This window comes from Schistocerca americana, chromosome X (genome assembly GCF_021461395.2).
Source record: "Schistocerca americana isolate TAMUIC-IGC-003095 chromosome X, iqSchAmer2.1, whole genome shotgun sequence".
Classification (NCBI taxonomy): Eukaryota; Metazoa; Arthropoda; class Insecta; order Orthoptera; family Acrididae; genus Schistocerca; species Schistocerca americana.
In genome coordinates, this window is record NC_060130.1 from 902,925,825 (window position 1) to 903,502,540 (window position 576,716).

Here is a 576,716-nt window from a genome sequence, read left to right on the forward strand (position 1 = left end):
ATCTATGGCAAAAAAGGTTATAAATTGTAACGTAAGTGAGAGGAAGGTTGGGCAAAAAAATACGTATTAGCTACAATTATCAAAAATGTAGTTCATGGTATTGTTCTATGAAACTCATGAAACATTTTAAATCAGTGGAGGTAGGGTGAGACACAGTGTGCTGTCATGACACTGCACTCACTCTAGTTGATACTGAAGCATAATAATTAAGAAAAGTAATTATTTGGAAACATATTAATTGATGCAATACTTTATTACAGTAAGGATGGTGAAAAGTTTTAATTCAGTGAGCCTATCAGAATTTACTCGGCAGCAACTTAAGTGTGGGGAGGCAAGACAGCATTTTTGGCCATAGATGAAGCCGACAGCCCTCTACATTGCAAGTCAGTATGGTGGACTTTGTCAGCCTGGTCTGGAAAGTGGAGCAGTAGGTGCATGGATACTGAAAAAGGACCCAAAGTAAAAGTTAAGGCATAATTTCCTGGGGCAGACACCGCTTCACTTTGGATCCTGTGACCGAGTTAACAAGCAGACTCGGCCCAAGGGAAAAATAGTGCACCTTAAATTTTATTGTTGTGAGTTGTAGAGAATTTGCGGCATTTATTAAAGAAACATTTAGAGCTTGTCTTCATGTCAGTCAACCCAAGAGAATGATATAATTAGAAGCAGAATTAGCATTTGGTAAACTGTAGTATCTGATAACACTGCCACCAAGAACTGTGAGTAGTGGGGAGACATGCCGTTGTTAAGAGAGACGCATCTTGGAATTTGTACTGGACCCGTGTGCCAAGTGTCACTCCATCTTGATTGCGCAGTAAGCTTTGCTAATGCTCACACTGGATGAATAATGTTGTCTAAGTAAAGTCACATTGTCAGGGAACTTTGTGAATGTATTTGAAGAATATTTCTGCTGGTGACAAACTGCTGAGGCATAGACACAAGTATTAATAAGTGAAGCTTATTATGTATGTGGTGCATCATTCCCAAGTATGACAATGTGCTCTGTGTGGCATACTATTAAGCTTTTAACTACTTAAATGTTCTGATGTTGTCATCACGGGTGACCTTTTGGTTGCAACTTGTAACTGAGTTGAATTTTGTCAGCATGGAGAATATCTAATCAATTAGTTCCAGCTTTTCCTAACTACCCTGGCAAGGTGTGACAAGTCCATCATGGTAAATAGGATTAACTGAATCTTCCTAATATAGATTATCTGTGTTGTGGCATGCATAAAACATAAAAGTGTATCAATAGAGAAATAATGCAGCCAGCCGGTTGTGGTTTATTTGCAGCTCGTTGGCTGCATCATTTCTGCATTGAAACTTATATACAGTTTTTATTTGCAACCGATTGGCTGTGTCATTTCTCTATTGAAACTTATATATAGTTGCTGAAAGACAGCCATGTACAAAACTGTAATAAACACTTACATGAATGAAATTGTCATGTCTGGCTTTTGTGCCAATGGTACTGGCACACTCGCATATAAACAAGATTGGTGAATTCTGATTGGTACCGTCTTTGATTCGGTTGAGGTGTAATTACGAATGTACAAGCACTTATTCTGAGGACACTGAGCCTCCAAAATATAGATGACTTTTACTGTAGTTAGTATCTCTTTATTTGTAGGTGTAATGGACATTTCATAAGTCTGGTTGAGTTGAAAACTTAATTAGGCAAAACTCACATAGTGGAGTGCAGTGTAATGATAACTGCACTGGAAGTAAGGTCAGCTGAGTTTGACTTGGTTGAGGAAGTGTGGTCGGCCTTTGGGGACATAGAACTGGCAGGTAGATCAGTGTCAATATAGTATCAGGCACTCCTGTAAACTGCAACTTACTGCAACAGTACATTACATCCAAGAGCACATTCTCAATTAGTATTTGACATTCTAATTTCTCTCTGAGTCAGCTGATGTATTTCTGTTGTATTCATGAGCAAAACAATTGTTAAATTCAGAGTAAGAATTAATTTGACTATGAGAGAATATTATAAATGTGTCATGGCCTGCACCAACCCATGCTACAACTGTCCAGCTGCAGTGCCCTGCATCCAGGCTGACTCACTTTGCATGGCTACTCTATGCCAACTTACCAGCCAGTAACCGCTTAACCAGGTACTCAGTGTTCATGTAATTCATACCAGACTTACCATTCATAATGTCTCAATGTGTCATACCAACATCTGAGTTAAGTGAGATTTTGTGGATTTAAGACTTACTTCAACCACTGCAGAGAGCATTACATAAGATTTACTGCTGACAGCCTTGAAGACTACAGTGAAAATTTCAGTTCCATCAAAATATAACAAAAACTCCCTGAGGATCATAATCTACAGTCTGTATACTACATGTTACCGTATCATGATGTCGTCATTTGTGTATCACCTGACCACAAGCAGTGCTTTCAAAACGACCAACTCTAATGTTTCGTTCCAGCAGCATGCATCACTTTAGATTTCAATGTGTGTATGGAGATGTCCACATGGGAATCAGCAATGTTATAAAAGTTGTGTGAAACATGTCAAAGATACCCTCACAGCAGTCGCCATCTAATGGCCTCTGCAGGATCCAAGACGGAAAAATTCTGGCTGTTTTTCTTAAATCTGGACTAACCATAAATGCTGCCCACTACATGCAGACACATTTGAAGCTACGTTCTGCATTGCACAATAAATGCCCTGTGCAGAACATCATCCTGCAACAAGATCTCACACTGCTCTTGTCACTGTGGAGATCAGGAATTCGGGTCCAAAACTCTTGCACATCTTTCCTACAGTCCTGACATGGCATTCTCTGACTATCATCTTTTCAGTTCTGTTAAAGAACAGATGTGAGACCATTGCTACATGGTAATGGAGGATGTTTGATGTGCAGAGTATAACTGTCTTGGAGAAGCTGAAAAGAGTTCTGTCGTAAGGATATTTCCAAACTTGCAGAGTGATGGGAAAATGTGTGCAAAGAAATTAAGACTATGTTGAAAATTGACAGAAAGTATATAGATTAGGGCGATGCACTTGGATTTTCCTAAAAAATAAAGATTAAAATTTTTAAATTTGTTGGTGATTACTTTCAGTATGACCCTTGTATATTCATGAAAAATGGTTAGTTACGAAGAGACGCAGAGTCCACCTTATACTGTAGGTTCTGCAATAACTGGCTGGGTAAGCCAGCTCAGAAATCAGAGGAAGGCAATGGTATACCACCTCCAATAGCATATCACTTTAGTGCTCAATCCAACTTTTGGGTTCAGGCCAGTTTTAGTTTCTTATTCCTTCTAGCTTACGTAATGTAGATAATCAACAGATGATTTAGCATAAATATATTGGATAATGAAATGGGAAACAGATGAACAATACTTAAATATATATTGTTACTATGTTTGAAAATCTGATAGTATTTTATAATGCATGCATTATATACGGGGTGTTTCTAAAAGGATGTAACAACTTTGAAAATATATTAAATATTTCTTCTTACGACTTACTGACCTGGATTTGGTGTCTTTTTACCAAAGCACATAATTTTGTTTATCTTTCTTGTATCTGCATAGATCAAGACAATGGTGCAAAACTGTCATTTTCACAACAAATGTAAAAGAGCAACTTACGAATGTGGAAACAGAGCACAACACTAGGTGAAGGCCAGGTCCAAGGTAGTTGAAATCAGCATAAGAACCAATGAGCCTGGCCTGTCAGTCTTGACAGGTTAACACCTAGATTAGTGGTTCTGCATTGTGCACACTGTCAATGACAGCTTGCCACACAACTCGGCTGCGAGACCCATGTTATCTCATTGGCGTCCATATTGATATCCGCTGGGCGGATACTAAATCTCTCCCTCCTGGGAAGGCCGTGTAGGAATGAAAATGGCCAAGTTTGTGCTGTGACCTCCATCACAGAAGTGGAGAGGCCATAAAATTCCACACCAGCAGACATACCCCTGAAGTACACAATGCTGACATTGCCAATGCCTCTGATCTGGTGTAACAGTTGGTCCATGTGTATCAGTGATGGCGAGGACTTCTGCACAGGTTAATGGAGAGAGGGGAGACGGTTCAAATTCCAGTGGAAGTCACAGGATTGATCACTGCCAGTGGCCTGTTCTACAGGGGCAATTTTGGGAATGCAGATGGTATGGTGGGGATGACAGTGGGTGTGCATGCTGCCACAATTGGGAGCCTTCTACTGGGAAAACTCTGTGACTGACACTGTCACCCATGTGGCATAGAGACAGCAGCACAGCAGGTTCAACAGATCACTGACGCCACTGATTGGAATGTTGGATCAGCTGCTCCTGACCGACATCCACAACAAACAAATACCAACCTTCGTGGCCCACTACTAAACCCAGCAGCCACCTTTTCTGATGCTGCTGTCTGAAAGACTGGTCCTGTACAGCAGCCCCAAGAGGAGAGTGTGGGAGGCAATAATGATCCAGGGCATGCAATTTGGAGTGCAATAAATGCAAAAGACCCCACAGCTGGTGCCCACATATACTTCCTGCTAGACTGTGCCTATTAACTGGTGTCAACCGGTATGTGTCTAGAAAACTAGTCAGTGTATTGTACAGGCAGACACATATTTTTTCTGTTGAGTCTTGATTGTCATACCAAGTGCTTCTCCTCAGAGTTAGAAGCTGTGTGAAATGGAGCTGTAGTCAGATGCTGACTACTGCTACAAACACAAAAATCTTCAAATTCCAGTGAAAAAAAAAAATGCTGACTATTGTTAGATATAGTGGTCTGAGGGGGGGGGGGCAGGGGGGGGGGGGGGGACATCGATAGCAAAAATTATGGACAATGCACAAGTAACAGCTGTTGATGTCATGGAAGACAGTTTGGCAACATATGGGAAATAGGACAACTCATCCTCCACCAACAACCCACAAAGTTGATGTGCACCCTGTCCCGATGCTGACCAGGACTGGCCAAGGGAAAGATTGACTCAGCAGCACAGTGTGGCTCTGTGCACAGGCCACACAAGCCCACACAAGATGTTCAGTATCACAATCCACTGCCAGCCAGTAGATGTGAAACAATGGCAAAACCTTTGTGCGAGATATATCCCTGTGTGAGACATGTAGCAGCTGGAGTAGGCGTGGACACAACATTTGGAGAGATGTCCATTCAACAGCTTTGCTCCACTGTGCTTAGTATGAGGACCCCTAGAACCACTATGAGGCGGTCGCATAAGAGGAGAAACGTATGCCACACTGACTCAGCTCCCGAAGGTGTGCGCTGGGATTATCTCATCTGGACTGTTGAAATGATGTTTTCAAAAATGGGTTGACAGCTGTGGCCACAGTGACGTCCTACATTGCCAAAGGAAAATCAAATAATTTCTACTGTAAGGTATCACCCAATGAGAAACGGTCAAATTCCAAATCTGGTTCCATGGCAACCACGACAGTGCATCCGCATCAACATGCTGGGCGGTGGGTTGGTACCAAATGTCATAGCAGTAACCACTGAAAATGAGCACCCACCTCTGCAACTGGTGGGCAGTTCTATCTAATTGGTTGCAATGAGGTCCTAATAAGGAAACCAGCAGCCTGTAGTCGGTGATGCATGGAAACTTCTCTCTACATAAAAAAAAAAACGTGAGACTTTTTAATGCAAATGATAGTCAGTGCCTCCTTTTCTACCTGTTAATAGTCACGTTGCGCCACTGAAAGTGTATTCGATACTGCACCACTGAATGCATGTTCAAAGCATAGGTGATGGACTACTCAATGACATCTGAGTTCTGATGCAACAGGATAACACCTACACTACAATGGAATTTGTCAGCAGCCATAGTTAATGGTTTACTCAGCATAAAAGAATACAAATGGATCAGAGCACAAATACTGCTTGAGGGACTGGAAAGGTCATTTCCAATCTGCAGACCATGCAAATTTGATGAGATTTTGGTGGCACCGGTTAAGAGATGGCAGATATGTGTGGCCTGGGGGATGAACTTGACATAACAGGAAATCTTGCCCAAAAAATACTGGGGGTCCTTCAGGTTTCTGGCTGCCAAAAGGTTTACAATAGCTCTGATGTGCTTTTCCATATGGGTGAGGCCATCTTCACAAAGCACGTGACACTGACAAAAAAATTTTGGAATTTGACATGAATCTCTCTTCTTTATATAAAGTGACTCAAATCCTACTGGTTTTGGGGTGTAACAGTTAATTAACTGGCCTCATGTTCAACAGGTTGTGATTTCGTATCTCTTCAGGTATTTAGAAATTTTCTATTTTAAAATTTTTTCAAAATGACTTCCATCATTTTTTTTTCAATTAACTGGGTTAAATATATTTTTAATTTGTATTCCTTTGTCACACAATTTTAATCAAAGTAATTTTTTCAAATTGCTCTCATTTTTTCTTCCTACCCTGCTCTTTCCTCTTGAGAACTTTGTGCATGTACATTTTATTATTTATCTGGCCATAATATCAAAACATTTGAAACTGCCGATGTATTGGCTAAAAAACAAAAGAGGAAAAAATATATTTGCATTAGCTGTGCAGTTGTGTCAGAGAAGTATTTTTCATTACAAGCTGTATGTTTTTTCTATGGTTAATGTCATAAAAACATTTAAAACATTAATAATTATTCCACTATGGGTAATGTAAAGCATATGGAGATTTCATTGTAAGAACAGATTATAAAAAAAATGAAATTCAAGGAAAATGAGGAACGGGAATTATGAACACAGTAACATGGACATAAATATAGAATGATAAAATGGAAGAAATTAGATCAAAGTTAATACATAAAAATAATTAAAACCACATGCACAAAGTTTACAAGTGGTAAAAGCATGATAGGAAGATAAAAAGGGAGCAATTTGAGGAAATTAATATGTTGATTAAAATGTTGTAACAAAGGAATAGAAATTTAAAAAAATACAACTAACCCAATTAATTGAATAAAAGTAACAATTAAAATCATTTCAATGAAGATTTAAAAGATAAAAAGTTTAAAGCAACTGACAAGATACAAACCAATGACCTCTTGCATGTGAGTCATGTACTGTTTTCTCTCCCTTTTTCTTTTTTCTAGAATCCAAGCATTTGGTCTGGGAGGACATCATATGACACATGTTAAAGCTGATCATTGAATATTTCACTCAGCTTCTTTTATTGCAGAGGGCAGCCAGCCCTCTGACTGAACAAACTGATCTGCCGTACTGGCTAACCCAATTAACTGAATAAAAATAATGATTAAAATCATTTCGATGAAGATTTTAAAAAATTATAGCAAGCGGCTAGATATGAACCCACAATTCCTAGCGCGTGAATCTTGTACCTTGACCATTACGGTGCGCGATCAATTTGTTATTTGCATCCCTGAAACGTTCAAGTGGGTGAGGCAAAAAATCAGATTTTTTTGTTTGTTTTTTTGGTTGATGACTCACAAACGAGGGCCCACCATAGTGAATAGCTACACAATATGAAACTTGGAACCTTAACCTACATCAGAGTGCAAATCATTTAAAAATGTTGATCCCATTGCTGGGGACCTCTACGTGTAAGCCAATGAGGCTTGTCAGATGTTTTGAAGTTTATCATTTTTAAATCTTTATCAGAATGACTTTAATCATCTCTTTGCCAGTTAATTGGGTTAAGTAAAATCTTAGTGATGAGCTTGATTTTTTTAATTACTACTATTAGTTTTGACCAGTTTCTTGATTGCATAGGTTCAGTGGCCTCCAAACTTTGTACGAAATGTCATTGTTCTTTGTTTATTTTATTACTGCAATAGGCACGGGGCACATCCTACAGAGCTTGGGTGTTACTGCAGGTTTTAGAGTGACATGCACTGTGAAAGTATTAGCTTATCCTAGGCATTGTGGGAATATTTCTTTGAATGCAAGGCATCTGTTCTTTTGGACATGTGTGACAGAACAGACACCATGCAGGATCCACAGCTGTGATAAGTATTATGTAAACTGAAGGGGGAGGGGGGAGAAAGGAAAGAAAAGATAATGAATTAATGACATCAGCTGCATCAGGAGTGTGTGGTATCGGTGGTGATGAGTGAAAATGTGTGCTGGACCAGGAGTCGAACCTGGGATCTCCTGCTTACTAGGCAGTTGTGTTAACCACTGTGCCACACAGACACAGAGTTTATCACAAATGCACAGACTGTCTCAGCATGCCAGCTGACTCGTTCTCCCACCCAACACAACCTATCTGCAGATGCCATCCATGTCCTCCATGCTCATCCGTGTCTGAAATAACAGACAGCACTTATTCACATAATTGATTCATCTCAACGGGCAATGAATCTGCAACCCTCAGTGCAGATGCACTTTTATGTTTGACCTCCAGCAGGAATCTAAAATCAGTGAGCACAGAGGCCATGGATGGGGACAGTGGATAGGTTGCTCTAGGTGGAAATGTAATTCGGCCAGGGAGCATGCTGAGATAGTCTGCACATTTGCAATAAACACTGTGTACAGGTGCTGCAGTGGTTAATGCAACTGTCTACTAAGCAGGAGATCCTTGGTTCAAGTCCTGGTCTTGCACCCATTTTCATTCATCATCGCTCATTCGACACACAGCCTCAATGCAACTTATGTTGTTAATTCCTTCCCTTTGCTTTCCTTTCTGTGATCTCTTCCTTCAATTTACATAATTGTGGGAATAGCAGCTCTAATTCCTTACATGAGTGTTCTAGGGCATTTAATGGACTATCCTGATTCATTAAGCTTACTGCATTCTGTATAGTGAATAGAAAGCTGTAACTGTGCTGAGACCAAAAATATTTGCTACTCCATTTTGAATCATTACCAGAACAAGCATTTGATCAGTCACTTGCTTGCATTTCACCTCAGCAGTGGAACTGCCCATGATTAGTTAGAATGCTCTGTGTGTTATATGGCACCAAACAATGGATCAGTTTCTAAATTGATTAAAGTCACTGCAGCACTGGTGTTGACTACTGTACTCATTGAGTGCTGGTTTATAACTAGGTTCACTGATATTTTATAGGGTTTATTTGAACCTGAATAATATTTCTCTCCTGGTGTATTAATGTCAATTTTGCTGGATGAATCTTCTGAGAATTCCTGCGCTTGCTGGCTATTGCACATGATGATGACTAAATGGCTTTTCCCACTCCACTTACATACTGCATTGCAGAAGTGTTAGTTATGCTGGTCGTGTAACACAGAATGAGTGCAAGAAAGAGGTGGGCAACTAGAAGGAAAAACTGGAACAGTGCAGGCAAATAGGACTCGCATTCTGAGGGTTTTGCACACACTAACTATGCATATAGATAGTTCATCTATAGGTTTTGATGAGTGAGTTTGCAACTGTCAAAATATGTGAAATAAATGGTCATATCTTTTGATTGCACTGACTTATAAGCTTAAATTTTTTACACTGCTAAGAGACTATAAGCCTGAGTATTTGACAGAAATACCAACTTGATACCTGGCACCCATTCCTGGGGAAAAAATGGGTCTTAACAAACAGACGGACAACAAAATAATCCTATAAGGGTTCTGTTTTCACCAATTGAGGTAGATCCTGTAAAAATTATGTGCAATTCCCTCTAGCAAATCTAACTTTGGCAAAAAAAGGAGTGAAATACACAGTTATAAAACTGATATGACCCTATTATCTTTCCCAGCATGTTGAACTGGTATAAAGTTCTTGGATATCTTGTCCTGTGAGTTCATCAGAGTGATTCAATGTTATTTCCATCATCTTCTGGCAAAGTGTTGAAATGTTTTGTGGGTCATCTTTATGTGGCCAATACCTTAGGGCAATACTTCCCCTCCCAGTGCCATAGGATGGCATGGTCAGTCAGAGACATACATACAGACAACATACATTGGTGGACCTTAACTGACCATGGTGAGGCTTAATTGCAGGTCCTCTCTTTACTTTCACCCACTCTATGACACTGGAAAGTAATGGATTGTCCTGGGACATTGCCTACATAAAGATGACCCAGACGCTGCTTTGACACTTTACCAGAAGTGGAAGTGACAAGCATCAAAACCTCACCATTCTGCTGAATTCGCTCGGCTGGAAACTCAAGAACTGTATATTAGCTACAAAGCTCTTGGAGTTTCACCCCATAGAAATAAAATGCATGATATAAAGCAGAAATGTCTTCAGATATAGATGATAGTTGTTTATCCTTAACAGCTTCTCTTTACTTTCACCCACTCTATGACACTGGAAAGGAATGGATTGTCCTGGGACATTGCCTACATAAATATGACCCAGACGCTGCTTTGACACTTTACCAGAAGATAATGGGAGTGACAAGCATCAAAACCTCACCATTCTGATGAATTCGCTCGGCTGGAAACTCAAGAACTGTATATTAGCTACAAAGCTCTTGGAGTTTCACCCCATAGAAATAAAATGCATGATATAAAGCAGAAATGTCTTCAGATATAGATGATAGTTGTTGATCCTTAACAGCTTCTTTTGTACCATAGAGGAATTCTTGAATAGAAATAAGTAGGCAATTACAAACCTGGAAATGAGCACTTTTTAACCATATAATTATTGTTTTTTATTGTTTATGCAGTCTTTTGTTAAATGGATATGTTTCACATTTCAAGGCTGATCATGAATATGATCTACGCAGCACGAAACCAACTAACTAGTCTTGCAAGCTTTTTGTGGCATTTCGTATTGTAAAGGCCATGACTTATCAGTGCTCAGTGACTAATTGCTGAAGATACTGTAGAATGTAGCTGCAGGAACCTGAATGTTATTTGTATTTCCCTCATCTCTTTCCTCAACATCTGTATTTTTGTAACTGGTCATGAGTTATGCTACAACTGCAGCCTCTTTCCCTCCCTTCTCCCTCACTTCACCTATCCTTGATTCTTTTTCAGAGCTTTCTTTCATTCCTATTTAGAAATCACACCTCTCCCTCTTTTCCATTTTTTTTCCTTGATATTCCCCTCCTCATTTAATTTTTTTCTTTTATATCTTCTTCATCAACCTCCTCCTCCAATCTTTGTCTCAATTATATGTGTATTGTTTTCATTTGCAGATGCCAAATTTTATTGATTGAAATTCTTATAATTTTATTTTGGTTATTACAGTTTATTATTAATACAATTGTCTAATGAGTCAAGATTTAAAATGTCTGTCCCACCCTCATGTCAACTGTAAATCTTACCTTTCCTTTCATCTTGAAAAAATTGCTTTCTAGTTGTTATATCTTCTGTGCTTATGTTAGCCTTGTCCTAGCTATAATGTTTTGGCAGCTGTGTAAAATATCATTAAAGCTTACTTTTTTAAATTGTCCTACAAGCCATTTTGTGTGTAGAATGAATAGGTTACCAAATGACACTGATGAGCATAGGGAAAAATTGTAACAGGGAACTGCAAAATGTTTGTGTGAGCATGGTTCATTCAGCAGGATACTACTATTTATTCCATTGCCAGATATTATGATTACCTCTTCATCAAGCTCTACTTTGTATTTTGAACTACATAAGTGTGGAGTCCTGTCCACTCGTCTCATATAGGGTGCCTAAATGTATGCTGCGTTCTTGGAATGCTATACAACAATTCAAGCAAATAACATAAATAGTTTTATCTCAATAACGCAGATTGACAATACTTAACTTTGTAGTTAGAACAAGTATCACAAGTGATGGTCAACATGCAAACAGTAATGCTCCTTGCCATAGACAATGTCCAAACAAGCAATGGATGTGGATTACTAATAACTGATACTGTAGCACTTTTTGCTAGGCCGTGCTAATACTGTCCACTAATATCTGGCCAAGGCTGGCATGAGTGGTGCTTATATTCACTTTGGCTGGATGCTGCTCCAATTGTGGTGATGTCCTGGTCAGTGCACTATTGGCCAATGTCGTTTCACAGCCTTCTCTTCTCTTGCATTCTTCATCTTTGTTCCAGCGCTTGTGGTTACACCAGAACAATAATGGAATCCTACACAGTTGGTAACCAACAAATGAACACAAAATATTCAATTATACATTATCTCTGCTGATAACTGTAATCTTGTGTGCCCTAAGCTAACAACATACATTACCGACAGGTTAAAAATCAGCAGAATGAGCTTATGGTGTGTGAATTTCCAAGTGCAGGATACTGGAAGCAGCAATGATTACCAGGTGAATATGACATTTTTGTGAAGCTGTTCATAGGTTATGCAGCTTAATAAGAGTACTTCATAAAGTCTCTATATATTTGACCTTCAGCACCACTGCACCATACAACCATGAATCTCATAATCCAGCTGTACCTTAATGTTCGAAACATTTGACAAAAATAGCAGTCATCTCTAGTAGAGTACTGCTATATTATATCTTGTTATGTTTTGATGACAACTCTGGTTCATCATCCAAGTTTAGCTTGCAATTTAATGAATTCTAATGATTGGCAGCAAGGAAATCACATACACTAAATTAGGCAGTCTAATTCATCATTTTCTTGTTATTTTTGTCTAATGTTATGGGTCAAAGTACAGGCCTTTAGTGTTTCTGACATATGACTCTTATTTATAATATCTAGTTAACTATTACTTTGATGAGTATCTGCTCTGTGGATTTTGTTAGAGATTTTCAATACACCTTACTCTTATATAAATACAATAAATAAATACATAAATTTTCTTTGTAATTGTTGAGCAGAATGTTTATTTTAGGGACCGCATGCAACCTGTTCCTAGTTGCTTGTAAGTAATGTAAAATCCCGTTTCTTTTTCAGGCTCTGTAACATCATCACTATGAAATCTCAGCACTATAGGTCCAGATGCAAAACCTGAAAAGAAATAAGGTTATAGACAATGATAAGAAAAATGAAGATTAAAATGTTACTAATTATTTAGTAATTAAATCTTTTATTCAGAGATAATTTTTTAATGATCATCGCCGGCCGGAGTGGCCGAGCGGTTAAAGGCGCTACAGTCTGGAACCGCACGACCGCTACGGTCGCGGGTTCGAATCCTGCCTCGGGCATGGATGTGTGTGATGTCCTTAGGTTAGTTAGGTTTAAGTAGTTCTAAGTTCTAGGGGACTTATGACCACAGCAGTTGAGTCCCATAGTGCTCAGAGCCATTTGAACCATTTTTTTTAGTGATCATCATGCCTCTACACTTAGAAACTATTTGGTATTTTACTTTATTTTTCTAACAGGCTACATATTTTTAAACAGAAATTCATTTATGGGCTAGAAGGAGGTGTCCAGGGGAACTGATTTTGGGTTAGGTTTAAAACTTGCTTTGCAACCTGTCAGACATTTTATGGTATTGGTAAAATGACCAAAACTTCGTTGCTGCATATTGCACTCCTTTCTGAGACACTGACAGCTTTAATATTGGGTAATGAACCTCATTTTTTTTCTCCTGTGTTGAAGGTATAAATATCATTATTCTTCTCAAATTGGGACCAGTTACTTATGACAAATTTTGTTACCGCATATGTGTATTGTAATGGCACATTAAAATGCCCAGCTCCTTGAAGAGATGAAAATCTCATATTATTCTTATTGCACACATTTGTGCAATCAGTACTTTCTAAGTGATGAGTTACCTCAGAAAATTATTCCATAACACACTACTGAGTGGAAATAGGCAAAATATGTCAGAAGGTTGTTTCATTTGTTTACAAGACTAGCAGTTACATGAAGAGCAAAGTATCTGACCTTAATTGTCTGAGAAGTTCAGTAACATTCTTCTCCCAGGTCTCTACTGATTCCTGTTCATGTGCTACATCAGTTGTTGGTATGACCATTTGTTGAACAGAATTGAATATAGTGTATTTTCTCAAAATTCAGGGAGAGTCCATTTTCAGAGAACCACTTAATAACTCTCTGTAAAACGTCATTAACAATCTCTTCTGTTGATATCCGTCTGTGTTGTGGTCTTCAGTCCAAAGATTGTTTTGATGCAGGTCTCCATGCCACTCTATCCTGTGTGAGACTCTTCATCTCTGAATAACTACTGCAACCTACATCCTTCTGGATCTGCTTACTGTTATCACATCTTGGTTTCCCTCTATGATTTCTACCCCCACTTCCCCCCCCTCCCCCCCCCTCACACACTTCCCTCCAATACTAACTTGGTGATTTGGTGATCCCTTGATGTCTCAGAATGTGTTCTATCAACTGATCCCTTCTTTTGGTCAAATTGTGCCACAAATTTATTGTCTTCCCAGTTCTATTCAGTACCTCCCCATTAGTTATGTGATCTACCCATCTAATCTTCAATATTATTCTATAGAGCACCACATACTGAAAGCTTCAATTTCAATGGAATTTATTGTAACACTAGGATCATCTTCGAAAAGTTCCAGATATACTTGATGAATGTTAAGTGGATGATCATTCACATATTTACATATTTAAGTAACAGGAGTGAACCTGAAATTGAATCCTGTGGGACTGCCTTTGTCATTTCTCCCCTGTCACTAAAATTTTACCTCCTTTCAACATTGTTTAAATTATGCAGCACAACTTTTCGCATTCTGTTTGTTATGTATGATTCAAACCAGTTGTGCGTAAATTCATAAATTCCATAAAACATGAGCTATTCTGATAGAGTAACATGATCTACACAATTAAATGCCTTGGAAAGATCACAAAAAATATCAACTGGTGATACTGTTTTATTTAAGGGTTGTAATATATGGTGAGTGAAAGTATAAATGGAATTCTCAGATGAGTAATCATTATGGATTCCAAACTGTGATGTGTTAAGTACATTGTTTCTACTTAAATGTGAGACAACTCTGAAGTACATTACTTTTTTAAATATTCTGGAAAAAGATTTCAGTAAGAAAATTGGGCAATATTTATTTATTATCTGTCACTTTTCTTATTAAGAGACTTAGCAATTAAATATTTTGTCCTGTCTAGAAAAATTCTCTGTGCCAGTGATGCATTGCATTATCACTACAGACATTATTCATTAAGTTGGAACAACTTCTCAGAATTCTGTTTTAAATTCCATCAACACCGCAGAGCTTTTGTTTCTAAGAATTTTTATAATTTTATTAATTTCATTGAAGGCTACTATAGCTACTTCTAGTTGCTTAAAGCTTTGTGGAATGACATCTTCAGTATACTCTCTTACTACTTCATCTGAACTATTTAATATTACTTTTGCTGTTACATTCAGAAAATGATTGTTAAAAGTACTTGCAGCTTGTGAATTATCAGTCACAACATTGTGATTTAATATAATTGTTACAGTATTTTGTTCACTGACTCCCATTTGACAATATCCCATATAGTTTTCATTTTATTATTGGTATTATTAATTTCTGTCAGGATGTGCATCAATCTGTAAATTTAATGACTTTCCCAAAAATATAACAGTACTTTTGTAGTATGCAAGTAATGTCAAATCTTAATTTATTCTGACCTTTATATAAATTTTCCTCTTCCTCTTACATGAGATTTTAGTTTCCTTGTTTTCTTTAATGGTTTCTTTCTGGCTAATTTTTCAAGGAAATATTGACAAAAATTTACCATGGAATTTATTGAATTTGATATCAGGATCTCTTTCCCTATATACCTCACCCCACACCACTTCTTTTAACTTAATCTTAAAACATTAAATTTGAAAAGCTACAAATCACACAAGAACCAGAATTCTGGCCAGAACACATAAAAGTACATCGATTTCATTTCCCAAGACGATTAATGGAAGAGGGAGCAAAGCTCAACTAAGCTAAGAAGAAAACCATAAGAGCAAGAAATAAAAGCAGTCTTGTGGAATTCAGAGGGAATAAAAAGTGCTCTTAACCGAACACCAACAGACATTCTGCAAAACTCGGATCTTGCAATTCTAACAGAAACGTTCCTGATAGACAACTGGCAACATAAAGATTTCTACAATTATCACCTAATGGCAAAGAAGGGAGAAAGAGGACGACCCATGGGAGCAATATCTATCCTACTGAAACACTGGTTGACACAAATAAATATAATTACAGCCTATTCTAAACCACACACAAATGCTGTAGAAATAATTGACGAAATAGTCACACTCATCAAACATTGTGACAGCAAACCCACTACTATTGCAGACTAGACACGGAGAACTATAAAACAAAAATAGTCATTGAAACCCTAGAAGAACATGGTTTCACCCTACTGAACGATAGACAGATACCTACATACATATGCCACAATGGGAAAAGCACCATTGATATCGCATTAACAAGAGGAGAAATAAAAGGAAGTATTCAACCGATGTGGCATGACTCCATTACTCCTATACAAAAGCACATTCCAATGAAGATAAAAATAAATAACGTCATGTCACCGCCAGCAAGAAAGACCCACCAAATCACACAAAGAAAAATAGATATAGAAAAATTAACAAACCAGTAAGAACAAATAACACAAATAGAAACTTTAATAGAGGAAGGAGACCTTGAAAAAGCAACAGACGAAATAGAAGACCTCCTGAAAAATTCGGTGATACAAACAACCCCAAAAACAAGGACGGCAAAAAGATGGTTTGATGCTGAATGCTACAGCAAAAGGAACACTGTTCTAAGAACGCTCCACACATTAAGAAACCAGCACGACGAGGAAACAGACAAACTGCATGCAGAAGAGAGGAGAATCTACAAAAAACTAATAGAAGAGAAGAAAAAAGAATACATAGAAAGAGAGGCAAAAAGAGAGGCGGATGAAGCAGAGAAAGACCCATACATAGCAGCAAGACCAAGAAAACTGGCTCATACACCAAATATAGACATGAAGGAATGGGAAGACCACTTCAGTAAGATACTGATCAAACGAGGAATCAAAACACACCCAAAGAAAGAGAAACAACATCAAACTAAGGAAAAAGACCATGTATGGGAACCTCTAAATGAAGAAGATGTAAAAGGAGTAATAAAAGCACTCTAAAGAACAAGAAAGCAGCAGGACCTGATAATATATATAATGAACATATAAAAGATGCGAAAGAGGCCCTCCAACACGTATGGATCAAACTATTTAACAAATGCCTAGAACTTTGAAGAATTCACACAATGGAGACACTCGACAATAAAAGTTCTCTACAAAGGTAGAGGAGACCCAACAGATCCAAACAAGTACAGAAGCATAGCCCTGAAAAATGCTCAGTTCAAGATGTTTTCAAAGATAATTACACAAAAAATCAAAGCTTCTGTGGACAGTCATCTCCCAGAACGACAAATGGGTATCAGATCTGCTAGATCAACACTTACAGCAGTCAGGCTTCCTTTAAACAACGTCAATGAAGTGCTACAAAAGAAATAAATGTTCTACACAGTGTTCATAGACTCTACCAAAGCCTTTGACCTACTGGAAAAAGACGTCATAGTTCAAAAACTGGAAAACACAATGGGAGAAGATAGCATATGGCCAAGAATAATCAAGTCAATCCTTGAATACAACTTAATCACAATATCAGACAACGTCTCTTTTTCGAACCTCATTCTGGAATCAAACGGAGTCTTACAGGGTGACCCAATGAGCCCTTTGCTGTACATTGTTGCCACTGAAGAAGTACTCCGAATTGGAGAAAATGAAGAAGATTTATATGTACATGCATACATTGACAACATAACCGTATTGTTCAACAGATATACAGAAGCTGCAGAAAATAATTGAGAAGATAGACAAATGGTGCAGTGAACACAAACTACACATAAACATAACAAAGACAGAAATGCCGATTTTCAGAAAAGGAGGCAAAACACTCAGGAATGCAGAAATCAACATCAGAGGACAAAAAATAAAAATCTCATCAGACTGTAAATACCTAGGGGTGACATTTCAACCAACAGCCAAATGCTTCACAAAACATACAACAGAACGTGCAGCCCAAGCAATAATAACAATACAGGACATCAAAAACATCCCCCTACTCAGTCTAGAAACAGCCATGAAATTATTCAATGCACAAATCTTGCCAATCCTGGCCTATGGGATGGAGGTTATATGGGACCACCTGACAGAAAAAAATCTAGAAATACTAGAAAAGGTAAAATTGACTTATCTAAAAAGAGCACTAGGTCTCTCAAAGACAACAAGATCTAGACTAGTGTACCTGCTAGCAAGAGAGACATTCCTAATTGAAGACATCAAAATTCGATATATGATGCCACACACCAGGGCTTCCAGAAAGCAACTGAAGATCATGGAGGACAAACGAGAAAAAGTATGGCCGGAGTTCTATGGCACTGAAACAATGACGAACCGCTCATGGACAGCACCAACCTTTGAGCTGCGACATGTTGTAATTAGACTTTCTATTCATGGCTTTCATCATCTAATTTGCAAAAACAAAACTTATCATGACCCAACCACAACAGGTGTATGTGAACTGTGGAATAAAACCTGTGAACGATACCACATAGAACTGTATAGTAAAAGAGTGAAATTGATAAATGAATATGTAAAAATGTAAAATGTAAAGGTAAACGTAAAATGTTAAGCAAAGTAACTGTATATGGCTATTTGGCTGCAATTTTATTAAATAAAAAAAATGTATCCTGTTTTCATTAATGAGGCACAGTACCTTGCATGAACCTGCCTTAGGAGTATAAGGTCTACTGTTTATTTACATAAATTGTGCAAAATTATCAGATAGTCCACTAAAAACTGGGAAAAAAATATTATCAGTCAGAGCCCTACTAGCTTGCTACACAGAGTTGGAGAATTAACCACTGAAATTATATTGAAATACCCACATAATGATTCCAGTTAATTGTTCTTGTCTGTGTCTTGTAAAAGATCAACATTGAAATATCAAACTTTTAACTGTTTCTTCTTCTCTGACAGTCAGCTCAATTAGGCATCTAGATTTCTTAAAAACAGGTGAACGTTTCCTAGAGGGGATATGTGGACTTAACAGTTACAAGATATAAGGAAAAATCTGTGTTCCTAAAATCTGACTCTACCTCACTTCTGCTGGCACTTGATGCAGTCAAGGACATAGCCACATAGTGGGCATTTGAAACCTCCTCCTCCCCCCACCCCCCCCACCCCCCCACCCCACCCCCTGCTTCCCAGAAAATATAATGATCTTTGAAAACCAAATTCATGTCCTGCCTCACCACACACGCACATGAAATAATTCAGTGTCAAATCATGAAAGCCAGAGTATATAATGAGTACTGACAAGTAGCAAGTGTACCTCGAATACTTTTCAAGAACTCTCAAAACTATTTTGCTGTTTGTCACTATTCTCCTTGCAACTAAAACTGTCAGACACATAGCTGTTTAAGCAGTTAGTCTCATGTTCCATGCATCATTTGCAGGATAAATCATAATGATGTGAAATGAGTCAGTTTACATTCAGATAACAAATTTAGATGTAAATTTGTCTACATGCTAATATTTTTTTTATTTTATTTATATGTAATACTTTTTTCTTTAATATACAGATGTGAGTTTGTCATTCCTACCTGCCACCTTTCACACATTACAAGAATAGAAATTATTCTACGGAATAGAAGGAGCTGTCAATGAAAAACTTTTTCAATTTGTTTTCAAATTTTACTTTGCTGTCTGTTAGATATTTTATATTACTGGGAAAGTGATCAAAAATTTTGGTTACAGCATTATGCAAACCTTTTTGAAAAAAAGAAAAAGATAACCATAATGTGGAGTAGTGTTTGTATTTTTCCTTCTGGTATTGTCATTACGTACATCACTGTTCCTTTTGTGCTGCAGTGGATTATTTACAACAAACTTCATGAGAGAATAAATATCCTGTGAAGCAGTAGTCAGATTGCTGAACTCCTTAAACAAATGTCTTCAAAATGATCATGGGTAAGCACCACATATTTTTCTTGTATCATGGTTTTGGGCAATGAAGACTTCCTTTCTTAAAGATGAGCTACCCAAGAATATTATTCCATATGATATTAATGAATCAAAATATGCAAAATGATAAATGTCTCCCCAAGATTTGCAATGTTTATAAGAGAAAATGTGGCTGAACTCAGTTGTTTTAGGATTTCCAAAATGTTCTTTTTCCAGTGTACTTTCTCATTAATATGGACACCTGACAATTTTGAAGTTTCCACCCAATTTATTATTTCCTAACCATTTGTTACATTTGTCATTGGTGTAGTACCCCTAGATAAGCAAAATTGAATGTATTGTAACTCTTTTAAAACTCAGCATGAAACCATTCACAGAAAACCTGTCAATGACACTTTTAAGAACAGTATTTACCATTTCTTCTGTTGCTGTATGTATGCTTGGATTTATGGTAGTTCCCATGGTAGAGGTGTTGGCCAACTTTGGCAGGATGAACTAGGATCAGAATACCAGGTCACCAATTTTGTGAATTTTGTGTAATTTAAAAAACCTAGTGCTGGTCTGGAGCAGGTGACAGAGGATTTAGGATCACTTTGCAAAGATTTCACTAAGGAAGACACTGTGGTTATAGTGGGTGGGGCAGGAAACAGTATTGACAGAGATCCTAGGTACAGTATAGAGTGTGACCTGGCAAAGATTGTATCAGCATCGAAGCATACTAGTGTTGAGTTTGTATCTGTTCTTGGGCACCATGACCAACCTCATTTGAACTCTTCTGTCAAGAGAGTTAATTTGGAGCTGGAACGGCTGCTTATATCAGGTGCAGGGTCACACATTGGTGTGGTTCCTGTTGATTCTCTCAATAGGTGGGATTATACTAGGCATGGCCTTCACCTCAGCAGGAAGGGGAAGGGTAAATTGGCTGGGAAGGGTAAATAGCAGGAAAGTTAAAGGAGGGAGGCACTGTCATGAGTGGTAAAATACCAGTGGTTATAGGGTTCAGAAAAGACCCTTTTTTAGGGTAGAGAGGACAGAAAGAAACCAAATTTTAAGAGAGGTTATAACTGAGACAAACCTTCAGTTTGAGAAAGAAACCAAAAAACATAATTCTAGCTTATTACATCAGCATAAACAGCTATAGGTTAAGAATTTTCAACAGTCAGCAGATATTTTAACTCTACCCAATTTTAACTCAGTCAATGTGAAATGTCAGCTATCTTTATTGCATCAAAATGTTTGAGGACTGAGAAATAAAATTAATGAATTAACTGACTGCATAGATGAATTAGAGTCTTCAAACCCCGCTGACATAATCTGCCTCTCTGAACATCATGTGACCACTGGTATAGAACTTTTAAGTGTTACAGGGTATAGCTTAGCATCTCACTTTTGTAGATCAGAAATGGAGAAAGGAGGAGTTGCCACATTCATCAGGAACTGTCATAAATTTAAGAACATAGAAATTCACGAATTTTGCCTAGCACAGCATATGGAAGCATGTGCAACAGATGTAGAATTTCACAAAAAATCCTTCATAATATTAAGTGTATATTGAGCACCTGCAGGTAGCTTTAATCTGTTCGTAAACCACCTTGAAGCTGTACTGGCCCATTTAACAACCAAAAACAAAGAAATAGTGGTTGCTGATTTCAATGCAGATTTCCTTAAAGACTCTCCCAATAAGAACTTATTTGAGGTAGTAACACTATCATTCAACTTAATTTCCACTGTAAAGTTCCCCACTAGGGTAGCCAATTGCTCACAAACAGCCATTGATAATATCTTTATAGAAAAGTCCAATGAACAAAATTATATTACGAAACCAATAGTCAATGGCTTCTCAGATCATGACATGCAGTTTCTTCTGTTAAATGTTAATACTGATCAGGATATAAAATCTGTTAAATCTGAGTTCAAGAGGGTAATCAATAAGCCAAAAATTGCTTATTTTAGGACACTCCTCAGAGACATTCACTGGACTGATGTTTACAATGCTCATGGCATGAATGAAAAAATAACACTTTTGCTAATAAAGTGCTTACCTTATTCGAACACTATTTTCCCCCAAAACTTACCAAGGTTAGAGCAAAGTCTACAAAGAAGCCATGGATTATTCAAGGAATAGGGGTATCTTGTAAAACAAAAAGAAAACTGTATATGTCAGTCCGAAACAGTTCTGATGTTGATGCTATAGCACATTACAAGAAATACTGCAAAATACTAAAGCTTGTAACATGGATATCAAAGAAAATATATTACAAGGAAAAGATAGTCATATCATATAACAAAATAAAGACAATATGGGATATAGTGAAGGAGGAGACCGGTAGAACCAGACATGAAGAGGAACAAATAGCATTAAGAGTAAATGATACATTGGTGACAGATGTGTATAGTGTTGCAGAACTTTTTGACAAACATTTTATAACTGTTACTGAAAAGATGGGGTTGTCAGGTTCAGTAGATGCTGCTATGGAATACCTCAGACCAGACCAGACATTTCAAGTAACTTCCATAATATGAATTTGACCCTCACTACCCCAGCAGAAATAATGTCCATCATAAAATCTTTAAAATCAAAAACATCTAGTGGATATGATGAAATATCAGCAAAGTTCATTACAAAATGTGATTATGAGGTAAGTAACATATTAAGCTATCTGTGTAACCAGTTGTTTATCAGTGGAATATTCCTTGAATGGTTGAAATATGCTGAAGTTAAGCCACTGTTTAAGAAGGGAGATAAAGAAACAGCATCAAATTTCCGTCCAATTTCACTGTTGCCAGCACTCTCAAAAATTTTAGAAAAAGTAATGCACAATCAGCTTTATAACCATCTTATCTCAAATAACATACTGTCAAAGTCACAGTTTGGATTTCTAAAGGGTTCTGATATTGAGAAGGCTATCTACACTTACAGTGAAAATGTGATTAACTCATTAGACAAAAAATTGCAGGCAACTGGTATATTTTGTGATCTGTCAAAGGCATTTGACTGTGTAAATCACAATATGCTTTTAAATAAATTAGAATATTATAGTGTAACAGGAAATGCTGCAAAATGGTTCAAATCTTATATCTCTGGCAGAAAAAAGGGTGTTATTAGGAAAGAGACATATATCAAACTATCAGGCGTCATCCAACTGGGAACCAATTACATGTGGGGTCCCACAAGGTTCCATTTTGGGGCTGTTACCTTTTCTTGTGTATATCAATGACCTTTCATCAGTAACATTACCACATGCCAAGTTCGTTTTGTTTGCTGATGATACAAACAGTGCAATAAATAGCAAATCAAGTGTAGCCTTAGAAAGATCAGCTAACAAAATATTTGTGGACATTAATCACTGGTTCCTAGCCAATTCTTTGTCTCTAAACTTTGAAAAAACACACTACATGCAGTTCAGAACTTTTAAGGGGTGTCCCATGAGTCTATGCCTAACATACGATGACAAGCAGATAGAAGAGGTGGACAGTGTTAAATTCTTGGGATTACAGCTTCATAATAAATTCAACTGGGAGGAGCACACCACAGAACTGCTGAAGCATCTTAACAAATCTCTATTTGCAATGCAAATTGTGTCAGACATAGGGGATATAAAAACGAAAAATCTTGCATAATATGTAATGTAAGTAAGGCAATAGTTATCCATGTCTTCTCTTGACTCTTTCTTGAACAGAGGTCTAACTTTGGCATACTCCAAAACATCAGGAAAGCATCCCTGTTCAAAAGATTGGTTGAATATTTTAGTCACACATTGTTTTAATCACTTTAGTAGGTATCCAAAGGCACAAAGCAGAGTTTTTATTTTTAATGATAATATAACATTTTCCACATCCTTTACTACGACTTTTTTTTAAATCTGTAAGATACTCAGCTTCGTGGTGCAATTCAAAGATATTTACTTCACTCTGATATTCTGCTACATCACCATCTGACTTTGCGCATTTATGAAGAATTCTTTTAAACACTGTGATACTTGAGCTGGGTTTACAATAAAGATATCACCTAGACCCTAGATATTTCATTATTGCTAACTCTAACAACTATCTCTGATTGGACAACAGGCCACACTGCTTTTGTCTTACTTTTATGTTGTACAATGAACTTATTGTTTACCATTTGTTTGGCTGTCTTCATAACTTTCATTCCATAATGTCATATGGAATTATTTTTTGGGATAATTCATCAAGCCAAGCTAATGTTTTCCGGGCACAAAAATGTGCAGTAAGAGTTATATGTGGTGTGAACTCGAGAACATCCTGCAGAAGCCTGTTAAGGGAGCTAGGGTTACTAACTACTGCTTCCCAATATATTTATTCCTTAATGAAATTTGTCATTAAAAATATATCACTTTTTCAAACCAACAGCTCAATTCATGGAATCAATACTAGAAATAAGAATAATCTTCACAAGGATTTAAAGTCACTTAGTCTTGTACAAAAAGGTGTGCATTATTCAGGAACACACATTTTCAATAACTTGCCAGCAGCCGAAAAAAGCTTAACAACCAATGAAATTCAGTTTAAGAGAAGCCTAAAGGATTTATTGGTGGCGAACTCTTTCTACTCCATTGGCGAATTTCTCAGTGAAACCAACTAATATAACTTCTGCACAATTTCAGTGCAGTAATGTGTTCATTGTATTATAGTAGTTGTATTACACGTTTATTACCTTATAAATAAATAAAAAACTTTTTTATTTTAAATTCAGTGCATTAGTATTTGTAAAATGACTCTTTCTTATAGTGTTCATTAATAAATGATGTTCATTCCACTTGGGACCTGTGGAATGGTACATTAACTTATTTGTTTTAGTTGTAAATACTTGTCACGTATTGTTGTTTTTCTGACATGTTCTACATCCTGGAGGACCTCCTCACTATGGATCAGTTGGATTGAAAGTAAATCTAATCTAATTAAAAATCCAGTGCCATCTGCAAAAAGAACTAATTCTGTTTGTTATATACTAGCTGTACAATTATTTACATATATGAGGAACAATAGTGAACCTAAGATTGAGACTTGGGAACCCCATACAGAATTCCTTCCCAGCCAGAATAATGTTCCCAGACTACATTGGTTGAATTACTAAGTACAACTTTCTGCATTCTTTTGGTTAGATATGACGTTATTCATTGGTTGGCTATAACATCAATTCCACAAAACTTCAGTTTATCTAGGAGAATATTGTGATTCATGGAGTCACATGCCTTAGATATGTCAGAGAAAGTACCAATCAGTGGTATATCATTATTTAATGCTTGTAAAATTAAAATTTAGAAATGGCATTCTCAGAACAGTAACTCTTCTGTAATCCAAGCTGTGATTTACGTAGGATATTTTTGTTGCTCGAATGGGATGCTATTCTAGGGTAAATCACCTTCTCAGTAATGCTGGATAATGATGCCAGTAGTGGAACAGGTCAGTAGTTATTTATATCTTTCCTATCACCTTTTCTATAGAGGTGTTCAACAATTTCATATTTCAGTCTCTGTGGAAAAATGGCTTGAGTTGGTGATGCATTACGTATTTCAGATAATACATGGCTTAGTATATGGGAGCAAATCTTTTGATTAGTTTTTTTAATGTGCAACTACTGGAGGACCTTTACTTGTACTTGCCAACTGATCAATTCCCTTTTCCTTTCACATTATATTCTAATCCCTCTAGTGATCCATGTTTCTTTACATGGCTGTTTAATGCCATTTCTGATTAGCTTATGCAGGAAGGTGTCTTCAAATAACAGTATGAATGTATCATGGAACAGATTAAATTTTAAGTCAGCATTTGGTTAGTTGTAAATTTTGTCCCAGTCAACCCTTGTAAACTATTCTTAAAAGCATTTGTTCTAGAGTCATTAATTATTCTAACTGATTACCACTGAGGAGTAACTATACTGTAAGATACTATTTTATATATCCTAACTAACAGGGCGAGGAAGACTATTTGTTACTGAGTATGGTTTCTTGCTTTCAACTTCATCAAAGAAATCATTTTCAATTAGGGTCCTATTGTCTTTATCCACCCATTTTACAAAGTTAATTACTGAGATCAAATTGTAGGATGCAAATAAGATTTCAAGACCATTTTTCTTATCAGAATCCTTTGAAAATCTAAACGAAAATCACCACAACAGCTTGCTGCTGTCCAGCAAATAAGGAGGACTCTATAATTATCATAAGTAGTTCAAAATTTCCCAGTGTGGATATACAGGAACATCCTGTAAAGCTTGTAAGGGCATTGCAGGTTAGGCTGTATTGAGAAATAATTGTTAAGAAAATTACTCACTATGATACACCATTTTCTAATTAATTAGCATTGAAATTTCTTGTGCAAATTCAACTGGCCCACCAGAGATGGTGTCGGCAAATGTGTTCTTCATTTGGGTTCCTAAGACTGAATAAGAGAGCAATACAAAAACTGGATATGGGATGGTAGAAAGGATTGAATCCAAGCCAAAGGCTGAGCAGTCTCATGCACCATTGCTGTGAGAACAACCGACACCGACTGTATATGGCAGGCCACTTGAATTTGTGCATGCAACAGTCTGACTTGCTAACTTCAGTGCTGATTAACTTGTAAACAGTGCAGTGTATCAAATCTTTTGCTTTATGATTATTTCTAAGCACAATCTACCCTGCAACACCCTCTCAGATTGTTTCTGACCACCATGTGTAGGCTACATGGTATCACAAGACAAACAGTCAATATTCATGGATGTAACATGAATGATAATTCAAAGCAAAAAAGTCTGGTGAACATCCATTCTAAAATGCATACATTGAGAGCTATGAGCACTTCTCGAACTGTGAAACAAATCTACACTGTTGCAGGCTCTTTGCTTTCCGTATTTTGCGAGGTGGTATTGTTAAAATGCCTACCATATGAGCTATGAGCACTTATGCATCTTTGTTACTATGAAACATATTTTTTCTACTGAACAACTGCTCATAGATCTCAAGTCATACATTTTAGAGTCCATGTTTAGAGGAGAATTTTTTTCCATTTTTGGTTCATACTACCTCCTCCCAAAATGTGGAAACCAAATAGCTTGCAGTAGAAATTATCTTGTACATAATATCAAAGATACTTAAAGCACACATTTTAGAGTTCATGTCTATCAGACTTTCTTGCTTTGAATAATCATCCCTGTCATAGCCCTGAGTACTGGCCTTTCCTCCTGGAACATGATGCATACAGTTACAATTAAAAGGGAACTATTGCTCAATATTAATTCAGAAGAATACAATTCTATTACTGATCACTGCAAAATCTACTTGTCTCATTGTTTTTTAACACAGCATTAATATATGTAACAATTCCTCCTTTTCCCCTATTAGTTCTTCATGAGTAAGATGTTAGTGTGTTATCATACATATTTAAATTTTCTAACCCAGTGGTTATGTTGTGTTAAGATAGGCATAGGATGCCTATCTTTATGTAGTAGCTCTCTAAATTTTCCAAACAGACAAGAAGCTCGAATATTCTGATGAGCAAAGCTAACCTTAATTTTCCATGCATTCTTAAGCATTTTGTGGAACTCTAGTGTCATTTTAACTTCTTTCAAAACAAGGAGCCTCAGTCCTGATTCTAACCTACAAAATTTACCCCAGTGACACCAGAATTTTTTTTATAGATTTAGGAATCCCTGACCACTCTGCATTATTTACTGAACTACCAAATATTAACAAAGGAATTTCATGTAACAAAAGCTATATGAAAAGGAACTTCAATGAAAAAAATTCAGTTACATTTAGAAATAAGTTAAGATAGGTTTAATGGCCTTACAACATCTGTATTCTGAGTAATAGTAACTTTAACAAAATTTTAAGTAGCTTTCTTGAAATGTTTAATGATACTTTACCATTTAGAAACACACGTAACAAAACGACTAATAAACTTAAATGGAGAACTGTGGGTATAAAAATTTCTAGTGCCAGGAAGAGGAAACTTCACAATGAACTGAAATATAATAAAAACAAATGTTTTACTGAGTATAAAGCGATATTTAAAAAAGTTATGAAGACAGCCAAACAAATGGTAAACAATAAGTTCATTGTACAACATAAAAGTAAGACAAAAGCAGTGTGGCCTGTTGTCCAATCAGAGATAGTTGTTAGAATTAGCAATAATGAAATGTCTAGGTGATATCTTTATTGTAAACCCAGCTCAAGTATCACAGTGTTTAAAAGAATTCTTCATAAATGTGCAAAGTCAGAAGGTGATGTAGCAGAATATCAGAGTGAAGTAAATATCTTTGGATTGCACCACGAAGCTGAGTATCTTACAGATTAAAAAAAAAAAGTCACAGTAAAGGATGTGGAAAATGTTATATTATCATTAAAAATAAAAACTCTGCTTTGTGCCTTTGGATACCTGCTAAAGTGATTAAAACTATGTGTGACTTAATAGCACCTCCCCTAACTAAAATATTCAACCAATCTTTTGAACAGGGATGCTTTCCTGATATTTTGGAGTATGCCAAAGTTAGACCTTTGTTCAAGAAAGGGTTAAGAGAAGACATGGATAACTATTGCCTTATTTACATTCTTCCAGTCCTGTCGAAAGTGTTTGAGGAAACAGCTGCAAACCAGTTCAAAAATTCTATTGTAAAAATGAAATTATTATAAGAGACTAATCTGGATTTCAATCAGGAACAAGCACTCTGGATGTTTTGAATAACTTTACTGTAAAGATAAACAAATCATTGAACCAGAGGAGTAAAGGTGCATGTATCAACGTGATCTCACAAGAGTATCTGACTCTGTGAACCGTGACTTGCTTATAAAGAAATTAGATAAATACAGGATTAAGGACAATGCTCGTAAATGGCTCACATCATACTTACACAACAGAAAACAAAGGGTAACTGTCACTTCAGATGCAATGAATTATTATTCCAAATGAAGTACAGCATCACACAGTGTGCCTCAAGGCTCCATTTTTGGGCCTATCCTGTTCCTATTCTACATAAATGACGTACCCATAAATATAAATTCCCCACCAGTTCTGTTTGCAGACAATACTTCTGTTTTACTTGAAGATCATGACACATAAAACATTTTTAGCTCCATTGTAAGGGCACTGGAAACCTTAGAAAACTGGTTTCAGTTAAATGGGTTGAAACTGATCATTGCAAAAACCCATATGGTTCATTTCAAAATCAAACATTCTAAATCTGTGGAACTTAAAATACAACAAAAGATTCAATTTATGGAAGAAGTTGACTTGGTCAAATTTGTAGGACTAAATGTGGACAAAAATTTTAGCTGGAATACACACATCGACTTTCCATCAAATAAACTATGCAGTGTTGCATTTTCAATGCAAATACCAGCAAATTCCACTGACTTGAGTACACAAAAATTTGTTTATCATAGTTATTTTGAATGTTACTAGATATGGTATAATTTTCTGGGGTGGAGAAGTTCAAGTAGTGTATCTCAAATACTGACACTGCAAAAGAAATTTGTCAGATACACGTGTACTGCACAGCACTGCACTGATGCCCATTATTTCATAAACTACAAATCCTACTGTTCCCTCCATATACATTTATGAAGTTATAATCTTCTTACTCAGCAGACAAAAATTATTTGTGGAGAATCATTTTAATAACACATATAAGATAAGAAATAAAAATAATTGCATGCTACCCACACACAAGTTGATATTATATGCACAGACTCCACAGTATATAGGGATGACAATATATAACAAGTTAATGGACAAAAACATATTTAATGTGAAGCCAGAAATTTTAAAAATGAGCAACAGCTGATTCTGTGTGAGAAATGCTACTATTCAATATAAGTATTCATAGAGGATGAAATGATAATTTGAGCAATGTGTAATTGTTAGATTTTATTGAACATGTATGTAATGAAATTGTATTATTATTATTATGCTGTTTGTTGACACTAGGTGTTCTAAGTTTATTGTGAATTTTTATCACAATTTTGATGTGTCTTCTGTACCTGAATCAAATGATTTAGATTATGTACGTTATGAGTGACTGGCAGAAAAGGTTGAGAAGACCAGCCTTGCACATGGAGTTTCAACGAAGCTCACAATTTGTAGCATTGTCCCCAGAAATGATCATGGCCCCTTGGTTCTGAGTTGAGTGGAAGGACTGAACCAGATATTTCAAAAGTTTGGTGAAAAGCTAGGCTGTGAGTTCCTGGACTTGCACAATATGGTTGAGAACTATGGGTGGGTATGTGGGGTTACATCAGGCAACTATCCAGATAATGATAGCTGTAGGAAACCCAGAAGTATCAGTGTAAAATCAAAAGAAATGCCTCCCGCAGGTGAGAGTATTAAAATCCTAGTAGTGAACTGCTGAAGCATTCATAACAAAGTGCCAGAGTTTGAAGCACTCATGAAAAGCAGTGAAGCTCAAGTAATGCTAGGTACAGAAAGCTGGTTGAAACCTGAAATTGATATTAGTCAGATTTTTGGGGAAAATTTAAGTGAGCATTGAATGGACAGTCAAATGGAAAATGGGAGTGGTGTATTTGTTGCAGTAGACAAGAAACTCAGATCCACTGAGACGGAAATTGAAGCTATATATGTAGGATTGTTTGGGGTAAAAATGCTACCAGTTTTTGGGTTTACCTATTTATGAAAACTTGAACTGTAAGAAGCATATTATTGAGCTTCTCAAACAGTTATGTTCAGCTTCTTGTGCTCTTCATATAATTACTAGTCTTGAATGAAACAGTAGAAAACCCAGGATGGAATGTAACAATATTATGAAAAGGAAAGTTGCTACTCAATATAGTGGAGATTCTGATTCGCAGATAGGCACAACAAAAACACTGTCACAAATAAGCTTCTGGCCAGCAAGATTCAAGATGGCGGCTAGTGTTAAAGTAAATCGTGTATCTCAGCGAAAAAAAGTAAAATTCGATGGAAAAAAGAAATCGTGTAGGAGTTGTAAGGACGTGATATCAAAGCTAAATGAACGTGTAAAAAGTCTACAATTCATAATCGGTACTCTAACACAGGATATAAAAGAACTTCAATCGGGAAAATACGGGAAGCAAGAAGACACGGCCTCCAGAGGAAAATGGGAATCAGTGACTGAAGAAAACTCTATCCAGGAAGATAAATCTCTAAGAAGCAGTGTAACTTTAATACAAAAAAACAGTGTGCAAAAATCGAATGTAGTAAATCATGGAATACAGCCATCTGAAGAAAAACTATTGCAAGGAAACAAACAACTTTAGCATGGTAGCGGAAAAGTATGTAAACAGATCAAACTTTCCTCGAAATCGCGAACCTCCAAACATACCGGTAGTGAAAAGTAAACTGTAAAATTCTCAAAGAAAGTTATTGACTGATTCTAATATCGTGTGCAAAAACAGATTCAGTGTGCTATCAGAAAAAAACGAACAGACAAAGTGAAGCAAATATACAAACGAAAGTTTCGGAACCGAAAACAACAAACGAAAACAGTCAACGTAAAAAACAAGATGCTGGCATTATTTATTTATTTATTTTCTGATAGTCGTGGAAAAGGACTGGCAAAGATCATGAATGAAAAACTAATAAATGAAAGTGTTATTGGATTTGTGAAGCCAGGTGCTCCACTGCGAGAAGTTACTCAGCATATTGACACATACAGCAACCATGGAAGTTTTAACTCTTGCATTATTTTAGCTGGCGCAAACGATGTCTACAAGAACGAGGCAAAATTCTCTTTGAGATCTTTAAGGGAAACATTGGCAAAAGTTATGGACATGAAAGTGTTCGTAATAAGCATCCCTATGAGACATGACCTCATCAAAACATCGTGTGTGAATGCAAAAATCGAAGCAACTAACCGAAAGTTCGAGAAAATATGCAAGCTCTTCAGCAATGTGACATATATTAATGCAGACAGTCAAAAAAGAGAAGATTTCACTACCCATGGATTGCATAGAAACATGAAAGGGAAAGTAGCACTGTGCGATGCAATCATGGAACAATTAAACCGAAATCAGCCAGGCTTAGTGCAGCCTCCAATTGTAGCAGCAGCAGCAGCAATGGAATCACCAATTTCAAATGAAGAGCATATTACTCCAATGACTTCAGGAAGTGTTGAAGCGGCAAGAAGAGGATCCCCATCTAGCCTAGTTGCAGTTCCTCAAATTACAACTCCCAAAATTACAGCAGAAACGCCATCACACTACAAGTCAACTCGCCCAACACGAAACAGAAAAGAACGACAACATTTTTTATGGCAAGTGATTCCAAAGAAATGTTGATTTCATCTTCTAAAACAACGCTCTGGAAAGAAAACTTCATATGTAAAAGTGTTAAAAATGATATGTCATGTGCAGCTGTCGAACATAAGGTTGGTCCAAAACAACCTAGTAAATAAGTCACCGTCGAAATTTATGCTCCTGCACCAAAATGTACAATCCTTATCAAATAAAGTTAATGAGATAGAAATATTGTTATCAGATGAACTAAAAGAAGTGTCAGTTATATGCGTTAGTGAGCACTGGTTATCAGAAAATATGTTACATCACACAAGGATAGAGGGCTTGACCCTTTCATCTTTTATTTGTAGGAAAACCTCCATGCATGGAAGAACATGCATATATGTTAGAGAGGACGTCAAACACGATAATTTAAAGTTCACTAACCAGCTAGGGAAGAGCAAAACTTCGAAATTTCTGCTACACAACTGACAAATTTAAATATAATTGTTATTTGCATATATAGAAGCCCAGATGGAAACGTAACTACTTTCATTGAAAATCTTGAGAAGGCACTTAACAGTATAAAAATAGGTAGTAAAACAACCATCATATGTGGTGACTTTAATATAGATTTCAACAAGAACTCAAAAGACAGATTAAACCTTGAGGCCTTATTAAAAACCTACAATATACGTACAACTATCAAATCCCCCACCAGAGTCACTAAATCGTCAAGCAGTGCTATAGATCAGATACTAATAAATACAGATAAATATTTATACAAGTCTGGAAATATGAATACAGGTTTCAGTGATCATTATGCACAGTTTATTGAATTCCCAGTAGAGACTGCAGGAAATACTGAACAACAAATGACAAGAAAAGGTAGAAATTTTAGCAAGCACAACCTAGAACACTTCAGGCACTTACTAAAAAAAGAAAAATGGAATGATATAGACAACTATGAGGACACATGTAAAAAGGTTGACATGTTCATAGAAATATTCTCCCATTATTTCAATATTTCTTTTCCAGTTAAAAACCAAACATTAAAATCTAGAAAATGAAATGTTACATGGCTGATGAAAGGCATTAAAATATCATGTGCTGAAAAGAGGAGACTTTATGAAATCTCAAAAACACAAAATGTTACAGAAGAATTTCTGGTGTATTTCAAGAATCATAAGAGAGTGCTTCACAAAGCCATAAAAGAAGCTAAAAACAACAACAAATGATCACCATATAACAATGGCCAGGAACAAAATGAAAGCCATGTGGAAGATAGTCAGAGAACAAGTAGGAAATGAGATCTCCCAAAATGTAAATCTCCAGGTAATGCAAAATGGCAAAAAATTACAAATCCAGAAGAAGTAGCCAATGCTTTTAATACATACTTTGCAAATATTAGTGGCAAATTACTCTCTGACATAAAATCTTCAAATAAAAATCCTGCTACAACACCATCAAATCAAAATAGAAACTGCAACTCCCTATTTCTTACTCCAACCAACCCTAAGGAAATTATACTGTCAATTAGAGAGTTAAAAACAAAATTTTCAACAGGTGTGGATGAGATTCTAGATTATGTCATTAAAAGTGTGGGTGACCTCATTGCAAGACCATTAGCCCACATTTTCAACAGTTCATTAACAAATGGAGTCTTTCCTTCCTGCTTAAAGACAGTGAAACTGAAAGCACTGTTCAAAAAGGGTAAGAAAGAAGACATAGCCAATTATAGACCTATTGCCTTGCTATCTAAATTTTCGAAAATATTAGAAAAAATTTTCATAAGAGGTTGCTAGATTTTCTAGAAAACTGCGAAATATTATCCACAACCCAACATGGTTTCCAGAAAAGCTGATCAACAGAAACAGCAATATATGAATTTCTGGGTGAAGTACTCGAAAAAATTGATAGTGGACAAAACGTAACTGGCATATGCCTTGATCTGTCTAAGGCTTTCGACATCATAGACCACAGAAGCTTGAAAGAATTGGTATCAGAGGTATGCCTAACAACTGGCTTAGATCATATCTTACTGACCGCAAGCAAGTAGTAGAAATACATTTTCACAAAGAAAATAAATCAACAAGACACTATTCTGATTATAAAGCAGTACCGCAAGGCTTGGTACTGGGCCCCATCCTATTTTTGATATACACTCCTGGAAATTGAAATAAGAACACCGTGAATTCATTGTCCCAGGAAGGGGAAACTTTATTGACACATTCCTGGGGCCAGATACATCACATGATCACACTGACAGAACCACAGGCACATAGACACAGGCAACAGAGCATGCACAATGTCGGCACTAGTACAGTGTATATCCACCTTTCGCAGCAATGCAGGCTGCTATTCTCCCATGGAGACGATCGTAGAGATGCTGGATGTAGTCGTGTGGAACGGCTTGCCATGCCATTTCCACCTGGCGCCTCAGTTGGACCAGCGTTCGTGCTGGACGTGCAGACCGCGTGAGACGACGCTTCATCCAGTCCCAAACATGCTCAATGGGGGACAGATCCGGAGATCTTGCTGGCCAGGGTAGTTGACTTACACCTTCTAGAGCACGTTGGGTGGCACGGGATACATGCGGACGTGCATTGTCCTGTTGGAACAGCAAGTTCCCTTGCCGGTCTAGGAATGGTAGAACGATGGGTTCGATGACGGTTTGGATGTACCGTGCACTATTCAGTGTCCCCTCGATGATCACCAGTGGTGTACGGCCAGTGTAGGAGATCGCTCCCCACACCACGATGCCGGGTGTTGGCCCTGTGTGCTTCGGTCGTATGCAGTCCTGATTGTGGCGCTCACCTGCACGGCGCCAAACACGCATACGACCATCATTGGCACCAAGGCAGAAGCGACTCTCATCGCTGAAGACGACACGTCTCCATTCGTCCCTCCATTCACGCCTGTCGTGACACCACTGGAGGCGGGCTGCACGATGTTGGGGCGTGAGCGGAAGACGGCCTAACGGTGTGCAGGACCGTAGCCCAGCTTCATGGAGACGGTTGCGAATGGTCCTCGCCGATACCCCAGGAGCAACAGTGTCCCTAATTTGCTGGGAAGTGGCGGTGCGGTCCCCTACGGCACTGCATAGGATCCTACGGTCTTGGCGTGCATCCGTGCGTCGCTGCGGTCCGGTCCCAGGTCGACGGGCACGTGCACCTTCCGCCGACCACTGGCGACAACATCGATGTACTGTGGAGACCTCACGCCCCACGTGTTGAGCAATTCGGCGGTACGTCCACCCGGCCTCCCGCATGCCCACTGTACGCCCTCGCTCAAAGTCCGTCAACTGCACATACGGTTCACGTCCACGCTGTCGCGGCATGCTACCAGTGTTAAAGACTGCGATGGAGCTCCGTATGCCACGGCAAACTGGCTGACACTGACGGCGGCGGTGCACAAATGCTGCGCAGCTAGCGCCATTCGACGGCCAACACCGCGGTTCCTGGTGTGTCCGCTGTGCCGTGCGTGTGATCATTGCTTGTACAGCCCTCTCGCAGTGTCCGGAGCAAGTATGGTGGGTCTGACACACCGGTGTCAATGTGTTCTTTTTTCCATTTCCAGGAGTGTATATAAATGACCTAACATCAACCAACCAGTACCATAGCACTATCCAATTTGCAGATGATACAAGCATATTAGTCTGTGGGAAGACTGCAGAGATACTACAGACAAGACTGTCTGAGGCATTAACAAATGTTGTAAACTGGTTCAACCAAAACAAACTAATAATAAATAAAAGTAAAACAGTAGCATTAAATTTCATAATGTCTAGAGAAACACTGAAGATGATATAAGAATTCAGATGTCAGACACATATTGCAAGTGTGCCTAATACAAAATTTCTGGGGTCTGGCTACAGGATAATCTTAGATGGGAAACTCACATTGACAACATATTAAAGAAGCTAAGTACCATGTGTTATTTAATGAGAGTGCTAGAAAACTACTGTCATAAGGGCTGTCTAATGACAGTTTACTATTCTAATATACATTCTGTCATAAAATATGGGATCACTTTCTGGGGTAACTCGCCATCCTGCCTAAAACTCTTCAGGATGCAAAAAAGAATAGTGAGAATCATGGCTCGAATAAAAAGGAACAAACCATGTTGACCATTATTTAAAAGGATGGGGATTCTTCCCCTTCCATGTATTTTCCTATTTCAAAGTGCAATGTTTATAAAGAAATATACAATAACAAATCCTAGTATCCTCCCCAAAAATGTTCATCATCATAATACAAGACAGAAAACTGACTTTCATGTACTCCATAGAAAAAAACAGTTTGTGCCAAAAAGGAACATTACACCATGGAAAAATTATCTTCAATAAATTGCCAAGAGAAATTAAAGTAAAGACTGATGTAAAAAATTTTATAGCAGCATTAAAAGAATATCTGTTGACACATTGCTTTTATAGCATGGAAGATTTCCTCCAAAATCCTCGAGAGTCTAAGTGATGATTATGCAAATACTGTAACCCTTAATACTGGCCTATAAATACATTCAGACGTAATTCTCAAGTTTCTAATGGGGTTCAAGTATAAGTTGTATACCGACTTGCCCAGTATATGAAGTAAAATTCTGTGAATATAATTCTCTAGTGTACATGTCAGTTCATAGTGTAGAAGAGTTCCTCAAAAATCCTTAGAGCTTAAATGAGGATCATGCAAATACTGTAATCGTTAATATTGGCTTATACATGTATTCAGTTGTAAACTTCAAGTTTCTAATGTGGTTTAATTATAACTTACACATTGACTTGCCCAGTATATGAAGTGCTGTAAAATTTTGTGGACATAATTTTCTAGTTTGTAAAGTATTTTAATTATAAGATATACTTTGACCTGTCCAATATCTGATGTGCTGTACTGTACATGTAAGATTTGCTGGACCAATAAATACAATACAATACAAGGCCTTTGTCAAAAATAGATGACAGACAGACAGACACACACACACACACACACACACACACACACACACACACACACACACACACACAAACACACACACACACACACACACACAGAGACAAATGTAACTCAGACACGACTGCAATGGCAGTGGCAGTGGCTTCAGCTGCCAAAGACTGCAGTCGTGTTCTTATTTGTGACAGTGTTTTTGTTGTGCCTATCTGTGAATCAGAATCTCCACTATATTGAGTAGCAACTTTCCTTTTCATAATTACTAGTCCTGGAAAGTAATGAATCAGCCCCGACATATTTTCTATATTTCCACTCAATAATTTCTTATAAAATAATTTTCTGGGGTAACTCATCACTTAGAATAGATTACACAGAAGTGAGCAGTAAAAACAATATGTGGTGTTGCATTTTAACTGTACCATCACAATATATATATATATATATATATATATATATATATATATATATAATTTCCAATGAAATTCATCATAAATAATCCATCGCAATTTTAGAAGAACAGCCATGGACTCAACATTAGGGGAAAAGTGACATTTATTACCCATTATTAAAGCTGTCAGCAGCTCAGAAAAGAGTTCAATATGCAACAACAAAAATGTTTGATCATTTGCCCAATAACATAAAATGTCGAACAGATAGCAAAGCAAGTTTCAAATCTAACATTAAATCATTTCTTTTGGACAACTCCTTGTATTCCATGGATGAATTTCTATTTATAAACTGGTAGCCTCTAAAAATTCTTATTTTTAAGTGTCGTTGGATTAGTAGGAGTAAAAAATAATATCTACATTAGTGGTTACATTAATCATACATATCCTTTACCCTAATTCTGAATCATTTCAGTAAAAGAATTGTTCAAACGAACTAAGTAATGTGTAACTAACTGTTTGTGGTGGCATGCAATCAGTTGAGTCAACTATCTTTGGACTGCCATCTTTGAGGTTTGCGACCAATAGCGCATGGACCTTCAGTTCGTTGCGAGCATTTGAATTGGAATGATTGTGTGTTTATGCATAGTGATATCAAGCTGATCATTAAAGTGCTTATCTCTACACGTGGAATCTTAGCGTATTCATTTAAGCCATTGTACCTATTTCCACACTGGTGACCCCGACGACAAGTGATCCAAACTGTTTTCGTGTTTTTCGTATCATCTTTTGTTGCTATACCATGTGGTCTTTTAACAGCCAAAGGCATCTACATTTGCCTGCTGTGACTCAAGCACCTTACTTATCAGTGAACCAGATGCCATCGTAGCTTCCAGCTATGCAATCAGAACTTCCGAACACAAACTTTCATCATTTTTCTACTGTGCCACAACTCCTCATGGTGTGACGCATTGCTCTAGGTTCTTGTGGGTATCCATGCATTCTTCGAGGAGGACCTCAAGGCTTCCCTGGCTGAAATATTGTAAGGCGAACCACTGGACCCTCTGGCCCAGTTTGTTGAGGACTCACCTCCGCTCTCAGACACTGAACTCCCTCTCCTAGTAGAGCAGGTGCACTCCCATATTTCTTGACAGCTTATGCCACCTCCCAGTTTTCACTCCACTCTGTCCGTGTTTATCCACAAGGAACTAAACAAGAGTGATTATGTTATGTTACGCGATGACTCACTGTCCATATTCCGGTCCCCATAAAGTGATAGCATGTGAAACAAACACATTTGATGTCCTCCTATGTGACTAACCTCTAACCATTTCAGTTTATCGACTGAAGCCAGCATGGACCGTTGTGGATGACACAGTGGATGAGCCTGCTCCTGTCGCGCTGCCTACATCCCCGCAAGAGGTCTCTGCTGACACTGATGTCTCTGAGCTTGATGGTTGCTCGGCACTGGTTCCATCTCCAGCCTGCCTGAGTCTGGCCCCTGATGGCGATGGTTCACCACTTACCCACTTTTCCCCTTTCCCTCCTAGCTCTTTCACCCTCCAAACAGATGTGTCCTGTATTACCCCAGATGACATCTCTCTATCGGTATGTGACAATTGCATTTTCATCCTTCACACTCCTCCCTGCTCAGCCGACAATCCTCCCACTTCTTCCATTTCTATCATCAAAAACCTCCAACTCCCCCAGGTGTGGAGATTAATGCGATCTCTTCTTTCATTGATGCTACACGCCTCCTAACTGTCACCATCCCACTCACTCCTTCCCCCCTGAACAATTCTCATGGTCCACCCCACGCATACATGGGCCGCTTATTACGCCCACCCATGTGGCATCAGGACTATGTCATTCTTCCACCCCCCCCCCCCCCCCCCGCCCCACTCCCCCTCTGCCCCACTCCCTTGCCCATCAGCAGTGACTCACTGGGTCCCTACCTACAGACCCAGATGTACCTACTGCTCCTGGATCTTCGCCTGTGTGCGTATAGCAATATCAAGCTGATCATTAAAGTGCTTATCTCTACACTTTTAATCTTGGCATATTCATTTAAGCCACCATACCTATTTCCACATGTTTATTGTGGTTATTTAGCTTTTCATTAAATGGGATCTATGTAAAAGTAACGTGAGAAAATTAATGCTTATCTTCGTTGTAGTTCTATGATACTCTGAATAAGAATTAACTATTGTAGTGTTATTCCTACTAGTAACATACACTTCATTGTTACTGCTTTATTAGGGATTTGTTTCATATTTTGTGTTCTTGTGGTCTTTGATGTACAAGCATCCTTATCAAGGGTTTCAACTACACAAAATTGGACAGAACCATGATAATAATAAACTTAGAATGAAAGTGTTTCTCTGTAAAAAGTCTATCCACATTTATCAAAAACAAATCTTTCATATTTAAGGTTGCTGTCACAGTCATACAAACAACACATCTGAAAGTAAACCAATGCACACATTAATCTGGTACATTATATACAATAACTGTCAGTTGTGGGTATAGTGTGAATGAGAATGTTTGCATGTTTGTGTGCTCTAATAGCTTTCTCAAGGGAACTTACTTGTAACTGCTGATGAAACTGATGTATTTTCTGGTGGGTCTAAAACATATCCAGACCTCAAATGCTCTGCCTCTTCAATAACTGCTAAACCAGATAGACTTCTCCCACAGAATTTATCACTTGATGAGGTAGAGAAACTACTAGGATCATCATGGAACTGTGTTTCATCATCATAATCGTCACTAGTTGCTCCCCGTCCATCGGGAATGTGAAGGTAATCATGGGTTGTTAGATCACAGCTTGCTGTGCCTGCACGTCCTATATTCTCCTCCAGGTACTCACCTGTAAATATTGCATTTTGAAGCCTGCTTGTGTGGTAAATTGAAACAATAAGCATTTGAATGACATTTTAAAAATAATAACAAAAAAAAGCAACATTTTACTGGGATTAATAGTACAGCCAGGAGTGCTAGTTCTGCAGGTTCATTGAAGAGCTTCTGTGAAGTTTGGAAGGTAGGAGACAAGGTACTGGCAGAATTGAAGCTGTGAGGATGGATCATGAGTCATGCATGGGTAGCTCAGATGGTAGAGAACTTGCCTGTGAAAGGCAAAGGTCCCGAGTTTGAGTTTCGGTCTGGCAGACAGTTTCATATCAGCGCACACTCTGCTGCAGAGTGAAAATCTCATATTCAAGTGTAGCAACATTTCACTCTCAGAAAAAAAAAAAAAAAAAAACAGTTTTTCACGTAGAGAATGTGAAAAGCGAGTGATGAAGGGTATTTTGGGTGTGGTTGAGCTAAAAGTGCATGAAAATGAACCTAAAATTCATCAGTGATGATATTAAATGGACATGCGATGTTTGTTTATGAGTTGAAGCAGCCAATATAGTTAGTACAGTCGACTCATAAAACGAAATTATAAAGTTGCTGCAAAAGGACATTGAGGCATTAAATACCGAAATAGTGACTGCAAAAAGAGAAAATGATAGATTAATATGGGAAAAACAGGCAGATGAATGTAGAACGGAGCTAAAAGAAGGTACAAAAAACGAAATTATAAAGCAGTTACACAAGGACATTGGACCATTGAAAACCGAATTACTGACTACAAAGAAAAAAAAAATGATAGATTAACTCAAGAAAAACATTTGTGTGTGTGATATCCATCAAACGGAAATAAACGAAATGGAATCCAGGGTGTCTGAAAAACACCAGCCAAGTATGAAACAAAACCTTCAAAATACAAATGGTGTGCGAAATGTGATCAAAAACCCACCCACCGAACTATCTGTAAACGAATATAAATGGGAAACAGTGACCTACAAAAAGGACAAACGTGAAATGTGGAAGAGCCGCAGCAAAATCAATTGAAAAAAATGGACTTTCTTGTTATTGGCAACTCCACACTGAAAAATGTTACAGCTCCAGGCTATGAATTCGATGTTCGTCCTGGAATCCCATGGCATCAGATCAGCAGACACTTTCAAAATATTCTCAATTTGAAACAAAGTGAAACTGAAAGTAGAAATGAAAAAAAAGGACAAATACGAAGGTGTTTTCATTCATGTTGCAACAAATTCCATCCGGAACAGCAAGGAGGAACAAATAATCAGTGAAACATGGAACTTGATCCGCTCAGCAAAAAGTATATTTGCAAATTCAAAAACTGTCATTAGTGCAATTTTACACAGAAGGTCAGTAAGTGATACATACATAAATAAGATAAACAGTGGAATCAGGGAACAGTGCTACAAGCTGGGTGCAATTTTTGGAGACTCAAAAAAATTTGTAAGTGGGAAAGGATGGGCTGCACTTGAATAGGTTAGGTTCAATGACTTTCAGCAAAATAATTGTAGACATCTGCAGAATCATTGAAAGCAAGGGAAACTGAAAACTTCCAAAAGGGGTGAGAAAACAAAAGTGGTGATGCAAAATGGAAACTTTAAATATAATGGAACAAGTGAGGCTCTTCAAAGTATAAACAAACTCAAAAACTATCTTGATGCATCTAAATATGAACAGTTTAGCAGAAAAACGTCCAAATCTAGGTTACCCTAAAACTGATGAACTGCAAGTTATACTTTCTGAACTGGCAAACATGAAGGTAGTCTGCTTAAAAAAGGTAGTCTGGCTTACAAAAAACATGCATAAACATTCTAAATAAAATTAGTAATTTAAAACTTGCCAGCAGCTTTTGTAGAAAAAAAAAAAAAAAAAAACAAATCTTGTGGGGGTTCCTGTATCTTACTACATGCCTCCTTAAACATTAAAGTGAAAGATTTTAGTTATCTAACTGAAGAATGTATTTTTGAAAGCTGTTGTGTAGAGCTGTGATAATATCAATTTACAGAATTTCTGGGAGTTCTGCTACTAAATTGTTCTTAGAAAAATTTCAGTATCTCTTAAACTTAAAAAAGAATGCAAGAAAAAGATTGAGATTGCAGGAGACTTCATCTTAAATACATTAATCGAAAGCAGTGACATTGAAAAATTTCGCAATTTAATCCAAAAATCTGGTTTCAAGTTAAACTCTACTATGTGCACTAGAGAAAACTTCCACTCAGCAACCTACCTAGATAATATTATAACAGATTATCAGTTTGATGATACAAGGAAGTTTTGGTTAGATCAAAGGATATCTGATCACTAAGCTTTCTTTATGGAGAAACTAAAATCTGAATCTTATATAAGAAGGAATTTTAGCAAAGACAATTTAGAGTTGTTTTGTGATAAGTGTTACAGGCTGGCCTTTAGACCACCATGATTCAAGCAACAAAAATTTTGATTAATTTCAAATTGTTTTTTGGGTGTATTCAGTGAAACATTTCCCCCAAAATCTTATCAAAAGAGAGTCAGGAATAAACGAAATTGGATTACACCAGGCATAAAAATTTCAAGTGGCAGAAAAAGACAGCTGCACAATGAGCTCAAAGTAAATAGAAACCCTAATTTTGTAATTTATGTTAAGCACTATAAGACTATATAAAAAAAGTGATACTGGCAGCAAAAGAACAGGCAAATAGTATATTCATAAACAAACAAAGAAATAAAACAAAGGCAATCTGTTGTGAAATCACAATTGGGAGTCAATCTTTAAAGTCAAGAACATTCTCAAATTACATTTCAGGATGAAATTATTATAAATCATGTTCAAATGTCAAACTGCTTCAATGATTTCTTTGTCAGTATGGCAAAATCTGTCATAGACATGGCAGCCCATCAGGAAAATATGATTTTCAGGCATGGTGATGACATACAAAACATTTGTTTTAAAAAATTCAGAAAAATCACTCAGAAAGATGTGGAAGACACAATATTATCATTAAAAAACAAAAATTCAGCTGGATGGGATGGAATTCTTTCCATGGTAATCAAGGCAGTATGCCATATTATTTTGTACCCACTGACTATTGTTGTAAACCAGTCGTCTGAACATGGGTCTTTCCCAGATGTCCTGAAATATGCAGAGATTAAGCCAGAAGATATGGGAAACTACCAGCCTATCTCTCTCCCCACTGTTTTTTCTAAAATATTTGAAAAACTTGTGGCAAAACAACCACTTCCTGTGGTGTCTAATTAATCTGTCTTTCTGGAAAATGTTCCACGACTTGCTAAATATCTCAGAGATCCCTACTTTTTGGTTTAGCCCACTTTCAGTCCCAAGAATAATTTTAGCATGAGAACTTTCCTGGAGGGCAGTAAATTTGGGAACTTTCCTCCCCCCCCCCCCTCCCCCCCCTCTCTCTCTCTCTCTCTCTCTCTCTCTCTCTCTCTCTCTCTCTCTCTCTCTCTCTCTAGTGAGTAAGTGTTCATCAGAGTACCTCAAACTACTGGCTAGCCTAAGAAACCCATGTGCACTCCACAGAGTAGCAGACAAACATCTCTCTACACAACTAGTTTAATATGTTTCTAGTTGTTATAACCTTTAATCACCAATAATTGCATGGATATTCAAACACTCTCACTTAGGAACAATAGCTCGTTACATGATAACAACTCAGTATCTCTTATTCGACTGCCGTGCCGTGACATGCGGCCGGCGCCGTTCGTAGCTAGGTGGCGCTCCCACGCTCAGTCGAGTTGCGGAGCGCCTCTATCGCCGTTTGCGCGTACTGTCGTGGCGGCACTGTTAAATGTCGTGGCACTGTCACAACACTTTTCCCCCCTTGAAAAAAAAAACACTCACTTCCTTGGAGACATGGACAGTGCGGAGACATCCATGGCCTCTTGTGAGGCCCCGAGAAGATCCTGTGGAGAGACACGAGAGTATGGTCGAAAATGTCCAGGACGGAAGCTCGTGCGTGGAACGTGCCTCCTGGACGAGATGATGGGTGAAAGTTTCGGAGCAGCATCCATAGGTGTCGTGGACCTGGGGGTGTGCTCCAGCGAGATGGGTTCCGGAGAAGGCGGCGTCGCGACTGGGGCCGGTTCCGGCGTACTCGGAAGCGGTAGCGACATCGGCTGCATCAACACATACGGTAGATCGGCAGCAGCAACAGGACTGGCTTCTTGGGCTGGTGGAGGCGAAGGAAGGGGCGGTGGCACCGATGTGGCCACCACTCGTGGGCGCATCTGGTCGTAATGGCGAACAACCATGCCGTCGTCCGTACATATTTCACAAAGCCGGCGGCTGCGAAGAGCCTTGACCACCCCTGGAATCCATTTAGGGCGAGATCCATACCATCGTGCCCACATGTTGGCGCCCACCGAGTATTTTCCCGCACTAGGGGACACAGCACAAGGCCTGACAGGGTGAAGCAGGTGCAGTGGAGTGCGCGGTTGGCGGCCATGCAAGAGTTCACCAGGGCTGCGATCATCCAGAGGCGTGAAGCGATAAGAACTCAGAAATTGCAGCAGAGCGTCATCTGTGGAAAAATCACTAAGGAATTTTTTCATCTGGCTTTTGAAAGTACGGACAAGGCGTGCGACCTCCCCATTCGATTGCGGATGGAAAGGCGGTGCTGTAACATGATGAATCCCTTGTCCAGTACAAAAATCACGGAAGGCCTGCGAAGAGAACTGAGGGCCATTGTCCGTGACGATCGTGGATGGAAGACCTTCTAGCGCAAAGATTTTGGACAAAGCCAGTGTCATCGCTGCAGTGGTGGGCGATGGACATCGAACAACAAACGGAAACTTCGAGAAGGCATCAATCAACAGTAGCCAATAAGTACCGAGGAAGGGGCCGGCAAAGTCAGCGTGCACCCGTTCCCATTGCTGCGCCGGATCAGGCCACGGAGAGGGCATTGTACGAAGTGCAGCCAGTTGTTGAGCACACTGACCACACGCAGCAACCATGTGGGCGATGTCCGAATCAATACCGGGCCAATAAACGTGCCTGCGGGCCATACCCCAATGGCCTTCATGCAACAGTTTGAGAACACCTTTGTGAAGAGAAGCTGGCACCATGACCCGTGGAGATGCGCCATCTGTGGCCAGAAGAACAACACCATCACGAACAGGCAGACGAAGGCGCAAGGCATGGTAGTTGCGAAGGGGATCCGATGCCCGGCCCTTGGTCCTGTCCGACCAACCCCGTTGAACAAAACCGATCACCTGACGCAGGACCGGGTCCCGCGCAGTAGCCGACGTGACCTGCGAACCTGTAAGTGGAAAACCCTCGACCGCCCGACGTTCTTCCTCATCAATGTGGAAACAGAGTAGTTCATCACGATCGAAAACCGGGTCGGGGCCCATCGGCAATCGCGACAATGCGTCAGCGTTGGCATACTGGGCCGTGGGGCGATAGTGAATCTCATAGTGAAAACGAGACAAGTATAAGGCCCAACGTCGCAGGCGGTGAGCTGCCTTCTTCGGAAGCGACGCCGATGGGCTGAACAGAGAGACCAGCGGCTTGTGGTCGGTGATGAGGTGAAACTCAGAACCACACAAAAAAACGCTGAACTTTTTTAGAGCATAAATGATAGCGAGTGCCTCCTTTTCAATTTGAGACTAACGCCGTTGCGCATCGTTGAGGGTCTTGGAAGCATAGGCGATGGGTCGTTCCGACCCATCCTCATACCGATGGGTGAGAACAGCCCCTAGGCCATACTGTGACGCATCAGTCGCCAGAACCAAGTGCTGACCCAGACGGAATGTGGCAAGACAAGGCGCCGACTGCAAATGAGCTTTCAGGTGGACAAAAGCCTACTCACACTCGTCGGACCAACAGAAAGGGACGTTTTTGCGTAACAGCTGATGCAGAGGATGAGCTACCGCCACCGCGGATGGAATGAATTTGTGATAATAAGCAATCTTGCGTAGAAACGCCTGAAGTTCTCTGACCGTAGACGGCCGGGGTAGAGCGTTAATTGCCGCAACGTGCTGACGTAGAGGACGTATACCCTCATGGGACAAGTGGAAATCAAGATACACAATGGAGGGCTGGAAGAACTGTGACTTGTCCAGATTGCACCTCAACCCAGCCGAATGCAAAACCCGAAACAGTGAACGCAAATTGCGAAGGTGCTCCTCAATGGAGGCCCCCGTGACAACAATGTCATCCAGATAGTTTATGCAGCTGGGAACGGAAGCCGTGAGCTGTTCCAAAAACCGCTGAAAAATGGCCGGCGCGCTAGCGACGCCAAATGGTAGCTGCTGGTACTGATACAACCCACAAGGAGTGTTGATGACGAGAAATTTCTTCGAAGAAGCATCCAACGGCAACTGATGGTACGCCTCCGATAAGTCAAGTTTGGAAAAGAACTGGCCCCCAGCGAGCTTGGTAAATAACTCCTCAGGACGGGGAAGAGGAAAAGTGTCAATGAGGCTCTGAGCGTTGACAGTGGCTTTAAAATCACCACACAATCCCAGACTCCCGTTTGGTTTAGAAACCACCACGATTGGCGATGCCCATTTGCTGGAGGTAACAGGAAGGAGAATCCCTGAAGCTGTTAACCTGTCTATGTCAGCCTTGACAGGTGCAATCAACACCACCGGAATAGGGCGTGCCCGGACAAACTTAGGGCGAGCTGTAGGTTTAAGAGTAATGTGGGCTTCAAAATCCTTGGCACGACCCAGACCAGCAGAGAACACGGACGAAAATTCAGAACACAATCCATCCAGTTGTTGATACGGAATATCCTCAGATATGAGGTGCACATCATCACCAATGGAGAACCCGAACAACTGGAAAGCATCATAACTGAACAGGTTTTCAGTGCCCGCATGATCCACCACATAAAACGTGAGGGGCCTAACAACAGACTTGTAGGCAGTGGAAGCATCAAACTGACCAATAATAGGAATTTTCAGTTTATTGTAAGTTCTCAGATTTCGCGTAACTGGAGACAAGGGAGGGGAGCCCAAATCCAAATACGTGCGAGAATTAATGAGCGTTACTGCAGAGCCAGTGTCCACTTGCATGTGAATGTTTTTATCCAGAACACGAACAGTAACAAACAACTTATTTGTTTTGAGAAAGCACACAGTTAACATCCATGCCCGATGCCTCGTCCTCGTCGACAGGAACTTTAGGGGACTGACACACAGAAGCAATGTGGCCTTTTTTCCTACATGAATTACACGTGGCCCAACGTTTTGGACACGCGGCCCTGTCATGTTGTACGAAACAACGCGGACAAGAAGGAAGTGCGGAACAAACCTGCTTCTGTGGTTGCTGTTTTCGCTGCGAGCGTTGCGGCCCAACGCGACGTTGTTTACGCGAGTGAACCGCCGCCACATCTTCGTTCTCCTGTGAAAAAGGCAAATTGTCCTTGTCGAAAGTTGACTGTACAGCACCTACATCACACCACGCGTCTATTTGCGCGCCAGCAGCGTGAGACACTTCAAAGGATTGAGCGATGCTTAGAACTTCCGACAACGATGGGTTTGGCAGTTGTAGGGCACGTTGCCGAACTTCTTTATCAGGAGCAAGCCGTAGAATAGCATCCCTAACCATTGATTCAGCATAAGACTCATGATGAGTGTCCGTGACAAACGGACATTTCCTACTCAGACCGTGTAGTTCTGCCGCCCAATCCCGGTAAGATTGATGGGGCTGTTTACGACACTGGTAGAACGCCATGCGGGCGGCAACGACGTGGGTGTTTTTTCGGTAATAGTTAGACAATAAGTCACACATTTCTTGGAAGGATAGAGAGGCAGGTTCCTGCAGAGGGGCTAACTGAGATAGCAGCTGATAGATCCGTGGGGAAATCCATGATAGAAATAACGACTTACACATAGGAGCGTCGACAACGCCGAAAGCCAAGAAGTGTTGCCGCAAACGCTTCTCATAATCCTCCCAGTCTTCAGTGGCCTCGTCGTAAGGAGGGAATGGAGACGGAGAAGAGGAAGGCAGATGATGAGTAAGCAACGTCGACAACGCCTGAATAGCAGCCGTCAGCTGTGTTTGTTGTTCAATGAGCGCTTGCATAAGCTGTTCCATGTCTGCCCCGTCATGAACACACAAATCCACAACGCAGTGAAAATATCCCATCCCCACACTTGTTGTCATCAGAACAGTTCATACATAAAGAATAGCACATGCTGAAAGTGTTACTTAATATTCAGGTAGTGCTGTGCGAGGTGTATTACTAACACACCACACAAACAGTATTTCAAGCATTATTCGTTGAAAAGTATGGCATTAACGCAGGGCATGCTGTATAAATAAAAGATGAGGGACCCAGTCTTTCACCTTGTGTATCTTTTGACATGCTAAATATATTGAAAATATATTTTTACCTAGACTAGCAGTCAGAGCATGTTTGTAAAATAATGATCTACGTATTTTCATATACTTATTAATAATGAAGAAATGATTGAAGTCTTGTTTGTCAAACGATACTTTTTGGGGAAAAAGCTGAGAGCCTTGTACTCATACATCCATTATGGATATTCCTGTACAGATGAGACATTTTACATTAAATTTGCTCGCCTGGTGTTGGCAGATAAATACGATATTGCAGTGCCTGTGTTATTCCAAATTGTGATGCAATGTTTCTTTGGACATGCATGCAGACATATGGTTGGTCATACTCCCAACTGTGAATACATTTCATCTATATCATAATGGCTGTAATCGCCACAGTGCCCATTCCTTTGGATGACATCGGAAGTTCACTGAGGCTTTTTGCGGATGATGCTGTGGTGTATCGAGAGGTTGTAACAATGGAAAATTGTACTGAAATGCAGGAGGATCTGCAGTGAATTGACGCATGGTGCAGGGAATGGCAATTGAATCTCAATGTAGACAAGTGTAATGTGCTGCGAATACACAGAAAGATAGATGCTTTATCATTTAGCTACAAAATAGCAGGTCAGCAACTGGAAGCAGTTAATACCATAAATTATCTGGGAGTACACATTAGGAGTGATTTAAAATGGAATGATCATATAATGTTGATCGTCGGTAAAGCAGATGCCAGACTGAGATTCATTGGAAGAATCTTAAGGAAATGCAATCCGAAAACAAAGGAAGTAGGTTACAGTACGCTTGTTCGCCCACTGCTTGAATACTGCTCAGCAGTGTGGGATCCGTACCAGATAGGGTTGATAGAAGAGATAGAGAAGATCCAACGGAGAGCAGCGCGCTTCGTTACAGGATCATTTAGTAATCGCGAAAGCTTTATGGAGATGATAGATAAACTCCAGTGGAAGACTCTGCAGGAGAGACGCTCAGTAGCTCGGTACGGGCTTTTGTTGAAGTTTCGAAAACATACCCTTACCGAGGAGTCAAGCAGTATATTGCTCCCTACTACGTATATCTCGCGAAGAGACCATGGGGATAAAATCAGAGAGATTAGAGCCCACACAGAGGCATATCGACAATCCTTCTTTCCACGAACAATACGAGACTGGAATAGAAGGGAGAACCGATAGAGGTACTCAAGGTACCCTCTGCCACACACCGTCAGGTGGCTTGCGGAGTATGGATGTAGATGTAGATGTAGACATGTATGCATGCCCTAAGGAACATTGCATCATAATTCAGAATAACACAGGCACTGCAATATCGTATTGTACTTTTAAAGGCATGTCATAGAAATTCCATGTTTAAATAGGTACTGACAGAAGGAAACAGAAACAATTTTCATGCTGTGCACTGTGTAGAAACCTTACATTATGCATGAAGATTTTGAGTATACAGCTATTTTTAATATCTTCAAAGAATGGTCTATTGTTTCGAGCATTATACTGGCCTAGTAATTGTAGATATGTCAGGGCAGATCTGACAAATATAACTTGTGCAGTTACCTCAGTTTCAGTCCACTTGTGGCTGGATAGTACATCCAAGAAATTGCCCAACATGTTGAATGTGTTGGTAGTGGCATACTGTTTCAAAGATGGACTACTGTATCAGATGAGCAACCACTACTGACCCCAAATAGAATTGCAACCAAAAGTGGGACCAATGTTGCACTCACAGTCTTTGTTAGGTCCACCAAGAAATATTTGCTGAAGCTGACTTCATCAAAAGACTTCCACTCCTATCTCATTCCTGTGCACCTACCTCCAATTGTAGGAGACACAATGGGAGGATAGATAGTGTAAGATTGTGTTTGGGGTGAATCAGATTTTGTTCTGTTCTCAGTGGTGACCTTATAAGGCGTGCTCAAAAAGTAATGGGAATTTTGTTTTTCTTAAAGAATCTTTATTTATTCATCAACATCAGCTTTGTTGCCATTCAAATGAATCCCCTCAGATATAATACACATATGACTGTGGTTTTTCCAATCTTGGAAGCACTTCAGGAATTCAGTTTTTGTTATGGTGTTCAAGTTGTTCAGTGATTATGTTTTTATCTCGTCAATGATGAAAAAATTACATCTTTCCATAGTTCTCTTCAACCTCAGGAATCGAAAGAAGTTGGAGGGGGCCATGTCCAATGAATATGGTGACCAAGGCAACATAACACTTCTGTTTTTTGCCAAAAAATCATGAACAAACATCGAGCTGTGAGAGGGAGCATTTTTGGGATACGATTTTCACAAGTCTTTTTCCCAAAATTCTGGTCATTTTCTTCAGACTGCTTCATGCAAATGATGCATAGCTTCCAGGCAGTCTTCTTTACTGACTGTATGACCATGAGGAAGGAACTCATGATGCACTATCCCACTGTAATCAAAGAAAGCAGTGAGAAGAGCCTCCACATGTAATCAAACTTGTCAAATTTATTTTCGGTTTCTTGGGATGACTGGACCATAATTTCAACATCATAGACATATACCCATGTTTTGTCACTTGTTATAATCTTCTTTATGAGTTCTGGATCATTGTCCACTTCATTAAGCAATTCCTGAGCGATGTCTATACAACATCATTTTTGGTTGAAGCTCAACAATTTTTGAACAAACTTTGATGCTACTCACTTCATGCCCAAACCACCCAAAAAAACTGATTAGCATGAGTCAAAGGATAGACCAGGTGATCAAAAAGTCAGTATAAATTTGAAAACTGAATAAATCACGGAATAATGTAAATAGAGAGGTACAAATTGACACACATGCTTGGAATGACATGGGGTTTTATTAGAACCAAAAAAATACAAAAGTTAAAAAAATGTCCGACAGATGGTGCTTCATCTGATCAGAATAGCAATAATTAGCATAACAAAGTAAGACAAAGCAAAGATGATGTTCTTTACAGGAAATGCTCAATACGTCCACCATCATTCCTCAACAATAGCTGTAGTTGAGGAATAATGTTGTGAACAACACTGTAAAGCATGTCTGGAGTTATGGTGAGGCACTGGCGTCGGATGTTGTCTTTCAGCATTCTTAGAGATGTCAATTGATCACGAAACACTTGCGACTTCAGGTAACCCCAAAGCCAATAATTGCACGGACTGAGATCTGGGGACCTGAGAGGCCAAGCATGACGAAAGTGGCGGCTGAGCACACAATCATCACCAAACGACGCGCGTGAGAGATCTTTCATGCGTCTAGCAATATGGGGTGGAGCACCATCCTACATAAACATCGTACGTTCCAGCAGGTGTTTATCAGCAAAGCTTGGGATGATGCGATTCTGTAACATATCGGCGTACCTCTCACCCATCACGGTATGTTACAAAATCAAAATCACTCATTTCCTCGAAGAAAAAAGGCCCGATAACGGTAGATGTGGTAAATCCAACCCATACCATGACTTTCTCGTTGTGCAATGGAGTTTCCACGACTGTTCTAGGATTTTCGGTTGCCCAAATTCTGCAGTTGTGAGCGTTGACAGACCCTCTGAACGTGAAATGAACTTCATCGGTCCACAACACGTTACTCAACCAATCGTCATCTTCTGCCATCTTTTGAAACCCCCACACCGCAAATGCCATCAGCTTCACTAAATCGCCAGGTAACAGTTCATGATGCCGATCGATTTTGTATGGATAGCACAGAGGTTACGCCTCAGTGCCAACCAAACATTAGAGTATGGAATGCCGGTGCGACGTGCTACTGCATGAACGCTGACTTCCCCATGCATAGACGAACCCGCTACAGTCTCCATTTCTTCCTGAACTGTCTCAGCAGCATTACACCTTGTGCTCAGTCGGCCACTACGGAGTCTATCGTCTACACAACCTGTGGCTTCGAACTTCGAAATCATTTTCGCCACAGCTGCATTTGTCTACGGACCTTTACCCATTTGAATCCCCTTCCTATGGCGATAGGATCGTAACACTGAACTAGCACATTCCCCATTCTGATAATACAGCTTCACTAAAAGCGCCTTTTCAGGTAACATCAACATGCTGCGACTGCTGGTGCATCTGATTCTCTCTCTCATTACAGCTCCTTTTATACACGACTGTCATGCGCAGTCACTGATGTTCTGCTGTCCAGCGCCATCTGTCAGACATTTTGTGAACTTTGTTTCTTTTTGGTTGTATTGTATTGTATTGTATTTTTATTGATCCAGGCAATCATAGTATTGTACAGCTGTACATATGATATTGGATAGGTCAAGAGAGCTATTTACAGTAATTTTTACAAATTGATGTTTACATTATTTTGTAGCAAGGAAATTATCTATCATCAACAAAACAGTTAATACAAATCAAAGAGATGTAAGGTTTTACATACGATATTGGATAGGTCAAGGGAACATATTTGCAGGTAATATTTAATAAATTGATTTTACTTTATTTTGCAATGAGGAAGTTAGCTATCTTTAACAAAACAGTAAATGCAAATGTTGTATGGTAAAATACAAACAGCCAATACAAATGTAATAGTAAAGTAGTCCAGTGTATTTCATAGACATGCACAGTATATAATTTTCAGACCTAATTGAACATTTATCATATTTTTTACATTTTTAACCCCTTTCAAAAAAAATGATCAACTGCATAAAAGCAATGGTCCAAGAGATATTTTTTTAACTTATGTGTGAAGGCTCTTGGGTTCTTTATTGCTTTGATTTCATTGGGTAAATTATTATACATTTTTATCTCAACATTTAAAACACTTTTTTGGTAGCAGGTAGTTCTGGACTGAATCATATGTAGGTCAGATTGCTGCCTTGTTGCATAGTTATGAATATCTCCATTGAATTTTAGTGTGCAGTCATTGTTTAACAGGTATGACTTGACAAATGAGACGATATTATAAATGTAAGCAGAGGGCAGTGTCATAATGCCATTTGTTTTGAAATGTTGTCTGCATGATTCGTTATGTCTTAGATTACATATTATGCGTATTGCCATTTTTTGCATTTTGAAAATATATCTACCTCCTGGTGAGTTCCCCCAAAATATGATTCCATACTGTAATGTAGAATGGAAGTAAGCATAATATACATGTATGAGAACAGATTTTGTGACTGATTTTTTGAGTATCCTTAAAATATAACACACAGTTGAGAGCTTTTTTGAGATATAATTTGTGTGTGTCTCCCACTTAAGATTTTCTGCAAGCCATGTGCCAAGAAACTTGAGAGAGTCCACACACATAAGCTCTTGGTTATTTAGAATCACATCAGGCATTTCTTGTTTTTGGGGTGAGAGTCTGAAGTTGACGTAGGTTGTTTTCTGTATGTTTATAATCAGTTTGTTCTCGTTGAACCATTTGCGGAGTGACGACATAAGCGGTTTAATTTTTTGGTTGTGGTCCTCTGTATCAGTACCCGTTATTAGAATACTTGTGTCATCGGCAAATAGTGTGGTATGTCCTGTAGCAAGCTTTGTGCTTATATCATCAATGTATAGCAGAAACAGTATGGGTCCCAGGATTGAGCCTTGTGGCACACCATATCTAATAGGCATTGTGTCAGAGGAGTGGACAGTAGATTGATGGGTGGTTGTATTCTTTTTTTTCAAAATGAATTTCAACTTTTTGAAATCTGTTTGACAGGTAAGATTCTAACCATTTGTTTGCAATTCCTCTTATACCTTTATTTGCTAACTTCTTAAGGAGTATGGTATGGTCAATTACATCAAACGCTTTGGATAAATCTAAAAAGATACCAGTAGTGATTTCCTTATTATCCAGTGCGTTTAAGGTTTCGTTGAGATATTCATAAATAGCTGTGGTAGTTGTCTTTTGCTTTCTAAAACGTCTTACAATCTGGTGTAAAATAATTTTTCAAATATTTTTGAGAATGAGCTGAGTTGTGCTATGGGCCAGTAATTGGCTACATCATTTTTAGAGCCCTTTTTGTGAAGTGGGGTAATTTTAGAAGTCTTTAGTAGGTCAGGTAAAACTCCGTTTGTAAAGGATGCATTTATTATGTGGGTTAGGGGTTCTACAATGGATTCTCCACATTTCTTAACAATTAAATCAGGAATATTGTCACTACCACATGAGTACTTATTCTTTAGTCCTTTTATAACTGTAAGTACTTCAGGATTGGAGACTTTGTGAAGAAACATTGATGCCTGTACCGGTGCGGTTTCTATTAGTGTTTGGTGTTGAGCATTTGGTCTGTGGCAGTTGTTCTTTATCAGGTTTTCTGCTATTTTGCTAAAATAGTCATTAAAACCATTTACTATTTTTTGGGGATCTGATGTGACTTCATCATTTAGGTTTAGTTTTAATGTTTTGTTTATAACATGCTGCTTACTGCTTGTTTCATTTTTTACAACCGTCAACAAGCCTTTCATTTTATTGTTAGATTCCTTTATAAATTTATCATTCTATAATTTTTTTGCTTGTTGGATAACTTTCCTATAGATTGCAAAATAGGTCTTACAATATGACCTAAACTGATCATCGATGTCATGGTGTTTCATGTGATTTTTTAAGTCACGCTTTTTTTGGCTGGAAATCCTTATTCCTTTTGTTACCCATGAGTTTGTGTGTTTGTTTCTGATTTTCCTGGATTTCAGTGGAAATGCAGTATTGAAGTGTTGGAGAAATGTTTCATGGAAGGAATTAAATATGTAGTTTACATCATTTTCTTTATAGACCTCTGCCCAGTTTTCAGCCCTTAACAGATGGTTAAAAAGCCTTATATTATCATCATTAAATTGCCTTTGCATTTTAGTTATTGTGGGATATTGTCCTATGTAATTTAAAATCGCTGTTAGTATTTGGGCTTCGTGGTCACTGTAACCTGTGCTGATGACTTCGACTGAGTGGTGCAGTTTGTCTGTGTTTATGAAAATCTGATCTAGAGCTGTTTTTGAATTTTTTGTGATCCTGGTTGGTGTGTTTACAGTTGGGGATAGGTTGAATGAATTTGTAATATTCAACAATTCGTCTTTGTTTTTTCCAGGTGTGAGGAAGTCAATATTAAAGTCTCCACTTATTAATAGATTTTTGTTTAGTGAGTGAATTTTTGTGAGTAGTGCTTCGAGGGAGTGTTTGAAGGTTTGGATGTTCCCATCAGGGGCTCTATATACATTCAGTATCAATAGGTTATAGTCTGTTAAGATAATTAAGGAGAATTCAAAGTCTGTTTCTATTTGCATATTATTGTACTTTGTGAGGCTTTTGTATCTTAAATATTTTTTGACATAGACTGCTGTACCACCTCCCTTACTTTTGTTCCGACAAGACTAATAAAACCCCATGTCATTCCAAGCATGTGTGTCAATTTTCACCTCTCTATCTACATTATTCTGTGGTTTATTAAGTTTTCAAATTTATATTGACTTTTTGATCACCTTGTACTAACATCATCAGCAATCTCTCTGATGGCGATTCAGTGATTTTTCAAAACCATTTTCTTTAGTGCTTTGACACTCTTGTGAGTAATTGATGTCCTAGGGCATCCAGGATGATTGTCATCTTCAATGTCTTCTCAGCTATCTTTGAAGCATTTGTACTACTCATAAACTCTTGTCTTACTCACAATAGATTTGCCAAAAACCATAGGCAACATTTTGAATGTGGTGCTGTACTTTATTCTATATTTCAAGTAAAATCTAATCCAAATTCTTTGATCCCCTTTTTCTCACATAAAAATTTGCTGAGCATTCGAAAACACATATAATCCTTTTGACTGTAAAAAAAAAGAAAAAAGAAAAAAAAAAAAAAAAAAAAAACTAAATATTCAAAACAGATGAAAATGCAAACATACAATGAGAACGTGTGTACCCACAAGATAATAAAATTTTTCAAAAATCAGCTGTATAAAGCCTGTGAAATTAATGAATGTATGTATAGTGATAACTGGGAAAGTGGTCATTACCCCAATTTGTGAGAGCAAGGTGAATTTTTGAGCCTTTCAGCCAAACACAGTGTTTTCCATATGAAAAATGCACTAACGTTTTGGTTAGTACACTTTGTTCCATTTTTTCCAGTAAGTAGACTCAATCCCTGAAGTATAATTCTGTTAGGTCTGCAAAATATCCATTTATGGCTGCCTTTTCATTGCTCTCAAAACATTTTCTAGTTGCTAATATATATAGATGGGAAACAGTCCTATATTTGGGAAATAAGATGAATTTTCTACCAATCTGTGAAAATTTATAGGAAGATGCATTGTTCTAATACAAGATTACTATTGTTTTATTGTTTCAATGTATGCCTCTGCTCACATATTTATTTATTTATCAATTAGTTGGCCCAGGAGACTTATGTAGTATTCACCTGTTATCATTTAGCCCTTTGTTGTGTAATTAGCAAAGAAGAATCTTAGAAAACACTGTCCATAATGTTTCTCTTGCTGCCAAATGAAATAAAACTTCATCCCTTTTTTCCAGGGCTGCTGACATCCACCTACTGCTATGATCAATATTTCATGCAATAGTGTGAAGTAGTGGATCTCTGTCTAAACCTCTCTAAGAGACCTGCACACAAAAGTAGTTTGATTCTATTTAAAATAATCCAAACATTGCTGAGAAACTAGTGTTTGCCTTTGCTTTTGATCAGAATTCTACAAATGCAGCCCCCATTTGCACAAAACTTTCTCATAGTTCTTTTCAGTTAAAAGTGTATTAAGAATTTCTTGTGACATGGCTTTGATGTCAATTATTTCATACACTTTTATGTACCGATTTTCAGTTCTTTATTGTACACTTTCCTGACATTTTCCTTTGTGGTGGCAGTTTATCCATTGCACTTGATATTACTTTAATAAGCCGAATAAGAAAAATAAATACACAAATCTATTTGATACTTGACTTACATTATTATCCACTGTTTACCAACAAAAATAAACTTCATTAATATCAGTGACATCTTTGTACCAGCCCATGACTTTTTTGTTTATGCTCATATCAGGCAATGGAACACAAAATGGTTTCATTCATCATCATCTTTTATTAACCTGACACGTTCCACATCATTACGAAGTGTCGTATTCATGATCTATGGAACAAGTATTAATCTAATCTAATCTAATCTATTCATGGTGTTCAGATCCATAGCCTGAAACAATATTGTACACGTGTGGTTTCCAGCAAGGGAACAGTGGAGTGTTCAGGATAGATCCAGAATGCCATTCAGTCCATTCTACACTCATAGAAAATTTAAAATGGGTGCTGGTGAAATTAAAAGCAAGGATTGCAAGGCTGAGACTGCAAAGGGAATTCCACTGTTAAATGCAGAAGAGAGAGTGGATAAGTGGAAAAAGTACACACAGGGTTTTCAAAAGGAGGAAGGAACTTACTGTCTGCAGAATTTATCCAAAATATTGAATCCTCTGCTTGTCTGTACTCAACACGGCACGTATTTGGAGAGCGAAGAATACAAATAGAATAATCCAGATTGCTTTGGTAGTGTCCCTGCCCATGGTAATAATTAAAACTTTGGATGCTTCCAGATAGCTCTGTGTAATACTGCAAACAGCCTTGTGGAGCTAAAAAACAAAACAATCACTAAATTAAACATGAAACTATTGCTCACATTTAGGCAAGACAGTTGAGCACTAGTATGGAAATTTACTTCAAGTAATAAGCACAAGTTAAGTTTATCCTATTACAGATATGTGCGATTGTGAGTTCGCTACCGCATGACACAAGTATAGTCTAAGCAATGTAATTCACAGCTAATTTAATTTTTACTCCATCCTCGCCCCTCCATTCCCCAGAATCTGTCCAGATTTGAATTTTTTTAAATCTTTGGCCAAGATTCATGATACTTCTTTAAATACACAAGATATGGTTTTCTTGGTGGTGTTAAGAGTGTGACATTTTGAACATCAATACAAATGAACAAAGTCAGTAGATTCTATGTCATTAATCTGAAACACAGAGTACTGTGTGAGGATCACCTATGATGAAATGTAAAAATTTATATACATAACTAAAAGTGGATGGCATGTTTATATACTTTTCTGTGTGACAATTTACATGTAGAAAATATTTAAAGATGACGTATATTATATGTGACTGTATCTAAAAAATCATAGCTTATGTTGGTCTGCAAGATTTTACAGGATGAGCGAAAAATTCACTATGAGTGAAAAATATTTACTTTTAGATTTCAGCTCCATCTATTGGAGGCGATTTTGAACTACAATGTGGAAACAAACATAGCACTCATTGGGCCTGCGAAAGCCTTCAAAAAGTCCCTTAAAGCAGGGTAAACACACAAAATCATAACATAAACTCACAATGTTATATCTATGTAAGTAATTTAATGTTTATTGAGTTTCAGGTGTTAACTTCTTAAAATGTAATGCTAAATAACAATATACGTATCACACTGCTGATACTACTGTCCTTTTTTTTAAATATCTGGATGCATACCAAAGCCATCTGTTGGCTAGTAAGCCATCATAATGCAATGAGGAAGTTTCTGATTTTCTATCTACGTTTCTCAGCTATGTAGCGGATGAAATGGAGCTAGAAAAACTTATTTTGCATACTTGTAACTCTTTCTCAAATGGTGCTGACATTCTTCATGATATTCAGCCAGTTTGTAACAATTACTTCTTTCTGATTTCAGTGGTGATGAAAGCAGTACCAAATATGCTCCAGAGGATGACATAATATCCTGCATGCTTTCACAGATTCCAGTACTTGATGCATTGCTAGTAAGTAGGAAATTTATTTCTTATTATATGTATGGGAATTCTGAAGTTTGATTATAAATGCTTGAAATGAAATGTTTTTTTCAATTTCCATAGCAAGACTCACTGCAAGATGAAAATCATCTGAAGAGCATGAAGAGGGAGCTGAATGCGCTGTTACAGAACATTACACAGTCTGCAATGCAAAATTACCTGAAAATAGCAGTAATGAAGATTGTGTGCTTCAACCACCTCCAGAGAAGTTTACTGCTGACAGTGATCATGAAATAAAGTAGCTTTTAAAGTATATTTGTGGCTATCAGCAGACTTACACTGGGAAACAGTGTAATGATAAATTCTCTTAGAGTGAATTTAAGCACCTATTTGAAACTAATTCTCTTTGGTTATCACAGTAATAGCTACAATCCACTCTACCTTTTCATTCTTGGACAAATACCTTTACTTTGTTCAGTTGGTACCTTAACTGTTTCTTTAAAAAAGTAGATGATGAAGGACAGATAACATTCTAGCACAAGCTAAATGATAAATGGTATTCCACTTTGAACCTCAGCCCAAACAAGACATGCACAAAACAAATTGAATATAAGTAGTCCCTAAGCCCCTATGTTCATTGGTGTGATGTAGAGATGGGCACTCTACAGTGATGTGAGCCACCATCAGTGAAGCATTGCAGTCATATTTGGGAGAAGGAGGTTGGATAGTCGAACAGGAGAAAACCATAATTCAGATGGGGATGACCAATACAAAGCCAAGATAAGACAGAAGAGTCTTTACAGGACAAATGGAAAGAGGAATGCCACACTGTATTGATCTACATGATGGCATGCAGTTTGATGGAGGGACTAGTATCCCAACACTCCTTGCTCTGGCTGTGGTGGATTTCAAGTCTTATCTGTGCTCGCAAATCAGTGACTGATATCCACATTACCAATGGTGGCCATATGGTTGATTTCCTGGTTAAGCAACCAGTTACCTCATTCCCCAGGAATCCTATATGACTTGGGATCCAGAGGAATACCACCAAGGAGTATGGCTGCCATCATAAAGAGAGTCACGGATGGTGGACAGTTTGAGGAGGTGAGGACAGAATTGCTCAGTAGCCTCAGATTGCTCATTGTGTCACTGCATACCAAAGATTGATTGTGAGTTTTCATTTTGATGAAATAAAGGGCTCTAGCAATAGCTACCAGTTTCTCTGTGAAGACACTACAGTCGCCTTGTAAATAGTATTGTTCCTGACCTTCATAAAGTGTGAGAGCATATCCCATTTTTATGCTATTTTAGAACCATCTGTATAAATGATTTCAGTGCCTTGGTATTCCTAGAAGACTGAGAGGGAGGTACATCAGAAAACACTAGGGGTGACAGATTTTAAGTCCTTGGAATAGGTCTGATTAGTGTACTACAAAGAACATGTAGTTAGTGTCACCTCATGGGTACATAGAGGCAAAAGGTGGAGATTTCTATGAAGAATAGGACTGTAATGATGTCAAGATGTTGATTCATCAAGTAGAGATCTGGCTCTAGACGGACCATGGTATGGTAACAAAAATTCATGATCCATGTTTTAATGTGGTACTCCTAAAAGACATGGTAGAATGTCAAAGAAGACATTAATTGTGTGGCACCTTGAAGTTGATGCTTGGCTAAGGCCACAGACAGAGCTGTACCAAATGTGTAACTCATCAACATAAAGAGCAGGAGTGACTATCACACCCATGGAATCCACAGTCTGCTAGTGGCTATAAGCTCTGAGGGAGGCCATTCCCTGGGACTGTGAAGAATTTAGTGAATCACTGGCTCTAAACTAAAACAATTATGGTGACAGAAAGTTGGGGTTACAATTCAATAAAACAGTGGAGTGAGGTTGGTGTATGGCAGTACCAAGCAGTATTGTATGCTTTATGCGAGTAAAAATGGGCAGCTGTAATTTGTTGGTACTTGGTAAAAGCATACTAGATTGATGTTTCCAACTGCACCAGATGATCAGTTTTGCACTGCCCTTCCCAGAAGCCACAGATTATTTATTTACCATTGACCACCTGAGGTGGGATAGGCATTTTACATTGATAGCAGCTTACATTTCCCTTCAATAGTACCTTAAAACTAAATGAGCAGTACATATTTCAAGTAGAACCTACAAATGATAGGATAAACAATAAAATAATAAATAAATACAATTGATGAAATCACATAATGAAAACTTTAAAAATTAATGTCATTTGATTTTATATTCATAAGTTCAATTATACCTTAAAAAAGGATAAATAAGTAACCAATGTAATAGCTTGCATCTGAAGCTAGTTATGTGAGCTGACTGAGCATAAAATGGAAATTTATTAAATATCACCATGTGGCATGGACTCAACTAATGTCTGAAGTAGTGCTGGAAAGAATTCATACCATGAATCCTGCAGGGCTGTCCATAAATCTGTAAGAGTATGAGGGGGTGGAGATCTCTTCTGAACAGCATGTTGCAGGGCATCCCAGGTATGCTCGATAATGTTCATGACTGAGGAATGTGATGGCTAGCAGTAGTGTTTAAACTCAGAAGAGTATTCCTGGAGCTACTCTGTAGCAATTCTGGATGTGTGTGGTGTTGCATTGTCCTGCTGGAATTGTTCAAGCCTGTTGGACATGAGTGGACATGAATGGATGCAGGCAATCAGACGGGATGCTTACGTACATTTTGCCTTTACTGTTACAGAGTCTCCACCAGCTTGAACAGTACCCTGCTGACATGCAGGGTCCATGGATTCATCAGGTCGTCTCCATACTCTTATATGTCCATCCGTTTGATACAATTTGAAATGAGACACATCCGACCGTGCAATATGTTTCTAGACATCAGCAGTCCAATGTCAGTGTTGACAGGCCCTGCTGAGGCTTTGTGTTGTGCAGTTGTCAAGGGTATACGCGAGGGCTTTCAGCTCTGAAAGCCCATATTGATGGCATTTCATTGAATGGTATGCACGCTGACACTTGTTGCTGGCAGAGCACTGATATCTGCAGCAATTTGTGGAAGGGTTGCACTTCTGTCATGTTGAATGATTCTCTTCAGTCATTGTTGGTCCCATTCGTGTAGGATCTTTTTCCACTCACAGCAATGTCTGAGATTTGATGTTTTACCGGATTGCTGATATTCATGATACACTCATGAAATCGTTGTATGGGAAAATTCCCACTTCATCACTACCTCGGAGATGCTGTGTCCATCACTCATGCACCAACTATAACACCACATTCAAACTCACTTAAATCTTCGTAATCTGTCATTGTATCAGCAGTAACCAATCTAACAACTTCGTCAGACACTTGTTGTCTTATGTAGGCATTGCTGACCATAGCACCTTATTATGCCTGTTTTGATATCTCTGTATTTGAATACAGTTTCTTTGACATTTCTGAGTCTGTATGAATTTTCCTAGAATTTTTACTGCTTTCAGTTCTACCTCTTTTGACAATCCTAGTATAATATGGTTTTTTTTTTTTTTATTTTTTTTTCTCAGGGTTACAAAGCAGTGCATTTGATGAGAACCAGTTTAGTGCTGATTCCATGCCATCTTGAATTGTATTTTGCAGAACTAATGCGTTGTCATGCTGAGCTAGCAGAGTTGTGTCATTGGCTAATAACAGAGTTGGGGACACAGTGGGGTAAATCATCGACTGCTTGTGAAACCCGTTTCAACATCTTGCAGCTGTGAGTGGCTGTTTCTAGCAGAGACAAACTGTTTACTATTGTTCATGTATGATACAGTTACTGCTAATGCAGAGTCTTGTATACCATAGAATATACATTTAACAAATAAGATGTCATGAGAAATACAGTCAAATTGCCTTTCTTAAATCACACAAAAGAAGTGGAACTTTATTTTTATTCTGAAAGCTGTTATCACTTCATGCGTAATTGAGATAACAGCAATGGTAGTATTTCTTTCCTTGTGGAAGCCAAATTGACTACTAGAAAGTAGATTATGTGACTCAAAACAGTTGTTTAGTTGGTGATAAAAAGAAATTCAAATATTTTGGAGAAAATATGAACTAATGAAACTAGTTGGTAATTTTTGAGATCATGTTTGATCCTTTTTTGTAAGCTGGAATAACTGTCAATATTTTTAGTATTATAAGAAACAGGCCAAACTCTATAGATACCCACTAAAAAGCAAGGCCAATGGTTCACTAATCACACGTACTGTTTTCCTAGTTATATAATTCGACACCCAAGAGTAGTTCATGCTCTTCGAGTTTGAGAATTTGGCCGCTACATCTGTAATCTCAGAGGGTGTGATTGTCCTCCCCTTAAACCTATAGTTCCCATGTTGTTGTTGCTTAAGTAGATCAGTCACATTAGTACTTGCTGTTTTAATTTTGTTCCTAACATTGGTTACAGAATCAATAAACAAAAGATTAACTTTATCCATGACAAGAACTATGTTATGTTCATGATATGTACAATGCTTTTGTGCAACAACATTCCATGCAGCTTTGCATTTATGAGCACCTACAATTTACATTTTGTATGTTGTTCTTTTTGCCATTCTAAGCTTAGTTCTGTAGGTTCTCTTACATTTCAGATAAGCTTCGTACAATTCATCTTTCTGCTCAGTTCAATATTTGGAAGCTTTACACTTATGGTACGAAGGTAACACATTTTGCCTGATGATGTTAAGTTTATACATGTACCACTTAATTTTCCTCTTTATAGGTTTGCTTTTATGACTAATTTTTAAAAGAGGAGGACACATACATCACAAATCAAGATAAATTTTAATGAAGCTCTCAAAAGCAGTTTCAGTTTCATTTATACCTGTTTGATACTGGTATATACAGTCCCAATTAATATTTCTAAGTTTCTGAATGAATTGGTGTACTACCTCTTCCTTCTGCTGCCCAACTCATGTCATCTTTTCCATAGCATTGGCACCTGCATTAGAGGGGAGTCTTTCAGTTTTGTTTTGGCTAAGCCTATGGACTGCTGGATCATGGTCTGCAAATTCTCCACCAACATACTGATAGTGTTCAAATCGCTTCAAAGTTAACAATAATGTTATATATACATGCTCCACCATATGTGGAATTTCTGTTGCTACATTCTGAAGAGATTGAAAAATGACGTAGTGACTCGCTCACTCTTGTTTCCCATTTCTATGTTGAAGACCCCACAGACACCAATTTTTCTTTTAGATTTTAACAACTTTTTCATTATTAATTCAAAATTTTGAAAGAAAATACCCACTTGGTGATCTGTAGAGACTTATAATGGTTAGGTTATAATCCACAAGATTTACACAGCTGAATTCCTCATCTGTTTCAGAACAGTATGAGCTAATATCAATTTTTGTAAATATTGTACCCTCTTTAACAAATATGCCTGCCCCACCATTTTTTTCACTTCTAACTCATTAAATCTGCAGCAACATATCCCTGACGAATAAAGGGATCTACCTCATTACTCCTAAGCCTATGCTCTGATACACATATAAAATCTACTTTTTCATTACTGCAGAAATGCTCCAATTCCACAATTTATTCCTAATGCTACATAAATTCACTTGCACCACAGTTAGTGTTTTATTAATATGAGGATATTTTTCAGTCATATTTACAGTATTCAATGTCTCATTCTGTCCTGTGTGCTGGTGAAGTTCCAAAACTCCTTCAGAAGCACAAGTTTCCTGCACCTCATGGGTCATTCTCTGGACTGCGGCAAGTAATTTGCTGCTGCTGTTTTTCCATCTTTGTTTTCAGTGATGATGCTGTTGCTGTTACAGATATTTTGGTTGCTTGATCAGCCACTACTACTGTGCTCCCCTGTGAATTTCTGGTGTTTCTTTGAGATGTTTCTGGAGGCTGAGCAATGTTCACAAATGGTAGTCCATCATACATTGTATCAGGCACACTATCTGATCTTGTTCTTCTGATTCTTTTCTGTGTACTGGTGTCATTTGTGATATTTCCTTCCTTTATCAGCATCTTACAGTTAGCTTGGAGTGATGTAACTTCACTGGCAGCAGAAATTACATTTGATTATCCAGGAAACATACACTTTCTGTCCATGAGAGGTATGACTGTAGCATCACTGTGCACATTTGCAGTCTTATTTACCATTTATAAAACCTTCATTATTATAACATTTTTCCCTAGTCAATTTAGGTGAAAACCATGTGTAGTGTGGAATATTTTCCCCAAATTGCTATCGTCAACAATTATTGCATTTTCAAAATGACTGTAGATATTCCACATCTCTGTATTAGCACTTTTAGTTTCTTCATTGACACATGATCACTCTGCCAAGTTCTCTTGATGTGGCACTAAAAAAATGGTAACTTTTTTCCTCTCAGCTCAGATACTCTTCTGTGAGATTAAGAGATCTTTTTTCTCATTCATTGTAAAATCATTCGATCCCACCATTACTTAATAAAGAAATCTTTTCTGGACTTACTGATGTGACTGAACTAAATTTCATAACTAGCTTTATTGTACAAGTTAATTTATGACTGCTTTTACTCCTAAATTCAGTGGCTATACTTTGCCCTTGGCTGTCTGGGTTGAGTTCAATTTTACTTGTACTTGCTGTTTCGAGATTACCTATTTTTGGCTACCCTTTGCAGTACACAAGGTCTTGGTTTTCCACTGTGTTTTCTTTACTTTTCATTAAGGGAATCTGATAGTGCCTCAGGAGAACAACTTATCGCTGACAAATTATTGAGTCCACTCTCACATTTGTTTTCTTAAATAGTGGCATAATATTCCTTGTTCCTTCTCATTTACAAAGACATTTTGTTTTCATGTGGTTCACTTGACTTGGTCACAACACTATCACACTCCATTTTTTGGAATAACCTGAAAGTAATTTTCATGCACTACACTTAACTTCCAAGAGACCTCAGGGACCCAGTACTATTTACAGGTTGGCATCATCTCCAGCAATTTGTGTAGGATATTTGTAAGGTTGATTTGTTTATATCTATCAGCTGAAACTTGAATTTTTTGCCTGGTTTAGATACTGGAATGATGACACTGCTGTATCACTGTAAGGTGAAATCACCTCTAATCCAGCAGAATTAGCAATTAGCAGTTAGTGTTTACAATTGTACTTTGCAAAACAAAACAACACTAAACTAAAATAAACAAATATGTAGTGCATCTTTAAATTTATATGGAGGCAAACAACCTAAGTAAAATGAATTTAAAACTGCAACAAATTAAAATAAATCACTATCTCTGATGCTATACAGAAGAATGCAGGAGTAACTAAAGCATCAAATTTTGATATCTTCCCATATATTACATCAGAAAAAAGCACATGAAAGCAGTACATAATAATTAAAATAGGATACTGTGTCTATCTGTAACAAAATTACAATCAAAACTACATATTCAATCAAAAGTGATAGTTGTTGCGTTAACACTTATGGTCGCACATGAGCATATCAACACAACAAAGGACTACAATATTCATTTCTGAATATCGTCTATGAAGCAGCTTTTCAGCACAAACACAAAGGTAATCCTAAGCCACTACAACACACAGTATTTGTGATCTACATGCATTCTTACTGAAAATTTTAAATATAACATGTTTCCATGCTTTGAGTATTTGATAGGATACTATTATCAGTAATATAATCACTGCAAATCTATTGGACATATAACTCGCTAGTTGAGACCACTGAGGAGGATTCAGGGAACCCAAAGTCTCGTGTAGTGCAGGTCAGAAATACCATCATGAAGGATTTGAATCTTGGAAATAAAATGCCTGCACTAGTTGCACTTTTATTTTAAATTTTGATTACCATGAATGGTTTCAGCCACCAAGGCCATTACCTAGTGGTCATGTGTCTATTGTCATGAGAGCATGTCAATGGACATGTAACCATTGTGAGTGGTAAAAGAAAGTGTCACTGGTCCTGGCATTTTACTCCCAAGTAATACTACAATTGCAGTACTTGCACCACCATGTTCCATATACTGGCCAAGAAATTTGCACTTGATCTTGTGATTTTTTTGATAAGTGGTGCACCACAGGGAATTTGGTCTACCTCAGGTTTATCACCATTTGCAACCTCTTTCAGTTATCATCTCCACTCTGTGTGTTACCTACATCATAGCCATGCTAAAATTTGAGTAAGCTGCACTGATGCCTGTGTTCTGTCAACTGCTCTCAGTAACATTGTGTGACTGGAACTGTACAGTCTCACTAGGTTTACTTTGCATCTTCTACCTCTCCACTCACAGAAAATTTTTGACCCTGTTCCATGGATTTTCTATGACTCTTTTCCTGCATTTTTTGAATCATAAAATATTCTCCTCACAGATGCCTCCCATGTTAAACAACTGAGTAAATGTTGTCTCATCAAAATTTTCAGTATCTTCTTCTTATCCTGGAAAATTTCACCCTTCTTCAGTTTGCAAATATTTAATATTAGAGGCAAGAGAGATACTTTACTTGTTTCTTGTCCAGATAAATCATTACTGTTATTGTAGTTGGATTAGGTTAGGAAAGATCCTCACAATTTATGTCATAAACACTAACATCTCATTACATGGATTTTCATCTTCTAATTCTGGCATTGGAAGAAAGTTTATTTCTGAAAGTTCACTACCTGTCATTGCTGGCACTTGAAATAACAGACTGCTCCACAATAATTTAAGAATTTGATTGCATCTCTTCTGATTGATCCTGTGATTCTGGCAGTTCTCTCTCTCTCTCTCTCTCTCCCTCTCTCTCTTTCTCCCCTTCGGTTTCCTAACATTCAACATTAGAAGCAGGAAGCAGGGCTTCATCCACTTCTCACATGGATAAAACAGTACCACTTTCTAGCTTATTTTGGGAAATATCTTCAGCTTTAGTCACAAATTTATTTCCCACCTAGTGCCATTAAATTTCCATCTAATTCCTCTGATTCACGTCCTACATGTACATTCCATTCCTTTTTACATTCTTCATGACTTAATTTGGTGACTCCTGTTTTATTTATTACTGAGTTTCATTACTTGTGGATTACTTCATCTTCATATTATTTTATTTTCCGGTAACTGATCGTTAATTATCACCTCTCAGTTTAAAAAGATCTTGGATTTAAATCAGCTATATCTTGTGGTTTAGAAGGGCTGTAAACTCTCTGGTTTTCTTAGTTTTGTAGTCAAAATAGCGTTTCTTAAACAGAGTTGAAACTTTAGATTGATTTTCATGTTGGATGGAGAATTCTTTTCTTATTTGCCAATTTTGTTCATTTCTTAGTAGGCCTAATGATTTAATAGCTGAAGTACAGTAGAAGTTGTTTATACTATGTTGATTTGCTGTATTTTGCCTTGTTTTTTGGACAATGATTTTATGAAACATAACTAAACTAAACTACACTAAACTCCATCCGAACAGACCATGAAGGCCCAATGGCACCAACCAGCCACCGTGTCATCCTCAGCCCACAGGCATCACTGGATGCGGATATGGAGGGGCACGTGGTCAGCACACCACTCTCCCGGCTGTATGTCAGTTTTTGTGACTGGAGCTGCTACTTCTCAAAGAAGTAGTTCCTCAGTTTGCCTCACAAGAGCTGAGTGAACCCCACTTGCCAACAGCACTTGGCAGACCGGATGGTCACCCATCCAAGTGCTAGCCCAGCCTGACAGTGCTTAACTTCAGTGATCTGACAGGAACTGGTGTTAGCACTGCAGCAAGGCCATTGGCAATTTCATGGATCATAGTAAATTTTATTTTTAAGTGTCTCATTAGTCTTTTTTAAACTGTTGTTTTTCAAAAATTATTTATGTTTGGGAACAAGCTAGCAGGTCACATGCACTGTGGAACCAAGTAATAGCTTTACCCAGATGATAGAGGACACAAGGAATTTGTGTAAAGAATTTGACAAAGAGTATCAGGTTGTTGTAGCAGGTGGAGTGGGGAACAGCATTGAGGGTGACCTGGATGAAATAGGAGTAGCAATGAGTAGCAATGACACACACAAATGTGTGTTTTATGGAGGGCCTACTGAACCATGACCAGTCTGTGTCGACTTCAATGGAGATTTAGAAAATAATTCTGATAAGAAAGGTGATATGGAAACCTTGGATCCTACAATATAATATCAATAATTAACTTTTCAACATGGGTGGATAAAGCCAGTAGGGACCTAACTGATACCGTTTCCTTTACCTAAGCTTAAAGCAAGAAAATAGCAGTTTACCCAGTGACTAATGCTCTCTCTGACCTTAATGCACAGTTAGATATGATAAATAAGATAGTGTCCTACAGTATGGACAGTTCTCAGTGGAAATCAGTTAGAATAATTAATGACTCCAGGACAAATGTTTTTAAGAATACTGTACAAGAGATGACCTGGGGTGAAATTTATTATGAACCAAATGCAGACATAAAATTTAATCTCTTCCATATTAAATTGATATCATTATTTGAAAATAGCTTTTGGCATAAGATAATCAGAAAGGACATTAAACAGCCATGTAAGAAATCAAGATCACTAGAGGGATTAAAGTATCTTGTGAAAGGGAAAGGGAAATGTATCTGTTGGACAGAACAAGCAGAAATCTTACAGTAGTTACACAGTATAAAAACCACTCAAAATTACTAAGAAAAGTTGTTAAAGAAAGTGAAGGAACATGTACCTAATGTCAGAAATGAGAAATTCTGATAACAGACTTAAGAGTGTATGGAATGTAGTGAAATGAGATGCAGGACAACCAATAACAGAACAAATATAGTAAAAAGTATATGGACAAACAGATCAAGAGAAAAATCACAACAGTATGTTGAATGAGCAACTCTCATAAAATTCAGTGATATGAATGTATCACCAACATCTCCTCCTGAAATTAAGAAAATTGTACTAGTATATTCTTTCAAAAATAAAAGCTCATTTGGTTTTGATGGTGCTTTGAATAGAGCACTAAAGATTTGTTTCCATGTAATAAGTGGAATATGTAATGAATCACTAACACAAGGCTTTTTCCAGAGAGACTGAAATAGGCCACTATCAAATACCACATTAAGAAAACTGATAGAAGATATACCAATAACTACCAACCTGTTTCACTGCTGATATCATTTTCCAACATTATTGTGGAGGTGAAGTATTCTAAAGTACCTCACCTGAGCAACAGTAACATCCTCAGCAAATCACAGTTTGGATTTCAGAGGAGTTGCTCTACTGAGAGTGCCATTTACATGTTATTCACCAAATTCGGAAAGTGTTAAATAATAAAATAGTGCAGGTCAGCATTTTCTGCTGCCCATCTAAGGCATTTGACTGTGGGAATCACAGAATTTTCCTAGATCCATTGAAGTTTTATTGGACTGATTTTATAGCCAACCAATTGATAATGTCTTAGTAACTCAACCAATGTAGTCCAAGGACATTATTCTGACTGGGGAGAAATCACTATGGGTTTCCTCAAGGTCCACTATTGGTCCTCATATATGTAAATTATCTTGTGTGTAATATACAACAAACAGAATGAGTTGTTTTTGCAGGTGATAATAGTATTGTGATCAGTCAAAGCATACACACAGAAACAGGAGAAATGATAAAAAGTGTTCTTAAAAGTGTCATTGACTGCTTTTTTGGGAATGGTCTCACCTTCAATTTTAAAAAGACACAACAAATGCAGTTCTGCACATTGGAGGTTACTACAACAATAATAAGTGTAATATATGGCGAGACAATAATAGACAGAGTGGAAACTTCAATATTATTAGGTGTCCATGTTAATGAGAATATAAACTGGAAAAAGCACATTTGGAACTCCTAAAACAACTTAGTAGTTCAGCCAGTTTGCAGTCAGAATCATTGCAAATCTTGGGTAGAGACAAATCAGTAAGTTGATGTATTTTGCATATTTTAATTCAATAATGTGATAGGCAATAATATTCTTGGGTAGCTCATCTTCAAAAAAATAAGTCTTCATTTCTCAAAAACGTGTTGTAAGACTAATGTGTGGTGCTCACTCACTATCATCATGCAGAAATCTGTTCCAGGAGTTGGGCAATCTGACAACTGATTCACAGTATATTTATCCCCTCATGAAGTTTTTCCTAATAATACACTGCAGTGCAAAAGGAACAATGATGTCCATAATTACAGTACCGGAAGGAAAAATGACAAACATTGCTCTGCACTTAAGGTTGTCTTTATCACAAAAAGGGGAGCACAATGCTGCATTTAAAATTTTTGTATAAAATGTCTAACAGATACATAAAAAGAAACTAAAAAAGTTTGTAATTCACAACTCCTTCCATTCTTTAGAAGAATTTCTGATATTTTAATGAGTTAAAGGTAGTGGCTAGGAATTCGTAACTAACATCTGTATATTTTTTAAAAAAATTGTTCAGCATGGAGCCATATTTACAAATTAACTCATCATGAATGTAAAATGAGATGTTCCATAGCATTACAATTTATTATTGAAATGATTCCCGGAACATGAAACTAACTAATTATAAGGTATTTGAAAACATGGTGTGAACTGGGCCTCTGCACCCAGAGACAACAGTAGCCATGTATGTGTGAGCTGGGCACATCCTTCTAAATTTGAAGAAGGACTGTGTCTGATAGCTTGCTATATTTTTAAATGTCATCATCTGCTATTCAATGTCTCCTCTATGTAGTCCACCTGCTTAGCCGAGTGGCTATATGCTTGCCTCCCATGCAGTGGGTCTGGGTTCGATGCCTGGACAGGTTGGAAATTTTTCTGCTCATGGACTGGGTGTTGTGTTGTCCTCATCAACATTTCGTCCTCATCACCAGGATGCGAGTCACCCAGTGTGGCGTCGACTGAAATAAGACTCGCACTCAGTGGCTGAACTTCCCTGGATGGGACCTCCCGGCCGGTAGTACCATATGATTATTTCATTTCCTCTATGTAATAAGTGACAATCTATCCTAATTCATATTGTCATTATTCCATCCCAGATTTTCCATTGCTTGACATATGTAATTTAGGGTTGATGTAAAATGTCCATTTTTGACCAGTAGTTACTGAGAGAGATAGATGAGTACTCTGTAGACACAAACCAGTTAGCCATTGCTCCAGCTGGTTGTATAGATTTTTTAGCACCAAAATTTTAATCACCCTGATAATAAATAATGCCAACGGCCTTGCCACAGTGTTAAAACTGGTTCCCATCAGATCACCGAAGTTAAGCACTGTCAGGCTGGGCTAGCACTTGGATGGATGACCATCCAGTCTGCCAAGCACTGTTGGCAAGCGGGGTGCACTCAGCTCTTGCAAGACCAACTGAGGAGCTACTTGATTCAGAAGTAGTGGCTCCAGTTCTGTAAACTGACATACGGCCAGGAGAGTGGTGTGCTAACCACATGGTCACCAGCATTGTGAAGCCTAGTGCAGGATTGGCTCAAGTGACTGACAGCATAGGGGAGTTATGTAGGAATTTTATGAAGGAGGATCAGGTAGTTATAGTGGGTGAAGCAGGGAACAGTCTTGACAGGGATGGGGAATATGATGTAGGTGGTGACCTGGTAAAGACAGCTACTTAGACTGGTGGCACTAATGTGCATTTCATGCAGCCGTTTCAGCGACAAGATCAGCCTCACATTAATGTGGCTTTTAGGCACGTTAACATGAGACTGGGCAGAGGGCATGGATCACATCTCGGTGGTGCCAGTTGGGTCTATCAGTAGATCGGGTTTCACAAGGCATGGCCTGCACCTCAATAGGTATGCAAAGGGAGGCTGGCAAAGTGTAGTAGGTGGTGGTGATGGGATCACTCATGGAAAAATTCCTGTAGTAGTTGGTGTTAGAGCTGCACCGTTTTTAGATTGAACTCAGCTGATACGTTGTTGTTGTTGTTGTTGTTGTTGTTGTTGTTGTTGTTGTGGTCTTCAGTCCTGAGACTGGTTTGATGCAGCTCTCCATGCTACTCTATCCTTTGCAAGCTTCTTCATCTCCCAGTACCTACTGCAGCCTACATCCTTCTGAATCTGCTTAGTGTATTCATCTCGTGGTCTCCCTCTATGATTGTTACCCTCCACACTACCCTCCAACACTAAATTGGTGATCCCTCGATGTCTCAGAACATGTCCTACCAACCGATCCCTTCTTCTAGTCAAGTTGTGCCACAAGCTCCTCTTCTCCCCAATTCTACTCAATACCTCCTCATTAGTTGTGTGATCTACCCATCTGATCTTCAGCATTCTTCTGTAGCACCAAATTTCGAAAGCTTCTATTCTCTTCTTGTCTAAACTATTTATTGTCCATGTTTCACTTCCATACATAGCTACACTCCATACAAATACTTTCAGAAACGACTTCCTGACATTTAAATCTATACTCGATGTTAAAAAATTTTTCTTCTTCAGAAACGCTTTCCTTGCCATTGCCAGTCTACATTTTATATCCTCTCTACTTCAACCATCATCAGTTATTTTGCTCCCCAAATAGCAAAACTCCTTTACTACTTTAAGTGTCTCATTTCCTAATCTAATTCCCTCAGCATCACCCGACTTAATTCGACAACATTCCATTATCCTCGTTTTGCTTTCGTTGATGTTCATCTTATACCCTCCTTTCAAGACACTGTACATTCCGTTCAACTGCTGTTCCGAGCCCTTTGCTGCCTCTGACAGAAGTACAAGGTCATCGGCGAACCTCAAAGTTTTTATTTCTTCTCCATGGATTTTAATACCCAATCCAAACTTTTCTTTTGTTTCCTTTATTGCCTGCTCAATATACAGATTGAATAACATCAGGGATAGGCTACAACCCTGTCTTACTCGCTTCCAAACCACTGCTTCCCTTTCATACCCCTCGACTCGTATGACTGCTATCTGCTTTCTGTACAAATTGTAAATAGCCTTTCGCTCCCTATATTTTACCCCTGCCACCTTCAGAATTTGAAAGACAGTATTCCAATCAACATTGTCAAAAGCTTTCTCTAAGTCAACAAATGCTAGAAATGTAGGTTTGACTTTCCGTAATCTTTCTTCTAAGATAAGTCGTAGGGTCAGTATTGCCTCACGTGTTCCAACATTTCTACGGAATCCAAACTGATTTTCCCCGAGGTCGGCTTCTATCAGTTTTTCCATTCGTCTGTAAAGAATTCACGTTAGTATTTTGCAGCTGTGACTTATTAAACTGATAGTTCGGTATTTTTCACATCTGTCAACACCTGCTTTCTTTGAGATTTGAATTATTATATTCTTCTTGAAGTCTGAGGGAATTTCGCCTGTCTCATACATCTTGCTCACCAGATGGTAGAGTTTTGTCAGGACTGGCTCTCCCAAGGCTGTCAGTAGTTCTAATGGAATGTTGTCTACTCCGGGGGCCTTGTTCCGACGCAGGTCTTTCAGTGCTCTGTCAAACTCTTCACGCAGTATCATATCTCCCATTTCATCTTCATCTACATCCTCTTCCAATTCCATAATATTGTCCTCAAGTACATCGCCCTTGTATAGACCCTCTATATAGTCCTTCCACCTTTCTGCTTTCCCTTCTTTACTTAGAACTGGGTTTCCATCAAAGCTCTTGATATTCATGCAAGTGGTTCTCCTTTCTCCAAAGGTCTCTTTAATTTTCCTGTAGGCAGTATCTATCTCACCCCTAGTGAGATAAGCCTCTAAGTACTTACATTTGTTCTCTAGCCATCCCTGCTTAGCCATTTTACACTTCCTGTCGATATCATTTTTGAGACATTTGTATTCCTTTTTGCCTGCTTCATTTACTGCATTTTTATATTTTCACCTTTCATCAATTAAATTCAATATTTCTTCTGTTACCCAAGGGTTTCTACTAGCCCTTGTCTTTTTACCTGATAGGTATACCTGCATAAAGGAATATACCTGATAGGTATACCTGCTTAAAGGAAGTCCCTCTAACTAAGGGCTCACCTTCAGAGGATGTAATGTTTCCAAGTAGAGAAGGAATTAGCATATTTCATCAAAATATAAGAGATATTAGAGATAAAGTTGGTGAACTGCCTATAGATTTTGACTCTGAAATTATTGGTATATCAGAGCACCACTTAAATGATTTGACAATTCAGAGGTTTATCAGATTAGCTGGCTGTTTTTCAAGGAGTTCCATGTGGGGTGAGGGAGTGGCTATGTACGTAAAAACCAGTATTCCATTTGAGTCCATAGACATATCAAGGCACTGCACTGAACAGATATTTGAATGTTGTGCAGGGGCAGTTGAATTTAGTGAAACTGAACTTCTAATTGTTGTTGTTTATAGGTCCCCTAACTCTAACTTCAGAGCATTTCTGTTCAAGCTAGAGAGGGGTCTTGATTCACTTTGTAGGAAGTACCAGAAATTCATTATATGTGGTGACTTCAATATAAATTTAATATATGATGGTCCAAGAAAAAGGAAGTTGGCAGATCTCATAAATTCATATGATCTGATGCAGACAGTGTTTTTTTCCCAACTAGGGTGCAAGGGAACAGTAGCACAGCTATAGACAATATTTTTATTCATTCTTCATTACTAGATGGGCATTCTGTTAGTAAAAGGGTGAATGGCCTTTCAGACCATGATGCACAAATTTTAACACTAAAAGGCTTTAGTACTCAACCAAATGTCACATTTAATTACAAACTATGTAGGAAAGTTAATCCAATAGAAATAGAGAGTTTTTTTAAACATCAGGGAACAAGAGTGGAAGGATGTTTTTTTTATAGTGCCGATAACATAGATGATAAATATAATGCTTTCCTTAACACATTTCTCATGCTCTTTGAGATTTCCCTTCCATTGCAACATTCTAAACGTGGTACTAGCAGTAACAGGCAGTGAGGGGTAGCTGGCTAGTGGCATAAGGATATCATGTAGAACAAAGTGGGATTTATATCAAAATGTTGGAAGCAGTCACAATCAAGCTACAGTAGCCCATTACAAACAGTATTGTAAGGTGCTTAAAAATGTTATTATGAAGGCAAAGAGTATGTGGTATGCAAATAGAATAGCTAATTCACAGGATAAAATTAAAACCATATGGTCAGTTGTGCAGGAAGTGTCAGGTCAACAGCACAAGGTTGACGATATAAAGTCAGTTTGCAGTAAAAATATTTCTTTTACTGATAAATAAGATATATGTACAGTATTTAACAATCATTGCTGGTGAATTAAACAAAAATTTAGTTTCTATAGGGAATCTTTCTTGGCAAATGCCTTTCCAAGATTGATGTCTGAAATAATTCTCTGTGATACAGACAAGAGGGAGATTGAGTCAATAATTAAATCAATAAAGACTAAGGACTCTCATGGTTATGTTGGAGTGCCTATCAGACTATTAAAGTACTGTGCTGCAAATGTTAGCCCTGTATTTAGCCCTATTTGTAATTTTTCCTTTTGGGAATGGTAGTTTCCTGCACAATTAAGGTACTCAATAGTAAAGCCACTTTATAAAAAGGGAGAAAGGGATAATGTAGATAATTTTAGACCTATTTCTATGCCACCAGTGTTTGCTAAATTTACTGAAAAGGCTGTGAATGTAAGGATAATTGATCATTTAATATCACATCGTTTGCTCTCAAATGTACAGTTCGGCTTTAGAAGTCATTTAACAACTGAAAATGCTATATTCTCTTTTCTCTGTGAGGTACTGGATGGGTTAAATAAAAGGTTTTGAATGCTAGACATATTTTTTTATTTAACTAAGGCATTTGATTGTGTTGATCACAAAATATTAGTCCAGAAGTTGGACCATTACAGAATACGGGGAGTAGCTCACAATTGGTTCACCCCTTACTTTAGCAACAGACAGTAAAAGGTCATTATTCGCAATGTTGAGAATGGCTGTGATGTGGGGTCTGAGTGGGGTACAGTCAGGTGGGGGTTGCCCCAGGGATCAGTGTTGGGGCCACTCCTGTTCCTTATTTATATAAATGATATACCCTCTAATATTATGGGTGACTCTAAAATATTTCTGTTTGCTGATGACACTAGCTTGGTAGTAAAGGATGTTGTGTGCAACATTGGCTCGGTTTCAAATAGTGCAGTTCATGACCTAAGTCCATGGCTTCCAGAAAATAAACTAACACTAAATCACAGTAAGACTCAGTTTTTACAGTGTCTAACACACAATTCAACAAAACTTGAGATTTTAATTTCACAGAATAGGCATATGATTAGTTAAACTGAGCAGTTGAAATTTCTAGGTGTTCAGATAGGTGGTAAGCTGTTGTGTAAAGCCCATGTTCAGGATCTTGTTCAAAGACTTAATGCTGCTGTTTTTACTATTTGAACGATATCTGAAGTGAGTGATCATTTGACATGAAAATTAGTCTACTTTGCTTATTTTCATTTACTTATGTCGTATGATATTATATTTTGGAGTAACTCTTCTCATTCTAAAAGGATATTATTGGCTCAGAAAGGTGTGGTTCGGGCAATAAGTGGTGTAAGTTCACAAATCTCTTGTCGACCCCTGTTCACGAGTCTGGGTATTTTGACACTGAATATATATATATTCCTTACTATCATTTCTTATTAACAATATTAGCTTATTCCCAAGAATAAGCAGCTTTCACTCAGTTAATACTTGGCAGAAATCAAAACTGCATTTGGATGGGACTTCCTCAACTCTTGTGCGGAAAGGTGTGCAGTATATTGCTGCATCCATTTTCAATAAGCTACCACTCAAATTCAAAAATCTTAGCAATAATCCATGCACTTTCAAATTGAAATGAAGTTTCCTCATGGGTCATACCTATTCTGTCAAGAAGTTCCTTGAAAAATTAAGCTGATTCTTGTTGACTTGTTGATTGCATTTACTTAAACTTATGGATTGACTTTTTTTGGGTTCATTAACATTTAGTTTTATCTGTTATTACTTTTATGTTGTAATTTCATGCACTGGCATGTTCCATGACCTTGGAGATTTGCTCCTCAGTTTGGTCCTATGGAACTTAACATACACTCCTGGAAATTGAAATAAGAACACCGTGAATTCATTGTCCCAGGAAGGGGAAACTTTATTGACACATTCCTGGGGTCAGATACATCACATGATCACACTGACAGAACCACAGGCACATCGACACAGGCAACAGAACATGCACAATGTCGGCACTAGTACAGTGTATATCCACCTTTCGCAGCAATGCAGGCTGCTATTCTCCCATGGAGACGATCGTAGAGATGCTGGATGTAGTCCTGTGGAACTGCTTGCCATGCCATTTCCACCTGGCGCCTCAGTTGGACCAGCGTTCGTGCTGGACGTGCAGACCGCGTGAGACGACGCTTCATCCAGTCCCAAACATGCTCAATGGGGGACAGATCCGGAGATCTTGCTGGCCAGGGTAGTTGACTTACACCTTCTAGAGCACGTTGGGTGGCACGGGATACATGCGGACGTGCATTGTCCTGTTGGAACAGCAAGTTCCCTTTCCGGTCTAGGAATGGTAGAACGATGGATTCGATGACGGTTTGGATGTACCGTGCACTATTCAGTGTCCCCTTGATGATCACCAGTGGTGTACGGCCAGTGTAGGAGATCGCTCCCCACACCATGATGCCGGGTGTTGGCCCTGTGTGCCTCGGTCGTATGCAGTCCTGATTGTGGCGTTCACCTGCACGGCGCCAAACACGCATACGACCATCATTGGCACCCAGGCAGAAGCGACTCTCATCGCTGAAGACGACACGTCTCCATTCGTCCCTCCATTCACGCCTGTCGCGACACTACTGGAGGCGGGCTGCACGATGTTGGGGCGTGAGCGGAAGATGGCCTAACGGTGTGAGGGACCGTAGCCCAGCTTCATGGAGACGGTTGCGAATGGTCCTCGCCGATACCCCAGGAGCAACAGTGTCCCTAATTTGCCGGGAAGTGGCGGTGCGATCCCCTACGGCACTGCGTAGGATCCTACGGTCTTGGCGTGCATCCGTGCGTCGCTGCGGTCCGGTCCCAGGTCGACGGGCACGTGCACCTTCCGCCGACCACTGGCGACAACATCGATGTACTGTGGAGACCTCACGCCCCACGTGTTGAGCAATTCGGCGGTACGTCCACCCGGTCTCCCGCATGCCCACTATACGCCCTCGCTCACAGTCCGTCAACTGCACATACGGTTCACGTCCACGCTGTCGCGGCATGCTACCAGTGTTAAAGACTGCGATGGAGCTCCGTATGCCACGGCAAACTGGCTGACACTGACGGCGGCGGTGCACAAATGCTGCGCAGCTAGCGCCATTCGACGGCCAACACCGCGGTTCCTGGTGTGTCCGCTGTGCCGTGCGTGTGATCATTGCTTGTACAGCCCTCTCGCAGTGTCCTGAGCAAGTATGGTGGGTCTGACACACCGGTGTCAATGTGTTCTTTTTTCCATTTCCAGGAGTGTAAATAAGAAAATAAATGCCCCCTCCATATCCGCATCCAGTGACGTCTGGGGGCTGAGAATGACACAGCAGCCGGCCCATACCATTGGGCCTTTTGTGGCCTGTTCGGAAAGAGTTTAATTTTAGTTAGATGATAAAATAATTTTACTTTTTGCTGAAATAATAGGTGGCTGTGTTTCACAGGTGCACCTGTCTGATCAACCTGTTCAGCTGGTTTCCAGTATCTGGGAAAAGGTGTTTTCATCCAGTCTTAAGATGATAGGCTGGTCGGTCAGCATGTTTTCTAAATTGGTTGTGATCGGTGCTTACCGGCACCTACTTGAAAGAACAAATTAAGTCCTGGCAGGAGCAGCACTTTACTGAGTACTGTATTAGTGGGAGCAGGAAGTGATGAATTCAAATGCTTGTATTCAGTTCCAGAAGCTGACTGTCAGAATGGTCTGGATGCAGAATAACTTTGTGAAGCAGTTTGGAACTCACAGAAATCACTGTCAGCCAGCAGCCCTCATGGACTGTCGGAGGCAAATTTTGTGCCATCTGGAACAGAGCAGGTACTTCAAAGTGTAATTCTGGAGTCTGTTGTTGGCCTCTGGGAATGAATGGAGGAGTTGTGGTGCCTGTGGGATGTAGGTGATGTTTCAAGATTATTGAATATATAAAATCAGGAATGTACTGTGATCAATGAAGTTGTTCTGTCTGTGCTGAAAGCTTTGATAGAGTTTGGAAGTGCATTCCCATTTGTGGGCATGTAATCTGGCTTAGTCATTGGCCATTTTTATAAACAAGTGTTGCAGTTTAGTGAGAATTCACATACATGGTAGGAAGGGGCCACATAACAGTCAGAGCCACTAGCTAGCTGGAGGAGTCATTTAATGACTTAGATGGTCTTGGTTTGGTCTAATAGGAGACAACAAATTTCGTTTATTTCACTGGTGATTTGAAGTGTTAATTTGCAGAGCTATATATCATATAATTTGTCTCATGTGCTGCACATTGTCAAGAATTCATAGATTCTGACAGCAATTGTGGGTGAACTTTGCATGATGCCACAGAAGCACTGAGGATGAGATGAACGAAACATTTGAGCTTTTATAGCAACTACTGATAGATGGACAGACATGGGATGGTATTCATAATTCACATAGATTGCTGTTCCACCTTTAGCAGCATCTCTAGTGAAGTCATCTGGTTGATGAAGCCTGTTAATGTTTAATGCACATGCACCACTAGGATTAAACAATTTCCTGTAGACTTGTGCCACATGTTTCAGTTTCTTTATGTGGGACTGTACTCATTAATTTTAAACTGGAGTATGTGAAATATTTATGTACAATATTAATTCTTCCCATTTTTCTCTTCTTCAAAGTGGAGAATCTAACTCAGAAGAAGGAGACCTGTTGGGAGTTATACATTTATTCATTTTATTTACTAGTGATGTTACCTAGTACCTAAAAGAGGCTGTGATAATGTTACATTTGTACAGTGCTATGTATATTTTACCTCATGATGTTACCTCACTTTGCTACAATAAGTAATTCTATTTCATACCAATCTTTCTCTGTGTTTCCTGCTATTATGCTTCACAGTAGGTGGATGATTTCCATTCCTACAATGGAGAGTATCTACTACAAGTTGCTACCACTACACTAAATCTACATCTTTATCTCACCCTGTAATCCACCACCAACTGAAATTTACTACAAAACAAGCTATTACAACCAATACAGCTTATATTCCTCTGCATTTCATTGCCAGGGGAATTTAACACAGTTTGCGTAAAATCCACATTCAGAAGGGTGGAAATATTCTGATCGTGAAATATTGTAAGTAGCCATCAAAAAGTTTCTGTTTGAAGGCCATATGGTCCAGAATCAGTATGTCAGTCAGGCAAAATCACTGTGAGCACTGAGATAAACATCCCACTGATGCGCCAGGTTGAAGATACCCATTTGGTAAAACACCGTGTCCTACTGTGTGAAGTAGTTTATAACTGCCTGCTGCACATCCTCATCAGATAGGAATTGTCACCCCTCCAATGCCTTTTTTAAGGGACCAAAAGCATGACAGAGATAAGGACTACAGGGTGACTGCTCATGTGTATTCCACTTGGATCAATGTAATGTCTGCATTACAGCATTTGGGATATGAAAATGTGTATTATCATGAAGCAGCAGCATCCCTTGTTGCACCATTCCTCAACAGTGATTTTCAACAGACATGCTGTCCCATGTATATTCTTCATTCTCCAGTGGATGTCTACTGGTGTTTGTCCTTCAGCAGTCAAGGAAAGAATGACCCTGTTTGGATGTATTTGGTAATAATATCACCATAGTTCATGTTCTGGCATTTATCGTATGCACATTGGAAATACATGAATACCCCACTGATCCCTTTCCTACATGTTGGTGCTTATGTACCCACACTGGAGTTGAGCTAGATTGCTTATAACCTGGAGCAATGTCCTCAAATGAAAATTTTTTGATCGCTCCTCATAGCTGGAGATGAATTTAACCTAGCAAGCAGATACTAGGATGTGTACAGATTCTTTGCAGGCGGTACAGAGAGACAGTCTTGTCACACACATTTGGCTCTTTATTTATGTTAAATAATGAGTGCAATCATTAGGGGATCTAAAGCTGATTTCTAGAACTCCAGAGGGCTTTTGGTACCAATCCTCATAAATGGCTTCTAATAAAATTGTGTACCCATAGAGGTATGTCTCAGTTGTATAACTGGATTCATAATTTCCTGTAAGAAGGGCTACAGTTTATAGTACCTGAGAAGAAATCATCAAGTGAAACATAAGTGATATCTGTCATTCCCTCAAGCAAGTGTTATAGGCCCTCTACTTCTCCTGATTTACATAAACAATTTAGAAGACAATCTGAGCAGCCATCTTGGATTTTTTGCAGAGGATGCTGTTGGTTACCATCTAGTAAAGTCTTCAGAAGATCAAAATGACTTGCAAGACAAGACAAGATATCTGTACATCATAAAGAAATGACAATTTATATCAAACAATAAAAAGTGAAAGGTCCTCTGCATGAGTACTAACAAGAAGCCATTAAATTTTGGTCAAATATTAAATCACATAAATTTAAAGGTTGTTAATTCAATAAAATACCTAGGGATTATAATTACAAACAACTTAAATTGGAACTGTAACACATAAAATATTGTGGGGAAGGTAAACTAAATACTGCATTTTATTGGCAGAACACTTGGAAGATGCAATGAATCTATTAAAGGTACTGCCCAGACTATACTTGTCCATCACTTTCTGGTGTATTGTTGCACAGTATGGGGTCCTTACCAGATAGAATTGATGGTGGATATCAAAAGAGTCCAGAGAAGGGCAACTAATTTTATATCATCACAATATAGAGGATACAGTGTAACAGATATGATATGCAAGTTAGGCTGCCAATCATTAAAACAAAGGAATTTTTTACTATGGTGAGATTTTTTCATGAAATTTTGATCACAAAATTTCTTCTCTGAATGTGAAAATATTTTGTGGACTTCTACCTACATAGGTGGAAATGACCATATTAATAAAATAACAAAAATCAGAGCTTGCACAGAAAGTTTTAGATGTTCATTTTTACCGCATGCTATTTGAGAACGGATTGGTTGAGAAATGGAAAGTGGTTCTGTGAACCATCTGCCAAGCATTTAAGTGTGAACTGCAGAGTAGTCATACAGTTGTAGATGTAGTTCTGAACATACTCTTTGAAAACAGTCTTGAGCAGATAGTTTGACAACAAATACACAATGGAAATATTTCCGATGTTTTAGTTGTACCTTATGAACACTGTCAGTATAGAGACAGGGATTAGAGATCATGATATTGTTATAGTGATGATAATTACTGAAGTCAATAAATCCAGCAAGAAGGCTAGGAGAGTTTTTATGCTGGAAACAGCAAATCAGCAGTTGTTAGCATCCTACTTACACAGTGAATGGATATCTTCTAGTTCCAATATGACAGATGTAGAGGAATTATAGGGAAAGTTTAAACAGACTGTAATTCATCCTCTGGAGAAGTAGGTGCTTGATAAGTGGATTAAGGACAGAAAAGACTCAATGTGCTTTAATAACAAAATTCAGAAAATACTGAGAAAATAGAAAGTGTTGCACAATTAGTTCAAAAAAGAGCACAGAAATGTTGACAAGGAAAAGTTAACAGAAATTTGTGTATCTATAAAATGATCAATGCACCTACTGTACAACAACTTCCATTGTCATATGTTAGAGAAAGATATTACTGAGAACCAGAGAAGATTCTGATCCAACATAAAACTGCTAAAGGCTTCTATTCAATTACTTGTCTGTCAGTCTGGTGTGGCAATAGAAGACAGCAAGAGGAAAGCTGAAACTTTAAAGTCACATTAAGAAATTGTTCCTGCAGGAGGATCCTACAGATGTATCATCATTTGACCATTACACAGATGCCCATATGGATGACGTAGAAATAGGCAATCCTTGTGCTGAGAAGCAATTGGAAAAAAATGATAACAAATAAGTCACCAGGTCAGAATGGAATACCAGTTCAGTTTTATAGAGACCACTTTTTAGCACTGTCCCCGTACTTATCTTACATTTATCATCAATCTATTGCCCAGAGCAAAATCCTAAGCAGCTGAAAAAAGGACAGGTGACTCTTGTATATAAGAAGGGTAAAAGAATGAATCCTCAAAATTACAGATCAGTGTCTTTAAACTCAATTTGCTGCAGAATTCTTGAGCATATTCTTAGTTTGAGCATAACAAATTTCTTTGAGACAGAAAACAGCACAGATTTAGAAAGCACTACTTGTGCAAAACTCAAAATCAGTTTGCCCTTTCCTCACACAATATCTTGCAAACTGTGGATGAAGGGCAACAGGTACATTACATATTTATAGATTTCCAGAAAGTCCTCCAGTGCAGGCTGTTAACAAAGGTCCCAATGTACGGAATAGGTTCTAAGACATGTGAGTGATCTGAACACTTTTTAAGTGATAGAACTGAATATTTTGTCCAGCACAGTGAGTGTTCATCAAAGACAAGGGTATTATCAGGAGAGCCCAGAGAAGAGTGATTGGACAGCTCTTGTTCTCTATATGCATAAAAAATTGGGTGGATTTTGTGAACAGAAATCTGCAGGTGTTTGCTGATGACACTGTAGTGTACAAGAAGGTGTCAGTAGTAGCATACAGGTGACTTAGAGAAAATTTCTCTCTAGTGTGGTGAATGGAAGCTTGCTCTACTTGCAGAAAAATGAGCTAATTCAGATGAGTAGTAAAAACAATTCTGTAATGTTTGAATATGGTATTAGTGGTTGAGCCGTGCTGCGGCTCGCGTTGGTGCTGTCTGTAAGTTTCCACCCTCTGTGTCGTTTAGTTGGCATCGTTGCGGTTGGTTGTCTTCTTCTCGCGTTGACTGGCACCTCTCGGTTTTGCAAGCGTTGCCTGTCTGCTAGTGGCAGCAGTGGCAATTATTAATATCTAGTACTGTTGCCCTATCTTTGGGGCAATGTCATCATTTTTCCAGGTCGTGTGAGTGGGCAGTTCGGTTGGGGACTCAGGAGGAGTCAGGCCCGCACAGGGCAAGAACACGCCGGGACTGCTGGCGTCATACGTGGACTGCCGGATGGAAGGGCTGTGGTCACGAGGGGTGAACGACCTCGTCGTAAACCGGATCCAGCAAGCTTTAAGTTGAGTGCATTTTAATCCAAGTAGAGAAACCTCCACTATTGTGATATCTCACAATTCTCCAGTGACTTGCGTTCATGTTGCTGCTCGTAGTGTCGCCGAGATGAAGAGCAGCGAGTGCAGTGCTTAGGGAGGGCGGGTCTGATTAGCTTTCCTTGACTTCTTATTACTATTTACTGCGTTCAACTTGTTACAATTTGTTACCAGCGGTGATTTTTCTTGGCTGGTGGCTGCTAACACCCCAGTTACCTGCCTTGGTGGTATGACAGTGTACGTTTCCTCACCTTGCCACTGTGTAACGACAGTGTACTTTTCCTCACCTTGCCACTGTTGTCCGGTAAGGTGTGTAGTTTGACAGCTTTCTTGATTGTAGGCCGGTTGGTGATTCCTCTACTCTGGTGGTAATGATTCCTTTCTCGTTCCAGGGACTATAAACAGGGTATTCTGGATGTAGTGCAGACCGCCGGTTCCAGCTTTGGCGTATTGCTTCATCATTGCATTTGGATTATTGGACATCAGGTAGCTCCAGCAAGATTATCATTAGTCATTTGTTAGACTGCCCCTAGTCTGAGTTACCATCTTGTGAAGTGAATGCAACTCTTGGCTGCCTATCTCATAGAAAGAGTTTGTTGCCGTACCTTCTCAGAGGTCAATGCCTGGAGCACCGTCTGTGACTGGTCCTTGTGTTTTATTACTGTATTATTTATTACCATACCTCGTAATGCCTACATTAAAGGTTATGTCTGTCTAGTTAATAGTTCTGGTTGCCTTCTGGAATAAATCTAGCAGTGTAAGGGATGTGTTTCAAGGTTTACCATCATCTTATTTCACCCATTTGGTGGTCAGTTGCTTGTTTATTTTAATTAACCTTTGCTTGTATTTGCTGTTTTACACCAGATTTCTAAATTTTTTTTTATATAATTGCCATTTCTGGCATGTAAGGCCTTCAGCCATGATTATGGTCATTTACTTTGAAAGCCTTATTCACTGCCATTCCTGTTGTCTGATACCTTCTGCTGCGTTTGTGGCCACTTACCTTTTAATATTTCAATACCTGTAAGTTATAAATTGCAGCGAGTTCTTAAAAATTCATAATTTATTGCCATTCTTGGCATGAAAGCCTTCAGCCATGATCACAGTGGCTTTTTTTTAAACCTTATTTGTACTGTATTTTATGGTGATTTGCTAAACTGTAACACACTGAAAACACTTATTTACACAGTTGTTTATTCCTTCATTAATAATGTGTGGTATTTTTTAAATTCATTGTTGGGTCTGGGATTACTGTTTTAAAAATAAGTGTGTGTAACTGTAAAATGCAACCAATAGTAACTGATTATGGCCCCGTCCACAATCGTAACCGAATCCTCCATTCCCTTGACCACTAAATGGTCTCAGTGTTGTGTTACCTGACACAATCATGTAGATTAAATATTTAGGTGTAACACTGCAAAGCACCATTAAATGGAATGAGCAGATAATGTTGGCTGAAGGGAGGGCAAATGGTCAACTTTGGTTTGTTAGGAGAGTTCTAAGAAAGTGCAGCTCATCTATAAGACTGCATACGGAACACTTTTTCAACACAGTGTTGAATACTGCTTGAGTCGAGAATGAGATTTTCACTCTGCTGCAGAGTGAAAATCTCATTCTGGAAACATCCCCCAGGCTGTGGCTAAGCCATGTCTCCGCAGTATCCTTTCTTTCAGGAGTGCTAGTTCTGCAAGGTTCGCAGGAGAGCTTCTGTAAAGTTTGGAAGGTAGGAGCCGAGATACTAGCAGAAGTAAGGCTGTGAGTACCAGGCATGAGTCGTGCTTCAGTAGCTCAGATGGTAGAGCACTTGCCCTCGAAAGGCAAAGGTCCCGAGTTCGAGTCTCGGTCGGGCACACAGTTTTAACCTGTGAGGAAGTTTCACTGCTTGAGTGTCTGGAATCCCCATCAGGTTGGATTACAGGAAGTCATCAAAGCAATTCGGAAGCATACTGCTAGATGTGTTACCAGTAGGTTTGATCGACATGAAAGTATTATGGAAATGCTCTATGAACTCAAATGGCAGTCACTGGAGGGAAGATTATGTTCTTTTGGAGAAACTGTATTGAGAAAGTTTAGAGAACTGTTATCTGTGACTGACCGCAGTACAGTTTTACTGCCACCAATGTACATATAGTTTAAGGGCCACAAATATAAGTTAAGAGAAATTAAGGCTCATACAGAGGCTTATAGACAATAGTTTTCCCTCATTCCATTTGCAAGTGGAACAGGAAAGGTAATTACCAGCAGTGGTACAGGGTATTTTCCACCAGGCACCATGTAGTGGCTGGGGAGTATGTATTTAGATGTAGCCCAAATCATAGGGGCAACTGAATACAGTCCATCTCTGGTAATTCCAAGCTGCTGGTTAATGATCATGCCATTCCTGATCGTCCATTGACTTATGGTGTGTGGCCTGCTGCAGCAAACATACATACTCAAGTAGGTGTCATCAATTTTAGTTAATGTCCATGTCTAATAGAATGATGCTGAACTTTTGTTGATACTTTTAAGTATGGTTCAACTATGTCAGTCTCTGACTGTTTCACTTATATAACAACAATGAAAATTCCATGATGGAGCAATATGTAATGTAAGATAAAGGCAGCCACTCACCTATAGTGAATCAATACATGGAGCACAGTAATGCATAACATAAAACAGCATTCACACTAGCTTTTGGACAGTAGCTCTTTTCACAGCAATAGTATACACATTCACACACACACACACACACACACACACACACACACACACACACACACTCCAATGACTAGGGTGTGTGCATTTTGATGTCTGCGTCTTTGTGTATGTGAACGTGTGTACTATTGGTGTAAAAAGAGCTAATGGTTGAAAGCTGGTGTGAATGCTGTTGTCTGTTAAGCATTACTAAGATCCCTGCATTGAGCCACTATAGGTGAGTGGTCACCTTTTCCTTATTTTATGTGTTGTTTCACTTATATATTTAGCAAACACTGCCTGTCTGTTCGCTGTGATCATCTGGGAATTCAAATACTATGTGATCTGGTTTTCATTCAACAGCATCACGTTTGTGGCAACTTTTTAACTGCACTGCATGAAAATGATGGGTAGAGATAATGGCCATTAAGTGAATTGACAATTCCACATTCCCAGTGTGAAGTGTAGTACTCTTAATTTCTTGTTTGCTAGATATTGCTTGCTATTATTTGTCTAACTTTGTAAAATTCTCATTTCTTTGACCAATAACTTGCAGTTTGTTGTTGAGTTACTAAGTCATATGGACACAGGCCATTATTTCTAGTAATTCATCAGTTGGAGGGAACCAAAATGCCCCAAAAAATTGAGGAGATAATATTTCTTTTCACTGTTCTTATGGCCCTGGCAAGTATAAAGCCAGTTGACCCATGTGCTCTTGCCATAATAGACTACTGAAGAAAGTATAAATTGTTTTGCCCTATACCAATAAGCTTATAAAATAACTAACTTAGGTTCATGGTCCATTGTAGGATTCAGCTAGTAACAAGAATAGATTGTTGATATACTATTTTGTATTATGTCCTCATTTACTAAGGTTTCCAAGAGCAGTTAATTTCCCAAAAGTTGGGTCCAAATACAGACCATCATGGACAGCACTTGATTATTACTTTGCACAGAGGCATCTCTGGAGGTGACAAATCCATTGTCCAATTTCTGAAATGGTATTTCACAGAACTAGCCTCAGAAACATTGTATGAATATATGTTGGTAAGACATGCTTCCTTGTGAAGGCAGCTTACCTGTAAGCAATTCTCTTGTGTGTGATAATTCATGTATTAGTAATAGGAATTTTTTCAAAAAATTTTGTTATTGACTCTTTTGATGCTTATAAAGACTTCTCTCTCTCTCTCTCTTTCTGTGTGTGTATGTGTGTGTGTGTGTGTGTGTTTGTGTGTGTGTGTGTGTGTGTGTGTGTGTGTGTGCGTGTGTTTACAAAAATCAAAATGCAATACTTATATCTCTTGTTTACATTCTTTGCCCAGATTTTAATCTTATACATTGTTATTCATACCTGCAAGGTTGACATTTTCCTTACAGTTGATTTGTGTTGCTCGTATTCTCCATTGATATGGTTTTATGCCAGAGGTCATTATCATAATGGAAACAGAAGCACTTCCAATGGCTGCATCAACAGGGACATATACTGCAAAGCAAATAATTCAGTGATAACGTCTGACATTTTAAACTAAATATTGAGTCATTTTTAAGTACCAAATCATGGGCAAGTTCAGAGAGTAAGTAACAGTTTATATACATGGTTTTGGTAAGATACAATGATTGTATTATTTATTATTATGCAAACAATGAATGATTTCTGGTATTATGTATTTCATAGTCTCTTCTAACATATTTAAAAAGATAAGCTTCTTTGTCCTCTTTTATTTTAGCTCTAAAAGTACTGTGCAGTTGCTGCAGACAACATGTGAAAGACATTTCCTTTTTGAGTGTATACAATTTTTCTCTATCTGAAATGTTGTACCTCTAGCCTGCATGTGTTGCTATTCATTTCATGGACCTCAAACGTTTTGTAGGTTGACTATAATTCTTGTGAATTACTCAACCTGCTGAATATTAAAGAATTAACAAACTTCTTGCTGTTCAGTATGCATGGCCAAGCTTTAATAACACACATGCTGAAATCCCTGACATTCTCTGCCTGATAGATTTTTGTTAAGAAATGTTTTCTGTATCTTCAATCTGTAAAAATATTTTTATACTCTCAATTTTCTGCTGCTGAGAGCTGAAGTACATTCATTTCACTATGGTTGTTTGCTAATTTATCCAATGTCAAACACCTAAAACACTAATATTGACACATGTCACTTGTGTGGAAACAGAACATTTTATTGTAGTCCTGTTACTGCTATGTCTTATCTCATAAATTGCATGGCTATGTGTCAAACCTCTATTGTATAGCAGCATTTCTACAATTAATGAACAGCTTTTAGAGGCAACATGGCTACCAACTGGCTCTCCACAGCTGGCACCACAGCTGAAACTGTAACTAACCTCTTACAGAACGCCGGCCGAAGTGGCCGTGCGTTTCTAGGTGCTACAGTCTGGAGCCGAGCGACCACTACAGTCGCAGGTTCGAATCCTGCCTCTGGCATGGATGTGTGTGATGTCCTTAGGTTAGTTAGGTTTAATTAGTTCTAAGTTATAGGCAACTGCCATTTCTTACAGAACACTTTTACAGTTGAAAAACTGGAAACAAAGGGAATAAATAATAGCTTCAAAATTGGTGTTGATTTCGACCTAAAAGATAAAATAATGGACAACAGTATATGGCCAAATAATATTGCGATAAAACGTTTTTTATTCCGGAAGATGCCTACTGCACCAGTGTGATGAACTCCCAAGACCAAGAACATTCCAGTGAAAAAGGAAATGGTATCATTGAAGAAAATGCTGTCTTAGTTATAGCGAGTGTAAATGTGCAGTGCCTCAGAACGAAACTTGATACATTATCACTGTTTGTTGATGAAGTGAGGCCTGATGTATTATGTATATGTGAACAATGGCTAGCCCAACCAGAAACAGAATACTACAGAAACATTGAATATATAGAAATGGTGAATGCATGGTGTAGAGAAACTACTATCCCTGGTGGTGTAGCTGTGTATGTAAATAGTAAACTCAATGCCAATAAAATTGACTTAAGTAAATTTTGTGTAGATCTAGACCTAGAATTAGCTGCTTTGGGACTGTCAGATGCCAACATAATTGTTGTTTCTGTGTACTGTTCCCCAGATGGAAATTTAAAAAATTTCCTTGACCAGTTGGAAAGCTGTCTGTGTCACCTAGTGCACTTAGAGACAAAAATTGCTTTATGTAGAGACTTCAACATTCATATTGGAGAAGATAATGATAAAGCAAGAACTTTCATGAACTTAGTAAGCAGCTATGGGCTATTCGTAGGAAAATCTCTACCAACAAGAGGAGCTATTTGTCTTGACACAATTGTGACAAACCTAAATAGTTGGGACTACAAAATAAGTGTGGTGGACCCTATACTAGCAGATCACCATGCAGTAATCATGAACTTATGGACAAACTCAGTAAGTACACAACAAATTCCCAGTTGGCATTCAAATTGTGTATTCAGAAATAGAGTTATTACAAAGAAAAGCTTAGATGATTTCAAAACTACAGAGTCTTCTATAGATTGGCACCAAATAATTGATGAATTGCCACCAAATTCTGCATTCAATCACATTTTACAGACCCTTAAAGTGAAATTTGATGAACATTTTCCATTAAAACGCAAGAGATATTCAAATGCTTCAAAATTTAGACAAAAAACTAACAAAGTAAAGAGGTGGTGTACTCCTAGACTAGCCAAAATAAAATGTATTGTCCAAATACTAAATGACAAGGTCAAAGCTGCTAAAGATATAGATATTAAGGATAGGCTGTACTCTAGTTATTTACAGACCAAAAGGATCTACAGAAAGGAAGTAGAAAAAGTAAAGAAGGAAAGCAATGCCAGATTTGTTGAAGTAGCTCACAATCCTTGTAAAGCAGCATGGGATCTGGTTAATGAGCACAGGAAAAAGCCCACCTCTTGCTCTAATTCTTGCAGTCCAGATGAGTTTAATGACTATTTTATAAAAATAGTGGAAAACACAGTAGATGAAATTCCTGACTTTGGAATAGATCCTGCAGCTGCTGTGAAATTTGAGAATAAATGCAGCAGGGTAATGTGGAAGAGAGTGTATCCAAAAGAAACACTAAATTGTAAATAGCTACAAATCTTCAGGGAGCCCTGATATTTATGGCATGTCCTGTACTATGTTAAAACTATAATCAGTTAAATTGCACAGCCATTAACAGTAGTAATAAATAAAAGCCTCTGTGCAGGAGAATTTCCAGACTTCCTGAAAATAGCATGCACAGTGCCTGTTTACAAAAAAGGCAGTCCACATGAAGTGTCAAGCTACAGGCCCATATCTATAATACCAGACTAGCAAGGGTGATGGAGTCGATAATGAAAGAACAACTATTAAGTTACTTCGAAGGAAATAGTCTCTTTTATGATGCGCAACATGGCTTTCAGAATGGCAGGTCAACAACAGCAGCTGTACTTGACTTAGTTACAAACATAAGCCAGGGTTTTGAAGACAAGGAGTCTACAGCACTAGTACTCTGTGACCTTAGTAAGGCATTTGACTGCATCCCACACAAGGCCCTGCTCAGAAAGCTAAAAACATATAATGTAGGGGGATCTGTCCTGCAAACTCTTGAATCCTATCTGAGAAACAGATTGTCTCCGTGCAAGGTGGGAAGAAGCTACAGCATGGCGTGCCACAGGAATCGGTAATAGGGCCCCTGCTGTTTCTTATTTTTGTAAATGACATAGGCTCCAATGGGCAAACCTTGCAGTTTGCAGATGATACAACCTTGTTTTCAAAAGGAGAGAATGTTGTACAGGCAGTCCAACAAGCAGAAGTCTTGTTCAATGAAGCTAAGGCCTGGTTTATCATGAACAAAATGAAAATTAATGAAGAAAAACCTCAGAGGATGATATGCAGCCTCAGCAATACTGGAGCACTGGGCAACACAGCAGATGTTAAACTCCTGGGCTTTCTCATTGATACCAAATTAACCTGGCAACAGCACACCAAACATATATGTTCCAAACTTTCACGGGTCCTGTACCTCTTGAGGAATCTGAAAAGTATAGTACCAGAACAGTACCTGCTAACTGTGTAATATGCAATGTTCCACAGCCACATCAGTTATGGGCTGTTGTTTTGGGGCCATTCTGCAGGCTGCAAGAATGTGCTTTTACTGCAAAAGAAAGCAATGAGGATAATTACTTTAAGCAAAAAAATAGACCCCTGTAAACCAATTTTCACAAGGTTAGGAGTTCTGATGTTTACAGCCAGTATATATTGAACTGCCTCTTCCACATAAAGAGAAACCATGATATCTACAGAAAGAGAAATGTAGTTCACAAATACAGCACTCACAAAAAAGACAATATCGACATGCCAAGGTGTCGATTAGCAAAGACACAAAACGGCTTCCCAATGGTGGCCCTAAAACTGTTTAATGCTCTACCTTATGACATTCAGTCTTGACATGGGAGCAGTTTAAAACTACTATTTTGTGTAAGCTAAAAGAGCAACCCTTCTACAATATTGAAGAATTCTTCTCTAGTAATAGCATAGTGTTTACTTGAGCTGCAGCTCAGCTCCATGACTCCTACAGCAACCGTTATGTATCTATTTTATTGATGTGATTTTATTGCAATCTAATTTATAACTTAAATATGTCTTGCAGTATTAAATTACTGTCATAGTAGAGTTGTAGTCATATATTTTGATAATGTTGTATCTTGATGTTGTCTGTCCAGTGTGGCTGGTGAATAACATAGAATTGGCAATAAAAGTAAATAATAGGAATGACCACCAAATCAGGCTAAGACCCTGTGTCACCACCCTATGGCAGAGCATGTTGCTCACCGTAACACCATAGACTGTTGATTGCTTCACAGCCCCAGCCATCTGGATCCAACCTCCCCCCACCCCTCCTCCCCCATATAGATGCAGATATATTTGCCCCTCCCTCCCACCTGGGACCCACACTTTTCTTTTAAACTATCATGTAAATGGTTCACCACTACAATTCCATCCAGTTATACCAGAAGACAAAAAGCCACTGTATCACTGAAGTATCATGGAATCTCCATGAAACTGCAATTAGCAACACTAAAAATTAAAAATAAAACACAAAATCATAGTAGCACAACTCACACCAATTTCATACTATTCAATTAAACTTATAGATTTAGACATAATATAGTACAGTCACATTGTAGACTAAAAGTACTAGAATTGTTTCAACAAATTGGATTTTAGGGACTCATCAACAGCATAAAAAGGTGTGTAAGTAAGCTTTGTTTCACTTTATTCCTAAATACATTCCTACTTTTTCTAATTGATACGGGTAATTTACTGTAAAGCACACTGCCAAATTGCCCATTTTCTTACACCATGTAAACTTTCGGTCAGTCTTTGACTATTAAGGTGAATGTCTGCACTAGAATGTTTATTATGAGCCTCAATAGACTCATTGGTCTTGAATATATTCAAATTCTTATCAACAAAAGTCACACTTTCTAAATATTTTCAGTTCCTTGAAAACAGGCTTAGTGGAGATACGTGGAAGCATCTGTGTCATTATCTTTAAGATCTTTTTCTCACATCATAAAATTTTACTGGACACTGATCCCCAAAATGGGGTTCCATAGGTGAGAATTGAGTTTACTACGGCAAATTAATCTGTTTCTATGGTTGAGATATTACAGGACTGACTAAGACTCTGAAAAGCATAACACAAACTGCTCAGTATCTTTAGCAGCTTCTCTCTGTGAGTATTCCATTGGAATTTATTGTCTGTCCATCCCCCAAGAATTTTAATCTCACTGATTTGCTCCACTGCTTCATCACCAACTAACATGGGCTTCAAGTAGGCAGGGCGGTTTTTGGATGCAGTGAAAAACAGATGAGCAGTTTTCTTTCTGTTTTTTAATAATTTTTTTGTGTATCCAGAAAATTAGCCTGTTGGTAGACTGTCATTTACAGCCTGAAGAGATGGATTTCAGAAAAGCAGGTGTGTGTCATCTGCAAACAATACAGGTATGGCATTAGGCAGCTTCAGACGCTGGTGATTGATAAATAATATGAAAGATAACGGCACTAGAACTGAACCTTGAGGGACACCATAATTGACCATAGTTTCATTGGTTGGAACTTTAATACCATCTTTGTTCGAGAATTCAACTGTCTGCCTCCTGTTAGTGAGGTATGATTGAAACAACATACTCTTCCGTGAGCAAAATTGCGACACTGTGTTTGCAAATGAATGTGTTCCTGCAAAAAACACAAAAAATTACAGTAAAAATAAAGTATGTACGAGTTGTATAACCGAAATCACAAAGTTAACTGAGCGTGTTTCTAGCCTTCAGTTAATCATTAGTGCATTGAGTAGTGATACCTCTGAACTTTGAAAAGAAATGAGTAAACCGTTAGGCAAACAAAGGTCCACTTCTTTTCCGCTCAAAAATTCAAACGAGTGGACTAAAATATGAGGGGGAGTTGGAAAATAAGCTTCCCCTGTCGGCTGTGGGCAGAGTTGTGTGATATCAGCTAAAGACGACATGGCAGGTGAACACGCACGTGCAAGACACCAATACACCATTTGGTAGAGGTCGACCGCGATCAAGCAGATAGCGCTGTTGCAGTGCCTGTGCAAAGTGGAGACCCATTGCTCAGTCTTTTCCCAGAGCTATGGAGAGAAGGTGTATTTTGGAGTCGTGGTCAAAGGCTGAAGTGAGAGCTGTTATCCGCTATGAATGGGCATGTGGAGTATCAGGCACTGAAATTCATAACTGCCTTGTTGAGATGTATGGGTCAGGTGTGATGTCGAGGAAATGGTGCGGAGATGGTGCCAGCAATTCAGTGATGGACGTCAGCAAGTGCCGGACATACCGAGACCTGGACGGATGCACATGGACACTACAGATGCAAATGTCAAGAATGTGGATGACATGATAAAAGGGAACTGGCATATCACCATCGATGGAGTAGCAGCAGAACTTGGAATCGGATATGAACGAATTCACAAGATCATCCACAACATTCTTTGATACAAGAAGGTGTCAGCATGATGGGTGCTCCACCAACTGACCCCGACACACATGGAACAACACACAGCGTTCAGACTGGAACAGCTCTTGTGTTACCAGGCAATGACCTTCCGTTTCGGATTGTGATGGGGGATGAAATGTGGGTCCACCATTACACACCCGAATCGAATGTTGCACCCATGGAGTAGAAACATCCATAATCACCTGTCCCCAAGAACTCAATACCTTCACTGCGCAGTGTCGATGGTACTGTTACCGATGACTGTACCGCTAAAGCGGAGTTATTGAACGCAGTTTTCTAAATTCCTTCACCAGGAAAGATGAATGGAATATTCCAGAGTTTGAAACACGAACAGCTGCTGGCATGAGTTTCTTAGAAGTAGATACCTTAGGGGTTGCAAAGCAACTCAAATCGCTTGATACGGGCAAGTCTTCAGGTCCAGATTGTATACCGATTAGGTTCCTTTCAGATTATGCTGATACAATAGCTCCCTACTTAGCAATCATATACAACCGCTCGCTCACCGATTGATCTGTACCTGCAGATTGGAAAATTGCACAGGTCGCACCAGTGTTTAAGAAGGGTAGTAGGAGTAATCCATTGAACCACAGACCTATATCATTGACGTTGGTTTGCAGTAGGGTTTTGGAGCATATATTGTATTCAAACATTATGAATCACCTCGAAGGGAACGATCTATTGATACGTAATCAGCATGGTTTCAGAAAACATCGTTCTTTATTCGCATGAAGTAATGGCCGCTATCAACAGGGGATCTCAAGTTGATTCCGTATTTCTAGATTTCCGGAAAGCTTTTGACACCGTTCCTCACAAGCGACTTCTAATCAAGCTGCAAGCCTATGGGGTATCGTCTCAGTTGTGCGACTGGATTCGTGATTTCCTGTCAGGAAGGTCGCAGTTCATAGTAATAGACGGCAAATCATCGAGTAAAACTGAAGTGATATCAGGTGTTCCCCAGGGAAGCATCCTGGGACCTCTGCTCTTACTGATCTATATAAATGACCTGGGTGACAATCTGAGCAGTTCTCTTAGGTTGTTCGCAGATGATGCTGTAATTTACCGTCTAGTAAGGTCATCCGAAGACCAGTATCAGTTGCAAAGCGATTTAGAAAAGATTGCTGTATGGTGTGGCAGGTGGCAGTTGATGCTAAATAACGAAAAGTGTGAGGTGATCCACATGAGTTCCAAAAGAAATCCGTTGGAATTCGATTATTCAATAAATAGTACAATTCTCAAGGCTGTCAATTCAACTAAGTACCTGGGTGTAAAAATTACGAACAACTTCAGTTGGAAAGACCACATAGATAGTATTGTGGGGAAGGCGAGCCAAAGGTTGTGTTTCATTGGCAGGACACTTAGAAGATGCAACAAGTCCACTAAAGAGACAGCTTACACGACACTTGTTCATCCTCTGTTGGAATATTGCTGTGTGGTGTGGGATCCTTACCAGGTGGGATTGACGGAGGACATCGAAAGGGTGCAAAAAAGGGCATCTCGTTTTGTATTATCACGTAATAGGGGAGAGAGTGTGGCAGATATGATACACGAGTTGGGATGGAAGTCATTAAAGCAAAGACGTTTTTTGTAGCTGCGAGATCTATTTACTAAATTTCAGCCAGCATCTTTCTCTTCTGAATGCGAAAATATTTTGTTGAGCCCAACCTACATAGGTAGGAATGATCATCAAAATAAAATAAGAGAAATCAGAGTATGATTGTGGTTCGATGAACCCTCTGCCAAGCACTTAAATGTGAATTGCAGAGTAATCATGTAGATGTAGATGTAGATGTAGATGTAGAAGTTCAAAAGTGTGCCATCTGCAGGTAAAGTGCTACTTACCATTTTCTGGGACGCCAATGGAGTTTTGCTGCTGAACTTTCTGGAGGCTGCAACCATCAATGCTGAGTGGTACTGTGCCACTGTGTTGAAATTGAAAGAGGTGATTTGGAAAAAGCGGCCTGGCCTTCTCAGATCTGGCATTCTGCTGTTGTATGACAATGCAAGACCACATAAGGTGACGGCAACGCAAAGTCATATTGCAACTCTTGATTGGGAGTGCCTACACCATCCGCCTTACAGTCCAATGCTGGCATCAAACAAGCCGTTCAATGCTTCTTCCGCATGCAATGCCCTGATTTCTTCCTGGAAGGCTTTTTGAAGCTTATAAAATGGTATGACCAATGTCTCAAAGTACTTGGAAATTTTGTAGAAAAATAAAGATATGTCTTATCTTTAATGTCTCATTCTCTTTTTTTTCCTTTCACACACAACTCTGACCACAGTCGACAGGGGAAACTTATTTTCCAACTCCCCCACATACCGTATAAAAACAAAAGTTCGAGCACAAAACAATCACCAGAAAGTGAAAACATCGGACAATTGGTGCTTAAAAACAAACTGAAGAGACTGAACCAATACCGGTATGTGGAAATGAATATTCAAAACCACTGTGTTGACACAATGGTGAAATTTCATCTAAGTTCAGCATTAGGAAAGACAGTGGCGGTGAGAAGCTATGCATATCATCCATTGTATGTAACAATGAAATGAATGTGAAACACACTGTTAACAGAAACATAAATCACGTAAACTGTGCATATACCCATATATCAAAGAAAAATAGTAAAATACATGCTTTTACAGATAGTAGTGGTAAAGGAATCCCCGAAATTTTACGTAATGGTCACCAAAAACTTAATGTAACTGGCACTGTCAAACCAGGAGCGCCTTTATCTGAAATTCTAAAACAATTATGAAAGCTCCTTACAGTCTGGAAGCAACTGTATTGTGATAGGTGGTGCAAGACCACTAAAACTATAATTGATCAAACATTTTTTGTACTTGAAAACATTTGAGCATAGTGTAGAAGTGACTGAGACTGGATTCTCAGATTATGAAGCAATAAAATGTAGTGTAAATAATGTACTCAGCACAAATTCCAAGGGAAGTGAGAAATACTTCCACAGAAGATTGTAAATGAGGATAACATTAGGATTTTTAATTCATGTTAAAAAATTCAGACTGGGGTTTGGATAATTATGACAATGCAGATATAAAGTTTGAGTCTTTTTCAGCTTTTTACAAGCATAACTATGAAACTGCATTCCCTCTAAAGAAAATTAATGTAAGAACCAGAATTAACACTTGGATAACACAAGGATAAGAAAATCTTCAGAGCAACTTAGGAAGTTCATTAAATCAGCTAGGCAAAATCCAGCTCTGAAACAGTATGTAAAGAAAATGTATAAGAAAGTCATTCCAGCAGCAAAAAAGATTAAGCAACAATTTATACATCAACACAAACAAGGGTAGGAAGAAAAAAGAAATCAGTTTGGAATGTGATAAATGCAAACTTAGGCAGAATCAAAGCAATAAACGTCAACATTGTTCTTAAAAGTGAAGTCGAAACTATAATTTATTGTTTAGAAATTGCCACTCTATTCAATAGCCACTATAAAATTTCAGTACAAAATCTTGTAAGAAACCAAAGTCACATAATGGGTAATCATAACGCCTCTGTAAATCCTAAAGCCATATTTTTGTATCCTGTAACAGTACAAGAGGCAGAGAATGCAATCAGAAAGCAAAAAAATAAATTTTTCTGTGGTACAGATGGCATTCCTGATAAAGTAATTGAACACAGCAAATATATTGTTCCTCTATTCATTGATATAATTAATGCTTCTTTCAGCACTGGTTGTTTCTCCAGAGAACTTAAGCTGTCAATAATAAAACCTGTTTAGCCAACTACAGCTTATCTGCATCTGCTAAAGAGATACAACATAGTAGTCAGGTAATAACTTTTTATTTCTGAAAGCTCTAACACCAGTCAACTGAAAAATCTAATTCAATACAAAGAATACTAATAAAAATCAAAGAGTAAAGCAGAGTGTCCATGTGCTCGTCATCACAGAATAATGCTGTGTTTCATTGTGCATTCACAGATTTTCTTCTGACGACTCCCTACACAGCCCCCCCCCCCCCCCCCCAAATCCGCAATAGAGCAGAGCTCTGGGAAAGCAGGGGTATTCATATTTCACCCGCCATCAGGCTCTTGTGTGTACTGAAGGCATTGCTTGGACTTCTTCAGCCTCCGGTGCTGGGGTAGTGACAGTGCTACTTCCTCTCGTGGCACTGAGACAATGTCATCTGTGTCCAGTAGTGTGGTAGGTGACACATTGTGTTCAGTGTGTTCATCCTCTTCAGTCAATAACATAAGTGCTGGTTTGGCACGTTCCAATGATCCACTTGGGTCTTCCCATTTTGATCTATATGCATGGTGTGTTCATCTCAGGAGAGAACTCTGCAGGGCCCAGAATATGGGGGCTTGCAGCAGTGACTTGACAGCGCCTGTCTGTAGCATCACACGTGTACATGACTGTAGATCTTTGTGCAAAAATATAGTTACTGCCCCATGTCTGAACACAGCAGATGGGCGAAGCCTGGCCAAATGCTGAAGCACCATTTGCAGTACATAAGGAAATTTGGTCTGTCATGCTCCGGTTTGATCAGTGAAGAATTCTGTGGGCAGTCTCAAGGGTTCACCATAAACCAATTCTGCAGTGGATGCTCCTAAATCTGCTTTTAATGCTATATGAAGGCCCAACAAAACCAGTGGCAAAGCTGATGACCAAAACTGCGTGAGGCACATTAAAACAGCTTGTAACATCCTATGCCAGCGTTCCACCATTCTGTAGCTTGTTGGATGGTAAGCTGTGGTATGATGATGTTGGAAACCACAGAGGTTGGCCACAATTCGAACTGATGCCCCTGGTCTGTGGTGACGTGTAAATGGCAGCCGAAACATGTGATCCATGATGAAAGAAATACCCATGCCTCTGTTTCTGCACAAATGTCCAATAATGGAACTGCCTCCACTCATATAATGAAGTGCTCCATTGCACTAAGGAGGTAACAGTATCCTTAGTATCCTTCCAACAGCAATACAGGTCCCATGATGTCAAGGTGCACATATGTGAAACGTTACATTGTAATTGGGAGGTCTCCTACCGCTTTGTGCACATATCGTCCAACCTTGGCCCTCTGACAGTCTAAGCATGTTTTTGCCCAACTGCAGCAGTCCTTCGTTATAGTGGGCCACACAAATCTATCCGTCATCAGTTTGAAGCTGGCGTTTATTCCTGGATGAGCCAGCCCATGGATGCTGTCAAATAATTGCCATCGCAATTTCTTAGGTACAAAAGGTCTCGGTTTTCCCTGTGATACATTTACCAAACTCACACACATTCACCAGCAGGTTGTATTTGCTGCATACATAACGTGGCTGTACTGTCACAATGGAATTTGGCGAGTTGTTGGTCTGTCTCTTGCACAGCAGCTAGCTCGTTATAGTCAATAGCCTGAGAGGTTGATTCCAACCAAGACAGGAAATCGGCCATGATGTTCTCAGCTCCTTTTATATGCTGCAGGTCTAACATGAACTGGGCAATGAATTCAAGTTGTCTAAATTGTTGTGGTGAGGAGCCATCCTTGTTCCTACTGAAGGCAAAGGTAACCGGCTTGCGGTCTGTGAAAACCATGAATGGCCTGGCATCCACTTGGCTGGAAATGTCTGACAGCTTCATAAATTGCCAAAAGTTCCCTATTGTAAGTGCTCCATTTAACTTGTGATAATGTATGCTTATAGAAGAAGAAGCTCAGGGGCTGCCAGTGGCCTTTGACATACTGGTGTAGAGCTGTGCCAATGGCTAGCTAGCTAGCATCCACAACAATTGCCAGTTGTGCCTGAGGAACCAGGTGTGCTAACTTGAGTGCCTGACATAGACACACCTTGGTCTTATAGAACGCCATCAACATCTCTGGTGTCCATTGCAAAGGTCGTTTGCCCACTGCATCCTTGCCGGCTAGTGCTGATGTCAAAGGTGCCTGGATGGCTGCAGCATTAGGCAAATGTTGTCTGTAGAAAATAAGTGCTCCAAGGAACCGGTGTAGTTGGTGATAATCGATGGGCGAACCATCTCCTCAATAATGGTAAGTTTATCTTGCAGTGGGCTGGTACTGGCTGTTGTCTCTGAGTATCCCAAAAATGGCACCTGACATCATTAAAATAAACACTTTGATCCATTGACCGAAATTCCGTATGCATCAGTGTGTTGGTAAACAGTCTTTAGATGCAGTTTGTGCAATTTATCAGATGTGGAAAAGACCATGATATCATTGAGGTATGCAAAGCAGTATGGTAAACCTCTTAGTACTTCATTGACATACCACTGCCAACATTGTGCTGCATTTTTTAAACCAAACAGCAAACAGATGTATTCAAATGAGCCAAATGGTGTCATGACAGCTGTCTTTGGTATATCAGCAAGTACTACTGGTATCTGGTGATATGCTTTCTGGCAATCAATGACACTAAAAATGGTCACACCTGCCAGTACATGCATAAAATCCCTAATATAATGGTACTGGATAGCGATCAGGAATAGTATGGGTATTGAGTGCTCAGCAGTATCCAGGACCAGTCTTTCTTCTCTACTAGATGAAATGGTGATGACCATGGGGTGTCAGATCTATGGATGACTCCTAAGTGCAAGAATTCTTCAGGTTCTGCCTTCACTGCAGTGAAACGAGCAGGAGCTAACTGGTGCAGATGCTGAGATGTTGGTTGACCAGATGTAGTCCTGGTGTGATGGACCGTGTTGTGTTTAACTGTCTGAGCACACAGCATGGATTCACAGTTTGCTACGTGTGGCATCACTCCCTGTCTGTCATCGAATGTAGTCAGAGAACCTGGTCCTAGGGTGCCTTTAATGCTCTGCTTACCCCAACAGATGCTCGACGAGCCAATGTCTCCTTCAACTGCGTAATGAATCAAGAAATCTGCACCCAATATTGCATCTGACACATCGGCAATCACCAAAGTCCATGTAAAACGATCTTGGAAACTGAGGTCTACGTCTATCTGGCATTTTCCGTAAGTCATTATTGAAGTCTGATTTGCTGCTGTGAGCTTCAATTGAATTGGAACAAGCTTAACACCGCAACTTCCAACAGACAGTGCACTGACATCTGAGCCTGAGTCGGTTAGATAAGCATGGCTAGATTTAGTGTCTGTGACAAAAAGTTGGTGGGACAGCAAAGGTAAAGAAGAAAGGTTACTCACCAGTAGTTTCCTGTCAATGCTCTAACCTTGCAGTGGTAGGTGCTGGTGCTTGAACTCGCAACTGGCAGTGCCTATGGCTGGCTGCTGTCGCCATTTGGGTGAGTGCAGGGTGATGTGCATCATGTTGCCTTGTTTCCAAAGCTACGGTGGTATCAGCCGATATGTGCCATAGACACACTGCTATCTTCCTCACTCTTCTTGTATGTGGCTGCTTTGCCTCTGAGGAATGCCAATATCTGTCGCCGAAAGTCGTTAATGTGATTTTGTAGCTCGTCCAATTGTTGAATAACATCCATTTGTTGGCATCGTTGTATCGCTGCAGCTTCCTGAACGTCTGTACTGCTGCGTTCAAAAGTCACAGATGATGCCTACATCTAAACAGGCATAGATCTTGTCTGCTAGTGAAAGCAATGATGAAATATTGCCTGCATCAGAGAGCACCACACCCATTCTAACTGTCTCTGGCAACTGTATGTGCCATACATGTTGCAGTGTCATAGCTGGCAACACAGTGTCACTGACTAAGCTTCACTAGTGCCACCAAAATCCCGAAGTGCCTGTTGGATATGTTGTTCCAGCGGCTGATGTAGTCGCTCAAGGAGTAACTGTTTATGTGTATACTTCTGTGTGTCGGGTGGGTGGAGTATTATTTTTGCACTGATTGTTGCTGTTTTACTGTCGAATGCAGTAACAGCAATCATAAATTTGGTATCTTCATTTACAATGCCATGGTGCTGGATCGAGAATTGCAAGATCGAGAATTGCAAGCCATAATTCCGGTTTATCAGGAATGAACTGTGGTGGATGTATCTTCATCTTGCTAGTGTTATGTGCCAAATGGCAGATGCAATAGAAAAGTTCAACACAGTGCTTTCCTTGTCTTTAATGTCACGTCATAAATCTTTGCTGTGTTTCAACAAAGCATCGCGCTGATACATAGTACTCTGTGTGTCACATGGACACGCCGACTCTGCAGTAGACGATACCAAATGGTGCTGCATTTGCTCGTCTAAAATGGAATTCAGTATACGGGGTCATCACTTTAGCCAACTACAGCTTACCTCTATCTGCTAAAGAGATTCAACGTAGTAGTCAGGCAATAACTTTTTGTTTCTTAAAGATCTAACACCAATCAACTGAAAAATCTAAGTCAATACAAAGAATACTCATAAAAATCAACGAGTAAAGCAGATTGTCCATGCGCTCGTCATCACAGAATAATTCTGTGCTTAATTGTGCATTCACAGATGTTTTTCTGATGACTCCCACACCAGTATATAATAACAGTGATCCTTATGATGTAAAAAACTACAGACCTTTGTCAAAGTTGTCTCTTCCCTCAAAAACTTTTGAAAGAATAATGTACGAAAGACTCTCTGCTTTTTTGAACAAATGTGGAATATTTGTCAGTGAACAAAATGGTTTTAGAAAAAATAGATCAACAGAAATCACTATTTATAATTGTTCTAAATTCCATTGATAATAATGAAATAAACTGTGGATTGTTTTTAGACTTATCTAAGGCAATTGATGTTATTGATCATAAAATTTTGCTTGACAAACTATACTGCTATGAAGTCCTTGGCAATGTTCATATGTGGTTTAAATCATACTTACCTGATAGATACCAGAAAGTGGAAATAGTTAACGAAGGTAAATCCTTCTTTTCTGGATATGAGAAAGTTACTCATGGAGTACACCAAGAATAAGTGTTAGCACCCCTGTTGTTGTTGATATTCATGAATGACTTACCAAGTTATTTAACGCAAGCTGATTCTGTACTATTTGCTCTTTGTCAAAGCTCAGAATGTGACTGACTTAACACAAAAAATAGAAATAACAAATGATGAAGTAGTTAAATGGTTTTGAGAAAACAGTCCATTTGTTAATGAGAAGAAAACGGTATGGGTGAATTAAAGGCATGCATCAAATAAAGTAGTCCGTAACATAATAGTGAAGTTAGGAAAACAGAAAATATTTAAAACTTGAAATACTAAATTTTTAGGAATTTGGTTAAATGAGCATCTTGAATGGGGTAAACATATATAATGGCTCAATAAAAAACTAATTAAATGCTGTTACGTATTATAAGAATGCTCAAAAATTCCTGCAGTGAAGAAACGGTGATGAGTGCCTATTATGCATTTATGCATAGTCTAGTGCGATATAATGTCATATTTTGGGGTTTTATGAGTCTAGCAAAACACTCCTTTACTATTCACAAATGAGCAATAAGAACCATAAAAGGGATTGCACCTAGGGAGTCCTGTAGGGAAAAATTAAAATAACTGAAAGTTATGACTCTTCCATCTAGTTATAGCTATGAAAGTATATGCTTTTTAAACTCCCATCCTCGGCTCTTTTCTTTGAACAGTAATTACCACAACTATGAAACTAGACACAAAACTGACTTCCATTGAGAAGTACATAAGAAAGCCCTGTATCAGTAAAGTGTGATGTATCATACCAAAATTCTTTTTAGTGCCTTCCCTTAAGAGTTAAAAAGATTCTAAAGCTGCAAATTTTTAAAAATGAGCTTATGAAAATACTTATAAGTGAAGGCTTTTACAGTGTTGATGAGTGCATAAATTTTATGAATTTGAGGACATTCATAACTTAAGTTATACTTAGCCATATCTCACTGAACATAATGTAAACTTAGAATTTGTTTGGTTTATGTATTTGGTTATCTGCATGATTTTATATGTACCTGTATGATTTGCTTCTGTTTATGTACTTAATTATCTGCACGAGTTGTATGCAGACACTATTATTTAATTTCTTTTTCATGTCAACATATGACAAGTCCTATATCATTTTACATGATAAAATGGATGGTCAATCAAAAACAATATCTACTGTAATGAAAGTGGGTGGGCAATGTGGGTCCTGAAAGATGAACTTAGAAATAACCCACAAATTACCTTCTTTGTTGTTGCTATTCCATGGAGGCATGATTTAATAGAAATGTTGTTTGTTAATATTGAAATCATGAATACTAATATAAAACTATGAAAAGTTGTAAATCATTTCCCAATGCAAGCTTCATACCAGTTGACAGTTCTGTGAGAGAGCACTTTACAAAACATGGTCTCAACCAAAATAGCAGGGTAAAGATGCCAAGTATCTCAATTCCCCTACCAGCAGTAACAAGTATTGAAGACCCAACCATACCTGTCTAAACAGCAGTTTACTCAACAGGAACATAATCACAAGCTTCAGATGCAGCAACAGGGGAATTTCAAAATGTAGCCATCAAACCTGCAACTGCTGTCCCATGCATTCACCAGTAGCAATGGTAGAAATTTCATCTACTGCTGACCTTCCATCAGTGGGTCAAGATGCTTCATCAGTCTTAGTCCCTCCACAATCTACAGCAGCGCAAGAACCTGCTCCACCTGATGTGTCTCCACCATGATCAGTGGTAACAGAGGCAAGCAAAAGAGGCACAATAACTAGGAAATGCAGAACTCTACAGAATTTTTGGTACCCAGCCTCAGTTCCAGGACTAACTTAAGTCAAAAATCTGCAGGTACACTGCCTATAATCTCTAATTTCGGTTGACAACAAAACAGTGACATCAGAAGAAAGAGTTTAGGAAACGACAAAGTTTGTATTTTTCATCAGAATATAATGGGTCTAAGAAACAAGCTGGACCAGTTGTCCGTTTGCATTAGTGACATTCGTGCAATAAACAATACCCATATATTATGTCTTACTGATCATCATTTGACAGAAAGTATTGAAATGGTGCAACTATATAAGTACAGTCTAGCAGCTTATTATACTACAATCATGCTCATAAATTAAGGATAATGCTGATACGTGGTGAAAAAACGCTCTGGTGGGTGGTTTGTGGGTTTAAATAAGCTCGGGGTATGACCATGCGGTGCATTTGACCTGCGGTTCTCACACAGTGGCACTGGCAGCAGTCCACATACGCAGAGGTGTGTTGGTGCATGTCAGAGTACGGTGCAGCGAGTAAGTGTGAAGATGTTTTCAGACATGCTAATGGTGACTGTGTGTTGAAAATGGCTCAAAGAACATGTATTGATGACATTATGAGGGGCAGAATACGAGGGCGACTGGAGACTGGTCAAACAAAGCAGGTCATTGCACGGGCCCTCCATGTGCCACAAAGTTGCTCTCAAGATTATGGCAACGATTCCAGCAGACAGGAAACATGCCCAGGTGCTACAGTATGGGACGTCCACCATGTACAACACCACAAGAAGACCGATATCTCACCATCAGTGCCCACAGACGGCCACAGAGTACTGCAGATAGCCTCGCTTGGGACCTTACCGCAGCCACTGGAACAGTTGTCTCCAGACAAACAGTCTACAGATGACTGAGCAGACATGGTTTATTCGCCTGGATACCTGCAAAGTGCATTCCACTGACCCCTGATCACAGGAGAGCCCGTAAAGCCTGGTGTCAAGAACACAGTACATGGTCATTGGAACAGTGGTCCCAAGTTTTGTTCACGGACGAGTCCAGGTATAGTCTGAACAGTGATTCTCACGGGGTTTTCATCTGGCATGAACCAGGAACCAGATACCAACCCCTTAATGTCCTTGAAAGGGACCTGTATGGAGGTCGTGGTTTGATGGTGTGGGGTGGGATTATGATTGGTGCATGTACACCCCTGCATGTCTTTGACAGAGGAACTGTAACAGATCAGGTGTATCGGGACATCATTTTGCACCAGTATGTCTGCCTTTTCAGGGGTGCAGTGGTTCCCACCTTCCTCCTGATGGATGATAGCGCATGGCCCCACCGAGCTGCCATCGTGGAGGAGTACCTTGAAAAAGAAGATATCAGGCAAATGGAGTGGCCTGCCTGTTCTCCAGACCTAAACCTCATGGAGCACATCTGTGATGGTCTCAGTCGACATATCGCTGCACATCTTCAAACCCCTATGACACTTCAGGAGCTCCGACAGGCACTGGTGCAAGAAAGAGAGGCTATATCCCAGCAGATGCTCAACCACCTGATCCAGAGTATGCCAACCCATTGTGCAGCCTGTTTACACATGCATGGTGATCATATCCCATATTGATGTCAGGGTACATGTGCAGGAAACAGTGGCGTTTTGTAGCACATGTGCTTCGGGACGGTTTTCTCAACTTATCACCAATACCGTGGACTTACAGATCTGTGTTGTGTGTGCCTATGCTATTAGCACCAGTTTTGTGTAGTGCCATGTTTTGTGGCACCACTTTCTGCAATTATCCTAAATATATGAGCATGAGTGTAGAAGCACAATGGATAAAGGTGGAGTAATAAAGTATGTTAAAACTAATGTAGTGTACAAATCTGTGGATGTAAAGAATTATCGTGTTGATCAACATTTTGAGGCGTGTTGCATTGAACTCCATGTTAATTCTCTGCCTGTTAATGTGATTACTGTTTACACAGCACCCTCAGGAAACCCTAGTATATTCCTCAAGGAAATAGAATCACTTTTAACTTGTCTGTTCTCAAAAAAACAAAGAAATTATCATGCTTGGTAATTTTAATGTAAATTTCCTTACCTGGCTCATTAAGGGAATCAAAATATACTATAAAACAAAGAGAATGCTTTATGTCTCTCTCAGAAATACAACAAACCTCAGGAGTGTCATGAAAAAATGTAAGAGCATTTTTATTAAATCTGAAATTAATAATTCAAATAATAAAATAAAAACTGTTTGGAAGATGTTCAAAAGAGAGACAGGAAAAATTACAGAAGATACAGACAGTATCAAAGTGTGTCATAATGGATCCATGGCAGCTGAAGGTGATATAGTTGCCAATATCTTCAAACAACAAATTAGTTGTAAAGGGTCTAGAGTTGAAGCCATGACTCTTCTACAAAAAGCAATACAGAATAAAATTAATCAAATGCATCTACCCTCTATTACAACCGAAGAGATTGAGGCAGTAATAAGGCAAATGAAAAATAAAAATTCCACTGGTGTGGATAATATATCTGTCAGAGTACTGAAGCAGTGCTGCAAATTTATTCTTGAAGCTCTCTGTCACATATTTAATGAGCCTGTAAATCAAGGTGCTGTCTCTAATGGACTCAAATATGCAAGTGTGCAACCACTGTTCAAAAAAGGTGATAAAGCTGATGTTTTCAACTACTGGCCGATTTCATTGTACATTGATAGTCTGCATGATTGTGAGTGCATCATGCCAGAGCTAAGTGAATTCAATTGTGGGGAAATTGTTGGTGCTTGTATGTTGAGTGCTTCCGTCCCCAAGGTTAATGAAGTGTTTGGTGTTTCAAGAGGCACCATATCAAAGATTTATACCTCTTACAGGGAAAGTAGAAAAAAATTATCCATGAAGTCACAATGCAGATGAAAGTGTGTGTTGTGCAGTCATGAAAGATGCTCATTGAAGAGGATTGTGATCAAAACTAAGAAGATAACAGCTGCAAAAGCCACTGTAAAACTGCATGTCACACTTGCAAACCCTGTCTGGGCAAAACAACATGAAGGGAGCTCAATAAGAATGGAATTGCAGGATGAGTTGGAATTCCAAAACCACTCACCAGTGATGCAAATTCCCATAACAGAAAAACATGGTGCCATAGCATGGACTATGGAGTAATGGAAGGAAGTTATTTAGCCAGGTGGATCTGGCTCCACACTGTCTTCAACTTCTGGCCAAGTTTACATCCCGAGAGTGAAACACGGTGGGGTTCAGTGAGGATTTGGGCAGCCATCTCATGATATTCCATGGAAACCATGCTTACTCTGCAAAATCACATTAATGCCATGGATTATTTAACCATTTTGGCTGATAAGGTCCATCCGATGGTATAATGTTTGTTCTTCAACGGTGATGCTGTGTTCGAAGAGAACAAAGCTCACATTCCCCATGACTGGTTTTGTGAGCATGAGGATGAAGTATCACATCTCCCCAGGCCACCACAGTCAACAGATCTCATTATTATTGAGTCTTTGTGGTCTATCTTGGAGAGAGGGGTACATGCTCACTATCCACCACCATCATCATTACCTGAAGTTATCGCTGTTTTGCAGGAAGAATGGTATAAGATTTCCTTGAAAATCACACAGGACAGGTATTTATCCATTTGTAGATGACTGGAAGCTGTTTTGTCTGCCAACATTTTTCCTGTACCATATTAGGCATGATAATGTGTTGTGTTTTTGGTGTTTCCACATTTTTGCCTACTCCGTTCTATCTGTCAGTGCATAGTCAACTATCATTTTAAACTTGTGCCATCGTTCCTCTATATCCTGTTGTCCTGAGCTAAGAGTTTGAAGTTCCTCACTGATATATGACACTACTGCTTCTTAATCTAGTTTACTGAACATATAAACATTTCTACTTGTTTAGTGCCCTTTGTGCTTTGGTAATCTCTGTTGCTACAACTGCCTTGTATTACGTACAACTCCTAGGTGACTCATTTATCTTTTTTTCAATTTAATTTAATTTTCTTTATTTATTTCCTACTAACAGCTGCAGATGTCATTTCTCAGCATAGTGGGGTAATGTAGATCATCGGATATTTTTCCAATTTCTTTGTGGCTCTTTAGGGACTAAATAACTTGTGTTCATTATCTGAACAATAATGCTGACTGCTGACTGATATTTACTTTATTTTATAGTTAAGTAGAGGCCGTTTGGCTATTCAAGTAATTTGTTTGCTATTTTCAGGGCTGTGCATAGATATCTACTTTGAAAGTGGTACATTTTTATTCAGAAGAGTTTTAGATTCCCAAATATCTTTGTTGGCTTTGTGGTGGTGATTCTGAGGACTTTATTAAACATATAGCTTGCAAAATTATGAAACATACCACTACCAGTATTGGTTGGTATTGTACGAGGGTCGGTCAAAAAGTAATGCCTCCCATTTTTTTTCTACTTAAAGAAATTAAGTTAAGTGAAAAATTTGAATTTGGCGCCATTCCTCAAACCTTCTTCTGCAATCCACTGCAGTAGTAACTTTCTGTGTCAACAGGTGGCAGCACAGCAGAAGTTTGTAAGATGGCCGACATCGATGTTCGTTTGAGACAGCGTTGTGTGATTGAATTCTTGAATGCAGAAGGTGAAACGCCCATACGCATTCATGAAAGACTGAAGAAGGTGTATGGTGTTGTGACAGTGGATGTCAGCACTGTTAGACGATGGGTTCGTCGTTGTAAGGAAGCTGAAGGGCAAACACCGTTGACTGACGAAAAGCGGAGCGGCAGGCCGGTGAGTGCAGTGACTCCACACAACATTCAGCAAGTTGATGACATCATTCGTGGTGACCGTCGGGTGACTGCAGATGAAGTGTGTCGCATTATTTCTCTTAGTAAAGGCAGTGTGATCACGATTATTAAACAATTGGGGTACTCAAAAGTTTGTGCACGGTGGGTTCCAAGAATGTTAACCGATCAGAATAAAGAGGCAAGGAAAACAATAGCCTCCCAACACTTGCAGCGCTTCCGTTTGGAGGGAGATGAGTTTCTGAAAAAAATTGTGACTGGGGACGAAACATGGGTGCATTTTTTTGAACCCGAATCAAAGAGGCAGTCAATGGAGTGGCGTCACACAAGCTCGCCGAGGAAGAAAAAATTCAAAACTGTGCGATCGGCAGGGAAAGTTATGGCAACAGTTTTCTGGGATACAGAGGGTGTGATTCTGGTTGATTTTTTGGAGCAGGGATGCACAATAAATTCTGTTCAATACGTCACAACCCTCAACAAACTTAAAGCACGTCTTCAGCGAGTTCGCCCAACAAAATCAATGGCAGATGTTCTTCTTTTGCATGACAATGCAAGACCACACACCAGTCGTCACACCTCTGACGAGATTGTCAAAATTGGATGGGAAGTTTTGCCTCATCCCCCATACAGCCCTGACCTGGCACCATCAGACTTCCATCTGTTCGGGCCACTAAAAGAAGCTCATCGTGGGATTCATTTTGAAGATGAGGAGGCCGTCAAAACATCCGTGGGTCAATGGCTTAGGAAGCAGAGCTGTGATTTTTACCGTGCTGGGATACATGCCCTTGTTCAAAGATGGACCAAAACTGTAGAGATGGGCGGAGATTACATTGAAAAATGACAAAATGATCCTCAATGTTGTGGTTTTCAACCTATGTAATTGCATTTAAATTTCCTGACAATTAAACGTAGAAAAAAAAATAGGAGGCATTACTTTTTGACTGACCCTCGTACTTTTACATTGGCACTATGCTCTTTTGCACCTGCCACTTACACTGTCCCATTTTGAAAAACTGTAACCAACTTCAAGATGGTTAGTGTCATCCACACCAGTGCCCTTGGATCCTCTCAATTGTTAGATGGAAGATGCTGTACTATTAGCGCATGGAAACAATATAGAATAACCAGAGGTTGGGTTGACTGTTAATTTTGTTTAATTATACAAACAAATACAGGCTCCAAACACAATACACTGTAGAGTTTACAGTGATGGCACAGGAAATGAAATATTGTGTTCTCTGGCAAAAAATGCAATTTTGTTGTGACACATTTTATTATGAATCACACTCCTTGTTAAGTGTTTTCCATTGTGTACATCCAATCACTGAAATCAGATTATGTAAGGTCTGCAAAGTAGCTATCTATGGCTGCTGTAACCTCTTTGATGGACTCAGTATGTTACATAACAACAAATCAAAAGTTAACAAATCTCATGAACAGGGTGGATGTCAAACGCATTTTACTGTTTTTGAGTTTTCCCATTGACAAATGCACTTTTGTTGTCAGATGCACTGTTCTGATGTAAGATAATTGTTGTTTTTTTGTTGTATTTTGGAATCTATACCTATTTTCACATATTTGTTTCGATTTGTTGGTCCAGAAGACTTGTGTAATATTTGTTGTTCAACCTCTTGCCAGATAATCTCCCAGAAAATACTGACCATAACAATTCTAGCAAATGAAATAAATCTTGCAATTTTTGGTGCATGGTGACTTGCTTCCAGCCAATGTTTTGGTTGTTGTCTTGCTGTTGGCATGAACTGGCAAGCCAATGTTTCACCCTAAGTTATAACATTAACAACTTTCTGTCTTGACCACATTTTTTATTATTTCCAAAATCGCCTTACGCATTTTGACATTTCATCATTTTCAAAGGCAATCCAGCACCTACTATCAATGTTCGTGCTACATCTTTGCCGACCGGTGTGCTGGCAACAGCTTACGCCAGCACAATTCATGTACACTGAAGAGCCAAAGAAACTGGTACACCTGCCTAATATTGTGTAGGGCCCCCACGAGCATGCAGAAGTACCGCAACATGGCATGGCATGGGTTCGACTAATGTCTGAAATAGAGCCAGAGGAAACTGACACCATGAATCCTGCAGGGCTGTCCATAAATCTATAAGAGTACACGTGGGTGGAGATCTCTTCTGAACAGCATGTTGCAAGGCATCCCAGATTTGCTCAATAATGTTCATGTTTGGGGAGTTTGGTGGCCAGTGGAAGAGTTTCAACTCAGAAGAGTGTTCCTGGAGCCACCCTGTAGCATTTCTGGATGTGTGAGGTGTTGCATTGTCCTGCTGGTATTGCCCAAGTCCGTTGGAATGCACAGTGGACATGAATGGATGCAGGTGATCACCAGGATGCTTACGTTCGTGTCACCTGTCCTAGTTGTATTTAGACGTATGAGGCGTTCCATATTGCTCCAGCTGCACATAGCCCACACCATTACAGAGCCTCCACCAGCTTGAACAGTCCCCTGCTGACATACAGGGTTCCATGGATTCATGAGGTTGTCTCCATGCCAGTACATGTCCATCTGCTTGATACAATTTGAAACGAGACTTGTCTGACCAGGCAACATGTGTCCAGTCATTAACAGTCCAATGTCAGTGTTGACGGGCCCAGGCAAGATGTAAAACTCTGTGTCATGCAGTCATCATGGGTACACGAGTGGGCTTGGCTCCAAATGCCCATATCAATAATGTTTCATTGAATGGTTCACATGCAGACACTTGTTGATGGCCCAGCATTGAAATCTGCAGCAATTTGAGGAACGGTTGCACGTCTGTCATGTTGAATGATTATCTCCAGTCCTCATTGGTCCCATTCTTGCAGGATCTTTCTCTGGCTGCATTGATGTCAGAGAGTTGATGTTTTACCGGATTCCTGATATTCAGGGGTACACTTGTGAAATGGTTGTACAGGAAAATCCCCATTTCATCAACCTTGGAGGTGCTGTGTCCCATTGCTCATGCCACAACTATTACACCATGTTCAAACTCACTTAAATCTTGATAACCTGCCATTGTAGCAGCATTAACCAAACAACTGTGCCAGACACTCATAGTCTCATATAGGCATTTCTCACTGCAGCACTGTATTCTGCCTGTTTATATATGTCTGCATTTGAATATGCGTGCCTATACTAGTTTTTAGTGCTTCAGAGTACATCACAAAACTGGTATCAAAATATATGAAAATATTACATTTCACAATACATCACAAAACTCGTATCAAAAGATATGAAAGTCTTACATTTCACTATTTATTAGAGACAGTATAATGAGTATAATATAGATTTATAGCTTACCAGTGTTATGTTGATCATATAAAATTGTTCAAACAGTGGAAAGTTGAGGTAGGAATATGAACAATGTAGGAAAATATAGATTGCTACTTACTGTTAAGTTGCAGGCAGGCACAACTGAAAGTCACTTACGAAAAGCTTTCGGCCACAGCTTTCATTAGAAAAAGAGAAACACACATCAGTCATATTCACAAGCAAATGCATTTCATTGATGTGTCCAATTGTGAACAGTGATGTTGCAGTAATGTATAAGTTAAATAGCGTTCTCAATAAAAGACTTAGAGAAGTTTACACTTTTGAGAGGTGCTTTTCTTTGAGGAGCTCATACCATTTTGTACAAAAGACAAAAAATTTAGTCCTTCCAGAGAATGCTTCTCTAGCCTCCTTGGATGTTGTTAACCCATACACTAACAAACCAGTTTCCAAAACCATTGATGTTATCAAGTGCAATTTGTTAAAACATGAAAGTATTGGCCAAGAATAGAATAGAATTGATTGATATATCAGAGTTTTACTTGTCTTTCAACTATTTCACTTTAATGGAAAATATTACCATCAACCAGTAGGCCTAGCTACTAGAAACAGTTTATTAGGCACAGCAGCCAAGATTTTTATGGATCAATTGGAAAACAGTTTTGTTACTAGATACTCAGAAATCTGGAGTAACATTCTCACTTATAGCAGATATGTGGATGATACCTTTATAGTCGTAAAATGTAATGATGAAACAATCAAAAAGATGTCTCTAAAATTTATCAGTATGCACCACAACATAAAATTTACAGTTGAACATGAAGTTGGACAAGCTATAAATTTTCTTGAGTCAGCTAGGTCCACCAACAAACTGGCATTTGGAACTTTTAGGAAGGCAGCATTTACAGATGCCATTATACCAGTGGTCTCATGCCACCAAAAACTATTTTTTGTCTGTGATAAATATGTTAATGAAGCTGCTCTTAAATGAAAATTACATTGAGAAAGATTTGAATATTTTAGAACAGATGGCAAGGTTGAATGGTTATGATAGTAAATAAGGTAAGTTTCTGTACAGTAAGCTTATAAATAACAGAAGCACTCAACATAAAAAAAACAGCAAAAAATAAGGATGAGTATGAAATATAAAGGAACATTCACTGAACACATAATAAACAGATTCAGGAGGCATAATATCAGTTTGGTGGTAAAAACGAACAGGAAATTGGGGAACACATTATGACACTCAATTGAGGCCAGACATGAAAAGTATGACGGCATAGGAGTTTACAGAATTAAGTGTGGTGATTGTGAAAAATTTTATGTAAGACAGACTCATAGGACCTTCACAAAACATATTAGAGAGCATACAGATGACAGCAATGAAGGCTATATGAAAAGGCATCTTTTATAAAACAATCACATGTTAGGCAAAATTCAAATTAATCTTTAAGTCCTGCACAATACTCCTAAGGGGCTGTTGTTAAACATGCTTAAGGACTTGGAGATTTTACAGAGTATAACAAAATTTTCATCAGAAATACTAAACAAACAAATAGATTTTACCAAAAACTTGTTTTTCAGTCTACCTACAGAGCACATATAGTTCTGCAATCGTCCTAGGTCCTTGGCAGATGGCAACTCAATGTAGTTTACCTCTACATAGTATTGTTTTTGCGATAAACATTTTACCATTCTGTACTTTACCCATAAAGCTGTACACCTCTCTGTGGCTCTTTCCTGTGTTTTTCATTTTACGCAAGATGAGTAAAAGTTTAATCATTAACTACATATGTAGTGTAATTCACTTGTATTGGTCATAGGCTGATAAAGTATTTGTAAGTTGTTGCGCAGTTCTTGAAATTGCATTACACAAATTGAAAACTCTCCGCAACAGTGCTAATACAGCTGTTCCACAACACTTTTGCATTATTTCATTCAAAGTAATTTATTAAAACATTTGTAGTCACAGGATTACAAACAGTTTTAAAGGATTTTTCAGTATGTCAAGATTTATCTTATTTACCCTAACCCCCCCTCCCCCCCCCCCCCCCCTGTTTAATTGCTCCATGGGATTTTACAATGTTTGTTATTCACAGAAAACAATTCTGTAGTCACAGGACCACAGAAGCTCTTATGTACATTATTTTAAGTGTGCCAGTTATAAACTAAACTCTTCCTGTCCTCTACTAATCTCTATAATTTTTATTATTTTTTATCAACTGGCATATGTACAATTACAGCTTTTGGTTTGTTATATAGTTATACCTATTTCTTTAAGAGTTATCTTTGATTGCTGGAAAAAAACTGTGACATGTAATGTAAGTAAAAGGAAACAAGTTATGTAACGTAGCATAACTTACAGTGTACCATTAGTAGTAGTATTGCACTGGTTTTCATATGACTGTATTTTGGATGGTGGTTTAGTGAAACATGTTTGTAGGTTAAGGAATTTTAATTAAATAAAGCAATATGGGATGGTTGCCATATACTATTGAGGGAACTGATGTATGGGGTTCCAAAATAGTTCCTTCTCAAATTGTTTGAATTTTCTGTATAGTGCTTAAGCTTTTGCTTCCATTGGCAGGAATGACAATGCATGGGTGTCACCTGTTCTTCATAAGTGAGTGCTTGTTCCAACTGGTATTTCTTGGTACTTATGAACTTTTATTGATGCTACCAATTTACATGCTGTAAGTTGTCAAAAAATTGTTTGTTGAAAGACAGTAGGCGTCATGTACCCTAGCACTACCCAGTGAACTCTTCAAGTGCATTATTTTCAACCACTCAAAAGACCTGTTACACATTTTTTTGTGAAGAAATACGTTTTTGTAAAACATTGTACAGTGTTTCCTGATGAAACTGTTTTATAAGATATAATGACGAAAATTTAGTTGTAAACAAATAAATGTGGCATGTTTCATGTATCCAGCACACCCTAGTGGTTCATCCACTTGTTTTCCAATTAGTCCCTTGGTAGTGGTTTGCACTAGTCTCATGATTTAGACTGTTAACAAGACACAACATACTAATGAACAATTGTATATGATTTATATGACACTGGTAAGCTAGAAAGCCATAGTCTACTCATTATACTATATCTCTAGTTAATTGTCAAATACAACCTTTCTACATATATTTTGATACAAATTTTGTGTTGTATTTTATAACCTTTGAAACTGACATAATGTCGAAATGCATAAGGCAGTTTTGGAAATAATAAAAATTGTGGTGAAGACATCAGAAAGTTATTAAAGTGGATAAAGATGGCCATTTCATCTCATAGCATTTTCATGCAAATTGCAGCCTCAGTTATAAACTGGTTCACAAACTCAGCTGTATCTTTTTAAAATCATCCAAACATCACTCATAAAACTTTTGCTTTAAGTCAACATTCAGCATGTGTGGAATTCATTTTACACAACACTTTCTTATAGTTAACTCTTCATGCAAATGTATTATTCTCTTCTCTGCCATGCCTTTGGTGTCAGGTATTTAATAAATGCTAGGTGGCATTTTTTGGATTTCATTTCTAGGACAGGTACAGGCACCTTTGAATTCAATTGCACATTTTGTAACTACTGAAAATGTTGATGTGGGCTTCTTATAATCCCCCATCAACTTTGGGTGAATAAATCACCCAAAACCAAAAAAATTATCATTGCGCAGTATTACTGTTTATCAGTCTGAACAAACACACACAACTTAACTGAGTTATAAAGTTGTATAAACAGAATGATTTTCCTCGTTATGATGACACTTGACTTACTGAATTGAAAAAAACATATGCCAACATAATAAAAACAAAATTTTATTGCTATCAGTGCAACTTGGGTGCCAGGATGAAACACTTATTTTCTTGTTACAGTAATGTGTGAAAATAACATGAGATAGGAATTGTACTTCTTGTTGATCACTACAAATGGATCACAAATTTAGATTGGGCAAGTATTGACAGGAAATGAACCACTGACTCATCATAGAGACCATCCTGACGTTCACTTTAAGTGGTGTAGGAAACAATGGAAAACTAATTCATAATGACCAAATGGGCTCTGTCCCACCCAGCATGCAAGTAGAGCATTGTAGCAACTGTACTACCTCACATGAGAATTTGATCATGTGGAAGGGTTTTCATTGTAGTATGCATATGAATAAAATGCCATTGAAGTATTAGTGTGATGATTTAGAATAAAACTAAAAAATAAAGCTGTTTATATGGAATATTTCCTTAGTCTTATGACTTCATAACAATAAATCATTACTGAAATATTTTTGTTTGAACTTCCAGCTAAATGAGCCATGTGAGATGTTAGTATTGATATTTGTGACAACACTTATTACCTGTACTGAAAAGGATTGGCACAAACAGTTACAACCATCATAGTATCATTACTTACTGTGTTGTCCACCATTTTCTCCACATAGTTCTGATAATCCAATGCCATTTGGTAGTGAGGTGGTCACAATAAAACGGTCATTACGGCATATACCAAGTGTTCTGTGTGGCCCACTGAGAGAAAACTGTTCAAAATCCATGCTGCAAGTAAGTTTCAGCCATTACTTTTGTGTTATCATGTAAATGCAATTTAATTGTTTAAAAATATCATTAATTAATTTCTTTCTGAGTGACAGTTTTCAGATATGCATGAGATAACTGCATTACATCATTTTTAGCTCTACATTTATAGGCTGGAAGTTTTGAATGCCATAATTATATAGCTGGGAATGTGTGTGTGGGGGGGGGGGGGACGGGGGAGGGAGGGGGAGGGGGAGGGGAGGGGGGAGTGGGGAGGGGAGTAGCAGGTGCACAGGCTATGTCTGTGATGCACAGGCGCTGGAGCAGTGGGCTGTGGCACACGATGGAGGTGACTTGGAGACAAGGATTTGCATAGGTTGACAGGACAGAGGAAGAGGAAACTGCTGAATCGAGGGTGTGGGGACATTGGGTTAACAGAGACTGAGGCCATTATGGTTATGGGAGTGAAGGATGTGTTGGAAGGATAACTCCCATCTGCACAGTTCAGAAAAGGATGGCGGTGGAAGGGAGGATCCAGGTTGTGAAACAGCCATTGAAATCAAGCATGTTGTGCTCAGCTGTAGGTTTTACCACTGGATGGTCAGCTTTGTCATCGTCCACAGTTTGATGGTGGCCATTTGTTCTGGTGGACAGCTGGTTGGTTGACATATCAACATAAAAAACTGTGGAGTGATTGCAGCAGAGTTTGTATATGACATTTTTGTTTTCACAGGTGGCCCTACCTCTGATGGTATACGATAAGCCTGTGATAGGAGTGGACTAGGACATGCTGGGTGGGTGAATTGGGCAGATTTTACATCTGGCTCTTCCACAGGGATATGATCATATCTAATAATTTAATAAAACATGTGGGCCTGGAAATAAATGAAGCACTTTTTGATATTGCAGACTGCTCATTCAGAGGTGGAGTGTTTCCAGGAAAAAATAAAAATTAACTAAGTAGTGCTAAAACACAAAAAAGGTGACAAATATTAGTCAAATAACTCCAGACCAGTATCCCTAATATCTGATTTTTCAAAAATATTATGGCTGCTTATGCAGAGTAGATTGATTAAATTCTTACAGAAAGACAATATTCTGGTACTGTCACGACAAAGTGTCCAAAATGGGAAAACTACAGAAATAGCTATTGACTAACAGAGTCTGTCACAAAAGCATTGGACAAAAGGAACTCGGTATCTGCTATGATGATGATATTTGGTTTGTGGGATATGCAGCTGTATGGTTATCAGTGCCCATGCAAATTCCCAATCTTTTCACTGTCTAGTCTCACCACTTTTCCTGAATGATGATGAAATGATGAGGACACGCAAATATCCAGCCCCTAGGGTGAGAAAATCCTCGACCTGGCAGGTAATCAAACCAGTGTCCCCTTGATCCAGAGGCAGCAATGCCAGCCACTAGACCATGAGCTGCAGATTGTCTGCTATGTTTCTAGATTTACCTAAGGCTTTTAATACAATCACCTTTACATGTCTACTTGAAAAAGTTGAAAGATGTGGCACAAGTGGACATGCAGTGCAATAATACAATCATATGTTGGCAACAAAAAGCAATATGTGGTGACAGAATCTGGACACAACCTCTTTACAAACAGTATTAATGTCGGTGACAAAAAACAGAAAATTTTTTATTCTGATGACATTAGTAAAAGTAGAAAAAAATGTGGAAACATCTGAATGAAGCACATTTATTTCAACAAACAACATGGTTGTGGCTCACAGAGAATGACTTAATTATAAATCTAAAATGAACAATGTTCATGGTGCTCACCAATAAAGAAAAAAATGTCACATACGTTATTTATAAATGAAACAAAATGGGAACAAATAACTTCTGTAAATTTTTTGTGAATAGTGTTCAACAATAGTCTCCAATTGAGACAACATATAGACAATGTGTACTTAACATTAAGTTCTATAATATTTATTATGAAATAACTTGCACTTTATGCCAGTAAACATCTTCTATGTACAGTACGCCATGGTCTTTTTACACTTACTCAACAATATGGAATTAGTGTGTGAGGAAACTTCAGCAGCAACATAAAAGGAATTTTTGTACTGCAAAAGAAAGGCATCAAAAATACTGATATTTCCATTTATGTAGGCTACATATCAGTATAACAGTTTTGTTAACAAAGGACTACATATATCACTAGAAAAAACACAGATGTCCATTCACATGACACAAGTACTCAGTACTCAGGCATAGAACTGGTAAAGTCTCTACCTAAGGGACTAAGGGATAGTATGAGTAAGAAGGCATTCCAGAAATGTTTTAAGGATTATTTTGCACAGAAAGAATTTTATAGTGTAGAAGAATGAATATATAAATAGTGAATAATGTTTTATTATCATTATATTTGTATTACAGTTACCTGTGGGAAAGTGAGAGTGGAAACGATATTTATAACAACATATAAAACTACACATAAATATAAATTATTGCATGTATCATATGTTTTTGTATGTTTACACTGTATTCACCTGATTAAATCATCACTTAAATAACTTTAATATATAAATATAAACAGAGAGGTAAATGTATATATAAAATTACTGTCATATTTGCCTGTTTTGTATTTTAAATCGTAATATGTTGGCTGAATATTTTAAGACATTAGATTAAGCTGATCTATCTTATATAAGAAGTGCATACTCTGCACATAATGTAGTAAAATGTGACCAAATAAAAATCAGTCAATCACATACTCCCTTTCTACTTCATTTTGATCCCATTTACTTTCTCACTACACATCTACATATTTTGTCAATAATCTGCACACATATTTTTTTTGGTAGCTCCTTTTTAGCTTCCAAGATTCACTTCCCATCGAACTAAACTATGTGGCAATTGGTACGCAAATGCTGTTTACGATCATGTTACTGATGATGGTGTACACTATAATGAGGTACTATACAGGGCAAGGCAATTAAAATAGAATAACATTAGGAAAAGGATAGATCACTATTCACCATAAAGATGAAACACTGAGTTGCAGACAAGCACAATGAACAGACTGTTGCACATTTAACTTTCAGCCAAAGCCGTCATCAGAAAATAAACTGCACACACATTCATACCAGCAAGTACACCTCATGCACATGTGAGTGCCATCTCTGGCAGCTTGTGCTTGCTCATATGAATATGTGTGTATGTGTCATTTCTTTTCATAGAAGGCTTTGGCCAAAAGCTGAATCTCTTTTTTGCATCTGTCTGCAACTTAACGTGCCCTCTTTATAGTGAATAGTGATTTATCCTTTTCCTTATATTGTTAATATTTCAACCTGGTGTTTCCACTGTTCAAAAATAGATAGCATATGTGTAGAAGGCTCTGAAATCAGCAGATTCACTATCCTGACACAGTATCATTTATTAATTACATAATATTGGCTAAATAGGCCTTCCTGTGAACATATACACAGAAGTCATCCTCAAATTTGTGTGCTGACACAGTTTTTATAAGATTAAAAGTTAAATTCCTTCCTATTAATCAACAGATAATCTTTTCAGCAAAACACTTTACTGTTTGAGTACGGACCTTTCATTATTATTTTTGTTCTGAAGGGCATTTTACTTTGATAGATCACTTCTGTAGCTTGTGAGTGGGTTAGATATTGAACCATGTGTAATTCTATAATTGAATTTTCCTCCACTCTAAACTTTGGTGCAGCCTGTTATAATCACCACATGTTCCTGTTATTAAAGTATAATTCCAATCATGCACATCAAGGGTCATTTATATCAAAAGTGTTAGTTCCCCATATAAATTTTTATGTGTTATAGAATCAAAAGGTTTGGTAACATCTCATGAAAATTCAAAAAAGATGATTTTTTTTGTTTAACTATTTATATTCTTCGTTTTGTAATACTGCTTGACTTTATGAACTGGCATTCATACTATGTAAAACTAAGTACATTGTTGTATTCCAAATTTTAGGAATGTTTCCTGCTACATACAGTGCACAGTATGTTTATATTTTTCAGTAATATGACAACTTGTCAAATAATTAGCAGGTAACTGCATTTGTGAACAGATTTGATCACAGATATATTAAATTTTTTTTGGAAAAACAATTTAAGATTTAGCATTTTGTAATGGCATTCTACTTTCATTCCTTATATGTTTGTACTTTATTAATTTTGTTTTTGTCAGACTTGCAAATAATACTTTTATTAGTGCCTAGTTCTGAACAATTTTGTTCATTCTCAAACCATTACTTACATTAGAAGAGACAATGTTACTAACAAAAATGTATTTATAAAGATAACAGACATTATCACGCTGTTTTATAAATTACTGGTATGTCATAAGTTAATGCTTTACTGAATCATGAATCCTCTTCTCAGGAAATGTAGGATCTGCCCATTAATTCATGAAGATAAATATAATAGGAAACATCTAGTAGAATGTAAATGATTTTGGAGAAGCCAGAAGCAGAGTTCGTTTTGTTTGCACATGACACAAGTATTGCAATAAATAGTATGTCAAGTGTAGTTCTAGAAAGATCTGCTAATGATATTACCATGGATATTAATAAATGGTTTAAAGCCAACTCACTGACATTAAACTTCGAAAAGACTCACTATATGCAATTCAGAACCTGCAAGAGGTTTCCACCCAGCATATGCATAAAGTATGAAGAAGAGCAAATAGAAGAGTTTGACAGTCTTAAATTCCTGGGATTACAACTTGATAATAAATTCAGTTGGGAGGAGCATACCACAGAACTGCAGAAATGCCTTAACAAATCTGTATTTGCAATTCGAGTGTTAACAGACATAGGCGACATAAAAATGAAAAAGCTTGCTTACTTTGCCTACTTTCATTCCATAATGTCATATGGTATAACATTTTGGGGTAACTCTTCAATACAAACAAAAGTTTTCAGAGTCAAAAAGCGTGTAATACGTATTATTTGTGGAGTAAATTCACGGACGTCCTGTAGAAACCTCTTCAAAGAGCTGGGTATACTAACTACTGCCTCTCAGTATATTTACTCCTTAATGATGATGGCGTCCTCTTGGGTAAAATATTCCGGAGGTAAAATAGTCCCCCATTCGGATCTCTGGGCGGGGACTACTCAAGAGGATGTCGTTATCAGGAGAAAGAAAACTGGCGTTCTACGGATCGGAGCGTGGAATGTCAGATCCCTTAATCGGGCAGGTAGGTTAGAAAATTTAAAAAGGGAAATGGATAGGTTAAAGTTAGATATAGTGGGAATTAGTGAAGTTCGGTGGCAGGAGGAACAAGACTTCTGGTCAGGTGACTACAGGGTTATAAACACAAAATCCAATAGGGGTAATGCAGGAGTAGGTTTAATAATGAATAAAAAAAAAATAGGAGTGCGGGTAAGCTACTACAAACAGCATAGTGAACGCATTATTGTGGCCAAGATAGATACGAAACCCACACCTACTACAGTAGTACAAGTTTATATGCCAACTAGCTCTGCAGATGACGAAGAAATTGAAGAAATGTATGATGAAATAAAAGAAATTATTCAGATTGTGAAGGGAGACGAAAATTTAATAGTCATGGGTGACTGGAATTCGAGTGTAGGAGAAGGGAGAGAAGGAAACATAGTAGGTGAATATGGATTGGGGCTAAGAAATGAAAGAGGAAGCCGCCTGGTAGAATTTTGCACAGAGCACAACATAATCATAACTAACACTTGGTTTAAGAATCATGAAAGAAGGTTGTATACATGGAAGAATCCTGGAGATACTAAAAGGTATCATATAGATTATATAATGGTAAGACAGAGATTTAGGAACCAGGTTTTAAATTGTAAGACATTTCTAGGGGCAGATGTGGACTCTGACCACAATCTATTGGTTATGACCTGTAGATTAAAACTGAAGAAACTGCAAAAAGGTGGGAATTTAAGGAGATGGGACCTGGATAAACTAAAAGAACCAGAGGTTGTACAGAGATTCAGGGAGAGCATAAGGGAGCAATTGACAGGAATGGGGGAAATAAATACAGTAGAAGAAGAATGGGTAGCTTTGAGGGATGAAGTAGTGAAGGCAGCTAAGGATCAAGTAGTTAAAAAGACGAGGGCTAGCAGAAATCCTTGGGTAACAGAAGAAATATTGAACTTAATTGATGAAAGAAGAAAATATAAAAATGCAGTAAGTGAAGCAGGCAAAAAGGAATACAAATGTCTCAAAAATGAGATCGACAGGAAGTGCAAAATGGCTAAGCAGGGATGGCTAGAGGACAAATGTAAGGATGTAGAGGCCTGTCTCACTAGGGATAAGATAGATACCGCCTACAGGAAAATTAAAGAGACCTTTGGAGATAAGAGAACGACTTGTATGAACATCAAGAGCTCAGATGGAAACCCAGTTCTAAGCAAAGAAGGGAAAGCAGAAAGGTGGAAGGAGTATATAGAGGGTCTATACAAGGGTGATGTACTTGAGGACAATATTATGGAAATGGAAGAGGATGTAGATGAAAATGAAATGGGAGATATGATACTGCGTGAAGAGTTTGACAGAGCACTGAAAGACCTGAGTCGAAACAAGGCCCCCGGAGTAGACAATATTCCATTGGAACTACTGACGGCCGTGGGAGAGCCAGTCCTGACAAAACTCTACCATCTGGTGAGCAAGATGTATGAAACAGGCGAAATACCCTCAGACTTCAAGAAGAATATAATAATTCCAATCCCAAAAAAAGCAGGTGTTGACAGATGTGAAAATTACCGAACTATCAGTTTAATAAGTAACAGCTGCAAAATACTAACACGAATTCTTTACAGACGAATGGAAAAACTAGTAGAAGCCAACCTCGGGGAAGATCAGTTTGGATTCCGTAGAAACACTGGAACACGTGAGGCAACACTGACCTTACGACTTATCTTAGAAGAAAGATTAAGAAAAGGCAAACCTACGTTTCTAGCATTTGTAGACTTAGCGAAAGCTTTTGACAATGTTGACTGGAATACTCTCTTTCAAATTCTAAAGGTGGCAGGGGTAAAATACAGGGAGCGAAAGGCTATTTACAATTTGTACAGAAACCAGATGGCAGTTATAAGAGTCGAGGGACATGAAAGGGAAGCAGTAGTTGGGAAGGGAGTAAGACAGGGTTGTAGCCTCTCCCCGATGTTGTTCAATCTGTATATTGAGCAAGCAGTGAAGGAAACAAAAGAAAAATTCGGAGTAGGTATTAAAATTCATGAAGAAGAAATAAAAACTTTGAGGTTCGCCGATGACATTGTAATTCTGTCAGAGACAGCAAAGGACTTGGAAGAGCAGTTGAATGGAAACAGTGTCTTGAAAGGAGGATATAAGATGAACATCAACAAAAGCAAAACAAGGATAATGGAATGTAGTCTAATTAAGTCGGGTGATGCTGAGGGAATTAGATTAGGAAATGAGGCACTTAAAGTAGTAAAGGAGTTTTGCTATTTGGGGAGCAAAATAACTGATGATGGTCGAAGTAGAGAGGATATAAAACATAGGCTGGCAATGGCAAGGAAAGCGTTTCTGAAGAAGAGAAATTTGTTAACATCCAGTATTGATTTAAGTGTCAGGAAGTCATTTCTGAAAGTATTCGTATGGAGTGTAGCCATGTATGGAAGTGAAACATGGACGATAAATAGTTTGGACAAGAAGAGAATAGAAGCTTTCGAAATGTGGTGCTACAGAAGAATGCTGAAGATTAGATGGGTAGATCACATAACTAATGAGGAAGTATTGAATAGGATTGGGGAGAAGAGAAGTTTGTGGCACAACTTGACCAGAAGAAGGGATCGGTTGGTAGGACATGTTCTGAGGCATCAAGGGATCACCAATTTAGTATTGGAGGGCAGCTTGGAGGGTAAAAATCGTAGAGGGAGACCAAGAGATGAATACACTAAGCAGGTTCAGAAGGATGTAGGTTGCAGTAGGCACTGGGAGATGAAAAAGCTTGCACAGGATAGAGTAGCATGGAGAGCTGCATCAAAGCAGTCTCAGGACTGAAGACCAGAACAACAACAACAACAATGAAATTCGTCCTAAATAATATATCTGTTTTTCCAACAAACAGCTCCGTTCATACATACAATACCAGGAACAAAAATGATCTGCACAAGGACTTAAAAGCACTTTAGGTCAAAAAGGGGTCCACTACTCAGGAACACTCATCTTCAATAATTTGCCAGCAAACATAAAGAACTTAGCTACAAACAAAGATCAGCTTAAAAGAAATCTGAAAGACTTACTAGTGGCCAACTCCTTTTACTCCATTGATGAATTTTTTGATAGAAACGAATGATGTATTGTATATATTCATACTACTAGTATTGTTATTTCAGATAAAAAAAAGATGTATTGAATGTACTCATACTATTAGTATTGTTATTTCAGCTTAAAAAAAAGTGACATGTTCCACATCCACGAGGATCTCCTCAGTACGGATCTATGGAACGAAAAACTAATCTAATCTAATCTAATCTATACCACCCAGAGAATAGCAGAAACGTTGAGTCATCAACAGGTGCACACAAGAAAGGAAACCAAAGGCACACACACACACACACACACACACACACACACACACACACACACACACACACAAAAACACCATATTAGTTTCCACTAGCATATTTCTGATCAGATAATGTATCCAACTTGATAGTTCCTAGTCTGATGAACAAGCATTACGAATGGGCTGAACTAGAGCTTGCAAGTGACCTCCTTAGAACGTGAATTACACTTTGTTAGTATATATACTAACTGCTCAGACCACTTTGCACTTAAATTACCTTGAAAAGCACAAGTTATAATGCAGCTTGCCTACATACAGGTCCAATGGCAATGACCTTGAACATATAACATCATCAAAAAACGAGCAAATCCCACCCCTCCTAATTAGTGATGCCATCGAGCCAAACACTTCCCTTCCCCCATCTTCAACCAATCAAAATCCAAGACAGCTGGACTAGCACAGTTGTGCTAGTGAGCAAATTTAATAAAAATACAAAATTGAAGAACTATCCCAGTTGTGCTTTGTTCCTCATGCCACATCCCCCTCCTCTCTATCCAGTCAGATTGTAGTATTCAAATTATGCATAAAAATTGTGTCAAGTCACTGCTCAGTGAAAGTCAAAGCCGCGCGGGATTAGCCGAGCGGTCTATGGCGCTGCAGTCATGGACTGTGCGGCTGGTCCCGGTGGAGGTTCGAGTCCTCCCTCGGGCATGGGTGTGTGTGTTTGTCCTTAGGATAATTTAGGTTAAGTAATGAGTAAGCTTAGGGACTGATGACCTTAGCAGCCTGAGAGCTTACCAGTTTCTTCATGTTCATTCTTTTCCTGGGATGAATGCCAATGACGGTCAAGTACATGTAAGTAATAAGCGTAAAGGGAATTATAAATTTCCGTCAATGTCAACGGCCTTACCGCAGTGGTGACACCGGTTACCGTCAGATCACTGAAGCTAAGCGCTGTCGGACTGGGCTAGCACTTGGATGGGTCACCATGCAGTCTGCCGAGCGCTGTTGGAAGCGGGGTGCACTCAGCCCTTGTGAGGCAAACTGAGGAGTCACTTGACTGAGAAGTAGCGGCTCCGATCTCGTAAACCGACAAAACGGCCGGGAGAGAGGTGTGCTGACCAAAAATTACACGAAGCGAAATGTAGTGTGAGGAGGGCTATGCGAGAGGTGTTCAGTGAATTCGAAAGTAATGTTCTATGTACTGACTTGGCAGAAAATCCTAAGAAATTCTGGTCATATGTAGGTGGATCAAAACAAAATGTCCAGAAACTCTGTGACCAAAATGGTACTGAAAGAGAGGATGACAGACTAAAGGCCGAAATGCCAAATTTCTTTTTCCAAAGCTGTTTCACTGAGGAAGACTGCACTGTAGTTCCTTCTCTAGATTGTCGCACAGATGACAAAATGGTAGATATCGAAATAGATGACAGAGGGATAGAAAAACAATTAAAATCGCTCAAAAGAGGAAAGGCCGATGGACTTGATGGGATACCAGTTCGATTTTACACAGAGTACGAGAGGAAACTTGCCCCCTTCTTGCAGCGGTGTACCGCAGGTCTCTAGAAGAGCGTAGCGTTCGAAAAGATTGGAAAAGGGCACAGGTGATCCGCGTTTTCAAGAAGGGACGTCGAACAGATGTGCAGAACTATAGACCTATATCTCTAACGTCGATCAATTGTGGAATTTTGGGACATGTATTATGTTCGAGTATAATGACTTTTCTGGAGCTAGAAATCTACTCTGTAGGAATCAGCATGGGTTTCGAAAAAGACGATCGTTTGAAACCCAGCTCGCGCTATTTGTCCACGAGACTCAGAGGGCCATAGACACGGGTTCCCAAGTAGAGGCCGTGTTTCTTGACCTCCGCAATGCCTTTTATATAGTTCCCCACAGTCGTTTAATAAAAAAAGTAAGAGCATATGGACTATCAGACCAATTGTGTGATTGGATTGAAGAGTTCCTAGATAACAAACGCAGCATGTCATTCTCAATGGAAAGAAGTCTTCCGAAGTAAGAGTGATTTCAGGTGTGCCGCAGGGGAGTGTCATAGGACCGTTGCTATTCACAATATATATAAATGACCTTGTGGATAACTTCGGAAGTTCACTGAGGCTTTTTGCGGATTATGCTGTAGTATTGTAACGATGGAAAATTGTACTGAAATGCAGGAGGATCTGCAATGAATTGACGCATGGTGCATGGGATGCCAACTGAATCTCAATGTAGACAAGTGTAATGTGCTGCGAATACATAGAAAGAAAGATCCTTTATCATTTGGCTACAATATAGCAGGTCAGCAACCGGAAGCAGTTAATTTCATAAATTATCTGGGAGTAGGCATTAGGAGTGATTTAAAATGGAGTGATCACATAAAATTAATCGTCGGTAAAGCAGATGCCAGATTGAGATTCATTGGAAGAATCTTAAGGAAATGCAGTCCAAAAACAAAGGAAGTAAGTTACAGTACACTTGTTCGCCCACTGCTTGAATACTGCTCACCGGTGTGGGATCCGTACCACATAGGGTTGATAGAAGAGATAGAGAAGATCAAATAGAGAGCAGCGCGCTTCGTTACAGGATCATTTAGTAATCGCGAAAGCGTTACGGAAATGATAGATTAACTCCAGTGGAAGACTCTGCAAGAGAGACGCTCAGTAGCTCGGTACGGGCTTTTGTTGAAGTTTCAAGAACATACCTTCACCGAGGAGTCAAGCAGTATATTGCTCCCTCCTACCTATATCTCGCGAAGAGACCATGAGAATAAAATCAGAGAGATTAGAGCCCACACAGAGGCATACCGACAATCCTTCTTTCCACGAACAATACGAGACTGGAATAGAAGGGAGAACCGATAGAGGTACTCAAGGTACCCGCCGCCACACACCGTCAGGTGGCTTGCGGAGTATGGATGTAGGTGTAGATGGCACTCCATATCCTCATCCAGTGATGCCTGTGTGCTGAGGATGACACGGCGGCCGGTCGGTACCGTTGGGCCTTCATGGCCTGTTCGGGCGGAGTTTATTTTACTTTAATTTCCGATAATGCGAGCCTTTTCTGCATCATTATTGTTTCACTGTAAGTCTGTTGAAAAACGTATGTACATAAGACCAGACACGTTGAGCTGTCTTAGGACAAGGGAAACGTGTCAGTAGTTTATGCAAATGTATATATTTTCTCATCTTATGCCTTGTGTAAGGAGATGGGTTGGTTGGTTGGGAAGTTGGGGGGAGGGGACCAAACAGCGAGGTCATCGGTTCCATCGGATTAGGGAAGGATGGGGAAGGAAGTCGGCCGTGCCCTTACAAAGGAACCATCCCGGCATTTGCCTGAAGCGATTTAGGGAAAACACGGAAAATCTAAATCAAGATGGCCAGACGCGGGTTTGAACGGTCGTCCTCCAGAATGCGAGTCCAGTGTGCTAACCACTGTGCCAAGTCGCTCGGTCTTATCTCAAGTATAAAGAATGTATTACTACAGAATTCTGCTGTAAATTACCATTCACTTCGAATATAAAAGTTATGCAAATTCCAGCAGTATCAAATAGTGTATAATTATGTGTACTTTGCATACAGAGTACGAGTATTTTAAAATATTCTTTCCAAAATGTTAGATATGTATGAAACTTCCTGACATACTTGAGATGGCCCCGGGCTTGAACCTGGAACCTCGCTTTTAGTGGTCAGTGCGCTTACTGAATGACTTTACTAGGCACGACTCACCAAACGCCCTCACAGCGAGGACTTCTCTCATACTTTCCACACTTCACAGTAGCTCTACTGCATATCTTCTTGAAGGAACGATATCGTGCAGTGCTACTCCCGACGTCCTATCCCAGAAAGAACGCAGGAAAGTTTTTGTGGTATTTGGAAAGTACGAGAAATGAAGCTGAGAGGGCGAGTTTGGGTCATGCCTGGACAGATGTCAGTAAAAGCCGGGTTCGTTTCCCGGTCCGGTACGTAGTTTTAATTTAAGAAAAGAATACAGATAATTTTAATGCCAAAAAATGGTTCAAATGGCTCTGAGCACTATGGGACTCAACTGCTGTGGTCATAAGTCCCCTAGAACTTAGAACTACTTAAACCTAACTAACCTAAGGACATCACACACATCCATGCCCGAGGCAGGATTCGAACCTGCGACCGTAGTGGTCGTGCGGTTCCAGACTGTAGCGCCTTTAACCGCTCGGCCACTCCGGCCGGCTTTTAATGCCAGGAAGCTCCAAAAGAGCACATTCACCGCTACAGAGTGAAAGTTCCATTATTTATGAAAGGTGTCTAGATACAATACACTTACATTTTTATGCACTACAAACTCTTACAAACGCTTAGTCATTGACAGATTAACAAAAGTAAAAATGATGGCAAATAATCTTCTCTTACCGTACTTGACAGATATCTTCATCCAGTACATCAATCCTGAAGTCACAGAATGTCCCAGCTCTGTCTTGATTTGGGTAGCTGGGATTCACGAAGTATGATACCACTTCACTTGTTACATTTCGACAACTCTTTTCCACTAAAACAGAAATTTCAGAGGCTATGATAACAATTTGGTCGTCGTAGTCTTTCCCGAGTGCCCAAAATACACTACGGGCCATTAAAATTGCTACAACACGAAGATGACGTGCTACAGACGCGAAATTTAACCGATAGGAAGAAGATGCTGTGACATGCAAATGATTAGCTTTTCAGAACATTCACACAAGGTTGGCGCCGGTGGCGACACCTACAACGTGCTGACATGAGGAAAGTTTCCAACCGTTTTCTCATACACAAACAGCAGTTGACCGCCGTTGCCTGGAGAAACGTTGTTGTGATGCCTCGTGTAAGGAGGAGAAATGCGTACCATCACGTTTCCGACTTTGATAAAGGTCTGATTGTAGCCTATCGCGATTGCGGTTTATCGTATCGCGACATTGCTGCTCGCGTTGGTCGAGATCCAATGACTGTTAGCAGAATATGGAATCGGTGGGTTCAGGAGTGTAATACGGAACGCCGTGCTGGATCTCAACGGCCTCGTATCACTAGCAGTCGAGATGACAGGCATCTTATCCGCATGGCTGTAACGGATAGTGCAGCCATGTCTCGATCCCTGAGTCAACAGATGGGGACGTTTGCAAGACAACAACCATCTGCACGAACAGTTCGACGACGTTTGCAGCAGCATGGACTATCAGCTCGGAGACCACGGCTGCGGTTACCCTTGACGCTGCATCACAGACAGGAGCTCCTGCGATGGTGTACTCAACGACGAACCTGGGTGCACGAATGACAAAACGTCATTTTATCGGATGAATCCAGGTTCTGTTTACAGCATCATGATGGTCGCATTTGTGTTTGGCACATCGCGGTGTACGCACATTGGAAGTGTGTATTCGTCATGGCCATACTGGCGTATCACCCGGCGTGATGGTATGGGGTGCCATTGGTTACACGCCTACACGCCTCGGTCAACTCTTGTTCGCACTGACGGCACTTTGAACAGTGGACGTTACATTTCAGATGTGTTACGACCCGTGGCTCTACCCTTCATTTGATTCCTGCGAAACCCTACATTTCAGCAGGATAATGCACGACCGCATGTTGCAGGTCCTGTACGGGCCTTTCTGGATACAGAAAATGTTCGACTGCTGCCCTGGCCAGCACATTCTCCATATCTCTCACCAATTGAAAACGTCTGGTCGATGGTGGCCGAGCAACTGGCTCTTCACAATACGCCAGTCACTACTCTTGATGAACTGTGGTATCGTGTTGAAGCTGCATGGGCAGCTGTACCTGTACGCGCCATCCAAGGTCTGTTCGACTCAATGCCCAGGCGTATGAAGGCCGTTATTACGGCCAGAGGTGGTTGTTCTCGGTACTGATTTCTCAGGATCTATGCACCAAAATTGCGTGAAAATGTAATCGCATGTCAGTTCTAGTATAATATATTTGTCCAATGAATACCTGTTTATCATCTGCATTTCTTCTTGGTGTAACAATTTTAATGGCCAGTAGTGTAGTTATTTAAAATAATTCCAGATAAAAATTTGTATAATGCCATTATGATCAATACAAAGTACTTGTAAAATGGGAGAGAAATGAATGTGTGAATTTTAAAATTTTGTTATTATAACAAAGTTTCACTCATTACTGTAAACACATTTAATCCATTTTTAAAGATATAGAGAACTCTGATGAGTAGCCTTTGTTATGCAAGATATACGAATCAATCAAAATTTGTTGTGTCTACACAAAAATTCGTGCTATAATGGTTCAAATGGCTCTGAGCACTATGGGACTTAACATCTGAGGTCATCAGTCCCCTAGAACTTAGAACTACTTAAAGCTAACTAACCTAAGGACATCACACACATCCATGCCCGAGGCAAGATTCGAACTTGCCACCGTAGCTTCGTGCTATAGTTATGTGTTCTGCACGGTATTCTGTTAAATTCTGAACGTTGGCATTTTAGGTTGTTGTGTCGTCAGACGAGAGTAATGTTGAAAATTGTAGGGACTCAGCAACGAGTCACATTTTGCACTGGGAAAACGTGGGAGATATTCGTGAGTTTGGAAGGTAATACAGACAAGCCCTATTCTACAGAGCTTTATCTCACAGTTATCGTCGCCGCAAATTATCTGACACAAATGATAGGAAATCTCTTAGCTACATCTTAGTGGAGGTTGAAGGCAGCGTTCACGGTAGATGCGAATGCCTAGCCCTCAAGTTCGCACCGTGCAGCTGTTAATACGCATAAGATAACCGTCTTGATGGAACGCCTTATGTATGCGAACAAACGTGAATGGGCTGCTCCACAATTGGCAGTGCGAGCCAATGTTTGCAGCCCTGTAGACTAGCCCTGTAGATTCGTATCGAGGAACACAAAAACTGACTGCTAAATGAAGATTCTGACTGCAGACGTGATGGCTCTGCTAGCAAGTAATCCGCTCGCAAAGATCTCAGGATCCGAGATTTAGGACTTACAAGGGAACCTCCCCATCGCACCCCCCTCAGATTTAGTTATAAGTTGGCACAGTGGATATGCCTTGAAAAACTTAACACATTCAATCGAGAAAATAGGAAGAAGTTGTGTGGAACTATGAAAAAAATAAGCAAAATATACAAACTGAGTAGTCCACGCGCAAGATAGGCAACATCAATGAGAGTCTAAGCTCGAGAGCGCCGTGGTCCCGTGGTTAACGTGAGCAGCTGCGGAACGAGAGGTCCTTGGATCAAGTCCTCCCTCAACTTTTTTTTTTCAGACAATTATTATCTGTCGTCCGTCCGTCCGTCCGATGCGAGGTAACTGCACCGTAGTGTGGGGACGCTACACTTAAACAAACAACGAAACACACGACGTCAGTCGACTACAGCGCACGGAAGAGAGAGTATTCCTGCTAACGAGGCTCCCTGGCTGGCAGTTGACTGTTCGCTACTTTGGACGAGAGTCCATTAAATACGTGAGATGTATTACGTGGGCAATATGAATCCAGCAAATATAGCTCGCGACTTCAATAACAAGGTCAATGAATATTTTCCGAACCGTAAGGAATCGGAAAGTTCCTTAAGGGATCGAACGTATAGAATATATCAGAAGTGTTTTCCTGTGGAGGAATCGGTTGACCTATGACCTTGCGATCAAATGTTTTCGGTTCACATTGGAGAGGCACGCCCTTTCGTCTACTAATCGCACGGTTTTGCGGTGCGGTTGCAAAACACAGACACTACACTTATTACAGTGAACAGAGACGTCAATGAACGAACGGACAGATCATAACTATGGGAAAATAAGGACGTAAACTTTTCACTCGAGGGAAGACTTAAACCAAGAACCTCTCGTTCCGTAGCTGCTCACTCTAACCACGTGACCACGGCGCTCGTGAGCTCACACATTGCTTGATGTTGCCTATCTTGCGCATGGACTACTCAGTTTGTATATTTTGCTTATTTTTTTTCATAGTTCCACACAACTTCTTCCTGTTTTCTCGATTGATCTGTGTTCAATTTTTCAAGGCCTATCCACTGTGCCAACTTATAACTAAATCTGAGGGGCGTGCGATGGGGAGATTCCCTTGCCAGGCCTGTCGATAGACTGCTGTGTGCCTAGCTCTACATATACCGGGTAGCCCTCCTAAGAGACATAAGACGCCTTTTCTCTGATGTTTCGGCCGATATTTGCAATTTACTTTTTGCAAAGTTTAGCCGGAGTTGACCAGACAAATACTGCTCATCATGTTTTTTCATGCGGCGCCCATTGTCGACGGAAAGCGTCGGTTTGTTTCCCGCTACACACAAACTGATTTGAAAAGTAGAATTTCACGTGCCCATTCTATAGAGCGGCCAAGAATTAATTTGGTGCGATATTTGTTTTATCGATATAATCAGTTCTCCAGCAGTGACCGAGCAGAGCTGCTGCATGGTGGCAACAGTCAGTGCGGACCAGGGCAGTAGTGTCGCTGATGGAGAACTGGTTCTCTTGATACATATCGATGAAACAAATATCTCACTAAACTGCATTGTGACCGCTCTATAGAATGGACACATAAAATTCCCTTTTTGAAATAATTTTTTCGCTAACGGGAAGAAAACCGACCCTCATCCCGGCGACACAGAGATGAAGCGCGTGATGAAAAGTATTTGTTTGGTCTGACTCCAGCTACACATTGAAAAAACGAAACTGCAGCTGCCAAAACAGCAGAGAAAATGTGCTTGATGACTCACAGAAGGAACACCCGGAGGAGGAGGAGATTAGTGTTTAACGTCCCGTCGACATCGAGGTCATTAGAGACGGAGCGCCGGCCGCGGTGGTCTAGCGGTTCTGGCGCTGCAGTCCGGAACCGCGGGACTGCTACGGTCGCAGGTTCGAATCCTGCCTCGAGCATGGGTGTGTGTGATGTCCTTAGGTTAGTTAGGTTTAAGTAGTTCTAAGTTCTAGGGGACTTATGACCTAAGATGTTGAGTCCCATAGTGCTCAGAGCCATTTTTTTAGAGACGGAGCGCAAGCTCGGGTGAGGGAAGGATGGGGAAGGAAATCGGCCGTGCCCTTTCAAGGGAACCATCCCGGCATTTGCCTGAAGCGATTTAGGGAAATAACGGAAAACCAAAATCAGGATGGCCGGAGACGGGATTGAACCGTCGTCCTCCCGAATGCGAGTCCAGTGTGCTAACCACTGCGCTACCTCGCTCGGTGAACACCCGGTATACAGGTTAGTCAGAATGTCTAAAAGTCTAGCAAGAGTTTCTGTTGAGAAATAACTATTAAGAAAAAAAATTTGATACGCTGCGCCGATTCCGAGTTATTTAGCATTGAAGTTAGCCACTCAGGCTGGCCAAATTCAAGCGACCCAACAGAGACGGTGTAGCCAAACGTGTACGTCGTTTGGTTTCCTATATGCGAACAAGAGAACGATACAATGATTGGGCACGGGATGGTAGAGAGGATCGAACCCGAGCCAAAGTCAGAGAAGTCTCGTGCGCTACCATCTACACCAGACCTGTTCAGGATGCGGCGGCTAGGTGAGGAATAGCGCTCCCGCTCTCTTGCCGCTTGGGGAGTAAGCGCTCGCAGTAAAATTGTGTGGTCAGACATTATGAAGAGCAGTGGAAAGGCAAAGAAGCGCAGCCTTCGAAGAGATAGCAGGTCAGCAACAGGAAGCACTTAATTCCATAAATTATCTGGGAGTACGCATTAGGAGTGATCTATAATGGAATGAGCATATAAAGTTGATCGGCCGTAAAGCAGATGCCAGACTGAGATTCATTGGAAGAGTCCTAAGGAAATGCAATCCGAAAACAAAGGAAGTAGGTTACAGCACGCGTATTCGCCCACTGCTTGAATACTGCTCAGCAGTGTTGGATCCGTACCAGATAGGTTTGATAGAAGAGATAGAGAAGATCCAACGGAGAGCAGCGCGCTACGTTACAGAATCATTTAGTAATTGCGAAAGCGTTACGGGGATGATAGATAAACTCCAGTGGAAGACTCTGCAGGAGAGACGCTCAGTAGCTCGGTACGGGCTTTTGTTGAAGTTTCGAGAACATACCTTCACCGAGGAGTCAAGCAGTATATTACTCCCTCCTACGTATATCTCGCGAAGAGACCATGAGAATAAAATCAGAGAGATTAGAGCCCACACAGAGGCATACCGACAATCCTTCTTTCCACGAACAATACGAGACTGGAATAGAAGGAAGAACCGATAGAGGTACTCAAGGTATCCTCCGCCACACACCGTCAGGTGGCTTGCGGAGTATGGATGTAGATGTAGATGTAGATGAATGTAATTACGTTCGGCGTAGCCTTAGACACGAACATACAGTGTTTTAAATGGATAGCAACCATTTATTTTTTTAGTTGATGAAAAGTGGCATGACATATGGTCAGTGCAGGGTGCTTTATGTTTATAGTATCTACATCTACATCCATACTCCGCAAGCCACCCGACGGTGTGTGGCGGAGGGTACCTTGAGTATCTCTATCGGTTTTCCCTTCTATTGCAGTCTCGTACTGTTCGTGGAAAGAAAGATTGTCGGTATGCCTCTGTGTGGGCTCTAATCGCTCTGATTTTATCCTCATGGTCTCTTCGCGAGAATTACGTAGGAGGGAGCAATATACTGCTTGACTCTTCGGTGAAGGTATGTTCTCGAAACTTCAACAAAAGCCCGTACCGAGCTACTGAGCGTCTGTCTTGCAGATTCCACTGGAGTCTGAGTGCCTCTCTTGCAGAGTCTTCCACTGGAGTTTATCTATCATCTCCATAACGCTTTCGCGATTACTAAATGATCCTGTAACGAAGCCCGCTGCCCTCCGTTGTATCTTCTCTATCTATTCTATCAACCCTATCTGGTACGGATCCCACACCGGTGAGCAGTATTCAAGCAGTTGGCAAACAAGTGTACTATAAACTTCCTGGCAGATTAAAACTGTGTGCCGGACCGCGACTCGAACTCGGGACCTTTGCCTTTCGCGGGCAAGTGCTCTACCAACTGAGCTACCCACTCGGGTAGCTCAGCTGTAGAGTGAAAATTTCATTCTAAGCGTACTATAACCTACTTCCTTTTTTTTTCGGACTGCCTTTCCTTAGGGATTCTTCCAATGAATCTCAGTCTGGCATCTGCTTTACCGACTATTAAATTTATATGGTCATTCCATTTTAAATCACTCCTAACGCCTACTCCCAGATAATTTATGAAATTAACTGCTTCCAGTTGCTGACCTACTATATTGTAGCTAAATGATAAAGGATCTTTATTTCTGTGTATTCGCAGCACATTACACTTGTCCGCATTGAGATTCAATTGCCATTCCCTGCACCATGCGTCAATTCGTTGCAGATCCTCCTGCATTTCAGTACAATTTTCCATTGTTACAACCTCTCGATATACTAAGGCATAATCCGCAAAAAGTCTCAGTGAACTTCCGATGTTATCCACAGGGTCATTTATATATATTGTGAATAGCAACGGTCCCATGACACTCCCCTGCGGCACACCCGAAATCACTCTCACTTCGGAAGACTTCTCTCCATTGAGAATGACATGCTGCGTTCTGTTATCTAGGAACTCTTCAATCCCATCACACAATTGGTCTGATAGTCCATATGCTCTTACTCTGCTCATTAAACAACTGTGGGAAACTGTATAAAACGCCTTGCGGAAGTCAAGAAACACGGCCTCTACCTGGAACTCGTGTCTATGGCCCTCTGAGTCTCGTGAACGAATAGCGGGAGCTGGGTTTCACACGACCGTCTTTTTCGAAACCCAAGCTGATTCCTACAGAGTATATTTCTAGTCTCCAGAAAAGTCATTATACTCGAACATAATACGTGTTCCAAAATTCTACAACTGATCGACGTTAGAGATACAGGTCTATAGTTCTGCACATCTGTTCGACGTCCCTTCTTGAAAACGGGGATGACCTGTGTCCTTTTCCAATCTTTTGGAACGCCACGCTCTTCTGGAGACCTACGGTACACCGCTGCATGAAGGGGGCAAGTTCCTTCGCGTACTCTGTGTAAAATCGAACTGGTATCCCATCAAGTCCATCGGCCTTTTCTCTTTTGAGCGATTTTAATTGTTTTTCTATCCCTCTGTCATCTATTTCGATATCTACCAATTTGTCATCTGTGCGAAAATCTAGAGAAGGAAGTACAGTGCAGTCTTCCTCTGTGAAACAGCTTTGGAAAAAGACATTTAGCATTTCGGCCTTTAGTCTGTCATCCTCTGTTTCAGTATCATTTTGGTCACAGAGTGTTCGACATTTTGATTTGATCCATCTACCGCTTTGACATAAGACCAAAATTTCTTGAGATTTTCTGCCAAGTCAGTACATAGAACTTTACTTTCGAATTCGTTGAACGCCTCTCGCATAGCCCTCCACACACTACATTTTGCTTCATGTAATTTTTGTTTGTCTGCAAGGCTTTGGCTATGTTTATGTTTGCTGTGAAGTTCCCTTTGCTTCCGTAGCAGTTTTCTAACTCGGTTGTTGTACCACGGTGGCTCTTTTCGATCTCTTACGATCTTGCTTGGCACATAGTCATCTAATGCATATTATACGACGGTTTTGAACTCTGTCCACTTATCCTCTACACAATCTGTACTTGAGATAAAACTTTTATGTTGAGCCGTCAAGTATTCTGAAACCTGCTTTTTGTCACTTTTGCTAAACAGAAAAATCTTCCTACCTTTTATAATATTTCTATTTACGGCTGAAATCACCGATGCTGTAACCGCTTTATGATCGCTGATTCCCTGCTCTGCGTTAACTGTTTCAAGTAGTTCGGGACTGTAGCACCTAGAACCGCTCGGCCACTACGGCCGGCGGTCTAATATGTTATCGCCACGAGTATGCGAGGGTGCCCTGACATGGTTAGTATGTGAACATAGAGAGAAAAGTCAAATAACAACTACATTACTATATCTTCCATACAGAAGATTATGGGCAACTGGAAGGCGAACAGCGAGAAGTGAAAGTACAAAAATTAAGAAAGCGCTAGCCGGCCGCGGTGGTCTAGCGGATCTAGGCGCTCAGTCCGGAACCGCGCGACTGCTACGGTCGCAGGTTCGAATCCTGCCTCGGGCATGGATGTGTGTAATGTCCTTAGGTTAGTTAGGTTTAAGTAGTTCTAAGTTCTAGGGAACTGATGACCACAGATGTTAAGTCCCATAGTGCTCAGAGCCATTTGAGCCATTTTAAGAAAGCGCTAGTAAGCGATGCGGCTGACCAAAACATTCCTCATAATGCGAGCGGAGAAATAAACATCTGAATAATCTTACTTCGAATTTCCCCTATGATTTTTATTTTGAGGAGGAACACCCAACAAATGAACCTGTAGTTCAAGCAACTTATATTGCCTTTCAGTTTGAAAAGCGTTGCACGGTTTCACTGATTTTCAGTTGATGCAGACATCATGGAAACTGAACTACAGTCAGAACTGTGACAGCTGGGTGATAAGTTTCATAATAATCTTAGCGTCGCAAACTTTCATTTCTTTAACATAATTTTCCACGATTAACCAGTCTGCAGGTGCAGCTATGCCGATGTTTCGATCTAAATACCTGTGCGAGCAACTTTTTAACGTATTGAAGGAAAGGAAATCTACCTACATAAGCTTACTCATAGAACTCTTCGAATCAGCAGTGCTCAGGAAGTGGTATTAGACATTAATGTATTAATGAATAGCAAAATAAGTGGTATTCATTGACATTTTAAGCCTTAGAAAATAAATTTTCCACGAAACGCCTTAATGAGCCAGCGTTTAGCAGGGCATCTCCGTAGAACAGTACATTCTCGTTGCTGAGCAATCTTCTTCCGATCCTTCCCTCCCCTGTCTTAACCTCGCCCCTCCTTTCGTCAACATATGCCGCCGTGAGTCAGCCGATTTCTCACTGCCCCGTGAGCGCGAGCCAGCTCGCACGGGTAGATCGATGAACAGGCCTGATCTATACTGTGGGAACAACTGACACTAATTGTATCTGACGGGCCACATTTGCGCGCACAACGGCCTGATTGGCTAACTTCAATTCTAATTAAAGCGGAAACGGCGCAACGTATCGAATTTTTTTCTGAACAGTTATTTTTCGGCGCAACATATTCTGCAACACCCTTACAAGTTTGAATGTTAGTGGCTACCCTGTGTAACACTATTCTAGTCTCTCACGAAACTCTTGGGCTCCTGGTAGGCTATTGTAGCACACGCAGGGTGGTCGGAGGCCCTACTAACGTATGCGGATTACTGTGACATCCAGGTGAAAGAATACTTGTAGTGGACTAAGGGGATTCAGGAAATAGATTCGAACCACGGTGCACGCGCTGTTTTTCCGCGCCCGTACCTTGCTACACGGTGATTGACTAGATAGACAAAAACCTTGGCGTTATAAACCCCACCGTCCCTCTAATTTTATTTCGGGTCAATCTACAGCTGCATGTATACTTCTGGTAGCACAACAATTTCTCCCTATCCCTGTTCCATTCGTGAATGGTGCGTGGGATAAACAACTGCTGATATATCTACATATGAGTTCAAATGCTGTGCGGCTGGTCCCGGCGGAGGTTCGAGTCCTCCCTCGGGCATGGGTGGGTGTGTTTGTCCTTAGGATAATTTAGGTTAAGTAGTGTGTAAGCTTAGGGACTGATGACCTTAGCAGTTAAGTCCCGTAAGATTTCACACACATATGAACATATGAACAGTAAACGATCTCGCGACGGAACATTGGATATTCTCTACTCTTCTACAAGGGGCGATCAAAAATTTTCGTCTGAGGGCGTTGCTGCAGCGCATATGCAAAGTAGCACAACTCCCATGCGGGTATATAAGCACCGACATGCAAGCAAGGGGTTACTGTGGCTTTTGTGTCTGAGTTACGTGTGGAAGCGCGAGCTATGGCGACGTTTTTATCCAATGCGGCCAAACAGGATCAACGTGCTGTTGTCTTTTCCTTGGCTGTCAAAGAACACACTGGTAAACATACGTCATAGAATGAAAACTGTGTATGGGGAAAGTTGTCTACCGAAAACCACCGTTGTGGAACGGTGGCCCATGTTCCGTGCTGGCCGCGATTCGATAGTGGCTAGCGTTGCTGCCTCTGAATATCGAGGTCCCGGGTTCGATTCCCGGCTGTGTTGGAGATTTTCTCCGCCAGAGGACTGGGTGTTTGTGTTGTCCTCATCATTCCATCGTCATTCGTGAAAGTGGCTAGATTGAACTGTGTACGGACTGGGAATTTGTACGGGCGCTGATGACGGCGCAGTTGAGCATCCCACAAACCAAACATCATTATCATCATCATCATCATTGACGCAAGACACCGTCCCTATATCACAAATATCATAACGCAAAAGTTACGCTAGCTCAAGTGGGAGATCCTTTAGCTCCCGCCCTATAATCCTAATCTCTCTCCACTTGATTTATCACGCCTTCGGTTCCTTGGAAAAGGCCTTGAAGGAACGACGATTTCTGTGGGACGAGGATGAGCTTCAGGCGGTTAGAGACTTCTCCTAGCGGCTAGAACAGTTGTTTGTTGAGCATCTCCGTAACGCTCTCTCGGTTAGTAAACGATCTCGTGACGGAACATAGGATATTCTCTACTCTTCTATAAGCCACGATCAAAAATTTTGCGTCTGATGGCGTTGCTGCAGCGTATATGCAGAGTAGCACAACTCCCATTCGGGTATATAAGCACCGATATGCAAGCAAGGGATTATTGTGGCTTTTGTGTCTTTCTGAGGTACGTGTGGTAAATGAGGAAGCGCGAACTATGGCGACGTTTTTATCCAATGCGGCTAAACAGGATTAACGTGCTGTTGTCTTTTCCTTGACTGCCAAAAAACACACTGGTAGACATACATCAATGAATGAAAACTGTGTATGGGGAAAGTTGTCTACCGAAAACCACCGTTGTGGGACGGTGCCCCACGTTCCGTGCTGGTCGCGATTCGATAGTGGCTAGCGTTTCTGCCTCTGAATCGTGGGGTCCCGGGTTCGATTCCTGGCCGTGTTGGAGATTGTTCTCTGCCAGAGGACTGGATGTTTGTGTTGTCCTCATCACTCCATCATCATTCGTGAAAGTGGCTAGATTGAACTGTGCACAGACTGGGAATTTGTACGGACGCTGATGACGGCGCAGTTCAAATGGCTCTGAGCACTATGCGACTCAACGTCTGAGGTCATCAGCCGCCTAGAGCTTAGAACTAATTAAACCTAACTAACCTAAGGACATCACACATATCCATGCCCGAGGCAGGATTCGAACCTGCGACCGTAGCAGTCGCGCGGTTCCAAACTGTAGCGCCTAGAACCGCACGGCCACGGCGCAGTTGAGCATCCCACAAACCAAACATCATCATCATCATCATCGACACAAGACGCCGTCCCTATATCACAAATACCATAACGCAAAAGTTACGCCAGCTCAAGTGGGAGATCCTTTAGCTCCCGCCCTGTAGTCCTAATCTCTCTCCATGTGATTATCACTCCTTCGGCCCCTCGGAAAAGGCCTTGAAGGAACGACGATTCCTGTGGGACGAAGATGAGCTGCAGGCGGTTACGGACTACTTCTCGCAGCATGACATGGTGTTTCACCATAGGGGCATCTTCACCTGGTGCGTCGGCGCGATGATTGCCTCAATGTTCACGGCGATTTTGCCTAACTGGCGTACCGATTCTAAACTGTACGGCTTTCAAACTGAAACTTTTTGATCGCATCTTATACTAACCCAATCTCATCAGTAACCAAGAATCGGTTTTACAACTGTTTTGCAAGTCACTTGTTTGATGAATGAATTATATTTCCTCAGTCTTCCGGTAAATCTCAGCCTGACATCTGCTTTTCTTAGAATTAGTTGTGTGTACTCATTCCAATTTAGGTAGCTCCAGACAGCTACTCCTAGGTAGTTTATGACGTTAATGTTTATAGTGATTTATCGGCAACAGCATTATAGAAAAAATTGATCTCTTCATCTATTTATGAGCGATATGTCTCGTTTGTTTGCTTTTAATTTCAACTGCAAGTCCCGGCACAACCATCGATCCTCCGTAGGTCTTCCTGCATTTCGCTGCAGTCCTATGACGTTGCAACCTTCCTGAACACAACAGCACTGTCTGCCAACAGCTTCATGAAGCTTCAGGCTAGGGTTGTAAAGCTACCGTCGGCTACTGTAGACTTTCAGGAGTAAGCGAGACTATCGTAGTTTTCCTAATAGCCTTGGTCAGTTACGACCGTAACCGCGTTAATCTCATTTCAATCACTGTGTCTGCATATGCGATTAGTGTCTTAGCATTTTCGCCTAGAACCAGAAGTGATGAATCGTTCATTGACTGAGTGAAGATATATAAAAGGCTGCGTAACATACAGAACATCTCTGCTCTACTTAATCAGCCTCCTATCTGTTATTTAAAATTAAACAGTATTTATAACAAAATTGAAACTGTCAATGTTTAATTCAGGTTTTATACAAAAATTGTTGATTTGTAGCGTGAAACAGAGAATGTAGAAAAAATAAACAAAATGCAATACAGATGTATCGTGTGGCGCTATAAATCGCAATTTCATCAAAAAACAGTAAAATTAAAAAACCACAAAAAAGCATATCAAACAGCGCAATAGCTCTTCCTTGAGCTTGTAAAAAAACAGGTTTCTGTTTCAAGAACGGGATTTTCACTCTGCCCGTCCTCACAGCTTTACTTCCGCCAGTACCTCGTCTCCTACCTTCCAAACTTTACAGAAGCTGAAGTCGTGCTTGGGTAGCTTAGTTGGTAGAGCCCTTTCCCGCGAAAGGCAAAGGTCCCGACTTCGAGTCTCGGTCCGGCACCCAGTTTTAATCTGCCAGGAAGTTTCAGGTTTCTGTTATTTATAAACAACTTTCGCACTTACGAATAACAACAGGAAACTCTTGCCTTTGATCATGATGAAGAAAGTTCCGTTGAGTACAAACAACAACAATAATTATATAGATTTATTACGTTTGTGCATAAAAACTCTGCATGCATCAAAAGTAACTGCTTTGGTTACATAAAACCGCAGAAGTTATACGATCAAATAATTTTTATGAGTTCAATATGCAGTTTATACTTATACGGATATAAAATACGCAATGGACTAACACTGAGTGATGTTTAATTCTGATTATGTGGAATACAAACAAAATACAAAAAGAAGTCGTCAACTCCCAGTTTCTCTCAATACATATATTTATGTTTCTTCCCCTACCAATGCTACCAATACAACCGATAATTCTACCATTTACTACATCATTTATGTGCTGTACCAAAACTACCGAACCATAGTTTTGGTAGAGCGCAGACCTATTTCAGACGTTACCCACTAAATGATTTATTTACACTGTAAGTAATATCTGCCTAATAACAGTCCCTTGGGGTAATCTTCAAATTACCGTTACATGTGTTGATTTCGTCATGTTAAGAACAACGCATTGTGTTCAGCCTGCTAGGAAGTCCTACATGCAGCCACATTCATTCGTGTCTATACCAAAATGGTAGGAATTTTGCTTTTGTTTTCTATACCCACCAACAGCCTTGCCGCAGTGCTAATACTGGTTGCTGTCAGATCAATGAAGTTGAGCACTGTAGGGCTTGGTTGGATAGGTGACCGTCCGAGACTGCCGAGAGCTGTTGGCAAAGCTGGTGCACTCACCTCTTGTGAGGCCAGTGGAGGAGTCACTTAACTGAAAACTAACGGCTCCAGTGACGAAAGCTGACAACGACCGGGAGAGCGGTGTGCTGACCACACGCCCCCGCATACTCGCATCCTGTGATGCCTATCGTCTGAAGATGACACGGCAGTCGGTCGGTACCTCTGGGCCTTTCGATGTCTATTCGGATGGAGTTTTATATACCTACAACGCAGTCCGTTTGGTGCATTTACCAAAAATTTACACCAGAATAGCTGTACCACAACAAACCTAACACTAGACGTGAAGCACTAGGATTTATTCTGTGGCTGTACAACAGCAAAGCTGCTTTGTATAGGCATTAATGTTACAATACTCCTGAACGTTTTCGAAGCTGGCGTGCAACTGAGTACTTCCTATATAGTGCGTGGGTCCGTCGCATCCTAGTTCTCTATCCGAATTGGATTCCGGAAACAGCGATCGTGTGAGACCCAACTCGCTTTATTTGTTCATTAGACCCATAAAATATTAGATACAGGCTCCCAGGTAGATGCTATTTTCCTTGACTACCGGAAGGCGTTCGATACAGTTCCGCACTGTCGCCTGATAAACAAAGTAAGAGCCTACGGAATATCAGACCAGCTGTGTGGCTGGATTGAAGAGTTTTTAGCAAACAGAACACAGCATGTTGTTCTCAATGGAGAGACGGCTACAGTCGTTAAAGTAACCTCTGGCGTGCCACAGGGCAGTGTTACGGGACCATTGCTTTTCACAATATATATAAATGACCTAGTAGATAGTGTCGGAAGTTCCATGCGGCTTTTCACGGATGATGCTGTAGTATACAGAGAAGTTGCAGCATTAGAAAATTGCAGCGAAATGCAGGAAGATCTGCAGCGGATAGGCACTTGGTGCAGGGAGTGGCAACTGACCCTTAACATAGACAAATGTAATGTATTGCGAATACATAGAAAGAAGGATCCTTTATTGTATGATTATATGATAGCGGAACAAACACTGGTAGCAGTTACTTCTGTAAAATATCTGGGAGTATGCGTGCGGAACGATTTGAAGTGGAATGATCATATAAAATTAATTGTTGGTAAGGCGGGTGCCAGGTTGAGATTCATTGGGAGGGTCCTTAGAAAATGTAGTCCATCAACAAAGGAGGTGGCTTACAAAACACTCGTTCGACCTATACTTGAGTACTGCTCATCAGTGTGGGATCCGTACCAAGTCGGGTTGACAGAGGAGATAGAGAAGATCAAAAGAAGAGCGGCGCGTTTCGTCACAGGGTTATTTGGTAAGCGTGATAGCGTTACGGAGATGTTTAGCAAACTCAAGTGGCAGACTCTGCAAGAGAGGCGCTCTGCATCGCGGTGTAGCTTGCTGTCCAGGTTTCGAGAGGGTGCGTTTCTGGATGAAATATCGAATATATTGCTGCTCCCTACTTATACATCCCGAGGAGATCACGAATGTAAAATTAGAGAGATTCGAGCGCGCACGGAGGCTTTCCGGCAGTCGTTCTTCCCGCGAACCATACGCGACTGGAACAGGAAAGGGAGGTAATGACCGTGGCACGTAAAGTGCCCTCCGCCACACACCGTTGGGTGGCTTGCGGAGTATAAATGTAGAAGTAGATGTAGAAGACCACGGGCAAACATCTGTGTCCGATGACGGCGTGACATAATAGTACCCGTTCCTCTCCACCGGCGGTACATATTCCACCTTTGCAAATGGACAATGTGCTGTGTGACAGTCTACCTACATAATTGGTTCCCAGTCTGCGGATAATTAAGTAAAAGTTTCTGAGGGGTAAAAACAAAATGGATTCCATGAAGCGTTAGCGAACATACTAAATTAATTTGCTAAAAGTAATCTTTATTATCAAAATTTTTGTAGACTCTATAACACATCGTCGTCATCACCATTCTCATCAGACATTTGATAAAAGTCTACTCTAGATATTTCCATGCATATTTTGTCATGTCGTCTACTCGCTCCTAACTACCATAAATTTGTCTTCCCAGTATTTTCTTATTCCATGGAATAGAGACAAGAATTTCCTTTCGTCATCTGGTTAATGTATAAGCCACTTCAACGTTTTTTTAGTCACTATCATAGTTTTGTGCCACTCGAATACATTTTTGAATCTTTTAATTTGCCTTCCTGTCTCTCCCAGTAATGTTCAGCAGTAGTGTTCTCCATTAGTCGATGAGCTACTCTCAAATTTTTTATGGTCTTTGTGTATAAAGGTCGTCTCACTTTCATGAGTCAAAACTGTTAATACGAACTGCTTGGTAACGGTAAGTTTCACACACAATAAAAGCTTAATTTTAAAAATGTATTTATTTTACCAACAGCACTGAAGGTCAGCTTTGCTCGTCTACTGAATGCTTGTGCTGTCCATCCAGTTATCACTTTCCATCAGTAAAAACTTCGAAAAGTAACTATTTCTTTCACATTTGGAAAACTGGTCTGGGTTGCAAGACCAGTTTCAGTGGATGAAGGAATTTTCAGTTACTGAAATCTGAGCCAAAGTACAATTTCAAAAAATGGCTCTGAGCACTATGGGACTCAACTGCTGAGGTCATTAGTCCCCTAGAACTTAGAACTAGTTAAACCTAACTAACCTAAGGACATCACACACATCCATGCCCGAGGCAGGATTCGAACCTGCGACCGTAGCGGTCTCGCGGTTCCAGACTGCAGCGCCAGAACCGCGCGGCCACTTCGGCCGGCAAGTACAATTTCTTGGACCTCACAATGGTAACGCACTCTAAACAGATTTTCATACAACACAGGTAGCATTGCCTTAGCGATCGGTTTGTCGTTCGTTAGTAGCAGTTTTAATTTGAAGGACTGTTAAGAATATCGATGTCATTCGGCATGTCCCACAGATGTGAAAATAGGCTTCCGACTAGAGTGACAATGAAAAGTGAAGAACTGAATGACTTAGTACATGACTTCCGATGTGCAGTGCTTAAAACCAAAACAAAAATGAGGAGGAATTTTTAGGAATAAGAAGAACGAAACCATTGACTAATTACTCTGAAGAGCCAAAGAAACTGGTACACCTGCCTAATATCGTGTAGGGCCACCGCGAGCACGCAGAAGTGCCGCAACACGACGTGGTATGCATTCGACTAATGTCTGAAGTAGTGCTCCAGGGATCTGACCCCAAGAGTCCTGCAGGGGTGTCCATAAATCCGTACAAGTACGAGGGGGTGAAGATCTCTTCTCAACAGCACGTTGCAAGGCATCCCAGATATGCTCAATAATGTGACTTTTCAATCATCTTCATGTCTGGCGAGTTTGGGGGAAGAGTGTTCATGGTGCCACTCCGTAGAAATTCTGCACGTGTGGGGCGTCGCATTGTCCTGCTGGTATTGTGCAAGTCCGTCAGAATACACAATGGACATGAATAGATGCAGGTGATGAGACAGGATGCTTACGTACGAGTCACTTGTCGGAGTCGTATCTAGACGTATCAGGGATCCTATATCACTCCAACGGCACACGGCCCACACTATTACAGAGCCTTCACCAGCCTGAACAGTCCCCTGCTGACATGCAGGGGCCATGAATTCATGAGGTTGACTCCATACCCGTACACGTCCACCCGCTCGATACAATTTGAAACGGGACTCGTCCAACCAGGCAACATGTTTGCAGTCATCAACAGTCTAATGTCGATGTTGACGGGCCCAGGTGAGGCGTAACGCTTTGTGTCGTACAGTCATCACGAGTACACGAGTGGCCCATCGGTTCCGAAAGCTCATATCGATGATGTTTCGTTGAATGGTTTACACGCTGACACTTGTTGATGGCCCAGCATTGAAGTCTGTAGCAATTTGCGGAAGGGATGCACTTCTGCCACGCTGAACGATTCTCTTCAGTCGTCGTTGGTTTCGTTCTTGCAGAATCTTTTTCCGGCCGCAGCGATGTCGAAGATTTGTTGTTTTACTGAATTCCTGATACTGTACACTCGTGAAATGGTCGTACTGGAAAATCCCCACTTCATCGCTACCTCGGAGATGCTGTGTCCCATCGCTCGTGCGCCGTCTATAATACCTCTTTCAAACTCAATTAAATCTTGATAACCTGCCATTGTGCCGGCCGGAGTGGCCGAGCGGTTAAAGGCGCTACAGTCTGGAACCGCACGACCGCTACGGTCGCAGGTTCGAATCCTGCCTCGGGCATGGATGTGTGTGATGTCCTTAGGTTAGTTAGGTTTAAGTAGTTCTAAGTTCTAGGGGACTTATGACCACAGCAGTTGAGTCCCATAGTGCTCAGAGCCATTTTTTGAACCTGCCATTGTAGCAGCAGTAACCGATCTAACAACTGCGCCAGGCACTTGTCTTATATAGACGTTGCCGACCGCAGCGCCGTATTCTGCCTGTTTACATATCTCTGTATTTGAATACGCATGCCTATAGCAGTTTCTTTGACGCTTGAGTGTATTTTTTGGTTTAGTAAGAATCTTTGAAAATGAATTATTTGCAGCTATTTGGACATTAACTAAGGATTATAATTAATTTCTCACTCTAAAAATACACTGTGCAACACAGTTAAATGGTAAGTTTTTAGAAACCGCGTTAGTATCTCCCACTGCCACGTAGAAGTTTTAAATTTGACTCAAAGGTATCTACGATCTTCCTCTGTACTGGGGCAGAAGCATGGTGACCTGCGACGTCACCCTCAGGTTTGGTGAAGCTACAAAGAAGAACGTGTCGACACATGCGAAAAGAAGGTCACAACTCACAAATCCATATGACAAGCAAAGTATGTTAATGATGTCACATTGTCAACAAACTTCACCACAATTCTTCCCAACGCCAATGTGGACGTCTCACATGATGGGACTAATACTAATTCCCACCCACATTTCACACATTTTTTGACGCCTTTGTGATGAAGGTCAGAACTGACTCCCAGCGTTAAAATCACGCAGTTATCTTATGGGTAGCCGCGGAAAACATTTCAGACACACCGTCGCTCAGAATCGACTCGAAACTGTCTCTGAGGGTGGCATAATGACGTCATTGAAACTACCCCTCTAAGGTAAGCAAAGGATTGGAGACTGAGGATCAATGGCTTGACGACTAAATCCAAGGCTTTCATCCTCAGATCCCCAGGGTGTAGGGACTATAAACTTCTTCCTATCCTCTTTCCTCTTCTTCATTCTAAACTATATTTTTGTATATCTATTTCAAAATTTAAACTTTATGTAAATTTTTGTTAAACGGTTTGGGAAAGCTGCCATAAAGAAAAGAAAAAAAAGATAAACAGCAAACAAAGATAACCAAGTAAAAGAAAACAAAATAAAAAAGGAAAATAAACAAGATCAACTATGACCTGCCTCCACGTGGCGGGACACGGGCAACGGTGTAATCGGATGCGGGAACTGGTGTGGAGGTTCAGCCATATCAGCGCCCATATACCGATCGCAGGGGCTAAGTGGTCAATAAAGATCCACCTTAAGCAATTAGGTGGTGGGTCGTAAAATCAGGGCGGCAAGTGAAAAAAAACTACTCCACTCCTTGGGGGATTGATTCCCACACGTTTCCCGGTCAAACACGACAGCTCGGAGTGCAATGAGCAGCAAGACAATGGTCTTGACAAGGTTTGAGACTGCTGACACCCACATACAATTCAACCCTTCAACAGCCCTGGTGTCGCCTGCCCACCAGTCTGTGACACAGTGCTAGACGCCTTCAAGCAGGCAACCCCTTGACCCTCTCTCCATCTCTGCATGGCTGGAAGAGCAACGGGGCAGCCTACCTGCAGGCAAAAAAAAAAAAAAAAAAAAAAAAAAAAAAAATTGTTCAAATGGCTCTGAGCACTATGGGACTTAACTACTGAGGTCATCAGTCCCCTAGAACTGAGAACTACTTAAACCTAACTAACCTAAGGACATCACACACATCCATGCCCGAGGCAGGATTCGAACCTGCCACCATAGCGGTCCTGCAGTTCCAGACTGTAGCGCCTAGAACCGCTCGGCCACTCCGGCCGGCTACCTGCAGGCACCTAGGACTCTTGCATGGGCTGTCTCTGTACATGTACATTTTTAAAAGACTCAAAAAAGGTGGTTGGATGGCAATGAGATATTGGCGATTTGTGGTGGTGGGGGGGGGGGGGGGGCGGGGGAGGGGGAAGGGGGGACGATCTCATCAGAGGGTCTCTCTGCTATTTCATTCATGCATGTGTCTATGTGCATATCAGGAGGGCCGAAAAGTCATAAGCATCCTTTGCTGCATGGGATTGCGTTCAAATTTCGTCGAATGGTTTTGAACGGTTCCTAGTTTCTCTACCCTGTACACCAGAGCAAAAATTGCAGTCGGGCTGCACTGCAAAGGGCGTGCAGTCAAATGAAGTGGGGTCGGAGCCCCACTATGCCCTTAGAGAAGGCTTGAATCGTCTGTGGGGTGTCAGCAGTGCCAAAAGTTGTCAAGAACGTCGTCTTGTTGCATTCAGATTTCGTCGAATGTCTTTCTAGATCGCGAAATGCGTGGGAATCAACGGCCCAAGGCTATGGGTGGTTTCATTAACGTCCTTTATGTTACTCTCTGTGGCCTTTTCGTGTCGATTCTGAGCGGTGGTGTGTCTAAAATGTTTTCTTCGGCTACCCATAAAATAATCAACGCTGGGAGTCGCCGTTCTGATCTCCATTGCAGAGGCGTCAAAAGAAGGGGTGATATGTGGGTAAGAGGGTGTGTCACGCCCTTCGTATCGTGTGACACGTTCACAATGGCATTGGGCAAAAGTGTGTCGAAATTTGGTGCCAATGTGACATCATTAACCCACATTACAGCTCACATGATCTTCTTTTTACTTGTGTCGACACCTTGCTGTTTGGAGCGTCGCTTAGCCCGAGGGTGACGTCGGAGATCGCCACGCTTTTGCAGCAACTCAGACGAAGATTGTATGCATCTTCAAATCAACATTCAAACTTCTTTGTAGCAATGAGAGACAATAATGGGTTTTCGAAAAAGTGATCCTTTAACGGTGTTGTCCAATTTAGGATTGCTAATTCTTGGGACAGGCCAATTTAATTAGGTCCGAAACTTTGTTTAGGGTGTCAGATGATATGGGATATAGTTCAGAGGTAATTGTTCAGAAAGAATGGGTACCACTGGCCTATTCCTTCCATGCGACGTTCGTCCGTTGATGTAAGAGCCAGACAGAACAGGGCAGGAAGGAGAAAGAGGTCGTCCCATTTCAGATAGGAAAAGTCCGACGCCGCCATTCTCCGTAAATACAAACTTTATTTTACCACGTTACATTTGCTTTCCGATTACAAAATATCCTAAACAGTTGTATAGTAATATTGATTGCTAGTGTTTTAGCCGTAATACATGTTTTTATTTCCTTCTTAGGTTCTGTACCACTAATACCAATAGTTACACACAAATGTGATAACTCTGAAAAAATCTCATGCTCTGTACTGATTCACTGAAGTCTTACAGATTGTTCCATACCCAACACTAACGGATTTCTCCGACCTAGATAATACTGCAAACACCCACTTATTACACTGAAGCGCCAAAGAAACTGGTATAGGCATGCGTATTCAAATACAGAGATATGTAAAACAGGAAGAATACGGCGCTGCGGTCGGCAACGCCTATATAAGACGGCAAGTGTCTGGCGCAGTTGTTACATCGGTTACTACTGCCACGATGGCAGGTTATCAAGATTTAAGTAAGTTTGAACATGGTGTTGTAGTCTGCGCACGAGTGATGGCACACAGCATCTCCGAGATAGCGATGAAGTAGGGATTTTCCAGTACGACCATTTTACGAGTGTGCTGTGAATATCAGAACTCCGGTAAAACATCAAATCTCCGACATCACTGCGGCTGGAAAAAGATTCTGCAAGATCGGAACCAACGACGACTGAAGAGAATCGTTCAACGTGGCAAAAGTGCATCCCTTCCGCAAATTGCTGCACATTTCAATGCTGGGCCATCAACAAGTGTTAGCGTGCCGACCATTCAACGAAACATTATCGGTATGGGCTTTCGGAGCCGATGGCCCACTCGTGTATCATTGATGACTGCACAACACAAAGCTTTACGCTTCGCCTGGGTCCGCCAGCACCGACGTTTGACTGTTGATGACTGGAAACATGTTACCTGCTCGGGCGCGTCTCTCTTCAAATTCTATCGAGCGGAAGGACGTGTACGGGTGTGGAGAAAAATCCATGGACCCTGCATGTCATCAGGCGACTGTTCAAGCTGGTGGAGGCGCTGTAATGGTGTGGGGCGGGTTCAGTTTGAGTTATATGGGATCCCTGATCAGGTGACACGTAGGTAAACATCCTGTTTGATCACCTGCATCCACTCATGTCCATTATGCGTTCCGACGGATTTGGGCAATTCCAGCAGGACAATGCGACACCCGACACGTCCAGAATTGCCACAGTTTTAAGTTTAAACACTGCCGCTGGCCACCAAACTCCCCAGACATGAACAATGCTGAGCATATCTGGGATGCCTTGCAACGTGCTGTTCAGAAGGGATCTCCAACATCTCGTACTCTTACGGATTTGTGGACTACCTGGCAGGATTAGTGGTGTCAGTTTCCGCCAGAACTACTTCAGACATTAGTCGAGTGCATATGTCGTGTTGCCACACTTCTGCGTGCTCGTGGGGGCCGTACACGATATTAGGCAAGTGTATCAGTTTCTAGGGCTCTTCGGTGTATTTTTACATGGCGTTTCTAACGAACGCCAATTGATTCAAACCTATGTTATGAAAATTCTGTCAGTACTAAATCTAATCATATATGATTTCTCCAACTGTCTTTGTTGATCATAAAATGATCCTGATCGCATCTGCGTGGCTCGTCTATCACCGGAAGAGCGTCGTATGGAAGATGTAGGTTTGCTGTGCTGCGGCAACAAATTAAAACCTAGTTAGTGCTCTACTTCTAGTGTTAGATATGTGTTTGGTTTGATCAACCAAACAGAGAACAGCTATTCTGGTAGTTTAATAGTGCTTACACATTCCTTGAAATGCACCAACGGCTGAACCGTAAGAACAGGTGTTATGAAGTAACAAAAGGAAAATTGCTACTATTATGGTATAGTTATGAATGCATTCACAACCTCAACAGAACAAAAAGAAGTCCCAAAAGAGACAGAGGAGGAGATTAGTGTTCAAGATACGTTCGACAATGAGGTCATTAAAGACGGAGCACAAGCTTGGACTGTGGAAGGACAGAGAAGGAAATCGGCTGTGCTCTTTCAGAGGAACCATCTCGGCATTTCCTTAAGCGATTTAGGGAAATCACGAAAAACCTCGCTTAGTCAAAAGCGACGCACGGCGAAGCCATCCTAGAAAACTACGGATCAGCCGTAGTGGTGCATGTGCAGAGTAAAATACATGGGGTGTCACCACGTAAGTCACAAAGAGCAAAAAACCGCACATTTATGTGTAGATACGAGTGGTGTATACATTCTGTGCAAGGGCAAGTAGAACGTCTTTGGTATATAGCCAAATGGCGACGTACTATCGTACTCAAAAGTATCCGAACCACCTGAACCGCATGCCGCCTGATTTGCATGCAGTCCACATAACGTAACTGTTTTGCAGGTCCTCTAATCACTTTTTGGTACAACAGTTCAAGAGCAAAATCAGAGAAGTATGTTGAAAATGTAACTTCCATAAAATTCTGTCATACAAATGTATCACCAGCTTATCCTTATGAAATTAAGAAAATGACACATTCTCTCAAAAATACAAGCTCATATGGTTTGATGAAGTTTCCAACAGAGTGCTAAAAATTTGTTTCCATGTAATAAGCCCAGTCTTATCCGAAATAATGTAAAGCATCTCTAACTCATCGCATTTTTCCAGAGAGACTGAAATATATCGTTGTTAAACCCCTCTTTAACAAAGGTGATAAGAGTGATGTCAATAACTACCGATATGTTTCACTGCTGACATCATTCTCCAAAATTTTTGAGAAGATGATGTATTCTAGAATAGTATCTCACCTTAGCAGCTATAGTATCCATAGCAAATCCCAGTTTGGGTTTCAGAATGGTTGCTCTACTGAGAATGCCATTTACACATTCACTCACCAGATTTGACAAGCAGTAAATAATAAAATAGCTCCGGTTGGTATTTTCTGCGTGAATCATAGTATTCTCCTAGATAAATTGACGTTTAATGGGGCCTGATGGTATAGCCAACCAATGGATTATGTCATATCTAACCAAAAGATTGCAGAAAGTTTTACTTAGTAATTCAAACAATATAGTCCAGGGACATAATTCTGGTTGGGGAGAAATCACGAGCAGCGTTCCCAACGGTTCAATCTTAGGCCCACTACTGTTCTCATGTATGTAAGCGATCGTTCGTCTAGTATACAACAAGCAGAGATAGTTCTCTTTGCAGATGGCAATAGTATTGTAATCAGTCCAAGCACACGTACACAAACAGAAGAAATGGTAAACAAAGTTCTTAAATGTATCATTAACTGGTCCCACTCCCAATTTGAAAAAGACACAACATATTCAGTTGTGCTCATCTAGAGGTACTACAACAGTGATAAGTGTAACACATGGTGAGGAAATAATAAATAGGGTTGAAACTTCAAAATTCTTGGGACTCCGTACTGAAGAGAATTTAAAGTGGAAAAAAATAATGCATTTTGGAACTTCTAAAACAACTTAGTTTTGGCATATCTGCGCTTAGAATCATTGTAAATTATGGGGAGAGGAAAATCAGTAAGTTGACGTATTTTGCGTATTTTCATTCAATAATTTCGTATGAAATAATATTCTGGGGTAATTCATCTTTAAGAAAAAAAAGTCTTCACTGAGGGAAAACGTGTTATAAGTATACCCCCATGAAGTGTGTTTTAAATAATCCACTACAGTTCAAAAGGAACAATGAGGTACACAATTACGATACCAGAAGCGTAAATGAAATTCAACATTAATGTTATCTTTAGCAGAACATGGGGCACACAATGCTGCAACAAAAATTTTTGATCACTTGCGCAGTGATATAAAATGTCTGACAGACAGCAAAGTAAAATTTGATAAAAAGTCGTTCTATTCCCTAGAAGAATTTCTATTACTGTAATGGGTAGGAGGTGGGTAGGAATTGCTAACTCACATCTGTATATCTTTTTTCTTTTTGTAACAAAAAAAAAACTTAGAAATGTCCTCAATGTAACCGTGTGTATAAATTAATTTGTGATGTGAATCTATAATGACACATTCCCCATCATTACGAACTGTCGTGCAAAATGATTCCTGGAGCATGTAACTAACTAACTAACGTTAGAATATGAGACAACTAAACACTTCACTCTACCACATAAATCATTCCTCGGGCCTCATTCAAAATTAATTTGTTTAAGAGTTAGAGATTTTTCAAGAATGTCTGAATAAAATTGTATGATAACACGAAGTATTCTTGCTCTCTAAAAGGTTTCCCAAACCCTATTAATCGTCATTCGCTTGGTGAGTGGTTTTGTATCAGGTGCTTAATGATCTAACCACTTACAAAAACCATGATTAACAGCGTCAAACGGTCCATCGTCACCGTCAACAACGCATCACTAGTAATTTCACTATATTCTTGATGGCAAGTGGATATATACGCAATTCGAAAGTCGCCTATCACCCTTTTTATGTAACAAAAAGATACAAAAAAATCTGCGTTATTCATTAGCAGCTGGATGTGCATGTGTTTGAACTTTAAAGGAAGCGACAACCTGTCTTATTCTGGATCTGGAATCAAAGCAAGCACCTATAGGTAATGCAGCTATGCAAAGCTATTGTACCTGACCGGAACTCGAACTCAGGACTAATTTTCACTGATGACTAGGCATAAAGAAACGAGAAATGCCTTCTTTTTAGCCAGTATCAGTTATCAAGTATGATCTTGGTATAACATTACGAAAATTTTTGTGCTGAACCGCGACCCCTATCTAGCAAGTATTGTCTCTGTTAACGAACCATGAAAGATATTACACATGGTTTGATTCACAGGTAAGTAATTTGAAATGAAGTGACGTGAAGTACTGTGTTGAACGGGGGTTTCGAAAACAGAGTCTCATCGGATTACACAAGCACAGTCAAACGTCGGATATCGAATCTTCGCAACAGTAGCGATGAGTTTTAATCTGAAGTGACTAGACAAATGAATAATTTATGCCTTCCTGGGGTTAGAATCCAACACCTATCACAGTTGTTTTCTAGCCACGAATGCACTTATAAGATAGGTTTCTTTCACCAGTGCGAAATGTGTTCATTTTTGAACTAGAAGTAACATGACGAGGAGCTCAAGCTGATTGGGGATCAAAACCCTCACTTATCGTTTTGACTACATACAACTAAAATACAACACAACCGGCTACTACTAAATTAGCAATTTGACAATAATCTTACTCCTATAAAATGATCTTAATTTGAACGTGATCGTACATAATGGAAAGGTACTGGACTGTTTTCCTTTATCGAAAGATTACGAGTGAAAGGAAACAATATCAAATCGTACAGGATTCGAAACAAGGTTATATAAGCTATAAAGTAGAACGCAATTTGGTAAAAGAAAACGGTCATCAGCCCAATTAGGCAAATTTGTACCAAGTAGTAGCACTGTTCATAAAGAAAGTTAACTATTGGTATTTACTTTACTTGGTAAAGGAAATGCTATTTTTGATATAGTGTAGTATACTTTAGCAAGCAAATGACCAGTGGTCTGACATGAACAAAGCAGCAGGGATATTAAAACATTTTGGACAAAAACTGGCTCTCAGCATCACTTCGTATCTGTATGTTAAAAGCATAAAGTTAATGATCATTACAGGTAAATGATTCCTAATGCTGGATCACTTCTAACTTGGACAAGAGGTCCTTTTATCAGGTTATTATTGGAAAATGCTGTAATTGAAATGGTTTTCAGATAATTATGTTATTTGTTCTGATTACTATTTATTTCACTAGGGAGCAAATACTTCTGTATACTAGATAGAGCACAAGTAAGAGATAAAATTCCCTGAATCTGTAGTAGCATGAACAGTGATAACCAGTTACTTTCTGTAGCACAGAAATGTTATAAGATTCATAACTTCTCTTCATTTGTACTGTTATTGTAATGTAGAAACTAAAGCTGGCTCAACAGCTAGCATGAGGATCCAGAAACTAATCTACCAGCAGACTCAGATCAGGGCTGTCTAGTTATATTACAATATAATACACAAAAATTTAAAGTAGGGTTAGAATCCTGATCTTATGTATATCATCAAAGCATCAGTCTTAAACACGACCGGGCGAGATGGCGCAGTGGTTAGCACATTGGACTCGCATTCGGGAGGACGACGGTTGTAACCCGCGTCCGGTCACCCAGATTTAGGTTTTCCGTGATTCCCCTCAATCGCCTCAGGCAAATGCCGGGATGGTTCCTTTGACAGAGCACGGGCAGTTTCCTTTCCCATCCTTCCATAATCCGAGCTTGTGCTACATCTCTAAGGACCTCACTGTGTACGTGACTTTAAACATTAATTTCCTTCTCCAGTCCTAAAGACCACTCGACGCCAAGCGCCACGAATTTGCCGTAACTCAGCTGCGCCACACTGAGTGGGCATTCTGACTCGCTAGAGTGCATCACACCCTGCTCGATACATACTTTTCATTGTTCAATCTAATCACCATTAACCTGCTGCCTTAGCTACCCATTGTGTTCATTCGACTTGATTTTGTAATCAGTCAAATAAAATCACGTTACGACCATCTACACAAACTTCCGAAAATTTAGGATGTGGAAGTTTCCACAGGAACTGTTGCCTTCCGTTGAGCTACTCTGCTGAGCGACGTGTTCGTGCCATACGTCGCGCAGTGCAAAAGAAAGTTGAGACACCTGTACCCGATTTTTCATTAATTTAATAAACCACACCTCGTCTGAAACTTCCTGGCAGATTAAAACTGTGTGCCCGACCGAGACTCGAACTCGGGACCTTTGCCTTTCGCGGGCAAGCGCTCTACCATCTGAGCTACCGAAGCACGACTCACGCCCGGTACTCACAGCTTTACTTCTGCCAGTATCTCGTCTCCTACCTTCCAAACTTTACAGAAGCTCTCCTGCGAACCTTGCAGAACTAGCACTCCTGAAAGAAAGGATATAGCGGAGACATGGCTTAGCCACAGCCTGGGGGATGTTTCCAGAATGAGATTCTCATTCTGGACACACCTCGTCTGTCTGCTACTGGTATCAATCTGTTGGAAATTCAGAAATAATTTACTTCATTTTTAACCCTCTAATAAGAGCAAAACTTTGGGCAAACATTTCCATGAAAGAGCCTGTGACTGCCTGTTCTGACCAATTTCTGTTCGACCGGGCACGCATTTCAGCGTGAAATATTTTCGATAAACTGAGGGTACACCATGCAGTGACAACAACATTGAAGCCAGTGCTCACGCAGCAATTACGTTGTGAATACTAAGTATGTAATCTTCCATTGCGGGCAAAATTTAACCGAAAACGGTGTTTGGGGCATAAATTCGTGGCTATTTTGTTTGTCGTGATGACACGCGGATTGCTATGAGCATATTTATCAATCGCCATTTTTTTATTTGAGTTTCTTATATTGTTCTTCTGGTGACATCTCGGACATTGCATATTTGAAGCTTATGAGTAGCTTTGTTTGTGGGTTAAAAAACGGAGGGTTAAACGGAAAAAAGTTTAACATTTATGACATTTTGTTTTGCTTGAATTAATGGAGGATTGAAGGAAGTGGAAGGAGCTTAAACATTTGTGCTGTGATGGGGTGAGTGCTGTCGAAGAAATCACCTTAGAAAATAATTTTATCGTTTCATGTGGGATCATATTGACATGAACAATTCGCCACATTCAACAGCCCAACTGCTGAAGCTCTGTCGCATGAGAGATGAAACGTTGCGAGACTGAACCAACGCAGATTTGGCTTTACAGCGCAATGTAGTTTCCGCAGACCTAGCGAGAAATTACGGCAGTCATTCCTCCTTCATTGTTCTGCTGATCACTGAGACAGAAAAACCGCAATGAAAACATGAAATTAGTTGTAGTTTCTGCGAGTAATGACCTTCCTGGATTAAAAACATACATTTGATGATTAGACGACACACCACAAGTGCTAATCATTTAGGATATTTAATTGAAATATCGACAAAGTATCACGTGAACTTAACAGGATAATTCTGTCACACACTAGGAAGTAACTCGACTATCACAGGGTTGACAGACATATTCTGCAATGTTGCCAAGTTCCACTCATCCTCTCAGCAAGAAGGAATACGTTTCCACAGCCAATGCGAATCTAGAGCAGGCTAGCGGGAGTAAAGTTTGCGCTTTATAATCTGTATAAGACAACCGAAAAACCGCAGATTAAGGGTAATTAACTAGACGGCCTTCCTTTTCATAGCTGTCATTAATTTATTTTTGTTTTAGTCTCTATGTTATCGGAATATTCATATGAGAATTATCGAGAAGTAATTGTTAGAATAGACTGCTGCGTAAAAAGTAAATAATAAAATAACTTAGCACTCATTCCAATGTGCAGCTCAATGACAGCAAATCCTTAAATAAAAAGAAATTTTTCATCATGTCTCATCAAGCTCTAGTATGACCACATCTAATTGCTGGTGGAAAATAAGTTTGATTTTAAATGTCTCTCCATTGGCTGTCTGCAATAAAGATGTGCGCCGTTTTCAACTCCCAGTGAGACACAGAACTTTTCGTCACATCATTTCATGTACAAAACATACCATTCCTAGTCAAGGGTGAAAAAGAATTCGATAGTTAGCGTCTCTTCGACTGCAGTCAAAAACCTTATGTGAGGGGCTCGATTCCCAGTTAGCACTGAACTCTTCGTCACGTTATTTCTAGTTCAAAAATGCGCACATCTCGTTACTGATGAAAGAAACCTTTGTTTGATGTCCATTTGTGGCTAGAAAGAAAATAACTGTGATAAGTGCCGAGTTCGAAACCCGGAAGGGTAGAAATTATTCGTTGGTCTCCTCGTTTCAGTTCAGACATCTCGCTACTGATATGAACATTCGATATCTGACATTTGATTGTGCTTAGTTAACAATCCGATTAGGTACTGGGTTCGATACCGCGTCCTACATAGTACTTTAAGTCACATCATTTCAATTTACTTGTGAATCAAACCATATTTAATATCTTTCGTTGCTAGTTAACTAGGACGATACGACTCCCATCAGCATAAAAATTTTGTAATGTAATATCAAGATCATATTTGCTGACTGATATTTGCTAAAAATCATTATTTCATCTCCAACGAACTCCCAGCCTGCTGTTGTCACAACCCTTTAGTGCCATAGGATTTTGAGAATCGTAGATCATAAGCGGTTTTAATTTGCAATCCTCTGCAGCATCCTCTGAGAAAAAAAAGCTGCATCAGATCTTGGCAGCCCTAAAACTAGGTGCTGTTTTTTCTTCAGTAGAAATAAACGTGCGACTAGACACTTGTTTTCAAAATAAATCTGTTTCATCAATGTTGAAAATCTGCTTTGCTGTATAGCCTTTTTCTGTCACAGTTTCTTTAACCTCTTTTTAAATTCCTCGGCTCCGACTTCGTCTGCCGCAGCTGCTCTCTCCTATCATTTTAATATTGTGAAAGACAAAATGATGCTTGAAGCGATCAAACCAGTCTGAGCTGGCCGAGATAGGTGCTCAATCGTCATGTTCATTCGGTTAATTTGCATACAAGCTCTTAGCTTTATCTTGAATAGCAACTCAAGAGAGATGCATGTGCATGTGCATGTGGTGCTCAGTCCAATATCTTAGCATTTTTTTCATTCTTTTCATCGCCTCCGACCGAAATTTGGTTACGTCAGTCAGAATTAAGTCAGTTGAACAGTGAGTAGTCTTTCGAATCGATTCCGCATTGTCACGAACATTTCTCACAGTGGATTCACTGTCAGTGTCCCTTATCTTTCTCATAACGATTCAAAACTTCCCTCTTTGCTTCTAATGAATACGACCTTTCCCTCGACAGGCAGGCTTTCATTCCCTTTACCCGAAATTTTAAATACGGACCCTGTCGAGTGCAACTTCACAGCTCTGCTGTCACGTACTGATGATTCACGTCTCGAGAAACACGACAGAAGATGCGGGTTGTGATGCGCTTTTGCATTACTGCTTCCGTGTACTGCTAACAGATGACAGCACTGAACTTATAACTGAAATCGCGTACTTGCGAAAACGGTGGAAACGAATCCGCGTATAACGGGGTTTAACTGTACATCCATATTTGTAAAACTGTAGAAAGGGACTGTAGACTGTCAAAAGAAAACGTAGTTTTCCGGAAATACGGAAGCGTCCGATCCCGCCCGTCTGCTTTGACCCATGACGTCACAAATATGGCGGAAACAAAAACAAACACACACACACTTTCCACAAGAAGCCTAATGACACTAACGGGACAAGCGCGGGAAATGGGGTGTTTTGGGTGGGGGGCAAACTAAATGTAAACAAATTTAGACGCTTTGCGTAGCTACAATGTGTAAGTGAAGACAGCCATGCATGAATACCCACCCACCTCCCCAGGGGTCGTAATCCCTGCAACCCATAGAAGATGCTTCAGTAGCTGATTAGTGTTTTTTGTCTTAAAAAAAAAAATCTCACGGGATAGAACGAACAGATCAGAAGGATAGATATAATAAACTAAAACAGCAATTGGAGGAAACAGATAATTTAAATAAGTAATAAGTGTTTTTAAATTTTAAAAAAATCTCACGAGATAGAACGAACAGATCAGAAAAGTAAATAAAATAAGATAAAACAGAACTGGAGACAGCCACACTCAAACCAAACTCCGCGCCGTCATGACGTCACACACGACAACACCCTTACGTCACGGGTCAAAGCCGACGCGTGGGATCGGACGCTTCTGTCGACCCAGTTTTCCTAGTAGCCTTGGTGAGTTAAGATCGTATGCGCGTTACCGTCCAACCCGGTAGCTGGGCGGTCAGTGCGACAGATTGCCACGAGAAGGGCCCCAGGCTCCATTCCCGGCTGGATCAGAGATTTTCTCTGTCCTTACGTTCGTATAGTTATAACAGACATTTCACTGTTGAGCTGTATGAATGGATACCCCCAGAAAGCCGAAAAAACTGAAAAAACAAAAACTGCCCTAATTATACGTTAGGTGTGTTGCTTACTTATAGGGCGTTGCCTCATTTCGATCGCTTTCTTTGTGTATAAAATCAATGTCTTGTTAGATTCCTCTAGAAACCGCAAGCGGTGAATCGTCTACAAATTAGAGCCTCGTAACCCACGACACATTTTTGTCCTACCCAGTTATCTTTTTGTCAGCTAGTAAAAGATAAACAGTATTTACAGCAAAATTGACATTGTCCATGTTTAATTCAGATTTTATTCGAAAATCGTTGATCTGTATCGTGAAACAGAGCGATGTTGTAGCAAAAATAAACAAAAAATGCAGATTTATCATGTAGCGCTAGCAAACACAATTTTCTCAATAAAGGTAAAACTAAAAAAGAACAAACAACAAACAAAATCTTATCAAATATCGCTCCACTACCTCGTTGAGCTTGTATAAACCCTGTTTCTGTTATTTATGAACAACTTTCGCACTTGCGAATGCTAACAGGAATGTCTTGCCTTTGATCATGAGGAAGAATGTTCCGTTGAGTGCAAAATAACAATAATAATTATATAGATTTTGTTTGTTTGTGAGTGTAAACTGAACTTGCATCAAAAGTAATTACTTGGGTTACTTAAGAGCGGAGAAGTTACGCGATAAAGTAATCTTTATTACTTATGAAATGCAATTTATATTTTGTATGGATATAAAATACACAATTGACTAACACTGAGCGATGTGAGATTCTAATTACGCGAAAAAAAAACACACACACACACAGACAAACAAAAAACCAAAGTGAAGTCATCGGTTTCCAATTTCTCTTACATACATTCATTTTCGTTTCTTCACCTGCCAGTGCTACCAGTCCTACCGATAATCCTATTTACTACGTCATTTATGTACGGTAACAAAACTATCGAATAGTAGTTTTAGTAGAGCGCAACTCTAGGTGTATCGCATTTCTTTGTGTCTAGTCAGTAGTGAAGCCAGTCCTGTGTTCGAGTTCCGGTCAGGTACAACAGCTTTGCGTAGTTGTATCGCCTGTAGGTACTGGGTTTGAATCTTGATCCTGGACAAAACAGTTCGTCGTGTCCTTTAAAGTTAAAACAAATACACAACTAGCTGCTCATGAATAACTTAGATTTTTAATGTCACATACATGGCTCTGAGCACTATGGGACTTAACATCTGAGGTCATCAGTCCCCTAGAACTTAGAACTACTTAAACCTAACCAACCTAAAGACATCACACACATCCATACCCGAAGCAGGATTCGAACCTGCGACCGTAGCAGTCTCGCGGTTCCAGACTGAGCGCCTAGAACCGCTCGGCCACAGCGGCCGGCTTTTAATGTCAGTTTTTGTTAGATAACAAGGACGAAAGGTGACTTTCTAACAGCATACAGATCCACATGCCGTCATGAATATAGTGAAAATACTAGTGATACTTGTTGATGGTGACGATAGATGGCTTGACGCTGTTAATCATGATTTTTCTAACTCGTTAGTTCAACAACCACCTTACACAAAACCACTCGCCAGGCGAGTGACAATTAAAAGGTGTTTGGGAAAACTTTTAGAGGGCAATAATAGCTAGAATTGGCATACAATTTTTATTCACACTTCCTTGAAAAATCTCTTATTCGCAAATGATTTTAGTTTTGAGTAAGGACTGAGGAATTATTTCTGTGGTAGAGTTACGTGCATTACTTGTCTCAGATCCGAATGAGAGCAGTAACATTTTAGAAACATCACTTATTATAAAATTTGAGTTTACAAGTGCTAAAGACTGTCTCATCTCTAACAAGATGTTTCTTGTTATTTGTATTTGAGCCGTGGCGGGACTGACGCCAGGGATATCTTTGGCTTAGGCACTATCGATTCCCTCTGGCAGAAGTTTGTCTTTGGAGCCCGGGCCGGCTCAGGATATACCGGGCAGTACCGAGTGGAAGGGGGAGAACAACGTTGGGCACGGCACGCGGAAGTGCGCATTAGAGATGGGCAAACTGAAACACGTAACTGTTCCGAAACAAATGAAACAGTACAATGTAATGTTCCGATACGTTGTTTCGAAACAGTGAAACAGTTTGTGTTTTGTATTCTAATAAACCTACACATTTTATCATCTTGAATGTCTAATGTATAAATATGTCCATATAAACACAAATGAGGTGCGAGAGCGCTAATCATGTCGCAGAAAGTATGAAACTATCACTTAGGCGTCTTGGCAGTTTCGTATTTCCTGCAGCAAATGCGCTGCTTTCGTGTCGCGTAACTTTCATACTTTTCAATTGGCTGTGGACAGCCACAGCTGAAGACAGAGGAACCACCACGAACGGAACTGGAGGAGGGAGCAAACTGCAGAAACACACATTCCGTTAGTATGGGTAATATACCCATCCTGCTAATTTCCATCTACACAAGGGGAATCATTGTGGATAATAGGCACAGTGACTATAGACTCACAAATAACGCCAAACAATTCGAATAAATAACAAAATAGACAGAAATTTTTTTTGTCTTTCAAGGTGTTTCGAACCGTTACTATAAATTCACCATGCTTCCCAGCCCTTCCCGTACACCATTACACTATCAGTGATTTGTCAAACAGATTGCTTGCAATTATACCTACATCAGATTTATGTATATGTCTAATAACTGTCACTCTACGCCTTTTTTTATTCAAGATGTGGTAGGCTTACTTGCGTTTCTTAATATGATTACTGTACATGAACAGAGAAGCGTATGTTATAAAAAAAGTGTAATTTAACTGAATGATTTTCACATATTTATTATTTTGAATGTGAATAGTGTGCGTTGTTTTATTGTTTGGTTAGTGTTTATGAAGCAGATGTTACGCCATTTCGAAACAGGACAGTCAGCTAGAAACGAAGCTTTATTTTCGGATATCTTAAGCTTCATGCTATTGCTTGTCAAAAAGATTTCGACACTGTTGAAAGAGTTTCATGAAGTGGTATGTTGTGTTTCAGTACCTGTGCCGAGCCCGAATCTCGTCCGACACAAAGTGGAATGAAACATCACTGTTTCGATACAATTAGTCCGTTCCAGGCACAGGTGGACTGAAACAGCCTTATTTTGAAACAACGATACAGTTTCTGTGTCTGGTTCGAGATCGAATCTGGTCGGAGACAGGGGCGGAATGAAACACCACTGTTTCGAAACAGTGAACCACAACCGTTCCGAAACACTGAAACAGTTCCACGTATCGATACACTGTATCGAAACATAGAAACAGTGGCCCAGTCTAGTGCGCATATTAGCGAGACGTTGGATAGACGATAGCGAGCACGGTGTGCCTGAGTACGGGCGGCAGTTAGCGCTTGATGGTACTGGGGTCAGTAACAGCGGGCCGGCTCTGTGGCTTCTTGGCAACCTCGTGAAGCTATGCGTGTGCTCTCTCCGTGAAGGAACACGCTGTTGCTATCGGACTAAGCAACGTCTGGCGTCTTCGCCACATCGATCCAGCTGCTGGATCAAGTTAAGTAATTCAAGTCCTACCAAAGATTAGTGAAATATAAGGATGATTGCTCTTGAGGCAGCAAAGTGTTGCAAGGACTGTGATGTGATATTCCGTGCTTCTTATTAAGTGTGTGCTTCTCTCCTTAAAAGTATTGTTCTTACTTCAGTTGGCAAGTGTAAAAAAAAAAAAAAAAAAGATACGTGTACGCAGCCTTACCGAGCGATCTATATTCTGTGTCTAAAGATTGCTGTGTGGTACCTTATAGGCCCACATGAGGTGCTTCATGTGATGCTTGGGTTTTAATGAGCCAGTTTCGTTTGCATCATTAGTGTACGTGGGTCTGCTTAAAGGAATGAAATTACTTTGATTACTGTTACCTTTATCGAAAGTAAAAATTAACAATAATAAAAGTAATTTCATTTATTATTGTTAATTTTATCGGCCCTCCATGAACCATGGACCTTGCCGTTCTACGGATCGGAGCGTGGAATGTCAGGTCCCTTAATTGGGCAGGTAGATTAGAAAATTTTAAAAAGGGAAATGGATAGGTTAAAGTTAGATATAGTGGGAATTAGTGAAGTTCGGTGGCAGGAGGAACAAGACTTTTGGTCAGACGAATACAGGGTTATAAATACAAAGTCAAATAGGGGCAATGTAGGAGCAGGTTTAATAAAGAATAAAAAATATGAATGCGGGTAAGCTACTACAAACAGCATGTTGTTGTGGTCTTCAGTCCTGAGACTGGTTTTATGCAGCTCTCCATGCTACTCTATCCTGTGCAAGCTTTTTCATCTCCCAATACGTACTGCAGCCTACATCCTTCTGAATCTGTTTAGTGTATTCATCTCTTGGTCTCCCTCTACGATTTTTACCCTCCACGCTGCCCTCCAATACTAAATTGGTGATCCCTTGATGCCTCAGAACATGTCCTACCAACCAATCCCTTCTTCTTGTCAAGTTGTGCCACAAACTCCTCTTCTCCCCAATCCTATTCAATACTTCCTCATTAGTTATGTGATCTACCCATCTAATCTTCAGCATTCTTCTGTAGTTCAACATTTCGAAAGCTTCTATTCTCTTCTTGTCTAAAGTATTTATAGTCCACGTTTCACTTCCATACATGGCTACACTCCATACAAATACTTTCAGAAAAGACTTCCTGACACTTAAATCTATACTCGATGTTAACAAATTTCTCTTCTTCAGAAACGCTTTTCTTGCCATTGCCAGTCTACATTTTATATCCTCTCTACTTCGACCATCATCAGTCATTTTGCTCCCCAAATAGCAAAACTCCTTTACTACTTTAAGTGTCTCATTTCCTAATCTAATACCCTCAGCATCACCCGAATTAATTCGACTACATTCCATTATCCTCGTTTTGCTTTTGTTGATGTTCACCTTATATCCTCTTTTCAAGACACTGTCCATTCCGTTCAAGTGCTCTTCCAAGTCCTTTGCTGTCTCTGACAGAATTACAATGTCATCGGCGAACCTCAAAGTTTTTATTTCTTCTCCGTGGATTTTAATACCTACTCCGAATTTTTCTTTTGTTTCCTTCACTGCTTGCTCAATATACAGATTGAATAACATCGGGGAGAGGCTACAACCCTGTCTCACTTCCTTCCCAACCACTGCTTCCCTTTCATGTCACTCGACTCTTATAACTGCCATCTGGTTTCTGTACAAATTGTAAATAGCCTTTCGCTCCCTGTATTTTACCCCTGCCACCCTCAGAATTTGAAAGAGATTATTCCAGTCAATATTGTCAAAAGCTATCTCCAAGTCTACAAATGCTAGAAACGTAGTTTTGCCTTTACTTAATCTAGCTTGTAAGTCGTAGGGTCAGTATTGCCTCACGTGTTCCCATATTTCTACGGAATCCAAACTGATCTTCCCCGAGGTCGGCTTCTACCAGTTTTTCCGTTCGTCTGTAAATAATTCGCGTTACTATTTTGCAGCTGTGACTTATTAAACTGATAGTTCGGTAATTTTCACATCTGTCAACACCTGCTTTCTTTGGGATTGGAATTATTATATTCTTCTTGAAGTCTGAGGGTATTTCGCCTGTCTCGTACATCTTACTCACCAGATGGTAGAGTTTTGTCAGGACTGGCACTCGCAAGGCCGCCAGTAGTTCTAATGGAATGTTGTCTACTCCCGGGGCCTTGTTTCGACTCAGGTCTTTCAGTGCTCTGTCGAACTCTTCACGCAGTATCGTATCTCCCATTTCATCTTCATCTACATCCTCTTCCATTTCCATAATATTGTCCTAAAGAACATCGCCCTTGTATAGTCCCTCTATATACTCCTTCCACCTTTCTGCTTTCCCTTCTTTGCTTAGAACTGGGTTTCCATCTGAGCCCTTGATATTCATACAAGTGGTTCTCTTTTCTCCAAAGGTCTCTTTAATTTTCCTGTAGGCAGTATCTATCTTACCCTAGTGAGATAAGCCTCTACATCCTTACATTTGACCTCTAGCCATGCCTGCTTAGCCATTTTGCACTTCCTGTTGATCTCATTTTTGAGACGTTTGTATTCCTTTTTGCCTGCTTCATTTACTGCATTTTTATATTTTCTCCTTTCATCAATTAAATTCAGTATTTCTTCTGTCACCCAAGCATTTCTACTAGCCCTCGTCTTTTTACCTACTTGATCCTCTGCTTCCTTCACCACTTCATCCCTCAAAGCTATCCATTCTTCTTCTACTGTATTTCTTTCCCCCATTCCTGTCAATTGTTCCTTTATGCTCTTCCTGAAACTCTTTATAACCTCTGGTTCTTTCAGTTTATCCAGGTCCCATCTCCTCAAATTCCCACCTTTTTGCAGTTTCTTCAGTTTTAATCTACAGTTTATAACCAATAGATTGTGGTCAGAGTCCAAATCTGCTCCTGGAAATGTCTTACAGTTTATAACCTGGTTCCTAAATCTCTGTCTTACCATTATATAATCTATCTGATATCTTCTAGTACCTCCAGGGTTCTTCCATGTATACAACCTTCTTTCATGATTCTTGAACCAAGTGTTAGCTATGATTGAGTTACGCTCTGCGCAAAATTCTACCAGGCGGCGTCCTCTTTCATTTCTTAGCCCCAATCCATATTCACCTACTACGTTTCCTTCTCTCCCTTTTCCTACACTCGAATTCCAATCACTCATGACTATTAAATTTTCGTCTCCCTTCACTACTTGAATAATTTCTTTTATCTCATCATACATTTCATCAATTTCTTCGTCATCTGCAGAGCTAGTTGGCATATAAACTTGTACTACTGTTGTAGGCGTGGGCTTCGTGTCTATCTTGGCCACAATAATGCGTTCACAATGTTGTTTGTAGCAGCTTACCCAAACTCCTATTTTTTTATTCAGTATTAAACCTACTCCTGCATTACGCCTATTTGATTTTGTATTTATAACCCTGTATTCACCTGACAAACAGCATAGTGAACGCCTTATTGTGGCCTAGATAGACACGAAGCCCACGCCTATCACAGTAGTACAAGTTTATATGCCAACTAGCTCTGCAGATGGCGAAGAAATTGAAGAAATGTATGACGAGATAAAAGAAATTATTCAAATAGTGAAGGGAGACGAAAATTTAATAGTCATGGGTGACTGGAATTCGGTAGTAGGAAAAAGGAGAGAAGGAAACATAGTAGGCGAATATGGATTGGGGGTAAGAAATGAAAGAGGAAGCCGCCTGTTAGAATTTTGCACAGAGCACAACTTAATCATAGCTAACACATGGTTCAAGAACCGTAAAAGAAGGTTGTATACATGGAAGAAGCCTAGAGATACTGACAGGTTTCAGATAGTTTATATAATGGTAAGACAGAGATTTAGGAACCAGGTTTTAAATTGTAAGACATTTACAGGGGCAGATGTGGACTCTGACCACAATCTATTGGTTATGACCTGTAGATTAAAACTGAAGAAACTGCAAAAAGGTGGAAATTTAAGGAGATGGGACCTGGATAAACTGACTAAACCAGAGGTTGTACAGAGTTTCAGGGAGAGCATAAGGGAACAATTGACAGGAATGGGTGAAAGAAATACAGTAGAAGAAGAATGGGTAGCTTTGGGGGATGAAGTAGTGATGGCAGCAGAGGATCAAGCAGGTGAAAAGACGAGGGCTAGTAGAAATCCTTGGGTAACAGAAGAAATATTGAATTTAATTGATGAAAGGAGAAAATATAAAAATGCAGTAAACGAAGCAGGCAAAAAGGAATACAAACGTTTCAAAAATGAGATCGACAGGAAGTGCAAAATGGTTAAGCAGGCATGGCTAGAGGACAAATGTAAGGATGTAGAGGCTTATGTCACTAGGGGTAAGACAGATACTGCCTACAGGAAAATTAAAGAGACCTTTGGAGAAAAGAGAACCACTTGTATGAATATCAAGAGCTCAGATGGAAACCCAGTTCTAAGCAAAGAAGGGAAAGCAGAAATGTGGAAGGAGTATATAGAGGGTCTATACAAGGGCGATGTACTTGAGGACAATATTATGGAAATGGAAGAGGATGTGGATGAAGATGAAATGGGAGATATGATACTGCGTGAAGAGTTTGACAGAGCACTGAAAGACTTGAGTCGAAACAAGGCCCTGGGAGTAGATAACATTCCATTAGAACTACTGACAGCCTTGGGAGAGCCAGTCCTGACAAAACTCTACCATCTAGTGAGCAAGATGTATGAGACAGGCGAAATACCCCCAGACTTCAAGAAGAATATAATAATTTCAATCCCAAGGAAAGCAGGTGTTGACAGATGTGAAAATTTCCGAACTAGCAGTTTAATAAGTCACGGCTGCAAAATACTATCGCGAATTCTTTACAGGCGAATGGAAAAACTAGTAGACGCCGACCTCGGGGAAGATCAGTTTGGATTCCGTAGAAATATTGGAACACGTGAGGCAATACTGACCCTACGTCTTATCTTAGAAACTATATTAAGGAAAGGCAAACCTACGTTTCTAGCATTTGTAGACTTAGAGAAAGCTTTTGACAATGTTGGCTGGAATACTCTCTTTCAAATTCTGAAGGTGGCAAGGGTAAAATACAGGGAGCGAAAGGCTATTTACAATTTGTACAGAAACCAAACGGCACTTATATGAGTCGAGGGGCATGAAAGGGAAGCAGTGGTTGGGAAGGGAGTGAGACAGGGTTGTAGCCTCTCCCCAATGTTATTCAATCTGTATATTGAGCAAGCAGTGAAGGAAACAAAAGAAAAAATTTGGAGTAGGTATTAAAATCCATGGAGAAGAAATAAAAACTTTGAGGTTCGCCGATGACATTGTAATTCTGTCAGAGACAGCAAAGGACTTGGAAGAGCAGTTGAACGGAATGGATAGTGTCTTGAAAGGAGGATATAAGATGAACATCAACGAAAGCAAAACGAAGATAATGGAATGTAGTCGAATTAAGTCGGGCGATGCTGAGGGTATTAGATTAGGAAATGAGACACTTAAAGTAGTAAATGAGTTTTGCTATTTGGGGAACAAAATAACTGACGATGGTCGAAGGGGTATGAAAGGGAAGCAGAGGTTGGGAAGCGAGTGATACAGGGTTGTAGCCTCTCCCCGATGTTATTCAATCTGTATATTGAGCAAGCAGTGAAGGAAACAAAAGAAAAATTCGGAGTAGGTATTAAAATCCATGGAGAAGAAATAAAAACTTTGAGGTTCGCCGATGACATTGTAATTCTGTCAGAGACAGCAAAGGACTTGGAAGAGCAGTTGAACGGAATGAACAGTGTCTTGAAAAGAGGATATAAGGTGAACATCAACAAAAGCAAAACGAGGATAATGGAATGTAGTCGAATTAATTCGGGTGATGCTGAGGGTATTAGATTAGGAAATGAGACACTTAAAGTAGTAAAGGAGTTTTGCTATTTGGGGAGCAAAATGACTGATGATGGTCGAAGTAGAGAGGATATAAAATGTAGACTGGCAATGGCAAGAAAAGCGTTTCTGAAGAAGAGAAATTTGTTAACATCGAGTATAGATTTAAGTGTCAGGAAGTCTTTTCTGAAAGTATTTGTATGGAGTGTAGCCATGTATGGAAGTGAAACGTGGACTGTAAATACTTTAGACAAGAAGAGAATAGAAGCTCTCGAAATGTTGAACTACAGAAGAATGCTGAAGATTAGATGGGTAGATCACATAACTAATGAGGAGGTATAGAATAGGGTTCGGGAGAAGTTTGTGGCACAACTAGACTAGAAGAAGAAGGGATCGATTGGTAGGATATGTTCTGAGGCATCAAGGGATCACCAATTTAGTATTTGAGGGCAGCGTGGAGGGTAAAAATCGTAGAGGGAGACCAAGAGATGAATACACCAAGCAGATTCAGAAGGATGTAGGTTGCAGTAGTAGTGGGAGATGAAGAAGCTTGCACAGGATAGAGTAGGATGGAGAGCTGCATCAAACCAGTGTTAGGACTGCAGACCACAACAACAACAATTTTATCAAAGTAGTTTTCTGTATAAGTTTGAGTATTAAGAAGAGGGAGGTATGTTTGGTTCCCTGTTGTCGCTAATGATTTATGTTTCAGAGATCGGAAGCAGTGGGCAACCGAAGTGCAGAGCCTCCCCTTTTAAATTACTAGCGGGCGTACGGGCGGTGGACTTCACCTGAGCTCGCGTGTGCTGTTTGGTTCCGATTTCATGAATTGGTTCTGAACGATCCGTTGTCGTCGCACTCCGTATACTAGAGCAAAAATTACATTCGTACTACCCTCCAAAGTGGTGAAATCACGTTCAGTAAGTTTGCGAGTCAGATGACATTCAGATGGGTAGCAGTCCCACAATGTCCTTAGAGTAGCGTAGAAACGCAGAAAGGGTGGCAGTAGTGTCGAATGTTGTCAAGAATGTCGTCCTGTTGCTTATCACACTGCGAGCTGTCGTTTTCGACCGCGCAATGTGTGGGAGCCAACGCCCCAAAGAAAAAGGTGGTTTCATTGACGCACTTTATACTACCCCCTGAGACCTTTTCGTGCCGACTCTGAGCACCGGTGTGTCTGAAATGTTTTTCTCATCCACCCCCAAGAAAACCGCTTGATTTCACCACTGGTTGTCACGGTTCTGGCCTCCATCGCAGAGCCGTCAAAAGAGGGGGTGAATGTGGGTAAGAGGGAGTGCGACGGCCCACCGTGTGACACGTGAGCGGTGGCGTTGAGCAGAACTGTGGTGAAATTTGGTGTCTACGCGACATCATTAACCAACCTTACAGCCCACGTGGACTTCTGAGCTGTGGGTTTTTCTCACATGTGTCAACACCTTGCTGTCTGACGCGACGCTGAGCCCGACCGTGACGTCACAGGGCCCCACCTTTTGCACCGTTACAGGAGGAGGTTTCAGGCACCTTTGAGCCACGTTTCAAACTTTTGTGTCGCAATGGGAGACAATCGAGGGGTTTCAGAAAAGTTATCCTTTAATTTTTTTGCGCAGGAAATTAATTCAGTTTGGCGTTTCTATATTTATATCTAGATCTTCATGATTATTCTGCAGTTCTCTATTAAGAGGCTGGCAGAGGATTCATCGAACAACGTTTAAGCTACTTCTCTACCGTTCCACTCTCGAACAGCGCACGGGAAAAACAGATACTTAAATCTTTCCGTGTGAGCTCTGATTTCTCATATTTTATTACGATGACCATTCCTCCCAATGTAGGTGGACGCCAACAAAATATTTTCACACTCTGAGGAGAAAATTGGTGAGTGAAATTTCATAAGAAGTTTCTGCCGCAGCGAAAAACGCCTTTGTTTTAATGACTGCCACTCAATTCGTGTTTAATATCCGTGGCACTCTGCCTGTCCGGTTAAAAAGCCATCTCCTCATCCGGACGTAAAAGTGATTTATAGCTCCATGTGGCGTCTGTGGTAGGTTGCGAGTCACATTCTGGCTTAAAGACTTTTCAATAGTTCTCTGTTGTCCGATTAAGTCTCAGCAGTAAAGCGATAACAGTGGGTTTGACAGTGGCAAAATGACATACTCGTAGACAACATAATACTAAAATATATTTGAAATTAGGCATGGCATCTCAAATAACATAAAGGAAACGGGCAATAACATCATGCGAAAGAACACACAGTAAGCATATCAAGAAGAAATATGAAGACCATAATACAAGGGGCTAGATGCAGTGATAAAGCGAAACAGTAATGTCATAGTCTTATCGCTGCATCACATGTCTTTGTGTGGCAGAGGTAATGGTGTTGAGAGGTGCACTACGTCCTAGCTGAACTATTGGTAATGTTGGTGAGGACACCAAAACGTTACTGTTAGCTGGTGCGAAGGAGGTTATAATGAGTTTGAGTCAAATGTAATAATTTCAACTCTGGTACCGTTAAGGCGGTAATCGAACTCCATTGCTCGGATATAGTCGATAGTGAGTGATTCTATGTGCTTTGCGGATGTGTGTATTAGGAACTGGTGTCTGTGTAAAGTTAAGTGAGTGCGTTTGGTTTACTAATAGTGGAATAATAATGGAAAAATCGCGATGAATGTACTAAATGGTGTATGAATGCTCAACTACGTGTATAGCACGAGGTAAGCTAATTGCTTATAAACTGTACTCCACAACATTGCACGAGTTCAGCAAGTGAATTTTATGAGGTAATAAAGTGAATGAATGAAACGCTTTTCTCGTTAAACGGTAAACGGAGTGGTAGCGCGACTACAACGAAAGTGTGAAAAGCTCTCGAACGTGCCACTGGTTGTATCTTGACTCGTTTGGTCCTCTAAAACTCAACAAGACAATGTGAGATGGAGTAACTAATACTGTGTAAAGGTTATCTTGATTTCGCTAAAAAAGTCTGTGTAGACATGTGGGACTGTAAAAACGTAACAATTGTTTCCTACCTTCTTGGTGTAGCAGATGATGAACTTTGCATCCTATTTGCCTGGCGGCTGTATCCTAGATACTAGCAAAATCGTGCTGGCAGTTGATGATGACTATGGTTTCGGAAACAGGCCGGAAGAATGCAGCAGCGGTGTTGATTCCTTGCGGGATAAAATTTACCTTAGGTTGTATTTACCTGGAAATTGTGGGAAACGGGAATAATAGACATTACAGGGCCCGTGTTTTGAAAAGTTATCTTCATATTAGATCCGGTGTAAAGCTGAATGCTGTTAGAGTAGTCGGGGTTATTTGTTACGTAAGTGATGGATCACTGTTCGTGTAAGTGACCTGTGACTACCTGGATAATAGGATACTACACTACTGGCCATTAAAATTGCTACACCAAGAAGAAATGCAGATGAGAAACGGGTATTCATTGGACAAATATATTATACTAGAACTGACATGTGATTACATTTTCACGCAATTTGGGTGCATAGATCCTGAGAAATCAGTACCCAGAACAACCACCTCTGGCCGTAATAACGGCCTTGATACGCCTGGGCATTGAGTCAAACAGAGCTTGGATGGCGTGTACAGGTACAGCTGCCCAGGCAGCTTCAACACGATACCACAGTTCATCAAGAGTAGTGATTGGCGTATTGTGACGAGCCAGTTGCTCGGCCACCATTGACCAGACGTTTTCAGTTGGTGAGTGATCTGGACAATGTGCTGGCTAGGGCAGCAGTCGAACATTTTCTGTATCCAGAAAGACTTTACAGGACCTGCAACATGGGGTCGTATATTATCTTGCTGAAATGTAGGGTTTCGCAGGGATCGAATGAAGGGTACAGCCACGGGTCGTAACACATCTGAAATGTAACGTCCGCTGTTCAAAGTGCCGTCAATGCGAACAAGAGGTGACCGAGACGTGTAACCAATGGCATCCCATACCATCACGCCGGGTAATACGCCAGTATGGCGATGACGAATACACGCTTCCAACGTTCGTTTTCCGCGATGTCACCAAACACGGATGTGACCATCATAATGCTGTAAACAGAACCTGGATTCTTCCGTAAAACTGACGCGTTGCCATTCGTGCACCCAGGTTCGTCGTTGAGTACACCATCGCATGCGCTACTGTCTGTGATGCAGCGTCAAGGGTAACCGCAGCCACGGTCTCCGAGGTGATAGTCCATGCTGCTGCAAACGTCATCGAACTTTTCGCGCAGATGGTTGTTGTCTTGCAAACGTCCTCATCAGTTGACTCAGGGATCGAGACGTGGCTGCACGATCCGTTACAGCCATGCGGATAAGATGCCTGTCATCTCGAATGCTAGTGATACGAGGCCGTTGGGATCCAGCACGGCGTTCCGTATTACCCTCCTGAACCCACCGATTCCATATTCTGCTAACAGTCATTGGATCTCGACCAACGCGAGCAGCAATGTCGCGATATGATAAACCGCAATCGCGATAGGCTACAATTCGACCTTTATCAAAGTCGGAAACGTGATGGTACCCATGTCTCCTCCTTACACGAGGCATGACAACAACGTTTCACCGGGCAACGCCGTCAACTGGTGTTTGTGTATGAGAAATCGGTTGTAAACTTTCCTCATGTCAGCACGTTGTAAGTGTCGCCACCAGCGCCAACCTTGTATGAATGCTCTGAAAAGCTAATGATTTGCATATCACAGCATCGTCTACCTATCGGTTAAATTTCGCGTCTGTAGCACGTCATCTTCGTAGTGTAGCAATTTTAATGGCCAGTAGTGTATAAACATCACTTGTCTGAAGCTAACAGTGTGGTATAGCTACAGGCCTATTGAACATATGGTGAAAGAGTGTTCACTATGTGCGCAGGACGGGTCAAATGAGCTGCAGTGTAAACTGTGCTTGGCGTGCTCTGTATCGAAAAGAGTTAAATAGTTATGGTGCGTAAAGCATCTGCTTGGACTGAGCTTTACCATTGACTGCAGTAAGCTTGCTAACAGCTGTAAGTGGTGTCCCATCCATACACTCCATACAACATTACGTCGATGTAGGCACGTGTTAAGTAACGGGGCAAGTGTAGCTTAATGCGCAGTACGATCTTCGTGCGCAGGGTATGAAAGCGGACGAGTATGGATGGCTCAACAGAGAGGAAAAACGGAAGGAATTGTTAACACGAAGTAGTGGCTATAATGTTAAAAGAACTCGCAACTCACTCGTGCTGTATGGATGTTCATAATTTAGTTTCCACAGTCGGACACCTGTGGGTTTATCGTCTGTCTGCTTACTATTGATCGATGCATAGATCGATCAGGGCGTGGTGGCTATCACACAAATCTGTGATAGACCACACCATCTTTCGTAGTACCAGCTCCAGGCTTCAGTTAACTCCGGCGCGAGCACAGATTTATGAAGGGCACACAGCTTCGTATGGTAGGGACTGACGTCACGGGGGACCACAGCTGGGACTGCAGGGCGAGGGGAGAGAGACGGGAGGAAATGAATGCGTCGGCTCCACATGGTGGCTCAGGGGTGTGTTATCGGGTGTGCGGAGAGGGGAAAAGACGGGAGCGCACCCACAAGACACGTACACGAGGCGCCCGAAGACTGGGAAGGGAGAGCATGGGTGGGATACGGGGTTGACCCCGTCTTTGCACAATGGTAGCGAAGTACGAGACTGCCGGGAGGTACAAACATTTGACAGCTGCCGTACTAACACCTCATTTGGTAATCTGGCAGTAGCAACATTGGTCGTATTATTAATTAATTTTAAGGACAAAATGTCGCCACAGGCTTCTCTAATCATCCTCAACGGTCTCTCCTTTAACTGACAGTCTGGCATCATACAAAAATGTTGGTAGTAGTTGAATGGAATGAATCACAAAATATGTTCCTAACTATTTGATTGCCAAGATAGTTTTATGAACAGCATTGCGTGCTAGTAAGTGACACTAAAATACAAGGCTGTATTTAAAATGTCGGTAGTCAATATGTTAGAATTTTTCGCTATTACGGTACTTGTCTTGATTTTTTTGTTTTGGTACTCAAGTTGAAACCAATTCAATGGTAATACTAATGTAGTCCCAGGACTTCGCTTTCATTGGTTTACAGAGCGACGTAACGAGATGTATCCATCTGGCTAGTGTAGTAAGTACGAAATCGTTTCAGTGGCGTGGCGTAGATATCTGCCATCCGGTGCGAACCCTAAACTTGCCGCCCCACAATTTCGCAATTGAGAAAAAAAGCAACAGAGACCTCTGACAACGCGCAGCAGTATTTTCTTAAAGCTTCTAAAAAATAGAGATGTTGCCATTTATGTTCTGTGCATAACTTGTTGGATCTCCTCTATGCTTTCCGTTATGCTGAAAAAATCTTTTTCGTAGGGTATGTGTGTATGACTTATCTGTGTGAGTTGTCTGTAAATGAAAAGAAAAGCTTCATATATACGTTCAATAAGTAACGCAACACGTATCTTTCCCTGCCAACTTTGGTTGAAGAAATGCAGAATTTGTTGTGAGACATTGTGGAATATTCAGCCCCTTTAGTTTCATGAAGCTCCGATTGGTGGCGAGGCTATGCGTAGCTTTCAAAATGGCTTCTGTAACGATGGTGCTTTCCAACCATTGTTTCCTTTGGTGGAAAACCAGAGCATCGCAGGTACCCACAGGCGTTTTCAGAATGTCTACGGAAACCTATCTCGTTCGAGGTGTTTATAGATCACTATCAGACACCTCGCTGCGCAACTGGACGTCTTTGTAGGTAATGCTGACACACTCCTCCGTATTCCTGGATTTCCGGAAGGCTTTTGACACTGTACCATACAAGGGGCTCGTAGTAAAATTGCGTGCTTATGGAATATCGTCTCAGTTATGTAACTGAATTTGCGATTTCCTGCCAGAGAGGTCACAGTTCGTAGTAACTGACGGAAAGTCATCGAGTAAAACAGAAGTGATTTCAGGCGTTCCCCAAGGTAGTTTTATAAGCCCTTTGCTGTTCCTTATCTATATAAACGATTTGGGAGACAATCTGAGCAGCCGTCTTCGGTAGTTTGCAGATGACGCTGTCGTTTATCGACTAATAAAGTCATCAGAAGATCAAAACAAACTGCAAAACGATTTAGAAAAAATATCTGAATGGTGCGAAAAGTGGCAGTTGACCCTAAATAACGAAAAGTGTGAGGTCATCCGCATGAGTGCGAAAAGGAACTCGTTAAATTTCGGTTACACAATAAATCAGTCTAATTTAAAAGCCGTAACTTCAACTAAATACCTAGGTATTACAATTACGAACAACATAAATTGGAAAAAACACATAGAAAATGTTGTGGGACGGCTAACCAAAGGCTGCGTTTTATTGGCAGGGCACTTAGAAATTGTAACAGACCTACTAAGGAGACTGGTTTCACTACGCTTGTCCGTCCTCTTTTAGAATACTGCTGCGCGGTGTGGGATCCTTACCAGGTAGGACTGACGGAGTACATCGAGAAAGTTCAAGGAAAGGCAGCACATTTTGTATTATCGCGAAATAGGGGAGAGAGTGTCACAGAAATGATACGGGATTTGGGCTGGAAATCATTAAAAGAAAGGCGTTTTTCGTTGCGACGGAATCTTCTCACGAAATTCCAATCACCAGCTTTCTCCTCCGAATGCGAAAATATTTTGTTGACACCGACCTACATACGGCGGAACGATCACCACGATAAAATAAGGGAAATCAGAGCTCGTACGGAAGGATATAGGTGTTCATTCTTCCCGCGCGCTATACGAGGTTGGAATAATAGAGAATCGTGAAGGTGGTTTGATGAATCTTCTGCTAGGCACTTAAATGTGATTTGCAGAGTATCCATATAGATATAGATGTAGATGTACTCAGGCGTGTGCCCACTTGGCTCCTCGACGCCTAGCGGAAGACGTATAACGAGCAACGATGGATCATCTGTGCGGAGTTGCTTGGACGTTAAGAAGCACATCGTGACAATTTTTTGTCGAACATCGTCACAGGCGATGACACTTGGGTTCACCACTTCGAACATGAAACAAAATGGCATTTCATGGAGGAGCGCCACACCACCTCTTCTCCGATGAAAAAGTTCAAAGTCGCACCCTCAGCCGGTCAAGTTATGACGACGGTCTTCTGGGACTCTGGAGGGATTATTCTGTTTCATGTCCTCACTCATGGTGCGAACATCAGCTATGAAGTATATTGTGCTACTTTAAGGCCGGCCGGTGTGGCCGAGCGGTTCTAGGCGCTTCAGTCTGGAACCGCGCGACTGCTATGGTCGCAGGTTCGAATCCTGCCTCGGGCATGGATGTGTGGGGTGTCCTTAGGTTAGTTAGGTTTAAGTAGTTCTAAGTTCTAGGGAACTGATGACCACAGATGTTAAGCCCCATAGTGCTCAGAGCCATCTGAACCATTTTTTAAATTAATGTCCTCCGGACTAGAGATTTAGAAGACCTAATAAGAAACCTCTGCAGAGTCTAGAGCACAGGTGGGCATCATGCCTAGTTTGGGGAACAGGTGGCAGGTTTTTTGAGAGATGTGATTTTCGAGGGTGAGTGTTTATATATAAACTTAAGCATGACCTTATAATAAACTTGCCCTGAGACATTTAAGTCTGTAATTTATCTACGATAACGTTGGAAGCTGAAGAAGTGAATTAAAATTTGTGCTGCGGCTGGGACTTTTTTTCCATTTTGTTCACTATAGTTCGTTGCGTTTGGTCTGTGCGGACGTCACATGGCGCCGTTCAAGTTGATCGTTGATTCTTTTACTCAGTTTTTTTATTACAGAGGACAATCGGCCCTCTGACGAACACGCTTTTTTTTAATGTCTTTTGTTCGCTTTTGTTCGTTGAATCTGCTCGGGGCGGACGTCGTAAGATATCAGTTTAAGTTCGTTGTTGATCGATTAACTCAGTTTTTTTTATTACAGAGGGCAGCTAACCCTCTGACCGAACACACTGAGCTACCGTGCCGGCTGGCTCGGGTCTTCTTGCTTACTAGGCAGATATGGTGACCATTACACCACCGCAGCATTATGGTAAACATAATTACACGAACTACCCAAGTGAAATACCCCCCCCAACACAAACTCCAATTAACATCTCCCCTTATATTGTCATTATTACCAGGGCTCTCCGACATTGGAATAGCACCCCAGCATTGGACGTGATGGAGAAGTGCTGCACTACATGTGATGCTGGGGTGCTATTCCAATCTCGGAGAGCCCTGGTAATAGTGACAAAATAAGGGGAGATGTGAATTGGAGTTTGTGTTGGGGACGGTATTTGACTTAGGTAGTTCGTGCAGCTATGCTGTGTTCGTGTAATGGTCAGCATATCTGCCTAGTAAGCAAGAAGACCCGGGTTTGCAGGGTTTGAGTCTTGGCTGTAGCACAAATTTTAATTCACTTCTTCAGCTTCCAACGTTATCGTACATAAATTAGAGACTTAAGTGTCTCAGGGAAAATTTAATTTAAGATCTATACGATCACATGTAGTACAGCACTTCCCCATTACGTCCAATGGTTCAAAATGGTTCTGAGCACTATGGGACTTAACATCTATGGTCATCAGTCCCCTAGAACTTACGGGGTGATTCAAAAAGAATACCACAAATTTAGGAATTTAAAACTCTGCAACGACAAAAGGCAGAGCTAAGCACTATCTGTCGGCGAATTAAGGGAGCTATAAAGTTTCATTTAGTTGTACATTTGTTCGCTTGAGGCGCTGTTGACTAGGCGTCAGCGTCAGTTGATGCTAAGATGGCGACCGCTCAACAGAAAGCTTTTTGTGTTATTGAGTACGGCAGAAGTGAATCGACGACAGTTGTTCAGCGTGCATTTCGAACGAAGTATGGTGTTAAACCTCCTGATAGGTGGTGTATTAAACGTTGGTATAAACAGTTTACAGAGAATGGGTGTTTGTGCAAAGGGAAAAGTTCTGGACGGCCGAGAACGAGTGATGAAAATGTAGCACGCATCCAGCAAGCATTTGTTCGCAGCCCAGGAAAATCGACTCGCAGAGCTAGCAGAGAGCTGCAAATTCCACAATCAACTGTATGGAGAGTCCTACGAAAAAGGTTAGTTATGAAACCTTATCGTCTGAAATTGGTTCAAGCACTGTCTGCAGCTGATAAGATTAAAAGAATCGATTTCTGTGATTTTATCCTTGCTCAAATGGAAACAGATGAATCTTTCGTTTCAAAGATTGTGTTTAGTGTTGAAGCAACTTTCCACACTAACGGGAAAGTCAAGCGTCACAATGTCTGTATATGGGGCACTGAGAATCCGCGGGAAACAACTCAGTATGAACGTGACTCGCCTAAGGTGAACGTTTTCTGTGCCATTTCAGCCAATAAAGTTTTTGGTCCCTTTTTCTTCGAAGGTGCTACTGTAACTGGACTACAGTATCTGGAGATGTTAGAGAATTGGCTGTTCCCTCAGCTCGAACAAGAAGCACAACAATTCATATTTCAGCAGGATGGAGCGCCACCACATTGACATTTATCTGTCCGTAACTACCTGAACGTCAACTACCCGAGGCGATGGATTGGCCGCCAGGCAGCCCGTGACAGAGCACTTCATCACTGGCCTCCAGGAAGTCCTGATCTTACCCCCTGCGATTTTTTCTTATGGGGGTATGTTAAGGATATGGTGTTTCGGCCACCTCTCCCAGCCACCATTGATGATTTGAAACGAGAAATAATAGCAGCTATCCAAACTGTTACGCCTGATATGCTACAGAGAGTGTGGAACGAGTTGGAGTATCGGGTTGATATTGCTCGAGTGTCTGGAGGGGGCCATATTGAACATCTCTGAACTTGTTTTTGAGTGAAAAAAAACCTTTTTAAATACTCTTTGTAATTATGTATAACAGAAGGTTATATTATGTTTCTTTCATTAAATACACATTTTTAAAGTTGTGGTATTTTTTTTTAATCACCCTGTAGAACTACTTAAACCTAAATAAACTAAGGACAGCACACAACACCCAGTCATCACGAGGCAGAGAAAATCCCTGACCCCACCGGGAACTGAACCCGGGCGCGGGAAGCGAGAACGCTACCGCACGAGCACGAGCTGCGGACTACGTCCAATGCCGGGGTGCCATTCCAATGTGTGAGATCCCTGGTAATAGTGACAATAGAAGAGGAGATGTGAATTGGAGTTTGTGTTGGGTAGTTCGTGCAGCTCTGTCGGCCATAATGCTGCGGTGGTGTAATGGTCATCATATCTACCTGCCTGCTAAGCAAGAAGACCCGGCTTCGAGTCCCAGCCGCAGCACAAATTTTAATTCACTTCTTCAGCTTCCAATGTTATCGTATTTAAGCATGACCTTTGTCTTTTGGTGATAGCCATGTGTTAGGTTGTAGAGCTAATAGTTTATTGAAGAAAGCTTTCGATTTAGAGGGTTTTAGCTAGGGCTAAAAAAGTGGCTATCTTGTATCGAATTAAAGCACATCTTTAAGTATTGCTGGAGCCATTGACAAAATGTAGTTAAGATTGCTTCGCGTAACGAAATAAGAGTACGTCTCACGTTACAGGAACGAGGGCAAAGGACGTTCTCACAGACGTCACGAAAAGAGGAAGAAGAAAGTTGCAACTTCACTACGTTTTGGATTCGATCGTCTTTAACGTCCTGGGCATCTTGGCACTCACAGAACAATGAATTCAAATAAATCTTCACTATTGACATCAAAATCAAGAAAATTGTGTGTATAAGTACCTCTTAAATTGTTTTATTGTTTGTAACATCCTTGTGCTTTATATTAACAACTCGTTAGATCCCCTCACACACGCCAGCGACATTGCTTGCAGTCGGTCACTTTCCTCGGACCTATCACACACGAGAGATTTAGCAAGCTGTTTTAATCATTACTTCTAACGTCACTCTATCTTGAAGTTCTGTCATGGAAAATGTATTGCTGCGTTTAGGAGCGGGTGCCCTGATCTCGGTATGTTGACTAATACACGCAAAAAGTACTAATAAACGGAATGACATATATTAAACCTGCTTTGGAACTCTTTTATAGAGAACTGTAGGATATCTTGCAGAGTACATTACATTTTCCATTGACATCAGGTATGTTGCGCACATCCTTCCAGTCTATTAGAAAATGTATTTTAAAGCCTGAAAGCCTCCTACTCCTCTTTGAACTAACCTGAGCACGTGACTAATATGACCTCATTGAAAAGTACCTGAATACATTTCCCTTTTTACTCAAAATTTTTACCCGAGAATGAATTTGAACGAGTCCTGACTTCGATTTGATTGACATATTCAGAAGTGGCAGGTGTTTCCAGAGCGCAACGAAAAATTTAAGAGGAGCTTGAACATATGTTTATTTGAATGCAACATTGTATTCATACCTTCTAATTTCTAGGCAAAATCTGTAAGTGGCTTAGTGTTCTCTCTTATAGAGAGGACACGTGATATGAGGATATAAGATCTCACTTTGTGAACACTAGAACGTGTTCACAAAAGAACCTGAAATATAGTAATCGCTCCAAACGTATTCAGGATCAGCATGAAGTCACGACGTTTACGGGAGCACCAATTACATCTACATCTACATACATACATACTCTACAAGCCACCGTATGGTGCTTAGCTGAGCATACCCTGTTCCACTGCTAGCCATTTCCTTGAGCGTTCCACTCGCAGAGCGAGGGAAAAGCTACTGTCCGTATGCCTCAGTACTAGATCTACTCTCTTTAATCTTATCTTCATAGTCCTTACGCGAAATGTACGTTGGTGGCTGTAGAATCGTTCTACAGTTAGCCTCCAATTTTCTCAGTAGTCCTCCTGGAACAGAACGTTGCCTTCCCTCCACTGATCTCATTTGAGTTCCCGAAGTATCTGCGTAATACTTGCCTGTTGTTCAAACCTACCGGCAACAAATCTAGCAACCTACCTAAGAATTGCTTCGTGTTCCTTTAACCCGACCTGATGCGGATCGCAAACACTCGAACAGTATTCAACAATGGATCGCACTAGTGTCCTATATGCGGTCACCTTTACAGATGAACCACACTTTTCTAAAATTCCCCCAATAAACCAAAGTCGATCATTCGCCTTCCTTACTACTATCCTTACATGCTCGTTCCATTTCATATTGCTTCGCATCGTTGCGCCTAGATATTTAATCGATGTGACTTTGTCAAGCAGCACATTGCTAATACTGTACTCGAGCATTATAGGTTTGTTTCTCCTACTCATCCGCATTAGCTTACATTTTTCTACATCTTGAGCTAGCTGCCATTCACAACACCAAGTAGAAATTTTGTCTAGGTCGTCTCGTATCCACCTATAGTCACTCAACGACGACAGCTTCCCATATACCACAGCAGCATCAGCAAACGTCAGACTGCTGCTTACCCTGTCCATGAGATAATTCATGTAGAGTCTTGTATCGTAGGAAGCAAGGGAGAGGATGTTGTTATGGGTAACAGTATTCTCTTCCTACAACTCAAATGCACGTGGATTAATATGGTTCTTTATTGATATGACTTGAATACTTAACTTTAATAGGGTCCATGTATTGTGGTACAAGCTCATCTGTAACAGTCCTCTTGCAGACAATATTGGTAATTTTGCTATTATAAACTTATTTGGCCCTGCTATATGCACTAATCTGCGATGCGAACAGAGCCCGCACTGCAACTAACTGATAGACGCCAAATTAGAGTGTGAGTGAGTGCGTCAGTGACAGTGAGTTAGTGAGACCCTCCGGTCAGCGGCGGCGGCCTAAATACATGCTGCCGTGAGGGCGTTGGCGGCCTGTTGCTTATCTATGTGTCTCTGGGCTCTCTCGTGATCGGCGCCCTTGATCCAGCGCCTACTATCGATATTCGCGCTACATCTTTGCCGACCGGTGTGCTGACGACAGCTTACGCCAGCACAATTCACGTACACTGAAGAGCCAAGGAAACTGATACACCTGCTTAATATCGTGTAGGGCCCCCGCGAGCACGCACAAGTGCCGCAACATGATGTGGCATGGGCTCGACTAATGTCTGAAGTAGTGCTGGAGGGGACTGACACTATGAATCCTGCAGGACTGTCCATAAATCCGTAAGAGTATGAGGCGGTGGAGGACTTTTCCGAACAGCACGTTGCAAGGTCGCCCAGATATATTCAATAAAGTTCATGTCTGGGGAGTTTGGTGGCCAGCGGAAGTGTTTAAACTTAGAAGTGTGTTCTTGGAGCCACTCTATAGTAGTTCTTCAATTCTGGACGTGTGGGGTGTCGTATTGTTCTGCTGGAATTGCCGAAGTCCTTCGGAATGCACAATGGACATGAATGGCTGCAGTTGATCAGACAGGACCCTTACATACATGTCACCTGTCAGTCGTATCTAGACCTATCCCATATCACTCCAACGGCACATGCCCCACACCATCACAGAGCGTTCACCAGCCTGAACAGTCCATTGCTGACATGCAGGGCCCATGGATTCATGAGGCTGTCTCCATACACATACACGTCCATCTGCTCGATACAATTTGAAACGAGACTCGTCCGACCAGGCAACATGTTTCCAGTCATCAACAGTCCAATTTCAATGTTGACGGGCCCAGGCGAGGCGTAAAGCTTTGTGTCGTGCAGTCATCAAGGGTAGACGAGTGGGCATTCGGCTCCGAAAGCCCATATCGATGATGTTTCGTTGAATGGTTCGGACGCTGACACTTGTTGATGGCCCAGCATTGAAATCTGCAGCAATTTGCGGAAGGGTTGCACTTCTGTCAAGTTGAACGATTCTCTTCAGTCGTCGTTGGTCCCGTTTTTGCAGGATATTTTTCCGGCCGCAGCGATGTCGGAGATTTGATGTTTTACCGGATTCGTGATATTCACGGTACACTCGTGAAATGGTCGTACTGGAAAATCTCCACTTCATCGCTACCTCGAAGATGCTGTGCCCCATCGCTCGTGCGCCGACTACAACACCATGTTTAAACTCACTTAAATCTTGATAATCAGCCATTGTAGCAGCAGTAACCGATCTAACAGCTGCGCCAGACACTTGTCTTACACAGGCGTTGCAGGGCCGTCTTGTGCCTGTTTACGTATTTCTGCATTTGAATACGCATACTTATACCATTTTCTTTGGTGCTTCAGTGTATATAGAAAATAACAGCTGTCCTATCACAATTTACCATATACCGACAGCAAAATTCATGTAAAGAATTGGAAAGGGAAAAAAACGGTGATGCTCTGCCAATATGTCAAATGGATTCAATACAAAACATCTTTCTTAAATTGAAATTTTACTCTGCATGAGATTTGTTAATCTCGACGTGGACAATGTGGCTCTTAAATAATATTTTAATAGTTTCAACTTAGAGAAGCTTCTGTCAGTGCTAGCGTTACTTATGGCAGCTGTGAGGAATATTCTCAGCATTATAAAATTACGTTAGGTAATCTTCACGTTTGGACTCATAAATAATTTCTGATAAACACAGTGGACCAGAGTCAATGAGAATCTGTTGTATTCGCACGCACATACGCTTAAACTCTTCTTTGTCAATATCTTGAGGAGCTTGGTCGACGTTGCATTCCCCATTATCGACAGCCCAGTGTTGTTGTAGCTCTTAAGAAGGCATATTTTTCGGGCAATTTCTTGAGCGGCTGCAACCTTTCTCGAATTTCAGCGGCTACTCTATCTAACGCAGAGAACAGTTTTCATTTTAACTTGTCTTCGTGCGATAAGCCGACATCTCTACTTCCGTCGCCAGAAATCCTCCTAATTCAACTTGGAAGTTCAATTGAAATGTCAAGTTCTTCACACAAACTTTAAAAGTAATTTAAAGTCTTGTCTACGAATTCCTCTGCTTTATCTCCCAATATCGCCTATAAGTGCGCCTACTTTCTGAACAGAGTGATGTACGTTAAATTCCTCCGTTTGCAAATGATTTTGAGTATCATTAACTTCGCACAGCAGTGGTTGTCAGAGACCCACGATACATAGAGAGGAAAGTGATTGCTTCACGACCAACAAAGTTCCTTGATCCGTTCGCGTGTTCAAACCTTCGTCTATTTCTGTTAGCTTCTCTAGCGTTGTCGAAATTTCTGTGTAATGATTTCATATCATGTTTACTGCATCGCCTCTTGCGCTTCAACGCGCGTCCTGAACCCTCTTCAAACTCTTGCCTGTAACAGCAATCAGAAATTCCCATCGATGAGTGGACACAGAAAACAGAGCACAACAACGTTCCAACGTGCCGAAGAAAGTCCCCTAAATCCATCTCCACCAAAGACACAGGCACGCAAACAAGGTTCAATAAGTGGCTTAAACAGGGCACAAATTCGGCATTAGGATTGATATATTTTATTTGTTGCTGCACATCTGTGCCTCTGCTGGTCACCTTAGCAGCACTGCACAAGTTTGTCCTCTACAGTTCCTAATGTGGAGCCCATCTGCGTTGAGCGTGCTTAGTATCATCTGAAAGACTCACTAATACCTTCGGCTGTTTTGTTTTTCGTTTCATTAAAATCTATAAAAGATTCCTCGACTCGTGCTTCCGATTGTCAATCATAACGTCTCGTAGCACTTGGTTTGTTTGATGTTTGTGGGAAATACTCGGGGTACTGTTCAATATCATGGAATAATACTTGCCTTTTGAACCTGACCTATAGTTTTTTGGCCAACTGTATCCTCTAAAATTTTAATAAACTCGTTTTGAATTTCTGGTGACGTATAAGTAGAACGCCAACGGCTTTGCCGCAGCGGTAACGCCAGTTCCCGTCAGATCACCGAAGTTAAGCGCTGTCGGGCTGGCACTTGGATGGGTCACAATCCGGTCTGCCGAGCGCTGTTGGCAAGCTGGGTGCACTCAGCCCTTGTGAGGCAAACTGAGGAGCTACTTGATTGAAAAGTAGCGGCTCCGGTCTCGGAAACCGACATACGGCCGGGAGAGCGGTGTGCTGACCACATGTCCCTCCGTCCTCCTATTCGGGAGGAGAGTTATAAGTAGAACAAATTTTTAGCCAATTTTTCTTCTTACTAAATTTACTCGGAAAACAGGATCGACCTTTGCCAGTAGATGCACTAGTTCCAAAAAGTTGTCTCTGTTGGTAATGGTGTAATTTTTCTTGTGGCCACGTGACACCAAATATCGTTTTGCCAGGAAACTTATTACATCAAATATTCTGTATAGAATTTGATACTGTATTTTTATTTCTTTTGCCACGACTTCTTGCTCTTTTTTGTCAATAGTCTACCCTTTTTGAAGTCTTGTTTCCAACTTCTTCCATTTGATAAAGTTTTGGTTGTATGTAGCGCTTTATTCATGGTTGGCGTCTAAGAGGCTCTGTTTCCATCAAGTATTAAACCCGTCGGAGGAGTAAAGCTTCGATGTGTTCAATGAGTTTGTGTTCTCAAACAAACGACAACAGAAGCAAAATAATGGCACTTTAGAAGGAGAATAAGTCATCTCAGTGCATAAAACATTTTTACCATTTGTCAATGTGCGGCAAAACCATTCACGCACTAGCTGTCTCCCAGACAATATTATCGGTGTGTCAGACCCTGAATCGTGCATGGTACTGTTGGTTCTTCAGTGAACTCTGTGTATTAATGTGCTGCAAGCTCCGGAACCACGTCGGATTAGTAGCAATCACATGTTTGAATCTACACTCATGTTCAGAGAAAACAGAACACCTTGAGCGACTAGAGAGACAGGACGTTCATAATCACAGAACGTGTACATTAATATGTTCTGCAGAAATGATTAGCATTTGAACCATGTCGGCTCATTGGTTCAAGGTCAACATAGATATCTCGGCGCAACACCGCAAATGGTTCAAATGGCTCTGAGCACTATGAGACTTAATATTTGAGGTCATCAGTCCCATAGAACTTAGAACTACTTAAACCTACCTAACCTAAGGATATCACACACATTCATGCCCGAGGCAGGATTCGAACCTGCGACCGTAGCGGTCGCGTGGCTCCGAGCTGAGGCGCCTAGAACCGCTCGGCCACAACGGCGCAACACCACCTAAAGGTAAAACGTGCCTGAGGCTCTCGTCGCTAGAAACTGAAGATAATGGATCAGTGTGACTTGAGGAGATGTATAGGATGCCTCGTAGACGTAAATCAGTGAGTTTTAAAGAGGGCGCATTATTGGTATAAGATAATGTGATGCATCCATCCGGGAAACTGCTTCTCGTGTGCCGGCCGGAGTGGCCGAGCGGTTCTAGGCACTACAGTCTGGAACCGCGCGACCGCTACGGTCGCAGGTTGGAATCCTGCCTCAGGCATGAATGTGTGTGATGTCCTTAGGTTAGTTAGGTTTAAGTAGTTCTAAGTTCTAGGGGACTGATGACCTCAGATGTTAAGTCCCATAGTGCTCAGAGCCATTTGAACCATTTTTTAATTACGTCACTGGGGACAGGAATGGCATCAGACAGTGTTTTCGGACGAATTCAAGTTGTTTTTGCTTGAAAATGATGGCCGCATTTTGGTTCGCCACGGACTGGGGGAGCGCCATGACGGTGACTGTATTCGCACAAGACGTACAGTGCCAACTCAAGACCTTATGGTGTGGGGTGGTACTGGGTACTACCATAGATCACAGTTGGCGCGTGTACAGAGCACTGTGACCAATGTGACCTAAGTGAATGACATCCTGCGACTCGCAGCCATACCCTTTCTGCACAACACCCCAGACGCCATTTTTCAGCAAGACAATGCACGACCACATGCTGCACGAACCCGTGCCTTCTTGGTGTCACAGGATGTCAGCATTTTGCCCTAGCCCGCCAGATCACCAGGCTTGTTACCAATCGAAAATGTGTGGGATATAGTGAAACGACGCATGCAACGCTGTGATTCAATGCCAACCACCACAGATGAACTTTGGAACCAGGTGAATACAGAATGGATGGATATACCACAGGACGCCATTCGCGCCTCATACGCGTCGGAAGCATCACGCATCGAACAAGTTATCACGGTCCATAGCGGACCCTGTGCCTATTTGGTTACAGGACACATGCTGAAGCAAGGTGACATGCTAATCATTTCTTCAGAATATATTAATGTACATGGCCTGTGAATATGAACGTCCTATCTCTAGTCGTTCAAGGCATTCTGTTTTTTTCTGAACATTACTGTATACACTCCTGGAAATTGAAATAAGAACACCGTGAATTCATTGTCCCAGGAAGGGGAAACTTTATTGACACATTCCTGGGGTCAGATACATCACATGATCACACTGACAGAACCACAGGCACATAGACACAGGCAACAGAGCATGCACAATGTCGGCACTAGTACAGTGTATATCCACCTTTCGCAGCAATGCAGGCTGCTATTCTCCCATGGAGACGATCGTAGAGATGCTGGATGTAGTCCTGTGGAACGGCTTGCCATGCCATTTCCACCTGGCGCCTCAGTTGGACCAGCGTTCGTGCTGGACGTCCAGACCGCGTGAGACAACGCTTCATCCAGTCCCAAACATGCTCAATGGGGGACAGATCCGGAGATCTTGCTGGCCAGGGTAGTTGACTTACACCTTCTAGAGCACGTTGGGTGGCACGGGATACATGCGGACGTGCATTGTCCTGTTGGAACAGCAAGTTCCCTTGCCGGTCTAGGAATGGTAGAACGATGGGTTCGATGACGGTTTGGATGTACCGTGCACTATTCAGTGTCCCCTCGACGATCACCAGTGGTGTACGGCCAGTGTAGGAGATCGCTCCCCACACCATGATGCCGGGTGTTGGCCCTGTGTGCCTCGGTCGTATGCAGTCCTGATTGTGGCGCTCACCTGCACGGCGCCAAACACGCATACGATCATCATTGGCACCAAGGCAGAAGCGACTCTCATCGCTGAAGACGACACGTCTCCATTCGTCCCTCCATTTACGCCTGTCGCGACACCACTGGAGGCGGGCTGCACGATGTTGGAGCGTGAGCGGAAGACGGCCTAACGGTGTGCGGGACCGTAGCCCAGCTTCATGGAGACGGTTGCGAATGGTCCTCGCCGATACCCCAGGAGCAACAGTGTTCCTAATTTGCTGGGAAGTGGCGGTGCGGTCCCCTACGGCACTGCGTAGGATCCTACGGTCTTGGCGTGCATCCGTGCGTCGCTGCGGTCCGGTCCCAGGTCGACGGGCACGTGCACCTTCCGCCGACCACTGGCGACAACATCGATGTACTGTGGAGACCTCACGCCCCACGTGTTGAGCAATTCGGCGGTACGTCCACCCGGCCTCCCGCATGCCCACTATACGCCCTCGCTCAAAGTCCGTCAACTGCACATACGGTTCACGTCCACGCTGTCGCGGCATGCTACCAGTGTTAAAGACTGCGATGGAGCTCCGTATGCCATGGCAAACTGGCTGACACTGACGGCGGCGGTGCACAAATGCTGCGCAGCTAGCGCCATTCGACGGCCAACACCGCGGTTCCTGGTGTGTCCGCTGTGCCATGCGTGTGATCATTGCTTGTACAGCCCTCTCGCAGTGTCCGGAGCAAGTATGGTGGGTCTGACACACCGGTGTCAATGTGTTCTTTTTTCCATTTCCAGGAGTGTATTTTCAGGCTATTTTCCAATATCGTTTCCGAAGATATTTGACGCAGTCGACATGGTTACAGCTTTTTCCTGGTATCGCAGTTTCAGCAATCACATCGTAAGGACGCGAAGCTGACAGTTTTTAGTATCAATTACAGGTTCGAGCAAGTCATCAGTGCAGGTTACTTGTACTACTTCCATTTCTTTTTTGTTTTGATCAGCACAAGGCTCTGAAGAAATCAGACGTGATGGCTTTGGCGTAGATTCCCGTGCCTCCAAAGAAGATTTCGCAAAGCTTTGTACAGCTTCTTCTTTCTTTCCCAAGTAACTTTGGTTTCTAAACTTGCTTCTGACCGACATGTAGGAAGATTCCACCTCGGTTCTGATCAAAACAGGGGCCAGCAATACTAGTATCAATAGATTTCTGCTTGCTCTAGCGATCACTTCAGCCATGATCTGCCGACTATACATAATACTATATGAAAGTTTTCAGAAAAACAACTGAGATAATATTGACCTGTCGAAAATGCGAAAAATAATATTGGTATCGACAAGTACTGTAATACTAGAGGAGGATGCTCCGTAACGCGGGTATGGCGAATTGGTACCAACTGCAATCGTAAATTTTATGAGTATTTAGTTATCTACGGTTAGATGTGGAGTGCCTACAGTTCATAAAACACGATATTATGTCGTACAGAACAGGGTGGGATCTAATTCTAAGCGTTTCTCAACCATGCCACTATGCGTACGTGTGGTGTCCTTTTACTAGTGTTGTCAGTAGACTACAGGGGAAAATAGGATAAGACACGCTGTTCACTTGTTTCACTGTACCTCTGTACTAAGGTAGATCTTAAACTAAGACGGGGTAGATATAACGTAGACAAGGCAGAACACCGAAACACTATGAATCCATGCAGAAAATGGCCTCTAGGCCCCATGCAGTAATGTACAACGTGAGTAGCAAAACACATAGGTACGTAATTTGTGGGTTGGAATAGCTCAAGCCTTAATAGCATTCCCTACGCGGAAAAACCCGACGCATGAAGCGGGATAACATCTGCTTTGATTTTCTACCGTGTGTAATTTTCATTCGTTTCTAATTCTTGCATTCGGTATTGCAGAAATATCTCCTCACAGACACTCACTATCTCACCTCCTGCTTAGATTTGCATTACTCTTCGCTTCGATGGCGGGCAGTAAAAGGGATGGGTTGCCTTTTCTACTACTTCCTCGCTGAGCTGGCACAACATGTGGTGAGGAAACATTTCCTTAGCCTTTGGCTCGGATTGTTGGCTTTGGGATTGTTCTGGTTGCTATACTTCCTCTTTCTGTAAGTACTAAGACCCTGACGTGGCTTCCTCTGGAGTTGAACAGTGGTGGGTGCGTTTATGCCACATCTGTTTTTCTGGTTTGGCTGGTTGCGGGCCGATACAGTGCCATGACCGAAAGGTTGTCGACCCTGTATCTGGGCACAGTGCCTCCTCATATGGCAGAATTTACAGCATGTTCGACAATAAGGAGCCGGGCAATGTCCAGCGACGCGGCCCGTCTGGCTGCATACGCAGCTATTTAAGCCTCGTCGCAAAGACAGACAACTCTGATAACTTCATCCGGGGGGGGGGGGGGGGGGGGGAGGGGGGGAGGGAGGCAATCTTAAGCTGAACCCCTATGTGAGGGCTTATCCCTTTGATAATGACATCTATTGTATGGTATACAAGGTGCGACAGTAAAGTAATGAGACTGATCTGAAAAAAAATGTTGCTTACCGTTTTAGTCAAGTTTAGTGTTGTCACCTTCAAAGTAGTTCCCATCTGATTGCACACACTTTTCCAGCGCTTCTGTCATTGAAGATAACATTTCTTGAATTCATCTTCTGTAATATCCTCCAAGAACCTCGTCACAGCTTTTTGGACATCTTGTCTTGTTTGAAAATTGTGACCTTTGCCCCCGTTTTGACTCTTGGAAGTAGTAAAATGTCGCATCGAGCGATATCTGGTGAATAAGGTGGCTTTGGTAGTACCGAAATTTGTTTTGAGGTTAAAAATTGCTGTACTGACAGAGCAGTATGGGATGGTGCATCATGATGATGCAGATCTTCAGTTATTATTAGACGAACCGTTTCTCGATTGATGTTCAGTTCTTCTGCAACCATTTTCACGGATAATCTTCGATCAGATAGTATCAGTTCACGCACCCTGGTCAAGTTGATATCCGTCCGTGAGGTTGATGGTCGTCCACTGCGGTCTTAATCTTCAACATTCGTTCTGCCTTCACTAAACATTTTATGCCTACGAAAAACTTGAGCTGTTGACATAACCTCCTCTCCATAAGCCTTCTGAAGCTTACTGTAAGTTGTCGTCGGGTTTTGACTCAGTTTAACGCAAAAATAAATGGCATACCATTACGCAATATTATGCGGTTCCATTTCCGTGACGAGAGACACAAGCACGTGTTAACTTATTGCAGCACAACTCGCGACTGAGCAGTTGCATCGATGTGCCGCTTGGACTAGAAGCAGCTTATAGACCAAGGTCAAAGACATTGTGCCTACGCAAGCCTGCAGGGTTGCCATAGCTTGCGAAGAAAATCAGTCTCATTACTTTTTTGCCGCAACTTGTAAGTCTTGCATTAGATGGTTCTTATGCAGTTGTCAAATTGTTCAAAATCTTCCACAGACCTTTTTTGACGGGTGAACAGTTTACCACGATAGTAACTAACACCACGCTTGTCGAAATACCGTTTTGCTAACCTGCGTGCCAGAACATCAAACTTCCATGCGTTTTTTAACACTTCTACGGACTCCACAAAAACTATAGCATCGCCCACGACCTTCATGCGGCTGATGGTAAGCATACATTCTCGCTGCGACGAGAGAAGGTTTCTGCATAGTATGGCAAGAAGCGGCTCTGGCACAGAAATCGCAATTAAATGCGTGGACTGCACGCCGTAACTTCACTGCTGGTGCGACGTGGCGCATCAACGTACGTAAGCACGTTGCCTGACATTCAGTGTTCTGTTCTGGCGTATGACGCTACCTTGTGGTAGTGGAAGAAGGACTAACGGTCTGGACTACAACGTCTGGCACACAACTAGTATTGGTCGTACGTCACGGCGCACGGTCATAATTTGTCGCATATTTTGCTTACGAAGGTGGGGAAGCATCCCATTCCTGACACCAACTTGTTCAGGACGGTCAGGAGCGGACGGGTGAGGTTTAGCAGTTCCTTCGTTTTGAGGCAAAAAACCTTAATGAATATTTATTCCCCTTCCGTATACAGCGTCACCTGGAGGAAACCGCCGGTACAGAGTTGCTGAAACAGGGGGCTGAGAAGAATCTATCAGGAGACAGGGTAGATACGTCTGTTCGGTTCGCTAGCCAGCCGAGAAGAGAGCGTGGTCTTCGTGGCTACGTCTTCTCTTCGATGGTCTCCCCAGGGCCTCACGTAACACTTCCCTTGGACACTATTCGTTCCCTCTAGGCAGACCGCGGAATTAGCAGCGTCATGCACTCAGCATGGTGTTCACGTGAACAGTTCGTAGCGTGACCGTAGTCGTTAGCCGTGGTTCTCCATTAACTGTACTTGAGAGGCAAAAACTAGAAATTTTAAAAATGGTTTTCTCTTTGCCACAGTTCCTTCTTAGCTAGCGGTCCTGCACAACGATATGACTGAGAAGAGCTTAAGCTTAATCTGAGTGTGTTTCTAAAATGAAATTTTAATTCGGAAAGGCGAAGACCTGGGTTCGAGTACTGGTTCAGTATAAATTTTAAATCTACAAGAAATTTTTGTAACAGTACACACTGAATTGCATAGTGAAACATTCCGTCTGGAGACGAGAACTAAACTGTGATCTGGCCCTGGACACTTATTTGTCCGTCGCTGACATAGAAGACGGCAAACCTTGTTTCCTTCCCGTCTGGGCAAGCTGTGCAGTGACTAGAGTACATGTAAAGCTTACTGGGACAGGGTAAATGCTAGCTACAATGAAGTCCATAATTCGGTTGTAATACTGGCATTTTAATTTGATATCCCCCACAACTGACAAAATTTACAAAAACATGTGAATTTCCTTGTCCACCCACACACTCCTGAGAATGACACATTAACAATCTGCAATTACGCGCCCCCTATTACCGGCAGCTACGTTGATAAATACACGGCACCTCTCAAGGGTAACTGCCAAATCAAGAATAGTAGGTAAGAATAGTAAGAATAGTAGGTAAGCTGTTGGAAATGGTTAAGCGTTGGCGAAAATCTCGCTTCTGAGCACACAAAGAGCTCTAACCGCAGAACTCTGCACGGAACACGCGTTGGTGCAGTGCTGCGATACAGACAGTATATCTCCCTTCGAAGACGATAGCCAAGACGCCGTCTCCAAGTCCGTAACGCTCGATGGCTGAAGGCGAAGTCCACTCTCTCCACAATTCTCCCGTCTCTCACGTGTACGAAAACGCGGCGGAAGAATACTCAGTTTCGGCCAATGTCGAACGCTCTATCATCGCCGAAATCCCTCCAACGGCATTTCTGAGATCTACCCAATGATCGAGTAGGCCATAACGCCCCTAGACAAACGAAATTCCCGTCTTTGCCACGTGTTGCCCAGCACAGGTGGCTCCGCATGCCGAGCTATTCACAAAAGCGCCGTATTGTCCCGCTACCTGCCACCCACGGCGGCCCGGCGAGCTACGGCCTGCTGCAGACTTTATATTCCACAATTCTCAACTTCCGACACTTTTCACCAACGCTTTAAGTTGGTGACTTAATCATGCAGACATGCAGGGAATACTGCTCGAGAGTGCCTCATATTTGTCATCATTCAATAGAGCCGTGATCTGATGCCCTTGCCAGTCCCTTTATTATTAATACTAATAGTGGTAAGCTAATGTGTAAGTTCCCATGTCCTGGCACCTTACAGCCCTTATCCGCCATGTTCATTCTCCCCAGAAGAATTTTGCAGGAGACTTTCTTTATAAGAAAGGGAGGGAGCTACTGACAGCTTGATGATTTGAGTTGATGCTTTATGAGTCCTCGAACAGATCACTTGGTAGTATGACTCTCGGCGTAGTTCAGTTTCTACAGGGGCTGGACAAAAAGTATGGAAACATTGGGAGAAATGCAAGCTTGAACATAAGCGCAGATGCTAGTTAAGCCTGCAGGTGGCGCTGTTGTATCTGAGCACGAACGACATCTGCGCTATGTCCCCAATGCATTGCAAGCGTCTGTTTTGGTCAGAACAGTGATTTGTGTAGTTGTGAGTGCATTACGTCGGAGCTAAGTGAATTCGAACACGGGCAGTCTGTTGGAGCTCGTCTGATGAGTGCTTCCGTAACCAAGGCAGCCGAAGTGATTGGTGTTTCAAAAGCCACCGTATCGAAGATTTAAAACGCATACGGGGAAAGCGGGAAACCCTCATCCGGTAAGTAACAACGCCGACGAAAGTTGGTATTGAGTGACCGTGACAGACGGTTGCTGAAAAGGATTGTGACGAGAAATAAGAAGACGATAGCTGCAAAAGTCACTGTAGAAATGAATGTCGCAGTCGCGAACCCTGTCAACATCAGAACACCACAGTGGAAGCTCCGTAAGCTGGGAACTGTACAGCGAGCTTGAATTCAAAGAACTGTGGTGTAGATACCCGTAACAGGAAAACGTTGTACGAAAGCCATAAAATCTGCATTATTATTATTATTATTAGTCGTAAAGCTCCCAACATGGAAGACGCTAAGTAAAGATGGTTCACTTCTGGGGCTTCTTATTCTTCTTGTTTGCCCACCAGGTCTTCATTGTTTGCGAGAATTCAGCTTTTCTTTCTTCGCTCCATTTTGTTCCAGTTCTCGGCGCTTTTGTCTCTGGTTTGACCTCCCATTTGTCAACTTTAAGTTTGAAATTGTTTCTTTTGTTCATGTCTTCAGTAGTAATGTTGGCTAATTCCAGATCTTTCTTTACATTTTTGATCCATTCTCCTCCATTAACAAGGGATGCTACATATCTTACTATTTTTTTTGTAAGTCTGTGATCGGGAAGTCTCATTATGTGGCCATAGAATTTTAGACGCCTCTTCCTCATGTCTATCTCTATGTTAGAATATTCTTCAATTTTAGAATTTTTCTGTAGTCTATACCCCTCTTTGGTCCATCTTGGTCCCAGAATTTTCCTAATGATTTTCCTTTCCTCTTTCTTCAGGTTTTCCATATCTGTTTTCCTTTTAAGTGTCAAGGTTTCGCTGGCATATAGCATTATTGGTTTAATTACCGACTTATAATGTTTAATTTTTGTATTTATAGATAGACATTTTTTATTGTAAATGTTTTGGACCAGCCCTAGACCCCTACGAGCTTTTAATATTCTTTTTTGTTGTGAGTATTTTTCAGAAATTATCTCTCCTAAATATTTAAAGTATGGTACCCTCTTAATTTCTCCATATTTGGTTTGTAACTTGGAAATTTCTAGATTTGTTGTTGTAAACACCGTTTTCTCAAAAGATATTTGTAGGCCAACTTTTCCTGCACACTCTTTTAAGGTTTCTATCTGTTTGACTGCCATTTCACTAGAATCTGCCATTATTGCAAGATCGTCTGCGTAGGCTAAGTAGGGGATTTGTAGGTCATCTTTTTTGGTTCCCAGTGATATTGGTTTCCTGGGAACCAAAAAAGATGACCTACTGCATTATTGAGTAGTGAAATAAAGTCATGTCGTTGGATGAGTCTTGTTTCACATTGTTTCCGACTTGTGGACTAGTTTACGTCTGGCGTACGCCGTCCTGAGCCTACGATGCAAACTGCTTGCTGCCAAGAGTGAAAAGTAGCGCAGATCGATGACGATTTGGGAAACCATATCATGGTATTCCATGGGTCCCCTGGTACTCTGCAAGGTCACATTACTGCCAAGGGTTATTTGACCGTTGTGGCTGATAAAGTGGTCTACTTGTTGCCACCTACCTCCAAAGTCGTTACCTCAGCTTGCCACTATTTTGCAAGAACAGTGGTATACGATTCCCTTGAAAACCACACAGGACAATATTTATCCACTACGAGACGACTGGAACCTTCTTGGGATGCCAACGGGCTCCCTACAACGTATTAGGCATGGTAAAGTATTTTTGGTGTTCCCATATTTTTGTTCACCCCCTTGCATCCGTCACTGTTTCATTCCAGAGTACACTCTACTGCGCAGTGAAAGGCTGATTCTGGAACTGAGACCTACGTAGATAGATCTACAGTTTAGGCTTTCATGGCCGGTGTCTATTTCAGTTAATACTTTCGGGCTGAGAGCCGTGATTGATACATAAATCTACTCCCTAACGTTTCATCTCCGACTGTGGGAGACATCATCGGAGGTAAAACAACTGCAGCAAGGACTCGCAAGCCCCCCGAATTTATACATTACCGTTTGTGGAAACTGCAGCACCAAGAGGGAAACGCATAAATTTAATACCACAGGTTAGATACGTGAGAAGTAACCAATGATGACCTTTTGAAATCTGTACATGTCCTTTGAGCCCCACTATTCAGTATGTTGTGTGGCTACCGCGCGCCGCAATTAGAGCTGCTATACGCCGGTTCATTGAATCAATAAGATTCTGAATACGTTCCTGAGGGATTTCCCTCCACGCAGTTTGCATCCGAGTCCACAAATCCGTGACACCAGTTACTGGAGGACCGTGACGCACCAGGTGCCGACCAACCATATCCCAGACACGTTCGATGGGTGACATGTCTGGCGACGCCAGGGAAGCAATGGTATCCGTCGTTCTTTGAAGAAGGTCTGTACATTCCTCGCAATATATGGGCGGGCATTGTCCTGTTGAAATGTGGCCTGTGGAGGTGCCTTAAGCAGGGGGAGTACCTCAGGTTCCACAACATCCGTTAGATACCGGTTGCTGTTCAAAGTGCCCGGAATACGTACGAAGCGAAATCGGTTGTTGTAACCAATGGCGCCCCAAACCATCTCACGTGGTGTTTGTCCGCTATGCCGCTCCACAATGCAGCCCTCCAGGTTGCGCTCATCACGGCACCGCCGGACACGTATGCGGCCATCACTGTAGGACACGTTGAAGCGGGACTCATCTGAAAAGATTACATGTTGTCACTCAGCACCCCAGTGACGGTGTTCACGTGGCCATTGAAACTGGAGGAGCTTGTGGTTTCTGGATAATGGAAGCCTACGTAATGGCACGCGTACACCCAGTCCAACCTGCAGCAGACGGCGATGAACCGTCGATGCAGACAAGTTCACACCTGTTACAGTGCTCCAGCGACGAGCCAACACTGCTGATGACGCTATACGGTCCGTAATGGCCATGCGGACAAGATGACGGTCATTCTGTACTGTGATCGTGTTCCGTGGTCCATTTCCTGCTCGTCGCTGCGTACGACCTTCCTCTATCCACTGCTTCCACACACGCATCACTGTCGTAGCAGCATGCCCTGTGCGAGCCGAAATGTCACGGCACGACAACCCCGTTTCCTGGAGACCGAGCATTCTGCCCCGTTCGAACTCGCTCACATGCCGATATGGCTCCCTTTGACGTCGACGACGCATGCTGGCACTCACTGTATTGTTTCCACCTTGTGTGACAGCTCTGCACGGACTACACTAGGCGCAACACCGACCCTATCGGAGACACACGAGAGGGCTCGGCTCAGTCTACGTGTACCCCATCTTGCTGCAAAACGTATCATATATTGCTTGCACACCGACGCCACTTCCACCAAGTGTGGCGCTATTCGGGTAGCTCCTTCTCGGTGTTGCACTTTTCACAAACGGCAGTGTAGTCACATAGAGGGCACCACCATTCGTCACACGATGCCGTCTGCGTGATTATTAATCTGGGTGGCGCAATTCTTCTCGTTTAAAAGTATTCGATCGTCATTCTGCTGGCGAAAAATCGACACCCATATTTTACCTAACTTTACACCTCCTTCAGTTTTGTTAAAATTATTATAATGTTTAGGCTCATAGAACCTCTACACATGAGCTCATAATAATGCGTTGTCCTTTCTTCAACGCTTCCCCCAGTGCATGTCCCCGTATTAGTGTATATTTTAACTCCCATCATCTCTATTTACTGTGTTTTTTATGTCCTCCTTTTTATATTTTTGTAAAGCCATTTGGCTGAAGAGCGGTGGACTGTGCTGCTGCCAACCCTCCCCTGCCCCAAATGGGGTAGGGGAATGACATTACAATAAAGAAAAAAGGAGAAACGTAAACGTTCGCCTCACTGAATTTTGTTTCTTAATTTCCATCTCTGAAGAAATGCTCTGTTGCGGTCGATTTGTCAGCATGTTCTAGGCTGGCGAAAGTTAATACTTCTTTTTAGGTGTCAGTGTTTATCTGCCCACAATCACATGAAATTTTGTATATGTTGCTAGTGGATGCCGTAATCTTTTGCCGTTGTTATGCATTGTTTAACCTCCTTGAGGACATGAAGATCGCGGCAACCACATACTTACTTAATAAATTCACGATTCGATCCGTAATCTTGTTAATAAATGGTACGAAAACTTCCCGAATTGACGGCCGTTGTCGCTTATCAGTCCTGACTTTGTACCATCTTGGATATAGTGTTCGATTCATCTCCCTACTGGAGTAAACATTTTTAAGTTCATCTAGTAAACAAACCGACTCGCAAGTTTTATCGGTCCTATTACCGAAGTTTAATGATACCTCTTTTCTGCTTGGGTCATGATTGGATTCCTTATCGATCACCGTGTGTAGCTTTCCTATGCACCTTACGGTCCAAAGCCACGAGTTTGATCACAGATACATACAGAAAATTAAGTTGCCTATTGCTGTCCTCCATCGAAACTGAATTTTTGGATTGACACTATTGACATTCAACTTCTTTTCTCGGTGTCTACATAATACAAAAATATCATCCACAGGGATCAACCACTAAGCTGGTCTTTTATTGACTGCCTGCATCGCCCGTCGTTAGTAAATCTCCATAAACAAACTGGCAACAGCTTGTGGAACAAGCGGACCATCAGATCTATTACTCACGGATTTTCATGAGTCTTAGGTATGTTGTAGAGGGACGTGCCCTGAGTACCTTGTTAGTGACTTATCGTATGATGACTCCTAGATTTCGAGGCGTGCTACCTGTAATATTTAATCACGTTTCGACTACGCGAGCGTAGCGCTACAGCTAAGGTTCACAGCTTCCACGCTGGCGGTACGGTTTCACATCCTACATGGATTTTTTTTTCAGTTTCATCATACAGAATATTATTAAATAGTATATATCATGCAAAATTATTCAGAAACAGTCGTACCCATCGTAGTAATTACATTAATAAATCAATCATTACAGCACACTTTCTTTAAATTTGTATTCTGTTTGTGTTCGTAGTTTAAATTCGAAATATTTGAACAGCCACGAAGAGTTCGTAACGATAGACGAAGCAGTAGCAGCTGTGTCAGGATTCCAGGTACAGACGAAAGTACTCGTGCCTAATTTTGACCTAGCTAGTCTAATTATTACCGATCAAACCTGCTGGCAGTTCTAATTGATCCCTTGTGGAACAAGGAGCGTCAACCGTTCCCATGCAGAAAAAGGATCTGAAGAAGATTAGTCATTCCTTCACAGCACAGCATACTATAACTGCGTCAGGAAAGATATTTCCGTACGTATTCTTATACAGTATATACAACAAGCGTTCAGGAAAGTCGATTGGTTTCTTCAAAAAAGAGTTGGCGAACTGACTCACAGACTGAAAACTTTAACTATGACCTGCACAACAATAGGGAATTTCATGGAAGTGCTGTGCGAAGAGATTTTAAAATCTAGAATGAGAATTTCACTCTGCAGCGGAGTGTGCGCTGATATGAAACTTCCTGGCAGATTAAAACTGTGTGCCCGACCGAGACTCGAACTCGGGACCTTTGCCTTTCGCGGGCAAGTGCTCTACCATCTGAGCTACCGAAGCACGACTCACGCCCGGTACTCACAGCTTTACTTCTGCCAGTATCTCGCCTCCTACCTTCCAAACTTTACAGAGGGTAGGAGACGAGATACTGGCAGAAGTAAAGCTGTGAGTACCGGGCGTGAGTCGTGCTTCGGTAGCTCAGATGGTAGAGCACTTGCCCGCGAAAGGTAAAGGTCCCGAGTTCGAGTCTCGGTCGGGCACACAGTTTTAATCTGCCAGGAAGTTTCATTTTAAAATCTGTCATTCCTCCGTGTGTGGGACAAATAAAGTTTCTTCACATTATTGATTCGTGGGGAGAGCAGACTAATCATAAACTTTATGATTAAGTATTTGAAGATAAAAGGAAAGCACTTGCACCTGCACTGTAAAAATCATCCCAACCACATGTACTCCACTTTTCAACCCTGTGATGTTTATGTTTACAGGCAGGCTACACTTTTCACGCAAAAAATTCAAAATACTCCAAACTTGATTGAGACTAATAGAAATCACGTAGAGGGAAGATTCCATAAAATAGATTATTTGATTCTGCATCAATTTAGTTCTTGCTTTCACAGGAATGGTCAAATACACGCAGTTAGCATCGACGTTGATTGAAGGTCACTCTTTTTGAATTTAAACGAACTGTTTTTTCCGATATCGCTTCTGAAAAATCTGTGTGCTCACATGGCAGTAGCTTCCATTAAATGTGCGTGCTGCTCTACGAACTTGTTTCGATTCCTTCTACGACAAATACTAACCAGAATTCTGTTGTAGCATAGAAAGCGATGTTAGTGATAGCGAGTAAGACGAGTTTCTAATCTCTTCTGCAACAAACGGAATATACATTTGAAGGAAGTTTGCTGTAATGATTGATTTATTAATGAAATTACTACATCGGAAAGGACTATTTTTGAATAATATTGCATCAAATATTTTGAACGATGCAACTGGGGAGAAAAAAAGCGCACGGAGCAGGATTTGAAGTCGTATCGCCAGAGTGGTAGCCGTGAACTTCGCCGCTAGGCTAGGCTTACTACGAGGGTCGTTCAATGAGTAATGCCCCACATTTTCTTCGCAGAACATATTTATTATTAAGTCAGAATTTGGTGACAATATACATCAACATATCTGTTGTGGATTGGCAAGACAGCCAACCCACTATGAGAGGAAGCCGAAAGGCACGCGCTTTAGCTCACGCAGGCTGGCGTGAGGTCTGGAACAGGTCAAGGAAATTAAACTAGCAAAAAAAGGACGTAGCTGGGGAATACTTAACTTTAATCCATAAATGGTGAACATCGCTCTTGACGGCACATGTTTTACCAGCATCAATAGTAACTGGTAATGGCGCCTTGCTAGGTCGTAGCAAATGACGTAGCTGAAGGCTAAGCTAACTATCGTCTCGGCAAATGAGAGCGTAATTTGTCAGTGAACCATCGCTAGAAAAGTCGGCTGTACAACTGGGGCGAGTGCTAGGAAGTCTCTCTAGACCTGCCGTGTGGCGGCGCTCGGTCTGCAATCACTGATAGTGGCGACACGCGGGTCCGACGTATACTAACGGACCGAGGCCGATTTAAAGGCTGCCACCTAGCAAGTGTGGTGTCTGGCGGTGACACCACAATATCTTGTTCTTTTTTTCTACATAGTCTCCATCACGTTCTATGGCCGTACGCCAACGTTGTGGAAGAGCATGTATTCCCTGCTGGTGAAAGCTCTTGTTCTGTAGGCGTAGCCATATTTTCACTACGTGACAGACACTCTCGTTATATTCAATGTGTGTTTCCCGTAGAGAATCTTTAAGCGGCCCAAAGAGATGGAAGTTCGAGGGTGCCAGGTGTGGACTGTAGGGTTGATGAGGCAATGATGTCCAATCCAATTTCGCGATGTGTTCCCGGGTTCTCAGACTTGTGTGTGGGCGTGCATTATCGTGTTGGAGCAAGATTTCTGCTGGATTCTTGACCGATCGCACGTCGGAAACGGTTCTGTAGTTTATTCAGACTCTTCACGTATGCCCCTGAATTGATGGTTGACCCTCTTGGCATCACATCCACGAGAATGACGCCCTCACAATCCCAGAAGACTGTCACCATGAATGAGGATGATGCCACTACATGGACTGCCTTTTTGTTTCCGACGCAAAGTGATGCACTCAGCGTTCGTCCCCCGTAACGATCCGTGATAGAAAGGCGTCTTTCTTTGAGTCTTTTGGTCCGCTGTGAGCATTCGTGGAACCCATCTTCGAATATCCGACAGTCTCGATCATTACAGACGCACTTCCAAAGCTGATCGACAACTGTAGAACCAATTGTCGACTTGTTGGCACGAATAATGGCATTCGCACTATTCAGCACGACTCAGCATGTATGTGAGAGGAGGTCCCGAGCGTGGCTGATCACGAAGCTCTGTTTCTGCATTTCCAGCCGGCCGGGGTGACCGAGCGGTTCTAGGCGCTACAGTCTGGAACCGCGAGACCGCTACGGTCGCAGGTTCGAATCCTGCCTCGGGCATGGATGTGTGTGATGTCCTTTGGTTAGTTAGGTTTAAGTAGTTCTAAGTCTAGGGGACTGATGACCTCAGATGTTAAGTCCCATAGTGCTCAGAGCCATTTGAACCATTCTGCATTTCCTGAAGCTGTAACTTTCCTTATTCATCACCCAGCTGTACTCCTATCAACTGCAGCATCGCCATACACTGCACACAAACGTTTATGGATGTTCACCACGGTTCCTTTCTCTGCACACAAGAATTCAATAACAGCACGCTGCTTGTAACGTGAGTCGTATATAGACGCCATTTTGACGCTGTACTACGGCTCTGCCATCTGCCAGAACAATTCGCAACTTCACTGGCGCACAGAACAAACATCAAACGTGAAGCACCAATAAGGAAGTTTGTCTATGTATACTAATGGCTTTTAAAAAAAAATGTGGGGTATTACTTATCGAACGACCTTCATACCTCAGAAGATGACTACAGTTAAGGGCATAAAAGGTACGCATAAAATTTCAACATCAATTTTCTCGGAAATTAGACGATGTCGCATTGAAGGTCGCCAACCTGATACTCAGGACATGTCCCTTTACAACCTACGTAAGACTCATCAAAATCCATGATTAACGGATTTGATGGTCCTCTTATAAAAGATCTGCCCACTGGCACCATATTAATTTGCTCCTAAAATGCATTGCTGTACCGGCAACAAGTTGCAGTGATACAGTGTCTAAATAAAGCTAAAATATCAATCTGAAAAATATGTGGTACATATAAAATGCCTTCGTTCACAGGAGTCGTCATTAATAAGGACACAATATCAAAACTGACAGGAATACCATTTGAACTTACGTTCACATCTCTTAGTTTTTCAATAAAATGCGATGACTTTTTGATATAACTGTCAGTTCTACCAATGTATAGCTTCAGCAGTGAGGCAAAATACCTGGCCACCTCTTAGGGGGGAGGCCATATAGCTCTCACAACAGGTCTCAAAGGATCTGTGAGGCGGCGGGCAAATAAATATAAATCTCTGCCATCTGTAAGAGCCTGAAAACTATTTTTGCGGTCTGCCAGAAAGCGATGGAGAACATACTGACCATAAATACCAGTCTGCAAGTCCACATTAGCGTTCTCGCTTCCCACGCCCGGGTTCCCTGGTTCGATTCCCGGCGGGGTCAGGGATTTTCTCTGCCTCGTGATGGCTGGGTGTTGTGTGCTGTCCTTAGGTTAGTTAGGTTTAAGTAGTTCTAAGTTCTAGGGGACTTATGACCACAGCAGTTGAGTCCCATAGTGCTCAGAGCCATTTGAACCAATATCACTGTCATTTAATAGTTTACAATCTTCATGATTTTTATATAATTAAAGTTTGTATTAGTTACTGAAAAAGTTTTAGCTTGAATGCGTGTAGACTTTGCCAGCTAGAATTTTTAGAACGGACCTCTGAACTGCCTCTTTTAGATTCCTTGTAATGACTGTTATTTACAATAAAGTGTTGAAACTTGGTGCAGTTGTATTATTTCGTTAATGTAATAAAGTGCTGTAGTTAGAACTTTCTGTCACAATTACAAATGATACTTCATCTATTATGAATGAGGACGTTTCTGTTTCAAATTTGATTTTTTGTAAATAACTTGAAAGCTAATAGAGGTAGCTTAATGGAGTCACATAGTTGACGTTTTTATACCAAACAGAGGCTGCATACGAATTTTCATCTTTCTAAGTCTAATATTTAGTGCGTTTCTAATTTTCGTAGAAACGTTGATTTTGACCAAAATATTGGTACAACCAAGCTGAGACTTGTAAATTTTGGTTGTGATATACATTTGCACATTCTGGACAGTTTTTAGCTTCCTAGCTTCATTATTTAGCGCCACTTTTTTTTCTTAAAATAATATATTTAGCAAAGCGTATTCATCTGCTCATTCTGGGAATTAACTATTTTAACATTAACATTAATATACTGAAGCATACCCTGATAAACTTTGTAAAAGTTACTTTAATTTTTAATTTCATTCTTAAATTACGGTGGCGCGTTATGATGACATTGCACTATTAGTAGCGATCTGGTGTAAGTCCCAGCACACTCGCTCACATCTGTATCTCTCACAATGATACAGCGCTTGTTTCACCACAGGACCTCTGGCTTGTGCACGTTTGGTAAGACATACAGTCTGGATGGTTAAGCTTTTTTCCTGTAGAGTTATTTCGTATCGTCAGAAGAAAAAGATGTTTTTATCAGTTTATTGGTAATTCTTAAAATTTTTGTTCTAGGATGTTTCCGAAGCTTCTTGTAAGTAGTCATATCCAAAATATCATGAATCTTGTGATAATCTTAACTCTTCGTCACAACCTTGGCGTTACCTTTGTCAGCGGTAATTACAATATTACCCGCACTGATATCCCTCAGCGCTTTCCTTTCCAGTTTTGACGAAGTACCGTTAGATGACTTGGATTTAAACAATATTCTAGCAGTTTCTGTCTTAATTTCGTCAGCGGACCGTTTTGCTAACATAAGGATTCTTACCTCGACATCTCCTCAAATGTTCTCCGTGGGAATCTGACGTTCAGGACTATGGAACCGAGTGCAGAGGTGTCAGTTAACAGACAGAAGAGGAAGTATGCTAGCTTACCGAAGAACAAATCAGAAAGTTTAATTGCTGACTATTTTCGATAGGTAATTTCGCTGTGACGCTACTAAGTTCGGGAGCTCCTCGAGCCCTTGTTGCAGTTGCCCTTTTACGTCCGAAGATTTCTCGCCCACGCTCGGAGACGAAGCGTCAGGGAATAATTTTATGTATCAACCACGGTCTCTCAGCTCGGGGAAATTAACTGAAGTTGCATAGACGGCTTGTATAAGCAGTCGTGAAAGAAACGAATTAAGGAACATTAGAGTTTAACGTCCGTTTGACGACGGGATCATTCGAGACCGAACCCAGGCTGGCGTTAGAGAACGGTTGGGAACGAAATCGGCAGCATCTTTCTTATGAAAGTTAGGGAAACCCCGGAAAATTTAAATCTGGATGGCGGATGAGGATTTGCACTGCTTTCCTTCAGAAGGTGAGTCTAGTGTCTTAAACAATGTCCCACTTCTTCTACTAGAATAAGTTTTATATTAGAACAGTTGGCACTTGTGCCCAGTACCGGTCGCGTTTATTTAGGGGTTTTAGCTTATGAGTTATATGTTCATCTCACAGCTGTCAGCAAAGGTCAGTGCAAGCAGTCGTGGCTAGTTCTGGTCATCTGGAGTTGTACCATGTTGCATTACCTCACAGAAGCAGAGATTCCTTAGTTCCAGTGACTGTATAAGGTTGTGTTACAGGTATAATGGAAAAATATTCCAAACGTTTTGAGAATCACATCGGCGAGAGAAGTTTCGCAACATTTTATGACTGAATATAAATGCAGCAAACTACAAGCAGTCGTTTCTTGGAACATTGGTTCACTGCCACAAACTAGTTTTCGAGCTTCAGGCTCGTCTTCAGATGCATCCCAACGAAATTTCCATCTTTATTTCCATATTCTGTAGTGTGATGCTGGTACTAGCTTTTAACAGAATGTTCGGTATTATGAGATGAACAGCACATGCTACATTCTGGCGGATTTATGGCGACGAAAGTATTTACATTTTTAGTGAAAAGTGATTAACCTGTGGCCAATAAGCAATTAAAATGGAAGCTACCAGGTGGATAGTAACCACAATGACGCCCATACTGTCGTTAGCCTGTACCCAGCGTCAGGCTACGGAAATAAAGATGTAAATTCCGTATGGGGCACATCTGAAGATTAAAGCTCGAAAACTAATTTTGGGTATAAACAAATCTTTCAGAAACTGACCCGTTTCCTACATTTATATTCAGTACACCGTCACGGGCTGTACAACATCGATAATGGATAATTTAATTTTGTGATCGTTTAGTTTGTCCTCTTTGACGAAACGGTACTTTCGAGCAGCGCAGGAGACATCCTTCACGGAAATGTTGAGTGATAAACTTACGAAACATGTTAAAATCCATTGCAACACATTCGCATTCATTCTGAGAATCAAGTTTCGAATACGCTGTGCTACCGAATATAACTCATTGCCCGTACGTAAGATAGCAGAAGAGATTTTCCTTGGTTACCCTCTTTTATTGCGCGGTGTTATTCGAAGCCCAACTAATTTTAATCGACGAAGTTAAGTTCATGAAGTCATTCAGTCATCTGATTATTCGAAATACAATCCAAAGCTTCAGATACAATACGTATACATCTGATTAACGTGTAAGCACAGCGATATTTTTCACTGCTCTTTTTTAAAATAGGTATTAAACAAATATTAAACGTTCTTTTCCATTGTATTAGGTATATACGTTAGGGACAACGTCTGAACATATCACTGCCGGCCGGTGTGGCCGTGCGGTTAAAGGGGCTTCAGTCTGGAACCGCGTGACCGCTACGGTCGCAGGTTCGAATCCTGCCTCGGGCATGGACGTGTGTGATGTCCTTAGGTTAGTTAGGTTTAATTAGTTCTAAGTTCTAGGCGACTGATGACCTCAGAAGTTAAGTCGCATAGTGCTCAGAGCCATTTGAACCATTTTGAACATATCACTTACAAACAGGATGTTGGTTCCGTAACCATTTTTTATCATATCTTTGTGTGGAATCTCATTTCAAACCATTTCAGAGGAGATTCTGACGACTGGTTACCATACTTGCAGAATCCCTTTACTGGCCAACTCACGGTATGAGGGGTGCAAATGCTATCGCCGTTGTGTCGCAGGGATTAAGAATCACCATGCGTCCATCTTAATTATAATTTCTGTTGTTTCCTAAATCACTTGAGGCTTGTGTTGGAATGTATGTGCTTCGATAGCCGATGGGTTTCACCGTCCATCTTGTTCTGACCTGACGCTGCTCCACTCACGACCTCACGGTGCGACGATAACCTCTTACACCTTCCAGAGAATGCTCACACAGTTATCGCGGAAAATTAAACCTTTAGTCATTAAACCTTTAGTCATTAAACCTTTCACCCTTTGGCTACCAATTTTATATTAAAACATTAACATATGGTTATTTTAATTAATTTCACAGTCAAAAGTAACAGTATGAAAAAAATATTTCTCGCCGTTTCGTTTTCCAAGTGAGTTGAGGGGAGGTGGCCCGCTTTGCGAATCTGGTGGTTAGGTTGTCTGTCTGCAGGTGCGAAATAATTCGGTGTGACTATACGGTGACGAAGATTAACAATGAAACTTGAGGACAGTACAACCTACAGGTGCAGTTGTAATTATAAGAACTCTGCTAACAAATAGTAGGTTTCCCGTTACTAGAGGAAAACTGATACATAACAGTAGGAAACTCCAATATGCAACAGATGCCAACTGGTTCTCTGATGACCTATCATGGGACACACATTCCCCGTTGCTAGTCAAAGCGTTAAACATTTTACCGACTCGTTCTATTGTGGTCTTCAGTTCGAAGGGTCGTTTGGTGCAGCTCTCGACTCTAATCTATCTTGTGCAAATTTCTTTATCTCTGAATAACTGCTGCAAATTACATCCATGTCAACCTGCATGGCCAGTTTTTACGCCACACACTTCCCTCCATTACCGAACACACTATTCATTGATGTCTCTGAATGTGTCCTATCGACCAGTCCCTTCTTTTAGTCAATTTGTGCCACATATTTCTTTTTCCCCAATTCAATTATACCATCTCATTTGTTATTAGATCTATCCATTTAAACTTCAGCATTGTTCTGTAGCACAACATTTTAAAACCTTATATGTTCTCTTGTCTGGACTGCTTATCTTATACGATTCACTTCCGTGCTACATTTTATGAAATCTGTAAGTGGTATGTAATAAATAATGCATGTCCAGAAAAACTGTATTTCTGTTTTATAATAACGGTATCGGCGCTGAATGCCAAATAAAATTGTAAACCATTTTAGTTGCCAAGGAAATTATACTTTCATAATTTCTGACTCTCTCGTAGTATAGGTAAATTTTGGAAATTTTTGGTAAGGTCCTATGGGACCAAACTGCTGAGGTCATCCGTCCCCATGCTTGCTCATTACTTAACCTAACTTAACCTAGCTTAAACTAACTTACGCTAAGGACAACACACGCACCCATGCCCGAGGGAGGACTCGAGCCTCCGACGGGGGAAGCCGCGCGATCCGTGACAAGGCACCCAAGACCACACGGCTACCCCGCGCAGCTCGTAGTATCGGTGCTGTAAAATTATGAACTACTGAATTATACTCTATCTACTAGCAGTTAGACCGCCTGCAGCCGTCCCGTTATCAATTACCGGTACTGTCAGCAATTTTTCCTTCGTGAGAGGGCTGAAACGTGGTCCAATCAACCTCATAATGCCAACTGAGAAGCTGCCTGAACGAGAAGTAGCCGCTGCAAGGTCTGCAAAGCCGGTAACGACTGGGAGAGCTGTGTGTTTACCCCAAGCCACTTCATACCGCAATCGATTGACGCTGTTAGATGAGGATGACGCGGCGGTTGGTCGGCAGCGGCTGGCCCATCAGGGAGCGTTTGGTTGGTTGGTTGTTTGGGGAAGGAGACCAGACAGCGTGGTCATCGGTCTCATCGGGTTAGGGAAGGATGGGGAAGGATGTCGGCCGTGCCCTTTCAGAGGAACCATCCCGGCATTTGCCTGGAGTGATTTAGGGAAATCACGGAAAACCTAAATCAGGATCGCCGGACGCGGGCTTGAACCGTCGTCCTCCCGAATGCGAGTCCAGTGTCTAACCACTGCGCCACCTCGCTCGGTCAGGGAGCGTTTGTTTTTAGTAGAGTGTAGCATCCGCACTCGCTGTCGCTGTGTTGGTGGTGACGACACACGTGGTATCAGTCACATGGGACAAACAAGCTCACGAAGACTGGTCAGAGCCAGATGTAAGACATGCAACTCACACTCGATGGTCTACCATACGAGCTGCATTTGTTTGGGCCAGATGACTTGGAAGACATACAAGCATCGTCGTGTTTGTGAAGTGTCCTTCAAACAATTCTGATACCGAAACTTCCTGGCAGATTAAAACTGTGTGCGGGACCGAGACTCGAACTCGAGGCCTTTGCCTTTCACGGGCAAGTTGGAATGTAGGAGAAGCTGTGGGGACGGGGCGTGAGTCGTGCTTGGGTAGCTCAGTTGGTAGAGCACTTGCCCGGGAAAGGCAAAGGTTCCGAGTTCGAGTCTCGGTCCGGCACATAGTTTTAATCTGCCAGGAAGTTTCATATCAGTGCACACTCCGCCGTAGAGTGAAAGTTTCATTCTAGAATTCTGATACTATTGCTGCAGTGCCTGCGTGGAGCTGTAGGTGAACGAATAGATGTGACGCTGGATCCCTGTGTATCGGTCTCCGGTGAGAGACGATGACATACTTATTAAAGGCACTATCCATCTGATTATAAATATCTGTAACAGGAAGGTACCTCTAGCATCTACATAAAGGGTCTCCTATTGGAAAGCGGGTAGCATCTCCTCATGTTACTTACATCCAAAAGCGAGGAGGTGGTTCCAGCTGATATGACTGTTCACCGGTTGCTGGTGTCTGGCATTCAATCTGAGAGTGATTTACTGCACTTCGGAGTGTTGGCCAAAGAAGAAGACTAAAATCAAAGACAGTTACAATAATTCATGTTTTGTGTTACATCAGCTATCCAGTCGGCTGAGACATATAAATGATAATATACATCAAATGAATTCGCAGTTGCAAGTAAGGACAACCATCAGTTGTAGAATGGCATGATGACAATGAAAATTTGTGCCGGACCGCGACTCGAACCCGGATTTCTCGCTTATCGCGAGCGGTACCTTACCATTTGGCTATCCACACACGACCCACGGCCAGAAACCATCTTTCATACGTCGTCAACCATGCGTCTTACGTCAAAAATGTTCAAATGTGTGTGAAATCTTATGGGACTTAACTGCTAAGGTCATCAGTCCCTAAGCTTACACTCTACTTATCCTAAATTATCCTAAGGACAAACACACACACACCTATGTCCGAGGGAGGAGTCGAACCTCCGCCGGGACCAGCCGCACAGTCCATGACTACAGCGCCCTAGACCGCTCGGCTAATTCCACGCGGCTCGTACGTCCATTATATATATTTCCGAACAGGTTAGACGTTGTACTTGAAAGTCGCTTGCTTGGTATCAGCAGATAAATACGGTATTGCAGTGCCTGTGTTATTCTGATTACGATGCAAAGCTCTTTTGCATCGTAATAAGAATAAAATAGGCACTGCAATATCGTATATATATCGTGTCGCAAATATCGTGTAAATGGTGATGTTGAAATGAATCAACGTGTCGGTGAACATCTCTTTCTCAGCTTGAAATTAACGACGCTAACAGAAACAGACTCATAATGATGGAAATTTCTTATTGTTCTTGTCTCGATTCGAGTCTTCTCTTGGACTACACTTGAGGTTAGATAAACGTGAATTATTAGAGATTTGGTGCCACTTTTGCGGTAGTATACATCGTTTGAAGATGCACTTTGAATACTAAGAGTTATCAAAACTTCTTTTCCAAAATGGACTGCCCAAATCTGAGGTATAAACCTTTTCCCAAATGTTCATATAGTTAGTGGTGGTGGTGGTTAGTGTTTAACGTCCCGTCGACAACGAGGTCATTAGAGACGGAGCGCAAGCTCGGGTTAGGGAAGGATTGGGAAGGAAATCGGCCGTGCCCTTTCAAAGGAACCATCCCGGCATTTGCCTGAAACGATTTAGTGAAATCACGGAAAACCTAAATCAGGATGGCCGGAGACGGGGTTGAACCGTCGTCCTCCCGAATGCGAGTCCAGTGTGCTAACCACTGCGCCACCTCGCTCGGTATTCATATACACTCCTGGAAATGGAAAAAAGAACACATTGACACCGGTGTGTCAGACCCACCATACTTGCTCCGGACACTGCGAGAGGGCTGTACAAGCAATGATCACACGCACGGCACAGCGGACACACCAGGAACCGCGGTGTTGGCCGTCGAATGGCGCTAGCTGCGCAGCATTTGTGCACCGCCGCCGTCAGTGTCAGCCAGTTTGCCGTGGCATACGGAGCTCCATCGCAGTCTTTAACACTGGTAGCATGCCGCGACAGCGTGGACGTGAACCGTATGTGCAGTTGACGGACTTTGAGCGAGGGCGTATAGTGGGCATGCGGGAGGCCGGGTGGACGTACCGCCGAATTGCTCAACACGTGGGGCGTGAGGTCTCCACAGTACATCGATGATGTCGCCAGTGGTCGGCGGAAGGTGCACGTGCCCGTCGACCAGGGACCGGACCGCAGCGACGCACGGATGCACGCCAAGACCGTAGGATCCTACGCAGTGCCGTAGGGGACCGCACCGCCACTTCCCAGCAAATTAGGGACACTGCTGCTCCTGGGGTATCGGCGAGGACCATTCGCAACCGTCTCCATGAAGCTGGACTACGGTCCCGCACACCGTTAGGCCGTCTTCCGCTCACGCCCCAACATCGTGCAGCCCGCCTCCAGTGGTGTCGCGACAGGCGTGAATGGAGGGACGAATGGAGACGTGTCGTCTTCAGCGATGAGAGTCGCTTCTGCCTTGGTGCCAATGATGGTCGTATGTGTGTTTGGCGCCGTGCAGGTGAGCGCCACAATCAGGACTGCATACGACCGAGGCACACAGGGCCAACACCCGGCATCATGGTGTGGGGAGCGATCTCCTACACTGGCCGTACACCACTGGTGATCGTCGAGGGGACACTGAATAGTGCACGGTACATCCAAACCGTCATCGAACCCATCGTTCTACCATTCCTAGACCGGCAAGGGAACTTGCTGTTCCAACAGGACAATGCACGTCCTCATGTATCCCGTGCCACTCAACGTGCTCTAGAAGGTGTAAGTCAACTACCCTGGCCAGCAAGATCTCCGGATCTGTCCCCCATTGAGCATGTTTGGGACTGGACCGTCTCACGCGGTCTGGACGTCCAGCACGAACGCTGGTCCAACTGAGGCGCCAGGTGGAAATGGCATGGCAAGCCGTTCCACAGGACTACATCCAGCATCTCTACGATCGTCTCCATGGGAGAATAGCAGCCTGCATTGCTGCGAAAGGTGGATATACACTGTACTAGTGCCGACATTGTGCATGCTCTGTTGCCTGTGTTTATGTGCCTGTGGTTCTGTCAGTGTGATCATGTGATGTATCTGACCCCAGGAATGTGTCAATAAAGTTTCCCCTTCCTGGGACAATGAATTCACGGTGTTCTTATTTCAATTTCCAGGAGTGTAGTTGAAAATAATGTAGCTCTTTCAGGTATGTTTCTCATCTCATAATTTCGTCACATTTTTTAATCTCTTTGCAAAATGTAGCGAAAGGAAAACTAGAAGATGTTTTTCTTCAGGAAAATGTTTTCAGCATGGAACGTGGTATGAAGAAAAACGATACTTGTGGATATTTCATAATCACGAGCTGTGAACGCTCTCTCGTGATGATGATTACATTTTCCCCTGTTTAGCTGTACGGCCGGCCGAAGTGGCGGAGCGGTTCTAGGCGCTACAGTCTGGAACCGCGCGACCGCTGCGGTCGCACGTTCGAATCCTGCCTCGGGCATGTATGTATGTGATGTCCTTAGGTTAGTTAGGTTTCAGTAGTTCTAAGTTCTAGGGGACTGATGACCTCAGAAGTTAAGTCCCATAGTGCTCAGAGCCATTTGAACCATTTTTTTTTGGTTTGTTTAGCTGTTCCCTGTGTTCTTATTTATCTAAGTGTCGTTATCAATTATAATGAAACTTTTTCTGTCTTTTCCTTTCCTTACATGGGTACACACGTGGAATTTATAGGTCTAAATAGAATTGAGGAAACTGTTCATTAATAAGCTTAAATCCCTTTAGCACATAATTCATAGAAAAAAAAGCAAGGACTGTTTTCGTACCAACTCCTTTACTGTCTCTTTGAGCGTATCTGAGAAATTTCTGAATGGTGTTTTGTTTAACTATCTCGCTGAAAAACTGGTGAGTAACTGTCGCGAGCTCCACCTATTCCCTAAGAGAACTGTCAATAATACGTTAGAATGTCATTAAAACTTCTAGAGAATTATTATTTTTTTTTTCATCTGCTCCGACGTGGGCTGCCACTAATGAAGCTGTCGCCATCAGCAGCTTTAGACCACAGCAGTACTTCCTACGTGCCTTCGACGTCTTCTTTCATCAGAAGCGCTTAGATTTTCAAATATGGCATCTTGGGATGACTACTTCGCACGGTTTCAAAACGGCCTGGTTTTAAGCTATACACTTCATAATGCATAGTTTATGATCGTAGCTGCCGTGCTATACGCGTTGTTAATTATGTCACAATAAAAATACTTTTACCTCCGAGCACTCTGGATTAAATGGCACTTACCAAGTTCGTTTTTTGTTACAGAAATAAGCGCTTTCGACCTCTCATTACCAAGCACACTGCGTTATTTAGAGTCCGACCTGGCTTCAAAATTCTGCCGCTCGGGTAAGTCATATAAATTTCCATCAAAAAATTCCATTCAATTTTTTCAAATACCACTGCCTATGAACAAGATAACATTCACAACCCGTTTTCACCCACATCGACTTCTGTTACCCTCTCAGCCATTTAGTAACCATGAACGCTCACTGTTACGCCACCAAGACTCGGAACTGCTATGCGAAAAATCCAAAAACACGAGGTTTTGATGAATACAAGAAAAATTAGACGTAACAATATAAAAAGTTGCTAAACACAGTTCTGGTACTGACTAAATTTGTAAAAACGTGTCCATCAAAGGAAATTGATCTTTCTTTCTTAACAAACAAAGAATATTCAAATAATGTAAAACTTAACAATAACTCACTGATTGATTAAAAATGTGAGCATGGTTAGGAGTTAGCACAGAAGGTCGAATTAGGGATGGAAATTAGCCTTGGCCTTTCCAAGGGAAACATCGCAGCATTTGCTTATGCAATTTATGGAAACCACGGAAGAGCTAAATCTGGATGACCGTCCTTCCGAAGGCGAGTCAGTTTCTCAGCCATCTCGCTCGGCTACTGCTCAGTTTTTAAATGTTGCAAACACGGTGAGTTAAGGCAGTCTGGTTATTATGCATCAACAAACCAGATTTTTGTTCTGCTTCGTTATAATTATTCCACACGGATAAAAACGAAATTTAATACCGCAGTGTGTATAATATTGATTACCCTACGATTTATAATTAAGGATATCTACAAAATTCCTGCCTAGGAATTATCCAAGCAACACTTGCGTGAGACGTAGTGAAATTTTAAACGGTGGGACTACACGGCAGATTTACTAATGATTGACACTTTTGAATTGACAAAAACTGCGATATTTCATTTGCAAAATGGTTCAAATGGCTCTGAGCACTATGGGACTTAACATCTGAGGTCATCAGTCCCCTAGAACTTATAACTACTTAAACCTAACTAACCTAAGAACATCCTACACATCCATGCCTGAGACGGGATTCGAACCTGCGACCGTAGCAGTCGCGCGGTTCCAGACTGAAGCGCCTAGAACCGCTCGGCCACATCGGCCGGCTATTTCATTTGCAACCACACAGTTACACACAGAATGGTTTCTTTTCGAAAATTGCCTTTTCAGATGTGTAAAAAGCGTAAAGTGGCTTCATCAGTTTTCGCTATTACATTATTTACTTCCAAGAGATAACGAAGCCATGGATTTATTTTGATACAGAAGTGATTAGTGAATCGATTGTTATAAAAATTTGACATTTTTATCTTCATAATTAAGCGTATTTGGTGATGGTAATGTGGTCATTTGCCGGAACGTTTTGCCAGACACAGAAATCCGACCGTACACTCATGAATTATTTTGTCAGCTATATTCCCATCTGTCGCCACTCTATGGTTATGACAACAACCTTTAATTAAGCGCCGTACAGAACCATATTCCTGACTATACGCCGCGATAAACTTGTGTTGTGTTCTTTTCTAACATCCACATTTGATGAATTTGGCCATCTTTTTACGAGTAGTACAGGGTGGCAAACTAAAACTGGTCCGGAAAATATTTATGAGACTGACGCTGGCGGCCGGGGTGGCCATGCGGTTAAAGGCGCTACAGTCTGGAACCGCGCGACTGCTACGGTCGCAGGTTCGAATCTTGCCTCGGGCATGGATGTGTGTGATGTCCTTAGGTTAGTTAGGTTTAAGTAGTTCTAAATTCTAGGGGACTGATGACCTTAGAAGTTAAGTCCCATAGTGCTCAGCGCCATTTGAACCATTTTGAAGACTGACGCTGAAATGGCCCTTGTTAACGAGAAGGAGAACTGCTTAACTGAAGTAGTAAAACAACAGGGAATTCGCATATTAGCAACAACGAAGGTTCTAGCCATCATTGTGTGAATACATCAACGTATTGGTGAAGGGAGTTGTTGCCTAAAGCCCATATTTACTCCTATGGTATCGTGAGGCAAGACGTGCACATGTCTTGGTTAACGACGAGGCAATAAAAAGGACTGTTCATTTGAATGACACGATTCCAGCTTTTCATCAAAATTTTCGTTTCTTACTCAAGCTATCTCATGTAGTCAACCTAACTAGATACTAAAGTAGTTTTCACATCAGAAAAGTCTTACAAAATAAAGTTCTTCCTACCACTCGTCTTATACTGTATCTACGGAGACTGATTTCGAATACGAATTATCGTCTGACACGTACATCAAGTAAAGCACTTACACTTTTATAGATAACCAGGCTTACTTTCCTGCCAGTTCTGCACGACTAAATAAAGGAATGCGGCTCTGCTGTTGTCGCTTGAGAACTTTTATGGTCGTCCAGTTGCACAGAGTCGTTGGAATGGCGGTGTGGCTATTTTGAAGTGACCGCAGGAGAGGAGAAGACTCGCCTGGAATGCCTACTTACGGCGTCACTTGTAGGGACCGTTGTCATTTCGCTGATTGCGGCATTCCGTTGCTCGCCTCTCCGCGTGCAATTTCCAGTGTTACAAACAACTTTCTGCGTTTCTACAACTCAGTTAGAGTTCCGCAATTCCGTGATCCCAGGCTGGCAGGAATCTGGGCAGTTAGCGAAGGGGCCTAAGCACCAGTCCTCCATGTGGGGTTAGCGTGCGTGCTCGGAGACAAAGAATGCTCGGCCAAGTTCTTAACGTCTGAACTATAACCTAATCTCCCGTAGCCCACAGGACACTTCCGTGCCTCGTGGCAATGACTCAGCTGAAAAACTTCGCAATCACAACTCGTGAACTGCACGCTGCCCGTCGACTGCCAACGGCGACGCCATGTGGTTAACACATCACTCTATTACGTCCCTCTGTAGCCGAGACAGCTAATGAACAACACTTCATGTAGAGGCAGCCGATGAGACCTCGTTTTGGAAGTACGAGGGTGGGTCAATAAATAAGTAGCAAACTGGGATAGAGACACCACAGCCGGGAGTAACAGCCTGAAATTTATTTTCCTTTTCAGTATAGCAATTTAAACATTTATTCCGTCGCTCGACAAAGCGTTAAAAGCCTGCAGCGTAGAATTCTTGTGGTAGCGTTCGCGTCTAAAATGTGACCTCTCGATAGACACTACTGGTCATTAAAATTGGTACACCACGAAGATGACGTGCTACAGACGCGAAATTTAACCGACAGGAAGAAGATGCTGTGATATGCAAATGATTTGCTTTTCAGAGCATTCACACAAGGTTGGCACCGGTGGCGACACCTACAACGTGCTGACATGACGAAAGTTTCCAACCGATTTCTCATACACAGTTGACCGGCGTTGCCTGATGAAACGTAGTTGTGATGCCTCGTGTAAGGAGGAGAAATGCGTAACATCACGTTTCCGACTTTGATAAATGTCGGATTGTAGCCTGTCGCAACTGCGGTTTATCGTATCGCGACACTGCTGCTTGCGTTGGTCGAGATCCAATGACTGTTAGCAGAATATGGAATCAGTGGGTTCAGGAGTGTAATACGGAACGCCGTGCTGGATCCCAACGGCCTTGTATCACTAGCAGTCGAGATGACAGGCATCTTATCCGCATGGCTGTAACGGATCGTGCAGCCATGTCTCGATCCCTGAGTCAACAGACGGGGACGTTTACAAGACAACAACCATCACAGACAGGAGCACCTGCAATGGTGTACTCAACGACGAACCTGGGTGCATGAATGGTAAATCGTCATTTTTTCGGATGAATCCAGGTTCTGTTTACAGCATCACGATGGTCGCATCCGTGTTTGGTGACATCGCGGTGAACGCACATTGGAAGCGTGTATTCGTCATCGCCATACTGGCGTATCACCCGGCGTGATGTTATGGGGTGCCATTGGTTACACGTCTCGGTCACCTCTTGTTCGCATTGACGGCGCTTTGAACAGTGGACGTTACATTCCAGATGTGTTGCGACCCGTGGCTCTACCCTTCATTCGATCCCTGCGAAACCCTACATTTCAGCAGGATAATGCACGACCGCATGTTGCAGATCCTGTACGGGCCTTTCTGGATACAGAAAATGTTCGACTGCTGTCCTGGCCAGCACATTCTCGAGATCTCTCACCTTTTGGAAACGTCTGACAGAAAATGTTCAACTGCTGTCCTGGCCAGCACATTCTCGAGATCTCTCACCATTTGAAAACGTCTGGGCAATGGTGGCCGAGCAACTGGGTCGTCACAATACACCTGTCACTACTCTTGATGAACTGGCGTTTGCGATCTATTTATTGACTCACCCTCCTAGTCAGCACTGATGGTTTTTTTCCGGCAAAGGCAGGACTGGTGGGGTCGCCAAGTTCCTCATCAGCAGACCTTGCGCCAATGTCTTGCGTCAAATTACAAATCTCTATACACTGTAATGATTTTACTTTGGTGTGGAGTCACAGTCATATTCTTTCAAAGGGCGGTTATATCTTTCAGAAAGTTTTATAACAGGTTTTATTCCATAATCTAGATTTCGGTCTTAGACCATGATAAAGTATATATATATATGAAGCATTAAATTTGAGTAGAGCACAAGTCATTGAAAAATATGTATCTTCGGTTATACAAATCAATTTTGTCAAAAGTAAATGCGAGAACATTTGTTTAACAGGCTAATTTACTGGCAATTAGCATGTCTTCTCCACTTGATATGGTTGTGGAATAGAATAGATGACCAAAACATAGGTTTTGAACTTCGCTACACTGGATCTAAGCAGCTACTAACATAAACATCAATGCTATGTTGCTATATTAATTTTATTTTTATCCGACTTACCACTATTGTAACGTTTATAGATTTTTAAATTTTATCTTTTATATAAATTTTAACAGATGGTTGGGCAATTTCACTAGTTATGCCCAAGTCAGTAATTTTTTCATTGGTTTTATATTTTGAAGATGTACATTTCACTATCTTTTATTCAGTTACGTATTACCATTTGTTCACGATCGGGCCAGTCAGTCGATTCCTACGCTCTAGGTGGCTGTACTTTTCCTTGTAATATGACGGCCGCTAGTTTTCGTGCGCGGCTGCCTTCTGCCTCCACGTCACTCCGTATCTCGGCTTCACGTGCGGCTATCACCTGCCCACAGCCTCGTGTTAAGTGTGCGGCGTCCACGTGCCTCCCGGTGTAAGTTCTCTTACGATGTTTGTTGATGTTATCTTAGTGTTTTCTTCCTTTTATCTTCATTTGACCGCTCACTTTTCTTAGGTTGTTTGGTTGACTATCTGGTGCGACGCCCGTGTTTCTTTCTGACTAGCCCAACCGTATGAACTTTCTACTTGTAATTGGACAGTGAATTCCCACTATTATTACTACAAACAAATGTTACACAGTCTCTTATTATAGTTTCATTTCCCTTCTTCAGTATTGTGCACCTGAAGATGGGATAATCGCCCGAAAACGGTAGTGATTTTGAACCAATAAAAATATTTATAACTGAAGCGGTTATTGTCCGCAGCTCGTGGTCGTGCGGTCGTGTTCTCGCTTCTCACGCCCGGGTTCCCGGGTTCGATTCCCGGCGAGGTCAGGGATTTTCTCTGCCTCGTGATGACTGGGTGTTGTGTGCTGTCCTTAGGTTAGTTAGGTTTAAGTAGTTCTAAATTCTAGGGGACTGATGACCATAGATGTTAAGTCCCATAGTGCGCAGAGCCATTTGAACCATTTTTTTGAAGCGGTTATTTATCTTATAATACGAAGATTTTTAGTCGGATTTTCCCTATCACGAGCGTCACGGCATCGAACCTTCACCTCTTTGGCGTTTTGACAAGTGGTAACAACGTAATGGCGCCTTGGCTGACCTTCAGGTAGTAAGTTGGTACCCGATGGGTGGAAACGCATTACCTTTTATCAAATATCCTGCCGTTGCATCGTCTCCCAGCGCGTACAGGCCTGCCCGACAAAAACTTTCTTCTTCAGATCAGTGTTTTACAACAAAATACTTAAAACACTATCGAAGTTCAGACTTAAAACCACAACTTTGTTAACAAGAGGCTCATGTCACTGCGCACATGAGGGCGTGGCATGCCTCAGATCTGCACTCTTTGTGCGGTTGCATTTAGTCTCTTTGCATCTCGAAAATGAAATTAGCGGAAAAATATAATGAGCTATCACAAATTTGTGCCGTTAGAGGTCTGATGGGAATTTTAAAATGAGAAAGGAGCTAAACTGAAGCATAATACGTAAATTGTGACAACGACAGGTTAACTTTTATTTTCATAAAGAGGAGGGTTCCTTTTTCTGCACATGTAGTTTTGTTTGCACCGCCAAAAATTGTTTATGAAGAAATAAAAGAAAAAGTTGAAAATTATATGAGGTATAAGTCAATATAAAGTGAACAGACATGTGTAGATCCCCACAGGTGGGATTAAATTTTGAAAGTGTCTAGATGGTTGTATAGGTTAGGATCGCAGGTACCACACCCCGCAGCCCTTCAGACTAGTGGGCCCTCGTTTGTGAAGAGTCGACGAAAAATATTTTGTAATTTCACGTGATACTCTAGAGCTTTAAATGTAGGAGTAATACACAGACTGACAGCGTAGAACGTTATTTTTATTCAACTAATTAGTTTAAATGTAACTTTTCTAAAACCACTTCTTAAACCACTTCGTTTTAATCATCGTATTAACTTCCTGATTTGCTCTCATTTTTGTTCCTTTCATTCTTCTTTCATTTGGAATTTTGTTCATATAATTTTAATTATTGTTAAGTTACGTATTATTTTTGATTTAATTTCTTCCGTTTCATCATCTTATATTTTCTTCCATGATATTACATTCTTTATTTCCGTTCCTCATATTGCTTGAACTTACTTATAATCCCTCCCTTCGTTTAAATCTTTATCTGAGTTATTTTGTCCAAGGGGAACAAGAAGTTATGCCTTAAATGTATGTACGACGATCACCATCTAAAAGGGTCTATATGTTGCATGGACGAGGTGTTTTTGGTGGTGACCGATTTGATTTTGCCTTAACAGATGTCGAAATAAAACCTTACGGATGCTTTTGTACGTGTTGATGCAGCAGTCACCGGCTAATAAAAATGATTCAAATGGCTCTGAGCACTATGGGACTTAACATCTGAGGTCATCAGTCCCCTAGAACTTAGTACTTCTTAAACCTAACTAACCTAAGGACACCACACACATCCATGCCCGAGGCAGGATTCGAACCTGCGACCGTAGCAGTCGCGCGGTTCCGGACTGAAGCGCCTAGAACCACTCGTCCACAGCGGCCGGCCACCGGCTAATAGTTTGGGAAGTTTCCCACCTATTAATGTTCCCGCTTACAGGAAGATTCTGGCCTAAAAGCCGAAGTGTGACTCATACAGACACTTCTGGTAGTTTCTTTTATTGATAAACCAATATATATTGGTACTCTTCGTATATGTAAATTCCTCCTTGATACTTCACGTTGATCTCGTCAATAGCTGAGAGGCGTATGCATATGAGTAGGTATATCATTAGTGTAGATTGTCTTTGAAACCATGTGACTTTGGTTGTATAATTACTCAACGTCTCGCTTACTCGCGGTGTTGTAACGTGCCACGTATGCGATGCTACCACATGAAGAAGTTGTGGGGGCAGGTGGCTGGGTATTTTAATATATCTATGGTACATATAGAATCCCCTTGGCCGGCCGAAGTGGCCGTGCGGTTCTAGGCGCTGCAGTCTGGAATCGCGAGACCGCAACGGTCGCAGGTTCGAATGCTGCCTCGGGCTAGGATGTGTGTGATGTCCTTAGGTTAGTTAGGTTCAACTAGTTCTGAGTTCTAGGGGACTAATGACCTCAGAAGTTGAGTCCCATAGTGCTCAGAGCCATTTGAACCATTTTTGAGAATTCCCTTAATGTAAACAAGAGTCCATAACGTTAGTACACTACAGGACTCTGGCTATGCCTACGTGAGGCATTTATTATGTGATACAATAAATGTATCCATTTTTGTGATGAAATACGCATATATTTTGGGATGCAATACTCATATTATATTGCGCCTGTAACGAAAAATGCATTCTAACACCACTGCACACTCAATAAAATACATTATTTCGTCTTTTGTTTGTAACCGATAGTTTGTTATGTTTAAATCTTATGGTACAAAAATAAAAACAAATTCACATTCACATAGATGGTAAACGGAAAAAGAACGGAAGGAAGAAAATGAGTGCAGATCGTAAACTTAAAATGATGATAAAATGGCGTGACAAATGTTTAGAAATAAAAAATGCATTTAAACCAATTAACTGAATAAGAATAATGATCAGAATCGCTTCGATAAAGATTACAATATAAAAACTGCAGAGCACCTAAAGAGATTCGAACCCACAACCTCTTGCATATGAGGAATGTAACTTAGACGTACCAATACACTACTAATCCGTACAAAGTCTCTATTTATAATGATCTAGAGGATTACGTGAACTGACGAGGGCCCACCAGGGTGAATATATCTGGGACCCTAACCTACATCACCCTATAGATGGTTTCAAAAAATCGATCCCACCTCTGTGGATCTCTTCTTGTGAGTGATATTTGAGCACTAAATTAATATGTACCATGTAACCAAATTCAGCTGACCAAGCACAACATTCTTAGGACAACGTAATGTTTCACGGAGTTGGTCATGAATAAAATTATTTCAGTACCCACACCGATGCAGTTAACTGTAAAATACTGTCACATAAAATATCCCGACACCTCACTGAACACGTGCTGAGGGACGCTAGACAATGCTGCTAGTGATATGCAGGATCGCCGAATGCTGTGCGCAAACTCCTGTCCCTCAGCAGTGCTCCTGTCCCCCCCCCCCCCCCCCCCCCCCCATCGCTCTCGGCCGAAGTTGTGACTTCACTTGGCTGAGCACTGGCTCCCACCCTGTATTGAGAGTGGAGCTACTGTCTCTGTTGATAAGGCTGTCGGTCACTCGTATTTCAACAGCCTTCTTTGGACGACATTCCCAAAACGACCGAGTCGGTCTTAGTACTTTCGTTTGTTCATATTTCATTGAGTTCCTTGCAGCAGATTTTATTGGCTGTTTGAGTTTGGTGTGTCCCTTGTGCTTCTGGCATCTTACTTTGAATGTCCGCACAGTCTACCGGTTGCATACCCTACCGAATTTGCATGGGATACGGTAGACACCCGGTTTATGGAGCGCTAAGTCATCCTGACTGACAAGGAAAATGGACAGGATGATAGGACATCTGTTAAGACATCAGGGTATGACTTCCACGGTACTAGAGGGAGCTGTAGAGGGCAAAAACTGTAGAGGAGACAGAGCTTGGAATACATCCAGCAAATAACTGAGGACGTAGGTTGCAAGTGCCACTCTGAGATGAAGGGGTTGGCACAGGAGAGGAATTCGTGGTGGGCCTATCACACCAGTCAGAAGACGTATGACTCAATGCAAAAAAGGTATATCATAGTGCACGGGTTTCCGGAGGTGGACGAAAAGATAATTTAATGTTACGCCGAGTAAAGACTGCAGATTTTGTTCGATATATTGCGTTAGTACAGCAGATACGATACACGTTTATCCTCCACGTTGTGTTCCATTTTCCTGGTCTGTAGCTTGTCCCTCGTCGTATCCGTTCTTCTAGAATACGTCCTTAATCTGGTTGAGCTTCCTTAGCAGGCTTTCATCGCCCAATTTGGGATGGGCCCAATAAACCAGTGTACGTAGCACAACCTCATGGTATGAAGAAAGATGGCAGATGAAAGCGTGGAGTAGGGTGGAGAGCGATAAGAGTATAAAGGAGGCGTGATGTACGAGGGTTATTCGGAAAGTAAGGAACGATTGGTTGCGAAATATAAACCACAGTAAAAATCCGATGAAGTTTTGCACAGGTGTGTTGGGCAGTGTCTCTAGTATGCCCCTTCGATCGCGTTACGTCGTTCTTTTTAGTTCTGAGCACACAGGGAGCACATAAAGATACCTAGAACAATAGTCTCTCCCGCCAAGTCCGAGGGCCTGGTGAGAAATTTCACCTGAAGCTATGCAGCCAACATTACATAACTATCGTGCGTTTTCTTCTTCAAGACAACTCTCAGCCGCATTCTGCAGGGGTGGTGAAGATGTTCCTGCGTCGTTTTCAATCGGAAATGTATGATTACCCACAATACAGCCCGTAATTGTCTCCCTCTGATTTTCATCTCTGCTCACATGAACCTCTGGCTATGATGGCAACGTTTTGGCACAGACAACGAGCTTTAGGCCAGCGTAGAGAATTGGCGGAAAGCACTGGCGGCTGCCTTCTATAACGAGGGTACTGGAAGGTTTGTACAACGCTACGACAAACGTGTAAGTCGAATCGGCGACTATGGCGATAAGTAGCTGGAAGTTGTAGACAACTGTTGCAAATAAAACGGCTTTGATTTTCACCGTGGTTTCCATTTCGCGACCTATCGTTCCTTACTTTCCGAATAGCGCTTGTATTTAAGAAGCTCATCCTACAGGTATCATCTGAAGATGATGCCGAGGTACGCTTTCAATATTTCGTGTTAGGTAAAGTACTGAACCCATCTAGACACCCGAGAACAATACAAACAGCTGATTTGCCAGAAATCTTAAGATCACATCCCTGTTGTCTGTTGAGTGATGAGAGAGGTAACTAGAATCCTACCGATCAATTCCTCTTCAGTTTCTACTGGGAAATTATACACCAACGATTTAATGTAACCCCGTAGCAAAAAACCCATGGAAATGTGGTCTGTCGATCGTACTGAACTTGGGACTGGGCCTTTGCCAACCAAAGGATGAGGTTATTGTTGTTCAGGTGCTCACGCACATTCATATTGGAGGGGGCTGGCCCCCAGTCGTGTTGGAAACACATCACATCGAGGCTAACAAGAAGTACCTGTTAGCACAGCGAACTCGCATTCGGGAGAACGGCAGTTCAAATACCCCTCCAGTCATCCATATTAATGTTTTCGGTATTTTCCCTAAATTGCTCCAGGCAAATGCCGAGGTGGTTCCTATCAAAGGGCACAGCCGATTTATTTCCCTATCCTTTACAAATCAATCCGAGCTTGTGTTCCGTCTCTAATGATCTCCCTGTCGACGGAACGTTAAAGCCTAATTTTCTTTTCTTCCTTTCTTCGACAACCGTTGCATCACAACTGAAATGAACACCACTCAAATGAGGCGACAGGAGGTGATTCTTATTAGTTTATCTTGTACAGTTGTATCCAACAAGTAGTTGTAGAATCGTTGTTAGTGATCCGAGACGACTTTGGTGTATGGATTTTCATCTCTCTAGGATTCGCTATTGCGCCAGCTGTAAACACTGTCACCGGCGTCATTCGTAGACTACAAAAACTGTAGCTATTCCCGCACTGTGTCACTGTTCCGTACAATCTATTGACGGCACTGAAGTCTGGGTTCAAAACCATTTGGTCCGAGTGAAAACTCAGGTCGATTATAATAGGGGTATGATTACAGATAAATCACTACATTCCACACTGTTCATCGGTATGTGCATTCCAGTGGCATTCGTCGTGTTCATATTCTTCAATCGTACGATGCGACACCATCTTCTCTTATACTGGTGTGCCAACAATTACTGATTGCGTATATTTTTCCTGCTTTCCATGTGTTGAACGACCCAGTTACTCGTATATTTCCGCGGCGATAAATGTCTTTCAATTAGACTGATGCCTGTTGTACGCTATTTGTGGTAATTGGTGCTCCACCAGTTCAAAAATGGTTCAAATGGCTCTGAGCACTATAGGACTTAACATCTGTGGTCATCAGTCCCCTAGAACTTAGAACTACTTAAACGTAACTAACCTAAGGACATCACACACATCCATGCCCGAGGCAGGATTCGAACCTGCGACCGTAGCAGTCGCGTGGTTCCGGAGTGAGCGCCTGAACCGCTAGACCACCGCGGCCGGCTGCTCCACCAGTACTCTCCATGTTGTGTTCTTCGAAGTATCCGTGTATCGGACAATTTGATGAGTGCTTATACTCAAAATGTCTCCCACATGACCCCACGCCATTTCAGTTTCTATTCTAATGTTAACTAGTTGACCATCTTCTCGTAACTTTCCACTCTCGGTTATAAATGTCCTCCTGCTAGGGTGACATATGATGTGAACGATTTCTACACACATTCTTTCTCATTTCCGGTTCTTCATCCCACTGCAATATACACCGCCCTGCTCATCACGCAAAACATCTAACAGTCTCGAGTTTTTAGGTCTTGCTTTAATAAAGCTGACGATTTCTACTGCGTCGTCAAGAGCTTTCTGGGGCACTTTTCCAAACCTGTAACTGTTAGAGCCTCCCTATATATGCTGCAATGTGTCTACTGAACCAAGACCAGACATAGTATGTGCTCTATCAGTCGTCAAACATACACATTTCGGCCAGTCTACTTCATTTTCTTTCATAAATTTGTTAACAGATTTGAAATTCTCTTTTCGCTTGTTATTGTGGAAAAATACTAGCATAACAACAATTTTTTGTCTGTACTGTCACTCAACTCATAACGACCAAAAGCAAATAAATTAGCCTGGTCAGCAACGACTCTACTTTCATCAAGATGGAACGAAAAATATCTGCTTTGTTCCAAAGCAGTAATGACAGCTTCTTTCACATTTTCCGACGTGTCATCAATTCTTTTCTTCGCAGTTTTATTTCATACCGGAATTTCATTTATTTTTTGTTTAGTTATTACTTTTGCTGCAGATATGCGAAATTCTTCTCCAATGGTGTGAGTTGACATTTTCTTTGCAGTTGACAAATACAGCCCATAAGACACTCTGGCATTAGTACGTTCAGCTTTGAAGATTTTTCCATGATGGATTTAGTGAGAGCAATTTTTTGTTGTTGAAAAAAAAAAAACGATAGACTCCCCTAAATATTCAGGATGTTCAGTTGATAGATGCTTCCAACTTTTGGTAGTTCGATACATTCACTGGATAGCGTTTCGAATCAAATCACCCACTGAGTCATAGGCTATTCTTCGGCGCCAGAATACACAAACACGAGTTTTAAAAATCAGAGTTATATTTACGAAAATGTGTTTTAGGCTCTTTTACTGTTTTGGCATTGCTTGCATTCGGCATTGGCAATCTCACTTCTTACAGTATATGACGTTGTTGGTTCTTCATCATCTCGCTGCTTCGTCTCACGGCAAGGCCCGTCCGAAAACAAGCATCCGTATTTGACGTGCAGTAGCAGTAAGTAGTGGGGGACAGAACCCTACGATACAATGCGCAATCACTGACTATAGGTGGATTTATACGTATACGTGACGCAGCACTGCACTGGACCGTGATTTCACCGACGTGGTGGGCATGTAAATGACAGTGTTCACACTCACCCGTAGCGTGACCGTGGCAGTGCATACCATGCTCCCGCCATTGCAGTATCTACGTGGCACTCATTCTCTTCGGTTTCATATCAAAATATCTCTCTATAACGAGTTTACGTACATTGTCACAAAAATTCTGTGTTGTTGATAGATGCACGAGCGGTTCTAGGCGCTTCAGTCTGGAACCGCGTGACCGCTACGGTCGCTGGTTCGAATCCTGCCTGGGCATGGATGTGCGTGATGTCCTTAGGATAGTTAGGTTTAACTAGTTCTAAGTTCTAGGGGACTGATGACCTTCAGAAGTTAAGTCCCATAGTGCTCAGAGGCATTTGAACCATTTGTTAGATGCATTTCGGACACACTGGGAAACTATGACGTTAAATACTAATTGTGGGTCAAGTGTGTTTTAGAATTTTTTTCTGTCCTCATTGTTAGTTATTATTCGTGAGACTTAGGCATTTTTAAGGAAAATAACGGGGAAAATAGTAATTACAAATCACTACAAGCTCAGTCATTGCAGTCAACCATACAGCCTACAATACACTGATGTGACAAGAGTCATGGGATGGCGAGATGCACATATGGAAATGGCGGCAGTGTCGCGTATACAAGGTATAAAAGGGCAGTGCACTGGCGGAGCTGTCATGTGGAAAAACATACGACGTGTGTATGGCCGCACAACGGCAATTAACGGAGTATGAATGCGGTATGGTAATTGGAGCTCCAAGCATGTGACATTCCATTTCAGAAATCGTTAAGGAATTCAGTATCTCAAGATCCTCAGTGTCAAGAGTGTGCCGAGAATACCGAATTTCAGGCATTACCTCTCACCACGAACAATACTGTGGCCGACGGTCTTCACTTAACGACCGAGAGCAGCGGCGTTTGCGTAGAAAATGGTTCAAATGGCACTGAGCACTATGCGACTTAACTTCCGAGCTCATAAGTCCCTTAGAACTTATAACTACTTAAACCTAAATAACCTAAGGACATCACACACATCCATGTCCGAGGCAGGATTCGAACCGGCGAACGTAGCGGTCGCTCGGTTCCGGACTGTAGCGCCTAGAACCGCACGGCCACTCCGGCCGGCGTTTGCGTAGAGTTGTGAGTACTAACAGACAAGCAATACTGCGTGAAATAACCGTGGAAGTCAATGTGGGACGTACGACGAACGTATCCGTTAGGACAGTGCGGCGAAATTTGGGATTAATGGACTGTGACAGCAGACGACCGACGCGAGTGCCTTTGCTATCAGCACATCGCCTGCAGCTGCTCTCCTGCGACCGTGAACATGTCAGTTGGATCTTAGGCGACTGGAAAACCGTGGCCTGGCCAGATGAGCCCTGATTTCAGTTGGTAAGAGCTGTTGGGTAGGGTTCGTGAGTGGCGCAGGCCCCACGAAACCAAGGACCCAAGTTGTCAACAAGGCACTGTGCAAGCTAGTGGCGGCTCCATGATAGTATGGGCTGCATTTATATGGAATGGACTGTTGTGTCCTCTGGTACAACTGAACTGATAATTGATTGGAAATGGTTATGTTCGGCTAAGTGGAGACCATCTGCAGCCATTCGTGGACTTCTTGTTCCCAAATAATAATCGAATTTTTATGGATGACAAAGTTTCATGTCACCGACCCGCAATGGTTTGCAATTGGTTTGAGGAACATTCTGGACAATTCGAGTGAATGATTTGGCCACCCAGATCGCCCCTACACGAATCTCATCGAACATTTATGGGACATAATCGAGACTTGACTAGAAGAAGGGATCGGTTGGTAGGACACGTTCTGAGGCATCAAGGGATCACCAGTTTAGTATTGGAGGGCAGCGTGGATGGTAAAAATCGTAGAGGGAGACCAAGAGATGAATACACTAAGCAGATTCAGGAGGATTAAGGATGCAGTAGGTACTGGGAGACGAAGAAGCTTGCACAGGATAGAGTAGCATGGAGAGCTGCATCAAACCAGTCTAAGGACTGAAGACCACAACGACAACAACAACAATCGAGACGTCAGTTCGTGCACAAAATCCTGCACCGGAAACACCTTCGCAATTGTGGTCAACTATAGAGACACCGTGGCTCAGTATTTCTGCAAGGGATTTCCATGACTTGCTGAGTCCACGTCACGTTGAGGGCTGCATTACGCCGGGCAAAGAGAGGTCAGACACTACGTAAGGTGGTATCCCATGACTTCTGTTATCTTAGCGTATGTCTCAAAATATTATTAGATCCGTGACTGCAAACAGAATACGGTGGCGTTAACGCTTCCTCTGTTGGAGTTTCGTATAACACTGTCAAAGACAATGAATGTCCTATGTCAGCTATAACTGTGCATAAGTAATATACAGACTGACTTTTCGATGTGTTCAGTAATTTTACCTTTAAAAATTACAGACAATACTAAGTAACAAGTTTTCTCCTCTCTCTCTCTCTCTCTCTTTCTTTTTCTCTCTCTCGCTCGCTCTCTCTCTTTCTGTATTTTGCGACGACGTAGCAATAAAAACCAGTATACGTGGCGAAATACCGGAATCTCAATATCAGTTCGACAAATCTGCACAAATACATATTCTGTTAGCAGCCAAATATGAAGAAAACTCAGTGAATACTAATTGAGCATTAACTTCATGGGAACTGAGCGAGGTGTTGTAGGTGCGAATGCCCTAAACTGGTATTCGAGAGACCCGAGTTCAGTTCTTGTGTCGACCATACAGACATCGGTTTAATGCGGACACCCATACAAATGCCAGGATGGTTCCTCAAAAGGGCCATGGCCGCTTACTTCCCCTCCAGCAGTAAGAAATTCGAGAAAAACTCCATCTCTAATGATATTAGCTGTGGACGGAACGTAAAACACCAATTTCCCATCCTTATTTCATACTGTGTGGAGGTTAAATGAACAGATTCAAGCGAGTCGCTCTCGTGAACAACTGAGTCCCAGAATACATGAAATGTATTCGTAGCTGCGAATACGAACAACCATCAGCTGTAGAAGGGACTGACGGCTGCGAAAATTTGTGCTGGACCGGGACTCGAAACGGGATTTCCCTCTTTACGTGAGTGGTCGCCTTAAACGCGTTGACCATCCGTGAACGACTCACAGCCACGTTCAAACTTCCAAATATCGTCGTTCCTGCTGCTTAACCTATATTCGTACCCGTATTATACAGGGTGGTCCATTGATCGTGACCGGGTCAAATATCTCAGGAAATAAGCGTCAAACGAAAAAACTACAAAGAACAAAATTTGTCTAGCTTGAAGGGGGAAACCAGATGGCACCATGGTTGGCCCGCTATATGGCGCTGCCATAGGTCAAACGGATATCAACTGCGTTTTTTAAAATAGGAACCCCCATTTTTATTATATATTCGTGTAGTACGTAAAGAAATATGAATGTTTTAGATGGATCATTTTTTTCGCTTTGCTAGATGGCGCTGTAATAGCCGCAAACATATGACTCACAATTTTAGACGAACAGTTGGTAACAGGTAGGTGTTTTAAATTAAAATATAGAACGCAGATACGTTTGAACATTTTATTTCGGTTGTTCAAATGTGATACATGTACCTTTGTGAATTATCATTTCTGAGAACGCATGCTGTTACAGCATGATTCCCTGTAAATACCACATTAATGCAATAAATGCTCAAAATGATGTCCGAAACTTCAATGCATTTGGCAATACGTGTAACGACATTCCTCTCAACAGCGAATAGTTCGCCTCCCGTAATGTTCGTACATGCATTGACAATGCGCTGACGGATGTTGTCAGGCGTTGTCGGTGGATCACGATAGCGAATATCCTTAAACTTTTCTCACAGGAAGAAATCTGGGGAAGTCAGATCTGGTGAACGTGCAGGCCATCGTATAGAGCTTAGACGACCAATCCACCTGTCGTGAAATATGCTATTCAATACCGCTTCAACCGCACGCGAGCTATGTGCCGGACATCCATCATGTTGGAAGTACATCGCCATTCTGTAACGCAGTGAAACATCCTGTAGTAACATCGGTAGAACATTACGTAGGAAATCAGCATACATTGTACCATTTACATTGCCATCGATAAAATGGGGACCAATTATCCTTCCTCCCACAATGCTGCACCATACATTAACCCGCCAAGGTCGCTGATGTTCCACTTGTCGCAGCCGTCGTGGTTTTTCCGTTGCCCAATAGTGCATATTATGCCGGTTTACGTAACCGTTGTTGGTGAATGACGCTTCGTCGCTAAATAGAACGCGTGCAAAAAATCTGCCATCGTCCAGTAATTTCTCTTGTGCCCAGTGGCAGAACTGTACACGACGTTCAAAGTCGTCGCCATGCAATTCCTGGTGCGTAGAAATATGGTACGGGTGCAATCGATGTTGATGTAGCATTCTCAACACAGACGTTTTTGAGATTCCCCATTCTAACGCAATTTGTCTGCTACTGATGTGGGGATTAGCCGCGACAGCAGCTAAAACACCTACTTGGGCATCATCATTTCTTGCAGGTCGTGGTTGACGTTTCACGTGTGGGTGAACACTCCCTGTTTCCTTAAATAACGTAACTATCCGGCGAACGGTCCGGACATTTGGATGCTGTCGTCCAGGATACCGAGCAGCATACATAGCACACACCCGTTGGGCATTTTGATCACAATAGCCATACATCAACACGATATCGACCTTTTCCGCAATTGGTAAACGGTCCATATTAACACGGTAATGTATCACGAAGCAAATACCGTTCGCACTGGCGGAATGTTACATAATACCACGTACTTATACGTTTGTGACTATTACAGTGCCATCTATCACAAAGCGAAAAAGTGGTCCAGCTAAAACATTCATATTTCTCGAATATGTAATAAAAATGTGGCTCCTATTTTAAAAACGCAGTTGATATCCGTTTGACTTATGGCAGCGCCATCTAGCGGGCCAACCATAGCGCCATCTGGTTTCCCCCTTCAAGCTAGATAAGTTTCGTTCTTTGTAGTTTTTTCGTTTGATGCTTATTTCGTGAGATATTTGGCCCGGTTGTAAGGTGTCAGGCAAATCCAACACCTTCCATGAAAACCCTGACAATATAAGCAAATACAGTAGTATGTCACATAGCTCCGAATAAATCGTGACATTAAATTAACCAAAGTAATACGAGTAACGAGTGAGCAAATGGAATACCACAGACTTACACAAGAATGCCTAAATGCATGTCATACCTTCCCACCGTGAGACAGACGCAGTTCCGAGGGGAGAAACGAGAACAGAAGCCGAGAGCAGAACCGTGTTAAGCTGGAAGGCCCTACGATAAGGGACAGACACCCACGTTGCCAGCTAACCGCTAGGACCACCCCCCAGCCCACGTTAAAAGCTAGAGCCCTCCAGAAGAACAGTATAGATCTTACGATAACACAAAAAGGGCCACCCCAACCGCAAGTTTTAGCGTGAGACTTTTTCGCGTCTCTGTTACGTCAGGACCATGCCCCAGCCCATGTTAAAAGCTAGAGCCCTCCAGAAGAACAGTATAGATCTTACGATAACACTAAAAGGAACACACCAGCTACAAGTTTTAGCGTGAGACTTTTTCGCGTCTCTATTACGTTGCAAACTTTAAAAACATTGCCCCACCACGAAAAGTATAACGTTTCTCATTGGATGGACAGAATTTTTGTAGGCGGAGCTTAAGGTTAACGTTGAGACCCTGATTGGTCAGATGAAAACACAGCCAAATAGTTTTTTTTATCCAACTTCGGTAAATTGTAGTAAGGAGAAGTTAGGAGAGAGTTGCTTCCGAGACGGCGAGGTGAGCGGAGCTGTGCTGCCCGCCGCCCCCTGACAAACACCGAAAAGGTAATGAACGTACGCGATGCCGCATAACAGCGCATAAAGCTTCACTCAGAACTGCAGAAGTCTCATCTGTTACACCCCCTTTTTGCGTAATACTAGTGTCGATCGTCAATTAAAGCTCATGGTGTTCACATTTGCCACTTGAAGTAAAAATCTGAAACACAATGATTTTTTTGGTATATAGTTATTGAGAATCCACATCAGCCACTGTAATTTACGACAGGTTAGATAAGTAATTAAAGATAATTGAGGGTCACTGTAGACCATTTTGATAGTTTTCTCTTTAGTGAAACTTAATTTAAACCTAAATTATAGATGTGATATGGCATAGGTCATCCTTCGATCCATTGTAGAACTTGGAAACCGATTCAGGGAATATTCGTTCACATTTTTGTTGAACGCAGTTGGTTTTTACCATCCTGCATTAAAACATCCTTTTATCAATAGTGCAATTTATAAAGAATGTTTTGTGAGTAGAATAAAATGTCCAATGGTAAACTTAACTGCCTTTTCGACGTTATTTTTACCAGCTAACTAAAAATAGGAAAGCCTTGTACCCCTTCCACTAAATTTAGTTAGTATTAAGATTCTTTTACAGGGAGTGCAGTGGAGCTGACGCTGAAATCATTAAGTATTTGGTTATATCATCGCTAGTCTCACTGAACTATTCTGAATTCTACATGTCATGTGTGGTCTGGCGTCTCCTTACCAGCAACAGGTCCCAGGTTCAACTAGTCAATTCCCTAATAAACAGGCTCAGAGCGTCTTTGCGCGAAAGTGGTAGGGAGACACGATATAGAACAAACAGAAACCACGCACAATGTTAGACGGTCACTATCGATGGACCACCTTGTATGGCTCCTGTTCATGGGAGAACATTTTAATTGGAAGTTGCTGATTGGTATCACCGGATAAATACGATATTGCAGTGCCTGTGTTTTTAAGAAGAACGAGACAATGTTCTTTCTGACATGCATGCACACTATCAACACGAGATATTACGATCGCATTGTGGTATATTGTGTGTCTACGTCATGAGAAGCCAGTAACAGAAGACCTGTTACGCAGTCTGTAGGGGCGTACAGTTGCAGCCGCCTCTGGTGCCACACGATATTGGTAATTTTCAATATTTTAAAAAAATACTGGGTGTCTGTCTTAGCAGCTTCTTTTGATGTATTCTTTCTGTGCATGCAAAAAAAGTTTTTTACGTGATAGAAGGGATCATTCCATTATGAGTGGAATAGGATAACGATAGATCGTTTCAACTCTAATCTCAATCTGTATCTGCAGTCCTTAATGACTGACGATTGGAAACCCTGAAACACCAGACAATTTTTATTTTGTCTTCGACTCTCGCCCACCATTGGCAACCAGGTGCCACTCTGCCATGGGTTGGGAACCGCAGGTCTATAGTTTATAGTCCAGTTTATAGTCCCCTAAAGTCTTGGATTATATGGCAATAGAGGAGTTTTGACAAAACGATTAATTAAACACGCTTATGTTTCATATACTGTGGAAATATGTTCCGAATCTTATGGAAGGCATAGAGACAACAGGAAGTGTTCCTGCATGTGACGACGGTATTTTCCGTCGGGTTGAGATGTTTATCCAAATATACGCCCAAGTGCTTACTGCTTTCTGATATGTCATTAGAATACCATCGTGAAGAATAGCACTGAAGTGTTCGCGGAAGTCTGAACCAATTAATTTCTGCTGCGATACTAAAATACTTGAGATTTTTCGCATTTAGTTTAAATCCCTGGATTTGCACCTATCTGTACAATGAAGGCAGATCGCCATTCATCTGAACGATGCAGTGTTGATATCATCAAATCTGGCACTCAGGTAAAGCTGGAAGCGTCAGCATACAAATGATATTTACAGTAGGACGGTAGTAACGAGATGTCACTGACGTACAAGGAAAACAGTAGTTGTCCCAGGACTGACCCCTGTAGCGCTTCTTAGAGAACTGACTTCCAGGACTACTTCAGTCCCACAGACAATAAATAGCTGTCTAATCCTCATTTAAGTTTTAAACCACTGCAGCCCTTTCATGAAAAATCATTACCAAGCGGGGCATGTGGAGGAATTTTGTGAATTGTAATGTAAAGGATCTAGAGCAGTGCTCGTCAAACTCTTTGCTCAAGAGCCAATGCTGACATTGTGGAGCGGCACATCGGGCTGCGTAAGTACCGATCTTACTCTTAACAGGTAATCTACATACAGGATGTTTCCGTATGAGCGTACAAAAATGTAACTGGACATAGAGAATGCTCCCCTAAAAAATTTGAGGTAGGGGACCTGGGGTCGGAGAAGCCAGCTTATGGAGATATGGAAGTAAACTTGTCTACGGCTTTGTTTAGCATTTCTGTTTTCCAGCTTATTTACAACTAACATTCGTACAATTTTACACGTACTGTGCTATTTATTTGCATGTACATTCTTTATTTACTGCAAGGAAACGTGGAGAACGAGCATGATTACTATGAAATATTTCAAAAATGGTTCAAATGGCTCTGAGCACTATGCGACTTAACGTCTGAGGTCATCAGTCGCCTAGAACTTAGAACTAATTAAACCTAACTAACCTAAGGACATCACACACATCCATGCCCGAGGCAGGATTCGAACCTGCGACCGTAGCGGTCGCTCGGGTCCAGACTGTAGCGCCCAGAACCGCACGGCCACTCCGGCCGGCTATATGAAATATTTCCTGGTCGCTGGATTGGAAGGGGAGGTGCTACATCATGGCTTGCAAGGTCACGTGACCTGAATCCCCTTGATTATTTCCTATGAAGATATCTAAAGTCACTTGTGTATGAGACCCCAGTAGATATGGAGATGGAATTAGTCGCCAGAATTGTAGCTGCCTGAGACGTGATTAGAAACACACCAGGGATATTTGTCAGGGTACATCAGAATCTGTTCGCCGATGTCATGCTTGCATTGAGGTTGAAGACCGTCAGTCTCTGCACATTCTGTACCCGCGAGGGTAGCCGAGCGCGCTAACGCGCTGCTTCCTGGACTCGGGTAGGCGCGCCGGCCCTGGGTCGATTCCGCCCGGCGGATTAACGACGAGGGCCGGTGTGCCGTCCAGCCTGGATGTGGTTTTTAGGCGGTTTTCCACATCCCGCTAGGTGAACACCGGGCTGGTCCCCACATTCCGCCTCAGTTACACGCGTCGCAGACATTTGAAACACGTCCGCAGTATTTCACGATTTACACTAGATGCAGACAGTTGGGGTACACCGATTCCTTCCTGAGGGATATGGGGTGGCGGCAGGAAGGGCCTCCGGCCATCCCTAACACTAACACTGCCAAATCCGTTGTAACCACGCCGACCATGCGATGGCTGTGGGACTATGACGTAAGCGAAAGAAAGCGAAAGAATAGTCTCAGCACATTCTGTAAGATACAGTACAAATGGTACGTTCATTGTCAGTGATGGTATTTGCAAATGGTTCAAATGGCTCTAAGCACAATAGGACTTAACATCTGAGGCCATCAGTCCCCTAGACTTCGAAATATTTAAACCTATCTAACCTACGTACATCACACACATCCTTGCCCAAGGCAGGATTTGAACCTGCGACTGTAGTAGCAATGTGGTTCCAGACTGAAGTGCCTAAAACCTCTCGGCCACAGCGGCCGTCTGGTATTTGCAATTAACTATAACTAATGTAAATTATAAAGTGCATAGTACAGTGATTTTATTCCTATTATCTCCTTAAAGTGGCTTCTCCGACCCTAGGTTTCCTACCTCAAATTCTTCAGTGGAGCGTCCTCTATGTCCTGTTAAATTTTTCCACTCTCTTATGGAAACACCCTGTAGATTAGCATGTTATCAGTCCCCAGTAGGCTAGCAACAGTAACGGAGAGATAGGTTTGCCGTTGACCTCCAAGTCTAATCCATAAAAGTAGGCGCCGTTCGAAAGATTTCGTTTTGGCTGTTCTCTGTTTTACTCGTAGATTTCTGCCATCCTCACCGAACTCGAAATTGTAACACTGTAGTTGCCTGACGAAGTATTGTTGTGTTGTCATTGTGATCAGGTGATTAATTGGTTAATAACAGTAATATAATGCTTATAGACTGACTGGAAAAATCGCAACTCCAAAAAATAATTAATGTAGAGTAGTGAAATTTCAGGGTTACATTTGTCTAGGTAACGTATTTAAATGATTAATACTGCAAGATAACAGGTTTATGTAAGCGCGAGGTAAGGCATTGCAAAATGTGAAATGGAGGTACATTATAACCCGCGTAATCGCAAGAATGTTGCATTCAAGCATGCTAACGCGCATGACTTGAGTTGTACAGGTGCCGGTTGTCTGTTTGTAAGCTGGAGTTCCATGCCTGTTGCACTTGGTCGGTCAACACAGGGACGGTATATGCTGATTGTGGATGACTCTAGCGTTATTGTCCGTTGATGTCCCATATGTGCTCGACTGTAGACAGATATGGTGATCGAGCAGGGCAAGGTAACATTTCGACACTGTAGAGCATGTTGGGTTACAACAGCTGTATGTGGGCGGGCGTTATCCTGTTGGGAAACACCCCCTGGAATGCTGTTCATGAATGGCAGCACAGCAGATCGAATCACCAGACTGACGTACAAATTTCCAGTCAGGATGTATGCGATAACCACGAGAGTGCTCCTGTTCTCACATGAAATCACAGCCCAGACAGTAACTTGAGATGTAGGTCCAGTGCGTCTAGCACGCAGACAGGTTGGTTGTAGGCTGAACTGGCCTCCTCTTAACCAACACACGGCCATCACTAGCACCGAGAGAGAACCAGCTTTCATCAGAAAACACAACACACCTCCACTGTGTCCTCCAATTAAGTCTCGCTTGACTCCACGGAAGTCGCAAATGGCAGTGGTTTGGGGTCGGTGGATTGCACTCTAAAGGACGTCTGGTTGGGCCCTGTCCTTGAAGTAACCGATTTGTAACAATTCTATATTTTTATTTGAAGCCAAACTGAAATTGTATACAAATTAATCTGAAGAAATATATTTGTCTAATTTTCCAACTGTTGCTAAGATCCCATCAGACTTAACTATCTCCAAATGTACTGGCCCAGGCTTGACGTACTATTTGAAAGAATATTTGGAAGAAATAAAAAACAGATTTTCAGACCTTCGAAATATTCGAGGCTGTTTCAATCTCGTAAAGAACCCTTGGTACGTTGTCCATGTCGATCTCTAATTATTCTGCCAATCTGGGTTTCATAAAACTCATTTGATAAATGAAATGTTCGAACTTCAACACGACACACGGTTTAAAACTCTTTCATTCTCATAGATAATACTTCGGATGTTTCACGTGATGGTCTCAAATTATTCTGCCAATTGGAGTTTCATGTAGCTCATTTGATAAATGAAATATTCGAACGACACACAGCTTAAAGTTCTTTTTACAGAACATCGTGAAACACAGATGTACACTGAACTTCGGAGATATGAGTGTAGCAATTATAAAAATTTGCCTGATTGTGCACAGTTTATTACAAAACTATTTCCTTCAATTTACCTTTGAGAAACTTATTTTCAAAAATAACGTACTTGAAAAATAAATATCGTAATTGGTGTCCAGTCATTTAAAAGACTCATTGAGGATTGCATGTAGTCCAAACGATGCAAATATGGACGAAAATACCGAAAACGTACATCAGAAGTCACATTTATTAACAGTTCTATTTTTGTCCTTAAGCGTTTTTTTGCAGTTAGAAGAACAAAAATCTGTATTAGAGAACAAACCTATAACTTTCTTATAAAGCCATTGGTATGTGAAGGGTGTTGGAAATGCTCGCCGGCTTCTTGTCATTTCGAAAGTTTGAGATTGACGGCATTAGAGTGAAGATTATGTGACCATTTGAATAATGTAACATAATTTTTTAATTAACAACTGGCTGATGTGGCATAAAAACACTTTGAAATCAACTTCAGGAACTAAATACACTGATCCCATACTCGTTTCTGCTAGCGACTCGAAATGATCAAATTACTAATGTGTCACTTCCTTTGCTGCACCCTTCATACGCACCTGTCAACCGACATGAACATTACAAGATTACGCAGACCACGTGAATTTTAATTGAGACCAATGTACCTTATTCCTGTGAAAATAGACTAGTGCACTGTATTCTTTCCTATAGCTGACTGCAAATTGATCAGCAGCACTTTCCGTCATTTCCTACACTCGCAAACATGGTGGGAGTCGTTCCATGGAATTCTGGTAATGGCGAATCACGTCTTTGGCTCATGCTACCACAACGATTATTCCACTCAGAGATAACACTAGACTCCCGTCATTCCCATGAATAATCACAAAAAATGTAATTGTTGTTAACAGGGCACGTACCTACTATCGATTCCCATCAATACATCCGCGGTGATTTAAAATTCGTACGCCCTTTATTGCAGAATTTTAATATTGTAAACACGGCCGATCATTGTCAGCAACAGCACAATAATTTTATTCGACAAATAGGTAAGGTACAGCTAATTGTAGCGGCGACAAGTGAAAAATTTTACCAATTGACCTCAATTATTTTATAATTGGTAGTTTAACATTGCGAGGAATAAAATAATATGAAGGAAAAAAGTTATGGTAGCAGCGAGAATCGAACCCAAACCAACAAGTTACCACGTAATGCGCTTGACCATTTCGTCAAGACATCCACAGAGCTACGATTTCGCAAAAGTGCTTCATACTTTACGCCTAAATCTTTAGAGAGCCTTTTACCTTTTCCTATAGACCATTCAGGTAAAATATTCTAGGAACTTGAGAGGGGCATCTGCTCGCTTTCTCCTCCAACGATCTGCAGGAAAATGGCCTCTTTAACAGATCTACAGAATTCGCCATGTTGCTTGCAGATTACGTTACACGCACTTTCGAAGAAAAATATTGACCTGGTGCTGCGAGCAATGAAGCGCCCTAGTGCCGGAAAAGGATGACGTCACATCAGATCATGCACAGCCGAAATGAGACAGCTGCGCCCCTCTCTGAATTGACCATCATTTCAGCACTCGACACTTGTTTATAGTTATCACGAAGAGAGTGCTAGAAAACATGTTTTCGTCCTTTTTATTTGAATATTAGTTCGCATTCGAAGAGAAATGGCGTACTTTTACTGCGATTGCAAGCTCTCTTTCGAAGAGAATTGGCGTACTAATGCGATTTCCGGCTGCATTCGAAGAGAAATCTCACAATTTAAGAATGATATTCGCAGCTGCTGTGACGCACCAGCACATGATAAGTGGCTGCCACTTGGCAATACTTGCGAATGGTAAGTATTTATTCCTTACAGACTTCTAAATTACATTTCCATTTGTTACAGGTGTTAAAGTTTAATATCTTCTGAACAATGGTAACTGATTTATATCCGACTCCTATAAATAATAAAACTTACCATTTTCAGCTGTCAAATGTACCTGGCTCTTTCTTCAGCCCAGAAATACACTGGAACAATAGTAGTAGGCGCGCGAAAAGTTGGGCGTGTGTGCCTCGTATCAGTCACATGCTACGGTATAAATTTCAAAGGGAAGTACACGCATTCATGAATATACGTTATAGAGACAGTCAGCTTCAAATGCAGTACATATTTTTAGAAAGGAATATAAAACAAAGTTAAGGCTGTTGTAGTACAATGCAATGAGTAGAAAAAAAATGACTTTTAAATACAGTGACGGTAAAAAAAAAAAATCGCAGCACAAAGAACGAATTGTGCCACGTAAACGAAAGTGGATAGGCGTGTTTCTGCATCTGAAAAAAGATGTATGTTCAAATTTCGCGCCAGTAGCATAAGAGTGGCGCTAGTAGTGCCACTAAGAGGATGCAAATCAGGATTGCTTTAAATGGTAAGTCGATGTTCGTCAAGAGTGCTTTTAAGAAGACAAAGACGCCATCATCAACCCCTCACTAAGTTTGAACGAGATCGTGTAATAGGACTACGAGAAGTTGGATGTTCCTTCTGCGATATTGCAGAAAGACTTGGAAGTAATGTAGCCATGGTACATAACTGCTGGCAGCGGTGGTTACGAGAATGTACGGCTTCAAGAAGATCGGGCTCCGAATGGCCACGTGGCACTACCGAGAGGGAAGACCATTGCGTTCGGCGTTTGGGTCTGGCGCATCGTACTGACTGCATCTGCAGCGTCCATTTAAACAGCAGTTAGCACTGATGTCACATGCAATCCTCAATGAGTCTTTTAAATGACTGGACACCGATCTATTTCTTCAAATTAATTTGTATACAATTTCAGTCTGGCTTCAAATAAAAATACACTCCTGGAAATGGAAAAAAGAACACATTGACACCGGTGTGTCAGACCCACCATACTTGCTCCGGACACTGCGAGAGGGCTGTACAAACAATGATCACACGCACGGCACAGCGGACACACCAGGAACCGCGGTGTTGGCCGTCGAATGGCGCTAGCTGCGCAGCATTTGTGCACCGCCGCCGTCAGTGTCAGCCAGTTTGCCGTGGCATACGGAGCTCCATCGCAGTCTTTAACACTGGTAGCATGCCGCGACAGCGTGGACGTGAACCGTATGTGCAGTTGACGGACTTTGAGCGAGGGCGTATAGTGGGCATGCGGGAGGCCGGGTGGACGTACCGCCGAATTGCTCAACACGTGGGGCGTGAGGTCTCCACAGTACATCGATGTTGTCGCCAGTGGTCGGCGGAAGGTGCACGTGCCCGTCGACCTGGGACCGGACCGCAGCGACGCACGGATGCACGCCAAGACCGTAGGATCCTACGCAGTGCCGTAGGGGACCGCACCGCCACTTCCCAGCAAATTAGGGACACTGTTGCTCCTGGGGTATCGGCGAGGACCATTCGCAACCGTCTCCATGAAGCTGGGCTACGGTCCCGCACACCGTTAGGCCGTCTTCCGCTCACGCCCCAACATCGTGCAGCCCGCCTCCAGTGGTGTCGCGACAGGCGTGAATGGAGGGACGAATGGAGACGTGTCGTCTTCAGCGATGAGAGTCGCTTCTGCCTTGGTGCCAATGATGGTCGTATGCGTGCTTGGCGCCGTGCAGGCGAGCGCCACAATCAGGACTGCATACGACCGAGGCACACAGGGCCAACACCCGGCATCATGGTGTGGGGAGCGATCTCCTACACTGGCCGTACACCACTGGTGATCGTCGAGGGGACACTGAATAGTGCACGGTACATCCAAACCGTCATCGAACCCATCGTTCTACCATTCCTAGACCGGCAAGGGGACTTGCTGTTCCAACAGGACAATGCACGTCCGCATGTATCCCGTGCCACCCAACGTGCTCTAGAAGGTGTAAGTCAACTACCCTGGCCAGCAAGATCTCCGGATCTGTCCCCCATTGAGGATGTTTGGGACTGGATGAAGCGTCGTCTCACGCGGTCTGCACGTCCAGCACGAACGCTGGTCCAACTGAGGCGCCAGGTGGAAATGGCATGGCAAGCCGTTCCACAGGACTACATCCAGCATCTCTACGATCGTCTCCATGGGAGAATAGCAGCCTGCATTGCTGCGAAAGGTGGATATACACTGTACTAGTGCCGACATTGTGCATGCTCTGTTGCCTGTGTCTATGTGCCTGTGGTTCTGTCAGTATGATCATGTGATGTATCTGACCCCAGGAATGTGTCAATAAAGTTTCCCCTTCCTGGGACAATGAATTCACGGTGTTCTTATTTCAATTTCCAGGAGTGTATTTTATTAGTCATATGTCCATTTATCTTGTTTGGTCCTTGCAATTTCAAATTCAGTTTGTTGAATTTCTGTGCAATATCGGACAAAAAACGCTGGAAGTGTCCACCATCACTAGCACCGAGAGAGAACCAGCTTTCATCAGAAAACACAACACACCTCCACTGTGTCCTCCAATTAAGTCTCGCCTGACTCCACTGAAGTCGCAAATGGCAGGGGTTTGGCATAATATTTATCACTTTGTTGTAAGAATGAAATAGTCTGCAGCTCGTGGTCGTGCGGTAGCGTTCTCGCTTCCCACGCCCGGGTTCGATTCCCGGCTGTGTCAGGGATTTTCTCTGCCTCGTGATGACTGGGTGTTGTGTGCTGTCCTTAGGTTAGTTAGGTTTAAGTAGTTCTAAGTTCTAGGGGACTGATGACCATAGATGTTAAGTCCCATAGTGCTCAGAGCCATTTGAACCATTTTTTAAGAATCAAATATACTACTGGCCATTAAAATTGCTACACCACGAAGATGACGTGCTACAGACGCGAAATTTAACAGACAGGAAGAAGATGCTATGAGATGCAAATGATTAGCTTTTCAGAGCATTCACACAAGATTGGCGCCGGTGGCGACACCTACAACGTGCTGAAAAAATGGTTCAAATGGCTCTGAGCACTATGGGACTTAACTTCTGAGGTCATCAGTCCCCTAGAACTTAGAACTACTTAAACCTAACTAACCTAAGAACATCACACACATCCATGCCCGAGGCAGGATTCGAACCTGCGACCGTAGCGGTCGCGAGGTTCCAGGCTGTAGCGCCTACAACCGCTCGGCCAACCCGGGCACGGAAAGTTTCCAACCGATTTCTCATAAACAAAAAGCAGTTGATCGGCGTTGCTTGGTGAAACGTTGTTGTGATGCCTCATGCAAGGAGGAGAAATTCGTACCATCACGTTTCCCACTTTGATAAAGGTCGGATTGTAGCCTATCGCGATTGCGGTTTATCGTATCGCGACATTGCTGCTCGCGTTGGTCGAGATCCGATGACTGTTAGCAGAATATGGAATCAGTGGGTTCAGGAGGGTAATACGGAACACCGTGCTGGATCCCAACGGCCTCGTATCACTATCAGTCGAGATGACAGGCATCTTATCCGTATGGCTGTAACGGATCGTGCAGCCACGTCTCGATCCCTGAGTCAACAGATGGGGACGTTTGCAAGACAACAACCATCTGCACGAACACTTCGACGAAGATTGCAGCAGCATGGACTATCAGCTCGGAGTCCATGGCTGCGGTTACCCTTGACGCTGCATCACAGACAGGAACGCCTGCGATAGTGTACTCAACGACGAACCTGGGTGCACGAATGGCAAAACGTCACTTATTCGGATGAATCCAGGTTCTATTTACAGCATCATGATGGTCGCATCCGTGTTTGGCGACATCGCGGTGAACGCACATTGGAAGCGTGTATTCGTCATCGCCATACTGGCATATCACGCGGCGTGATGGTATGGGATGCCATTGGTTACACGTCTCGGTCACCTCTTGTTCGCATTGACGGCACTTTGAACAGTGGACGTCACATTTCAGATGTGTTACGACCCATGGCTCGATCCTTCATTCGATCCCTGCGAAACCCTACATTTCAGCAGGATAATGCACGACCGCATGTTGTTGCCCTGTACGAGCCTTTCTGGATACAGAATATGTTCGACTGATGCCCTGGCCAGCACATTCTCCAGTTCTCTCACCAATTGAAAACGTCTGGTCAATGGTGGCCGAACAACTGGCTTGTCACAAGACGCCAGTCACTACTCTTGATGAACTGTGCTATCGTGTTGAAGCTGCATGGGCAGCTGTACCTGTAGACGCCATCCAAGCTCTGTTTGACTCAATGCCCAGGCGTATCAAGGCCGTTATTACGGCCAGAGGTGGTTGTTCTGGGTACTGGTTTCTCAGGATCTATGCACCCAAATTGCGTGAAAATGTAATCACATGTCAGTTGTAGTATAATATATTTGTCCAACGTATACCCGTTTATCATCCGCATTTCTTCTTGGTGTAGCAATTTTAATGGCCAGTAGTGTACTTCCACATATCAAATTGGCAAACCTTTCTAGCACTTTTCCTTTGCTTAGCCAAATGAAATTTATAACTGTTATGACTCTCGTCATAACATCCTCCAGTTTATTACTTGAAATTTGACATGCCAAACTCAGTTGCTTTCTTGATGCAGTAAGCACTAAATGGAGAGTAAGTCTGATAACTTCCATTCTCTCTCAATCAATGCTATCACACCAATTTTTATGCCCATCACTGACAGGCGACCGTCTACAAACATTGATAGTAAATTGGTTGTAGGTAAGACAGTATTTTTCTACAAAATCTTTAACTTCATCATTAAAATCACAAACTTTCATTTGAACTCTCATGGTTATAATTGCCAGAAAGTATTCTTCTATTATCCCATCATTTGTGCACTAATACCCAGCCGGCCGGAGTGGCCGTGCGGTTCTAGGCGTTACAGTCTTGAGCCGAACGACCGCTAAGGTCCTGCTCCGGGCATGGATGTGAGTGATGTCCTTAGGTTAGTTTGGTTTAATTAGTTCTAAGTTCTAGGCGACTGATGACCTCAGAAGTTAAATCGCATAGTGCTCGGAGCCACTTTTGAACTAATACCCAAATAATGAAAATTGAGCCATTGGAGCTAAATATGTGCTGGAATTACAGGCAAGACTATAGTATTTGTGTATTTTTACGTTTTTAATTACTCCGTCAGACGTATAGTATGATTCAATTGCCCCTCACCATGAGCCTTATGTAACCTGCAACACCTTCAGCTACCAGGTGCGAAATTTTAATATTCTCTCGCTCGCTATGCTCAAACTCTTGGCCTACAGAAATTATGAACAGGATCTTTTCGTAGGTAATTTAATGTAGTTAAATTTTCTACTGGTATATGTTTCCGTTAGTTTTCGAATTATTAAAAAAAAACGTACCTTCAAACACGTTTTCCTTTAATGAGTCGAAAACCGTGACCTCGACCTAAATATATATCCCACTACAAAATTTAACTAAATTAAATTTCTTACAAAAAGGTCCTCTTCATTTTTTCATTTCGACTAATAGTTTGCGCGTAGCGAGCGAGAAAATATGAAAATCTCACATGTGGTTTTTGAAGGTGTTGCAGGTTGTATAAAACCTATCAGCAGGGGCAGCTCAGTCACTTTGTATATTTTGAAATGTCTTCTATATGGCGGTGACACTTAGATTCTGAAAGTGTAAGCGTATTTGTCTCATCCAATATTTGTTTCCTGTTTGGGAAACGTTGAAACAAAGTTTGAGAAAGAGTTATCAATTATTGCTTCACTAATTCAGCATTACTGAAAGGTTTCATACTTTTTGCAAGAAGATTACGTGCTTCATATGATCCTTTCGTGATAGCCACATTTTGCTCAACTGCTGCTTACATGAAGTTTTGTTGACGTTGAATTGTTGATTTTAGGTGAGCAATTTTTTTCCGTTCTTTCATTTGTATCTAAAGGAAAAGCTGCTGTAAATGAAGTTTGCTTACTTATTTAGTGTCGAAATACATTGCATCTCTTCATTCCCACAAGCGTTACCCGGCATATTAAGCAAATAGCAGTACGTTCTTTGTGTCCACTTATGAAACTAAATTCTGCTTCCCATTTTTCTTGGATATTTGTTGTCTTCACTTATCTTCCTCTAAGTCACTATTTTTTACGATACATCAGACGTCATTTATTCCAACAAAGATAATCATACGACAAACGAATACAAATACTTTCAACGCGACGAACGCTCAGGAGTGCCGAAGCCTTGTGTCAGGCTGACACTGAGGGACATGACAAAGCTGAGGTGGCGCGTGCGGGCCCGTCTTCGGCTTCTCCCTCGTGCTGTTCTCCGTCGTTACGCCCTTAATGTTAGCGAGCTTTTGTAGAGGGGATTCGAACACAGGTCCTGTCAGTGAGAGCACTCATGTATGGTTAAGAGATCTCCTGTCGTGCGAAAAATTGGAAAAGATACCTCGCAAGCTATTTAATTCTTTGTAAAAATGATAACAGGTTCTGAGTAACAATTATAAACTACTGGCCATTAAAATTGCTACACCAAGAAAAAATGCAGATGATAAACGGGTATTCATAGGACAAATAGATTATATTGGAACTGACATGCGATTACATTTTCACGCAATTTGGGTGCATAGATCCTGAGAAATCAGCACCCAGAACAACCACCTCTGGTCGTAATAACGGCCTTGATACGCCTGGGCATTGAGTCAAATAGAGCTTGGATGGCGTGTACAGGTACAGCTGCCCATGCAGCTTCAACACGATACCACAGTTCATCAAGAGTAGTGATTGGCGTATTGTGACGAGCCAGTTGCTCGACCACCATTGACCAGACGTTTTCAATTGGTGAGAGAACTGGAGAATTTGCTGGCCAGGGCAGCAGTCGAACATTTTCTGTATCCAGAAAGGCCCGTACAGGACATGCAACATGCGGTCGTCCATTATTCTGCTGAAATGTAGGGTTTCGCAGGGATAGAATGAAGGGTTGAGCCACGGGTCGTAACACAGCTGAAATATAACGTTTACTGTTCAGAGTGCCGTCAATGCGAACAAGAGGTGACCGAGATGTGTAACCAGTGGCATCCCATACCATCATGCCGAGTGATACGCCAGTATGGCGATGACGAATACACGCTTCCAATGTGCGTTCACCGCGATTACGCCAAACACGGATGCGACCATCATGATGCTGTAAACAGAACCTGGATTCATACGAAAAAATGACGTTTTGCCATTCGTGCACCCAGGCGCTCCTGTCTGTGATGCAGCGTCAAGGGTAACCGCAGCCATGGACTCCGAGCTGATAGTCCATGCTGCTGCAAACGTCGTCGATCTGTTCGTGCAGATGGTTGTCGTCTTGCAAACGTCCCCATCTATTGACTCAGGTATCGAGACATGGCTGCACGATCCGTTACAGCCATGCTGATAAGATGCCTGTCATCTCGACTGCTAGTGATACGAGGCCGTTGGGATCCAGCACGGCGTTCCGTATTACCCTTCTGAACCCACCGATTCCATATTCTGCTAACAGTCATCGGATCTCGACCAACGCGAGCAGCAATGTCGCTATACGATAAGCCGCAATCGCGATAGGCTACAATCCGACTTTTATCAAAGTTGGAAAACCGAGCAAGGTGGCGCAGTGGTAGCACACTGGACTCGCATTCGGGAGGACGACGGTTCAATCCCGCGTCCGGCCATCCTGATTTAGGTTTTCCGTGATTTCCCTATATCGCTCCAGGCAAATGCTGGGATGGTTCCTTTCAAAGGGCACGGCCGACTTCCTTCCCCATTCTTCCCTAATCCGATGAGACCGATGACCTCGCTGTTTGCTCTCTTCCCCCCAAACCAACAACAACAAAGTCGGAAACGTGATGGTACGTATTTCTCCTCCTTACACGAGGCATCACAAAAACGGTTCATCAGGCAACGCCGGTCAACTGCTGTTTGTGTATGAGAAATCGGTTGGAAACTTTCCTTATGTCAGTACGTTGTAGGTGTCGCCACCGGCGCCAACCTTGTGTGAATGCTCTGAAAAGCTAATCAATTTCATATCACAGCATCTTCTTCCTGTCGGTTAAATTTCGCGTCTGTAGCATTTCTATCTTTTTGGTGTAGCAATTTTAATGGCCAGTAGTGTATAACGGATAAAGATAGAATTCAGACTTCAAGATTCGAATTAGGTATTTCAGATGAACGGTTAACGAACGAATCGAAAACAGCAAGAATAAAGGAACGTAACAGTTCACAAATGTTTTAATATTGATTTATATCCATTTAAAAATTGCTAAAGTACGTCGCCCATCGTGTGAATGAATTTTCTTTTAAGTAAAAGCAGAAGTAAATGAATGAAAAAATGGTATAAGTGAAAGACCGATTCTAAATTTGGCAGTGTGGTACCGATCAGTAGTGGAAGGAGCTCAGCAGAAAATAGTGACGTGGCCTTAGTCCCCACGGCGAAAGAGTCTAAGCAGTTACAACTGGAAAAGACAAAAATGCAAGGAACACCTTCTTCTCGTGTACCCTTCATATGAACGAGGCTACGTAAAAACAGTTACATGTTTGGCCTTGAATCCAGATCTTTATTTTCTAAAATTACAAGGTAAATTTCAGTATAAAAATATTTTAATTATTACGGCTTGTAATGCGCTTTCTGTTACGTACTTCTTGTAAGGCATGTTCAGCTGCGTGCAACTCACTGCGTCTTCTAAATGTGGAAACTTCGACTGTCACGTGAGACAGTATTCTCAGTAAAATCACTTTTCACCTTACAGCCGACGGTTTCAGATTCGTGCCAACCTGAGCACTCTAACAATTGTGAGACAACAGTTGCGTGATGAAACGTTGTTGGTTTTACTGTGTGTGCGAATGAATCTGTAGTAGTAGTTTTAAATTAACTGCCGAATATAAGTCTCTATCACAAAAGTTTGCTAAGTAATTTAAACTCCTGTTTTTCTACTCACCGCGTTGTATTACAACAGCCTCAGTTAATTTAATAAACCTTGCTACATTTAAGTATTGGATTTTTAAAGACAGTCTGTGCAAATGGGCACTCACGAATTCGCGATACATCGGTATAAAAATTTATACGACAGATAGTGATCAGTCTCACATGCCCATGGGATGACGGTACTTGACGACTAACAATGAAACATTCCCGCTTTTATTCACTGTAATACCGCAATGGCCGCATTACCCCTCTGCCCCTAAGGTGAGCGGCATACTTCTCTCAACTCAATTCACCATCGTCAGTTAAAATTAAACACAGCTTAAATATTGCTGTCTCTAAGTATTTTTGTTTGTTACTGAGCAGAAAACTCTTAACGTTAATTGACGTTTTCTGATTCGGCCGCAATTTGCTACAAGCATATCTTCTCGCTATGTATAAACTGAAGTTCGCTACTCGCTTCTGTCTGAATGTAGTGGCTAATCGCAGAAACTGTAGCGGGAGACGTTGATACTCGCGGCGGACAGGCGCTGCCGCTCCGCCGACAAGTGAGCGGCGCCTTTGATTGACAGCTCGCGTTGTTGGCAGGTCACGGTGGGGCAGTTCACGCACGCCTGTAGGAACTGCAGTATGCTGGCCGGTGGCCCGTGCCGCTTAAATCGTTTAACTTATATGAAAGTGATTATGCTGAGTCACCTAACGTTCTTCTCCGATTTGTAAACATACCGGTGACTCTAAGTGATGTCCTCCAAACATACAAAATTACCGCTACGGGGAACAAATCGTCTAGCAGTAGATACTCAGTGTTAGCCGTACGATGCCGGGTCGGGTCTCTAGAATCAAACGGCTGAAAATCACAGGGTGCACGAAAACCTGATTAGGGCCGCATGCGGCTCGTGGTCAGCAGTTTGACGACCACTCATCAAGATCTTTCACGTGCTTAGCTAAAAACACACGCACACACACACACACATGGAAAGACCATTACAGTCTCCTTACGATAATTGGAAAATTATGATCATAAGTGGACTTTTTCACTTATAGCACTTCTTCGATTTGTATTGAAGCTGCCAAAGTGTATACTAGATCTTAACAAAACTGTTAAACTTTTTCATGGCTGCTAAGTCTTTACTCAGGAAGAGTGATCTAAGTAAAGCCTTAATGGAAATGTATCCACATTTTCCTCCCGTCAGAAAGGTGCTCAACGTAAACATACCAAAGAATACTGGTTTACTAACTCTGTGTATCAACTCACATCCATAACTAACTCAAAAATGTAATGTCTAGTGCAAATGACTGAGAAATTAATATGATTAACTCATACATTTTTTCACTATCTTCTTTGTTCCTTATGTAAATTTTAAGTTTTAATAGAACGAAGTGTTTTGCAACATATCATGGGGACTATATTTCAGAGGAACTACTCAATAACTTCATGGATACATCATTACTCTTATTAAATAGCTTTCTGTACTCTTTAAATTCAGTGTTTTGTAGATTACAAAAGTGTTACGAGGAATGGTTATAGCCGTTGTTAGTTTACTTAGTTAGTTACAAGTTCCATAGATCATTTGAACAATTCTTTAATCGAAACGCTCTGGAACGAGTCAGTTTACAGGATATGAATACATGATTATTGCGAACAAAAATGAAAATATTATTATTTTCAGCCCTACTCATGCAACTACCCTTAAAAACAAGTCTTTTTTGGCAGGCAACCGGTTTTTAAATGGAAACTCGTCAACGGAATAGAAGGCGTAGTCCAGGAGAAATGATTTTAAATTAAAATTAAAGCTTGCTTCTCTACCTGTCAGACAATTTATGTTATTGGGTAACGGATAAAAAATTCCTCCACTGTTGTAGGTATGTACGTTACTTTTCTTCTCAAATTGTGATGAATTATTAATGACGAATTTCATTAGCGAATATATGTGTTGTGATGACTGCAGTTAAAGTGCCTAGCTCCTTGACGAAGTTCCTCCATGACGTCCGTGGATGAACATCACATATTATTCTTGCTCGCTTTTGTGCAATCAATACTTTCTTTCCAACTGATGAGTTATAACAGAAAATTATTCTGTGCGACATCACTGAGTGGAAAATGCAAAATATGTCAGTAGGTTGCTACGATTATTTCCAAGCTCAGCAATTATTCCAAGAGCAAAAGTAGCTGAACTGGATTGTTTGAGAATCTCAGTAATATGTTTCTTCCAGTTCAAGGTTTCATCAATAGGTACACCCAAAGATTTGGAGCATTCCACCCCTACAGTCTCCTCCTCATGCGCTGCCTCAATTGTTGCTAAGACTCTGTTTGTTGTATACAACTGAATGTAGTGTGTTTTTTTTTAATTTAAGATGAGTTCATTTCTTGAGACCCACTTAATAATTCTTTGGAAAAATCATCTATTAACTCTTCTGTTGCGCTCTTTCTAATCGGATTTATTGTAACACTAATATCGTCTGCAAAAGTACCAACATTGTTTGTTGAATGTTAAGTGGAAGGTCATCCACATATATGAAGAACAGGAGCAGACTCAAAATTGAACCCTGTGGGACTCACATTGTGACCTTTTTTTTATCCCAGTCACTAAAATTTTCAGCCTTTCTGACACTGTCTGAATCATTCAGTACGACTTTTTGCATTCTGTTTGTCAAGTATGATTCCTACCAGTTGTGTGAAAGCCATAAATTCCATAAAACTTGAGTTTTTCTAAGAGTGTATCATAATCTACACAATCGAAGGCCTTGGAAATTCCAACTGGAGATTCATTTTTTGAACACAACCTACGACCAGCCTAGAGACAGAAGTGATAACACTTTCTGCAGGACTTGACCATCATTTTGCAGGACAATGCTCAAGTGCGTACAGTGCAAGCTGTTATTGATTTGTTTGACTGGTGGGCTGCTAAGTTGTGTACCACCTACTGCACTCCCCTGACTTCAGTCCTCGTGAGTTCAACTCGATTTCTACACTGAAGGAAACACTTCACGGCATTCACTTCAGAACTGCTACAAAGTCGTCAGGCAATAGACCGCGCCGCTCGAACTGTCAACACAACTGGCACTGCTAAGAGTTCCACATCGCTGGCAACGGGTTATAAACAATGTTGGTGGCTACTTTGAAGGTCAGTAAAACTTTGAAACACGTATCTATTTTGTACGAGCTGTAAATAAATAGTTGCCACTATTAAAGTTCCAGCCCTCGTAATTGTATTAATTTCGGTGAAGGATGTTGCTGCTAGTTGTAGTTACTTCAAGTTTTGTGGGGTGACATTTTTAATATATTCTCTTGCTTCATCAACTGAACGATTAAATGCTCTATTTGCTGCTACGTTTTGAAAGTGATTGTTAAAAATACTTGCAGCTTGTGAATTATAACACTGTCGTTTAGTTTTATTGTTACAGAATCTTGTACACTGACTGGTTGCCCTGTCTCCTGCTTGATGTCGCATATAGTTTTAATCTTATTGTCTGTATTATTTGTTTCCTTCAGGACATGCATACATTTAGAACATTTTAATGACTTCCTTAAAACGCAACCATATTTTTTGTAATGTGCAAGTAATGTCAGAACTTGACTTACTCTGGCCTTTACACAAATTTCCCTCTTCCTCTTAAATGACACTTTAATTCCCTTAGCTATCCGTAGCTTACTTGTTTTCTAATAGATCTTTTTGATATTTTTTTTAGGAATGTAACTTTCAAATATTGACACAAAGTTAATATGGAATAAATTGAATCTGACATTAGCATTCTTTCTACATATATATCATCTGATACCACCTCGTTTAGCTTACTCTGAAAACATTGTGTTCTGTTGTTATTAATTAGCCTAACTACTTTATATGAACCTGCCTGAGGGTTGTAAGGTGCCATACTATTTATTTCCATTAATTGTGTGTCATGATCAGATAGTCTATTAACGATTAGGTACACATTAATTGTTTCAGCCTGAGCACTGTCTATAAAAACGTTATCAATCAGTGTCCTACTATTTTGCTGCAGACGAGTTGGAAAACTGACTACTGAAATTAAACTGAAACACTCAAATAGTAATTCTACTTCATTTTTCCTGCCTGTGACATTTAAGAAATTACACTGAAATCTCCACAAACTACTAACTGATTCTTATTGTCTGACAAGTAACTCCACAATTTTCAGAAAAGTATTCTGTGGTAAGAACTCATAAGCACATGCTGTGATCAACACAAAAACTATTTGTTTCAACACTTTTGACTTTGTGTCCAACTTTTACATATGCTGCAACTCATCTCTTTTCCATTTAAGTCTACACGAAAATGATGAACATCTATGATCCCTGATATTTAACTTCTCCATCCCTGTGATTACATGGTGTTCAGAGAAGCACAGAACATCCATCACTTCAGGATTTTCGACATTTTCTAGGCGTGCAAAAAGCTCATCTATCTTGTTTTTCAACCGTCTAATGCTCTGATGGTGTTAAGTTTCATAGTTCGGTATGGTGCGGTGTTCTGCGAGTATTCATTGATCTCCCAATCAGTTTCTAAACTAATTTCATAGAATGCAGTCAGATTGTTGATCCAGTATCTACCAATCCTACTTGGTTACCTCCATTTCTGGCACTTATGGTATCACGTATGAAGTATTCGAATAGGGTTATTATATGCGGAATCTATGCTGTTTACAGCAGATATGGTCAGTTTGTTCGAAGTAGATCTTTATGCAGGGACACATAATATGTTCTAGGAGTTATTGTAATATGAGATGTATAGAATTGTAGTTATCAACAGCAGTTCAGCTTCCTTTCTTTTGTGAAATATCATTTCAGAACTGATTTACTTGATATATCTTAAATATTCTGTAGTCCAAGCAATTCTGTTAACCAAAGGCGAAATACTTATAGTGGTCTTCCTTGTCTCACGGACTTCGTGGATAAGTGTTCTGATTTGGAGTATAGATTGGTGTTCGAAATTAAAGCAACAAACGGTAATTTTGTGAGGTTGCGTTTATTTTGTCAGTAAACAGTATAGACAGGAGATAGTAAAGTAGAAACAATATAAAGAATACAGAATGTAAACAACTGCAACATGCATAACGGAAGACGAAAATGATATTCGTTTATTCCAGCTTAATGGATTTGCACATACATTCTGACAGCTGTTTAATGTGCTCAGTGTGGGGTTTGACCTCATCTGGCAGCAGTATAGGCCTAACAACGATAGGGCATGCTGTGAATGATGTCATCAATCTCATGTTGAAACAGTAACGCCCATTCTTCACTCAGAGCTGCTCGCAAGTCTTGGAGAGTGGTTCGTGGATGGTGACGTGGTACAACCCACCCGTCTCCCAGGTGCACCTCCGGCATGCTCTATGGGATTTAAATTGGGACAGCGAGCAGGCCACGCCATCCGCGCAATATCTTTCGTTTCCAAGAAAACATCAACCACCCATGCTCTGTGAGATCGAGCACTGTCGTACATTAATACGAAGTCTAGGCCCGCAGCTCCTCAGAGTAACCGCACATTAGGTCCCAAGGTCTCGTCACGATACCTGACAGCAATTAAACCTTGCCAATTCACCCGTACAATTTCATGGCGATGCATTCGAGTGGTCAACATAATCCCTGCTCACACCATTAGCGATATTTCTCGATATCGGTCTCTTTACACAATGTCTTGGTGCCGAAATAGTGTTCCACGTTCCTTCCAGATGTGAATCCGTCGAGAACCACTCTCCGGACCAAATCGTGACTCATCTGGGAAGAGAACATTGGCCACTGTTCCATCGTCCAGGTGGCATGTGAACGACACAACTTTAGACGTTCCCTTCAGTGAAGACACGTCAGAGGTACAAATACAGCACGTCTCTGACAATAAAGGTCACTCTGCCGAAGCCTTCTGTACACCAGTTACCTCTGTACAATACGTCCAGTGGATGCTGGGAGGTCAAATATCAGTTGCCGTGCAGTACCAAGGCGGCACCGTCGTGCACTTACAGCCAAATAACGGTCCTCTCTTTCTGATGTCACACGTGGTCGGCCCTGCCCTGGTGTTCGGAATACAGTTTCGGTCTCTATACATTATCGCCACATTCGAGAAACAAGAGAAAGATTCCAATTAAGCTATCGGGCCACATCAATTTGTGTTTGTTCTGCTTTCATTCTTCCTATGGCAATCGACCGCAGAGAGCCTGGTAGACATCTTCTCTGTGCCATACTGTACCGTCTGTGACTGTGTACACAGCGACTGTGGATGTGGGACTGCACGGCAAACACTACCCCGTTTGATAGGTGCCCTGACGTCATCGTTGGTGTGGTTGTCCGTTGACCGGAATGCCATTTTCCGTACAGAACACGATCGTACGGACATCTATTGACAATTTGTATGATTATATTGTGAGTTAGACAGAGTACGGGGAAATAGCGATTTGCCACTTTAATTTTGGTCATGTTCATAGGGGGTTATGTAAAAAAACTACGAATACAAAAATTTATAGTTTTTAGAGGACATAAAAAGAAACACCTTTTTGTGAAAGAAATGTCACAACTCGCAACACCGGCGCTGCGTGGGAGGTGCTGCGTGGGCCGTGGCCCCGGACGGCACAGATGAGTGGGCGTCAGTAAGCTGCTATGCAGGTTAATCCTGCCTGCATTCTCATTAGACCAGTTAATGCATTGTCATTCGGACTATATGGCTATTTACACATAACCCGAAAGCAACTGGACAAATGAATGTAGTTCAAAACTGAGTTGTAAGATTTGACGTAAAGAATACTGTATAAAGAAGGACTTACGGAGAATAAACTACCTGTTCTGCACACAGAGTTTATTCCCAGCCATAATGTCTTTCCCATGCGAAAATATTCCTTTCATTCGTTGAGGACGGCTGGAACTGCGTACAGGAGGAGTATCTTACTTAAGGACAAAAAATGTAGCTGCTATCATGAAGTAAAGTATGTCACTGAGTTAAGCAGGTTTACCCTACTTCAATAATTGATTACAGCGATGTTGTCCCGCATGGCCTTTCTCAGGAAAGCTTACGGTGCCTGTAACTGGTTATGAATGCCAATGTTCGTTATATCTGTGATGTTCGACTATTTGATAATATTTCACCAACATATGCACAGCTATCCTGACTGGGTGCAAACTGTCCTATCGACGAACACTGTCCCCAATATCTTTCCTCGGCCTTAATGCACACGTTCCCGCCACAACTAAATCCCTTCTGTCCCACTCCATAGTTCGTGCACCTTCTCGAAGTCCTTCTCAGTAGCAGGAACCCGACCCTGAAATAACCTCTCGCATTATATTAGAGAACTGAATAACATCTCCAGCTTCAGAAGACAATTAATGACATATCTACTAAAGCAACACTAAGGATTACCATTGCCCCTGTACGCACTCATTACCCTTGTACATACTTATTTCCAACCACTTTTTTCTCTTTTCCCAGCATTCATAGCAGGTGCAGTCTCCTTAAATTTCCTTTCCTCAGAACTTCTTATATCACAAAAGATCTATCTTGTACACCTACAAACTCTTTTTACATCTTAAGTTATTATTATTATTATTATCATTATTACTCTCAACATCAGTGGTGGCAGTAGCTGCTTTATTACAAGTACTACAAATATTAACTTTATTAGATTGTAGCCGGTATGATTTACTCACATTGCCACTTCAGACGCTCAAATCACTTTAATACTATTTCGGATATAAAAAATGTTATTTTTTTTTAGAAAACTATGCTGTAAAAGCAGGTACAGCATGTGTGAAACCGTGGTCCAATGTAAGAATGGGCCAGATGGCCCTGATTAATCGGGTTAACTAAATAAATAAAATAAAAACTTTCGTCTCTGTAGGCACTGTCAAAGGATACAGATTGTTGGTGAGTGATTTCTTCAAATTTCAGCCTTTTACAACTTTACCTGTACATATTTGAAAGTTTTTGTAATATAAACCACATAAACACATTGAATTAAAAACTTGTCAAGATAACACGCAAAAGTGGGTTACTTTAACCCGTTGTTTTTGCCGCACGAGTGGGGCTCAAGTGACGCTAAATTACATTTCTAATCATCAAATGCGATATTATTGTGAGCTCAACTTGTCCATAAAACAAATTGATTTACAAAACTTGACTGCTGTTGGTCAAATGCAGTTTATTGAAAGATTTTCGAGTAATTACCAAATAGAAGACGAGTATGCTCTAATCGAATGCATGAGGCCCACCAAGAAAGTCTGGAAACAGCCAACATCGAATGATATTTTGCTACACAAATGGGAAGTCACTGATGGAAAAATTAAATCTCCAAAACTTGTGAGCAAAGTTCTTTTTACAGTCACTTGGAAGCACAACATGTCAACTCCGGCGGTTCGTGTTTTGTGTGAGTGAATAGTTCTCCAAAAAAAGGGTCTCCCTTTGTAAATACATTTCAAAATGATTCATAAAATATTATTTACTTTGTTAAATGCTATTCAGTACAAAAACACTTGCATTATATAAAAACTGTGAAGCGCTTTGCGTGTCACGAAATAAATGTAGTTAACATATCATCTTGATCTAGTTTATCGGTAGTATCGCAGTAAACTTGTAAAATAACAATATGATTGGCTCGATCTTGTAACATTGTTGATCTTAAATGAATGGACGTAGAAACGAAGAACTTCGGTCATTACAACAGGATGATAAAGGAATTGTAATAAGCAAGCGAACAAAGTTCACAGACTTTATGAGTTAGTCCTCTTGTCCATTCATGTTTTTTTAAGAACTCCACAACTTGCCTCGTGTTCTTTTCTTCCTCATTGTGTCTCTTCAAAAGCTGTTGAAACAACCAGTCTTGCTCCATCAAAATCATTTTTTTAGTTTATCAGTTTTACTAACGCCTGTAGGTTGTTCAAGAGTAAATTTTTCCAACGATTTAAAAAAAATTTTGCAGAATGATTGTCGAATCTATTCTTGAGTAACACGATCAGCTGGTTGAAAATTTCAAAGCATGATTTCCTGACAAATACTTGAGGCGTTTTGAATTTGATGCATTCTTTATCAGCTTGATCGAGACATTTTGGAGTTTTGTGCTGACCCAGAAGTTCAGCATCGTCAGGATCAAGATCAGGAACACCTTGATCACTTTAACGACAAATTTCCGTAAATTAAAGTTAATACAGCCACCCTCGAAAATCAGAGCTGCGCGCTGTGTCTACCTGTGGTCTAGATTCCGCGAGGCTTTCATATTAGGTACTCTAAATCTTTAATCTGGAGGATATTCATTTTAGATTAACTATTACGGCCAGAATGTGCTGTGGTAACAGATTAACTGGTTTAAAAACATGTTCAAAAGTGTGTGAATTCCTAAGGGACCAAACTGCTGAGGTCATCGGTCCCAAGACTTACACACTGCTTAAACTAACTTATGCTACGAACAACACACACACCCATGCCCGAGAGAGAACTCGAACCTCCGGCGGGAGGGGCGGCTCAATAACTGAATTCAACCCAGAATTTGAAGGGAGGGCTGGAGGCGATGTGGTAAACATTTCACAAAATGTTTGCAAAGAAAATTTGACAACGCTAGAGAAGCTAATAGAAAGGACGCAGAAACTTTGTTGTCAGGATGCAATGATTTTCGTTTCTATATCTCCTGCGCCTCTGGCAACCGTGTAACACCGATATTAATATTTTCTACACTTATCTCATGTAACTTCTTTGTCTGCTTTACTTAATGTGACTTCTGTATAACTATTCCCCTTGACGTAACACCTATGTAAATGCTGTATTCATTATTTATGACCATTTACGTAATTGTGATTAATTTATGGATGTAATTTTAAAAGCAATGTTCTGTAAAAAAGATGGAAATGCCAATCTTTACTTGTGATACTGGTTCATGCATAGGGTTTTTAGGTTTATAATGAAACAAAACATGTAGTGTAGCCCCTCCATAACGAAACTGACTTGGTGGAAATGCAATAGGTGGGTTTTGTGATCGAACTGTAAGGTCCTTTTTGGCAAGAGTCAGTCGGTGGCAAGCAGGCGAAGTATTCGTATCTTGTGAACTGAACGGGACAAAAAAAAAAAAACAGCAAGATTATATAGCCTCGAATTAGGAAGTAAATCGGCTTACTATTTATAGCATACTTTGATTAGTTCGACATTAAGAAGAAAATGTACAAGCTTGTTACACAGCAAGAGCACGGATACTTCTGCTGCCCTTTTTCAATAGCCATAGGAGATCGACACTGCCACCACTTTCATCTCAAAGAATCAGCTGAGTACTGTATAACTGCATGGACCAGTTATGTGGTTTCTTTTTCACTAATAAGTTTGGGTTTTTTTAAACTTTGCGTTGAGCACCGGTATTTATCCACAGACATTTACCCAGACAGGATCCTATTCCAAGTGCTACAATATTTCCGAGAGGCTTATTTTATTGAATTGAAAAGTAATTGCCTAATTTAACAAAATTTAATAAATACTTTGAAATAGTCAATTTGATAATTATTCAATGAGCCTAAGTTTTGAAGTACTTCACGCATTTTTCACAGAAGGGCAGTTAAAGTTTCTCTAAAGTATAATTGCCAAGAAAAGATTTAAAGTATTCAGTTTAAAGATTGTTCTTTTTCAAATCTCAGTACAGTATTTCAATTACCTGCAGAAGCTGTGATGGTTCATAATAGTTACTGGCTAGAACACTTGAAGGGCCAGCACAAGGATTAATTATTGTGCAGGTTTTGAGGTAACAGTGTTTACAAATTCATATGAATGTAGTTAAGTGTTTATCATATTATGTTGTGACTAAATGTTCACCTTATATCTGAGTCTGCTGACAGATCAGTTTCTGGAAGCCCGAGCTAATAGTTGACCCATATTCAAATTTCATAATACAAATACAGCATCAATGAAGTGCACTTGCCAATTCTGTAACATTCGTGTGCTATAATACGTAACTGGCTGTAACTATTAAAACTACACCATATCCAGGTATCACACGTCCCATTTGAGGCATACAGCATAAAGAAGTGAACGCTCCGCGAGGATATAGATATTAATCAGAATATAGATTACAATCACCTAAAACTATTTCTGTGTCAGTAAATTCCAATAATTAAACTGTTAAAATAACTCGTGGTCCAATGCAGTGGGTCTCCACCATTACAAATCATTTACTCATAATGATCATTATCTTTATGCTTTAACATACAGATAGTAAGTGTTATTGGGAGTCAGCTGTGAAAAAAAATGGTTAATATTCCTCCTGAGTTGTTCGTGCCAAACCACTGTCACATTACTGCGAAATAGTATTTCAGTATCTAGTAAAATCAGGCTCAATAGTTCACCAAGGCTAGCACTTGGCACAACTTTGCCTAATTAGGCTGTCAACCGTTTTCTTCTACATAATTACAGTTTACGTTAGCATGAATAGAAATTTGGTTCGACTCCAGTTTCTTTAGATTGCTTCCTTTCAAAATAAATCTTTTGTGAAACTTAATTGTGTCCGATACTTTAACCATTAACCACAGTCACGAGCCTTTCCAAGTCCTTTCCCGAGAATAACATTATCGGCGAACTGCTAATTCAGTAAGAACCGGTAGCGTTATAATTGGTGACTGTCACAGGACTAACAGTTCTGTTGGAGTGAAGTGTGATACCTGTCGCCGCGTGACAGGACTTTTTTGGCTTGTGACACACCAAACACAGACTGCAGCATATGTACTAAGCGCGAAACGAACGCATTACGAGCATCTAATGTCCAGCCAGTTGAACTTGCAGCAAATTCAACAAAGACATTAATAAGAAATGTTATGGGAGTTTAGGCAGTAAACAGTAATTAATGTTAAACGTTAGTACGCGTACAAAAACAGTAGTAGAGCAAAGCGGACAAAACGAGACAGTATATGCCGTACCGACAAACACCATGGAAGAATTACGTGGAACTTAGTCGTTATGCGAATAAATCGGTTGATATGTTCAGTGTGCCACAAATAGAGAAAGAACCAATCTAAACACATGAGGCAGAATCAGGGCATTAAAATACGGCAGAGCAGGACAGTGAAAGAACATCCGTTAAAAAATTTACCTACACAAATTAAAATTCAAGGTAGCAGCGTTAGCAATTAACTAAAAACACAGGTAAGTGGTATTAGTAACCCTGAGAATCAAATGAAATCACTGGCAAGTAGGATCAGTAATCAGCTTAAAACACAAGGAGTTAAAATCAGTAAATACATCGAAAACGTAGACGAAAAAGTAGATGTTTTGAATACTCCAATCAAGGACATGAAATCTAAAGCAGATACCATAAATACCAATGTGGCCTCTACGCAGGGGCAAATCAATGATATCAACAAAAGATTCGATTTAGACATTATGAAGATCTAAGAAATGGCAGAAACTTTAGTAGTAACGAAAGTGGACGAAAGGGTCTTCGGTCTGAAAACTGAAGTTGTTGAATGTACAGGGTGACAATTATTGAACTACAGGGCTATTACAAATGACTGAAGAGATTTCATAAATTCACTGTAGCTCCATTCATTGACATATGGTCACGACACACTACAGATACGTAGAAAAACTCATAAAGTTTTGTTCGGCTGAAGCCGCACTTCAGGTTTCTGCCACCAGAGCGCTCGAGAGCGCAGTGAGACAAAATGGCAACAGGAGCCGAGAAAGCGTATATCGTGCTTGAAATGCATTTACATCAGTCAGTCATAACAGTGCAACGACACTTCAGGACGAAGTTCAACAAAGATCCACCAACTGCTAACTCTATTCGGCGATGGTATGCGCAGTTTAAAGCTTCTGGATGCCTCTGTAAGGGGAAATCAACGGGTCGGCCTGCAGTGAGCGAAGAAACGGTTGAACGCGTGCGGGCAAGTTTCACGCGTAGCCCGCGGAAGTCGACGAATAAAGCAAGCAGGGAGCTAAACGTACCACAGCCGACGGTTTGGAAAATCTTACGGAAAAGGCTAAAGCAGAAGCCTTACCGTTTACAATTGCTACAAGCCATGACACCCGATAACAAAGTCAGATGCTTTGAATTTTCGGCGCGGTTGCAACAGCTCATGGAAGAGGATGCGTTCAGTGCGAAACTTGTTTTCAGTGATGAAGCAACATTTTTTCTTAATGATGAAGTGAACAGACACAATGTGCGAATCTGGGCGGTAGAGAATCCTCACGCATTCGTGCAGCAAATTCGCAATTCACCAAAAGTTAACGTGTTTTGTGCAATCGCACGGTTTAAAGTTTACGGCCCCTTTTTCTTCCGCAAAAAAAAAAAAAACGTTACAAGACACGTGTATCTGGACATGCTGGAAAATTGGCTCATGCCACAACTGTAGACCGACAGCGCCGACTTCATCTTTCAACAGGATGGTGCTCCACCGCACTTCCATCATGATGTTCAGCATTTCTTAAACAGGAGATTGGAAAACCGATGGATCGGTCGTGGTGGAGATCATGATCAGCAATTCATGTCATGGCCTCCACGCTCTCCCGACTTAACCCCATGCGATTTCTTTCTGTGGGGTTATGTGAAAGTGTTTAAACCTCCTCTACCAAGAAACGTGCCAGAACTGCGAGCTCGCATCAACGATGCTTTCGAACTCATTGATGGGGACATGCTGCGCCGAGTGTGGGAGGAACTTGATTATCGGTTTGATGTCTGCCGAATCACTAAAGGGGCATATATCGAACATTTGTGAATGCCTAAAAAAACTTTTTGAGTTTTTGTATGTGTGTGCAAAGCATTGTGAAAATATCTCAAATAATAAAGTTATTGTAGAGCTGTGAAATCGCTTCAATCATTTGTAATAACCCTGTATATGAAAAAAAGGTAAATTAGTTCACACATTTTGTTCAACAAGCAAACGTCACTACAGATATTCGGCTTTAATTTATGACATGTCTGATATGTCTGCTATCATTAGTGATGTTGTGGCGCAGACGAATAGCGAAGTTCTGCATGACCCGCTGAAGTGTCAGAACATCGATGCTGTCGATGACCTCCTGAATGGCTTTTTTCAGCTCAGCAATGGTTTTGGGGTTATTGATGTACACATAGTCTTTAATATAGCCCTCAAAAAAGGAGTGACGTGTTCAGATCCGGAGAATATGGCGGGCGGCTAATCGAGGCCTATGCCATTGGCCTCTGGGTACCCCAAAGTGCTCCTCCAGGACATCCAACACTCTCCTGCTGCGATGGGGTCGAGCTCTGTCTTGCATGAACCACATATTGTCGAAATCAGGGTCACTTTGGATAATGGGGACGAAATCATCTTCCAAAACTTTCACATACCGTTCGGTAGTCACCGTGCCATCAAGGAATATTGCACTGATTACTCCGTGACCGGACATGGCACAACACACAGTCACCCGTTGAGGGCGAAGAGACCTCTCGATCACGAAATACGGATTCTCAGTCCTCCAAATGCGTCAATATTGCTTATTGATGTACATATCCAGCTGGAAATGGGCTTCGTAGCTAAACCGAATCATACAGCACATACTAATCCTGATGTTTGAATGTCCTAACGCAAACAGTTCAGAGGTTATGACGATTTCATTTCATATAGGTCAATAATTGTCACCCTGTAGAAATGAAATCTCACACTGGAGAAATACAGTGTTTGACTTTGAGAAAGAAGGAAGTGAACAGATAAATATTTGCGAACATAAGTGTGAACAAGACACTTAACAAATTCAAGGTAAAATCTGCGCTCTTGAAAAGAAGATAAGGGACAAGCCTAGTTATGTGCTGACAGAGAACCTCATGACAAACTATTAGAGGAGGTGAAGAATGCTTTGATCCTGCCAAAAGACATACTGGTTGGCAGCCATCTGATTGCCTGAAAAATTTACGAAAGGATTTTTCTTGAATATTTTACAGATCAGGAAAAGATTTAGGGAGTTATCAGTGAATTAGCAGGTGATTCTAAACGATGGGGACTAAATCTGAATACAGATCAGATGTCGTTCTACCAGTTTGATTAAAAATTTACCGAGGAATACTCCGAGCAAAAACAGAATTGTTAGTGGCAAGAATTTATAATGGCCAGATTATATGACAATAGGGGCAGATATTCCATGAAAGATTTCTACAAATCCTGGTACCGAGAAGTGACACACTTAGGAAGTAGACAATCCGAACCCAAGATTATTTGAGAGCAATGGAAAAAGCTACCAGAGGATTCAAAAAAATTCAAATGGCTTTGAGCTCTATGGGACTTAACTTCTGAGGTCATCAGTCCCCTAGAACTTAGAAATAGTTAAACCCAACTAACCTAAGGACATCACACACATCCATGCCCAAGGCAGGATTCGTACCTGCGACCGTAGCGGTCGCACGGTTCCAGACTGTAGCGCCTAGAACCGCTCGGCCACTCGGGCCGGCCCAGAGGATTCGAAGAGGTACGTAGCAAGCAATCATAAAAGATTTTCTGTGTTTCTAGGAAGAATAGAGGATGAAGATCGCTGGAGAGTAAATCATGATTATAGTCAAAGTAACAACAAGTGTAGAGGTAATCAGAATTACAATGAACGGAATATCTGTGATAGGTATCAGTTAACATGGTGCATCGAGATAGGGGCAGATGTCGAGGTACTTCAGCAGTTCGTGGTAGAGGATTTGCACCGCCAAATTGCCCCAACAGCAACAACGCGGTAAATTGAGCAACAACGAGGAAAATGGAGGACCGTGTATGTTCGGGTTAAACTAACACTGACAGATTTTCACGACCCAAACGTAAGTAGCAATACCAGTGTAGAAGTAAGGCATTTAGTACGAGAGAGCGACTGCAAAGCACCGCAGGCCGATGCTAGCTTAGCGACAGGTGTGCTCAGTAATGATTCATGGCATAACAGGCAATTGAGCGAATACTAACTTGCGGACAGAGCCCCGCAGCATTGAATACATCAGATCGATCAGCTGCCCGTGCTGTAGACGCGGTATTTATGGTAGCAGAACAGAATGAGGACGTCATAATAGAATGCCACGAACCCCTACGGAAAATAACGATACCGGGGCAAGAGAAAACGTGAACATATTCGTAGGCGAGGAAAAAAGCGCCGTCGACAGTTCAAATAACGATAAAATTTGTGAAAATGAGTTGTAAGAGTTTTTAGTTGGTGCGAATTGGTCGATCATCTGTACTAAGCGTTAAAGCAGTTCGAGTGGGAGGATCTGAAAAGAAATTATGCGGCCAGCAGACTAAGTGAAAGTGAAGGGAGGAAAACGAACGTCGACAAATAGCACGTGACTCGATAGTAAGGAGGAAATGGAAGCAGTTAGCAGTACGCATTGTTCGCGAGCAGCAACTGTTAAAGAGGCGGTAAATAGTGAGGAAAAAGGATACGCGCAAAGGACACGAGCTGCCAATAATACTGAGAGTAATAAAAAATACCGTCGCTAGAAGAAGGAGAATGGAAGAAAATGAAATCCTCAGTAGTTTAAACGAAATATTCCTCACTAACGAATGGCCAACAGAAAAAACTGTTGGCAGTAGCCCGTAAGAACTACTAACGTTAGGAGAAAACAGCAACCCTAGGTAATTAAGATCAGACAAAAACTCAGATGAGGAAATTAACAGTTGTCTAATAAAATGATTTCTGTTAAACTCGAACAGTGACCCGGAGTGGTCAGATTACGAAGATAGTTCGGATGAAGAATATCGTGAAGTAACCGAAATAGAGGAATGCGTAACGAAAAATTGTTAAACACAACAAGATGAAGTAAGGTCAAAACAAAACACTGAACCACCAGACGATGTTATATACTGTTAAAAACGGGTTCACTTAGCGAAAGAATTTGAAATTCCAAAACCAAAGACGCCCTCTGCTATTGACAAAGTACATGTCGACAACATCCCTTGGTTCAGATGGTTCAAATGGCTCTGAGTACTATGGGACTTAACTTCTGAGGTCATCAGTCCCCTAGAACTTAGAACTACTAAAACCTAACTAACCTAAGGACATCACACACACTCATGCCCGAGGCAGGATTCGAACCTGCGACCGTTGCGGTCGCTCGGTTCCAGACTGTAGCGCCTAGAACCGCTCGGCCACGCCGGCCGGCCCAACATCCCTTGGGATTGAATTAGACATCCTTAAGACTTGTTATGGAAAGATCGGGAAAAAGAAATAACAGTGTGCACCGTAGCCCATACTGCCACCATAATTACAGGACGTGGGGCAAGTTCATTTCAAATTCAACCGAGTTTATTTCCAAATTTATATTTAAAATGGTCCGTTTGAATTGCAAGGAACTCCTCACACTAACGCATATTATCTGGTGTACCGAAAATCAAAGAAGCCCTTAGGTGTTCGTAATATGGAGGACCTCAAACCTCATGTCCACGGAATAGAATAAGAAGCTTTGAAAAATATGAGGTCAATAATTTGTACTATATTATAAAATATTTATTCTTCAGAAATGTGTTTTATACTCAAATGTTATTATACTGTTTTGAAGTCTTATGTCTATAAGTTTCATATTCTTATGGTTGAAACTGTTTATAGAATGAAATGGACGTTCCAAAAATGTAAAATAACATGCTAAAACGCTGCACTGCATAATAAACTGTAGCTTAACAAAATCGACTGTCAAAATGTGAAATGGGGAGCATAATTCCTTGCTAAGTGAATAGGGCAGGAAAGGATACCGCAAAAAAAAAAAAAAAAAAAAAAAAAAAAAAAAAAAAAAAAAAAAAAAAAATGTCTCGGTGGATAGCCAAGTATTTCCCTGGTCAAACAGCCGGTCGGTGGGGCCGTGCGGATCTAGGCGCTTCAGTCTGGTACCGCGTGACCGCTACGGTCGCAGGTTCGAATCCTGCCTCGGTCATGGATGTGTGTGATGTCCTTAGGTTAGTTAGGTTTTAGTAGTTCTAAGTTCTAGGGGACTGATGACCTCAGATGTTAAGTCCCATAGTGCTCAGAGCCATTTGAACCATTTTGAACCTGGTCAAACAAGGTGCCTAAATAAAATGAGTGTGTACTGTCTGAAATAATCAAATGCCAGTGAAAAATTTTATGCTTATTATAAAGAGCGTCGTTATTTTGCTGCAGTGCATAAAAAGTTACGCAGAAAAAAACACCTATCGGGTGGAAGTAATAATTTTTCCTAATTTTCTTTTTCCTGTACATAAACTGAAAGTAAAATCTTCACTGATATTTGGAAAATTATAAAAATTTGAAAAGTAAATGTTACCTTCAAAGCAAAATAAACGAACTGTTTAAAGTTTGTAATAAAGAACTGTACATATTGAATACATTTTAAATATTGTTTATGTAAAAATTTGTACCGTATTTTCTCTCTCGTACTTACGTATTATATGTTCGCTTGCATACGTGTCGTTCTCATAAAGGAACACTCAATGATAACCAAAGCTCTATTTAACACAGGTGGTTTCTTATGAAGCAGACGGCCTTGCCGCAGTGGTAACACCGGTTCCCGTCAGATCACGGAAGTTAAGTGCTGGTGGGCTGGGCTAGCACTTGCCTGCTTACGAGGCACCACTTTGCCATCCGGACACAGTGTTCATTGAAAATGCACGTACTGTCTCGACACGCTGCCCGGCCGACCCACATTCCCACACAGCGCCACCTACCCCCAGTCCTCGCCCATGTTCTCTATGATCGCTAGTTTTAGATTCCCACTGGAGGTCGAACGATATTGTGCGTCGGCACTGAAGGTTGTGTATCCATTGCCCCTTGAGGTGAATCAATCACATGAATGCGTGGTGTCTGTTCTTTCGCAACGCAACTGCATAGTAAGCAGGAGATACCGGGTTCGAGTCCTGGCGAGGCACACATTTTCACTCATCGCCGCCGATTCCTTCGCTTCCCTTTCATTACTCCCCCCCACAACCTTCAATTTAAATATTAACTTCTATTTTTTGTCTCGAATATCTTCCCGAGGTCGTTTGTAAGGTGTGAGGCAAATCCAACACCTTCCATGAAAACCCTGACATGATAAGCAAATCCGACAGTATGTCACATAGTTCAGAATAAATCCTGACATTAAAATAATATGATCAACGAGTGAGCAAATGGAATACCACAGACTAACCCAAGAACGCCTAAATGCATGTCATACCTCCCCACCGTGAAACAGACGCAGTTCCGAGGGGAGAAACGAGAACAGGATCCGAGAGCAGAATTGTGTAGGGTAGGAGGCCCTACGATAAGGGACGGACACCCACGTCGACAGCCGACTGCCAGAACCACCCCTCAGCCCATGTTAAAAGATAGAGCCCTCCAGAAGAACAGTATAGATCTTATGATAACACTAAAAGGGCCACACCAGCTGCAAGTTTTAGCGTGAGACTTTTTCGCGTCTCTGTTAAGCTGCAAACGTTAAAAACATTGCCCCACCACGAAAAGTATAGCGTTTCTAATTGTATGGACAGAATTTTGTAGGGCGGAGCTTAAGGATAACATTGAGACCCTAACTGGTCAGTTGAAAACACAGCCAGACAGCTTTTTTTAAACCAACTTCGGTAAATTGTAGTAAGGAGAAGTTAGGAGGAGTTGCTTCCGAAATGGCAAGGTGCATGGAGCTGTGCCACCTCCCGCCCCCTGACGCTGCCTAAACACCGATAAGGTAATGAACGCACGCGATGCCACATTTTTGAGCGCATAAGGCTTCACTCAGAACTGCAGAAGTCTCATCTGTTACATCCCCTTTTTACGTAATACTAGTGACGATCGTCAATTAAATCTCACGGTGTTCACATTTGCTACTTGAAGTAAAAATCTGAAACGCGATGATTTTTCTGTTATATAATTATTGAGAAGCCACATCAGCCACTGTAATTTACGACAAGTTAGATAAGTAATTAAAGATAATTGAGGGTCACTGTAGACCATTTTGATAGTTTTCTCTTTTGTGAAACTTAATTTAAACCTGGATTATAGATGTGATATGGCATAGGTCGTCCTTCGATCCATTGTAGAACTTGGAAACCCATTCCGGGAATATTCGTTCACATTTTTGTTGAACGCAGTTGGTTTTTATCATCCTGTATTAAAATATTTCCTTTTATCAATAGTGCAATTTATAAAGAATGTTTTGTGAGAAGAATAAAATTTCCAATGGTAAACTTAACTGCCTTTTCGACGTTATTTTTACCAGCTAACTAAAAATAGGAAAGCCTTGAACCCCTTCCACTAAATTTAGTTGCCCGCATCTCGTGGTCGTGCGGTAGCGTTCTCGCTTCCCACGCCCGGGTTCCCGGGTTCGATCCCCGGCGGTGTCAGGGATTTTCCTCTGCCTCGTGATGGCTGGGTGTTGTGTGCTGTCCTTAGGTTAGTTAGGTTTAAGTAGTTCTAAGTTCTAGGGGACTGATGACCATAGATGTTAAGTCCCATAGTGCTCAGAGCCATTTGAACCATTTGAACTAAATTTAGTTAGTATTAATATTCCTTTACAGGGAGTGCAGTGGAGCTGACGCTGAAATCATTAAGTATTTGATTATATCATCGCTATTCTCACTGAGCTCTTCTGAACTCTACATGTCATGTGTGGTCTGGCGTCTCCTTACCAGCAACAGGTCCCAGGTTCAAACTAGTCAATTCCCTAAAAAACACTCTCAGAGCGTCGTTGCGCGAAAGTGGTAGGGAGACACGACTTAGAACAAACAGACACCACGCAGAATGTTAGACGTTGTCTCAGACAATGGACCACAATTCTCATCAGCCGGTTCCCAGCAGTTTTGCGCTGCCAGTGGCGTACATCATGTGACCACTCCACCTTTCCACGTAGTCTAATGGTGAAGCTGAACGGTTCGTTCTAACATTCAGAATCCGCACGGATAAAACCCTGTTCCTCCCTCAAAGTGGAGAGAGTTTTAAAAAAGTTTTCTATCATCCTAATGTTCCTTACCACGTGGCGGGAAGCCGTCGGCAGAATTTTTACATGGCCGTAGACACTGCACTCGGAGGCCACCACAGAAACAACTCGTTCTTCCAGCTCAGACAAAGTTTCAGTCGCAAGATGAAGTCTTCCACAAAGGTTTTGGAAAGAAACAGCAATGGGAGCACGGAGTCGTTACAAAAGCCATCCAAGGTTCTGCAGGGCTGTAGCGGGGCCACCAGAACCAGCTGCGATGCGATTCTGACTATGTCAGCGATTCTGCTGCATGTTTGTCCACAGGCCCAGCACGTCGCTGTGTCCACAGCGTCAGCCGCGCCGAGGTCGGCACCATCCACTGTGATGCCCATGGTAGTCGAAGCCCCGCCCTCGTTGGCGCCCGTACAGCAGCCTGAAATGTCCGCGGACGCACCACCCTCGGATGGTCATCGCGCCCCTCCAGAAGATCGCGTAGCCGTTCAACTGATCACAGAGTCTGCATCTCTGGATGCGGGCGTGCACCCGGGACTGTTTTCTCGGCTGTTGTTCCAGATTACTCCAAGACCTATACCGGGATGCGGCAAGGGAGCTGCCCTCCTTGTTCCCTCGCATGCATCCTCATTCGATCCCTCCCTCTCCCCCCCCTACCCCCCCTCGCCTTTCACCTTACGCGACCTACACGGCGAGGATACAAGAGGATACAAGATGACTTGGACAGGATTTGTGGTTGGTGTAAAGAGTGGCAGCTAACTCTAAATATAGATAAATGTAAATCAATGCAGATGAATAGGAAAAGAATCCTGTAATGTCTGAATACTCCATTAGTTGTGTAGCGCTTGACACAGTCACGTCGATTAAATATTTGGGCGTAACATCGCAGAGCGATATGGAGTGGGACAAGCATGTAATGGCAGTTGTGGGGAAGGCGGATAGTCGTCTTCGGTTCATTGGTAGAATTTTGGGAAGATGTGGTTCATCTGTAAAGGAGACCGCTTATAAAACACTAATACGACCTATTCTTGAGTACTGCTCGAGCGTTTGGGATCCGTATCAGGTCGGATTGACGGAGGACATAGAAGCAATTCAGAGGCGGGCTGCTAGATTTGTTACTGGTAGGTTTGATCATCACGCGAGTATTACGGAAATGCTTCAGGAGCTCGGGTGGGAGTCTCTAGAAGAAAGGAGGCGTTCTTTTCGTGAATCGCTGCTGAGGAAATTTAGAGAACCAGCATTTGAGGCTGACTGCAGTACAATTTTACTGCCGCCAACTTACATTTCGCGGAAAGACCACAAAGATAGGATAAGAGAGATTAGGGCTCGTACAGAGGCATATAGGCCTTCCTTTTTCCCTCGTTCTGTTTGGGAGTGGAATAGGGAGAGAAGATGCTAGTTGTGATACGAGGTACCCTCCGCCACGCACCGTATCGTGGATTGCGGAGTATGTATGTAGATGTAGATGTAGGTTTGTGGGCGAGGAATGTGGTATCTTTCGAAGAACGAGGTGTCAAAGCAAGGTTGGCACCTCGCAACGAAACCACAGAAAACAATAGTTTTCCCTTTCAATCCTCTTACGAAAGGCGAAATGGCAGATATTGAGATAACAGATCACGGAACAGAAAAAAAACTAAAATTGCTTAGTAGTGGAAAGGCGTCAGGACCATATGAAATACCTATAAGATTCTACGAAGATTATGTGAAAGAACTTGCTCCCCTTCTAGCAGTAATTTATCGTAGATGACATGAGAACGAAGGGTACCTAGCGACTGGAAGAAAGCGCAGGTCATTCCCGTTTTTAAGAATGTCCGTAGGACAGATGCACACAATTATAGACCTATATCGTTAACGTCAATCTTTTGTAGACTTATGGAACATGTTTTGTGCTCAAGAATTATGACTTTTAGGAGAACAAAAATCTTTGTAAAAATCAACATGGTTTCCGCAGAGATCCTGCGAAAGTCAGCTCGCTCTGTTCCTCCACGAGATCCACAGCGCCGCCGCTCTGGTTGATGCCGTCTTCCTTTACTTCGGGAAGGCATTTGACACCATCCCGCACTGACATTTAGTGAAAAAATACAAGCTTTTCGAGTATCGGAGCAGATTTGCGACTGGATTCAAGACTTCCTTGCAGATGGATCTCGACACGTCGCTGTTAGCAGAACAAAATCGACAGATGTAAAGGTAATTTCCAGAGAACCCCAAGGAAGTGTGGTAGGACCGTTACTGTTCACAATATACACGGTGGTCAATTGATCGTGACCGGGCCAAATATCACACGAAATAAGCGTCAAACGAAAAAACTACAAAGAACGAAAGTTGTCTAGCTTGAAGGGGGAAACCAGATAGCGCTATGGTTGGCCCGCTAGATGGCGCTGCCATAGGTCAAACAGATATCAACTGCGTTTTTTTAAAATAGGAACCCCCATTTTTATTACATATTCGTGTAGTACGTAAAGAAATATGAATGTTTTAGTTGGACCACCTTTTTCGCTTTGTGATAGATGGCGCTGTAATAGTCACAAACATATGGCTCACAATTTTAGACGAACTGTTGGTAACAGGTAGGTTTTTTAAATTAAAATACAGAACGTAGGTACATTTGAACATTTTATTTCGGTTTTTCCAATGTGATACATGTACCTTTGTGAACTTATCAGTTCTGAGAACGCATGCTGTTACAGCGTGATTACCTGTAAATACCACATTAATGCAATAAATGCTCAAAATGATGTCCGTCAACCTCAATGCATTTGGCAATACGTGTAACGACATTTCTCTCAACAGCGAGTAGTTCGCCTTCCGTAATGTTCGCAAATGCATTGACAATGCGCTGACGCATGTTGTCAGGCGTTGTCGGTGAATCACGATGGCAAATATCCTTCAACTTTCCCCACAGAAAGAAACCCGGGGACGTCAGATATGGTGTACGGGAGGGCCATGGTATGGTGCTTCGACGACCACTTGTCATGAAATACGCCATTCAATACCGCTTCAAATGGTTCAAATGGCTCTGAGCACTATGGGACTCAACAGCTGAGGTCAGAAGTCCCCTAGAACTTAGAACTACTTAAACCTAACTAACCTAAGGACATCACACACATCCATGCCCGAGGCAGGATTCGAACCTGCGACCGTAGCAGTCGCGCGGTTCCGGACTGAAGCGCCTAGAACCGCTCGGCCACCGTGGCCGGCACCGCTTCAAAAGCACGCGAGCTATGTGCTGGACATCATCATGCTGGAAGTACATCGCCATTCTGTAACGCAGTGAAACATCCTGTAGTAACATCGGTAGAACATTACGTAGGAAATCAGCATACATTGCACCATTTACATTGCCATCGATAAAATGGGGACCAATTATCCTTCCTCCCACAATGCCGCACCATACATTAACCCGCCAAGGTCGCCAATGTTCCACTTGTCGCAGCTGTCGTGGATTTTCCGTTGCCCAATAGTGCATATTATGCCGGTTTACGTAACCGTTGTTGGTGAATGACGCTTCGTCGCTAAATAGAACGCGTGTAAAAAATCTGTCATCGTCCAGTAATTTCTCTTGTGCCCAGTGGCAGAACTGTACACGACGTTCAAAGTCGTCGCCATGCAATTACTGGTGCATAGAAATATGGTACGGGTGCAATCGATGTTGATGTAGCATTCTCAACACAGACGTTTTTGAGATTCCCCATTCTCGCGCGATTTGTCTGTTACTGATGTGGGGATTAGCCGCGACAGCAGCTAAAACACCTACTTGGGCATAATCATTTCTTGCAGGTCGTGGTTGACGTTTCACATGTGGGTGAACACTCCCTGTTTCCTTAAATAACGTAACTATCCGGCGAACGGTCCGGACACTTGGATGATGTCGTCCAGGATACCGAGCAGCATACGTAGCACACGCCTGTTGGGCATTTTGATCACAATAGCCATACATCAACACGATATCGACCTTTTCCGCAATTGGTAAACGTTCCATTTTAACATATGTAAGCCGGCCGGTGTGGCCGTGCGGTTAAAGGCGCTTCAGTCTGGAACCGCGTGACCGCTACGGTCGCAGGTTCGAATCCTGCCTCGGGCATGGATGTGTGTGATGTCCTGAGGTTAGTTAGGTTTAATTAGTTCTAAGTTCTAGGCGACTGATGACCTCAGAAGTTGAGTCGCATAGTGCTCAGAGCCATTTTTTTAACACATGTAACGTATCACGAAGCAAATACCGTCCGCACTGGCGAAGTGTTACGTGATACCACGTACTTATACGTTTGTGACTATTACAGCGCCATCTATCACAAAGCGAAAATGTGGTTCAACTAAAAAATTCATATTTCTTTACGTACTACACGACTATGTAATAAAAATGGGGGTTCCTATTTAAAAAAAACGCTGTTGATATCCGTTTGACCTATGGCAGCGCCATCTAGCGGGCCAACCATAGCGCCGTCTGGTTTCCCCCTTCAAGCTAGACAAGTTTCGTTCTTTGTAGTTTTTTCGTTTGATGCTTAATTCGTGAGATACACTCCTGGAAATTGAAATAAGAACACCGTGAATTCATTGTCCCAGGAAGGGGAAACTTTATTGACACATTCCTGGGGTCAGATACACCACATGATCACACTGACAGAACCACAGGCACATAGACACAGGCAACAGAGCATGCACAATGTCGGCACTAATACAGTGTATATCCACCTTTCGCAGCAATGCAGGCTGCTATTCTCCCATGGAGACGATCGTAGAGATGCTGGATGTAGTCCTGTGGAACGGCTTGCCATGCCATTTCCACCTGGCGCCTCAGTTGGACCAGCGTTCGTGCTGGACGTGCAGACCGCGTGAGACGACGCTTCATCCAGTCCCAAACATGCTCAATGGAGAACAGATCCGGAGATCTTGCTGGCCAGGGTAGTTGACTTACACCTTCTAGAGCACGTTGGGTGGCACGGGATACATGCGGACGTGCATTGTCCTGTTGGAACAGCAAGTTCCCTTGCCGGTCTAGGAATGGTAGAACGATGGGTTCGATGACGGTTTGGATGTACCGTGCACTATTCAGTGTCCCCTCGACGATCACCAGTGGTGTACGGCCAGTGTAGGAGATCGCTCCCCACACCATGATGCCGGGTGTTGGCCCTGTGTGCCTCGGTCGTTTGCAGTCCTGATTGTGGCGCTCACCTGCACGGCGCCAAACACGCATACGACCATCATTGGCACCAAGGCAGAAGCGACTCTCATCGCTGAAGACGACACGTCTCCATTCGTCCCTCCATTCACGCCTGTCGCGACACCACTGGAGGCGGGCTGCACGATGTTGGGGCGTGAGCGGAAGACGGCCTAACGGTGTGCGGAACCGTAGCCCAGCTTCATGGAGACGGTTGCGAATGGTCCTCGCCGATACCCCAGGAGCAACAGTGTCCCTAATTTGCTGGGAAGTGGCGGTGCGGTCCCCTACGGCACTGCGTAGGATCCTACGGTCTTGGCGTGCATCCGTGCGTCGCTGCGGTCCGGTCCCAGGTCGACGGGCACGTGCACCTTCCGCCGACCACTGGCGACAACATCGATGTACTGTGGAGACCTCACGCCCCACGTGTTGAGCAATTCGGCGGTACGTCCACCCGGCCTCCCGCATGCCCACTATACGCCCTCGCTCAAAGTCCGTCAACTGCACATACGGTTCACGTCCACGCTGTCGCGGCATGCTACCAGTGTTAAAGACTGCGATGGAGCTCCGTATGCCACGGCAAACTGGCTGACACTGACGGCGGCGGTGCACAAATGCTGTGCAGCTAGCGCCATTCGACGGCCAACACCGCGGTTCCTGGTGTGTCCGCTGTGCCGTGCGTGTGATCATTGCTTGTACAGCCCTCTCGCAGTGTCCGGAGCAAGTATGGTGGGTCTGACACACCAGTGTCAATGTGTTCTTTTTTCCATTTCCAGGAGTGTATTTGGCCCGGTCACTATCTCGTACAAAGCGTCGGGTGCTTTTTAAGGCTGTTTGCAGATGATACGGTTGTCTGGAACAATGTAGCGACACCAGAAGATCGTAAAGTGTTGCAGAATAACCTCCTGAGAATTGATGAATGGTGCAGGCTTTGGCAGTTGATACTGAACGTAAATAAATGTAACATATTGCACATACATAGAAAAAGAAATCCACTACTGTACAGCTGCACTACTGATGCCAAACCGCTGGAAACATCTAGAAGTGACTATACAGAGTGACCTTAAGTGAAGTGGCCACATAAAAAAAATAGTGGGAGAAGCAGATGCCAGATTCAGATTCATAGGAAGAATCTGACGGACGTGTAACTCATTCACGAAGGAAGCGGCTTATAAGGCTTGTTCGACCGATTCTTGAGTATTGTTTACCTACCAGGTAGGACTGATAGAAGAGATAGAGAAGATCCAACGAAGAGCGACGTGTTTCATTACGAGATCGTTTAGGCGCCGTGGGAGCGTTACAGAGGTACTCAACAAACAAGAGAGGCGTTGTGCATCACGGAGAGATCTGCTATTAAAATTTCGAGAGAACTCTTTACGGGAAGAGTCGGACAACATATTACTTTCCCTCGCATACGTCTCGCGTAATGACCACGAGGAAAAAATTCGAGGAATTAGAGCCACTACAGAGGCTTACCGAAAATCAGTGGAATAGAGTTGGAGGGCTCAGTTAGTGGCACGAAAAGAGCCCTCCGTCACACACTTTAAGATGGCTTGCGGAGTATGACGTAGATGTAGATAGTCGCTACATTCTGCATCGACAAACGAGAAACGCCGGCCTTACAGAGCTCCGCTGTGCCTCCTCAATCGATGGTCTAGTTACGGCTGAGCAGAGGAACACCCGCCTCGGTTCACAATCACCAATCAAGAGGACAGAATCGTCGTAGATAGACCGCCAGTGTATGAAATGTCTAGGGCAGAACTCTAATGCGAACATTGTCAGTTGTACTTCAAGTGAAGAGCCTTGAAAATTTGTCTGTATCAAGCGATGCTTTAATATCCTATGACAGTTGTAAATACGAGTAATAAGAGCATTCCTGTGAAAAGGCTTTGTGCAAAAGTTAAGTAAATCTTCATATCTATATTCTAATAAAGTGAACAAATAGTTTGTGTGTTATAGTTCACTCAACTCTCCTCCTGGAGCAAAGCAAAGAACCCACAATCCGTTTCTCCAAGCAGGTAGAAGCTTATTTAGAGTACGACAAGAAATTTAGACGTTCAGATGTCTTACGCAACGAATTCCATCACGACACTTTACTCATAATGAAATACATACTCGTAATTTTACGTTATCAATTTTCACGTGTAACAAAGAGAATTTCGCTCATTGTACTTGACATTCGTTATTGACTTCACTAAAATCGCAATTGAACAACATCGTTACCAACACCGCGGTACGTAACTGACTGCTCGACAATTATGGATTGACATACACCTTCGCGCTTTTACAAAACTACGTTTATGGTGTGTAGGCTGAGACTGGAAATCACGTCATGAGTTATAGTTCTGAATCAATCTCTTAATTGAAATCCGATGTACTTTGTACATATTGTCTTGAGTAATCCTACTAAGAGAATTTTTTAAATTTTATTAAATGACCTATGGTTATATTTGTTCAAATATAATGTAACACATCTACAAATTTCTGCTGTATACGCATTACTATGAGCCACTAATGAATTTCTGGGCTACTTCGAATCCCATCCTTTGTATCAGGGAACGTTATTTAATGCAAATATTTTGCTCCTTAAAAAAAGAAGAATTTAATAGGAAGATACATACGAGATACTTATTACGACCATCTTTTCTGTGACAAGTTTTTACACGATGGCTGCTTGATTACCAGTACTGTCTCATTTCTTCGGAAGTACGATAATTCAGCATGATTTATATCCACATCTTACAAAAATTTCCAGTTTCGCCATATTTTCAATGTAACGAAAGAAAAAAGAATCGTCGAAGTATCATTGTGCAGTTGAGGTTCCGAGTAATATCGATGGAATTTTACTATCGAGCATTCGTTTTCAAAACACTATAAAGGAAACTGACACCAAGAACACTGGTTTCCAGTCAGAGGCTAGTATTAGAATCTATAGGAAGTCACTGGGAATAATGGGCAACCGAGCGAGGTGGCGCAGTGGTTAGCACACTGGACTCGCATTCGGGAGGACGACGGTTCAATCCCGCGTCCGGCCATCCTGATTTAGGTTTTCCGTGATTTCCCTAAATCGCTCCAGGCAAATGCCGGGATGGTTCCTCTGAAAGGGCACGGCCGACTTCCTTCCCTGTCCTTCCCTAATCCGATGAGACCGATGACCTCGCTGTTTGGTCTCTTTCCCAAAAACCAACCAACCAACCGATAATGGGCAGTAGGCATCTGCTGTTTATATCGTTTTGATAGATTTGACATCAGGACAGCAGCGCTATGCTCTTTGACGCAGTAAGTATCGAAACTGGGATAGTTTTTTCGTAAAGTTAATTTCATATTTGTAGATTCCAGGAGACTTCTGACACCGCTCCTCACAAGCTATTTCTAGTCAGATTGCCTGCCTATTGCGTATCGTTTCAGTTGTGAGAGTAGATTCGGTATTCACTTTCAGAAAGGACAAAGTTCTTAATAGGTGTAGTTGAGTGGATGTCATCCAGTGAAACCGAATTTATATCTATGGTTCCCCAGGCAAGTTTTATAGGTCCTCTGCTGTTTCTGATCTATGTAAACGATTTTAGAGACAACATGCACAGCCTTCTTACACTATTTGCTGATGTTGTTGCCGTTTACCTCCTAGTATTGTCATCAGAAGATAGATGGGAATTACAAAATGATTTAGACAAGATATAGGTGTGGTGCCAAAAGTTGCAATTTAAGCTGAACGACAAAAGGTGTGAGGACCTACACATGAGTAGTAAAAATAATCCGTTAAATTTAGGCTACACGATAAATAATATAAATTTAAATGTTGTCGATCCAACTAACTATCTATTGTAAGACGTCGTGATCTCCTGACCTTCATTGCTTACATATTCCGCCCTCACAAACATATTCCGTACATCAAGACGTTTCATTCGAACCCAAACTCGATAAGATAAAGTCAATGTTGTATGAATTCATGTAAACGATATGCAAGTAACTAATAAATTGCAAGTGCGCACCGTGGTTGAAATACTCGAGGCTGGCGTACACACATACATTCCAGACACGACAGTCACAGGAGCTTTTAGTTAGAGAGAGGCAACCGCACGCCAGGAGGCCGGTCCCAACCCGTCTACGTCGGCCGGTGTCTGCCTGTAGAGCAGACAGTGTTTGCCCGAGTGAAAGGACGACCCGTGTTCGGCATAAAAGCAAATTCCGCTACATTGTGTGGAAGCGGCCAGCCTACGCATTCTTTGCACACAGCACGCAGTTTCAGAGATTTTCACAGGGAGACAGCAAACGCCAAACGCCGATACTACAGATTTCCGGATTGGTCGCCTTAAACGGAACGTCATTCTCCCGTTTTAGAAGAGCAACGCTGATTGGCAGACAATATTTCTGACGCCTTGAGCTGAAGGAGTAATGGAAGAGACCGAAAGATATACCCCTTCATGTCTAGCGTGGAGAGGGGCCGTTCCGTTGTCGCTCTTGGAGCGAGAACACGTAACGAGCGTATGCGTGCTCGTACGTGTACTCAAAGAGTGAGGAACAAGTCTCTCCTCAGTACTTCACTGGGAGAGCACCTCTGTCGAGAGCGAATCGAACTGCGACTCCATATTGAGTCCTTGCGATTAAGCATTCTTCTCTGTGTTGGCCGCTATACTTATCGTGCCGTGTGAACGGAGAGAGTTGTAGTTACACGCCTGCGAGCGAATTTTTGAGTGGCATCGCGGTGGACTGGTTATCTGACCGGTGTACCACGTCAATAGTTAGACTAGGGGCGAATAGAAGTCCTTGACTTCATCAAGGCGTACGGAGAGTTTGATTGGCGAAGGTCAATCCAGATAGAACGAGAGTTATCTTATTTGTCAGCAGCGAGCGGCGCAGACAGCAGTCATCACAGCTTACGGTATTGTGCACTACAGCTCTTGCGAGCCCCATATTTCCTCCACGACAGTACACTTCACTGCATTTCACACGCGACAGCCTCGACCGTACCTAGCAACATTCTAACTGATAATTATTCAAGTTGAGTAGGCGCGGCTCTCGACCATTCTGCCAATTCAATAACAATCTTAAACTCTGAATAGAAATTTCATTAGCGAATCCTATCCTTAAGAGATAACTTCACATTCCAAAAAGAACCCGGAAATAATGTGTTAAGTTCGTAACTAAAAGAGCCATTGTGATTTCTCAGAATTTAGCAAAATAAATAATAATTTCGTTAGTTTCATGATTTTCTTACACTAACTACCACTACTCCAGTACCCAAGTATCCCACCAGTTACGTAAGAAATTTTGTGAATTTTTGTGTCATTTCCTTACAGTGGACGACTCCAGAAGATATTTATTACTGAAAGCTTTTCAGGCATTTCTCTTTAGAACGTTAGGAGCGTCTGTCTGACTTCTGTAGTAGTGTGGGGGTGGAAATTTCATCTTGCAGGAGCCACAGGGTAAAGGGCACATCTCAGATCAATCCCACACGCTCACACTATGGATTGCAATTACTAACATCTTAAACAGCAACCATCACATAGAAAATGTTACGGGAAATACAAACCAAAATTTCGTTTTATTGGCAGAAGACTTAGAAGATGTAAAAAATCTAATAAAGAGACTGCCTATGCTACGCCTGCTGTGCCGTATGGGATGCTTACCAGATAAGATTGACGGTGGACATTTAAAAAGTCCAAAGGAGGGCATCTCGTATTGTATTATCGCGAAATAGGGGAAAGAGTGACACGGATACGATTCGCGAGTTGGGGCGACAATTATTAAAACAAAGCACTTTTCGTTGCGCCGCGATCTTTCTACAAAGTATCGTTCACCATCTTTCTCTTCCGAAAGCGAAAATGTTTTGATGTCCCCGATTTACACAGGGAGGTATGACCATAATATTAAATAAGAGAAATCACAGCTTGCACGGCAAGATTTAGGTGATCATTTTCCCAATGTGCTCTTCGAGAGTGGACCGGTCGAGATAGAATCTGAAAGTGGTTCTCTGAACCCTCTGCCAAGCACCTGGATCAGAAGTGAACAGAAGTGATGTAGATGTAGGTATAGAAGATATGGTGCTATTACTAGGCATCAGTAGCAGACCCTGTACACCCCATCACTACCGAGGAGTTGCAAACAAAGCGGCCACTCGGAGATCGGACAGCGAAAACAAATGTTGGGTTTTGGTTTGTGGTTACTCACAACCTGTACTCGTACACACATTGTGTAATGCATGTATGTCCGAAGAAACAATGCATCGTTCTTCTTAAAAACATAGGAACTGCAATATCGCTTCTGTAACACAGATAACTTCGCACTGCACATGGAAATATTTCAGTACAATCACAGAAAAGAAAGATAAGACACATTTTCAAACAGAAGCCTTACTCTGCTTGTCATTAATAGGAAACTACGAACATATTAAATAAATACTATCCCTGAAAAGGTGACTGTCCTTATAAAAACATCCTAAAAACATTATGTATTTACTTTTCACTGTTTCATTTTCTTGCAAAAGAAGACAATTTATAGTTATTGTTGATTAGCAGTAGATCACTTACGCGTTCTGGATTTAATTGACTGCGGCAAATTGTTAATAACATACTAGCTTAAATAAAGTGCCATTCACTAGATGCGCTTATTGCTACGATACATAATGTACGTGTTGCAACTGTGCAACTGCAACCAGCTCTGGTGGATTCTTTTCAGGGGAACTCCATTGTTTCAAGTCGTCATGATCATCGTTGGGATGCATTAAACTGGAAATATACTCAATCTGCTGTGTAGGATTTTTTATTCTTCTAGTCTCTCAAAGGATCTTTATTTCTGGGTAACGATGGCTCAGCACTTGAAGATTTAATGTTAGTTAGCTAAAGAGAGAGAAGTAATACAACAATGATGTGGAAAGCATGAAGGCATACCCGGAAATAAATGTGTTTTATGTGAGGAAACATTATACTAATAACATTTATGTATAGCTGTAATATACTATGTACTAACTATGCAAAAATGATTACGTGCAAGGTTTCATGGTGTACCTGAATAACTTACACTCACTTGCTGCATAGAGCTGAAAAGTTTGTGCTTTTCATTTATGTTAACCATAGTGAGACCACGAAAAGACGGTCAATGATCGTTGAATTTGGTCATTGTGCACAATGATAATACCGTCACAATGACAACAAGAAGCTCAGGTGTACACCAGGTTGCATTTATTACTAGTTTGTAGCCTAAAATTTGTAGGAAAATGTAAAGGATCTTGAAATCTATGTCAAGACTGAGATTAACAGATAATTATTTGCTCAAATAACTGATGAAAACCACAGAAAAAATTAAGACACGACAAAGTTCTCTAAAACTCAAATAAAATTAAACAGTATGGGGATATAGCAAACCGTACAGACGGCTCTATGGAGAAGGTACTATAAGATCTGCCTCATCTGGGGAGCTCGTGAAATCAGAATCAATGAGACAAGTTGCGAAAAATTATAACAAAATTAAGCAACACAAGTTGTGTGGCAAAATTAGTGACGAACTGCTCAGAATGTGGATTGCGCTACTGCAATTGCGAAACTTACATTTCTCCTAAATCAGCTAACATTACACCCATCTCTGACAAAAGGCAGCTGGGAAATGTGAGATCCTCACGCAAGCAGCGCTTGGATGACCATGTAACATAGATCTCGCTCCAATACTCTCTACTTTCAAAAACATTCTACATGGGGAAACCAATGAATGCTGTTGACAATGTGATGTACAAGAGTATCACTTACTTCATGAGAAAATAGGGAAACGCTACAGAACTTCCCACTCTTGGCGTACAAAACGCACCATAAGAAATAGTAGGTTGGTACTGGGATGGAGCAGTGTCTCATCGATTAGTCGGCTTCTTCGCGCCTAGCACGGTGGCAGGGCGACTCAATTCGATTGAGTACATCAAATTTTGGAGCGTAAGTAACGCATCTTCCCGCGCTGGCCGGCAGGCGTTTCGGTGTCTCGTCCTTTGATGTCCAAACAGAATAGGTAACAATGTCGTGATCAGTTATTCTCTGGGGATGGCACTGGCGACACGCCGCCTTTTGCTCACGCCTGGGGGAGGCTCTGTCTGCTAACAGAAGCACAAAGCCAGCCACAGCCTTACTTCCGCAAAAACACCCCGGCTCCCAGGGGACCTTCTGCCTTCCTAATGAGATTCACTGATCGCCTGGTGTCAACAAAGGGGACGCAGAGATCACACGGGCAGAAAACCTTCCCAGCGAGAAAAAGCTAAGCTTTCCTCTTAGATAATGTTCCCAATACACCCTAAATACGTAAAATTAACCTCAAAATGTTGGCAAAAATGAAACAATATCACGCAGTGATATGTGACAGTAATGTCGCACCTTGTACCTCCTGTTAAAGATTTATTTCTGTTATATACGTCAATTATGCTAGTTAATTACAAATTATCCTTTCCTTGTACCAAAATGAAACAGCTCTTGTAGCTGCAGTAATTAAATTTACCTCACACTCATTATCATTGACACTGTAGAGTTATTGAAGTTTGTGAAACCAGAGAAGAACTAACTGGACTTCTGGTTCTTTTTCGCCTTCCAATTCATCTGTGACCTATTTAAATGGTTTCAGGATATCCACTATTCTTCCTGCAATCTCATTATCATATCATTGTAACCTGCAAGCATAATTATTTTCTGCCAGCACAACAGCAACTTACCTTATACAGAGGTTGTAAGGATTCTAGCTCAGTGTACAATCTGTACCAATGAGTGCTGATGTCTTGTTTCAAAGATATGCAGAGACCACTTTTCTTCATGTACCATACCCACATTTGAAACTGGTTATTGCTTTTGTAATGTTCGGGACGTAATTTAACAAGGATCAGTCTTTATCGAAAGAGTAGCTAAGTGCTCTATTTATACAATGAGCAGCACAAGGAACTCTTTCGTGATTTTCCAAAGCTTTCATTATATTGGCATCGTCGGCGGAGACAAAAATGAAACATTATACGACATACCTGGCGAAATGTTTCACACAGCCATTCTCTCTTGACTCTTCTATTTCTTTCATAAAACTTATTATTGCCTTTTTAACGTCCAGGAATTTAGTTGTAAATATAATATTATGTAATGAAATTCATGTTGCTGTTATAGGGGTTTAGTGTTTCATTGTGATGGATCCATTTCGGCTAGATTGTCATCTTCGGACCATCTGCGAAAGTTACATAATATTTGTAATTTATTTTATTATAATGTTGGTTATCGTATTTTCAGATATACAAATTTTGTGTTTTCGTCCATATATCATCTGTGGTCGTTGTCCCTCTGTATTCTATTACAGCGTGATGTAGATTTAATACTCTTATGTTATAAGCTGTTTTGTGTTTTTCTGCTGTTAATCGTCCTGTCTCTTAATTTTTGTAATTTGACGTTTTATCGTCATATTTGACAGACTGACAGTTTTGACGGTTTGCCAAATATGCTGTATGGTTACAGCTGCTATGGTGTGTTGATGTTATAATTTAGGGCTGCATGTATATGATCTTTGTAATTGATGTGTCAATGGGCAGTTGTTTGTGTTATCCGTCATCTTTGGTTAGGAATCCAATAAAATTATGTACGAAATATTTATGTTTTAAATCCGCCATAATGCGCATCTAGACCTGTTAAATCTTGATCTAGTTCTTCGAACTCTTCACCAGAAGTAGTACTAAAAGGTCCTCATATCTTCAGCACACACTGGAACACACTTTGCTGCTATACGTATTTTTACCACTGCCGGTAAACCTGAAGGACCTGTGTCTATGTGAGATTTCTTACAACCGTGTTTCTGTAAATGATTCGTTCCCAACTAGGAAAAGAATAATGTAGGAAAGTTTATGCACGATACGTACCCAGCAGACTTGCTGTTTTCGTCTACAAGCAACAGAAATTTATACCATATTTCACTTTTCAGACCCTCCGCTTTGTCAAGGAGTATTCATTGGTTTCAGTCTTACTTCTTACTGCACTGGCTATCTCACGCTGCCTTATTACAGACATATACGAATGAGAAACCTGTGCTGGATGAAGTGCACGGATAAATACACATTTATAGTCTTTGGAGTCAACCATCGCCTAAGACTGGGTCATGACTTACGCTCGGCCAAAGTAACTGGTGCAAGCAGCCTATCCAGTTAGGCTGTGCACGTCCCAACTCGCCCTTCGTGCTCATTTACTCGGTCATGTAGGGCTCTGCTGCAGATCAATTACAAATTTTAAGTGGGATCACTATCTGCTTGTGCCTTCATGATCCAAAACGAATCTCATCTGTCATTTAGAGGTAATCTCTGATAATTTAATTACTTACAGTTTATCGACAACGAATGTTGCAAGGCGTTTCTGCCTCGAAATATTGATGACAGATATTCATACAAATACCTGTCTATGGATTACGGTTGCAATAAATCATTTTCCTACTGTATGATTCCGACCTCGTGTCAGGAAAATGCATTAATGCCGTGGTACTCGGCTCGGACGTGACCTGTAAGAGTCACGGTAATGGAGATATTTTTATCACTGGAACCTTCTCTCACCTACCTGTAACTTTTAATAGGTATCCCCACCCAGCCGAAACTGTTGATAGATACGTGCAATGGTGCTCATAAGAGGGGGCACTTACCCTCACCCCTCCCTCCAATCTAGACTAGAAGGTTCTTCATTACAAAATTCTCATACATTTCTAGAAGTGAGAGGATAACCATTAATTATCTGGGGTATAATAAGTTTTTTGTGTCACCTATGACATTTAGTTCTTCTGGCATAACACGTCTCGAAAGTGAAGCATTCATTTATATCAAAAATAGTAATTTCAGATAGTCTTGCCTCCCCCCCCCCCTTACCTCCCCCCCACTATAGAAAAAATTGTCATTCCTGAGGACGGCCGTGGGTATCTGAACCATACATTGACATTGCATTCTTTTCTTGTTTTCAGAGAACTAACAGACCAGTCTGAAGTGCTAAATGTAACAATGTAAAAATGCAGATATCGTTGGCACTGTTAGCTGGGATATCCAACGGAGTGGTTTCAGAAGCTTGTCGGAAAGGCTGCCTTTCTTTGGGGATATATGAGAGTTGTGTCGTATGTGTATTTATAGAGTGGAAGACATACGTGTTTAGTATGGAGTTTGTATTGTATGATGGCGATGCTGAGAGAAGTGAGAGGGTAAACCTGGTACAGGCAAAATAGCCTCCGACGAACGAATCACCATCAAATATGTCACATGCCCTCAATTTGTGAGACACAGCGGACAGGTTTGGAATTTAATCCAGAACATTGGCTCAAAGACTGGTGCACAGTGAATTTACGCCACCACGCCTTTTCCCTCACCAGCCAAGTACACGTAGTGAAAATTTCGTCTACCACCAGGATTCGAACCGGCTTACCTCCAACTGGTCTGCATGTAACCCACGTAACGCAACTGTCTTGCAGGTTTCTGGTATCTTTTGGGTACAGTCGTTAGACTATGTGAAATGGTTATGACAAATGAACGCTAGAGAACACTGATCTGTATGGCAATAACTCCAGAAGTAAATTATTACCACGATACTACAGAAGTCAGCGAACACCTTACAAGAGATGTGACGTCCTTAACGCTTTTAAACTGAAATTCATTACCATACATGACATTTCTAAAATGTTACAACTCTCATTAGTATCTGAGAGAAATAATTCCCTTAACTCAACCAGAAGTGCATACTTTCCGCTTTTAACCTGCCAATGCTTGACTGTTAGCCAGGCAGCCAAACTGCCGCACATTAGCAGCAGAAAGGGCTGGCTGCTTTACTCCCATCCAAGGCAAGCTGTGCCAACCCTAGCAGGCTACAGGAGTCTTGCCTGCCTGCCCGTCTTCCCTCTGTGCTACGCTGTGTACCAGATTATTCAATATGCTTTCACTGTGGTTTTATAAGTAGAATTCGGAAGTTGATGAAAGTACCCGAGTATCACAAGACGAGGCTCAGTGAAATACATATTCATTTTGTGTCATTGTAGGCCAGAAAACACTGGAGTTTATTTGCCCTTTTTTCATTTATGCGTTTTACGGGGTGATTTATTTATTTCGGTATGAATGGCACTCTCTACAGTTTCACCCTCTTTCGACTAGTACTGGCTATTCTCAGTTCGAATCATCATCAGGTGACCTCTAATGCATGGTTTCTGTAGTAATGAGGACCGTCTCTGATGAAAGTCGAGATCCTTTGCACCTAAGATCCTGAAGATGTCTATTATTCTTCAACGCCAACTGAAGTAAGCTTTTGGAAGTCTAGTTGCTGTAACCTTAGTGTGTTCGAGCCAAATTGATACCAGTTACACCAATTTTAATTACCTTTTGCAGGATGTGTATTTCGGGTTCGCTGCAGCATTCATTCTAAGTGGCCGAGATAGTTCATTCTGAATTCCCCAAATGCGTTTTAGCAAACACGAATTTCGTTTTTCATATTATGCTAATCTAAAAAGTACATGTGCGAAAGAAGAAGCTTTTCTTTCCTACTAAGCTTTTTTCGCACTATGTTCCATACCAGCCGGCGGCCGTGCGGTTCTAGGCGCTACAGTCCGGAACCGAGCGTCCGCTACGGTCGCAGGTTCGAATCCTGCCTCGGGCATGGATGTGTGTGATGTCCTTAGGTTAGTTAGGTTTAATTGGTTCTAAGTTCTAGGCAACTGATGAGCTCAGAAGTTAAGTCGCATAGTGCTCAGAGCCATTTGAACCATTTGTTCCATACCACAGGATGTAGTTTGTAATAGCCACCGAGCCACAGTTTTTTCCTATTTCAGTCAACGTTTGCCCTAAAGTTAGAAAGTCCATATACTGCTAATATGCCTCAAGTCCTTAGCACACATCTCCACACACTTGTCAGCCATTAAGTCTTAGTCCTCTTTCAAAATATTTACGGAGTGAGGAAAAAAATGGTCAGATTTGGAATCATGTCGCGATATATTCGAGGTTCCTAATGAGTGTTTAGTAAGTTTTTATACAAAAAATGGCTCTGAGCACTATGGGACTCAACTGCTGAGGTCATTAGTCCCCTAGAACTTAGAACTAGTTAAACCTAACTAACCTAAGGACATCACAAACATCCATGCCCGAGGCAGGATTCGAACCTGCGACCGTAGCGGTCTTGCGGTTCCAGACTGCAGCGCCTTTAACCGCACGGCCACTTCGGCCGGCAGTTTTTATACAATTTGCATTTCGAGAGACCTGTTGATTCATTTGAAGCCGCCTCATAAATACACAGCTTTTCTCTACTGGACTTGCGTTCTATTTCGTGAGTGGTATATATTCCACAATTCTTAATTTCCCCTCAATCTCCCTTAAATCTGGTATGTTCATTTTGCTGCTCCTACCGTTGTAATAAATGAGCTGCAGTGAAGACATCTACGTCTGCAGCTCGTGGTCGTGCGGTAGCGTTCTCGCTTCCCGCGCCCGGGTTCCCGGGTTCGATTGCCGGCGGGGTCAGGGATTTTCTCTGCCTCGTGATGACTGGGTGTTGTGTGACGTCCTTAGGTTACTTAGGTTTAAGTAGTTCTAAGTTCTAGGGGACTGATGACCATAAATGTTAAGTCCCATAGTGCTCAGAGCCATTTGAACCATTTTTTTGAAGACTCCTACGCAAACTTCTACTTGGCTAGCCACGTTTGATTGACAGCGCAACCTGTTGTTAGGTGTAGCGGGCCGAACGGGTCCCTTGGATCTTGCCAGGCTAGCGGAAACCCAAGCTGCCCTGCTTTGACCACCGTGCTCCAGTGCACATGTACTCTTGTGTCTTCGTTGCGGCAGGTTGGGCTGCTTTAATACACTCCTGGAAATTGAAATAAGAACACCGTGAATTCATTGTCCCAGGAAGGGGAAACTTTATTGACATATTCCTGGGGTCAGATACATCACATGATCACACTGACAGAACCACAGGCACATAGACACAGGCAACAGAGCATGCACAATGTCGGCACTAGTACAGTGTATATCCACCTTTCGCAGCAATGCAGGCTGCTATTCTCCCATGGAGACGATCGTAGAGATGCTGGATGTAGTCCTGTGGAACTGCTTGCCACGCCATTTCCACCTGGCGCCTCAGCTGGACCAGCGTTCGTGCTGGACGTGCAGACCGCGTGAGACGACGCTTCATCCAGTCCCAAACATGCTCAATGGGGGACAGATCCGGAGATCTTGCTGGCCAGGGTAGTTGACTTACACCTTCTAGAGCACGTTGGGTGGCACGGGATACATGCGGACGTGCATTGTCCTGTTGGAACAGCAAGTTCCCTTGCCGGTCTAGGAATGGTAGAACGATGGGTTCGATGACGGTTTGGATGTACCGTGCATTATTCAGTGTCCCCTCGACGATCACCAGTGGTGTACGGCCAGTGTAGGAGATCGCTCCCCACACCATGATGCCGGGTGTTGGCCCTGTGTGCCTCGGTCGTATGCAGTCCTGATTGTGGCGCTCACCTGCACGGCGCCAAACACGCATACGACCATCATTGGCACCAAGGCAGAAGCGACTCTCATCGCTGAAGACGACACGTCTCCATTCGTCCCTCCATTCACGCCTGTCGCGACACCACTGGAGGCGGGCTGCACGATGTTGGGGCGTGAGCGGAAGACGGCCTAACGGTGTGCGGGACCGTATCCCAGCTTCATGGAGACGGTTGCGAATGGTCCTCGCCGATACCCCAGGAGCAACAGTGTCCCTAATTTGCTGGGAAGTGGCGGTGCGGTCCCCTACGGCACTGCGTAGGATCCTACGGTCTTGGCGTGCATCCGTGCGTCGCTGCGGTCCGGTCCCAGGTCGACGGGCACGTGCACCTTCCGCCGACCACTGGCGACAACATCGATGTACTGTGGAGACTTCACGCCCCACGTGTTGAGCAATTCGGCGGTACGTCCACCCGGCCTCCCGCATGCCCACTATACGCCCTCGCTCAAAGTCCGTCAACTGCACATACGGTTCACGTCCACGCTGTCGCGGAATGCTACCAGTGTTAAAGACTGCGATGGAGCTCCGTATGCCACGGCAAACTGGCTGACACTGACGGCGGCGGTGCACAAATGCTGCGCAGTTAGCGCAATTCGACGGCCAACACCGCGGTTCCTGGTGTGTCCGCTGTGCCGTGCGTGTGATCATTGCTTGTACAGCCCTCTCGCAGTGTCCGGAGCAACTATGGTGGGTCTGACACACCGGTGTCAATGTGTTCTTTTTTCCATTTCCAGGAGTGTAGATGTAAGGGCAGGCAGCCTGGAAGGAAAATTTGTGAGCCTCTGAACTCAACCACATAAATTATTCCGTAATCCTTTCCCAAAACTACGTTATTTTGCGAATAAGATATTTTTCAAGAATACCTGGGCTCCCTAAGTTCTATGATAATTCGATGTATTCTTCCTCTCTAAAGGGTTTTCCAACGACGTATTAACCGTAGTTTGCATAAACTAGTTAATGAACTAACCAGTTAGAAAGCAGCGATTAAAAACGTCAAGTGCTCTATGGAAACCTCACCATGAACAACGTATACTAGTATTTTCACTGTATTCATGATGGTCCGTGGATCTTGTTAGCTAACACAAGGTGACATCAAAAATCATGAGCAGCTAATTGTGTATATTTTTGAACTTTAAAAGACATTACCAACTTTTTTTTTGTGGATATAGATACAAACCCAGTATCTATGGACAATGCCAAATGAGCAAAGATTTCGGGTCTGAGCGAGAATCGAACACAGTACTGATCTTCATTGCTCACTAAGCGTAAAGAGATGCAGATCATTTTTCACAAAATACCATGCTGGCCGCTGTGGCCGAGCGGTTCTAGGCGTTTCAGTCCGGAACCGCGCTGCTGCTACGGTCGCAGGTTCGAATCCTGCCTCGGGCATGGATGTGTGTGAAGTCCTTAGGTTAGTTAGGTTTAAGTAGTTCTAAGTCTAGAGGACTGATGACCTCAGATGTTCAGTCCCATAGTGCTTAGAGCCATTTGAGCCATTACTAATATCAGTTAGTAAATCTGAACTAGAAATTACATCTACATCTACATGGATACTCTGCAAATCACATTTAACTGCCTGGCAGAGGGTTCAACGAACCACTTTCACAATGGCTCTCTATTATTACAATCTCGTACACCGCGCGCGGAAAAAACGAACACCTATATCTTTCCGTGCGAGCTCTGATATCCCTCATTTTATTATGATGACTGAAATATGTGTACTGGACTGGGACTCCTATCCTGTAACTGTTGTCAAAAAAAAAAAAAAAAAAAAAAAAAAAAAAAAATGGTTCAAATGGCTCTGAGCATTATGGGACTTAGCATCTGAGGTCATCAGTCCCCTAGAACTTAGAACTACTTAAACATAACTAACCTAAGGACATCACACACATCCATGCCCGAGGCAGGATTCGAACCTGCGACCGTAGCGGTCGCGCGGATCCAGACTGAAGCGCCTAGAACCGCTCGGCTACAACGGCCGGCGAACTATTGTCACTGTTAACTAATCATAAGATAGGTTATATAAGGTAATAAACTAGAAATTAACTAAAACCCCGTCAGAAGAGGCCTTAAGAACCGAGTGGTACCGACCGACCGCCGTTTCACCCTCCGGACATAGGGATCAGTGGATGCGAATATGAAGGTGCATGTAATCAGAGCACCACTCTCCCGGCTGTTGTCACTGTTGTCAGTTTGCGAGACCGGAGGTGCTACTTCTCAATCAAGTAGCTGATCAATTAGCCTCACAAGGGCTGAGTGTATCCCACAACAGCGCTTTGCAGATCCGGACGATGACGCATCGAAGTGCTAGCCAAGCCCAACATCGCTTAACTTCGGTGATCTGAAGAGAACCAATGATACCACTGCGGCAAGGCCATTGGCAACAAACTTGAAATGACGTGACGTAAAGTTTTGTGTTAGACGGGGTTTCTAACCCAGCACCTAATAGAATTGTTAACAAAGCACAATCAGGTGTTAGATACTGTTACTGTTTCAGCTGCAGCGCAATGTTCGAACGTGCAATGACGAGATGCCTTCCCATGATTGGAACCTGGCACCTACCGTTGTTGCTTTCTAGAGAAAATGGACTGTTAAATATAGTTTCCTTTCACCATTAGCGAGATGTGCGAATGTTTGAACTAGAAATAACGTAATTAAGAGTTCACTGATTACTGGGGATAGAACGCCTCACGTATCGTCATTGTTTACACTCGAATTCTTTTCACCAGTCGTTAGTAGTGACACGTATGAACTAGAATTGAGGGGACGTTCTGTGTCTTACTCTGGTTCGAAACCGTTCCATATCGTTACAGTTGATAACGACCGAAAAGACGTTAAAAATCGAAATTATTTTCCATCAGCAGTTAGGTGTACTCACGCTAGAGTTTGGAAACGCATGATGAAAATTTTTGTCCTGGATTGGGATTCGAACCCAGATTCACACCTTAAGTGGAAACATTGAGGAGTTTGTAATCTGACAAGGCAAGGAATTGATGGAACTATATCATCTTGAAGGGATCAAATGCTGCGAATGGGAAGATCCGAGTTCGAATCACTGTCCAGAACCGATACACTCAGCAGCTCAGGCTCAAATAAAAATGGAATATCTGACCTGTGACGTTGCATGGCGTCTGGTTCATTACCCAAATTAAAATTGCAAGTGAAGAAAGATTGCTAGTGACAGAGTTTCTACATGCTGACACTTTCGCTGTTTTCGTGGCCAAACCTAACATCTAGTTGGTAGCGAAAGGAAATCACGTTTAATGTGAGTTGGGATCCACGGTACAGATTTACTTTGCTCACTTGGCGTTACCAGAGGTGAATAGGATCTGTTTCTTTCTTTCTTTCTTTCGCTTACGCCATAGTCCCGCAGCGATCGCAGCGTCGGCGTGGTTACAACGGATTTGGCAATGTTAGTGTAAGGGGTGGCCGAATGCCCTTCCTGCCGCCACCCCTTAGCCCCCAGGATGGAATCAGTGTACCCCTAACTGTCTGCGTCGAGTGTAAATCGTGAAATAGTGCGGACGTGTTGCAAATGTCTGCGACGCATGTAACTGAAGCGGAACGTGGGGACCAGCCCGGTATTCACCTAGCAGGATGTGGAAAACCGCCTAAAAACCACATCCAGGCTGGCCGGCACACCGGTCCTCGTCGTTAATCCGCCGGGCGGATTCGATCCGGGGCCAACGCGCCTACCGGAGCCCAGGAAGTAGCGCGTTAGCGCGCTCGGCTACCCTGGCGTGTGAATAGGATGTGTTTCTGCCTGTTAAAAACCATAACCTGAAGTGGGAATCGGACCCAGACCCTAAGTACACATACCTCACACGGACCTACCATCAATCCAGCAGATCTCCAAACTCCACATATGGCAAGGTCGTGATTTTGCTGTAACGCGAGTGCCCCACCCTGCACAAAATTTCTGACTCCCTAACTCCCTGGAGTGGATTACAGAATGTTCAATACATTCATTTCCTTGTTCTATTGAATCGCCATTAACTAGCTCTTCAACCACGCAGTGCGTACATTCTACTTCATTTTTAATCAGTGAAATAAAAACATATTATGGCCATTTTCAAAAACTGCTAACACTGTAGGCAACGAACATTTGCGCGGGTAGTGTTACCTTCCATTTGAAATACACTGCTGTACTATCTATTCGTGGTAAGCATCGTATAGTGCAAAAGAAAAACTAAGATATTGATCCCAATTCCGTTATTTAGTATACCACACTTCGTTTGATTGCCAACAATATCAATCTGTTGGAAGCTCAGAGATAATTTACTTCATTTTCTGTCCCGAAAGCAATAGCAAATCCTTGGAAAAACCTTTCCACCGAGGAGCTTGTGGCTGCATGTCTTGATCAGAACGATGTCTGCTATCTGGCGCTAACCAAGAGCCCAGGAGGTCGCGACGCATCGTACGTTGAGCCTATCTGCAGCTACAGCTACACGATTACTCTGCAATTCACAGTTAAGTGCCTACAAGAGGGTTCATCGAACCACCTTTGTAAGTAGACTGTTTCTGTTTTCTTATTGGTAATGCCACGTAGCGCTCTGTATGAAAATCACTGGCTGTGCTGTGTGCAGTCTGTGGCTAGTTTCCATTGTTGACTATTGTAGTGTTGGGCAGTTGGATGTGAGCCGCCAGCAGTGGTGGATGTGGGGAGAGAAATGGCGGAGTTTTGAAATTTGTAATACTGGATGTCATGAACTGCTATATATATTATGACCTTTGAACACTATTAAGGTAAAGACATTGTTTCTTCTCTATCAAAATCTTTCATTTGCTAACTATGCCTATCAGTAGTTAGTGCCTTCCGTAGTTTGAATCTTTTATTTAGCTGACAGTAGTGGCGCTCGCTGTATTGCCGTAGTTCGAATAACCAAGATTTTTGTGAGGTGAGTGATTTGTGAAACGTATAGGTTAATGTTAGTCAGGGCCATTCTTTTGTAGGGATTTTTGAAAATCAGATTGCGTTGCGCTAAAAATAATGTGTGTCAGTTTAAGCACAGTCTTGTATAAATTTTTAAAAAGGGGACGTTTCATATGTCGACCCTTAGCCGAGGATACCTCACTGGAATCTTCTGATTTTTTTCTTGTAGTTTGTGTAATTAGTGTAGCCTTTGTTTATTGCTAGGGCGTAATTGTAGAGAGAATCTCCTTTGTAGTTGCAGTCTTTCATTGTTGTACAGTAAAACAGTTGTGAAATGCATGTAGATTTGCACCAAGTATTTCGCAGCTGCGCTTGCAATTAAGTAGACATTATTTCCATTGCTATGTTATCTTATTTTGCTCTTCAAATTGTGCTTTTCTGTGTAATCGTGTGAAATATTGTGACAATTATGGCGTGTGAAAAACGTAATACTAGGCTCCAAAGTAAACTGAGAAATGACAATGAAGACGAAAGCAGTGTGTTAGCGCCACCGTGTAATGAATTAACTAATGTTCAACATAGTAATTTGGCAATTGGGCATAGTGAAATGGAGCGGGCGGCAAACAATGGCGTAGGCAGTGAAACAATTAGTGAACAGGGAAGCATTATCGATCGATCGCTCGGCAACAGCTCACCTCAGGAATCCGAGATGACAGGACACAATTTTGCAAACACTGTAGATTCAGGTTTTGCGTCCTCACCGTTTTCTCAAATAAGTCAAGACACATTTTCTGCTTGTCAAAATGTGAATGTTGCCGGTGCAAATGCACTGCCGAAAAGCGTAGAGGAACAGATTCCAGACACTAATGTATTGTTATTACAGCTAATGCAACAAATGGAACAAAATCAGAGACAAACACAGCAAAAGCTTCAAAAGTTAGACACAATGGAACAACACCAGAGACAAACACAGCAACAGTTAGACACAATGGAACAAAATCAGAGACAAACACAGCAAAAGCTTCAAAAGTTAGACACCACACTTGAACAAACACGTCAAGATTTAACTACTGAGTTACATAACATTGAATCGAAATGTCAAAAAGTCTGTAATGAAGTAAAAACACAAATTTGTGAGCATTTTCAACCTATTTTTTCGCGGCATGAAAATGCATTACAGAATCACGAAGCAGCCATAAAAGAACTGCAAACCATTGTTCATGAAAATCACGACACCTTGCAAGCTAAAATTGACTCAGTTGCCTCTACCGATTTGGTTACGCAACTTGCAAAACTCAGGAAAACTTAAAGGACACAGTAGATACTCTGAAACTTGGTTCAGAAAAACACACTGAGGAAATAAGTACACTATCGGAAAAAGTAGCCGAACTTTCGGATCAGTTCACTAACTTATCTACAAAGGTAGATGATGATCTGAATGACACAAGACCTGTAGCCATCAATGACACAGAAGAGTATGAACAAATTAAGAAATTCAAACAAAATCAGAATCAAATTAATACGCAACACAAAAGAGAAATCCGGGAAGTACAAGATCAGTTGGCACAAGTAATACAAAAATTACATATTTCAGAGGACACTCGCGCTCCAACACGGGAAGAGGGACTTAGAAATACGGAACAACCACAAAATAATAACACAGGACACTTCGGAAATTATGAAAGAAATTGGCAAGGCACACCGAATTTTGAGATGGAACCGCCGTAACAATGACCGACATGCGACTCGCCGACATGATGATTTTGACTATAAGCTGTTCATTACTACACGTAAATTCAAAACATTTAAGAATTCTGGCAACGACATTCATCCACAAGCATTGCTCCATCAATACTCTCATTGTTTTCCTCCCAACTGGTCGTTAGAACACAGATTAGAATTTATGTGTGGCTACTTAGAGAATGAACCAGCTGTAAGAATGCGATCGGTCATTCACGATTGTCACAGTGAAGGAGAATTTTACCATGCCTTCCTCTCAGCATATTGGTCTCAAGCTACACAAGACCGAGTAAAACATAGCATCATAATGATGAAACATTTCGAACAATCTGAATTTTTCAGTCTTGTGAAATATTTTGAAGACATGTTGCACATGAATCAGTACCTGTCAAACCCATACAGCCCCTCAGAACTCATCCGCATTTGCTTAATCAAATTACCTGAACATTTACGACATATTATTTTGGCAGGGCGTTGCAAAGACGATGTTGAAGCTTTTCAGGGACTCTTACAAGAATTAGAAATTGACACAGACAGTCGCGGGATGCGAAAACAGGAAAACAATCACTACAGGTCATATCCGTCACAATTCCGTGACGACAGAAACAATAACTGGACACGACAAGTCTATTCTCACAACGCAAATCGTGACCAAAACAGACACCACCCATATGACAACCACTGGCAGAGTAATAATAGTTACACAGAAAGATCGCATTTCCGTAGTAATGAACATGACAGAGATTACCATAGAAACAGACAATATGGGAACAAAAACAATTATTATCACGGGAGACAGAATAACTTCAGACGCAACGGTCCACCGTGCAGTGATAATTCAGGGAGAAATTCTCCACCACTTAACCGACAAGAAAGAAACTACAGCAACTACCGACATGACGACATACGATATAATCGTAACGACAGACTTGAATTTCATCAGAACTGGCGAAATTCAAACAGAGCAGGGCACTCTCGACAAGGTGAATTTGTAGAAGTTAGGTCTCCTAATCCTAATAACGACGCGCGCCATCAAAGAAACAGACACTGACTCGCACCGCAGGCAGCCACGAGCGCCGGCTGGGCTTGAGAAAAATAACATAGACGCTAACCTTGAGAAAAATTCCAGTGTTCCTTATCGATGTATACCGCATGATAATTGCGTTCAGGATGAAACTCTGCGTACTAGGAACAGTAAAGGATTACACCACATTTCACATGTAAAACCGTTTATTGAAAGATAATCTGCTTTTTAACTTTGTCTTCGCCATATAACTTTTCACGTTACATTACTAGTATGCTTGTCAGACTTAGAATCTGTTAACATGCAACAATGTTTGAAGTTAAATATCCAGTCAAGAACCAAGAGAACTTATTGAAACAGAAATTACGAATGCATTGTTATAGTGAACAGGCGTCACAGTGTTATTGTTAGTGTACATTCTTGCTTGTTAGTTGCACGATTACGTAACGACTATAAGGCTTACATACTTAGAACATATACTGGTACTGCTAATGAGATTTTAATGCAACATTTTGGTTTACTTGAAAATACATTCTGGATTTAAAGTACTTTCTGTGAGATACCAGACGACACAGTGGTTAGTTTATGTGACAACTACACGGTTTTATCACGACGCTACTAATGAGTGACAATTAACAATGTTGCTTTTGCAGTGTTTCTGTTTTATATCTGCACAGTTTTTCTGCATTATTCTGGAAAGTAAAACATGTTTTAGTAGTAACTTTTGTGGTATAGCAACAATGAGACAGCCTTTTTCGTGGCACAACAATACGTTACTGTACAGTACTTTCTTCATCACACCAATAAGCATAATAACTACGATATCTATACGCAAAGTATTTCACTTTTGTTTATCATGAGGTAAGTACATTGACTTCTTCAGAACTTAGCTTTCGGAGGACGATAACTACGACACTTCCACAGAGATTATGTTGCAACAAGACGCACAGTTTAACGCTACAGTACACGTATTTGAGTGATTAATTTTATACTTAAAACATTTATTTTTAAAGATTTTTGAATTACAAAGAAAGTTTTCCGTGATACATTTCATTCCACTGCTGTAATCTGTAACACCTGAGGGTATAATTACATTAATCCTCAGGGGGGTACACGCTTACTTTGTGTACCACGTTTTTTGGCAAGCACAAGGAGCCCTAGCTAATATGGTATTTGCTTATACAACTTTACACATCGGTACCATATTTCTCTAACACACAAATTACACAGCTATCTGATCATTTAACTGAGAGATAAACATTTTTTTACTACATCAGTGACACATGTTTACGCAGTTACACAGTTGGGTAACTTCACACTTATGAAATTGTATTTTGTCTGTACTTTGTGAACTGTTCATATTTTTTCGGAACCATTGTGATACTATGAGAGCTTTGAATGACGTATTTGGTAAGGGAGCATGATTTTAAAGTACGTTTGAGGTAGATGACACTATTGAAATGAGCAGAGAATTTTTTTTAAGTTTTGAAATTATTGCAGAAAGCTACGACGTTTTTGAGATTTGACTGGGGTGTTATGACATTATTACGACGACGATGTGTATTATGCTGTTGAGGTATGTTTATGATCAATAAGCTGATGCTATATGAGGAATTTGATTATGCTACGTATCATTTATGATGAAATATTGTAGAAGTGTCGACGATATGTATATGTATAGTAAGGTAAGGAATAATGAGTAGTGGTTAGGGACTCTGATTTGTGGAAAAGGTTGTTGGAAACCAAGAATCGTACTTTAAGAGTTATGAAATGTGTCTAAATGCGTGAATGTATCACAATGCCGCTGAATATTTTTTGGACACTGTTATATTTAAAGGATTTTGTTTCTACACATTTGTAACGCAAATTCTCAACCTGTGAATTTTTTTATATGAGACTGCCACTGTAGCGGAAACTGCTGTCATAAATATTTCAGTAAGAAAGGTAAGTGACCTTGACGTAGTGCGTTTTGGGCGCCCAGCTGAGAGGTAATCGTCTGACAAAAGAAAGCCATTAGGTGCAAAAAAAAAAAAAAAGAGGTCATTATCCTCACTATTAACATTTCTTTGTCGAAAGCATCGCAAACACGACACGCTCAAACTTGAAAACATATGATTACACTGTGGTGCTCTTAATTTGTGATATTTACTGAAATGCCTAATGAAATGATGAGAAACATTTTACATTTATTGCCTTTCTAGTTGAGAGATTGCTCATTTTGTTTAATATCGGGTCTCCAGCTGTGTTGCAGCATTGGTTTTATAAAATAAACTTAAATGCATCTGCTAATGTGAACACTTTCTGTCAACAGATCTATTAAATAATTATTTTCTGATCCACATTCTTCGAAAAAGGAGCTCTTGGAATGGAAAGAACAATAAGAAGGGACTAATAACAGTAACTGCATATATGATTTTCTTTTCAAGTACTTGGTAATTTTTTTGTAGAATTAGTTTTTGTGGTGCACCACTTATATTATATAGACATTAAGATGTGAATATACATTTCCCTTATCTGCATTGTTGTCTTTAGTGTAATATTTTTTTTTGCTTGAGCTGTGTCATGTTTAGATATAAGTTACTGCATTTGCTGCTGCTGTTTGCCAGGCATGGTGCTACTAAATTTCACTTTACATTACTGTGTTAAGCCAGTTTTACTACTGATTTATTTTCCTTGTTACTGCACATTGGCTCATATTAGTTGTAATGTTGCATTGCTTGGTAATTTAGATTTACTGCAGCTTGCTTTGACAATTTCCATTTTTTTCATTGCTGTTTGTATTAATTGTTTTGCACTGCTGCATTGCCTCGTCCGTTAGTTTAGCATCTGAGCTCAGTAGATTTAGGTTAGCTTAAGAGGGGGTAGACTATATAAGAGAATGAGTTGCGATGAATTGGAAGAAATGCATTGAGAAGTTTTACGACAAAGTATAGAAAGCAGGTATTGATAGGACTTTTTGGAAATAATGAAGAACGAAGGGAGATCTCCGAGAAGTAAAGAAAGTTTTGTTTGCAAAATACTGCAGTAAAACAAACCCTGTCCTTTCCTTGTGTTATCCCACTATGTGTTTGTGTACCCTTGGGTATTTGTGTTCTTCCTGTCTTTATGTGTTTATCTGATGAGAGTTACGTTGTATAATTTTTCTGATAATATGTTATTTACTTTGTAAAGATGTTTAGACATTATTTATTCTGTTTTGTTTTAATGCTCATGTGTGAAGTTGATGTTTCAAAAGTTATTCTGATCTTTTATGTATTTACTTATGTCATAATTCCTGTAACACTGATGTATATGTTTATTTCTATTCATTTGTAAAGCCCCTATTACTACAAATGTTATCTGTATTGTTATGTTCTTTAATGATGTATTTTGTACCTTTGTAATTGTATTCTTATGTTGTAATTGTATAGACACCAGTTCTTCAAATTAAGTTACATTTCACTGCACACGTTTCTGTTGGTCATAGTAATGCACAATATATGAGAAGTAGGGACTGTTAGTGTTTGCACGTGTGTTACTAATTCAGCAAGGGACTGGATAACAGCATTGCTGGTTCTAAGGACAATTCCAAAAACTTTGTGAGTGCACAAGTGGTGGTTATGGACTTGCTATATTATCCGCAAGACTCTTCAATGGTGATTGTGCACCTGCACCTCTACAAGGACTACAGTGGGTCTACACCTTTGCTGACTCACCAGTACCATTATTTCTGCAAGGACTGCAGTGGGTCTGCACCTCTGGTGGCCCACCAATACCACAATCTCTACCAGGACTACAGTGGGTCTGCACCTCTGGTGGCCCACCAATACCATAATCTCTACCAGGACTACAGTGGGTCTGCTCAGTGATGACCTACCTACCAATATTCTTCAAAACGTCGACTGACTCTGCTGTGGGTTTGCTCTGTTGTGACCCATTACCTGTCTGCATGTCAAGAGTCAGCATTGTCTTTCTGTTGGAAGGACAACACTACTTCTTCAAGGCTGCATGGAAATCCACTACTTCCGTGTGCATTTTCTTCTACTGCTCAGACTTTGAGAAAACACTGCAATTTTACTGTGATGAATGATCAGGACTGTCTTTGTGGACTGTGAGAAAATTTTAGCATTTGACCAACATTGTAACAATAAGTGTGTGCATTTGATTTCTTTGTTACTGTAATTGTGAAAAAAATTTTAACAAATATGTATTGGCCAGTGCCCAAAACAATTTGTAAAATTTTTTGTGGGGAGCATGGGGGCTATGTAAGTGGGCTGTTTCTGTTTTCTTATTGGTAACGCCACGTAGCGCTCTGTATGAAAATCACTGGCTGTGCTGTGTGCAGTCTGTGGCTAGTTTGCATTGTTGGCTATTGTAGTGTTGGGCAGCTGGATGTTAACAGCGCGTAGCGTTGCGCAGTTGGAGGTGAGCCGCCAGCAGTGGTGGATGTGGGGAGAGAAATGGCGGAGTTTTGAAATTTGTAAGACTGGATGTCATGAACTGCTATATATATTATGACCTTTGAACGCTATTAAGGTAAAGACATTGTTTCTTCTCTATCAAAATCTTTCATTTGCTAACTATGCCTATCAGTAGTTAGTGCCTTCCGTAGTTTGAATCTTTTATTTAGCTGACAGTAGTGACGCTCGCTGTATTGCCGTAGTTCGAATAACCAAGATTTTTGTGAGGTGAGTGATTTGTGAAAAGTATAGGTTAATGTTGGTCAGGGCCATTCTTTTGTAGGGATTTTTGAAAGTCAGATTGCGTTGCGCTAAAAATATTGTGTGTCAGTTTAAGCACAGTCTTGTATAAGTTGTTCTAAGGGGACGTTTCACCTTTAAGCTACTTCCTTACCATTCCACTCTCGAACAGCGCACAGGGAAAACGAATACTTAAATCTTTCCGTGTGAGCTCTGATTTTTCTTATTTTATTATGATAATCGTTTCACCATCTATATGTGAACGTCAACTAAATATTTTCATACTCTGACGAGAAAGTTGGTGAGTGAAATTTCATGAGAAGGTCCTGCCCCAGAGAAAAACGCATTTGTTTTAATAACTGCCATCCCCATTCGTGTATCATATCTGTGATGCTCTCGCCCTTATTTCGTGATAATATAAAACGAGCTGCCTTTATTTGAACTTTTTCGACGTCCTCCGTTAACCCCATGTGATGCGGATGCCACAGGAATACTCCAGAAGAGGATGGACAAGCATAGAGTAAGACGTCTCCTTACTAGATCTGTTACATTTTCTAACTGTTCCGCCAGTAAATCACAGCCTTTGGTCTGCTTTGCCTCAATGTTGGTTCCAATTTTAATTACTCGTAATCGGAATCCCTATCACACTTTTAATGATTCAGAGTCAATTGCCACTTTTTGCAGCATACAGTTACCTCGTCTAAATCATTTTGCAATTCGTTTTGATCATCTGATGACTTCACATTACGCTAAATGACAGCATCATGTGCAAACAGTCCAAGAGGACTGCTCAGATTGTCCCATAAACCGTTTAGATCCGGAACAACAGAAGGCCTATAACACTTCCTGGGGATACGCAAAATATTATTTCTGTTTTATTCTATGGCTTTCCGTCAAATATTACGAACTGTGACCTTTCTGACGGGAAACCACGAATCCAGTCACACAACCGAGACTACAAGCCATAGGCACGCAGTTTAATTAGAAGTCGCTTGTGAGAAACGACGTCAAAAGCCTTCTGGAAATATAAAAATATAGAATCAGTTCGACGTCCCCTGTTGATAGTACTCAATATTTCGTGACTATAAGGAACTAGTTGTGTTTCACAAGAACGATAGTTTCTGAATCCGTGTTGGCTATTTGCCAATAAATCGTTTCTTCGAGGTGATTCACAGAATTATAGCACAGTAATGTTCCAAAATCCTACTGCAAATCGACGTTAGTGAGATGGGTATGTAATTCAGCGGATTACTCCTATTTCCTTTCTTGTATATTGGTGTGACTTGTGCAACATTCCAATCTTTCGGTACGGATCTTTCTACAAGAGAGTGGTTGTGTATAATCGCTAAGTATGGCGCTATTTTATGAGAATACTCTGAAAGGCACCTTACTGCCACACAATATGGAGCGGAAGTCTTGCCTTCCTTAAGTATTTTATGCTGTTTCACTATACCGAGGATATCTACTTCTAAGTTGCTCATGTTGGCAGTTATTCGTGATTCGAATTATGGAATATTTACTTCTTCTTCTTTCGTGAAGGAATTTCGGAAATCGCTAATCTTGCTTCGTTTCTCACAGGAGAGAGTAAGAGGGATGTGTTGCCAGATCATGCAACCGTTTGTTCGTTCGCTTGTATCCTCCTGATAGAATCCTGATAGAACCTTTCACCAATAAATTGCATGTGAAATGAGTTCTATTGAGCTCGCCAATGGGGTCTTTGTACGACTCACGAAGTCACCTGATCATATTCGTACTCACCACGTCTGAGATGTCGCTGACAATGAAGTGAGCGTTTTGGAAACAGGCCCGATCAGTCTTCGTATGTTTTTCTTGGCTGTTGAGCTGCCATGAGTAAATATGGCATCCGTACGTTTCCTGTATCTTTTAGAAACCTTCTAAGGGAACGATTTAACTGATAAGTGAATAACAAAATGTATTCTATGTTAGTCAATCAAATAACTGGCTCGAGTTGGCAGCATAGTTTGTAAGAACGTAATGGAGAATCACCCACACTTTACAAGTATGCCACAGTGCCAACGGATATAGCAAATGCGTGCAGTAAAATTCCTGTTGCTGGCGAAATCACCTGGCATGAAGACAAGGGACGTCGGACCACAGGGCCGTCGAGTTCCGACACCGGGCTAGAAATGTAAAACTATCGGAGGCCACTGTAGACTATCATAAATAAGCGTCAGGAGCATGAACTTGAGTGCTGATGATTATTCTAGCTAAACAGTGTTATCAATAATGCCGTAAGATCAGTTACACTCATTAAGCTATCTTTTCATGACATAAACTATGTTCTTGCTCAGTACATATAATATTGGGTAATATTTCCAGAGGGGGGAGGGAGAGTAATGGCTGCCTGTTGGCTGAACATCCTGCTTCAGTGCGACTGGCAGCTGCTCGGACGGTTTGGAATTTTTGTTGGAGAACTCCTGAGCTGGATTAAGACTGTATGGTCGTATTTAATATCTACGATTTGAGAGAGTCTCTTAGATTTTTTTTCGGCATCAAGTGCCTTTATTCCTGATATCTCTATTTCCAATTTAAGTGGACTTGACTCCACACTGCGCACAATAAGACATTGCAAGGTAACTTCTTTCTGATTTGATGGGGATGCATTTAAAAAGAAAATCGCTTTGTAGAAGGGACACATTCTGATAAAGGCAGTACGCTGCTCTAAGCTCACTAGCGTTAAAGAAAACTCGAGATTTGAAGAATTCGTTGTGGCCTTCAAAGAATTACAAGGATATTGTATGTATGTTGTACGTTAACTGGGGACCTAGAAACGACGGAGAGGCTCCGTTCCCGCCGCACCCGCAGTGATTCACAACCTCACGGCGACTACCGCAGTCCAATTCACCCCTCCGCCGCCTCACACCGAACCCAGGGTTATTGTGCGGTTCGGCCCCCGGTGGACATCCCCCCCCCAGGGAACGTCTCACACCAGACGAGTGTAACCCCTATGTTTGCGTGGGAGAGTAATGGTGGTGTACGCGTACGTGGAGAACTTGTTTGCGCAGCAGTTGCAGACATAGTGTAACTGAGGCGGAATAAGGGGAACCAGCCCACATTCGCTGAGGCAGATGGAAAACCGCCTAAACCATCCACAGACTGGCCGGCTCACCGGACCTCGACACAAGTCCGCCGGGCGGATCCGTGCCGGGGACCAGGCGCTCATTCCCGCCCGGAAAGCCGTGCACTAGACCGCACGGGCAACCGGGCGGGCACTGCCTAGAGTTACTTTCATTTCACGAGTGAGTGATTTAAGTCTTTCACAATCGTAGTTCAAATATACTACTAAATGATTAAAATTCTATCTAAGTGAACTTATTTCCGAAACATGTTTCCAGAGGCAAATATGTGTCACTTTGACGTTCTCTGCTTAAGTACCCAATGTTGTATCGGCAGCAGCTGCACACACACAAGACCCACTGCTTTAATGAATTCAGTGACTCCACGACATTTGAGCAGCGAAGTTACAAGCGTGACACGATGGGATACTGCTTTCATCTGGGCGAGAGGAGGAGCAACAGGGAGCTCGCGAGGTATCTTTGAAAGCGAAATTGTAGTTGCAGCTAGACGCATAGGACATTCCATTTCAGGAATCATTTGGGAATTCAATATTCCGAGATCCACTGTGGTGTCACCGCCAGACACCACGCTTGCTAGGTGGTAGCTTTAAATCGGCCGCGGTCCATTTAGTACATGTCGGACCCGCGTGTCGCCACTGTGTGATCGCAGACCGAGCGCCACCACAAGGCAGGTCTCGAGATACGGACTAGCACTCGCCCCAGTTGTACGACGACTTTGCTAGCGACTACACTGACGAAGCCTTTCTCTCATTTGCCGAGAGATAGTTAGAATAGCCTTCAGCTAAGTCCATGGCTACGACTTAGCAAGGCGCCATTAGCCTTACATAGTTGATAGTTATCGTATGAAATGTCTCATCAAGAACGATGTATACAACAAGACGATTAAAAGTTAAGTATTAAAACAGCCACGTACTTTTCTTGTTACCACTTATTACGTATCCTGTTTCAGACCTCTATCTAGCCTAAGAGAGATTACGCGTGCCTTTCGGCTACTTCAGTGTGGCGTAGCTGTCTTGTTACGCCACAACAGTTGGCGACGATTTAACGGAAAGGGTCTTGTTCTTTCTAATTGCTTACATTTACTTGTGTCATGGCTTCGACACAATCTCCAGATGTACTGTCCGAATTTTATCGCTTGCAGAATCAGCAGACGCAGGCGTTATTGGATGCCCTGGGACAGCTCGTCCAGGGTCAACGTGCACTGCAACACGATGCGGCAGCCGCCGCTTCACCGCTACCGCAGCCACAACATGCAGTTGCACCGCCGTTTCGCAATTTTGATGCGGCGCAAGAATCGTGGACCGAGTGATCACGCCAGTTTGGATTTCATCTCGCCGCCTACAGAATTCAAGGTAACGAGCGGGAGCCTCATTTATTGTCGTGTGTAGGGGTGCAAACGTACCGTGTGATAGTGAAATTATTTCCCCGACGCGACGTAGCAACTCTGTCCTACGAAGAAATTTTGTCGGCATTGGACGCCTATTTCAAAGAAAACTGTTGTGGCGTAACAAGACAGCTACGCCACACTGAAGTAGCCGAAAGGCACGCGTAATCTCTCTTAGGCTAGATAGAGGTCTGAAGCAGGATACGTAATAAGTGGTAACAAGAAAAGTACGTGGCTGTTTTAATACTTAACTTTTAATCGTCCTTGTTGTATACATCGTTCTTGATGAGACATTTCATACGATAACTATCAACTATGTAAGGCTAATGGCGCCTTGCTAGGTCGTAGCCATGGACTTAGCTGAAGGCTATTTTAACTATCTCTCGGCAAATGAGAGAAAGGCTTCGTCAGTGTAGTCGCTAGCAAAGTCGTCGTACAACTGGGGCGAGTGCTAGTCCGTATCTCGAGACCTGCCTTGTGGTGGCGCTCGGTCTGCGATCACACAGTGGCGACACGCGGGTCCGACATGTACTAAATGGCCGCGGCCGATTTAAAGCTACCACCTAGCAAGCGTGGTGTCTGGCGGTGACACCACATCCACAGTGTCAAGAGTTGCCGAGAGTAGGAAATTTCGGGCATTACCTCTCACCACGGTCAACACAGTGGCCGACGGCCTTCACTTAATGACCGAGAACAGCGGCGTTTGCGTAGGGTTGTCAGTGCTAAGAGGTATGCAACACTGAGTGAAATAACAGCAGAAATCAAAAGTGGGACGTACAATGAACCTATCCTTTAGAACTATGCGGCGAAATTTGGCGTTAATAGGCTATGGCAGTAGACGACCATCGTGAGTGCCTTTCCTAACAGCACGACATCGCCTGCAGTGCCTCTCTTGGGCTCGTGACCATATCGGTTGGACCCTAGACGACTGGAAAACCGTGGCCAGGTCAGATGAGTCCCGATTTCAGTTGGTAAGAGCTGATGGTAGAATTCGATTGTGGCGCATACCACACGAAGCCATGGATCCAAGTTGCCAACAAGGCTATGTGCAAGCTGGTGGTGGCTCCATAATGGTGTGGGCTGTGTTTCCATGGAACGGATTGGATCCTCTGATCCAACTGTACCGATGATTGAGTAGAAGTAGTTATGTTCCGCTACTTGGAGACCATTTTCAGGTATTCATGCTCTTCGTGTTCCCAAACAGTGATGGAATTTCTTGTGGATGGCAGTGAGCCATGCCACCGAGCCACAGTTATCCGCGACTGGTTTGAAGAAGATTCTGGACAATTCGAGCGAATGTTTAGCCACCCAGAACGCCTAACATGAATCCCATCGCCCATTACTTTCGCAGATACGAACAGCTCTAGACGCAAGATGGCTCAATATTTCTACAGGGAACTTCCAAGACCTCGTCAATTTGCTGCACTACTCCGGGCAAAAGGAGGTCCGACACGATGTTGGAAGGTATACCACGACATTTGGCACCTCAGTGTACAATATAGCACGAAAAAATTCTAGTTTCACTCAGCGGAAGTCAGGGCGATGCTGTATGGTAAATGCCAGTGGCTGCCTGCAGCACGAACATAATGGTAAGGGACTGTAAGATGGACCCGTGTACGTTTTCCGGGATTATAGCTATATTTGACGAGGAAACGGAGATGACGAGGAAACGGAGATATATCCAAGCAGAATCCTGAGTAAATTCCCAGTGACTCAGATGACGCAGAAGTATGTAGATGTGCAAATCTGTTATACTTAGCACGTTTCAGGAACATAGTGTTAAGTACATGTACATAGAATTGTGTTTCTGAAACGAATGAAATATGAGGTTATTACTGAATGATTTCTGTTGAGATCTTAATTGTATGTATATGCATTTTCCATCATTTAAATTCGTACAACTAATCATAATAGTAACAATCTTTGTTGCTTTTCAGGTAACCTGCGAAGGATTTTGAAATGGTCTTAATATCGAGCAGCCTGTCACTGTCTCAGAAACCTGTCATAAAGGGGCAGGTGAACAGACGAAAGGTTTTTCTCGGAAAACACTGAGATGCAATTCACAATGGAATTTTAAGCAGAAGACAAAAATACACCACTGGTCATTAAAACTGCTACACCAAGAAGTAATACAGATGATAAACGGGTATTCATGGGACAAATATACTATACTAGAACTGACATGTGATTACATTTTCACGCAATTTGGCTGTATAGATCCTGAGAAATCAGTACCCAGAACAACCACCTCTGGCCGTAATAAAGGCCTTCATACGCCTGGGCATTGAGTCAAACAGAACTTGGATGGCGTGTACAGGTACAACTGCCCATGCAGCTTCAACACGATACCACAGTTCATCAACAGTAGTGACTGGCATATTGTGACGAGCCAGTTGCTTGGCCACCATTGATCAGGACGATTTCAATTGGTAAGAGATCTGGAGAATGTGATGGCCAGGCAGCAGTCGAATATTTTCTGTATCCAGAAAGGCCCGTACAGGACCTGCGACATGCGGTCGTGCATTATCTTGCTGAAATGTAGGGTTTCGCAGGAACGAACGAAGGGTAGAGCCACGGGTCGTAACACATCTCAAATGTAACGTCCACTGTTCAAAATGCTGCCAATGCGAACAAGAGGTGACCGAGACGTGTAACCAATGGCACCCCATACCATCACGCCGGGTGATACGCCAGTATGGCGATGACGAACACACGCTTCCAATGTGCATTCACCGCGATGACGCCTCACACGGATGCGACCATCATGATGCTTTAAACAGAACCTGGATTCATCCGAAAAAATGACGTTTTGCCATTCGTGCATCCAGGTTCGTCATTGAGTACACCACCGCAGGCACTCCTATCTGTGATGCAGCGTCAAGGGTAACCGCAGCCATGGTCTCCGAGCTGATAGTCCATGCTGCTACAAACGTCGTCGAACTGTTCGTGCAGATGGTTGTTGTCTTGCAAACGTCCCCATCTGTTGACTCAGGGATCGATACATGGCTGCACGATCCGTTTTAGCCATGCGGATAAGATGCCTGTCATCTCGACTGATAGTGATACGAGGCTGTTGGGATCCAACACGGCGTCCCGCATTAACCTTCTGCAACCACCGATTCCGTATTCTGCTAACAGTCATTGGATCTCGACCAACGCGAGCAGCAGTGTCGCGATACGATAAACCGCAATCGCGATAGGCTACAATCCGACTTTTATCAAAGTTGGAAACGTGATGGCACGCACTTCTCCTCCTCACACGAGGCATCACAGCAACGTTTAACCAGGCAATGCCGGTCAACTACTGTTTGTGTATGAGAAATCGGTTAGAAACTTTCCTCATGTCAGCACGTTGTAGGTGGCGCCACCGGCGCCAACCTTGTGTGAATGATCTGAAAAGCTAATCATTTGCATATCACAGCATCTTCTTCCTGTCGGTTAAATTTCGCGCCTGTAGCACGTCATCTTCGTGGTGTAGCAATTTTTATGGCCAATAGTGTATGTGTATTTCTGGAAAAACTGTGCATAAAAAGGATGAAATACCTAATCGCCACTGTCCTCATAAATGTTCTGAGAAAGTAGGCGTAAGCAATGTTTCGCAAACGGGCAAAACGTTCTGGGAAATTGGTGACTCTGATGATCAGAATACATCTAGCTGTCAACGAAAGGAATGTATGCAGGTGGAAGGTGACTTCTGAACACCCATAATCCTTATTCATCAGCGAGACCATATTCATGACATCTGGCACAAAGTAAGATTTATGCCAAACCAAGTCCATATTCTTCCCTTTAAATGCGACGGACCCAGACTCACTGAAAAGAAGAAAGTTGCTCACGTTCTTTCCATCTTAGATTACATCCCTCCTGTTCATCATGGATTTTTCTCGTCACTGAAACTAGCATGTCTGGACACTGGACACATCCGTGATTAGAGTGATGAGTAACTAAGTACTTTCAAACAATGAGCTGTGCAGTTAAGCCTTCTAGTAATTTTGTGTAAATGTTCTTATATGATTATCTATATTTTGTTTCGTTGTCAGCCTATGTGATTTGGGTAACATAGTAGTATCTCCACCACAGTAATGCCCTTGTTTTAGTATATTTCATGTTCTGTCTCTTGTTCTTTTTATGTCTGTATAAGTTAATTAGTTAGTTGCATGTTCCATAGATCATCTGAACGACTCTGTTATGGAAATGATGTGGGACGAGTCGGTTTACAGGATATGTGTACGTGATAAGTGTTACCAGAAACGAACACATCATTATTTATAGCCCTATTCATGCAACTACACAGTTTTTACGTCAGAGGAATAGAAGGAGTTGTCCAGGAGAAATGATTTTGAATTAGATTTGCAACTATCTTCGCTATGTGTCAGACGTTTTATGACATTGGGCAAATGATCAAAACATTTTGTTGCAGCATATTGAACTCCTTTCTGAGCCACTGACAGTTTTAACAATGGGTGATAGAGGTCATTTTCCCTCTAGTGTTGTAGGCGTGGATATCACTGTTCTTCTCATATTGTGATGGATTATTTATGACGAATTTCGTTAGCGAACATACTGCATGTATTGCTACGGCGCAGTTCAGATGCCTGGCTCTAAGAGGTACATACACTCCTGGAAATTGAAATAAGAACACCGTGAATTCATTGTCCCAGGAAGGGGAAACTTTATTGACACATTCCTGGGATCAGATACATCACATGATCACACTGACAGAACCACAGGCACATAGACACAGGCAACAGAGCATGCACAATGTCGGCACTAGTACAGTGTATATCCACCTTTCGCAGCAATGCAGGCTGCTATTCTCCCATGGAGACGATCGTAGAGATGCTGGATGTAGTCCTGTGGAACGGCTTGCCATGCCATTTCCACCTGGCGCCTCAGTTGGACCAGCGTTCGTGCTGGACGTGCAGACCGCGTGAGACGACGCTTCATCCAGTCCCAAACATCCTCAATGGGGGACAGATCCGGAGATCTTGCTGGCCAGGGTAGTTGACTTACACCTTCTAGAGCACGTTGGGTGGCACGGGATACATGCGGACGTGCGTTGTCCTGTTGGAACAGCAAGTTCCCTTGCCGGTCTAGGAATGGTAGAACGATGGGTTCGATGACGGTTTGGATGTACCGTGCACTATTCAGTGTCCCCTCGACGATCACCAGTGGTGTACGGCCAGTGTAGGAGATCGCTCCCCACACCATGATGCCGGGTGTTGGCCCTGTGTGCCTCGGTCGTATGCAGTCCTGATTGTGGCGCTCACCTGCACTGCGCCAAACACGTATACGACCATCTTTGGCACCAAGGCAGAAGCGACTCTCATCGCTGAAGACGACACGTCTCCATTCGTCCCTCCATTCACGCCTGTCGCGACACCACTGGAGGCGGGCTGCACGATGTTGGGACGTGAGCGGAAGACGGCCTAACGGTGTGCGGGACCGTAGCCCAGCTTCATGGAGACGGTTGCGAATGGTCCTCGCCGATACCCCAGGAGCAACAGTGTCCCTAATTTGCTGGGAAGTGGCGGTGCGGTCCCCTACGGCACTGCGTAGGATCCTACGGTCTTGGCGTGCATCCGTGCGTCGCTGCGGTCCGGTCCCAGGTCGACGGGCACGTGCACCTTCCGCCGACCACTGGCGACAACATCGATGTACTGTGGAGACCTCACGCCCCACGTGTTGAGCAATTCGGCGGTCCGTCCACCCAGCCTCCCGCATGCCCACTATACGCCCTCGCTCAAAGTCCGTCAACTGCACATACGGTTCACGTCCACGCTGTCGCGGCATGCTACCAGTGTTAAAGACTGCGATGGAGCTCCGTATGCCACGGCAAACTGGCTGACACTGACGGCGGCGGTGCACAAATGCTGCGCAGTTAGCGCCATTCGACGGCCAACACCGCGGTTCCTGGTGTGTCCGCTGTGCCGTGCGTGTGATCATTGCTTGTGCAGCCCTCTCGCAGTGTCCGGAGCAAGTATGGTGGGTCTGACACACCGGTGTCAATGTGTTCTTTTTTCCATTTCCAGGAGTGTACATGACGTCCGTGAGTGAAAACCACATAAAATTCTTACTGCTCGCCTTTTAGTAATAATACTTTCTAAGTGATGAGTTACCCCAGGAAAAAAATTCCCGTAAGACGTTATAGAGTGGAAATATGCTAAATACGTCAGGAGGTCGATACGTTTGTTTCCAAGATAGCGATTATACGGAGAGGAAAAGTGGCAGAACTGAATTTTTTGAGAAGCTCAGTCATATGCTTCTTCCAGTTCGAGTTTCCATCAGTATGTACACCAAAAAATTGGGAGCATGCTACCCTACTTACAGACTCCTCCTCATGTGCTACATCAGATGTTGGTATGACTTATTTGTTGTATAGAACTGAATGTAATTTTTTTTTTAATTCATGAAGAGTCCATTTTCAGAGAGCCACTTAATAATTCTTTGTAAAATATCATTTACTAACCCTTTAGCTCCACCCTCTCTTATGGGATTTACACTACTGGCCATTAAAAATTGCTACAGCAGGAAGAAATGCAGATGATAAACGGGTATTCATTGGACAAATATATTATACTAGAACTGACATGTGCTTACATTTTCACGCAATTTGGGTGCATAGATCCTGAGAAATCAGTACCCAGAACAACCACCTCTGGCCGTAATAACGGCATTGATACGCCTGGGCATTGAGTCAAGCAGAGCTTGGATGGCGTGTACAGATACAGCTGCCCATGCAGCTTCAATACGATACCACAGTTCATCGAGAGTAGTGACTGGCGTATTGTGACGAGCCAGTTGCACGGCCACCATAGACCAGACGTTTTCAATTGGTGAGAGATCTGGAGAATGTGATGGCCAGGGCAGCAGTCGAACATTTTCTGTACCCAGAAAGAACTGTACAGGACCTGCAACATGCAGTCCTGCATTATCCTGCTGAAATGTAGGGTTTCGCAGGGATCGAATGAAGGGTAGAGCCACGGGTCGTAACACATCTGAAACGTAACGTCCACTGTTCAAAGTGCCGTCAATGCGAAGAAGAGGTGACCGAGACGTGTAACCAATGGCACCCCATACCATTACGCCGGGTGATACTCCAGTATGGCGATGACGAGTACACGCTTCCAATGTGCGTTCACCGCGATGACGCCACACACGTATGCGACCATAATGATGCTGTAAACAGAACCTGGATTCACCCGAAAAAATGACGTCTTACCATTCGTGCACCCAGGTTCATGGTTGACTACACCACCGCAGGCGCTCCTGTCTGTGATGCAGCGTCAAGGGTAGCCACAGCCGTGGTCTCCGAGCTGATAGTCCATGCTGATGCAAACGTCGTCGAACTGTTCGTGCAGACGTCGTCGAACTGTTAGTGCAGATGGTTGTTGTCTTGCAAACGTCCCCATGTGTTGACTCTCGGATAGTGACGTAGCTGCACGATCCGTTACAGCCATGAGGATAAGATGCCTGTCATCTCGACTGCTAGTGATACAAGGCCGTTGGGATCCAGCACGGCGTTCCGTATTACCCTCCTGAACCCACCAAATCCATATTCTGCTAACAGTCATTGGATCTCGACCAACGCGAGCAGCAATGTCGCAATACAATAAACCGCAATCGCTATAGGCTACAATCTGACCTTTATCAAAGTCGGAAACGTGATGGTATGCAGTTCCCCTCCTTACACGAGGCATCACAACAACGTTTCACCAGGCAACGCCGGTCAACTGCTGTTTGTGTATGAGAAATCGGTTGGAAACTTTCCTCATGTCAGCACGTTGTAAGTGTCGCCACCGGCACCAACCTTGTGAGAATGCTCTGAAAAGCTAATCATCTACGTATCATAGCACCTTCTTCCTGTCGGTTAAATTTCGCGTCTGTAGCACGTCATCTCTGTGGTGTAGCAATTTTAATGGCCAGTAGTGTATTATAACACTAGAATCGTCTGCAAGGCTTCCAGTTTTGCTTGTTGAATGTTAAGTGGAAGGTCATTCACATATGAATATAGATGTTAAAGGGCATTCAGAACAATATGGGTTTTAGAATAAAATTATTCCAATTTTGTGGATCAATCGCTAATTTTGATCCGCTGTACCTCCTAATTCCCATTGTGACGCTTATTATTTTGTTTCCACGATCAGCTCAGTTATATATTTGTTTCCAAAATTTCACCGACTGTTTTACCTAAAAAAGAAAAACTTAAATCGATATAAGTGGTAACTCACCCAGGCAGCAGACTCGCTGCTGGTCGTCGCAGGGGGCCAGTGACAGCCCGCCCAGCTGCTCACACTCCTCTTCCGGGTAGCAGACGCCCGTCGTGCCGTCTGGAGAATCGCACAGGACGCTGTTACTGCGCCCGACCACACTGGGCTGCTCAGGATTCCTCACGGGCTGAGGCGGGGAAAACAAGGTCTGGTACAGGAACATACCTGCAACGAAAACAGGTCTTCAGCTAAACTACTATCTACGTAAGTATTGAGTTAAAAAACGCAGCACTGTCAGACCTCAGACGGGACGGCGATAGATGTAAACGAAAGACCCAGAACAGAAATATAGACCTCTGCGAATTCATCAAAATGATGACACCGGCTTTTTGAGAACCTGGAAGCAGCTTTTACATCTACATCTACATACATACTCCGCAATCCACGATACGGTGCGTGGCGGAGGGTACCTCATACCACAACTAGCATCTTCTCTCCCTGTTCCCTCCCAAACAGAACGAGGGAAAAATTACTGCCTATATGCCTCTGTACGAGCCCTAATCTCTCTTATATTATCTTTGTGGTCTTTCCGCGAAATGTAAGTTGGCGGCAGTAAAATTGTACTGCAGTCAGCCTCAAATGCTGGTTCTCTAAATTTCCTTAGTAGCGATTCACGAAAAGAACGCCTTCTTTCCTCTAGAGACTCCAACCCGAGTTTCTGAAGCATTTCCGTAACACTCGTATGATGATCAAAGCTACCAGTAACAAGCCCGCCTCTGAATTCCTTCTATGTCCTCCGTCAATTCGACCTGATAGGGATCCCAAACGCTCGAGCAGTACTCAAGAATAGGTCGTATTAGTGTTTTATAAGCGGTCTCCTTTACAGATGAACCACATCTTCCCAAAATTCTACCAATGAAGCGAAGACGACTATCCGCCTTCCCCACAACTGCCATTACATGCTTGTCCCACTTCATATTGCTCTGCAATGTTACGCCCAAATATTTAAGTGACGTGACTGTGTCAAGCGCTACACTACTAATGGAGTATTCAAACATTACGGGATTCTTTTTCCTATTCATCTGCATTAATTTACATTTATCTCTATTTAGAGTTAGCTGCCATTCTTTACACCTATCACAAATCCTGTCCAAGTCATCTCGTATCCTCCTACAGTCACTCAACGACGACATCTTCCCGTACACCACAGCATTATCAGCAAACAGCCGCACATTGCTATCCACCCTATCCAAAAGATCATTTATGTAGATAGAAAACAACAGCGGACCTACCACACTTCCCTGGGGCACTCCAGACGATACCCTCACCTCCGATGAACACTCACCATCGAGGACATCGTACTGGGTTCTGTTACTTAAGAAGTCTTCGAGCCACTCACATACTTGGGAACCAATCCCATATGCTCGTACCTTAGTTAGAAGTCTGCAGTGGGGCACCGAGTCAAACGCTTTCCGGAAGTCAAGGAATATGGCATCCGTCTGATACCCTTCATCCATGGTTCGCAAGATACCATGTGAAAAAAGGGCGAGTTGCGTTTCGCAGGAGCGATGCTTTCTAAAGCCGTGCTGACGCGTGGACAGCAACTACTCTGTCTCGAAGAAATTCATTATATTCGAACTGAGAATATGTTCGAGAATCTTGCAACAAACCGATGTTAAGGATATTGGTCTGTAATTTTGAGGATCCGTCCTTCTACCCTTCTTATAGCTTCAACACTGGTTCTTAAATATTACACACGTCAGCAAAAATTTCGAAATTCATGCCACGGAAAACAAAAAGGAACTGACTGTGAAGCTTGCACATGCAGGATCATTCAGGTGGCCCTACTGCTGTCCTGTTATGCAACCCCCAATGTTAAATCTGGCCTTCAAAAACCACGAGCGAGATTTTCATATTCTCTCGCTCGCTACGTGCGATGTATTAGACCGACAGAGCAAATGAACAGGACTATTTTTGTAGGAAGTTTAATGAAGTTAAAATTTGTACTGGGATACGTTTTCGCTGAAGGCCTCGGTTTTCGAGTTATTCGAGAATAACGTACAAAAGTGACCTTCAAACACTCCTCCATCCATTCTCACCAGTCAGGATTTCTGATACTTTGTTCATGTCTTTCCCTCCTACTACCGTACAAAAATTTCCTACTACACGAACTATTCCCGATATTCGACCTTTTTCGGTCTCTATTTGTTGGGCTATATCGTCATCAGCATAGTTTGCTATATCGTTAACATTATTAATCTAAACGTGCCAGCGAGTGTAATGAAAGAGAAACGAATTTTGTGAACTTTATAGTAAAATTAATCATGTTGACAATTCGATCCAAACTTCACCCTTACAAGTGCAGTAGTTTCGTAGTCAGAAGGCATGACGAATGCAACCATGTAATTGTTTATTTTATGCTATTAAAATTCACAAAATTGTTAAGTAAAACTTACACAAACGTCAGTTTTACAATTTGGAAATGCTCGACTAAGCCGGTGTCGTGATAAGGCCAATCAATGAAGAACAAAAAGATCGAATGTAGGAAATAATTCGTGCAGTCAAAAATTTTTGTGCGATGGTAGAAAGTAGTGCAATGAAAAACATACTAGAAATCCTGACCGATGTGGGAGTGGGGGTGCGTTTGAAGGTTACTTTTGTAGGTTTTTCTCTAATAACTCGGAAACTACGGCTTCTAGCGAAAACGCATCCCTGTACAATATTTAGCTACACTAAATTTCCTACGTAAAAGGTCCTGTTCCTTTCCGGGGCACTGATGTGTATTTCACTCATCTTTTCGGTGGCTCGAGAATTAAAATGCGACAGTACTCTTCGGTTTTCGTTTGCGAAGGAGAGTTAAGCATTTCTTGTTTTACAGTCCTCAGTTTCGGTTCCTGCCTAGTCCATGAGGAACTGAAAATTAACTTTGCTGCCGCTGATAACCTTTACATATGATCAGAATTTCTTCGGGTTTTGCGAGAGATCATTCGACAGTATTCTGCCATGGTGGTCACTGAAGTCTTCACGCACGGATCTCTTGACCGCTAACCGTGTTTCATTGAGGGTTTCTCTGTCTATTGGATGCAGACTTTGTCTTCGCCTTTTTTGGAATAATTCGGTATTTTACAGTGAAAGGTGGCTGCACTGAGCCACAGCGCCAGAGATTGTGCCAAAGAGTTTTATTCCGCCGCCTCCACTGGCAGTTCTTGTCGAGAAGTCGTGGTGGAGAGTGCTTGTCGAGATGTGGCAGTAGTCAGTGCCTGTTGAGAAGTAGTAGTGAGTCGGTGTTGAGATGTTGTAGTAGGGAGTGCTTGTTCCATGTTTTATGCAATTGTTTAATGGGCTAGACAGCAGATGTTGTTCGAATGGAGATATTGTAATGATCAGAGTGCTTTTCGTCAATATATATGAAGGTAAAAAAAATCCCCTTTTTCCATTATTTCAATGTCTTAAATAATGCGTCATTACAGGTTCAGTCAACAAAGCATCTGGCTTGTGTTGTTGTATTAGAGCGTAATTCTGGTTTCCTTACGCAATTATAGTATTTCTATTTTTTTTAATTGCTTCAGTATAAATGGTGTTTAAAATTTCTTGTCTTATTGAAGAAGAACCGTGCCAGATGTGTACGTTGAATCATACTTCCACACACAGAACAGTTACACTTGTGCTTTGGTTTCGTACGTTTTATATTTGCTGGGGACTTAATTAATTAATTGTGTTAACGGAAATTTTCTTTCATTCTTTGTTGTTATTCTATGCAGTCAGATTTCGTACTAAAATTAGTCAGGGCCAACCGTTTACGAGACTTCGTAATCGGACAGACAACTACTAAAAAATTAAAAGTATTTGCATTGCATTCATTAATATTTAATTAAGCCCCCATGCACGTGGCGACCGCTGCTTCGGATCGTCCCTTGGAATCTTCTGATTGTAAAAATAGTAGACAGTAGTATTGTTGTAGTAATTTGTAGTTTAGTAATTGTAGTCTATATTGCATGTGTAGATTTGGTAATTGTCATTCTTCTAATGGTAATTTTTGCAGAATTTAATTTTTGTTGTCTTGTATACGGGTTTGACAATTTTGTGCAGTTAGGAAGATTTCAGTTGTTCGTTAATCGTGTTTGAGGGAAGCATGTCGTGTGAATGATATTGTTGATGATAAAGTGTCATTGTGTGTAATTTTCATATAGTGACGAGTTTTGTATATTTTGTAAATGATTACGCGATCGATGAAAAAGGCAAAAATGATGGATAGTGACAATGACGAAATTGTTAACATGGCGAACTCGCCAACACATGAGAATAGTATGATGAATAATGAAGTTGAAAACAATTTAATAAGTCGGGAAAATAGTCCGGAACCATTTCAAAACTTTTCACAATCAAAAAATTTTCAGAATACGAGATTAACGACAGAAGATATGGAGCAGTTGATGGGTGCAATATTAAATCTGGGATCACAGTTGGGATCTAAATTTAAACAGAGATGGGAACTTTGGCAACACGGTTAGACTCACAAATAGGAACAATTAAAACCGAGATAGAAGCAATGGCAACACGGTTAAGCTCACGAATAAGGACAGGTTTCAAAAACATGAATGATGAATCAAAGAAAGAAATTAGAGAAGAAAGAAATTAGAGAAGAAGTACAACCGATTTTGAATGCTCACAATAAAGGTTTAATTTCAATAGAAATTAGACAAGAGGAACAGGACAGAGAACAGGAAGAAAGAGATCGCGTGATAGTACAGAAATTTTCAGAGTTAAATGTACAACGTGCACATGATAAGGAAGAAATACTTGAAAGAATCGAGGAATCCGTACCAAATGACAAAATAAATAACCTAACGCAACAGTATGAACAGTTAACTACTAAATGTGTCAATACCGAAACCCGAGTCGCGACACTTACGGAAGACGTAAATAAACAGAAAGAACAGATAGGTGACTTATCGGAAAGAAGTGAGGAGATTTCAGATAAACTGACAAGTTTTAGTTTAAATGGGGACAGAGATTCAGATGATACAGCTCCATTGCCATTTTCAGAAACCGAAGAGTACCAGAACATAAATAAGCATGTTGAAAATCAGGGAAAATTTAATGAACGCGTTAAAAGGGAATTTGAGGCATTACGAAAGCAAGTCAAACAAATTGAAGGCGAAATCGTAGGAAAAGACAGCAAAAGAAATTTGGAATCACAGATAGCAGAGGGGTTTGAAGAAAGTAATTTGTTTCATTTACGGGATGCAACAAGAGAGCGCCAGGCGCGCGAACTTGACAATAATCGACATTGGGACTGGAACAGACGCGGTAGGTCTTTGTCGCCACGAGGCGAAAACTTTGATTATAAACACTTTTTGACTATTCGGAAATTTAAGATCTTTCGCAATTCTAAGAATGACATACATCCATGTGCATGGTTAGATCAATTTACGTACGCACTTTCACCAAATTGGCCACTAAGTCAGCCGGCCGAAGTGGCCGTGCGGTTAAAGGCGCTGCAGTCTGGAACCGCAAGACCGCTCCGGTCGCAGGTTCGAATCCTGCCTCGGGCATGGATGTTTGTGATGTCCTTAGGTTAGTTAGGTTTAACTAGTTCTAAGTTCTAGGGGACTAATGACCTCAGCAGTTGAGTCCCATAGTGCTCAGAGCCATTTGTCAGAGCCACTAAGTCACAAACTGGAAATTATGTGCGGCTATTAATGTCCTCAGGGGATTCACTACACTAAGTGAATATGTGCCGTAGCGTGCATAGGGCCCCGAGCTGTAGTGGTGCTATTTCCCTTTTAGTTTTCTGCACCGCTGCCTACTCTTTTACTATTCTTTGCATCTGTCAAAACAACTCTTCGACTATCAATCTATCTAGAGAGTAAGTAAACAATAACCGGATATGACTATTTTACCCTAAAGTGATTTGGATATTACCGTTTGGACTTACTGTATCTTCAGCAGCATTGATTCGTAGTTTAAACGAAATTTTACCTGTTTATCTTCGTGACAATATTACTTCATATGTTGACGATATTCTTATTGCTAAACATTCTTGGAGTGAGCACAACAAAATTTTGGATTCATTATTACGTATCTTTGCAAGAGTTGGCATTACTGTGAACTTGGAAAAATCTGAATTTGGTCGTTCTCAGGTGAAATTTCTCGGTCACATTATTTCTACAGAAGGTATTCTTCCTGATCCAGAGAAACTAGACGCTATTCGTAATTATGCTGTTCCTACCACAAAACGTGATGTTCGTAGTTTCCTTGGCGTCTGTAATTTACTTAGACGCTTCGTTAGATTGGATGATTTGGCCACACCTCGTTTATGTGAACTATCTGGAAAGAATTCTAATTGGTGTTGGGATGAGGAAGCTCAGTCAGAATTTGAACAACTTCGTGATGCTTTAACTACACTCCTGGAAATTGAAATAAGAACACCGTGAATTCATTGCCCCAGGAAGGGGAAACTTTATTGACACATTCCTGGGGTCAGATACATCACATGATCACACTGACAGAACCACAGGCACATAGACACAGGCAACAGAGCATGCACAATGTCGGCACTAGTACAGTGTATATCCACCTTTCGCAGCAATGCAGGCTGCTATTCTCCCATGGAGACGATCGTAGAGATGCTGGATGTAGTCCTGTGGAACGGCTTGCCATGCCATTTCCACCTGGCGCCTCAGTTGGACCAGCGTTCGTGCTGGACGTGCAGACCGCGTGAGACGACGCTTCATCCAGTCCCAAACATGCTCAATGGGGGACAGATCCGGAGATCTTGCTGGCCAGGGTAGTTGACTTACACCTTCTAGAGCACGTTGGGTGGCACGGGATACATGCGGACGTGCGTTGTCCTGTTGGAACAGCAAGTTCCCTTGCCGGTCTAGGAATGGTAGAACGATGGGTTCGATGACGGTTTGGATGTACCGTGCATTATTCAGTGTCCCCTCGACGATCACCAGTGGTGTACGGCCAGTGTAGGAGATCGCTCCCCACACCATGATGCCGGGTGTTGGCCCTGTGTGCCTCGGTCGTATGCAGTCCTGATTGTGGCGCTCACCTGCACGGCGCCAAACACGCATACGACCATCATTGGCACCAAGGCAGAAGCGACTCTCATCGCTGAAGACGACACGTCTCCATTCGTCCCTCCATTCACGCCTGTCGCGACACCACTGGAGGCGGGCTGCACGATGTTGGGGCGTGAGCGGAAGACGGCCTAACGGTGTGCGGGACCGTAGCCCAGCTTCATGGAGACGGTTGCGAATGGTCCTCGCCGATACCCCAGGAGCAACAGTGTCCCTAATTTGCTGGGAAGTGGCGGTGCGGTCCCCTACGGCACTGCGTAGGATCCTACGGTCTTGGCGTGCATCCGTGCGTCGCTGCGGTCCGGTCCCAGGTCGACGGGCACGTGCACCTTCCGCCGACCACTGGCGACAACATCGATGTACTGTGGAGACCTCACGCCCCACGTGTTGAGCAATTCGGCGGTACGTCCACCCGGCCTCCCGCATGCCCACTATACACCCTCGCTCAAAGTCCGTCAGCTGCACATACGGTTCACGTCCACGCTGTCGCGGCATGCTACCAGTGTTAAAGACTGCGATGGAGCTCCGTATGCCACGGCAAACTGGCTGACACTGACGGTGGCGGTGCACAAATGCTGCGCAGCTAGCGCCATTCGACGGCCAACACCGCGGTTCCTGGTGTGTCCGCTGTGCCGTGCGTGTGATCATTGCTTGTACAGCCCTCTCGCAGTGTCCGGAGCAAGTATGGTGGGTCTGACACACCGGTGTGAATGTGTTCTTTTTTCCATTTCCAGGAGTGTATTTCTCACAGAGCACCGTTGTTTCCTATCATTCCAGCGAAATTAAAGGACATGGCTGCAGTCGATTTGTTCGGTCCAGTGGTTCGTTCTACTTATGGTTTTGCGTACATTTTGGTAGCAGTGGAATTGACATCAAAATATGTGTGTTTTACACCTTTACGCAAAGCAACAGCTCGTTCAGTATCTAATGCTTTCATCAAACATTTTCTTAAAGAAGTGGGTCATGTTGATAAGGTTATATCAGATAATGGATCACAGTTTCGTTCTAAAATTTGGCTTCGTACTCTACGGCGTCGTAAAATTAAACCAATTTTCATTTTACTTTTTCACCCTCAATCTAACGCTTCAGAGAGATGGATGAAGGAAATCAATAAATTGTGTCGTCTTTATTGTCATCAGAATCACAGAACTTGGGATCAGTATCTTCATATTTTTCAAAACATTCTGAATGAACTTCCTAATGACTCAACTTCTTTAGCGCCTATCCTGATATTAAAAAACAAAGCACCGACAAATCGCATTTCTGACATCGTTCCTTTTTCGCCTTCACGGAAACTGCGGCATTCTGAAGTTGTGAACCTGGCTTTGCAAAATATTGCATCTGCGGCTGTTAGAAGAGAGAGATCAGCTAAACGTCCTGCTCGTTTAAAAATCTTGTCAGCTGGTCAAAAGGTGTTAATTAAGTCTCATCATTTGTCTCACAAAGGAAAAGGCTTGTGTCGCAAATTTTTTCTGCTTTATAAACGGTCCATATAGAATTCGCAAAATTATTCATGCTAACACTGTCTAAGTAGAAACTCTTAAATCTCGGCGCTCTAAGGGAATACATCACATATCGAACGTTAAAATTTTTGTGGAATGACATACTTTTGAGAGACTAACAGTTACATGTAAACACGCAGAGAATATAAGGATACCGCGCCGCTTTCCGGCGGCGGCACATACTCAAAGCAACAGTCAAGCCTGCGCGGCGCACAAGGCAGTCGTTGACCGCAAACAATCACTTCCCACGTCACGCGCCTACAGCTGATCGAGCGCTCAGTGCAAATGCACTGACAGCCGTAAACAAATACACAGTCTAATTTCTCCGACTAAATTCAGTATAAAGCTATAGTGACTTGATGAATTATGTTATTAACGTTCAGTATTTTTTAGGATACGGTTGTATAAAATATTTAAGAACTTCAGGTAAATTCTGTGTGTATCCGACGTTAAGAGGACTTGCTATCGAGAAAATTTTCAGGAAGAATGTAATTTCGAAGAAGAAACTAATAAACTAAAAAGGTAACTATTAATTGAGTTTATTTTTCAGGTAACATATTTCCACGTAGGTACGTACTTTAAACGTAATTTGCTGCTCCCGATTACGTGATTCATACTTTGTGCTAAATTTCATGTTCTATGAATTTATTTGTGAAGCGACGTGCTTGCGTACATTAACTGATTTTGACAATGATTGATTAATAAACAGGGTTGTTAATTATGTATATTATGCATCGCTTGGCTGCACTGCTTTTTCACTGATGTCACATTTTTTTATTATGTGCCAGCTGTGCTTATTTATTTAAATTATAATTGTCACCTGATTAGTTGTGCTGATATGTATGTAAGTTATACTTTGCGATTTATCTGCTTGCGCCTTCATGTTTACAATGATTGATTAATGAACAGGGTTGTTACTTACGTACATTATGCATTGCATGGCTGCACTGCTTTTTCACTGACGTCATATTTTTTAATTATGTGCCTGCTGTGCATATTTATTTAAATTATAATTGTCACATGATTAATTGTGCTGATATGGTTATGTATGTAGGTTATACTTTGTGATGTATCTGCTTGCGCCTTCATGTTTACTTATTAAGATTACATATGAACATTTATTTGCTTATGCTGATATGATGCTAATGACCTGTTTATTACGTAAGATATATGTTTGCTGCTGTGCGTATGGATTGCATATTTACACATTTCTGTTTTGTTGTCATAACTACTCTTCAATTTAGAATATAGCAATGCTGATATACTGTGTACAAACATAGAGTTTAGGTCACACTATGGTATTAATTATAGATTGTTCGCTTGGCAGAGCCTCGTTGTAGGAATTGTGCTGCATCCACTTGTTGACATTCTGTTCTCTACTGGTATATTTACTCGCTATTGCATGTTTTGCTTACGCTCAGTGCCTTATATTTTTAAGATAAGAAAATGAACTGCTATAATTCGACGAACGACATTAGTACAAGAAACTTCATAGACGTCACATGAGCTGGAGGTTTTATGGAAGCTGTATAAATTTATGCTAATAGGAAGGGAGCTAACGACATGACATACCAACACTAGGGCTAGACCATTGACAGTTATTACACTGCATTCTTCGTGAGCAATTGAAATAGGAAGTGACACTTGACGCAAGAAACACTCCACATGTATGTTTCTGATTTGCCATGATTCTTGAAGTGGTGTACACACTGTGAAATATTACGATTTATTCACTCAAAGTCTTATGTGATCTTTCATACTACGTACTCGTACTTACTTACTGAGAGTTATTCGAACCAAAGGCTGTTAGAGGTCATGTATGCATTTCTTTTATTTAATGATGGACAAGGTAACCAAAATGTATTTTATGATTCATAATGAGTAGAAGATTTGGGTCAGATGGATTACACAGAGGTTGTGTGTGGACATTGTGTCTACGGATTGTATGGGATGATGAAGTTTGCATTAGGATTTTATCTGTACTTGTTCGAGGAGACTGACTAGAAGAAAGAGTTGTTATGGAAGTGAAATGATATTGGCGATAAGGTTTATATGTATCGACGTATTGAAGAGGTATTATTGAGGTATTGAGATTGTGTGAAGTTGATGATTATTGGAGTTTTGGTGGACAAGAGAAAAGGTAAATGATATTGATGATAAGGTTTATATGTATCGACGTAAGAGGTATTATTGAAGTATTGAGATTATGTGATGCTGATGATTATTGGAGTTTTGGTGGATAAGAGGTAAAGTAAGTGAGGAGCATATTTTTTTTGTTGGTTTATATGGAACAAGGAGGATGAAGATGGCAGACTAGAACACTCAAGTAGAAGGAAGATTGTCTACACACACACTTTGTTAAATCAATAAGCAGTATATACTTTTTTTTGGAGAGAGGAAGTATTTGCGTATCTTGGCACACTGACAGTTGTTCAGCAATCGTACATTTTGATTTGGCTTGGCAAACATTGGTTATGACATGATGACTATGACGTTGACTAACTATTATCGACTGTTATACATTGCTGCCACTACTACTTGATACACATGTTGAACAACAAATTTTCACAGAATTGCATTTACCCAGTTAACACTATTCAATTACACAGTAGTACTTAATGTGGATGAAAGATGAGTGAGTGTGTTTTGTGTGTTTTCCCTTCCTAATCCCAGATAATTGGTACCGACCTATCTCCTAAATATTATTTTACTTGTTTGTTGTGGCTTGCACTGACACCCATAAATATTATAGGTTTACTGATATTTGTGTATTTGTAATAGTTAATATGACAATTATCTGATATCATTTGTGTGTTTATTATAATTTGTATGTTTAATGTAAGAGCATTGATAATAATTTTGTAAAAGCAATTGCGTGTGCATTCAAACTGTTGTTCACACCTGCACCTGCTCAACATTGATGTGTGACACTTAGAAATGTTTAATTTCTGCTGATGAACTGTGTGATTAGTGATAGTGACTATTATGGACTGTTACTTGCACTTTTTCAACATTGTTGTGTGCCACTTGGAAATGTTTAATTTCTGCTGATAAACTCTGATGAACAGTGTGATTAGTGATAGTGAATATTATGGACGGCTGTCTGCACCTGTTCAACATTACTGGGTGTCACTAGTGGAACTGCTTATACTGAAATGATCTCACTTGTTGCTGTCTGCACCTGCTCAACATTGCTGGGTGCCACTGATGGACTGCTTCTACTGAGATAATGTCACTTGTTGGTGTCTGCACCTGTTCAACAATGCTGGGTGCCACTGATGGACTGCTTCTACTGAAAAGATGTCACCTGTTGGTGTCTGCACTTGTTCAACATTGCTGGGTGCCACTGATGGACTGCTTCTACTGAAATAATGTCACTTGTTGGTGTCTGCACCTGTTCAACATTGCTGGGTGCCACTAATGGAACTGCTTCTACTGAAATAATGTCACTTGTTGGTGTCTGCACCTGCTCAACATTACTGGGTGCCACTGACGGACTGCTTCTACTGAAATGAAGTCACTTGTTGGTGTCTGCACTTGTTCAACATTGCTGGGTGCCACTGATGGATTGCTTCTACTGAAATGATGTCACTTGTTGGTGTCTGCACCTGTTCAACATTACTGGGTGCCACTGATGGACTGCTTCTACTGAAATGATGTCACTTGTTGGTGTCTGCACCTGTTCAACATTACTGGGTGCCACTGATGGACTGCATCTATTGAAATAATGTCACTTGTTGGTGTCTGCACCTGTTCAACATTGCTGGGTGCCACTAATGGAACTGCTTCTACTGAAATAATGTCACTTGTTGGTGTCTGCACCTGCTCAACATTACTGGGTGCCACTGATGGACTGCTTCTACTGAAATGAAGTCACTTGTTGGTGTCTGCACTTGTTCAACTTTGCAGGGTGCCACTGATGGACTGCTTCTACTGAAATGATGTCACTTGTTGGTGTCTGCACCTGTTCAACATTACTGGGTGCCACTGCTGGACTGCATCTATTGAAATAATGTCACTTGTTGGTGTCTGCACCTGTTCAACATTGCTGGGTGCCACTAATGGAACTGCTTCTGCTGAAAGATGTCACTTGTGGGTGTCTGCACCTGTTCAACATTGCTGGGTGCCACTGATGGAACTGCTTCTACTAAAATGATGTCACTTGTTGGTATTTGCACCTGTTGACCATTGCTGGGTGCTACTGCTGGAACTATCAACAACTTGTTTTTTGAATCATTGAAAGCATTTTATGTGAACATTTGTATAAACTGATTTTTTTGTGTATTGTGTAAACTATTATGTAAAGTCACATGCATGAAAGAATTTGTATTGCTTACTGTATTTTATATATTAGATTATTGAAAGGTCAGAGCAAAGCCAAAATTTTATCTAATTATGTGATATTTACGTATTAATATTATCTTTTATTTTTGTCTGTATTTTTGTGGACGAATTTGGTGGTATTTTCACCACCAATGCTGGCAAAAATACCATCAAATTCTGGTCCGTGGAGGAAGGGCATATGAAAGGTGGCTACACTGAGCCACAGCGCCAGAGATTGTGCCAAAGAGTTTTATTCCGCCGCCTCCACTGGCAGTTCTTGTCGAGAAGTCGTGGTGGAGAGTGCTTGTCGAGATGTGGCAGTAGTCAGTGCCTGTTGAGAAGTAGTAGTGAGTCGGTGTTGAGATGTTGTAGTAGGGAGTGCTTGTTCCATGTTTTATGCAATTGTTTAATGGGCTAGACAGCAGATGTTGTTCGAATGGAGATATTGTAATGATCAGAGTGCTTTTCGTCAATATATATGAAGGTAAAAAAATTCCCTTTTTTTCCGTTATTTCAATGTCTTAAATAATGCGTCATTACAGGTTCAGTCAACAAAGCATCTGGCTTGTGTTCTTGTATTAGAGTGTAATTCTGGTTTCCTTACGCGATTATAGTTCTTCTATTTTTTTTAATTGCTTCAGTATAAATGGTGTCTTATTGAAGAAGAACCGTGCCAGATGTGTACGTTGAATCATACTTCCACACACAGAACAGTTACACTTGTGCTTTGGTTTCGTACGTTTTATAGTTGCTGGGGACTTAATTAATTAATTGTTTTAACGGAAATTTTCTTTCATTCTTTGTTGTTATTCTATGCAGTCAGATTGCGTACTAAAATTAGTCAGGGCCAACCGTTTACGAGACTTCGTAATCGGACAGACAACTACTAAAAAATTAAAAGTATTTGCATTGCATTCATTAATATTTAATTAAGCCCCCATGCAACAGTTTTCCCTGTTACAAGTATCCTGCCTTTCGTTAACGCCTCATTTTATACCTCCGTTAGATAAGTATTGCATCGAACAGTGCTGCAGGCCGCGTGGAGTTGCTGTTAGCGTAGCTGGTTAGCCTGCTGCGTGCCACTAGCTGGAATCTGATAACCAGCAAATATTTATTACTTAACTTTTATCATTTCTAGAAGGTTCTCTAATGGGTGTAATGTTAGCATATTTTGGAATATTCGACGTTTGTATACACGGGACGATCAAAAAATTTCCGTATGACGGCGCTGCTGTAGCGGACGAGGTGAGAGAGAAAAACAATGAGAATGATTATTTATCTACCAAAAATTCTTATTTTTTTTTCAAACAACAACATTGCCCCCATCAAAATAGTTCCCTATACACCGGCAGAGTCGTTGTTCCCAGTCTAGGTAGTAGTGCTGAAAGGCTGCAACTGGTAGGGCCTTTAACATGTCGGTCACATTCTTTTGATTGTTCTCCAGAGTCCCAAATTGACGTCCTTTTAGGACGCTCCAATTAGGAAACGTAACAGGCCTCGCCTACACGATCAGCAACCGGGATTGAGCAGTAAATCGTCCCCAACGTCCACATATCCAGGAGAGTGATTGATTCAAAAAATGGTTCAAATGGCTCTAAGCACTATGGGACTTAACATCTGAGGTCATAAGTCCCCTAGAACTTAGAACTACTTAAACCTAACTAACCTAAGGACATCACATACATTTATGCCCGAGGCAGGATTCGAACCTGCGACCGTAGCGGTCGCGCGGTTCCAGATTGAAGCGCTTAGAATCGCTTGGCCACATCGGCCGGCGTGATTGATTCCAAAACAGCAGTAAGTGAGGTGCGCATCAGGCATCAGGCCGTCTGGAGACGCTGGTCAAGACGCTACAAAATGGATGAAAGGATTCGACACAATCACGAAACACAACAGGCAGAAGGAGATGATGTGTTTGGCAAACGTATACTTTTACTTTGGGCGGCACAGCCCAGCAGTGGCTCTACAGTAACGAAGAGCAGCTCAATAGCTGGAAGAAATTCCGGACCTACCCGAAGAAAACATTTAGCGACAGTCAGAAACAAGTCCCCGTAGCGGATGAAGTGAATCCGAATACGATAAAAGCCGGCAAAATCTCACACCTGACGAAACGAGGTGCAGAAAACATGCACAAAGCAAGTCTGGTAAAGGATATCACAACGACAGAGGAATCCATCCAGCGGTGACAGCGCATCGAGGTAATGTAACAGAGAAAAAGTCGGGCGATAGAAGTATGACCGATTCGCGAATGTCGTCATTATGCAGTCGTAGCTGAACTCCATGGGCCTCCCTCATACACCAGGTGGTACGAGAAGAGAGACAGAAGTTTTTGGCAGCCAGAAATGTTGGATACAGGACAAGAGACTACGGCCATGAATGTCGGTGCCATACATCAGCAGATTATAGAAAGTATTGAAGCAGAGGTGTGTCGATCTTTAGTGCCACTCTCTGCCATCAGTCGAATGTTCCATGCAGACCAGACTCGGCCATTTCGTACTCACATCGCAGCCGTGAAACGACAACGAAGAATCAGATCAACGCATGTTCAGCCAATTCCTTTGCAGACGAGCAAGCAGTGAGAGGACGAAGGACAATGTTTCCACTGTGGACGCCCCGGACACATTGTACGCTATTGCAAAGAGTGAAGACGAGCGTTCAGCGACTGTTACACCGCAAGACGTCAACCATCACAACAGTTCTCTAACGCCTGTCAACCTGTGGGAAGAAGCCCATCGCCGTAGCCTGAACGAAGTCGCCCCCAACACGCCGTAGACGTTCGTCGGCGTTAGGAGGTACCAGCCACTCGCGTAGCCACCAGATTCAGGACGACTAAATCAGGCAACCATCTAACGATGGTCACCATATGCTCTTCCCAAGTGATCCAGATCGCCACAGTATAACATGAGAACAGGAGCGGAAGGGTGCTTGCGGAACATCCTGGCGCCGCAACTCTATTTTCAGAAAGCAGCTCCACATTGGATATAAAGGGAGTTCAGAAATTCCCGTTACAAATTTCTTGGACTTGTAGAGCCGGCCGCTGTGGTCGAGCGGTTCTAGGCACTTCAGTCCGGAACCACGCGGCTGCTACGGTCGCAGGTTCGAATCATGCCTCGGGCAAGGATGTGTGTGATGCCCTTAGGTTAGTTATGTTTTAGTAGTTCTAAGTCTAGGGGACTGATGACCTCAGATGTTAAGTCCCATAGTGCTTAGAGCCATTTGAACAATTTTTTAGACTTGTAGAGGGAAGTTATTCATAATATTTTGAATAGGAACCCGACGGTTTCAGTTCAGATGTGTAACGCGTCCACGTCTGCTGAGCGAAAGAGAAAAGTCTCAGAGTTGCTTGTCCTAGTACACAATAGGCTAGACAGGACGACGTGTACTACGTGAGACGGTAACCTGATGTTGGGTTTTATGCAAGCAAAGTTTACTTTACGACACTCCTGAAGGGGCAGAGGAAGATCTGCTGCCACGAGTTTTGGCAGCTGCACTAGAAATTGAAGGGACAGCAGATGGGTTGGAGAGAGTATACCACAACAAGCTTCGTAGGTACGATGTCTGTAACAACGTTGGTGGTCACCACATCGAGCCGCTATTGTAATGCATCACTACTATCCTGTTTAAATGATAATACAAACAAGTGATAAATACATGTTTAGTTATGTTTTCTTTCGAATTCTTACCTGATAATTGTACTGCGTCACGCCTAATTGAATACCTCAAGCAGAAGTGGATGAGTTAAACATCTAAATTTAAACCGTCGTAGAACGGAAACGGTACGTTTCCGGACATGTGTTCATATTCAAAGTATTATGTACTCAAAATTGTTAAGGCTTTCGTGGCCACTTGTTGACAAACTGCCTATTGGCTTCTGTTTCGGGTTCTTCGGCCGACGTTCATCTAATGATTTTTCTGACGTTTCGCCAGCACGAGTGGCTGGCATTGTCAATGCTTCACCCTCCATTGCCAGTGGTGAACTGGAGCCGAGATTGCGGCCTCAGACTATATGTACCTGGCGCGCCAACGTCCGAGGGCTTCTCCGCGGTCATTTCCGGTGCGGTTCTCCTCTTGCTACCTGCGACGTTCGTTCGCTGCAGTACTCACTCCCCTCTGCAAGTCCTAGAAGTTTGTTATGGTATTTTCCGAACATCCTGTATTACGTATTTCACCCATAGTGGTTATCGCGAACTACTACAAGCAAGGGCGATCTCAATGTATAGAACCATTGGAGGTGGGAGATAGGGGAGTATTGGTAAAACCTGTGATATTTCGGTATAACTTTCATTTTCCAGAAACTATAAAAGGAGCTACGATTCTGAACATACTATATCTGATACAGTACTGATCTGAAAAACCTCTAGATATGCTACCTGCCCACAACTTGACCTTCGTGGACGACACCTTAGAACCCAAACTCCTTAACTCACTGGGTGAGTTGATAACGCCGAAGGGGCGAATTAATTTGGAGCAAACGCAGAAATATCGCAGTAATTACAACCACAAAGTTGTGGCAGTAGGCCCTACGTGTTCCAACTACAGGTACTATCCTGATTTTGACTCTAATCTACGGAGACTACATCTGTTTACGGCGGAAAATTGCCCACCCTTCTGAACCCACTGTACCCCGCCCATCTGAACTCACTGTACACCACGTAGCAGCCGAGTGGGCCACCTTGAGCGAATAATTAGTGGTTAAGTGTACTAGCGATTGGACATTGTCATAAGAGAAATAGGACGGAGAAGTGTACTCAAATGTAAAAAATGCAAGATGTATTGTTCAGCTATTTCCAAAAGTGGTAACAGTCTACGATCCGGTGGAGTGAATCTTCTAAAGGCGGGAGGCATGTTGCACCATCACCTTTCCAAACCGGTGTCTGCATCCCATAGCCAAGAAAGCAGGAGACTGTCTCCATATTCCTTTTCCAGAAGCTCTAAAATGGCTGAGATGACATGACGGAAGTCTCCACCCTGGCAATGAATGGAGTTTGGTTGCCACAAATCTACTTCTGCTGGCTGCTTCCGGAGCTGGAACATTTTCGATACAGCATGGTGCAGGGGTCAGGCCGTCGCAGTGGGGACCTGGATTACAGCATGCCTGGGCCTGTCGCTGCGCCGCTTCCTGGGTCTGTGTGATCAAAGGAGATGTTCTGCCACAAAAGAGCCAGGTAGGGATGCCATAATACCGCCCGCTCCAGTTACGCATCGTCCTCAGCCAGCGCTGAAATGTACTCTACACCTTTCGTCGACCTAATGTGGGTCATTCAGATTCAGTTGCTACTAGGCGCTGACTCTGCTAGTTGCGGGTTTGGGAGGCTTTGCCTAGTCTTGATGCGCCGCGAGCTGAACTGGTGCCTTCCAGAAGGGGGCCAACTGATGCTGACTTCAAGCGAGTTCAGGGTGCCTTCCAGAGATGCGTTAGTCGCAACCTATGCTGAGGCGCCACACGGTCCTCATTTGCTACTGAACTGCTGCCTGCCCTGCACACACGCTCTGTCATACGGCAAACTTGTGTCCATGTGACAACGAAGCTGCGTCGTACGCCGGGGAACCCTGGTTCGCAGCCGTGCTCGAGTGCCTTCTGCACCAGGCCGGTCACAGTCCGGTGGCTGGTCACACATTTGCGCTAAACGGCGTTACCGACCTCCAGCCGTCGGCACACAGGCCGTGCTTTTGAACGTCAACGTTGAGCGTGACGAGTTCAACTTGCATCGTTTCTGAGCGTTCGGCAGCGACTTGTCCGTGGTACGTGGGCCCCAACGTGGTATACAGCAACGCGCTCCAGCGGCATTTGTCGGCTGTCTGGCTCGTAAATCACACGGTTTACGAAATATGCTAGTCAGGTTGTTCTGCCTGCAGTATACGTAAATAAAAACTTCAGTATCCGTGAAAGTGTTATAAGCCAGAAAGGAAACTACCATGTGCAGTCAGACTGGACTTCGGCGTATAAAAGTTCCATTATTAATGTTCAAAAATGTTCAAATGTGTGTGAAATCTTATGGGACTTGACTGCTATGGTCATCAGTCCCTAAGCTTACACACTACTTAACCTAAATTATCCTAAGGACAAACACACCCACCCATGACCGTGGGAGGACTCGAATCTCCGCCAGGACCAGCCGCACAGACTGCAGCGCCTCAGACCGCTCGGCTAATCCTGCGCGGCTCCATTATTAAAATTAGATAGCGTATGGCATTGGTGGCCGGGAGACCCCACGCGGGGCGGTTCGGCCGCAGCTCCACAAGTTCTTTAACGCCACTACGGCGACTTGCGAGTGAATGAGGATGAAATGGTGATGAAAGACACACAACACCCAGTCATCTCGAGGCAAAGAAAATCCCTGACCCCGCCGGGAATCGAACCCGGGACCCCGTGCGCGGGAAGCGAGAACGCTGTCGCAAGAGCAGGAGCCTCGGACGGCTCCATTATTAATAGTGCCATACAACTTTACAATAGTTCTCCACGTGAGGTAAGCATTATTTCATCATTGATACTTTTTAATAAAACCCTAATGTGATTCCTACCTTGATCACCGTTCCTATTTAGTAGCAGAATCTTTATAGCACATTAAATACATAACTGAAAGGAAGAAAGGGTAAAATATCTTACTGCAAACAGTGCAAGCTATCCTGTAGATTAAGTCAATCGAACAAACTCGCTCCACAAAAAAGTGCACTTATATTCACATAACATCGATATTATAGTAAAGAGGGTGATTCATGAAGATATGCAGACATTTTAAAATGTTACTCTACAAGTAAAACTAAAAAAAAGTTCATATAATTTACGGAGTTACGCCTAATAAAAGATTTTTCCTGAAATTTAGCGACTTCGCTAATGTGAAGTCATCGCAAAACTGTACTGGATGAAAGTAAAGCACGATTTCCATTTATTTTCTTGTTATTGATCTGGTGAATCTAATAAAACACGTCCCAGACGTGTATCTGCAGCAGTTTTCCAGAACATCCAGAGAAGCAAAGATTATTATACAAGTAAATCTGTTTACTTTCCATTAAGAATTTAGAAATGTTTATGTCACTGTTGGCAACCGTTAGGGAGTTGTTTCAGTCGTTTCCTAACCTTGAAACGAGTTAGTTTTCTGCATTTTTCTGTGAAAGAACACAATAACAACAGTGTACTTAAGTGAAACCAGATAATAACTGTTGTCGTTTGTGGATTATTTATGAAATAGGTATGCCTTTCAAATTTACGTCAGAGGAATACGCCGATATGCTGTTTATTTATGGCAAATGTATTGGTAATGATACGGCTGCAGTTAACTAACGAATATCGCGTACGTTATCCAACTCAGAGGATTCCGAATGCACGAACCATTAGTGGAGTATTTCGAATGTTACGGGAGACAGGTTCTCTACCTAGCGTTCATAATCAGTACGAGCGCTCGATACGTTACGACGATGATGAGGATATTATGGATGCTGTTCAACGTAGCCCGGGTACCAGTACACGACGTATCTCTCAGTGATTAGGCATTTCACAATCTAAGGTATGGCATACATTGAAGTACAATAATCTGTATCCTTACCATAAACAAAAAGTGCATCATTTACATCCGGGAGATCCTGCCCTCCACTTGGAGTTGTGCAACTGGTTAAATACTAATCGGCAGTTACACAAATACATTTTATTTTCTGATTAGGCACAGTTTACTCGAGATGGTATAAACAATTTACATAACGAGCACGTATGGTCTGAAGCAAACCCAGATGCAACAGTGCAACGCAGTTTCCAGCGGCGATTTTGCATAAATGTGTGGTGTGGTATAATCAACACACACTTAATTGGATCATTCATTTCCTCAGGACGTCTAACTGGCGAGACGCACTTACAATTCCTTCAAGAAGAAATGCCCCGCTTGCTCGAAGATGTTCCACTCGCTACGCGATTGCAAATCAATTTTCAACATGACGGCGCACCTCCACATTCCATCAACGCCATTACTATACATTTAAATGAACATTTTCGCCAGAAATGGATTGGTCGTGGTGCTACACGTTTGTGGCCACACAGATTGCCCGATTTAACACCAATGGATTTTTGTGTATGGGGATCGGTGAACGTCATTGTTTATGAGGACAAAGTTCAAAAACGGTTCAAACGGCTCTAAGCACTATGGGACTTAACATCTGAGGTCATTAGCACCCCAGACTTAGAACTACTCAAACCCAACTCACGTAAGGACATCACACACATCCATACTCGAGGCAGGATGAGGACAAAGTCAATACACGTGAGGCATTATTTGCTCGCATTATGGATGCAATAGACGACAGTAAGAGCAACCCTGTGAAACTGAAACGAGCAACAAAATCTGTTCTTACACGTGCAGCTAAATGCATTGAACCAGGTGGAGATATTTTGAACATTTATTGTGAACGTGTTGTGAGCTTTGTTTTTTTCCGGCTTAACATGAATTCACGTGTGCTACAGAATTAATAAAAGCAGATTATCTGAAATATTCATACAGTTTCAGTTGACGTTATTGCCATCATTTTTCCAAAATTAAATTCTCTACAGGTTCTGTAGAAAACTTTGTGCAGTTGTCTGGAATTTAAAAAACAAATTGGGCCAAGTAGTTCTGGAAAACTACTGCAGATGCACGTCTGGGACATGTTTCATTAGATTCAATAGACCAATAACAACAAAATAAATGGAAATCGTACATTTCTTTAACCTCGTACAGGTTTGCGATGGCTTCATAATAGCGAAGTTGCTAAATTTCAGACAAAATCTTTTATTAGCTGTAACTCTGTAACTAAACATTTGCGGACCTGTGTTTATATGAACTTTTTTCTTTAGTTTTATTTGCAGAAAAACGTATTAAAATATTTGCAGATCTTCGCGAATCACCCTGTATACTTATGTTAAACCAATAAGAAAGTGTCAGAACCTATTAAAAAACCGAGGGTCAGTATACATACAATGAGACTAGAACCACCCACACAACACACTTTTTCTTACGAATCCGTGATACTACTCACTGTGGTAATTCGGCCAGAAGTGTTTATTGACTAAACTTAGCATGTTACAATTCTTAAAAGATTTAATAGTACCTGTATTACAGTCCTCAATTATTTGCTGGATGTATTCCAATCTCTGTCTTCCTCTACCGTTTTTGTCCTTTATAACTCCTTCTAGTACCATGAAGGTCATTCCCTGATGTCTTAACAGATGTCATATCATCCTGTCCCATATCCTTGTCAGCGTTTTCCACATTTTCCTTTCCTCTCCGTCCTTAATAGCCGTCAAGCCATCCTGACACCCGCTATGTTACGAGGGTTTGCTGAAAAGGAACACTTCCGAATTTTTTATGTGACAACTCTTAAAGCTTTTCAAACAAAACAAACGTTATTAACATTCTACATCTGTATTCTTCATGTCTACAAATTGGCAGCCCTCTGCCGCTGGAGGGCTGCGAACAGTAGCGTGTGACATGGGGGGGGGGGGGGGGGGGTGTAACGTAACTGCCGGCCGGAGTGGCCGTGCGGTTCTAGGCGCTGCAGTCTGGAGCCGAGCGACCGCTGCGGACGCAGGTTCGAATCCTGCCTCGGGCATGGATGTGAGTGATGTCCTTAGGTTACTTAGGTTTAAATAGTTCTAAGTCTAGGGGACTGATGACCTCAGATGTTAAGTCCCATAGTGGTTAGAGCCATTTGGACCTCCACGCAGTCCCGACTTGGCCCCCTTACGGTTTTCGCCTCCTTCCAGGATTTAAAGAGGACTTAATTTTGGTAGTGTTGAAGCGGTGCAAGCGGAGATGAGGTTGTGACTCTGTCAACAAAGTAGGACATCCTACAATGATAGTACACTACTGGCCATTAAAATTGCTACACCAATAAGAAATGCAGATGATAAACGGGTATTCATTGGACAAATATATTATAGTAGAACTGACATGTGCTTACATTTTCACGCAATTTGGGTGCATAGATCCTGAGAAATCAGTACGCAAAACAACCTCCTCTGGCCGTAATAACGGCCTTGATACGCCTGGGAATTGAGTCAAACAGAGCTAGGATGGCGTGTACAGGTACAGCTCCCTATGCAGCTTCAACTCGATACCACAGTTCATCAAGAGTAGTGACTGGCGTATTGTGACGAGCCAGTTGCTCGGCCACCATTGACCAGACGTTTTAAAATGTTGAGAGATCTGGAGATTATGCTGGCCAGGGCAGCAGTCGAACATTTTCTGTATCCAGAAAGGCCCGTACAGGACCTGCAACATGCAGTCGTGCATTATCCTGCTGAAATGTAGGGTTTCGCAGGAATCGAATGAAGGGTAGAGCTACGGGTCGTAACACATCTGAAATGTAACGTCCACTGTTCAAAGTGCCGTCAATGCGAACAAGAGGTGACCGAGACGTGTAACCAATGGCACCCCATACCATCACGCCGGGTGATACGCCAGTATGGCGATGACGAATACACACTTCCAATGTGCATTCACCGCGATGACGCCAAACACGGATGCGACCATAATGATGCTGTAAACAGAACCTGGATTCATCCGAAATAATGACGTTTTGCCATTCGTGCACCCAGGTTCGTCGTTGAGTACACCATCGCAGGCGCTCCTGTCTGTGATGCAGCGTCAAGGGTAACCTAAGCCATGGTCTCCGAGCTGATAGTCCATGCTGCTGGAAGTGTCGTCGAACTGTTGGTGCAGATGGTTGTTGTCTTGCAAACGTCCTCATCTGTAGACTCAGGGATCGAGACGTGGCTGCACGATCCGTTACAGCCATGCGGGTAAGATGCCTGTCATCTTGACTGCTAGTGATACAAGGCCGTTGGGATCGAGCACGGGGTTCCGTATTACCCTCCTGAACCCACCGATTCCATGTTCTGCTAACAGTCATTGGATCTCGACCAACGCGAGCAGCAATGTCGCGATACGATAAACCGCAATCGCGATGGGCTACAATCCGACCTTTATCAAAGTCAGAAACGTGATGGTACGCATTTCTGCTCCTTACACGAGGCATCACAACAACGTTTCAACAGGCAACGCCGGTCAACTGCTGTTTGTGTAAGAGAAATCGGTTGGAAACTTTCCTCATGTCAGCACGTTGCAGGTGTCGCCACCGGCGCCAACCTTGTGTGAATGCTCTGAAAACCTAATCATTTGCATATCACAGCATCCTGTTCCTGTAGGTTAAATTTCGCGTCTGTAGCACGTCACCTTCGTGGTGTAGCAATTTTAATGGCCAGTAGTGTATCAACAAACTGGTCTCTGGTCGGCAGAAATTTGTTCGTCGCCCGAGTGACTTTTTGAAAAATAAATATGTAGACCTGTACAATAAAGCTTTAGAATGTTAATAAAGTTTTTTTATTTAAAAAGCTGTAGGAGTTTTCACTTAAAAATTTCGGAGTCTTAATCTTGTACATGGATTTGTCGTTAGTCTTATAAAAATGTTTAACAAACTGCTATCGCCTGGCACGTTGGACTGAACATAAAGTAAGCAAATCACAGTAGATGTGTCGGGAAGACGTGTCACTTCGCAGCGTGCATGTGATGGCGTCAGTTATGTACCTGAGAAACAGTCATTCTGGTTTGCATAGCGACATGAATCTTGAAATTCTGTGGGGAACTGCGTAGCCTCGATGTTGGTAGGACGAAACTTGCACTATTGTTTAATGTCTGCCCTGCAGAAGTCAACGAATTGTTTTTTTTTCTGAGTGTCTTCTTGTTATAACGTACAAAAACAACAAAATCTAGGTCAGAAACAGTCTTTTACGGGGTGCAGTAGGGAAACTGCACGGCATCCATGCCACCCGCGGACCAGTCACAATTCTACTTCTTTTTGATCGACATGTATTTACACTTTCTGCTTTCTGTCACCAAAATAATATAAAAACCAGTAACCAGAGATGTAGGATACAGCTGAATATTTTGGAACTTGTTCTGGAATGCTTTTCTTCTAAACTTTAAGCTTCCTGGTAAAGAAGTGTTCAGGCCTAAATTATCTGCTACTGACAAAAAGTTATTAAAAAAGTTCGTATTTTTGGGACTACTTTTCATAAGTTCATTATGTACCTTTAATAAAATTTCCTAATTATCTTGATTCGTTTATCCTCCCTAGTTTTTTGTTGTGTTCCAAATAGTTTTGATCTTATTACTGCAGAAATTTATTTGTCGTTGAAAGTACATGCATTTTGATATTCTTATGATTTGATTAGGATTTTACAGTGCAGTTTATAAAGCGATTTAATCCTGTCATCGTCTGTGTAATTTTAAGGTAGAATATCCTCTTAGTTTTGCGTAATATACTTATTCTGTTTTTAGCCCAGACTACAGGACCATTTAATCTACTTACACATGTTAATTTCTTAGGGAAACAACTTTCAAAATCCCCTATAATTATATTACAGAGTATGCAGCATTTATTCGTTAACAGCAAGCGTTTGTGTTCATCTTTCCAGTATGTATTTTGCAGACAGTTCATGAGTTCCAGAACTCCTTTTTCATTCATTGCTCCTACATTTCTCCCATACTTTTTATTTTCGACGCGCTTTCTCATATGAAACGTCAGCTCTTGCCTGTCGCGATTTGAGAATAAGTAAAGATGGCGTCGCAGTTTCGGTGCATCTATAAAAGATGTCAGTAGCAGTGCTATTGTTTCTTACAATATTTTATAAATTGTAGGATGGGAGTTAGATTATATGAAATCAAAAGGACCTCAAGTATGGTCCTAGAGTAGGTATGTTCTAAATACATTGAAATGAATCTGTACTCATTCCGTTGCTAAGATAGCAAGTTTAATAATGTATCAAGTTGTTTCATCAATAAGTCAAACTTTTCGGATGGAGCTTCGTACATTGTGACGATTACTATTGTCTTTCCATGAAATTCTAATTATGCAGCACGAGCTTCAAAACTGTAATCACTGCAAAATATAACGGTGACAATGTTTCTGTATTTGCTTCCATTCTTGATGGAAACGGCAACTCCTCCTTAATCTATATGTGAATTGCAGTAAGAAAATGCTATATTATATCCATTCATATTCGTTATTCTCTTTTCAGTGTTCAAATTATTTTCTGAAAGAAATATTTCATCTGCAAAATTTGCAGTCTTCAGTCCATGTACACAAACGGTAAGTTTCTTGAAGTTTTCTAGGCGGTTAGATCACTCCATCATTGGGAGTGTAAGCAGAATAGCAATATGTCTTCTTCTGAGATTTCGGTTGTTACTCCACAGTATATCGTTGTGTCTGATGGTTTTAATTTAGTAAACGACTTACTTTGAAGATGGTGGTGCAGTAACAGCCGAAACATCAAAAGAAGAAACATTACTTTCCTGAATGCACACCCGAAAGCCGATGGAATAAATTAGAAATTTATTTATTTTGTTTTTTAGTCGTCGAATGTTTCGGTGTAATATGTTTACTTTAATCTTTTTGTCTTCACATGCTTCAAGTACAAAAATTTTACTTACATTTACTTCTTTTAAATCTTGTGGCCTGAAACCTGGGTACACCACAAAAAAGAAAAGATTTCCTCGCATAAATGCCTCCCTTCCATGCCCCCTTCCCTAGAACTTCTCGTATCAATTCAGTTCCTTTATCTTTCCCATTCATAGTAACATATAGCCCGTGAGATCTAAAATCCCGTCTACCAATAGCATGAACTGAAAGCGAACCAATATTTGACACTGTGTAACTTAGGAAAGCCGTACATTCCATGTTGAGGAAACTGAAAAATTTATGCAATTTGGGGTGACCGTAAGGCTTCAAAACAGCAATAATCTCAACAATTTAATACTTCATGTCTAAGCTATCTTTCCCAGGTCACTCTTTAGTACTGTGGCTCTGATCCCGATCAATACTGTTCTTTACCAAAATCTTGCACTAACAACTTACACCTCTGCTAACTGGCTAAGTTATGCACTTTGCTTGAAGAGACTTGTGACTGGATACATGTTCCCTAATTCTCCCTTCAACAACTGGTCCATACTTGTTCCTTGAGCATTACCTACAAACGGGACTTCTCTCCTCTTGCGTATTTTATCTGAAACCATTAGTTTCCTATCGAAATCCTGCTGTTCCTTGGCTACCTCTATCTATACTGGAAATTCTTTCTTATCTAACTGTGGTAACACAGTAAAGCCATTTTTTGTGCTAATGACAAAACATTCTGATACTGTTCTCTTGCCGTGGTACCTGTTTACTGTTAAGGCGCTCCGGAAAGGCTCAAAATCATGAAAAGTTCAGTTTTTACTTTTCTGCGTTTTCTGAATCTGCAGACTATTACCTTTTAATAGATATATAATTTATTCAATTCGAAGACTACAACTATTTTTAAATTTTTTTTTGAAATGTGTTCTACATGGGCGTGACCCACTGTCGCGCTGTTAAACTGCTGTCAAATGGTGTTATTATTAACGTCCGTGTTCATCAGGTACATTTTAGTGATGTGAGATAAAGTATGTGTTGTGGCTAACCTGTGATGGTTCAATATATATCGCTGGTGTGATTGTCGATTGTTTCATGTTTATTTACTCTGTCGTTATCTCGAAAATATTCGTAATTAATTCTGTTTCTTGAGTCTCTGTTTTGTTGAAGTATAATAATGAGTAAAAGTAAAGTTATTAGAAATCCTCTGAAGGCTTTTAAGAAAAGGAGAAATGTTGGAAAGCCAAAGGTATGTGTTATTACTGTATACAATAAAGACGATAACCAAGTGAGTGAACCTAACCTCTCAAGTACACCTGCCCATAGCAGTCAAAGTGGGAAAGAAAATACTTCGCAGAAGAAGCTTGGTTCAATGAGTGAAAACTATGAATGTTTTATGGGCGAATCGGATGTGAATGAAATATTTGATATGTCGGTTCTCAAAGGAATTTTTTCAAACTGTGTAAGATGTATTCATTTTAGTGAAGTTGGTCTGGAACTCTCCATAATAAAGCACGTAGGACTTGCTAGTGAAATACAACTGAAATGTGATAAGTGTTCATACATGACCACCTTTTGGAACAGTGTTGCAGTAACTGCAACTGAAGAAAATGGTAGCAAAATCTACGAACACAACAACGAGCGATGCTTGCTTTAGACAAGGAACGCCTTCGGGCTGCAGACAGGGCTGTAAAGAGTCTAGAAATACAAGCAAGAGTAAACAGGAGGAGGAACAAGAGGAAGCTGGAGGAGGAGTTTGCAGAGGATGAAGATAATCCATCCTATGGACCTGGAATGCACTAAAAAGTTAATCCAATCTTTGTCGCTCGATTCCCAAAACTTTTATTTTCTCATACTAATTACATGTTTTCTAAGGATCTTCCAAACATATTTGTTTAAAACTTTCAGTAAATGTTACACAGTACCTTCTGTATAATTTAACACAGCCTTTTTCCAAAAAACTGTATATTTTTGAATATATAAATAAAAAACTGCAAAAAAATGTTGTGAATTTTCATTACAATTGAAAAAAAATCATCTTTAATAACTGAACTAAAATTTTGTAAAATCCCTGTGTTAAGTTGTAGCCCATATTCCAATAAATAATCTGTAAAAAGTTCAACTTCCTACCTCAAATACTTTGTGAGGAAAGATGTAATTTATAAGCTTTATTTTAACATTGCAAGTATAGGTCGTTCCGGAGCCCCTTAATACTTTTCATTTCTCGTTTTCCTCCTTCTGTCTTAACCTTCCCTGTCCCTTCCTCGCACTGCCCAGCTCCGCTTTAAGGGCCCTAATTTTTCCTGTCTCGCACACAGACTCTACAATAGCATGGAAGAGTCTCAATCAACTCCTTCTCATCCCACTGAATTCCTCGCAAAGAAGGCATCACAACAGCTGCACTGCGCCCTAGATCTAATTTTCCACTATATGAAAATCTACATCAACGGATAAAAGTAAATGTTTACAATAACCAATTAAGTAAGTTGAATAGCACCTTATTGATACCATTATTAAGTAACAAGACAAAAACACAGCGAAAATGTTAGACTTAGACGTGAGAATGCGTGATACGAAAATCATACGTTATTAAAAAAAATACAAACGATAAAATGAAATCATCCATCATTCAACCAGAATGGGCAGAAATTCACAGATAAAGAACAAAATCTTCTTTAGTATTACACTTAATAGTTGCAAATAATGACTTGATTTGCGAAATCATGGCACAGTCACACAGTCAGAGATATTGCACACTGTGAACAAGTGCAACGTTCCAACTAGATCACCCAGATGACGGCACACCTTTTTCTGTGCTTTTCCTCGGGTCATCATGCAAAACCTGACATCCAGTAAAGAACTTATACAGGGTGTTTCACGAGTCTTATTACAGGCTTCTAGGGGTTGTAGAGGGAACTTGCAAGGGAACCTCCCCATCGCACCCCCGTCAGATTTAGTTATAAGTTGGCACAGTGGATAGGCCTTGAAAAACTGAACACAGATCAATCGAGAAAACAGGAAGAAGTTGTGTGGAACTTTGAAAAAAATAAGCAAAATATAGAAACGAAGTAGCCCATGCGCAAGATAAGCAACATCAAGGGTGCTGTTAGCGCAGATGCGCCATGGTCCCATGGTTAGCGCAAGCAGCTGCGGAACGAGAGATCCTTGGTTCAACTCTTCCCTCGAGTGAAAAGTTTCCTTTCTTTATTTTCGCAAAGATATGATCTGTCCGTTCGTTCATTGACGTCTTTGTTCACTGTAATAAGTTTAGTGTTTGTGTTTTGCGACCGCACCGCAAAACCGTGCGATTAGTAGACGAAAGGACGTGCCTCTCCAGTGGGAACCGAAAACATTTGACCGCAAGGTCATACGTCAACCGATTCCTCCACAGGAAAACACTTCTGATGTATTCTATGCGACACTGGTGACGGCATGTGCGTCACATGACAGGAATATGTTGTCGACCCACCTAACTTGTACACTTGGCGAATGGGTAAAAAGATTCTTCTACCTTGCCCGATTTAGGTTTTCTTTTGGATGTGATAATCACTCCCGAAAAAGTGATGAAAACATAAGAGTTTGTCTAAAAAATGCAACAAATGAATGCAACTGCCAGCCAGGCAGCCTCTTTAGCAGGAATACTCTCTCTTCCGTGCGCTGTAGTCGACTGATGTCGTGCGTTTCGATGTTTGCTTAGGTGTAGCGTCCCCACACTACGGCGCAGTTATCTCGCATCGGACGGACGGACGGGCAGATAATAATTGTGTGAAAATAAAAAATTAAAATTTTCGCGTGACGGAAGACTTGAACCAAGGACATCTTATTCCGCAGCTTCTCACTCTAACCACGGGGCTACGGCGCCCCTCTGCCTATACGATCCTTGATGTTGCTTATGTTGCGCATGGACTACTCCGTTTGTATATTTTTCTTATTTTTTTCATAGTTCCACACAACTTCTTCCTGTTTTCTCGATTGGTCTGTGTTCAGTTTTTCAAGGCCTATCCACTACGCCAACTTATAACTAAATCTGAGCGGGGTGCGATGGGGAGGTTCCCTTGTTAGTAGATAAAGTTGTGAAAGTACCGTTTGGATCTAAAATAAGTTTGAAGATCGGATCACTTTCGTCCTCCCGCTTCACGGTACACATGTAACCTGAAGACAGGGCGGTCGCCTCACCAGTCCCCTGACTTAATGTACCCTCTGTTTACAATTTTAATCTACATCTACATTCATACTCCCCAACCACCATACGGCGCATGACGGAGGGTACCAAGTACCACCACTACTTATTTCCTTTCCTGTTCCACTCGCAGATAGAGAGAGGGAAAAACGAGTATCTATAAGTCTTTGTACGAGCCCTAATTTATCCCATCTAATATTCGTGGTCCTAACTCCAAATATACGTTGGTGGCAGTAGAATCGATCTACAGATGGTCTCAAATGTTAGTTCTCTAAAGTTTTGTAATAGTGTCTCGCGATAAGAGCGTCGTCTTCGCACAGGGATTCCCATTTGAGTTCAAGAAGCATTTTAGTAACACTTTCTTGCTGATCGAACCTACCGGTAACAAATCTAGCAGCATTCCCCCGAATTGATTCTATGTCTTCCTTTAATCCGACCTGGTAGGGATCCCAAACACTCGAGCAGTTCTCAAGCATGGGTCGTACAAGAGTTCCACATGCCGTCCCCTTTACAGATGAACTACACTTTCCCAAAATTATCCCAATAAAACGAAGTCGAGCATTCCCCTTCCAGACTGCCAACCTGACGTGGTCATTCCATTTCATATCGCTTTGCAATGTTATTCCTAGATATTTAATCGATGTGAGTGTGTCAAGAAACACATTACGAACACTGTAATGGAACGTTACAGGATTATTTTTTCTACTCATCTGCATTAACTTACATTTTTCTACATTTAGAGGAAGGTGCTATTCATCACACCAACTAGAAATTCTCTCGAAGTCATTTTGTATCTCCCTATAGCCACTCAAGAACGTGGCCTTTTCGTATACCATCAGCAAGCAGCCGTAAATTTCTGTCCACCATGTCAGCCAGATCATTTATGTACATCGAGAATAAGAACGGTCCAATCACACCTTCCTGGACTACCCCTGACGAAACACTTGTCTCTGATGAACATTGGCCGTCGAGGACAACGCACTGGCTACTATTACTTGAAAGTCATCTCACATATCTGGTGAAACTTCTTAATAAAATAGGTTTTACTTATACATAAATCACTGAGAGGGTGAAACTTCTACGTTATTTAATTCTGAAACTGCTGAATGAAATTGAAAATGCAAGTAAACCTGCTTAAACTGCTGAGTGAAACTGACGTACTGAATTTGCCCTGACTAACAGAACTCAAACTTTTTCTATTCATTAATTACTTACAATATTCAAGGATAACGCGACCTGACTGCTTTAAAATTGATAACCTGATTTCAAATAATTAATACAAAAGAATGGCCCTGAATTAGAAGAAATCCTAACTATAACCCATACATTTCATAAGTCCTCAAAAAAGTTTCATTACACGAATTACTGAAATACAGCAAGCGCCAATACAGTCAGCTAAATAAAAGATTCTAACTACTAAAGGCTCTAACTATTAATAGGCATGTGGTTAGCAAAGTAAAGATTTTGTTGCAAAGCAAACAATGTATTTTTACCTTAATAATGTTACATCCAGTAAAAAAAAAATGGTTCAAATGGCTCTGAGCACTATGGGACTTAACATCTATGGTCATCAGTCTCCTAGAACTTAGAACTACTTAAACCTAACTAACCTAAGGACATCACACAACACCCAGCCATCACGAGGCAGAGAAAATCCCTGACCCCGCCGGGAATCGAACCCGGGAACCCGGGCGTGGGAAGCGAGAACGCTACCGCACGACTACGAGATGCGGGCCATCCAGTTAAAATAAATATATAATCGTCCGTGACATCCAGTTTCAAAAATTATATAATTATGAATAATATTCAATCTCGAAGTCGGACACGTCCAGATCGTCCGCTCGCGCTAACACTGCAAACCTCCAAAACTGCTAAATTTTAACCTCTAACCTCCATCACTGCTGACTACTCACTCCCAACTTCCATCACTGCTGATTGTTCACCTCCAATTGCTAGTGCGACCAGCCACAGAGTCTCTTACAGAGGGCTCACAGCGCTGTCAGAGCTATTAATGCAGAGCGCGACATAGCGCTGCCAACATACAAACACATACAGGGTGTTTCAAAAATGACCGGTATATTTGAAACGGCAATAAAAACTAAACGAGCAGCGATAGAAATACACCGTTTGTTGCAATATGCTTGGGACAACAGTACATTTTCAGGCAGACAAACTTTCGAAATTACAGTAGTTACAATTGTCAACAACAGATGGCGCTGCGGTCTGGGAAACTCTATAGTACGATATTTTCCACATATCCACCATGCGTAGCAATAATATGGCGTAGTCTCTGAATGAAATTACCCGAAACCTTTGACAACGTGTCTGGCGGAATGGCTTCACATGCAGATGAGATGTACTGCTTCAGCTGGTCAATTGTTTCTGGATTCTGGCGGTACATCTGGTCTTTCAAGTGTCCCCACAGAAAGAAGTCACAGGGGTTCATGTCTGGCGAATAGGGAGGCCAATCCACGCCGCCTCCTGTATGTTTCGGATAGCCCAAAGCAATCACACGATCATCGAAATATTCATTCAGGAAATTAAAGACGTCGGCCGTGCGATGTGGCCGGGCACCATCTTGCATAAACCACGAGGTGTTCGCAGTGTCGTCTAAGGCAGTTTGTACCGCCACAAATTCACGAAGAATGTCCAGATAGCGTGATGCAGTAATCGTTTCGGATCTGAAAAATAGGCCAATGATTCCTTTGGAAGAAATGGCGGCCCAGACCAGTACTTTTTGAGGATGCAGGGACGATCGGACTGCAACATGGGGCTTTTCGGTTCCCCATATGCGCCAGTTCTGTTTATTGACGAAGCCGTCCAGGTAAAAATAAGCTTCGTCAGTAAACCAAATGCTGCTCACATGCATATCGCCGTCATCAATCCTGTGCACTATATCGTTAGCGAATGTCTCTCGTGCAGCAATGGTAGCGGCGCTGAGGGGTTGTCGCGTTTGAATTTTGTATGGATAGAGGTATAAACTCTGGTGCATGAGACGATACGTGGACGTTGGCGTCATTTGGACCGCAGCTGCAACACGGCGAACGGAAACCCGAGGCCGCTGTTGGATCACCTGCTGCACTAGCTGCGCGTTGCCCTCTGTGGTTGCCGTACGCGGTCGCCCTACCTTTCCAGCACGTTCATCCGTCACGTTCCCAGTCCGTTGAAATTTTTCAAACAGATCCTTTGTTGTATCGCTTTTCGGTCCTTTGGTTACATTAAACCTCCGTTGAAAACTTCGTCTTGTTGCAACAACAATGTGTTCTAGGCGGTGGAATTCCAACACTAGAAAAATCCTCTGTTCTAGGGAATAAACCATGTTGTCTACAGCACACTTGCACGTTGTGAACAGCACACGCTTACAGCAGAAAGACGACGTACAGAATGGCGCACCCACAGACTGCGTTGCCTTCTATATCTTTCACATCACTTGCAGCGCCATCTGTTGTTGAAAATTGTAACTACTGTAATTTCGAAAGTTTGTCCGCCTGAAAATGTACTGTTGTCCCAAGCATATTGCAACAAACGGTGTATTTGTATCGCTGCTCGTTTAGGTTTTATTGCCGTTTCAAATATACCGTTCATTTTTGAAACACCCTGTAAACAGGCTACTTATACTGGGAGCCTAAACCGTATGCTCGGACCTTCGTCAACAATCTGCAGTAGGACACCGTGTGAAACGCTTTCGGGAAAATTTGGAATATTGAATCTGCCTGTTACCCTCCGTCCATAGTTTACAGGAAGTTATGTGACAAAAGGACAAGCTAAATTTCGCACGGGTGATGCTTTCTAAATCCGTGCTCATTCATGGACAGAAGCTTTTTTGTCTCAGTGAAATTGTTCAAGAATTCTACAGCAAACTGCTGTTAAATATATTGGTCTATAACTATGGGGGTCCGTTCTTTTACTTTTCTTATATACAGGAGTCACCTGCGCTTTCTTCCAGTCGCTTAGGACTTTACCCTGTGAGAGAGACTCGCTAGAAAAGCAAGCTACGTAAGCGGCCACTGCCGCGGAATGCTCTCTGTAAAATCAAATTGGAACTTATTTGTTTTAAACTCTTTCAGTTGCTTCTCTATGCCGGAAATGCCTATTTCTATGTCATTCATCCACGGGGAGGGCTCGATCCTCCGCCGGGGCCAGCCGACGCACGAATTTCTACTAACTATTGCCTGTCGACATTTGCTCATTCTTTTTTGAACCGAGAGTGCAACAGTCTCTGTTTCGTCAACATTTTCACTGTTTCAGCGTTTAGATCACTTGTCAGCCGGTCACTGAGGCAGTAAGGACAACTGAGACATTCAGGATATCCGAATACACATTCGAAGAGTGTAGAGAGAGGTTGTTAATTTATGGCGAAGCTGTATGTAATGGTAGAGGTGCACAACGCATGCATCGGGGAAGTTATCCAGATCCTCTCAGTCCGTTACATCCCATTTTCGCCCGACTACAGCAGAAGCTGTGAGTAGCTGGTACGTTTGCAGCTAGGAGGGTTGACTGTGGTGCTCCACGGATACCCGGCTTTGAAGAGGATGGCCTTCGTCACTTAGAAGAGAACTCGATCACGTGTACTCGAAACGTTATGGCATGGACGGCACCCACTCGAGCGTCTGGCGTGTTTTGCATGACCAGTAACTCCAGGCTGCGCTTATGCTGCCACCTCGCTGCTCGCTGACGTCGCCCGCTAATGAAAAAACAAGGGCACTGCAGCGCGTTTAAAATAAGTTACGACTGTTGAGAGCTCAGCAAGGAGGGAGTGGAGGGTAGCGTAGTTGCCAGCATGTGCTGAGAACGTTAGTAGGTGACGGTAATGTCGGACCTACTCGGTGACAAAACCTGTCAGGCTCGCTTGATTGCGTGAGCAACAAGTCGTGCAAGCTGGCCAATCTGCAATCTTTCTCAAACGAGTTTAAAGGAATTATTCGCTAATAAATTCTGCGTCTTTCGCGTCTTGTAGCTTAAGGGGAGGTTTACTATCTTTTGGTTCAAGAAAATCGATTTCTTTTTAAATTGCATTTTTGGATCCATAAAAGTGTTTAGAATCCACCCCTGAAACGGCTTCTCCGAATACGGAACGGAAATGTTTGTTATTCGCGGTTGAGCAAAAAAATGCACCTGCCTGAAATCGGCCTTTTTCACGCACCAGTTTTTTTTCTTCCGGAGGACGAGTTATTGTACCGGTGCTTGGGAGGAAATACACAAAATTCAAATGAAAGTTTGAACGCGTGTGTTTGGAAGGTAAACCCCAAGTATTCGCATTCTGGTGTGAAGACTGTGGATGATGTGATGTTTGGTTTGTGGGGTGCTCAACTGCGCGGTTATCAGCGCCCGTACAAATTCCCAACCGTTGCTCAGTCCAAACTCGCCACTTTCACGAATGATGATGAAATGATGAGAACAACAAAAACACCCAGTCATCTCGAGACAGGTGAAAATTCCTGACCCCACCGGGAATCGAACCTTTTTTTGTTTTTTGTAACCATATATATTTATTTAAATATATTAACAACGATACATTAAAAAAAGACATTTTATTCTACTAATCTACACTCCTGGAAATTGAAATAAGAACACCGTGAATTCATTGTCCCAGGAAGGGGAAACTTTATTGACACATTCCTGGGGTCAGATACATCACATGATCACACTGACAGAACCACAGGCACATATGCACAGGCAACAGAGAATGCACAATGTCGGCACTAGTACAGTGTATATCCACCTTTCGCAGCAATGCAGGCTGCTATTCTCCCATGGAGACGATCGTAGAGATGCTGGATGTAGTCCTGTGGAACGGCTTGCCATGCCATTTCCACCTGGCGCCTCAGTTGGACCAACGTGCGCGCTGGACGTGCAGACCGCGTGAGACGACGCTTCATCCAGTCCCAAACATGCTCAATGGGGGACAGATCCGGAGATCTTGCTGGCCAGGGTAGTTGACTTACACCTTCTAGAGCACGTTGGGTGGCACGGGATACATGCGGACGTGCATTGTCCTGTTGGAACAGCAAGTTCCCTTGCCGGTCTAGGAATGGTAGAACGATGGGTTCGATGACGGTTTGGATGTACCGTGCACTATTCAGTGTCCCCTCGACGATCACCAGTGGTGTACGGCCAGTGTAGGAGATCGCTCCCCACACCATGATGCCGGGTGTTGGCCCTGTGTGCCTCGGTCGTATGCAGTCCTGATTGTGGCGCTCACCTGCACGGCGCCAAACACGCATACGACCATCATTGGCACCAAGGCAGAAGCGACTCTCATCGCTGAAGACGACACGTCTCCATTCGTCCCTCCATTCACGCCTGTCGCGACACCACTGGAGGCGGGCTGCACGATGTTGGGGCGTGAGCGGAAGACGGCCTAACGGTGTGCGGGACCGTAGCCCAGCTTCATGGAGACGGTTGCGAATGGTCCTCGCCGATACCCCAGGAGCAACAGTGTCCCTAATTTGCTGGGAAGTGGCGGTGCGGTCCCCTACGGCACTGCGTAGGATCCTACGGTCTTGGCGTGCATCCGTGCGTCGCTGCGGTCCGGTCCCAGGTCGACGGGCACGTGCACCTTCCGCCGACCACTGGCGACAACATCGATGTACTGTGGAGACCTCACGCCCCACGTGTTGAGCAATTTGGCGGTACGTCCACCCGGCCTCCCGCATGCCCACTATACGCCCTCGCTCAAAGTCCGTCAACTGCACACACGGTTCACGTCCACGCTGTCGCGGCATGCTACCAGTGTTAAAGACTGCGATGGAGCTCCGTATGCCACGGCAAACTGGCTGACACTGACGGCGGCGGTGCACAAATGCTGCGCAGCTAGCGCCATTCGACGGCCAACACCGCGGTTCCTGGTGTGTCCGCTGTGCCGTGCGTGTGATCATTGCTTGTACAGCCCTCTCGCAGTGTCCGGAGCAAGTATGGTGGGTCTGACACACCGGTGTCAATGTGTTCTTTTTTCCATTTCCAGGAGTGTATTATATTCCTAGTGTTGGTTAATATTACTGTCATTTTATATGTTTTCGTTTTTATATTTTCCTTTTTCGTTTTTCTCTTATTGTTGTTCCTTAAACCCTTTTACATGGCCATTTGTCATCTTTTTTTTTTTTTTTTTTTTTTGGGGGGGGGGGGGGGACATTGCAGGACAGGTATAACAGTTTATATTTAGTATCGACACATTGATTTTGAGTTCATGTGTCTGTATGTGATGCACTTGTGATGCCACAGGCACATTGTGTATTCTGGTTTGACCTCTTCCTCTAGTTACACTGTTAAGTGGGACAGTATGAGGGAAACGTCACCATGATAGGTGGAGCAGAAGTGGAAGAAACTTTTTTACATATACTACAGATTATACCTAAATTGAAGAAGAGAGAAAATTTTGTCACATTACATAAGTGAAGCAGAAGGGAAAGTGTGAGTAAACAATAGAATTTTATAGGCACAAAGTAAAGGAAATCATTTAAAAATAATAATAATAATAATAATAATAATAATAATAATAATGAGTAGTTGGCACTTTCCACTAAGTAATGCTTGTCTCCTAGTCAGTATAGTACAAATAATGGGAAAAAATTAATTAAAAAAGCTGGTAGTACTACTGGGCATACTTTTGACACTGTTTTGGTTGCGAGCATGACAGATGTTTGGTGAGAAGCACTTTGTATCACTGATTTCACTAAGACGAAACACTTTATACTCTTATACTTGACTATTTGATGCGAGAGGAGAAAGCACTTTATCTTTTGTGTTGCACTTATTCACTATTACTGCACACGTTATTCTTGTGGTGAGTGTGGTGAGGTGGCTGGTGGCGGTGCTGAGGGTCACAGGCTGGGAAGGACTCTGGCCATTGCTGTCTGCAGTGGAATCTGCAGGAAGTTTTTGAAGTTCTCGCGGTAGCGCCTGTGCTGCTGGGCCGCCTTGTTCTCCTCCCAGAGGTCCATCAGGAAGGCCAGCTGGTCAGTCTGTCTCCGCGCTACGATGGCGTGTGCCGTCATGGCGAGGATCCAGAGAGTCGCCAGTCGCTTGGGTCGTGGAAATGGGTTGCCGTCTGGGGCGGTGATTGCTTCCACTGTGACGCTTCCCGGCGCCGTTCTGTTGATATGTGCCACCATCTGCTGGCACGCCTTCCAGATGTTGATGGCATTCCCGCAGGTGAATCGGTGCTCGAGGGTGTCGGTCATGCCACATACGTCACACTTGTCACTTGCGACGAGTTTTATCTCCGCCAGTCTTTGGTTGGTTGGTACCGTTCTGTTAACTATTTTGTACCATGTCTCCTTCGCATGTTTAGGCAACACGTTTTCCGAGACGTTCCCCCATATTTGTTTCCAATTGTATTGCGGGAGTTTGTGTTCAATTTTGTTTTTTGCCGGCTTTCCCCTGAGGGCCCAGTATATTCTCTTGGCTGTTCTGTGGCTGGGGTTCGCCACGGTATCCAGAACGTAACTTTTGTTGGCGTAGTGCAGCCTGACGTGTCGCATTCTGAAGGGAATGTGCCTCGTATCGACCGGCGCTTCTTGTGATGCGGGCTTGTATCTTTCTATTATCTTGGCTGTGACGCTGTCAGGGTTTTCGTCCTGGATGGCGAGCGTTCGTTTCAGTAGAAGGGCTGCACATTTGGTCTTTATATCAACTAGACCTAGTCCCCCTTCTTTCGTTGGCAGCGAGCACGTTGCTTGCGCCACTTTGAATATACACTCCTGGAAATTGAAATAAGAACACCGTGAATTCATTGTCCCAGGAAGGGGAAACTTTATTGACACATTCCTGGGGTCAGATACATCACATGATCACACTGACAGAACCACAGGTACATAGACACAGGCAACAGAGCATGCACAATGTCGGCACTAGTACAGTGTATATCCACCTTTCGCAGCAATGCAGGCTGCTATTCTCCCATGGAGACGATCGTAGAGATGCTGGATGTAGTCCTGTGGAACGGCTTGCCATGCCATTTCCACCTGGCGCCTTAGTTGGACCAGCGTTCGTGCTGGACGTGTAGACCGCGTGAGACGACGCTTCATCCAGTCCCAAACATGCTCAATGGTGGACAGATCCGGAGATCTTGCTGGCCAGGGTAGTTGACTTACACCTTCTAGAGCACGTTGGGTGGCACGGGATACATGCGGACGTGCATTGTCCTGTTGGAACAGCAAGTTCCCTTGCCGGTCTAGGAATGGTAGAACGATGGGTTCGATGACGGTTTGGATGTACCGTGCACTATTCAGTGTCCCCTCGACGATCACCAGTGGTGTACGGCCGGTGTAGGAGATCGCTCCCCACACCATGATGCCGGGTGTTGGCCCTGTGTGCCTCGGTCGTATGCAGTCCTGATTGTGGCGCTCACCTGCACGGCGCCAAACACGCATACGACCATCATTGGCACCAAGGCAGAAGCGACTCTCATCGCTGAAGACGAGACGTCTCCATTCGTCCCTCCATTCACGCCTGTCGCGACACCACTGGAGGCGGGCTGCACGATGTTGGGGCGTGAGCGGAAGACGGCCTAACGGTGTGCGGGACCGTAGCCCAGCTTCATGGAGACGGTTGCGAATGGTCCTCGCCGATACCCCAGGAGCAACAGTGTCCCTAATTTGCTGGGAAGTGGCGGTGCGGTCCCCTACGGCACTGCGTAGGATCCTACGGTCTTGGCGTGCATCCGTGCGTCGCTGCGATCCGGTCCCAGGTCGACGGGCACGTGCACCTTCCGCCGACCACTGGCGACAACATCGATGTACTGTGGAGTCCTCACGCCCCACGTGTTGAGCAATTCGGCGGTACGTCCACCCGGCCTCCCGCATGCCCACTATACGCCCTCGCTCACAGTCTGTCAACTGCACATACGGTTCACGTCCACGCTGTCGCGGCATGCTACCAGTGTTAAAGACTGCGATGGAGCTCCGTATGCCACGGCAAACTGGCTGACACTGACGGCGGCGGTGCACAAATGCTGCGCAGTTAGCGCCATTCGACGGCCAACACCGCGGTTCCTGGTGTGTCCGCGGTGCCGTGCGTGTGATCATTGCTTGTACAGCCCTCTCGCAGTGTCCGGAGCAAGTATGGTGGGTCTGACACACAGGCGTCAATGTGTTCTTTTTTCCATTTCCAGGAGTGTATTTCGACGCCACAACAGGTAGTACACTGCGCTCGTTAGTGTTCGCGCAATTTCTGTCGGGATGCTTAAGATTTGCGCCAGGTACCATGCTTTCGACAGGATCGTCGTGTTTATCAGTTCTGTTTTCTGGTGGATTGTTAGCTTCCGGTTCGCGTGCTGTCTGGAGAGACCTCTTATGGTGTGGCACGTCCCTCCAGTTGTATGCGGCCATTCTAAGTGGACAAGACTGTATATATATTCCGAGAACTTTACGGCTTTCTGCTATTTTATACCACTGGCTGTCTGGTTTGAGTCGTTGATTCCCTATCGGCAGTAACACTGTTTTTCTGGGGTTGGTTTGGGCGCCTGACGCTTTTTGGAATGTGTTCATGATGGTTTCTACTCTCTCAATATCTTCCTGGTCTTCAATAAAGAGGCCTAGGTCGTCAGCGTAGGCTATAAACGCTATTGTTTTGTCTCCTACGGAGAATCCTCTGATGTCATTTGTGAGTTTCCGCAGCAGCGGGTCCAGTGCTGTAGCGAATAGAGCCATTGACAATGCCTCACGGATCTGTCCAGTTTTATCAGTTTTGTTTTCCAACTATTGATTATTACTGTCGATCTCGAAGTACTTAGTATCTTCTGGATGATTGTGATGAATTTTTGCCCAAACCCGAGTCTGTTTAGTGTCTCTACGAGATATTTGTGGTCGATCCTGTCGAAGGCTTTGTTGAAGTCAACCGAAATTATGGCACCTGCGCTCCTGGTGGTGGCTGCCTGTGCTATTATGTCCCTGTAGGTGCATGTGGCGTCAAATATATTTTTCCCTGGTACCGCGCATGTTTGCCACGGACTGATGACTTTTCTCATCGCCGATTTCAGGCCGTTTGCGATGCATTTCGCTATTATTTTATAGTCGGCGCTGAGGAGCGTAATCGGACGAAACTCTTCAATGCGGCGGGCGGCTCTCTTCTTAGGGATGAGGGTTATGGTCCCCGGGACCCCATGCACGGGAAGCGAGAACGCGACCGCGAGACCACGAACTATAGACGCGAAAACTGTGGAGATTACGACTTTCCTGCAAGTGAGCAGCTTCAGCGAAGGGTATTCAGCAATTATGAATCCATGACAACGATGGACGTCACCCTGGGACTATATTCGACGCAGTTCGCCAAGCATCCGGACGACCGCCGGATTCAAGCGGCCGAAAACCGCTCGTCACCGGCCGTACGACCGGCTCTGGAGCAGCGCAGGATGGCCCAGATAGAGAGCCTGTATACAGGCTCTCTAGTCCCAGATCGAGCAGAACGCCCTCTATGAGGAAGAGGAAGGACTACTTTATGGACCCGGGGTAGCAAATTGAATGTAAGTTGCATAATATTGCATTTATATGTAGTCAAAACTTCAAACGCGTTTTTCTCGAAATGAAGTTTTTTTTTTTTATTGCGCGGTATGGTAACTTCAACTCTACTGAACCGATTGGCAAGATTCTTTGTTTCCGACGAAGCTAACTGAATTATCTAGGAGTTGTAGCACTTTTATTCCGATCCATCAACTATAAATAACTTTACTTGGCCGACGAAGTCGAAAAATCGATGAAAAAAACCCTATTTTTTTCAAATGGCCGCCATTTTGTTTCCTATGGTCCAAATAACTTAATCGAGGTACAACTCATAAAGAATCTTATGTACTTCGCTGAGATCAACTTAATTTTGATTTCAGACGAGCCGGCCGACATGTGACATACCGTGCGTGGAGGTCTACATCGAAATTTTGTTTCGTTCCGACGGCAGTTCCGCCTTTGCTCTTCGACATTTCCGGTCGAAAAAAATTCCAGTTTGTAGAGGAAATATCAATAAACATTTTGACCAAATTTGACATTGATATCTCTAACACATCCCGAGAAAAAAAAATCTCAAAGAACATGCTTTTTTCGGGCCAAAGATAGTAAACCTTCCCTTAATTCGTCAGCTTGATGATAAACTGCGTGTCATTTCGTTAATGGTCACAGGTATTGTGATACTTCAGTTTTAGGTAAACTACTGCAAGAAATCCTTAAAGTTTGTAGTGAAAAATAGGTGCCGCTAGGAATTTGCGTTTGGTGCGTGTTAAGTCATATTTTGCCGCATATGAAATGTAGATAACATATTCAAATAGTCTTTAAACTATAAAGGATGTCGATGTTTGTCTCCAATGTGAAGAAAATGTTACATATGTAAAGTGCTCCGTCAGGAACGCGTGCGACAGTAGAAAAGCCAGAATGAAATATTCATAAATCCCTCGTATCACATAAATGGTTTGAGATATCGAAACATGACTTTGGCAGATCGTAGCACGCAAAAAGGAGCGTTTTACCATATGATTAATATGCGAAACTTCTATACCTACCACAATATTCAAGCAACTGCAGATTTTTTCAATAAAATAGTATAATTATTGAGGGCCATCCACTGCTGGTGATACGAGAATTACTGTGAGTTTTGCAACAATATTAAGTGAAGAGGTTACAAATTAGTTTTTTTTTTACTGAGAATGCGCTTTTTCGGAAGCTATTGACCTGTCTTACCCTCAGTTCCTAGTTTAATAATACACACTTTGAGGATTCTGTCACGATTTCCACTGCATTAGATTGTTAGTGAGATGAATATTTCTAAACTCTACTGTCTTTCGGAAAAAGAAGCAGAGTTTAACATGACAACAAGAGAAGTTACGTACTTCTCAAAACTCGTCGCATTTCTTCATGAATCCATATCACCGCAACTACCTCTTGCTATGGCTGACAGCTCGACTTTAGTCCTGTGGTGTAAAATCTGCAATGGCTGCTTCTGTCAGCATTTCAACTGCGGTGAGCGTAAACTTCTTGTTGTGTTTTGCCACATTACTTTTCGCCTAGGTCCATATATTCTCAGTCGGATTTAAAGGAGCATTTTAGGGAGGAAACCTGTTTAAACATGCCCTTTAGCGTTAGCCAGTTCGTTGACCTGTTAGCATGCAGTTTTTGGCTTGTACAGTACTACAAATTCCATTAACTTCGTCTTATATAAGCTACGTTCAAATTTATCCCATGGAACAGTTCTTTGTACCCAGAATAAAACATCTGCTCTCCTCCACTGCTTTGTTGGAGCTTTATCCATAACAACAAAGTGGTATGGCGTACTGTCCATTACTATTGTCGAATCCGGAGGAATATTTTGCAGCAGAACATTATCTTCACAACAGGTGGAGGCATTCTTGGATGACACTTTTATTACGAATCTGGTATTAAGACGTATTGTACGGTTATTATTAATGCAACTCCAATACGAAAAGCCTTGTGCGCAATATCTGGCGACCGCAGAAAACTTTAACACCAGAAAATACCTCTTTACAACGAGAACTGACAAACGTAGATGCATCTAATGGCGTGACCTTGTGGCACTGTTTATCCACGGCTTGCCAACAGGGGCGCTTTACCAACTGGTGGCGTGGTAGGGAACGCCGGCTCGCCATAGTACCGGGTGATCAAAAAGTCAGTATAAATTTGAAAACTGAATAAATCACGGAATAATGTAGATAGAGAGGTACAAATTGACACACATGCTTGGAATGACATGGGGTTTTATTAGAACAAAAAAAAAGTACAAACGTTCAAAAAATGTCCGACAGATAGCGCTTCATCTGATCAGAATAGCAATAATTAGCATAACAAAGTAAGACAAATCAAAGATGATGTTCTTTACAGGAAATGCTCAATATGTCCACCATCATTCCTCAACAATAGCTGTAGATGAGGAATAATGTTGTGAACAGCACTGTAAAGCATGTCCGGAATTATGGAGAGGCATTGGCGTCAGATGTTGTCTTTCAGCGTCCCTAGAGATGTCGGTCGATCACGATAAACTTGCGACTTCAGGTAACCCCAAAGCCAATAATCGCACGGACTGAGGTCTGGGGACCTGGGAGGCCAAGCATGACGAAAGTGGCGGCTGAGCACACGCATCACCAAAAAACGACGCGCGCAAGAGATCTTTCACGCTTCTAGCAATACTTTTTTTTTTTGTTCTAATAAAACCCCTTGTCATTCCAAGCATGTGTGTCAATTCTTACCTCTCTATCTACATTATTCCGTGGTTTATTAAGTTTTCAAATATATACTGACTGTTTGATCACCCGGTATTACCTGGGCAACGGCGTCACGTTACCTTCGGTGAGCCAAACGTCAAAAGTCGCAACAAATTTTAAACACACTATAAGTCTTATCGATCCATCGATCCATTTTATCTGCGCCATCGCTGTTCCTCCCACTGCTCGCTACAATCCTCGCCAGACGATGGGATCAAGCTGATTTGTGTTTCGCACCACGACCATCGCCGCATGTCTGAAAACTTGAGCCGGCCAGGGTGGCCGAGCGGTTCTAGGTGCTACAGTCTGGAACCGCGCGACCGCTACGGTCGCATGGCTTTGAGCACTATGGGACTTAACAGCTGTGGTCATCAGTCCCCTAGAACTTAGAACTACGTAAACCTAACTAACCTAAGGACATCACACACATCCATGCCCGAGGCAGGATTCGAACCTGCGACCGTAGCAGTCGCGCGGCTCAGGACTGCGCGCCTAGAACCGCGAGACCACCGCGGCCGGCGCTACGGTCGCAGGTTCGAATCCTGCCCCGGGCATGGATGCGTGTGATGTCCTTAGGTTGGTTAGGTTTAAGTAGTTCTAAGTGTTGTGGATTGGCAAGACAGCCAACCCACTATGAGAGGAAGCCGTAAGGCACGCGTTTCAGCCCACGCAGGCTGGCGTGAGGTCTGGAACAGGTCAAGGAAATGAGACTAACAAAAAACGTACGTAGCTGCTGGAATACTTAACTTTAATCCATAATTGGTGAACATCGCTCTTGACAGTACATGTTTTACAGCGTCAATAGTAACTGGTAATGGCGCCTTGCTAGGTCGTAGCAAATGACGTAGCTGAAGGCTATGCTAACTATCGTCTCAGCAAATGAGAGCGTATTTTGTGAGTGAACCATCGCTAGCAAAGTCGGCTGTACAACTGGGGCGAGTGCTAGGAAGTCCCTCTAGACCTGTCGTGTGGCGGCGCTCGGTCTGCAATCACTGACAGTGGCGACACGCGGGTCCGACGTATACTAACGGACCGCGGCCGATTTAAAGGCTACCACCTAGCAAGTGTGGTGTCTGGCGGTGACACCACACTAAGTTCTAGGGGACTGATGACCTCAGATGTTAAGTCCCATAGTGCTCAGAGCCATTTGGATTTGGAAACTTGAGCCGAGATTGGCTGCTTCAAGGTCACTCCAGCAGTGCTCTGCTTGGCCCTGCTAGCACTATGCTACATCTACAGCTGCATGAATACTACGCAAGCCACCTGACGACGTGTGGCAGAGGGTATTTCTGGTAACACTAACTAATCCATCCTTCTTGTTCCATTCGCGAACTGCGCATGGGAAGAATGGTTGTCGGTGAGCCTGTGTATTAGCTCTATTTTCTCGAATTTTCTGGTTGTGCTCATTTCACGAGATGTATGTGGGAGGAAGTAGTATGTTGTGTGATTCTTCCTCGAAAGCACTCACTCGAAATTTGAACAGTAAACCTCTCCATAACGCACAATGTATATCTTTTAGCGTCTGCCACTGGAGTTTGTTGAGCATTTCTGTAACGCTCTCATGCCGCCTAAACGATCCGATGATGAAACGCGGCGCTCTTTGTTGGATCTTCTCCATCTCTTCTTCAGTCATACCTGCTGATGGTCCCAGATTAATGAACAATACTCAAGAATCGGTCGAACAAGCGTCTTATAGGTACTTATTTAGTGGTTGAATTACATTTCCTTAAGATTCTTACTATGAATCTTAGATTCACATCTCCTTTTCCTACTGATTGTTTCATGTGGTCATTCGCTCCTAATACATACGCGTAGGTATTATATGGTGGTTACTATATCCAGCAATTTGTCATCAATAGTATTGTATTGTTGTTAGGTGGCAACGGCCTTGCACCTCACATGAGTCCATTTAACGTGACACTTTAGGTTTTGTTGGAGTAATACTCTAAATTACGGTGTAGGAAATCTATGTGGAAACGCATCGGCACGCGAGAATTCCGCGATTTTGTAATTATAAGATTTTGCGGAAAGGTAGTACGCGAGGCAGAGCTCGGCTACGTCCCGGCCTAGCCGGCGAAAGCCACAGCCTGACGGTATGAATGGTGAACTGGGGGATTTCTGTAATCCGTTTAGAGAGGCCACAGCGGCCGCCACCTCTGAGGGATGCGTGGCTGCAGGTGTTCAAGTGTTTAACAAAACAGAGCAGTGAATAGCTGGACGGGCTTTCCTGTGCGTGCTCTCGCCTATGTTTCACTAATTTTACGCCTTCGGGTAACTCAAGTGGGGCAGGCCAGGAGATCCGAATAACAAACTTTCAATGCAAGAATCTGTGTTTGCTGTGACGGGGAATCTTGCTGGGAAAATCTCGAGTGGTCTCTTGGGCGAAAACTTGCAGTAAACGTGTTATTGCCTACAGCTGTGGCTCTTCCCAGCCGGCGAGGGCGGATTTACTTGTGAAATTTTGTAGAAATAAAAGAATTGTGGGAAAGAGTTCTATTCCCAGGCCGTACATTGGTCGGCACTGGCAAACTGGGTATTTTGAGAGCTTCTAGTGATGTGATTCGCTCGGTAAAAGTTGAGGTGAGAAAACAAAGGTGAAGAGCGATCTTGCTGGACTCTCGGTAGAGGTCTTCCGTTCTGGGCTCTCGTACTGAGAGGACGTTAGCCAAGTCGTCTCCCCTCTTGGTCTTTCGTTCTGACAGGACACTAGCTGCGCCAGCTCATTGCTGACGGAAACATTGTCGCAATTAGAGAAGTTTACGGACAGCAGTCTGGTGTTCGAATACTGCAGGATTGTACTTTCCGAGACGCCACACGCCGATCGCACGGCCGCGGCGTCGTCGTCTGAGACCGCCGCTACAACAGGAATATTACGGTGAGATCGCACCCGCTTCGGCCTGTGTTAGGAGTAACGTTAAATAGTTGGATCAATTACAATTGCTGTTTCCACAGAGGTTTCACAGTACTTCGGAGTGTAGTGGTTCTTTGTATATATGTTATAAGAGATAGCGTTTTGGACCGATTTTAACAGAGTTACTGCCAGTGCCAGTTAGGAGGATAATTTGTAAATTGTTCATTGTGTTTTATTCAGCATTGATATGAAGGTTATAATAAAATTATTGTGATTCAGTAGAGCCTTTACTTTCAGTAGTTGATCCTGAATTGACCCTTTTGCTTTATTTTATTTTTGTGTATGTGTTCGATGCCACTGAACACCCTAAGTGTTCGTGATCGTTCATGTTTGGAAGTAAAAATAGGTGTGATTTATCGGCAACACTACCACCGCAGATTAATTAGGGGTGACAGGGCCACATTTAAATTTAGCGTTATCCATTTTTTGCGTACAGTTCCACTCCCAATTTCTCTGTAAGTTGTTTGTCAAGCAACGAGTGGGGTGCTACATTGTATTGAACTGGGGACATAGAAACGATGGAGAGGCTTCGTCCCCGCTGTACCCCTCAATGGTTCACAACCCCACAACAGGCTACAGCAGTCCACTCATCCCACCGCCACCCCACACTGAACCCAGGGTTATTGTGCGGTTCGGCCCCCAGTGGACCTTCCCCCCCCCCCCCCCCCTCCCCTTCCCCCACTGGAGGGTCTCACACCAAACGAGTGTAACCCCAAATGTTTGCGTCCTAGAGTAATTATGGTGTACGCGTATGTGGGGACAGTATTTGCGCAGCAATCGCCGACATAGTGTAACTGAGGCAGAATAAGGGCAACCAGCCCGCATTCGCTGAGGCAGATGGCAAACCACCTTTAAAACCATCCACAAACTGGCCGGCACACTGGACCTCGACATTAATCCGCCGGGTGGATTCGTGCGGGGACCGGCACGCCTTCCCGCTGGGAAAGCAGTGCGTTAGACCGCATGGCTAACCGAGCGGGCCATCAATAGTATAGTGGTATAGTAGTAGATTTATTTTCCTATGTACGCAGAATATGCTGCAAATCGTTACTGTTTCCTAGCGTTTCTATCGTCTTATAGACAACCGCAACATCTGCAAACAGCCTTAAAGAGCTTTTGACACATTCTACTAGATCATTTATATAAATTGTAAACAGTAACAGTCCTATCATACTTTTTTGAGGTACCTCCAAAATTACCTTTACTAACTGTGGCACAGTAATTACCCCAGCGAGAAGCGAGCAGCGAGGCTGCAGTGTAATGTAACCAGGCTCACAGCGAGAAGCGAGGTGTGATGCATCAGCAGCAAGCAGCAAATGCCAGCAGTGAGGTCACAGCGTAAAGTATCCTTAAGTAGTGGGGCAAAGTGCATATGAGGGTTCTTTTGATATCGAGTTGATGTGCAAATTAATTAAATCGTGGCAGCTGATTGATTTATGATCTTAAGCAACTGATCTGCTAAGTGGTTTTTCATGTAAACCCCCGCCCCTAATCCTCACCTCAGGAGTCTTTTAACCTAGAGTTCTGCTAAGTGATTCCCCCCCCCCCCCCACCCCTACAGTTCCCTATCTTCCTAACCCACCTATCTAGAGAAAGGGACACTTGTTCTGTTCTGAGCCACTTGTCTCCCTCCTGGGAAATTGGGAAATCCCCCAGCCCTCCCCTCTCCCACTTCTTCTCACCTCCCCCACTTCCCCCCCCTCCTCCACTTATGAAATGACGGGAAAAAGAGGCAGTCTATGCGGAGCTGCTGCGTAGGAAGGATGTAAAGTAGTGTCTCTATTTATTTACTTTATTTACTTATTTTTGAAGGTGTTGGAGTGTCCTCCACATTCCACCATCCCTTGCCTTCACGCCCCACGTTCCACCGCCCCCCAACCCCATTTTCTCGACTGTGTGTGTGTGTGTGTGTGTGTGTGTGCGTGCGTGTGTGTTCGCTTCGAAAGTTTGAAGACTGAATGCTCTAGTCCACAATACCGCCACCAGAGTATGCAGGAATCTGTCCTACAGCAGTCCCCCCTGTCCACACTTTCTGCGCCCACTTGTGAATTAGCAGGAAAAATGCTGGAATGGAAGGTACTGTCTTTTATTTTTGGCGGGAAATGTGTAATTGACGAGATGTTGGTGCTGGCCAGTGAGGAGTTTAATATGTGTATTACTTCTAAGCATATGGCTGAGGATGGCATTCAGAGCCTCTTACATGGGGAGTGGAAGAAGGTAACAATGGTTGAGCATAGGGGGAATTTTTTTCAGCAAATGATGGTGATAGAGCAGGTTGGATTGGGGATGCATTTTGCAGTTCATAGTTACTACAGCCTACGCTAAAGCTATTCATATTTTTTAAGATGACTGCAGAAAGAATCGCATGTTTGATCCTGTGCAAGACTGTTTAAGTGTTTTAAATTCTAACAAACAGTATTTAAAATGTACGTTTTTTCTTCTCTACCAATGACAACCCCTATGGTGTCAACTAGCACATACGTTACAGAGCAGTTGCTGTGTGGTTTTTAACAACATTCTACAGTATGTCTACTGAGGTAAAGGGATATGTGCAAGTTGACTGCTGTCTTGGATGCTTTCCTAGGAAAGAGAGACATCTGCCTCTCAATTGACATGGATCTGCGTTAAAGGATGATAGAAAGCAGATAATCGGTTGAGATGGATTGTAACAAGGTAGACTGATAATGCATTTTAGAGAGAGGAAGATGTTGTGGCAGGTCATTTATCGCACATTTAACCATTTTCCTATTGTTCTCTTCGTCTGTATCAGTTGTGTGGTATAACCTGCGTTCAACTCGTATACAATTTGTTTGTTCTTGGTGTGACTTATAGCATTGTCTACCTAACAGCAAACCTCCCCCATACCTCAGCCAGCTGAGGACTTTCGACACATATGTGATGAATCATGCCCACCAAACCGATGGAAAACCTATTTTGGTTCCTTCCTCTAGATAAATAAAGATACATGCTAAATACACCATTTCCCCACTACACAGGAAACTATATATTTTTTTCTTTGATGTCGAAGATAGTAGTTTTATCATCTTAAAGTTTGTTGTCATAATGTGTGGGTAAAAAACTGGCAGGGTGAGCGTATGTCAGGTGTTGGAAATATATTTCCTGCATTGGAGTATTGGAAGCATTGCATTATACAACTAATACATCAGAAATCACACTGCTATAACATTATAGCATGTTTAAGTGCAGAACCATGTAGCCTTAGGAGTGTGTTTATGTTCTACCTCCTTGGTATGGACTCCAAACAATAGAACAATATTCCAATATTGATAGCAAAAGTGATTTACGTAAAATGTAACAAACTCCTTCGGCCTGAAACTCCAGTATGCATAAACCATATGTTTCGTCTTCTTCTTAACCGTCTATAATATCACCAAAACACTATCAAATGTATCAGGCTCATATCTACAGTCTTCGCAGAACGGCAGCTACGTTATTGGAATGAGAATACTGGTCTATTTCACTAGCGCCGGTCGGTTGTACAAGTTTGGAGAAAATGTTATGCTCTTTCTGAAAGAAAAATGTCGAAGTGTATTGTTTACGTGGAACTCTGCTCGTTCTGTTCCTTCACGAGACTTCAAATGTAGCGGGTATAGTGGTTGAAGACAAAGAAAGAGTTACGAGATGCATAGAGAGAGACCATTTAGAGTTTTGCTCAGGATCCTTAGCCGATTGGTTCAACAAAGGGGCAGCTCGTTTCGAAGGGGGACAGAGTGCTGCTATGGATACGATTCGTGTTTGTTGGGGCTGGAATCATCAAAGGTGTTGGTGAGATCTTTCAATCTGCAACATTATCCTACGAAAGTGAGAATAATTTGTGACTCCCATTCACATAGTGAGAGATGGCCAGTCGTAACAAAATTTTTCTGAATTCATAGAGTGTTTCAGCTAAGGAACGTAGTTTCTGCACCTCCTTTCTGCCGCTGACTGTTTCCCACGCTACGAATCACTACTTGGGAATGCTTTATTAATAAGGGGTTGGACCCGCATTTGCCAATAATATAGCTGCGATTCGTCTTTAAATACAGGCACATAATGACTGCATAGTCTCCAGTGGAATGTTATGCCACTCTTTGATCAGAACCTCTTCTAACTCCTGTAGTGACGAGGGAGGCGGAAATCTGCTCCGGAGTCGGCACTCCAATACCACCCACAAGGGTTCGATAATGTTCAAGTATGGAGACTGTGCTGGCCAGGGAAGACGCTGCAGTTCAGTTACATGCTCCTCATACCATGATTGTACTCTCCTGGCTGTATGAATGGGTGCATTATCGTCCTGAAATATGGCATCATTGTTGGGGAATCATAGGGTACACCCGATCACCTAAAATGTTCAGATAATCGTTGGCTGTAATACGGCCTATGAGAGTAATGATTGGACCAGCAGAATACCATGATACGGCTGACCACACCATCACACTTCCACCTCCGTGCTTAATCGTTGGAATCAAGTAATCAGGTTTGCAGGCTTCTTTTGGTGTTCTCCAGTCGTAAACCCAGCCCGATGCTCAAAATAACGAAAACGTTGATTCGTCGAACCATATGACGTGTTTCCACTGATCAGCCGTCCAGGCTTTATACTCCTGACACCATGTTTTATGCTTCCTTGCGTTTGTTGTCGTCACTAATGGTTTCGGTATAGGAGCTCGTCCATAAATATTCGCTTTATGGAGTTGTAGGCGGACCGTGTCGATAGATACTGTGTCTCAAAGATGGCTATTGAGCTCTGCAGTCACTTTAGCCGTAGTAGTTTTGTGTTGTTTTGACACAATTCGTGTTAGTGTACGACGATCTCTGTTATTTGGTTTTGATTTGCGTCCACTATTACGTTTACACGAAGATGTGTTTCCAAGTCTTGTGTAGTCAGTCAAGACTGTTGAAACAGCTGTTCTTGAAACAATCAATAAGTTGGCTATCTTGGTTACTGATGCTCCAGCTAATCGGGCCCCTTACAATTTGCCCTCTTTGGAATCCAATTAAGTGTTTCATTGCACGTCAACCTCGGCCTCTGAATACAAATATAAAGTGTGCACTACTTGTAGGCCGGCCGGTGTGGCCGAGCGGTTCTAGGCCCTTCAGTGTGGAACCGCGCGACCGCTACGGGCGCAGGTTTGAATCCTGCCTCGGGCATGGATGTGTGTGATGTCCTTAGGTCGGTTAGGTTTAGGTAGTTTTAAGTTCTAGGGGACTGATGACCTCCAGTGTTAAGTCCGATAGTGCTCAGAGCCATTTGAACCATTTTTTGCACTACTTGTAAACAACTTGCACTGATGCCTAGTCTGTACTGAACACGTACAGTCTAGCGCGACACGTGCCTTACCTGCGTTGTTGACCGTCAGACACAATCTTCCCATTACTGCCACTGTTCACATTATTTTGCCTATCCCCTGTATTTGTGTCATGTGATGTAGGCAGTGTAACAAGGTTCATGGTATGTTCACATGTATATGGCACTTGCAAAGCAATGGAGGGTGGGTTTGGCAATGACACAGAAATTGAGAACCATGCTACAATGTCATCGGCTGATAGAATCACGAGATAGACGCGATGAGACGTTTTGTTGATGTGAGAAGTCGTCGAAGCAGCGGTTTTGAATTCGAGGAATTGGGCAAAATGCGTTGAAATTACGGAAAATCTGGTAAAATTGTGAAATTGATGGAAAACGTGTAAAATCATGGAAAAATGCGACAATTTGCTCATTCATCATCGACATCAATATCGCAGATGGAGTTTGTGGTTTTACTCGGTTGGATGTAACGAAATAACGAGGAGGGAAGGATGCGAATTTTAGCTTCCTGTCGGGTGTAAAAATGACTGTGTTTATTTTCCGGCATGTGAACAGATAGCGTGAAAGTCGCTGTTCTGTACTGATATTTATGAGTCTGAAGTGTGTGTAATACCCACATGCATGACAGTCTATTTATTTGACTTTCACAGACACTAATTTTGAGTGCTCGGGCTATCTGCAGTATCTATATCTGCAGGGGGGAAGAGGGCTGGAGGAGGGGATGTAGGAAGGGGGGTAAGACCGGTTCTAAGCTGCTTAGTCTCTATCCATATACTGAGGTGAAGAGACATGCAGAGTTCTGGTTTAAGGTTTCTTTTTTTTCGATAGTTGTGTGATATTGTTGCAGCGTTTTGTCTTCCTGTAAAACCACGGGCAGAAAGCCCTCGCACCATAACATAGTCGTTGGTATTGTGTTTTTTTAAATAGTTGCTCATTATAAGAGGATTATGTCTCTCTCCTCTTAAGACACACTGGTAACAAACACAAAAAAAGAATGTGTCTTTCCGTCTTATAATGTTCAGTCAATATTGATTATCGTGTTGTTGTTGGTCCTACCAGCATTATGCCATTAGTGAAATGTTCTACTCATCATAGTGTGTGGAACTTGCTGGTTAAATGTACGTCTAAGGACTGCTGGATGATGTTCAGTGCTTATTTTGTAGTATATTCAATGCAAGATTCATTTTGCTCCGTTCAATAATCATTGTAACAAGTATAAATTCTGTTTACATCTATTTAGCTGGACATTTAATTGATTTTAGTACTATATCAACTATTTACACTATTGCTGTCATAATATTTGTTTTAAAAGCGCAAGACTACACCCTTTTTCCGACATGCGAGCAAATAGCATCAAAGTCACTGTTCTCCATTGATATTTATACATCTAAAATGTATGTAATACCCACCCACATGCATGACAGTCTGTTTACATGACTTCCACAGACACTAATTTCGAATGCTCAGGTTACGAGAGGCCACTAGAAGCGGCTGTAGGACAGTTTCGAACTCGCTGTGTTGGCTGCATTGTGGACTAGAGCAGTCGGTCTTCAAACTTTCAAGACAAACATACACATGCAGAATTCGAAAAAGTAGGGGTGGGGGAGATAGAAAATGCGTCCAGGTTGCGGTGAAGCATGGAGCACAATCCAACACACTCAAAAATAAATACACTAAGTAAATAAAGACATTACCTTATGTTCTTCTTCTGCAGCAGTTCAGCACAGACTGAGTCATTTTGCCATCAGTTCAGGACTGGGGGAGAGGAGGGGATGTGGGGGGACACAAGGAGGGAGGTAAGGAAGAGGAGGAGAGGGCTGGTAGGCATCTCAGGAGGGAGACAAGTGGCTCAAAACTGAGGAAGTGCCCCTTTTCCTAGAAGGGGGGTGGAGAGGGGCGGTGGGGGGTGAAGGGGAAATCACTTAGCAGAACAATAGTTTAAGGCACCTCTGGGGTGAGGAAGGGCTTGGGTTACATGAATAACCACTGAGCAGAACAATAGGTTAAGGTCATAAATCAATCAGCTGTCACAATGTAATCAGTTTGGATGACAGTTTGATGTCAAAAGAGCCATCATACCTGCTTTCCTGCGCTACTTCCTTAGGCTGCGTTTATGCTGCCACTTCATTACTCGCTGCCCGCCAGCATGGCCCGGCGATGATGAAACAAGTTCTGGCCCATTTAACTTAGACCATCGCTGCCCTCCTAGCTGCTCACTACGATCTATAACAGGTGAGAGTATCAAGTTGGTTTGTTGTTTGTGCTGTGACCATCACCACATGTCCTGAAACTTGTGCTATGTTTGGCTGCTTCAAGGCCACTCTAGCAAAGCTTTGTTTGACTGTTCCTTATTGCACAGTTTCTCACACAGCTTACATCTATTTCTACATCTCCATCTACATCCATACTCTGTAAACTACTGTGAAGTGCATGACAGTAGGTTCTTCCCATTGTACCCTATATTAAGGTACATAGTGTGGGAAAATGACTTCTGAAATACCACTGTGCAAGTTGTAATTAGGTGAATCCTATTCTCGCGATCTCTGTAAGATCGATGTGTAGGGAACTGTAGTACATTCATAGATTCCTCGCTTAATACTGGCACCTGAAACGATGTACATACACTTTTGAGAAGTAGTTTGCATCCAACTTCAAACATCTTTCAGCTCAGGTGTTTCTCTATTTCCGTGATGTTCTTTCATGATCAAACAAACATTTGACTATTGTTGCTGCCCTTCTTCAGTGTACGCTGAGAGCCTTATTTGGTATGGATCCCACGCACTGGAGCTGTATTGTAAGATGGGCTGTATGAATGTTTTTTAAGCAATCTCTTTTGTAGATTGCATTTCCCCAGTATTCCACCAATGGAACCACCATAATGATACTAATGTTCTAGGACCTACAAGTGACTATTTTAAACAGACACTTATTTGAACCGTTCTTGGACTCAATGCTTTCTGGAATCAAAGACATACAGATCAACATAACCGCTTCATGAAGGATAACAGTACGTGTAATAGTTTTTGAAAATTCGTTGTCCTGTTTCTCTTTTTCATTAGCATTTCAGTACTAAAATCTACAAGTGGCAGATGTAGTGTATGAAGTATATGTAGATAAACAATGACGAAATATTAACTCAGAGTGATTAAGTCTAGGAAATGCTCTCCAACGGAAATTACTTTACTAATTTTGGGTTGAATCTTCGTATCTTACATTATTTTGGTTTGATAATACTTAAAATAAACGGGAAAGTTTGTTACAATATACGTAACAGTCTGACAAACAGCTCTGGCTAATTTTATGAAGTTCTTCTTAGAACTGGTGACAGTATCTACAGTGAGGACAATCTAAATTCAGAGAGTGTGTCCTTAGCTTTTCCTTTTTCTAGTTACCAATAACCACATTTTTGGTATGAACATATCACTACTGTTGTATTTGGACGATACATATACATAGTTTTTGCTCCACACACTGCAAGGAATCCACTCAACTAGCGATGTGAACAGCCGCCAGCCAAAGGTTCCAGGCGAGAAGTGAGAAGCCTGCGCGGCCAGCTAGCAGCGATGTGCCAGCAGGGAGGAGCGAACTGCCAGCAGCGAGGCTGTAGCGCAAACGTATTCTTATCACCTACAGAACGTGCATGCATTGAATCTGGCGCATTTTCCGTTACGTATAATTTATGTACATGGCTTATGCATCATTGAGCGGACATGTCCATATTTCCATGCCGCATTCTTTTTGCAGATAAAACTTACTTCACCAGAGAGGCTGTTTTGAGCTGTCAAAACAGCCACATTTGGGATGAAGAAAATAATTATACGAAAATTTCTCGTGGATTTGAGCAACAGTTCTGTATCAGTGTATGTGCTGGTACTACCAATGGTCTTATTGGGCTTATTGCCTAACAGGTCCCAGATACATGGCATTCCTGCAACTGTTATTGGTGGTGTTATCGAAAAATTTGCCACTGTCGATCCACCATGAAATGTGGTTCTAACATAGCACCCATGCAATTTGCACATGACATCTGTGAACATCTCAACCAAACATTTGGTGAAAGCTGGATAGGTCGATGTGAACTAACAGTAGTAGCACAAGGGGAGTTCGATATCAATATGGCCCATTGTTCTTGTATGCCAAGGTCGTCGATAATGTAAGCCCCATCCTCCCCTTTCCCTCCTCCAGGCATATCGTGAGTCATCAAACAACATGGCTGGTACTTGGACAATTGGACAAAGGCTTATTGTTCTCCTATGCCATGGTCACTGTGGAAGGGCTATTGTTCTCATATGCTGAGGTCACTGGGCCAACAGAGATTAGGGTGCCATTGCCAGTCTCTGCATGCTTCTTGTCACACTGCCACCATGGCCATCGTCAGACACGAGGCCATGAACGAGGGAACTTTGCCTGGCTGACCAACACTCGGTCGTGACCCACCACAATGGAGAATACGTTGTTATTGGCTCCACGTTTTATGCATGCTTTTCCTGTATATGCCCTGTCTTGATCTTAGTCTCAGCCAAGCCACAGCCTCTAGCCAATGAGGTATATGGGCCAGCCACTTGTGTAATTTTGCAGCTGAGTGCTGCAGTAATCCTGGGGTATCATTCGCAGTGCAGTGCCTGTTGCAGAAGTGGACTGGATTGTTACATGCTGTAGCACAAAGTAACGTTTTACAGCCAGCTATGTGATGGGAACTGCACTCATGTCACTACAGACCCAGCCACAGAAAGCATATATATCCCCAGTTCATCCAGTAGCTTCCTTCCATCTTTATCACACTTACGTCTGGTATATTCTCTGCACCAGTCTTCAGCCAGATGTGTAGCAAGCATCAGTAGATTCATCGAGCAGCACTATCAACTAGGGGAAGTCGCTGGTACGTGAGGTGTCAGCTAGCATTGATGGTTCTTCAATTGATACTACCGAGGCAAGACCTCTCATTGTGTGGCATTGCCGAACACTAGCCAGCCTTCGAGAATCCTGGGTTGGACTTGGGTGATCCGCATGCCCCTGCCAGCCATCTCGAGCTACAGGCAGAGAAATCCAGTCCTGCTGTAAGGCGAGACTGCCACTGCCAGCAGCCCTGGTTAAGCTGTCTCAGCATTCTTTTGCCTCAGCGGACTCACATGCTGCCACCAGCCACGGTCAGAACCTACTGTATGAGAACCGTCGAATAATAAAGAATTTTATAATCCACCAGCATTCTCGATTCCTCGCTCGCCAAAGTACTGGAAGATCCCACTCTCACAGCTTCCCATACATGCTATTTGTGAGCAGATATGGCCGTCCTGCAATACTGGCGTCAGAATAGCGGTCAACATAAAAACGGCGCTATTGCAGTCCTGTAAATACAATCTATATGCTCAATAATCTATGTTGGCTTCTACATCTATATGCTGTGTACTATAAATACGAAGGAATGTAACTTGTTAAACACACTGGACTGGAACCATAGTTACTGACTTCCAGTTAAATGCATACAGTCCAAATGCCAAAACTTATTTTTTAGAAGCACAGTAACAGGAAGACGAATGCTACTTACCATGCTGCCTTCGCTGGCGGTCGTCTGCCGCGGTCAGCAGCAGCAGAGTCACAACCAGACACGCTACAGACTGCCCTAGTGTAGATCCCATGTCGTACGTCCTGCAAATATGGTTGGTTAGCTATTAGCATTAATTTAATCAGGTGGCCTTCCGATACAAGATACTTTTGTCCACTAGTGTTTGTGCAACCTCTTGCAATAACAAAAGCCCAATAAACCATTTCAGGCATGTAGATCAGTATAAAACAGAAACCCATCTCGTAGATACGCTTGTGAACGCGACAGTTTCTGTGACGGGGAGGTATGCCATCCCTGGATCGAATCAGCCCGGCGGATTAACGACAAGGGATCAGCGTGCCGGTCAGCCTGAATGTGATTTTTGGGCGATTTCCCACATCCCACTAGGTGCATATAGGGCTGGTTACCATGTACTGTCTCAGATAAGAGCTGCGCAAACAGTTACTACACTTCCACACAGAGAGGCTAGGTAGACTGCTTCTGACCTGGCAGGGGGCGGGGGGGGGGGGGGGGGGGCGGTGGAGGGGGGGGGGCGGTTGAATAGGAGACCTATGATCTTAGCCTTCAACACTTACTCAGAATCAGGATAAATTCGAAATGAATTGTCGCGTTCAACTGTATTTACTATCCACCAAGTTCTTCTCAGCCGATTTTAGAGAAGAGGTACAGGGATGTGTGAAAATAAGCCCTTACGCATGCAGTGAGTGCTACGGTGCAAGAACCAGCTTTTAGGGAGTAAACTGCCCTTCCCTCACGTAATGATGTCTCCAAGAGTCATTACGTAAAGATTTAACCCTTTGAGTACCAGTGATTTCTGCCCGAAACCACCGTTTTACCAATTTTTTTTTTAAGTACCACCTTTCACAGGAAACCACCTGTGCTATTGCAGGACATAAACATCTAGTGGTACACTGAGGTACTTCTACGAATGTAGTGCACGTGGTTTTTTTTTATAATGATCATATTGAGGATATCATTGACAATCAAAGTGTTGTGTACATAGTTCCGCGTAGTCAGCGCGTACACAACTTTCCCACTAGAACGCGCCCCGCTAAGCACAACAGCGCAGGCGCAGCTCTCGTCCGTCTCCGCTCTACGAGATGGCGCTGCCATAAAGACGGACCAAATTCTGCTTCCGCCGATCCGATCCAATGAGATTGCTGCTAACGTAGAACCTTTTCTCCTCGCGGATCACACTGGCGCAGTGATACCTGAACGCTCGAGGTATTATAACGAGTGTACAGACCTCCGATTAGTCAGTCTGCATTTGTCTGCATCACTCTGTACCAGTCTGCATTAGTCTGTAGTCAAGTTTCAGTCTGTGCCTAATAAGATTATCATATTCCTGTACATAGCCATGAAGAGAAATGTATAGACACTTTGTCAAGTATCAGAGATATGTGTGAATAAGATTATCGTACCAAGACCAAAGGAACTTCAGATTGTCAATTGTAAATAGCATCCAGAACAAAGTTAAGTTAGTTTTATGCTTGTTATTGTTTTAATAAATGTGTGTGAAAATTAATCAAGTTCTGTTTAAAGTTGGTCACCGTCAATCTGCTACTCTAAGCGTGCAAGTGGCATTTCTATCGTCTGACCTAACGGCAGAAGATAAACAAGCCACGATAAGACCACGAGACATATTGCTGACACTCGCCTACTTCGATAGAGCGACAAGTCAAATAATCTGATGGAGTGTGTACCGAAGGTCTTACAGTACGCACACCACACAAAGTAAGTACATCCAAAGCTATTTTAACGTAAATTTGTGTTTCTACTATGTCTTTTACGAGTGGTTTCCAAATAAAAGCGCTGGAGCAGTATGAACTTTTCATATAAATTAATTATATTTTAAGTCCACTTTTGATTGTTATTTTAGACTATTTGTTTTAGCCATTATCAGTCCATGGAAGTTTCGACATGTCGGATTGTATCTTGGATAAATGTGAAATTGCTCTCAGATATATATCATGAAATGGAGGGTGGTCGGAAACTGTATGTCCGAACGCTTCTTCCTGAAACAATTGATTGTTTACTTTTTGCCAACTTATTTTTGTATTCATTGCTTCCTATGATGATTCAGGAAAACTCTGTGAAAAATTTTAAAGTATCTTTTTTATATTGTTGGGACTGAAAGGGTTAACGAATGTACAAATGTTGCACACGATCAAAGATGAAATTACCTTACAACTTATCAGATGTGGAGGATGGTTTACTGTATCATAGATATTCTTTCACAAAATTTCGAATTAAAAATGACACTGTGGCTGTTCCTCTGGTAAAGTATTGTTTGCCCGATACATTCACGGCTGCTGAGGTAGATATGGGTGTGTCTAAAGTCTTCCGGCTTTAAACACTTGACGAGTAGAGAACCAAACTGCGAAGCAAAATAGTACTCATAATACACAAAAGAAAGAAACTTACAAGGAACCCCTTGAGTGCGAGGTCGCAAAAGGCCAATGATGTTTACAGCATTAGACGCCTGCATATTGTCTACCATGCAACCACAATATTGGCTGCTTGTGGCAACAGGGGGCGGGACCGGGGGTATCCAATTGTGAGACAGCGTGATGAACTGCTTGGTCAACGAGTAGCTCACAACAGTGCTACAGTGCTAGTGATGTTGATACAAAGCAGAGCAATGGCAACGACTAACAAAGCAGACATTGCATTACATCTACGTTAACAATTGACGAAGTGGACATTTCGTCAGAAAGAACCCAAGGAATTTCGCAATGAGAAAGAAGAGGCAGATGAAATATTAACTTTCCTCCAAGGTGAATCGTGGAATGTGTGGTGTCCCATACGCCCGACTGTGTGCGGACAATGTACGTGAGGAATACAATGATGACGATACGTGCTTAACAAGTGAAAGTAAAGATGAAACAGGTGTAGAGCCAACAGTTAATCATCTTTGTCAGACAGGGATCCATGAATCCCGTCTCCAGTGAAGGGTAGTAAAGGACAATCGTTGTCCATGGAGCGAGTACTAAAAGTGGAAGATCACCCGCAGCATAGTATAAAAAAATTGTGATCAGATATCGAATAAGTCCGCAGTAATATGATCGTGAAATGCGTAAGAAAAGGTACGGATATTCAAGGGAGGACAAAGCGCACTTGTTACAAAAACTGGTGTTTCCGCGTTTCAAGGATGCTCGGCACAATTTTAAGGATGTGCATGGTAGTGACCGACTACGCCGTGGACATCAAACTGCACCCGACATATATTATAGTGATTTCAAGCGAAGCAGTGGGTGGTTGCATAACTCATAGCGGTGCTGCAGGATTGGAAAACGTAAGGTAGCGAAACTTCAATCAAATGTTTAACTAGACGATGCACAGCAAACTGCAAAATCGGTCCGAAAATTTATAGATGAGATAAACAAACTTATCCTATCGCTCAGTAAGGAATTTGTTTGGTATTCCCACCTATCGGGATTTGGAGAGGAAATGCATATGAAGGGAACCCTGTAAATTAGAACTACGAAGAGAAGTTGTATCAGTATCAGGTAACATAAATGCATTTACACATTCGTAAAAAATTATACCGACTCTCAATCTTGATGATAGATTGGCTGTGGTGCGAGAAGTTAAAGGTGCTCTGCCTCCTACGAGCCGGCCGCGGTGGTCTAGCGGTTCTAGGCGCTCAGTCCGGAGCCGCGCGACTGCTACGGTCGCAGGTTCGGATTCTGCCTCGGGCATGGATGTGTGTGATGTCCTTAGGTTAGTTAGGTTTAAGCAGTTCTAAGTTCTAGGGGACTGATGACCATAGATGTTAAGTCCCATAGTGCTCAGAGCCATTTGAATTTTTTGCCTCCTACGATTCTTACTTGTGTGCGTGACCTTAGAAGGGCAGTAAGGAATGTTTACGTCACAGCATGCAAGAACGGGAAAATGGCCGTAAGAGAACTAAAACTATGGTATGAGCACTACTATTGGCCAACAGCGGGTGAAAATAACTTGCTTTTGCTTGATTTCTGATCTGTGTATAAAAATCGTACTCCTTTAGAGCAAAATGTCTCCCCTGAAAAGTGTGTGACATTGCAGTTCATACCACCTGGATCCACTGGACAAATTCAGCCTCTGGATGTTTCTTTTTCCGTGCCTATAAAACATATTATCGTACTATCTGCAGCTACGCCTTAAAGGATAACCACTTTCACGACAAGCACCACGACAGACTGTTTCACATTCGTTGCATGTCATCGCATTCCATCAGTTCTCGTCACCTCTTTACATCAATATGATTCAATATGGATTCCTTAAGAGCGGATATCAGCTGAACGTACTGCACGATTTGTAACTCGCATGGGTTTCGAGTTCGATCTTGACTATGCGAATCTTTATGATCGCTGTGGCGCACCTTACTTTACTTTTTCGTGTCCGGAAACTACAATTTGTTTGCCCAATATTGGGCAATGTCCAATGCTTCTTCTTTAGCCAGCCATAGATCGTCGAGGGTGCATCTGTGCGGGCAGGCTGGGCATTGTAGGAGATGTTCCATGTCCTGTCGAGTGCCGCAGTCGCATTTGTCGTCATTTTCGTCCAACAAACCCCATTTGATCAGATTAGATTTCACAGGAGCCACCCCAGTTCTGATGCGGTTAAGCATTCTCCAGGTTTTCCAATCACCAGAACCGCCGCTTGGTGGGTCCTCTCTTAGTGGATAGTAGATGGAGGGCTCATCTAAGGCGCAACTTAGGAAACGGCGTCTGGATTTGAGTCTGCTGGGGCCACACTCTAGGCCAAATATTGAGTGACGAGCACCAAAGGTTTGTTTTAGCTTCTCGGTATGTTCATGAGCTTTCCTACGTGAGTCAGGGTTTGTGAAACCTGCGGCCCTGTAAAGATTTTCTATGGGGGTAGGTTTCATGCAGCCTGTCACTATCCTGCATGTTTCATTCAGGCTAATATCTACCTTTTTTGGGTGGGCGGATCTGCACCATACCGGGCAGGCATATTCGGCGGTTGAGAAGCACAAAGCTTGGGCTGAAGTTCTGACCACGGTAGGTTTGGCACCCCATTTGCTGTTGGACAGCTTTCTTACTAGGGAATTTCGTGCTTCTACTTTTTTGCGTGTTTTTTCGCAATGATATTTGTATGTCAATGTGGCGCACCATTTTTCATTCGATGTTTATGGTGGAAGCTAATTGTTTGTTTTGAACGTTTCTTGAATGTCGATTATGTCCATTTTGTGAAGTGTAATACACACATCCTCTTAGAAGGTTGATCTCTGCACTTTCCAGACACTCATTTTCTGTCGCCCTCCAGATGCGCATGGTGAGTCATTAGCAGCTAATATTTTTCCTGTCATAATTGTTAAAGCGACACTTTCAAATGAGTCTTACTAATGATTAAACTTGCGACCTCGCACGCAAGCGGTTCCTTGTTAATGTTTAATGCCGCAGTGGTGGCAGGGTCACACGAAACAGAGCAGAAGATAAGAAGAGTACGGAAACAGGCGGTTTCCTCCACAAAGGAACCATCCGCATTACATCTCTTTAGAAAACAATGCAAAAAACCATTCTGGTCAGGGGAGGGAGGGATTAGTGGTCGCTGCGTCCGTGGCATTCGATCAGCTGCACTTGCGTCTTGGGTCCCATCACATACGAAATGGCGAGAACCTCGGGGAAACGGTGTTAGTTGGCTGGGCACGGGTCAGAAAAAACCGGGCTTCCTGAGTCCTCTGTAACCATAACCTCTTTGCATACTTCAGCGACCACCGTGCGGCGCGGCGGTGGAACGTTTTGTGATAGGGAACGAGTATCTTGGTTTAGCCGCCCCCTTCATGAAGATAGTACAAACCACTATAAAAAAATAACAAAAATAAATACCTCTAGTTGTGCGTTAGTCGATGGCATAGGTGGCTGAGGCGCAGCTGGCGGATAACCTCTGGTCTACTTGCCAGTCCTCAGCTGCAAAAGGCTTATACAGACAAGCGTAGCGGTGTCTGGTAAAAAAAAATGGCTACGAGCACTATGGGACTTAACTTCTGAGGTCATCAGTCCCCTACAACTTACAACTACTTAAACCTAACCTGAGGACATCACACACATCCATGCCCGAGGCAGGATTCGAACCTGCGACCTTAGCGGTCGCGCGGTTCCAGACTGTAGCGCCTAGAACCCCTCGGCCACTCCGGCCGGCCTAGCGGTGTCTGGGTTGACCCTTATTTCCAAAACAGCATATGGATCCTACATAGATTACAAAAACTCCCAATAGCTCGGTTAATTTGGCACTAATGATACCCATACACCCTTACAACAAAAAGACCTGGCTAGTCCACGTAAGAAGTATTTCAACAGTGGACAAGCTGCAGTCAGTAATAATCCACTTCTGGTGGAATACAACGTATCTATCATAACTAAACGTGTTGGAGGTACATTCCATAAACTGTAGCCCCTCCTCATACATAAAGCATTAGGGGGGCTTGCAGGGTCACTAAAGAAACTGTGAAATAGTACTCTCCTAGACGAGATACCAATAACTGCCACGTAAATAAGTTGTTTAACGCTAAATCGCTAGGAGAGTATGCCGTAATTACAGAGCTACACCCAGGCTGAAATCGTAGTTAAGGGGTAGTCAGCTGCAGAGACAAAATGCGCTTCGACACCAAATACCTGCAATAAGAGTGGCAAAATTGAAGTGTGACTAAAATCGGAAATATGAAGACAGTAAACGGCGAGCTAGAAAAGACGGCAGCTTTAACCTTTAAGCTTAATTTTCAGAATCACGGCGGATGTTTCATTTACCTGTTAGCTGGTATATACGTATCTCCATACAGCGCTTTAAATGCCAAGATTTGGGGCATGCAGCCATCGGTACAAAGGGCAGGCGACGTGTTGCATATGTGGTTTAGCTATCCGCGATTGGTAAAATATTACCTGTATGGTGTGACACACTATATGTGAATTCTTCGCAACAATATTATGTATGGCACAGGGAATTTCAGGTATTCGTAAAGGAGAAAAAGATGCAGGAAGTCAAGATCACCCAACGTAATATATAGTCTGAAACGAAAAGGCATTTAAAACCATCCAGCCCCCTACGCTCATCAGGTCATTCACCTCAGCATCATTGTTGTATCGAAAAACAACGTTGGCTTCTAGACGATAAAAGATGATCAAAGCACAACAATCTGAAGCTGTAAATGCACCCACAAAGCTGCAACACAGACTAAGCTAAGTGCACATACAGAAGAAATAATGGTATAAAATATTTGGTCAGTCGAACATCCGCAACTGAGGAACATATTAATAGAATAAATACACTATTGGCCATTAAAATTGCTACACCAAGAAGATGACGTGCTACAGAAGCGAAATTTAACCAACAGGAAGAAGATGCTGTGATATGCAAATGATTAGCTTTTCAGAGAATTCACACAAGGTTGGCGAGGGTGGCGACACCTACAACGTGCTGACATGAGGAAAGTTTCCAACCGATTTCTGATACACAAACGGCAGGTGACCGGCGTTGCCTGGTGAAACGTTGTTGTGATGCCTCGTGTAAGGAGAAGAAATGCGTACCATCACGTTTCCGACTTTGATAAAGGTCGGGTTGTAGCCTATCGCGATTGCGGTTTATCGTATCGCGACATTGCTGCTCGCGTTGGTCGATGTCCAATGACTGTTAGCAAAATATGGAATCTGTGGGTTCATGAGGGTAATACAGAACGCCGTGCTAGATCCCGACGGCCTCGTATCACTAGCAGTCGAGATGACAGGCATCTTATCCGCATGGTTGTAACGGATCGTGCAGCCACGTCTCGATCCCTGGGTCAACAGATGGGGACGTTTGCAAGACAACAACGATCTGCACGAACAGTTCGACGACGTTTGCAGCAGCATGGACTATCAGCTCGGAGACCATGGCTGCGGTTACCTTTTGACGATGCATCATAGATAGGAGCGCCTGCGATGGTGTATTCAACGACGAACCTGGGTGCGCGAATGGCAAAACGTCATTGTTTCGGATGAATCCAGGTTCTGTTTACAGCATCATGATGGTCGCACCCGTGTTTGGCGACATCGCGGTGAACGCACATTGGAAGCGTGTATTCGTCATCGCCATACTGGTGTATCACCCGACGTGATGGTATGGGGTGCCATTGTTTACACGTCTCGGTCACCTCTTGTTTGCACTGACGTCACTTTGAACAGTGGACGGATCTTTCTGGATACAGAAAATGTTCGACTGCTGCCCTGGCCAGCACATTCTCCAGATCTCTCACCAATTGGAAACGTCTGGTCAATGGTGGCCGAGCAACTGGCTCGACACAATGCGCCAGTCACTACCCTTGATAAACTGTGGTATCGTGTTGAAGCTGCATGGGCAGCTGTACCTGTACACGCCATCGAAGCTCTGTTTGACCCAATGCCCAGGCGTATCAAGGCCGTTATTACGGCCAGAGGTGGTTGTTCTGGGTACTGATTTCTCAGGATCTAAGCACCCAAATTGCGTGAAAATGTAATCACATGTCAGTTCTAGCATAATATATTTGTCCAATGAATACCCGTTTATCATCTGCATTCTTCTTGGTGTAGCAGTTTTACTGGCCAGTAGTGTAAATCCGCTTCAGTTGCCAGTAATTTCATATTTATTGCACGACCAGTTTTGAAGCCTAAAGCTTCATCTTAAGGTGACACCAAATAATTATGGAGACCTAAATGTCTGATGTTTCTACAAGAGACACATGTTAAAGCTCCTGACATATCTGTACTACATCGTTACACCTTCCACAAAAAGGACGTCCTTAGATGGGAGAGAGCTGAAGCAGGGGTAGCTATTTTTGTGAATACTTCATACCACTACTCGGCTCTCCCTCACAACACCAGATTACGAGCAGACACCGCATCAGTGCATGTTTATCATAGATTAACGCTTTGTTCTTCTTACTTGTCCCTACGTGAAGTTTTAGATCAGAAAACTCGCACAGAACTCATGATGCTGCTTCCCCAACCTTTCCTCTTATGTAAAAATTTTGGCACACACGAGGTGCTATGAGGCCCAGAAACTACATGCCCAATGTGTAGAACAGATGAGTGCAACTTATCGTCACCAAATACACTTCTAATGAACAGGAGGCAAAGCATGCTCTTCAGAAATGCAGCAAGGTATTCACTGGTAAAGAAATATCGGTATGCTCTACAGCCCAGTAATGGGACAGAGCTGGTCCTGGAACACGTTTCACCCCGTCTATGTCTGCAACGTGAGGGTCAAGGATGATCTATGATCCCCTCCTCCTCCCATCCCCCTTCTTCCTCTCCCCGTAGGCCAGTTGGGTAACGTATAAATGGCAGGCTGTTACGCTATCGCTTGGGCTACTGATTTCAGTAGTGAATAGTTTAGAAGACTTAAAAAATGGTTCAAATGGCTCTGAGCACTATGGGACTCAACTGCTGAGGTCATTAGTCCCCTAGAACTTAGAACTAGTTAAACCTAACTAACCTAAGGACATCACAAACATCCATGCCCGAGGCAGGATTCGAACCTGCGACCGTAGCGGTCTTGCGGTTCCAGACTGCAGCGCCTTTAACCGCACGGTCACTTCGGCCAGCTTGTACATCTTCCCACGAGATGACAACGCACAATGCAGAGCTGCTTTAAGAGTACAGAAAGATTTAGGTGTTTAATACATGCCTAGTTCATTTTTCTCACGTGCTGTTAGAGAGTTTAATGGTCAATACTGCTGCTTGTGATATCGGTTTTCGGCTAGGAGTAGCGTGTACCTCCCACCGATTGGCTAGTGGACATGTGCGAACCTGCTCTCCTCTTAGATGCTGGCAGTGCGCTGTGTGATCTACATTCTGCATGCACTATCTGATCAAAATTATGTAGATACCTGGTAGTGACATTAATATGGCGTGCGTCTTCAGTGAAACGCACACCGTATTTAAAAAAAAAAATCGTGTCTGTCAATAGAGAAAAGTAATTATACTATCCTGTCAGTGATTTATCTACAAACAAAGAGGGTGTCGCTCGCATATCTTTTTAAATATCATGTATCTTGCATTGCTGTGTAGTCTGTAAATAAAAAAGACAAGCTGCACTGGCAGTATAAAAAAGTAATTTTCATAGACAACTCCGTTACTTATATTTCGTTCCGAAGGTGGAACATCTGCTATCACTGTCATTTAATCCTTGTCCCTGTGCCATCTGTGAATCGCATGTGGAAAGAATTATTGTAGGTAAACTCCAATATCAGCTCTTATATCACGGATTTTCTCACTGTTGTCATTTCGCAAAACGTATGTGACGGGTTGAAGTAATAAGTCGCCCACCTCTTCTCGGAACGTATTCTCTTCTATTTTTATCGGTAAACCTCTCCATGATGTACAACGCCTCTATTGTAGCGTCTGCCACCGGATCTTGTATAGCATCTCCATAATGCTGTCGCACTGATTAAACAACTGCATGCGCGCCATTCTGCGTTGGATCTTGTCTAGCTCTTCTATTATCGTGACCAGGTAAGAGTCCGAGTCTGACCAGCAGTAATCAAAAATTGGTCAAAGAAGTGTTTTGTAAGCCACTTCTTTCGTGGATGAATTACATCTACTTAAAATTCTTCTATTGAATCTGGGCCTTCCATCTGATTTTCCCTACAATTTGTTTTATGCGGTAATTCCACTTTAGGTCGCTCCGGATGTTTACTTTAGAGTATTTTATGAGTCTTATTGTTTCTAGTAATTTGTCATCAATAGTGTAATCGTACAGTAATGGATTCCTCGAAGTATTTATGTCCACACCATTAGATTTACATACATTCAGTGTCAACTTCCAGTCCCTGTACCTATCGTTGATCCACCGCATGTCTTCCTGCAAACAAGTCTAATTAAGAAGTACTACAAAGCGTGTATCCCTCATACAGGAATAGCTGTCTGACTGACAAAGTGTCCCCAGGACGGTTCAGTCGTTAAAAACACGTGCTGCTCGGAATTTTGGCTCACACATCCGTGTTCTGGACTATCTAAACTTCTACTGTAGAATGCTCCTTCCTTCCAAGAATCAAAGTGAACAATACCACTTTATACTTACGAAGCTTTGTCACCCTCCCACTGATTCCCTTGCTTATAAAAACAATTACTCAACTTTTTTTTAAAGAGAGAGGGTGACGCAGACTTAAAGGTGTTCGGATGAATATTCTACTACCAAAACGTATGCCAATTATAATATTGTCAGACAGATGATGAGAGATGTTTGAGGTGGGGTATTTTTTTTATTTCTTTATTTTGGATTTGGGTTTCAAGGACCATACAGCCAACAACCGTTATAAAGTTCCAAAGAAAAATTATCACAGAAAAGCAGAATAGCACAAAATTACGAAGTTTGCATCAAATAGGCTCTTAAAGTAAACTAAAAGCGCAGTTAGACGAATATCGGACAGCCGGCGGCAGTGATGACGAAGCCATGGGAGGTGCGTGGGGGTATTTTGACACAATAACACCTTTTAATACATTCAGACAAGGACCATACGGCACGTGGACGGGATGTGCGGGCCGCTGGCAGGCTAAGACTTAACCTGCCAACTTTGCTCGTTAGTTCCCGGAAGTACGCTGTACAGCTCGACGTTTCAGTTAGCACTGCGGTGCGACATTTTTCGGCCGGTACTACTCTCTTCAGTTCAGCAGAGTCAAGGTGTCAGCGCTGTTTACTGTTTGCTATTTGTTCATGGTAAGACAGACGTTCACAAATCCAGTGGCTGTTTGCACAAAAAGAGGCAAGCTAGCAATCTATAGTCATAAACCTTTAAAAAAGAATGTGAATGACAAAAGAGAGGGACGAGAATTCTCAGTATCTATTTTGCAGTTGCGACGAAATTACAGCACAATGTAGAAAGAATGAAAAGACTTATTTGTCAGTGTAACGGAAAAAAATTGCAACGACCTAAAGATGTGGTTCATTGTTTATACATTAAGATCTACTTTGCGTTAAATTGGTTGGCATGAAGCACGTGAAGAAATTTAATAGAATTTCTGAAGTCGTACACATTATTTCGCTTTCTATTACAGGTTTCCATAGAATTGAACGAAGAGTATGGTGACTTCATGTACACTCATGCTCATAAATTAAGGATAATTGCAGAATGTGGTGCCACACAACTGGCGCTAATAGCATAGGCACACAGCGAACACAAACGATACAGATCTGTAAGTCTACGGTATTGGTGATACGTTGAGCAAACCGTCCCGAAACACATGTGCTACAAAACGCCAGTGTTTCCTGCGTATGTACCCCGACATCAGTGTGGGATATGATCACCATGCACACGTACACCGGCCGCACAATGGGTTGGCATACTCTGGATCAGGTGGTCGAGCAGATGCTGGGGTATAGCCTCCCATTCTTGCACCAGTGCCTATCGAAGCTCCTGAAGTGCCCTAGGGGTTTGAAGACGTGCAGCGATACGTCGACCGAGAGCATCCCAGACGTGCTCGATGGGGTTTAGCTCTGGAGAAGAGGCAGGCAACTCCATTCGCCTGATATCTTCTGTTTCAAGGTACTTCTCCACGATGGCACCTCGGTGGGGCCGTGCGTTATCATCCACCAGGAGGAAGGTGGAACCCACTGCACCCCCGAAAAGGCGGACATATTGGTACAAAATGACGTCCCGATACGCCTGAACCGTTACAGCTCCTCTGTCAAGGACATGCAGGGGTGTACGCGCACCAATCATAATCCCACCCCACACCATCAAACCACGACCTCCATACAGGTCCCTTTAAAGGACATTAAGGGGTTGGTATCTGGTTCCTGGTTCACGCCAGATGAAAACCCGGCGAGAATTACCGTTCAGACTATACATGGACTCGTCCGTGAACATAACCTGGGACCACTGTTCCAATGACCATATACTGTGCTCTCCTGTGACCAGGGGTCAGTGGAATGCACCTTGCAGGTCTACGGGCGAATAAATCAATGACCTGCTGTGTTTGACCAGTCTCCAGTCGCCCTAGTATTCTACCCCTCATAACGTCATCAATATGTGTTCTTTGAGCCATTTTCAACACAGTCATCATTAGCACGTCTGAAAACGCCTGCACACTTACTCGCTGCACCCTACTCTGACATGCACCAACACACCTCTGCGTTTGTGGATTGCTGTCAGCGCCACCTTGCGACGACCGCAGGTCAAATGCACCGCATGGTCATACCCCGAAGTGATTTAAACCCCCAAACTGCCCACCAGAGCGTTGTTTCACCATGTATGAGCATTATCCTTAATTTATTAGCATGAGTGTATTACTGTGAAGTTTCGTTGGTTAAGCCAAGCGACAAGTCTGGAACGATTTTTTCATTTAAGACTCAATATCGTTGAATTTATGAAGTACAAAGTGGGCAGGAAAGAAAATTAGAACATCTAGAATGGATTGCATACCTCGCATTTCTAATGGACTTGAGTGCACACTGCCCATAGTAAGACATTACAAGTTGACAAAGAACTTATTTCTAATTTCATGCGGATGCTTCAAATGGTTCAAATCGCTCTGAGCACCAAGGGACATAACATCTGTTGTCATCAGTCCCCTAGAACTTAGAACTACTTAAACCTATGGACATCACACACATCCATGCCCGAGGCAGGATTCGAACCTGCGACCGTAGCGGTCGCGCGGTTCCGGACTGAAGCGCCTAGAACCGCTCGGCCACAGCGGCCGGCTATGTGGAAGGATTTGAAAACAAAATCGCATTGTAGAAGGGACAAATTCTGACAAAAAGATAGTTCAGTTCCCTAAGCTAGCAGGCCTTAAGGAAAATGCAAGGTCTGAATAATTCATTGTAGCCTCGAAAGAATTACATGGATAGTTTCCTAAACTCTTTTGGGGACACTGCCAGTCTTATATCTGTTTTCGAACTATTTTCGAGAGCGTTTGCCGTTTCAGTTGAAAATGAGCCTGTGTGTGTGCATATGTAACTGATTGATCTGCCATGTAATTCCCGCTTTAAAGACTTTAAAGCTGCGCAGGACGTCTACATTTTTTTCCGCAGTTAGTTTCCATGTCCTCATAATAAGTTCGCAAACTTGATAAAATATTTCTACCAGAATATGTGCGTGAAAGCCTTTTTTTTCGATTATGAAACTAATAAGTCAAGATTATGTGGGAACCTGACTACGAGTATTTGTGGAATTGTTTCCGTGGTTCACCGGCCGGGGTGGCCGAGCGGTTCTAGGCGCTACAGTCTGGAACCGCGCGACCGCTACGGTCGCAGGTTCCAATCCTGCCTCGGGCATGGATGTGTGTGATGTCCTTAGGTTAGTTAGGTTTAAGTAGTTCTAAGTTCTAGGGGACTGATGACCTTAGAAGTCAAGTTCCATAGTGCTCAGAGCCATTTGAACCATTTTTTTCCGTGGTTCGTATACCTACCGTCTGCACCAGATAAAAATTGTATTATGTCTTCAGCATACCAAAAATAGTTAAGTAATACTGATACTTTATTTAGTTTGTGACCAATGTTGTTGAGAGATATGAAACAAGCCGTATACATTACAACTGTATTGCCATTTAAATACGGCGCTATTGCCGTTTACCCATGCTCACACTCTTTCCACTCAGCGTGGCGTGGCGGTGGGGAGAAGGTGTACTCTCATTGAGCGCTACGCCATGTGCGCCAAGGCAAGGCACGCGAGCCGAATTCTTGGCCAGTCCTGATCTAGACAGTCTCCCATAGAGTTAAAAAGAACGTAATTCAATTGCATTTTTATTCCCTGCAGAGTAATATTGTTAAGACACTAAGGCCTGCAGTAGAACCGCCAGGGTAGCCGAGAGCGCTAACGCAGTGCTTCCTGGACTCGGGTAGGTGCGCCGGCCCCGGATCGAATCCGCCCAGCGTATTAACGGCGAGGGTCGGTGTGCCGGCCAGCCTGGATGTGTTTTTAGGCGGTTTTCCACATCCCACTAGGTGAATACCGGGCTGGTCGCCACGTTCCGCCTCAGTTACACGCGACGCGTCGCAGACACTTGAAACACGTCCGCACTATTCCACAGTTTACACTCGATGCAGACAGTTGGGGTACGCTGATTCCCTCCTGGGGGGGGGGGGGGGGGGGGGGGGGGGGTTACAGGGTGGCGGCAGGAAGGGCATTCGGCCATCCCTAACACTAACACTGCCTTGCCAAATCTGTTGTAACCACGCCGAACGTGCGATCGCTGCGGGACTATGGCGTAAGCGAAAGACTGAAAGCGAAAGAATTAAGGCCAGCAGTACAACCGAGCGAAGTAGTGCAGTGGTTAGCACACTGGACTTGCATTCGGGAGGACGACGATTCAGACAAGCGTCCTGGCATCCTGCTTTAAGTTTTCCTTGATTTCCCTAAATTGCTTCAGACAAATGCCGGGACTGTTCCTTTGAAGGGGCACGTCTGACTTCTTTCCCCATCTTTCCCTAATCCGATGGGACCGATGACCTCGCTGTTTGGTCCCCTCCCCAACATCAGCCCATCAACCAACCAACACTACACAGTTAAATACAATCTGTAAACAAGTGCGATGTGGGATCGTCAGATAGGTAAGGGGGTTAGTGTCCTAGGAATGGTTGGTCTCATAACATTCTTTCCATTCCGTTTTTAGTCAGTGACCTACTTTTTTCCTGTGACAAGATCTACAACGAGGAAATTGAAAATAGTATCCCTCCCCAATAGACCAATCAAATGGCTCTGAGCACTATGGGACTTAACATCTATGGTCATCAGTCCCCTAGAACTTAGAACTATTTAAACCTAACTAACCTAAGGACAGCACACAACACCCAGTCATCACAAGGCAGAGAAAATCCCTGACCCCGCCGGGAATCCATCCCGGGAACCCGGGCGCGGGAAGCGAGAACGCTACCACGCGACCATGAGCTGCGGAGTAGACCAATCAACGACGACCAAAAAAGGCCGATTAGGGGAAAAATAGTGCAGTTGAAAATGTTTGCGCAGTGCTAGGAGGGAGTGTCCTGAACAACATACTAAAAATCCTGACCGGTGGGGTATGAGTGTTAGGGTGGGGGTCGGTGTAAAGCCTACTTTTTTTGTTTTTCCCGAATAACTCGAAAACGGAGGCTTCTGGCGAAAATGTTTCCAAGTAAAAAATTAAACTACACTAAATTTCCTGTGCAACGGGTCCTATTCATTTTTTCTCTAGGACTAATAGTTTCTGTGTTGCAAGGGTGGAAAAATCGCATAGTATTAAAAATATTGTTATAACGGTATAAGATTAATGTTTATCTTTACATGAAGTGGCTCAAAAACAAATATTAAATGAGTGTACAGCATTTAAGTGCAGTACAGCCATATTAAGGGATAAATTGTGTTCCGTGAATGTAATACAATGGAGGCGAGGAGGTGTGGGATTGAAGCGCGAGGGCAGATAGACTACCAGGTTGTGTCCCAGCATTTTCCTCCTTTATATGTCTGCAATCTGAAGAGCGGGCGTGTGATTCTCCGCTCTGTCAGCCGCTCTCACAAGAAGCAATTATAGGGTGTTTCAGGAGGTTATACGTGCCTTCCACAGCGAAACCAGTGAATCACTGGCGAGCCCCTGTGCAGACATGCCGGAAGAGTGTTGCAAAAAAAAAAAAAAAAAAAAAAAAAAACGTTAACGCTACTTGGAATGTGGATATGAGTTAATACTAGCGAAAGAAACGCATATGAACAGAATGTACGGCTCGATGCATACGAGTGGGAAGCAGCCGCTCGTGCTCACAAAGCGTCGGGGCGTCAGCAATAGTTTCAGAGCACACTCGGCTGCAGCAATAATAGCGCAGCAGTGCTATATTAAAAGCCAACCAGTATGCACGTGGGCAGAAGAATGCAAGAAGAGATTGCTTATATCGCTTATGAATACAGCAAGAAACGCAACAGGGGTTTTTGGACTCACACAATGATTTTTTCACGACTACTGAATAGGAGTGTTCGTGACACCATTTATGGATTTAGAAGATCAAAGCATATTCTTTACTTTCAAATGTATGTACAGTCGCTTGATGAAGTAAATGTAAAACAGTAGCTATAGTGCCAATTTTTCATCTTTTCCAGATATCTGCGTAGTGGTTGCATTCTAATTAATCCGTATTACTATTAAAGAATCGATACAGCCGGCGGCTGTGACCGAGCGGTTCCAGGCGCTTCAGTCAGGAACCGCGCTGCTGCTACGGTCGCAGGTTCGAATCCTGCCTCGGGCATCGATGTGTCTGATGTGCTTAGGTTAGTTAGGTTTAAGTAGTTCTAAGTTCTAGGGGACTGATGACCGCAGATGTTAAGTCCCATAGTGCTTAGAGCCATCTGAACAGAATCGATCCCACAACATTGCGTAAAAGAGGAACGTTTGTAAATCCCCATGGGACGTCTTGCACATACCGAAATTCACAGAAGGAAGGCGACTGAAAAATGCCCGAGGATTTGAAGAAAAAAATGTTCAAATGTGTGTTAAATCTTATGGGACTTAACTGCTAAGGTCATCGGTCCCTAAGCTTACACACTACTTAACCGAAATTACCCTGAGGACAAACACACACACCCATGCTTGAGGGAGGACTCGAACCTCCGCCGGGACCAATCGCACATTCCACGACTGCAGCGCCTAAGACCGCTCGGCTAATCCCGCGCGGCCGGGGATTTGAAAAGCACGCTATTTGATCTGCACAATCAAATTCCATACCCTATGGGGGAAATTCACGCAACGGTAGAAGAAATATTTTCGCTGATTGCTTCAAATACAATGCTGACAAAGCACGGTAGCAAGAGTCATCACTGGATCAATCTACTTGAATGTCAAAGTCTAATCATTTTATATTACTACTGAAATGTGGCTACAATAAAATAAGCCTTTGATTACACTGAACTGGGGGTGGTAACGGAATTTGTTTTAAAATGTTGTTAATTGAAGATTTGTTCATTCACACCAAAGAGCTCTCGCCAGGGGGTAACAAAACATCTGCTCCTTAGAGATATTTCGAGTTTTAAGTGGGCTCATTCGAGTAAACCACCCTTAGAACACAAACACAATATAGTTTAACAGTCATGTGAAACTACATCATTTCTCTCCTGATTCGGACTCGAAGCAAAACCCTCACTAAACGTAACACACACACTTCATGCGTCTCTCTTCTTAATCCTATCGTGGTAAGATATGTGCCATATTTCTGAACATTTTTTCAGGGGGGGGGGGGGGGAGGGTCCACTGGGGCTGAACCGCACAATAACGGGCGGCGGAGGGGTGAAGTGGACTGCGGTAGTCGTCGTGGGGTTGGGGACCACTGCGGCTGCGGCGGGGACGGAGCCTCTCCGTCGTTTCTAGGTCCCTGGTTATAACATAGCACATACATACAACATTCTTGTAATTCGTTGAAGGCCACAAGGAATTCTTGAAATCTGGAGTTTTCCCTAACGCTAGTGAGCTTAATCGGTACTCGTGGTCTAGGGGTAGCGTCTTTGATTGATAATCAAAAACGTCTTCGGTCCCGGGTTCGATCCCCGCCACTGCCTAAATTTTGATAAATAATCAGCATTGGCGGCCGAAGACTTCCGGCATAAGAAGTCAGCCTCATTCTGCCAACGGCCATGTCAAAGAGGGCGGAGGAGCGGATAGAGGTTCAGGGCACTCTCTTGTCCTAGGGGTGGGAAATTGCCCCTAAAGGCGGAAGAATCAGCAATGATCAACGACATGAGGATGCAGAAGGCAACGGAAACCACTGCATTAAAGACACGTAACGTGTATCCACAGAACTTGTGGCCTGTAATTGAAGAAGTGTCATGATGATCTCTCCATTGGCAAAAGATTCCGGAATAGTCCCCCATTCGGATCTCCGGGAGGGGACTGCCAAGGGGGAGGTTACCATGAGAAAAAGATTGAATAATCAACGAAAGGATAACGTTCTACGAGTCGGGGCGTTGAATGTCAGAAGCTTGAACGTGGTAGGGAAACTACAAAATCTGAAAAGGGAAATGCAAAGGCTCAATCTAGATACAGTAGGGGTCAGTGAAGTGAAGTGGAAGGAAGACAAGGATTTCTGGTCAGATGAGTATCGGGTAATATCAACAGCAGCAGACAATGGTATAACAGGTGTAGGATTCGTTATGAATAGGAAGGTAGGGCAGAGGGTGTGTTATTGTGAACAGTTCAGTGACCGGGTTGTTCTAATCAGAATCGACAGCAGACCAACACCGACAACGATAGTTCAGGTATACATACCGACGTCGCAAGCTGAAGATGAACAGATAGAGAAAGTGTATGAGGATATTGAAAGGGTAATGCAGTATGTAAAGGGGGACGAAAATCTAATAGTCATGGGCGACTGGAATGCAGTTGTAGGGGAAGGAGTAGAAGAAAAGGTTACAAGAGAATATGGGCTTGGGACAAGGAATGAAAGAGGAGAAAGACTAATTGAGTTCTGTAACAAGTTTCAGCTAGTAATAGCGAATACCCTGTTCAAGAATCACAAGAGGAGGAGGTATACTTGGAAAAGGCCGGGAGATACGGGAAGATTTCAATTAGATTACATCATGGTCAGACAGAGATTCCGAAATCAGATACTGGATTGTAAAGCGTACCCAGGAGCAGATATAGACTCAGATCACAATATAGTAGTGATGAAGAGTAGGCTGAAGTTCGACATTAGTCAGGAAGAATCAATACGCAAGAAGTGGGATACGGCAGTACTAAGGAATGACGAGATACGTCTGAAGTTCTCTAACGCTATAGATACAGCAATAACGAATAGCGCAGTAGGCAGTACAGTTGAAGAGGAATGGACATCTCTAAAAAGGGCCATCACAGAAGTTGGGAAGGAAAACATAGGTACAAAGAAGGTAGCTGCGAAGAAACCATGGGCAACAGAAGAAATACTTCAGTTGATTGATGAAAGGAGGAGGTACAAACATGTTCCGGGAAAATCAGGAATACAGAAACACAAGTCGCTGAGGAATGAAATAAATAGGAAGTGCAGGGAAGCTAAGACGAAATGGCTGCAGGAAAAATGTGAAGACATCGAAAAAGATATGATTGTCGGAAGGACAGACTCAGCATACAGGAAAGTCAAAACAACCTTTGGTGACATTAAAAGCACCGGTGGTAACATTAAGAGTGCAACGGGAATTCCACTGCTAAATGCAGAGGAGAGAGCAGATAGGTGGAAAGAATACATTGAAAGCCTCTGAGGGTGAAGATTTGTCTGATGTGATAGAAGAAGAAACAGGAGTCGATTTAGAAGAGATAGGGGATCCAGTATTAGAATCGGAATTTAAAAGATCTTTGGAGGACTTACGGTCAAATAAGGCAGAAGGGATGGATAAAATTCCATCAGAATTTCTAAAATCATTGGGGGAAGTGGCAACAAAACGACTATTCACGTTGGCGTGTAGAATATATGAGTCTGGCGATATACCATCTAACTTTCGGAAAAGCATCATCCACACAATTCCGAAGACGGCAAGAGCTGACAAGTGCGAGAATTATCGCACAATCAGCTTAACAGCTCATGCATCGAAGCTGCTTACAAGAATAATATACAGAAGAATGGAAAAGAAAATTGAGAATGCGCTAGGTGACGATCAGTTTGGCTTTAGGAAAAGTAAAGGGACAAGAGAGGCAATTCTGACATTACGGCTAATAATGGAAGCAAGGCTAAAGAAAAATACAGACACTTTCATAGGATTTGTCGACCTGGAAAAAGCGTTCGACAATATAAAATGGTGCAAGCTGTTCGAGATTCTGAAAAGAGTAGGGGTAAGCTATAGGGAGAGACGAGTCATATGCAATATGTACAACAACCAAGAGGGAATAATAAGAGTGGACGATCAAGAACGAAGTGCTCGTATTAAGAAGGGTGTAAGACAAGGCTGCAGCCTTTCGCCCCTACTCTTCAATCTGTACATCGAGGAAGCAATGATGGAAATAAAAGAAAGGTTCAGGAGTGGAATTAAAATACAAGGTGAAAGGATATCAATGATACGATTCGCTGATGACATTGCTATCCTGAGTGAAAGTGAAGAAGAATTAAATGATCTGCTGAACGGAATGAACAGTCTAATGAGTACACAGTATGGTTTGAGAGTAAATCGGAGAAAGACGAAGGTAATGAGAAGTAGTAGAAATGAGAACAGCGAGAAACTTAACGTCAGGATTGATGGTCACGAAGTCAATGAAGTTAAGGAATTCTGCTACCTAGGCAGTAAAATAACCAATGACGGACGGAGCAAGGAGGACATCAAAAGCAGACTCGCTATGGCAAAAAAGGCATTTCTGGCCAAGAGAAGTCTACTAATATCAAATACCGGCCTTAATTTGAGGAAGAAATTTCTGAGGATGTACGTCTGGAGTACAGCATTGTATGGTAGTGAAACATGGACTGTGGGAAAACCGGAACAGAAAGAATCGAAGCATTCGAGATGTGATGCTATAGACGAATGTTGAAAATTAGGTGGACAGATAAGGTAAGGAATGAGGAGGTTCTACGCAGAATCGGAGAGGAAAGGAATATGTGGAAAACACTGAAAAGGAGAAGGGACAGGATGATAGGACATCTGCTAAGACATGAGGGAATGACTTCCATGGTACTAGAGGGTGCTGTAGAGGGCAAAAACTGTAGAGGAAGACAGAGATTGGAATACGTCAAGCAAATAATTGAGGACGTAGGTTGCAAGTGCTACTCTAAGATGAAGAGGTTAGCACAGGAAAGGAATTCGTGGCGGGCCGCATCAAACCAGTCAGTAGACTGATGACCAAAAAAAAAAACAAGTGACCTTAGAGCAGCGGACTGCCTTTACCAGAACGTGTCCCTTCTACAACGCGATTTTCTTTTTATATGCATCCCCATCAAATCAGAAAGAAGTTACCTTGCAATGTCTTATTGTGGGCAGTGTAGAGTCAAGTCCACTTAAAATGGGAAGTCTTTAATGCATTGCGGATGTTCTGTTTTTCGTTTCTGCACTCCGCCGGCCGAGTTGTGGCCGAGCGGTTCTAGGCACTTCAGTCCGGAACCACCCACTACGGTCGCAGGTTTGTTTCCCGCCTCAGGCATGGATGTGTGTGATGTCCTTAGGTTAGTTAGGTTTAAGTTGTCCTAAGTTTAGGGGACTGATGACCTCAGCTGTTAAGTCCCATAGTGCTTAGAGCCATTTGATTTTTTCTGCACTCCATTTTTTTTCAGAAATTGAACAACAGCGAGCTTTAAATCGAAAAATCGTTCCAAGCATAGCATTTGACGTAACCAACGTACTTTGCATTAATATATAGAGTTTCCACACTCTTGATTCAGTTTCGTGAAAACTGTTGCAAATGACAAAGGCATAATGCGTGCTACTTTAGAAATTTTACTATTCTTCAAGTGCTTCATGACTGCAAATATAGCGCAAAGTGCTTCTTGACTTACAGAACAATGAATACCGTCTGTCGATCGTTGTAATTTTTTGCTCTTTCACTGTCAACTAAATCTTCAAATTATTTCGCGTAGTACAGTAATGTCATTTATAGTAAAAATGCGGTACCCTTCGCTTATACGGATTGAGAATTCACATCCCTTTCTTCTATCACTCTCATTTATTTTAATAGATTGTGACGGTAGATCGCTAGACAGTTTCTTTTTGTGCAAACGGTCACTGGACCTACGAACGTCCTTCATACTACGGAGAAATAGCGAAGGATTCTGCCAAACTCAGAGAGTTTCGGTGAGCGAAACGAGCCGCACCGCAATGCTGAATAAAATATCGTGCTGCTCCGGGTAGTTCCTAGAATCACCGAGCAAAGACGAGTGGCACGCCAGGCCTAGGCTCGCACACGCATGAAGTTTGGCACGCCGTGGCCGTCCCTGTGTTATGCCAATACACAACATAACTTCACTGAGCTCGTGTTTATATAATGGAGCTATTTTCAGTTTATTAAGTGAGTACTTATTTGCAACTGTTAAGTAAGCCTTTATGTAAAACACATTCCTGTAGCCGGCCGCTGGTGGCCGAGCGGTTCTGGCGCTACAGTCTGGAACCGCGCGACCGCTACGGTCGCAGGTTCGAATCCTGCCTCGGGCATGGATGTGTGTGATGTCCTTAGGTTAGTTAGGTTTAAGTAGTTCTAAGTTCTAGGGGACTAATGACCTCAGCAGTTGAGTCCCATAGTGCTCAGAGCCATTTTGAACATTCCTGTAAACAATGGCTGAGAAGTGTTTAATTTGTGTGACGTTGTTAGTGAGCCGTGTAGCTAAGCCTTGTACTTGTGTTGTAGTCACTTGGTGTTGAATTAGTGAATGACAGAAAGTTTCTGCAGTCCTCTCACCTTTAATTGTGTTACTGGTACACTCCATAAATCTTCTCCATTCAGAGATTGCTGGCACTTGTAGAGTGGTCGACGCTTTGTGGAGCCACGTACCACACATCCACGGTATATTTTCCTAGATGGGTGTGAATATGTCTGATGGAATGGGCCTTATCATATGCAAATTTAACACAGTGCTCTGCTGCAATGCATTGCTTGATTTATGACGAAATATATGAAATTCTATAACCCTTAAGTGGCCTGCTTCTGTTGCAGTGGGAGGCGATTTAAGCCTCTGAGCCTCTTCTGAAGTTGGGAGAGCTGAGGCTCTTCAGTGTTGTATACAACTGACAGCTCAATCTATTGGTATTTTTTGCTTAGCAACTCACTTGACAACTCCAAATAAGTACTCATTTAATAATCTGAAATAACTCCACTATATAAACTCGAGCTTAGTGAAGTTATTCTGTCTACTCGCATAAGAGAGCTGGACAGGAAACGCTGGGGAGGTACAGTCCGTGAAGTGAAAATCGAGCAGTGCTCTGGTGGGGGAAGTTGCGTTTCCTGGAAGAACACTACAGCTGCGTATAGGATGACTCACAACGAATTTCACCTCTAGCCATGCAGGGCAATGGCTAGAGGATCATATAGATTCTGTCCATATGCATTGCCTGCGTTAGTGTTGTTAATAGTGTTAACGCATTTTGCCCAAAACAAACACTCCTTGGGCATGTCTGTACATTGCGTCGCCAGTGATTCATAAAGCGCGCTGTGGAGGGCCTTTATAACCCAGTGAAACACCCTGTAGTTGCTTCTTGCGATGTGGTGGTGTACGTAGAGCGGGTAATCATGTGCTCGACTTTCAGTTTGCAGACCTATAAAGGAGGGAAGTGCATGAACACAATCTGGCGACCTGCCTTCCCTTGCGCTTCTAGTGATCTGTAGGTAATTCTCTGAGAAAAGTAAATCTTCGATGTATGTAGTATGAAAAATCGTAAAATATATAGACGACACATCTACACTCATCATTAGGTACGAGTCTTTATAGACATTCCCTGGATTTTTATTGTAATGACTGTAGGAGCACGTCATTTAATATTGATTGAAACATTAGCAAAGAGCCTTAAATTAAATCAAGAGCACCAAAAAAGCATTAATCTGGATCTAGTTTCGGAATAAAACGGCGATTCAAGTTGCGCCTAATACTAAACCAGTTTGCTGTTACCAGTCACTGTTTATTTCCACGACGCGTTTAAAAGGTTTAAACCTCCATCATTATATGGATTTACATTTACACAGATGTAAATCCACCTTATGATGGAGGTTTAAACCTTTGAAATGTGTCGTGGAGATAAATAAACAGTGACTGGTAACAGTAAACTTGTTGTTTCGTTTCATGTCATTAATAGTCACGGTAAAGCCTAACATAAAATGTTCACATTTTAAGTTGCGCCTAATATTTGAATGTTAACAATTTGTATGACAACAATTTCTATCTATAAGAGTCTGTCCCGATGATAAAGATTTATTTAAGTCTTAATAGTTTGCTGCTCTAAAGTTCTGTCATATATTTTTGCAGAATATGAAGAAGGAAATTTTAGACTCGTATATTTATTAAAATGTATAGGGAGCCACTCCTAACAGCCATCAGACACATTTTTCTTGTGTTTCGGTAGGTATCTGCAATTTCGTTTTTGCAACGTGTAGCTGGAGTCAGCCCAAACAAATACTGCTAATCACGTCTTTCATGCAACGCACAACGCAAATGGAAAGAGTCGGTTTGTTTCCCGTTACATACAAAATTATTTTTAAAGTGAAATTTTACGCCGGCATTCGAAAACGCGGCCCCAAATTAGTCTATTGTGATATTCGCTTTATCCACGTGTATTAACAGGGACAGTAAAACACGGAGAATAACCAGTAATTCAGCAGCGACTGCACCGCCGTGGCCCACGCTGACTGCTACAACCATGCAGAAGTCTCTGCACGAGTATGATTATTCTTCGTGTTTTACTGTTCCTGTCAATACATATCGATAAAAAGAATAACACACTAGACTAATGTGGGACCGCTCTATCGATGACCACGAAAAATTCCGATTTAAAAACAATTTTGTTTGTAATGGGAACCAAATAGATGCCTTCCGCCGACACTGGGAGTTATATGAAAAACGTGATGGGCCGGATTTATTTGGGCTACACGTTGCATGAAACGAAATTGCAGATATCTGTTGAAACACCAGAGAAAATGCGGTGAGGCCTCATAGGAGACACACCTGGTAGGCATGAGGTGTCATCTTCCTTCTACATTGTAGCATCATCTTGTTGGACAGCTGCAATACGTAATGTGATGTGTAACTTAGACTGTTTCGTCATTCCTCTATTAAAGAATTGTATGTGGTATCATCATCCTCTTATATTGTGCTTTCCATACTTAATTTAAAGTATAACGTAGAATGTTTTGTCATTCCTCTGTTGAAATATTGAAATGTGGTGTCATATTCCTCTTATATTGTAATGTAATCTCACTTGTGAGCATGTGCTTACATTGTTTGTCCGAATTGCGCACTGTGTAATTCTGTGGATAACTTAGAATTTTTCGTCTTCCCCCTATTGAAGTACACATACATTGTGTCATCTTCCTATTATATTTAGTGTTTACGTTAAAGCCCCACAGAGTCTGTTGCAAATTTTGATTACTTTCTGTATCTACTGTTTTTTTTTTAGTGTATCTATAAATCAGTATAATATTGCTTTAGTGGGAATTGTATAGGATTCAGACATTTGCGTGCAAGAAACGAATTATAGCTGAGAACATTTTTAACAAAACTCAACAGAATCCGTTTTTTGAAAACGCATTTTTTCACAGATTCTGGTACTTTAATATGAGCCCCACACAATGGCTATAAGAAAGTGCGACAAAACTGAATATATGCCGTTATAGAAAAGGCCTGGATATAGCAAATTTTCACAAAACTCGCCATCTCCGTTTCTTAATGTTCCACAAAACTCCACTAACACTTCTTTTATTCTGCCTGGTTGACTTTGAACAAGAAATGTAAAAGTTAAATTAGCCTTTACAATCACGTAACATCCTAAAAGACAAAGCAATTGTTTGCTAAGCGATTGCTAGACAACAATGCATACTGTCCTGCGTAATTCTCTTTTGTGTTCAGCCACTGTTTCATTATAAGATCAGTAGCTGTTGTGGAACGTTCGTGTTGGAACCTTATTATTAAGATGTTAGAAGATTCAGTATATTCTGAAACAGTCCATGAGGTGGAAAGCGGAAGAAAAAGTAGGAGTCGTCAATATCAAAAGGGTCAGAAGTGTGGGGTTGAAACCCTCAATGAAGATCTGAATATAGACTGTAAGCATATTGAAACAACAAAGGATACAACATGCAAATCAGAATGATTGTGTTCCACTGATATTATTCATTTGCATCTGAATAAGACAAAAGTTGAACAGATAATTTCTTACTGCGATACATGAAAGTGAACTTGCTTGAAAGACGAGGAGGGAAGGAAGACGATAATAGTAAATAGAGATCTGTGTCAAACTCATAATACACTCAAGCGCCAAGGAAACTGGTATAGGCATACGTTTTCAAATACAGAGATATGTAAACAGGTAGAATATGGTGCTATGGTCGGCAACGCCTATATAAGACAACAACTGTTTGGCGCACTTGTTACATCGGTTACTGCTGTTACAATGGCAGGTTATCAAGATTTAAGTGAATTTGAACGTAGTGTTATAGTCGGCGCACGAGTGATAGGACATAGCATCTCCGAGGTAGCAATGAGGTGGGGATTTTCCCGTACGACCATTTCACAAGTGCACCGTGAATATCAGGAATCCAATGAAACATCAAATCTCTGACATCGCTGAGGCCGGAAAAAGATCCTGCAAGAATGGGATCAACGATGACTGAAGAGAATCGTTCAACCGTTCCTCAAATTGCTGCAGATTTCCATGCTGGGCCATCAACAAGAGTCAGCGTGCAAACCATTCAACGAAACATCATCGATATAGGCTCTTGAAGCCGAAGACTCACTCGTGTACCCATGATGACTTCACGGCTCAAAGCTTTACGCCTCGCCTGGGCCCGTGAACACCGACACTGGACTGTTGATGACTGGAAACATTTTACCTGGTCGGAAGAGTCTCGTTTCAAATTGTATCGAGCGGACGGACGTGTACTGGTATGGAGACAACCTCATTAATTCATGGAACCTGCATGTCAGCGGGGACTGTTCAAGCTAGTGGAGGCTCTGTAATGGTGTGGGGCATGTGCAGTTGGAGTGATACGGGACCCCTGATACGTGTGGATAGGGCACTGCTAGGTGACATATACGTAAGCATCCTATCTGATCACCTGCATCCAATCATGTCCATTGTGCATTCCGGCGGAATTGGGCAAATCCAGCAGGACAATGCGACTCCCCACCGGTCCAGAATTGCTACAGAGTGGCTCCAGGAACACTCTTCTCAGTTTAAAAACTTTCGCTGGCCATCAAACACCCAGTTATTGAGCATATCTGGGATGTCTTGCAATGTGCTGTTCAGAAAAGGTCTCCAAACTCTCGTTCTCTTACGGATTTATGGACAGCCCTGCAGGATTCATGATGTCAGTTGCCTCCAGGGCTACTTCAGGGATTAGTAGAGTCCATACCTCGTCGTGTTGCGGCACTTCTGCGTGCTCGCGGGGGTCCTACACGATATTACGCAGGTGTACAGGTTTCTTTGGTTCTTCAATGTACACTCCTGGAAATGGAAAAAAGAACACATTGACACCGGTGTGTCAGACCCACCATACTTGCTCCGGACACTGCGAGAGGGCTGTACAAGCAATGATCACACGCACGGCACAGCGGACACACCAGGAACCGCGGTGTTGGCCGTCGAATGGCGCTAGCTGCGCAGCATTTGTGCACCGCCGCCGTCAGTGTCAGCCAGTTTGCCGTGGCATACGGAGCTCCATCGCAGTCCTTAACACTGGTAGCATGCCGCGACAGCGTGGACGTGAACCGTATGTGCAGTTGACGGACTTTGAGCGAGGGCGTATAGTGGGCATGCGGGAGGCCGGGTGGACGTACCGCCGAATTGCTCAACACGTGGGGCGTGAGGTCTCCACAGTACATCGATGTCGTCGCCAGTGGTCGGCGGAAGGTGCACGTGCCCGTCGACCTGGGACCGGACCGCAGCGACGCACGGATGCACGCCAAGACCGTAGGATCCTACGCAGTGCCGTAGGGGACCGCACCGCCACTTCCCAGCAAATTAGGGACACTGTTTCTCCTGGGGTATCGGCGAGGACCATTCGCAACCGTCTCCATGAAGCTGGGCTACGGTCCCGCACACCGTTAGGCCGTCTTCCGCTCACGCCCCAACATCGTGCAGCCCGCCTCCAGTGGTGTCGCGACAGGCGTGAATGGAGGGACGAATGGAGACGTGTCGGCTTCAGCGATGAGAGTCGCTTCTGCCTTGGTGCCAATGATGGTCGTATGCGTGTTTGGCGCCGTGCAGGTGAGCGCCACAATCAGGACTGCATACGACCGAGGCACACAGGGCCATCACCCGGCATCATATTGTGGGGAGCGATCTCCTACACTGGCCGTACACCACTGGTGATCGTCGAGGGGACACTGAATAGTGCACGGTACATCCAAACCGTCATCGAACCCATCGTTCTACCATTCCTAGACCGGCAAGGGAACTTGCTGTTCCAACAGGACAATGCACGTCCGCATGTATCCCGTGCCACCCAACGTGCTCTAGAAGGTGTAAGTCAACTACCTTGGCCAGCAAGATCTCCGGGTCTGTCCCCCATTGAGCATGTTTGGGACTGGATGAAGCGTCGTCTCACGCGGTCTGCACGTCCAGCACGAACGCTGGTCCAACTGAGGCGCCAGGTGGAAATGGCATGGCAAGCCGTTCCACAGGACTACATCCAGCATCTCTACGATCGTCTCCATGGGAGAATAGCAGCCTGCATTGCTGCGAAAGGTGGATATACACTGTACTAGTGCCGACATTGTGCATGCTCTGTTGCCTGTGTCTATGTGCCTGTGGATCTGTCAGTGTGATCATGTGATGTATCTGACCCCAGGAATGTGTCAATAAAGTTTCCCCTTCCTGGGACAATGAATTCACGGTGTTCTTATTTCAATTTCCAGGAGTGTATATGAGAAGAGAAGAAGGCCGAGAGATTCCTCTGTGTTCCTTAATATTCAGAAAAATGGCAGATAAGACAGATTCTATTTTTAGCCTAAACAGAAAGTTTGTAGAACGGAAATAATTGTCTGGACAGATTATATTCATTTCATACGTATTTTTCCAGGAGTCCTCGGAGACAGACTCAGGAGTATTGCCAAAAGATACAAGGTGGATGGTGTCCTACCTAAAAAGAATAGAGGTGGACGAGCTCACAAGCTGCAGGAGGAGAACGAAGAGCAGGCGCAGTTCATTAAGAAGTAAAGGGGTGAGCACAGTGCTATATCTAAAAATTTTAAATTGCCCAGGGATATAAAATGTCTGATAGACAGCATGTAAAATTTGAAAACAAACTGAAAAAGTTTCCTTGTCACCTCCTTGTAGTCTGTAAGAAGAATTGCTGTTTTTGTAGTGTGTAAAACCTGGTAGGAATTACTAACTCACATATGTATATTAAGAAAAAGCCTTATAAATGTTGGTTATGTACCTATATTTACAAATTAATTTGCGATGTGAGTGTAAAATGACTCGTCCCATATCGTTTCGATTTATAGCGCGAATGTTCCATGGAACATGAAACTAACCCACTGACTACCTAATAAACTTAATTATTGGGTTCCAGGTAGGGCGGACCTCATTAGTAATCTGCATGTCTTACCACAGAATTAACAGTTCACTACATTTTGCCGACCAACCTATCGGAGTATCATTGTAAATGTACGTGATATGTCATATCACAGAGCTCCGAACGATTCACTACAATATAAAGAGGAAATATTGTTAACATATAACTCGACAAGTTCTTGGGCGATTTACTTCAAATTGTTACATGATGCTCTAATAAACATTTGGACGTATGTAGGTTATATGTTTTCCCTTGTAATATATAACAGGGAAACGTTGTTAGAAAATTCTCGAAAACTTTCCTCACTGGTTTACTCCAAATTTTTACACGGTGGTATAATAAAAGTGCAGGCAGACGTAGGCTACACATTTTAAATATATATGGGTTACAAATATATGCATAAAACTATAATAAAGACAATTCGTTTAACATTGTAACCAAAAATCTCGAAAAGTTATTGAGCCATTTATTTCTAATTTTTACGCGATAATCTAATAAATGTCCTTACACAACATTTATTAGAGCATCGCGTAAAAATTTGAAATAAATAGGACAAGAAAGTTTCGAGATATTTGAATGTATGGTTTCCCCGAGTTACAGCGGACAGTAGAATGAATTTCCTGAGGTTCACAAATAATTTTTATCGTTTATAGACGCCAAATTACGACATAGACTTTTTTTTTAAAATAATGGGACTATATATTATTTTCTGTGGCATTTGAAAGAAACTGCTAAGAGAACTTCAGCGACGCAACGTGTATGACACTTGATCAAATAGTATCAAGATAACAGCGCCGCACTTCGCTGTCCCGCCATCAGGATAAGATGTTTCACAAACGCCTAATCTACAGGGTGAGCACGAAGTCTTGCCCTGATTATAAAAATTTATAACAGAATAACCGTTTGACATAATAAATTACATTTGATGCCGTTACATAGGTTAGTGTTACTAGTTTTTTTTAAGACCACTTACGTTAGAAAACCTCAACGTGTGCTCCATTGGCAGCTCGGAGAATGTCGAGGCGGTATTACATTTCCCGCCAGGTGTTTCGTAACATGTGTTCTGTCACAGTACCCACAGCAGCTTGTATCCTAGCCTTCAGTTCGTCGACGCCAGCAACTGGTGTGACGAAGACTCTGTCCTTGATGTAGCCCCCGGAAAAAAAAGTCAAGGGGCGTAATGTCTTGAGAGCAGGTTGGCCAGGGTGTAGGACCGTTCTTTCCAATCCACCGATCCGGACATTACTTCCCTCTCCCTTTTTAAACAAGAATGTGCATGTTTTCTGTTAAAATTGACTACGAGAAAGGAAATGCTGTACATTGAAAATGCACTGTTTCTTTTTTTTGCAGTTGTTGAACTAAAATAGCTGGGTATTTGAACTATTAGACAGATTGTTTCTCCCACATATATTTTCTTCCTCCTTATATGCCTATAATTTCATATACAAAATTTATGCACAACTATGTGCTGTTTTGTTTTCATCGTCACAGTAGATTTTAACAAAAAAATGGTTCAAATGGCTATGGGACTTATCATCTGAGGTCTTCAGTCCCCTAGACTTAGAACTACTTAAACCTAACTAACCTAAGGACATCACACACATCCATGCCCGAGGCAGGAATCGTACCTGCGACCGTAGCAGCAGCGCGATTCCAGACTGAAGCGCCTAGAACCGCTCGGCCTCAGCGGCGGGCTAGGTTTTAACAGAAAACAGGAATATTGTTTTTGTGGCTTATTGGTTGATGATTAGAATACTATTTATGGAATCTGAATCGTCCGAAACTTCGTAATCCTACTCGTCTCCAGATTAAAAATATTCAGAAAACTGTCAATGAAGCTGCTATCGTCACAGATCCAGCGACGCAAGAGGTCTCTCATACCCGGTGTACCAATGAGCCCAATCGATTTACCTATTAATTTTAAGCGACTTGAGTTCCAAATCAAGGATTCGTTGGCTATAATAGTAAACAAGGCTCAAAGTCAAAGACGGACGGTGTGGTGTCTTGCCCACTCGTTGCTTATAGGGTACCTATGAGATGCAGCGTTCTCGGAATGCTATGCAACAATTCAATCAAATGTCGCCAGCGAGAGGCGATATGAAAACAGTACAGTTCTTGCTATACAGCGAGTCCAAGGAAACACTTGATACGCATCACGACAATCTGACAGCGTAGCACTAATCACGTCGTAGCCTCGGGCCGATCTGAGCGATCTAGTAGGTGCGGCGTTTATATGCACTTGTTGCAGGGGACGTACCTGGGGCGGCCCGGTCCGATTCCGCGCACCATTGCCCACTGTTTACTCACAGCCTTGTCTGCTCTTGCGTTCCGCCTCTTCGTTCCGACGTTCGTGGTTACGCCAGAACGGAGGGGAAGAGGGGATTGACAGAAATGGGGAAGGAAATTGACATAGACAGGGAGAAGGAGGACATGGAAATAAAGAGGCTGTAGGGGGAGGAGGAGGTGGAGGAGGGCAGAGACAGAGGGGAGGAAGAGATAAAGAGAGGAGGAGGAGGAGGATGTGAAGGACAGAGGTCGGGGGGAAGAGGAGATGGACAAAGAGCATGTGGATGACGAGATGAAGGGAGATTAGGGCGTATATCCAATTCTCATACGTATTTAGCAATTACAAAGCATTGCATAGTTCGCTACTTTTGTGAATCCCTGATTTATGGAATGGTTCAGTTTTGTGGGCGGTGTGTGTTACAACATTAAAAATGTCATTTCTGTGCGAAATCTGTAACACCTCGGTTCAGTTTACAGTGATAAAAGCTATAGAAAGCATAATTTAAAATTATGAATAGAATTTTTAGAGGGAAAATAGTTCGGCAATTGCAGATCAAAATTATAGTATATAAGTAGGTAATTCAACGTCTACGTACAGCAAAGCCACGGAAACTACGTCATGGAGAAGGCAGTGACGTTAAACTCTTGTGATGAAAAACCTATAAAAAGGCTTGATCGTCATTATTGCCGCCTTTTTTTCCTTGATTGTTTCGTTAAAGGGCGGGGAACCCGTTTCAGTCAGACAGACAATAATTAGATTGGACTTTATCGTGTTAAGATTCACGATAAACTCTTAGAATATTACGGAGATTAAAAGTGATGTAGTGTACGATCTCTGACAGTTGGTAGCAACGGAGTATTAAGGGGATTTTAGGACTTTAGTGCTAGATTGGAACTTTACGGACATATAGACGACAGAAACTCAAATTATCTGTTGACACCAGTGAATTCAGAGGTACCGGTATTCAGATATTAACGTGTGGACTTTCGAAAGTGTTATGTGCCGTTAGTTGCGAATCTGGACGTAGAGCGCGTGCATATCGGCATTTGCGGACTATGTAGATTCCTCCAGGCTAGGAACCTTTTAAATAGACCATCATCCATCACCATCTTAATCCTTGAATATAGAGTGAAAGTGAAATACAAGAGTGTTGTACTTATTTCATTTACCTAGTACTAATCAGTGAAGGTTTTACGGAACGAAAGCTATTCAGCAGTAAGTCAGCACCATCTAGCGGAAAGCGTAGACATTAACTAACACGCTAACTGAAGTGAACGTTTACGTGTTTTACGGACTGCTTAATATGAGCTTTTGTGACTCTTTGACGTCCCCACTCCCTCCGAAAGGTGGTGCAGGCTGTCTTAATCATAAAAGGGGAGAGTTTCAGCAGGGCAAATTACTAAATAAAAGCGATATTTACAAGACTCGCAGTAATAGCAAAACACAAGGCCCGCACTTGATCGGAGAGTCGTCGCTGTGACGTCGGGAAGTAAAGCCGGGAAACCTACCGACGATACGTATCTACGAGCAAAAAAATAGTTCAAATGGCTCTGAGCACTAGGGGACTTAACATCTATGGTCATCAGTCCCCTAGAACTTAGAACTACTTAAACCTAACTAACCTGAGGACATCACACACATCTATGCCCGAGGCAGGATTCGAACCTGCGACCGCAGCAGTCGCGCGGTTCCGGACTGAGCGCCTAGAGCCGCTAGACCACCGCGGCCGGCTGTCTACGAGCAGACGTCGACGTGGACTACCTAAAAAGGGAACCACAAGAGAGTTGGAGATGCTTCAAATCCTATTTCAAATTTTATATGTTGAAAAGTTACGGCTGGTTTGTCTGGAACTGCAAAATTAGTCTTTTGTTGTCATTTTTCTTTCTAGAGTGATGTCGTTGGTGGATTATTTCTGTGCTAAAAATTGTTATTTCGTCCTCATCCAGGTGAAAATTATCATTATCAATAAAACTGTGCAGAAGTATGCTCTTTTGTATTATTTTGATTACTGTGTCTGTATTTGTGGGTTTGTCCTTTGAATCCTGAAAAGTTAATACAGTTGCCTTCTTCTGCCTCACTGGTGAATGTGATCTTATCATGCATACTATTTAGTTGTGCATGCATGTTAGTAGCATAATCTTCTGCACTGTTTAATACATCTGCCATGCATCTACTACACAAAAACACACATCTGGATACATTTTCGAAAAATTAGAAAACCTTCATCAGATAAACACAGAAAAGAAAGCGTATATTCTGAAAGAAATCGAAATATTTAGCAAATATAAAAATCGATCAGATAAGCGTATCAATAAAGAAACTGAGATTAGATTAGTCATACGTAATTTCCGCACTGAAAAATAAAATAGTTCATATTATTTAAACGCTAAGTGACATTTATATTTTCGCACTTCCTATTTTGTAGCAGTTGTTAATAATTTTGTTTTACATTATTTCATTAGTCCCTTGCTTAGGTATTAGCTGAGATTATTAGACAGCCACTCTTTTAGTCTTCGGTCAAGACAAAATATATAACCAAATTATATTTGAACGAGTTTCAAGCCTTGTATGCTGAAGCACAGCGTCAAAACGTCAATTGCAGATAAATTTTGTAAACCAACGAATGGAAACACGGATTCTGAAGACGCTACTAACTTAGACAGTTGGCAAGTTTAAAGGTAACTAATTTACCTTCACATCAGTGCCTTAGTTGGGTGGGAACGGCGTTCCCAGAAACACTTATTCTAAATCATATATATATATATATATTAGTTAATTGCAATCAACAATAATGAAATTCGTTGAGTGCAAAGAAACGTCTGTTTTTCCACGACTACAGTCAGTAACTGCCAAAGAGGGACCATACCTACACTAGCGTTATCTCCATTCTTGTTGCCACGCCTATAAATCAGTGCTCATAAATATTCTATTCTAACTAAAACATTGCTTCACACCCCTGTGTTTCATTTCGTTTTGGTAACATAGCGAGCTAGAAAATTGCTTCATAAGCCGAAACCGGTTGCGAAAAGAAAGAACTATTGAATAACAGCCTAAGTAGAAAAAAGTTCATTCAATGAACATTTGAGTGTGGTAACCTCCGTGAAGGAGATGAAAAATTATAGTATTTTTTGTTGCTAGTATTGTAGATTTCAAAGAAACAAATTCAACTCTTTCACTCTCCGAAATCTGATAAGTAGTTATGGAGAAATTACAATATTTAGAGCTTGAGATGCATCTGTTTCGAAAGTTAGAGTAATTGCCTTATTATACGGGAGCTCGTGACTTAATGGCCAACGAGCAGAGCGAACGAAATGGATATTCTGGCAGCTGCTGCTCATTAATTACATACTAGTTAAAGAGAAATAGTGAATCCCTCAAACAGATACCATCCCTATCACATATCATTCCACCAGCAGATGAATCTTCGGGACCGCAGGAGGTGGGTGGAATTCTGTGGCTCCGTTCTAATGCGACATCAAGACAGTAGGTTTTTTCTTCAAACGATACTCTTTACCGATGAAGCAGTATTTATAGTAAATTGAAAACTCAGTGTAAGAAGAATGGATTATTAGACTGCTCAGAATATGCACAACGTGAGGCCTGTTGAACATTAAAGGTCTTGGAGTACGACCGTTTAATGTGGGATTGCTAGTGGCTATGTAATTGGTCCTTATTTAAATAAAGAACTTTAACGGGTGGCAGGTAATTAGAGAGTCTTATCAAAGTACTTCCCGTTTTTCTAGAGAATGTACCATTGAAGATATATGAACGCACATGGTATGAGCATGAGATATGTTCGGCTCACTGCTCACTTGTGATTAAAAAGTTGCCCAACTCTTTCCCGGTCGCTGAATAGAAAGCGGAGGCGTTAATACTTGGCTTGTACTAATGTATGTTGGCTATTGTCAGGTCGGCCGGCCGCTGTGGTCGAGCGGTTCTAGGCGCTTCAGCTTGTAACCACGCGGCTGCTACGGTCGCAGGTTCGAATCCTGCCTTGGACATGGATGTATGTGATGTCCTTAGGTTAGTTAGGTTTAAGTAGTTCTGAGTCTAGGGGTCTGATGACAGATGTTAAGTCCCACAGTGCTTAAGGCCATTTGAACCATTTGAGTTACTGTCGCGTCAGACCGGCAGCCCATGTCCGGTAACATCAGCGCTCGGCCGCTTGAAGTCTCAACACCAGTGTCTGGTCTAGCGGACTATGCAGGGTGCTCCGTAACGATGCTGATACTAAGTTTCGGATACGGTGGAGAAGCAAACAATCCAAATAACAAGTCTGATCTGGAAACGACTGAGCCGAAAAAAAAATGTCTCTGAGCACTATGAGACTTAGCTTCGGAGGTCGTCAGTCCCCTAGAACTTAGAACTACTCAAACCTGACTAACCTAAGGACATCACACACATCCATGCCCGAGGCAGGATTCGAACCTGCGACCATAGCGGTCTCGCAGTTCCAGACTGTAGCGCCTAGAACCGCTCGGCCACCCCGGCGGCGACTGAGTCAAAAGTTACGAAGACAAATGTGTAGTGGGACAAATCTGCCAGTGGAATACCAGAAAGTACAAATCGTCTCATGTCAACCTCGGTGCTTATTCTCAGCAAAACGAGACTGTGGGATGAATGCTAAATTCAGTAATAAAATCCGTCTTACTGATAGCGGCTTTCCTTCGCCACTGTATATTTCGGGCGTGTTGACATCACAATAAAAGCGTTCTTAGTGAGGGTTGGGAAAAGAAAACACCACCAGGGGATGTACCGCATGTGGCTAAATATGCACTCTTACATAGTCAGACCTGATGTGAGAATATACAGGACTGCGGTCTGTGTTTAGAAGTTGAAGGCTTTAACAAGCCGTCGACGACGAGGTCATTAGTGACGGGGCACAGACTTGGATTGAGGACGGATGTTAATGGAAATCGACCGTGTCCCTTTCAGCGCAACCAAGACGCAGACATTTGTCTTAAGCGATAGAGGAAAACTATGAAAAAACTAAATGTGGTTGATGGACGCGGATTTGAGCCTCTGCACTCTCGAATTAGGGTCCTGTTTCGTAATGCCAAGAAACAAGTAAGGTAGAGTACTCAACTTTAGGGATTACGTTACAAGATCACAGCATTCACGTAAGCGTGGGACAAGCCATTGCATATATGAAATGCTGGTACATTGATAGCCGAGGTAATTGCCAAAATGTTGAATACAAGCACGCAAATGTGTATGCTTGTGTCGTACAGGGCCGAATGTCAATTTGTGGGATGGAGTTCCATGCCTGTTGCACTTGGTAGATCAGTACAGGAACGGTTAATGCTGGTTGTGGATGATGCTGGAGTTGTCGTCGAATGATGTTGCATAGTTTCTCGATTGGAGACAGATATGGTGATCTAGCAGGCCAAGGCAACATGCCGACACTCTGTAGAGCATGTTGGGTTACAACAGCGGTATATATGAGCGACCGTTATCCTGTTGGAAAACACCCCCTGGCATGCTGCTCCTGAATGACAGCAAAACAGGTCGAATTAACAGACTGACGTACATATTTGCAGTCGGGGTACATGGAATAGCCACGAGAGTGCTTCTGATGTCATACAAAATTGCACCTCAGACCATAATCGCAGGTGTAGTTCCATTTTGTGTAGGCCGCAGACACTTTGGTTGCAGGTGCTCATCTGGTCTTATCCTAAGAAACACACGGCCATCAGTGGCAACGAGGCAGAACCGGCTTTCAGCAGAAAATACAACAAACCTCCACCCTGCCTTCCAATGAGGTCTCGCTTGACACCACGGAAGTCGCAAATGGCGGTGGTTTGGGGTCAGCGGAATGCACGCTACAGGGGGTCTGGTTCGGACCTGTCCTTGAAGTAACCGACTTGTAACCGTTGTGTCACTGTGGTGCCAGCTGCTGCTCGAATTGCTGCTGCAGACGCAGTACGATGCGCCATATCCATAGGCCGAACACGACGGCCTTCCCTCTCGGTAGTGCTGCGTGGCCGTCCGGAGCCCGGTATTCTTGCTGTTGTACCTTCCCGTGACCACCACTGCCAGCAATCAAGCACAGTGGCAACATCCCTGCCAAGTTTTTCTGCAGTGTCGCGGAAGGAGAACATCCATCTTCTCGTAGCCCTATTACACAACCTCGTTCTAACGCAGTGAGCTGTTGATAATGGCCTCGCCGTTGTCTTGAAGACATTCTTCACCAACATCAACTCACTATATCCAGTCTCAAAGGTAACAAACGCTCATGACCGTTAGAGCGCGTATTTAAAGCCAACCTGATTTGTAATCACGTTGTGACGCCACTAGCGCCGGTCTTATCCGACTGGCGCAAAATTTCAATAGGCATCATCTTTCGGATATACAGGGTGTTTCAAAAATGACCGGTATATTAGAAACGGCAATAAAAACTAAACGAGCAGAGATAGAAATACACCGTTTGTTGCAACATGCTTGGGACAACAGTACATTTTCAGGCAGACAAACTTTCGAAATTACAGTAGTTACAATTTTCAACAACAGATGGCGCTGCGGTCTGGGAAACTCTATAGTACGATATTTTCCACATATCCACCATGCGTAGCAATAATATGGCGTAGTCTCTGAATGAAATTACCCGAAACCTTTGACAACGTGTCTGGCTGAATGACTTCACATGCAGATGAGATGTACTGCTTCAGCTGTTCAATTGTTTCTGGATTCTGGCGGTACACCTGGTCTTTCAAGTGTCCCCACAGAAAGAAGTCACAGGGGTTCATGTCTGACGAATAGGGAGGCAAATCCACGCCGCCTCCTGTATGTTTCGGATAGCCCAAAGCAATCACACGATCATCGAAATATTCATTCAGGAAATTAAAGACGTCGGCCGTGCGATGTGGCCGGGCACCATCTTGCATAAACCACGAGGTGTTCGCAGTGTCGTCTAAGGCAGTTTGTACCGCCACAAATTCACGAAGAATGTCCAGATAGCGTGATGCAGTAATCGTTTCGGATCTGAAAAATGGGCCAATGATTCCTTTGGAAGAAATGGCGGCCCAGACCAGTACTTTTTGAGGATGCAGGGACGATGGGACTGCAACATGGGGCTTTTCGGTTCCCCATATGCGCCAGTTCTGTTTATTGACGAAGCCGTCCAGGTAAAAATAAGCTTCGTCAGTAAACCAAATGCTGCCCACATGCATATCGCCGTCATCAATCCTGTGCACTATATCGTTAGCGAATGTCTCTCGTGCAGCAATGGTAGCGGCGCTGAAGGGTTGCCGCGTTTGAATTTTGTATGGATAGAGGTGTAAACTCTGGCGCATGAGACGATACGTGGACGTTGGCGTCATTTGGACCGCAGCTGCAACACGGCGAACGGAAACCTGAGGCCGCTGTTGGATCACCTGCTGCACTAGCTGCGCGTTGCCCTCTGTGGTTGCCGTATGCGGTCGCCCTACCTTTCCAGCACGTTCATCCGTCACGTTCCCAGTCCGTTGAAATTTTTCAAACAGATCCTTTATTGTATCACTTTTCGGTCCTTTGGTTACATTAAACCTCCGTTGAAAACTTCGTCTTGTTGCAACAACACTGTGTTCTAGGCGGTGGAATTCCAACACCAGAAAAAATCCTCTGTTCTAAGGAATAAACCATGTTGTCTACAGCACACTTGCACGTTGTGAACAGCTCACGCTTACAGCAGAAAGACGACGTACAGAATGGCGCACCCACAGACTGCGTTGTCTTCTATATCTTTCACATCACTTGCAGCGCCATCTGTTGTTGAAAATTGTAACTACTGTAATTTCGAAAGTTTGTCCGCCTGAAAATGTACTGTTGTCCCAAGCATATTGCAACAAACGGTGTACTTCTATCGCTGCTCATTTAGTTTTTATTGCCGTTTCAAATATACCGGTCATTTTTGAAACACCCTGTAGAAACTGCCAGCTTTCGTTTATCATGCAAAACTTCTTCTTGGTGTTGCGATTTCGTGTCCGTCAACTTATCAAGCAAGATTTTCGCGTACAGAAAAGCAAATGAAAATTTTAGAGAACCTGACATTCGTGGTCCTCCTTGTTCCCAATACTGTTCCTATGATTAAGGGAATACGTGTGAAATAGTTCCACAACACAACAGTCGCGGAGTTCAACGAATTACTTATCACTGAAGCAGCGCTTGCTCGCGTAGATGAGGAACCTGCAATCAGTTCACGATCTGTTGCACGTGAAATAGGTGTAGCTCTTGTTACTGTCTGGAAAAGTAATGTTAGATCACCAAATAATGAGCTACTATTCACAGTAAGTTTAATCTCTAACTACCGCGAAGTAATCTCTAGCTCCCACGAACTTAGGTCCTCACGCAGTGTTTACCCAGTGCATACTGTAGTGCTTTATTGTTGGTCTTATTTCCCTGCTTATGTTGTTTTCTTCGATGAAGGCTGTCTTGCCAGACATAGGGTACTCAATAGTTATGTAATGGCCACGCGCTTGTTGTGAAGGACCATTGAAACATTTTCTAGTGTCAACTTGTGGGCGGGTTTAGCCAATGAGTGGTTAACAGACCCGAATGTGCTACTGTCCTGGTTTACTTACTCTGTGCTTCTGATGCATACACTTCCCATTTTCTTGAAAGATATCCCATTTGATGTTTGTGTACCCATATGGTACCAACATAATTAACTCCCAGCTCAATAGTATATTTTGGTCAAGTCAGACATTTCCGTAATGGTGAACGGGAAGAGGTGGACTTCTATTGTGGCCTGTAGATTAACCTGATCTGACCTCACTTGATTCTTTCTTGTGGGGTTGTGTGAAAAATCTTGCTAACAGTGCACCTTTGGAGGCCGAAATGGATTTCCTTCAGCTACCTGTGATATTGTTTGAACAATATCGGGGTTGTTCGAATGGGCACAACAGAATTTGGGGCGACGATACCATTCCTGCATAGAAGCTCTGAACAATCATTGTCAAGTAAGCTACTTGTGCGAGTTGAGCAAATACATAAATTATTACCAAAGGTGTGCTAGTCCAACGCTGCGTTGGCAGAAAGTACCATCAGCTCAGTTTATTTATTATTTATTTAGTTTTCCGTCACAGCCGCATGATAAATTAAGGATTATATGCAACTGTGACGGAAAACTGAATGAGTAACTAACAAAAGTGTCTACTTAGATTTTTTTGTCGTTATCAGGAAATCAATCGTAAATTTTAAATATTCTGAATTTGGATACAAACTGTCGACTCAGTCGTTTCTGTTAAGAAGTTTACTGCCTCAATCCACTGTATTTGCCCTTCCCACGTAGCATAACCACGGAGATAATACGTATTTTTGCTGGCTCACAGCAGTCCGTTTCGCTACTGAGGGGGGCGTCTGCGTTTGGTAAGGAACACACCCAGTGAACAGTACAGTTTGGCAATACACAGGCCACTGCCAGACAAAACAAAACTAGGAAACGAAGTGCTAGTCGTCACACCTAAGGAACAGTAAAAAAAATTTTTTTTTTTTTTTTTTAATTTTTTGTTTCTTTGTGTTATCAGTGCTCCGATTAGTTTGCTGTGGCCCGGTACGACTTCTTCCCTTGTGCCAAGCCGTTCATGTGAGAATAACACTTTCAACCAATCCCCTCAATTATTCATGTTTGTTGGATGTATTGTAATCTTTATCTTCTTCCACTTCTTATCCTCTACAGTAGTGGTTCGCAAGGGGTGTGCTGTGGCACGCTGGTGTACCGCCACAAAGTGAAGGATGTGACGCGAACGTTCACATATTAGCGTAAGAAATTAAGGGATTTCTATTTTAGACATACTGCGAATTTTTCTGTTACTAAAGAAATTAAATGTAATTTATTTTCTCCAATTTTAAGTAAGAAGGTACTTATTTGTTCTTTAATACATACTGATGGCTATTATAGTTTCATAGAAATTAAATGTAATTCGTGTACTCAGTATTATTGCTGTAATTTGCTTATTTAAATCAACTGTATTTTCGCCTTTAACGCTGCACCGGTTACATCGCTAGGGTGCGATTACTTCGAAACACGGCATCTTTCGTGTACGGTTGGCTGTACGTGCTTTATCCTAGGATTCCGGAGCTTAGTAAAATGTCCCTCCTTTTTTTTTTTTTTAATCGTATTGACCAACTAGGATCACGTTAACAACTTCACTTCTTCTTCTTCCTTTGTTGTTGTTTCCTATTTTTCCAGTATTCCCTCATTTTCATCCCATGAAGTCTCTTCCTTTCTTCTGTCCATGTTGTTCCCGATTTTTTATTTCTTCCTCGTTGAAAGCCTTCCAAATTTAGTATTTTATTTTTGAAACAGTTTCTTTCTGCTATTTCTGATTCTTTGATGTTGCTTCTTTCTAGATCTTTCCTTACTTCTGTAATCCACGCTATTGTCGATTTCTTCCTCCAGAAATATAGGAGTATTTGTTTTGTTAGTCTATTTCCATCTATTCGGTAGAGGTGTCCGAAAAAGGTTAATCTTCCTTTGGCCATTACTTCAGATATTTTCTCTATATTTTTGTAGATCTCCTCATTACTTCTAATTTTCCAACCATATGAAGTTTTTATTGCACCCATTATTTTTCTAATAAGCCTTCTTTCCAGTACCTCTAGTTTGTCCATCTTATAGTTCATCGTTAGGCATTCAGATCCACATAAACATTCTGGTCGTACCACTGTCGTGTAGTGTTTTAGTTTTGTTTTTCTAGATATACATTTCTTGATGTAAATATTTTTGGTCAAACCATATGCTCTTTACACTTTGTTAATTCTTACATCTATTGCAGATTTTACTAGTCCATTCTGTTGTATAGTTTCACCAACATATTTAAATTTATTTACTCGCTCTATTTTACCTGTTTGTGTTTCTATAAATTTTGGCGCATTTTTTATATTTGTCATGAATTTTGTTTTTTTAGCTGAAATTTTGAGACCAGATCTGTTTGCTATTTTTTCCAGAAAGTTTATCTGAATAACTGCTTCTGTCAGGTTTTCTGAAAGTATTGCAAAAGCATCCACAAAAGCCAAGCAGTATACCTAAATTCCATTTATTTTCCTTCCCAGAGTTATTGGTCCAATTTTGTGATTTTTTTAAATCCGAATTCCAGATCCTTAAAATTTTTCCTAGAACACTATGAAACAGTAAAGGTGATAAATCGTCACCTTGTCTAACACCAGTTTTTATTTCGAATGCCTTATTATTTTTATTGTTTTGTTTGATATTTGTTCCAGTTCGTAGCCGGTTTTAAGCTTTATTGCTCATTTAGTTCGCCACCAAAGGAGCCACACGTTGTCAGACAACCATACGGTATTTCAGTTCACCAATATTGTTCTTTCTCCATCCTGGGCTCTCTATTGATTAAGCATTTCAGTTCAGATTTAACGCAGCTGTGCTCTGCCGTACTGCGAATATTGTGATTGCTACACCACTGTAGTCTATTACAGTGTAATTAAACTATTTTTTTCGATGTGAATAAATTCATTATACCAAGTGGTCTTTCCTGGAGTGCAAACAGTAAAACCATCAAGTCCGAAAAAAAAAAATAATCAGAAAGTAGTTCAAAGGTAATGTGTTGATAACTATTTATCTTACGGTTTCTTTTGGAGTGGTGACAAAAACATGGTCAGTCTGCGAGCGTGTTGTGTGTAGTGGAAAACTCAGTAATGCTGCTATGGTTCCCAGTAAACTGAAATGACGTTTCTTAACAAAACATTCCTCTCTATTATATAAAGATGTGGATAATTTTTGTCCGCTGTTGGAGCAAAGTAAAAAGCAATTGAAGCGCATGAATACGTCAGTATGAGTTTCGTAAAAAGTACAAGAAGCTGCCTATAAGACAGCCGAATTGATCGTAAAGGCCAAAAAAACGCACACATTAGCAGAAACATTGTTAATGCCCGCGTGTAAAGATATGGTAAAAATGGTCCGTGGTTCAGAAGCTGCTACGGAGTTCCAAAAATTCTTCGCTCTGCCGACACAATTAGCCACTGAGCTACTGACATGTCCGTGAAATCGAAGGCATTTTGAAGGAGAAAATAAAGAGCAGTCATAAGTTCTCATTTCAGATCGATCAGTTCACAGATATTGGCGGTCGTGCTCAACTTGTTTCCTACAGGAGGTATATTAATGGGGCTGTACTTGCAAGCAATTTCTTTTTTAGCAAAGAAATATCCGATCAGGCAACTGGTGAAGAAATATATCGTGCAACTAATGAAATGTTGGTCTGTAATGAATTAACGTGGGAGGATTGCGTTAGTTTTCGTACAGACAGAGCCGTTTTCTGACAGGGCGAGTGAAAAGATTCGTGGTTAAAGTACGTGAAGTAGATCCTAACTTATGAACCGACCATTGTCTCAGTCATCGCGAAGGTTTGGTAACTAAGTCTTTACCATAACCTCTAAAAACTGTGGTGGAGGAAGTAGTAAACTCTGTGAATTACGTCAAATCGCGGCTGCTAAATATGCTGCTTTTTAACATTTTGTGACAAGAAATGGGATGACAGCACGCTACACTTCTGCTACATACAGAAGTAGGATTCCTATCTCGAGGTTAAGTGTTAACGTGAATGTTTTGAGCTTAGAGAGATGAAGCACAAGCATTTTTGATTATTGAGGACCATGAGTACGGGCATATATTTTCCATATTTTCGTACACTTTGATGGACTAAAAAGAAAAATACAAGATAGAAACGAAAATATTCTGTCTGGTATGGATAATATTCAATGGTTTATTAATAAGATAAATTTTTGGTAATAGAAAATTGAAAATGATTCGTGTGAGATGTTTCCAACTGTATCACCCTTTACTTATTGTAATAAGGTGTTGATGGACTTAATTAAAGAATTTCAAAAACTGTTTTGGAGAGAGTATTAAAGATTTTGACTGGGTTTGTGATCCATTCATGAATTCGAAACATTTTCCGAATAATTTACGTGTTGGCTTAGAAGAGGAACTGGCAGATTTGAAAGCAGACAGAACGCTGAAACAAAATTTTTTCGAAATGTCTTGGATAAATTTTGGTTGTCAATAAGCAGTGAATACGCGGTTGTCTCCGATATGGCGTTCAAAAGACAATGCGCAAATTACGACAGGCAAAAATTAGTAGAGACTCGTGTGTTTGTAAAAAGATCGATGTGCCAAGGGTTCAACAACTACCACCGTCATATCTAAGCAAAAGATATTGCCGAGAATCCCAGAAAATTCTGTCCTACGTATAATCGCTTCTATCCAGTCACTCGGTGGCCAGTCTGGTGTGGCAGTAAAAGTCAGCAAAACGAAAGCCAAAGTTTTACATTTAGCGTTGAAGATAGAGTTTATTCAGGAGAATCGTACAAACATGCCTTCATTCGACCATCGCACAGGCTCCAGTATGGACGACACAGTAATAGGCATTCCTGCCGTAGAGAAGCAACGTGACAGAGTTGAAGGCAGATAAGTCGCCATGTTCGTATGGTATTCCAGTTCGGTTTTACAGACTAGTCAACGGCATTGGCTCCTTGCTTAGCTAGTAGCATTTATTGTGCATTTCTCGCCCAGCGCAAAGTCCCAAGCGGCTGTAAAAAAGCGCTGGTGACTGCTATATGTAAGAAGAGTAGAAGAACAGCGTCCAAAGATTGCAGACAAATAGCCTTAACATGGGTTAGCTGCAGAATTCTTGAACATATTCTGAGTTCGAATATAATAAGTTTCCTTGAGACGTAAAAGCTTCTGTCCATGAATCAGTAAGATTTCAGAAAGCATCGCTTGTGCAAAACTCAGGTTGACCTTTTCTCGTATAATACACTGCGAACGATGGATGAACACTGCGAACGATGGATGAAGAGCAACAGGTGGACTCTGTATTTCTAGATTTCCGATAATTATTTGACACGGTGCCCCCCTGGAGACTGTCAACGAAGGTACGTGCATACGGAATAGGTTCCAAGATATGTGAGTGATTCGAGGACTTCTTAAGTAACAGAACTCAATACGTTTTCCTCGACGGCGTTCATCAGAGATAAGAATATCGTCAGGGGTGCCCCATGGAAGTGTGGTAGGACCGCTATTACGCCGGCCGTTGTGACCGAGCGGTTCTAGGCGCTTCAGTCCGGAACCGCGCTGCTGCTACGGTCGCAGTTTCGAATCCTGCCTCGGGCATGGATGTGTGTGATGTGCTTAGGTTAGCTAGGTTTAAGTAGTTCTAAGTCTAGGGGACTGATGACCTCAGATGTTAAGTCCCATAGTGCTCAGAGCCATTTGAACCATTTTGAAACGCTGTTACTTTCTATATACATAAACGATTTGGCGGACAGGGTGGGCAACAGTCTGCGGTCGTTTCCTGATGATGCAGTGGTGTGCGGGAAGGTGTCGTCGTTGAGCGACTCTAAGAGTATACCAAATGACTTAGACAAAATTTCTAGATGGTGAGATGAATGGGAGCTTGCTCTAAATGCAGAAAAAAATGTTTGTTAAAGCAGATGAGCAGGAAAAACAAACCCGTAATATTCGAATACAGCGTTAGTGCCACTTGACACAGTCACATCATTTAAATATATGGGCGTAACGTTGCAAAGCATGTAAGGATTTTAGTAGGGAAGGCGAGTGGTCGACTTCGCTTTATTGGGAGAATTATGGGAAAGTTTGGTTAATCTTACATGAGACGGCATATAGGACACTAGTGCGACCTATTCTTGAGTACTGCTCAAATGTTTGTGATCCATGTTAAAGGAAGACGACGAGAGAATTCAGTGGCGGGCTGCTAGATTTTTTACTGGTGAGTTCGAACAACACTTTGGGAACTCAAATGGGAATTGCTGGAGAGATTCGAGGAACACTTCTGAGAAAATTTGGAAAACTGGCAACTGAAGCTGACTGCAGAACGATTCTGCTGCCGCCAAATTACACTACTGGCTATTAAAATTGCTACACCAAGAAGAAATGAAGATGATAAACGGGAATTCATTGGACAAATATACTATACTAGAACTACATGTGATTACATTTTCATGCAATTTGGGTGCATAGATCCTGAGAAATCAGTACCCAGAACAAACACCTGGGCATTGAGTGAAACAGAGCTTGGATAGCGTGTACAGGTACAGCTGCCCACCCAACTTCAGAACATCTTCAGAACTTCAGAACATCAAGAGTAGTGACCAGCCACCATTGACCAGACGTTTTCAATTGATGAGAGATCTGGAGAATGTGCTGGCGTGGGCAGCAGTTGAACATTTTCTGTAGCCATAAAGGCCCGTACAGGCCCTGCAACATGCGGTCGTGCATTATCCTGCTGAAATGTAGGGTTTCGCAGGGATAGAATGAAGGGTAGAGCCACGGGTCGTAACACATCTGAAATGTAACGTGTACTGTTCAAAGTGCCGTCAATGTGAACAAGAGGTGACGGAGACGTGTAACCAATGGCACTCCATACCATCACGCCGGGTGATACGCCAGTATGGCGATGACAAATACACGCTTCCAATGTGTTTTCACCGCGATGTCGCCAAACACTGATGTGACCATCATGATGCTGTAAACAGAACCTGGATTCATAGTCCATGCTGCAGCAAACGTCGTCGAACTGTTCGCGCAGATGGTTGTTGTCTTGCAAACGTCCCCATCTGTTGACTCAGGGATCGAGTCGTGGCTGCACGATCCGCTACAACCATGCGGATAAGATACCTGTCATCTCGACTGCTAGTGATACGAGGCCGTTGGGATCCAGCACGGCGTTCCGTATCACCCTCCTGAACCCACCGATTCCATATTCCGCTAACAGTCATTGTATCTCAACCAACGCGAGCAGTAATGTCGCGATACGATAAACCGCAATCGCGATAGGCTACAATCCGACATTTATCAAAGTCGGAAACGTGATGGTACGCATTTCTCATCCTTACACGAGGCACCACAACAACGTTTCACCAGGCAACGCCGGTCAACTGCTGTTTGTGTATGAGAAATCGGTTGGAAACTTTCCTCATGTCAGCACTTTGTAGGTGTCGCCACTGGCGCCAACCTTGTGTGAATGCTCTGAAAAGCTAATCATTTGCATATCACAACATCTTCTTGCCGACGGTTAAATTTCACGTCTGTAGCACGCCGTCTTCGTGGTGTGGCAATTTTAATGGCCAGTAGTGTACATTTCTCTTAAGGACCATAAGTTAAGATAAAAGAAATTAGAGCTGATACGGAAGCTTACAGACATTCGTTGTTTCCTTCGCTCTATTTGTGAGTGGAGTAGGAAAGAAAATGAATAGGAATGGTAAACGGTACCACCCTCCACGCACCGTACGGTGGCTTGCGGAGTATGTATGTAAATGCAGACAGATAATGTAGATATTCCTCAGTTAGTATGCTCATAAGAGTCCCATAAGTTTCAGCTCATCTCGCTTATCCACCAGTTCCAGTCTGCCAGCTACGCTGTCTACTGTACCACCTCTGTCCCGTTGCCAAGCCACAACTACTATTTATCGGAAGACCGATTACTTAATTGCTATTGTTACTGTCGTGTTTTAAATGCCTTCTCAAACTATATTGCAATCGAATGTAAGACAGTCAATCTTTTTCTTTTTTCCTTTATCCTTCCACCACTAATTAAAATTTCCAATACGAGAAAAAATCACCACGGAACGTGGTATACAATTTATAATTATTAATAACAAAACTTTAAGTGTATAGATACATTCCGAAGCCTCTTCCTAGGCCGGGGCAGGGAACGGGGATCCCCACGCTGAACCGCCAGTGCTGACGCTGCAGCGTCCACTGTGATGCAGAGTCACACATGCGACCAATTAGCTGCGGTGCGGTGTTACACAGGCGACCAATCAGCTGCCCCAATCAGATTATGCGAGGTATACGTATATCAGGCCTGGGACGCCGCTCGCCCTCTGTGGTTCTCGTCCCGGCTGAAACACTCGCTTCGATCCCAAATCCTGACATCAAAGAGACTGAAGTATTCCATTATGCCTTGCGCTATGTAAGGCCCTTGTACTCGTATGTAAATAAACCATTTGTGTGTTAAGTATAAATTCTTATTACCCCTAAATCCTCCTATTAAGAAGCATACCCGCTTAACTTGGCTACAGTACACAATATAATACTGCCCCCAACAATATGGGCGCATGTTCATAGCAGCTGTTCGCCTGGACGGCGGCGTATTCGTACGTGACAATCGAACTGGTATATCAATAAACGCGATTTCTCCGACGAGGCGACACTTTACTATTGATCCACAGTCCAATGTCTGTGATCCTGTGCCCACTGCAATCATAACTGACAATGTCGTTGGGTTAACATGAGATCATGTAAAGATCGTCTGCTGCGGAGCTCCACGTTGAAGAATGTGTGCAGAACGCTGTGCTCCAAAACACTTTTGCTTGCACCAGCATTATATTCTGTCGTAAGGTCTGCCACCTCTCCTGTTGTACCCAGCGGCTAAATTTCCGACCTTCACCTTCTGCGGCGAGGAGTGGTCGTAAACATCTTTGTCGCATTCAGTCATTCAAATACTTTCCGTAGATGCTCGAGACTGTGGCACGCGGACAGCTGACCAGCTTCACCGTTTTTGAGATGCTCGTTCACTGTCGCCAGGCCACGACAGTCTGCCCTTTGTGTCTCTCGCTTATGTGAGTGAATTTCTGTTTGCGGACAGTATCGTCACTAGACTGATTCCCCATTCGTCTCTGCTCCGCTTACACCCTGTGTTTGTTTTAACTTGAGACAACCAAACATCTCCAAAACGACGCATAGTACGAAAAATAATAAAGGGTGAAGTCTTCTGTGCTACAACTGACCAACTCTTAGACCCCTTCTGGTGGGCAAAGTCAGCTTCTTATTTTCAAATGGGACCCCTCCCCCACCAGTTTCATAGCATATTCGGATTCTACGCCAAAAAATACGCACGGTTTACTCAAATCATGTTTCCCATTCGTGGTAGATGGCGCTGTAATCGAAAAATATCGAGTGTGCCTGTTTTTGCAAAAATGGTTCAAATGGCTCTGAGCACTATGGGACTCAACATCTGAGGTCATCAGTCCCCTAGAACTTAGAACTACTTAAACCTAACTAACCTAAGGACATCACACACATCCATGCCCGAGGCAGGATTCGAACGTGCGACCGTAGCGGTCACGCGGTTCCAAACTGAAGCGCCTAGAACCGCACTGCCACACCGGCCGGCCCTGTTTTTTTAACTAAGGAGCGATGTATTTGCTTCTACATTTCATTTACCATGTAAATGTTTTCTAACTGTTGACATTGGTGTTCAAACGGTATTTGAGTGTTGCAAACGTGGTTGTATAGTACAAATAATATTGCTAGACATCGAAATTTTTGGCAGTTAAACTACTTACATGGTTACGCATTTTTCTGTTCCTTACGTGGTTGATTGTATGAGTCCCCAAACCATCGGAATGTTTGATTTCGATGGGCGCCCTCGATCTCCGCCATCAGGGTGACTGACTTCGATGTGTGATTCCCTCCAACCACCATAACTCTCGCAATGGCCTTTACGCTGCTATCAACGGAAGACAAACCACAACCATTCTGATGAGGTAAAATATCACTGGAGTGATAGTAACAGGCGTACCTACGATAGATATTCACCAAAATCAAGCACCCCAATGGTGAGAGGCAAACTGACTCACCGATATGAAGCATCCCGATGGGAACAGTAAACTATTGTATACACTTCGTTGTCCCTGGATCACGCTAGACGTAGTTTCTAATCAGACATTGAAACGGCGAACCATATTGTATTGTACAATGAAATTTGCAACACTAAGGTAAATTTCGAACATAAATACGTTAGAACGCAGGGGTTTACATTTACGTCGTAAATGGAATGTATACTCAAATGCGTCGGTTCCTAATTGCAAAAACAGGTACACTTGATATTTGTCGATTACAAAGAGAAAACAATGGTTTGAGTAAACTGTATGTATTTTTGTCTAGAATCTGATTACGCAATAAAATGGTAGATGGGGGGGGGGGGGGTTACCATTTGAAAATATAAAGGTGTCCTCTCCCAAGCAGGAGGTGTCGTTTGGATGTGGCCAGTTGTAGCACAGACAGATGTCCCTTTTACTAATATTAACTTATCACCTAGAATATTGCCCGCAGCTCGTGGTCGTGCGGTAGCGTTCTCGCTTCCCGCGCCCGGGTTCCCGGGTTCGATTCCCGGCGGGGTCAGGGATTTTCTCTGCCTCGTGATGGCTGGGTCTTGAGTGATGTCCTTAGGTTAGTTAGGTCTCAGTAGTTCTAAGTTCTAGGGGACTGGTGACCATACAAGTTAAGTCCCATAGTGCTCAGAGCCATTTGAACCATTTTGAACGAAAGCACTGTGTTCGGTGTTTGGCAGAAACTAACGACTGGGAGGTCAACCCATACGCTATCGCTCGCTACTCGTACTGTGGTATGTAGCGTATCGGTTTTAGCGAGTTAGGAGCGACCGTGAAAAGAAGTCCTAGAAAATCGTTGTGCCGTTTAGCGCCCTAGACTGATGCGTCCGAAGTACACTACTGGCCATTAAAATTGCTACACCACGACGATGACGTGCTACAGACACGAAATTTAACCAACAGGAAGAAGATGCTGTTATATGCAAATGATTAGCGTTTCAGAGCATTCACGCAAGGTTGGCGCCGGTGGCGACACCTACAACGTGCTGACATGAGGAAAGTTTCCAACCGATTTCTCATACACAAACAGCAGCTGACCGGCGTTGCCTGGTGAAACGTTGTTGTGATGCCTCCTGTAAGGAGGAGAAATGCGAACCATCATGTTTCCGACTTTGATAACTGTCGGATTGTAGCGTATCGCGATTGCGGTTTATCGTATCGCAACATTGCTGCTCGTGTTGGTCGAGATCCAATGACTGTTAGCAGAATATGGAATCGGTGGGTTCAGGAGGGTAATACGGAACGCCGTGCTGGATCCCAAAGGCCTCGTATCACTAGCAGTCGAGATAACAGGCATCTTATCCGCATGGCTGTAACGTCTCGATCCCTGAGTCATCAGATGGGGAGGTTTGGAAGACAACAACCATCTGCACGAACAGTTCGACGACGTTTGCAGTAGCATGGCCTATCAGCTCGGAGACCATGGCTGCGGTTACCCTTGGCGCTGCATCACAGACAGGTGCGTCTATGATGGCGTACTCAACGACGAACCAGGGTGCACGACTAGCAAAAAGTCATTTTTTCGGATGAATCCAGGTTCTGTTTAAAGCATCATGATGGTCGCATCCGTGTTTGGCGACATCGCGGAGAATTCGCATTGAGAGCGTGTATTCGTCATCGCCATACTGGCGTATCACCCGGCGTGATGGTATGGGGTGCCATTGGTTACACGTCTCGGTCACCTCTTGTTCGCATTGACGGCACTTTGAACAGTGGACGTTACATTTCAGATGTGTTACGACCCGTGGCTCTCTACCCTTCATTCTATTCCTGCGAAACCCTACATTTCAGCAGGATAATGCATGATCACATGTTGCAGGTCCTGTACGGGCCTTTCTGGATACAGAAAATGTTCGACTGCTGCCTTGGCCAGCACATTCTCCAGATCTCGCACCAATTGAAAACGTCTGGTCTATGGTGGCCGAGCAACTGGCTCGTCACAATACGCCAGTCACTACTCTTGATGAAATGTGGTGTCGCGTTGAAGCTGCATGGGCAGCTGTACCTGTACACGCCATCCAAGCTCTGTTTGACTCAATGCCCAGGATATCAAGGCCGTTATTACGGCCAGAGGTGGTTGTTCTGGGTGCTGATTTCTCAGGATCTATGCACCCAAATTGCATAAAAATGGAATCACATGTCAGTTCTAGTATAATATATTTGTCCAATGAATACCCGTTTATCATTTGCATTTCTTCTTGTTGTAGCAATTTTAACGGCCAGTAGTGTATATCTTGTAAAGCAACGGTTCTTGCCATCAAAAATACGTCATAAGTCTGTCGTGGACGTGTTGACGCCGTGTCCTTTTGTAATTTACTGTATAAAATAAACATAGATATTCCTGTTAGTTATTACTTATCTACAGAAAAGGTTGAAACGTATTGTTGATATCCCTATCACAGTTTAATCGGTGGTAAGTGCGGCGCATTTCATCACAATGTTGTTTAGTCATCGCGAGAGAGTTGCAGCATGAACTACATTGGGAGACGTAAAGAGTGAGGCATTGTGCATCCCGGAGAGGTTTACTATTGAATTCCAAGAGAATATATTGAGGGAAGAATCCAGCAACATATTACGAGGACGTGCTGAAAAGTAATACCTTTGAATTTTTTACTCCGTTTTTAATATCGGTTGAGATATTGCATGTCGTGCCTTTCCCGCTTCTCTGGCGCAAGTTGCAACCTTCTGCCACTAAAGGATTGCAAACTGTAGCGTGTAACATGGGTAACATGGCGGTGTGTAACGTAGGTACGTTGCCGTGCGAGAGAAACAGCATACTGTAATAGTTTCACGATTCCGAGAGTTTGTCCACGCATGGAGCTCCCTCTCCTTCAGGATGAAAATGCCAGACCACACAGGAGCACTGCAGCGTCTGCAACAATCCGAGGTCTTGGGTTCTGACATCGATCATCCTGCATACAGTCCCGACTTGGCCCCACCCGATTTTCCTCTGTTTCCAACACTTAAATAACACCTTCAAGGACTTCACTTCGATAGTGATGAAGCGGTGCAAGCAGAGATGAGGTTGTGGCTCCGTCAACAAAATGAGACGTTCTACAGCGACGGTATCAACAAACTGGTCTCTCATTGGGAGAAATGTGTTCGTCACCGGGTCGACTATGTTGGGAAATAAATATGTAGATATGAAGAACAAAGATGTTGGATTTTAATGAAGTTTTCTTTATTTAAAAAGTGTTAAGGGTTTCCACTTACAAAATTCAGAGGCATTACTTTTCAGTACGCCCTCGTATTTCCTCACACATACGTCTCGTGAATGACGATAGCGAGAAGATGAATGAAATTAGATCTCCTGAGAAATTTATTCACAATCGTTCTTACCAAGAAGCCCCATTTGCAAATGGAATAAGGAATCGGGAAAATATAGTGTCATACGAAGTACGCCCACCACATACTTTAAGGTCGCCAGGGGAAATAGAAGTAAAACAAAGGTCAAATAATTGATTTTGCAGTAATTGGACTCTGCAGTCCATAACTGTGTGTCCTGCGGGATCGAGTACCCCGACAAATGCAGCCGTGATTCATCAGGAAAGATCATTTCAGGTTCAATCTCTCCGTCATGCACAGACTTGAATAGACAACTGCAGTACTGACGTGGAGCAACAGCATCTCAATTACTCACGAAGCACTACTGTTGTTCGTAAGGCTTGATAGTTAAGGCTACGCACAGGTCTGTGACGAGATGGAACCTATACGCCAGTCTCAACTACTAAATGGCGCAACAAGTTTCTCAAACTTCTTTCCAAGGAAACCCATAACTCGTAAAAGTGCGACAAAACCGGTACGCCACCTGCCACAGACCGAGTGCATGTGGCAATCGGAATCTTAATGGTACTGATTACCACGCAAAGCCTGATACAGCGCTTCCCAACACCCTGTGACCGTTACCTTGATTTGTTCTTTATAGTATGCACAAATAACATAATACTCAGATTAGAAAGGGTGATAGACTGGGATGCAGTCTTTCTCCTCTTCTGTTGCATTTTTATATCGAAGAAGCAATGCAGGAAATAAAAGGTACGTTCCGGAGTGGGATAAAATATTCAGAGTGATAGAATGCCAATGATAAGATTCGCTGACGACATTGCTATCGTCAGTGAAAGGGAGGAAGAATTACACGACTTACTGAATGCAATGAACAATCTACTGAGGACAGAATATGGACTGAGACTAAACAGAAGGAAGACGAAAGTAATCAGGAGTAGCAGGAATGTGATTAGAGGCAAACTTAACATCAAAATTGGGGACCACAAAGTAGATGAAGTGAATGAATTCTGCTACCTTGGAAGCAAAATAACGTACGACAGATTAGGCAAGGGTGACATAAAAAGCAGGCTAGCACAGACAAAGAGTGCACTCTTGACCAAAAGAAATTTACTAGTAATAAATACACTGAAGAGCCCAAGAAACGGATACACTGCCTCATATCCTGTAGGGCCCCCACAAACACGCACAAGAGCCGCAACACGACGTGGCATGGACTCGACTAGTGTCTGAAGTAGTGCTCGAGGGAACTGACACCATGAATCCTGCAGTGCTGTCCGTAAATCCGTAAGAGTGCGAGGGGGTGGAGATCTATTATGAATAGCACGTTGCAAGGCATCCGAGATACGCTCAATAATGTTCATGTCTGGGGAGTTTGGTGGACAGAGGAAGAATTTAAACTCAGAAGAGTGTTCCTGGAGCCACTCTGTAGCAATTCTGGACGTGTGCGGTATCGCATTGCCCTGCTGGATTTGCCCAAGTCCGTCGGAATGTACAATGGATATGAATGGATGCAGGTGATCAGACAAGATCACCTTTCAGAGTCGTATCTAGACGTATTTACATCTCTCAGGGGTTCCATGCCACTCCAACAGCTCACGCCCCACATCATTACAGAGCCTCCACGAGCTTGAACAGAACCCTGCTGACATGCAGGGTCCATGGATTCATGAGGTTATCTCTGTTCCCGTACACGTCCATCTGCTCGATACAATTTGATACGAGACTCTTCCGACCAGGCAACATATTTCCAGGAACCAACAGTCCAGTGTCGGTGATCACGGACCCAGGCGAGGCGGAAGGCTTTGTGTCGTGCAGACATCAAGGGTACACGAGTGGGTCTTCGGCTCCGAAAGTCCATATCGATGATGTCTCGTTAATGGTTCGCACGCTGACACTTGTTGATGGCCCGACATTGAAATCTGCAGCAATTTGCGGAAGGGCTGCACTTCTGTCACGTTGAACGATTGTCTTCAGCCGTCGTTGGTCCCGTTCTTGCAGGATCTTTCTCCGGCCGCAGCGATGTCGGAGACTTAATGTTTTACGGATTCTTGATATTCACGATACACTCGTGAAATGGTCGTATGGGAAAATCCCCACTTCATCGCTACCTCGGAGATGCTGTGTGTCCCATCACTAGTGCGCCGACTATAATACCATGTTCGAAATCACTTAAATCCTGATAACCTGCCATTGTGGCAGCAGTAACCGATGTAACAACTGCGCTAGACACTTGTTGTCTTATATAGGCGTAACCGACCGCTTTACCATATTCTGCCTAATTATATATCTCTGTATTTGAATACCCATGCCTACACGAGTTTCTTCAGCGCTTCAATGTATTTTCCTTAATATGAATAAGAAATTTATGAGAATGTGCGTTTGAAACATAGCATTGTATGAAAAGGGATCATTGACAGTGGGCAAACCGAAAAATAAGAGAACTGGAGAGCTTGAGAAATGCTGAAAATTATGAGGATTGATAACAGCCCATAAGAAATTAGAAGGTACTCCACACAATCGACAATGAAAGAAATATGTGGAAAACATATACAAGAAGAAGGGATAGAATAACAGGACATATGTTAAGACATCAGGGAATGGCTTCCATGGTATCAGAGGGAGCTGTAGACTCTAGGGCAAGACAGCAAATCTACAGTGGCCAACACCAGCAAGACTGTAGCAAGGAAATAAAATGTAACGAAATCTGCGTACTTGCTAAGCATCCAGGTTTGGTAAAATACAAGATCAGAAAGCCCATCGAAATACTAAAACATCCGAATAACATGAATAGAAAGGATTGGCTCAGCCTTGCCCCATCCTGGCCGCCAGCTCGGAAAGTCCGACAGGTCGCCTCAACAACATGAGGCCCCATCGTAGGGCCTGCGCCCAGCAGGAGAAAAACAGGAGCCCACACCTCATTTGCCGATGACCACCAATCATAGCACACAATGCAACAACTAATAGATAACAGCAGGTCACCAAGCTGTCCACCTTAGTAACCTGTTACAATAAGGTTCTCGCTCCTTCCGACTTAAGTGACCAATTATAAAAACGATCTTTTAAAACAGTGACGTAATGCCACACTCAGTGAGCAGTAATGGCAAAATACAAGCCACTCAGTATAGCTAAAACATACCAGTAGTCCCAGAATACCGCCACTGTAGCCGTGGTGCAAGCGTGGCTTTCTCCAGTACAGTTTTTACGTTATGACACGGTATCATACTCAGAGAACTTTTATGCCAACGGACTCTGGCAGCGGAAGCCTACGACATCATCTGCTAGTGGACACAATGTATTAGATTCAAACCATCATATTAAATTAAATACATTAGTTTCCAAAGTAATAACAGCCCCTTTTAAATATTTTGCAATACCCCATGGTTGGAGAGATAGTGAAATTGTACAGTAGTGGATTTCCAGGCCTACGTATGTGCAATAGTTTCATTTATCTACGTTTCAGTCATTTGCCATTCATTGCACCAATCACAACTCCTCCAGAGGTGTTTCTGCAACTCGGTACTGTCTGGCTATGATGAACAACTGCGTCATCTTAGAACAACCTACATGGACAATGGTTATCTAAACAAATACCCCCTAAGCCCCTTTAGAGTGCAAGAGTGCATGGCGAAGGGTGCATCTCAGCAGTATTATCAATATCATCTTCCATTGCATTGCGGGCGAAATACAGCTGGTTTCGATTTGACTATCGATTTATCGATCTATGTGGTGTCAGATGTTTAAATGTCTTCTGCATGTCTTCTTTCACACAATTATTTCACATTTAATTGCAAAATGTATAAACAAGATGTAGGCCTAGCAATGGGAAGTCCTCTAAGTGGAATCATTGCAGAAAGTTTCATTAACCACATTGAAAATAAACTTATCAACAACAAAGACATAATAACCCAGAAAATAGTACACTACTGCAGATATGTTTATGACACATTTATTATATAAAATGGAACTGATGAAGAAATAGATACTCTATTAAACAGATTCAATAATTTACACAACAACATGCAGTTCGCCATAGAACATGAGAAAGATAACAAAATTAATTTTCTAGACATGACAATAACTAATACAGACCAAACCCTAAATATCATTGTATACAGAAAACCAACATACACAGACACAGTCATTAATAAACCTTCCACACATCCCAACTGCCGGCCGAAGTGGCCGTGCGGTTAAAGGCGCTGCAGTCTGGAACCGCAAGACCGCTACGGTCGCAGGTTCGAATCCTGCCTCGGGCATGGATGTTTGTGATGTCCTTAGGTTAGTTAGGTTTAACTAGTTCTAAGTTCTAGGGGACTAATGACCTCAGCAGTTGAGTCCCATAGTGCTCAGAGCCATTTGAACCATTTGAACACATCCCAACTCACATAAACAAGCTACATTCAGATCCTTCTTAAACAGAGCACAGAAATTCCCACTTAGTGCTGCCGACCATGAGACAGAAATGAACACTATCAGATACATTGCACATGATAATGGCTATCACGAACATGAAATATACACACTATCGCAACGCACAACTGAAAACAACAACAAACAATGTGACACAGCTTCCTCACACAACATCCAAAAACCCAAGTACATAACATTACCATATTTAGGTGTCATATCAGACAAAATAGCCAAGTTGCTTAAAAAACATACATCAGTATCACCTTTGTCACCCCCCAACAACTTAAAAAAGAAACTGATACGTGACATCTCACAGCCCACAGAGAAACTTAACAAAGCAGGAATTTATAAAATTACATGCAGTCATTGCAACGAATATTACATTGGCCAAACGGGAAGAAATTTTAAAATCCGCTTTAAAGAACACATTGACTGTTTCAGACTTGGCAAACCGAGTAAATCAGCTATAGTGCAACATATAAATGAAACAGGACACAGTTTTACAATAGACAACGATCGCAAAGTACTACATAATTTAGAAAAGAGCTGGAAAATGGACATCCTGGAAGAAACGGAAATATTCATCCATGCTCATATGGGGAATAACGAGATCCAGATTGAAATGATAGACTTCAAAAATTCACATTTCTATTCCAATTTCACTACAGTACTCTTAGAATAAAAGATACAAAACATGGCAGTCGTTGGATTCTAGCCCCAGCAATAGCTTAGAAATATGCAAAATAAATACTTTATATCATGATGTGTTCAATAATATCGTAACAGGTGCTTAATTTGTAACGTATTTTGTAAACCTACATCTGTAATACGTTAACAAGACGTGCAAAAGACATGCAAACGTCTGACAGTACATAGATCGACAAATCGATAGTCAAATCGAAACCAGCTGTATTTCGACCGCTATCTTGTCCAGTGCACTACAGAACTGTTTGTGATCGTGTTTCCAAGGTACTGCTATGTTAGTGACAATTTGTGAACAGTGACCAAGAGGGCCACTGTATTGGAAACACATCAGCGCATCACAACGAGACTGCTACGCCAGAAGAACAGAGTGAGTGGCTGTTACAAAACATTTGCGTGCGAACATCAGTCCAGCTTCCAAAGTGACATCGCCTCTTACTAAGTTTTCTCTTCTTCCACAGGATGACCACAGCATTTACGAAAAGACTATGTAATATCAATATGACCTTATTATAAAGTTGTTTTTGTAGTGCCATTTAGCCTGAAGGTAAGGTATTACCTCGAAACATGTCGCTAAATAAATAAGTAATACGAAGGTTGACAAAGTTTGTGATTGGTAGCGGTAATTTAAAAATAACCTTTACATATTTCTTGAGTCGGTCACGATTGAAAAAGAGTCAAAATGGCTTCTGTGATCCTAATAGCTACGTAATGTAGCTCCTTCATAGGTCCGCCACAACCATCGCAGTCTTTTTCAGTAGTAGCGCTTTGCAAACCACCTCTTTTGTGGCTAAACTCTATTTATCTCTGTTAAGCATCTGCTTCTGCTTTTTATGTACCAATTCCACTTTATGTCGGTTATTTCTAGGCATTTTACGGCAATTACTGTTTCCAGCGAAAGTGTACTAGAACAGTACTGGATTTCTTCCGCTAGGTGTGCACATGTTACATACAGTACTCTTTGAACCAATCCTCGGCTACTCTGCATTTCGCTAGGGCCTACCAGCACTGCTATGTTCTTCTTAAAGACGACAGCATCACCTGCGGTCTCAGTTTGCGCGTTACGGTAAAAAATTTATACTGTAGAATTTCCTTTCCTTACAGGAATCGAAGTAAACCATGCCTGTTCCATGATTTACGTAGCATTAGCACCCTTCTCTCTCTGTCTCTCTCCCTCTCTTGCTTATAAAAGCAGTTCATGACCTACTTTCACTTCCATTTTTAAGCTATGGCATACTTCTTCCTGTGACGAGCATTACATCCTGGAAATTCAAAATAGTACTTCTCCCTACCATTTCATTTCATCCAGCCTACACGCTCTGGTCCGACAGGTTTCACCTTGGTGACCCTCCAGACAGACGTGGATTATCACGATTGGTAGATAGCATCTGGTGGGGGAATAGATAGGGTGAATCACCAAAAACTTGCACCGCAAACATTGCGGAAATGGAAAGTGCTACTGATGTGCGGTTTTCACAGAAACTCAGGGGCTCGTATTGTTCGCCAGTCAACAGACTGTAATAATACTTTGAAAATGTATTTTTTGTGCAGACATACACTTTTTAAATGGAGCAGTGCCTATTGACTTTAACAAACTAAAAGTAGAGTAAACTAGAATGTCAATGGTGTTTTTTACAGGATTCTAGTGCGAGTCGTTTACGTATTTTGAAAATTTCCCACACCGACACTTGTACAGTGCCTGTGGTAAAAAACACTAAAGAACAACAGTACCTCTACAAGTTACGTGGATTATAACGAGACAATTAAACATCTCAGGGTGGTTCAAAATGACCACCGGCAGCAATAATACACGCTTCCAGGCTGGTATGGAACGACTGCTGCACGTGTGCTACCGTTTCAGTGGATATGTCCGAGCAGGCTGCCGTAATACTTCGTTACATATTAGCAGGTGCAGTTGGTATGTCCTTGTAGAGAGTGTCTTGCAGCTTTCCACACAAAAAAGTCTACAGATGTCAAATCCGGGGAACGGGACGGCCAAAGTACAGGTCCTCTGCGTCCAATCTAACGATGTGGAAACAATTCGTGAAGACATGCTATAGTACTTCATGCACTATGGGCTGGATTGCCTTCATGTGGGTACCACAGGTTCTTCCTAGTCTGCAGAGGGACGTCTTCTAACATCCGTGGGAGATTGTCCGTTACGATGTTGCGATTCTCGTGCGCGTCCCGTGTTCTTTCTACGAAAAACGGGCCTATGAGCTCACGTTTCACTATCCTACACCACATGTTTACAGTCCATGGACGCTGATGTTCCACCTCACGAAGCCATAGGGGATTGTCAACAGACGTATAGCGCGTGCGTGTTTCGGCGGTTTCCCTGCACATGATAGGTAGATGTGGCTTCATCACTAAACAAGATACAGAGTCACAATTATTGAACTATATGAAATAACATAGTCATACCTTCTCAACGGTTTGCGTTAGGACGTTCAAACGGCACTGTTTGCCGCGGGGCATGATGAGAATCAGGATGTTGGTTTAGCGACGAAGCTAACTTACAGTTAGATGGGTCCGACAATAAGCAAAATTGGCTCATTTGGGTGACTGAGAATCCGCATTTCAAGATCGAGAAGTCTCTTCAGCCTCAACGGGTGACTGTGTGGTGTGCAGTGTCCAGTCACGTAATAATCGGTGCGATATTCCTTGATGGCACGGTGACTACCGAACTGTACGTGAAGGTTTTGGAAGATGATTTCATCCCCAATATGCAATGTGACCCTGATGTGGTTCATGCAAGTCGGAGCTCGACACCATCGAAGCAGGAGAGTGTTTGATGTCCTGGAGTTGCAGTTTGGGGTACCCAGAGGCCACTGGCATGGGCCTTGATTGGCCGTCATATCCTCCGGATCTGAACACATGCGACTCCTTTTTGTGCGGTATATTAAAGACAATGTGTACAGAAATAACGCCAGAACTGTTGCTGAGATGAAAACAGTCATTCAGGAGGTCATCAACAGCATCGATTTTCCGACATTTCAGGGGGTCATGCAGAATCCGCTATTCGTCTGCGCCACATCATCGCCAATGATGGCAAGCATACTGAACCCGTCATAACCTAAATCCAAATATCTGTAGTGACATTTACATCTTGAATAAAGTGTGTGCACGTTGTAGTTTGTAACCAAGTTCAATAATTGTTGCCCTGTCTTAATGCCCATGTACAGAAGTTAAAACGATTCTCATAATCGTTTCCGTTCAGCTACTGATGGAGAGAGATTTGACAGGGATCAAACCTATGTCAATGGAAAATGCGTGGAAGACTTGACTGAGACATGTCACTTCCTCGTGCGATTGCGCGTGAGTTTACGTGCGGATCAACTGCAACAGCAGCAAGAACATTAATTTGTCCCTCTTATGTCGTCACTTGTTCCTTCTGTTATGTTGTCCAGTTGTTATAATACCACTTTCACGTAACTGGTTGAGGAGGCTGATAAATAATTGCTGAGACGGTTCACGTCTACTGGAATATCTTGCCGCATACACCAAACAAGAACGAACTGAATTCTTCCCACACTCTCCACACACCATGAACTAGTCGACCTTATCTGCATTGGTAAATCCAATCGTCCACTCACGACGTACTGCTTGCACTGTCATACATTAACTGACTAGCAAGTCTAAATGCACTACAGAACACACACACCCTGTAGGCAAACATAATGACATCGTACCTAGCACAACTACGCAGGTGTGTGTAACGAGGGCCTCCCGTCGGGAAGACCGTTCGCCTGGTGCAAGTCTTTCGAGCTGACGCCACTTCGGCGACTTGCGTGTCGATGGGGATGAAATGATGATGATTAGGACAACACAACACCCAGTCTCCGAGCGGAGAAAATCTCCGACCCAGCCAGGAATCGAACCCGGGCCCTTAGGTATGACATTCTGTCGCGCTGACCACTCAGCTACCAGGGGCGGACAACACGCTGGTTGAATGGCAAGAACAAGTGTCGCTATGGAAACTTTACACAATACGGTATCTCGTGAACGACTCGTACTAGACTTGTGCAAGAAACACTACTAACGTTATAATTTACCTTACTTTTAGTCTGTTAGTGTCAATAGGCATTGCTCTATTTAAAAAAGTGTATGTTTGCACAAAAAATACACTTACATATGGTTTGTATCAATCTGAGGTGAGGCTGCCTGTACCGGAAACGAACGAGTCGAAAGTTCTAAGCGAAAATCGTTCTGATACCTCTGACAGTGGAATACATGTGCCATACTGTAATTGCTAACATGTAGGGTGGGCAACTTTCAGGGGGGCTAATAGGGACCAAGAAAAGGAAAAAATATCCAGTAAACATGGGCTCTAAAATGCATATCTGTGGAGCTAGGAGCACGTATTCATCTTAGATACTGTGAGACACAGCTCCTCTATTGAACAAGTGGTCATAGCTCGTAAGGTATGGATTTTAGAGCGCAAGTTTACTAGACTTTTTTCTTGTTTTGGTCTCATTTATCTTTCTCCATCATCCTAAAAAGTTTGGAACATCATAAGGGAATCATCCTGTATATACACTCCTGGAAATTGAAATAAGAACACCGTGAATTCATTGTCCCAGGAAGGGGAAACTTTATTGACACATTCCTGGGGTCAGATACATCACATGATCACACTGACAGAACCACAGGCACATAGACACAGGCAACAGAGCATGCACAATGTCGGCACTAGTACAGTGTATATCCACCTTTCGCAGCAATGCAGGCTGCTATTCTCCCATGGAGACGATCGTAGAGATGCTGGATGTAGTCCTGTGGAACGGCTTGCCATGCCATTTCCACCTGGCGCCTCAGTTGGACCAGCGTTCGTGCTGGACGTGCAGACCGCGTGAGACGACGCTTCATCCAGTCCCAAACATGCTCAATGGGGGACAGATCCGAAGATCTTGCTGGCCAGGGTAGTTGACTTACACCTTCTAGAGCACGTTGGGAGGCACGGGATACATGCGGACGTGCATTGTCCTGTTGGAACAGCAGGTTCCCTTGCCGGTCTAGGAATGGTAGAACGATGGGTTCGATGACGGTTTGGATGTACCGTGCACTATTCAGTGTCCCCTCGACGATCACCAGTGGTGTACGGCCAGTGTAGGAGATCGCTCCCCACACCATGAAGCCGGGTGTTGGCCCTGTGTGCCTCGGTCGTATGTAGTCCTGATTGTGGCGCTCACCTGCACGGCGCCAAACACGCATACGACCATCATTGGCACCAAGGCGGAAGCGACTCTCATCGCTGAAGACGACACGTCTCCATTCGTCCCTCCATTCACGCCTGTCGCGACACCACTGGAGGCGGGCTGCACGATGTTGGGGCGTGAGCGGAAGACGGCCTAACGGTGTGCGGGACCGTAGCCCAGCTTCATGGAGACGGTTGCGAATGGTCCTCGCCGATACCCCAGGAGCAACAGTGTCCTTAATTTGCTGGGAAGTGGCGGTGCGGTCCCCTACGGCACTGCGTAGGATCCTACGGTCTTGGCGTGCATACGTGCGTCGCTGCGGTCCGGTCCCAGGTCGACGGGCACGTGCGCCTTCCGCCGACCACTGGCGACAACATCGACGTACTGTGGAGACCTCACGCCCCACGTGTTGAGCAATTCGGCGGTACGTCCACCCGGCCTCCCGCATGCCCACTATACGCCCTCGCTCAAAGTCCGTCAACTGCACATACGATTCACGTCCACGCTGTCGCGGCATGCTACCAGTGTTAAAGACTGCGATGGAGCTCCGTATGCCACGGCCAACTGGCTGACACTGACGGCGGCGGTGCACAAATGCTGCGCAGCTAGCGCCATTCGACGGCCAACACCGCGGTTCCTGGTGTGTCCGCTGTGCCGTGCGTGTGATCATTGCTTGTACAGCCCTCTCGCAGTGTCCGGAGCAAGTATGGTGGGTCTGACACACCGGTGTCAATGTCCATTTCCAGGAGTGTATATTAATTTACAGGCGCCGGCGCCTATAACTTTGACGCCCTGCACCTTCGTTGGACGACGTTTCCGCACATGGGTTCCCATGTAAAACTTGATCTGTTATGTTGTCTCTGCAACTCTGAAGTGTGTAACGTGAATTGTGAAACAACCTGTATATTATTATTTTTTGTTGGAAACAGATGAGACTTAACATATCATAATACCATGCTCTAGCCGGCGTGGTGGCTGAGCGGTTCTAGGCGCTACTGTCTGGAACCGCGCGACCGCTACGGTCGCATGTTCGAATCCTGCCTCGGGCATGGATGTGTGTGATGTCCTTAGGTTAGTTAGGTTTAAGTAGTTCTAAATTCTAGGGGACTGATGACCTTAGAAGTTAAGTCCCATAGTGCTCAAAGCCATTTGAACCATGCTCTATTGCAGGAAAATGTGTATCAGTTGTTTTCTTTATTTTTATTTTTTATAAGATGGCAACCGATCTTACTTCGGACATGAGAAACATGCAAAGAGAGTTATCACGTAAACTAGTGTGTAGTGCTATCTGCCTTAGCAGTGGCGCGTTTTATTACTATAACACTTAGAATAAGATGTGGGCAACCTGTTAAAGTGACTGCATATACTACGCTTACCATTGTATTCATACTGACGTCCACCACTCCAGTAGTGCTTCGTGTATGTTTTATATTCGAAAACTTTAATACAGGCTGATTTATGCCTGCTTGACACACTGGCTCTTTTTCCGAAGCTCTGAGGAACCAGTACTAGTTCAGTAATATCTATATTTGACTCTATTGCGGTGAACAATGTTTTGGATGTCCGCCCCCGGTAGCTCAGTGGTGCCGGCACAGTAGCTCAGCTTTTTCGGTCAGAGAGCTGGTTGGCCTCTGTAATAAAAGAACTGATTGCAAGGATCAACAGCCGACCGCGGTGGTCTCGTGGTTGAGGCGCTCAGTCCGGATCCGCGCGACTGCTACGGTCGCAGGTTCGAATCCTGCCTCGGGCATGGATGTGTGTGATGTCCTTAGGTTAGTTAGGTTTAAGTAGTTCTAAGTTCTAGGGGACTGATGACCACAGATGTTAAGTCCCATAGTGCTCAGAGCCATTTGAACCATTTTTGAAGGATCAACAAACGAACTTGAATGGACGTCATGTGACGTCCGCAATGACCAAACACAACGATCAACAACGAACAAAATAAGAAAAGAAAACAAAAGTGGTCAGCGCGACAGAACGTCAATCCTAAGGGCTCGGGTTCGATTCCCGGCTGGCTCAGAGACTTTCTCCGCTCAGGGACAGGTTGTTGTGTTGTCCTAATCATCGTCATTTCATCCCCATCGACGCGCAAGTCGCCGAAGTGGTGTCAGATCGAGAGACTTGCACCCGGCGAACGGTCTACCCGACGGGAGGCCCTAGTCACAAGACTTTTTTTTAAGTTCTGGATTGAGGAAAAGTATGTTTATCCTGCTTTAAAAAAACAGCCCCGCATCACTAGCTTTTAATACATGTGGACAGTGCTACAAAGGGTCAAACATGCACAATCCATTCCACAGTATAAGTGGTAGCTCAAAAGTATATTTCCACGAAATAGTATCCAGTGCTCTGTCGCTGATTTTTCCCAATATGCCTCTTGCTGTCGCACTATTGCTCCCGTGTAGGAGAAATGCTAGTTTCGCCATGATATCATGTCTCTAGAGTGTTCCCTCTATCAGATTATGTATGAGATGTGTCATCTCTTTCACATATCTAGTGCTCCCACTTCCTCCCGCAAATTCCGATTACGTCCACATTATAATGCGTTTTCCCTAATCGAATCTATAAATCATTGTAGTAAGTGAATTATGGCCGATATGTATGGCAACTGAATCGCATACACATTTATTTTCCACTCAGTACACCTTGGCACAACTTAGCGGAGTGAGCAAGTTGGCTGTGGTGTGCTGCCGGCACATCACAAAACGCTTCCTAACAGCTGATCCAGCAGGTCTTAACAATAGTACTCTGCAGGGAACAAAATGATTATTTTAACGCTTTAAAATACTGCCTACATCGACAAACGGTGGTGTTTGTCAATTCTACGTATTGACAACACAATCACGATTCTTTTCATGCTGGTGAGTGTTTTTGAAGTAAGTATTAAGATCATGGTGTAATCATAGCCATCGTATTAAGAGTTGAACTATTTAGATATTATCTACTTATCTTGCATGGAATAAAAGTATTTGTGGCAGCAGTAGCAATTTTTGGTGCTTTCCTCTTAAGACCCATGGAATAACAAGATGTGCATTGTCCAGGCCACCATATGTTGATACATACTTTTTAAGCAGATCCAAATGGGAATGGAGGCTTCTACACAGATCTTTCGTATATCTACTCATGTAGTAGTAAATACCATCATTTTCGACAAGTACACTAACATATGATCATTCTGAATTAGTATTTATGGTGCATATTGATATCCTATTTCTCACCTCCTTCTCCCCCCTCCCCCCTCCTCATCGCACCGAGATTTTTCCCATATACAGTTTTTAAAGTAATTTGCAAGGCTTACCTGCACATTGGTAATTACCTGCTCTTTTTCGAGTAACAACCTGCAGTTTTCTTTGTGGCAATTGTTTTTCGACAAATACAGCAGTTTCTTTCGTTTTTTCTGATGTCAGTCAATTGTATTTCCAGTTTTCCTCCTTTAACTGCACTTTAAAGGGTAATTTCTTTAATATGGATTGGCCATAGTCTATTCGATACACTACTTCTTTTTCTTAAGACTTGTGAAATACCAGTATTTATGGGAACAGAACAATTTAGGTCGCATTTTTCTTAAGACTTATCGCAAGTGGTTTTATAAACAGATTTTTTTCCTATACTCCTTAATGTAGTAAACAACTTCGAACCCATAACTTTTCCTGCAAGTATTCCAACATATCGCCACAATCAGTTAGTACATACTGTAAATTATGATATCCCTTATTCCCAGTTTGTATCCAGATTTTTTCATATTCAATGTCTAATGCCATGTTGTTGTTGTCTTCAGTCCAGAGACTGGTTTGATGGAGGTCTCCATGCTACTCTATCCTGTGCAAGCGTCTTCATCTCCAAGTAACTACTGCAACCTACATCCTTCTGAATGTGCTTAGTGTATTCATCTCTTGGTCTCCATCTACGATTTTTTACCCTCCACGCTGCCCTCCAATACTAAATTAGTGATCCCTTGATGCCCCAGAGCATGTCTCACGAACCGATCCCTCCTTCTAGTCAAGTTGTGCCACAAATTCCTCTTCTCCCCAATTCTTCTCAGCATCTCCTCGTTAGTTACGTGATCTACCCATCTAATCTTCAGGATTCGACTGTAGCACCACATTTCGAAAGCTTCTATTCTCTTCTTGTCTAAACTATTTATTGTGAATGTTTCACTTCCATACATGGCTACACTCCATACAAATACTTTCAGAAAAGACTTCCTGATACTTAAATCTATCCTCAGTGTTAACAAATTTCTCTTCTTCAGAAACGTTTTCCTTGCCATGGCCAGTCTACATTTTATATGTTCTCTACTTCGACCATCATCAGTTATTTTGCTTCCCAAATAGCAAAACTCATTTACTACTTTAAGTGTCTCATTTCTTAATATAATTCCCTCAGCATCATCTGATTTAATTCAACTACATTCCATTATCCTCGATTTGCTTTTGTTGATGTTCATCTTATATCCTCCTTTCAAGACACTATCCCTTCCGATCAACTGCTCTTTCAGGTCCATTGCTGTCTCTGACAGAATTACAGTGTCATCGGCGAACCTCAAAGTTTTTATTTCTTCTCCAGGGATTTTAATTCCTACTCCAAGCTTTTCTTTTGTTTCCTTTACTTATTGCTCAATATACAGTTTGAATAACATCGGGGATACGCTACAACCCTGTCTCACTCCCTTCCCAACCACTGCTTCCCTTTCACGCCCCTCAACTCTTATAACTGCCATCTGGTTTCTGTACAAATTGTAAATAGACTTTTGCTCCCTGTATTTTACCCCTGCCACCCTCAGATTGTCAAAATTTATATGGAATGATTAAGACTTTTGTGCAGGAATATATCAATTCTTATTTGCCACCCCACCAGTTGTAGGTTGGTTTCTTTAGCATCCAACAGTGATTCCCTCACCTCAATCCATAATATTGCTTACCACAGTGCAGTCAAATATGGGTATTACTGAATTAGTACGCAGAATGCCTCCGTTCCCAGCGCTAAAGCTGACTGTTGATGTTACATGAATAAGTGTACTGTCTGGCATAATTTATGACTGATGATGTAATGTATATTTCTGTGTAGTAACAGTGACGCTTTCATGGATTTCATTACCACCTGCCACTGATTTTATAATGCCTAATATGATGTTGATGAATTTGATGACGGTCTGTGGACCAGAATTAATTGTAATGAAATGAATACCCCTAGCTGCATACAGGCGTTGATATACGTCAACGGGGACATTTGAAAATGTGTGCCCCGACCGGGACTCGAACCTGGGATCTCCTGCTTACATGGCAGACGCTCTATCAATCTTTTTTTCTTTTTTTCGGTGTTGTTCGTTGCGTTTGGTCTGGGCGGAAGTCACATCCGTTCAAGTTGATCGTTGATTCCTTTACTCAATTTTTTTTATTACAGAGAGCCACCGCCTCTCTGACCGAACACGCTGAGCTACCGAGCCGACGGGCCATTTGAGCCACTAAGGACACAGAGGATAGTGCGACTGCAGGGACTTATCTCTGGCACGCCTTCCGTGAGACCTACATTCCCAACTTATTGTCCCGCACTATACTCATAGTGCCCCTGCCCACTATACTCATTACTCGCGGCTTTTTGCCGATTCCCATAAGAGTTCGGACACTGTTTGTGCATCTGCATAGAAGAAGATGGTCAAATGGCCGGTGAGCCTTAACTATATTTATATAGATAGATATAGAGCCCATGATAAAGTTACACTATTTAACAATTAGTTTTAGATGTATAGATACCATCGATGACCATGCAGCTCGTTAGAATGAAAGTACAATGAAATGAATACGCCTATCTGTATACAGACGTTGATATATGTCAACGGGGACAGTTGAAAATGCGTGCCCCGAGTGGGACTCGAACCCGGGGTCTCCTGCTTACATGGCAGACGCTCTATCCATCTGAGCCACCGAGGACACAGAGGATAGTGTGACTGCAGGGACTTCTCTCCGGCACGCCTCCCGTGAGACCCTCATTCCCAACTTATTGTCCTGCACTATATTCATAGTGCCCCTGCCCATTATACTCATTACTCGCGGTTTTTTGCCGATTACCGTAAGAGTTCGGGCACTGTTTGTGCATCTGCACAGAAGAAGATGGCCAAACGGCCGATGAGCCTTAACTATATATCTATCTATATACATATATATCTATCTATATACATATAGTTAAGGCTCATCGGCCGTTTGGCCATCTTCTTCTGTGCAGATGCACAAACAGTGCCCGAACTCTTACGGTAATCGGCAAAAAACCGCGAGTAATGAGTATAATGGGCAGGGGCACTATGAATATAGTGCAGGACAATAAGTTGGGAATGAGGGTCTCACGGGAGGCGTGCCGGAGAGAAGTCCCTGCAGTCACACTATCCTCTGTGTCCTCGGTGGCTCAGATGGATAGAGCGTCTGCCATGTAAGCAGGAGACCCCGGGTTCGAGTCCCACTCGGGGCACGCATTTTCAACTGTCCCCGTTGACATATACCAACGTCTGTATGCAGATAGGCGTATTCATTTCATTGTACTTTCATTCTAACGAGCTGCATGGTCATCGATGGTATCTATACATCTAAAACTAATTGTTAAATAGTGTAGCTTTATCATGGGCTCTTCTCAGTCATCGTAACGTTCTTCAATTATTTATGAGCTGGGGGGCACCACCTCTGAAAATACAGGATGTCCCAGGAGGAATGGTCAATATTCAGGGATATGATAGGAACGATCATTCGAAGCAAAAAATTCCAGTGAACACGGGCTCTAAAATACATACCTTCAGAGCTATGAGTACTTGTTCAGTAGACAAGATGTGTTTTAGGGTAACGATGATGAACAAGTGCTCACAGGTCTTGAGGAATGCACTGTAGGGCCCATCTTTACTGGACGGATTTTCCTAGTTTTGGTCCATAGCGACACCTCTCAAAATTTGGAAAGCGAAGGCCTTTTGTTAGAAGAGACTTGTTTCTCAGTACGGAAGATGAAGAAGTGCCCTTAAAGTATCTCTTAAGAATGCCATTTAGAGCCGACGTTTACTACAGTTTTTTGCTTCGAATGATCGTTCTTATCATACCCCTGACCATTCGTCCCTTGACACACCGTGTATTAGGACTCGTTCCTACAAACAATATTATTCCACGGATCTTAGGAAAAATAATAAATGTGTTAAGCTGACTGAAATCAGTCCCAGTTAAAGATTTCGAATGTAAAGCACATATGTAGCACTACTGGTGTAGGGGGTGTCAGCATGTATACCGTTGTAAGCGTAGCGCATACTGTCTTTTCAACATATTTTCCAGATCTCATTCTAAGTGGTTTACGAATAAAACGCGATACTACTGTGGCAGATAGCAAGATAAACTGGTTTACGTGATACTTCTGACATGAGGGGCATGCAAAGAGATTAAAGATTAGGTACTCATCTTATAAAAAATACCCTCATACACATCTTCATGACTAAAAAGCATGGTGTTAAGCTCCGTTAAGTCACATCTATTCCCAATGTAACAATAATAAAAGTAATGAATTAATCACATATATACAACTGTAAAAATATCAATTTACTATAATTTTTTTAGTTTGATCTCTTAGCTATACAAATACTCTGACATAGTGACAACACTGTCCACAAATTGCAACTTTAAAACACAGTGTTCCGTCTTCATTCCACATTAACCCAATCACCATGTGGCAGTAATTCGTGAATAATTGTTTTAATATGCTTTGAATTCCGCATGTAATGTATTCAAACCTATGGGACAGGTATGCTGTCTTGTACAAGAACATGTATCAGAAATTCAGTACAGTTACCTAACTCGGCATCATCAGTATCATGGACATTACTTTCCAATACAGAATTAACAATATTGTGGAAAAGCGTTTTAACAGGAACTATACCTTGACTTAGTCTGACCACCACAAAAACAGTTGCATCTTGTAAACCATGTAAGTTTGATACTTTTGAAATGCACTCTAAAATGAATCTTGAGCTGTTAATTTTAACGTAGCACCACCAAACACAATGACTGATGATTCACTGACATTGCTGCCATTGCTGTCGAAGGTGTGAGTGTTGAGATGGAATGGCCTGTACCTGGTTGTCAATTGATCCTTGGTATGTCAGGCTGCTGCACAGTTCCTTCCACTCTGTTTAAATGCGTCTCACCTTCGTACCTCGCAGTGCATTTTCTACTTCTGCTAAAACTTCGAAGTTAATTTCAGATTCCATCATAACATTAAGGCGCTTCAACCGGTTGGTTGTAAAAAGATACTTATTGGCGAACAGCAACATTGGTTTGACAGCTAATTAGATGGGTGGACTCGAGAGGGGGGAGGGGGCTAGGGGGTGGATGTGGGCTGGAGGTCAGGGTTATGTACTTCCTTACCAGAGGCTATCTACCAATATTGGTAATCCACGTTTCTTTGGAGGGCTACCAAGTTGAAACTTGTCGGTCCACTTTGGGCAGGTTGGATGGAGTGATGGATACCGGTACTATTTTGAATTTCCAGGATATAGGGTGTGTCTCCGGAACAAGGATGCCGTAGATCAAAAATGGGAATGAAAATAGGACATGAACTGCTCTTACACACATCGAAAAAAGTTTTGCATCACCTCGGTTCCGACAGTTCCGGAACCTGTACAGAAAATTGGAATAGAGATCAACATAAACATCATTTCCGCCCTTTTTATTGCTCACGAAAACCAGACACTGCTTGTTGTACCACAATACAGCGAGACCTTCAAAGGTGGTGGTCCAGATTGCTGTACACATCGGTACCTCTAATACCCAGTAGCACGTCCTCTTGCATTGATGCATGCCTGTATTCGTTGTCGCATACTATACACAAGTTCATCAAGGCACTGTGAGTCCAGATTGTCCCACTCCTCAACGGCGATTCGGTGTAGATCCCTCAGAGTGGTGGATGGTCACGTCGTCCATAAACAGCCCTTTTCAATCTATCCCAGCCACGTCCCACAGAGTTCATGTCAGGAAAACATCCTGGACGCTCTAGTCAAGCGATGTCCTTACTCTGAAGGAAGTAATTCACAAGATGCGCACGATGGGGGCGCGATTTGTCGTCCATGAAGACGAATGCTTTGCCAATATGCTCCTGATATGGTTGCACTATCGATCGGAGGATGACATTTACGTATCGTACAGCCGTTACGGCGCCTTCCATGACCACAAGCGGCATACGTCGACCTCACATAATGGCACCCCAAACTGCAGGGAAAACCCACCTTGCTGCACTCTCTGGACAGTGTGTCTAGGGCGTTCAGCCTGACCGGGTTTCCTCCAAACACGTCTCCGACGATTGTCTGGTTGAAGGCATATGCGACACTCATCGGTGAAGAGAACGTGATGCCAATCCTGTGCAGTCCATTGTCAGGAAAGGAAATTCTACAGTATACATTTTTTATCATAATACTCAACGGCTGACTACAGATGATGTAGTTGTCTATCAAAAGATTATAGCAGTGCTGACAGACTGTAGCGAACTGCAGAGTATCGGAGGACTGGTGCACCGAGATGGAACACTGGATGTAGCCTATTCTGCATACATAGGGGAAGAAATTCAATACTGATGGGCTTGTGGTTAGCGTTGCAGATTCTCGAGCACGGGGCCCCGGGTTCGATTTGCGGGCGGGTCGGGAATTTTCTCTACTCGGGACTGGGTATGTGTGTTGTCCTCATCATCGTTTCATCGTTATCGATGCGCAAGTCATCGAAGTGGCGTCAAATTAAAAGACCTGCAACAGGAGGCCGAACAACAACAGGTGGGGTCTACCGGCCAATAAAAGAATGTGGTCATTTCGTTTCCGTTACACTGTCGCTGGAAACAGTAGTTACCGCGTAAAACCTAGGAATAACCGGCTTAAAGTGGAATTGGTACATAGGGTAGAAGCAGATGTTGGACTGAGAAAAATGTAGTTCAGCCACGAAAGATGTGGTTTCCAAAGTACTACTACTTAAAAGATTGCGTTACGTGATTGGTTGTGGCTAACCTACGAAGCAGCTTCATCATGTGGCTATAAGGCTCGTATAGGGCAGATATACTCCACTCAGATATGTAGCACAAAAAGCTCTGGGAATCCTTGGAGAAAAGACGACGTATTTCTCGTTAAACATAACGGAGATTATGGCATGTACCCGGTATGCAGACATTCATTGTATTTTACTCGATCCGTGCGTGGAAAGATGTGTATGTAGGATGTTTGCAGATGACCAGAGCGAACTGTAGGAATACCTGTGTAGGATGTTTGATTGATGCAGCGACTGACAGTAGACATGAACAGATATAAATGTAACTATCGCACGTAAATAGACCTAGAAATCTGCTAATTTACAATTACAGGGAGTGGACAAAAATATCGATACACCAAAAATACAATACATTACCATGTCTAATACGGCGTAGGGAACCCATTGGCGTTCACAACAGCTTCCAGACGCCTCTGATTGGATAAATACTGCTCCTGTATGCTTTTCGAGGGAATATTTCACCATTCTTCCTACGAAACAGTGGAAACGTGAGGTGGATAGCGATCATGCACTCTTCTCTCCAAAGTACACCACAAATTCTCAATAATATTGAGATCTGGAGATTAGTGGCGAGGTGAGATGCAACAATTCATCGGCGTGCTAACATAACCAGTTCTGGCGATGTGAGCTGTGTGCACAGCGGCTCTGTCGGGGAACGGAACGTCACCGTGTCGGACAAATATTGTGCCATGGGATCAGCCAACATAGCGACAAAATCATTGGCAGTAGTGGTACCTTTTAGAGTAACCATGAGGACCACGGAATATCACGATACGGCTGCGAAGCAATCTCAAAATCCCCACCATTTTTCAATCTTGGCTTCAAGCTTTCTGCATCGCAGTACAGCCGACCCTGGGGGTGGCTACATTGTCAGGATGTTGAACGGCTGAGGGTTGAGGCTGGGTGGTAGGCCGATTGAGGCCCAGAGACAAGCAGCTGTCCAAATCAATAATTTATTTTCTACTTGTAGGTCAGCACTACGTCGATACAGGGTGGCGACGACGCCCACGCCCCATGGAAAAACGTCCGGTAGGCGGCCAGACGGCTTTTATCGACCACCGGCCAGCGACGCCTGCACTAGATGCGTGACATGTGACCCTGTTGTGCGAGTCACAGCACCGGCTTCAGCAGCGCATAAAGAAAAAAAAATGGTTCAAATGGCTCTGAGCACTATGGGACTCAACAGCTGTGGTCATCACTAACCTTGAACTTAGAACTACGTAATCCTAACTAACCTAAGGACATCACACACATCCACGCCCGAGGCAGGATTCGAACCTGCGACAGTAACGGTCGCGCGGTTCCAGACTGAAGCGCCTAGAACCGCTCGGCCACTCCGGTCGGCACGCATAAAGACAGAGAGGAAACCTTCAGAGGTAGCCAACTCAACAATGAATGACTGCACGTGGGCGTCCGAAAGATGCAGAGAGGCAGCGTGCCAACCACGTTATTGGAAGTGGGCTGGTGTGTCAGGGGTGTCCCGCTGCCCCTGGGCAGGTGTCTGGCTGCTAAAAGTGAGCCGGGAAGGCCCGCCGTGCTAAGTCTGGAGGACAGAATCTGTGTGGTAAGTTGGTGTCAAGAGGTAGACTCGAACCCGTGGCTGCTGCTGGTGGCTCCATGTCGCCTTCTTGTCCTGGCAGACTGTGGGCTGCGAATGAATCTGTTACAAAATCGACAGCTATTTATTCCAGATACCAGCACACCTGTTATGCCGATGCTCTGCCTCTGGTCGCGTAATTTACGAAACCACCGACACCCTGACTATATAGAAATCCCCAGCAAAATCAGTATTCTACCACACTTTCTTACAGTACATATTTTACCCTTAAAATGGTAGAGGCGCTATAGTAGGCCCCTCTCTTTCCATGGAAAAGACCTGACCTCTCAGATGTCCTTTAAGACTGGGCTACACAGTATATCACATGTACACATAAATCTCTATTTCACAAAAATCCAGCGGCTCACTTAATACAGATTATTCGTCCACTTTCCTGCTGTACGGATCCAGTCTACTGGGATTTTTACACTGCTGACCATTAAAATTGCTACACGAAGAAGAAATGCAGATGATAAACGGGTATTCATTGGACAAATATATTATACCAGAACTGACATGTGATTACATTTTCACGCAATTTGGGTGCATAGATCCCGAGAAATCAGTAGCCAGAACAACCACCTCTGGCCGTAATAACGGCCTTGATACGCCTGGGCATTAAGTCAAACAGAGCTTGGATGGCGTGTAGAGGTACAGCTGCCCCTGCAGCTTCAACACGATACCACAATTCATCAAGAGTAGTGACTGGCGTATTGTGACGAGCCAGTTGCTCGGCCACCATTGACCATCGTTTTCAATTGGTGAGAGATCTGGAGAATGTGCTGGCCAGAGCATCAGTCAAACATTTTCTGTGTCCAGTAAGGCCCGTACAGGACTTGCAAAATTAGGTCGTGCATTATCCTGCTGAAACGTAGGGTTTCGCAGGGATCGAATGGAGGGTAGAGCCACGGGTCGTAACACATCTAAAATGTAACGTCCACTGTTCAAAGTGCCGTCAATGCAAACAAGAGGTGACCGAGACGTGTAACCAATGGCACCCCATACCATCACGCCGGGTAATACGCCAGTATGGCGATGACGAATACACGCTTCCAATGTGCGTTCACCGCGAAGTCGCCAAACACGGATGCGACCATCGCGATGCTGTAAAGAGAACCAGGATTCATCCGAAAAAATGACTTTTGCCATTCGTGCACCCAGGTTCGTCGTTGAGTACACCACTCCGAGCTGATAGTCCATGCTGCTGCAAACGTCGTCGAACTGTTCGTGCAGATGGTTGTTGTCATGCAAACGTCCCCACCTGTTGACTCAGGGATCGAGACGTGGCTGTACGATCCGTTACAGCCATGCGGATAAGATGCCTGTCATCTTGACTGCTAGTGATACGAGGCCGTTGAGATCCAGCACGGCGTTCCGTATTAACCCTCCTGAACCCACTGATTCCATATTCTGCTAACAGTCATTGGATCTCGACCAACGCGAGCAGCAATGTCGCGATACGACAAAGCGCAATCGCGATAGGCTACAATCCGACCGTTATCAAAGTCGGAAACGTGATGGTACGCATTTCTCCTCCTTACGCGACGCATCACAACAACGTTTCACCAGGGAACGTCGGTCAACTACAGTCTGTGTATGAGAAATTGGTTGGAAACTTTCCTCATGTCAGCACGTTGTAGGTGTCGGCACCGGTGCCAACATTGTGAGAATGCTCTGAAGAGCTGATCATTTGCATATCACAGCATCGTCTTCCTGTCGGTTAATTTTCGCGTCTGTTGTACGTCATCTTCGTGGTGTAGCAGTTTTAATGGCCAATAGTGTAATATGTAACTCATTGTGTTTATAACTGAAACATGTGTCGTTTTAGGAAATTAATTTGATTAAGTTGTTTTTCTGACAATACTGTCATGGCTGAATAACGCAGACGGTAAGAGCACTGGCCGCGTAGGGAAAGGTTTCGGCTGGAGATTGCAGTTTGGTACACAATTTTAATCTATCAGGAAGTTTCAAAGCTGCGCACGCTTCACTACAGAGTGAAGATTCGTACATGATTAAGTCCAACGAGTTCCGTATTTACTGCTAACACCACTGTCATTCAGCTGGCTTTTTCGTTCTCGAGCACAAAATGCTACTGTGGACAGCGACTTCTTGGAATAAACCAACTGATTCTTTCGTAGATTAGATCTAAACGCAAGCCATTAATTTAGGCACGAGAATGAAAAGACAGGTACTATGACTGCTTAACAAAGTTTGTCGTCCCAAATCACAAACCAAACAATTTTTCTAGAATAAAATGTTAACACCTTGATCTTGGTCGTTTTCGAGACGAAAAGTGAAACTACAGTTATATTTGACGTGAAGTAATTACAGTTTTCTTTTTATTTCACAAAGTATTATAAAATTTCGCATATTACTTTCGGAAATGTGTGCCTTAATTACACGAGTGTGTGTTATCTTTGACGACACTTGCCTTCAAGAATCTGCAGACTCAGCCGCCCACGTCGAGTGTAAACGAATTCTCTTTATTTTGTTGTCCTCGAGGCCACAGAAACCGCCTTTTCCCGGTTTAATCTCCAGTTTAGACCTTCGTATCAGCCTTGGCAGTTCTTAGCTCTTATCATAAACAGGACAATGTCTGGAAGGCTGTTGCTGAGCTATCGCCGTAAGCCTGAGACGACTGCGTAAAGCCGTGATCCGCACATTCACGTAGTTATGTCGCTATCACCGTGTGATGCACTGCGTGGATACAAGATACACGCAACGTGACGAAATCGTTAAAAATAATTATTAGCAACTCATTAGAAAATATAGCTCACCTCTGTCAGGCGTTTGGGAGTTCTCACACGGCCGCATGATACGTTCTCTCTGCTCTGCACTCGTTATGAGAGACGCGACCAAAGCCTGCAGTGGTCAAATGGGTCTTGACTCGAGAACAGACAAAAGTGTCTTCAACATTTCTCGCCTCAGAGCAAAAATTGGATTAAATAAAATATCTATCTTAGAAATTCTTTACGCAGACGACTTATGCATGATGTCTAATTTTCCTGAATCTCTCAAAACATACATGAACGGGCTAAATGACTACTGCAGAAGATTTGGTTTAGTCATAAGCATCACAAAGACGCAAGTGCTTCAACAACCAGACGACTGCAGTATTAAGTTGGACAACAAACATTTGGAAAACGTGTCACACTTTAAATATCTAGGTAACCAAATCAGAAGCGACAACAGCCTGACAACAGAAATTGCAGCTCGTATGGCCAATGCAGCCTCAGTTTCCGGCAAATTGAATCACCGAGTATGGAAATCACATGATCTCAGACCACAAACTAAAATTGCGGTCTACAAAACAATAAAATTACCAACTTTACTCTACGCCTCGGAAACCTGGTGCTGTTATAAAGCTGACATTAGGAGGCTAGACACCTTTCATCTTCGCTGTCTGAGATCAATTCTCCGCTCTCTTAATGAAACACCAACTGAGATGGAGTGGCCATATCATATACGCATGGACGACAGTAGACTTCCCAAAGCGGTGTTCTACTCAGAGCTCTCGTATGGAAAGTGGCGGCAAGATGGCCAACACCTGCGATAGAAAGTCACCATCAAACTCCACCTCATAGCCTGTGGCATTCCGAGCAAACGTTGGGAGGAGCTTGCATTGCACCGATCAGAGTGGCGCTCAACTGTACACAAAAGTGTGGAGCAGCTCGAGCATACCCGCCTAAAGAACCTGGACGATAAACGAAAGCTCCGCAAATCTAAGCCCAAGCCAAATTACATTTATGCGTATAACTCCACTGGGCAACTGTATTGCTCTTAGTGTGATCGGATCTTCAAAGCAAAGGTCGGTTTTGCAAGCCACATCCGAGCCCACCACAATACGGACTAAAGGACTGATAGAGTCGCTGTCGCCGGACACGGCGAGGAGGACATGCCCGTCTCTCTGCTCGGTACAGTGTTGGGGTGTCCCAAATTAATGCTACTTTTGTTTGATAAGAATCTCAAAACAGCAGTAACTCTGTAAATCACGAAATAAATTGACACAGAAGCTGAGTATGTTGCTACGACAGCTGTACTGTTGCAGTACGCTTTCGTAACTTGTACGTAGCAGATACTTGAATGTACGAGGGCATGCTGAAAAGTAGTTTATTTGAAAACTGTTGAAGCTTTTTAAATAAAACAAACTTTAATAACATTCTACGTCTTTATTCTTCATGTATACATATTTATTTCTTAATATAGCCACCTTGGTGACGAACGCATTTCTCTCAACGTGAGATCAGGGTGTTGATTCAGCCACGGTAGAATGTTTGACACTGTTGACGAAGCCAGATGCACCGCTTCGTCACTATCAAAGTGAAGTTCTCGAAGGTGCTCTGAAAGTTTTGGAAAGAGATGAAAATCAGATGGGGCCGAATCGGAACTGTATGGAGGATGATCGACGACAGTGAGCTCTAAGCGTCGGATTGTTGCAGGCGTCACAGCGCATGTATGTGGTCTAGGGTTGCCATGCTGAAGGAGAGGGTGCTCCGTGTGTGGACGAACTCTTCGAATTCGTGCTTTCAGTTTTCTGAGGCTCCCTCACGCACAGACATAGTTACGTACACATTGCCACGGAACGCGCTGCAGTTCGGAGCCCTCTAGCGGCACAGGGTTGCAAACTACGTAAGCGAGGCGGGAAAGTCGATCGAGTAACATGCCTCAACCGAAATTGAGAGCAGAATAAAAAATTCCAGTCCATAACTGTGTCAGTTACCTCTGATCACAGGCTCGACACCAAGAAGCTTTGACTGAGGAAGATCAAAGGCTGAGACGCAATCTACGATGCCACTGATAAGAGAGATTCAAGTGAACTGCACTGCCACTTCGAGAAATATAAACTAGGAGAAGGACTAATCCCATATGTATTTGTAGTCAAATCTCATCGGATTTCCGTCATAGTACAGAGTATTCTTCCCTTTCGGCAGTCTCACTTATTTTAGAATGACACCAACAGTTATTTCAACAACGCCCCCCCCCCCCCCCCCCAAATTGTTTGGTTCTCGATTCGAGATGGTCTAACTGTGACAAGGCTGTGGATACTTGTGATTGGCTACACATTCCAAAGCAGAATTTAGTACTTGGTCTTTCTATTTGTTTTGTTAAGTTTCGATCAGAGTGAAGCACGACAGACTGGACTGAGGGTTTCACTGCGTTCATTGGCTTTACATACGATCAAAACGTCCTAGAATTTTGTGTAGATCTTACAGGAGGACGTCATTGTGTAAACTGTTTTACGTTTCATGCATATACATTTTACGGATGCATGAGTTACCATTAAGTTTTCCATGCCAGTTTCCCTACATTATCTTTCTTAATGAGGGTGTAGTAGAAATCTCTTTTGTAAGTTTCTCTAAATGACTTTTACATAAAGTAAATGCCAAGATAGTTTTTAACGCAATGTGGTGGACGACGCCTACCAGCGTTTTAGTCACTACACAAGTTGCAATTGTTCTATAAAGTGTTCGTTGTTAAGATGCACCGACCAACCGAGAAAAAAAATCTCGTATTCGCCCTCCAGTCTCATCTCTCATACTTGAGCGCCTTTCTAGCCATTCTGCACGTGTGACGAGCCGATGTGCTCGTCCAATTAGGATATCGTGACGTTGCCACTGCAGTCAATACGGACGAATACAGAAAGGTTACGACCACATCATTCCCATGTTGTTGTACGCTCAATGATAATGTCTTTTTTTCTGATCTTTGCTAATACATTGCCTGACAAAAGCAGTGAAGCACCAAAAAGACAAGGTCGGATGTCAAAGTAACTGCGTACACATACACATACATACCATCGGCGGGTAGAACTGCAGTTCTCTGTGACAAGCAGAACGGCAACCAGAGTGAATGGGCGGGGCTCAGGGCTCACACCTCACGAACGAGTCTGCCAGCAGGTAGTAGCCCAGAGCCCTCCATGCCTCTTCGGAGTGGTAGTTTGTGGGTTCATGTTTGAGTCTACGTTAGAACAAGTCCTCTGATCCCATTGCAGTTACTGTGAGTTGAATAGAAAAGAAAGTGCTGCTACAGAAAGATTACGCTTTAGGATTCCAAAAATTGTTGAAAAATTGTGTAGTGTGATGCACATGCGACATTAAGAATTGCATAAGTTTTATGAAAACTGCCTCCATAGCACATACAGGTATACTCGAACTTCAAGACGGCAACAATCACGCATTTATAGCTGGCGGCAAAATTCATAAGCAGAAAATAGTTTGTGATCTGAATAGGAAAGTTGACAGAAGAAATATGTGAAAGACGTTTAGAACTTATGTATAATCAACTTAAAGGAGAACACACGGAAGGCGAAACTATTAAAGATGCCGCTAGCGTTCGTAAATCGATTTACAAAGCTTTGTGGAATATTTTGCCAAAATGAACTGTGATGATTCAAGAAGTTCTTGTTGCTCTCAATACATTAATTGTCGAAACTACAGATGGGAGGGACTTGGTACCACATGATGATGAGAACAAGAACATCGTAATATTACACTGAGGTGACAAAAGTCATGGGATACCTGCTAACATCGTGTCGGACCTCCTTGTGCCCGAAGTAGCGCAGTAACTCGACGTGGCACAGCCTCAAAAGTTCGTAGGACGTATCCTGCAGAAATATTGAGCCTTGCTGCCCCTACAACCGTCCAAAAATTGCGAAAGTGTGTCCAGTGGAGGATTTTGTGACCAGTTGATTATGTCCCATATCTGTTCGATGGGATTCACGTCGGGCGACCTGGGTGGCCAAATTATTCGCTCTAACTGTACAGAATGTTCTTCAAATTGATCGCGAACCGCTGTAGCCCGGCGCAGTTGTTTTTTTTGAAACATGAAGTCCATGAAGGAAAATGATCTCCAAGTAGCCGAACATAACCATTTCCTCTGAGTGATCAGTTCAGGTGGACCAGAGGACCCAGTCCATTCCATGTAAACACAATCCACATCATTATGGAGCCATCACCAGCTCGCATAGTGCCTTGTTGACAAATTGGATCACTGGGTGTTGTGTGCTGTCCTTAGATTAGTTAGGTTTAAGTAGCTCTAAGTTCTAGGGGACTGATGACCATAGATGTTAAGTCCCATAGTGCTCAGAGCCATTTGAACCATTTTTGAACAAATTGGATCCATGGCTTCGTAGGGTTTGCACCACATTCGAACCCTACCATCAAACCAACTGAAATCAGGACTCATCTGACCAGGCCACGGTTTTCCAATCGTCTAGGGTCCGAACGACATGGTCACGAGCGCAGGAGAGACGCTGCAGGCAATGTCACGTAACAACATGCAAAGGCACTCGCATCAGTCGTGTGCTGCCATAACCCAATAATACCAAAATTCGCCGGACTGTCCTAACATATACGTTCGTCGTACGTCTCACATTGATTTCTACGGTTATTTCATGCAGTTTTGCTTGTCTGTTAGCACTCACAACTTTACGCAAACGCCGCTGCTCTCGATCGTTAACCAAAGGCCCTTGGCCACTGTGTTGTCCGCGGTCAGAGGTAATGCTCTGAAATTTGGTGTTTTCGGCAAATTATTGATATTGTGGAGTACTGAATTCTCTAACCATTTCCGAAATGGAATGTTCATTACGTCTTGCTCCAACCACCATTCCGCGTTCACAGTCTGTTAATTCCCGTCCTGCGGCCGTAATAACATCGGAAACCTTTTCACGTGAATCAACTGAGTACAAATGACAGCTCCGCAAATGCACTGCCCTTTTACTACTTGTGCACGCGATGATAGCACCATATCTACAGGGTGGTCCACTGATCGTGACCGGGCCAAGTAAAATAAGCATCAAACGAAAAAACTAAAAAGAACGAAACTCGTCTAGGTTGAAGGGGTAAACCAGATGGCGCTATGGTTGGCCCGCTAGATAGCGCTGCCATAGGTCAAACTGATATCAACTGCGTTTTTTTTAAAACAGGAATCCCCATTTTTTATTACATATTCGTGTAGTACGTAAAGAAACATGAATGTTTTAGTTGGACTACATTTTTCACTTTGCGATAGATGGCGCTGTAATAGTCACAAACATATGGCTCACAATTTTAGACGAACAGTTGGTAACAGGTAGGTTTTTCAAATTAAAATACAGAACGTAGCTACGTTTGAACATTTTATTTCGGTTCTTCCAATGTGATACATGAACCTTTGTGAACTTCTGAGAACGCATCCTGTTACAGCGTGATTACCTGTAAATACCACATTAATGCAATAAATGCTCAAAATGATGTCCGTCAACCTCAATGCATTTAGCAATACATGTAACGATATTCCTCTCAACAGCGAGTAGTTCGCCTTCCGTAATGTTCGCACATGCATTGACAATGCGCTGACGCATGTTATCAGGCGTTATCGGTGGATCACGATTGCAAATAGCCTTCAACTTGCCCCACAGAAAGAAATCCGAGGACGTCAGATCCGGTGAACGTGCGGGCCATGGTATAATGCTCGGACGACCAATCCACCTGTCATGAAATATGCTATTCAATACCGCTTCAACCGCACGCGAGCTATGTGCCTGACGTCCATCATGTTGGAAGTACATCGTCATTCTGTCATGCAGTGAAACATCTTGTAGTAACATCGGTAGAAAATTACGTAGGAAATCAGCAGACATTGCACCATTTAGACTGCCATCGATAAAATGGTGGCCAATTATCCTTCCTCCCATAATTCCGCACCATACATTAACCCGCCAAGGTCGCTGATGTTCCACTTGTCGCAGCCATCGTGGATTTTCCGTTGCCCAATAGTACATATTATGCCGGTTTACGTTAAGGCTGTTGGTGCATGACGCTTCGTCGCTAAATAGAACGCGTGCAAAAAATCTGTCACAGTCCCGTAATTTATCTTGTGCCCAGTGGCAGAACTGTACACGACGTTCAAAGTCGTCGCCATGCAATTCCTGGTTCATAGAAATATGGTACGGGTGCAATCGATGTTGATGTAGCATTGTCAACACCGATGCTTTTGAGATTCCCGATTCTCGCTCAATTTATCTGCTACTGATGTGAGGATTAGCCGCGACAGGAGCTAAAGCACTTACTTGGGCATCATTATTTGTTACAGGTCGTGGTTGACGTTTCACATATGGCTGAACACTTCCTGTTTCCTTAATTAAGGTAACTATGCGGCGAAAGGTCCGGACACTTGGATGATGTCGTCCAAGATACCGAGCAGCATACATAGCACACGCCCGTTGGGCATTTTGATCGCAATAGCCATACGTTAACACGATATCGACCTTTTCCGCAATTGTTAAACGGTCCATTTTAACACGGGTAATGTATCACGAAGCAAATACCGTCCGCACTGGCGGGATGTTACGTGATACCACGTACTTATACGTTTGTGACTATTACAGCGCCATCTATCACAAAGCCAAAAAAGTGGTCCAACTAAAACGTTCATATTTCCTTACGTACTACACGAATATGTAATAAAAATGTTGGTTCCTATTTTAAAAAACGCAGTTGATACCCGTTTGACCTATGGCAGCGCCATCTAGCATGCCAACCATAGCGCCATCTGGTTTCCCCCTTCAAGCTAGACGAGTTTCGTTCTTTGTAGTTTTTTCGTTTGATGCTTATTTCGATGGATATTTGGCCTGGTCACTATCAATGGACCACCCTGTATATCTGCAAGTCGATGTCGGATGTGTTTTGTCACCTGGAAGCGGTACTGCTAGTACGCTTCACAACTATTGTCGATAAGCAGATCATATCAGAAGGCACATTATACACTCCTGGAAATTGAAATAAGAACACCGTGAATTCATTGTCCCAGGAAGGGGAAACTTTATTGACACATTCCTGGGGTCAGATACATCACATGATCACACTGACAGAACAACAGGCACATAGACACAGGCAACAGAGCATGCACAATGTCGGCACTAGTACAGTGTATATCCACCTTTCGCAGCAATGCAGGCTGCTATTCTCCCATGGAGACGATCGTAGAGATGCTGGATGTAGTCCTGTGGAACGGCTTGCCATGCCATTTCCACCTGGCGCCTCAGTTGGACCAGCGTTCGTGCTGGACGTGCAGACCGCGTGAGACGACGCTTCATCCAGTCCCAAACATGCTCAATGGGGGACAGATCCGGAGATCTTGCTGGCCAGGGTAGTTGACTTACACCTTCTAGAGCACGTTGGGTGGCACGGGATACATGCGGACGTGCATTGTCCTGTTGGAACAGCAAGTTCCCTTGCCGGTCTAGGAATGGTAGAACGATGGGTTCGATGACGGTTTGGATGTACCGTGCACTATTCAGTGTCCCCTCGACGATCACCAGTGGTGTACGGCCAGTGTAGGAGATCGCTCCCCACACCATGATGCCGGGTGTTGGCCCTGTGTGCCTCGGTCGTATGCAGTCCTGATTGTGGCGCTCACCTGCACGGCGCCAAACACGCATACGACCATCATTGGCACCAAGGCAGAAGCGACTCTCATCGCTGAAGACGACACGTCTCCATTCGTCCCTCCATTCACGCCTGTCGCGACACCACTGGAGGCGGGCTGCACGATGTTGGGGCGTGAGCGGAAGACGGCCTAACGGTGTGCGGGACCGTAGCCCAGCTTCATGGAGACGGTTGCGAATGGTCCTCGCCGATACCCCAGGAGCAACAGTGTCCCTAATTTGCTGGGAAGTGGCGGTGCGGTCCCCTACGGCACTGCGTAGGATCCTACGGTCTTGGCGTGCATCCGTGCGTAGCTGCGGTCCGGTCCCAGGTCGACGGGCACGTGCACCTTCCGCCGACCACTGGCGACAACATCGATGTACTGTGGAGACCTCACGCCCCACGTGTTGAGCAATTCGGCGGTACGTCCACCCGGCCTCCCGCATGCCCACTATACGCCCTCGCTCAAAGTCCGTCAACTGCACATACGGTTCACTTCCACGCTGTCGCTTCATGCTACCAGAGTTAAAGACTGCGATGGAGCTCCGTATGCCACGGCTAACTGGCTGACACTGACGGCGGCGGTGCACAAATGCTGCGCAGCTAGCGCCATTCGACGGCCAACACCGCGGTTCCTGGTGTGTCCGCTGTGCCGTGCGTGTGATCATTGCTTGTACAGCCCTCTCGCAGTGTCCGGAGCAAGTATGGTGGGTCTGACACACCGGTGTCAATGTGTTCTTTTTTCCATTTCCAGGAGTGTAGTACGCTTCACGAGTATTTTCGATATCAGAAGGCAAATTAGATAATGTTTACAATAATCTATGACATGACAAGAGTGTTTTTCTCTGGCAATCATAACCATGGCCAATTGTGCATCAGTTCCTCGTCCAATCTGTACCTTTCCTAGTGTATATGAAGGCGTGATATGAGAATATAATGGGATGTAGGTAGGTTAAGGACTAACCTAAGGATAGTTAGAAAGCAGGAGGCTTGCCAAAACATACCATGAGAAAGCTAAGCACAGAGGTTGTCTCAGGAGGGTTGTAGAAAGATCGAGTCGAACGAGAGTAGAGGGCGCCGGTTGGCCCTCAGCCAATGGGAGACCAGCAGTTTGAACGAAGGAGCTTTGTCTCTGGAAAGCAGCCACGTTACGAATGCTATTAGTAGTGGGGTCGAGCTGAAGAGAAGTGCTGCAGTTTAGCTCAGGGTGATATATGGTAAGAAGTCGAAAAATGAGTTTCATCATCGTGGATAGCACTTGCGATGTTTTATTTAGGGTTGGGTTGATTAGTGGAGTGTCAAGTTTCGGTTTAATTGTCATTAGTTTGGCGAAATAATATGATGGGGGAGTGGTAGTTGCAACCTCCATTGTACTTGTGCTGACCATCAGTCTTACACCTTACACGACCGGCTTCAGGGCGTTAAATGATGGTATTTACGAAAGCGGGTGAAGATATTCCTTTGCGAACATAATTTTATTCTATGGAGGTAGATTTTGAAGTAGTGTTCTTTGTAATGGGGTCTTGGCCACCAGCTCGCGGCGTTCCTGGGATGGCACAGTAGTTCCGACCGGTCGCTAAATGAGAACCACAGTGAAAATCAGAAACATTTTATTTGCAAGTGTTAGCTACAGTTTCCAGATACTTCTCTACATAGTCGCCGCTCCGACTTAGACATTTGTCAGAACGTTATAACAAATTTCCAGTACCATTGTCATAGAAGGCAGCTGCCTGTGCTTTCCGACAATTCTCTACGCTGGTCTATAGCGTGTAGCCTGCGCCCAAGTGTTGTCTTCGTATCCAGCGTTTCATGTGAACAGAGATGATACTCAGGACAAGGCAATTAGGGCTGTGTTGTGGGTGATCGAACACGTTCCATTGAAAAGGCTGCAAGAGCGTCCTTACTGCCCCTGCAGAGTGCGGCTGGGAATTGCCATGAAGAAGGAAGTGTGTGGCAGTTGTGTTAGGTGGGCTGCATTAATTAAGGCGAAGCCTCTCAGCATACTACTTGGCGGGAGACATCGTTGTTCTAGGCACCTTTACTTACTCACAGTGCGCTCACAACTGAAAAGAGCGTCTTGATGCAATCGACGGTCATACTAGAGACACTACCCAACACATCTGTGCAAAGCTTCATCGGGTTTTCACTGTGGTGTCCATTTCGCGACCGATCGGAACTTACTTTCTGAACAACCCTCGTATAGAGGTTTGAAATAGTTCCATGGTAGCGAACATTCAGGGAAGATAATTGAAAACGGGCTAGAATGCTTTTAGTTAATTTTTGGACGAATTCGCGGCAGTTTCTTCGCAGTTTGTGTCCGCATCACCTGTGCGCGCGACTTACGAAAGAAAGCAGTAAGCAGTACCTGTCAGAATGTCATGGTTGGTGAGTGTTTAACGATGGTCAGGAATTATTAGATGTAGCATGAATTGCAGGATAGATATTTTACTCTATTAACTTGAGTGTTGCGTTGAATCTTTTTGTGATTCGTGGTAGATGCATTAAGATTGATTGGTTGATTTGGGGGAGGGGATCAAACAGCGAAGTCATCGTTCCCCTCGGATTAGGGAAGGATGGAGAAGAAAGTCGGCCGTGCCCTAATCAAAGGAATCATCCCGGCATTTAGCTGCAGCGATTTAGGAAAATCATGGAAAACCTAAATCAGGATGGCCGAACGCGGGTTCCTCCCGAATGCGAGTCCAGTGTGCTAACCACTGCGCCACCTCGCTCGGTGGATGCATTATGCCGCCTACGTCTATGCAAGTGGTAGGCAGTGTATTGAACGGGGCAGTCAGCTAATAGAAAAATGTCCGAACACGTATTTAAAGTAATTTGGAACATTTTGAATTTGATCTTGTGTGAATTTTGTGTATGTTTTGAATTTATTTCTCTGTGAGGGAGAAATAGTCACGTGCTTAACAAAGATCCATGTGGTGCCTATGCCCATGGTCTTTCATTTACTGTCTCCCCACTTTTTCTGCGTTAATATCAGAATTATAACACTTTCAGCCACGTATATGGTAAAAATCATGCAGCTTTTGCGTGAGTGATAGCATTTCTGGGCTCACGTTTCAGTCTGCTATGGATCATTTCATAGCGACCATGTCCTCTGATGTGACTGCAGCTACAGTGAGTAGAATGTAAAGGAACATGCTGATTCAGAAAGGATACTTTTTCTGATTCCAAAACCTGTAGCATGATGGATGTGCAACACTAAGAATCGCAAAGAGTTTTATTAAAACAGTCTCCACTGAAGACATAGATGTACTCGAGCGTCAATACTACCATATCCACGCAGAAATAGCTGGTAACAAAATTTAGAGGCAGAAAATAGTTTGCGATCTGAAGAGGAAGCTATAGAAAAAAGGAGACCTCATGCAAGAAATCACCATCAAAATGTCGACAGTTTACATTAATCCATTTACAAAGCTAGGCGGAAAATTCTGCCGAAATTACCTATTAGTGTTCAGAAGGTTCATGTTGTTCCGAATACAATAAGTATGGGAACTACAGATAGTGTGGATTTGTTGTTAAATAATCATGTCGGTAAAAGCATTGTAATATTCTGCGAAGCTGAAAAGTTCAAAATACTTAGTCAGTGTAACAGAATATATGTCGATGAAGCATTCAAATATCACATGAAGTTTTTTGTCTCCTATTTACTAACTATGGGCTTGTTAATGCACATTACATTCCAATGATCTTTCCTTTGTTGAACGATAAGAAAACATCTTATAGTCTTTTCAACAGCTGTCTAACTGTGATATGTAGGTCTGAAATTATCTCCATCAACAATGTTTTCAGTCTCTGAACAAACCATTATGAACGCTGAAAGTGAAATCAGAAACTTTCTACCTTATATATTTTGATTGCCAATGCTGGATTTGATATAGTCAGTGACAGTTTTGTTGAGGACTTAATGTCACTGAGGCGTGTGTCTGAAAGGTTACAAAGTTTTGCGAGTACTTACATAAACATAAACGCTCTCTTTGCACCATCCACGTGCGTGCAACTAAGTTGCAATAAAAGAGAACCTCGAAAGCTTGCGAAAGCTTCCACAGCAACCATTTCTATTACGGCAGCACAAACGTATATAAATTATTGAGGTACTGAGCAAATTCGACACTAAAATTGCTATCGGTTCCTCAAAACACAAGAAAAAGAAAAGGTCCACCCTGGCTTTAAAATTAATGATGGTGCAAAGGCGAACTACAGAGCTGGAGGAACGCGCAAGAATGCAATATGTGTAATTACTTTCCTATAAAATAAAACTTGAAAGTACATATAATAGGAAAAAACAGCGATGTTAAATACGAACGTACATAGTAGGCTATATGACAGAAATGTAAATTGGCAACTTCTTTTGGGATGTAAGACAATTCGCCCCTCGTGGAGCGTCCTCAGAAATTTTAAACGAATTCGTGCAAAAATGACGAATTCACATTTAAGAATTTTCTTTTTTTACTTACGACAGCCGCGAAAAATGTTTCACAGCTTCGACTTGAGGTACATAACTGCGTTGTTGCAACGGGAGGATTGGATCTCATCCCTGACTGTGAATGATGTGTGCCCTGCTTGGACCCTTAGGGGTCCAGGAGAGATGGATCCTATTTTTCTAACCCCTGGAGGCGTGGATCTTGCGTCTAAGTGTATTAGTGTTGTGGTGTTTAGTGTTGCTGTCAAGCCTGGTTGGGTATATAAGGGGAGTGAGGCAGCGTCACTGCGAAGGATATGGAGATCCTGCTTACTATTGTGAGCTTTATCAGAGTTAGCATTGACAGAGTTTGAAAGATGCCAGATTGTGGGTCTCCACTTGGGTTTCCGGATTTTTGGGGCATTAGAATGTGGCAGTGACCCAGTGTTGGTCTGTATGGGAACTTAAGGGCAGGCATAGTAGTTGTCAAGGTTCCGACGGACCACACCCGCCCACCACAAGGATGAATCACCATATTATGCACCAAGCAAGCCGTAACCACTTCACGTCTGCGACTGCCGTGCGAGAACAAGTAATGGACTCCCTACAGCCTTCTGTGTCGTTTCTCACCATTGGCTGGAGACTGGCAGCAGCCGTAATAGGGCATTACTATCCCATGCGTAGGCTGTCGATCACATGCGTAGGCTGTCGATTAAACTGAAACACAAACCGATGCATTTGCAGTGCTGTGAGTGGGAAGTAAGGACTGCTGATGAATGACGTCGCATTGTGTTCAGCGTTGAATCGTGGTTCTGCGCCACCCCAGATGACCATCGTCAACGACTATGGTAGCACCTGCAGAGAGGTCCCATTCTTCCAATGTTTTGGAGAAGTGCAGTGGTACTACTCGGGAACCACTGGGTAAGACTTCAGGTCACAGCTGGTGTTGAGCCGGCCGCTGTGGCCGTGCGGTTCTTGGCGCTTCAGTCTGAAACCGCTCGACCGCTACGGTCGCAGGTTCGAATCCTGCCGCTGGCATGGATGTGCTTGATGTCCTTAGGTTAGCTAGTAGTTCTAAGTTCTAGGGGACTGATGACCTCAGATGTTAAGTCCCATAGTGCTCAGAGTCATTTGAACCATTTTTGCTGGTGCTGATTGAGGGAACTCTGGTGGGAGAACGGTACGTCACGGACATCCTGCATCATCAAGTGTTACCCTTCATGCGACAGTATGGTGTTGCCTTTCTTCAACAGGAGAATGCTCGTCCACACCTGGCACATATATCTATGAAATGTCTGTGTGATGTTGAGGCACTTCTGTGGCCAGCAAGATCCTCAGATCAGGTTCGGTGGACCATGATTGAGACCAGCTCGGACGTTAACTTCGTCCCAGTGGTAGTATCCCAGACGCTATGGACCGGTTACAATAGTTGCCGATTATTTTGGCTCAGGGGAGCGCAAAAAGTCTTTATGACATTTCTCAACCGGATCAGTGCTTGCATCTAGACCAGACTGGGTGCAACATCATACTCATAAGTAATCTTATATTGTCACGTTGTTTACAAATTTGACGTCATTTGCCGGCCGGAGTGGCCGAGCGGTTCTAGGCGATACAGTCTGGAATCGCGCGACCATTACGGTCACACATTCGAATCCTGCTTCGGACATGGATGTGTGGGATGTCCTTAGGTTAGTTAGGTTTAAGTAGTTCTAAGTTCTAGGGGACTGATGACCACAGCAGTTAAGTCCTATAGTGCTCAGAGCCATTTTTTTTTACTCCATTTTGTAATCACTGAAATAATATCATATACCCTCCCAAACCATGCCGGCCACTGTGGCCGAGCGGTTCTAGGCGCTTCAGTCAGGAACCGCGTGACCGCTACGGTCGCAGTTTCGAATCCTGCCTCGGGCATGGATGTGTGTGATGTCCTTAGGTTAGTTAGGTTTAAGTAGTTCTAAGCCCTAGGGGACTGATGACCTCAGATGTTGAGTCCCATAATGCTCAGAGCCATTTGAACCAATTTTCAACCCGAACCATGATGTTTAATCTCGTTTCTCCTCCCCTTCTCTGTGCTTCACGTTTATCAGGAAGTGTATTTGATATCCTTTCGGAAATCTGTAAATTCGATTCAGTAAGGAAAGTAACTACGACACTTAGCGAAAATGATTCAAGGAAACAATGGAATATGTAAAACATGGGTGGCTACATCACATAGTTTAAGAGACTGGCAATGTACTGCATCTGATGCTACTTGTTTATTAAGGTACCGTAGTGACCAAAATAAATTTTAACTAGAAAAATAAGATACTTTCGTTTACTTACCATTTGTAAATGGAAGGGTTACAAATTACGTTCCTTCGCATACGAGTTGCAGCAAAACTTTTTTCTAAAGCGATTTTTTTAAGAACATGAATTGAGTTGTGAACATAACCTCCTTTGAAGTCAATGCATTTGAGCCAGCGAATTCGTAATTTATTATTACATTAGAAAACAAATTTGTTTCTAGTTCTGTACAAAAGTCATTTACAACACTTACAACTTTTGCATTAGATTAAATGTCATCCTTCAGATCGCTTTTTTCGTGACACATGGCCAAACAGGGGAAATAAGATGGTTGGTGTAAGGATACTTCCCTACAAGAACGACCGCAAACCGTAGAAACCAGACGCGGCTATGCGCGCATCTTGGTCTGATGGGCAAAAGCAGTCTGCTGGCAGGGAGTAAGCGTTTTGACAGCTAAATAGGCGTGCCGGCCCTGCTATGCTGTGTTCAGAGGGAGCTAGCGATTGTCAGTAGTTGGCGCCAACATTGAGCCTCACACGGACACTGCGCCTGTTTGTCATCACCAGTTTCATCCAGATGTATGGTGTACGCATGGGATGGCCAAACATTCATCAAAAAATGACAGTTTTGTCGTAGGTCGGGCTAGCTTACCTTCCAGGCAGCGGTTAGCGCAGCGGAAAGAGTGGAAGAAGCTAATTAGAATGCCGTAGGGTCAAGTGCCTATGAGGAAATTTCTTTTAATTTTCAAAGTTTACATTATCTAAAGTGCAAATCAACCGAAATAACGCTCAATATATTGTATTTCTTAGTATCTTCATTAAAGGTGTATTTGGGATTTCAAACAAATTTTCAAGTAAGGATTGTACTTACAGCATACACGACGACTATGCAAATAATTTTGCAGGAGGGGATTGTAATTAAAGCGTACAGGTCTTCGTAATCCGTTAGTTTCCTGTTGACCTTCAAGCAGCGCTCAGCAGCTGCACGCGAATGAAAGATGCCCGGTGCAAGATGCCGAGAAAATTACTGCTTACGCTGTTTTTACGCTGAATAAAATACAAAACGTGTAAATTATCAACTGCACAACAGTAAAAATGTTTTATATACGATGTCCTCATGTACGCCTTACAAGCGCTTACTGGAAATTTATTTGCAATCCCAAATTTTCTTTTGCCTTTCCTTTTCGTGCATTTTATGAAAATTTGACTAAATAAAACATGCTGAGCATTGTTTCCGCTTATTTGCAGAATACTCGCAAGTAACGAAAAAATTGAAAATAAAAAAATTGACACATACACTATGTGATCAAAAGTATCCGGACGACACTAAAAACATACGTTTTTCATATTAGGTGCAATGTGCTGCCACCTAGCGCCAGGTACTCCATATCAGCGAGCTCAGTAGTCATTAGACATCGTGAGAGAGCAGAATGGGGCGCTCTGCGGAACTCACGGACTTCGAACGTGGTCAGTTGATTGGGTGGCACTTGTGTCATGTGTCTGTATGCGATATTTACACACTTCTAAACATCCCTATGTCCACTATTTCCGATGTGATAGTGAAGTAGAAACGTGAAGGGACACGTGCAGCACAAAAGCGTACAGGCCGACCTCGGCTGTTGACTGACAGAGGCCGCCGACCGTCGTCGTAATGTGTAATAGGGAGACATTAATCCAGACCATCACACAGGAATTCCAAATTGCATCAGGATCCACTGCAAGTACTATGACAGTTAGGCCGGAAGTGAGAAAACTTGGATTTCATGGTCGAGCGGCTGCTCATAAGCCACACATCACGCCGGTAAATGTCAAACGACGCCTCGCTTGGTGTAAGGAGGGTAAACATTGGACGATTGAACAGTGATAAACGTTGTGTGGAGTGACGAATCACGGTACACAATGTGGCGATCCGATGGCAGGAAGTGGGTATGGCGAATGCCCGGTGAACGTTATCTGCCAGTGTGTGTAGTGCCAACAGTAAAATTCGGAGGCAGTGGTGTTATGGTGTGGTCGTGTTTCACATGGAGGGGGCTTGCACCCCTCGTTGTTTTGCGTGGCACTATCACAGCATAGGCCTACATTGATGTTTTAAGCACCTTCTTGCTTCCCACTGTTGAAGAGCAATGACGGGATGGCGATTGTGTCTTCCAACGTGATCGAGCACCTGCTCATAATGCACGGTCTGTGGCGGAGTGGTTACAACACAATAACATCCCTGTAATGGACTGACCTGCACAGAGACCTGGCCTGAATCGTATATAAACACCTCTGCGATGTTTTGGAATGCCGACTTCGCCCCAGGCCTCACAGACCGATATCGATACCTCCCTCAGTCCAGCACTTCGTGAAGAATGGGCTGCCATTCTCCAAGAAACTTTCCAGCACCTGATTGGACGTATACCTGTGAGAGTGGAAGCTGTCATCAAGGCTAAGGGAGGGCTAACACCATATTAAATTCCAGCATTACCGACAGTTGAAGGTCGTAATGTGTAATCGGCAGATATCTATCCAGACCATCACACAGTACTTGTAAGTCATTTTTAGCCATTTGTTCGGATACTTTTGGTCACACAGTGTAGGTACTGGCACCTGCAATCGTCGGTCGATCGTTTCGCCTTCTTGCCACTGCGCCAAGCGATAGCAGAAAATTACACTACCATAAATGGGTGATGCCTCCCCCAATCCGCGTGAAAACTGCTTTTTTTTTTTTTTTTTTTTTTTTTTTTTTTTTTTTTTTTTTTTTTACACTAGGCCATTTGTATGTAGCTCCAGCTCTGTCGAAGTCAGTTACGGCCAAGCTTTGCGTATATCATAAATTTGGACGAAATGGCTGATGATGAGCAGGTGCAGCCACTTATCAGTAATAGGCACACGCCGTGAATATGAGAAATACTATGTGTGCAAAAGTGAGAGTAGGTAAACGCATACTTGGACACGCAGCTGGGAAATACCCGTGCTCCCCAGCCATTACCGGAAGGCTTGGAAACGATAATCCTTGAGGCTGAACTGAATGGCAACCACAGGATTTATATAAAGCTAAATTCAATGCAGATTAATCCAGACTCATTACAGAAAAGCCAATACCATCTTTATAAAGAGAAAAATAAGACGAGTTTTTAGGTGAAAACGCAGCTTTAGTAAGTTAATTAAGGTCAAAAGTTTTGCAACTACTGTAAAATGAACTTTGAAAATTAGTGTCTTAACAACGCCTTATGCGATTTTCATCAACTAAGTGTCCATGGATAGGCCTAATTGAGTACTATAAGGATATGATTGTAGATTTCTTGTAAATAAACTACTGGCCGCTAAAATTGCTTCACCAAGAAGAAATGCAGATGATAAACGGGTATTCATTGGACAAATATATTACACTAGAACTGACATGTGATTACATTTTCACGCAATTTGGGTGCATAGATCCTGAGAAATCAGTACGCACAACAACCACCTCTGGCCGTAATAACCTCCTTGATACGCCTGGGCATTGAGTCAAACAGGTGCCCATGCAGCTTCAACACGATACCACAGTTCATCAAGAGTAGTGACTGGGGTAACGTGACGAGCAAGTTGCTAGGCTACCATTGACCAGACGTTTTCAATTGGTGAGAGATCAGGAGAATGTGCTGGCCAGGGCAGCAGTCGAACATTTTCTGTATGCAGAAAGGCCCGTACAGGACATGCGGTCGTGCATTATCCTGCTGAAATGTAGGGTTTCGCAAGGATCGAATGAAGGGTAGAGCCACGGGTCATAGCACATCTGAAATGTAACGTCCACTGTTCAAAGTGCCGTCAATGCAAACAAGAGGTGACCTAGACGTGTAACCAATGGCATCCCATACCATCACGCCGGGTGATACGCCAGTATGGCGATGACGAATAAACGCTTCCAATGTCCGTTCACCGCGATGTCGCCAAACACGGATGCGACCATCATGATGCTATAAACAGAACCTGGATCCATCCGAAAAAATGACGTTTTGCCATTCGTGCACCCAGGTTCGTCGTTGAGTACACCTTCGCAGGCGCTCCTGTCTGTGATGCAGCGTCAAGCGTAACCGCAGTCATGGTCTCCGAGCTGATAGTCCATGCTACTGCAAACGTCGTCGAACTGTTCGTGCAGATGGTTGTTGTCATGCAAACGTCCCCATCTGTTGACTCAGGGATCGAGACGTGGCTGCACGATCCGTTACAGCCATGCGGATGAGATGCCTGTCATCTCGACTGCTAGTGATACGAGGCCGTTGGGATCCAGCACGGCGTTCCGTATTACCCTCCTGAACCCACTAATTCCATATTCCGCTAACAGTCATTGGATCTCGACCAGCGCGAGCAGCAATGTTCCTAACCGCCATCTGCTTCACGTCTGCTGTGCAGCGAGCTACCTTAATTTAAGTATTAACTATATTTGTCTTACTTGTCACTTCTTCTTCCGTGTGTTTTATCTTTTAGGAAGCTTTAATTGTCGAGTGGTATTAATAGTGTTCCATAGATTTCGTGTTTGTTTTGAATACAGTCAGAGAGAGTCTCTTTAGTCAGCCATAGTGCCAGTAGTGCTAGTGTTTGTTTTCAATACAGTCCAGAGGCAGGTAGTGCTATTTTCATTGTTTTCTACAAGAAGTGGCTAGCAATCACAGTTTAGTCAATAATCAGCCACCTTTAGTGAATTAGCAGTCTAGTTAAAAGTTGATTAACTCTCTTCAGTAAATTGATTCCTTAGGATGGATAGGATGTGTGACTGCTGTGTACGGACGCAGGAGGAGCTGGCCACTGTTCGCGAACAGCTGAGCGTGTTGATGGCCGCGGTCAGCCGTCTTCAGGCTGCTGCCTCGGATTGTAGCGGCAGTGGGGAGTCTGGTGCGTCGCATGGTACACCCCAGGTGTTACATGCTTCACCCACTGTCCCTGCTGTCGAGACATCTTCGCGGGTACCGGGCGCGGTCGGGCAACCCTCTCCCCAAGGGGAGTGGCGGGTTCAGCAGCGTTCGCGGCGCACGAGGCGGAGGGTAAATGTGGAGGCTGGCCGTGTGACATCGCCCGCTCTGCCTGTGAGTGGATATGTGACTGCTCCTTCAGCAAGGTCCGAGCAGGCACACGGGGGGAGGGATTTATTAGTTGTTGGGAGCTCCAACGTTAGGCGGGTGATGGAACCCCTTAGGGAAATAGCGGAAAGGTCGGGGAAGAAGGCCATTGTTCACTCTGTCTGCTTGCCAGGTGGACTCATCCGAGATGTGGAGGAGGCCCTACCGGCGGCGATAGAGAGCTCTGGGTGCACCCGACTGCAAATTGTTGCTCATGTCGGCACCAATGACTCCTGCCGTCTGGGTTCAGAGGTCATCCTCAGTTCGTACAGGCGGTTGGCGGAATTGGTGAAGGCGGAAAGCCTCGCTCGCGGGGTGGAATCAGAGCTAACTATTTGTAGTATCGTTCCTAGAACCGATCGCGGCCCTCTGGTTTGGAGCCGAGTGGAAGGCTTAAACCAGAGGCTCAGACGATTCTGCGGAGATCTGGGATGCAAATTTCTCGACGTCCGCTATGGGGTGGAGAAATGTAGGGTCCCCCTGAATAGGTCAGGCGTGCACTACACGCCGGAAGTGGCTACAAGGGTAGCGGAGTACGTGTGGAGTGCACATGAGGTTTTTTTAGGTTAGAGAATTCCCTCCCTAGGCCCGACAAGACGCCTCCTGAGACGCGGCAAGCTAGGAGTAGGCAAAATGCAACAGGGAATAACAATATTAATGTGCTAATAGTAAACTGCAGGAGCGTCTATAGAAAGGTCCCAGAATTGCTCTCATTAATAAACGGTCACAACGCCCATATAGTACTAGGGACAGAAAGTTGGCTGAAACCAGACGTAAACAGTAATGAAATCCTAAACTCAGATTGGAATGTATACCGCAGAGACAGGCTGGACAGTGAAGGGGGAGGCGTGTTTATAGCGATAAGAAGTGCAATAGTATCGAAGGAAATTGACGGAGATCCGAAATGTGAAATGATTTGGGTGAAGGTCACGGTTAAAGCAGGCTCAGACATGGTAATTGGATGTCTCTATAGGCCCCCTGGCTCAGCAGCTGTAGTGGCTGAGCACCTGAAGGATAATTTGGAAAATATTTCGAGTAGATTTCCCCACCATGTTATGGTTCTGTGTGGAGATTTTAATTTGCCGGATATAGACGGGGAGACTCAAACGTTCATAACGGGTGGCAGGGACAAAGAATCCAGTGAAATTTTTTTAAGTGCTTTATCTGAAAACTACCTTGAGCAGTTAGACAGAGAACCGCCTCGCGGCGGTAACATATTAGACCTTCTGGTGACAAACAGACCCGAAGTATTTGAAACAGTTAACGCAGAACAGGGAATCAGCGATTATAAAGCGGTTACTGCATCGATGATTTCAGCCGTAAATAGAAATATTAAAAAAGGCAGGAAGATTTTTCTGTTTAGCAAAAGTGACAAAAAGCAGACTTCAGAGTACCTGACGGCTCAACACAAAAGTTTTGTCTCAAGTACAGATATTGTTGAGGATCAGTGGACAAAGTTCAAAACCATCGTACAATATGCGTTAGATGAGTATGTGCCAAGCAAGATCGTAAGAGATGGAAAAGAGCCACCGTGGTACAACAACCGAGTTAGAAAGCTGCTGCGGAAGCAAAGGGAACTTCACAGCAAACATAAACATAGCCAAAGCCTTGCAGTCAAACAAAAATTACGCGAAGCGAAATGTAGTGTGAGGAGGGCTATGCGAGAGGCGTTCAATGAATTCCAAAGTAAAGTTCTATGTACTGACTTGGCAGAAAATCCTAAGAAATTTGGGTGTTATGTCAAAGCGGTAGGTGGATCAAAACAAAATGTCCAGACACTCTGTGACCAAAATGGTACTGAAACAGAGGATGACAAACTAAAGGCTGAAACACTAAATGTCTTTTTCCAAAGCTGTTTCACAGAGGAAGACTGCACTGTAGTTCCTTCTCTAGATTGTCGCACAGATGACAAAATGGTAGATATCGAAATAGGCGACAGAGGGATAGAGAAACAATTAAAATCGCTCAAAAGAGGAAAGGCCACTGGACCTGATGGGATACCAGTTCGATTTTACACAGAGTACGCGAAGGAACTTGCCCCCTTCTTGCAGCGGTGTACCGTAGGTCTCTAGAAGAGCCTTGCGTTCCAAAGGATTGGAAAAGGGCACAGGTCATCCCAGTTTTCAAGAAGAGACGTCGAACAGATGTGCAGAACTATAGACCTATATCTCTAACGTCGATCAGTTGTAGAATTTTGGAACACGTATTATGTTCGAGTATAATGACTTTTCTGGAGACTAGAAATCTACTCTGTAGGAATCAGCATGGGTTTCGAAAAAGATGGTCGTGTGAAACCCAGCTCGCGCTATTCATTCACAGGTAGATGCCGTGTTTCTTGACTTCCACAAGGCGTTCGATACAGTTCCCCACAGTCGTTTAACGAACAAAGTAAGAGCATATGGACCATCAGACCAATTGTGTGATTGGATTGAGGAGTTCCTAGATAACAGAACGCAGCATGTCATTCTCAATGGAGAGAAATCTTCCGAAGTAAGAGTGATTTCAGGTGTGCCGCAGGGGAGAGTCATAGGACCGTTGCTATTCACAATATACATAAATGACCTGGTGGATGACATCGGAAGTTCACCGAGGCTTTTTGCAGATGATGCTGTGGTGTATCGAGAGATTGTAACAATGGAAAATTGTACTGAAATGCAGGAGGATCTGCAGCGAATTGACGCATGGTGCAGGGAATGGCAATTGAATCTCAATGTAGACAAGTGTAGTGTGCTACGAATACATAGAAAGATAGATCTCTTATCATTTAGCTACAAAACAGTAGGTCAGCAACTGGAAGCAGTTAATTCCATAAATTATCTGGGAGTAGGCATTAGGAGTGATTTAAAATGGAATGATCATATAAAGTTGATCGTCGGTAAAGCAGGTGCCAGACTGAGATTCATTGGAAGAATCCTAAGGAAATGCAATCCGAAAACAAAGGAAGTAGGTTACAGTACGCTTGTTCGCCCACTGCTTGAATACTGCTCAGCAGTGTGGGATCCGTACCAGATAGGGTTGATAGAAGAGATAGAGAAGATCCAACGGAGAGCAGCGCGCTTCGTTACAGGATCATTTAGTAATCGCGAAAGCGTTACGGAGATGATAGATAAACTCCAGTGGAAGACTCTGCAGGAGAGACGCTCAGTAGCTCGGTACGGGCTTTTGTTAAAGTTTCGAGAACATACCTTCTCCGAAGAGTCATGCACTATATTGCTCCCTCCTACGTATATCTCGCGAAGAGACCATGAGGATAAAATCAGAGAGATTAGAGCCCACACAGAAGCATACCGACAATCCTTCTTTCCGCGAACAATACGAGACTGGAATAGAAGGGAGAACCGATAGAGGTACTCAGGGTACCCTCGGCCACACACCGTCAGGTGGCTTGCGGAGTATGGATGTAGATGTAGATGTAGATACGATGAATCGCAATCGCAATAGGCTATAATCCGACCTTTATCAAAGTCTGAAACGTGATGGTACGCATTTCTCCCCCTTACACGAGGCATCACAACAACGTTTCACCAGGCAACACCGGTCAACTGCTGTTTGTGTATGACAAATCGGTTGTAAACTTTCCTCATGTCAGTACGTTGTAGGTGTCGCCACCAGCACGAACCTGGTGTGAATGCTCTGAAAAGCTAATCATTTGCATATCACAGCATCTTCTTCCTGTCGGTTAAATTTCGCGTCTGTAGCACCTCATCTTTGTGTTGTAGCAATTTTAGTGGCCAGTAGTGCATTATGTATTTTGAACTGGCGGAGAAACCCAGAATTGTCCAGGTATTTGTTTATTCCATTCTTCTACTAGTTCACTTCTTCATCCCTCCACACTCTGTCCATCTCCTCCTTCCCCTTCTCTATGCCGATCTCCCCGCCCCCCTTGTAACACTTACATCGGTTAGAAGTTACATTTCAGATGTAGGTTTATAATATGTAACTTTGTATCTGCAATTGACGAAGGGTATATTCTGTGTTGTTTAAACTTCTTGATCTATGGCAAGGAAATTAGAGTTTTGTAATGTATGTTAGAAAAAAAGCAAAAGAAAATGTTGGAATGGTAAATTATAATAGTATGAAATGTTTATAAAAAGAAAAGGTTTGTTAAAAGCTGATTCATGCTTAGGGCACTTGTATTTGCAACATGTAAACGCTGTAGGGAAGTCCCTCCGCAACGGAAGTGGCATGGTGCGAAAGTTGGGTTTGGCGGTCGAACTGAACGGCTCCTTTGTGTGATTAACACGTAGTATGTGGCTAGCCTTAGTACGGTACATTTCGACGGTTCTAAGAGTGGCATTTGGAAGCTGCATTATAAAGGATTTGCCTCGGATGTGGTTCTGGCTATTATTTGGTATTCACGCCATAATGGACAGGCTCCAATATGTTGAAAATCCGACGCCAAGAAGAGGTTTTATAGAGCATTCGTACATCAAGAGCCGTGAGTATAGTCACCCGCCATGTCGCCTGCTACAAATCTTCGCCACTGCTTCACAAATTTCATACATTCAGTGAAGTAATGTGTATGGGTATGGACACATTTAATTTGTGTGTTGTTTCAATAACATGCATACGAAACATAAATTCGTGTCCGGAACCATATTTTCAATCCTGATAACGAACCTTCGTATGGTCCTCACCTAAGTGCTACTAAAACCGAGTCCCTTGATTTATATGAACAATTCTTGCATTCATGTGTTTAAAAGTGATTTTTTGTCTAAAGTAAAAGGAGTAGTAAAGGTTAAAGCTAAAACCACAAATGTGAAGTTGGATAGGATTTTGCTAAAGTATGCTTTGATATTATGAAATATAGTTTGGTAGGATTGCAGTGCACGATTGTGTAAATGTTATTGAAAAGAATACCTGCTTCACAGGTAACTAAAGTTCAAGTACATATAAATCTTTAATGAACAGATTTACGATAGTATTGTTAGGAGAAAGATTGTGCACAATTTTAAAGGAGGTGTAATTTTGGTGCTCATCACGAAAGGTTCCTTTTTAGAAGTTAATTAAACCCAGCGTTGTATTTTATTGTCTTGCAAAGAAATTTATGAGCTACTTCAAGTGAAATGAATGGTTAGCTTTTAGAGATAGACTTTACTATTGTATTAATCAAAGAGCGTTGAATAGAGGAACTATACAAGTTTATGGGTCCGCATCATATTCTCCACCTATTAGAAAAAAACTGAACTATTACTGTTGCTAAGGAAAGCTGATATATGTAGAGGAGCTTAAACAGTGTATTTACGATGTTATTCATCTTTAATTGTATTTTTCATGTCAGTCAAGATAGAAACCCGTCATGTCCAAATTTAGTTCTCCACTTCATGCACTGACATTTCAGTATTTGATTAAGTAATGCTCTTGAGTGTGGCTGTCATTAGTATGAGTCCGCTGCAAATTACTCCCCATAATTTATTGGTGTGTGTGCTATTGGTAACTGCTGCTCCACACAGTACAGAGTGCACTGTGTCAGTTTGTATCCTGTTTGCTATTCAAAGGGAAATCTCAACAGAAGGAACTTCAATAACCAATATTCAATTTTCTGAAAAATATATTTACAAATTAATGTGGCTAATTGGGCTGGAGACCGTTCATTTTTCTCTTTCATTTCTGATTTTACCACTTTCGTTTACTCCCAAGATTAAATCCCTTTTGTTTTTTTCTGTTATTTCATCAAATTCAAAATTATAATCCGATACCCTTGTCCATTAGACACATGAGCGGTCGAACTTCAAAATTCTCTCAGAGGGTAACATTAGCGTGTTTCACGGCTCGTTAGTGTTATGTGTGGCTTTTCCCGTGGCAGGACTGGAGGTTCGGTTATTAGGGAAGAGTGATATACATTAGTGTTATACCCTATCTCTGTCCATCTCCCACTTCCCGTATCTCTGTCTATCATCTCCTTCCCCTCTTTCTATCTACCACCTCTTCCCCCATCTCTCTTTCCCATCCTCCATGTCCCTGTCCCTCATCTCCACTCATCCCTCTCTCTGTTCATCTCCAGCACCCCCTCTATCTGTCCACCTCCTCCACCCCCACACTTTATCTATCTCCTCCTGCTCCTCCATCTCCCTGTCCATCTCCTTCTACCCACTCTCTGCGTCAGTCTGACCCTTCCTCTCTGTCCACCTCCTCCTCTCCAATTTAATTCCATCTCTTCCTCCCCCTCTCTCTGACCATCTCCTCCTTCCCCTCACTCTCTGTCTATCCTCTCCTCCTCCATCTCATTACCTGTCTCTTTCTTTATGTCTTTATGTCTGTCTCTTTTGGAAAAATCCTAAGGAAATGCAATCCGAAAACAAAGGAAGTAGGTTACAGTACGCTTGCTCGCCCGCTGCTTGTATACTGCTCAGCGGTGTGGGATCCATGCCGGGTGGGGTTGATAGAGGGGATAGAGAAGATCCAAAGGAGAGCAGCGCGCTTCATTACAGGATCATTTAGTAATCGCGAAAGCGTTAAGGACATGATAGATAAACTCCAGTGGAAGACTCTGCAGGAGAGACGCTCAGCAGCTCGGTATGGGCTTTTGTTTAAGTTTCGAGAACATACCTTCACAGAAGAGTCAAGCAGTATATTGCTCCCTCCTACGTATATCTCGCGAAGAGACCATGATGATAAAAATCAGAGAGATTAGAACCCACACAGAAGCATAACGACAGTCCTTTTTTCCACGAACAATACGAGACTGGAATAGAAGGGAGAACCGATAGAGGTACTCAAGGTACCCTCGGCCACATTCCGTCAGGTGGCTTGCGGAATATGGATGTAGATGTAGATGTAGATGTAGATGTAGATGTAGATGTAGATGTAGATGCTGTCCATCTCCTACTATCCCCTCTCTCTGTCCAATCACCCTTCTGTCCATCTCCTCCTCCTTCTATCTGAGCTTATCTCCTCCTTCTCCGTCGCTCTCAGTCCATTACGTCGTCCTCACTTCTCTTTCCATGTAATTTCACTCAACGCAACAGGAAGCCGATACATGCTACCCTTACATTAATTCTTTCCAGATAGTAATTAATACGTGGACCAAATTTGATTGAAATAGTTCCAAGTGTTAAGGATGACATCTTTACCCGCAGCTTTATTCACATACGCACATGTCAAATGTATTTCACACATATTTAACATATTTAACGCTGTGACTTCTGAAATTTTCCCGGCATATTTCTTCTTCAAGTAATTTTCAGGTTTGCAACCCGTCAACATTCTGCCACGATATTTCGGCAAAGAGACGTCCGGCCATCCTCAGGTGAGTAGACGAAGTACTGAAGAGACCTTTTCTTTGTGATACGGTACACTACAGCATCACCAGCCTTCCGCGGTCTAACTGTGTTGGCGAGCCAGTAAGTATAAACCATAGGGCAGTGACAGTGCGTCACTGCAATACACTTTGGAGGTGTTGCGGTGGGACGTGGAGTCCCATACCACCCTGCAACGGTGACAGTACTCTTTTGTCCGCCATAAAAACTCAGTCCGACATGGACAGGTAAGATTTGAAAGGCGTGGACGTCGAATGGAGGGCGAGCCCTGGCAAAAGTGGCAGCCGTGGTAGGCGTGCCAGGCCAAGCGCTAGTCCTGTTCGGAAGTGAAGAGACCTGTTTTTTTTATTTATTGTCATTTTGCACCTCATACAAGGTGGGCTGGCAGCGGTTAATTTTACTCCGCTCTTCAGCCACAAGCAGTACAATAAATGAAAAAACCAATGAAGACATAAAAGTAACATAATGGCGGTTAAAAAACAGTAGATACAGTAATGAAAAAAAAAACATGAAGCCGTTCACACTAGACAAAAACAAGAAAACTGTCGGCACTGTGCACCAACACTGATGATATAGACGACACACGTGAACGAAGGAGCGTGGGCGGCGAGAAACGCTGAATCATAAACACGATGGCACACACACGAAAAACTGATGGCGATGATCTCCGGCGCGCGAATGTTCACTCAACGTGTGTGAGTCCGAGGACCTGCCAAGAGGGGAAGAAGGTGGTGGGGGAGGGAGAGGGGAGAGCAGAGATGCCATTGGGAGAGGAGATGGTGGGAGGAATGAAGGTATGTGGGTAGGGGAAGCCTGGGGGAGGAGGGGGGAGGAAGGAAGGAGGGAGGGAAGGGAGAGAGAAGGGAGAGAGAGTGCCCTAAGGAAAAAACACAGGAAGTTGGAGGATTAAAGTTGGTAGGAGGGGTAGATGGAGGGGAGGAGGGCATCATCAGGGAGGGGGAGCTGGCGGAAGCCACCTTGGGAGAGGGTAAGGAGAGTGGAGAGATGGAGAGCAGGTGGGGTAAAAATATAGGTACAGCAGCGGACGGGGGGGGGGGGGGGGGAAAGGATGTGAGAGACAGGCGGGTGAGGGGGTCTAGTTTACGGCGGGAGATGTAGAGGATCTGTATCTGTTCGAGGAAAAGGAGGAGGTCAGGGAACGGGATAAGGTCATACAGGATCCACGTGGGGGAGGGGAGACAGATATGACAAGGCGAAGAGCATGGTGTTCGAGGATTTGAAGGGATTTGTAAAAGGTAGGAGGGGCGGAGATCCAGGCAGGGTGGGCATAGCAGAGGATAGGGCAGGTGAGAGATTTGTAGGTGTGGAGGATGGTGGAGGAGTCCAGACCCCATGTACAGCCAGAAAGGAGCTTGAGGAGATGGAGTTAGGAGCGTGCCTTGGCTTGGATTGTCCGGAGATGGGGGGTCCAGGAGAGGCGACGGTCAAGGGTGACGCCAAGGTACTTAAGGGGGGAGGGTGAGGGCGATAGGACGGCCATAGATGGTGACATAGAAGTCGAGGAGGCGGAAGGAAGGGGTGGTTTTGCCTACAATGATCGCCTGGGTCTTGGAAGGATTGACCTTAAGCAACCACTGGTTGCACCAAGTGGTGAACCGGTCAAGAAGGGATTGGAGAAGGTGCTGGGAGTGCTGCAGGATGGGGGCGATGGCAAGGAAGGCGGTGTCATCGGCGTACTCGAGAAGGTGGATGGGTGGGTGGGGGGGGGGGGGGTGATGGCGGCGGCATGTCCGCCGTATACAAAAGGTAGAGAAGAGGGGAGAGGACGGAACCTTGAGGCACACCGGCGGAGGGGAAAAAGGTGTAGGAATCCGTTTGATGGATGGTGACGTTGGAAGGACGTTGGGAAAGAAAGGACCTGATCAGACGGACGTAGTTAATAGGAAGGGCGAAGGTTTGGAGCTTGAAGAGGAGACCGGTATGCCACACACGGTCATAGGCACGTTCGAGGTCGAGGGAGAGGAAGAAGAGACCTGATGCAGTCATGGTATTTATAGCGAATTCCGCGCATGCGAGTCGTGCTGGCGGTTTACGGCGCATGCGTTAGGAGGTGACATGCGCGAGCCTGCCAAGTCGTATGTGCTGCCCTCAGTGGTGAAGTAAAAACAATCTAATCGCTGAGCACCGACTCAGCATGTCGATTCCGTTGTGACTGCATAATTTTAATAATTGGATTCCAATTTTTATCCAGCTTAAAGCCGTTATCACGATTTATTAAGTTATCAGCAAGACGAATTCTTTAATTACAGAGTCCCAGAAGCTCGAAACCGGTGCTAAAATTTTGGTATTATTGTATTCCATTGAATGTCCCATGGAAATACAATGTTCTCCTACTGGTGATCTTAAAGGTTTCCGCAGACGGGTGTGTCTTTCGTGTTCTTCACAGCGTTGCTGGACCGTTCGTGTCGTCTGACCTATATATACAGAGTCACACTCATAGGGAATTTTATAAACACCCGCCTTCCGCAATTGCAGATTACCTTTAGCGGATCCGACTAAGGCCCTGGTCTTTGCTGGTGGACGGAAGATGACAATATTACACTTCCTAAGCAATCTGCCTATTTTAGAAGACATGTTCCCGGCGTATGGAAGGAACGCAGTTGACTTATAGTTGTCATCAGTGTCCTCAGAGCGTTGCTTCTTGTTATTATAATTGTGCATGGCCTTCCGTATTTGACGCGAAGTATAGCTATTCTCTTTAAAAACCTTCTCCAGATGCACTAATTCTTCGTGAAGGCTATCAGCATCTGATATTACATGCGCCCGATGAATTAAAGTGCTGAGAACACCGGCGGTTTGTGGGGGGGTGATGGCAGCTGGACGTCTGAAGATATCGATCTGTATGTGTGGATTTTCTGTGCACCGAATGTCCCAAAGATCCCTCATTCCTACGGCGTACTAACACATCTAGAAGGGGTAAAGTCCCATCCTTCTCAATCTACATCGTAAACTTGATGTTATCATGTAAAGAGTTTAAATAACAAAGGAATTTTCCTAGTTGTCTGCCATGAGGCGATACAACGAAAGTATCATCTACGTAGCGCCAGAAAACTGTAAGCTTTAAGACGGCCCACTCAAGAGCTTTCCCCTGAAAGGCCTTCATAAAAAGATTGGCGACCACAGGGGACGAGGGATTCCCCATGGTGAGACGGTTAGTTTGTTCAAAAATTCGTTATTAATTAAAAAGTAAGTTGAGGAGAGAGTATGTTCAAACAAAGCAGTCAAATTATAACTGAACAAGTTACCAATAAGATGTAACGAGACAAATAAAGGCACTTTGCTAAAAAGTGAGACCGCATCGAAGCTAACTAGCAAATCCGAGCTGCTCAGCTTAACTTACTTCAAACGATTGATAAAATCCTTGGAATTACGTGGTAGCACTTACGACTTGAGTAAGGAGGCCAGATGTTTTGCAGTCGAATAAGAACACTCATGCTCATAAATTAAGGATAATACTGATACATGGTGAAACAAAGCTCTGGTGGGCGGTTTGCGGGTTTAAATCACCTCTGGGTATGACCTTGCGGTGCATTTGACCTGCAGTCGTCGCACGGGTGTGCTGCCAGCATCCACATACGCAGAGGTGTGTTGGTGCATGTCAGAGTACGGTGCAGCGAGTAAGTGTGCAGACGTTTTCATACGTGGTAATGGTGACTGTGTGTTGAAAATGGCTCAAAGAACACTTACTGATCACGTTATGAGGGGTAGAATACTAGGGCGACTGGAGGCTGGTCAAACACAGCAGGTCGTAGCACGGGCCCTCCATGTGCCACAAAATGTGATCTCAAGATTATGGCAACGATTCCAGCAGATAGGAAACGTGTCCAGGCGCTACAGTATGGGACGTTCACAGTGTACAACACCACAAGACGACCGATATCTCACCATTAGTGCCCCCAGACGGCCACGGAGTACTGCAGGTAGCCTTGCTCGGGACCCTACCGCAGCCACTGGGACAGTTGTTTCCAGACACACAGTCTACAGACGACTGAACAGACATGGTTTATTCGCTCGGAGACCTGCAAAGTGCGTTCCACTGACCTGTGGTTACAGGAGAGCCCGTAAAGCCTGGTGTCAAGAACACAGTACGTGGTCATTGGAACAGTGGTCCCACGTTATGTTCACGGACGAGTCCAGGTATAGTCTGAACAGTGATTCTCGCCGGGTTTTCATCTGGCGTGATCCAGGAACCAGATACCAACCCCTTAATTTCCTTGAAAGGGACCTGTATGGAGGTCGTGGTTTGATGGTGTGTGGTGGGATTATGATTGGTGTACGTACACCCCTACATATCCCATATTGATGTCGGGGTACATGCGCAGGAAACAGTGGCGTTTTGTAGCACATGTGTTTCGGGACGGTTTTCTCAACTTATCACCAATACTTACAGATCTGTGTCGTGTGTGTTCCCTATGTGCCTATGCGATTAGCGCCAGTTCTATGTAGTGCCACGTGGCACGTTGTGTGGCAGCACATTCTGCAATTATCCTTAATTTATGAGCATGAGGATAGAAGCACCAATATTACTCACTATCAGCCGTAGTGGAACGCCATCCTTGTGAATCTTGGGCAGCCCATACAGTCTTGGTGGAACAGCATTCTGTGGTCTCAGCATCTCAATAACTTGTTTAGGTAAAGAACTATCGTTTAAAGGAGTAGCAGTTTTTCTGAACATACGGCTCGTTGGGTCCTTATCAATTTTGCGGTACATAGAATCACTTAGTTGATTATATATCTTCTCGTTGTAGGCTTCCCTTGTCAAAAGGACTGTAGCATTACCCTTATCAGCAGGGAGTACCAATATCTTCACGGAGGTTGCGAAAAGCAGCTCTTTCCGCTGGAGAAATGTTACTCCGTTGCGGTGCACATTTCAGCAAGGTACGACACGATTCCCGTCGAACTTTGTCTGCAGAATCCGCGGACAGAGGTCTACTAGCCTCCTCAATAGAACTGATGAACTCCATATATATTTTTCTAAGAACATTCAGAGGCAAATATGGGTGCTGTCTGCGAAGCGTGTTGCGAATAGAGTACGTAGTCAATAAATAATAAATTAAAACGTCATGCATCATGCGACATTTGTTTCTCGCATCTCAGTATTAGACCTCATATCTCCTGAACTATGTATCGTACAGTGATATAGTTTTGTAGATACATTCAGTGTAAATTCATATAGTGTGTGCGTGGATTGTTGCGAATAGAGTTAGTAGCAATGAAGTAATAAATTTAAACGTCTTCCACGATGCGGTAATTTTTCACATATTCAGTGCTTATGACGTCGTACCTCCTGAATTAAGAATCGTACAGTGATGTAATTGTTCTGGTAGGCTCGTTGGCATATGTGAATACTGTCTGCAGAATGCATCACGAATAAAGTTTATAGTAAAGAAGCAATAAATTAAAACTTCGTGCTTCATTTTACTGCACGAACAGCGAAAATTAGTAAACGACAAACTTTTCCTCATTTTGTGGAGGTTGTCAGCGAGTAAAGGTTTGAAATTATGTGTAAAGTTTGTTGCAAGTGTTTAAGTGCTCTCATTCTCATATACTGGATAACTAATGTATGGGTATTCTCACATTGTGGGCTGCGCTGCTTTTTCTTCCTCACACTTGTTATAGGTGGGTGATTGTTGTTCTTTGCAGATAGAAAATGATAGGTGTATCAAGTTTGGCTGGAATCAGTCCAGAGATTTAGGAGAATACACGTTACATCCATACATACCTACACACATGCATGTACATATATATATCCATTTTTATAATTTCTACATCTACATCTACGTGATTACTCTGCTATTCACAATAAAGTGCCTGGCAGAGGGTTCAATGAACCACCTTCATGCTGTCTCTCTACCGTTCCACTCTCGAAAAGCACGCGGGAAAAACGAGCACTTAAATTTTTCCGTGCGAGCCCTGATTTCTCTTATTTTATCGTGATGATCGTTTCTCCCTATGTAGGTGGGTGCCATCAGAATGTTTTCGCAATCGGAGAAGAAAACTGGTGATTGAAATTTCATGAGAAGATCCCGTCGCAACGAAAAACGTCTTTGTTTTAGTGATTGCCACTCCAATTCACGTATCATGTCTGTGACACTATCTCCCCTATTTCGCGATAATACCAAACGAGCTGCCCTTCTTTGTACTTTTTCGATGTCATCCGTCAGTCCCACCTGATGCGGATCCCACACCGCATAGCAGTACTCCAGAATAGGGCGGACAAGCGTAGTGTAAGCAATCTCTTTGGTAGACCTGTTGCACCTTCTAAGTGTTCTGCCAATGAATCGAAGTCTTTGCTTTGCTCTACCCACAATATTATCTATGTGATCGTTCCAATTTAGGTTATTTGTAATTGTAATCCATAAGTATTTAGCTGAATTTACAGCCCTCAGATTTTTGTGACTTATCGCGTAATCGAAATTTAGCTGTTTTATTTTAGTACTCATGTGAATAACTTCGCACTTTTCTTTATTCAGGGTCAGTTTCCACTTTTCGCACCATACAGATATCTTATCTAATTCATTTTGCAAGTCGTTTCGATCATCTGATAACTTTACAAGACGGTAAATGACACCATCTTCTGCAAACAATCTAAGACGGCTACTCAGATTGTCTCCTATGTCGTTAATTTGGATCAGGAACAACAGAGGGCCTATAACACTTCCTTGGGAAACGCCGGATATTATTTCTGTTTTACTCGATGACCTTCCGTCTATTACTACGAACTGTGACCTTTATCCAGTCGCACAATTTACATGGAATACACGCAGGAATATACATTCCGTGCATAGAAACGTGCATTTTCGCCAAAGTAATTAATGAAAAATTGAAAGAAGCGGCAGCGCAGTAGATTAAATTAAGATATTGATGTATAAATGTATTTAATTTTATTTGTTTACGTTTGTTAGCAACAAAGCAGTATAAAGGAACATTTACGATAACAAAATCTTAATTACCCAACAAAGTGTTTAACTTAAGAAAAAAACCAAGAGTAGCAATGAGAAGCTGAGAAACTTTTCATGCAACTTACACCACTAAAACCAGAGCTGTGAAGCAGATACGAACGAAGAGCGAAGAGAGCGTCGCGTTTCCATAGTGTCCGGAAATTTTCTACGTGTTAATCCGGAGACTTGAGATTTATCGCTCGTGTTGACAGCGAATACTTCGAATTATTTCAGCTTGAGAACTCAGTATAATTCACGTCAGATGAACTCTGGAACTTTTCCGCGATTATTTGCGAGTGATCTGAACTTGTCATTTTTAACTCTTTCGCGAATGGAGAACTTTAATTTAAAACTTCAGCTGACTGAACTTCAATTTATTCCGAGATTCTACCAGAGGTGTTCGCGATTCTTAAGGTGAGATGCTGCCCTAGTTTGCTCGCACAGTCTTACTTTAATTCAGTGATAAGCAATTACAAAGTTGATGCTGTGCTAAAAGGCAGCGAATAAACTCAATTTTATTTAAATCACAACGTACCGCGAGTTGTGAGCAATATTTTTCACCGCATATTCCTGCCTGCATATTTCTGAAATTTAGCGATTAGTTTTCGAGGGTAAATATGAGAAATGCGTTTGGTTGGCCCCTAGACAGAAATTATAAAAGTCCAACGACGCATTATACCACACGAACTTCATTGTTTTAGTTAACAATTCGTGCAGCCGCGCCAGTAGCAAGAGCTAAAATAACTATTTTTGAAGCATTCATATTTTGTTTAATACCAATCACGTCGCACTGGGAAACTATTTCGTAGTTCCACTTTTACCTTCGCAGTGGTCAATGTGTGGCCAGGCGCACAGTCCTAGTGCAAGAGCGGTGTTTTTTGAGCGTACTGTGGTCGGTTCCACTTCAACTCACAATCTATATAGCACAATGACGTCGAATAATCACGGCCAGCCACTATTTCAGTATACTCTAGATATGCAGTCACAAGGATATCCTTTGAGTCCCTAGAAAGAGCCGACATTACATTCCCAATCGACAAAACGGTTTTCTATTTTATCGGTGCTTTCATCTTCATGCACCCACTAATTTGATGCATATATGTCTAATTAGTATAATGACCGATCGAGGTTTCATGCATAGTAACATGTTGTTGTTGTTGTCGTGGTCTTCAGTCCTGAGTCTGGTTTGGTGCAGCTCTCCATGCTACTCTATCCCGTGCAAGCTTCTTCATCTCCCAGTACCTACTGCAGCCTACATCCTTCTGAATCTGCTTAGTATATTCATCTCTTGGTCTCCCTCTACGATTTTTACCCTCCACGCTGCCCTCCAATACTAAATTAGTGATCCCTCGATGTCTCAGAACATGTCCTACCAACCGATCCCTTCTTCTAGTCAAGTTGTACCACAAGCTCCTCTTCTCCCCAATTCTATTCAATACCTCCTCATCAGTTATGTGATCTACCCATCTAATCTTCAGCATTCTTCTGTAGCACCACATTTCGAAAGCTTTTATTCTCTTCTGGTCTAAACTATTTATCGTCCACGTTTCACTTCCATACATGGCTACACTCCATACAAATTGGCGCAGTGGTTAGCACACTGGACTCGCATTCGGGAGGACGACGGTTCAATCCCGTCTCCGGTCATCCTGATTTAGGTTTTCCGTGATTTCCCTAAATCGCTTCAGGCAAATGCCGGGATGGTTCCTTTGAAAGGGCACGGCCGATTTCCTTCCCCATCCTTCCCCATCCTTCCCTCACCCGAGCTTGCGCTCCGTCTCTAATGACCTCGTTGTCGACGGGACGTTAAACACTAATCTCCTCCTCCTCCATACAAATACTTTGAGAAACGCCTTCCTGACATTTAAATCTATACTCGATGTTAACAAACTCCTCCTCTTCAGAAACGCTTTCTTTGCCATTGACAGTCTAAATTTTATATCCTGTCTACTTCGACCATCATCAGTTATTTTGCTCCCCAAATAGCAAAACTCCTTTACTATTTTAAGTGTCTCATTTCCTAATCTAATTCCCTCAGCATCACCCGACTTAATTCGACTACATTCCATTATCCTTGTTTTGCTTTTGTTGATGTTCATCTTATACCCTCCTTTCAAGACACTGTCCATTCCGTTCAACTGCTCTTCGAAGTCCTTTGCTGTTTCTGACAGAATTACAATGTCATCGGCGAACCTCAAAGTTTTTATTTCTTCTCCATGGATTTTAATACCTATTCCGAACTTTTCTTTTGTTTCCTTTACTGCTTGCTCAATATACAGATTGAATAACATCGGGGAGAGGCTACAACCCTGTCTCACTCCCTTCCCAACCACTGCTTCCCTTTCATGTCCCTCGACTCTTATAACTGCCCTCTGGTTTCTGCACAAACTGTAAATAGCCTTTCGCTCCCTGTATTTTACACCTGCCACCTTCAGAATTTGAAAGAGAGTATTCCAGTCAAAATTGTCAAAATAGTAACATAACAACGCAAAAAGTCCCTCACAAACACTTCAGCTCTTATACAGTAAATTTTGCTTTCTGTAGATGCCACACTTGTCACACAACATTATCACTAGCCATTCACCAGCTGCCACACCTGGAAGCTCGGAAACATTTTATTTAATGAGCTTTTCATATTTATAAAGGCTGTCCCTCTCTAGGAAGTCTGGACGCTCCGTTGCTCGTTGGTGATTATTAGAATGTCATTCCATTCACGGGCTGTCAACGGTACGATAGCAGGTATTGTAGTGTGATTAATATTTTATGTGGTTGTCGCTCCGTTGGGGGTTGTCGCTTGTTAAGCGGCAGCTCAATAGCTTCAGCACGGAGTGAGTGTGGGGAAAAAGACAGGCCCTAAGAGTCCCGGTGCTCCGATTAATTACGTTTCAAACAGTATGATCTGACTAACCCACAGCCCTTTCATTCACACTCAAGCAGATATGACACAAAGGTTTTTGTGAAATTGGAGCAAGTGTACTGTATCTACTTTTCATTAACTATGACTAACGCGTTTTAAAATATCTAGAAAATTTAGGGGCGGTAGTCTCAGATCATTAAGGTGTGACAACAAGGTAAGGTTAAAATCATTTCTCAGCTGAGATCCTGAAACGAATATTATCCGGCCATCCGGCCATCCTTCCAGCTTACAGCTTCCAAATTATTTCCTGCAAATGACGAGTTATTCTTGTGAAGCAGCATCTGCAATATAGGACAGAGAAGCCGGCCGCGGTGGCCGTGCGGTTCTAGGCGCTCCAGTCCGGAGCCGCGCTGCTGCTACGGTCGCAGGTTCGAATCCTGCCTCGGGCATGGGTGTGTGTGATGACCTTAGGTTAGTTAGGTTTAAGTAGTTCTAAGTTCTAGGGGACTGATTACCACAGCAGTTGAGTCCCATAGTGCTCAGAGCCATTTTAGGACAGAGAAATCGTCTACTAATAAAGAACACTGCAGATGACTTCTCATTGCGGACGTTAAACTTAACAGCTACACCAAAGAAAATAGCAATTAAAAACTGCCTTAGGCGGACACCGTTCTCTTGTTTAAAGCGCCAAGATAGGATTTTGCCGATTCGATATTTAAAATAACACAGGTAAAGGAAGGGCCGTATAAAGATAGAAATACGTCCTCGGAGTTCCCGTTTGCGGAGCTCTAAGCAGTTTCCAAGACATTCTTCATACTAAAAAACACCCAATATTGGATGGCCGCACAAGGAAGTCTTATGCATTGGCACCACGTTGCGAATGGTGGAGTAACTTATCTGAATACACAGGAAAACGATCAAGGAGTTGTCTGGATTCTAAGATTCAAACAGTGCGGTTGTCAATTATCCACTCAGGGGTCGTAACTTCACAACTGTCAAGGACAACGCTATGGCATCTGTTTGGCCATACACTTTCATTCACAAGCTTGAACAGGGGAACAGAAATACGCTGCCCAAAAACGTTTTGCACGATCAGCATATCTACGAACGTGTATGTGTGTTTAATTCAAGGAGAGCAGGAAATTAAAGAATAAGCTTCTCTTTGAAATGAAAACAAAAAAGATCCAAAATAACAGTAGTCTGTTCGAAAGTGCACATCTGTGAAATTCATACCTGCTGCTGGGTAACATTCAGACCCGCAGTCCTCCACTCAGTGGATCGTTGTTGGCATGCTGTCGACAATGTGGTAGAGTCGTTGCTGCTAAGGCCTGCCCAGTCCTTGGCCGGCAGCCCGCACGAGTACATCCAATGTGTGAGGAGGGTCCGTGCGATGACGAACTGCAAGTTTCAACTGGTCGCAGGCACGAGCAGTCGGATTTCTCTCAGCAAATCCCGCAAACCTTTCAATTTGGTTGATTCCTGTCCTCCTGGAGGAAGCTTACTCCACCCACTGTTGCGACTGTGTGACGACAGGTGTCTTTTTCAGATGAATCATGTTTCGTGCTCCAACGGACAAATGGCCGTTGGCGTGTGCGACGTGGAACTTCTGAAAACAAACACGCTGCAAAAATCATCGAAATCCTCCACGCTGGAGGAAGGAGCGTTATGGTCTGAGAAATGTTTTCGTGGAATTCCCTGGCGCAGTGGATCAACACAAGTATGCAGCTATCCTTGAGGACCACGACCACCCCTACATGCAATTTGTTTTTCCTTGGAATGATGACGTTACCATCAGGACAATGCAAGATCTAACACAGCTCGTAGTGTATGTGCATGGTTCGGAGAGCAGCAAAATAGTTAACCTTACTCCCTGGCCACAAAACTCAGTGGTTTTAAGCCCAATCGAGAGTCTGTGGGACCATCTCGATCGAGCTGTTCGCGCCATGGATCCTCAATCGAGAAACCTCGATCAGCTGGCCACGTTGCTGGCTGGAGTGGCCTGGGCGCAACAACCACATCCCTGTTGGTGCCTTGCAGAAAGTCATTAACTCTCCTCCTGCACGTGGTTATTCAGGCTTTTGACGTGTACTCACATCGATGTGACTGGAAGTGTAAGAGGGTCTGAACTCTCGGCCCCTGGAACAGGTGGAAACTGAGTTGCATAGCACACTTTATCCGTTAAAATTCTCACACAGGAGAAATTATTGGGGAGTTTGATGACGAGTTTAACGAAAACCCGTCGGTCTAGGCCGTCAAGTGGGGGCAGGTATAGACTATTCATGATTATCCTATTTTGAAATTGCACAAATATTATTTGTAAGCTAGTCATGAATGAAAGAGGCGATTAGGAGTAGGCTTTATTTATGAAAATGGCACTCCTCTTATACTCCTCCCCACCTTTCTTGTTCGGTTTGCCAAGGCTGTAACCACTTACACTACTGGCCATTAAAATTGCTACACCAAGAAGAAATGCAGATGTAAACGGATATTCATTGGACAAATACATTATACTAGAACTGAAATGTGATTACATTTTCATGCAATTTGGGTGCATAGATCCTGAGAAATCAGTACCCAGAACAATCACCTCTGGCCGTAATAACGGCCTTGATACGCCTGGGCATTGAGTCAGACGGAGCTTGGATGGCGCGTACAGCTGCCCATGCAGCTTCAACACGATACCGCAGTGACTGGCGTATTGTGACGAGGCAGTTGCACGGCCACCATTAACCAGACGTTTTCAATTGGTGAGAGATCTGGAGAATGTGCTGGTCAGGGCAGCAGTCGAACATTTTCTGTATCCAGAAAGGCCCGTACGGTGCCTACATGCAGACGGGCATAATCATGCTGAAATGTAGTGTTTCGCAGGGATCGAATGAAGGGTAGAGCCACGAGTCGTAACACATATGAAAAGTAACGTCCACTGTTCAAAGTGCCGTCAATGCGAACAAGAGGTGACCGAGACGTGTAACCAGTGGCACCCCATACCATCACGCCGGGTGATACGCCAGTATGGCGATGACGAATACACGCTTCCAATGTGCGTCCACCGCGATGTCGCCAAACACGGATGTAACCTTAATGATGCTGTAAACAGAACCTGGATTCATCCGAGAAAATGACGTTTTGCCATTCGTGCACCCAGGTTCCTCGCTGAGTACACCATCGCATTCGCTCCTGTCTGTGATGCAGCGTCAGGGGTAACCGCAGCCATGGTGTCCGAGTTGATAGTCCATGCTGCTGCAAACGTCGTCGAACTGTTCATGCAGATGGTGGTTGTCTTGCAAACGTCCCCGTCTGTTGACTCAGGGATCGAGACATGGCTGCACGATCCGTTACAGCCATGCGGATAAGATGCCTGTCATCTCGACTGCTAGTGATACGAGGCCGTTGGGATCCAGCACGGCGTTCTGTATTACCCTCCTGAACCGACCGATTCCATATTCTGCTAACAGTCATTGGATCTCGACCAATGCGAGCAGCAATGTCGCGATACGACAAACCGCAATCGCGATAGGCTACAATCCGACCTTTATCAAAGTCGGAAACGTGATGGTACGCATTTCTCCTCCTTACACGAGGCATCACAACAACGTTTCACCAGGCAACGCCGGTCAACTGCTGTTTGTGTATTAGAAATCGGTTGGAAACTTTCCTCATGTCAGCAAGTGGTAAGTGTCGTCACCGGCGCCAAGCTTGTGTGAATGCTCTGAAAAGCTAATCCTTTGCATATCACAGCATCTTCTTCCTGTCGGTTAAATTTCGCGTCTGTAGCATGTCATCTTCGTGGTATAGCAATTTCAATGGCCAGTAGTGTAGTACGTGGGCGTTAAAATTTTTAACATGTGTCTCCTGGTGCCGTACATATGTGGCATTACGTGTTATAGATATTTTAGTTACACCGTATGTACCTTGAACGCACTGATGTGCTGCTGTAATACACTACGTTAGTGGTGAGTTTAATCTCTTCCTGTATCCAGGCTTCCTGTCAAGGTGAAGAGCTTGCGGCGGAGATATGGTTACTTGAGTGACTTGTTGTTTCCCTCAAGCAGAGCTCGGCTTCCGTATGAATGGTTTAATTATTTTCATCTTGTGGCACTAGATGAGGCTGGTCGCTGAGGCTGGCTGGATACTGCGAGGCGCGCAACGAATCTACGCAGCTGTGGCCGTGAGCGCCTAATTAAGAGTTTTTCGTGAGCGGCAGGAGTGTGCTCTCTCGCCTGCAGGAGTAATATGGAAACGATAAGATGGATATTATATTTCTATGAAAATTACGTAACATATCTCACAAACAAACTACAGAAAAAGCTAATACATTCGGAATCTCTCAGCAATGAAGCGAATTCACCGCAACTTGAAGAGTAATTGTAGCTTCAATATTATGACAGCTGCAATTGTTTTCAGCTAGTATAGCTTGTCAAATTTATAACACTTGAACCACTGAAACAATATGCTCATATGATGTGTCATATGAAAGCTGACGATGTCAATGAACACCACAAGTGGCTACTTTTTCAAATCAGGTACGTATAGTCTATAAAGATTTGCAGACGAGTTTACTAATCACGATTACTGGTTTCGGCCATTCCCATCTTCAGATGAGTTCCAAATAGAATTTTGTTTTCTTTATTGGATTTCGGTACCCCCCCCCCCCCCTCCCCCACCCAAAATGCGGTCGGGCTGGCAGCAGCATAATACGCCGCTCTGCAGCCTACAGAAAAGTTAAGAAACAATTCAGAAGAAATAATAACAATAAAAGTAGGCGATAAAACGGTGACTGTCAAAAACTGAAGCATGGCGAAAAAGTTGCGAAGAAAATAAAAAAACAAAGGTCGGTGATGCTGATTAAAACACATAGTAAATAGACAAGCACAATCGAAAAAGACGGCGACAGTCTGGTTTCTGTTTGCAACAGCTGGAAGCACACCTAGCGACAGTTGGGGGCTGTTTGCAACACTTAAAAAGGGGACGCTCAACAGTGAACAGTCACAGAAACACTGCGCTACTGAGTACGAACACATAAGGCACATAAGGGGGGCGGGGGGGAGGACCCGGCGAACAGATGAGGGGGAAAAAAGGGAGAGCCGATGGAGGGAGAGGACACTGAAAAGGGGCAACAGTTGAAAACACACCTAGAGACAGTATGGGTGCTGTTCACAACACTTAAAAAGGGGACGCACAAAACTGAACACTCGCGGAAACACTGCGCTACTGAGTATGAACACATAAGGGGGGGGGGGGGGGAGAGGACCCGGACAGATGAGGGAGAAAAAAGGGAGAGCCGATGGAGGGAGAAGACACAGAAAAGGGGCAACAGTTGAAAACACACCTAGAGACAGTATGGGGGCTGTTCGCAACACTTAAAAAGGGGACGCACAACACTGAACACTCGCGGAAACACTGCGCTACTGAGTATGAACACATAAGGGGGGAGGGGGGAGGACCCGGACAGATGAGGGGAAAAAAAGGGAGAGCCGATGGAGGGAGAGGACACTGAAAAGGGGCGGCCAGGGCCCACGCGAGGAGGAGTGGGGAAGGCAGTGGAGGGGAAAGAAAAAGGACTCGAGGTTACAAATAGAAAAACAGTGATGTGCTACACCAAGTTCAATTTGCTGCAGCTAAATCCATAACAGTCCTACTAATACATCGGAACAACAAATAAAAAGCCATGTATGTCAGCCATACAGACCATAAATATATTTTGATATGAGTATCAACGCCAGTGTCTACACCGATCAGCCAGAACTATATGACCACCGATCTAATATCGATATAAACTGTACAGGTGATAGCAACGTCACCTGGAGAGGAATGACTGGTAGTGAGATACAGGGACGGTGCATGTCGTAAAAGTGAGGGTGCTGTCCGTGTGTGGAATGGGGAAGGCTCACGATCTTGATTGTGATGGCCAGGAGACTTGGCACGAGCATTTGGGAAACTGTACGACTTGTCGAGTGTTCGATGAGTGCTGTGGTGAGTGTCTTCAACACGTGGAGAAACCAAGGTGAAACCACGTCCAGATGTCGTGAGGCGGTCACTCCTCAGTTCAGATGTCGGCGTCGTAGGCTGGGCAGACGGGTAAAACAGGACAGGTGGCGGACTGCGGCGGAACTAACACTGGGCAGGGTACAAGTATATCTGAACACAGTGCACCGATTATTCCTGACATTGGGTCTCTGCAGCCAAAGACCCATGCATGTACCAATGTTAACACCACGACATCGGTAAACAACGACTGAAATGGGCCCGTGACCGTCGGACCATTGCGCAGTGACAGAGCGTTACATGGTCTGATGAATCCTGGTACCTTCTTCATCATGTCGATAGGACGCCTCGAATCCGTCGTCTTCCAGGGAAACAGCCCCTTGACACCCGTACTGCGGGATGGAGACTAGCTGGAGGTGGCTCCATTATGCTCTGGAAAACATTCGCGTTGACATCCATGGGTAAGTGGAGCTGGTGCAAGGTACTATATCGGTCAAGGAGTATCGTACACTTGTTGCAGACCCCGTATACCCCTTCATGCCGATCATATTTTCCGACGGTAATGGCATTCTTGAGCAAGATAATGCGCCATGTCACAAGGCCAGGAATGTGATGGAGTGATTCGGGGAACACAGTGGCGAGTTTCAATTGATTTGCTAGCCTCCCAACTCGGCAGAAATGAACCGGATCGAACATCTCTGGGATGTGATTGAAGGTGGCGTCAGAGCTCATCGCCCCCTCCCCGGAATTTACGGGAATTAGGTGACTTGTGTGGGTAGATGTGTTGCCAACTCCCTCCAGCGACCTACCAAGTCCTCATTGCTTCCATGCCACGACGCATCGCCGCTGTCATCCGTGTCAAAGGTGGACATACGGGCTATTAGGTAGATGGTAATAATGTTCTGGCTGATCAGTGTATGTACCTATCTACAGAGAAAGTGCTGGTGATGGCCTGGGTGAGTTCTGTATTTCTAAAAATAACAAATAAATTTAACCTAGAAGATTAATTTATTTATTTACTAAAATTAGTCCACTATCTATATAACAGTTTGTGGTTAGTATTATTATTAACACATTTCTGCTAGTACAATTACTGCTATCACAATGTGATAACAATTACAATTTATTTTTAGTTCTTTGGTAATGAAAATACAGGTTATAAAATAGAATACAAAGATTGGAAAACATAAATAAATGTAACCGTAAGATAATTAACAAGAGAATGACTGCGCCGCCTCGCAGAGTGGAATATAAGTGGCGCCTCCTCGTGCCTTTTCTGTAAGAAGTTTTTTTTTTTTTTTTGTGGCGGAGTTCGCAAAGAGGCCACGAGGCGGCGCCAATTAGATTCCACTGCGAATGGATCATCCCGTACCAACCTTTTAATTAACAGTCATTGCCTTGTTAATTGCCCTACATTTACCATTATGTTTTATTGCTTTGTCATGCTTAAAACTTTCGATTATTGAATGTGATTGTAGTATTGAATAATTTATTCCGACTTTTTGCACTCTTATGCTGTTAGCATATGCACTCACGTCGGTCGTCTGCTGCCATACGTCATTAATGCCAAATTTCGTCGCACTGTCCTCAGGGCTACGTTTGTCCACATCTACATCTACATATATACTTCGCTAGCCTCCAAGCGGTGTGTGGCGGAGGGCACAATTCGCGCCAAAGTCATATTTCCCCCCTTCTGTTCCACTTGCGGATTGCGCTAGGGAAAAACGACTGTCTGAACGCCTCAGTACGAGCTCTTATTTCCCTTATCTTTGAATGGTGATCATTGCGCGGTTTGAAAGTTGGTGGTAATAATACATGTTCTACATCCTCGATGAAGATCGGATTTCGGAATTTAGCAGCCCCTTCTGTTTAGCGCGCCGTCTATCTGCAAGTGTGTCCCACTTCAAACCTTCTATGAGATGTACCAGTCACGAATCTTGCCGCTCTTCTTTGGACCTTCTCAATCTCTTGAATCAGACCCAACTGGTAAGGGTCCCATACAGACAAAAAGTACTCCAAGACTGGACAAACTAACGTGTTGTAAGATATTTCCTTTGTTGAAGGACTGCATCGCTTCATGATTCTACCAATAAACCGAAATCTACAGTTCACCTTACCCGTTACTTGTGTAATCTGATCATTCCATTTGAGATCATTTCGAATAGTCACACTCAGATACTTGACGGACGTTACCGCTTCCAAAGACTGGGCATTTATTTTGTACTCGTACATTAATGGGGATTTTCGCCTCGTTATATGCAGTAGGTTACACTTACTAATATTGAGAGATAACGGCCAGTCATTACACCACGCATTTATTTTCTGCAAATTCTCATTGATTTGTTCATAATTTTCGTGTGATACTACTTTCCTGTAGACTACAGCATCATCGACAAACAGTCTAATGCCGCTGTCAATACCATCAACCAGATCGTTTATGTAAATCGTACGTCCCACACCGATATCTGCTGTTATTTCACGCTGTGTTGTTTGTGTGGTGTCACCGCCAGACACCACACTTGCTAGGTGGTAGCTTTAAATCGGCCGCGGTCCATTAGTACATGTCGGACCCGCGTGTCGCCACTGTGTGATCGCAGACCGAGCGCCACCACAAGGCAGGTCTCGAGATACGGAATAGCACTCGCCCCAGTTGTACGGACGACGTAGCTAGCGACTACACTTAAGAAGCCTCGCTCCTTTGCCGAGCAGATAGTTAGAATAGCCTTCAGCTAAGTCCATGGCTACGACCTAGCAAGGCGCCATTAGCCTTACATAGCTTCTATCTAAAGAGTCTCACTTGTATCGTCAAGAGCGATGTATACAACAAGGATGGATTAAAGTTAAGTATTCCAGAAGCTACGTACTTTTCTTTATAGCATTCATTACGTATCCTGTTTCAGACCTCACGCCATCCTGCTTAGCTTAGCGCGTGCCTTTCAGCTTCCTCTCATTGTGTCTAGGCTGTCTTGTCTAGACACAACATTTTGTCTGTTAGCACTGATAACTCTACGTAAACGCCGCTGCTCTCGATCGTTAAGTGAAGGCCATAGGCGACTGCATTGTCCGTGCTAAGATGTAATGCCTGAAATTTTGTATTCTCAGGTCACTCTTCACACTGTCGATTGACTGAATTACCTAACGACTTCCGAAATGGAATGTGAAGTGCGTCTAGCTGCAACTGCCACTCCGCGTTCAAAGTCTGTTAAATCCCGCAGTGCAATCATAGCACGTTGGACACCGTTTCACATGAATTATCTGAGTACAAATGTCGTCTCCGCCAATGCACTCCCCTCTAGTACCTTGTGTACGCGACACTACCGCCTTCTGGACGTGCATACCGCTGTCCTATGGCGTCTGTCACGTCAGTGTAACATCGTTAAACCGCGAGATAGAAAGTTAAATAAATAATCAAGCTGAATGAAACATGCCTTAATAAACTCGTGCTAGCAGGCCGCAGTGGTAAGACCACTCTCACAAAGAAGTGTACACATTTAAAGGTAATACACAGAGATGTCGCCGCAACTTGATGGCAGAGCGTCAAGCGGGCACGCAATGGAATTTGGAATAAGGCTTGCGTACGATCGCTGCAGAGGACACACATAGGTGGGGCTCAAAGCAGTTATACGACAGTATACTTAGTGCTTACCAAACAAACAAAAAAAGGTTACAATTAATCAACCAATAGTCGTCCATAAAGGAAACCTTTGAATGACTCCAAACAGATAAAATACACTACTGGACATTAAAATTGCTACACCTAGAAGAAATGCAGATGATAAACGGGTATTCATTGAACAAATATATTATACTAGAACTGACATGTGATTACATATTCACTCAATTTCGGTGCATAAATCCTAAGACATCAGTACCCAGAACAACCACCTCTGGCCGTAATAACGGCCTTGATACGCCTGGACATTGAGTTAAACAGCGCTTGAAAGGCGTATACAGGTACAGCTGCTCATGCAGCATCAACACGATACCACAGATCATCAAGAGTAGTGACTGGCGTATTGTGACGAGCCAGTTGCTCGGCCGCAATTGACCAGACGTTTTCAATTGGTGAGAGATCTGGAAAATGTGCTTTCCAGGGCAGCAGTCGAACATTTTCTGTATCCAGAAAGGCCCGTACAGGACCTGCAACATGCGGTCGTGCATTATCTTGCTGAAATGTAGGGTTTTGCAGGGATCGAATGAAGGGTAGGGCCACGGGTCGTAACACATCTGAAATGTAACGTGCACTGATCAAAGTGCCGTCAATGCGAACAAGAGGTGATCGAGACGTGTAACCAATGGCACCTCATACCATCACGCCGGGTGATACGCCAGTATGGTGACGACGAATACACGTTTCCAATGTCCGTTCACCGCGATGTCGCCAAACACGGATGCGACCATCATGATGCTGTAAAGAGAACCTGGATTCATCCGAAAAAATGACGTTTTTCCATTCGTGCACCCAGGTTCGTCGTTGAGTAACCCATCGAAGGCGCTCCTGTCTGTGATGCAGCGTCAAGGGTAGCCGCAGCCATGGTCTCCGAGCCTATAGTCCATGCTACTGCAAACGTCGTCGAACTGTTCGTGCAGATGGTGGTTGTCTTGCAAACGTCCCCATCTGTTGACTCAGGTATCGAGACGTGGCTGCACGATCCGTTACAGCCATGTGGATAAGATGCCTGTCATCTCGACTGCTAGTGATACGAGGCCGTCGGGACTCAGCTCGGCGTTCCGTATTACCCTTCTGAACCCACCGCTTCCATATTCTGCTAACAGTCATTGGATCTCGACCAACGCGAGCAGCAATGTCGCGATACGATAAACCACAATCGCAATGGGGTACAATCCGACCTTTATCAAAGTCGGAAACGTGATGGTACGCATTTCTCCTCCTTATACGAGGCATCACAACAACGTTTCACCAGGCAACGCCGGACAACTGCTGTTTGTGTATTAGAAATCGGTTGGAAACTTTCCTCATGTCAGCAAGTGGTAAGTGTCGTCACCGGCGCCAAGTTTGTGTGAATGCTCTGAAAAGCTAATCAATTGCATATCACAGCATCTTATTCCTGTCGGTTAAATTTCGCGTCTGTAGCACGTCATCTTCGTGGTGTAGCAATTTTAATGGCTAGTAGTGTAGTAACACCAGTCTTAACTAAATAAAACCTAAGATAACCACCAGTGATTAGCGTAATCCCGCTTACCGGGCATGAAACAAATTCTTAAAACATCAAGTACCGACTATATTTGAGACGTACATATAATGTCTAGGAATGAATCAGGGCGGTGGAGGGGGAGGGGGGGGAGAGATAGTAATAAAAATTAAGTAAAAATTTTAAAAATTGGCACCACTGAGTTATAATAGCCTTGGTTTCTTGTAGTGAGCTGATGGTTAGCGATTCTTAGTCGACTGGACGCATACGTTTAAGGATTACCAACTCTTCCAGTAAGTCAAGTTTTCACCTTTCCGATCTCACTGTAAGATGCAAAAGAAAAAAAAAAAAAAAATGGTTCAAATGGCTCTGAGTACTATGCGATTTAACTTCTGAGGTCATCAGTCGCCTAGAACTTAGAACTAATTAAACCTAACTAACCTAAGGACATCACACACATCCATGCCCGAAGCAGGATTCGAACCTGCGACCGTGGCGGTCACGCGGTCTCAGACTGGAGCGCCTTTAACCGCACGGCCACACCGGCCGGCCTATAAGATGCAAAGCCGTCGATCGTTGGTGACTGGTGCCCTATAGTCTTCAGGCATTCAGCAAATGCGGAGTGCTGCTTTACTTGAACTTTATTGGTTAAGAAATTCTCGCTAAAGCTAGTTCTGAACATCCTTCCAGTTTGACCAGTATAGAACTCTTAAGTCCAAGAGGAAGCATACCAATCTTTATTAGGGAGTTCATTATGCACGTAAGAGTTCTGAGCTTTATTATGCGGTAAAAAGCTACCTGGACGTCGAGAGTTTGGAGTTAACTTAGCTACTTGATACAACAACTTCCCCACAAACGGAAGCTTTATGTATCTCTGCGGTGGTGACTAAAGACTCGACTGCGTGTTTTTCCTGTTATCCGATAATTTTCTTTTATATCGTCTATTTTTCATCCGTGGGCTATAAAAGTTAGTAGCTGCAACGAACTTTAAGTTAGCAAGCTCTCTGTTTCTGTAATGGTCCAACTTTTGGAGCAATACTTTGTGATCAACACAGTCAAATACCTTAGTTAAATAAAAAAATACGCCAATCATTCGAAACTTTTTGTTTAGCCCATCCAATACCTCACGGAGTTGTTAAACGACTTCTAAAGCCGAACTGTACATTTTATAGCAAATCGTGTGATATAAAATGATAAATTATCTTTACATACACAGCCTTTTCAATAACTTTTGCAAACACTGACGGCACAGAAATAGGTCTAAAATTATCTACATTTTCCCTTTTTCCCTTTTTATAAAGCGGCTTTACTACCGAGTACTTTAATCGTTCAGGAAACTGACCATTCCTAAAGGAAAAATTACAAAAATGGCTAACATGTGCAGTACAGTACTTTAATATTTTGCTAGACACTTCATCATAACCATGCGAGTCCTTAGTCTTCAGTGATTTAATTATTGACTCAATCTCACTCTTGTCTGTATCACAGAGAAGTATTTCAGACATCAATCTCGGAAAGGCATTTGCCAAGAAAGTTATATGATTTCCTATAGAAACTAATTTTTTATTTTATTCACCAGCAATGCTCAGAAAATGATTGTTAACTACGGTACATATATCTGGTTTATCAGTAACAGAAATATTTTTACTGCCAACTGACTTTATATCGTCGACCTTGTGCTGCTGACCAGACACTTCCTTCACAACTGACCATATGGTTTTAATTTATACTGTGAATTAGATATTCTATTTGCATACCACATACTCTTTGCCTTCCTAATAACATTTAAAGCACCTTACAATACTGTTTGTAATAGGCTACTGTAGCTTGATTGTGACTACTTCTAACTTTTTGATGTAATTCTCCCTTTTTTCTACAAGATATCCTTATCCCACTAGTCAGCCAGCCGGTCTGTCTATACTGCTAGTACACCGTTTAGAACGTTCTGACGGAAAGCAACTCTCAAAGAGCGTGATAAATGTGTTAAGAAAAGCATTGTATTTATCATCTATGTTGTCGGCACTATAAACAACCTGCCACTCTTGTTCCTTGACAAGGTTTAAAAAACTCTCTATTCCTGATGGATTAGCTTTCCTACATTGTTTGTAATTAAATATGACATTGGTTAGAGTACAAAAGCCTTTTAGTGTTAAAATTTGTGCATCATGGTCTGAAAGGCCATTCACGCTTTTGCTAACAGAATGCCCATCTAGTAATGAGGAATGAATAAAAATATTGTATATGGCTGTGCTACTGTTCCCCTGCACCCTAGTTGGAAAAAATACAGTTTGCATCAGATCATATGAATTTAGGAGATCTACCAACATCCTTTTTCTTGCACCATCATATACAAAATTAATATTGAAGTCACCACATATAACTAATTACTGGTACTTCCTACAAAGTGAATCAGGAGACCTCTCTAGCTTGAGCATAAATGCTCTGAATTCGGAGTTAGCGAACCTATAAACAACAACAATTAGAATTTTAGTTTCACTAAATTCAACTGCCCCTGTACAACACTCACATATCTATTCACTGCAGTGTCGTGATACTGCACTGACTACTGCAATGTTGAAACGAGCGGACACTCTCATTCGAGGTGATCGACGGACTATAATCAAACATCTCGCTGCACTGTGGAGTGCATCCTTCATCGTACGTGGATGATGGGGACGTTATTGATGCAACAAGACGTTGGCTCGAACGTCGACCAGTAGAATGGCTCCATTCGGGCATACAAGTCCTCCCATCGTACTGAATGGAGATTGTGTTAAGAAATAGGGTTTATAGTCAGAAGAGTGGGAAATACACTACTGGCCATTAAAATTGCTACACCAAGAAGAAATGCAGATGGTAAACGGGTATTCATTGGACAGATATATTATACTAGAACCGACATGTGATTACATTTTCACTCAATTTGGGTGCATACCTCCTGAGAAATCAGTACCCAGAACAACCACCTCTGGCCGTAATAACGGTCTCGATACGCCTAGGCATTGAGTCAAACAGAGCTTGGATGGCGTGTACAGGTACAGCTGCCCATGCAGCTTCAACACGATATCACAGTTCATCAAGAGCGTATTGTGACGAGCCAGTTGCTCGGCTACCACTGACCAGACGTTTTCAGTTGGTGAGAGATCTGTAGAATGTGCTGGCCAGCGCAGCAGTCGATCATTTTCTGTATCCAGAAAGGCCCGTACAGGACCTGCAACATGCGGTCGTGCATTATCCTGCTGAAATGTAGGGTTTCGCAGGGATCGAATGATGGGTAGACCTACGGGTCGTAACACATCTGAAATGTAACGTCCACTGTTCAAAGTGCAGTCAATGCGAACAAGAGGTGACCGAGACGTGTAACCAATGGCACCCCACACCATCACACCAGGTGATACGCCAGTATGGCGATGGCGAATACACGCTTCGAATGTGCGTTCACCGAGATGTCGCCAAACACGGATGTGACCATCATGATGCTGTAAACAGAACCTGGATTCATCCGAAAAAATGACGTTTTGCCATTCGTGCACCCAGGTTCGTCGTTGAGTACACCATCGCAGGCGCTCCTGTCTGTGATGCAGCGCAAGGGTAACAGCAGCCATGGTCTCCGAGTTGATAGTCCGTTGCTGCAAAGGTCGTCGAACTGTTCGCGCAGATGGTTGTTGTCTTTCAAACGTCCTCATCTGTTGACTCAGGGATCGACACGTGGCTGCACGATCCGTTACAGCCATGCGGATAAGATGCTTGTCATCTCGACTGCTAGTGATACAAGGCTATTGGGATCCAGCACGGCGTTCCGTATTACCCTCCTGAACCCACCGATTCCATATTCTGCTAACAGTCATTGGATCTCGACCAACGCGAGCAGCAATGTCGCGATACGATAAACCGCAATCGCGATAGGCTACAATCCGACCTTTATCAAAGTCGGAAACGTGATGGTACGCATTTCTCATCCTTACACGAGGCACCACAACAACGTTTCACCAGGCAACGCCGGTCAAATGCTGTTTGTGTATGAGAAATCGGTTAGAAACTTTCCTCATGTCAGCACGTTGTAGGTGTCGCCACCGGCGCCAAGCTTGTGTGAATGCTCTGGAAAGCTAATCATTTGCATATCACAGCATCTTCTTCCTGTCGGTTAAATGTCACGTCCGTAGCACGTCATCTTCGTGGTGTAGCAATTTTAATGGCCAGTAGTGTAATATGGTATACTGGAATCCTAAATAAATGCATGTATGGTGAGAAGCCCAAATTAATATCAGTGCAGGATCTCTGTGTTATTGCTGGTCTAGGAGACGGAGCATTAGGCTCCAGCCCTGGAGGTCCTGAGTTCAATACTGGAGAGAGACAGTTTGTTTTCCTTGTTCCAGTTTCTTCAGGACGCTCTTAGGTCCAGTCAGACTGCTACCAAATGAGCAGCGGAGATCTTTCCCGGGGATAAAAGGCGACCGGAGGGATGGGCCCGTCACCCTCACTCTTCTAGTGCCGCGCCGAGTAAAAGCTGTACTCTGCCTGCAGTCACGTCAACAGCCGAATCACGGGCTTGCGCCCCAGCCTTCACTTTACTTTTACAGGGACTTCTAGTAGCTGATACTTGTATCACCACGGATTAATGCTTATATTAGTGGTATTTTGAAGATGCTTAACATTACGTTGGGCAACGGCACTGCCGCAGTGGGTACACTGGTTCCCGTCACATCACCTGTCGGGCATGGTCGGCACTTGGATGGCTGACCATCAGCGCCGCCATGCTCTGTTGCCATTTTTCGGGGTGCACTCAGCCTCGTGATGTCAATTGAGGAGCTATTCCGCCGAATAGTAGCGGCTTCGGTCACATCAAACCATCATAACGACCGGAAGAGCAGTGTGCTGACCACACGCCCCTCCTATCAGCATTTTCATCTGAGGATGACACGGCAGTCGGATGGTCCCGCTAGGCCACTTGTGGCCTGAAGACGGAGTGCAAAACATTATGTTAGCTCAGTTTCAACAGTCCTTGCACTGGAACTTGAACAAGAACACAAACTAAAAATTAATCAAATAATTAAAACTCCAGGCTGCCGTAGAAAGAAGCGTCACACATAAACAGAAACTGTGGACTTTTTAGCCTTTAGTGGGAAGAATATCAAAGCAGTTGAAGTTGTTAAGATTCTACTGTCCTTTTCCGCAGCAGAGAAGAGAGTATGACAGCAGCTAGGCGCTGCCAGGCAACAATTTATGAGGCTGGTACGTCGATGTTCCTTACGGTAAGTGGAAATGGGTGACTGGAAATTAAGGAAGTAGCGCATAGCATCGAACTAATATTTACGTTTCATTTGAGACTTTCAGGTACACTCGAATACCACAAAACTGTATGGTGACCAAACAACACGCAGGAAAACCAAGCAAACCTCACATTTCCATGCTACGGAGATAGAGAGAATCATCATTTAATTGCTTTCACGGACCAGACCCATGCTACAGATCAAGGTAGTTGTTAATGATATCAGACTAGCCGGATATTTTGAATTCAGCAAATCAATGGGTGGTATCTGTACCCCTATTAAAATTACTTTATGATTAACATATTGCAGTGGTTGGGGGAAGTGATGCCGACGTGCGTCAGCCAAGCTACTCAAGGCGCTGCATCTGTCTACCAAACAGGCAACTCAGCGAGCACGTGACGCTCGAGAAAGAACTACGATTGAATGGCGGCTGGCCCCTTCCACTCAACTCGCTGAAACGTCAACCACAAAGCAAATGGCTCTGAGCACTATGGGACTTAACATCTGAGGTCATCAGTCCCCTATAACTTAGCATAACTTAAACCGAACTAACCTAAGGACATCACACACATCCATGCCATAGGCAGGATTCGAACCTGCGACCGTAGCGGTCACGCGGTTCCAGACTGAAGCGCCTAGAACCGCTCGGCCACACCGGCCGGCAACCACAAAGCAATGTTAATCGCAATATAATTAGAGTAGAAAATAAATACGGCGAGCTAAGGGCTTCTCGCGTTTGGTATCCCAAAATACAGTAACCTGTGAAATGCTATATGGTAAACGTAAGACGTTACTGCGGGTGACAGGCAAGGCAGAAAAGCTGTTAATTCGGTTTCACAAAGTTTCTACTGCGACAGCTGCCTGTGAACACCAAATTTTGGTTGTGTGATACAATGACAAGGCATTTGACAGTGGCAAACGTAAATGTCTCTCACAGCCGAGATATAATGGTGTAAACGAATAAGTTTTTTGATATCTGCGAGATTCTTTTCTTTCTCCCGAAAAGGAAACAGAAAAAAAACTATTACTGTACGGCGGAAAGAATCATTGTTATTTTTCTTTTGTGAAGCAGACAGAGGGAGCTCGCAGTGGGGTGAACGACCACGCGTCGGCAGGTCGATGCCCTCGGGAGCACGCTTGGAACACGCACGTCAGCGTGACTCTGCCGTCTCATCTACACACTCCTGTCTGAGCCACCTGCCGAGCTCTGCACGATAACGGCATTTATCTTCCTAACAAGTTTTCTTTTTCTTGGGGGCTGTTTCTCCATCTACAGTTAGATCCTTAGAGATACTTTCTGTTCATGTCGTTTATTAGCATGTCATTCGAGTTGTTACTAGCCCGTAGTGCCTCCGCAAAGATGTGCACATTGTTGTGGGAGAAGGTTCATCTTGATGTTCAACGGGAGCATTCTGCGTCTTAATTGGAAACATTACGGGTATTACCTACATAAAACCGAACAACTGCCATAGTCACTTCAGGGGCGTGCCACAGGTTTATAAATACCAGACAGTTCACCCAGTCTGTGAATGTTATTGATCTGATGGGTGATATCGATATCGAAGTGCCGGAGGTAAACGTCGAATGTGTACAACGGAGTATTTCCAATGCTAGCACCTGATACAGGCTAAACGGCTCCACTGCCTATGTTAAAGTAGTGGAAAAAATACGATGTTGGCCTCTGTTTAGCCTCTCGAGCAGTTCTGACTATCTGCGCGATAGATTAATACTTTTTTAACTCGCGTAATTTTGTATTATTTGCCATTCCGATAGCTATAACGAGCGGGCAGTGTGATACTGCACCCTCGTCTGCTGGACTTTGAAGCGGATGTAGCGCGATGGATCAGTTACGAATCGTAGACGACTTTATAGAATGGAACAACGAGTATGAACTACTACACTGCCTGTGAGTCACAGATTTTTTGAAACAACATTTTATTCCATTAACTAAAGGCACTAAAAGTTCTTGAGGATAAAACAATTGAGTCAACATACGTTAGTAAAGTGAAGCGTACATATGTATGTGTTACAGCTTTCATTAGAATTCGTCACGATAGCGCCAAATTTGGAATTGGAAGAGGACTATTCTCAGCACCTCTAGAGAAACTTCCTATCCTTATGTTGTGAAAATGAAGAAGTAATATGTGCTAATACAACACATTTCTGCCACCTTCATTCTACTGGTGACGCTCTGCTGTTTATCTCCGCTGCAGATCCTCATCTAAAAGTGCTGGAAGACTTTAATAAAGAAAGTTTGCCAACATGCCTGAAATTCAGTTTTAATGAGATAAAATTACGCCTCGAAAAGAAAATAGTACAAAATAACAATGAAGTCATAGATCCATCATATGAGTTTTTGTATTTAGTTTTCCGGAGGACAACGAGTGGATGAAGACCAGAGTAAATTAACGGCATAAGTATGGCTCCAACCGCTTCTGGAATACTCAACAGCCTTTTCAAAGCCAAGCCTGTGGTGTATGTGAAATAGAATGTGCACAGAAAGTGCATATTAGCAGTTCTGAGTTATTGCTATGATACACAGACTTTTAACGCCAAAGTCGATCAACAATTGAGGGCTGCTGAGAGGGAAAGAGAGACAGTTGTTGAGAATTACTGGGAGCGGCGGTAAGACAAACAATTGGCTCCGGGAACAGACCTGAGTGGAAAAATGCAAAGAAAATCCCAGTAGAATATATTCCAAGACAATAACTGATGTAATGTAAGAGGAATAACAAGCAGGATTTAGAACGTGTCGTTTATGCATGGATGAAATTTTCACTCTAAAACAAATAACAGAGAATACACATAAATCAACTTGGAGATTCAAACTGCAATTACTGACTTCAAAAACGCCTTCAATAAAGAAAAAAAGATCTAAACTACGAGAAATTGTGCGCCCCTGGCAATACCCCCGAAAAGCAATTCAAACACTGAAAATAATAATTCAAACAACTGGTGTTTTAATAAATACCGGGAGGACTAAGAATGTTAAATTGACAACTACTCAAGGACTAAGACAAGGGTGTAGTATTTCACCCGCATTATTCAACATATACAATTGCCATCTTGTTTAAAAATGGAAAATAGAGATGAAACACAGGATAAATAAATCATGGTACAGCAATGAATGTTTTACTGTTGCAGATGATCTAACAGTTACACAGAAAGAGAAGATGATCTTCAAAGATCTGTGTATAGACTTGAACAAATTATAAAAGAATATAAAATTTCGATACCTAAAAATGGAGTACTGGCATTTCGGGGAAAACATGTAGTCTGTTCAAAGACAATTATCAATAGAAAACCAACAAAACAAATCTTACATTTCTGCTATCTAGGAGCAGATATAAACTGCAATACAGATCGAGATATAAGTTGAGATTCAACGTTTTGCACACATACTACAAACAGAATGTTGAATAACAAGAAAAGAAAAGACACCAGAATCTAAATCTGTAAAATAATGTCAACACCAGTTTTAATGTATTGTATTGAGATTTGTGTGCCTATACAGGAGGACGAGAATAAGATCCATCAGCGGAAAAGAGTGTTCTAAGAAAGATTAAAGGATGCTCAAGATTAGACAGAACACGTAACGCAGACGTGTGAACAGAACATAATGTTTATAATATTGGGGAATGGGTGATCGATTACGGTAGGAAATGAAGAAAAAATATTAAGAGAACGAGTGAAGATAGATTGCCAAAGTAGATAAAGCCTTATAAGCTATAAGGAAGAAGAGACCTGGAATAACTAGGAAAATACGGGAATATTTAAAAATGGCTCTGAGGACTATGGGACTTAACATCTGAGGTCATCAGTCCCCTAGAACTTAGAACTACTTAAATCTAACTTACCTAATGACATCACACACATCCATATCCGAGGCAGGATTCGAACCTGCGACCGTAGCGGTCGCGCGGTTCCAGACTGAAGCGCCGAGAACCGCTCGGCCACAGCGGCCTGCCTCGGGAACATTTTTGAACATGGAGTAAGAAGAGGCATTTTGCCTAGACAACGAAGTGCATAAGAAGAAGAACACGAAATGGGGGTGAGCTGAACATATAGCGACGGGAATGGAAGGTCATGGACCAGAGAAGTATTTTTTGGTGTTCCAAAAGATGGGAAAAGACCGGGAAGACAACTAAATGAAAGGTGGGCGGATAACATTACAAAACCTAGGTTTATACATAACGCTGAAAACCGTAATGGAAGGAAGTCGGGAGGTGGCTTTTATCTGGCAGTGAATGCCACATGACTGATGATGAGTGTTATTGTAGTCTGTAAAAACAATCACCACAACTGAACCAGCAGTGTGAACTGGAGGTTAGAAAAGGTCCGTCGTAACAATAGCACCAGTGCAATATCACCATCATAACGCAACCTTCACGTTTAGCGACAGGAAGTAGACAGTCTAGCACTTAAGCTATCGTGAGCGTATGTTAACGGAGTTCCAACCCATTGTTGCAGCAAGGATGATAAATCGAAGCATATCACTCATGTCTAATTGTTTTTGGTATGTGTTGTTTGGTTTCGGCCTTACATTTTCCTTGGTCTTGGTAGTGATTAGAAGTTCGGAGACTGCTGCTGTAAGGTGCCCCTCCGTTTCCGAAATGCGTCCCACAGTTCATTTAATTGGAAGGCAATCGGATCATTCGAAGAGAGACAACTTAAAATCAGATCACACTCGACAAAAGATGAAACCGTGTGCTAAATGCCCGCGACTTGTCTGTAACTAACTGCCACACAAAATTAATATCTGGTGATGACAAATGTTGGCCATTGACTTAGTTTATTAATCTTCAAACAATATAATACGCTTCTTCTCATTCGTACTGACAATTCACAAAGCAAAATCGATCTTTTCCAGAGAAGACCTCTTTGATCATGTTGGTTCAGTACGAAACTGATTACAACTGTAGAAATGTTGCCCATAAATTATTCCGCGTACCAGTGTCCAAGCTATCAATAAGTCTTCACAGGAATTACGTATGTTAACATCTCTTCCCAAAAATTTCCGCGTGCTTGCTACTGTAAACACGGCAATTTCCCGGCCGCCAGGAAAGACGCGTAACAACAAAAAATGCTGGAAGCTAAGACTGACGAACTAGCGCATGCTAATCCAAAGAGTAAAAGTGTTAAAGATACTCCGCTCTTGCACAGTTAATACGTGGATATTCCGTTTCTGAACTGAATGTGGTCGCAGGAGATACAGATTATGATGTGTATTAATTTGTTTCGCATTGGAGTTACGATTCTTTCCAATAAATATCTAAGCTCTTCAGCAATACTGATCGCTGAGGATTTCTGTAGGTCCGCCATTTTGATGGCACCCTCTGGGTGGTTTTACGGGACACCAAATAATTTAATCCGGTAGAGGGTGTGTTTACTCTTCAGTTGTAATGAATAATTTGTTGTTCTAACGTTTCCTGTTACACCGGTGGGCGGCATACTTCACTCTTTATTTGTAGCAGCTGTTTCACATTCACATTTAGTTGTACGTCTTGACCCAGCACAGTACTTGTTTACTAAATGGCAATGGGGTCTCCTACATCGACAATCCACACGTTGGAGTAAGTTTAATCCACCTGTCACATTTACTAGCGCTCATCAAGTGCGGTTCTACGTCAATATGTGACCAGGCGTTGATGGTGACTGTTCAATTGGTCCATATCTTCTACCTAGGCCATTAAATGGCAGGCATTATTACAATTTTCTTGCATAGCATCGCCAGAATTGCTGGATCACATGACGCTCGCTGCAAGACAGCCCATGTGGTTCCAATATGATGGGGCGCCGGCACATTTCAGTCACCCAGTGCGTCTGTTCTTGAAGCGACAGTTACCAGGAAAGTGAAATGGCAGAGGTGGTCCTGTACCATACTGTAGTCTGAACTTTTTTGATATGGGGAGAGATACGCAACCTTGTTTACAAAATCGCTGTCAAATCAGAAGAGGATCTGGTTCCCCGGATAGTAGCAGCAGCAGGAGAAATTAAGGACACTCCTGCAGTCTTTGACCGTGTTAGACAGAACATGTCCCGTCGGTGTAACGTTCGTTTACAAGTCAATGGAGGCATTTTTGAATCTTTACCGTAATTGAAGTTAATGTCTTGTGTTAATGTTGTTGTCTGTTTGTAAAAAAGAATTAAAAATTGTGAGTGTATGCTTTCCCGGCGTATACAGCTGGCGAAGAGTTCTCGGGCTTCCAGCCGGGTGGCGGTGTCTTCAAACAGCGACGTTTCGACGAGTGACTTACTCATCATCTTCGCCAGAAGATCATGAGTATGTCACTCGTCGAAACGTCGCTGTTTGAAGACACCGCCACCCGGCTGGAAGCCCGAGAACTCTTCGCCAGAATTAAAAATTGTTTGTGCTACTCTACTGTAAGGAAGATTTGTTGTACTCATAAAATGGTATATCATAGGGAAACACGTTAGAAAAAGTGTTTTCAATGTCACATGCATCTTCCCAGAGGTTGTTGGTTTCACTAATTTCCTCGCAGAGATAACTCCTTCTGCCGGTTTAGACAATCTTCACAGGAAAATATGACATTAGAGAAAGGTATTTGTTTTGGTGTCCCATGGAAACTTCCAGAGTTCGCTGGTTTATATAATTTGCACACGCAACAGCTGGCTCGCTAGGAGCGTGTGTCATCGTTGAAACGCAGGGTTCTCGCATACCTGATAAAACCCACCACCTAGCTGCTGCAGACTAATCAGCGTTTCCATTATCTTGCAATCGTATGCGTCTCACATCAGGGGCACAGGGACATGACAAAGAAGCTAATCATTTTTCGTCTTATTAAGATATAAAACTGAACACAACTACACTCCACAGCAGGTTCGAGAAATGATCATGGGGATAGAAATAAATTAAATCTTTTAAAGCAATGAAATGATTTTCACGCTAATTTGAGCGAATTAAGTTTGAGTAGATTCTTTGTTACCTATTATAACATGGCGTGGCCAGGACATTAAAATGGTGCAAATGGCTCTCAGCACTATAGGACTTAACTTCTGAGGTCATCTGTCCCCTTAGAAGTACTTAAACCTAACTAACCTAAAGACATCACACACATCCATGCCCGAGGCAGGATTCTAACTTGCGACCGTAGCGGTCGCGCGGTTCCAGACTGTAGCGCCTACAACCGCTCGGCCACCCCGGCCGGCAGGACATTAAAAAAACAAAATTTTGGAACAGGAAGATCTTCTCTGACAGTGAAATACTCTGTGAGCTCACTTGTAGCTAGACGAGCTGATCTACGAACAAAGCTGTGGCACACTGGATGGCATGGGTATGGTACGTATATTTGTTCTGATTTCCCTTTAAGTAGACACTGAAATGGTTTGTCTACTTCTCAAGTACAGAATACGTAAACAAGTTAAAATATCTGAAGGTACGAGAGGCTTGGCCAAAATTATTCTAGCTTTTGTTCTAGCTGTTTCTGTTTAAATTTCTTGCGGTTTATTACATTCGCCTCCAATAATATCTCCATCAATACTACACCTAATCTAAACAAAAATTGAAATTTAGACAGATATTTGGAGGCCACGCGAGTTTTACTCGCAACTGAGCCAAGGCTGAACTGTCAGAACGATGACGATTGAACGTGAAAGAGACAATCAACGAATGAGTAAGCTAGCAAACGAAAGATGACGTCTCGTAACTGAGTACAATGCTTGGAGTGTGTACTTATTGGCCAATTTACACATCATATACAGAACTCAATAAAAAGGTTATCTCGTTCGTTCGGCCGGCCGCTGTGGCCTAGCCGTTCTAGGCTCTTCAGTGCGGAACTTCGCTGCTGCTACGGTCGCAGGTTGGAATCCTATCTCGGGCATAGATGTGTGTGATGTCCTTAGGTTAGTTAGCTTTAAGTAGTTCTAAGTCTAGGGGAATGATGACTTCAGATGATAAGTCCCATAGTGCTTAGAGCCATTTGAACCATTTTTTTTCTTTCGTTCGCTGACATTATCGAGCATTTCAGGTTCAAAGGAGGGAGGCGGGGGAGAGTCATCCTCTAGTGGGCACAATGCTTCCTCTGCTGGTCCGAAATGTGCTGGAAATAAGTCATGGGTAGTAGATATGAAGAGTTATCTGTTTCCAAAATTTCACGAATTGCGACATTTTATATACGAGCGAAGCAATAATGAGCTACTGGTCTTCTATCTGTTGCACAATTATATTTATTTATTTCAAATCCCTTAAAATTTCTGTCGAACGTTTTCGTTTATTATGTAAATCAAAGGTGAAAAGAGAGAATGTAAAGGACAGGGAAGGATATCAGCTGCATCGGAACTTTATGCAGAATCAGCGGCGCCAAATGAAAATGTGTGCCGGACCGGGATTCGAGCCCAAGGTCTCCTGCTTCCTAGACAGTTGCATCAACCACTGCGCCACCTGGAGACAGAGTTCATCGTAATTGCGCAGCGTATCTCGGCACTTCTACCGACCGACCGACACTCCCACCTAGCGGCACTTATCCGCAGTCCCCATCCATGGCCTCCATGCTCGCTACTTTGAGATTCCAGCGGGTGGCCGAAGTTAATTGTGAATCCGCTATTCCCGGCCGGGGTGGCCGAGCGGTTCTAGGTGCTACAGTCTGGAATCGCGCGACCGCTACGGTCGCAGGTTCGAATCCTGCCTCGGGCATGGATGTGTGTGATGTCCTTAGGTTAGTTAGGTTTAAGCAGTTCTAAGTTCTAGGGGACTGATGACCTCAGAAGTCCCATAGTGCTCAGAGTCATTTGAACCATTTTTTTTGTGCATCCGCACTAAAAAATTTAAATGTCGTGTGACTAGGGCCACCCGTCGGGTAGACAGTTCGCCGGGTGCAAGTCTTTAGATTTGACGCCACTTCGGCAATTTGCGCGTCGATGGGGATGAAAAAAAAAAGAAAAGATCAAATGTGTGTGAAATCTTATGGGACTTAGCTGCTAAGATCATCAGTCCCTAAGCGTACACACTACTTAACCAAAATTATCCAAAGGACAAACACACACACCCATGCCCGAGGTAGGACTCGAAGCTCCGCCGGGACCAGCCGCACAGTCTATGACTGCAGCGACTAAGACCCCTCAGCTAATCCCGCGCGGCCGATGGGGATGAAATGATGATGATTACGACAACACAACACCCAGTTCCTTAGCGGAGAAAATCTCCGACTCAGCCGGGAATCGAACTCGGGTCCTTAGGATTGACATTCCGTCGCGCTGACCACTTTTTTTCTTTTTTTATTTTATTTTATTATTATTATTTTTTTTTAGGTGGGCCGATCCCGGCGGTACTGCAATGCCGGGCCAACCCGCGACAGAGGTGGAGCAAGCCCCCCTAGCACTCCGTCATGTTCGAATGAACAGACGCTACGTGGAGTCCGCAGCTGTGACACATATTATATACTGTCTAGTAAACAGGAGATCCCGGCTTCGAATCCCGATCCGGCACACATTTTCACACGTCGCTGCTAATTCCGCGTAAAGTTCTGATGCCACTAACATCAATAGTTCCTCCCCTTCCCCTTCCTTTTCTTTCTCCTCCCTCCACTTTCATTTTACGTAATACGTATCATACACTACTGGCCATGAAAATTGCTACATCATGAAGATGACGTACTACAGACGCGAAATTTAACCGACAGGAAGAAGATGCTATGATATGCAATTGATTAGCTTTTCAGAGCATTCACACAAGGTTGGCGCCGGTGGCGAAACCTACAACGTGCTGACATGAGGAAAGATTCCAACCGATTTACCGAGCGAGGTGGCGCAGTGGTTAGCACACTGGACTCGCATTCGGGAGGACGACGGTTCAATCCCGTCTCCGGCCATCCTGATTTAGGTTTTCCGTGATTTCCCTAAATCTTTTCAGGCAAATGCCGGGATGGTTCCTTTGAAAGGGCACGGCCGATTTCCTTCCCAATCCTTCCCTCACCCGAGCTTGCGCTCCGTCTCTAATGACCTCGTTGTCGACGGGACGTTAAACACTAACCACCACCACCACCACCTCCAACCGATTTCTCATGCACAAACAGCAGTTGACCGGCGTTGCCTGGTGAAACGTTGTTGTGATGCCTCGTGTAAGGAGGAGAAATGCGTACCATCAAGTTTCCGACTTTGATGAAGATCGGATTGTAGCCTATCGCAATTGCGGTTTATTGTATCGCGACATTGCTGCTGGCGTTGGTCGACATCCAATGACTGTTAGCAGAATATGGAATCGGTGGGTTTAGGAGGGTAATACGGAACGCCGTGCTGGATTCAAAAAAATGGTTCAAATGGCTCTGAGCACTATGGGACTTAACATCTGAGGTCATCAGTCCCCTAGAACTTAGAACTATTTAAACCTAACTAACCTAAGGACATCACAAACATCCATGCCCGAGGCAGGATTAGAACCTGCGACCGTAGCGGTCGCGCGGCACCAGACTGAAGCGCCTAGAACCGCTCGGCCACGACAGCCGGCGTGCTGGATTCGAACGGCCTCGTATCACTAGCAGTTGAGATGACAGGCATCTTATCCGCATGGCTGTAATGGATCGTGCAGCCACGTCTCGATCCCTGAGTCAACAGCTGGGGCGTCTGCAAGACAACAACCATCTGCACGAACAGTTCGACTACATTTGCAGCAGCATGGACTATCAGCTCGGAGACCATAGCTGCGGTTACCCTTGACGCTGCATTACAGACAGGAGCGCCTGCGATGGTGTACTCAATGACAAACCTGGGTGCGCGAATGGCAAAACGTCATTTTTTCGGATAAATCCAGTTTCTGTTTACAGCATCATGATGGTCGCATCCGTGTTTGGCGACATCGCGGTGAACGCACATTCGAAGCGTGTATTCGACATCGCCATACTGGCGTATCACCCGGCGTGATGGTATGGTGTGCCATTGGTTACACGTTTCGATCACCTCTTGTTCGCATTGGCGGCACTTTGAACAGTGGACGTTACATTTCAGATGTGTTACAACCCGTCGCTCTACCCTTCATTCGATCCATGCGAAACCCTACATTTCAGCAAGATAATGCACGACCGCATGTTGCAGGTCCTGTACGGGCCTTTCTGGATACAGAAAGTGTTCGACTGCTGCCCTGGCCAGCACATTCTCCAGATCTCTCACCAACTGAAAACGTCTGGTCAATGGTGGCCGAGCAACTGGCTCGTCACAATACGCTAGTCACTACTCTTGATGAACTGTGGTATCGTGTTGAAGCTGCATGGGCAGCTGTACCTGTATACGCCATCCAAGCTCTGTTTGACTCACTATCAAGGCCGTTATTACGGCCAGAGGTGGTTGTTCTGGGTACTGATTTCTCAGGATCTATGCACCCAAATTGCGTCAGTTCTATTATAATATATTTGTCCAATGAATACACGTTTATCATCTGCATTTCTTCATGGTGTAGCAATTGTAATGGCCAGTAATGTAGATGCAGATTCCGCGAAGTGTCCGTTCTTTCGGACATGTCCGAAAGAACAGGCACCTCGCATTCATATATAAGTTTCTGCTTAAATTATCGACCAAAGAAGTACCACCTGCGAATTTTAAAAATTAAAATGTCTGCATTACCAAGGGACTGTTTATCATTGACCCTGAATGTGTTAAGCTATGCACTTAGCTATGACACGTTCCACTAAAATCCTCAATCTCGGTAATGATGGACGAGCAGTTTGCCACACGTGTGGTTTGTGCTCCATAGGAAGGCAGGAACGGCAGAGTTCCTGCTCAGCCTCGATAAGAAGAAGAGTTTAGAGCAGTGAAACCAGTGAAAGACATTTTTACGAATTTACTGCGTTCTACAATAAAGGTGAAATCCAATAATAACAAATATTCGCGGCCTGTTTTCCTGCCCAGTCCGGACATGTGCTGAGGATCGGTATGCTAGTCATTGGGAGCTCCAACGTTAGGCGGGTTATGGACCCCACAAGGAAATAACAGGCAAGGCGTGAAAGAATGCCATTGTGGATTCGGCATGTTTGTCGGGTGGTCACGTCCGAGACGGCGAGGAGGTTCTAACGCCGGCTATCTACAGCGCTGGGTGCAACGTCGGCATGAATAACGCCTGCCGCTCGAGTTCTGAAGCCATATTAGGTTCCTTTCGGCGGATGGCTGATTTGGTGAAGGCAGCAACAGCCAGCCCAAAATTTCCTTAGGATTGACAGCTACGATGGAAATAGTATGGGGCAAGCTCACGCGAAAGGTACGGTCCGCATTACGCCAAATCCCAGCGTGTTTCAGCTGAAGTCAGCTCGCTGCCCTGTCTTATCATTGCACCTTGTGACTTTGTCTGCGTTCGGTGTTACCTGTTTAGGAGTTATTTTATTTGTTGTTCTGTTTTGTTGTTCTTGTTATTTGTTGTTACTGTTATTTGTTGTTATTTGTTCTGCGGTACTGAACAAAGTCAGCACGAAGTTCGTCAAAAGTTATGAGGGAAAAAGTTAGACGTCGTTCTCTCGGACAGGAAATTGTCATACGACCGTAGTCGAGGGAAATAGTTTGCATGGGGTGTCTTCTTTGAGACGGAAAAACTTAATGGTGGCCCGCTGCTCTCCGTTAACAAGGTAATCGATAGAACTGCTGCAGCTCTGAATATAGACAAAGACACTGTTGTGAAGACTGGGAAGGAAATATCTCTGAAACGAAAGGAAACTGGAGAAACGTAGAAACTTAAAATCACTGGGAAGAAACGTCGTATGGATAATCAGTTACCATTATGATACATTCGCTTGCAGAGAATGCGACTCATCTCGTGTCTATGATTGTTATCTCAGAAAGGAACATCCGATACTCTGCAAGTTATTAGTAACACTTGAGGAATCGGATCTTTTCCACAGGAGCCGCACATCGTTATTCACAGTTTTATACAACCTAGGCTTTCACTATGGACAATTTTGTGGCCGTCGCGCGGTTCCAGACTGGAGCGCCTAGAAACGCTCAGCCACACCGCTGCCCATATCTCGCCTCACTAATTTGTGAGAGTAGACAAAACTAAATCCCGGGTTAGATTCCCGGCGGGGTCAGGGATTTTCTCTGCCTCGTGATGACTGGGTGTTGTGTGATGTCCTTAGGTTAGTTAGGTTTAAGTAGTTCTAAGTTCTAGGGGACTGATGACCATAGATGTTAAGTCCCATAGTGCTCAGAGCCATTTGAACCATTTTCAAAAAACTAAAATTAAAACATAGTGTAACCCTTCCAGAATAAACTCATTATAGTTCCATCTTTGTACAGTAAATAGTTTTCCTGTGCCAGTGAGTTGAGTGAAACGTAAGATTACAAGTAAGTTTCGTGCGGGAAGCAGCATCTCTGCTCCGCGCCTCCACGCGCTCATGCCGAACAGTCAATCGTACATTACATAAACGAATTACAGACTTTGGCTGCAAGTGGGCAGTGACTGAAATCAATGGGGAATGTTGAAAATTTGTGCCGGACAGGGATCCGAACCTAGGGTTCCTGTTTACTATGCAGATGCCCTGACCACTGAGTTATCCGAAAGACAGTGCACGGATTATCCGAGCATGCCTCCCGTCAGACCTGACTTCTCATTGTGTATATATATATTGTCTATTCTTTCGGATATGACTGAAAGACCAGTCGCAACGTATATACAGAGTGGTCCATTGATCGTGACCGGGCCAAATATCTCACGAAATAAGCGTCAAACGAAAAAACTACAAAGAACGAAACTTGTCTAGCTTGAAGAGGGAAACCAGATGGCGCTATGGTTGGCCCTCTAGATGGCGCTGCCATAGGTCAAACGGATATCAACAGTTTAAAAAAAAAAAAAAAAAAAACAGGAACCCCCATTTTTTATTACATATTCGTGTAGTACGTAAATAAATATGAATGTTTCAGTTGGACCACTTTTTTCGCTTTGTGATAGATGGCTCTGTAATAGTCACAAACATATGGCTCACAATTTTAGACGAACAGTTGGTAACAGGTAGGTTTTTTAAATTAAAATACAGAACGTAGGTACGTTTGAACGTTTTATTTCGGATATGTGATACATGTACTTTTGTGAACTTATCATTTCTGAGAACGCATGCTGTTACAGCGTGATTACCTGTAAATACCACATTAATGCAATAAATGGTGTCCGTCAACCTTAATGCATTTGGCAATACGTATAACGAAATTCCTCTCAACAGCGAGTAGTTCGCCTTCCGTAATGTTCGCACATGCATTGACAATGCGCTGACACATGCTGTCAGGCGTTGTCGGTGGATCACGATAGCAAATATCCTTCCAGTTTCCCCACAGAAAGAAATCCGGGGACGTCAGATCCGGTGAACGTGCGGGCCATGGTATGGTGCTTCGACGACCAATCCACCTGTCATGAAATATGCTATTCAACACCGCTTCAACCGCACGCGAGCTATGTGCCGGACATCCATCATGATGGAAGTACATCGCCATTCAGTCATGCAGCGAAAAATCTTGTAGTAACATCGGTAGAACATTACGTAGGAAATCAGCATACATTGCACCATTTAGATTGCCATCGATAAAACGGGGGCCAATTATCCTTCCTCCCATAATGCGGCACCATACATTTACCCGCCAAGGTCGCTGATGTTCCACTTGTCGCAGCCATCGCGGATTTTCCTTTGCCCAATACTGCATATGATGTCGGTTTACGCTACCGCTGTTGGTGAATGACACTTCGTCGCTAAACAGAACGCGTGCAAAAAATCTTTCATCGTCCCGTAATTTCTCTTGTGCCCAGTGGCAGAACTGTACACAACGTTCAAAGTCGTCGCCATGCAATTCCTGGTGCGTAGAAATATGGTACGGGTGCAATCGAAGTTGATGTAGCATTCTCAACACCGACGTTTTTGAGATTCCCGATTCTCGCGCAATTTGTCTGCTACTGATGTGCCGATTAGCCGCGACAGCAACTGAAACACCTACTTGGGCATGACCATTCGTTGCGGGTCGTGGTTGACGTTTCACATGTGGCTCAACACTTCCTGTTTCCTTAAATAACGTAACTATCCGGCGAACGGTCAGGACACTTGGATGATGTCGTCCAGGATACCGAGCACACATCACAATAGCCATACATCAACACAATATCGACCTTTTCCGCAATTGGTAAACGGTCAATTTTAACACGGGTAATGTATCACGGAGCAAATACCGTCCGCACTGGCGGAATGTTACGTGGTACCACATACTAATATGTTTGTGACTATTACAGCGCCATCTATCACAAAGCGAAAAAAGTGGTCCAAGTAAAACATTCATATTTCTTTACGTACTACACGAATATGTAATAAAAAATGTTGGTTCCTATTTAAAAAACCGCAGTTGATATCCGTTTGACCTATGGCAGCGCCATCTAGCGGGCCAACCATAGCGCCGTCTGGTTTCCCCCTTCAAGCTAGACGAGTTTCGTTCTTTGTAGTTTTTTAGTTTGATGCTTATTTCGTGAGACATTTGGCCCGGTCACTATCAATGGACCACCCTGTATATAATCCTACAGCGGTTTTGATCAGACGCCGCACGTGGCGTATTTGTAGCATCGTCCCCAGGGTCGATCGCAGTCTTCTGGTTTGTAGCAGAATGGAAGATCAAAACCAGCGGCTCAGACGACTCTACGACGGTATCGGATGCGAATTACCCGACCTGCGCTATTGGATGGAGAACTGTAGGGTTCCTCTTAATAGGCCAGACGTGCGCTAAACGGAGGAAGCCGCTACTAGGGTAGCGGAGTAATTGTAGCTTGCACATGGGTTTTTTCAGATTGGAGAACTCCCGTCCCCCCGGGATCAGACACGAATTACGTACCAAAATCGGAGATAATTTAGCGACAATATTGTCAGAAAATGTCGTCCTTGGTGTCGTATATAGGAAAGCTTAATATGATATCAGTAAATTGCAGGAACATCCACAGAAAGGTTACAGAATCAGTTGGAGGTTATGAAGTCTAGATAGTATTAGGAACAGAAGGTTGAAACCGGAAGTGAGCAGCAATGATATCTTAAGTTCATATTCCAATAGTTACTGTAAGAATAGCTTAGTCACCAGTTGTGGCGGCGTATTTGTTGCAGTGAAGAATTCGATAATACATTATGTGATCAAAACTACCGGACACCCCCAAAAATAAACGTTTTTCATATTAGGGGCATTGTGTTCCCACCTACTGCCAGGTACTTCATACCAGCCGTGCGGTTCTAAGCGCCTACGTTTGGAACCGCGTGACCGCTACGGCCGCAGGTTCGAATCCTGCCTCGGGCATGGATGTGTGTGATGTCCTTAGGTTGGTTAGGTTTAAGTTCTAGGGGACTGATGACCTCAGTAGTTAAGTCCCAAAGTGCTCAGAGCCATTTGAACCAACTTCATATCAGCGACCTCAGTAGTCATTAGACATCATGAGAAAGCAGAATGGGGCGCTTCGCGGAACTCACGGACATCGAACGCGGTCATGTGATTGGGTGTCACTTGTGTCATACGTCTGTACGCGAGATTTCAACACTCCTACACATCCCTAGGTCCACTATTTCCGATGTGATAATGAAGTAGAAACGTGAAGGGACACGTACAGTACAAAAGCGCACATGCCGACCTCGTCTGTTGACTGACAGAGACCGCCGACAGTTGAAGAGGGTCGTAATGTGTAATAGGCAGAAATCTATCCAGACCATCCCACAGGAATTCCAAACCGAATTAGGATCCACTGCAAATACTATGACAGTTAGGCGGGAGGTGAGAAAACTTGGATTTAATGGTTGAGCGGCTGATCATAAGCCACACATCACACCGGTAAATGCCAAACGACGCCTCGCTTGGTGTAAGGAGCGTAAACGTTTGACGATTGAACAATGATAAACGTTGTGTGGAGTGACGAATAACGGTACACAATGTGACGATCCGATGGTAGGATGTGGGTATGGCGAATGCCCAGTGAATGGCATCTGCCAGCGTGTGTAGTGCCAACAGTAAAATTCGGAGGCGGTGGTGTTATGGTGTGGTCGTGTTTTTTATGGAGGGGGTTTGCACCCCTCGTTGTTTTGTGTGGCACTATCACAGCACAGGCCTAAATTGATGTTTTAAGCACGGCCTTGTTTCCCACTGTTGAAGAGCAATTCGGGGATGGCGATTGTATCTTTCAACACGATCGAGCACCTGTTCATAATGCACGGCCTGTGGCGGAATATTTACACGACAATAATATCCCTGTAATGGGGCTGGCCTGCACAGAGTCCTTTCTGGCATGTTTTGGAACGCCGACTTCGTGCCAGTCCTTACCGACTGACATCGATACTTCTCTTCGTCGTGAAGAATGGGCTGCCTTTCCCCAAGAAACCTTCCAGCTTCTGATTGAAAGTATGCCTGCAAGAGTGAAAGTTGTCATCAAGGCTAAGGGTGGGTCAACACCATATTGAATTCCAGCATTACCGATGGAGGGCGCCACGAACTTGTAAGTCATTTTCAGCCAGGTGTCCGGATACTTTTGATCACATAGTGTATCTAGCGAGATAATCACGGATTCCGAATGTGTATTAATCAGGGTGAAGTTAAGTGTCAAAGGTCGGTAAAAAATGGTTATCGGGTGCTTTTATAGACCACCTGCGTCAGCAGCTTTAGGTGTAGAGTGCTTCAGAGAGAACTTGCAGATTATCGTTAGTAACTTTCCTGGTCATGCCGTTGTAATAGGGAGTGACTTTAGCTTGCCAAGTGTAGACTGAGAGTCACGCTATCAAAACTGGTGCCAGAGATACGGACTCGTGTGACATTATTATCAGTGTCTCATCCGACAATTACTTCGACCATATAATTAAAGAACCAATTTGTGAAGGTAACGAATTAGTCCTCTTAACAACACACAGACCTGAACTTATCGAATCAGTTAACGTATAGTAAGGTATCAGTCATCATAAAGCTGTGATAGTATTTATGACTCCGGGTATTGCAAGTAATGTTAAGGAAGGTAGTAAATTTTTGTGTTTAGCAAGAGTGACATGGTACAAATTGCAGAGTATCTGACCAATCAGTATCAAATATTCAGTGCTGATAACAAAGAAGAGGACTAAATATGGAAAAATTCAAAAGCATCGTTCAGTATGCCTTAGACAAGTGCGTTCCGTGAAGGAAATGACGGGAAAGACCCACCTTGGTTTAACAGTCGTGTTAGAAAACTGCTACATAGACAAAGAGAGCTTCATCATAGATTCGAGAGAAGTCAGAACTTAGCTGACAAAAGAAAGATGAACGAAGGGAAAATGAGCATGAGGGGAGTAATGAGAGAAGCGTTCAATGACCTTGAAAATAAAATATTGTCGATCAGTCTGACAAAAAACTCTAAGAGGTTTTGGTCTTACGTAAAATCAGTAACCCGTTTGAAGTCCCCTATTCCGTGACCGTACTGGCTCCAAAACGGAAGAGGACAGAGATAAGAACGAAATATTGAATTCGGTCTTCCAAACTGTTTAACCGCGTAAGGTCGTAATACCGTCCCTCCTTTCAGTCATCCTACGAACGTCATAATGGCAGATACTGAGATAAACAATCGCGGAAGAGAAAGACAACTACAATCGATTTGTAGTGGAAAGCCATCAGGACCAGTTGAGATACCTGAAATATTCTACGAAGACTATGCGAAAAACTTGCTCCACTTCTAGCGGCAGTTTATCGTAGATCACTGGAACTATGAAGGGTGTCTATAGACTGGAAAAAAACGCAGATCTTTCACGTTTCCAAGAAGGGTCGTAGGACAAAAAAAAAGTGTGTGATAATCTTATGGGACTTAACTGCTAAGGTCACCAGTCCCAAAGCTTACACACTACTTAACCTAAATTATCCTAAGGACAAACATACACACCCATGCCCGAGGGAGGACTCGAACCTCCGCCGGGAACAGCCGCACAGTCCATGACTGCAGCGCCTCAGACCGCTCGGCTAATCCCGCGCGGCGGTCGTAGGACAGATGCACATTATTATAGGCCTGTATAGTTGAGATCATTCTGTTGTAGAATTCTGGAAAGTATTTTATGCTCAATAATTATGACGTTTTTGGAGAACGAAAATGCCATCTATAAAAATCAACATGGATTCCGCAAACAGAGATATTGCGAAATTCGGCTCGCTCTATTCCTCCATGAGATTCATAGCGCTGTAGACAGCAATGCTTAGGGTGATATGTTCTTTGACCTCAGGAAGGCATTTGACACCGTTTAGAGCCGATTACAGAAAGAAAAGAAAATACGAGCTTACCGAGTATCGGACCAGATTTGCGACTGAATTCAAGACTTGTTGGCAGATAAAACTCAAAATGTCGTTGTTAACGGAATAGGATCGACAGATGTAAAGCTAATTTTCTGAGTACCCCAAGGAAAAGTGGTGGGACTGTTACTGTTCACAGAGTGTATAAATGATCTAGTAAAAAGCGTCGGAAGCTCTTTAAGACCGTTCGTAGATGATCCGGTTGTCTATAACAAAGTAGCGATGCGAGAAGACTGTATTGATTTTCAGAATAACCTACAGAGGACTGGTGAATATTGCAGAGACTGGCAGTTGACCCTTATCGTAAATAAACGTAACATACTGCGCATAGATAGGGAAAGAAATCCATTACTTTACAACTAGACTATTGGTGACAAAATGCTGGAAACAGTGTCTATCGTGAAATATCTAGGATTAACTATCCAGAGCGACCTTAAGTGGAATAACCATAGAAAACATATAGTAGGAAAAGCAGCTGTTAGATTTAGATTCACGGGAAGAATCTTAAGGAACAATAGCTCATTTACGAAAGAAATGGCTTACAAGGCACTTGTCCGACCGATTCTTGAGTGTTGTTCATCAGTCTGGAATCCTGGAATCCTTACCAGGTGGGACTGATAGAAGAGGCAGAGAAGATCCAGGGAAGGGCGGCGCGTTTTGTAACGGTATCGTTCAGTCGCGTGAGAGCGTCACAGAGTTGGTGTTGTTGTTGTTATTGTGGTCTTCAGTTCTGAGACTGGTTTGATGTAGCTCTCCATGCTACTCTATCCTGTCCAAGCTTCTTCATCTCCCAGTACCTACTGCAACCTACATCCTTCTGAATCTGCTTAGTGTATTCATCTCTTGGTCTCCCTCTACGATTTTTACCCGCCGGCCGCGGTGGTCTCGCGGTTAAGGCGCTCAGTCCGGAACCGCGCAACTGCTACGGTCGCAGGTTCAAATCCTGCCTCGGGCATGGGTGTGTGTGATGTCCTTAGGTTAGTTAGGTTTAAGTAGTTCTAAGTTCTAGGGGACTGATGACCACAGATGTTAAGTCCCATAGTGCTCAGAGCCATTTGATTTTTACCCTCCACGCTGCCCTCCAATACTAAATTGGTGATCCCTTGATGCCTCAGAACATGTCCTACCAACCGATCTCTTCTTCTCGTCAAGTTGTGCCGCAAACTTCTCTTCTCCCCAATCATATTCAATACTTCCTCATTAGTTATGTGATCTACCCATCTACCTTCAGCATTCTTCTGTAGCACCACATTTCAAAAGCTTCTATTCTCTTCTTGTCCAAACTATTTATCGTCCATGTTTCACTTCCATATATGGCTACACGCCATACAAATACTTTCAGAAACGACTTCCTGACACTTAAATCTATACTCGATGTTAACAAATTTCTCTTCTTCAGAAATGCTTTCCTTGCCATTCCCAGTCTACATTTGATACCCTCTCTACTTCGACCATCATCAGTTATTTTGCTCCCCAAATAGCAAAACTCCTTTACTATTTTAAGTGTCTCATTTTCTAATTTAATTCCCTCAGCATCACCCGACTTAATTCGACTACATTCCATTATCCTCGTTTTGCTTTTGTTGATGTTCATTTTATATCCTCCTTTCAAGACACTATCCATTCCGTTCAACTGCTCTTCCAAGTCCTTTGCTATCTCTGACAAAATTACAATGTCATCGGCGAACCTCAAAGTTTTTATTTCTTCTTCATGGATTTTAATACCTACTCCGAATTTGTCTTTTGTTTGCTTCACTGCTTGCTCAATATAGAGATTGAATAACATCGGGGAGAGGCTACAACCCTGTCTCACTCCCTTGCCAACCACTGATGTCCCTCGACTCTTACAACTGCCACCTGGTTTCTGTACAAACTGTAAACAGCTTTTCGCTCCCTGTATTTTACCCCTGACACCTTCAGAATTTGAAAGAGAGTATTCCAGTCAACATTGTCAAAAGCTTTCTCTAAGTCTACAAATGCTAGAAACGTAGGTTTACCTTTCCTTAATCTAGCTTCTAAGATAAGTCGTAGGGTCAGTATTGCCTCACGTGTTCCTATATTTCTACGGAATCGAAACTGATCTTCCCCGAGGTCGACTTCTATCAGTTTTTTCATTCGTCTGTAAATAATTCGCGTTAGTATTTTGCAGCCGTGACTTATTAAACTGATAGTTTGGTAATTTTCACATCTGTCAACACCTGCTTTCTTTGGAATTGGAATTATTATATTCTTCTTGAAGTCTGAGGGTATTTCGCCTGTCTCATACATCTTGCTCAGCAGATGGTAGAGTTTTGTCAGGACTGGCTCTCCCAAGACTGTCAGTAGTTCTAATGAAATGTTGTGTACTCCCGGGGCCTTGTTTCGACTCCGGTCTTTCAGTGCTCTGTCAAACTCTTCACGCAGTATCATATCTCCCATTTCATCTTCATCTACATCCTCTTCCATTTCCATAATATTGTCCTCAAGTACATCGCCCTTGTATAGACCCTCTATATACTCCTTCCCCCTTTCTGCTTTCCCTTCTTTGCTTAGAACTTTGCTCAACAAATCCAATGGTAGACGTTACAAGAGAGACGATGCGCATCACGTGGAGTTTTACTACGAAATATTCAGAGAGAACGTCCTGGGAGGAGTCAGACAACATATTACTTCCTTCCACACAAATCTCGCGAAATAACCACGACAAGGAAATTTGAGAAATTGGAGGTAATACAGAGGTGCGCCGATAATCATTCTGCCTATACGCCATTCGCGAGGTGAACGGAGAAGGGAGTGATCAGTTCGCGGTACCAGAAGCATCCTCCGCCACACACCGTTGCGGCGTATGATGTAGATACACATACATATGTCATATACACAAACTTGCTGCACCAGCCTCGATTCTTTTGCTGCAAGCTCCGAACGCGACAATTCCGGCGAAGCGTAAGAATATCCCTGTATTAAACGGGTCATCCAGTGCCACTGCAGGGATCGATTTTAATGAAACTTTTAACAGCGTAAAGACACAGTACAAGTCTGCGTCAGTCACGCACTAAAATTAAGCATCGACTGAGACAGTGGCTCAGTTTTTCGCCTACAAGGTTTCTTACTGCAGTGCCATCCTAGATTGAAATTTCTTACCCTAACGGAATCACAGTGGATTACATACCATGCAAGTACTAATATTGTTGTATTTTTGGCAAAAACTGTTACTGGTGCAAGTTATTGTGCATTACATAAATACCTTATGAGTAATGGGTCACGCATTCTCCAACACGAAAAATTCATAATATCCTTGCTTGATGGCTGACACCCACAGAAACATATCTCAAACTACAGTGTAAAATGTGACCAATATATAATTCATGTACAGGTCACTGCATTTAGATTCTGAATTTTCTGCAAGAATATACAACAAACATTGTATGACGTACTATACTGTCTAGTATTTGCATTTGAATTTCTTGAGTCTAACATAGAAACAGCTGTAAAACATTGAGGAATTAAAAAATTCTGTTCACGTAATACTGAATTCGGTCTTCCGAAACTGTTTAACCTCGGAAGGTCGTAACACCGCCGCCCTTTCAATCATCCCACGAACGTCAAAATGGCAGATACTGAGATAACCGATCGCGGAAGAGAAAAACAACTACAATCGCTTTGTAGTGGAAAGGCATCAGAACCTATAATCTGCTCCATAATAAACCTTGCTGTCGGTGTAGCATGGTCTTTGTACTAGTAAATGGCACGTTTTATGCCATTGCTTTACAATTTTTTTGACTCAAACTGCTACAGAATTCCGGTGTTTGTCCTGCATCGTTAACATTTCCTTTGCTGTTGCTATTTAGGACTCTAGATGATCTGTTTAAAAAAAATGGTTCAAATGGCTCTGAGCACTATGGGCCTTAACTTCTGAGGTCATCAGTCCCCTAGAACTTAGAACTACTTAAACCTAACTAACCTAAGGACATCACACATCCATGCCCGGTGCAGGATTCGAGCCTGCGACCGTATCGATCGCGCGGTTCCAGACTGTAGCGCCAAGAACCGTTCGGCCACTCCGGCCGGCGATCTGTTTAAAGCCACTTACGATAAAACTAGGTATTTGAGCTCACTGTCGTAACAGGAACTGCAAAATTTATCCAGTCGATGTTAATAAATGAAAACAACACGAAAATTGTGGTTTATCCTCGTCATAAAAAGTATTTTTCGACTCGTTCTGCTCAGAGACGAACCTGCTCCTGAGCAGAAGTAGCGGGAAAATATTAAGTTCACTGCTCAAACATTGACCGCTATATTATAGTTAGTTGAAAGGAGCTCAAAAACCTCATGTCTTGCTAAGATACGGCAACAGCTTCCAATTAATCGTATATAAATCGAAGAACATCAGGACAAGATGAAATGCCTGTGATATTCTACAAAAACTATGTGAAAGAACTTGCTCCCCTTCTGGTGACAGTATGTCGTAGATCCCTGGAATAATGATGGGTATCTATCGACTGGAAAAAATCGCAGATCATTCACGTTTTCAAGAAGGGTTAATCACTACAGTCAGAAAATGCAAGTAGTAGCCGCAACGCTGAACTGTAATAAGTGTAACAAGCGATATGATCAGGCTCATGCAGCATAGGCCACAGAACTGTAAAGTTTATCCCAGCAATGTAACTTGGCACGTAAAACGTGGAACGAATCCTGTTCTGAATTGCTCACAGAGGGTTTAATTGTTGAGCTTCCAATAGAGAAATATTATCAAAGATGTTTAGTTTATCTGACACTCTCCTCAACGAAGTGCTTCAATTAGCTACATCGTTTATAGTTGCTTTACATGTACAACAAGCTTTCCAGGAATATGTCCAGTAGACGACATTGCCGCCAACAATCAGAAGATGAAAAACTGCACATTTATTATCCCAGAGCCCACCGTGGAACGGCATTCTTGCGCTTGAGGTATATTAACCCTTTAACGTCTAGACCCTTAGTCTGAAGGACCAATGAACGTGTGCCCTCCCTACGAAACAAAACAAAATTTTAAGCTACTTGGTAGTATCAAAGTACATTTATAAACCTTAGCCGAGTCAGCCAAAGTATCAGTTCAGATTTACGCCACAGAGTACCTACACCCTTACTCCACTAGGAGGGTTAAGCACTAATAAAAGACTTCTAGTGTTGCTCGGAAGCGTCAGCGAACCTTTTGTCTCTAACAAAAGTTATACTCAATGTCAACTCTAGACGTTTGATGCAAAGATTTTGAAACACCATGTATATAGAAATTATTATACCGGATGGTTATAATTAAAGTGTAACTACTCACGGAGGTCCAGTGTGGTTTGTAATTATCGTACAGCAGAGACACTTGGTAGATATTCTAATGCGTTAATGCGAAACTGCTGTATGCTATGAAAAAAGAAAATTAATTCTAATTTTGACCACTAGAAGCAAATAGGTGCTGTATGGCATCTCGTCGACATCTCTCGTGCTCACAACGAACAAATTGTGTAAGTAGCGGTAAATAATAAAATCAATATTATGCCTTTTTCATTTGTTTGATCTTTTCTTTCCACGTAACATTTCCATCCGTTTTTTCCCGTTTTTCTTGCGTTCACGACGACAGATTTGCACCTTGTGGTCGAAATTGGAACTAACTTTTTTCCTGCGTAAATCGATTCTGCATTAACGCATTAGAGCATCTACCCAGTTTCGCAGCCATACGATAATTGCAGCCCACACTTAAACTCTGCCGGCCGCGGTGGTCTCGCGGTTCTAGGCGCGCAGTCCGGAACCGTATGACTGCTACGGTCGCAGGTTCGAATCCTGCCTCGGGCATGGATGTGTGTGGTGTCCTTAGATTAGTTAGGTTTAAGTAGTTCTAAGTTCTAGGGGACTGATGACCACAGCAGTTGAGTCCCATAGTGCTCAGAGCCATTTGAACCATTTTTGAACTTAAACTCTGCGAGTAGGTGCACTTTTATTATTACCACCCGGTAGTTCATTTTTAAAAAGTGAAGTTGATACCTATATCTCTGTTACGAACGTAGTTGAAAGGAACCATTCGTCGTTTTTAGTGCAATCTTTCTCGCAGTTTATCTGGATGGAAACGGAATTACGATATCTTAAATCCTTAAACTGTTTCAGAAATATTTTAGGTGAGCACCTCAAAACACATTTGCAACTCTTTAATATATTGTGATTGTCTTTTCCCTCAGATGACTTGGAGAAAGACTTCACTAAACGACGTATAATCTTTTTTCATAGCTATATTAATTGCGCAGATATCGGTATCAACGTCACTTGTTCAAACTAACCTATAATAATTTATGGTGCTAGTATCGTAGTTCTAAAAGAGACGGATTGAACGGAGTTTTACTCTTTAAAGTCCGGTTAGTACTTTCGACGTACTTAGAATATTGCTCTATTAGGATTTATGTTTTTTGAGCATAAAACTGATTGACGTTTTAACGCCGCTTCACCTCCCTCAGTAACGTGACAGTGTCATTACGTCCCGTGATTGCACTGGCCGTGATGCCACAGTGATGCTTGTTCACAGTGGTCAATGCTTCTTCCGGCTTGTGGCAGTGCACTTGAGCCGTGAGAGCAAAGTTCTCGGACGACGATCTCATGGCGATTGCTGTGATTTTGGACGAACGGGAGGAAACGCAAGTGAAAAAACGGAAGTGGGTTCATCAGGCATAGAAAAACAGAGCAATAGAAGGGGAGTTTGCGATTCTGTACAGTGAATTGATGGACGATGAAGCAAAGTTTTATGAATATTTTAGAACGTCACAAAATACCATCAACTTACTACTGAACAAGATGGAAGTTGAAAAAGTGAAACACAAACTTCAGAAAAGCCGTCACACAAAGAGGAAGGCTCTCCTTTTGCTTGAGGTTAGTTAAAACATAATACAAGTGACATTCATTTTTTGGTATTGAGTTATATGAAATCAACATTCCTCATTATTGGCTTCTGTTGTATGGTCTTGATTATTTTCTTCTATTTTGCTCGATACTGATTCATTACCGCTAAGACCACCTGTCAAATCTTCGTTTTTTATACCCCTACTGTCTACCTTTCTTCAGATAATTGGCCACTGGAGCTTCGCTAAACATGATTTCATTTAAATATCGGATGGGGCACAGTATGGTTCATAAGGTCGTACGAGAAACCTGCAAGATAATTACAGACAACGTGATGGACGAATTGATGCCTACTGCGACAGAAGAAAATGCTAAGAATTTTTTTCTAACTGTATAGGAGCTCTGGATCGGAAGCACGTCACTATTCAGGCTCCTCCGAACTCTGGATCACTATTCTTTAATTACAAAAAGACGTTTCCCATAATTCTGTCGGCTTTTGCAAACATTTAATGTAGCTTTATTCCCACCGATGTCACGGCAAATGGAAAAATATGTTACAGCTGTAGCCAACATTCCCAAACAATCTTTTATCTAACTGGTTGTTTTCATTGATGTAAAATCAGAAAGGGACACGTACGTACTTACCGGTTATTTTTATTTCTGCTCTTATTTTATTCCAGAGTGTATTCTTTACCTCTGTGTCCATGTATTTGGGATTGTGTAGATCAAACAACACAGGATGATTGCACTCTAATTTAATAAGTTTCTTGTCATTCTTGTTTATGATAACAACCTACTACTCGGCAGCGTAACAACCTGAATGTGTAGCGACGGTGAAGTGAGAAAATATCGACCACAAGAAATACCGCGATCACGGTACAGCGTCGGCGGGAGTATGGTTTGCACTTTAACAATCGCGCTACGGGCTAGTGTGAACAATGACCATTAAATTCCTACGAAAAAACCTTCAAACACGTCGACGATATTCCGGGCCGGTCATGACGGTTTGTTGCACTGCCGCGACACCAGTATAAAATGGGAAGAGAAGAAGCGCAGCTTTTACTCTGTCTGTGTCGTTCGCTTGTGTCGAGTGCTGGTTAGTTTAAAAAAATACCTTCCAAAAGCCAAGATAAACTAGATATGCTAATTCCACACGGTTAACGCAGAAGGGACGCGAGGAGAACGATTCAGTTGAACACACAAATGAGTTTCGAGGAACGGTGTCCAATTGAGCGAATATGCAAAAAAAAAAAAGTTGTTGAGTGGGATCTAAAATATTCTGAAGAGAGTAAGAAGCAAGCCTGCAACGAGCAGAGTGAACGACATAGATGTTCTGGCAGCTGTTGCTCATAATCCACATGTTAGCTCCAGAGTAATTGCGAATGCCTCTGGAATAAGTGACCCCATCGTTGTTCGCATTTTGCGCGCAGACGGCTTCCCCTTCACCAGCAGATTAACTAGCGGAATTCTAGAAGACGCATGGAATTTTGTCGTTCGGTTCTGTAGCGACATCAGGACAGTAGGTTCTTTCTTCAAAGAATTCCATTTACCGACGAAATTACCTTTACAAATCACCGAACGCTGAATGTAAGAAATTTGCAGTATCGGCCCACTGAGAAGCCGCACTGGCTGAGGCAGTGTTGCACATTGTAAGTGTTGCACTCCGTAAGTAAGTGCACGAGTAACGAGGCTGAATGTAGCAACTTCTCTCACAGATGCCATAAGAACACCTTTCGGGATGAAATCTATGCATAAAGGAACGCTCTGAAACCCTGAAGTTAAACACTAACGCAGCCGAGTGCGCTGACAGGTTCAGAAAACTAGAGCACATTCTGTCACCAGGGGGCGGGGGGAATCACGTTATCGGCTGTTGTAAAACCTCCGCTCTCCTCAACCTAATTCTCAGAGTTAGGCCATTCCATCTGCATAATGGATACCGATGGAAGACCAATTGTATTAAGTTGCAGGATACTCTGGTGAATTTAACAAGTGTCTACATTGCTGCAAACGCACAGCCGTCCGGCTGTAGATGGGACTTCTGACCTGCAAGTCGCATTCCTGCTAATCACAACGGTGATTGACTGAGGATGGGGCCGGGGCGATCTTCCGTGGGTGAAGAACCGATCTGCCCGTCTGCAAGCTGTTCAACTTGGGTGCTGGGGCGCCTGTGTCGACGCTATCTGGGCAATACAAATACGGCCTTACGGGCTGTATGCTGGGACCGCCACTCGGGCTCTTCCTCGTATTGCTACTGCGTCTTCCGTGTACATGCCATTTCGATAAACGACAACAGGGTACGTAGATTTCTGGGGCCGAGCGTAAGCGCAGCTTCACTCATCGAGAGCGCTGAGGCTCTGACTAAAGTTGTAAAACTACCGTAGGCTGCTGTGGACTATCTTAAGAAAGCGTAGACTACGGTAGTTTTCCTAGTAACTCTGGTCTATTAAGGTCGTACCCACGTTACCTGTACGCTAGGTGTATTGCATAGCTATCGGGAGTTACCTCATTTCGATTGCTTTCTTTACGTATGCGAGCAGTGTCTTACTGGAGTCCCCTAAAAACCAGAAGCAGTGAATCGTCTAGAAACTCCAGAATGAGATTTTCACTCTGCACCTGAGTGTGGCTGATATGAAACTTCCTGGCAGATTAAAACTGTGTGCCAGACCGAGACTCGAACTCGGGACCTTTGCCTTTCGCGGGCAAGTGATCTACCAACTGAGCTACCCAAGTACGACTGACGCCCCGTCCTCACAGCTTTACTTCTGCCAGTACCTCGTCTCCTACCTTCCAAACTTAACAGTTCAGTTTTGCTCAGCTGTTTCTCTCTTTACTTATTCTGATCATCAATAAACTGACACACAATATTCTTAGCGAAACGCAATCTGACTTTCAAAAATACCTACAAAAGAATGGCCCTGACTAACAATAACCTATACCTTTCATGAATCACTTACCTCACAAAAATCTTCGTTACTCAAACTACTGCAATACAGCCTGCGCCAATACTGCCAGCTAAATAAAAGATTCTAACTACTGAAGGCACTAACTACTGATAGGCATAGTTATCAAATGAAAGATTTTGATAGAGAACAAACAATGTGTTGTGGACTGACAAGACAGCCAGTCCACAGTGACGGGTAACCGAAAGGCACGCGCTTAAACTCACGCAGGCTGGCGTGAGGTCTGAAACAGGAAACGTAATGAATGCTATAAAGAAAAGTACGTAGCTTCTGGAATACTTAACTTTAATCCACATTTGTGTAACATCGCTCTTGATGATATATGTTATAACCACAATATATATAGCAAAGGACTCTGGCGCCTTGCTAGGTCGTAGCAATTGACTTAGCTGAAGGCTATGCTAACTATCGTCTCGGCAATTGAGAGCGTAATTCTCAGTGAACCTTTCCTAGCAACGTCGGCTGTACAACTGGGGCGAGTGCTAGTCAGTCTCTCTAGACCTGCCGTGTGGCGGCGCTCGGTCTGCAATTACTGACAGTGGCGACACGCGGGTCCGTCGTATACTAATGGACCGCGGCCGATTTAAAAGCTACCACCTAGCAAGTGTGGTGTCTGGCGGTGACACCACACAATGTATTTACCTTAATAATGTTCCAGATTCATAGTATATATCAGTTCATGATATCCAATATTACAAATTTACTCTTTCTGATGGACACACGTCCAGATCGTACGCTCTCAAAATTCTGCCATTTCTCTCCCCACAACCACCACTGCTGGCGGCTCACCTCCAACTGCGCAACGCTACGAGCTGTTCACATCCAACTGCCCAACACCTCAATAGCAAATTCCAACAATGCACACCAGCCACAGACTGCACACAGCACAGTCAGTGATTCTCATATAGAGCGCTACATGGCGCTACCTACATAAAAACCTAAACAGCCTACTTACAAAAGGAGGACATAAAAAGCAGACTAGCAATGGCAAAAAGGGCATTTCTGGCCAAGAGAAGTCTACTAGTATCAAACATAAGCCTTAATCTGAGGAAGAAATTTCTGAGAATGTACGTCTGGAGCACAGAATTGTATGGTAGTGAAATGTGGGAGCACCGGAACAGAGGAGAATCGAAGCATTTGAGATGTGGTGCTATAGAAGTATGTTGAAAATTAGGTTAACTGATAAGGTAAGAAATGAAGAGGTTTTTCGCAGAATTGGCAAGGAAAGGAATATATGGGAAACACCGACAAGAGGAAGCGACAGGATGAAAGGATATGTGTTAAGACATCAGGGAATAACTTCCATGGTATCAGAGGGAGCTGTAGGGGGTAAAAAAGGTAGAGAAAAAGAGAGACTGGAATACACCCAGCAAATAATTGAGGACGTACGTTGCAACTGCTAGTTTGAGATGAAAAGATTGGCACTCGAGAGGAATTCGTGGCGGGCCGCATCAAACCAGTCAGAAGACTGATGAGAAAAAAAAGTTAAATGTTCTTCTCCTGAGAATTTTTTGCGAGGATCTGTCCTCAAAGATTCCTCGCAGACATTTTCTGCTAGGCTACAGATATGATTCGTACTAAATTTCGTGCCAGTTTTTTGGATGGTATGGAATGCAGTATTACTAAATTATCAGGGGATGTCATCATCATCATCAGTTATTTGAAATAAAATACTTGCTATAGTTCCGCTCCAGACTTCTTCGCATTCATGCATGCATGCATGCTTTCTGACGTCATCTACTGTAAAGTAGAGGTGGCAAAAATTAAATTGAGTGGAATACATAACTGAATATCCACAGTTAGCGAAATGAACGTTTTTCAGTATATGGCAGTTGTTTCAATAATTGCCAATACCGTGCGTCAGCTGCTTGCCCATACTTCGCTACATCCCCTCCGGTGTGCCGGCCGGAATGGCCGAGCGGTGAAAGGCGCTACAGTCTGGAACCGCACGACCGCTACGATCGCAGGTTCGAATCCTGTCTCGGGCATGGATGTGTGTGATGTCCTTAGGTTAGTTAGGTTTGAGTAGTTCTAAGTTCTAGGGGACTGATGACCACAGCAGTTAAGTCCCATAGTGCTACATCTACATCTACATCTACATTGAGTCATTTGAACCATTTTTTGAACGCCTTCGGTGTCACTCTGTCTTACCAGGAATAATGAATACATTGACTTGTGATGTTCGTATTACCATGAAATTAACTAGCTCAGCGTTTTCGGCCAGACGGTTAGCCGCCCTCTGTAATAGAAAAACTGAGGTAATGGAACGACGATGAACTTGAACAAGTGTCATGGGACGTTCCCACACAACAAATAGAACGAACACTAACGAACAAAATGAGATTAAAGAACACTGATAAAACGACCGCTCCCGATATGCGGGAAATCCGGATTCGAGACCCGGGCCGGCACAAATTTTTATTGTTGTTATTCCATTCTACAGCTGATGGTAGTCCTTATACGCAATTGCGAATTAATTTGATACATTTATAAATGTGCAACCTTTTCATCATGCACAAGTCACCATGACAATATGAGCAAGTCAACGTAGCAGCCTGCAGGACCTCGTGACCACCAGAATACACGGATGCGGTTGGTTCGCTCTACGCCAATATAAATTGAATATTGATTTTGTTATTTTGCGTGATAACTATTGATATTGATTTTGTTATTTTGCGGCTTACTATTGAATGACCGTTTTGCTACTTATTTCAGTAGAGAATATTTCGCAGTTACACTACTGGCCATTAAAATTGCTACACCTCGAAGATGGCGTGCTACAGACGCGAAATTTAGCCGACAGGAAGAAGATGCTGTGATATGCAAACAATTAGCTTTTCAGAGCATTCACCACAAGGTTGGCGCCGGTGGCGACACCTACAACGTGCTGACATGAGGAAAGTTTCCAACCGATTACTAATACGCAAACAGCAGTTGACCGGCGTTGCCTGGTGAAACGTTGTTGTGATGCCTCGTGTAAGGAGGAGAAATGCGTACCATCACGTTTCCGACTTTGATAAAGGTCGGATTGTAGCCTATTGCGATTGCGGTTTATCGTATCGCGACATTGCTGCTCGCGTTGGTCGAGATCCAATGACTGTTAGCAGAATATGGAATCGGTTGGTTTAGGAGGGTAATACGAAACGCCGTGCTGGATCCCAATGGCCTCGTATCACTAGCAGTCGAGATGACAGGCTTCTTATCCGCATGACTGTAACGGATTGTGCAGCCACGTCACGATCCCTGAGTCAACAGATGGGGACGTTTGCAAGACAACAACCATCTGCACGAACAGTTCGACGTGTGCACGAATGGCAAAACGTCATTTTTTCGGATGAATCCTGGTTCTGTTTATAGAATCATGATGGTCGCATCCGTGTTTGGCGACATCGCGGTGAACGCGCATTGGAAGCGTGTATTCGTCATCGCCATACTGGTGTATCACCCGGCGTGATGGCATGGGGTGCCATTAGTTACACGTCTCGGTCACCTCTTGCCCGCATTGACGGCACTTTGAACAGTGGACGTTACATTTCAGATGTGTTACGGCCCGCGGCTCTACCCTTCATTCGATCCCTGCGAAACCCTACATTTCAGCAGGAGAATGCACGACCGCATGTTGCAGGTCCTGTACGGGCCTTTCTGGATACAGAAAATGTTCGACTGCTGCCCTGGCCAGCACATTCTGCAGATCTCTCACCAACGGAAAACGTCTGGTCAATGGTGGCCGAACAGCTGGCTCGTCACAATACGCCAGTCACTACTCTTGATGAACTGTGGTATCGTGTTGAAGCTACATGGGCCGCTGTACTTGTACACGCTATCCAAGCTCTGTTTGACTCAATGCCCAGGCGTATCATGGCCGTTATTACGGCCAGAGGTGGTTGTTCTGGGTACTGATTTTTCAGGATCTATGTACCCAAATGGCGTGAAAATGTAATCACATGTCAGTTCTAGAATTATATATTTGTCCAATGAATACCCTTTTATCATATGCATTTCTTCTTGTTGTAGCAATTTTAATGGCCAGTAGTGTAGTTTTTTTAGTCCATGAAATGAAGCCAAGTGTACCAATTCTGTTTTGAAAGGGGTTACCTAGTTTTTCTATAAATCTTTCTTTCAAAAGTATTAAAAAAAATTACCTAAGTGCACTATCACACGAAGAAAAATTTTCCTTCCTCAAGAAAAAATGCAAGTCTGAAGGCTTAATTTAGTTTCATTCCTTAATGGCCCCCCTCAGTTCAGCCAGCATTCACCGTCGTTCGTCAGAAAACCAGTGCATCGTATCGTCTTTGTTGATGGTGTTGTAATGACGTTCCAATAAATGACGACCCGATAAATGGTTTTCCAGCTGGTAATAGTGCGATGGCATATTAAGCCCTTTTTTGCTTGGCCTTTAAACGATACGAAAAGTAAGACAATTTCCATTCGTAATTCAACGAGTGGTTTGGCCACTCTTCTTTGGACAAGTTCGTAGACGCTATAATACTCCTAATGCAGAAGGTAAATCTAATTTAACGCAAGTTAGTCAGCAAACTGCTTAGCGTCTGACAAGGTGTCTGTCCAGCTGTAGCGGTGTGCGGCTGCAGCCTTCATTGTTCGCTTCCTCCTCTCTCCCAGCTCCACCCATTGTTGCGCTCGGAGCTCTACGCAAGAGCACGGCCGGTTCGCTCGCGCTCGTGGGCCTCTGTTTGGCCAGGCCTGTTGTAGAGGGCATGTCCTGCGTACCTGTCTTTTGTTGCGAAGGCCCCTAGTTCCCGAGAAAATCGATGTTGAAGTTTCATGGATGTCTGCTATAGTTGCCGGCCGAGGTGGCCGTGCGGTTCTAGGCGCTACAGTCTGGAGCCGAGCGACCGCTACGGTCGCAGGTTCGAATCCTGCCTCGGGCATGGATGTGTGTGATGTCCTTAGGTTAGTTAGGTTTAATTAATTCTAAGTTCTAGGCAACTGATGACCTCAGAAGTTAAGTCACATAGTGCTCAGAGCCATTCTGCTATAGTTGTAAAGTTAGTGACTGTTCGACCAACCGAGCCTAGTGCAGCAGCTAACGAAAGGCTTACCATACTAGCGACATGTACATCTTTATCTATTTCATCATATGCAATATCATTAAATAGTATGTGTCGCGCAAAATGATAGAAAATTAGTCATTTTTGCAGTAGTAATTTCATTATTGAAACAATTATTACAGTAAACTTTCTCCAAATGTGTATTCCGTTTGTTACAGACTGGATTACAGAATCGTCTTACTCGCTATCGCTTGCATAGCTTGCTATGCTAGAAAATAATAGCTGATGACATTTGTTGTAGAAGTAACCGAAACACAAATTCGTAGAACACCAAGCACAATTAATGGAAGCTACGGCCTTGTAGGCATAAGGATTTTTCAGAAGTGGCACTGGAAAAAAAGAGTTCGTTTAAATTTAAAACGATTGTTCTTTCTTCAGTCAGTTGCGATGCAACCCACGCATATTTGATTATTCCTGTGAAAGCAGGTGGATTAAATTGACGCAGAATCAAATTATGTATTTTTATGGAACCTTCCCTCGAAGCGATTTCTCTATTAGTCTTGAGCAAGTCGGGATCATATGATTTTTTTTCGTGAAAATTTTTAACCTGCCTGCAAAAATAAACACCATGGGATGGACAAAGTGGAATAAATTTGGGTGAGCTCCTTTTTATTAATTCTGAGTGGCATGTACTGTTTAATGATATTCTGTACGATGAAATTGAAATAAAAATACGCGGGAGTGATTTGAACCGGTACCACCAGCGTTGTAGTCCTAAATATTAGTCACTGCGCTAAGCTTACATGGCCGTAACATAACTAACGCTACTCGTGTAAGCGACGCGCGTGGAACTTCAACATCGATTTTCTTGGAAACTTGGAGCCGTTGCATGATAAGCCGCTAGAACCTAATCAGGCCCTTCTACAACGTACCTAAGACTTATCAAAATCCGTGATTAATAGGTCTGATGGTACGCTTGACAGACAAAAATTTGATAAGTCATCAGGTGAAATAATATTGTGAGCTGTTTTTAAAACCTTACTAAAACCTTTATCGCCATGATCTTAGTTTTTCTCGAACGCAAATCTTGCACATGAATGTACGACTCTGCAACCTCGTTAGCACTATTACATGTGCAGAATTTCACTGTGCCAAACAGCAGAAATTAAGATTCGGATTTTGCCTACACAGCCTATTAATCATTCTTGAAAAAGCAATTATTAAAACTTTCTCTGTTAATAACGCAATGTAATTTTTCACCCACTGTACTTTTGAAACTATTTTTCTGAAGTTGCTTAGATAACTACATTTCACACTAGGTCACGATGCTCATCTTGTATGAAACGCCGCTCTGAAACATCATTTCCTGAAAGTTCTGGGAACTTAGTCAGCCTAAGATTTCTACATATGCAGTACATAGGCAGTTCAGTTTGACAGTATGGTAATACTGCCACAGTTGAGTAGATAATAAATGCAGTAACTTCTACGTGTTCTGTTACTGCCATACTGATAAATAACCGCACCCGCAATAACTTATACCGTGTGGGGAGGGATTTGGTAATACGAATAAGTTATTTTTGGCATTTATTTATAACTGATATAATTGATCAGCCCATCCCTACTGTAAAGCCCCGCGCTGGTTTTAGATTTATATCGGTTCTTCAATATTGAATTCTTTAGTTTGGCGTCGTATTGGTTTGGTATCAATGCTTGATCTTCACAGCATTAGCGAGCAGCTGTACTCCCAAGGTGCACATATCACGGCAATCAAGTTTCTAATCGTGTGTCTAATTGATATGCGCCCTACAAATTCCTGCTCCCACTACTATTCAAGTGAAAAACTCACGAAAAATGATGAGAAAGATGAAACTTCCTGGCAGATTGAAACTGTGTGCCGGACCGAGACTCGAACTCGGGACCTTTGCTTTCGTGGGCAAGTGCTCTACCAACCCTTTTTTTAAGCTCATTTTGTTCTATATTGTGCGTTGACTTTGTTCGTGGCGGACGTCCGATGACACTCGTTCAGGTTGTTCGTTGATCCGTTCACTCATTTTTTATTACAGAGGGTAGCGAAACCCTCTGACCGAACACGCTGAGCTACCGTGCCGGCGGCCAACTGAGCTGCCCAAGCACGACTCACAACCCGTCCTCACAGCTTCGATTCTGCCAGTACCTCGTCTCCTACCTTCCAAACTTCACAGAAGCTCTTCGCAGAAGTTTGGAAGGTAGGAGACGAGTTACTGGCAGAATCGAAGCTGTGAGGACGGGTCGTGAGTCGTGCTTGGCTAGCTCAATTAGTAGAGCACTTGCCCGCGGAAGGCAACGGTCCCGAGTTCGAGTCTCGATATCAGAAACATGTTCTACTAGACACTGAATACTCTCAGTTCATAGAAAACATCACTACAATGTCTAAAGTTCATTTACAGTATATCAGCTAGCATTCACACGATTTCACGACTCCATTCGAGTTAGCCAAAACTTTTCTGGGCGCCGTACAATATTTTGTCTCACTTGATATAAAACTAATTGGAATCAACAATTATTAACGCTCGCGCCTATTTTTCACACTCTGATTCGTGATGCACACAGCGTGCTCGCCTGCATCTCATTATGCGAACCCTCTCATACCAACTGCCGCACTCCAAATCAGCCGCCACAAAAACATTTTGTTGCACAGCAGAATAGTAATTAGGTGTAGAAATAAACCGACTGGTGCGACGTTAAGTGGAATACGTCCGCCAGTTACGCAACGGTGACGCTGCCAATGCCAACATTTGGCAGTGCCGAAGTACAGGTTCCTTATTGCCTAATACTGAGATGATGGGCATCCCGACGCCACCTGTGACCAAGTCCGGTGGAGATGGGTGAGGACGACATTCGATATGCAGGAACTGTGTCGATACATGTACCTCACACTACCCACCTGCCATTATACCATCTTCTTAGTCTTTATACAGGGTGAGTCACGTAAGACGTAACACCCCTTTTATTTCATGAACAGATCCAAATGTGGAAAAGAGGTTTTCGGTAAATGAAAGGACGCTACTGGGCACGTAGTTTTGTTATGTGACAAAGAGTCCTAACTATTATATCGATCGAGATATAGGAGTAAGTATCATTTTTTAAACAGAATTATATAATTTTATAACGGCATCCGAAAGCGCTTGAAAAGACGAGTACAGTGTTAATTTTGAGTTGGAAACTCTTTGCAAAAGAATCCGACTTGTATTCTAAAACTGAAAAGCAAGTTGGCTGGAGTCAGCTATTGCGTTGTAAATACGCTCATGCCAGGCTATGTCGTTGTGTCACGAGTTCCAACAGTTCACTTGTCTGCACTGTAGAACTAGCAGGAACTACGCTGTCTATAGACAGGTCATATCTGCTTCAACTTTCCTTGCATGCAGACATGTACGCCAATGAGTGGAAGTTAGATACGCTATTTTTATTCGGTGAATGTCAGAGAAATGTAGTCGAAATGTTATGGTGGTATAGGGATGTCTACCCTGATCGTCGCTGTCCGTCGCAACAGGCACTTTCAAAAATTATTAGGTCACTAGTGCGAACAGGCAGTTTCAACATCAGACAGAGATTAGAAAGGGCCTTAAACAAGAAAGTATGAGAGAAGAAATTGAAAGAAAGAGATTAAGATGGTATGGGCATGTTAAGAGGATGCATGGGCAGAGACTCTCCAAAATTATGGAAGAACTAAAGATGGATGGGAAAAGACCTAGAGGGCGTCCAAGAACACGGTGGAAAATGGGAGTGAGAATATCTGTAGAAAGGAGAGGTGTGGCCTGGCAGCACGTGGAGGAAGAAAAGTGGTGGGAGGACCGAGACAAATGGAGAGGACTCATCAGCACCCAGACCCGGCAGTAGCTGGAGCGGGATTCGGAAATAGATAGATAGATAGATAGATAGATAGATAGATAGACAGAGGACGACGAAGACTGGAACTGACAGAGCACATGAAAAAGCTGTTCTGGCTCAGCAGTCCCCTTGATGGCAGGAGACGTACTGCCAGGGAATGTCGGATAAGCCAGGCGAGTGTCATTCGCATCTTGCATCGACATAAATTTCAGCTTTATCATCTGTCACTACATCAGGCACTGACAGGACGTGATTTCGAAGGTAGTACACAATTTTGTCTGTTTGCTCAGCAGCGCCTGGGAGACGACACTACGATTTTCCAACGTGTGCTCATTACCGACGAAGATCATTTACTAACAACGTGTAAGAGGTCTATGACTGAAGAATTTATTGCTAGCGCACTCGAGCAGATGTAATTTCGATGGATTGCTCACGCGCTGCCTGCGATATGTAAGCTATAAGAGAATCTCAGACCAGAGAGCAGTGGTGTATGCAGTAGGAACTGAGTAGCAGTAGGAGTTTGTAGCAGCTTGCAGTCTGGTGTATCGAGTTGGCTGGGCCGGTCGACGGGAGCGATGGCTATAACTGAACGATGTAGTATAAGGTAAAAGCAGCCTCGCGCATTTGCACTATTATTATATCAACTCCCATGTAAATGTTTTCAAAAAAAATCTCTTAATAATAATCTTTCTTATAAAAAGTAACTTTTGACAATTATTCGCCTCAATTTAAAGAATTTACTAATTTCTCCATTCCATGGTGATCCCGATTATTGTAAAGAAAAAATCAGTGGTTCCTTTTATACATGACAAATCTATCCGCCAGCATTGCACTGGGCTGTGCCAGAAAAATTTCTTATAGGAACAGATATACAGGGTGAGTCACCTAACCTTACCGCTGGATATATTTCGTAAACCACATCAAATACTGACGAACCGATTCCACAGACCGAAAGTGAGGAGAGGGCCTAGTGTAATTGTTTAATACAAACCATACAAAAATGCACGGAAGTATGTTTTTTAACACAAACCTACGTTTTTTTAAATGGAACCACGTTAGTTTTGTTAGCACATCTGAACATATAAACAAATACGTAACCAGTGCCGTTTGTTGCATTGTAAAATGTTAATTACATCCGAAGATATTGTAACCTAAAGTTGACGCTTGAAACCTCCTACGTTCAGTTGCGTGTTGTAACAAACACGGGCCACGGTCGGCGAGCAGCATCTGCAGGGACATGTTTACGATTACGACCGTGTTTACGAGTGTGGCTGTAGTGCACTGTTGTGGTTTGGTCTAGCTGTCGCAGTGTCCCCATGTAGCGCTTGCTGCTATTGTTATTCTGCATTCGTCTCCGCACGCAGACCAACTGTAAAAATGGTTCAAATGGCTCTGAGCACTATGGGACTTAACATCTATGGTCATCAGTCCCCTAGAACTTAGAACTACTTAAACCTAACTAACCTAAGGACATCACACAACACCCAGTCATCACGAGGCAGAGAAAATCAGACCAACTGTAGTACACTGTGTTACCAGACGTCTGTGATAGTGTAGTGTTGTAGGAACTGTGACCATGGTGTATTCGAACTCTGAAAAGGCGGAGATGATACTCATCTATGGCGAGTGTCGACGAAATGCAGCTGAAGCCTTCAGGGTGTATGCAGAACGGTACCCGGACAGAGAGCATCCAACGTGCCGCACATTGCAAAACATCTACCGCCAACTGTATGCAACAGGTATGGTCGTAGCACGCAAACGGGTCCGTAACAGGCCCGTCACAGGAGAAGCGGGTGCAGTTGGTGTGTTAGCTACTGTTGCCATGAACCCACACATGAGTACACGGGACATTGCGAGAGCCGGTGGACTGAGTCAAAGTAGTGTCATGCGCATACAGCATCGTCACCGCTTTCATCCGTTTCATGTGTCGCTACATCGGCAATTACATGGTGATGACTTTAATTATCGAGTGCAATTCTGTCAATGGGCATTAACAGAGAATGCGTTGCAGTTCTACCTGTTTACCGATGAGGCAGGTTTCACAAACCACGGGGCAGTGAACCTACGGAACATGCATTACTGGTCCGTGGACAATCCTTGCTGGCTGAGACAGGTCGAGCGACAGCGACCGTGGACTGTAAATGTATGGTGCGGAATCATTGGCGACCACCTCATTGGTCCTCACTTCATTGCAGGCGCCCAAACAGCTGCAACATACATCGCGTTTCTACAGAATGATCTGCCAACGTTGCTCGAGAATGTCCCACTGGAAAAGCGTCGACGTATGTGGTATCAGCATGATGGTGCACCTGCACATTCCGCAATTAACACTAGGCTGACCCTTGACAGTATGTTCGACGGGCGTTTCATAGAACGTGGAGGACGCATAAAGTCCGCAGCTCGTGGTCGTGCGGTAGCGTTCTCGCTTCCCACGCCCGGGGTCGTGGATTTTCTCTGCCTCGTGATGACTGGGTGTTGTGTGATGTCTTTAGGTTAGTTAGGTTTAAGTAGTTCTAAGTTATAGGGGACTGATGACCGTAGATATTAAGTCCCATAGTGCTCAGAGCCATTTGAACCATTTGGACGCATAAATTGGCCAGCCCGTTCTCCTGATCTTACACCTCTGGACTTCTTTCTGTGGGGTACGTTAAAGGAGAATGTGTACCGTGATGTGCCTACAGCCCCAGAGGATATGAAACAACGTATTGTAGCAGCCTGCGGCGACATTACACCAGATGTACTGCGGCGTGTACGACATTCATTACGCCAGAGATTGCAATTGTGTGCAGCAAATGATTGCCACCACATTGAACATCTATTGGCCTGACATGTCGGGACACACTCTACTGCACTCCGTAATTGAAAACGGAAACCACGTGTGTACGTGTACCTCACCCCTCATGGTAATGTACATGTGCGTCAGTGAAAAAGACCAATAAAAAGGTGTTAGCATGTGGACGTAATGTGCTGTTCCAGTCTCTTCTGTATCTAAGGTCCATCACCGTTCCCTTTGGATCCCTACGTAATTCGGTGCTCTCCGATACACACGATCGAACAGCGGAGGAGTGGTACTCAAGCGTCAACTTTAGGTTACAATATCTCCGGATGTAATTAACATTTTACAATGCAACAAACGGCACTGATTACGTATTTGTTTATATGTTCAGATGTGCTAACAAAACTAACGGGGTTCCATTTAAAAAAACGTAGGTTTGTGTTAAAAAACATACTTCCGTGCATTTTTGTATGGTTTATATTAACCAATTACACTAGCCCCTCTCCTCACGTTCTGTCTGTGGAATCGATTCGTCAGTATTTGATGTGGTTTACGAAATATATCCAGCGGTAATGTTTGGTGACTCACCCAGTATACGCGTTATCCGTCGACTTATTGGGGTAAGAATTTTCAATTTATTCAGAATGATCTTTCAGGGTCATGATGCAGCACTGCTGACGTCCAAATTTACCAGTTTAGATTCACAGTCAGTCAATTATTGAAAGGTTATAAGTGAGCCGCAATTTTATTGAGAAATTAGTCACGTTATTATTGGTAGGTTACGGAATAATAAACTGTTGCTAGGTTACAATAAATGTCAATGCTATACATATTATCGCCGTCGGGCAGTTGCGCTGAAATGTGAATGCTATACATATTATTTTTAGTGTTGGGAGGCTACAAACGGTAATGTAAATTTACGTAAATAGGTGTTATACCTTTAAGAAATTCAAGCGGCTCAATGCAGTGACTGGTCAGGTACAATTGTTTTTCCAAATCTAAGAAAGTTAGTTCAGTAGTTTCTTTTGTCTGTGACTAGGGCTGTTTATCACTATGAAGTATGAAGGACCGATGTTTCTGTTTCGGCTTTGACAAGTAACCAGTAGCGAAAAAACTGCCTGACGAAATAGTTTTCGTAAGTCCCATATCATGCTACAGATACTAGCGTATGCTGCAATCACAGATACAAAAACTTATAGCTGACGTCGTGTCTATGTCGTATAGGAAATGAGGAAATGAGAACGCCGGCTGGCGGTGATTACATCGCAGTAAGTCGACTCTGGTCGCAGTGCTTTGGAATTTTAGTACGTTTCTCGGTTTCTGTTGCGAAAGGTTTCAGTGTCAAAATTAACAAGTGCTATCTCACCGTAATTGTCTGTCCAAGAGCTATTGAATTTAATTGTGAAAAGTATACGGTTTCATAAAAAAGCCGTACTTGTTTCAATATCTCGGTTGATACCATAGTTCAGAGCATTATTCACAGAAAATTACGTGCCCCTCAGCGCACTGTCAATTGCGGAAAACCTCGTTTCGATACCTGGAACCTTTCAAGAAATAAAATGGGTGTTACGTGCTCATTGGTATGTATCTATGTATGTATGTATGTATGTATGTGTGTGTGTGTGTGTGTGCGCGCGCGCGCGCGCGCGCGTGTGTGTGTGTGTGTGTGTGTGTGTGTGTGTGTATTCGTTCCCAACAACTCGGAGTATCTATCTTAAATGAAATTTCGTATGTTGAAAGAGGTCTTAATGTAAAGCTACTTTTCCATTTACCATGTCCTTGCATAAAAATTTCTTAGTTCACTTGCCGCGTCAAATTCGGATAAAATTCCAAGCTTTCCATGATATCCACCATCATCTTCGTCTGGGAGAAAAACTGACAGGCGTGAAGTGGCAAGGTTCCCTCTGTACGCGTCATCGTGGCGTAATCCAGCCAATCGGGTGCTGTTCTGTGGCTGTAAAAAAGGGAACATTGCCAGTTCACGAGCCGCGCGGGGTAGCCGTGCGGTCGGGACGCCTTGTCACGGTTAGCGCGGCTGCTCCCGTCGGAGGTTCGAGTCCTCCCCCGGGCATGTGTTGTCCTTAGCGTAAGTTAGTTCAGGTTAGATTAAGTAGTGTGTAAGCCTAGGGACTGATGACCTCAGCAATTTGGTTCCATAGTCCTTACTACAAATTTCCAAATTTCCAGTTCACGACAGTCAGTTTTAGTCCCCGACGAAAATGATGATGGATCTCGTCGTACCATTGGGATTTTATTTGAATTTCACGCGGCAAGTAAACCGAGAAATTTTTGTGCAGTTGTGAGAGCTGTTCACTTTTGGGGGTTCTAAAAAATATCAGAAATCTGCCGCCCTGTGTACAGGATCGGCATGTTGAATCCCTAGATCCTTTGCGTTCGCACTCATGTCGGTTCCTTCGTATTTGACACAGCTCCAATCACATTCCTAATACAAAGAAGCGTTTAAGTTGTCTACCTAACGACAACACGTGTTCCCTAATGATCTATATTTCTAGCAGCCTTTGTTCCTCTGTGCTCGGTACTGCCGATGTTATACTGTGTTTAAGTTCATTGTGTTAACAGTGAATGGTGCGAAAGAAAGAATGTACTTCCTCTATATGTGTAAGTGTCGGATTTTCGCAAGTGTTCAAACTTCAAATGGTTCAAATGGCTCTGAGCACTATGGGACTTAACATCTGAGGTCATCAGTCCCCTAGAACTTAGAACTACTTAAACGTAACTAACCTAAGGACATCACACACATCCATGCCCGACCGTAGCAGTAGCGCGGTTCCGGACTGAAGCGCCTAGAACCGCTCGGTCACAGAGGCCGGCTCAGAATTCAAGTTTTGGGTGTGAGTAATGCGTTTAACGCCATAAAATCGGTGTTGTAATCGGAATAAAAATGAAGCACATGGGAGAGAAACACTTATCTCTAATGAACATAGAATAAAAAGTAAGTTCTAAACCAACTGCGAACTGAGTTTCTGTTGATACTAATACATCCCTAATTATTTCAGAGTCACGTGACGTTATAGTGAATGCAGTAAGATGCAGTAGTACACGGAACACCGGGTGATATGTGAACGAAGGACATATTGATGCCTTCTGTAAACAACAGTTTTTGAAATCCCCGCGGCTATCACCGCAAGACTATGTATTCTTGCTACTTTCCAAGAGTAACTTCCATTTCGAAAATAATGGTTTCTCAGGTAAACGTCGTTGGCGAAGTCAGGACACATGCAGGGAACGTTTTGTAAATGTTTTCGCCCTTCTCAAGCCGGACACTCTAGGGAAAGTTTGACATCAACACTTGGGCCTTTTAGTACCACAACCGCACTAAGTGTAATAAATCTCTAAGAGATCATGCAAACACAATGAATCATCTAAAATGTTTTGAATGGGCCAATAGTTTTTCGAAGGTAGCAGACTGAAAGGAAAAAAACTGTTGTGCATCAATTGAATAGCGAAAGAGATAACCGCAGAAAGGTGCTTCTGTCAATTATAAAAACTGTAACCTTTGGCGCCTGGGAGGAACTGGCTCTTTGCGGCAACCACGACTCCGGAAATTCAACATCACATGACGGTGAGTTAAATGATGGTAATTTTCGTTCTGTCCTGAGGTTCTGAGCTGAATCTGCTGATACAGTTTCGGAAAGGAATCTTCCAAATTGTCCTAACATTTCTCTGGTGTTCTTTCCAGAACGCTTAAGAGTGTTGACTGTGGGCTTGTTGCAGCATTAAAATACGTCATCAGTGTGTCTTAGAATAACTGGTACGGGATAGTGATTCTGGTGTCGTCTAAAGAGTGAGGTCCCATGTTAAAGTTGGTACCTCACGATGGAACCACAAGCTAAAAACAGTCGCTGCTATTCGCATTCAGGCATGTGAGACGTCAATGAAGAAACGCCCTGAAGAGGTTCTGAACGCTGCCGCTGTTGGAAGCCTAGTTACACTACTGGCGATTAAAATTGCTACATCACGAAGATGACGTGCAATAGACGCGAAATTTAACCGACAGGAAGAAGATGCTGTGATATGCAAATGATTAACTTCTAAGAGCATTCACACAAGGCTGGCGCCGGTGGTGACACCTACAACGTGCTGACATGAGGAAAGTTTCCTACCGGTTTTTAATACACAAACAGCAGTTGACCGGCGTTGCCTGGTGAAACGTTGTTGTGATGCCTCGTGTAAGGAGGAGAAATGCGTACCATCACGTTTCCGACTTTGATAAAGGTCGGATCGTAGCCTATCGCGATTGCGGTTTATCGTATCGCGACATTGCTGCTCGCGTTGGTCGAGATCCAATGACTGTTAGCAGAATATGGAATCGGTGGGTTCAGGAGGATAATACGTAACGCCGTGCTGGATTCCAACGGCCTCGTATCACTACCAGTAGAGATGACAGGCATCTTATCCGCATGGCTTTAACGGATCGTGCAGCCACGTCTCGATCCCTGAGTCAACAGATGGGGACGTTTGCGAGACAACAATTATCTGCACGAACAGTTCGACGACGTTTGCAGCAGCATGGATTATCAGCTCTGAGACCATGGCTGCACTTACGCTTGACGCTGCATCACAGACAGGAGCGCCTGCGATGGTCTGCTCATCGACGAACCTGGGTGCACGAGTGGTAAAACGTCATTTTTTCGGATGAATCCAGGTTCTGTTTACAGCATCATGATGGTCGCATCCGTGTTTGGCGACATCGCGGCGAACGCACATTGGAAGCGTTTATTCGTCATCGCCATACTGGTGTATCACCCGACGTGATGGTATGGGGTGCCATTGGTTACACGTGTCGGTCACCTCTTGTTTGCATTGACGGCACTTTGAACAGTGGACGTTACATTTCATATGTGTTACGACCCATGGCTCTACCCTCCATTCGATCCCTGCGAAACCCTACGTTTCAGCAGGATAAGGCACGACCGCATGTTTCAGGTCCTGTACGGGCCTTTCTGGATGCAGAAAATGTTCGACTGCTGCCCTGGCCAGCACATTCTGCAGATCTCTCACAATTGAAAACGTCTGGTCAATGGTGGCCGAGCAACTGGCTCGTCACAATACGTGGTATGGCGTTGAAGCTGTATGGACAGCTGTACCTGTACACGCCATCCGAGCTCTGTTTGACTCAATGCCCAGGCGTATCAAGGCCGTTATTACGGCCAGAGGTGGTTATTCTGGGTACTAATTTCTCAGGATCTGTGTACCCAAAAGAAGGGAAAATGTAGTCAGTTCTAGTACAACATATTTGTCCAGTGAATACCCGTTTATGATCTACATTTCTTCTTGGTGTAGCAATTTTAATGCCCAGTAGTACACATCAGAGCGCAGTGCCACTGGCCTTCTCTTTGATAGCCTAATTTGATAGCCACACTAATGGCAGCCTGATCGTAGTTCAGATCCAGGAGAGAGCTATTATCGTTAGTCAGAACTCATGTTTTATCAAAGTTCATAGTTAAATGTAAAGTGATAGCCTACTGTCATTCAGTAATACAATCAAAAATGTTCAAATATGTGTGAAATCTTATGGGACTTAACTGCTAAGGTCATCAGTCCCTATGCTTACACACTACTTAACCTAAATTATCCTGAAGTCAAACACACACGCACACACGCACACACACACACACAACACACACACACACACACACACACACATGCCCGAGGGCGGACTCGTACCTCCGCCGGGACCAGCCGCACAGTTCAGTACTACAATCAGTTCCACAAGAAAGTGTACGCCGTTATGTGTATAAAATAATAGGCACTATCATAAATATATATTTACATGAAAATAAATGTTATTACTAATTGCACAATTATCTAATAGTAAATTCTATTACCGCTATTATCTATTATAGCTTGGCATCTTTTTGGCATGTTTTTCACGAGATATTATGCATATTCTGTCTGTAACGATTTCCATATCGTCCTGCTTTTATATGACAGCTGCTTCAAAGTATATATTGGATTTCATTTACGGTAAATCTTAATAATCGACCAAACATTTTTGATTGGACTTGCATCCAGAGACATTGCACGCCAATCCACCGTGGACACCCAATTGTCTGTTTCCACGCTGTAAAGAGACAGTTGCAATGTTTCGGATCATTATCCTCTTGAAGCACCCAGCTTGCCTCGTTCGAACCAAATAGTTTCTTAACCGACCTCAGAAGGTATTTTTGATAAATACTGCACATTTTTTCAGCGTTTAAATTAGCTGTAAGTAAGTGGAAATACTCGTTGCCAAAACATCAACCGACAAAACAAAACACTCAACTCTCACACTGTTTATTTGTACACTGTGCAAAAGTGCATCCAGTACAGACTGGAGACCACTACCAGAAATGATGCTGCGGAAGTTACAGTTAAATTATGGAGTACACTTTGTTGTGGAACTGACTGTATTCAGAGTAATAAACAGTCATCATTGTCTTCTGCGATAGTATGAAATGTACAGGGTGCTTCACAATTCATGTTTCACACTTGTAGAGCTGTAGAGGGGACATAGTAGATCAAATTTTACATGGGATCCCATGTCCGGAAACGTCATCCAACGACGCTACGGGCAGTCAAAGTTATAGGTGCCGGCGGCTATGGCTCTGAGCACTATGCGACTTAACTTCTGAGGTCATCAGTCGCCTAGAACTTAGAACTAATTAAACCTAACTAACCTAAGGACATCACACACATCCATGCCCGAGGCAGGATTCGAACCTGCGACCGTAGCGGTCGCTCGGCTCCAGACTGTAGCGCCTAGAACCGCACGGCCACTCCGGCCGGCTCCGGCGGCTATAAATGTATTTATATCTACAGGGTGGTTACGTGATGATGTTACAGACTTTCTGGGATGATGGAGAAGGATATGTGTATCAATTTCAAGTGAGGGTACCTGTACCAGAAACAAACAATTCGAAAGTTATGAGCGAAAACCCTTCTGTTACCTCTGGCAGAATACATGTACTGATACTGTTGTTGCTAATGTTGTAGGGTGGGCAACTTTGAGGTGGTAGTATGGACCAGTAAAAAATGTGTAGTAAACATGAGCTCTAAGATGCATACCTTAAGAGCTATGAGCACTTGTTCAGTAGAGGAGATGTGTTTCACACTAGCGAAGATTAACAAGTGCTCAGAGCTCCTCAGGTATGCATTTTAGAACCCATGTTTGCTGCAAATTTTTTCTTGTCTTGGTCCACACTACCACCTCCGTAAGTTACCAACCCTACAATTGTAGCAACAACAGTACCGGTACATGTATTCCACAGAGGTATCAGAACGGTTTTCGTTTATAACTTTCGACTCACCCGTTTCCTTACCTCAAACTGATACATTTATATTTCTCCGTAATCATAGAAAGTCTGTAACATCCTCACGGAATCATACCGTATGCACATACATTTACAAGCGCCGGCGCCTATAGCGTTGTGGCACTGTAGCGTCGTTGGATAACGTTTTTTCGGACGTGGGTTCTCATGTAAAACTTGATCTACTGTACAGTCTCTAGAAATGTGTAACATGAATCGTGAAATATTCTGTATATCGTCCCTTATATGGACATGGTAGTTGTCAAAGTTAAGTATCCTGCATTAAAGTGTTTTACTGTAATTGATCTAATGTTCATTATATGTAGTAGCGTCTACTCAACCTCCTCCAGGAGTAAAACTACTGAACTATTGTCTAGACTTGCTACGTCATATAAAAATGGCGACGAGTCTGATTCTCATTTATGGTCAAGTGTGTTTTAAAGGTGTCGCCTCATCTCCTGCCCACCTTATAAAGAATGGCGTCCAGTCTTTTTTTTTACTTGTCTTCCATCTTCGCTTGGTGTTCCGCTAGTCAGAGCGGTAATAATTTTTCTATGTTATTATATCTAATCCGAAGTGTTTCACTGTATCTAAGCACCCACGTGAGCTATAACTAAACGAGATTGTTCAGTTTCATGTGCCGCTGACTGAATGACAGCTGCTCAGTGTTCACCAAATGACGAACTTATTGTCGCAACAAGCAGCACCACGGCCGGTTGTTGCATCCAACTTTCGTCAGTTTAACTGCATGGAAGAAGACTGGAGGGAGTACTGCGCTCAACTGGAAGTGCACTTCTCAATTAAAGCATTAAAAGCACAACATGCATTGCATTCTTCCTGTCCACTGTTTGAGCTGACGCCTATCGTCTGTGTCTCAAATTGTTTCCAGGCTCTCGTCCAGAAGATGTTGCTTATGAAGAATTCGCTAGGAAAATCGATGAGCATCACGAGGCATAGATTCATGTCGCTGCGGCGAGATTTAATTTTTTTCATCCAAAGAAGCACTTCGAACGGTCATTAAAGTAGTGGATTCCTCAATTTAAAAGACTAACGAGACATTGCAGTTTCAAATGTTCCTGAAGACAAAATTATAATGATGTTGTGCTACATGATGAAATCACGCAAAACTTGTCAGATTCATACACACGCGCTGTTATCTTGAAATTGCCAAACTTGGATCAGAAAACAGTTCTGTCAGTTGTAATGTCTCTGTATACCCTACGGAACATTTTTTCGACGTTTTTATCCTACTGTCTATTACTTAAAACAAAAAATATTTATAGTAAAACTGAAATTATCAGTTTCAGGTTTGATTCGAAAATTGTCTATTTGTAATGTGAAACAGAGGGCTGTTCTAGCAGAAATAAAGGCAGTTACAGAATTATCATATAGCGCCGGAAAACGCAAGTTCCTAAAAAAAGGGTACAATAAAAAACTGCAAAACAGAAACGTATAAAACATGTTTTGAACGTCTCATCGAAATTATATAAAACATACATAAACAACTTTAGCACTCATCAATAGTAACAGGAAACTCTTGCCTCTGATCATAATGAAGAAACTTCCATTGAGTATAAAATCACAAAAATAATTATTAGACCTTTCTGTGTTTATGCATGTAATCTGTACTTAGATTAAAAGTAATTGCTTTGGTTTCATGAAAGCGCAGAAATTTATATTTTGTAAGGATATAAATTCATAATGGACTAGCACTGAACGATGTGTGGTAGTAATAAAGTGTTAATAAATCAAACAAATAAAAACAACAGAAAAGCCGTCAGCCCCCAGTTTCTCCCTCACACATTCATTTACTTTTCTTCCCGAACCAGAACTACCAGACGGTAGTTTTTGCAGAGCGCGCCTCTAGTTGTAGCCAGGCTCATATTCAAATCGTCCGTTTCAGTGCCGTCACGTTCGGCGCCAGTCTAACGCGAAGCCACAGAGTAACTTCCAGCACGTGCGTATTGTCTCGCCTCAGACAAGTCTCGCTTTTCCGCTTCGCGGAGACTCCTGCTGTCGTCCACAAACAGACGAACAAACTTTTTTGTCCAATTAAGAGTAGCTAACAAGACAGCTAAATTTCAGTTAGACACAGACGCGTCTGTATCACTCATAAATACAGACACCTATGACGTGGTCGGTATCCCACGGCTACAAAAGCCCGTTTCTGTTTTGTCTGCTTGTAAAGGACACGAAATACCAGCGCTTGCCGTGTGAAGTTTGACACCAACTTTTCGTGGCTTTGCGACGTGTGTTTCATTCCATGTACTGTGTTCTGGATACAGTAGGAAATTTTTGGCTTAGACTTGTTTGATTTTTTCAACCCGTGCATACAAGAAAAATCGTTACAAATCAGTGTTACCATGCCTCATACCCATGTTTATGTCTTTTTCAATTAGGATTAGGAAATGCAAAAAAATTTGAGATGCAAGTTACTGTTAAGATAATACGCAGCTACTATTTTATAGTGTTAGGTCTGTCCTCCACTCTATAAGTGGGCAGACTGCAAAGGAACTACAACGACTGAAAGAGAATGGGGTGATACAACCCGTCCGTTTCTGTAAACGAGTGCCCCCCCCCCCCCTTCTGCTCCTCCCTCCACCCCTCGTGGTAATACTTAAAAGGCCACCAGGAGATTTACGTCTGTGCATGGATTTTAAAGCCACGACAAACCCACAAACTGTCATAGATCCTTTTCCTCTTCCACGACTGGAGCAGTTGATGGACAGGCTCGCTGGCTGGAGCAGGGTAGATACTTTTCGAAAATTGGTTTCAGTGACACATATTTACAGTTACCACTTTACGAGTAGTCCAATCAGTATTTTGTGATCAATACTCACCTGAGATTGTTCCAGTTTCATAGGCTACCATTCAAATACGCTTCAGCTCCTGCTATCTTTCAATGTTTCCTGGAACAATTAGCAGCTAAAGTCCTTTCGTGTATGAATTATCTGGATGATATAGTAGTAGTGGGTCATGCGTCTACTGAACATTTGGAAAATTCAGAATGTTTATTTCAACTGCTCCCAAAGGCTGACTTAAGTATAACAAGGAAAAGTTCTCCTTCTTCCACGAAGCACTTGAATGTTTAGAACATCTCATAAATGCACAGGGTATTCATTCTGCTGATTCCCACTTGCCTGCAATTAAAGATTTCACGGCACGCCTTAACGTCAAGGAGTTTCAGGCCATCATGAGGAAATTAACATATTAAATTAAGTATATTGCAGATGGTGCGCAAATTGCTGCTCCGCTTAACTGTCTGCGCGGGAAAGATGTTGCTTTTGCGTGGCCCCAACAATGCGAGGATGCATTTAAGCAATTAAAGGACTTTTTTTAAGTCGTCGTTGTCTAAGTTTGATACAACTAAGCCTGTTTTATTAGCTGTGGATGCATCTTTTTACAGGACTGAGGCAGTGATATCCCACAGAGTTGGACAGTCTGATAGGCCCGTTGCTTTGGCTCAGAAACTCTCCATAAAGTGCAGGGAAATCACAGACAGCTTGAAAAAGAGACGCTGGCCATTGTCTGTAATGTTGCCAAGTTCCACAAATACTTGTACGATCGAAAGTTCTATCTGATTACGGATCATCGGATTTTAATGGCTTTGTTCAATCTAGCCAAGCCTGTCCCACCGCGGACCGCAAAAATTGCAAAGTTGGGCTGTAATTATAAATACGAGTGTTGTACATACGCACTGTACCACATTCAGTTTCTGACTTGTTGTCTCGGTTACTGGTCGGTACCGACACAGCGTTTGATCTGTTTGAGGATTCTTGTTATCAAACTGTCAGTGACAATTTTGAAATTCTTCAGAAGTTTCCTCTTGACCTTCAGCGTGTTACTGGCGCAACTGCTTCCGACCCAGCACTTCAGTTAGTTTCGTAATATGTATGCCACGGGTGGCCACATAGTTTGAAAGACATTCCCCAGCCAGTGGCGCATCTCTACTTTTTGCTTCGTAACGCTGTCGGTGCGGTCAGAGCGTTCTGCTGCTACATACAGAGAATGAAGATCCATGGGTTGTGATTTCTCAGTCCCTCCAGTCGGAACTTTTGCCTTTGTTACAGTAAGGTCGCTAGCGCGTAGCACACACAAAAGCAACTCGCCTGACGTCATTGCATCTACGCCCACATTCAGCTTATGACCTCTAGTTGCTCCGCTTGTGCGGAGCGTCAGTACGCTCCGCTGAATGCTTCTTTCAGCAGCCACGTCCGCACGGACCGTTGCAACCCTTGCATATTGATTTCGCGGGTCTATTCGGGAACACGTGTCAATTGTTCGAGGTAGACGCGTACAGTTAATTTCCTTTTGTCGTCCCCCCGACACCCACCACTAATATTAGTACTGTGTCCGTTTTGACCTCTATTTTTTCCCTCGAAGGTCTCCCCGAGGCTATTGTCTCGGAAAATCAAAAAGAGTTCACGTCACTAGATTTTCTATTTGTGTTGACAATGACATACATCATGTAACCACAACTTCTTTTCACTGTCAGTCTAACGGTAAAGTTGAACGGTTCGTTCGAGCTTTCAAAAGTCACATAGAGGAATTCCGTTCCTCTTGCACAGGGGAGAAGGCCTTAAGGATTTTTCTCTCCCCCTACCGCTGCTTGCGACATGAAAGGAAGTCGAAATCAGAATTATTACACAGTCGTCGTCACCGTAGCCTGCTGCATCTTCTGCGGCCGCCGCGGAAACAGTTCTTCCTCGCGTCAGACAAGTTTGAATTGCAGGACAATGTTTTCTTCAAAGTTTTTCAAATGGTTCAAATGGCTCTGAGCACTATGGGACTTAACATATGAGGTCATCAGTCCCCTAGAACTATTTAAACCTAACTAACCTAAGGACATCACACACATCCATGCCCGAGGCAGGATTCGAACCTGCGACCGTGGCGGTCGGGCGGTTCCAGCCTGAAGCGCCTAGAACCTCTCGGCCACAGCGGCCGGCTCAAAGCTTTTAGCAAGTAACAACGGTGGGAGCACGGTGTCATCACACAAGTATTGGGCCGTTCGTCTTATATTATTGAAGGTTCCTGTGGGCTAAACCGGTGTCACCAGAATCAGTTGCAGCGCTCTTAGATCATTGAGTCTGTCACAGAATTCTTTCCCCTCAGTCCAGCACGCCACAGAAGCTTGCAAAGCACCCATCTCCCCCTCTCCGTCCGTAGCGGGCGGTGTCGTACTGCGCGTTGCCGATGGAGATCGACGTCTCGCAACCGCCAGCATCGCCAAAGATCCCGCAGCCAGAGTCGAAGTCCGTGATGGCTCATTCTCTGACAGCCGTCACGACGCCTCTGGAGTTCCGCTTGCTGTCCTCCCGACCACAGCGTTTGAGTCCCTTTATGTGGGAGTTCACCCTGTGGCCGGTTTTTCAGCCGGTGTTCCCGGTCACTCGCAAGGTGGATACCGGGGTGCCGACAGGGAGCTGCCATCGGCCGTCGCTTCAGCCTCTGTCTCCTCAACTACGTCCGCATTCATGACCCCTGCCTCCACTCCAGGGTCATCACGTGATCCACCACTACACGATAACGTTGCAGATGTTTGGGGAGTGGAGCGGGGCAGGCACGTGGTGTCGTCCGAAGAGTGAGGTCCGATGTTAAAGTCGGTATCGCACGGGGGAACCACAAGCTAAAGACCATCGCTGGCAGTCGCATCCACGAATGCAAGATGTCAACGAAGACACAGCTCAAGAGGTGACGTAAGCTGCCGCTGGAGAAAGGCTTCCAACGTCAGAACTCAGCGCTGCTCAGCTCATTCTCTCATAGCCTACTTTGATATCCACACTCGTCGTGATTCAGATCCAGGAGCGAGCTAGTACGACACTAGCTTATTCAGAACTGTGTACCAAAGATCATAATCAAATGTAAAGTGGTGTGACTAGGCCCTCCCTTCGGGTAGACCGTTCGCCGGGTGCAAGTCTTTCGATTTGACGCCACTTCGGCGACTTGCGCGTCGATGGGGATGAAATGATGATGATTAGGACAACACAACACCCACCTCTCTGAGCGGAGAAAATCTCCGACCCAGCCGGGAATCGAACCCGGGCCCTTAGGATTGACATTCTGTCGCGCTGACCACTCAGCTACCGGGAGCGGACATGTAAAGTGGTAATTGACGGTCATTCAGGAATATATATAATAAAGTTATCATTGTGTTCAACGAAGGTATGAAAGGTATTTCATCCTTCAAAGACAAGAAGAAGGTAGAAGCTTTTGAAATGTGGTGTTACAGAAGAATTCTGAAGATTAGATGGGTAAATCGCATAACTAATGAGGAGGTACTGAATAGAATTGGGGAGACCAGAACTTTGTGGTACTACCTGACTAGAAGAAGGGATCGGTTGATAGGACATGCTCTGAGTCATCAAGGGATCACCAATTTAATACTGCAGGGAAGTGTGAAGTGTAAAAATTGTAGAAGGAGACCAAGGGATGAATACACTATGCAGATTCAGATGGATGTAGGTTGCAGTAGTTACAAGATATGAAGAGGCTTGCCCAGGATAGAGTAGCATATACAGCTGCATCAAACCAGTCTTTGGACTGAAGACCCTAAAATGGTTCAAATGGCTCTGAGCACTATGGGACTTAACTTCTGAGGTCAACAGTCTCCTAGAACTTAGAACTACTTAAATCTAATTAACCTACGGACATCACACACATCCATGCCCGAGGCAGGATTCGAACCAGCAGCGACCGTAGCAGTCGTGCGGTTCCAGACTGAAGCGACTAGAACCGTTTGGTCACACCGGCCGGCCACAACAATACTGACATAGATGTCTACCGAAGTTAAGTATCTTGTATTGAAGTGTTTTACTGAATGTGACCTAATGATCATTATACGCTGAAGAAAATAAATCGCATCACCAAAAAATGGTTAATATAGTGTAATGAAATTTCGGGAATACACTTGTCTAGGTAACATGTCAAACTTATTAACATAGTCATATCAGAGGTTAATGTATGTGCAAGATAAGCCATTGCAAATGTGAAATTTTGGCACATTAATAACGGGAGCAGCCATCAGACTGTTGAATGGAAGAATGAAAACGTACATGCATTGCGTTGTACAGGTTCCGGATGTCAGTTTTTGGGATGGAGTTCCATGCCTGTTGCACTTGATCGGTCAGTATAAGGACGGCTAATGCTCTTTGTGGTTGACACTGAAATTGTCGTCCGATGGTGTCCCATGTGCGCTCGACTAGAGACACATCTGATGATGGAGCAGGCCGAGGCAATATGTCGACACTCTGTAGAGCATGTTGGGTACAACAGTGGTTTTTGGGCGAGCGTTATCTTGTTGGAAAACACCCATTGTAATGCTGCTCGTGAATGGCAGCACAACAAGACGAATCACCAGACTGACGTACTTTTTGTAGTCAGCGTGCATGGGGTAACCACGAGATTACTACTGCTGTCGTACGGAATCGCACCCTAGACCATAACTCCAGGCAGACCCTCAATTGGCCTCCTTCTAACCGACATACGTCCATAAATGGCACCGAGGCAGAACCAGGTTTCACCAGGGAATATAACAGACTTCCACCCTACCATCCAATGAGCTCTCGCTTGACACCACTGGAGTCGCAAAGGCCAGTGGTTTGGGGTCAGTAGAATGTACGCTACAGGGCATCTGGCTCGGAGCTACTCTTGAAACAACTGATTTGTAACAGTTCATTGTGTCACTGTGGTGCCAAATGCTGCTCAAATTGCTGCTGCAGAATTCAGTACGATGCGCCAGAGCCATACGCCGAACGTAATGGTATTTCCTCTCGGTAGTGCCATGTGGCCGTCAGGAGCCGGTCTTCTTGCGACCGTACCTTCCCGTGACCACTGCTGGCATCAGTGATTTACAGTGATTACATTCTTGTCAAGTTTCTCTGTAGTACCGCGGGACGACATCTAGCTTCTCGTAGCCCTTTTGCACGACGTCATTCAAACTCAGTGAGGTGTTGATAATGTCATCTTGGTCGTCGTGAAGGCATGCTTTACTAACGTCAACTCACCACGTCCAATCTCAAGGGTAACAAAACCTCTCAACCGTTACAGCGTTTATTTAAAGCAAATCTGATTTGCATCTTCATAGTGGCACTACTAGCGCCACTCTTACGTGACCGGTGCGAAATTTGAATAGAAATCATTTGTCAGATGTAGAAACATGCCTACCAATTTCCACCAATGTCACACAACTGCTTCTTGGTGCTGAGATTTTTTTCCGTTAGTGTATATTGCAACGTCTACACGACCCCCCAAGAAATAAAACTATTGAACTGTTGTCTAGGCTTGCAACGACACATAAAAGTGATAAATATTTGAAATTTCTGTTTCGTGAGTCCTCAAAACACGCAGAAGTCGAAGTAACAATCACAGTAGCAAGGTCCACGTCTACAATTAATTATCGGGACCACAGTCCTGCTAAAAGCCCCGAAGAGTATTACAGAAGAAACGTAGCCTTATCTTTCTTGCGTCATGTAAGAAACTAACGCCACGTTAGGTTTAAGACGCATCAAAATTAAATTAAATCTCTTCAGAGCATAATTTCCAGAAAATTAGTCAACTGCAGTACCGGTCCCCAGAACTTTCGTCTGCAGTAGGAGAATTTTCCATCCGGAAAAAAAGCCTTAAAGAAGAAACAACTACAGGACCAGAGAACGCTTTGGTACCATTAGACATATGCAATTCAACCTGCCTAAGGAACAGTGCAAATCAAAACAGACTCAGTCGTCTTGCCTTCCTGTCTGTGCAGCACAGCTTTGCAATTCTTCCAGAGGAAGTACTAAATCACTTTTTTTTAACTGCCTAAAGGTAAGAGCTAACAACTTGACCTTATGAGTAGTAATGTTAATTATTTGGGCGGAAATTACATAAGAAAACGGTATCTTTATAACATGGAAAGAGACCATCCCCCAAACAAAATTCTGAATACGCCCATGACCCCATTACTCGGAAGCGACAGTTCATTATTACAAAATCAAATGGTTCAAATGGCTCTGAGCACTATGGGACTTAACATCTGTGGTCATCAGTCCCCCTAGAACTTAGAACTACTTAAACCTAACTAACCTAAGGACATCATACACATCCATGCCCGAGGCAGGATTCGAACCTGCGACCGTAGCAGTCGCGCGGTTCCGGACTGCGCACCTAGAACCGCTAGACCACCGCGGCCGGCAGTTCATTATTACAACACGAATTTCCGCGTGAGACAAAATCGGTTTCGTGGTAGAAAGAGATGAGCTCTAAGTATCATAATTTCTTCAGAATTACTGGTGGAAAGCCATTGAATTCATCTCTTTAACACCTACTACACTAGCAGCAGAAGTTACTGTAATTCTGTTTCACAAAGCGAAGCTGATACCGGTATCTCTCTAATTAATATAGCAGTGAAAAGGTCATACCTGATTTAGTGAGAATTTTTTCACTACTCATCGGGTAGAAACACAGTTTCGATAACTTAAACGGTCCAGGAAGTATCGGAGATGAGCAGTTTAGCTGAATCACCCTATATAATAAGAGAATACCGATACCAACACAGAAAAACATTGAATTCTTCATTTGTGTGGCCATAGTGTCCGTAGTTGCTTTACTGTTCTTATTTTTGTTTTCATCGTTGCAACTACAAAAACGCGTGATGTTTTCACCAAACGTTTCTCTATATTGAGGTGAAACATCATCAGTGGCCTGTAAATAAGTTAATTACATTTTGATTTGCTTTTCGATCGAAAAACAGTTCGTTATGAATATGCTGATTTGTACTTACGGTGACTTTCGCTTGATTTCTAGCTTACATCGGGAAATGCCGTCTGCTAGCACATTGTTGTTTTTCTACACTAGAAAATGGTTCAAATGGCTCTAAGTACTATGGGACTTGACATCTGAGGTCATCAGTCCCCTAGACTTAGAACTACTTAAACCTAACTATCCTAAGGACAACACACAAATCCATGCCCGAGGGAGGATTCGAACCTGCGACCGTACCAGCAGTGCAGTTCCGGACTGAAGCGCCTAGAACCGCTCGGCCACAGCGGCCGGCTTTCTACACTAGACACTGATAATTTGGTCTAATTTTTAGTTGTTCTCCAGCACTATGCATTTCTTATGTTGTTGCTTTTTTCTACCCTTCACGTAATATGGAAAAGTATATCTATTGTGGAGCATAGCAGGATGTTTATTTACAGAATGTAGATTTAGCATTTCTTACGTAAACGCAATTATATGTTTCAAGTGAAAAGTAATAATAACCAGTAATTTATAATTTAAAACTCACCTTTCAACAGAAATGCATACTGCTAACTAAGCCAGTACCAGTTTAAAATCCCGATACAGAAGGGGGAAGGGAAATATGTACTTTATTTCAAAGCGCCTAGTCTCGTGTCGTGTGTCCGTTCTTTGGCTCATTATTTGTGTGTGCAGAGGACTTCGCTCGTACGGACGATTCCTTATCATGTGAGGCCACACCATGTGGCTGCGACTGGCGTTAAAGGGTTAAGACGTAGATTAGTTCCGGATATGGCCTACATACTGTCGGACGGCTCTTGAAACAATGTAGTCGACCTGTAGCGCGAGCGGCAGACCAGAGTCGCACTGCCACCACAACTTTATCATCTTGTCCAAATTCATCGTGTCTCTCGGTCGGCAGGTGCCAACATTATGCAGCGCGCCACCTTTGCACGTTATTACGGCGGTGCCTACAGCTGACGGGACTCTGACCAAATTGATGATCTCATTAATCATCGATAACCAGCAAGCGGAGTTCCAGGTTCTATTGGGAGCCTGTGTCCCACATCAGCCTGGACGCATATCATTGCACGAATTCCCGCCATTTCAACGTCCATTACGGCAAGTGGTTGCTTGCAGAGGCTACAAAAAATTCAGTAAGAGATTAACTCACTGCCTAAGTAATGTGTCAAAATTTGTTATTTAAACTATCATTTCTGATAGTAAATTTCCAAAATGGTTCAAATAGCTCCAAGCACTATGGGACTTAACATCTGAGGTCATCAGTACCCTAGACTTACAAAGGGAGGCCACGACGTTTGGAATGCGGATTTACTGCAAACAACGTACACTCGTAGTACTCCATGAGGACAACAAAATGTGTAAGCAGTAGCGCGTACTTATCAAGCGTTATTGAGAAAATTGCAAGATAATTTCAGTCATCAAATATGTACCTGTGCCTGGCCGTTGTCATCACGAAGGGGTGGCAGCTGAGTGGTTAGTGTCCAAGCCCCGTAATCATAGGTCGTTGGTCGCTGGATCAAATCCCGTTCGTCACTTTCTTTCCCAACACAGTCATATTCTTTACTATTTATATTACAGCTGGTATAACGGGAAAAATACGTATAGTCAGATGAACTTTTATTAAATTTACAATGTTATTTGGCAGTCTACAAAGTTTTATTATCACAAATAATATAATATTCATAACTACCGACTAGTAAACGACCAACGACGGGAGGGCCAGGCTCGAACCGGGGTAGAATGGGATCATTCGACGGTTCACTCGCATAGCGGTGAGACCTTGCTTATGTAGCAGGAAGAAATAACGTACGTGCGAATTGTTCGTGAAGTATAAAACCTTACATCGTGACTAGAAAAATGGAAGTGACACCCGGTTCGTCGAGAACTGCGGACGAGGAATGTCATGAATATTCAATCCATAGTGCAGTTGCGAAACGTCATTTGGAAGATGCGTTCGTATATTGTGAGAGTCTTCTTCAAGAAGCGGATGTCATTCATACAGAAGCATCAGCAACGATTTTTGATGATGCGATGGTGATTGGAGAAGAACTGTATCGGGCTACCATGGAAATATTAGGAGAAAAAATACTCATAATTGACGAATACCTTATTCATTTTGATGAAGTAGACAAAGAAGATCAATTCCGTGAAGTCGAAGAAGAAAAGACCTACCGCAAGGCAGAATACCATACTACTACTACTTACGCGTTTGGTCCTTTACTAGTCGGTAGTTATGAATAGTATATTATTTGTGATAATAAAACATTGTAGACTGCCAAATAACATTGTAAATTTAATAAAAGTTCATCTGATTACACGTATTTTTCCCATTATATCAGTTGTAATATAAATAGTAAAGAATATGACTGTATTGGAAAAAAAAGTGACGAACGGAATTCGATCCAACGACCTACGGTTACGGGGCCTTTTTTCTTTTTTTGCATTTTGCTCGTTGTTGATCGTTGTGTTTGGTCGTTGCGGGCGTCACATGACATACGTTCAAGATCGTTTTGTTGATCCTTCCACTCAGTTTTTTTTTATTACAGATGCCAACCAGCTCTCTGACCGAACACGCAGAGCTACCGTGCCGGGTTGGACACTAACCACTCGGCTGCCGCCGCTTCGTGATAATAACGGCCACGCACAGGTACATATCTGATGTCTGAAATTATCTTGCGATTTTCTCAATAACGCTTGAGAAGTACGCGCTACTGCTTACACATTTTGTTGTCCTCATGGAGTACGACGAGTGTACGAAGTTTGTAGTAAATCCGCATTCCAAACGACGTGCCCTCCCCTTTTTAGAACAACTTAAACCTAACTAACCTAAGGACATCACACACATCCATGCCCGAGGCAGGATTCGAACCTGCGATCGTAGCAGCCGCGCGGTTCCAGACTGAAGCGCCTAGAACCACTTGGTCACAGCGGCCGATAGTAAACCTTCCAGGAGCTGTTAAAATCTTCTGACTAGATAATTTTACAGCACTTGGTTTTAAAGTATCAGGTGAACCAAAAGTTCATAAAAATTTGGAAATTTGAAACTTCACGGAATAATGTAGGTACTGAGGTAAAAACTGACAAGCGCTCTTGAAATGACATGGGGTTCTATTAAAACCAAAAAAGTGCACAAAATGGCCAAAAGATGGAGTTTTGTATGATAAAAATACAAATTTTTAGCAAAGACGATGTTCTTTGTAATAAATGTTCATCATGTCGGCCGTCATTCATCAACAATACCTTTAGTTGAGGGACAATGTCGTGTGCAGCACTGTACAGTCTGTCAGTAAGCACGACGAGAAATTGCCGTCGGATGTCGTCTTTTAGCATTCCTAAGGAGCTCTGACGATGACGGTAGATTTACGACTTCAAGTAACCCCACAACCAATAATCAGACGGATTGAGGCCTGGGGACGTGGGAGGCTAAGCATGACAGAAGTGGCGTCTCAGCACGTTAGCGTCACCAAACGACGTACGCAAGAGGTCTTTCACACGTGGAGCAATATGGGGTGGAGCACCATTCTACATGAAAGTGGCACCTTACAGCAGGTGTTAATCAAGCAGGCTAGGGACGATGCGATTCTGTAATACACTATTGCCCATTAAAATTGCTACACCAAGAGGAAATGCAGATGATAAACGGATATTCATTGGACAAATATGTTATACTAGAACTGGCATATGATTACATTTTCACGCAATTTGGGTGCATACATCCTGAAAAATTAGTACCCTGAACAACCACCTCTGGCCTTAATAACGGCCTTGATACACCTGGGCATTGAGTCAAACAGAGCTTGGATGGCGTGTACTGGTGCTGCTGCCCATGCAGCTTCAACACGATACCACAGTTCATCAAGAGTAGTGACTGGCGTATTGTGACGAGCCAGTTGCTCGGCTACCATTGGCCAGACGTTTTCAATTGGTGAGAGATCTGGAGAATGTGCTGGCCAGGTCAGTAGTCGAACATTTTCTGTATCCAGAAAGGCCCGTACAGGACCTGCAACATACGGTCGTGCATTATCCTGCTGAAATGTAGGGTTTCACAGGGATCGAATGAAGGGTAGAACCACGGGTCGTACCGCATCTGAAATGTAACGTCCACTGTTCAAAGTGACGTCAATGCGAACAAGAGGTGACTGAGGCGTGTAACCAATGGCATCCCATACCATCACGCCGGGTGATACGCCAGTAATGCGATGACCAATACACGCTTCCAATGTGCGTTCACCGCGAGGTCGCCAAACACGGATGCGACCATCATGATGCTGTAAACAGAACCTGGATTCATCCGAAAAAATGACGTTTTGCCATTTGTGAACCGAGGTTCTTCGTTGAGTACACTATTGCAAGCGATCCTATCTGCGATGCAGCGTCAGGGGTAACCGCAGCCATGGTCTCCGAGCTGATAGTCCATGCTGCTGCAAACGTCGTCGAACTGTTCGTGCAGATGGTTGTTGTCTTGCAAACGTCCCCATCTGTTGACTCAGGGATCGAGACGTGGCTGCACGATCCGTTACAGCCATGCGGATAAGATGCCTGTCATCTCGACTGCTAGTGATACGAGGCCGTTGGGATCCAGCACGGCGTTCCGTATTACCCTCCTGAACCCACCAATTCCATATTGTGCTAACAGTCATTGGATCTCGACCAAAGCGAGCAGCAATGTCGTGATACGATAAACCGAAATCGCGATAGGCTACAATGCGACCTTCATCAAAGTCGGAAACGTGATGGTACGCATTTCTCCTCCTTGCACGAGGCATCACAACACGTTTCACCAGGCAATGCCGGTCAACTGCTGTTTGTGTATGAGAAATCTGTTGTAAACTTTCCTCATGTTAGCACGTTGTAGGTGTCGCCACCGGCGCCAACCTTGTATGAGTGCTCTGAAAAGCTAATCATTTGCATATCACAGCATCTTCTTCCTGTCGGTTAGATTTCGCGTCTGTAGCACGTCATCTTCGTGGTGTAGCAATTTTAATGGCCAATAGTGTATATCACCGTACCTCACACCCATCACGCTGGCAGAATCTCATGTGCCGGTGCTGACGGGCTGTCCAGCGGCATCTGCTGGCCGGTTCTTGCATTTGTTTTTTATTTCAATATAGCCCCATGTCATTTGAGGCATATGGGTCAAGTTTTACCTCTATACCTACATTATTCCGTGAATTAGTGTAGTTACAAATGTTAACGGACTTTTAGGTCGCCCTGTAGATCAGCGGTCGGCAACACGACGATCGCGATCTACTGGTAGATCGCGAGTGCTTATTTGGTAGTTCGCGTGAGTACTGAGAATGCAAAAGAAAAATTGTCGAATAAAATCGTCAATTGTTTTCCGTAGCAGTAAAAATGTGTGCTCGTTCCACACAAGTTGTTTTGTTTGTTAATAACAGCGTAGAGCTGGTACCAACATCTACCTTGAACCTCTACATTTTTTTCCGCATTAGTTAAATCAGCCACCACCTGCGCGCCACTCGTTGCTGCACTGTTTCACTCATCTGTGTGAAATGTGTTTGACACGTGTCAGGAGAAGGTGGTGAGTGTCGTCCTGTGTACTACCAACTTCTGCGATGTAGTAGAGCGTGGAAAGGACATAGGTAGAACTTTTTTGTGCCGTCAGTACTCAGCACTGAGCATGCGTAGTTGCATACGTTGTTGACACTTTTCGAGAACGTACGAGTAGTGCAGCGACTTCACGCATAATGGGCTGTGTATCAAAAAAACTTAAAATTTATCATTTTCGTTACGAATGGGAACACGAATTTTTCGTAACAGACAGAAATGGCACATGCACTAATGTAAAGATAATCTACAAAATTAGATCTCACCCTCTTCAAAGAAGACTTTTCAAAGAACAACAGTGTGGAGATTTACTGCTCCACACTGAAGTGCGTTGGCTCAGCAAGGGGGAAGTGCTGCAACGTTTCCACAAGCTTTTACCGGCTATCAAACTGTTTTTGCAAGAACAAGATGAGAATAGTCCGTCAGCTTGTATTGGAGATCCTCTCTGGCTTACGAATTTTGCTTACTTAATTGACCTAACAGATAAGCTTAACGAGCTGAATTTGAAATTTGAAAGCAATAACGAAGATATTGCTGATATGATATCTGAAGTAAATTCTTTTACTGAAAAATTGTTTTTGTGGGAGTGATGTCTTAAGAAGGGTGAATTAAGATTTTTTCCAAATCTGAAGACACAAATAGAAGAACGTGAGATACCTTACAGTAGTAAATGTCATGCAATAATGATCTCCGATTTGAAGGATGATTTCACTGATCGGTTTTCAGACTTCAAAAAGATTTCAGTGGTAACCCAGTTTGTATCGTTCCCTTGGGTTAACACTGAACTATTGAATATATCTTCTTCCATTAAAAAAGTTTTTGACATAGATAGGGCAGCTCTTAAAAATGATTTGCTTCTCAAAAGTGTTGCAGAACCCAAAACCTGTTGGCCTCTAATTCCTCGGTAGAAATACCCTGTCTTAGTTAATGTTGCTCTTAGAATAAAGGCCTTGTTTGCTTCTACCTACCTGTGAGAATCACTGTTTTCAAATATGAACTTTATTAAAAATAAAGACAGAACAAGGTTGACTGATGAACATCTGGACTCGTGTATTCGACTAAGTGTAACAAGTTGTACACCAAATCTTGAGGTCACTGTTGACAAAACAGCTACTCAGATTTCTCATTAAATATAAAATAATTCTTGTGTTATTAATGTAAGATTATACTTGAGAATATTATGAAAGAAAATTATTATGTTTCGAATAAATAGTGAAGATTTAAAACTTTTATTTTAAATAGTTGTTTTACGGTACCGGTATCCAAAAATTAAAACTGTAGCAATTGAATTTTTAAAAGTAATCACTTTGATATGTTGAAACGGAATAGTAGATCGTGAAGACTTCGTGGTTGCCTACCCTGCTGTACATGACAAAAAAATCTGGTGCTCTCTACTTCTCCATTTAAAGACCTGGGAGAGTTCTACGGGAGTGCGAGCAGTGACTCGTGTGCTAGCTTATGCCGTCGCGAGCACACCGGTCGGCATTAGGAAACATTGTATAGCAGGAGCTGAACTAGGCGCGCCTATGACAAGAGAAGACCAAGACACGTCCGCAGGCTACGCGCCGATAACACCTCCTGGGCAGTGTGCATATAGGTCGCCACCGCCGACCGAGCTGTCTCAGTCTATCAGTCTCAATGTCAGCACCTCGGTACGTCGCATCAGTTCGCATTGCACCTCAATACGTCACACTGTGCTCCAGCCTGCCACAGTGATAGTCGTCGCCTCGTGAGGGAACGTTAGTTGTCGTATGTAGTTGTGATATGGACAAGATTCAAGGATTAGTACTGGTTAATTGATTGCTGTCAACCACAGAATTTCAGACTGAACGTCATTGAAGTTAAGTACTCAATTGGTTCTTGTAATAAAGTGTATTTTAACCACGTGTGTATTTCATGTTGTAGTGAGGCCACCAACCTATCATACTGCCCTCTCCTCATCCAGCAAGGAGCCACAAGAAGTTACACGAGGGCACAGCTACAACAATTCGAGTCATCACTGGATTGAGTCAAAAATTTACAGGAACACACGTAATTAAACCTTTACTATTTGGCACGTCCGGCTCAATTCCGTTTGGTGATGAGGCTAGTTCCTAACTACACTACTGGCCATTAAAATTGCTACACCACGAAGATGACGTGCTACAGACGCGAAATTTAACCGACAGGAAGAAGATGCTGTGATATGCAAATGATTAGCTTTTTCAGAGCATTTACACAAGGTTGGCGCCGGTGGCGACACATACAACGTGCTGACATGAGGAAAGTTTACAACAGATTTCTCATACACAAACAGCAGTTGACCGGCGTTGCCTGGTGAAACGTTGTGATGCCTCGTGTAAGGAGAAGAAATGCGTACCATCACGTTTCCGACTTTGATAAAGGTCGGATTATACCCTATCGCGATTTCGGTTTATCGAATCGCGACATTGCTGCTCGCGTTGGTCGAGATCCAATGACTGTTAGCAGAATATGGAATCGGTGGGTTCAGGAGGGTAGTACGGAACGCCGTTCTGGATCCCAACTGCCTCGTATCACTAGCAGTCGAGATGACAGGCATCTTACCCGCATGGCTGTAATGGATCGTGCAGCCACGTCTTGATCCCTGAGTCAACAGATGGGGACGTTTGCAAGACAACAACCATCTGCACGAACAGTTCGACGACGTTTGCAGCAGCATGGACTATCAGCTCGGAGACCATGGTTGCGGTTACCCTTGACGCTGCATCACAGACAGGAGCACCTGCAATGTTGTACTCAACGACGAACCTGGGTGCACGAATGGCAAAACGTCATTTTTTCGGATGAATCCAAGTTCTGTTTACAACATCATGATGGTCGCATCCGTGTTTGGCGACCTCGCGGTAAACACACATTGGAAGCGTGTATTCGTCATCGCCATACTGGCGTATCACCCGGCGTGATGGTATGGGGTGCCACTGGTTACACGTTTCGGTCACCTCTTGTTCGCATTGACGGCACTTTGAACACTGAACGGTACAAATGGCTCTGAGCACTATGGGACTTAACATCTGAGGTCATCAGTCCCCTAGAACTTAGAACTACTTGAACCTAACTAACCTAAGGACATCACACACATCCATGCCCAAGGCAGGATTCGAACCTGCGACCGTAGCCGTCGCACGGTTCCAGACTGTAGCGTCTAGAACCGCTCGGCCACCTCGGCCGGCCTGGACGTTACATT

General features: G+C 42.6%; 1 protein-coding gene and 2 pseudogenes across 2 annotated transcripts; all 3 read right to left on the reverse strand.

The window, feature by feature from the left end:
• Positions 1-11,447: 11,447 nt before the first annotated feature.
• On the reverse strand, positions 11,448-378,417 carry LOC124555782. 2 transcript variants are annotated; one of them, XM_047129835.1, is made up of 8 exons: positions 378,319-378,417; positions 319,879-320,082; positions 131,935-132,070; positions 118,931-119,070; positions 89,228-89,359; positions 57,795-57,983; positions 39,862-40,143; positions 11,454-12,761 (listed from the first exon to the last, which is right to left on the reverse strand). In XM_047129835.1, the coding sequence occupies exons 1-8, from the start codon at positions 378,407-378,409 to the stop codon at positions 12,637-12,639; spliced, it is 1,299 nt and encodes a 432-aa protein (XP_046985791.1). In that variant the 5' UTR covers positions 378,410-378,417; the 3' UTR covers positions 11,454-12,636. The 2 variants fall into 2 exon arrangements, with proteins under 2 accessions (XP_046985792.1, XP_046985791.1); XM_047129836.1 differs by lacking the exon at positions 57,795-57,983 and having other exon boundaries at positions 11,448-12,761.
• LOC124557060 lies at positions 68,736-68,853 on the reverse strand (annotated as a pseudogene).
• Positions 378,418-519,484: 141,067 nt separating the features above from the next.
• Positions 519,485-519,641, reverse strand: LOC124557451 (annotated as a pseudogene).
• Positions 519,642-576,716: the final 57,075 nt, after the last annotated feature.

Bases quoted from the DNA above. Each gene is read 5' to 3' on its own strand.
- LOC124555782 (XM_047129835.1), bottom strand. From the start codon at position 378,409: ATGGGATCTACACTAGGGCAGTCTGTAGCGTGTCTGGTTGTGACTCTG. The intron at 320,083-378,318 runs GTAAGTAGCATT...TTTTCGTTGCAG, and splicing joins CCGCCAGCGAAGGCAGCATG to GTATGTTCCTGTACCAGACC. The intron at 89,360-118,930 runs GTAAGTAATGAT...TTTGCTTTGCAG, and splicing joins AGAAAATGGTGGACAACACA to TATATGTCCCTGTTGATGCA.